The sequence below is a fragment of the Falco biarmicus genome, chromosome 13 (assembly GCF_023638135.1).
Source record: "Falco biarmicus isolate bFalBia1 chromosome 13, bFalBia1.pri, whole genome shotgun sequence".
Taxonomy (NCBI): Eukaryota; Metazoa; Chordata; class Aves; order Falconiformes; family Falconidae; genus Falco; species Falco biarmicus.
Window position 1 is genome coordinate 8857505 of NC_079300.1, and position 576716 is coordinate 9434220.

Here is a 576716-nt window from a genome sequence, read left to right on the forward strand (position 1 = left end):
AAACCTTGGTACAGTCAGCAGGGAGCCAGGTTTGTTCTATGCTTTAACTTCATCAAAGCACATTCCTTCTTTCCTTTTTTTCTTTTTTTCTTTTTTTTTTGACTGAAGTACTGCAAATACTTCTGATCCCAATCTGAATAAATAATCTCACACAGCAAACACAGGCTGCGGTCCCCAGTACCTGCATTGCGCCGCCCCGCATCCCACTTGGTGGGTACTTTGGAGGAGTCACGCTGACACATCAATCATTGCAAACTCCCTTTGTACCTCCTCAACATCGACATCGATTCCTTGATGTACTGCACTCAGAGCAGAGTAAACCTGGCGCTGTTACACGCCGGCTTTCCAGGCTGCAGCATCCGAGCCAGTTATCATCGGCTCCCATGTGCTGTAATTGGCCTTAGAAACCTGCATGTCTTAATTTCTGGGCCCCAGCCCAGCTCTTGGTGAAAGTTCACCGCATGCCAAGGTCACTTACAGCCCTTGGCGATCCAGCACAGAGGGAAAAAGAGGAAAGACTTTTTTTTTTTTTTTTTTGCGGATACAATTAAATTTCTGACACTTTCAAGTCACTCATTTGGTTGGACAGGGCAATTAAACTAGCTGTGCCAGGTCTGTTGTTTCAGGAGAGCCTCCTCCTCCTCCTCCTCCTCCTCCTCCTGCAGCATTTCAGTGAGCCTGTGATCACCAGCGGATGCAACCAAACCCCCCGGCTCTGGCTCCCACTCAGGATCCCACTTGGCTCACCTCGAAGAATCCAGACGCACAATGGAGCCTGGCTGCGCTGCACCTAATTGATAGTAATGTTAAGAGACTGATCGTAATTTGAACACTAATTAAGGAAGATAGTTATTGACTTTAACGGGAGACAGCCCAGGCTCTTGCACATCTACTAAATAATGAGAACGTATCGAGGGTGCTGTCAGTGCTGGGGGAGCAATCACAATAATAATGTGCTGAGAAAAATGCAGCTTCCTCCTTGGTAAACTTTTAACAGCAGCAAGAACCGCACTCCAGGAGAAAGGACCTTCTATTCACAGTCCCGGGAATTTAACTGATTTCTTTCTGTATCATTTACCGTTGTTATTATAGCACTTACAAACCCCAGTAAACAAGTACGGATTTGTTAGGAGGCCACCTACCACTAAGTTATATGGGTAGCTGGCATTTTTAAGACGGTTATGTAAAATGTCATTCTCCCCCCACTCGCAGCACTCAAGATTATTTTTGGTAAAGTATTTAGTAAAACATTCTTTACTTTTAGTAGCTTTAGTGTGAGCTGGGGTCAGTCCTCCTCTGATAGTACTACCTAATGCTTCAACACCCAGCAGGAGGAAAAGACTGAGCTTCCATGAAGTGAAAAAAATGAAGGAAACAGGGTCCCCTTCCCCTCCCATCTCCTGGGGGGGTGGGGACCACCATGGCAGGTGCTTTGCAAATATCATGTAAAAGAAGGTCACAGCCTGGTGAACTTGCACTCAATACAGGACACGAAACTACTGTCAGATGTAGAAAAAAAGAAGAAAAAGGGGAGCAAGCCACAAGAAAAGAGTATGAATATGTAGCTATTCACAGATGCCACGTACATACCTAGAGCCATGACTTTGGAATGGTTGAAGCCAAGCAGCAGCCAGCCCCGCTGGCCTGGCAGAGCTCCTGCCTCCATGAGAGGAGCAGGGTGATGAGCGGTGGAAGAGCCGTGTCTCTCCCTTGGAAACAAGTTTTGTAATTTGGGGCTGGAGGCATGTTGACGAGGACGTACAGTGAAGCTGATGGGTCCTGGCAGGGGCACCTCCACCCCTGTCTGCGCTGGGGAAGCTAGGCACATCAGGGGGCCGCGGCATGTGGCTCCAGCAGCATGGGAAGCTTGTTCTCTTTAAGTGTGGTTGAGAGCGTTCACAGCCAGTATGTGGTCCACAATTTCAGGGAAGTGTAGAAAGAATATGATTTTACACTGATATTTGGAACCAAGTATTGGGTTTACAAATATCCTTCCCTGAAATTTAATGCCATAAGATTTCTCTTCACTCTCATTTTCACTTCCATCAATTAATCTTTCCCACAGCAGGGGGGAAGGGGAGGAGGAAAGGGGTGTTCAAATTCCACACTATCAAGGTCTTCAAAGCTTGATGAGCTCAAAAATCCATAAAATTGGCCATCATCTTTCAGCTGCAAAATCCGTGTCAGTTGCCAAGTATTACCACAATGATAAAAACTTCTCCATCTTTATTGCCACAGAGCACACTGATTCATTGCAGTGTTTCCCAGGAACATTTGTATTTATGCGCGTGATTGTCAGCATTGACCAGATAGGGTGGAAAATCTCTAAGCCGCCTCTTTGGTCAAACAAGATCTTTCAGCCAAATCAGTGAGACTATACTTCGATTTTCAATGTTTGTGCTGGCATTTTTATGATAGTTGCTTTGGCTTATTAACAGAGCGTAGTGAAACCGGCTTGTTTTTCCCCTCCTTTTCTTTGCTCTGTTATACCAAGGGACATTTATTACTTTTTGATAAAAGATGCACACCCCTCCCTTAGGAGAGGGGCACTGAAGCAGGACGAGATGGCTCCTGCTTTTGTGCACCATCTCCAGAGTAACTGTGGAAGGGCAGGAGCCGGCGGGCAATCATTCAATAAAGCGACAAAATGCAGGACTAAAGAAAAAAGCTTAGATTAAATAATTCTTCGATGTCCCTTATGTCTTCATCTATTTCTCAAAAGGCATTATGCACAAAGCAGAAAACGGTATTACTTTTTGTATTAATAGAAGAGATGAATCATCTAAAGCCATTCAACAGTTGGAATTAATATCAAGGTTCAGGTTTCACAGCTGGCTGTAAGGGAGACGGGAAAAAAGTTGCACAGATGAGAAGCTGCTCACTTTTTGGAGAAGATCCATGGAGAAGTCCCTCGGTCTGTGGCTTCCTTCGATGTCTGTCTAGCAGCTGGAAATGGAAGCTCTGCCTTTAAAGCCTTCAAACTCAGCTCTGGTTCTCCCAAGCCAGATGACAGTGCATTTTCAGGATATGCAAGGAGGGCAGTGTGGCCATGTAGCCAGCCTCCAAAAACCCAATCACACCTTTGGAAGCATGATGGCAGGGATCTTCTGGGTGTATAGAGCGTCTCATCAGGACAGCAGCAATCTTACGGCATGGCTACGAAGGCTACAAGGAGCCAGGTTGTGTGTCACAGTGCACACCAGGGGCTGGCCATCTGCTCTGCCATGATGGGGGGGGGGGGGGGGGGGGGGGCACTTCCCACAACCTGCTGGGATCCAGGGACCTAGCAGGGTCCCCATGCACCTCTGTGAGCTTTGGAAGAAGCCCAGGGTGAAAGGCAGATCTGGAGCAAGGCATGAGTAGGTCCACTGATAACGTCAAATCACTTTTCCAAATATCTGTGATTTTGGGGATGCTCACTCAAGAGTACCGGTGGATTAAAGACTGAGGTGGGACTTTCCCATGAGTCGTTCCTTCTCTCACATCTTCTAGAGGCTGCCTGGCCTCCACCTCCAACCCTTGCACCATTGGTACCTGAAGAACCACATGAAGCAGCACTGAATTGTTGGTACCAGTTTCTCCCCATAAGTTAGTCTCTAAAGCACAGCGAAGCAGGACCTGTTTCGCTTGTGGTTCGGCTGATTTTACTGCAGAGGTGGCAACCTAGGTACAAACTGCTATAGCCATCGAGGTTTAATCCACCTGCATAATCAGTCAGCGGTTTTGGAAAAAGCCTGGATGCAAGCCCGCTAGTCCAGGACATTATGACTAATCATGAGAGGGGAAACAGAGGGAACAGCATGCATGAGGGGTATGAGTAGTACAGTCTCCAGAGCAAGAGGAATTAATTGCTTGCATCCTAATTCTTTGCAAGCTGTGGAAGTCAATGTGAAGGAAGGATGCCCACATCTTGCAGAATGAAGGTGTGTAAAGCCAGGGTCACCTTTCAGAGCAAAACTTTGTAGAAATTAGATGACAGCCCATCTGTGCTAAGAGTTTCTTCACATCAGAGGTTTTGAATTGCAGCAGAATAATTCCAGCATCTGTAATTAGCACTTCCATTAAATTCTTGTTGCTCTCATATTAATTTCAGGAGTTTGGAACTGTCAGAAGTGTTATTAAGGGATGCTATCCTTGTCAGGAGCTGCAAATAAAAGTTGAGCTCCTGATTAAAAGTTTAGGGCAGCCCTCATTATTTTCTGCATCAGAAGAGTAGTCTTTTTGGGTTACCCTTTCAGTCAGTACTGTTTCATTATGGAGGGTCTCTAATTGGTTCTGCCTCGGAGCTATTTAAAAAAAGTAAGGACAATTTGCTTTTCACATGCTCCTCACTGAAGCCAAATACAAAAATTCCCATTTGTTTTCAGAGCCAGAAAGGCACAGTGGCACTGGGAAGCTTCTGGAAGGAGTCACTGTGTTCCAAATTACCTATTGACTGGCCCAAGGAAGGCACTGGGAGGTGCAAGCCCCACGCAGGTATTCAGCCTTCCTCGACTTCAGCCGATAACTGCACCACCTCTTGCTTGTCACTTCACTCTGCTAGTAGCGGTGGCACCCCCCAGGGACCCCGCTCCACCCTCCCTCCAGCTGCGGTTTAGTCCCGTGGGGAACAGGGATTTAGCTGCCTCTCTCATTAAGAAGCACAGGTAAGGATCCATGCTTCCACAGGAACCAGCATGATTTTTTTGGCTTTTAAAATATACCCAGGTTCCTGACCCTGGATCTAGCCATGCCCCCGGCACAGCCCCCACCATGGGGACCTGGGGAGGGGGTGTGTGTTTTGGACAGGGAATGGGCATTGTGTGGAAAACCAGATATGGGAAATTTCTTATGCAAAAATTCGCCACCATGTGCTACAAGGCCACACTGCCTACGTGCAGCCTGAATATACTGAAAAAGAGGGATACGGGCTTCGGGAGCATGCTGGTGCTGCTGCCTGAGCGTGGCTGCTCTGTGGCTAAAACACGGGGCTCAGGGCTGCTCACCAGGGCAGCTGCAGGGTTTTCGGCCAAGTATTTGCCAAGGAATAAAGATTCAGATGGACATCATGTCACGGTAAACTCCTGTCAAGCCTATGTCATTGTTTTCATTGGAAACTGAAGCTTGAAAGATTAGGAAGTCACAAAATGCCTTATTTTGGATCATCGAGAAAGATTTTACTCAGAAGGATGTTCTGGTTTGGAATTTATGCGTTTGTTGTTAAATACAAATCGAAAACATCTTTCAATTAAAAAAATATACATTTGGAAGTTTGAATAACACTTAACTAAGTATTTTTCCACACATACAGAGTGACAATTCACAGCAATTGTGGGGTTTTTTTCTGTTTAGGCAGTGAAAAAAGAAACTGGCTATTAATCTAGTGAGCTGCCGAATGCTTTTTATTCTGTCTGATGCTGAACATCTCTGAAGACAGCTCTGTATTCCCTTGGTTACTTTTTAATTACATTGCAATAAAATTGCAAGGAATCTAATTTTGTCAGATGAAGCCCAGGGACTCTGTGAAAGGTGATGGGGGTCCAGCTATTTTATACACTAATTACACTAGCACAGGCCCTGGAATACTGTGCTATTTTTATTCATTCATGGGGAAAAAAAAAAAAAAAAAAAAGCGCCCTTCTGTCTAGATCTGAGTGACTGGTATTTCATTCTCAAAAATAGTCAATGCACTCTTCATTTCTCAAAAAACAGCTGCCCTCTTCTGTTTCCAGGGGATATTACCACCTTTCCAAATCTTAATGGGTGTGCTGTTGATATCAAAATAAAATACCACCACTGCCTCAAAACAACAAACCAATATCGATAAAGCATGGCCGCCTTCCTTAAAACCTCTGAAAATGGGGCAATATTAAATAAGAGCTTGAAATATAGGTCTAAGGAGGGAATCGTTTGAGATTTCTGAACGTATGTCTGCAGTGCCATCAGGAGGTATGATCACAGCATAAGAAAGCTCGCCTGAGCTGAGGCTGAGCCTGCTCAGCTAGGCAGTACCGCCGTCAGGACAGACCGACACTGGCGCACGGATGTGGGGACAGGCATCCCCCCCACATCTGTCAAGGGACAACTGCATCTTGATAGCTCCAGGCACCCCTAAGAGCCACCGCAAGGTACAACCACCCCTCTGGCTGCAGCCAACACTCCAGAGCCTCAGCCCGGCTCAAGACTGATGGGACTTGTGCATCCAGAAGGCATAAACACATGAAAACGCGTAGTCTTCTAAGGGGCTACAGGACTGTTGAAAATTTCACTCTGGATTTTTTTAGTAGCCAGTTAGGAAACCATGGCCTGAATCTGCAAAGGGTGTGAGGCTGGTTGGCGCTTACCAAGCAGCACATCCCAGCCCACAGCAGAGCTGCTGGACCACTGTGTGGGTGGGCAAAAACGGAGCCCTTGAAGGTGGACAATCAACTAATAGGAGTTATTTTGGAATTATGAATTACTGCAACCCATTTCTTCCAAAACTGACCCCACTTCTGTATTGTTCTTGATTTTTCAGTTACTAAAGTCACTCCTCCAGGAAGAATAAACATTAAACACTTGTTAGAGCATTTCAGGAGGGTGACTTATGATCTCACATGATTGCTCGCTTGTCTCCTCTGCCCCATAAAATACAATAGAAGAATGCCTGAGCTGCCCAGTTAAAGCCCTTAGAAGAAGAATCAAGTGTATCGCTGCATTTACATGAACATTCAGCACAGTCAAATTTGCCACTCATGTATTACACCTTGTATATTATTTAGATCCTTATGAAATAGCAGTGAATCCAGTCACCCCACACTTGCTCTTTCCACAGAGGGACAGGCAAGATTCCCCTGAAACAGAGAAACATCACGGCTCCACCGAGGTCTCATGAAAGAAAAAGCGGTGGCTCGAATACATGAAGACAGAGCAAACAGCCACTCCCCATTCTCTGCTCTGAAGGAAGGCTGGGCATGAGGATGCTGATTAAAACTGGCCTCTTGCTGTTCAGGCAGAAATCTTTTCCAAACAATAGAACCTGCCAGGATTCAGGGCACCTGGCTTTGTACATGTGCTGCAAATGAACAAGACTGTCCCCCCAAAAAACCCTACATTTCATCACCAGTTTAACTTCTTAACAGGAACCTCCACTGCAGTTGGTGATTCACGTTTAAAAAAGGTAATAACACAAAGGCAGAAAGCAGTGAAGCTTGGTGGGTGTCCTTGGCGGGTGTCCCCCTCCTCAGCTCAGCTCTGGACCGGTGCAGCCTAGCACCTCACGGCTGCACTTTGGCTTTCCCTTCCATGGGCTTTCCATGGATATCGCTTGACTCTCAACATTTCCCCGCAGTCTCAACAACAGATTTCCATGCTTTGAGGGTGGAAAAGTGAAACTATTTAGAAACAGCCTCAAAGCACGCAAAGCAGAGGAAGAGCTAACACATATTTAGCCCTTCAAAAGCTTAATTTCGGCAAGGGGACAGTTTGCTTCAGTCATACAGCATCTCCACTGAAGCAAAATGCTGCAGCCATGATTTTTCCACAGTGCTGTAGGTGGTACCAGCTGTACTAGGTTAAAGGCAGCACTTCCAACACAGATAAGTCATTTCTAATAAACAGAAATTGGAAAAGCCTCCAGCATCAAAACAATATTAAAGATTGAATCCTTCTGGGAAAGACACGTGGTATTTGTCTGGTAAAATTGCTGCCAGCCATCCGACACTGTAATTGTAGAACATTAAGTTTCATCCCAAATGCCAAACATAAGTGATGCTCCTGTGTGATGTGCCACAGCTTCATTCCCTTCTGGAGGAAATCTAGATCATCTTCAGCAGCACCTGCTGAGCACAGGGTGACCTCAGCCAGCCTCCAGGAGGACATTCAAATATTTGTAATTTGATGTGGCACTGCAGCATTGAGATGACGGGTTTCTATACAGAACATGTAGCTTGAGACTGGTAACCGGTACTGCACCCTTAGCACAGACAGTGGACTGCAGACTTTAATTTTGCTGTAGACAGTTCAGGCCACCCCAGCTCTGTGCAGGGAATTGTCCCGGATAGCTCTAGCTAGGCTCAAAGGCTACAGCTGCACCCGCTGCAGTTGCACAGCCACATGCTAATTACTCTCCTTGTACAGTTAAATTTTCTAAAAGACTAACTCACTTGGGTTTTTAAGCCTTGTTTTCAAAGACGACTTGCAATCAGATTTACAAAAACGCTACAGCAATTTAAAATGTCTGCTGAGATTTATGAAAACACCCAAGCACATTAAGATGCCAAATGTTTTTAAACGTTACCCACGACCCATGCCAGTCTTACGTCCAAGGTCTGGCAGGATCACCCAAGGGAACTCCAGATTTTCTGTCTCTGTTTCTACTCTCGTTTCTTCCACCAATTACTACTTTTCCTTCTGGGACACGTACATTTATTCTCTCTTAAGTAGTACAGCCTATGATCTAGGCCCAAGGTATGTCTTTGGGTCCTGATATTTTAGGGAAGCATGCTCTGATTTGGAAGATCAGTCCTGTATTCACCGTGGGAATATTATGTTGTATGCCAATGACAATAAATGCTGGCTGGCATTTGGCAACCTCAAAGCTCTCATGAACCGTTTCAGAGAGCTTGGCTGCTCATCCATTCACCATGCAGTTGGTTAAGTGGGTGGCCTGACAGTCACAGTAGCGCAGCTTCTCTTTCTGGTGACAGCTTTAGGACACCATTTCTTAAATCAAGACAATGCCTTTGAAGTTACTGAGAGGAGAAGGCAACACTGGCTTTGTTACCGCAATCAGAAATGCAAGTTGAAATTATGCATGCTAATTGTAAAGACCGTTGCCATGTAATTAGCATATATAGTCTGTACCCAAATTAAGAACTCCCTTGGAAGCTTATTATGTCCTAATATATACCCAGCACGTATATCCATATAGCTGCGCTCTGACCCGTCCTTGCATTTCTTAGCAGCTGCGAGAAGCTCTGTGAAGATCAATGCTAATCTAGATGAACAATGTGTCTTCAGAAGTCTGGCCCACATACTGGCCACTAGGCAACATGTGTAAGGACTCCAGGTTGATGTAGCTGTCACTTATCGAGAATCCTGTTAAAAGCAGACACCACTGGCATGCATCCACATCCACCCAGAACTCCTCATGCCGCTCTTCACACCCTGGTCACCTGCAACCTCTGACGCTTCCTTCAAAGCTTCAGGTATGTGCCTACATCTTACATTTTAACAATTGTCACGTCTTCTAGGCTGATATCAGGCTACCACACAGCCCACCTGACGGATCGGGGCTTAACCCGGCTCTGCTGCATCTTGCCTTTGCGGGCAGAGAGCGCAGGGGAAGGCGCAGGCTGTTCGGCCACGTGTAACCATCCCCAGGCCGCCTGCATCCCACCCATTGTCCAGGACTGCAGTAGACCAGCCTCAAGGGAAGGCTAATAGGAACGGTCAGCGGTACGGCTTAGATTTTATCCGACATTATTTCAAGAGTATAATTGCAAACATGGCAGCCGAACATGCAGCACGTGCCTTGGGACCATGGGATCAGCAGAAGACAGATGGGTACTATCCACTGCTGCCTCCCATTTCTATGTTCTCAGTTTTGTGTGCCTGGGGTCACTGCAACCTTGAAACCTCTGTCTTATTTTTCTTTACAGTCTTCTTTGTACTTTTCAATAACATTCATTAGAAACTGCTTCGGCTTTGCGTAACAAAAACCTGTGCTTCGCACAAGTAAACAAAATTAAATCAAAGTTGTTAAACAAACATCATAAAAGCTGTGCTATTAATTACATTTCTGTGACTGTGTGACAAGGTAAGCCAGACTAGTCAAAAACAGGCCCTCAAAGACATAGTCACTGAGACCAGTCATAAGAGGAGGCATGAGAAGTATCCAGCTCTCGTGCCTCGGTATCTTGGTGCCAGCTAATAGACAGACCAGCAGAATGTACAGCAGCCCATAATCCCACCTGGCATAAATAAATGCAAATCCTGGAGATGAACTGCATTGTTCCTCTACCTGAATTGGGACCTGCTAATCCAAATATGCTCTGAGTATCACTGTTACACGAGTAGCAGGTGCTCATCAGCTTTTACAGACAGAAGCTGCTTGTCTAAGACTCCCATGTATTTGGTAGTTTGGCCATTTCCTAATTAAGCCCCACGTGCTGCTGCGGCTCCGATACTGCAGACAGTGCTAGAGGCAGCTGCAGTAAGGAGCTACTGGAAAATGATCTTTTATAAAGAGCAGGTAATACTAAGGAGGAAGAGTCCATAAAGGGACTCCTTCATGTGCATGCACACACACAGATGGCAGGTCCAAGTGGAGAAGGATGAATCCCCACGGCTACCGAGACTACAGCCAGCCCTGCCTCACCCAGGAGCCTCCACTCATTGCTGAAACAATCCTCACCTATGCAAGTTCACGCAGAGCAAAAACAAGCCATCGTCAAAGAACATCTCAGCTCCCAAACTCTCCAGTCAGCTGCAAGCAAAGATTTTTGGCATCATGCTGTTGTTTTTACAAGTCCCTTAAGTCTGAAGAATTCTTTACAGACTCTCCCAAAATATCAGGTGTTAACCTGTACATCATCATCTCTTCCGGTGCACGGGGATTTTGTCATTTGACTTTCACAGGATTTTTTACACCTACATTTCATCTTTTAAAACCCAGGCTAACACACAGGCTCACGCAGTGTTTTTCACACTATCGGTCTCATTGCATTTAGTTAAGTACGTAGTCTGGCTTCTTCAGGTAAATACTGCATTCCTGCATAAAATTCCACAGGCACACTAAATGCAGCACGTCCAATTTATCATGTAACTGTGTTCGTTTCTTCTTATGAGCCTCCACTTTGTTCATTCATTCACAGTACCTCTTTGTACCTTGATATCGAGAAACAAGCCTTAGATTAACACTTTTTTAACATCTTTATATGTACAGCAAACACCTGCCAAAGACACTCTCCAGTCTCAGATAATACACAGTGAATAATCTTCCTATCTCTCTTTACACCTGTGTAATTTCACTGACTTTAAATAGATCTGCTTGTGTTTCATGCAGGTAGAGAGGTGAAGCAAGCCCAGTGGAATAAGGCCAGTTGAAGGAGTGTCGCTCACTGAAGGATGGGGCCAATGAATTCAAGGAATTATCTGTTACAGCAGCTCTTCACTATTCCAAAACAGACAAGGAGCATTCAATCCAAACGCTTTAGGAGAACTAGAAGTAGGAATAAAGAGAATTTAAGTGCAGTAGATGTAAACGAACACACAAGAGCCTCCAGAACCTGCGCTTAGCAAAGATGCTCCTTCTACAATTCTCCTAAAAGCTCCTGGTTTTTCCATCTCTCCACTAAGATTTAATGGAAGAAGCAATATTGAGACGGCTCTGCCAAGTTTAATTATTTTTAAACCATGTGCTAAAGTCCATTTCCTAATGCATTGTAAAGCTGTTATATAAACAAAGAAAATCCAATAATTATTAATCAAATTGTTTTTCAAATCCAGCCATTTTCATCAGCCTGTGAACAGTGGGGGCTGAATGAAGATGCGGCAGGGTCAGCAGCCTGTTATTTAAAGGCTTTGGGTTCAATTTTCCTTTTCAGCCATAGACTTTCTGAGCAAATCACTTATTTTTACCCAAACTTTACTTCCTCAGCTGTAAAATGTTGCAAGACAACTAACTGAGATCCTTAGACACCAGGGTGAGTGGAGTAAAAGAAGGGCTATTTATGTTTTCAAATCAATTAGTATAAAAAAATAGATGAAAATCTAACACTATCTGATTTGCTGCCTAATTTAACAAATGCTTGCGACTGAATTAGATTGCCCAGGTATCTCTGTGTGTCACTACGGTTTGGCTGTAACAAATTGCAACAGAATTAATACAAAATACAATTACCATATGTAAGTGTTAAAAAGGCACTGCTTTATCACCTGATAACGGGGACACACTGCTCTGTAGTTTGCTCCTCTCTGGTTTCTAGGATGACTGAAAGTAACAGTCTGCATGGGCAAAAGACAATGAAGGGGTGGGGTGAGTTTTAACATTAAGCTGCACTTACAATTTTTTATGACTCTGTTTACTATAAATGAGAAGGCATAAAGCCTCCTGCATTCCATTATTAGCATGGAAGGAGTCACCTAAGCACCAAGGCAGCTCTCAGCCCAACAAAATGGTAAATCGGGGTAATTTCACCATGGTGTCACCATTTTCTGTAATGGTCCAGTGCCCTTAAGAATGGAAGACAGGGGAGTGCAGGGACACATCCCTGTTCACAGTTGCTTATACACTCAGAGCTGTGCCTCAGCAGCCACCCCGCACGCAGAATGCCTCAAGTGTGCCACCAGGATCCTGCCCTTGAGGCCAACAGCTCACTGCCCTAACAGTGTGGCTGCAGCACCAAGAAAGGGCAATGTCCTTCTCTTGCTGAGATGAACCCAGCAAACCTCAGATTTTCCCTGTTTCAAGGCTCCAGTTCAGAATGTCCTTTCTGTTTGGAAAGTCATTGATGCTGCATAAGCATATGCTCCTCTGGAGCCCTCAAGTAATGAAAGAAGGAAAGAGCACACTGGCAAAAAATGTGCAAATGTAAGTATCAGGCTCAGCCTGTCCCCACCTTTTTACAGCCAGAGTTGAAAATCAGTTCATGGTTCAGCCTGGGGCTGTTGCAGAGCTTGTGATGTCTACGTAAGGGGAAAGCACAGCCAGAAACAGAGCCCTTCCCGTACCTTCTGATTCCCATCCTGTCAGATGCTGAGCACTCCCAACCCCTCCTGAAGCCAACACAGCTCAGAGGGAGAACTCAGCTGGCTTTCACTAATAGTTGAAAGCACACTGACCTCCCTCCAGAGCAACAAATTCGACACTGAACTATACTCTTTTTATCAGTATTAAAACATACTATTCGTGTAGTTACACTCAATGCTAGGCTAAAATCAATTCAGTCATGCACAGTCCAGCCATATCACAAGCAGTAGCAATACCAAAGACTAAGGCTGTGATAAGAGCAAGATGATTTATTATATACTGAAGAAGAAGAAAAAAAAAAATCATTTTCATCAAGTATTCCCCCATGAGGGTCAGTACAATATAAAGAAAATAAGGATAAATGTACAAAACCAACCTGACAAGAAAGCTCCAGATGAAACACATTCAAAGCACTTGCAAATGATATTGCTGGACAGATGCAGAAGGAAATTAAATCAAATAATTTTTCCCCTGTAAAACACAGACTGAAAAACTGATTTGATTTTTAAAAATCCACAGTCCTGCCTTTACCTGCAGATACTTCAGGAAAAAAAGATACAGTTTTAGTTGTGATACATTCTTTAAAGGAGAGATTCCCAGAACTACTGTTTGACCACATTTATTTCAAAGTGGATTTTATTTTCACTTCCAACTTTATGCAGAGGGCAATGAAACCAGCCCAGCTCAAAACAACAGGAGCTTAGCCGCTAACTTCAAAGAAACTAAACTTCAAATGTCCATACGTCTCCATTTTCTGTTAATCCTTTGGCAACCATGGCATTTGTTTTTCCATAATCAGCAACAGATGTCCATCTCATTCAGAGCATCCTTGTATATAAGGTTGCAAAATTTAAGAAAAAACACAGAACAAAAAACACATACATGAGAAGACATCAGCAGTATGAAATTCCTGAAGGGTTTCAAGGCTTGCTCCTACTCAACGAAAGTCAATGTACTTCAAACTATTCTAGCTCGAACAAGACCAAATCCTTGCAGAACCAGATACACATTCCTCAAAAAGCAAAACCTTAAGAGTGTTGCAACCCAAACATAGGAGTCGGAGACAAATCTCAGCAATGTACCTTGCCTGGCCCTAGCCAACATAATATATTTAGCTAGGGTGTTTCATTTACTCCTGACTTGGGCAAGATTCCCATTAGTTACGGTGAGAGTATTACTTAAGTAAAGTAGCAAAAGGACGTCATGCATTAGTAAGCTAAAATATGAATCCGTGCTTATGGCAATAGCCTTCCCTTCTAATGCCCTATAATGGGCATCTAGAAAAGGAAAAAAGACAAGAAGCTTTACAGAAAAAAAAAAAATCTGCATTTTGTTACACTGATGACCATCCTAAGCAACTCCACAGAAGTTTTCAGGATTCCTTTTGACGTACATGAAGAAAGCAAAAAGTCAAAAATAGACCAATGTTAGGCAAGATTATAACACATTTACTCATTAGTGCAGAATGCAAAATAACAGCTAATGCTTAACACAAACAAAATAGTATCACTTTCATACTCCTCACAAATACACGGATTCCACAGTTTACTTCCTTGTCGTAAAAGAAATGCTTAAATGTAGTATGAACTTTATGTGTGTCTAAAAATATCACCCCAAATTACCAAAGGAACCATTGCAGGGGAAAAAAATAATAATTTAGAAATCAACATTTAAGAGTGAGTTGCAAGGAAATACCTATTTGGTTGGGCATGAAAAAAAAGCAAAGATGATCCATCGGTTGGATTTGGGGATTTCGTTGGTTTTGGGGTGGGTTTTGTTGTTTGGATTTTGGTTTGTTTTTGTTTTTGTTTTTTTTTTTTATCCAGGGAAAGAAAATAATACATATGTGGGAGGGAAAACATTTTCACAAATATAATAAATACCTGTTCTGATCCAAAAGCAAAGTGCGATGTAGAATTTTCCACTTAAACAAAAACAACCTACAGAATAATGCCTTAAATATTAACAAATCAATTAGTGGTCAGCATAGTAAAATAAATATGAACACATTGATTTATGTTTTGTTTCTAGCAGCAAAGGTCATTAACCTACTGGCCAATGAGACAGCTTCACAGAAGTCCTGTTTCTTGGGTTTGGTACTTTGTTTAACATAAGAAAAAGACTTATTGGGCCTGGAAAATGGTACTACAGCTGTACGGTATTCTCTCCAGCCCATCTACATCAAATAGGGTTTGGCCAGGATGCGTTTTCAATACGTGTTTTGAACACTGATTTGGAGAACAGCTTTCACCAAAAAAAATAAAATCAGGATCCACCCAGTTTCTCATGCTGGCAAGTATGAGTTTGGATCCTCCTGAACCCTAATGATATTTGTGTGAGGTGTGGTGTTTTCTCTTTGCAGTCAACCATCTTCTATGCTAGAGGCAGAGCAGGAAGATCACAAACTGTTTAGCAATGCTGAAGAGGGAGAGGAAAGATTTGATCACTTGTAGGGAACGGCCGCAACAGAGCACTGGGACAAAGTGAGTCTCAGCTGCTTCTCCCAGCAAGAAATATCTTCCCTCCCATGTAGGAAACCTGTCCTACTCTTGTTGCTTCAGTTCCACTGTCTGCTTTGTACCTGCTGTATAACCCACCGCTTTGAAATTCTCAGGGTGACAACATTCACTTGTTGTGCTCCCTTGAATGAAACAAAGCAGATACAGGCCTCCCTGTTCAGGGCAGACTCAAGCCATTCCTCAAAACGGAACTCAGCCCCGCGCGGAGAGGAGCCTGCAGGAACAGCTCCCTGCACCTCCCTCTCACACCGCCCCAAACACACCAGCACACTGGTGTGCTGTGGCGCCTTGTACCAGCTGTCACCAGGAGGGAACACCACATGGAGCAAACTGTGTTTTGACACCTTTGGCAGTCACTGGAAATGCCAAATGAGGAGCAGATTGCTGGGCTGGGAGCAGATGCAACAACCAAAGCAAAGTAGCGAACAGTTCATTTTGGGGACACATGAAAGCAAGCAAAAATGCCTTCTTGGGCCTAGCAATAAGCTAGACAACACCAGTACCTACAGCTCCTCCAGCTCATCTGTCACAAAGTGGTGGTTTTCTGCTACTAATTGCAGCCTATGAGAAATGCCATGCTTTCATTTACAGCAAGAGGAATGTCTAACCATAATGTAGGGATCACTCCAGCGAAGCACACTGTGGTAAGGCTCATCCAATCCCCTCTGTCCCTGCACAGTGGCGTCAGGCTAGCAAAACAAAAGACAGAACACAAAGAGAAAACCAGAGCCCTTCTTTGACTGCAAAAGATGAAGGGAAAAGGCTGACAACAGATTTTTGCAAGGGGAATGTTCTTCAAGGCTACACAGAGGGTGAGCCAGGGGCACGAAAGCACAGAAGAAACAGACTTACAGGCCATCAAAACTGCTCAGTTAGTTCTCTGCAACCTGGGCACCTGTCCTCCTACCTTCTAACGTGCGCCAGCGCACAAACCCTATTTAAGTGGACTTTGCACAAAGGAGGGGAGGGAATCCCATTCAAGAGGATGTCCATTGCACTCCTTGTATCTGCAGGGCAAGGATCAGCATGGAATGATGTAGGGGGCTATTTTCGACTACTGTGCAAGAGCTTACCTTGCCCAGATTTAGAAAGGCTGCATTAAGGTTGCATGGCTACCTGATGGTCAGATAGCTAAAGATAACAATACTCTATTTCTGAGGAGCAGCCAAGTGCAACAAACCTTTCTGAGATGGACTAAAGAGATGAATTAAAACTATCTGGATTTTTTGTTAGTTTACTCATTTTTTTTGTTTTTTAAGGCAAGCAGAAAGTCCCTCTGGAATGCAAGAGGCAAGATCAGAATGGCAAAAAAAAGGGGGTGGAGGAGCTACCTTCAACATTATGCACTAGGTAAAATTTATCCCTGGTAAAATGCTACTGAAACCAAAGGAGCTGCACCTCGTTCAACGTACTGCCTAGAGAGGAGTGACAGACAAGCCATGATGCTTCCTTTATCCCCTCTCTGCACCTGCCACTGAAGTCAAAGAAGCTATACCAGCGTACAGCTGCAGCAGCGCCGTGGTGAATCGGGTCCAACAGACTTTACAAACATGCTGCACTTGCCACTGAAGCCAATGTTTTAGAAACACTGTGAACTGGATTCCAATCACAGCTCCTCACATCTACCCAAATGAGTGGAAAAATAAATGTCAGCCCTACTTCTGCTCTTTATCCCCTTTCTACTTTTGCTAAGGAAAATCAAGAGACACACCCCCACTTTGGGTTTGTGTACGCTTACAAAGTTGCTTAACAAATTTCATGAATACTTCGGTCTGGCCAAAAAGCTGTTATTCAAACAACCGTCATCCTTGACATTCACATCCTACCTAACTTTAGACTTCTGATGGTCCCTAAAACAGTGAAGTTCACATCAAGGAATGGAATTAAAACCCATCCTGAGAAGGGAAAAGAAAAAGGGGAAAAAATTCATTCAGTATCGGTAGCTCTAGTCCAAAGGAGCATTTCCGCTCTCCTCTATAACACCCGTCAGGCTTTCTCCAGGGAAAGGCATGGAAGTGGGACATACCGACATCTGCTCCCCAAGGTCCGGGCAGCCCTGCTCTCCCAGAGCAATAAAGCTTCAGGCCAGAGACTCAACACTTGCCCTCTTCTACACCAGTATGCAAAGAAATTACAGCTGACAGCTCCTTCCAACCTATTCTTAACCCTACTCGGTCTAAGGCAGAACACGTCTCATCTGACCAGGTTTGCTTTCCAACTCGCATCATTAAGCCACTGAGATCCCCACAGACTCTCTTCAGGGAGATGAGCTACACCCATGGTGCATTAAGGTGCCCAGCCAACAAACTGAGAATTTTTTTTCATTGTTAACTGGTAGAAGAGAGTATTTCTGAATGGGGCTAATCAGCTGATATCCAATGTCAGATGTTCAGAATGAAATCTGCATTGCAGAGGAAGCGGTAAGAGGCAAGACCCTCCAAGGAGGAGAGGTAGCACAGCCTTTCTACAAAGATTGGAAAGAACCTACTCTGGGCTGTAATGGGGGCCACAGGCAGCAATTTGTGGACAAGTACACCACCTACTTCACACCTTCACAGGCCCCATTCCTGCTCCTCTTTTACAAGCTGCACAGAGATTCAGTCTGCTGTAGGGAGGCATTCTGGAGCACTGCTCTGTGGTGTGCAAAAAGGGGAGTGGGCTTTGCACATGGTCCACCTGTGTGGTAGAACCACAGAAGTTCCCAGCACTTCTTGGGCTTTGCATATTCATGCAGAAGGCTGGGGAGAAGACAAAGTCCTCCCCGGCACTCAATGCAATGAAGAGCCTTAGAAAATTAGCAAACAAACATCAAAAACACTTCATGTCCTGCACAGCGTCATCCTGCCAGCTATGATAGAAAGAAAATCTAACCATACCATTAAGTTTGCAGGTGTTACATGTATAGCTCGAGAGCATACTCCTACCAAATGGAGCACAAAGCAGGGCATGTGGCAAACAGCAGGCGAGAGACAAGCTGCTCTATTTGCAAACTACTGCCACGGGTGGCGCGTCATTGTACGTAGCCTAGGTTCTCCATCTCATTCCTATACCGCTGTTCGGACACCTTGCTTTTATGCTGTTTGCTTTCTAAGTGTTGTCTGAACTCCATCTCCTCGCTGGCCCCGGCGTTGCACATGGAGCAGTAGAACTGGCCGCTGGGGGTGACACACATGGCCAGATCCCGAGGAATCCTCTGGCGTGAGCGGGGATTGAAGTAGGGACCTGAGGAGTCAACAGAAAAGCCTGTTTTATCTATAAGAAAGAAAAGCTTGAGGCAGCTCAGTGACAACTTCCAAGTCCAACTAATGATTAAAAAGCAGCCAAAGATTAGCTTCTTTAACTGGTTAGTCTGAATCTTATTTTCCCACACAACTTCCCTGCTGACATCCAGATTTGCAAGGGTGTAGCACAGAGGGGAGCAAAACTTGCTGGTATTTTCCAGAGCAGTAGAGTGGGCTTAATGCCCCAGTCTTATTAAGAACCAATAGGGCTCTGAAAATTAGGAGTCTAATCATTTAAGTGCTAATTCATTTTTTTTCTTAATCTTCCAATTCCAGAATTAGAACAGTCTTTTGAATACAATAACCTGCCTCCATGTAAAATTATCACAAAACAATATTTAATACAACTTTAAAGGATTTATCTTTTCCACATGGCAGTGGTTAGAATGACACTATTAAACCAAGCTTCACCAGGAACCAGGTTTTCAGCTAACGTGCTCATAACACAACTTAAAATGAAGAAGAGAAACAGATACTGGGCCGGTACATACATATATATATAAACACACTTTAAATCATAGTAGAGGCAAAGCTGGTATCTAACACCTGAGGAAGGACTACACTCTAGGAACAGATGGTCTTAGAGGGAGGCTAACATGCTGTCTCATTCTGGTCATGGAAGTGCAAGTACAGGTTGATGTGCTACAGTAGGAGTCAAAGCACCTGGCCACTTGCCAAGAAAATAAAGCAGGAAAATTGTCACCACTTAGAGCAGCCTTAGAGACAGGCAGATGGTAAATTAAGTTACAAACTGAGAAACCAAACTAACAAGCAGGCTGACAAAACAAAGCAACTTCAGCAGCTGGGAAAAAACATGCAGACTTGAAGAAGCATCAGCAGAGCTAGGACCAGCTCCTTTCACAACCTGTTTCTGCTAAAACAGACCTCAGAAACAAAAGAAAAACAAGACTGTTTATTATTATTATTCCAACTATAGAACAGATGCAAGCTTCCAGTTACCTGTGTTGTTCTGAACTGTATACATATTTCTTCTGCTCTGCATCATCTTATATTCATTCCCTTCTTTCCTTGCCCTTCGTTTGCCTAGTTCTGATGCATCCCTGAAGATTAAACAAATATGAACAGTTGCAATTCAGAGTTTTCTGAGAAAAAGACTGCCAGAGACACTGCCACATGCTTTCAGCCTGAGCGTGAAGTTGAACAATACCTACGAGAATGAGTTATTCTGTGCTTCTGCAAGACGCAGCCGTTTGGCGTGATTTTTCCCTTGGTAGTGAGCCTGTGCCACAGCCGGAGAACTAAATGAGGCATCACAAAGCTTGCAGTAATCATTCTCTGTGGCCAAGATCACTCTGCCACCTGGTTTACTTGATCCCATCTAGCAGCAAAGGGAGAGACAGCATGTGAAACACAAGAAGGTTAAATCATTGAAATATTTGAATCACAGGGAGTGAGACCAGTATCTTCATCAGGCAGCAAGCCAGCCGGAATTAGAACATATGGATTAGGACACTCAAGTTCTTCTCAAAGTATTCTTACCAGAACTTCATTATCCCTGCCTCAGCCTCCAGGAGAACCTGCAAATTCCCTGAGATCTAGGCAAAGCCCTGGCCTCAGATGGAGAAGAAAGCAATTTGAACACACACCTTGTACCTCTGCAATAGCTACAGAGGCTTGTTTGCTTCACAGCTCTAACTCCTCTGCCCCTGACTGCTGGGAACTGATGAGCAATGACTTTCACACTGAGGAAGATCCACCGAAAGGTAAAAGTGCTCCTCTCTCCTATTTACAATGTACCTAACCTCTCCACAGCACCCTGTCTGCACACAGCACCCTGACCACACTAAGAGATAAAAAAAACAATAGCTGAGCTGCCAAACCTCTGACCTGTACCCTTCAGGTAGGAGGACACCTGGATCAAGACTTCAAAGGAAGGACCCAGCCTCACAAGAGCAGCTCCTGCCATATGAAGGATACCTTGACTGTCTAGGCAGACCACAGCCCGATCAGAGCAGCAACCGTGTCTCCTCAGTGTGTATCATCCAGAGAAAAGCGCTCTGTAAACAGTGCGGCAGCAGTGAATCATACAGCCATGTCACTGTGGACTTGCCAACTCGAGTTTCTTTCATGTTTCCTTTGTCACTGTTCAAGCTTATAGACACAGACACACCCACAGTTCTGACTTCTACATTACATGAATCCTCGCACAGCCCCAGAGTGGTCTTTTTATTGCCACGGACCATTTTCTCCATTAAAAACCACATCAGATACCCCAGCAGGTATAGGACTCGCATCCCACTACTTAGGACTGGACCCCACACCATCTCGATTCAGTTCTGTGAGCTGCAAAGGCATTTTACATGGGACTGAGTCTCCCACTGGTGGCTCCGACAGCATGTATAACAATCTGCCACTTATGGCAAACGCTCTTTGCTTTTCTACAGACAACACAGGCTGATGCTTTGGGAAACAACAGGCACAGCTTCAATCCCTGCAGCTCAGCTGTGGTTCCCTGCACAGTCACTTGCAAAAGCCAAGTTAGCTGTTAAGTCCCATGACAATGAGAAGTGATGAATTCTAGAAAAGAAAGCAAAAATCACTTCTTTTGCCTCTAATGTGCCCAAGACAGAGTTAATCTGGATCACTGAGGGAACAATCCCTTCACCCTACACACAGGAAGCAGCACTTCAAAAGGGAAAACAAGAGACAAGAGAGTTAGCTAACAGCCCGGGGCAATGGCCGTAGGAGCACCTAAGCACTTTTCCCAGGTAGGCTTCCTTCACACACTGGAGGGATGACTGTGCAGAGTGAATGCCACACCCTCATGTCCAAATCCAGCTCCAACAATGCTATTTTATACCTGCCCTTAAACAACCACAATCAGCAGCACATCAGACTTACCTAGGAATCAAAGTATTCGCCATGCAGAAATAGAACATTTCAAGTCTAATATTCTGCTGCAAGGGCAGATCAATATCTGCATCTTCAAAGGAAAGCAAACAGCTCACAACAAGCCATTTCCACCATCCTGTGCCACCACAAGGAAAATTCTTTCCCAACACTTGTGGTAATCCTCAAAGCATGAGATCTAGTTATCCTTGTTGGGGGTTAGGTGACAAGCAAGCAGCATGATCTCAGTCACCTTCCCATGCCTTACCTGAGTTGGAAGGGAGACAACCTGAGCTGGGGCAGGCTCAACTGAATTGCTCATCCTGGCAGGTGCTGGACAGCTATTGGCAGCATAGTAATTTCGGAGTTTCTTACTGTGGTTTTTACCCTGGAAAGAGAACAGAGATTAATCACTGCCCTAATAACAGTATCTCACACTGAAAGAAAAAGTAACCAGACACCAAAATGAGAAATGGACATGAAGACAGCACCTCAGGTAAGGAGCTGTCACTCAGAAAATAACAGCTTTGAACTTGAGAGATGCTGGCATCCCCCTCCAAAATGCTCCTCACCTAGCGTGACTGGGCCTCACTTTCAACTGATTTTCTCAAATCAGTAAGATTACAGTTAGTTCCACAATCTATTTCCATTTTGCTTGAAGACAGTATTTTGTATTTTAAACATGAAAGATTAAGTGCTTTCTATATGTTTTTGATAAGCCTGAACACACACACACTTACTTCTTCATGAGATTGCAAGCATGAGCTAAAAACACGAGACTGAAAGTAAAAAACCTTGCTTCATATTTTATTTTCTCTTGGAAAACTTATACTATACATCTTTTTTGTGTATTCTGAAAACCCAACAGAGCTACATGACAATATGTATATGCATTGTGGATACATAGTAAGGCATACATGCAAGTTCTGTACTATAAACTTCTGTCCCCTCATGGCAGAAATACTGCAGTAATCCGACATTAAAGTGTAACACTAATTCAACCTACCCCTTCACTGGCAGGATACCACTTTTTCAGGGCCAACAGCAAATCTGAGATCTGAGTCTTGTGTCCTAAGGATACAGACAACCACTCCTTTGGGTTCACTGGTGGAGAAAGTCACTATCTCCACATTTCACACAAATACAGCACTAGGCAGAGAGGGTGCTAGTAAAATGGGGTAATGCAAGACTGACACATTTGATCTCTCAGCAGAGAAGCATATGGAAATAGTCCCTAACCTATTTCAGACAGGTCAGCCAGATCAACTTGAATAAAATTAATTTGGTCTGAGCTGATGAAAGCATTTGTATAAATGCCCCCACCAGATCAGTGGTGTGCATAACCTCAGAAAAGAGACTGCGATAAGCACATTGCAGCAGTCCCCTTTCCAAATGGCACAGCTGGATCCAGCAGAAAACATCCGTCCAGGCCTTACCAAATCATGTCTATGGAATGAGAAGTTCAATTTTACTGGAAGAGTGTAGAGGTGAAAAACAAATTGCATAAAACAAAGGAAAAAAAATCACAAGTGTTGCTTTTTCACCCAAGCCATCTTGGTACTACTTCTCTGTTCCTGTGAACAATGTTTTTGCAAAACGCTCCAGTGATGACACCTTAAATTTAAGCACTGCAGCATGTCTGGATGGCCAGCAAAATCAGGTAAGGTGAAGATATGTCTACAGAGCAGTTTCAGTCCATTACACGGTGCAGAGGTAGCTCTAGATGAGCTAACTCAAACGCTGTTGCTGGTGCGCAGCCACCTCAACACAGCACTCAAAACCCCCTTGAGAAGCTAAGCTAGTCCTCACGTGTTAGCCTACACTTGGTTCTGTCCCAGCACGGCAACGCTGCTGGCAGTGCAGGTGCTGGCACAGGTGTGTCTATGCAGGCTGCAGATGCAGCAGCCCTGAAAGCTGTGCCTCCTGCTGCTCTTCTTACCTGGTAGTGAGCCTGGGCTTGTTGTGCTGAATTCAGAGTGACATTGCAAAGCTTACAGCACAGAGGCTTACATAGTTCCTCCAGCATAGGGTCCTGCTCCACCACTTTTGCAAGCTCTTCTTCTTGCGTGTGATGAAAGGAGGGCCCCAGTCCAAGAGATTTTGGTGGGGACAGTGGTGAGCTGGCTCTTGGCCTTGTAGCCACTGACATAGGAAGAGATGAAGGCTTCTCAGGATAAGGAAGAAGTCCTGCTTGCTGTAGAAGAATCATTGGCCAGGAAGACTGTGGGCATGCTACTTCTGAAGGATGAGGAATCTTCTTCAGATCTAGACCAGAGAGACACAAGTGCTGAAATAAGCAGTGCTAACAGAAATATCAACAATCCAGAAGACAACTTTTGTAAATTCCTAGGCTCTATGCCTTTTCACAATGCCAAGCAGGATAAAGTCTGTTTATAACACTTTACCCCACAGGAACAGCAGCATCCCAGACAACCAGGGCCAGATTAACAAGACACATGTATAAGAAGTGAATGGAAGTCTGAAATGTAGTTGTTAACACCCCATGGCAGTACCCTGGATGGGTGACGATTCCTAACCACCCACAGTACCTGACTGAAAGCACGCCCGCCCCCCTGCTCCATGACCATGAGAAGACGTGACCTAAAACAGACACAGCACATAAAGCTGTGTTAATGGGAATGGGAAGAATACAACTGTTAGCCACGTCCTCTCTTAGCAGCCTAAGGACAAGCTCACACTTCAAGACCTCACACTCCAAGACCTAAACAAATAGTACAATGTATTACAGCCACTGATGACTTAAAAAGAACCTAAATATTTTGAAGCAGATTTATTTTATATAGGTAGGTATAAAATAGGCCCACACATCCCTCAAAAACTCATGAAGACTTTCCTGAGGAAAGACACTCTACAGTTAACTTTTCCCATGTAAAAATAGAAGAGTGGGAATCAACTTGAGCACACCTTGTTGTACGCAGTCAGCTCCCAAGGGCTCTCTTCCATGGTCTTGTTGAATGACCTTGAGCTATTTCTCATGTTTCCTTCACTAACTACAACCGATGCAACATTTAAAGCTGTAACTTCTCCTGCAAAATGGAGAGCTTATCCCATATTAACCTTTATTCAGTTATTGCTCCGTTAATTCAAGTTCTTAGAACTATCCCTACATTTCCAACAAGGGGTTCTGAGAGGCTTATTTAATTAAAGTTTATAAATCACATCTAAAGCCTGGATGAACATTCCTAGAATAATGCGGAGCAGCGATATTATGAATCAAGGCACAGCTACTTTTGTTAGTGTCTTATTAGCTTCTTATCAAAACAAATCCTGCTCGCTGCTACACTGGGATCAAGAGAAGCATTATCTTGGCCTTTGCAGATCACCTCCAGCTAGGGCTGCATTGGTAGCAACCATGTTTACACTATGGGCTTTGTTCATTTGTTTAAAACAACACTTTGGGAAAATTAGGGAAAGGTAAACAAAATACCACCCAGGAACTTTGCTCTGTAGTTGCTTTTGAAAACAGTTTAACTTCACAGTCATTTAAGAACCTGGAGAAGCAGACAGCATTTACCTGGGAGAACTTCCGGGATTTTCAATCAGCTAAAATTAGCAGGAGATAAATACCTTGCTACATTCAAGCTATGGAAAATCCCAGTTGATGCCTGCATTTTTAGGTACTGCATTACCTCTGAAAGTCTGGCCCCAGAGGTCTACATTCAATTAGGAAAAATAAAAAATAATTTTTAAAAAATGAGGAAAAAGAAAGAAAATCTGTGGGACTAAAGTGCTCAAGTGACAAAAGCATTTCTGAAATGTTTGCCTCTAAAAACAGACTTCCGAATAATACAAGGTTGGAGGTGGCTCAGATATTACTAGTAACTGAGGGTAAGGAAAAAAAGACAAGGAAAAAAAAAAAAAAAAAAAAAAGAGCAGCATACATTGCCTTGGGGACAAGCTTTTAAGGCTATTATAGAGCCACCAGGAGTTTTCATGTTTTTCAATATCCCTTCACCACCAAGGCTCCGTGAAATTCCATGAGAACTATACATAACATGGTATCACCATAAAACCAAAATCAAAACTGGTCTCATGAAAACTAACTGAAACAAGATAAACTGGAATCCACAACGAAGAAGGAAGAGGACACACAGGAATGGCGCGGTGCAAATCACCCATCAGCAGCGTAAATTCTGCAGTGTTACCTAACTTCTCTCCAACTTTCAGCATATGTGTGCCTGGTTAAACAGAACTACCACAGATTTTACTACCTTTAGTTTCTCAACTAGTACGCGGTAGACAGTCTAATTAATTTCTGTGGGGCTACAGATGGAACACGTTCATATTCATGATGGTTAAATACATCATAACACAGGCCTATCAGAGCAGTTTAGAGCAACTATGCATGCAGGTAAGTGTGCCATCCAATTTCCAAGTTTTAATGCACTACCATAATGGGCTTCTTACCTTAACATGGGAGTAAATTATAGCTAAATACTTCACAGAGCAATATAAAGACATCCACAGTAAATGGCAATCAGGATCCATCTGCTTAATTTTTCATGAGCGTTTGTTGCACTGAGTCTTCCATACGCAACTGTCACGAATGGGATTTGTCATGTACAAGACAGGGCACAGTGCTTACAGTACTGCATCCACAGGGGAAAAGGTATAATGTAATATTCTTTGAAAATCTTTAATTGTAAGGTCATCTACTGTTTCTTAAAGTAAGTAGTAGTCTGAAGATAAAATTAAGGCTGCATGGGCAATTTTAAAACTAGAACTTCTTGACTTGGCATATGCAACTATGATTTTCTTTTAACAGTGATCCTTCATCCCTGAAAATTGCTCAAATTCTGTTGATTTCTTTCTTGCAGACATCATTCAAAAGAAAAAAAAAAAAATCACTCAAATTCAGCTCATTTACATGTCCCTTTAACCCTCCACTGCTGGTTGTTAGAGATACCCTGTCCAGAAAAAGGTAACAGGACATCTCCAACGCCTCCTTTCCCTTCACACGAGAAGCTGTAAAATCCTTACTGCACAAAACAGCAACAGAATGAGGAACCTCCACCACTAACGACTCATAACAGTACAGCCCGAGGCAGGGTAAGGGCCCGCAGCTGGCCAGGGTGAGCTGAGGAGACATTCTGCCTCAAGACATCATCTCAGATGTCAGCTGTGCCTCCTCCTACATGCTGCATGGGCTAGGACATACTTTCCTCCGTGCCAGCTGTCTTCAGGTGGATGCACAGTGCCAGGCATGCAGCCCTCCTCACTACTTCCAGGTTGGAGCATCCCAAGAGCAGCACTGAAGGAGAAGACCCAGCCTTCACACCCACAGTACCACAGCCCAGTAGTAGTGAGGCACTGCCGGTGGCACAGATACCAGGGAGCAACCTGCCAGCTGCCAGAAGCACGGTTCTGGGAAAGGAAACTGGCACCGTTTGATGGAGCGGGCACGTACACAATGTGAGCCTCCTGGGCTGTAAGTGAGAAATCTCTGTGCCACGTGCTCCTGCCAGAGGTAGTTTTACATGTGGTTGAGGCAACTAATAACAGTGATAGAAATCTACACAAATGATGAACAAGCTGTGGGTTTTGTGGTTGGGTTTATTTTCAAGACAGGAATAATTTCTTCTCAAATCTACTTGTATCTTGAAACACTGACACCACGTAACCTAACTTTGCAAGAAGGTTTACCTTCAGCCATAGGCTAGGCCTACAGAGCTTCACCCTGAAAAGCAGGGTCGTTTTATAACGCTGCAGGGAGCGAAGCCAGCGGGCCAAAACAAACACACATCGCCTGCAATTCCACCTGAGGGTGCAGGGGCCCCCAACCCTCTGCTGGGGAGGGCACTTATGTAGGGACCCGGACACAGAGAACATTTATCATCCCTTACATCAGCGGGGTATCAGAAACCACGGTGCAAACCCTGGCATCCTAGCAGGCATTCCGGCAAAGTTGCATGCCTTGCAGTCTTGCTGATGGAATCGAAGAGAAAAAAAAAACCACAATACAAACCCAAACCGCAAAAGCCCTGGTATCTACCGCATTGGAATAACTGCAACTGAGCAAGACTTCAAGGCACCAACACACAATTTTGGCAAACGCAGAAACACAACGGGCAGGAAGGCGAGGCAGAGGCAGACGACCGCATCGCCGGAGTAGCTTCAGCGCCCCCGAAAAACGGCAGGAACACGGCGACCCCCCTTCCTCGCCGCAGCCGGCAGAGCCGGCCCCCAGCCCCACTACAGCCCCTGTGGCCCCCGCCCCGCGGCCCGGGCCCCGACCCCCCGCCAGCGCCCCCCGCCGCACCTACCGCGCCGGCGGGGGCTGCGAGCGGCGGCCCCGGCCCCCCGCGGCGCCCGTGGCCACCTTGCCCCCGCAGGGCCGCAGCCGGTGCCCGAGACGGCAGGAGGGCCGGGGCCGGCGACGCGGCCGCCACCGGGACCAGCTGCAGGAAGTGACCGCAGCGCGGCGGGGCGGGGCCGGCGGAGCGCAGGGGCGGGGGGGCGGGGAGCGCGGCGGGTCCTGCCTCCGTGCGCGGCGGGGCCGGGGCGGGGAGCGCTGCCCGCCTGGCGGAGCTGGCCCGGGGGCAGCGCCGGCCCCGCCGCGGGTGACCCTGCCGCGCCGTTGCCCGGCATCATTTCCCCCTCTGGTGCCGGCGAGCTGGCGCTGCCCGTCCGCCCGGCTGCTTCTCAAGCCGTCGCTGGGGCGGCCTGTTCGGCATCGCGGGCTGCAGTGGCGTTGAACGCTCGCTGCACATACCGAACTGCTCGGCTGGTCCCCGAGTTGTACTTTTGTGCAGAGTCATTTATTTATTTTTCTTCTGGTACTACCAGTTTTCGACAGCAGAAACAGCAGTTGACCTGGGTTTGCATATGGAAACTTCTTCATTTTGCTCATGGTGTTTGTAACCGAAGCAAGTTAATTCTCCTTGAGTCACCAAGGACAGCAGCGCGGGCCTCAGCGTTAGGGCAGCACAGGCCTCACTGTTATGGTAGCGCGGGCCTCAGCGTTAGGGCAGTGCGGGCCTCGCCGTGGAGGCAGTGCAGGCCTCGCCATGGCGGCTGGGCCGCCTGGTCCCAAAGCCGCCAAGTGCCTGTTTCTTCCCGTTGTGTTGGAATGGGGAGGTGCTGACGAGTCACTGGAAGCTGACCCCAGCCCCGAGGCTTTACAGTAGCAGTCAGCCAGCCTGCCTAGGAATCCATCAGTTAGCCCCACTCACCGTTACAGGTTTTTGTGAGATCTTATTAAAAAACCCTGACTTTTTCGCAATGGGGTACTGCACCAAGCCCTGGGGCATTCCCAGGGAGAGAACTGACCGCTGCCCTCGCCACGTTCACACCTGGTGCCACCGCTTGTGCCATCTCTCCACTGAGGGGACAAACACCCCCTGAGGAGCCCCTGGCGAGCCCAGGTGTCCTGCTGGTCACTCGCCACCTGCGTTCTGCCAGTTGCCCCTCAGTCCGCTCCTCACCGGCGGTGGCCCATGGGCTCCCCGCAAGCTGGGCCAGCCCAGCGCTCTCCTTCCAGGCCCCGTGGGCCCGGCAGTGCCCGTCTGACACCCGCCCTCGCCCTCCGGCCAGTCCGGGCCTTTGCCGGGGAGGCCGCTCCTGCCGAGCAACGCGCTACAGAGATCGCACAGGAAACCTCCGGTGGTTTCCTCCTCCCCTTCCCGGGGAAGGGGCTGGGAGCGCTCGGCCGGCCCGGCCGCGGGCGCAGGGCGGCGTTAATGGCTTTACAGCAATTAACGGGACGGAGGCGCGCCAGCCCGGGGAAGGACGCGCCCGTTATTCTCCTCCAGAACCCTCGCTTCCGCTCGGGTCACTTCCCGGGCCCCCCTCGCCGCCCTGGGGCACCGGCGGCAGCGGGCAGGGCGGCGCAGGCTCCGCCGCCGCGCTAGGGCGCAGCAGAGCGCCCAGGGGGAGCGGCCCCGCCCGGCCGGAAGACGGCGGCGGGCCGCGCCCCGGAGCGGGGCCGGGCGGGGCGGGGCGGCCGCTTCACCGCGCGGTGACGTCACGCCGCGCCCCTCCGCCGCCGCGTGCCCCCGGCCCCCCCTGGGCGGTGCACGCGCACTGCCCGCCACCGCCTCCGCCGCCTTCCCCCTCACCCTCCCCAGCGCGCGCCGCAGTTCCACTTCCGGCGGGCGGCGCCATCCCCATCCGGGGTCAGGGCCCCGCTCCCTTCCTGTTATTGCCCGTGCGGGAGGCGGCTCTGTGGGAGCGGCGCGGGGGCTGTTGGCGCCGCTTCCGCCAGTGGTGGTGGGGGACGGTGACCGTGACCCGCCGTGGGTTGTGGTGGTGGCGGCGGCTGCCGGGCGGCTCAGGGGGCCGTGAGTGCTGCGGTGCCGGGCCTGGCCCTGCCCTGCCCGTCGGGGCGGCGGCTGCGGGCCGGCTCGGCGGTGGGGAGGCCGCGCCTGTGAGGTGAGTGAGGAGGGGGTCGGGGCCGGGCCTGGGGCTGCCTGGCGTTCCCCACGCGCGGTAGCGCTCTCCGGGGCATCCCGCGGCGGAGCGCCGCGCTTGGTAGGTTGTAGGGCGGCTGGCGTGTCTTCCGCAGCCGCAGGGGGGAGCGGGACCCTCGGGGGGCGGCGGGCTTCCCTCGGCTAGCAATGCTCCGAGCCGTTCCGTTGCCGCATCCCGATTTGTGGGTCTCCCGTCGTAGGGACGAGACTTGGGAGGGGATAAACCGTAATAGCTTGTTGCTGTCGCGTGTGGTTCTCTCCCACCGCCGAAATACAGCTGTTGTTTTTAAATGTGTTTCGGCCGCTCCTGTGGTGGAGTGTGTAGGCTTCACGGTGGGGCCAGCTGGTGACACTGGGAGAGCCTCTTCCGACGGGGGGTGTGTGTGGATCGGTGGCATACGGTGTTCTCTTCCAGCTGCAGTTGATTTACAGTAGCTGTGTCACATTTATGGTACCTGTAAAAGCAGCTTGCTTATTTCATGCTACTAGGAGATTTGGTTTTGTTATTAAATCTGAAACCTGTATTTCTTATGAGTACTTCAGTACTTTTTAAAAGACTGAATGTTAACAAAACTGACCAAACTAATGCAAACTGCACGTTTGCTTTTCTTTGGGGCTTTTGTTGCTGTTTTCAGTGTTCTTGAAGTTATTAAGGTGTCAGACCTAGTACTCCTGCTGCTGTTACTGGTATCTCTCTGTAACAGTCTTCTTTCTCTGTAACTCTTCTTGTCGACTTCAAAAATGTGATTGAACAGAGCTTACTTCATAAACAGTGCGTATACAGAACAAGCACAAAGGAAGTATATGTTTAAAAGCAGACAGGATGGACTGTAAAGCTTTGCTGCAGTTAATTCTGCAGTTTTGAGCATTCTGCAGCAGACCTGTAAAGGAGTAGTCAGCTGGATTCTGAGTCTGGATTTTGTAGTAATTAATAGAAGAAATGTGGACTCTGTTCTGTTAGTTACTCATAAATATCCCCATTTTGAGCTATAGCAGGTTTTCAAATTCACCATACTGGATGAAGTTAGAAACTATCCCATCGTGTTTTGAATAATTTCTCCCACCTAACAACTTATAGAATTGTTCTTATACTTGTTGCTTCCATGCTGCAGTTCTATAATGCAGTGTAATAATCAAAGTCCACCTCTTGTGTGTAAACATTGTTAGTTGCTAGGAATATTCCAATACTCGGAATGGTGGGATTTAATCGTTTGTCTGCTGTGGGGAGCTGACTGGATAAGCTGTTCTGAAATAAAGCCCCATGTGGACTTAAAGTTTCACAGAATATAACTTTATTCTCAAACAATAACGTTGGCAAAGTTCTCCAGAGTGGTTAGTCATTTGGAAGCATATTTTAGCCAATGTCATCACATAGACAAACGATGCATCAACCAGGCTCATAGGGTTTACAGAGAAATTTATGAAACCACACAATTCCTTGTGTGATCTGTGACATATCCTGTTTTTTCGTTAAAACAATAAATATGGCAGTGTTGGAGCTACGGTTGAAACTTGACTGAAGCAGATGTCCTGTGTTAAGTTGATGCCATTCTTAGCAACCTGGAGACAGTGTTTTGTGGTTTGTTTTTGTTTTTTTTTTTCAAAGCATGCTAAGCACAATCATGCCAAGGTGTGCTTGGCTGCTTCAAAGTGTCATTTAGTATTAATGGCAGATTTGTTTTGCTGCTTGTTGCAGTTTACTTGCATGAATAATGACACTGAGTGGTCTGGGTGTTGAGATTTTTTTTCTAGAGTTTTCTTCGGGAAAGGTGGTGTAGCTGAGCTGTTTACAAAGCAGTTGTGCTTTATTGGAAGTCATAAAGTAGTTCAATAGTTAGTTAACTGTTTCGCTGACAATCGGGCTGTTTCTGGAAGGAAGTGGGAGATAGCTCTTCCTGGATAACTTACTCCTGAAGTTGCTGAAATTTTTAGAATAGGATTTTCTAAAACAAGCAAGGGTTTTGTGCTTTACCATCATGCTATCTCACAAGACTAAGTGTATCATAAGAGGTTTTCAGTTATTGGAAGAAAATAACACTTTGAAAAGGTGTTACTGCATAAAGAATGGAGTTGATCATGGATGTTCCTCAGATGAAAATGTATAGCATGCTTTTTAATTACTTGGTCACGTGCAATATAGTTTTGAGTAACCTTGATGATCATCATGGTTTTAACTCAAAAAGAAATTAATCTATGAATGGCTAGACAGCAAGCCTAAGGCTGATACTTTCTCTGCACAAACTGCTTTGTTAAAAACTTTGTATGTAAGTCAATTCGTGATGTAGTCTTCTGGACTTCTGGTGCAGATTCTCTGGGTACCAGGAATACTCAGATATGTGAACAGCCTGCAAATATTTTTCGTTTCAGAATAGAAGACTATTGCAATTACTTTTCTTGCCTGTTTTGGGGGAAAGGAAATTGGGATGATGATACATTGGTTCAAATCCATGTGAGAAATAATCTCATAGGTGTGTATTGTATGTAGGTTTACTTTGCCTAGTTGAGTCCATTAATGAAGGTTAACAAAGATTGTTGTTAATAGGACACTTAATGTTGTACTTGGGTGAGGGGGAGCTAAGATTTTTGTAAAAAACTTTTGATACTGGTGATGAAATATTTTTATGATATATTTGGAATTGGAGCAGGAATATTACTGCAAAATTAGTTCTTCCAGTTTACTCTTAAAATACTACTATAAAAAGTTTTGTCATATTAAATTACTGTTTTGTAATTAACAAAATATGTGTGAGATCTAGTGTATCTCCCAGTTGAGGAAAAATGGGCCATATGAGCTTTTCTTGTATGCGTGATTGAGTTGGAGGAGGAGCATTAGGGAAAGAGTAAGAGTTTGTACTTTGAACTGAAGAAACAGACTTGTGGCTTGTAGTGTAAGCTAAGGTAGGTTTTGCCTTTTTTTTTTTCCAGCTTTTTATGCATTGCATTCCATGCTTGTGGGAGTTTTGTCTCATCCTTTTAAAAAGCCAGACATGCAGCTGCTCCAAGTGATGATGCCTGTCTGAAATTGTAGCTATGGCTAGAAAAGGCCACAAAAATATTTATGCTAAAACTGGGTGGGAATTTTCTTTTGCTCTTTAAGTTCAATGTGTCATGGCAAAGAATTGTTACAGGTTTCTCTTTGTAGTATCCCAATCCAAATGTGAGCAGTGGAGAGAGAAAAGAGATTTGTTTATGTTTATTTGGACACCAAACATGAACTGTTTTGAGTACAGGGTTGATTCATATAATCTCCAGAGGCTCCTTCCACCTGAATTTATTCTATACATCTATTTCTGAATCTTTAGTGGAGTGTTAAATGAACCAGAAATAAAATTCAGAAATATGAACTGTTTTCCTGCAGCACTGCTATTGTATTAACTTGAAAAACCCCAAACTAAACAACAACAACAAAAAACCCCAACACAAACCCAAGCCCAACTGGGGCGTAGAGGGAATTAAACATAAAAAAAGCCTTCCCCCCCCCCTTTTTTTTTTTTTAAAATCCTCTAAGGTAATGTGTGATCAAGTGGAAACGCAGTAGACTGAGTACAGTTTATGTAATTCTGGATCTGTCTTTTCAGCTGAAGCAGTACTTAATGATTTTGCAGCCTGTGTGTGTATATATATATATAAAATTTACATAGCATGCATTTATACTTCAGTTCTGGAAAAGTATTTTCCTAGGTAATTCTGGATGCAGATTTTGTGAAAGAGTGTAAGAAGCCTGTGTATTTCACACAAGAAATGTGTGGGAGAGGGGACATAGTCACTTGTTCTCTATTAAGACAGTTCTTTTTTCTTAAAGCTGGTAAAGTGGGCAATGAAAGCACTTGGTCAATCATGCCTGCAAAGTACACTCACTGGGAATGTTTGTAGTCTGTTTTTGAAGTACAGTGCTCAAATACCTGAACTCCACGAATGTAATAATGAAATTCGAAGAAACCAGCTTACCTGTGTGAAATTGAAGGGGAAAGAAGGATGGAGTGCTGGTGAAGCTGTCTCCCCTCTGGCATGGTGATAGCTTGTGGCAATAGAAGGAAATGGCTATGTCAGTCTAGTTTAAGAACAGTTGGGTTAAACATAGAATGTGAGGTTCATCAATCTCATTTCATGCCCCGCTGATATTTTTTTTTACTAGTAGAAGGTTAGATACACCTCAAAGAGATTGTTTTTGGTTGTCTGTGTTTTTTTGTTTACCCATTAACACATTTACTTAATTAACTTAATGGATTTTTATGTAGAAAAACTTTGGCAGTTTTGCTTGCAGCTTCTGACTTAACAACGTGCTTGTAAAAGTAGCTTTTGAGGATTATGAGCCATAAAGTATATTTGTTGAATACAGGAGACTTACTGAATTGGTGAAGGCTTATTGTAGGGTTCCCTGAAACTTTGAGACAGTTGAGTCACATTACTGGCTGTACGTTATGACCCTCTTCTCAGGCAAAGAAATGTAGAGAATCATCCCTTGGGTGTTTTCTCTCAAAGTCCAGACAGAAAAGAAAGAAAACTGGAAGGTTGCCTCCTAGATTGTACATGTCAAAAAACTTACCTGTCATTGAGGCTTAACTGTATTTGTTATTTCCATACTAATGAGTCAGTCTTGTGGCAGTTAATGGTGATGAATGGTCGTTGCCCAACATGTTTCAAGGCTGTTCTTGCTTTTTTAACTCTCACTGTTAACTTGGATCATGGTCCTTCCAGAAGCATGGATTTTCTGCTGAGATTGCACTTGTCTTGGAAAAGTGTCTTTAACCTATCAGCTGTTTAGCTGTGGATCCTTGCAGAGGACACTAAATCTGTGAGCAAAAAAAAATCACCCTTGTTGCAACCTAATTCCTTCTTTTAGTTGCTGGCAGTCAACAAAGAAACAAGTTCTCTTAAACATTTCTTGCATTTTGAGGATGTTCAATGTTACTGAAAAGAAGTATTCAAGATTCAGCATTTCATCTGAGACTAATCAACCATAAGTAGAAATATCTGCCTGTTCTGTGACCTGAATTTAATAGAACAAAATTTTCTTTACCTTGGGACTTTGGCATCTGCCTTGCTAGAAGAGTGAGGAGACTGATGTCTGCAAAGATGCAGCCAAACTAAGCACCAGACACTTGAGAATACAAGCACAAAAAAAATCAAGAATGAGCAAAGAGTAAACACTGGTTTACCAAGGAAGCAGAGTGGAGATGAATTGTTTCTTTCTCAAACTCAAAAATATACTTTGTGTGACTGAGGTATGTTATGATCCAACTTTGATGCTTGTGCCATTAAGTTTTCATTAAGGCTGAAAAATAACTTGACTCTTGACTGCAGGCATAGTTTAAAAGATCAGAGTTAATGGTGCTAACATACGGAGAAGTTTCTAGATAGAGCTAGCTCCCTCTGGGAAAAGGGAAGTAAAAGCTTCCATTCCAAATACTCTAAAATATGCTTGTTGTGGTCATTAAACTGCTTAGATTATAAAACATACCACTTACTCTTCATTTTTGTATTTATGTTCCCAGCTCTTAACAGAGTAATGAGCAAATGTTGTGCCTGGATTATAGAAGTGGAAGTGATGCTAATAAAACTGAAAATTGCCCTTCTGCCTTCATATGTGGCTTATGTGGATGCTGAACAACCAGTTCAAGTTATCAGTTTATCAGGGCAGTTTCCACTGATGGGAGTAAAGGGATTAATATATTGTATTTTATCTTCTTGCAATTTCATGCTGTCACCTCTGAACTATCCTTCAGTCTTGATGTTCAGTACTGTAGAAAAACATTTGTCCCAAGAAAAAATCTGGTGTCTAAGTGAAAGAGCTAATTTTTAAGCAACATCCAGACATGTTGAATATTCTTGTTTGTGGTGTATAATTGGGGATGTGTCCAAATAGGGTGCCTGTGAGTGCCGCTTTCAGTCTAGCCAGTTTGTTGCCAAGATTGATTTATAACAAGTTGTGTTTGTGTTTTGGTATAAAATAGTAATGTGTGAAATCAAAATGCTGTCACTGTAGATGATAAACCTAACCAATTATGTGAATTTTTTTCATAAGTGGTCACTAGATAAAATGTTTAAAATGTATTGTAACACTTTAATTGAGAAAGTAAAGTTTTTATTTTCTCATGTTAACTACTTACCAAGATTGTGGTCAGTAAAATTCTAATAACCTGCCGCCTTCACTGTGCTCTGAAATGGAGCATAAAGCACTGGTGTCATTATCAATGCTTAGCAGTGCTCTCTTGACCTTAGATACCTCTAGCTTGGAATGTTTTGACATGTAGGGGAAGATGGCATAACTACCACCAAGAGATAAAGGGTGAAAATGGAAGCCAACAAGCAACAAAATGGCACTGTTGGTACATAAACAGAGGGATAGCAAAGCCTATTCCTGACTGGAAAGTCTTCTTAAATGTGTTGTAAAATTAGTTTGCAATCCAGCTCTTTATCTCTTCTTTCGTCACCTCTTTTTCCAAACTTTTCATTCTATATCAGCAGATAGGATAGTATCACAAGCAACTTCAAGGCGATACGTGACATGTACCCATTATTATAGCTTCCAATCTCTTGCTGTCCTGTATGTCAGCAGGTTATTTAAACAGGGAGAAAAAAGATGATTTGCAATATAGTCACCCTTCCCGAATTGGGGTTTTTATGGGTTGAAATTAAATCCAAAACACTTAAGCTTTTGTGGTCTTCTGTTCTATCCCAGGGTTAAACTTCACCAGGCTGAAAACTGCTTTCAGTCTTTTTGAATATACACACAGACAACATTAACAAAGTGTTTCCAAAGAAACATGTATTAAAAATACTTCCATGTTTGTGTGGATGTGTAAAGCTCTCTTAATAGCAGTGACTGACTGCTGCCAGTATCTTCTTGGCTTTTTTTAAATAAAGGTCTTTCCTTCTAACATCCCTCTTACAGAGCTCTGATTGTAGTAGTAGGCATGTGCCTTAGTTTCAGAGTGTTTAATTGGAATATGGAAGTGACTTTCCAAGCTGGGAATTTGAGAAATCTTTAAACTATTGTGGAAATGTTACTGGTATTCACTGTTTAAATGCTTACGAACTTATGTCACTTTATTCTGTGGAAAGTTCATGTTAATTGCAAACGTTATCTATTTAGGCAAATATTAGCCATTTATTTCAGATGTTGTAAAAGCAAATTCCTGGTACACTGACCTTGTTAGAGAAACAATTTGGGTAACAGCTTGAAGTATAGGAGAGAGATGCACTAATAACAAGCTTAATGTCTCAGTAGCCCCACACTTGAAATCATGCTTTCGTGTTTGCACAACATTGAGTTTGCAAAGCAGATGCTTCTAACAGATACGTACAGAAATGATAAACATTTGATTAAACATGCTGAAGAACCATTTATCACAGTTTACCGTAACTGTTTTTATACTTCAGGCTGAAGCATGCAGGACCTAATGACATACATAGTCACAGTGAATCATGTTTGTTTGTACTTCTTGAACAGAAACGTAAATATGTTAGTGTCTTGAGTCATCATTGCTGTTTTGGCATCCAGCCTGTATATGCAGAGAAAAGTCTCATTCAACCAGAGTCAACAGCTAGAACGAGAATCAACCTATGCTCTTGAAGGCTTCAGAGAAATGTTTCTGTTGTAACTTACATAAAGCAGTGAAATATGCTTACCAAATCAGGAATTTGGTCGACAGTATTGCTTCACATAGAAGATCTGGTTTTCTGATGTGCTTAGGTGCAATGCATCTAAGTGATCTGTGACCTTCAAGAGAATGAAGCCTGATGGGAGCATGTAGTAGTGCTAAATGTGTTGTGGCTGAATAGTGTGCCACTCACACAGGTGGTTGTGTGGGGTAGGCAGGACAGTTGGTATGCTGCTGGGGTAAATAAAGGTCTGTTGATAATATTTTATGGAAAACTGTTGACGCTTACCTTTGAGCAGGGTTATCATTTACTGCTAAATAAATATTTAGTTAATTGCCATTGACTCTGTATCACAAACAAGTTTAGTAGGGGTAGTACTTCATTATTTCTGACTGACTCTGGAAAAGCCATGGTATTTTCCTGTTGTGATTATAACTCATGTAGAAGCAGGCAACTTATGCAAGGCAAGATTTGGAAGGAACTGGACTTGTTTGCCTATCTTATTCCACATGTCTTTGTAGAAGACTATTTGTTAAGAACTGTTAATTTCAGCTGTATAAAGGGCAGGAGTATTTAGCTGCAGAATTAAAACTTTTCGTTATGGTGGCTGTGCCTTTGTGTTAACTCTGCCACAAACTTCCTTCTCTCAACAAATGGTTTTTAAAAGGGAGTTAAATACCTCAATGGAGAATGTATTGTTTTGATCTTTTAGTTTGGGAGCTTAAACAAAGAAAAAAAAACCCCAACCTTCCATGGCTTTTGCTGAGGCATGTGGTTCCTTACAAATGCTCTATCAAAAGTAAAGTTGCATCCCATCCTCAATATGCCAGAAAATAAAAGATGATGACTTTTGCTAACGGAATTCAGTAAGGTCGTGCAGACTAAACCCGTACTTCTCTAAATACTGTCTGGGCTACAGAAGTCAGTTAAGATAGAATAAATCGCAAGCTAATTTATGTTTGGATTATAGAACAGAAACATCTGTCTTCCAGTTCACTGTTCCATGCTTAATATTAAAAATCTGCAAAGTTGCAAAAATACTGCTGTTCACTGCCACTCCCAAAATTTTTTTATGCATCAGTTGCTTTCAGGGAACCGGAGTAATTTAGTACAGAGGAAACCCTTTATCTCAATTTGAAAGTTTGTCAGACTCCATCCTAAGAAACGTTACGTAGGAAGTACACAATATGCTGTAAGTCGGTCTGAGTATCATGTCTTTCTCAGCTACTTCTTACTAAAGGAGGGGCGCACAGGGTGGATCTTTTGAGTGAAAGTTGATATAAAAACCAGTAGTGGGTACATGCTCCATGAATTTTTTTCTTACACTTCTCTCTGTGCCTTCCATCCAGAGGAGCTGGTCATGTGAACGTTGTAGACTGAACCCTCTTGATACTTGCTTGTGGTAGAGGCAAGCGTAGCAGCATGAGGACTGCAGTACCTCTGGTGTTCTGTTGCCATTCTGCTGTAGCCTTTCTAGGTATGGACAACGCGAGAGGAAATCTTTCCTCTTTTTCAGTACAACTGGAGGTTCATCTTGCTGCAGCAGAGAGCCAAGGTGACATGCCTGGGGGAGATGGGCACCAGGAAAAGCCCAGTATCTGAGTTAAGGCTCTGCTACACAGCTGCTTAGATTAAGTGAAGATTCAGGCTAGATCAGAGCATAGACCACCTGCATTTACTCTGCTTTGGCTCCTTGTCTGTGCCAGTGCTTCCTGTTTTTAAACATCCTGTTTATGTCTGGGATCCAAATATCCCAGGAAGAAGGGAGGATGGGAAAAAACACGGAAAGAAAACAGCGTTATTAAAGGTGGAGCTTTTATTTTTTCTATATATAGTTAGCATTTGTTACCTATCTAATCAAGTTTCATGAATGACATTCCAGAGTAATCTTTTGTTTACACTGTCATGCAGTAATTTCCAAAAGCAGAATATTTCTGCATACAAAAGCTGTCACTGAACCCCTTACTATTTGTAGCAAGGAGCAGAATATGGTTTGTGGTGTGATTTTACTTCATCCTCTTTCTGCTCTTAACATAAAAAAATGTTTATCACCCATGTAACAGTATTAAAAACATTTAATCAGAGGAAAACCTTATTTCTGTTGGTGCAAAATGGCATGTTCCTCTGACTCATGGCTGAACTTCAAGGCGTTTGATTTAAAGAGCTTGAAAGGGTTTGAGTGCTGCTCACTGAGCTTCAGAGTACGCACCTAGCTGAGGAGGAGCAGCTCCAGCCAGAACAGAGCCAGATGGGAGAGTGATTCTTATCCTGCTACATGGCAAGTCAAGCAAGCTGTTGAAATAATGAGTAAGCAGATGCATGAAGTTTAAAGAGAAAATGCATTGCTTCTCTAATTCTTTGTTGTTTCTTATGACTAGTAGTCTTCTGTAAGTAACAAAATCTTTTCCTTTGAGGTGAAGCTAGAAATGGAATTGCTGAATGATTTCAGACTAAAAAGGAAGATTTAATTCTAGGCTTTCCTTTGTTTAAAAAAGAGAAAAAAAAAATCTGTCTTTGACTAGAATAAAATGTTCTGGGACAGACGTTCTGCTCTCGGTATGTCATGGGATCCCTAGGGAAAAAGCACAATTGTAGTGGGAGTTGTAGAGGTCACCAGCAACTTGCAAATGTCTCTTTCTCGTGATCCTGTTTTCATGGTTCCCAGATAGTGAGTGAAGCTATAAACAATATGCCTGCATGCATGGGGGAGGGCAAGCAAGGAGATTTGAATGTAAGAATTTACAAAGGTCTTCTGATTTTCTTGAAGGAAAAAAAGACTCCAGCAATAGCAAGTCTTTTTAAATTGTTAATCATGTTTTTGTTTCAGCTGTCTGATCTATATTTTTTCCAGTAACAAATAACGTGTGTGTGTATATATATATACACCTCTTAGCCAATACTTTGTAGTGAGTTATTTGGGTTTTTTTCAGGATGACCCCACTATTAATTTGGTTTATGGTATCTGAAAGTCACTACAACTAGAATCCAAGAATATTATGTTCTGAAACAAAAATATATATCTGTGTGTAAGGTAACTTTTAAAGAAAACTTTGTTGAAATATAATCAACACATGTTCTCATATCTAGCTAAACTGGAACTTGGTTTCGCTAATTTTCAGTGAGATTTTACATTCATAGGAAAGAATGATCTTGTATTTCTGCTGTACCGTAATTCTACAGATGCTACCAATGATGTTAATTCTTCTTAGCTCTGTCAAGAAAAAAGGCAAAGCTACTAAGTAGTTTCTTTGCCGGTGGTGGTGGTGTAGGTAACTACAAATAAATTGGTAGTGTTTGAAAATACTTGCCTGTTTCATAAGGAAAATAAATGCTAAGAAGATGTGTTTTCAACAGTGTTAAATTCTTTTTGTATGTTTCCCTGGAGCTGCTGTTTGTGATCAGATAAGCAATTCTGTGTATCTGTCCCTTTTCTGTGAAACGATGATGAAAGTAAGATGTAAGGAATAGGACAACATAACTGCAATACTGCAGTCTCCTGCTTTCTATTCTAAAGAAAGCAATATTTCTACTGTTTAAATCTGTGAGTAATAATGTTTTCATTGAGGACAATTACGGACATCTTTGTACTAGTCTTCCCGGATTTTGGAAAAAAGCCAGCTTGGCAAACAGGAAGAAAAAAAAGGGACAGTACTGAAAATATCTAGTCTGGGACAGTCTTACCATCACTGCGCAGCAGATTTGGACAACAGCAAAGTTACACAGACAACTGTGCCTGGTCGTCTTCATGGTGAGAGATGAGAATAAAACCTGTGATCTTCAGGAAGTTTGAGATGTTTTGCATTCTGAAAAGTGTTACTCTTATCCCAGGAATGTTTTTATCCCTGCCCCTTTTTGTTTTGAGGTTTCCACAGAAATTTAAAACTTATTTGGGGACATACCTGTAGTTGATATTTATGTCAGTTTGCTAGACAATCAAGAAAATAATTTAAATTACACAGGAGTGTGCAGTAAATGAGAATCTATAAACATAGTTGAATTATTTAATGAGTAGAAAACTTCTGTGACAGTGCTAAGAGTCTAGAGGGAGTATCTACCTGGAAAAGAAATCAAATCTAGATACAAATCATAATAAGCAGCTCTTTGATACCAAAGATACTGAAAATTATTGCAAAAGACTGCTGCATCCTGTCTATGAAAGCAAGGTAATGGGATTTGTCTTGTGACTGGAAAAACTAATGGACTTCAATTGAAATGTAGTAGTTAATTGATTGGCTGTTTCAAGTGTGGACTGATGAAATTGTATTGAGTGTTTAGTCTATCCTTTTGAGTTTATTTTGAAACACTAGCTGATGTTTATAGCAATGCAAAATTATTCGGTTCTCTCTGTGTTGCTAGAATGTGTACCTCTTTGCGTAAGATGCCATACTTTATACATGTAATACAGTATTACAGCAGAGTATACTTTTCCTTCGTGCTTCCTCCTGTGCTTGCTAGGTTCCTTGTTAGTTGGTACATCACAGATGGAATTTCCTTCTTGCAGAGCCTGAAGAGTAACTGTAGGTGCTTATGCTGATGACAGACACAATAACAGTAAGTCTCCTTAAGTGAACAAAACCACCTTCCTTTTTTTCCCCTCCTAGACTGGCCCACAGACTTGCACAGTGGGTCTTCACCTGCTTTATAAGACATAAGTGTTAGTGTTAGATGGAGCTTCTCTCCTTGGAGAACATGCCTACATGTAATTTACACAACAGGGGAAAAAAGCCTTATCAGTTAACTGTGTTTTTTAATGTACATATCTTATTGCCAAATCCTGATACATATGTGGAGTTGGTAGAGTGTGTGTGAGTAATCTCCAGACAGTGAAAATCAATTCACTTCATCTAAACTGTAAACAGATAATCTGTAAAAATGAATGTTCCTTTAGCTGGGAAGTGTTCACACCTTCTGATAGAGGAGCTCTTGAAAGGTTGCTTTTTGTTCGTTTGTTTTTTTGAAATGTAGATTCCCTCTGTGCTGGAGGGTAACACTGCTTCCTTTTAGCAACACACCTAAAACTTAGATCAGTGACGCTCCTGTTCCAGTTTCTTCTGGCAAATTGTTAATGTACGAAAAACACAGCAGAAAAAATACTGCCAGTGTGTCCTGCTGAGCTATAGATGCACAGGGCTTTTATGTGTACAAGTGCGGTGAAAACAGCTGCAGTAGCCTGAGATGTCTTTAGGGGAAAAAATATGTGGGTTTCTGACTCAAGTTAATTTGTCCCAAGCTTAGTTTGCTTAAGTTATGAACTCAGAAAGTACTGCTTTGGGTACTAATGTTAGGAACCAATATTAACTCTCCTGCAGTACAATTCTTACTGAATTTCTTCCTCATTGAGCTCCTTTCCTTGAGGGGAAGAAATTCTTTTCAGAAGGAGTAGCAGAAAACTTCATGATGGTCTCATATAAATCTTTACACAATTAACAGTTGTAGGCCATGAAGCAGCCATTAGAAAAATGGCTGTAGGCTGTAACTTGTAATAAAATATTCAATAGAATGAAATTGAGTTAACGATGCTGCTGTAGTTCTGCACAATTCAGTGCTGTGAGATAAAACTGTCATAGTTTACCAAAACCAAATTTTCTAAACTTGCAGTCTCAGTTACTCTAAAGGACTGTCAGCTATATGAGACTGTAGCTGATTGCTGTCCTGTGAGAAAATAGATGATAGTGTGAATATAAGTGTATCTGGAAGCCAGTAGGAATCAGTATTTTCGGAGGTATGTTGTTTAACTTCCTTCTTTCTCTATGTGTATGTCAGGTTTTGAAATTCCCTTCAAAAATAATAGCTTCTAGGTTGGGTGCTTAGCAAAGTTAGTGAAGGAGAATGTGCTGAAAGGATCAGGAAGGCTGTAACGAGTTGAAAAGAATGTGATTTGATCAGTGAGTGTCTTTACGTTTGGCCTTTCTGACCATCTGTGGTGCTGTAGAGTCATAGACTGGTTTGGGTTGGAAGGGACCTGTTTGTGTCTCACCACCCTCACAGTGGTGAATTTCTTCCTTGCATCTAGTCTAAATCTACCCCTTTTTCAGTGTAAAGCCATTGCCCCTTGTCCTATTGCTATGTGCCTGTGTAAAAAGCCCCCCTCCAGCTTTCTTGTAGGCCCCCTTTAGGACTGGAAGGCTGATGCTCTAAGGTGTCCCCGGGGCCTTCCCTTCTCCAGGCTGAACAACCCCAACTCTCAGCCTGTCTTCCCAGGAGAGGTGCTCCAGCCCCCGATCATCTTTGTGGCCTCCTCTGGGCTCGCTCCAACAGGTCCATGTCCTTGTTATGTTGCGGGCCCCAGAGCTGAATGCAGTGCTCCAGGTGGGTCTCACAAGAGCAGAGTGGAGGGGGAGAATCACCTCCCTTGACCTGCTGGCCACGCTTCTTTTGATGCAGCCCAGATTTGGTTGGCTTTCTGGGCTGCAGATGCACATTGCTGGGTCATGTTGAGCTGGGTCATTGGCCAGCACCCCAAAGTCATCGTCAAAGCTGCTCTCAATCCGTTCTCTGTTGAGCCTGGATTTGTACTTGGGATTGCCCCAAGCCAGGTGCAGGACCTTGTCCTTGTTGAACTTCAAGAAGTTTGCGTGGGTGCACCTCTCAATCCTGTTAAGGTCCCTCTGGATGGCATTCCTTCCAGTGTGTTGACCACACCACTCAGCTTGGTGTCATCGGCAAAGTTGCTGAGGGTGTGCTCAATCCCGCTCTGTCACTGACAAAGGTGTTGAACAGCACCAGTCCCAGTACTGACAATGGAGGAACGCCGCTCATCACTGATCTCCATTGGGCACTGTTGACCGCGACTGTTCGAATGCGACCATTCAGCCAATTCGTTACCATAGAGTGGTCCATCCTTTAAATCAATGTCTCCAGTTTCGAGACAGGTATGCTGACAGTGTGGGACAGAGTCAGATGCTTTGCACAAGTTCAGCTATCTGCAACAGGGATAAAACTTCAAGGTGTTCTTGTAAGGTCAGGAATTGCAAGAATGATGTAGTGTTCACTTGAAGTGTTTGTGTGTACCTTTAGTTGGAGTTAAATAACATTTCTCTAGAATTCTCTTAATTATAGTCCTTTCACTGTCGAAGAACATAATTGATTCTATTTATTCCAGGCAGCCTTCCAGATTTGAAAGTGTACACAGAAACACAAGCTGCCAACTATACTTCAAAACTGTTTCTGTTTACATTTTTGCTTTCCAAATCCAAACCCTGGAGGCGTGCTTACATGTGCAAGTAGAATGAACGTGCTCACAAAATGACTATATACACCATTTCAGTATGTCTTTATCCCAGTTTAAAACAAAAGCTGCTGTTTTGGTGCAGTTGCTCTAAAAAGTGTAGATTTTGGGGTGTCTCTTTTGGACTCTTTGAAAATCTTTAAAGAAATGGTACTGAGTTGTCATTTAACACTTGAAGTTTTTAGAAAGCCAAGGTTTATTTTGACAAGATATTATCTAAAAGGATTTAATATGTATGCATGTCCCCCAGCCCTGCCTTTGTTTCTTTGTTAGCCATCCTTGGTAAGGAGGGTGGAAAAACTTACAGTGGAACAAACCACCATTCTTAAAGCTGAGCTAGCCCAGCACTGCTGCAGTCATGCTCACTCCCCTGCGTAGACCCTGGCATTTGTCTGACTCTGTGGTGGTCTCAATAAGGCACCTAAACCAGCAGAAGCTAGCCCAGGAAAGGAAGAGTAGTTCTCTTGCCACCTTAATCCATCTGGCCCTGTCATGAGCTGGCTCAGGGAGAACTATTGCTGGTGTGATGGAGAATGAGATGTGCCTTGGGCAGGGAGGAGAGGAGCTTTTACCACCATCAGTTCAGAGGAACCTCAACAGGGTTGTGGTACTTAAAAGACTACTGGTATAAACTTGGTCTGTGTTGTGAATACTTAATTGTGGTCCGTCTATATTATCATTGATTGTGTGGACAGAAAAGTTCTTATGACTGCATGTTCTCGGGGGTTTTTATGCTGGTGTGTGCCTTAATAGTGATGTGTTTCTGCCTATGCTTATAATTAAAAAATAGGCATGTGATTCAGCAGTATGGAGAAGGGAATCTCTTATTCATGTTTTTGCCTGATCAAAAAGGTGCTATTTAACCTTCTGTATATTTCTCTTTATCTATAAACAGGGGATAGTTTTTGGTAATTCGGAATTCTCCAAGTTACTCTAAATGGTGTTATTTGGGTTCACTTGAAATGTTTTGTAATTGGTAAGCTTTCCAAGTTTGGCTCTTTTAAATACAGTGTGTGTTCAGAACTTTCCATCTCAGCATCCGCTTACTGAGAGTGTTACAACAATGAGAAAAATAAAATAGCTTTTTCAAGCTCTCTTTTAAAAAAAGTCCGTTGCAAAGCCCCTTGTAAATATGCATGAGGTATTAGTGAAAAAGCATTTTTCTAAACCTGCAGTGGCACCTTAGTACTTCTGTTGATATTTTTAAAAGCACAAACTACAACTACAAAGGAGGGATTTAAAAAAGACAACCCTGTTGCTACTCAGAGTTGCTTAGGAAGAGGTGGATTTGGGAAAACAACTTTTTCATTCTAATGCTTTTTAAGAACTGAAGCATGGCAAAAGCAGGTACTGAATGTACTTGGAAGAAAAAGTAAGTTCCAAGGCATAAAAGTGCAGAAACAAGGATAATGATTTTATTTTTAAAAGCTATGCAATTTTTAATATTTATAATTTTGTATGTATTTTTACATATTACTTATATTTTTTTAGATTTGCTGAGCAATGGGCAAGCAGTATTCATTGCTTTTCTACAGTGAAAGCTTTCAGAAAACTGATAAAAACAGGAGAGATGTGAAGCTGTTGGTTCTTTCTGTTACAAAAAGAAACTAATTGGGGCAGTCTTAAGAGGTTCTTGACTTGAAAGGTGACTAAGAATGGCTTTAGAATAGTAGCTTGGTAGTTATCCTAGCCCTGTGCTTTTGGGATACGTAATTGATGGTGGAGGCATGATGGACAATAGACTGCTGTTTAGATGTCTGTTGATACTGCCCTTTCTTATAAGATACATGCTGAAGTTAATGAAATTGAGCTAAGTGTAAGTAATGCACTGTTAGTGATTTGCATGATGTATAATGGCGTTTCTGGTAACTTCCTATTCTGCAATGAGAGCTTAGGTCTGTGCTGTGTAGTTCTGTAAGAATGTCTTGCTGCCCAGTGACAGTCAGAAAAGCAACTTACTAGGAAATAGAAAAGGTTATGTCACTCTGTAGATGTGTGCTCAGTTTGAACTTTCAATGTTGTGTGCAAATACAGTTGTTTCCGCTCTATGTTGAAAAAAAAAAAAAGGTATGGTAAAGGTGGAAGAGATGCGAAGAAGGTGACAAGGATTAAAAAAAAAATAGAATTACTTTGGGCAGAGAAGGACTGAGTCTGAGAAAGTTTTAATAAATACTTAGCTGTTATGTTAGCGAGGTTTGAATACTTCAGAGGTTTGGGATGAGAAAGTTCAAAAACACCTGAAGCAGTGGTTTGAGTGAACTGAGTTGAGTTGATGGTTTATATCTCAGCCAAATAATAATACAAGTTTTGCTTTCCAAATTAAACGTGAAGAACTGGGTTTGAGATTTGCTTAAAAATTGTTGTAGTGATAATTTTATTAGAATTTTTTATCCTCACACTATTTAAGTGTTCTAGTCGTAAACTGTGAACTGAAGTAAAAAATTAATCCTCTATTTTTAAGACCATATGAGTATTCACATTTTTTCCCCCAAACTAGTGTGATTCTGCTATGAACTTTTGAGTAGACATTTATATCACATACTTGATAAAGCTGAAGTCTAAGGAACTTGTAATTTTCTTTGAGTGTAAAATTTATCCATAAATACTCATCTACAGTAAGCGGTGTTTGAACAATTCTATCTGAAGTTTCTTGTGGTGTTCATATTTTAAAGTTTTAATATTTAAATTTGATTTTTACTTAGGTTTACTCAGACGAATTACTGCTTGAAAAACTTCCAGTACAAAGTTATCTAAAGACTTAAAAATGCCTCCACGACCATCATCTGGTGAACTATGGGGCATCCACTTGATGCCACCGAGGATCCTTGTTGAGTGTCTTCTCCCAAATGGAATGATAGTGACTCTAGAATGCCTCCGTGAGGCCACCTTACTAACTATTAAACATGAACTCTTTAAAGAAGCAAGAAAATATCCCCTCTATCAGCTCCTTCAAGATGAATCTTCTTACATTTTTGTAAGTGTTACACAAGAAGCAGAAAGAGAAGAATTTTTTGATGAAACACGGAGACTTTGTGACCTGCGACTATTTCAGCCTTTTCTAAAAGTCATTGAACCAGTAGGTAACAGAGAAGAAAAGATACTTAATAGAGAAATAGGTGAGATTATCTTTATTTAAAATAGCTAAGCCATTTAACGGGCTGTTCTTCAAAATGCAAAACAAAGAATTGAAGTGGGTTGCATTTGTCTCCTGTATCTGTCAAAGTTTGCATTTCTTAACTGTCAGTTGTTGCATGAAATGTCCAAAGGTGCAGGTGCTGCTAGTAGTAAAGCTGATACTCGTGAACTGTGAATTAAACATTTTTTGCTGTTCTGCTTCGTTCGCATGTAAAATTTTTCCTTTGTACATATTTGTAGTTGTATGTGAGTTAGAGGATTTTTTTTTGCTTGTCTTTTATTAGCAGGTTTGCATGTTGTTAAATCAATCTTAATTTGTAAGTTAACTTAAAACTTTTTAAGTTTACGTAATTGTGAATACTGGACTATACTCGGATGACGTTTGCAGTAGCACACATTTTAATACTGCTCTGTCTTGCTTAGAAAGTAAAATTTCAGACATGAAGTGGCACCCCCCTGAACACCTGAGGCCTGGAGAGGCAGAGGGGAGACAAATTGTAATGTTCTGTATCATCTCTGGAGTAGCTAACAGTTTTTCCGTTATCCATTGAGAAAGTACAGGGAGACTAGCATGTGTTTCAGCATCTAGGTTAACTATCTAAATTCGAGTAGTACAAACATAATCTACTCCCATTTTGTTGCTGATAGATGTGTATTGCAGTGGTAGAGACATCTCAACTGGAAATACTTGTTCTGGGGTACTCCTAATTGTTAAATTATTTGTTACAAATGCATAAGTAAACTACTTCTATTTTGTAAAGCTTAACCTGTTCAGGACTTGGGGAGAACAGTAGTTAGCTAAGCATGCAACAGAGGGCAACTGAAAGGTTCCATTTGAACATTCGTGCATAAATAATTATTTATGCAAGTAATCTCATCAAAGTAAGTGGAATTCCAATCTGAGACTGAGGACCTTTGAGAAACTTAATACATGAACGTATGCCAAAGAACTAAAGTTCAGTATCTCTTGGAGTACTGGCTACATTTTTAAATAGTGTAGTTCATATAAAATAAACCTAATAGCTGTCATTCAGTTGTAAGCAAAGTCGGTTATGGTCCTAATAGCTACCAATAATCCTGCTGGGGTTCTAGAAAAAACCTGGGCATCGCAGCTTTTACGGTCCATTTCAGAAACTTTGTGCCGACATGAAAAGAATTTTTACTAGTCCTTTTCCTTGGAGGAGTGCTAGCCGTGAGAATGGTGATATAAGGCTTCTAGGATCTTCAGTGAATGTACATGTTATCTAAATTTTTGTGAGTGCTGAGTGCACTTAACTTTAAACTGTTGTGTTCTTGAATGATACAATACAATTATGTATATAAGTAGAATCCAGTGCTTAAAGCAAATATTTCAGGGTGTGTTTTCCTTAAAGTATGCTTTATCTGTCACTGATAGGAGTCTTCAGCTTTAATTATCAGTTGCGATTATTTCCTCATGCTTCTTCAATACTGTATGTAGGTTTTGCAATTGGCATGCCTGTCTGTGAATTTGACATGGTTAAGGATCCAGAAGTACAAGACTTCAGAAGAAATATTCTCAATGTTTGTAAAGAAGCAGTGGATCTTCGAGATGCTAATGCACCACATAGTAGAGCGTTATATGTCTGTCCTCCAAATGTTGAGTCTTCACCTGAACTACCCAAACACATATACAATAAGCTAGATAAAGGTAAGATAAATATTTACGGTAGAAACATAGTGGGGTTTTAGTGATTGAAATCAGAGTACAGCTGGTGACAGGTAAATCACTGTTTTTAGTACACTCTAGCAGTATCTTACACCTTAAGTTATTCAGAGCAACTTTCTTGATAGAGTGTAGATTCAAAAGGAAGACAATATCCTCTAAAATTACAGGTTTTTGCTAGTCTAAATCTTGAAATACAACTTTAGTAAACATAGGTTGTGTGTTTTAATGGGCTTGTTGGAAACAAGCGTGTTGGTTTTGCATTTTTCTTTTCTATGATATTCAGAAGTCTGGAATTAAATGATGCTGAATAACTGAGTTATCTAGCAGTCCTCAAACATTAAATAGTTACTGCTGTTTTCTTGAAGGCTTAACAGTAGTATTCAGTGAATTAAAAAATATTAACCGCAAGGGGTAAAAGTTTGAATTTACAGTAGAGTCAAAAATAAACTGAGTGCATGTAGTTCCTTGTAGCCCATGCTGACAGAGGGTTCATGAATCTTGTTGACATTTCATACTGCAAGCAATTCTCTGTTTTGGGGAGGGATGAGAGTTGTTTGGTTTGGGTGGCTTTTTTTGTTTTGAACCCTATTGAAAATGATAGGCCTAACATAATTTTACATTTATTCTAGGGCAAATTATAGTGGTGATATGGGTAATAGTCTCACCAAACAATGATAAGCAGAAATACACCTTAAAAATCAATCATGACTATGTGCCTGAGCAAGTTATTGCTGAAGCAATTAGGAAGAAAACACGAAGCATGTTGTTGTCATCTGAACAACTGAAACTTTGCGTCTTGGAGTACCAGGGCAAATACATTTTGAAAGTGTGTGGCTGTGATGAATACTTGCTAGAAAAATACCCACTGAGCCAGTATAAGGTGAGTAACAATGGATTATTAAAATAATCCAGACTTGTGAGGGAGAAAAGTGATCAATTTCATGACTGGCTTGCTGCTTTGTTAATCTAAAACATAGGCAGTAAAAGTGTATGCGTCTTTAAACTAATTGGCTAATGCATGCATGTAGTGTGCATATTTGTTGCTGTGTGTGCTTCAGAAGAGAGGTGGGAAGAAAACGTAATTTAAACTAGAATTTATATCACTAGTGTAGTTTTTATTCTTTGAATGAAGTACTTTACCTCTAATAAGTGGCAGGTACTTCGAGAAATATCCTAGATTTCTGATGGGAAGAAATGAGTTAGGCTTGAATGGGGCTGATGTAATACAAAAGGAAATTGGATCCCATGCTAAACTGAGACAACCATTGCTACTATGAATCTTGTCCCTTCCCCCTTTAGGGCTGGAAAAAAATCTAAATAATTTATTTGTTTTCCTGTTACTTGTCTTTAAATTTTTTTGTTTAAAGGAGAAAAACTTGCAGCACTCCACAAATCATTGTCTTCCTTGTGGCTGGCTGTCCTTCATTGCCTGAGTTTTGTTAGTGCTGTGAGTGTGAGACAGAACTGCTGACAGAAGAGCAGCTGAGCAGCCCTCTCTGGAGCAAACAACAAATGTTACCCTGTAGATTTCCTGACAGGCTGCTGCTGCTTCCTCTTTGAGGAATGTATTGTTGTAATAAACTGCTTCCATTCCTTCATCTAAAATGGTTGACGATCTGCTCTCCAGAGCAATGGGAGAGATAAGGGGGGAGGGGGGGATCCTGAATAATGGGAAAAGCAGCTCTGTTCTATGGGAGCTGGGGAACAAGTGTAGGCATACATGAATAATTTTGCACAGTCATCTTGAGATCAAACGCTAGACCTATTTGATCTAGTGTGGTTTCTTCAGAAAGTATCTGGTATGCCTTTACTGTGCCACAAAAGAGCTTGCTAATTACTCTCAAAGGCTGGACCTGTTTTAACGCATTGTGTTTTGTGGTACTGTTCCCAGCCTAAATGTTCTCGTCATTCATCCTGACTGGACACAGTACAGCCTCACACCTAAGTCTGTCAGGATGGGTGCTGAGTGGAAGGTAGTAGTATAACTGAACCAAAAAATAGTGTCTGCAAAAAATGAGTGTCTGCCATTTGCTTTGTGCTGTCTCTGTGACTAGGAGTATCAGTCAACCTGTGCTAGGTCTGCACAGCAGGCTAGTAAAGCAGCTTGCTACGCAAAAACAGCTCAACTGCTTCCAGGAACAGCTGCAATCAGGAAGCAGTCTCCTTTGTGCTGCACTCAGCCAGAGCTAAGGAGTGCTATGAGAAACCCTGCTTGTCATTTTGTCAGCTCTGTTCTTTATCTTCGGTTCAAGCTTCCATTGCTGTAGATGCTATCCATATCTCAAAATCTGTATGAAGCACTACTGTGCGATCCTACCCCACAACGTATTTAAACTGTTGGGTGTTGTAACTATAAACACTGCAAAGGGTCTATGTACAGGGACAGTGATAAACTCTTTAAATACACTTTTATGTTGTCCTGAGTTTATCTAGATTACCAAGAGTGTAACCTTTGAAAAGATAGTGAATTGTAATTTTGTTTTTTTGCAGTATATAAGAAGCTGTATAATGCTTGGTCGCATGCCCAATCTGATGCTGATGGCTAAGGAAAGCCTGTATACCCAGTTGCCACTGGACACCTTTACAATGCCGTCTTACTCCAGGCGTATCTCTACAGCTACACCCTACATGAATGGAGAAGCTACAGCCAAATCCCTCTGGACTATCAATAGTGCTCTCAGAATAAGAATCCTCTGTGCAACCTATGTAAATGTGAACATTAGAGACATAGACAAGGTAAGCCAAATACTGTGTGGCATCACCTGTGGTTTTCAGCAACTCACGGTTTCCCTCCCAGGTTTTCTGTTCTGTGTTTACGTTGGGGGGGGGGGGGGGGGGGGGAATGTTATTTAACACGTTAGAAAATTAGACCAGTCTGTTACATAAATTTAAGTACTGAATTCTAAAAAATACAGCTGTGTTTTAGCATCTGAAAACTTACGTATACTACTTAAGTGTGACCTGTGGGATATAGCTAAATATTCTGCCTGATACAAGCAGGAGGACTTGGTTTGCATAGTTCACTTCAGCAAAGTTCGTAATGGACAGAAAAACAAAAACCATGGTGTTATCTATATTCTAAGTAATTATAAGAATGTATTACAGTAAATGACAATATTTTTGATGAGAGTATGCAGGATAGTGTGCTCCTGCCTTTCGTTTTTGAAAAGGGAGGCATGGGGAGATCAAGGAGAAAAAGCACGTAGGCTTCAATCCCATTGAAGACCTATGACAAGCCTGGCTCTACCAACTTTCTCAGAATTTGTTCGATCTTTTCTTTCACTATACCTTGGCACAAGAGGAACTGAGAATAAACTCCAGGGTGGTTTTAGTTCATTCCAAGTTTATTACTGTATTTTTTAAGAACTAGTTTCACAATTAATGAGGAAAAAGGTATACACTGTGCTTCACGCCTTACAGACATCAATGAATTTGGGTTTGGGAATGGTGGGGCTGTTTGGTTTTCAGTTTTGTTTTTTACTTGATGAAAATGAAAGGATAATATGTTGTAATCATAATGTATGTTGATAGAAGTGAAAAAAATTGTAGTAACATGTCAAAGACAGTGCTAATATCAACGTTGTGTTCAGATCTATGTTAGAACAGGTATCTACCATGGAGGGGAACCTTTGTGTGACAATGTGAATACTCAAAGGGTACCTTGTTCTAATCCCAGGTAAGCTAAATACTTGAATGACTATAGAGAACCTAACTTCCAGGGCATCATAAATGATAGCGCTGAAGGAGTAAAGGCTCAGCTTAGCTGTTTTTCAGGTAGAGCTCCTTGCTGGGAATTCCTTGCCTTAAGTTTTTAAAACTATTTTTACATATCCGTATATTTATAAATAGAATTAATTTAATTCAAACAGAAGTATTTTCTTATACAATAGTATAGTTCTTTTTACTGAACAGATCTTTGTGTACACGTACAGTTGCTTCTGAAATTCCAAAATAATTACTCATTAATACTCTGAAATCAGCACAGCTCTGGGTGAACTCCGTTTTTGACTGTGGATTAATAGCAGGCGTTCCAGTTCCAGGTTCAGATTTCACTTTCAGCATGAGTCAATGTGATGTCGTGTAGCCTGCAAATTTTTCTGTGAGGCTGCATAGTGTGCTCTAAAGCAGAACCACTGAGTGTGGAGAGATGGGTATCGTTTGCTAACATGGAAGTGACTGCCAGATCTGGGGTGATTATTTTTAGGAGATTTGACCTACCATCAATATTATCTGGAAAAATGCATCACATCAACTTCAAAGTGCAAAAAGGAGTTTTATATGAGCATATATAAACATAATTGGAATAAGCATCTAAAAGAGGTTCCTGTAACTGACTAATGAAGAGGTGTGAAATTTCAGCATCTGCTAGGGTTGGGAGCAAAGCGTGTGTTCAGAAGTAATGCTTAACTTGCATTTTCTGTCTGACCTCATGTCTTTTAAGTACGTTTTGAAACTTCTATTCTTGTCTGTATGTTTTCTATTAATATGATCAGGTTTTATAATTAGAGGGCCTAATAATATACATAGCTGATGAAAACCAGCCTGCCTCTCTGAGTTGCCCCAAATATAGCTGCGCTTGGACTGATAGTTTAACTTGTTCAGAGAGAAAATCTTGGGAAGGTGGTGAAGGGTATGGCTTGAAAACATGGATATAATCACACAGACCTGTATTATGAGAGATGAACACCTAAGGAAAGGGAATTAAAATTTATCTGCCAATTTCCTCATCCTTTGAGGGGGGCTTGGACAGTTACTTCTTCGTAAAACTCTGCTTTTAGTAGCCACAGACAAATTGAAAAAGCTAATGCTGCCCTTAGAAGCTGCTGCCTCTTCCAACTGAGAATGGCATGCCAATCTGCTTGGGAAAAGAAACTATTCAGGAGTTCCTCTTCAGAAGCACAGCTCTACCAGCAGAGAAAGACAAAGTCTACTTCTCTAAGTTCATGAAAACAAAATGTATATTCCTGTAGAACTAATCTATGCTCTTAATACTATGGTAAATAGAATAATTCTAGAGTTGGGAATATTGCTTTGGATTTATGTGTTGTGTTTCTGAGTTATATTCCCATCTTGTAATTATCTTCTTCTATATTCCGGCAGTTAAAATTTAGTTGAGTTGTGAAAACTGTGCCACATTTTTCCCTGCTTGCTTTGTTGCCCTGAAGTGAAAAAATACTTCACAAGCTAAACCTTACATCAGCGTAGCACATAAGCAAATCCGTTATCTTTGGCTTGTACCTATGCTGACAGTTGCAGTCAGTAGGTTTGCAAGAGCGAAAGCAAATGAACTTATTACTTAGTTGGCAGGAATAGAACCTACTGTGACTTGATAAACAGTGTTGGTGCTAGAAGGTTGTTTGGGGAAGTTTCCATTCCCCAAAGGAGCAGATGCGGTGAAATACATGTGGAAGGACCCTTCTTCAGTAGGAAAGTGTATACTTTATGCACATGGTATGGTTTAGGTAGGAATATAGAAAGTGCTTTTGAGTATAACTGTTGATTGAGTGCAGTTGTGTCCATGCTCTCCTTTAACCTGGTTTTATTCTGCTTTTTAAATCTTACAGGTGGAATGAATGGCTGTTGTATGACATGTACATTCCTGATCTTCCACGTGCTGCTCGGCTCTGCCTTTCCATCTGTTCTGTTAAAGGCCGGAAGGGTGCTAAAGAGGTAAAATACTTCATGGCTTTAATACATTGATGAACGTAAGCTACTTAAGTCACGTTTGGGAAGATACTTGGTAGATGTTTTCCTGCCAGTGAGTCTTTGTGCAGTGTTTGATTTGAAATTGATTCAAATTGGACTTCTTTCTTGTGTATTATTCAGACTACTGATTTTTCATGGTCAGAAATTAAACACTGAAAAAGCGTATCCATTCAACACTAAACTATGTCTGTGCTGTCTTGCCAGACAAAGATCAGTGTTAGCATTTTAAGGTGCAAGTGCCTGTAAACTCAAGTGTCTAAACCCATATGTTACTTAATTATTTACTTTAAAAGGGCAATATTTATACTTTTAATTTAGAGCTGGTTTTCAAAGTAAATAAAATTTGAGTTGCTTTAGCATTTGATGCAAGATGGTAATCTTAAAGAATCTGTGCGGAATCTGATTCTAGCTACCAGCATCGTTACATTCTGGGTTTGAGCATGTGTCACAGGTGCTACATAGTTATTTGTCTAACAAATCTTAGAATCATAGAAGGGTTTGGGTTGGCAGGGACCTGAAAGATGATCTAGTCCAGCCCCCCTGCCATTGGAAGGGACACCTTTCCACTAGACCAGGTTGCTCCAAAGCCCCACCCAACCTGACTTTGAACACTTCCAGTGATGGGGCATCCACAGCTTCCCTGGGCAACCTGTTTACTATCTATCTGACCACCCTTACAAAAAAAGAGTTCTTATGTCCAATCTAAACTTAATGTCTTTCAGTTTAAAACTGTTGTCCCTTCTTCTGTTACTACAGGCTTTGGTAAAAAGTCTGTCTCCCAAAAACTCTTTTTGTCATATTGAGTTATTTTAATGTGGGGAAGATGTTAGCATGTGTTTGCAAGTATTTTGATACTATTCTGCAAAATTGCTGCCAGGACAGTCATTCATAGAGAAATGGGGTACAGCTTCCACAGCCTGCTTTGTGCTAATCTGGGAATGTAACAGCTTGCTCTAGGGTGAAAATGTTATTTCTCCTGACTCACTCTGCAGTAATTACTAGATAACACTGAAAAATTCTTTTAATCTCTTTAAGGAGCACTGTCCGTTAGCTTGGGGAAATATAAACATGTTTGATTATACAGACACTCTTGTATCTGGGAAAATGGCTTTGAATCTTTGGGCAGTACCTCATGGGCTGGAGGATTTGTTGAATCCTATTGGTGTTACTGGATCAAATCCGAATAAGGTAAGTATTTGCATGCCACCTTCCTCAAGAATACGTTTTCAAATGATGCTGTATTCTAATTAGATTACTTTTTCAGTTGAATGATACTAAATTCCCTTTACATAGGAAACTCCATGTTTAGAGCTGGAATTTGATTGGTTTAGCAATCCTGTAAAGTTTCCAGATATGACGGTGATTGAAGACCATGCCAATTGGACTATCTCACGTGAACTGGGGTTTAACTACAGCTACGCGGGGCTGGTAAGGCACACTCCCCTTTCAAGAATAGCTATTAAAATATGACAGTATTGTTTACTGATTTAATTATTTATTTTACTCGGTATAAATAACATGAAGTCAACTTTTTCTGTTTAGCAAAGTGAAACAGCATATTCTCCTTCTTTTATATTACCAGTAAACTGTCCTGATATTTCACTGACCAACCAAAACTAGTATGAAGAGTAATTGTCTTACTGTGCAAACTGTTAGGGCATTTCTGATATTTTTATATTGCTAATTCGGATGTCTAAACTACTTAAAACTTTAATTTTTCGTAAGTTGTAATTCTTCTTCAATGATACTGTTTTCCTTAATTGCAATTTCATGTTTATAGGAAGCTTTTCTTGTGTAACCCAAAGGTGCTTATAACTCTTTACTGTCTACTGGGCTAGTTATGGCCGTAAGGGAATTGATTGGCACACACATGAGCGTAGTCCTCTATCTCCCCTCTTCCATGAAGAGAACCTGTGCATTGATGACTGGCTTTTTGGTGAGGTTTGGAGCTTTTCTTAAAAGCACTTGTTCAGTAACTAAAAGGAGGGGAAAAAAAGAAACCAGTAAAGCTAAAAATGCTATTTATTTAAAGACTGTGAAATTAGTTGGTTTGGTTTACATTTTCTTCTGGAGGCCGGCTCAAGGACTTGAGTTTCCCCAAGAGAGCTTTGTGGTCTGCGTGAAGAAGTCTCAGGGTGGAGAGTTTCACTGTGCCAAAAAGCACGTAGGTTTTAGTAAGCTTCCAGTTTGGGAATTCTGGTGGTATTTGTTAACAGTCCCACATCAGTGTATCTTGAGCAAAGGGTTGTAAGCATTTGATTTCTCTTGATAGTCTACAGGAAGTCCATCAGTGTGGCATATCTGCTTATAGTATATGTTGTGATTCAGCACTGCAGGCAGTGTTTAAGGACAGCTGACTACTTGGTAAATAATATTACTTTGCCATAACACAGCCTATAGCTGGGCTCTTATAAATGCTCAGCTCATTGTTTTGATCCATTTGTAGGCACAAGTAGAAAATGGCGAGAAGAATAAGTTCTCACTTCAGTGACAAAGTAATCAACTCGTGTTTCTACTGCAGGTTTTTTAATTGTAAAATCTCAAATTAGTGTCTTGTGGTTTTTTTGTGATAACCCATACAATACCATAGAAGAAGGTCGTAGTAGTTAAATATGGAGAAAGCCTATTTAAATCAATGACTAAGCTGACAGGGAGACAAACTATGTATCACTGCTTTGGTCTCGCTTTCTCATTCATGCTGCTTTTCCTTCAACCCTCCTTGTCTGCCAAAGTCCTCTTATTATTTATCCTTTCTTAAATCATATTTCATTAAATGCTTGGTAAGTTTGAAACATCACTAGTTACCTCTTGGCATTATACTTGTCCCCTTTATCTATTAATATGTGGTGTCTTCAGGTCTGAAGCCAAACTTGGTATATTCAGGTGCTATGCATATATATATAGCTGTCTTTAATACTAACTATATTTAGGGAGATAAAAGGTGAAGTGTTGTTACTCTTTCAAAAATTGGATACTAGATTACTGTGTAGCGTTGGCCATATCTGAAACAGGTAAAAAATGCTTGTCTGAAATGGTCAGTCAGCAAAGCAGTCACTGAGTTATGATTTCTATATAAATGTTTATGCTTTATGATGCAAAGAGCATAAATTCTTTGTTAAACCTTGAAATGCATTATACTGCATTTAAAATCAGTTAATACGTACTTATAAGAGAACATTTATAGGTCCATTAATATCTAGAATATGGAGGAATTTTCAGGTATTAAATCTAATTTACTGTCCCACAATTCATAGAATTTCAAGTTTTTGGTGTTGACCGCAACAGGATAAATGCATTTTCCTTCTGGGCTTGACCTAAACTATGATCTTTCTGACCCACTATGCAGGTACATTTTATACTTTTTTGACTTTCACTTACTATTTAGGATGACTCTTTCAGAATCAAGATGAATATTTACGATTAATCGCTTGTTCAATATGAACTACTTGATCTTATGTCAGGAGCAGGGTGATTGTAAAGTCCGTTTATAATCCATTAACCTCCTTACAAAATTACTCTGGCTTTGCTACTTGCACTGTATCCACTTCCATAATATTTAAGTATGTGTTGTAAAAATTTTCCTGTGCCCCATAGAGTAGTCCTGAATAATTTCCCCCCACTTAAGTCTAGTCCATGTGCTTCAGAATGGTAATAAAAAAACCAACCCACCACACTGGCTCTTAAGATCTCACGCTACCATACTACTAAAAGGGCAAGGTACTAAAAAGCTTGTAAGTTGATTGTTTTGTACCTTAATATTTCTTGTCCCATATGATAATAGTGAACCCTTTGTGAGAACACAACTTAAGTCATTGAAGACAGATGTTTAGTAGAGAACTTCTAGTCTGAAGTAGAGGTGGTATCATGTGGTATAACCTGACAACTGTTCCTATATTTGTGCATATTCTTAGAAATAATACCAGTTCACCTTTTAAGGGGTACCTTGATCTCCTACAGGGAGATTTCAGGTAGTTTTATTTCTTCAGCTTTTTTCCTTAAGCTAGATTGCAAAGCTTTTTTTTTTTTTTTTTGTTTAAAGCTAGTTTTAAAACTCTCTGTAAAAGACATGTAAGTATATCTGTTTTGAAGTACTAGTTCAATCAGTTGAAAATTTCCATCAACAAAACTGACAGACAAGGCTCAGTTCATTCTTGCTTGTTGTTAAATGTGCTCAGTAGAAGTTGCCTAGGGAAGGAGCAGAACAAGAGTTAAAATAATGTGGGTTTACAGTTTGAACATTTTGAACTTGGAAAAGAATTGATCTTATTCTTTTGTAGTAGTAGGTATCACAAAGATGTGAAAATGTGAGTTCACTATAAAAACACTGCTCAACTCCTGTACCGTAGTATTTTTGGGATAGCTTCATCGTAGGTGTCAAACTTGAGTATTACAGTTATGCTTTATACTGAAGGCAATAATACAAGCTGCTTAAGATTTCTTTTCTTGCAGTGCAATTCTGTAGCTGACAGCTCAGAAGTTGTCATTTTGTATATTGCTATGTGAAAAACACTAGGTGAACTAAGAAATGTAAAATAGGGACAAAAATTCAACTTTGCACGTGAGCTGTGAAGAATCAACTAATAGTAGTTTCAATACCTCTGCCGTTGGTCGAGGTTGGTTCAAATAAGTGAAGTATTAGATAAAATTGATGTCAGCGTGTACCTGTTCTGTGCTCTCTGGGGAATATCTTACACTAATTCTGGTTCATGTTTTCCAGCCTTCCTGTTGCTCAGGTGGTCCTGTAGTGTTCTACCTTTTATTTACCTAGCTTCATACCCCATATTATGCTTTTCAGTTCTGATTCTTTTCCACTCCTTTCAGCAGCTCTCAGCAATCTCAGAACTGGAGACAGAAATGACCAGTTTCATTTTGTGCTGCATGATGTTTTTCATCAGATGTCAAATGCTGCTATTTCCACACAACTGATATAGTTGAAATGTACCTCTTACTGTCCCAGTAGTGACTAAAAGCAGTTGTAGAAATCAAAGGCCTAGTCTTTCTCTCTCTTAAATTTGAAGTCCTCGGTTAACAACAAAAGGAAACAAGATAGCTTTGCATGACATAGGTGTTGCTATGCTGTTGAAATACTTCATGTATGTTGTATGACTAGAGAAGGAAATGTGTGGAGGGTTAATGGACCACTTTCTCTCTGCAGAGTAACAGAATAGCTAGAGATAATGAATTAAGAGAAAGTGACAAGGAGCAGCTGCGAGCCATATGCACGCGAGATCCTTTGTCTGAAATCACTGAGCAAGAGAAGGACTTCCTCTGGAGCCACAGGTACTTAAAAACAAAAACCAAACACAACCCCCTGTTGGCACAGTCAAGACTTCACGCCACTCATGGTGATTTTGTTGTGGGTGTCCTGGGTCTTGCTCCCTTGATTTTGTATTGCCTTTTCTAAAACATTAACCCCAGCTTTTAAAGTATTCAGCACTGTATGCCTTGGTTCATAAGCCCATGGTGAAAACTAAGTTGTTGGATTAGCTTACATTTTCCCCATTACTGCAGTCTTGCTTTTATGCATGGATCCTGACACCACCTCATGGTATTGATTGGATTTTCCTGAGAAACGAAGAAAAAGTGCAGGACTGAAGGGACATAGTAGATAGTTATCAAAGCAAAAATGACGTTTTATACATATGAGACTTCTTTTTCTTTTGCAGACACTATTGCGTGAATACTCCGGAAATTCTGCCCAAATTACTTTTGTCTGTTAAATGGAATTCTAGAGATGAAGTGGCCCAGGTAACACATAGCACTGAAGAAGTTTTAAGTTTTGAAGAAGCTTTAAAAGAGGCTATTTAAAGTAAACTTCTGGATGTCAAAAACACGTTATGTGTGCATGATATATCGAATGAAAACTTAGGTGATTCAGGTTGCCATTACAATTGATGGATCAGTTTGGTCCATACTTATTGTTCTTTAGCTTAGTCTGAGTCTTTTCTTCTTGGTGGCATTACTAGAATTCCTTTTATGTTGCTGATTTGTCAATTACATGTGAGGTTTTGTTTTCATTCTCTTTATAATGGGTAAAATAACAATGTCACCTGGTAACTAATACCAGATTGTTTGTTGAGAGAGGACTGGCAAGTGAACAGTTCGTATTTAGATGCAGTTTGTGTCTGACAGTACCTTCTCAGAGCTGTGTATTACCTCTTCTTCCTAATTGATGCAAATGTGTAACATGCTTAGACTTCTTGTCCACAGATGTACTGTTTGGTAAAAGATTGGCCTCCGATCAAGCCAGAGCAAGCGATGGAGCTTTTGGACTGTAATTATCCAGATCCAATGGTGCGAGCTTTTGCAGTTCGGTGTCTAGAGAAGTACTTGACAGATGACAAACTGTCTCAGTACTTAATCCAGCTAGTACAGGTATAAAACATATTTGGTACATTTAATGTCTTGTGTAGATTGGATGATCAGAGGCTTAAAATATAACAAATTGAGATTATATGAAAGAGGTCATCAACAGTTTGCATTGTTTGCATATCTTGTTTGCATTGCAGATTAGTAGGAGGAGACGAAATGTAGTTCACTTTCTGTAGTGCCGTGGTTTTGCTTGTTGATATTAAATGCCAAAATTTTGCAGAGACGCAGAACTGTTCTACCAACTGGGACAGGCAACCATTTCAGCTGTCCTAACATAAGGGAAAGAAAGTATAAGCACAAGCATCTACTCAAAAATTTGAGCAAGTTGAGGCTAAAATGTTTGGTAACAGTAAAGTAAGTATCAGATGCTAAGTTTCCGAAATAGAGGCAGCCAATGCACTGCTAGTAGATGTTGTTCAAATCTGAATACACGCATGTATTAATACTAAGGATCAGTCATTCTACAGAAAACAATTGAAAGCATAGATTGCTTTTTATTTAACTGCCTGTAATCTGTATATTGTTCATAGAAAGAATAACTATAGCCACTTGGTGTTTTTTTTCTTTATCCTTAACTAGGTTCTGAAATATGAACAATATTTAGATAATCAGCTTGTGAGATTTTTACTCAAGAAGGCACTGACCAATCAAAGGATAGGACACTTCTTCTTTTGGCATTTAAAGTAAGCTTTATATCATGTTAATGGGTCGTGGGATTCCTATTACCTGTAAACCATTAGTTGTTTTAAAGGCTTGGCATACTACAAGTCCTTTTTTAGGAAAGTATCACTACTTAAAATGGTTTGGTTTATATTGCTTAAGAGTTTGAATGCATAGTTTGGTAATAAAGTCAATTCTTGCAGTTTCAAAAGCTAAGTAATAATACTTAGTCTTGTACTTATTGCCTAACGGTAACTATTCTAAAAACAGGGTAGCCTGAGATTGCTTGAAGCCTCCCATATTGTTAGCTGTTTACAACTTTGATAGGTTTCTCCTTTGAACTTTATTTTTTTCATGTCAGATCCCCCACCAATCTCCTTCGGAATATTTTACAAATGGTTGAAGCCCAAAGAAAGCCACCCAATTTGACCAGATAAGGCTTTGAAAAGTAACTGTTCATATATGCTTATTAAAGACTTTATAGTACTTGATAGCCCAAATATCTGTGTTCTTCCTTACTAAATAGAACATGGGCTTTTGTAATTCCTGGTGTTGAGGAGGCTAAGCATAGATCAGCCTACAGCATACTGGATTGTAGCTAGGTCTCACCTAAAAATGCTGTTCTGTGATGGTGTGATCAGACACAGCTAGAAGCAAGGAATCTCTGTGCTTTCAGTTTTCTACTTCCATTGGTAATCATCAAGGAAAATGGAATAATTGCCTGATTCACTTGTTTGAGGGGATATATTTTAGGACTGTGTGAAGACTGGGAGTAGGTAGGAACAGGGAGGCTACAGAGGGGCCACAGCCTGAGGTTGGCTGAATGAGACAAGGAGAAAATGAAACGGGTTAGATTTGCTGTCAGCAAGGAAATCTGGAACTTGAACTGAAAGGTTTACTACAGAGTTTCTGGGGAGCATGGGTTTCGAATAAAGACAAGGGATAGGAAAGGACAGGGCTGGAGCAAGGAGGAGTGGGGAAAAATACACTCTGCTGAATTAGCTGTGAAAGGTACTGGTCAATTCAGTCAAACTGAGGTTTGTGGGAAGTCAGTACAAGTTCTTTACCTGAAAAGAAAGATCCATAAGTAGCCCTCAGAAAGACATCACAGGTATAGCTTTGTTTTTAGTGCTTCAAAGTGGTCTTGTCTTTTAAGCTGTAACTGTTCTTCCTCTCTGTGTAGGTCTGAAATGCACAATAAAACTGTAAGTCAGAGGTTTGGTTTACTTCTGGAGTCCTATTGTCGAGCATGTGGAATGTACCTAAAGCATCTGAGCAGGCAGGTGGAGGCTATGGAGAAGTTGATTAACCTCACAGACATTCTCAAGCAGGAAAAAAAAGATGAGACCCAGAAGGTACTATTAAGCTTGTCAACATACCAAAACTATTGCTGTTGAGTTACAGGAATTACTTAGAACTGTGCTTTATTTGATTAACTAGAAAAGTATTAATGCTAACTTGGGTAGATGGTGTGTTATCCTAGAAGCTGTAATATTTTTCTGTGTACGTTGCCATTATCTACCTTTTAAGGCAATGGAACTAAAGTTAAGGGTTTTGATTTCTGTACCATGTGGCTAAGCAGAGTTGCTTATGTTACAACTATGCAAACCCATGCTTTAAAATCAAAGCTAAAAACTGATACTTACCTTTTATTTACATGTAAATGGTGTTATCAAAACCTGAATGTGATTGTTTATCAGGTACAGATGAAGTTTCTTGTTGAACAAATGAGACGGCCAGATTTTATGGATGCTTTACAAGGTTTTATCTCTCCTCTTAATCCTGCGCATCAACTGGGAAATCTTCGGTATTGTCTTTGGTTTTGAAATTTGTCTAGATAATTAAGTAAATGCTTAGTAATGTTAACACTAACAATGTTAATGATAAATGTTTGCATCTTCAAAGTTAACTGAATAAAACTGTAGCAGAATAATTCATGAAGAGTGAAGTAGTTTCAATCTAACGGTTTAGCAAATTAAGAAACAACAGTTAGCTGTTCCTTTAAGGTGACAGGAACTGCAGTCCTCTTTCCATTTGTAGGGAGCACAGACTGCCAAAGGAAAACTTACAATGTAGCCAGCTCTTCTGTTGGGCTTGGCAAATGGTTGACATTGCACTTAGTAATTTAAGCTTGAAGCTGAAAGTAAAAGTGGTGGATTGTCAGTTACCCATGCATCTTTAATTTGTACTAGTTCAAAGAAAACAGGGAGAACTTAATTGTATTATAGAAACGTGGTATGAGAATCAAATTGTGCCTATTTCATAGAAATCTTACCTCTTTTATAGGCTTGAGGAGTGCAGGATAATGTCATCTGCAAAAAGACCGCTGTGGTTGAACTGGGAAAACCCAGATATTATGTCTGAATTGTTATTTCAGAACAATGAGATAATCTTTAAAAATGGAGATGGTAAGGAAATGTAATCCAAAAGCTGCATATCTGTTTGTTTACATAACCTACTGTTTAGTATTTTTTCGAAGCATATAAAATACATATGTTAAAAATTAAAAATTTTCTAGAAAACTGCTTTGCTCAGCAAAAATTAAGCATGCACAAATAAGCATTTGTCTGTCATGTACAAATCTTGAATGTTCAGAGATGATCAGTTTGAGGTGAAATATAATACTATTTAATACTTTGGGGTTTTTTTAATTGAAAATGCCTTCTAGATATTATGGATGTGTAATCTGTAATTCCATTGTCATGGTTTTACTGCACATTTTCAAACAGCTTTGAAACTGCCTACGCTACAGAGCTATATTCTCAACCATTTTAAACCTGCTTTTCTCTATTGAGAGAACAAAACCTACACTAAACTATACAAGCCTCACTTCCTTTAGACATACTTTTTGGGGGAAAAGTAAAATAAGATGTAACAATATTCTGATGTTACGAAATTTGCAATCTTTGTGTATTTGACTATTCCAGACTTGCGTCAGGACATGCTGACACTTCAGATAATTAGAATTATGGAAAACATCTGGCAAAATCAGGGTCTTGATCTAAGGTAAGCATTAGAGGTCATTCTCAAGCAATACTGTTCTTAATGGTTTTAGCGGTGGTTTGCTACAGTTACCAGAGATTGCTTCTGTTTTCCCAAGGGTAACAAATGAAATGCTATAAATAGGCATGTTTGTACATGTTAGAACTTTTTTTTAATGACCTTCAGTTAGCTGAACTACTGTATTCTGTTAAGATCAGATCATATTTGAAAAATACTTAAGACTCATTCAGTGGGTACAAGGGATCTACATACCAGGAACGGATACAAGAGCTAACACACAGCAGCCACACTGAGGTCTGCTGACTGTGTCTAGGATTTGCTTTAACAAGTTGCCAAACCTGCAGCCCTATTGAGTGATGACTCTGTTGTTGGTATCTTCATTTCAATACACAGAGTAGATATTAGCCGGTCTGATACGCATGCAGTTTCGCCACCTCCAAGTAGTCTGTGGGTACAGAAAAAAATCTTTTGAGGATCTAGAAAATTGTAACTCATCCCACTAAGGCCACTAAACTGTGTGTCTCTGTGGTACAGAAAATCCAACAGTCCAAAGTTTATGCCACATCCTTAAGAAAATAGATGAGTCTCACTGCTTTTCTTTGACCTCTAAATCAAGACTTTTATCTAAAAACACAAGTGTAGATAGATATTAAATATATTTCTAGTACCTGCAAATAAAGTGCTGTAATCAAGAGAAGTCCACCTCTGCAGCAACACCAACAGTCAGCTCTGCCACTGGCCTCACATTGCACTGGTGTTCCATAGATTCTCAGGTCTAATACAAAGCCATGATTGTCTTTTCTGGTTGGTGGTTTTTTTTTTTTACCATGCCATTACAAAAAACATTTCTCCGGTGTCCCTAGAAGGCTGGCTTACTCTGTAGGTGTGACTCGAAAAAGGAAACTTCAGGAGAGAAGAGGGCAGCTTTTAAAGGTACATGACCCTCTCTCCTCCATCTTTTAACAGAGGATGTTAAATACGGCAATGTCCTTTCAGTCTTTGAATAAAAGACTGGTTTTGACTTGGGTTTTCTCAGATAAAATGTTTTGAACACAACAGAAGAAATACAGACTGGAGGAGAGCGAGGGAAGAGGCCTTTGAAGGAAAAGGGAGGCAGAGGAATTAATTTCTTCTACTTGTAAAGAGAAAAATAGGCTACTGAGATTATCCTTTGAGTTTCACTTTATTGCAAAGAAAAAATTATTTATGATGATCTTTAAAAAGTCCATGAATAAACATCTGGATAAATTGTACTGTTGCTGAATGTAGATTCCAGTCACAATTCTGTAATATGTTCAGGTACTACTTAGAAACTTGTTTTGACGGTCCCGTGCTGGTATTACATACAATGCGTTACCTGCTGCTTGTTTACATTAACACGTGAGATCCTGACATTTGTTTTTTGAATGCTTGGAATCTCTCTAATACTTCACTCTGAATATAGTTGAATAGATTTTTTTTTTTTAAATCATGCTGAACACCTTTTAAGGATTTTTCCATTGTATTCCCCCAGGCCTCCAAAAATGTGTGAATAAAACTTTGCCTTAACCTTTTGTCCTGATACAAAACTGAAGATTGACATTGGTGGATACAGTGGCTGGCATGTTACTGTACAAATATCTGGTACACTTTTTTTCCACAAGACTAGTGACAGTACACCTATAAAACATTAAAACAGTTTTTCATAAACAGATTAACAGATGACACTTACCTGATAAGGGTTATTAACAACATATCTGTTGCTTGCTGTCCCAAAAGTTAACTCTGTTTAAAACAACCAAAAAAAAAAAAACCCCAAACAAAAACCAACCGTCTTTGTCTTTCAGGATGTTGCCTTATGGTTGTTTGTCTATTGGTGACTGTGTGGGGCTCATTGAGGTAGTGAGGAGCTCTCATACCATCATGCAGATTCAGTGTAAAGGAGGTTTGAAAGGAGCATTGCAGTTCAACAGCCATACATTGCATCAGTGGCTCAAGGACAAGAACAAAGGAGAAATGTGAGATTTCCTGTTGCTTGTTTTTCTTGCTCTTTGTGATGGGAACTTCAAGAGAACTAATGGGAAACTATGTCCATCTGGTGTTTTTTCTACCCTCATTTGCCTAGTACTCCTGCTTGTGGTGCTTTTCATGAGTTTAGGCGGTTGTGTGACTTCTCAGCAGTAGAGCGTAAATTGGGGGTAGAACTGTGACGATACGGCTTAAGTCTGTATTTTAACAGTAGCTCATCAAAATTAAAATGACTGGCCTTCAAAAGAGGGATAGTCACTTCAATAGCTAATTCTGTGATCTAGTTGTAAGTACAACTGGTTTTAAAGTATGCTGAATTTCTTCCTTAATTTGATAAAGTGATAAAGTCCAGGAACTCTGCTTCATTGAGAGAAAATAGAAGTTGGCTCTTCCCTAATGGAGAAAAAAAAAAAAAGAAAGAAAATCAGCACTTCTGTGGTGTTAGAATATCTGTAGGAAAGTGTCTCCTTTCTTTGTTTTCCGTAGGTATGATGCAGCTATTGACTTGTTTACACGTTCTTGTGCCGGCTACTGTGTTGCTACCTTTATTCTGGGCATTGGTGATCGCCACAATAGTAACATCATGGTAAAAGATGATGGACAAGTAAGATGTGGGGTTTTTCCTAAAAGCATAATCTCTCACTTTGATACGAGTGTGGTTTTTGTAAAAAAATAAAATCCCTCTGAACTGTATGATCATTTTACTAAGACATTATTTAAACAAGAAAATAATAACCTTAAAAAACCTTTCTCTCTTTCCAAGCTGTTTCACATTGACTTTGGGCACTTCCTTGATCACAAGAAGAAGAAATTTGGTTATAAGAGAGAGCGTGTGCCATTTGTCTTAACACAGGACTTTTTAATAGTGATTAGTAAAGGAGCCCAAGAATGTACTAAAACAAGGGAGTTTGAAAGGTGAGCCTTTTTGAAGTGTTTTAAGTTCTAGAGTATTTTGTACCTGAAAAGCACTTTGTACCTGAAAAGACCTCTAATAATTAGACCTTTTAACTGAAAAGGAGTATTTTAATTAGCTTGCAGTGGGTATGTTCTAATTCTTAAGTTGAAGATTAGCTATCAACGGGTAAATCAGTAGGTGATCTTAGCGTTTACATGGCTTTTGGTTCATGAAACCTTACTTCAGCTTTGCAGGCTCAGCACACATGTGAACAAAGAAAATCTTCAATACCTGAAACTTCCTTTTTATTTAGCATCCTTAATATTTATTTAAAATCTTCTTAGGATTGCATAACTGAAAAAAAATGAGAACTCTAAGTGTCAGGTGTAAGGCGCATTAGAGCCTTGCTGGTCACTCAGCAATATTCTCTCCTATAGCTGCTGTGATACCAGCTTTTCAGATAGCCTGTGTAATTTGTGACATTCTGCAGAACCTGCTAAGAAAGGAGAACATTAAAATAATAAAACATATATAAATTCTGTTGCTGTAATAATTTTAATATCTGTCTTTTTGTAGATTGAGTCTTTGAGAGGTTTCGGTTTTAATGTTAACTTCATTGGGGATGGGGGAAGAAGACAGGTTATAAATTATGCTATATCTGAATGCTGCAGTGAAGCTCTCCTCATTTTTTTTCTTAGCCTGACTAAAAGTGGTGATTTCAGCATAAACAGGCATTCCTCACCTAATGTTGTGATACAGCAAAATGCCTCAGTCTCTCCAGTACACTCTCCAGAGTATTTAAGGAGCAATAGCTACTGCCCTCATAAAACTACAGAAGAGAAGTGCATCTTCAGGATAACCAGGAAAGCACATCAGGAAACGTGCTTTGAAATCTGAAACGTCAGTAGCAATGACTAAAACGACTCTGTGAACTCCCCTAAACTTGGGTTGAATACTTGCACAAATTGCAAATGAGGTTTAAGGCTAGAAAGCCTGTCTTCATTTTGGTGGTTGTGTTAGTCTGACCACTGCTAATTCTTACAGAAATGAAGATAACCTGGCTAGGAAGATGAGTGTATTTTTTCAGCAATATTACGGTGTTCTTACTACACTAAGACTGTCTACTTTTTTCGTGACCGGTTACCTGAAAACTGTTGTGGAGGTGAAGTAACATGCATCTATTAGAGGAATACGCTGAGCAGTACACTGAGCTTTGTTTTTTTTCCCTCCGTCTCTTCCAGGTTTCAGGAGATGTGTTATAAGGCTTACCTAGCAATTCGGCAGCATGCCAATCTCTTCATAAATCTTTTCTCCATGATGCTTGGCTCAGGAATGCCAGAACTGCAGTCCTTTGATGATATTGCATACATTAGAAAGACCCTTGCATTGGACAAAACGGAGCAGGAAGCTCTTGAGTATTTCATGAAGCAAATGAATGATGCTCACCATGGTGGCTGGACAACAAAAATGGACTGGATCTTCCACACAATAAAGCAACATGCTTTGAACTGAAATGAAAGCAAAGCAAACAAGAACTGATAGCCCGCTTTGTGGGTACTGCACTGTTAATACCCATTAGCAGCAAAGACTGGTTGCATAGGAATTGCACAAACCATGAACAACATTAACATTTATGGCAAGAAGAGAGAAGAACTGTTCAGACAACTGTCAAAATAATGTAAAACAGGGTTTCAGATAGCACTAAAATTGTACACTTAAGGAATTAAGCTTTAGTATGATGTGTGACTTCATGTTATGCCTTAAGCCCAAAAAGGTAAACTTGGAAGAATGTTTCCTTTTTTCATGTGATAGGATAAATTAGAAGGAAGAAGAAAATAACGCTAGCATGAACATAGTCCATCACACATTACCTTAGACGTGGTACAGCAGATAGAGACTATGCTGGATTGAGAAGAGCGGAAAGAGAATTCGAGTGATAGTGAATATTTAAATGCAGCATAGTTTGAAGGGAAGGAGTTCTAGGCTCCAAGATCTAAAAACATTAGTGAGAGGACAGTGCCTTTTAAATGTGCTCAGAGGCATTAACACTGACGGGGTTTAGATGACCCTTTGATTTCTGGGTCCGTCACCTGCACAGTTTCTGAAAGCAGTAGGAAATAGGCCCATTCAGTATGGTGCTTCTTCTGCTCAGTATTTCTAGGGGTGCAATTCACATGTTCACAAAAACTCCCTATCATCCCCAAAAACTGACTAACCTGGAAATTGAATGGTCAGAATTGGGTTTAGTGCAACAGAGTTGTAGTGTTCATCTTAGGTTTGCTTTAATCTAACTTGAACTGAATAGATTTTTTTCATACATGTTTTCCAGAACCTAAAGAAAGGTGAGTTATTAAAATTATTGAAAGATTATTTTTTTATAAAGGCTATTTATATAATAGGAACTATTATTAATATATATTCTTTATTTACATGATTTGTCCAATATTCACTCTTTTAATTTTGCAGCCCAGTTCTATCTGTCCAAGACTCCCGTTTCCATTAACGTCACTGAAGGTGACCAGATATACTCCTAGGACCAAATTCAACCCTGGTGAAAGAGGACACAAGTACCATTGAAGTAGTGGGAGACACCCCCACTAACGCCAGAGGTGAACTTGGCCTGAGTGTCTTCAAAAAATTTTTGGGTATCACTCTTCACATTACTGAAGTGATATGCTGGCTATTCAAGGAACGTACATTTAAACCCTCAGTCTTTGGGTCCACCATTTCTCCTCTTTCTTCCTCCTTTGGAAGTGGTTGTTTAATCCAGTAACAGATACATCAGAAATAGCAATTAAGATTTTCAATATGATAAATAATAAGCAGCTCAACATACAGCAGATACGTTGGCTAGCTCAAAGCATGTGGAGTTACCAAACATTTTGTAGCTTTGTCTGTATTGTGTGTGTGTGTAATATATATATTTGTAAATGTAGTTGTTGTCCTCTAACACAATTACAATGTGTGCAATCCATTAAATTGGCACCACTTTTTGAAACTGCTCAGAGTACCAAGGATTTCAGATTGCCCTTATGCACAATTTCAGGTAGGACTGTTTTTTCTAATAATTAAACAGGATTTTTAATTGGTGAAGCCCATGATTCTGAGGGTGAGGTTAACCCTAACATTCTAAACTTGCTAGGCTGGTAGCACTTGGAGAGAATTCCAAAGGTCTGGAGCTTTCAGGGGTTCAGCTTGTTCAATTGCAAACGCGCACCGAGGTGCCACTCAGAAAGTGCAATACCATGTGTAATATAAAATATGCTGACAGTTGGTGTTAGATTAGAATATAAATATATAAATAAACTGTACTTTGTGCAGGCTGTACTGATGAGGTAAGGAGTGGTTGGCTTCATTTAGCAAATTGTAATATATTAAAAATGTGCAATCAATTACATTATGAAAGACTTTGGGGATTGTAAAGCCAAGACTTTGGTCTTTCAAGACACTTTCATAGTCAAGATCCTGCAGTTGATTACTGCACACACGGATACTTGATGCTGTGGAGGGAAACCTGTTTTTGTGAAAACTACAGAAGTTCCAAGAATAGTATAGGGAATGTGAAGTTTTATTTCCTTGGCTCTATTAAATACTTTTGGAGTACTCCAATAGACTGCCCATTACTCTTTTAGACTGTTACATATTCCTTTGTTCATACAAATATTTTAACTCCTGCTATATAATAATACCCTTGTATGTATTACTTTGCAGTCAACACTAACGATTTAGCTCTTCTAAAATATGGCTTAGTTTCAATTTAAATTTAGTTCACAATCTGAAAGCCTGTTGGCTGTAACTTAATTTAACTGAGTAAAACTGTTGCACAAATGCCACATTGGGTGCTATATTACATTATTTATCTGGTATTGAAACAATGCTTTACCTCGTTTATCTAAGAGACTGTCAGCCTTTTCCAGCCTGGATGAAAAGTTCAACTTGGATTTCTTGGATGTTATGAGCCCAGTGTCCTTTGTACTTTTTGCCCCTTTCTAGCCATTTACTTCTGTAAATACGAGTATAAACGTCTCTCAGTTCAAGCATAGTGTTCTGCACCTTTTTTTGTGCAAATAAAGGTGTGAGGAATCAGGCTATGTTTCCAAAAGTTACTGCAACTAAATGCTGTGCACAAGCTGTACAAAATTTTATAAATGCCAAATAGTAAAAGAAAGGAAACATCATAGCGATACAGACATAATATGGTTTGGGATAATGATAGCCTTTGAATAAAAAGAGAAGTAGGAAGAAGCTCATGAGCTTGAAGTAGTTGTTCTTACTGTAACCAGGATGAGCATTTGCAAAACATTCTGCCAGTGCTTCAGGAAAAAAAAATAGCCTTTTTTCATCTTCAGAGTGTTCAACTCCAGTTACTTCATCCTGTTACACCAGTGTTGCACTGATGTAACTGCACTGTAGACAGTGGCGGTACTATTTACTACATTGGTGTAAATGAGAGGATGTCATCTGTACTCAATATCGGGAAAAAATCTGCTTACAGACACTGAAAGCACCTGTATCTGAGCTCTAGGTTTTTACAGAGTTGCTTTGAATTCGGATTTTTATTTTTTTAACCATTCCCACTTCATGGAGAGTAGAAAATGATCCGTTTATTCTGAGAATCGGCTGCACAAAACACTAAGTAGCTTATTTTGAGCTTGAATTGAATCTGAACGCCTTGTTCCTGCAAAACTTTGTAGCAGGACTACCAAAGCAAGGAGCCCAGGACTGGGCCTTGTGTTTTATTACAGAGCATTAGGACATGGTAGTTTAGTGACACACAAATTTAAAACCAGTAATTTTTTCAACTGTGAAACTGTTTTTGATTTCATGACAGAACAGGCTGCTGCTGATAAGTTTTTTTTCTTAAAAATACATTCTTTGCTTTCCTGAAGATAGCAGAAAAAGCACCTGTACTGACTTCTGTATGCACACATCTCTGTTCTGAAAGGGTGCATTAGTAGTTTTTTCATCACTGAAACAGACTTTCAGTATAATTTTTAAAATAAAAGGCATTTAAATAAAACCAAAATTGTTAGTAGTTTGGTATCTTGTGGAGAAGATATAAGCCTGTATATTAAGGGCGATATAGAAATTGCCAAGCTTGTAGAGAACTTTGTATGTGATGACCCTGCTGTTGGTGGTTTGGAAGGTTGTTTTTGGTGTTGTGGTTTTTTTCCAACTTTCCTTTTAATGTAAAATATTAAATGCCCTTCAGCGGTCAGTAGCCCATGTTTGTTGACAATTTGAAGGTATTTTCTTTGCTTTGTCGTTTTATAACTGGCATGTTCCAATGTCTGTTCTTAATAATTGTGAATTCCTCCTGTTTTGCATGTCTGTACAGGTTGCAGACCCGGGCTGGACCCATTCAAAAACGAATATCAGAAAAGCCACTTGAAATTACTATTTTGATGTCTTTGACATCTTGAAAATGCTTCAAGTTAATGAAAATGGTGTGGTATTACAGAAAGAATTGTAACTTGCTGCTTCTAAGATTATTTTCTTTTAAACTGCTATTATCTTGTTGTAGTTTTACTTGAATGGAACAAGAACCACAGGTTTTTTTAATACTGTATAGCTGTGGATGTTGCAGACTGTTGAATCCCAGTTTAATTTTGCAATACATGTTTCATACAAATAATGATTTTCTTCTTTTTTTTTTTTCTCCATGCTGAAAGTTGTCTCAGTTTAGGTAAGGCTCTATCTGTCCAAAATGATGTGTAGCTCACCACCTCTGCGGTTGGTGTAGGATTTTATTTTTTTGGGGGGTGGGGTTTGTTTGTTTTATGTTTTACATCTGTGTTAGTCAAGGGAAGCCAACTGGAAACTGGATATAGAAGTTTTCTGTCTGCGTATGCTAACCAAATCTATAGGTTCTCTGATCTTGGAGAAATTCTGATTTCACCTTAATGCTGATAGAATGCTGACTTAATCATGATCACGATGGATTCACAACAGCATATGAACTCATAATTACACTACATGCGTATTAAAGTTTACTTGTATTGATTTGGTATGAAAAATGTTCTCTTAATGAGGAACGTTACTAGCAGCCCGTTTAAACACTTGGCAATGTTACTTTGAAATAGTCTTTAACTGGCCTTTTCAGCTCTCCAATTCCTAACTACTGTAATCTTGTCTGTACTTCTGGTCTTGAGACTTACAGGTTTTCTATTGCTTGCTAGTGTAAATGTTCCCTCTTCCTACTCTTTTTCACAGTATAAAGACTTGTTGAACCCATGCTTATGAGAAACAGTTGTTCTTAATTTGCAGTACAGTATTCTTGACTTCTGAGCTTTATGGGATAGACTTTTAAAAGCATGAGGTCTTACTGTGATAGCACTCCTGACACTAAGCCAGAGGTGGATCCCTCTGTCCCTGTCTCTCCCCTTCCCTCTCCAACACCCCTCTCCCCTAAAAAGGGACATGCCCATAGCGTAAGAACATAAAACGCTTGTCAGAGAAGATCAATTGAAGCAGTGCTCTGCCCGTACATTGACGCTCGTGTGCCCACTGGTTTATATAAATGTCTTCAGTTTAAGTGTCCTTGCTGTCACTTATGTACACAATGCAATTTTTCTTTCAGCATAAGGAAAGCCAAAAATACACTGTCTTTACTGTCGCTGAAATTCTGGTGCCAGATCCCCAGTAGCTATTAAACTGGTTCAGGTACTATTTAGTTCAGTGTAATTGCATCAATTTTGTTAGGAACCTGTTCCAGTAATAAAATTAATCACAGTTAAACCTAATGTAATTGTATTGTTGAAGTCATAAAAAGGCCAATTTAAGCAGAAGCTGTTTCTCCTAAGAATCTTATGTTGTAGTTTAGTTAATTCTTAAGAGCCAAAGCACAGGTATTCATAGATGCAATCCTCTTTGCCTTGTTTCTTTGCTTTTTTTAATCTATTTCTAGGCTTCATTAATAGTGTTCTATATCCTGAATTACCAGCTGCCCAAGGCTGTCCAGAGTTGTCTTACTGTTTCATTTGGGAAGGGGAAAGAAAAGGAAAAGATAGCGATGAATTCTCCTCTTCTGCTACAGCTGCTGCACTCCAGATTCTTAATTTCCTCTTGTGAAGATAAATGTGTAATTCATCATCTGGGAATATCATACTTTTCTCTTGCCCCCTCTCACTTCTGAATATCTGCATATGCTATCAAAATCCACTTCCCTGGCAGAGAGGATTTAAAATGTATATAGCTGCAGTCTGATGTTCTGGATTCTCAGGCTTGGATTTTTGAAAGTAGTGTTGTCATTGTAACTAGCACCACAATTGAAAGAATTTTCACAGAATCACTGACGTTGGCAGAGACCTCTGGAGATCATCTAGTCCCGCCACCTTGTTTGAAGCAGGATGAGATAGAGCAGGTCGCCCAGGACATAATCCAGTTGAGGTTCGGGTCTGCCCTAGTAAGAAGAGTCCACAGTTGAATTTTTTTCTTAATGTTTGTATGAAATTTCTTCTATTTGCCTAATGCCCTTTCAGTGGGCAGCTCTGAGAAAAGCCTTGCCTGTTGTCTTCGCTTCTCTCCATCACATATTTATATACATTGATGAGATGCTCCTTGAGCTACCTCTTCATCTAGCTAAACAGTCTCAGCTCTCGGCCGCCTCTCCTGTTCATCATCTTCATGGCCCTTGGCTGGACCCGTTCCAGTACATCCATGTCTGGCTTGTACTAGGGAGCCCAGCACTGGACCCAGCACTCCAGGTGTGGCCTCCCCAGTGCTGAGCAGAAGGGCAGGATGAAGTCTCGCTTTCCTTGACCTGCTGGTGATGCTCTTCATAAATCAGCTCAGGGTCATGTTGGCATTTTGGATAAATAGAGCCCAGGAGGGTGTAATCACTTGATGCTTATGCCTATCTTTGTTGAAGCTGGTAGCAGTTACATATCTGCATCAAAAGGAGAGTGTAAACACCCACTGATGCTTGAAATATCTCTTAATGAGACAATTATCTTTGAAATAACCACTACTGGGGAGGGGGTGGGGGGATGTTGCCATGTGTATGTCATTATGTGATAAAGGTCCTGTGGTAAATAGTTAGAAAGCAAGACATTTGTAGTAATAATGGGCCAAAAAAATATTTTAAGATGCAGCAAGATGCATGTGTTGTCATACTAAGAATAGTCTTGCACTTACTTAAAAAAAAGTACTTAAAAAAAGAAAAAAAAAAACCACAAAAAACCCCACACAACCCTTTTTTTTTTTTTTCCCCTTCTGCTGTGCTACTCTAACAAAAGTTTGGCCTATGATACTTACTGTAGTTCATGTTCATGGGAAACTGTAAAAATCTGCTTTTTATTTATCTTTGCGGTCTGTATCACATGCTGTTTATTAAAAAAAACCCTACTTTTGGTTTTTATCACACTTGAGTGTTAATGTATATATACTAACAACTAAATTAAAATAATATGGTTGGTACACTCGTGAATCCTGAAGTGAGAATTGAAGAAATCTTCAGTCTTGGTGGTGGGATTTGGTGTGGCAGCTCTGCTTTTGAAAAAGGCTGGAAGAATGGAGATAGAAATTTTGTACATATGTTAATTTGGGCAGCAACAGAAATAGAATTTGCATTATTTATGGGTGGGAAGTCCTAGATGCATGTAGCATTTGGTCTTGTACATGTTGATCCTCAAAATAAGTAACTTTTTTAGATGATAGCTGTAAATGTTTTGATGGGAACAGATGTTACTGAAATTTCAACTGGACGGTTTTAAGGCCCCTGCTAAATCAATCCTTTGTGTTTTCATTACCAAAACTATATTTAAAAAAAACAAACAAAAACAAAAACCAAGGAAACTAGGCTGTATTTTTGTATCTAATACTAACTTTGAAAGTGAGAAACTTACTTTAGAAGTCACTCACTGGCAAGTACAAGAGCATGGGGCTGTAATGGAATTGTTTCTGTGGACATGTTGGTCTACTTTGAACTTGAGTAGCTAACAAACCTATTGTGGGAAGGATTTGAGCTCTCTTGCTGAGAATTTCACTTTTTGGGAGGGATGAGGGAAGTGTCAGGGTTTTTAATCGGGTCGCTTCTACACATCTCTGTTCCCAGTTAGCTTCAAACTGTGTATGCTGCTCGGTTCTGTTTCAGATCACCACTGCCTAGCTTTGAAGAGGGCTGTGCTCCAGCAGGTGCTCAGTCTGCACTGGATCAAACTCCATAATTAAAGGTGCACATCATTATCTTGACACTTATCAAGCTGAGCTCTAGCCTGGAGAAAGCAAAGTCACTAGCTATACTTGGATTCAAAGCAGCTTGTTCAGTAACCTGAACTAACAGATTAAACTTGTGTTCGTTACAGTGTAAGGTGAGGTTTACCTTTTTTAGTAACTATGAAATGGGTATGAGTGGTTACTACCTTGTTTTAAATGCACAGGATTGCTCAGGGAAAGGGGAAGGTCAGTTCTTGTTCAAATGCAGATCATTAGACTTTACTGCCATGACCATGGTGTGGTTTGTTTGGGGTTTTTTTGGGGGTAGTTCCAAGTCACTTATCTTGAAAGTATCGAAAAGTTACAGAAAAATTGCAAAATAGCACTGGTTATTTGGAACCAGAAGTGTGATTCGCAGTGTGGGCAGTTCAGTGTGGGAATCTCAGTAAGCCCTCCTGACTTTGCTCAGAACCCAGTCTGGTTTCCAACCTGCCTCGAAAGACTTGATCAAAAATTTGAGCCTATGCAACAAAGGAGCAGGAAAACTGAAGCTGGGCAAGATAAACTCCTGTATGTCCTTTTAAACACTAAGAAATCTACCTTCAGCAAAGGTTATGGTAAGCTACGCTTACTGCTTTCATTGAAGAAGGAGTTGACTCAGTTCTCCTTACTTCAGTAAAGATACCCCCTTGCTCCTTAACACGAACATCATCTGTGTTGCTCGATCTAAATGATAACGTGACTGTCATGCTGGCTTTTCTTCTACTTCCAGTTGGAATGGGTTCTGAGTGATTAAAACCTGACCCAGAGCTGTCTGAGCATCCCAAGCATGTGGTCATTTAGCAAATGAGACTAAATTAGACTTTTCTATCTAAAGCGTTGATGCCATGGTTTGCCTGTGACTGAACTGGATCTACAGCTTCAAATGTGATCCTCCTCACATGTTTTTCTTTCACTCAACGTCTTGTCTTTTCATGTGATGTAGGTGTTGTTCGGCTGCGCTGCTCTGTGTGGAGAAGAAATCAATCACAAGGTACAGAAGACCTATTGTGCTTTGTTAGCCTGAGTTTGTCTGGCCAAGCAGGACTGAATTCAAAGGGTTGGGTGGGGTGTGGGTTTTGTTTTTTTTTTCCTTTCCCTTGTCAAATTAGGGATTTTAAGTTCTCGTTACTGCCCCCCGGTGAGAACTGGGGAAAGTGGGGTTTTTTTGGAGTATTTACATGGAAAAAAAAAATTGGTGAATACAGGGAGAACTGTGTAGGCACCTCCCCATTTGGGTGGTTGTAACCCGTTGGAGAGCTTTACACAAACTGTCCTGGAGTAACCTCATCTGTGGCTGGAATAAATGGCAGAGAACAAACTGAACTGGGATGCCAGGATGTTGTTTGATTAGTAACTTGGCTCGGGAGATAATAGATACACCATGTTTGTTCAATTCCTGAGTGCTCAGCAGTGTGCCTTCAAAAGGGCACCTCTAGTTATATTTATGCTGCTTACTATCCCATCAAAACTTCTGTGTGACCACAGGATGAAGCTCTGCCCAAATTGCATCACCCAAAAGAAATGTTTCCAACTTCCAGGACAAAAGCTAAAGGTAGGATTTTACAAACAGCAAGTCCAGCCTCAACTTCCAGCTAATGAGTAAAACTCAGACCAGAAGCAGGGTATAACTTCTTTTAATAATTCGTGGAGCAACATCATCAGGGATGTTGTAGATTCTCTGCTAATTGAAAGCTTGATCTTAAAATAAGGTAATGTCAGGATAAGCCAGAGTGGAATAGCTCAGTGAGAGAAATGCTTGGTAAAAACCGGTCATCTGTTTTAAGTCATCTAAATGTCTGTAATAGTCTCCCTTCTGTCTCCAAAATAAATTACTGGATATTTTGAAAAATAAGATGCTGTTTGAAATATTCTTCTTTCTGGAGAAATGTAACTTACTAATCTTTCCTGTGATGTTAAAAAAAAATGAAGTGAGCAAACCAGGTGATTCTTTTGTGATTATAAATCTGGAAAGTTCTGAAAAGGGACCAAGTTGCTTATTTTAATTCTCCAACCGTTAATTGACATGGATTCTTCTGTACCGCAGCTTTAAGAGACAGCAGCAGTAACAAAAAGGGTAAGTTTGTGCTTTACGAGGTTCTGGCTTTGGTACCCAGCTCCTCTGCTGGGAGATACGAACCCGGGCAAAGCCCGCAGCTGCGGCTGTGCGGGTGGCGGCGCAGCCGTGAGCTGTCGGGATGCTGGAGCGATCAGATTAATTCAAGGTTTATTTTGCGCCGCCCCCGGTGTCAGGGCGGGGGTCGGGCGGCGCTGGCGCGGCCCCCAGGGGGCGCCATGACGGCGGCCGGCCCGGCCCCGCCCCGCCCCTTCCCCCGCGGGGAGCGCCGCGTCCGGAGGCGCAGCGGCCCGGCGCCGGGCGCGGAGCGGAAGGTGAGTCCCGGCGGGGAGGCAGGAGGGGAGCGGCCGCCGGCGGCGCCCGCAGCCCGGGGCTGTGCCGCGGCTCCGCCGGCGCCCGCCTCCCTCCGCCTCCGTCCTCCGCCGGGCGCGGCTCGCCTGCCCCGGCCCTCGCCCTGCGCCCGCTCCCATTTTACCCGCCCCGGCGCCATTTGAAGCGCGAACCCGCGCCCGCCGCCCCCAGGCGAGGGGCCCGCCCGCCGCCGCCCGGGGCCGGGGAGTGACTCACGCTGCGCGGCGGGGCCGGGCCCGGCCGGCGGCGCTGCCCGGCGGAGGCTGCGGGCTGGGCCCTCTCTCCGCCGCCCAGGCGCGGCCGCGGCTGCGCCCCCGGGCCGGGGGTGCCGAGCGGCGCGGCAGCCCCGCTCCCGCCCGCCTTTCCCCGCTGCGGCCTCCGCGCAGGCCGCGGGGGCTCCGGGCAGGCAGGTGTGGGGCCTCTGCGCCTTCCCCCTGGCCGCGGCGGGGGGGCGCCCCGGGTAGAGCCGCCGGGGAGGAGCAGCCGGCGCTGTGGGCCCGTCCCCGGGAGGCTGAGCCCCGCTAACGGCACAGCCCGCCGCCTCCCTGCGCCGTGGGTGCTGCCCCGCCGCCAGAAAAAGCCGTGAGGGCATTCGATACATCTAGGCCGTGATACAATGTTAAGAAACCCTGCTTTTCCCGTGTTAGTCTCCTCTTAAAATAAAATTTTCATCCAGACAGTTATTGCTTTGATAATTTCGTGAGAACAGCATTTACTTGATGGGGGCCTTTTTTGCCTGCCGTCACCTCTGGCGGGTGGCATTGCCTCCAGAAGATCCTGGCCCCGAAGTGCTCTAGCATCAGCGTAAACCACACGGGATTCCATGCCTCCATCCCTTTCTTCTTCAAAACTGTTTGGGCCAGTGTATAGCTTGAGTATTTTTGGTGTCATCTCCAGATATTTTCCTGTTACCAGGAGCTGCCAAGTGCAGAGAAAGCCAACTAACCTGGTACAAAAAGAAAACAAATGCTACTGCATCGACCTTAATCATTTTGATGCTCTAACCCAAAATTAATTGCTACTTTTTATGTTGTTTCTACCTTCAATTTCCATAGCTTTGATCTTAGTAATACTTGTGTTTTCAATTATTTTTGTTTTGTGCTAGTTTTTAAAATGCTGTTGTTCCGTAGGTGAAAATCTCAAGCTGATCTATTTGCTACATGTGGAAGCTGTACAGCTATCAGCTGCTTAGCTGCTCTGCTTGCTGATACAGAAGTGTCTAGGATTTTTGGTAAGAGAGAATGACTTCAGTTAGTTTTTCAGCATTAAAACTTTACCTGAAGGACTCGGCCTCAGCATGTCTGGTCTCTGACAAAAGGCGACAGGGTGCTGGAGAGCTGCCTTGTACGTAACACTGAGCACTTGAGTGCCTGGAGCCCTGAGCTGTCTGTCTTCATGGTGAACCTTCCTTTGTTCAAGGGCAGAAATAGGAAATTAGACTTCAGGAGCTGTGTGCATTAAATGTGTTCTTAACGGTAACAAAATGGGCTGGGGGACAAGAAAGGAGAGTAGGGAAAACTTGTATTTAATGTGTGGATTTTCAAAACGTTTGTATTGTTTCATGGAGCTGTGAAAGATAAACTAGATACAAACAAGTCTAATTCTTGAATATTTTTACTTTACAATTAATTTAGACTGTTCAAAATGAATGAACACCCTAAAAAGAGGAAAAGGAAGACTCTACATCCTTCTCGATATTCAGGTCAGTCTAAAGTTTTGAGTTATGTACGCTTCAGGAAGTTTATTTTTTCTCAGAATAATTGCTTTATGAGAAGGGACCTCATGTGCTAATTAATGCAAAACAAGTAATGTAAAGGGCATGAGAAGTCTTGGTCTGAATGTATTGAGTATCCTCTCTGTGTGCTTCACTGTTCAGCCACTTCCAGTCAAGCATCTGAACGGTTTTGTTCTGTACTCCCTGCAAATGGGGAAACTTGCTGAAGCTACAGAATGGAAGATGATTCTACTAACACGCAAGGGGAGAAGTTTTGTAAAATTTGGTTTGGAGGGGGGGTGTCCAGAAGTGTTCAGCACTGGACAAACTGTGGTCCTGTCACTGTCTTCAGTGGGAGCAGAGTTTAGTAATGACTGTATCGAATACTCCAAACATCAGGGCAACAGCTGGAAGTTGTAAATTGCAACAGGAACGTTATCAGGCCAGCACACTATTTCTCCCAACACAACAAGCAGAAGTGTGGCCAGTGAAGACAGTTTTGGCGAGCAGATAGGTATGTAGCTACATCAATGTGCTGGCATTAAAACTTCCCTTTGTTTGTTTCAGATTCTTCAGGTGCAAGCAAATACATAGACAACAGTGGGATTTTTTCTGACCACTGCTATAGTGTCTGTTCTATGAAACAGCCAGATACAAAGTTTTCTGAAAACAGAGGTAAGACTACGTTCTGGGGCCTTGTTCTGCAGTTCTTTACTAAGTGTGCCATGCTTCTGTTCATAGAAGTAAACAGAACACAAAATATTTAGCGGGTGATTTCTGAGCATCATTATGATCTGCTATGCCGTAGACTGGTAGAAGGGTGTTTAACTGTCATAACTGAAATACAGTTTTCAAAGTAGAAACTTTGACAACAATGGTGACAAAAAGATCCTTCAATTCTACAACGTTTATAACTATGATTGGACTAATTTATCTAAATATCTGCTAGCTAGGTAATGTAAAGCTGATGTAAATAATCAGAGTTCAGATGAGATTCACCAGCAATTGCATTGGAGAGTCCTTGTTTTATAGAAAATAAAATGCGTGTTTATAAAACGTCCACAAGTAGATGTAACACTTAGCAGAGCAAATGTGAGCATGGATTTTTATTATATTTAGTTTTCTTTTCACTCTAACAAATGAGCCAGCAAGTCTCCAGAAGTCTTAAAAAGTTAAGTATTTTAAAGTGTGATGTCCAGAATACTTAAGAATATTTTTTTTAAATTGTGTCTTTAAAATGTAAGTTTCATTAAGGATTTTAATCCTTAATTATGACTGATCCTTAATCAACTGACTATTTTTTGCTGAAATTTTAAAGACAGAGTTGCCACCTTTTGAATTTTCTTGTGTTGTCTTCTGTAGGTATGGAAGAAATGTCGAAGGCGTTGTTACTTTCTTTAATGTAGGTTATGATGTGATTAGTATATAAAGAATAAGTAAATTATTACTTAGACCATCTTATACCATAAGATCTGTGGTTAAATCAAAGAATCACTGATGTTACGGACAAACGATGACCAGGTGATTGTTGTTGTATCTTTGCAGGTAGATTCCACAGTCCTGCGCAGAGCTTAGACACAGATGATGACGGGAGTCCAGTGCATGCTGGGACTTCTCAGTGGAGTGGGTCACATTCAAACATCGTGGGGTTACACTATACAGACCCTACTAAAAAGAAGGATAAAGGTAAAGGTCAGTGTGTTTTTGCAGCTTAGGCGCTGGGAAGCTGGAAAGCACGGCTGCTGGCTTTTAACCTAACTTTTTTTGCTTTGACAGAAGAGGTGAAGGATTTGTAGCTCATGTTAGTTATTTGTTAGTTAAACATAAAATACAGTCTGGCTGGGTAAAAGTAACTGCTTTTTGAATTTGTAAGCTGCTACAACTAACTGAAAATTTAAATATGGAACTGGGTGTTCTGCAGGGTTTTTTAACTTTTTGGTTTTATTACCCATTTCCTCTTCCAGATAAAGGTACTAATAATGGGACGTGCAGAGACTTATGTGATTCACCTATATTTAGTGACAGCCCTACAGAAGAAGAGAAACCTCTAGATATTCAGACGGTAGAAATTTCTACAACAGAAGTGAATGCTGTGGAAGTTCACGATATTGAAACACAAACTGTGTCGCCTGAGAAGCTAGAAGCTGAGGACCTAGAGGACATCCCTCTGGAAACCTGTAAAATCTTTGAGAAGAACCAGGCTTTGAATATCACAGCTCAACAGAAATGGCCTTTGCTGAGAGCTAACAGCAGTGGCTTGTACAAGTGTGAGCTCTGTGAGTTTAACAGCAAATACTTCTCTGATTTAAAGCAGCACATGATCCTGAAGCATAAGACATGTACAGACACTCACGTCTGTAAAGTTTGTAAAGAAAGCTTTTCCAGCAAAGTGCAACTTATTGAACATGTAAAACTACATGAGGAGGATCCATACATCTGTAAATACTGCGATTACAAAACAGTGATATTTGAGAATCTGAGTCAGCACATAGCAGACACGCACTTCAATGACCACCTTTACTGGTGTGAGCAGTGTGATATGCAGTTCTCCTCGAGCAGCGAGTTGTACCTGCACTTCCAGGAGCACAGCTGTGATGAGCAGTATTTGTGTCAGTTCTGTGAGCATGAAACCAATGATCCAGAAGATCTGCACAGCCATGTGGTGAATGAACATGCATGTCGACTGATAGAGTTAAGCGACAGCTATAACAACAAGGAGCGTGGACAGTTCAGTCTCATAAACAAAATCAGTTTTGACAAGTGCAAAAACTTCTTTGTATGCCAGGTGTGTGGCTTTAGGAGCAGGCTGCATACAAATGTCAACAGGCATGTAGCTATTGAGCACACCAAAATATTCCCTCATGTTTGTGATGACTGTGGGAAGGGCTTTTCAGGTATGTTGGAATATTGCAAGCATTTAAGCTCTCATTTATCTGAAGGGATTTATTTGTGTCAATACTGTGAATATTCAACAGGACAGATTGAAGACCTTAAAACTCATTTGGATTTCAGGCATTCAGCAGATTTGCCTCATAAATGTACTGATTGTTTAATGAGATTTGGAAATGAAAAAGATCTTTTAAGTCATCTTCAGATACATGAGACAGCATGATTACTTTGTTTCCCTGTAATCAATTTGTTAGAATTGGAATTAATTTCCAGTCACGGAAATGTGATATTAAATACAATTTTAACAGCAGTTTTACAATGCGAATGTTTTCATCTTTATATCACCAAAGCATGTATAACAACTTGGTGTTGTGAATTTCCTTACCTAGAGGTTTTGGTAGGAATAATCGCATTTACAGTGCAATTGATCAGATTTGGGGGGTGGGGGAACACATGACAGTGGGAGTAGTTGCATGCTGTGACTGCAGCAGTTCTGGTGGTCATCCCACAGTTTCACATCTGATGTACAAGACCAGCTCTTGAGTTCAAAAAGGGACAAAGAGAAAGCCAACACCAAGTTCCATGCTTAAGTAACACCATCCTGATCTCAATTGCGTATGCAGCTCGTGTTACCCTCTGTGTCAGCAGGTCGTTGTGCTGATGTTTAGCAAATTGCAGCAGCCTGCTAAAGATAAGGGTGTTCCAAAAATTCCCAGGCATGGACATTTCCAAATTCACATACCAGCCTGCGTTCCCCACATCATACTGTTGATAAGGTTTTAAAATTGTCCTGTTTTTCTCTTGGGGTACCTATCCAACCTCATTGTTTACTCTCTTTGTTCAGTGCTTAATTTCAATTCCTGTCTGTGGAACTGTCCAACAACAGTCTCTTCCATACATATACTACAGACCTCCCACATGATTTTTGTCTCCCTTATTTACCTTCAGTTCCTATCTTTGAATGCACCAAGAAGAGTCACCTTGCTTGCCTGTAGACTGGGTCATGTGTTAAGGAGTAATTGTAAGGGAAATTGCAAAGTGATCCAGCTGAGAATGTACAAAGTGTGATTTTCTTATCTAAAATTTTAATGTAGCTCTCACCTGAAATTATATCGCCAACCTCATTTAGAGCAAGCCTCTATTAGTCTATATTTTGTATACTTGTAATTAGCTTTCCACTGCTAGTAATTTGAGTACTGTTCCTTTAATTCTGTTAATTTTAAACTTTCCTATATACTGGCTTGAAACACTGGTACAGTACAAACATTTTATTAACTTTAATCACTTTCAAATGATTTAACACATCTTTTCAGCTCAGATAGTGCTGTTCTGCCGTTATAATCATGAGAAGTGAATTTTTACAATTCATTCTGTAGCTGTGTTTCTAGTGGATACTTGCACAGGTAAAAATAATGGTGAGGTCATTTAGATTGTACTAGTTACCAGAGTGAAATTACCCGTAAATTAGTGGTGGAGTTTACATTTCCTTCTGTATTGATTGTAAATTTGTAATGTAATATTGTCTAAAGTAAGCTTTGTATAGATATAATTAATGTATAAAACATTTCTCGATCAGTGAGATTTGGTGTTATCAGCTTCAAGATGTGCAAAGGTCTTTGCATTTGCTTTTTAAAGCTAAGGATAAAAATTGGCTGAATATAGTCAGTTTATGAGTGTTCCGATTTCTAGAGAAGCATTTCTGGAAGGTCTATGAACTAGTTGGTGTGTATTTTTTTGTAGCAGGCAAGACCATTTTCATCATTTTGAAGTGCTGATTTACTACTGAATCTTCCATGCAGTCACTGAAAAGGGCAACCTGATGGTGTCCTGACTGTAGTTTATTAGTCTGTTGTATAGAGAATGACGGTGTCTGTGGTAGAATTTTGCATTTCTTATTTTGAGCACATTCATCCTGGCTGGCTTGAAACGGTAGCAGTAATATAGTTAACAAAGCACTAATAAGAATTATTTTACATATGGAAAGTTAATTTTGTTCATATGTGTATATCAGGGTGGGGGGAGGAAAGCTGCTTCTCTTAAAACCCTGCTCTTGGTGATGACACACAGGTGGAATGGCAAGACTGAGCTCTCTGGAGAAAGCTGCTCCAGGTGACAGTGACAAGAAGTGGAAAAAAAGGCATTAAAAAAAAAAGAAAACCAAAACCCACAAAATAAGTGGGCTTAAGTGCGTACGTTCCTATAAACCAGCATTGTCCCACACAGGAAAGGTGGTCTTTTGTAAAAGCACAAGCCCTGTGGTACTGAAAACTTGCTTGTTGACTCCTGAGTAACTTCATGTCTATCTTGGAGTTCTGTTATTTATAATCTCTAAACTGGGAATGAAAAAAACACCCCGTAGGAATGCTACGAAGCCAAATCATTCCTAACTAAAAATTCACCCCACAGGGTCCAACTAGGACACCTTTTCAAGTTTTTCTTAGGTTGGATTTTATAAATAAGGAACTAATGTTAATATTTTTCTATTTAATATCTATCAGAAAGTAAATTGAAATGGAGAGGAGTAGCTTGCCTTGTTTTACCTTGGCAGGAATGCAAGTAGGGTATCGGCTTCCCTGTGATCAGCATGGTAAAAGGAGAAAGAGATTAAGTAGCACAAAAAATAGGTAATGAGTGGAGTCTCTCTAGAAGTTGGAAGGCCAAAAGTGATCACTGTGTGCCAAGGACAGGGTGTTGTCCCCATCGAAGGACAAAAGTTTGGTTTGTTTATGCGAAGCACATAAGTGGAAGGTCAGTGCGCTGATTGCTGCACAGAGGTGAACCAAGAGCAGGGGCATGCGGCTGGTCCGGTACTGCCAGAGACTGCTGCCTTAACCCTGTAGCTTCAGCAATTCAGCCAAGTCGTGAATGAGAGAAATTAACTGTACTAATTGAAGTATGTCAGTATTATTTGGTTTTGTTTTTTTTTTCCTCTGAGTCACTTTGTGTGTCACTCGGTTGTTCATTACACTGATACCAGCGAGACTCATAGAATGCTGTTCCTGCAGTAAAACTAGAAGCTATACAAAATCACTACTGGGTTTTGGAGCTGTTTTGTATTTGGAAGTAAATTGTATTGGATTATTTGGTTTTCAGACATTTGAGCCTTCAGGTTGTGTTGTGTATTTCAGCTTCCCCGATCATGTTTGTTACTGAACAAAGGAACTTTTTTTTACAGTAAAGATCATTGACTTCTAAACAAAGTTTAAATCCCCCCAATTACTGCAGGAACTTAAAATACATCTAGTTAGTAATTCTCAACTAACGTGCTCTCTGTGTTTATTAAATGTCATTAATTTTCGTTGCGTGCGGTGGTTCTGATTCTTACGCTCTCATACCCCATGTGTGCATTACCCGTGCTTTTAACTCCCCGGAGTACAGCGCTGGCGCTGGAGCGGACTCGCAGGGCGCCGAGGCGGCCCCCGGCCGCAGCCCTGCCTCCCTGGCTCTGTCCCAGGGCCCCGGGCAGCGCGGCAGCCGCGGTCACCCGGCCAGGCCCGGCGCCCCTCAGCTCGGGCACGTCCGCCGGCCGGGCCCGCGCCGCCGGCCGCGGGGGGCTGAGCCGGCTCTTCCCGCTGCCGGGGGTGCTGCCCATAGCGGCCCGCGCCCGCCTCCATTTCACGAGCGGCCCCCCCGCCTCTGCCCGCTCCTCCTCTGCCCTCGCTGAAGATGGCGGCCGCCCCGCCCCCCTGGGCCCTCACTAAAAATGGCGGCCCCTTCCCGCCCGCCGCGGGCGGATCCGGGGTGAGGAGGGGCGGAAGCGGAAGTGGCGTCCGCCCCCGTCCCGGCGGCGGCGGGCCAGGAGGAGGCGGCGGCGGGGAGGGCCCCGCCGGCGGCGCGGCGGTTGCCGAGTAACGGCGGAGCGAGACGGGGCTCCGTAAGTGACCGGCGGCGGGCAGGGCCGCGGGGGGGCCCCGGGCCTTACCCAGCGGGGCCTCGGGCCCTCGCCGTCCCCTCAGCGGCGGCGGGGGCAGGGCCTGCGGGGCGGCCGAGGGGAGCCGCGGGGCGTCTCTCCAGGCGCCGGGGGGGTGTGAGGGGAAAGTCTCGTGCTCCCGGGACAGGCCGCACGAAACCGCCTTAAACCTGCCCCCGGGCTTCGCGAGTTGCTGTCGGGGCGTGTGGTGAGGGGAGGAGGTGGGTCTGCCAGGGTGGTAAAACCCGCGTGAGCTAGGCCTGCTGCCATTCACGGTGGTTTAGGGGTTGGTTTGCTTGGTTTGGGGTTGTGTTTTTTTTCAAGACAGGGTGAGAAGCGTATGACTTTTCACGTAGATGGGGGTACCGAATGTTTTGCTTACTTTTATGTAACTTTCTAAACAGTTGCATAATGGCAGAAGCTGCCGTCTCTCCGCTGAAGCACTTTGTGCTGGCTAAAAAGACAATCACTGCCATCTTCGACCAGCTGCTAGACTATGTCACGGAGGGAGCAACTTTTGTGGAAGGTTAGCATTCGTTGTAAATGCGAGGGTCTTGTCTGTTGCTTTGAGTATGTTTTACAGCAGCACGGTGTACATTATATATCAATGTGCTGTTTGTGTAAATATAACACCTTCAGAAATAGTCACGTTTTTCATTTGACATTGATTTTTTTCAACTTAGGCTAGGAGGAATGCCTAGGGTGGTTTGTATATGAAAGCTGATTGCGTTGCTTGGGCCAGTAGCCTAGTCTGCTGTCGGTGAGGGTGAAAGCTGAACCACTCCATCATTTATAGCCCTGTTGTGGTTTCTTTTGTATAGAAGAAAGGACAAACAGGTTCTCCCATTATTCAGCAGGAAAGTAGATCGACATGATGTAATGCAAAAAACCACCGGTTACGCTCCCAGAAGTGTTAGCAGCGTGGAGGCACCTGTGTCGCCACACGGAGTTGGTTGCTTATCACCCCAGTGAACTCTGCAGGGAGAAGACAGCCCAGCCTAGCTGGTGTATCCATGAGAGGGTCCTGGTTTTCCTTTCTGAAGGAAGCGGGTGTTGCAGAGGGCAGGACAAATCAGTGCAGTGGGCTGTGTTCACAGGGTTATTGAATCCAGCAGTTAGATTTTTGATTAATCTGAAATACTCTATGTCAGGATGTCACAAGTGCTGTCAAATGACAAGGGCTGATATCAGTGTCTGTAGTGAGGTCTTGTTTGTTTTGTTTTCTTACCGCTGTATAATTAAAATTTACACAGGTCTTTGTTGGCATGTGAAGTACTGATAATCTGTATCTTCTATCCTGGAGCACCTACTCTGTACACAATTGCTTTTATGTTATTCTTTTTCTATGTGTAGCAACATACAGGAACCCAGAGCTTGAACATGTAGCAACAGAAGATGAACTAGCAGAAATACAGGCATATAAAAATAAGTTAGCAGTCATTGGTGAGGTGCTTTCACGGAGACACATGAAAGTGGCGTTTTTTGGCAGGTAATGAACATAATTACCAGACCTTAATTTGATATCTTTTTTTTTTTTTTTTTTTCCTTTTGCAGCTTTTTGTTTGTATTTCTCATTTAAATGCACTGGAATTAGTGCTTCATCATAGAATTATTGTTTGAAATAGAATACATAAAACCATGTTCACTCTTACCTAATTGATGCCGAATATTTCTTTGATGCCATCTTGCTTTGTGACTGTAGATTAAATATGTGTATTTTGTTATATGTGTTTCACTGGCAAACTGTAAAGTAATTATCCTGTATAGATCCGTTATTTGACTTAGGAAGTTCTGAGTTTTTCATCATCTTCTGTAGAATGGCTTTTCTTTTTTTAACGTAGTGGTTTTGTTTGTTTAATATTTGTGTTTTACTGGACTGTTACTGTTGAGAATATTTGTATTTGATCACAGGTATGGAAAACCTAAACTTTGAGCTGTTTATATTTCCATATATAAGCAGCTGAAGAAAAATAGAGAGGGTTGCCCTGTTGGTTGCATAATTAGTCTGATAGATCTGCGTGATGACTGTAAGGGATAAGATTAACAGTGTAGGGTAGGGCTAACAGATCAATCTCAATGAAGGTATGAATTTCTGCTTTCCTGAATCACTACGTGGAAGCAGTTCTAGTTCACTGTCCTTGGTGGTATTATTACAGACCAAGCGTCAAACATTTTGCATATATAAAATTTGGAGGTTGTAGAAAAGACGATGAAAATCCACCTTACCAAATATGAATTCAGATATAAAATAGTGAAGTCCTTCTAAAAGGGTACGGTTGCAGTGCTTTCGCATGTTTTTATGTGCCTGGTTAGTCTGGGGTCTGTTTGTCCACTTTGCTTCAGGAAGGTTGATTTTCTGTGCTTAAATCGAAGCATGTGGTTACCTCATTTTTTTGGAGTATGAGTCTTCACGGTTTAGTTCTAAAAATTCTGTAGTAGTATTGAAAAAAATCTGTACAACGGTGAACTTACCTTCATTTTGCTAAAAATAGTTCAGCTCTTTAGAGAAAAACAATAAAAGGATCTGGGATAAAGAGATTAGTTATGTCTCAGCCTTGATGTTTCACAGAGTTAAAAGTCGAATACATTTACAAGTTGTGTGATAAATGTTGCTTTTGCAAAGGTTAGAAATTCAGAGCAGGAAAAAGAATTTAACTCTGGCATCTTGAATAAATTTGTAAATTGTTGTACAGTGAGTGCTGAACAACTTCTAGAAGTGACAGAAAAATGAGTTCTAGTCTATGCAACTGCATACTGTTGTGTAATAGTTAAATGCCAAATATCTATGGGTGAGAGGTAGAGGGTTAGTGTGAAGTAGGACATCACTGAGAACTTCGAGTCCTTGCAGAGCCTTGAACTGGTGACTGGTTCGTTTTAATCAACAGGGTTTTGGTTAATTTAGCTACCTCTTCCTTCTGAAATAAGGACAAGGCTAAGTTCTGTTATGAAAGACAGCATTTGCATTATAAGAATTACACACAAAAATAAATCTGAGGGGGTTTTGCATGTTGTTTTGCGTCTTACTTTGGGAATATTCATTCAGTGAGATCATCATCCTTTGAATTTTTGATTTTTTCTGTGTTGTCATTGCTGGCTGTGGGGAGAATTCCCAGACAGCTGTGTTGTGAAATGCACCTGAAGGCAGTAGTACAACGATGCCCCTTTTGTACCTCATCTCATGCCTGGAAAATTGAATCAGAAGCAGCATTTCCTTTCTGACTGGTAAAGATGAGATGTTACTCTAAAGACAGGTTAAGTTGCTGAGGTGGTAATTTCGTGAACCTTCTGAGGAGTCACCATAGATTGCCACCATAGAGGGTAGTTCGTCCCTGCCCCTGTCATGCAGGGTTCTCCTCGTGTCCTCCTCAAGCATCGCTGGAATTCTTCTAGCTTTCCTGTGAGTAGGAATGTGGAGTTGTCTGATCAGAACATGATACTGCCCAAAGTGCTACATGTATTTTCAATCTGTTCTGTTCTTCAGGAATGCTAGGGCTGGCACAAAGAAGGGAGCAGGCTGCCCCCTGATGTGGAACAGGGTGCTGTGATTTAGCAATAGTTTTAAGTTGGTCTAAGGCATCTTTTTATGCTAGATGCTCTTGCTGGTGTAGCAAAGTTGAGCCGGTGTCTTTTACAAATTCCTTGCACGGATTCAGATATACCAGGTAAGGCATACTTACCAGTACAGGTTGGGCCTGTTAAGCCAGTATGCGTTACGCAAATGAAAATGGTTTTGTCTTGATTGGGTAAGCAATGTTGATACCAAGAAAGATTTTTGGAATTGCTGTTCAGATGAACTTTTCCTGTATACCCCTCTTCTTTCCTGGCAAGCTGTGCTGTACTGGCTTGAAGCTCTTATCACCCAAAACAGCTTGCAGCGTGTGGGTCTGACGCAGTTAAATGGTGGTGCATTCAGTTCAAGACAAAGGTATGTTTAATGCTGCTGTACTGTCCTCACCATGCTTTTATTTTCTATCCCTCTAGAACGAGCAGTGGGAAGAGTTCAGTCATTAACGCAATGCTGTGGGATAAGGTACTTCCTAGTGGGATTGGCCATACAACTAACTGCTTTCTCAGTGTGGAAGGGACAGATGGAGATAAAGCTTATCTTATGACAGAAGGATCAGATGAAAAGAAGAGTGTCAAGGTACGTTTTTTGAATGATTAACTGTACTTTTCACAGTAACTTTCTCAAAAGACAATGATTTCCAGTCTAACTAAACTGTAAGACTACCTGATTCTGCATTTTTAAGTTCTTATTTAGGAAGGGGGTAACTAACAAACTAACATGGTCTACTTCACAATTGTTCTTGGCTGTTTCAGAGAAACAGCTAACATGTGTCTCGTAGCATAGTGTAAGTTGAGTGATTTTTTTTAAAATTTTTTTTTTATAGGACTAAGAGTAAGTTCTGTTATTTGCTAAGGATTTGGAATGTGACTCTCATTTGGCCTTATGGTGCTTGGCATATTTAACTGCTGATATTGATACGTTAATCAATTTATTGTTTAATAATTTAATAAACTGAGGCAAATTCATTAAAATGCTATCGCACACTCTGGCCCTGTAGTGAATACCACTTTGTGGCTCCAGAGAAACTCCTGTCTGAGTTTTGAGGCACAGCTTGTTCATTAGATGCTGGTGAGTCTTAAGAGCTTAAAAAAACCCCAATAAAACCAAACCCACAGATATGCACCATGAGGCAGTATGAACTCTCTTATCCTGTTCGAGATTAGATTCTGGCCAGGTTTGCTTGAGAACCGAATTAGACTGATTTACAGACTTGTTTGTGGTGCATATTCATGTTGGTTTTCTGTTTATGCTCTTTATAGACAGTCAATCAGCTTGCTCATGCACTTCACATGGATAAAGATCTGAAAGCTGGCTGTCTTGTCCATGTCTTTTGGCCCAAGTCAAAGTGTGCCCTGCTGAGAGACGATTTGGTTTTAGTGGACAGGTATGTTTTCTGTTTTAGTAAATGTTTTCTTAAATAAATTAGCCATTATAATGTTTAGAAAAGAGGCTGGTTTACTGATTAATTGTGTTTTGGTTGTTAGGTTGCCAAATTATTGAAAGGCTCTTTTTTTTTTTTTCTTGAGTACGGAGTTTTTTCCTTTGTATGTACTGGTGCCTGTCATCACCTTACTGATTTTGGCCTTGTAACAGTTGGAACAGACAAGTGTCCTGTGACTGAGCTTAACAAGGGACTAGCTTTGGCTGAGGATGCTTTTACCTTTAAAACAAACAGTATGGAAGTGTGAATAGCTTTGTTGCAGCAGCAACCTGTTGCCCATCTCCTGTCTTTAAACTGATCACGTGAAATGTAAGCAATCTCGACTTCATTTTGAAAAGCTGCTGGTAAGAGTTGCAGCGCCTGCATATCAAAGTAATGAGTGACCTCAAAACGTAACTGTTACTAAAAATGTAATTGTGATTATGTTGGCTGTGTGCACATAGGTGTTGGGCTAGCATTTCCTACAGTTTGTGGGTTTAAAGAATTCTGAAAGCTGTTGCTTTGTCTATGTCAAATGCCTGTATTTCTGGCCACTGAGGTATGACCTGGTAATACTTCTTTCAAACTATTAGGTGATCTATACCTAATATGTGAATCAGTATAAATTGAATTTGAGAGTAATTCCCTTAAGTATGCGTGAATTTGTAAGTATGATTTCTTCATATCCAGAAAAATAACACCCAGAGTGTATTCTGATAAATTGTAGTGCTTGTTGTTGCGTCTCTGATCTTGCACTTTTGAAATCATTGGAAGTTTGTCATTATTTTCTTGGGTGCAGACTCGGGTCCTGTGTTAGCCACAGAGAAAGCCAGCTGGGCTGGCTGGAGAGGTGGTTGGTGTGATACACTGCTGGACTTGTAAGCTTACAGTTACCCTGTCTCCTTGGGGATGCGTGCGTAGTCCAAGAGTGATGGGAGCCCAGGGCTTGCATAGCTGTGATACAGGCTTGATTTGATCTGCACAGTCTTGGTTGCTAAAGGTGAAATGTAAAGGGAAAACAGCCTGGACTCTGAGAGAACAGGTACCTGGAAGGAGAAAATAATCTTCTTCTTTTTTTTTTTTTTTTTTTTTTTTAATGTTAGAGAAAATTTGAACTAGCAATAATTGAGCAGCAAACATGACCTTGTGCTCATATTCCACTTGTTTTTTGAAAACTGACAGCACTTTAGTTTTAACTTCATTTTAGTTTCTTATGAAGTCCATGTGCAGGTTGCATAGCGTATCACTTTAAAGTAGGCTTTTATTAATGGAGAAATATTTTATGAACAGCCGACCTTGATTAAAATCTAAAACTTGGGATACAGGGAGGGGGGGGACCATTCTGTGAGACCGCCTGGATTTCTGACGGACTGCCTGCTGCTTTTCTTGGCAATTATGATTTGCATAGTTATTCATTTGAAATTGCATTTTGGAATATGTAGATGGTCCAATGAGCAGGTGACTGACAAATGCTAAGTGGTAATTGGCTTTTGCTAGTTTTGCCTTAAGCTTGAGGCTGGGATCAGCCTAAAGATATAAAACTTTGTATCGTCTTACAAGGCCCTTAGGGAATCCCATTCTATTTTTATCACTTTATAAAAATTGAATACTCCTTCGCTGTGTATATATGGGGTTGTGTTTTTTATTCTCAACAGCCCTGGCACAGATGTCACTACAGAACTGGACAGCTGGATTGATAAATTCTGCTTAGATGCTGATGTGTTTGTCTTGGTTGCCAATTCTGAATCGACTCTCATGAACACGGTATGATGTGCAATGATTTTATGTCACTCTTTCATTTAAATATTCAGCAGTTCTGTAGCTGAAATGGCTTCTCTTAGACCTTTACTGAAGCTCCCATGAATCACTGCATTTAGATCTTGCGGATAGGATTTGGGGGTGGGAGGTGAGAAACAATGTATATTCCTCACGAGGGAAGGGAGAACCAAGTTTCTTACCAGCTTTGCTTACTCTGATTTGAGCATCATGTTTGTCCTTTCTGTCTCGGTTTCTTTTTTGATAAATGGATGATGTAGTACTTTGTTGATATTTGTCAGCTGAAGACACTTGTATTATTGAAGAAATAAATTATGGATTATTTCATACTCAGAAGTTCCGTAAAATACACAAAGCAGGTGAAGGAAGTTAATTTCTGTCTTGTTCCTCCTGTGTTCATGTCTCAGAAGAGGGTGAACTCCCTTCGTGCACCTTGTGTTGAGGACAAGTGCTACAGGTTCCCCTCATTGGGCTGTTTCTTCTGAAGAAGGCTAGCAATAAGCATTCACACTGCATGGTTTTGTGCAACACGGAGAGCAAAAGAAGTTTTAACATCTTTATTCTATAAGGCCTTGTTTCAAGAGAGAAAAGACTTCTATATACCTTGCAGCCTAAATATTGCATGGCTTGTAGAAGAAGAGCATGCAGGGTGGACAAAGGAGCTGTTACGGTACTCAAAATACAAGACCAGAGATTTGGTTTAATTTTGTAGTAATCTCCAGTTTTGGCTACACCAAGTATTGTGAATGCAGACAGTATCGGTGTAAATTATTGGAAGTGTGACTGCCAGAATGTGGTATAATGCTACTGAGAAATCTCTTGAAGACTCCTATTAAGCCTGCTGTAGACAAATGAAGTGTTCTGATTGTTCTGAGCATAGTTCTGACATGCAGTGTCTGACCTTTCTAATTATTGAGGCAATTTTTAATATGAAAAGAACTGAATGTACAAAGACAGTATTTCCTTGAATTCTAGCAAAGCAGAATAGTTTGGTAGAAATCTGAGAACATAAAATGAGTTTGAAAACGTTACATTCCATCTTCTGAGCCAAATCCACAAAGACTCAAATACGAAAGAGTTGTGATTTAAAAGGGAAAAAAAGAAAACTGACAACATCCAAGGGAAAGAGAGGATTTGGCACAGCTATGGCTTTATCTTCACCATTATCTCATGAGGGACGCTTCTTGGCTTTTAGAATGGAGGGAGCCTAGAAGTCGTTGCGATTATGTGCATACCACAGTAGGTTTAGTTTTTTGGTTTTTTTTTTCAATTAAAAAAAAAAGGAAGAATTAAAAAAGATAAGATTTCAGTGAACATCTCATTACTATATAGGAACATGGAAACAAAAGGGACCTGTGTGCCAGATTTCGGTTTGGTGTAATGAAGTAACGGAGAAAAGGCCAAGTTTGCTCAGGAAAATGAACCGTTAAAACCAATCTGACTGACATAATAAATCTGCAGGAAAGACTAATAGGCTGTATGTCTGCTAGAAGATTCTGTTAATTTTGTATTTGTCTGATCCTAAACACCCAGTCACAGAAGTGCTACTCTGCTTTTGAATGTGATTTTTGGCCAAACTTTCTTCTTGTCAGGCATGGCTAAAACCTGCTAAATGGGATTCGGTTAGTCTTGCAATTTGTTTCAAGCATTAAAGTCTTGCTGAGGTGTTCTGGTTGCCAAGCCTATAAATCCTCACTTAATACTGAGCACCCTGTAATTATTAGAATCTGGAAATTGCCAGTGTCCAGGGTGTGTATTGGAGGGAAAGGAAACAGATCCGAGTTGTGATTTAGGCTTTGGCTCAGTAAACAGCTCTCTTGCTCCTTCTCCTCTTTAATTTTTTCAGCCTGGTAGACAGAAATGAAGTTGCTATTAACAGTTATGTAACTGCTGTAAAGCATTTGCTTACTCTGAAGCATTTGTATTTTGCTTTGCATTGTGGAAAATGGTAGTTTCTTTCTCCATCTACACAAGTTTATCCTTCAGATAAAGTGTATAACAATATTCTCATCCTCCTTGGGCGTTTTTTTTACCTCTTAGCATAACAGATTTGAGAATACTTGGCAGCTGCTACACAGCCACAGATTTTTTGCGTAAATGTGTTTTTCTGCAGCAGTAATCTTGTTTATAATGCTTACTCCCTGGCTGATGGAGACTAACGTATCTCCAGTGTTGTGTCCAGAACACGTGGTGGTGTCCTGCTGCAGATTCAAAAAGCTTATGGCAGCACAGGGGTCTCTTCTGTTTCAGCTGTGCTGAGTGTAGATTCACTCCACAACTTACCTGTGGTGACTATGAAAACAGCAATGATGGGTGGTAGGTACAGGCAAGGGACCTAAATGCATTTTCAGGTGCATGCATGTCTTTTATTTTTAAGATTAAAACATTCAGCAGTGACTTTCCTGTGGCTCAAGCCATACATCCTCATATAGAAAATGTAGCTTGTCTGTAGTTCAAGCTGATATTGCCTGGTTGAAGAATGTAGTTAGAGGCTGGTCTTTTGGATATGGCAGGTGAACAGGAGCATCTTGGTAGTTCACGTAAGGAAGACTTCAAAGTTTTAGCCCAGTTGTCTTTATTTAAAAAACGAAATGAGCAGATACAGTGTATTTTGTGTGTTCTTTTTCCCTCCCTCTCTTCCCCAACAATATTTTGAGCCTTGCACAACTGCGAACAAATGTGATAGAGGGCCAGAACAATCAAAGGACATGAAGCTTTGTGGTAGGTAGAGTGAAAGGAGGAGGGAAAAAAAACAAGACAGTGAATGACATGATAGATTTATAGAAAAATAGACTTTTATTTTCCAGTGTTTTCTAAACCATTTGTTTTGGAAGTTTTCTTAATTTGTATTTGCACCTAATTTTAGAGAAGCTTGCAGTATCTTCTAGCATTGGCATTGGTTTTTTAGACATTTGATGACTTTTGGACTATCATAAGTCCTCTTTTGTGTGGGTTATCTTTGGTTTTTAATGATAATGAATTCTTTTCAGTAAATATTTTAAAAGCTGGATTAACTTCAAAATATGTTACAGAAGAATGTGTGATTCTGGATGTCTGGGGAGTTTTCTGTTTGTGCTTTAATTCTTAGGAAAAACATTTTTTCCATAAAGTGAATGAACGACTTTCCAAGCCAAACATTTTCATCTTGAATAACAGATGGGATGCCTCTGCATCAGAACCAGAATATATGGAAGATGTGAGTGATTTGATGGCTCTTTTTGGGGTTGATTTTTTTAAACATGCAAATAAATAAAGAAAAGGCCTCCACACACATACAAGCATACTAAATTGCCTAGTTGATAGAGTTATGAATATGAAAACACCAGCTTTGCCTTTATTAATAAAAGGATAAGTTATCTGGTCAGAAAATGGAAGTAATGTATTCCTTGCTCACAGCACAAAGCAACCTGCAATATATGCAGGCAGGTAGTGCAATGGGAAGCTTGTTTAGAACCTTTTTCCTCCGCGGTTAAGCTTGTTTCAAATCTTTGTATTACCTTTAGTTTCTGTAATGGTAACGCAGCCTGAGGGTACAGGTTATACATGTATACATGCGTAGATTAGCTGGCAGAGTACAGTGTTAGCAACAGTTCAGTGTGCCCTTCAGGTATTTCCAGCGGCACCTAGCTTGCAGTAATACTTATTCCTCTGTACACGGGGAATGAAGCGGTTACCCCAGTAACTGAATGAGATCTCTCACTTACATAAATACAGATAGTTGTAGAAGAAAGTATTGTTGCTTCCAGGGCTGTTTAAGTGGTTAAAAGCAGCTGGCTGCATCAATAGGATTAGAAGGCGTCTGCTACCTAAGGGGTTGTTCAGCATCTGTTTCTGACTCTTGACATTCAGATTTGATGATGGCTCAATTTTTGCCTTTTTCTCATGAGCTTTTTGCCTTTTCCTTAGGTGCGTAGGCAGCACATGGAGCGTTGCTTGACTTTTCTAGTTGATGAACTCAAAGTTATTGATCCTGTAGAAGCAAGGAATCGCATCTTTTTTGTTTCAGCAAAAGAAGTTCTGAGTGCCAGGAGGCAGAAGGCCCAAGGAATGCCAGAGGGTGGTGTGTAGGAACTCTTGCTTTTCCTTAAATACAGAAATGTGTCATAAAACCTGATAAACAAAAATATTTAAGATAGAGTCACTGCTGTGACGTATTCCTCTCACCCTTACGGTCTGTTATGTTTCACAGGTGGAGCACTTGCTGAAGGATTTCAAACAAGATTCCAGGAATTTCAACATTTTGAGCAGATATTTGAGGTATTTATGATGGGCTTTTTAGGCTGCCTGGTTTTTAATGCTAAGGTAGCTTTTGTTTACGCTTAGCTTAGTTTTTCTGAACATTACCCATGTTAGCAAGTGGAGGAGTGTAAAGTATTAAACTGTCTGACAGCTTTGCCTTATCTGTGGATTCCGTTTATCTCTTCTCACCTTGAGTAAGATGTAGTTGTTGGAAAGAATTGAGGGAAGGGACCAAAACTCTTTGCTCGTGTTTGGAGATCTCAGTAGCAATATAGTCTACATAAAAAGAGATGATGCCCTTAGAGACGTGTGTGTGTCTTACAGCCGTGGGCCGGTGAAATGCTTGGCATATAGTAAGCCTTATTTTGTTCTAGTTACAGCTTTGTAATTAATGTTGTAATTCAGGACACAAATAGTAATAAATCATGTTCCACCGATGTAAACCTAAGTATTTAATTGCATTGTTAAAGCCAGGGTTTTGGAACTATGACCTTTGTTGACTTACCTCTGACACTCTAAATATTAACCCTGGTTTTGCATCCTTGTTGCTGTACAGAATCTGTGCTTCAACTGCAGTTTAGCTATGTTCATAGCTGGAGTTTAAAGTTTCTTGAGAAGTAGGACTAGCTAGTCAGGTGGTTTCTTTGTGATAGGATCCATTTGTCTTGCTGAATTTGATAACTAATTAAAGCCATTCTTGGGTATCTTAAAGAGGCGTCTTGGGTATGCCTCTGTGGGTTTGTGTGGTATGTATCAGCATATCTCATGCAACGTGAGCCTGAACAGTATGACTGTAGTTTGTATACAGCAAATAAATGCTCAGGACTGCTCTTGCATTCCTGGACCATTAATTCCTTGTTTGGTATATTTTAAAAGATTAACTGCATCTGTAAAGTGTTTCTTCTGGCATTAACAACAAACTCATTTGACCTTAGCAAAGCAGAGTTGTATAGTGGTGTGCGTATATCAAAAAGGTGTTAAAATAATAGCTTGATTCGGTCCTGCATAAGCAAGAAAATGTCAGACTAAAGTTTAAATTTAATCATTATCGACACTCTTACGATAGATGACTGAGTTGTTGAAATGAATGGTTTAGAATACCAGCAGGGCCTGAGTCCATGAGGCATGAAATTTCTTGCTTGTGTCACTAGTTGGTAGCCAAACGTGTTTTTGTTTGTGATTTTTGTCCTTAAAATTATAGTAGGAAACTCAACCAGTAGGGAAAAAGTGGAAACAAAGCTTCTGAACCAGTTATTGTTCTTTAACGTATTTTGCCATCTGCTGTACACAGAGCTTTTTTGACAAAATCTCTTACAACTACAGTTAAGCACTCAACACTTAGGATATTTCAAGATTAAGATGAATGTATGGCTTACTGAATTATGTGATGCTATGAGTGCTCAGCACATCTGTAAATTACACATTACAGTCTCAAGTTGGCCACTAAAATGAGAAGCATCCATCACAAGGTCACAACTGTGACAAATTTCTTTGGGAGACTGGGATAAAAACCAATTCTGTGACAGCACTGTATGGCCTTAAAACTTTTTTCTCTTTCACATTATGTTTGGTTTGCTGCACACCTTCCGACTCCCAACAGTGAGAGTGGATTATATAATGTTTTTCCCTGCACAGCCATGTTTCATCCTGAAATCATAATGAATGGCTTTGAATAGGAGTGTGATCACATCACCTTAAGAGCATGCCAACATGTGCTAAATTAAGATTGCCAAAGTGATTTAAATTTTGAGTGTCTGATGTTGCAGCCTCTTTCACATTCAGGTTTTGCGGGCAATTTTCTAATGATACAGCATTTTATATGCTTTTAAATCAAGGCTGGTAAGTTCACCAGGTCTGAAATCTTCAGACCATTATAATACTCGGATTACTGTCTCTTGAGCTGATCAAGTAGCTGACATCAGCATATTATTGTCATCAGTTATGTTTGCCAGCGCTAGGCTATACCAGCTCATACATTAATGAAGAATATCATACATCAGGTAGAATTCTTCTGTATTCAGTCTGGGAATGAAATCCCACTTGATACATCATGCTTTATGCGCTGCTAGACCGAATTCAGATGCTGTGCAGCTGTGAGTACAGCCTAAGCACTGCTGGCTAAAGTGCTTTGCGTTGACTCCAGTTCCTGACAGAGGAGCTGCAAGTCCCCAGACTGTTGGGTTACACTCCAGCCTGTGACAAGGAAGGGCCAAGAGCACAGATGCTTCTGTCTGTCCTCGTCAGACACTGACCCCTTCCGTGCTTCAGTCTGTCTTGCCTTTAGCTCCTTGTCCCTGTTCAGGTGCCCTGCTCAAACTTTCCAAACACCTCTCACACTCTTTCATCCAGTTCCCATCTCTAAGCTACCTCGTCACCTCATTTATAAACCTGTCTGCATGTTCCATGTTCCCGCTGGCTGTATGTGCTGGTTTTGTTCCTCCTGGATTCTCTCACCCTGCTTGTCTCTTCACTAAAATTGGACAGCTGCTTCCTCTTTTCCATGTGGGCTGAAAAGAGGAACTGTTAACTTCACCAGTACTTCCACATTCCCGATCTTAGTATCAGTTCCCTGAGGGGGAAGCCTTTCATCCAAGGACTGATATGAACTCAGTATGGCTAGAATCTCAAAAAACCAAAATCTAGAAACAACCCATTGGTGCTAGTCTGTTGTGATACGGGAAAAATTTGGACCATTTTGGACAGGTTTGTAAACTTCTGTGTGAGGGCAAACGGCATTACAAAAATAGATATAACATGTTTTTATGCAAAGCACAGGGTGGTTCAAGTTGCTAAAAGAAAAACTGGTCCAGGCATTACTAGAAACACTTGTAAGCAGTGGTGAAATTCAGATTTTAGAGATTCACGTAGTAGCTTTAAAAAGTGAATTTACTTTGTATGTCAACTGTATTACAACAAGGGAAAAAAGATAGCAGTCTTGAAGGGTTGAATTAGTGGATCAGTTCTGAATTTTTATATTGTGGAATAACAGAGGGTAGTCCTTGTATCTTTCTTCTGAAATTTTACAGTGAGATACATGGAAACGCTTTATCGAAACAGCAAAGAAGTGCATGCACGGTGCTCGGTGTGCAGCAGTCCTTAGTGGATATTCTACTCAAAACCAAAGTTTCTCCCAAAAACTGGGAACAGAAGCGGTGTGGTGAGAAGTGGAGAAGGGAGGCAGGGCAGGATAGTAGTTCTGGCTGTAGCTTGGAGCGAATAAGGGAGCCTGGATTAGCACGCTACTGCACAGTCCTTCCCTGACACTGCTCGGGAATGTCATAAGCTGTGCTCTTTAAGTCTGTCTTGCTGTACTGAAAGTGGGCTGGAAGGTAATGGTTTTAGTTACGCTGTTGAAACGTACTATTTCTCTTTGTTTTGATAAATACTTATTTACAGACCTAACAGCAAAACTGCTGCTGTCCCCCTCTTACCTCTCCCAGTTGTTTTAACTAACCTTTGTGTTTTTCCTAGTGCTCTAACTTGGATTTTCTGATTGTGTTGTGAGTGACTGTCATCCTTTTACCTACCGCATACTAATGTTGGGAAGACTCTTTCCTCTGTGTCTAGTCTAGCTCTTACAATGTGCTGATACTTATGGAACTCTGGCCTTTCATTGCTGATTTCTAGATCTGCTTCGTCGAGGAACAGGGAATATATTTTACCCATTCTGTTTATTTTGTTTTGATCTATTATTTTTAGATAGCTGAAGTTTGTTATTACAGCCTATGCTGAGGTCATAGGCAAGTCTTTTAGAAGCAGCCTAAACCTGTTTGTGCTACGAAAGGTGCATCCATAGATTGAGAACAATTTTAAAACCCCATAGTTCTGATATAAGGAAACCAGCCGCTTGTTTTCTTCCCCTCAAACATGAAGATACTGCTACTTTGTGGTGACTTAGTGCAGGCTGAATTCTAGCAGCGTTTAATTGGCTACGTAACTCAGGATGCGCAGTTGCTTGGAAAAAGTCACAGTCTTAATTTATGGTTTATCACAGCTGATTTGCTTGTGCCCAAATTGAACATTTGTATATCTCTTCAGTCAGCATCCTGTAGTTTCTGAATCACTGTACAATATTGGAAATCGATTAGAAATCCTATCTTTAGAGCATTCTCTACTTATTCATCTACACTTAATAATCTGCAAATAAGCTAATATTTTAAGGACTGTTTAACAACTCTTTTTAATCCTATAAGAGAATCCTTTTTTCTTATTCCTAATTGTGTATTTTGTTCCTGGATGGTCAGAATTGACATGAGCATGCCAATTGTATTGACCGAACTGCCTCTTGAAACTAAGAAAATCTGTTGCAACAAGGAAAACTCAAGTCAGGCAATATTGCCAGCATTCATGTTGGAGATAGATATAATTCCAAAGAGATAGTTTGGAAAATTTTTTTGCGGAGCTAGATTTATCTTATGTTTCATCCAAGTTTTCTTTTTTTCTTTACACTGTTGATTTATCTTAAAAGAATAAAGACCTAGGCACATTACTGTGAATGAACACGAAGTACAGATTGCTGCTGTAGACTCATTTAAGATTTCAGTTCTGTTGTCGTTTAATTTCTGTATACTTTATCCCTTTTTATTTCCCATTGGTTTAAGTTCATGGTAAAATTAGCAGCATGTGCTTTCTGACAGTGAAATTCCTGAATGTGTTGGCATGGAATTGCAGTAATGTGTTGTGGCTTGGGCCCCTCGCAGGAGTGTATCTCGCAGTCAGCCGTGAAAACCAAGTTTGAACAGCACACTATCAGAGCTAAACAGATAATAGATACTGTGAAAAACATTATGGACGCCATAAACGTAGCGGCAGCAGAGAAAAGGTAGGTTGGTTGGAGGGCTGGTTGGCTTTGGTTTATCCACATCCTCTGAGGAGCCATTTCTATGCTGGTGATTTTCTTGGGCCATTACGGACTTTACAATTCACTTTTCTCGCTTGGTAAGAAAGAAATTCTCTGGCGTGTCAGTCTTACTACTTACTGTTCACTTGCACTGCTCAGTCTTGTCCTTGGTTTGTGACTTCTGTGTAGGGATCTTGGTTTACTTTGTTATTCTTTGTTATTGACTTACAAAGGCAGTCTGGGTTTTCAAAGATATCTGAAATTTTAAGTTTTTCTAGCTGTATCCAGCATTTCAGAGATGATGTCTGGGCCTGCTTTACCTGAGTTTTTTGTTAACAGTAACACTGAGAAAATAAATGGGAGGATGTAGACACTTTAATTTGCAAGCAGTTAGAATACTGTAACGGCCGAGAGGAGCCCAAGCTAACAGAGGCTTGGCCTCTGACCCTTTCCAGATTGTATCCTTAAATATCTTTGTTCTGTCTTTGCTCATGTAATCCTTTTCGTGCTAATGTTAACAGCTCATACACTCTGGTAGTTTCATATATTTTTTGAGGTCTGCATATGGTATTTTTCCTCACTTCTGTTGCTAGCTCTTGTTGCTCTCTTACACAGTGAACTTGCTGTCATGTTTAATCTTTTCTGTGTCTGTTAATAGTGTGTCTTTATGTTTCAGCAGACTCCACTGTGCCTGTCAAACACAATCTTCTGAGTATATCAGCTTTCGCAAACTGCCTGTTTATGTACTAACTTGTCTCATGTTGTCAGATCCTATGAAAACATGCTGTCAAATGTTTGAAAATATTCTGATATTCTACTTCTGTCAATTCACCTGCCAAAACCTGTGTAGTGACCCCTCTTTAATCTGAATTGCAGTTTGATATTTCTGCTGGCCCTTCGAGATATAACTGCTTTAGATTTTAGAGCAATTTTTACTTAAATGATAGGTCGAGGACTTCTGAAAAGAGTTGTCTGTAACAAGGTTGGTTTCTGTTTTGCTTTGCACAGTCATCAGACCCGTGTCACTGTTAAGGAATAATTGAGTGGTGCTGGTGAGCAGCAGTAGGACAGTTTGATCCGACTTACCCTTTTTCTCTTTTTTTTAAACTTTTTTATTTATTTTATTTTTAAATCGGGATAGACTAGGTATTAAAGAAACCCTGATTCCCTGCACCTTTTTCAGTTGTAATTATGTACAGTGGTAACAATTCCAGATTCAAATACTGTTTTTGTAAATATATCAAAACCCAGTAATCTGAGTTATGTTGGATGAGCGCAGCCTTTAAATGCGCCTGTACATTTGATACCTGTATTGCAGTCATTCTGAAGCAGTGCCTCAGCTTTGTTCGGCCAGGGTCTGTTGGAATTCTTTTTGGCAGCTCAGTAAACCTTCAGCTAGGTTGTCCGTGGCTGACTGTGGGGCTTGTTTCGTTACTGGGAGAATACCTGCTGGTGATGGTAATTTCCTTTTCTGCCGGGTTAGAGTCCATTCAATGGAAGAGCGAGAAGATCAGAAGGATAGATTGGACTTTGTTCGAAATCAGATGAACATTTTGACTGAAGATACTAAGGAAAAAATCAAACGTGTTACTGAGGAAGTAGAAAATAAAGTAAGTAATGGCAGTGTGAAAAATCTTCTGGATTCAAGTGTTGTCTCTTCTCTAAGGCAGTTCTTTTAGGTGCCCACCCATCTCATGAAATGTCTAGTATGTTCCTTTCCTAATATAAAAAGGGGGGGAAAAGACCTCGAAGTGGCAATCATTCCTGACTATCAGGTAATTGAATCATTAATTGTAACAGTTAATGCAGTAGTCGGTTTTACTCTGGCTGGAAAAGAAACATTTTATGTATTTACCGCATTCTTCCAGGTTTCCTCTGCAATGACTGATGAGATTTGCCGACTTTCAGTTCTGGTTGATGAATTTTATTCAGATTTTCACCCTTCTCCTCAAGTATTGAAGCTCTATAAGACTGTAAGTTTTCTTGCATGGTTTGAAGCCAGGCTCTTTGTCTTTCCTTTAATTTCTACTTCCGTATTTTTACAACTTGCATAGCGTTTTATGTGACGCTTTGTTTAAGCGTTGCAGGATTTTTACTTTCTGACATGCACATATCTGTCTACCTAAAACTGGAAAAGGTTGCAAGTATTTTCAGCTTTGTTTTTGGAAAGAAATTAATTTTTGGTTTAATCATCTTTTTACTAGAGTGGTTACTGAAACTGACATCCTGATTTGTAGTCTTCTAGTAAATAAAGACCTTACGTAAACAATTTTCACTGCTCCTAAAATGAAAGAGATATAAAAATAAAATGAGCTTGCAAACACTCAATGCTTTATGGGTTTTTTAAATTATTTTTTCTTAAGAAAAAGGCAGTTTTTATTAAGCTTCTGTAAATTCCTGCTCAAACTTAGTGTTTGGAAGGAGTATACGCCTGTAAGCATTTGCCTCTTACGCTCAGACTTTGCTGCTCCTGAATGGCTGCCAAAACTCCTGCCTGTTTCAGCCTTATTGATCAGCCAGCAGTGCTGCATTTTCAGGACGGTCTGTGCTGTCCTAGCTCTGCAAAATTTCCAGAGCAGACCGCCGTGGCCGTTGGTGGGGTCAGTTTATCTTTGTGCAGAGCAGTGAAATTGGCTGCCGTCAGATGCCAACAGTAACGGCTTTGCAGGGCAGTATGGCAGTGGTATGCTTCTCAGTGTCACCGTTTATTGAAAATCAGACTTTTCCGTATGCCTTTTCACGATGACTTTTTCCTAAACAAATCTTCCCTGTGTCACTTCAGGTTTTCGAGTCACAGCGTGCAATTTAAAAGCATGGTATTTCCATGGTAACATGCTTTTCTTGCTACTGTACATAACGATGCTTAGCATTTAACATACCTCTGCTCTGTATAATGTGATTGATTAGCTAAATATAAATTGAAGAGCGTGTATTCTTTATAAAACTTCAGGAACTGAACAAACATATAGAAGATGGTTTGGGAAAGAACCTGGCTGACCGTTGCTCCAGTGAAGTCAATCAGTCAATGCATCAGTCGCAGCAGGAGATGATTGGTAAGAGGAGGGAGGAGGAATGTTAAGACTTCTTGTTTAGAGGAAGACAATTTAAGAAAACCTGCTTTTAAAAGAATTTTCTTTCTGATCTTGATTGAACATTAACACTATAAAATGATAAAGGAAAAGCCATCCTAGATCAAGACTTGAGTGTTCAACTCGGTAGCCTGTCTCTGATGTTAACCAGTAACAGATGCTTGGGGAGAAGAATAATGAACCAGGGTAAATAGAGCGATCCATCCCCAGTGCAGGGACAGTGAGCTGAGATGCTGCACCTGGGTTAATGGCTTCAGCAGGCAGTAACGGACATGCCTTCTGGGAACTTGTCTGATCCTTTTATAAACCCATTTAAACTTTTGGCTTCCACAAGAGATCCATGAAATACACTAGTTGTTAGATAATGTTTCTGCAGTGTAACCCTCTCCCTAGGTCCCTCCAGGTTCTAAGTGCAAAACACAGGATAGTTTCACAAAAGTATATGTGCGGTCTCTTTTTTGTTAAGTAAGTAGTAACTTTACTGCTAATCCATCTTGCTCTTCCCATTTGTTTCTATAGAAGATAATAAATAAATAAATGAAAGAATCAGAGCAAGATCATGAAATAACGTGAAGCCTTCTGTCACCTTATGCAATAATGTTGCCTTTTCTGTATGGCACTACAGAACTACTGGATAAACCTACTTTTTCTTGGTCCATCCTTATCTTTTGACCATTGATAGAGGTCTTTCGGTTAGTTCGACCATTGTTCCCAGCAGTGCTTTCTCAATGAGTTGATTTTGCATGACTGTCTTCTTTTATTAGAGCACTAAATTGCCTGCTCTGTTAGAAATCGGTACTGCTAAAATGCCCACCGATTTTACACATACATAAATAAATCAGTCAGTTTAGATTCTTGTCATTCACAAAGATACTACTACTGAATATGCTGTAAAGCTTTTAAAGTTAACTCATCTTTACCATTCTGTTTTAATTCTAGAAAATCTGAAACCCTTGCTGCCTTCTGGTGCTCAGGATCAGCTCCACTTGCTAATTCCGTGTAGGAGGTTTGACCTTAGCTATGATCTAAACTGTCACAGTCTGTGTGCAGATTTCCAGGAGGATATCATGTTCCACTTTTCTTTGGGATGGACTTCGCTTGTAAACCGTTTCTTGGGTCCTAAACAAGCTCAGAGAGTGCTGTTGGGACTAGCAGATCCAAACGTACAAGTGAGTGTACTTCACTTCAGAGATTAGGCTGACATTAAGTGCCTTGTTTTACCTTGATAGAAATGTATCGATTTTTATTCACATGCTTGCTGCTACTTTACCCTAGTCCTTTTGTGTGAAACATTTTTGGTGCAGATTGTTTTTATTGGATTATATTCAGGGTTAGAATGGAACCAAAAATCTTTCCTAAACTTTCTGCAGCTGTTCCCCGAGTTCTGTTTTCCTTTGGATTGAACCCTTTGGGTAGCCTTTTTGTTTGTAACTTCTGGATCCTTACAGCAGAGCCAGTCTTACATAGAACCCTTATTCTCACCCAGTCCCTGTTGAGCAAGGAACTGTCAAAACCTCCACCGCTTATCAGGAGCACTGTTCAGATTGCTGTGCTGAAGAGTTTTAAGTAAATCAAACCCTGGATATATGAAAAACAGTCTGCTGTGTAGTTCCTTAATGCTTTTTACTCAGGCTGCCATATTCCACTCTTCTAGATCCCTCGTCCTTTAGCTTCCACCCCATCTGCTGCCAGCGTTCCTGCCGTAACTCCAGAGAACGTATCGAATGATGATTTTATGGTTCCTTTGGTAATGAGTTTAGCTTCACTGACATCACGGACCTCTATGAGCATCATCGTTGTTGGCGGAGTGGCAAGTAGTATTAGCAACGTTCACTGTACTAGAAGTGATGGCAAAGATTAAGCTGGTCTTTCCTGTTTGGGGTGCAACGTAGGAAGCGTGTAACAGACTTAACACTGGGCCGGATGAGCATATGTAGTGCACTGGACACCCACAATCAGTTTGTAGTGAGAAAATTAGTCTAATTACTCTGAGGATAGTAGGACGTATTCTCTGTGCCATATGTCTGTGTTCAGTTTCGGAATTATCACATGATTTGACGGTGCCTCATTCAGTTTGGATTTAGTGGGAACTTTGCTTTTTCCTTCTTCCTGAAAAATCAGTGAGGCTTCTGTAACTTGTATGTTCTCCATGCCACCAGGGTACCAGCTCATTCGAATATAGGTATATTGCCCTGCAATAATAATGATAATAATAATGAAATAATATAATTTCTTAAACCAATCTGGTGAAAGGGCCATGGAGGTGATTTTTTAAAAAAGGGTGTGGAATTAGGTTTTATTCTGTGGGGCAGTTTACTGAAGCCAATGAATTCTCTTTTTCAGATTTGGAGAACAGTAGGCTGGAAACTCATCTCTCTCTCCCTAAGTATGTATGGGTTGTTGTATCTTTATGAGAGACTGACTTGGACCACTAAAGCAAAAGAGAGAGCCTTTAAACAGCAGTTTGTGAACTATGCTACTGAAAAGCTGCAGATGATCGTCAGCCTTACCAGCGCTAACTGCAGCCATCAGGTGCAGCAGTAAGTGTCGCACCGCACCGGTGTTTCCCCTCGCCGGGGCAGGAATCCGTGTCAGGGCGGCTCTGTGGTGTCCTGGGTGGGGGTCTGGCTGTGTGCCATGTGGGAAGGCAGCTTCTCTGTCCCTTAGCGTTCGGTACGCGGGAGTTGTAAGGGAGTTTGAAGTGACCGCCTGAGAAGGTCAATGCACCCATCGCTGTGCACGTGTGAGAGTCTTCAGGCGCGGACTGTCTTTGTCCAGCACTGCGCTATGAAGATGCGGCAGCTGGTTCAGTTCTAGTGACGGCTGAACTGGTCTGGCTTTTAGACTGGCATGGAATCGGCCCCGCTTCGGGGGTTGGTGTGGGCAAGCTCTGAGCAGACAGTCCTGGCTCTTCTGCAGCACAGAAGGAGAACTTAAGAGCCTTTCTGAGCTGTTCCATTTTTGTGTGTTTGTCTCTTTCCCGAACACTTTTCTTCCACCTGTCTCTGCAAACTAATGTCTGGGTGATGATTGTCTCCCTCAGCCTCTCCTGTTGAAACTTTTTTGGGGTTTTTTTTGATTTAAAATATTATTTCAAAAAATTAGGCCTACTAAATTGAGACCTCTAATCACCAGGGTGCAGAACACCTCTCCTGTGTAGCCCAGGGAATACTTTACTAACACAAAGTCCAGCTTCAGCAGAGGAAAGAGAATCATCCCCGTGTCCAGCAGCTGTGTGTCTCTGTGAGGACATGGAAGAGCTGGACTCAAACCAGTGCTGCAGTGAGGTGAAGTAGAGAGGAGATGTCTCCTCTCCTGCGGGAGAGCCCGCTTGCTGGCTCGGGGTGGTAAATGGGATCTTTTTTCCCCCTCCGTGTAAAGAGGAGCCTTGGAACTCAGGTTGGGAGCGCGTGGCTGAGGCGGCAACCGGGATTGGATGCCCCAGCAAGCGGGGGGCACTCCTTGCCCTGCAGAGCCCCCACACGCTGCCCGTGAGCAGGGCGCTGCACGGGGGGGCACTTGGCTGCTCCAGCACGTGTCACTGCCCGAGTCCCCATCTCAGATTTGTACCCGTCGATGCTCAGTGACAAACTGCCCGATGCTATGCTGGCATAGACTGAGGTGCATTTTTTCTGTTTAAGGTTTCTTTATTTTAATTCAAGAAATACATAATTCTCCTGCTTTCTGCTCTTCTGTAATCCCTTAACAGCTGGAGACTTTGATTGCTGTGTTCTACTGCACACTGCAATGCCATGTGATTGATTTTATTTACTTACTTATTTATTTATTTATTTGTAGCACAGCCTTCTGTAAATCATGATTACAATTACAAAATTGTTTTTGCTTTAGGGAAATGGCCACTACCTTTGCTCGGCTCTGTCAGCAGGTGGATATTACCCAGAAAAACCTGGAAAAGGAAATTGCTAGGCTTTCCAAAGAAATAGATCAGTTGGAGAACATACAGAGCAACTCCAAGCAGCTCAGGTAAGTGTGGGTGTGACGGGCCAGGAGCACATTCCAAGCCCGGCCGACTGCAGTGAGACTGGTGCTTGCTTTTACCTTCAAGTGGCGATGAGGCAGGCGCAGGCGCAGGGGGGTGTGGCCGTAGCAATCTTCTGGACTTGTAACAGCAGCTCTGGTTAAGTTAAACGTATGTGCCCATCTAGGTGAATGAGCAAAGTTCCAAAATATTTTTTCTTAAACTGTCTTCACCTTTGTCTCTATTGTGCGGGAGAGATGGCTTTCTCGGGAACGTTGATCTTCTGTTGGTAAATTAGGGTGGCCCCTTCCCAGAGAGCCCTCCTGTAGGAGAACACCAGAGCAGCTGTACCCTGTGGAGTCGTTCAGTGCAACAGTGTTTCCTTTAGTCCCAGCAGCAGGTGTTTATGGAAGAGAAACTTCCCGCTGTCGGTGGTTTGGGGAGTTAGAAGCAGCCTCAGCCTTGGCTTCATGTTCTTTTCGCTCTGCTGTGAGGCTGCCCCGGCTGTGGGCGGCCTCGGGCGCAGGAGTGCCGTGTGCGGACCCTGCTGAGCGCCCCCCTCGCAGCTGCAGAGCCGGGGAACCCCTGGGTGGACCTGGCACAGCCTTTGGGGAAACAGACGTGGGGCAGGTGCCTGGCGGCCCTAGTCCCGTCCTGCACTTGCAGAGTCCCAGGCTCTGGCCGCAGCACCTGTGGGTTTCAGGAACAGGGGAACAGAAATCGAACGCTGCTGTTGATTCTGCGTTCTTTGTGACTTTGCTGCATTGAAGTAAATGCATTGCTTTTGTTTGTTTTGCAGAAATAAAGCCATTCACCTTGAGAATGAACTAGATCGCTTTACAAAACATTTTCTTCAAAAGAGTAAATAAAACGTTGTTGCTAACTTCCCCAGTGATCCTTTGTAGGACAAAGTAGAAAATTTACAGATGGCACTTCTCCTCTGTGGAGTCACATGAAATGATTTATATTCTAACACTTGTTAATTGTTGTAAAACTTGGATTCTGATGGTGAACCAAACTGAAGAGCTGTGGTACTGGGTGTTATGTTTGTTCTGCAGATTTTGGGTTAAAAATTACCTTTAAACACTAAATTTCTTTGGGCACTTGACAATAAAATCCCAAATGCTTACTGGTATTCTTTAGTATTTAGCAGTGGCAAGTCTCGCTTCCTGGCATCCAGGAGTTCATGCAGGGAGAGCGAGCTTATCACAGTGATCACGGGCTCGGTTTGGGTCGCTTAGGAAGTAGCCAGGGACGAGGATGCTCCTTTTGCTTACGTGTGTGGTTTTGTGTAATGAAGGGAAGTATGAACTCTAGCGTGGGGAAAGGACGCTGGAGTTGTTTGGAAAGCAAATGAAACTGTGCTGGGCAGCAGTTCCTCAAGTGAAGGGTGACAGTGAACCGCAGAGCGTTCCCCGGTGCAACGCAGTAGGCTGTAGTTTCCCTTCTGGCTGCCACGTTTAACAAGATGGCATTGATTAAGTAACAATAACCCTCCTTCCCCGAGCTTGTCAGCTTTCTTGCAGTTGGTGAAGTAGTGAAACGGTCGTCTGCCCCCGAGAGCAGGGCTGGAAGCCAGGGTCAGGGGAGCTGCAGCGGCGTGTCACTGCCACCACGCTGGCCTCCGGGCACGGGGGTTGCTGAGCGGTGGTCTTGACTCAGTTTCTGCACGTTGTGGGGGGGGAACTCCGTGCCAGGCTTGGCCTCGAGCTCCTGCTGATGGATTCAGAGCAGGGGGAGGCTGTTCGGCAGCTTCTACGTGCGCGGTAGCCTGAGCGGTCCCTCGGTGCTGTAGGCCGGCTCTCAAGGCAAGGCCTAGGGCAGGGGTGCGGGAGCGCTTCACCTTCGCTCGCTTCCAGCAACGCAAAGCCTCTTTTCGAGGAAAAAAAAAAAAAAGTTTTTGCTGTTGCCACCTGCAATCATTTAACATCTACCTTTTTCTAACTAGACTTTTTAAATAACTTATTTTAAAAGAGAAAGCCTTTTCAGAATATTTATATATTTTTATGGAAAGTGTTAACATGACTAAATGAAATACTGAACTTTAGAAGAGGTAGGGATTTGTGATTTTCCAGTAAATAAGGGCTATCTTAAAAGGAAATAGCTGTAAAATGTAACACTGGAGGCAGTTAATTATTGGAAGACCAAGAACGCTGCCTCGCCACAGTGTGTTTTGGAGGCAGTTAATTATTGGAAGACCAAGAACGCTGCCTCGCCACAGTGTGTTTTGGAGGCAGTTAATTATTGGAAGACCAAGAACGCTGCCTCGCCACAGTGTGTTTTGGTGCTTGTTTGTGACTCCCAGCACAGGCGTGGCTCTCCGGGAACGTCCCATCAGCGTGTGCGGAGCCTCGTGGCTTTTGAGGGAAACTGAAATACAAAACTGAGCAACAGCCCAGCCTGCTTGTATATGAGGATATCGATATGTATTAATGCTCTTTCTGGAGCATTTTTTTGGACATTGTATCAAGCTAAAACTTTACATGCATGTCTGCTACAGTTATTTATTAAAAAAAAAAAATACTACCCCTTTGCTCCAGTAAGTTATTTGGTAGCTGTATCAAAGGTGAACCTGCACCATCGCTCTTACGTGTGACGTGTATCCAGTGTAGGACCGAACCACTGAGGCTGAAGTAAAAAACCTGCTGCCTGCAGCAAGCACGGACTAGTTCAATGTTAGGGGTTTGGGGGAAACAATTAATGCTACAGCTCTAAAAAAGGCAGGGTGGGCCGGTGGCACCCTGTAACGGGAATCCTGATACCAAGGATGGAGGAGTGTTCTAGAACCTGGGCGTTTCCCATCTACTTTTGGTGGCTGCTTCGGCTCCCTTGGCTGTCATGTTAACATGCCTCTGTACCACAATACTGCTGCGGGGGGGAAATCACCGTAATTATTTGTTCATAAGGGCAAGTTTACGTGCAGAACGGTTGGCTGTTTAACATGCGCACACAACTTTTGGGCCACCGTGTCCCTGTAACCAGAAGCAAGAACCCAGTGTCGCAGCTGCGGGGGGGCTCCAACACAACAGCCACCAGTGACACAGTCTGGTTAAAAGCACTTGTTTATTGGTTACAATATCAACTCATGGCAACATCTTTCACTGAGCCACTGTACAAATACAAAGAAAAAGATCCATCGTGGAAAAAAAAAAAAAAAGCTATAAACAGAGTTCATAGCAAGTGATTTTTTTTTTCACAGGGAAGTCTTTTTACAACAGCACTGTTAAAGAACAAATGGCACAAGTCCCTGGTTTTTTTAATAGCTTAAATAAAAGCTTTAAGACTGTTTCTGAATACATACACAATCCAAAGGCAGTGCAGAATCACTTCATAATTGGTAACATTACTGAAGTTTTCCAAAGTAGTCAGCAACAAGAAAAAAAAACAACCCCAAAACCAAACCCCCAAAAAACCTAGCTGATGAGAAATGCTGGGAACTCAAGGCAAATGAAAATCAAGCAAGTTTAGAAGCATTTTGTTTTGGACTCCTTTGGATGTAATATGTACTACAAGTGTTCAGATGCTTTTATTTAAAAAAAAAAAAAAAAAAGGAGAAAAACACAAATAGAGCACCATTGTGTAAGTAAAACAAAGGCTTGAAATATCTAAGACTATTCCACCGAAGTCCATATTAGTTAAAACCTAAACATACTGTGTGGTATAAGAATGTCAGGCACATGTAATCTGTTATCAGTTATATCAATTAGTAACACTGTTCACACATTTACCATAACAACACTGCATTAACATTCTGCATGTATTTTACATAACCAGCAATTGGATAAAAAGGCTTGTGGTGCCTCTGAAGTGTAGGAAGTAGTTGTACCAGCATGCATGCCAGGTTACTGTGTACAAAGTGCACCATCAACCCATGCTTAATTACTTTTACAGGAAACGCTATCTCAAAAATCAGTCATTCTGCTACACAACCATTTATACCAACTAGTTGAATTAGCCAATACTCTCACCAACATCTTAAAGCACAGCACTAAACCTAGTGGAGGTGACAGTGTCCTCAAAGAGGAAAGACTAAGCACTCTTGGAATGTTTCACAATGTTTTCATTCCACCTTAAAGTAAATGTGAACTTCATTGTGGGACAAGCGGTTACACTAACTGAGTTAAAGAGTTAACTATTTCCAACCCATGCATTACAGTAAGCACACTGGGACCAGCTGTTACATCAGTTCAGCTTTGCCAAGGCCAGGCCCTCTCCTTAGGCAGGGGGAAAAGCCTATTTGATCCGCGTTCCGTTCCGAGTGATACGTGGTGGTGTCAACGCATTGAACTATCAGTTCTGCCAGATACTGCGACGGGGCTGCAGTTTAGCAAGGCAGAGGATAGCGACGTTTGGAAGAAAAAAGGTCTGGAGACAGATGGAAATAGGCCCACGTTACCGGAGCAAGCGAGTATACGTCAGCGCGATGCCATGTAGAAGCTTTTTGTGGTTTCCAGAATCTCACCCAGCATCTCTACCAATAAACGGATGTCCGAGTCTACAGGGGAACGAGCGAGGGTGGGCACTTGCCTGATTAGAATGTTCCAGTGCAAAGTAAAATCAACATTAGAAAATGCTGACTAAAAACTGTACCTGAATAAAATAAATCTTGTTACCAAAGCACACAGTTCCACTTTCCGAGCCATAACCGATCTTTTTAGAAGAGAGAGGCTGGGAAAGAGTTCCCTTGCCACCGTTCTGGCACGATGGTCTTGGTTACTCCATTTCTGTAATCACACAAGTTACCTGACATTCAGATAATGATGTAGTTTGGCAACAAACTTTTAAAGACGGGTTAAGATGGACCCACGGTGCTGCAAAACCTGTTCAGCGAGCGAGTTTGCTGTCACGGTGCGCGGTTAGAAATCGCACCAGCTGCACGCTTGAGCCTACGTGAAATCATAGGCACGTACCATTTTCTTTGACATTAAAAGCTGGGAATAAAACCTTTTTAAGTAAAAACCTACAAAGGATCATTTTATTACCTTCCTCGTATAAGGAGGAGCTTCAGCTTTTGCCATTAAAACCTCGCCCAGTTTAGTAAGGGCATCAATCTTGAAAGGTCACTGACGGCCCCTTAAAAAAGGAAATACAGCAGCCCCTGCAAGTTCGTTATTCGGCCTCATGTAATCACAACATGTTACATTACAGCTGTAGGCTTCAAAAAAAAAAAAATATAAAAAATTACCTAAACTATCCAGGACAGTAATTAAACAGCAAACGTCACCTTGGCAGGATCTACCACAAGCTCCGCACAAGTTCCAAAGAAGCACCAGACACTGTTCCCCCAGCTGTGCTCGGGCTTCTTCCAGGTTTCCTCGAGCACGGACGCAGAAGGAGCCCGCTTAGGACCTGCAGCACTACGAACACTGGTTAACTGAACACCAAAACCCGCAGGTATTTGTATGATGCTTTTGGAAACCTCGTTAGCAAGTAGTTGGCATTCCTTAATATTTTAAAAGCAGCTGAATCCAACAGACAGTTGCCCATCAGACAATGACAGTGACATTATTTGCAGTAATACCTGCATGAGCGCCATTACCATGATTACAGTCTACCTGAACTTTTAAGAAAAGTTATATACATTTGTAAAATTGTTTTTGGAGTTTCGCAAGTAGAAACTAGTTTTTATACCAGAATGTAAAAATGGCACCTGTCTTCGCAAAGGTGTTGACTAGGAAACTGGTGCAAAAACACACTTCTATGGAAAACAATTTTTTAGAAAAAGAATATTTTCTTAAAATTCCTTAGTAACAAATTTCCAGAATGACTCACTCAAGGCAGCTGTGAGTTAAAAAAAATAATCAAGTGCACCACTAAAAAATAAACCAAGTCTGCAAGATCCCAAAGAGCTGCTCACTTAAAGAGAGTTAACAGGAATTCCGTAATAGTTCTGTTAGTGCAGACAGATCGTAAAGCAAAATGCAGAGGAATTCCTGTGACATACAATACAGGGTGATTTTGGTCCTACACCAGAGTCTGCTGTTAGTAAAAGTATACTTCTCCAGCACAACATGCACCTTTTTCTTTTTTTAAAAGCAAATTTACCGCGATTGACTAGCACATTTATTGGCACCTTCACCATTATAGACATGGCAAGTTTACAGGCACAGTCTGGAAGTACTGAAATTTAGGATTACAAATGTCAGAAACTTGACAAATAGTCACCTCAGCCACCAATCTGTTTTGGTATATTACAAGATACTGGGCACTTTTTATTTACTACCTGACCCAGAGACACCCAGACTCCCCATAACTTCAGATGAGGGCAGAGTAACATTGTCTTCCAACCCGGTGATTTAAAATTCGCGTTATCTTTAAAATAAGTCACTTAAGAGAAGCCAATAGACTTAATTCCCCTTTCCAAGAACGCCACAGACATTCAGATTCCCAAGAGCACATCCATTGCAAGCGCGGGCACGCTGCCAGGCACCAAAAAGTTAAGCCACCTTCCCAGGTGGTTCCAAATTGGCATCAGTCCCTTGATTCTCCTATATCTGCACTCAACTGTACTTGATCAGAACCTATTGTTTATAAGCAACTGACATCAAAATCAGAATAAAATCAGAAACAGGAGAGGAAATGGCTATTTACATTGTCAGAGCTGCAGAACAATTAGCATCTAATAAGCCACCATGGTACAGACCTCTGTGACCACAGGAGAACAAGCAAGTCACTAAGTTTATACTAGAAAGGGTCACACAGGTAAGTTAAGGTTATTTGGTTCATTGTAAGTTACACAATTCCTTTTATAATTCACACTGCACATAACTGACAACAAGCGCTTTTGGTTGTGGTATGCTTTGGCAACCCCCTAATTTGGAGGGGGATTACAGGCGATTAACTGCACACTGAAATCTTCTTGAAGAATTTAAGCAAAGTCCTCCTGAACGTCTCAGTCGACTGTGGTAATTGAGCAAGCTTTGCGACTACACCGCGCCCTGCGCACTGAGCATCAGCCAAATCGTTGTGTTAGTGCAAATCAGCTGGAGTTTGTGACGGGCCAAAACTACCTCACTCAGAGCTGAGCTGACAAAGGAGAAGCACTCGGCCACTTACCGACAGCAACGCAGGTCACTTGGCGGCCGTGGCCAAGGACTGCGCGGAGTGACTGATGCAAAAAGCTGCAGTAAGCAAGCTAATACTTCTGGAACTGGATATGGATTTTATTTCTTTTCTTTCTTTCTTTTTTTTTTTTTTTTTTTTTCATTATTTTTGCTGTTGTTGCAAGTCTGCCTGGCGTTAACTCCTTGATGTTTGGAGGCCATGACTGCCAATGGATGAACCAGGAACCACTGGCTTGAAGGAAGAACCCCCATGATTAAAAATAGGCAAGCAGGTCAAGGAGTGAGTGAATAAGGCGACAGGTATTAACTGGGAGTCTCCAGGGCCTTTAAAAAAAAATTCAAATGCCTTCCATTATAAAAACACATACATACCATTGGCTTCACTTTATCTACAGTAAATTCACAAAGACATTTAAAACGGCAATCTAGTTCATCCACTACAAAACTCAGAAGTGACATCTCAGGTTAAAAGCAAAGCTATAAATGTATTCCTTAAAAAATGCAAACATACTTCTTTACATACAGACAAATGTTACATGATTGGCTGCTATAATGTGTATATTCTGTTATGTACAAAAAAAGAAAAAAAAAAAAGTACAGGATTAGCAGACTGAGCACAAGCAAAAACCCTTCAAGGACAATCTAACCAAACCACCAAAAACAAAAAGACTGGCTCTTAGTTTGTCGGTCACCATGATTATGTGTGCTGGCCCCTTTTAAAAAGTCAGTGATTTCTTCCCCCCTCCCCTATTTCTTCACTTGATTTTTTTTCTAGTTTACAGAAAGCCTTTTTGTGTAATAATCAGTGAATAGAAAAACTTCACCTGCAAATACAAGGTAGAAATGTTATTTCACAGCTATAGGCTGCAGCATTGATCTCTCCAGATCTCAAATGGAGAATGTACATGTTTGGCTCCCAGTTAATTCCAGATTCTGAGAAAACTGTCCCAAGACCCTGTAGCTACAGCCATGCCGTCATCAGTAACACCTAAACAGCTGACACGGTTGTCATGGCCAGCAAGGACACCTGGAAAAGAAGAAGCAATGACAGTGAATATTCAGAGGATGGCAGGGACCTCAGCTGTTACTCTCCTCTCCCAGGTACTTGGTCACATTTGCTAAAAGAGACGTAACGTGAGCTCTAATCACCCTGCTTGTCTTTACCCTCAGGAACTATACACAACACAACGGCCTTACCAAGGAACTCAACCATGAGGTTTTAAAAAATATGTACACGCAATATGGCTTCCAGCTTTCTCTCTGCCCTTACGACTTCTTTCTGTCCCAAAGACCTCCTCAGCCCTAATCAGGCTCCCTACTGGTTTTCCCGTTTTCAGCAATGCTGTGCACAATTTCAGCCATCAAGCACTTCCAAAATCAAACACGATGTCTTCTGACAATGGCCTGGATACAGGACCTACCTCAAGTCTCCCATGTTTCACAAACTGTAAGGATTAGGAATTCCCCATCTATAGTGTCAGACTACTAGAAAAGCAGCACCGTGCCCTGCCTCTTCCTGCTCCATTTTTGCTTTCCTTCTAGCCATCCTTGCACCTGACTGCTCTCCCAAGGCACCACATCCAGGTCTGTTAAACCTCAGCCTGTCCATGTCCCTTAAGGAAAAGGATTATCTTTTCAGTCTGAGCAGCAGAATCAAGGTTCAGAACTGAACCAGGCCCCGTCATTTAAATTACTGTCTGGAGGGAGAAAGATGTAGCCGAGCTATGAACATGCTGTCTGTCCTAGAAGCGACTAACTCCAGGACTGAAAGTGTCCACTTCCCCAGGAAATTATGGCCCCCTAACTTAGTGCTACCCAAATCACTTACTGATGGGTGCAAAAGTCAATGCAAATGTGTAATTTTATATTACTTAATTCCATTCATGTCAGTGAAATAGATTTTCTGTAGACATAACATGATATTGGAGGCCCTTCCTTAGCCTCAAGAGCTGGTGTCTTCCAGCCCACAGATATATCATGGCTGATACCCAAGAGGAGGAGTATTTATTCCACTGACTGGAGCGTTTACTCCACACAACACAACTGGGATGTATAACCAAACGCAATAAAATATAAGGATGCCATTCCAAAAGAAAACTGTTAAAAGGAAGCATGGAGATTCCTTAACATCAGCAACAGCACCGGCAATGAACTGGCCGTGCATTTTCCATAGATTTTGAATATCTACCTGCTGCTAAGGAAATAGAAACGCATACTGACCTGCCCTCTCCCCTTTCAGAGTATCCCACACATTGCAGTTGAAGTCATCGTAACCTGCTAGCAAGAGGCGACCGCTTTTTGAGAAGGCTACAGAAGTGATCCCGCAGATGATATTGTCGTGTGAATACATCATTAATTCCTGATCTGCACGTAGGTCAAAGAGGCGGCAAGTGGCATCATCAGATCCAGTGGCAAATGCATGTCCATTAGGGAAAAACTGAAAGTTTTAATTAAGAGACAGGAGTTTGACACTAGAAAAATATGATGTTCACACAGTATTTCAAAAATCATCACAGGATAATTTTGCCAGGGTGACCAGGTAAAGGCAGAATGATGTATTTAAAAAAAAAAAAAAAATTCTGCATGGTAAAAAAATGCAGATACACAGTTATGCAATGGAACACTTCTAGAGGAGTAATAACACCTGAATGTCTGCAATTTTACCCAGACAGTTCCCTGCATGTGGAGTAACAGGAGTTAAAGAGGATGCAACTAACTCCTACAAATGAAGCAAAATGCAGTACGTGCATCCTGGCTGTGGGCCAGGAAGACCTGGCTGAAGTGGCACACAGTGTTCCATCCCGAGCTGGTCGGTCACATTGGCTCAGTCAAGATAGAAGAAAGCAAGCAATTCAATTTCCAAAAAACCTACTCCAGATCAGTCATTCTTACAACAGCCGTATTGACTGAGATGGGGCTGAAAAGGGCTCAAGACATGTCAGGACTCAGGTCTAAGTATAGGAACCGCATTTTTCTACTGGTCATGCTTTTGGTATTTTCTCAGCCTTAATAATTTTTCATGTTTATCAAAAACAGATGCAGCTTAGACTTAAGATTTCATTCCCTATTTATCAGAACTGGTATCTTGAAGATCAGAACATAGTGTTACTATGACAGAGAGGAAATATAGTCCAGTTTATAAATATTACAAAATTATTCCAGGGATGAATATTCAACATAAGCGCTGATTTTAAAATTGCCTTCCAGAATATTTTGCTCTTTTCGACAAAAAAATATCAAGTACACTTTCATTCAACAAAAAGCTTTAAGATGAAGATGCTTGGCTGTTTTGCTCCCCCTCAGTATCTCTCATTTACCTACAATTTTCAGTTTTTAACTCATTGCCACACTGCAAAACATTTCCCTCCTCCATTCTTTGTTTCCTAAAAAAAGTAGGGTCTGTTATTGAACAAAACCAGCTGAAACTATTCCAAGAACAGTTCAATGCATCACAGATGACAGTAGTAATAACTCAGTTATAAACTAGATCGTAAGTTATTAGACAACCTTCTTCATTACATACAATTTAACGTCTCAACCCTAACAAAGTTAATTGATTTTAAATCAAGGTAAGCCAGCAGACTATAAGCTGAATTCACGCAACTATAGCATTCATCCTCCCCCTTTCTTCCCATGTGGAAATACAAATGATCACTTACACAAACTGCATTAATATCTGACACATGCCCTGTGAACGACTGCCTGCACATTCCATCCCGAATATCCCAAAGCTTCGAGGAGGCATCACAGGCACCCGAAACAAAAGTCCTCATATCTGGACTTAGAGAGAGACTCATCACATCGCCAGTATGCCCAGTGAATGTGGTGGTCTGTTGACCAGTTTCAATATCCCACAGAGCGCTGCAGATAAAGCAACAACGTTAACACCATGTACTGGTCATTCCAAGAGTTTAAGTTTTACATACAAATTAAGGCGGGGGGGGGGAGGGGGAGGGAAGAAGAGTTGGGGGGGAAAAGGCCAACAGAGTTCAAAAACTCACCAGGTGGTGTCTCCTGAGCTAGTGACAATTTGGTTGTCATCTAGAAAGCGACAACAGGACAAGTATCCTAAAAATAAAAGTTATGTTCGTTTCAGACCCTGGAGTAATAACTGAGGTTTAAAATCCAAAAGCAACGATTAAAGCTCCCCCACAGCTAGTCTGTAACCAACAACACTATGTCACAGGTCACAACACACCTCAACGTGACACTGTTTCATTTGATGCGACAGAAAACCAAAGCTGAAGCAAGAATATGGCTGACCTGTGTGCCCTGGCAGCTCCCGGCTCACTCTGACATTGCCCTCTCTGGTTTTTAAGTTGTATATGGAACAGATGTTGTCCAATCCACCACAAGCAACGTAGTTTCCAGACGGTGCGTACGCGCAAGTCATCACCCAGGAGGATCTCAAAGGAATGGCATGCATCTTCAGAAAGACAAAGCTCATGAATGCTATGTCACATGTCAGCTTCCAGTTTTCACTGGGGTCATTCTTACCAGTTAATGAATTAGAGCAGATTGAACACACCAAGCAGACGGTGGTACTGTAATTTTCAGTAGTCTGATTTTATAACATATTACAACTAATTTCATATTTATACATACATACATACCAGGATGAAAAATGCCAGTAGTTTCCAGGATAGATATACGGAACTTCAGTACGTTATCTAACAGCAAAGCTATTCTAAACTTAAAACATTTCCAGCATTTCCTTATTCTGCTTAGATTTCTTTGTCCAATTCTGTATCTCTGAACTACAGGTTATAAAATGGGATGGTTGCACCCACGGAGACTGGACATTTACAGAAACAGATGACCACTCCACGCTTTACCTAAGCTTTTCTCATTTAACAGCTTTTTCTTTTTTTGCCTTTTTTTTTTCCTCCTCCTCCTTCTCTGCCCTCAAAAGCAAAGCACTCTTGTAAATTCTGAGGTTATGTATTTCTACAATACAAAACTCAATTCGTTTTAGAAACACCATCACACAGGCAGAGAGCAACAGCTAAAAGCAACTGCACTAGCAAATTAAGAGTGCAGATGTTACGTATTACCTAGAACTATTGCTTCTGAGACACAGCCTACAACATGCCACTAGTAGTCATCAGCCAGTCGTGAAAGGAAAAATAAAATGACATCTGAATTAGAAAAGACTGCTTCTTTCCATTTTTGCCTTGCAACCATAGGAAAAAAATAGAAGTCCCCTCACACATACAAATTATGCATGAATTATTGATATGGATTATAAATAACTCTACCTTATTTGTTGTATAACTATCCCAAATAATTAATTTTCCATCTTGAGAAGCACTGACTAGTAGCCTAAATAGAAACACAAAATAAAATATATTAACATGTAAAACAAAAACATTATCTCAATATAGACATACATCATACATGGTTACCAAGTGATTCAGAAATTTCTTAATTCCTTTACTACCCTCTGGTTGGGTTTTTCTGGGGGGTAGAAGCATTTATTGGGAAAAATCTGCAAAGATCTACATATTACCTGACTGAAGAATCACGTGTCCACAGGGACTCATTATTAACAATGGACAAAACCTAACAACTTTCCAAAACAATGTTCTATGAACTCTCTCCACAGCTGCTTTTATTTTTCATATACTAATATTTTAACTACATAGCTACATAAAAATAAACAAGAAATTTAGGGGAAAATAAGATTTATTTTGAGAACAGACTTTAGATGTATTTCTTTCTGGACTACATGACAGAGAACAGACCATGAGGCACTGTTAACACCTGACCATCGGTCACTCCAAAGGCAGCATAACAAAACTCCCTCATAGAAGCCAAGTAACTTTTTCCACTATGTACAGAAGGATCTTTCTTCAATAAAACAAAACTTGTCCATAAATTTTTTAAATCTCTTACCACAGAAGTTACATAATTACTCAACATCTTGAAAAATACGTTCTCCAGCATTCCAAAAATACGCCCCACCACATAACCTCCTCTGCTTAAACTGACTCCAAGAATTCAGTCACAACTAAAAGAAGGAAAAGGCAAAATGTCTGTGGCCAGAACAAGCAAAGTCCCTCTCCTGTCTAATCAAGGCTTCTGTAGGACCACTATGCAATCCTCACTGGTTTTAAAAAGGCAAACTGTAACTAAAGACAAAAAAAACCATCAGCTGTGGTCTATGATCTCCTTGCAAGGGCACCAACACCATACCATACGGCTCCCAAAACCTGATACTAATTTGAATTTGACAATCCGATTTCTAACCCTTAAACTGCAGGTTTAAGAGTCACTTGTACAAACCTTGAGTCCGATCCCCAGTGCATAGCGTAGATTTTGGCTAAGTGACCTCTAAGCGTACGCCTTGTTCGCATTTGAATCCGACCCACTGAGTCCAGACTTGTCGTGATCTAAAAATAAATAAAACAAACCCCTGAGATACTGAGAACTATTTTTAATATAAAGATAACAATATATTTGAACTTTGATAGAAAATAATCTATCTTGGCAAGCAACATTTTAAAAAAACAAAAAGGATACTAGCGTACAAACCAGGATTAGGTCCATACAACACTGAGGAAAACAGATTTTACAAAAGACAGATACACTTCACAATGGCTATACCTGAAACTTCAGAAAGCTTTTTTTTAAGTACTACTATGTAATACTGAGGCTATTTCAGATTATCTGTACAGTTATCAATTAAAACCAATTGAAGAAAGTGCTCCAGTATTTACTGCTCCATTACTTTTTAAAGCATGGCAGAACTTTAAATGCAAAATACTTCTGTTTCCAAAATACACCTAAAAGACATTTAAATCTTTCCAAATACACTAAACACACTATTTAAAAGGTAAACTGGAAGCAGGACCCATTAAGATGGTGGGGGCTTTTTTGACTGCTTAGGGTTTTTTGCTGCTTTATTTGTTTTTTTGGTGAGGTGGTTCTGTTTTGTTTTAAATAGCTGCATAAATACACAACACATTTCCAAAGGTTTCTTTCAGTTACTAAATAAACGTGTTACATTCATAAATTGCAGGGAATTTTATTTTTTTTATATAGCAAGTTAACAGTCTGTACACAGAATCAAGAACATACCTGAGCAAGAGTTGTGTCACTACACGCTTTCCTTGCATCCTGAAACAAAAGAACGGAACAATTTAAATCTAAAAGGCAACAACGAGCATCACCTGCGAGAATGTGTCTACAGGGCACACTCAAAAAGCCACAATCCAACAACTTACACGCCAATAGGCCTTCTGCCACCCTAATATGTTTTATTGTCCAAGGAATCTAAAGCACTGGCACACAAGCTAGGGGTAGTGGAAGAAGAGGGACTTAAGAAGGACCGTGCCCCAGCAACCTTTGAGTCTCCCTTTCTACAGAACAGGTGATTCAAAGGCACTTGGAGCCACCCTTAAGTCCCAGCGCCTACCCTCTTCCCTGGTGTGGATGCGCTTGCTCAGGGTGTGCTGAGCACCAAGGGAAGAACTGATCCACCTGAAAAAGCAACCACATGTTATACATGATTAGCAAGCTCTGCGCTACACGAGGCTCCTGCACTACCCCCCTTGCCATCGCAGGCGTGACAATGCTAACGATGAGAGGCAGGCTGAAAATTAACAGGCAGGACCTGGAGAGCAGGACAGACTGCAGGCTTACTGAAACTGCTGATGCACTTCATACAAAATGAAGGGGAAAAAAGCCAGTCAGCTAACACCCTCATTCATTTCATAGAATGGATGGTGCTCAGGTGTCCATACAGACACTCTGTCTTTTTGTCATTGAGACACTACAGACATATGACTTACTTTCTGCACATTATTCAACCCCATCTAGAAGACAGACTTGACTTTTGTTTGTATTATCGGAGTAACAGACTGGACACCTGACACAGGTCACCACCACTGAGCCCACTTTGCAACACTCCAATTTTGCAAAACCTGGTTTTAGTTACAACTGCAACTGCTCTGCACTCCTGCAACTCAGGCTCCCATTTTCAAAACACAAAATCAGGCTCACAGTCAGCAACAACTTCTGAGAAGCACGGTTTAAAATAATTGGCTTAAAATCATACGGGAACTCTATAGCGCAAGTTAGAGATAAAACTATCAATGGCAGTACTGAAGGATCCAGCCACAAGACCCTCTCTAACCCCCTGCAATTTTTCCAAATACCTTCCAACTTCTGTAACCAATGCAGCAGGCATCCCACAAACAACGGGTGGCTGCCTTCACCGCTAATTTGTGTGTGTGTATCCCAAGAAAGCATTCAATCTGTGTACTAATGGCAATGCTTTCTTTGAGGGGAGGAACGGAAACATTTACTCACACGTTTTGGAACTGCATCAACACATTCAGACTAGGATCTTAAAATTTTTCAAGCTCTTGCTTGACAGTTACTTGATTTTGCAACTGTAACCCTTTTCCAGTGTCTGTTTATTTTGACCACCCTTTATAGCTTTCCTCCCAGAAAGCAAGCCTAAGAGTGGATTAAGTCATCACAACTTATTTTTAAAATGTCTGAACTGTAGAAATATTTATAAAATGTTGACGTCTGGAATCAGGAGCGGTTTAAAATACCAGAGCAGCAAATCCCCTAGTACTCAGGACTTCTTTCATCCACAGGAAGAAATACACTGGATTTTAAACAACTTTAGATGTTTAGTTTAGCTGAAATACTTGAAGATGTTAAACATAAAACAAATTCTGAATGCAGTCTAAATGAAACAAAGCAATTTTTCTTAAAGGAAGAGCTATTACCAATGCCTATACTTGAGGCTGTCTAATACTTGCCATACAATTGGCAAAGTTGCAGGAAAAGCAAATTTTCAACAGGCTATTTTATTTCTCACATTTTAACTGTCATTTCTATGTATGCATTATCGTAACAGAATCATTAGTGTCATAACATAAAAAAGCTCCTCTATGCAATTGTAATTTTTTTTCAGTTCATGCAGTAGACAATGCAGAATTTGTGAGAAAAATCTGCTTCATCGATTTGCAGCCCCCACAATTTCCTAGCACGCACACTTAAGATGTAATTTTTTCTCCTCAAAACTGTATATATTTTTTAGAATATAGTCTTTATTTGTTCAAAACATCATTCAATTTCAAGTCACACTGTGCCAAGTATGCAACACTTCCAAAAATCATATCCTGAATTTAAATTCTCAAAGTGTGGACATGCATCACATAGGAGCTTTATTATAGACAGAACTGGGAATCAACTTTAACCATAAAACCATCCTGCGATCAAACAGTTCATTGTTCACTGATGTTTCAAACTTCCTGCATTGAAAATACACGCAGTCTTACTTTATCTCTCCAGCATAGTCTATCTGTGTACAGAATAGAGCTACAGCTGTAGTAACTGCATGGGGAGGCAAAGGTACTCTCACATCACCTGGATATTGAAAAAAAATAAAAATTCATTAAACATTTATAAAATGTTGCAGACTACAAAGTCTATTGGGAAACTGACAGCTGTGCATCACAGTCTACTCTGCTTTAGGAAGCTGCTAAGTACAATCTTATCTGGACCTGGCTTATAACCACACAGCTGATTTTTCATTAATATATTGATAAGAGAAAATATCTGGCAAAATCCAAGAGTTGTTTACAACTAAGACAGCAAAATGCTTGCTATATACATATAACATCAAATGCTGTCTGTTAGTGACCTCACCTCTTTTTAGGACTGCATGAAAAATAATTCCTGGAAATTATCAATCCACTAGATATCCCACACACTTTTTTAAAAATACCCTTTTTTTGGTTTTTTGTTTTAGATTCTGTATCTATCCCTCTTACTATCTCAAACAAAACACCTACTTATTAAATAATTGCATAGTTTCTTTCTAAGAAAAATAAGTAGTCACCTATACAAACATGAAACTGAATTATTTGGTCAGAAAGTGTCTTGAATATTAAGTAATCGGGTATATAAGTGAAAAATACTTAACTTGAATATTAAGTATTTTTAATTACATATTAATCTGAAGTTAAAATTAGGCTTAAGGTATCCAACACTGTACCCGAAAGACTCCAACAGCAATAGCCATGGTTACTCACGGTTACTCAGCTACTTCTGTATAGTTCTACTTAAAATTTTGGGTGGTAAGTGTTACAAGGGAAATGTAAAATTGACCTAAAGACACAAAATGGAGTTCCTCTACAAAGGGCCTTATACAATCAGATTTTTATGCTCCAAAATTAAAAAAGCAAACACTCCTGCAACACAGCCTAGCTCTCTCATTTGCCTAGTATCTCTTTCTTCACACAACACAATTCTGCATAAAACCAGATGGATTCATTACTAAGACTGAATTAAGACTAACTGGCTCACCCCAATGTAATGTAAAGAGGAAGTATTTACACATCAGGCAGAGGAAGAACTGTAAAATGATGTATACCTTTTATTTCTGCAATGCCATAATAAAGCTTAAATGTAAGAAAAAGCATTTTAAACTAAAATTTATTTGCATACCTCTACAGAGCTGCCAGAAGGGATACTCAGTGCCACAACACTGACCGATCCTCCCCTTGCGTTTCATTAGTGTATTAAGTGACAATGACAGGGCAGAGAGCTCTTCTTGGATGACACTGAATGAGCAGCCGTGAAATCAACATTTGCCCCCAACACAATTACTAACACATGAAGTGTGTTTACCACATGGCTGATACTGATCAGCAGCCTAACATCCACTGCACTAAGCAGCAGAACACCACAAAACAACTGCTGCCAGCAGATGCCACACTAAAAAAGTCAGTGTGCATGCAACATATTCTAAAGAAGCCTGTAGTTTTAGCCGATAGGGAAGTTTGCAAATAAGGCTCCCAGATAAATCAGACTTATGAATGCTTCATGTTTAGGAAAAGGAAATTTTGATGAAGAATAAACAAGACTTTGAAGATCATTATTATGCTTTGTACTTTTCTCTCTACTGAAAACTGCATCACTGAAATATACACACATGTTGCAATAGGTTCCTGGAAAACTGGCTTTGGGCATGACAGCTCACACTTGGCTTATCTTGGATGAGTAATTTCAATCAACAAAAAAATCAGCACATATGGGGGATCCCCATTTTTGAAAAAAAAAAAAAAAAAAAAAAAAAAAAAAGAATTCAACAGGAAGCAAAGAAATAGGGCTTGTAGAAATGTCATCCACCCCTGGAAGGTTTTTCTCTCACGCTCCATGCTTTGAGCTGCATGCTTATCAAGAGCAGCAGCACAGAGGTCTCTCTTAGCCCAGAAACAATCTTTTCTAATACCCTTAACCCCAGTTTGTCCTGCCTAGGTTCTAGAAGTTTGCTGCTCCCCCCCTTTTTTTTTTTAATCCAAAATTAAAAAAATGTGCTGACACACATACACTCCTACTAACATCACAGCAAACTTCAATAGGAAATGTTTTGTTCAATAAATGCATTTCATTATACCAATGGCTTGCTTTTCTGATTTTTAAATAAATATTCCTAAAATATTTCAAGCTCTGCACAATTTAAAGTGCAGCAAGTAATAGATGTGATCTCTACGCTTTACTCCTTTAAAGGAGGAACTAAATCATGAAAAATAAGCTATTAGCAATTCTTACTCTGATTTGATTTCGCAGCTGCTCTGCCTCCTGCCGTAACTGTTCCAGCTCACTCATCTTCAGTCTCTATTTCTCACGCTCCACTGGTAAAGAAAACCTGCCAATAAGAGAGAAAAAAAGTAAGTTTCAGTACCACTTTCTCTTTTGTTAAAAAAGAAAACCACCCCCCCTTGAACCTATACATAATTAGTCTGCCTCCAGAAAGGCTTCCAAAGAGATAGTCCTTTTAGTACACTAATAAATTTAGCAAGACCTAAGTTATTCCAGTTCCTGAATTACCATGAAAAGCAGAGTTAGATGAAGCCTGTTTTGAATATAGAAGCAACTGTTAACAGAACCACCCACTGTACTTTAAAAAACTGTTCCTGAATGCATTTGTAGCACCACTCCTCTCACCCAGCCAGAAACCTCGGTCCGTCTTCACCCCCAGGTGGCAACAGAGAGCAAAGACTGCAGCGGCCGCCCGCAGCATTCCCCTTCCGCCGCGGCGGCGCTATGATACAAGCACCTCCGCACATGGCATCCAAGGCAGGTTTTGTTTTAATTAAAGACTGACAATTTTGAATACTAGACTGCAGCTGAAACAGCAGGCCCTCCACATTTTTTTTCCATATTTTCCTTGGGCAAGACAAGACCGTGTTTTCATTTCAAAAGCACCCGCACAGTGAGAAGGGACAGTAAAGACCAAACCATCCCTGCAAATATCCTCACGCTGGTACAGCACACGGCAGCCCAAGGTGGTTCTCATCTGAATGAGGATTCAAGGCAACCTCAATAAAGAGATCAATAAACAGTCAGACCGCATGCAACACCACACTTTCAGGTTAGCATTTTTTTTTCCATTCAGATTTTGCATCTGATTTTTTCAGTGTGTTGAACAGCTTCCTCAGATCAATTTTCCTCTTTAACCTCAGTGCAGCAGTGCAGCCAAACACCCCTACAGAGACCTCTTAAGTCTATTCACATAGACATAAACTTCAATATCCCTGCAGCAAAAGTAAAATAAGCTAGTAGCTTGCTCACAAACAAGCCAGGCACTTGTTTGTATTTTTTTCATGATAGAAAAAGCACACCAGAATGGTGGGTAGTGGTGGTCCCACTACATGATCCAAGAAGCCCAAAACACTTCTAGTTAATAGAAGAAAAAAGTCAGACTACTACTCACAAAATGAAAACTGAGGGAGGAAGACCTAGACCTCCAGGGAAACCCCTTGATTTGGTCTAGCTACTGGTTCTTTGTAGTTCAGTAGTGATGTGTTCTAAAAGACAGACTTTGGAAAGCTTTTTTCCATCTATAAAACACAGTACTTCATAGATGCAGAGCGAAAAAGTTTTGGTTCAAAGTAACTTATTAGTAAGACAACCATCCTTGGACTAACAGCTTACACAAGTGTTTAAGAGCTACGAAACTTCTCACTACTCAATTATCTATTTACTCTTCCTTTCAACCTGAACCTCCATGCTTCCCACAGGTATCACTGCAAAATCTATTTCAGAATGAACTCCAGCACATGCGAACCGGATCATCTCCAAATCCAAACACACCCTAATCAGTAAGAGCACAATGGTGACACAGAAGGCGTAACTATTATTTTCAGTTATACATAAGCAAAGTGTGAAGTTCACACTTTTCCCTTCCTTAAACCTACGCTCTATTCAACTACAAAGACATCATAATATGTGAATACTCTAGGAGACCACTTGATTTACTCTCATCTTCCTATTTCAGAAGCCCAGACCATTGCTTAATGCACAGCAGACATAAAATAGAAGTCATCAACACTAATGCCCGATTTAAAAAAAACCCAAGCATTAAAATTGAGCATTAAAAATATCACTTTAGCATTCACACTAATCACATGCCTTTACAGTCTATCAAGTTTAGTTACAATCTTAATACATTTAATTGGAATACCATACCTCTATGAAATATAGCTCATTTTTGGTTCTAACGTTATCAAATTATCCTTCTCAGCATGTTTTTTCCTTTTTTTGTTCTAGAACCTACACAAAGGTAACACAGCCAAAACAACACACTCAAAGGTCTAAATCAAGCCAGCCGTGATGCCTGCCAATCTGTCAGTAGTCTTGTGTGCTATTTTTAACAGAAGATAAAGATTCCTAACAGAGAAGTTGATGCATCTCTAATTTTCTGAGAAGGGAAGTCAGCTTCTGTCCTGTGATGTGCCACACACTTCACTGCTCTGTAAACACCAACTTCAACACACAAAATAATTGATCATAAAGAATGTGACATTACTATTCAACTGGAAGCACGTACAGCTGGTCACAAGTAGCTGAAGTTAGGGCATTTTTTTATTGATAGGTAAAACTGTGAGCATATTAGAAAATTAGCTGTGGCATTGCACTGGCACTCAAAGACCAGCAATGGCTACCCTGCATCTCAACCATAAAGTCTGTGTTAATGACTTTAATGTCATTCTTATCAGTACTGTTCATCACCAATGCCATTTCTATATCACCCTGTACCAGCAGCTGAACAGCTTTAAATCATGTTACACCTGTGCAAGTTCCTACATGGACAAAATGCAGCTTACGAAGCCTTCTCACCCACCCGCCTGCAGCTTAAAAATCAATTCCTAAATGAATTAAAGGACAATGTTCTTTCATACTTTTTTCAAAGTAGTAATTTACTTTTTTTTGTAGTTGAGAAGTCCTAGCAACATCAGTATGTTCCAAATTTGTGAGGTCGTTAGCATTACTGCTTAACAGAAACGTATCAGTGGTTCAAAGTCAAGCTATACCTCAATGAATATGATGGCCTCCAAGCCAGCACACATTTTCACAAAAACTAGATTCAGTTTAGAACTGCGTTATTCTAGCTTTAAGCATTAAAGTTCTTTTCCAGTACACAGCTGCTGAACAGCAAACTCTGAGAAATTCTTAAGCTACATATAAACGCTGGGATACTACAGTAAACAAACTAAGTGCACACTTTAACTATAAAATTGAAGTGTATCCAACACGCTCTGTTGTACTGGCTGGCTGCAGCTCCCAATACAACTACTCGTGCGTTTGAATGATCATCCACCATAAAGTATTTAGCAGAACTGTGAGCAAAATGCTTCCACTTGAGATGTTCAAAAATTTTTAAGGGCTATTTTGAGGTGCCCACAGGAAATTACAGAAATTGAGTGGGTAAGGAGGAAGCTCTCATGGATGCCTTTCCAGATTCATGCTAACTCTTCACACAGCATCTCTGAACTCCTGTCAAACTACTGTGTGAACACTTTACTGATGACAAACTCATGACAACAATGGAGATAAGCATGTGCTTGGAATTGCACATGCAGATGCACCTCTGTTTTAATGCTTCTCATGCTACACTGACACGGTTAAAGAGAGGAAAACAGAGGAAGCCACAGTAAAGAGGTAGTTACAGGTACAGACCATTATCCAGGCTAGATTCACTTGCTGTGGTGGTGTTTTTAAATTTATCAGTGAGTTGACCAGTGAAGCAAGCAAGAACACAGAACTGAGATGGCTGGCAACAATGCCAAAGCAGAGGCTGCATCCTATAAACCGGTCCCCAGTGTGGAGAAGCAGGTCGTCACTACACCCTCAAAGTGTACTACTTCCCAGTGCTACCAGTCATCAGATAAGAAACTTGGGTTTTATCAGATTAAATGCTGGGACTACTTTTGCAGGGCTGACAGGGATCACAAAGAACAGAGGTGCTCTCTGCATTGCAATTTTCCCCCTCATACAGCAAATTACTGAGAATCTCAGTGGATTCAACTCCAACCTGTACCAGGTTACAACAGACACAGGCCTGCTCATTCTCCCCTCCAGGAAGATCAGAATACTACAGCCAGGAAGGAGCACTGCTCCACAGCCTGGAAAATTCTTTATTCTAAACATGAAGTTCCCCAGGAGTCCAGCTGTATTCTAGTCAGCCATGCACACAGTAAAGCCATCAGCTCTTGCACTTCTATGGGCAGAGTCAGGATTCCTCCTGCCATCTCAGGAGACCGGGGTTAACATAGTGTCTACCTCCCTGCCTTATTAATATTTTTAATAAACATTTAGTCAGAGAATAAATATCCTGAGTTACCTTAGATGCAGAATACCAGTGGTATCTGCTTTTCAGCATTCACAGGTAGAAACCCTGATGAAGATGCCAGATGCATCTTCAAAGGCAATTCATGATGTGCATGATGTACTTAGATGAATATCATCTGCTACAGCAAAGGGGCCTTGAGGGGATGAGCAACAGGAAGGAGAAGAACTTTTTAATACCATTGGTAGCCCGGGGGTGTACCACCACAGGACACCCAAGCAATTAGGAAACAGGGTCAAGGACACGAGATGCTTCCCATCAGAAGCAACAATACAGGCACTCATTGTGAGCAATAACTATTGTGTAGCCAAGTGGTGCATCTTTGCCCTCATAAAAGCGATGTAATTTGCAGGCTGAACTGTACCCTCAGCGCAATTTTTCCTCAGTGGACTTGTACAAGTGAATTTACTGATACCAAAATAAAGTGCCTCCTGAGGCAAAATAATTAACTAAGTCAGATTCCACAGCATATCTAGTGTCAAGAAAGCCACTGGCAGACTTGAGTGCTCCACAGATAAATTACCCCTTACACTAATCCTGATTCAGTAGCAGTATCACTTGCTAAGGGTTTAATTCTTCATTATATGGGCAGGCAGTGACAAATTACCACAGGTTCTTGTCTCCAAAGTACTTTCCCTGCAACCTGTGCACTCAAACATTGTGGCTGAAAAAACACCCTCTTCCCTGCAAAAATTCACTCCAAACACACTCGAGGACACACTGTAAGAAGATTCACCAAGCCCGGGACCTCTGTGACACCCCGGCCAGTGGCAGGGCAGGACACAGCGCCTACACAAGCTGGGACACAGGGAGTTCATCAGGCAGGGACCTGCTGACCCCACGGCACTGAGCAGAAGGCTGCTGCAGGGGCCGAGCGCCGATGCAGCTCTGGAAAGCCAGGAAATAGGCTGATATTTGCAGATTACTCAAAGCAGAATAGTCAGGCATGTAGCGATAGGAACCTTTAGTTCTGGAAAGCAGAGCTATTTCTGTCTCAGAGAAGATTACAGTTTACAAACTTAAGATGCTAAGTAATTTGGTTTCTTTAAACAAAAAAAAAACCAACAAAAAAGGGCACTGGCAAGTTTAGCTTATTCCCATGTAAAATATAGACAGGAAGGGAAAAAAAAAAAAAAAGAAAAAGAAACTAGAGTATTACCCAAATGTAAATATGTCCCTCCCCACAACAAAGCATTGCTATTTTTGTGCCAAATACAAAGATTAAAGGGACTGCAGAAAGAACAGTCTGTCTGACTGGATTCTTAAGATCTACTGAATAAAGAATTATTTAAGCAGGAATTTCACTTTGTATCAAAAAATCAGTTATTCAGAACTGAAATAAGTGTTTACCTATACTTATCAACCCAGTTTTTCAACTAATGCAGTAAGATCTCACAAGTGATCAACACACAGCAGCAGAAAGTGAGAGGAGGTTTCACATAGCTTTTGTGTGATCATCCCTACTAGTGATCACACAGGTGGCTAAACATAAGGAATGCTAAATGCAGTTCTTTACTAATTATAGGAAAAAGACACCAAAATAAACTCCAGACCTGTTTCAAGGGAGCTGTACTGGTAACTCACACACATTCAGGCTTCAGTCCACAAAACCTTTATATGCTAAAGGCACTTGTGCAAAGTCACCCGCAACTGCTGAGAGCATACGCAGGCTCTGCTGCCTCAACAGCACTGGACGATGGGGTTCTGGCCCTGAAGCTGAGCTCCAGCAGCATACACAGACTAACACTTTATATACTGAGGATGTGCCAAAAAAGATTTTGATAAAACGTTTCCTTATTTAGTGACACTAATCAAGACTTCGGCAGCTTTGTCCTCTCATTTATAGCTCCCCAAAGCCATGAATAGGGAAGAAAACCAGAGAGGTTTTGTTTCTAACAGCCTGAAGTGAATGGATTCAACATATTCAAGAACAGTTCAAAAACACTTTGACACAGCGGACGAAGCCTTACATAAAGCAAAATCTCTGCCTGCACAACAGCCATTTAAAACAATTAATGCTATACTGTAGTTACATACCTTCATATACAAAAAGTATTATAGCTGGAATTTTATGTAATGTATTTACTACGGTAGAGCTGTTTGAGGACATCACACACACTCAGCTCTCTGCTGAGGAAAGCTAAAACATTTAATGCCTTTTTTTACTGTACCTTGGCCCTATGTTGTTTCTCCTCTGCTTCTCAAAGAGACCTTACCAGCTAGTCATTCTCCCAAGAATTCTTTGTTCTGATTTGTAGCATCAGTAAACAAAGACAACAAAGCAAGGAGCTTTTATATTGGTCAACTAATACTTAAATCCAAGCAGAGAGAGGCATAAGTTGAAATAACAGCATATAAGGGCTGTAATTGTGCCATTGTGTACCTTGCTCTTTCTCTCTAACCTCTCAAACCTCTTCAGTGCATCTCCTTCCCTTCTGTATCTTTAATGTGTATTTTTGAGGGCGGTGTTAGTTGCAGAACATCTTAAGGCATTACAGTAAAGCAAGAGAGTAACAGTTAATTTTTAAAATCAGAAAACAAGCTCGGTAATCCTAACGGCACCTCTTCCTTAAGATTTTTACATTTTCATTTTCTAAGGCAGAACTGCTCATCGCTGTGATTTGCGACCCCCCGGTGCAGGTACGGAGAGCTCTCCCACATTGGGGCCGGTCTCCCCAAGAAGAAAACAGGAAGCAGCCTGGGTGTGACCTCGCTGGCTGAGGTCAGCGCTATTGTTGCACTTCTGCACATTTTGGAAATGTTTTAAAGTGATATGTCTCCATTATAGCTTTGGTACAAAAACAGGAAATAATCAACCAACGCCTCTCAAGAGGAAGGGCATTAGCAGAACTTACTTGAAACACCCATTTCTATACCAGATGCCATCCCAATTTTAAGGAACCGAAGAATGCATGTGCTCCAAATTGCATGTAGGGCTGGAAAGGAAAGGTCAGAAAAGTGACCCACAAGCAAACAGCAGATCGGTGGGATATGAAAGCAGCCTTGCCTCTTCGTGTGCCAACGTGCCCCATGCAGTTACATCACGATACCACCCCACCCACCCTGTGGCAGAAGCAGTTTCAAGCCAACAATATTGCTCCTTCCTTCCTCTGCCAGAACACCTTGCACCCCTAGACATCATATAGAAATACATGCCATTTTATACACAAACAGCTGCTTAGCTTGTGATGTTAACAGAACTTTGAAATAAGGCCCAACACATAAAAATGTTTGTCTTTACCGCAATAACCACTTGGGAGTTATTAACACAGGTAATTTGAGTCAGACAAATATAAATACATGTTCGCCTTCAGACTTCAGCATCGTATCAACTTTTAGTGTTTTTCACTAACAGAGGAGAGCAGAGGAAGCGGCAGACGGAGCGCGCCTTGCAGCAGCGCTGCTGGGTGAGAAGTCGGTGCCGATCCACCAGTGCTGCCGACACCGCGCATGCACAGCTTGCGGACATGCGAGCACACCCGCCCGGCAATCGCTCTGAACAGATCACAACACGTCTCTGCGTTTGATGACTGCTTCGATTATGATTTCCACGGAAGACAAACAGACCAGCAAATACAGACCTCGTTAACAGCAGTCACAAAATAGACAAGGGAAATCACAGTTTAGATATTAGAATGAAATAATGCTTACCAAGCTTACTAGTAAAAGTATTACTTCAGACTTCACCTCTTCTTTACACTCTAAGTTGACAGTTCACTAGACCAGCATCTTAAGCTCAGAGATACGAGAGTTTATTTCTAAAACCCAACTTAAAGTCTAAGCCAAAGCACCTTCATAAAACACATGCAGAAAGCCCCTACTCTTCTTTGCCCACACACACTCAATTCCAGAAAAAAACCAAGAAATTCAGTGTTAAGCACAAGGCTGAAAAAAGCACAGGAAGGAAGGAATTTTTAAAAGTCATGAATATTTCACAGTCCAAAAGAGTGATTTTCCCCAAAAATAACATTCTGGCATCCTATATTCGTTATGCTCATTTTCAGGTCAAAGTGTTTTGGTACACAAGCACAGATTTATTTTTATCACACTCCCTGAAAACAGAACTTGATGTGAAATTCAAATTATGTTGTCTTTAGTGACTATAATAAGGATTCTCCAGTGAAAACTTGGTTCATTGACCACAGGACACTCCATCACTGAACAAATTATTACTGGTTTTGCAATTCAAAATGTAAAAGAGGCGGCAAGAAAGATCTTCATGAAGCAAAAAGATATAACCCTAAGTAACGAGACAGAGAGAGATGGTTCCAGTTCGATTTCTTCCTTGGGGACAGACAGGTGGACGGACGCACGCACGCACACACTGGGTGAGCTGATGCACTACTTTCTTTGCCCCTTCAAATACCCAGCTACACCCAGAAGCTATTCTAACAAGTTTTGCTATTACGAGCATACTTTAGAGTGACAATTCAAAGTAATCTTGAAAGACCACTTACATTTAAATCCATCTCTTAATAGTTTAATTTTGGATTTTTTCTTTAAGGGGCTAGTACGTTGCTATTTACTGACGTAGCATAGCACCCCCACACCTGGTAGGGTCAAGCAGCGTTATACATATAAAATCTGGTCTGGCACCTACAGGCACAAAAGATTACTTAAGCAGCCTCTTGTTTCTGCAAGCATGCAGACTGCACAGTATTCATAAAAGACACTAAGTATACAGCAAATGTTATGTTTAAAGTCAGCAGAGGAGACAGGCATTAAAAGAAACTAATACTGTCTACAGGAAAAGTGCCTCAGTTCAACTAAGATGACTATTCACTTGGCTGAAATAATTTCTGGCTGACAGTTTTTGAAAGTGGAGCATTCTTACGCACTTCAGGAGCAGAAAGCCCAGCAGTACCAGTTACACATATACATTGCATCTTTTCAAATGTATCACCAGCTTGAGGGGAAAAAAAAATGCTTTTGATCTATACATACTCTTCAGCACCCTTCCCTCCTCCTCACCATTCAGCACCACACACATACTCCCTTGGTACCAAAGTTACAGGGAGGCATTATGCAGTTCACATAATTATGCAGCTGTAACATTTAGCACACAGCTGTACTCTTTCATAAGAAAACAAGGGAATATAAATATTTGCTTTTTTATACTGATGATCCAAAGATCAGATAAAACTATTGCCCTCAGGTCTGATTTTAATTTTGCTTTTGGTTCACAAGATATTTCTGGTCAATTATTTGTCATTCTAAGATACAAAAATTAAGTCCTCTTCCAGACTAGTGTCCATCTAACTTTTTCTAATATTTTTTGAGATGTATATTATCACAGGCTTTTAAAAATAAAAACAAAATATCAAAACCCTCATTTTACAGAGAGCCACTGAATGATTAGAAATTCCATACTGAAAAGCGAAAACTCTTAAGTACTGTTTTTCACCCCTACTAATGCAAGTATGGGATTAAGACTACATAGGCTGTGTAACATCTTCAGGTACCACTTGTGGTAAGATTGATATATCTGATCCATACTCTTTTGAATTGCTTGTGATGTTTCTCCTGCAGCATTGCCTGTTTTCAAGCAGTCATTTGGCAAAAAAGAAACCACACTGAGTATTTAAGGAAGATGTTACGTTAAAGCACTATGTATCACTGTGCTTCTATCTTCACACTCACAGGGTTCTCAACATAAAGACTGTCTTTATAGTAGGAGCATTTTTAACATACTGATTATATCTAGCAAAATACTTTCAGGCAAGATAAAAACATTTCTTATAAAAAACCCTATCTAGATAAAGCTGGCTTTATTTAAAAGGAAGTTGTAAATTAAATTTGTGATTCATTATTTTTCACGCCTTTACAATGCATTAAAAACCAAATATATTTGTAGAGTTCATAGCCTAGCCCCACCCATGCCAAAAAGATATGCAGGTCACATATACAGAGTATAGTGGCCAAAAGTCAGAAATTATAAAAATGACCCTAGATTAAGTTTCCAACAGAAGAGGATGAAAGAGAAACAAAATGCTGAAGGAAAGAAGTACAATATGCCCACTAGCAGCAGACTTCCCTGAAGTGTCTTTTTTTTTTTAATTATTTATTAATAGCAGAATTCCCCTGTGGAGACAAAGCCTAAGGTTATAGGCAAGAATTTATTTGCCAGACACCGTGGCCACAAGAGAGCCCATGGCTCCACAACCAGCTTTGCTGAAGGTTATCTTTCCAATCCACAGAAACTTCAGTTCTTGCAAATACTTCCTACATCTCTCAAAGTAAGCTGGGTCAACAGCAGCCTAGCTAAGTATGTCATTTCTGCTTCTAGCCTTCACCAAAGAGCAGACATTGCTCTCATGAAGAGCAGCCATTGCTCTCACGAGTCTTAGTTTTAACATTTGGGATGTACAAACTACCATTTTGGAGTTCTTCTTAGCAATTGCAACTGAAGGATTAGTAAAAATCGTTAAATATTCTAATAACTCCTGCTTCCAGAAGCTAAGTGCAAAGCAAAACGGTATCTGACTCAATGAAAAGGCAAACATTAGCCATACGAATGAAACTGTCAGGCAATTTAACTGTTTGCTCAGGATGTTGGTCTTTCAGCTGTCATCTTGTCAAAGTTACCAGGAAGGTCTACGATTCAGGGCCAAAAGGTTTCTGTACAGACTGAGAACAGAAAATTGCTCAAGCTTCCGAGGCAACACAAGGAAAAGTTAATTTTCTTCATTTCATCCCTTTCAAAAGTGCATGTTTGGCTTTTGATGCCCACCTATTTGCATTTGTCATAAACTATAACAGGTGAGAGGAAAAAAATAAAACTCCTTAATGATTTACTGTGTCCAGCCACCTGACCTTCCCAAGTAGCTGCTTTTTCCTAAGGGCTGGGGAACAGAAACACTGTGCTAACATTGTTACAAATCACATTTATAGCACTTTTACTTTGGACTTGTACTACACTTTTATCCTGCCATACAAAAAAAATATAAAAATCCAGCTCCCTTGTTTGGGTTGCTTTAAGATAAAAGAGGTGTTTCCCCCTGTCTGTTGTGTATCTTAAAGATTAAGGTTGTGTCTGTAGCCCCCAAAACAGTAGTTTTACTCCTTGGCCACCTCATTCTCCACACACAGGATTTTTTTTTAGATACCTTGTATCCAAACTGCTAGAAAGAGCAACCACAATGGAGAAGTTTCTTGCCCTGCAGGTGTCAGTAAGATTAAAAAGAGGCATTTTAAATCCTATAAAACACTGCAACACCTCCCTGTGGAACACTGCTTTTCTCCCCTAAAAGATTGTCAGGGACACCCAACATCCCTGCTCTGTCCTTCCTACTGATCCACTGGAAAGAAAATGGTACTAACACCATTTTTAGTTTCTTGAATTCCGGGGCATCTGGACTTCATGTCTTCTTGGAAACTTTGCTGTGCCATTTTTTGAACTCTTCCTATTGTACCTATGTTGAAAATGCTACAAAACTTCATCAGTTCTTCTCCTTCCTTTCCTTCCCATCACTAACGTGCACATGTGCAGGAAAGGACTTCAGTTTGCATTCTCACATCTCAACACAAGATAAACACATTTGTTTAAGCCTATTTATAATTTTAGTGGGGGGAAAGGTTTTAAAGAAGAAGTCTACCCAAAACCTAACATACCAGACTGATTAATTTTTCAGTATTACATTGCACTGTCAAAATTAAGTCAAATCACCGAAACTGATCAAAGTCAATAGATACACACTGAGGCTCTAAATTTACAGCATGTTAAATCAGATTTTGACAAGCATAGCATCCATATATGCAATGTGAATATTTATTTCAGCTCAACAACAACTAAGCTCCATTTAAATCAAGAATCTGAAGGAAAGAAAACAACTTCCTTTTCCAAACTAGGGATAAAATTCTTCTACATGAACAAGCTCTTAAAGCAATCAGTCATGACAGAAAGGGTCACCAAAAAAATACTCTGATCAAATATTTCTTTTAATCAGATCAATTTCAAATACCACGTTTAAACAACGGATCGTGAATAAGCATCTTGAATTTTAATGCAAGACTCTAAATGTGTACAAATATTACATAAATTGCATTTTAATATATAGATAGAAAATTACAAGTGCAACTTACATTATAATTACTACAGTAAAATAAATATATATATATATAGGGCAGCAAAAAAAATAATACAAACATTAACCCAACAAGAATCAAATCATCAAGTTATCTTGAAACTGCCTGGGTGCTCTTTGCTAGACTAGATGCTGACCACTTGGAACTAGTAACTGCATTATGAAAACAAACCAAACAGTCCCACAGTTTCCCACCGCCAACTGCAAGTAGGTTATTTGTTCTTGTCGAAGATGCCAAGCCAGTCATCATTGAGAGCAGCTCCAGGATCTTCAATCTCATTTAAGAAACACATTAAATCCTGGGATTGATTTGATCGTTTTATTTTGTACCCCTCCCCCCCATTTGAAAATTAAAATCTTGTAATTTTAATCTTAACATTACTCAGCTCTTTTAATGTTTCAAAACAGTGGGATTCACAATGACTCAACCACTTGGCTTATGCTGAGAATCCATATGATTAATATTTGTCTGTAACATAAGAAGGAGGGGAAAACTACAGCTTCTGCAAATTGGCAAACCTATTTTGCCTCTAAACAGCCAATTTTATGTAATAGGTGGAACTTGAAAATGCCTTTTGCTCTACATTACAGTCAGGCACTTCTACCTCTCCCCTTCTTCCCAGCTTTCAGAAGTCCTTTCAGAAGGGAAGAGACTGCAAGAGTTATAGTAACTGAATCAGAATTTGTTTTACTGTATGTCAGCATTTCACATACTTTTGGAAGCTGAGACATCTTAACGGAAATGAAACTGTCTTCACTGAATAGTGTAACTATTTGCTAGTCAATATCCATCTATATTTGTTTTAATACTGTTTTTTATAAACCTTCAGCTCAGTTCTCATTATGGCATTTCCTCACATGAACTACAGCAATTCATAATAATCAGAACATCAAGCATCACTGACGGCATCCAAGCTGACATCCATTCAAAACATTAAGAAGTTCATCTCTTGCTCTTTTGTTTCAGGCTCTCTGCAAAGATGGACTGTTTCATTGTTCACTCGCTGCTGAATACATTAACACAATCCTAAACAGTACAGATTTTTTTAAATTAAAGCTGTACCTTTATATAGCACTGTCTCATGTCATCTAGAAAGCTTTATGAAGGTCTCTGCCCTAGCATCAGATATCAAACCACAACCTCAAGAGAACAGCACACGTTCATGTTTTTCGTGATCATTCGCTTTAGTCCTGTTTAGCATCTTTCACATAAATTCTATTACAAAACACCAGGTTGCAAAACAGAGAGGTTTCATACAAGAACAAAATAATAAACAACTAAATTTAATTACACACTTCAGAAGATGAAATAAGTGACAGTTCTGCATCCAACCAGAAAAAGAGAAAAATTTTGGTGGAACTTAAAAAATATTTTCTTGATTAGCAATACTATGCATACTTTCTAAACAGCAAGTTCCAGGCACTTGGGAACTGCATTATTCTGAGCACTGATATTCCCAGACAGTGTTAAGCACAAAACACAATCACTGCATTATCACTGTCCCCAAGTATTTACATTCCATGAGCAAGCACTGCACATCAACTCAAGAGATTTTTAATTTCTTACTAGTTCGGTGAGACTTTTTAAAGTGGTTCCTGAGATTAAAAAAAATAGATCATATGACCCTGTCGTCTTCAGTGACACAACAGTCTTTATTTATGACTCTGGCAGAGAAGACAGTAACTGAGGAAGATTTACAATGCACTGCATATTGTGGGTTTTTTTTTATTATTTCTTATTTCACCTTCAAAATCTTACATTCACAAATTTTGTGGCATTTTTAAAAGCTGCATAATGGTCTAGGAGAGAACTGCATTCAAAAATATCTTTGCAAGATTTTCAAGTCCCAGGTTTTTGTTTAGAAACTGTTCGGAAAATTAAAATACTTGGACAAATTAAAGACTAGGTGTATTAGGACTCAACTAAGCAACATGAAGATATAGTTGAAACTTTCATTATTCAACATAAATGTAACAGAACATTGTTGGCTGTGAATATCATCTATTTCAGACTTAAACGAGCTGAGCAGTCTATCAAGACCAACTTTTCAAGCACTCGGGAAAGGGCTAAACAAAAGAGCACCAGCGATTTGCTGTGCCACTTCAACGATACAGAATACAGGAAAAGACACCCCTGTAACCTGAAACTCAAATTTTTCATGATTAACAGATGAAAGATATTATTATTTGTAATTATTATTATAGCCTTGGTTTGCAACATATTAAATCTGTATAACTCACCTACACTACCCACTGTAAAAACTGCTAATTTTAAAGAAATAATACATAATTCAATATTGCCTATATTTTGCCATATTAAACACACAGTGAGACATAGCCATCTATTTATGATCTCCCTCTTTTACCTAGCCCCCTTCCTCCAAGATAAAATCAGTCTGTTCTTTGGAAGCACAATTTAACTTCACCACAGCTATCATGCTTAAGAATCACAAACAAACATTGCAAAAACCCACTGACTATTTTCCACCCCATTAAAAGACTTCAGGATTGACAGGGTTTGTCATGTGGTTTGTTCCATTTTAATTTGTTGATATAGTTATTATTCCTGTCAACAATTACTTCAGACTTTCCCCAACTTCAACCAGTAATTAACCTACTGTATCTGTCACTTAATTATCAGATTAGTGACCATCTTTTACATCACTTCCAGTATTTCTAGTAGAAGTTGGAGAGCAGCTTTCGGTTTTCCGCTGCACACTCAAATGACTTTGCAGGCGCATATCCCCTGGTATTCCCACTACTCTGCACAAGAACGACCAAAAATCTCTGGATCCTCTATTTATACTTAGGGGAGTGTATGACATTCTGGAAAGCACATCAAATGCTCTTGCGGTTAACTCTGCAGGTGAAGCACAGCAACGCCTACAAACCAGAATGAGCCTGTGCTGACAACTGCGAAAGAGGAAAAGCACCCAGCTATCACCAGGGAAGCCCTTCTCACCCAGCAGTTGCTCTGATCTCTCAGTTCCGATTCTCAGTACAGAACAGACAGAACATTTTTCAAAGCAGAAACCAAACTAGAACACAGAACTCCACTGAATACATAAACCCCACCAGACTCAGAAAATTACAGCTTTAATCTCTCCCAGTGCTTTTCTGGTGGGTTTTAGAGGTTGGTTACCTGTATCCTCTCTCCAGACCATTCTGTCATTCTTTTCCCTTCCTTTCCTAATCCTCTCTACCTAGCAGAGAGCAACTACTATTTTGTTGTTTCAGAAACTGATTATATCAAATTAAGCTCTAAGCCATTGTTTTCCTCAACCTTTGAGACTTACCATGCTCCTAGTTCATAACTGAAAAACAGCCTAGAAAATCATGTATTTTCCAAGCTACAATAATCAGTCTACTAAAAGACAACCTGTCTATTCCCAAACAGTACAACTTAACAGGAGGTAACTGATCGGAGGCTTAGTGTGCTTTAGCTCAGATAACCTTACAGCATAAACAGGACTTGTCTGCCAGACATAAGCAATTTAGATGCTTTTCACAATTTCCAACAGAGACTAAACAAAAAATTAAAGCTGATAACCTCAGCAATAAGTGCAAATAAAATAAAACATATTTTGCAGGGGAAAAAAAGATCTGGATGTAAAAACCAGCAATACCTACGAACTACAAAACAAACAGCATCTAATGACTTTGCACTTTTCCTAAAGACGGGAGTACCTTGAGATTCACTCTTGTCACAACAAGCACGCAAGACGCGCCAGCCACAGCCCCTTGCCACCAGACAAATTTATTGGAACCCGAACAAGTTCTAGGCAGGTACAGAAATAAAAGGGAGAAGAGCTTCCCTACAAACTCCAGGAACCTGGAAACTGCCTGTTGCTGCCCGCCGTAGGGCCTCTCCCATGCGAACCACTGGGCTAGCTGCCCGCCGGGGTGGCTCCGCGCCCCCCGCGCTGCCGAGCCCGTTGCTGGCCCCGCCGGCTCCGGCCCCGCCGCCCGCCGCACCGGGGAGGTCCCCGCCGGGGGAGAAGGGCACGGCGGCCCCAGGGCGACCTCGCCGCGACCCGCACCCACAGCCGCTCCCGCAGCAGCGGGGCTGGCGGCACGGCGGGCTCAGCGCCGCCGGCTCCCGCTCCTCGCCCCCCTGCCTGGGGAAGCGCCGGCGGGACGCGCCTCTCCCGCCCTTCCGCTCCCCGGCACCACCTCCGGGGAGCCCTCCCGGGGCCCCGGCGCCGCGGGGGCCTAGCCCTGCCCGGCAACACCCTTCCCCGTGGAGGCCGGGCGCAGCGCGGGACGGGACGGAACGGAGCCGTCCACCTCCACCGGGCCCGGCCGCTCCCGGCGGACTCCGGCGCCCAGCGACCCCAAGCCGGGACCGCGCCCCTCACCCGCCCGCCGCCTCAGGGCGGCATCCCGACGGGCTCCCTCCGCCCGCAGCCGGCGGGAAGCGCAGCCCCGGCGGCGGGGCTTTACCTGCTGGGGGCACCGCAGCGGCGCTACCCGTCGGGCTGGGGCCGCTGCTAGCGGCGACGCCCGCGGCCGCCTCAGCGTTCACCCCCGCTGCGGCTGGGCTCTCCCCGCCGAGCACCGCCCCCTCCCCTCGGCGCTGCGGCGCGGTGGTGCCGCCCACGCTCCCCCCCGGCCGCGGGATGGGGCCGCCCGCGAGGGGCGGGGCGGGGGCCGGCGGGCGCGGCGCTCCCGGGCGGCCCTGCCGGGCTCTGCGGGGGCGCGGCGGCGAGCAGCAGCGGACGCGGGGGGGCGGCGGACGGGACACGCCGGGGCTCCCCGCCGGCACGGGCCCGCCCCCCCCCCCCCCCCCCGTACAAGGGGAGCTCCACGGCCGCCCGGGGCCGGGCCCGCGCCGAGGGGTGGTAGGGCCGAGCCCGCCCCCAGGCTACACGGCCCGAGCAGCGCCGCTCCAAGCGGGAAGCGCGCTAGAATCTTCCGCCTGGCCCCGAGCGGCCGCCGCCCGCCCGTAGCCCCCTCCCCTCCGCCCCGCGTGCGACCGGGCGCGGCGCGGGGGCGGCCGGCGCTGCCGCCGGACCAGGAAGTGAGGCCCGCCGCCCGCCGCAGCCCGGCCGTGCCGCCGCGCCCCGCCCGGCACAGGCTCTCCCATGCCGGGGCAGGGAGGGGGCGCCGCCGGCCGCCCCGCGGGACCGGCCGCCGCCCTCCGGCGGCCCCGCCGAGCCCCGGGGGACGGGCGCTGCCGCCCGTCGGCCAGGCCTCGGCCCCTTCCCCCTCCGCCGGCGGGGGCCCGGCTATGCGCACATCGTCCGCCCCGCCGTGGCCCGGGCGGGAAATACCTGCCGGCTGGCGGCCGCCGGGTAACGGTCTGTGCGGGTGTCACCGAGCCGCCGCCTCCATGGCGCTCGGTCGCGGCGGGAGGAGCTCCTCCCCCTCCCGCATGGACCCAGCCAACGTGACGGGCCGTTGCCATGGCTGCGCAGCGCTGACGTCAGAGCGCTTAAAGAGACAGCGCCCCGGAGGTGCCGGCGCCGAGGCCTGCGCGGAGCGGCGGGGCGAGGCCGGGCTCCCCCGGCCGCGCGCTGGGTGCGGGAGAGCCGCAGCGCCCGCCGAAGCCTCCTGTGAGGGCCCCAGGCGGCAGCGGGCACCGGGGGAAGAAGCCGTCCCCGCCGAGCAGCCGCATCGCCGGGTGCCGCAGGGCCCGGTAGCAGCGGCAGCCCGACCAGTTCCCTGCGGGCCGGCGGTGCCCGCCGTCCCCTGGCAGCGCGCCCGGCGGGACTGCGGGGCGGGGCGGGGCGCAGGGCAGAGGCCGGGCTAGCGGAGCGCAAGGCGCCCGTGGTGAGGCGGGTGGGCGCCCGCTCCCAGGGCGGCTGCCGGCGCTCAGGCGCCCACCGGGGCGGTAGCGCAGCTCCTTCACCTGTAGCTAAGGGGAGCGCACGTTTTCCATGGAGCCTGTAACCCCCGAGCACCGGCCCCCGGGAATCGATGGCCACGACGGCTCTGCTGGGTGGCTGGGGAGGCGCGGGGGGGCCTGGCCTGGCCGGGGCTGCAGGGACCCTGCGGAGCTGGGGAGCTGCCCATGGGTGCTGGGAAAGGGCACCGGGTGAGGCCCCGAACGCCACAGTTTCAGCCACCTCCTCTGTGGACCTGATCAATGAAACCCATATCTGGCCTCAGCACCCAGCGGCCTGCGGCATTGCCCTTTGATGAGTTGCAAGGAGTAACGCTGAGCTCTGCAGAGCAGTAGCAAGGTAGAAGTGAGGCGTTCCTCACAAAGCTGTGATCCTTCATCCCTTAATGGCACACCCATCCTTACACCAGCATATGGAAAGCAGGAAGGCCATCAGCAACTGACTGCCAAGGGTGTGTCGGACGTGGTGCCCATCTGCCTGCCCTTCCATGTCCGATGCTTAAATTACAATCAAAAGCCAAACTACAACCATGGCCAACGTGGGAATACATGGAGTAGGTAATTTGTGGGGTGCTGTAGCCACACCTCTTCTGAGTCTTGCCTGCTCCACTGACCTTGATGCCACAGGGATGTCTCCGTAGTCATCATTGCCTCAGCACGGTCAAAATAAGGCAGCCCTGGTCAGGACTCCAACACTAAAGATGGGACATTTGCATCATCTATCTTCTCAGCATGGATCTGCCACACCATCAGCACCACAAAGTCTCAAAACTTCTGTAAAATGTTTTATATAAGTATCATAACTACTGTGGGTAAAGCAATCTTTGAGCTACTAGGGTATTACTGATAAATGGCTCAGTGTTAATGGTAGTACACACTGGAACATACAGTATGTACTGTAATGAAACAGCTCATTGCTTACTTTAGATCAGTTTTAGAAAACATTTATGCACTTCCCTTAACTGACTCAAACCTATTATTTTAATAGCTTTGTCCTGGTTGCAAAGTCTATGTTGTGCTTCCCTGCACTGCAGTATATCTGTCCTCCATTTATCCAAAGCACAGATGTCATTCAGCGGTATGTTTACTTTGCATTTAACGAGTGATCACATATCAAAAATCAACACAGAATGGATTTGATTTTGTGGTACCATACTTAAAGGGGAAAAAAAAACTTTCTTGGAGTCACTACATCACTGTATAAGTTGCTCAATTTTTTATCAAAGGGAGGAAGTGGCACAATGATAGTTCTCCTTTAAACTACACTTGTTCCCTTACATTTTTCTTAATTCAATCTTCAGAACTCTGAGTAGTGATTACTGACAAGATATGGTCCCAGAATGAGCACATAATTTCTCATATTCTGTTTCAAAACAGCTCTGGAACATAACAGGCAGTAAGTAAAGCCCTGGAAAAGTTCAGATGGTATTTAGGTAGTTACATATTATGAAATTATCAGTCTTTGTCCTTCCAGTGGAGCAAATTAAAACATTTTATAAAAAATTATATAATTTATCCTCATGACTCATTTGGGAGACAGGGAAGTTTCTTCAGTTGCAGACTGGGAAAATGAAGTGCACAGGACACAGTTCTCAGGAGGGGAACTCATCTTGCAGGAGTGGCGTTGCTGCAGCTGTGGTGGTCCAAGGCTAACAGCAAAGCAAAGTTTGCAAGGAGAAGAATCTTTTCTAAGACCAACTGATACAAATAAACTGCCTCTCTTTATAAAACTTCTATCACCCATTGTGTACTCTGTGTTGTTATTTATTATACGAAGAAGTTATGAATTCCTAATGAAACAGAAATCCCCAGTCCTGCTACTGGCAATATTTTACAGCCAGTTTTTAGCCAGTTCTGCTTCTGACCACTGGTTTCATATGCCAAACCCTACTCTGCAAAATCAGAGCTACCCCTGATGGAGCTATTCTTATGCTAGTTCAGCAATATGCTTTAGATTATTTTAGAATTTATATAAGGAATCAATTTGTTCTGCAGCGAAAGAGAAATGTTGAGATACAGTGCCAGATGAGGTTTTAAAATCAATATCTAGATCAGTTTCTCTAACATGTTCTCTTTGAATTATGAGTTACTACAGCCAACACAGCAACTTCAGTTTCTGATAGATTAAATGCTACTGGAGGCCCCCAGTGCTTGGATTCCTGCCCGTTGAGTCTGAAACATCTCCAAAGGGAAGGTAGAGGAAGTGAACCTGTTTGGAAATTATGCTGATTCAGCTGTAACTGAAAACCTCAGCCAAGATAGCTCCAGCAGCACCCTAAACCTCCTTTTGATGGAAATTTTGTGAAACACTGCATGTCAGAACAGTGAATGGCTACTAGGAAGCAATAAGACATTTTCTAAAAAACTCCCCAGTCTTGGCAGGGCCTGAGACCAAAAGGCATAAAGATGGACAGGCACACGTATAATCTAAATGGCTAAAAATACCACTCAAGTCTACATGTGTCTTTTCTTGGTTCCAGAGAAACGCAGAGGTCATTGCCTGCCTGGTACTTTCTGCACCAAAAGCCCCCACATTTCATGAGGCCATTATCTAATTTCTTCCCAAAACACTTCAAGATATACATGAAATAATCATGTTTGTTCAGAAGACAAAGCAAAAAAACCAGAACTCAGACAGCTAAGAGACAAAGATCCAGAGAGAATCCCCTCCGCTGGTGTGACTGAATTACACCACTCCTCTGACTGACTTTTGTTTTCCTAAAGTAAAAATAAGTTGCTCATTCAGACTTCAGAATTAATTTACCGATGTAGCAATCTACTTTCTTGACACCTCTATAATAATAACGCTGGTTTCTTTTCATCATTGGTTTTTTTCATTGGTTAAATCAGACCTCTCCTGCAGTATGTACACTTGCCTTTTGCTTTGTCCTCATTCTTTGTTTATGTCTGACAGCACTTCTGTGGCTGCAATCCAGGCAGCTATTCAGGTGAGATATGCTAATCTATGTCTTTCTACTCTTTCATTTCCATCTTTCTCTTCAGATCTAGGAATTAAAGAGGTGATTAACCCCTTACTAATAACTGAGCAATCTGACATCATTCTTCATTCAAGCCTTACGAAGAGCCAGAGACTTAAAAGTTCACTTAATTTCCTGACATATTTTAATTACTCTGTTAAGCAGGATTACACATACTATCTTTATATTCCATATACATGACAGGAAAACATGTTCACCTTCAGACATCCCTTTCTCAATTCATTCCTAAATATGAAAGCAAATGTTTTACTGCTTTACTTTCAATATCCTGGTTTTATTCCTACTGAAGTCTAACATTAATTCATTTCAAGAACCTTCCACTTGCTCAGCCACTCAACTGAAGCATGACAGATCATCTTTTGTCATTCTGTCAGTGGCTCTGTTTACATATGGGTGACCTTTCACAGCACCAAGGAGCAGTGATGTCTCTGCACACCAGCTGATGCTCTACACAAAATGCATCGAAGGTGGCAGTTTAGTTCACACTGTGTACGTGTCTCTCTAGAAGTCCAAGAAAGAATGCGTATGGCGACAGCACTAGCTGCTCACCACCGCTCTGGTCTTTGGATCACTGTTTAATTGGGCAGGTGGAGGAGAGTATCTTTGTTGTGTTTTACTAGCGTCCTTGTGCTACCAAGAAACTGAACTTCAGTTTCTAGGGCTGCCAGTCTAGTATAATTCAGTTCCTTTTCTATACACGTGCTTATTCTCTAACATTTAATTAAAAAAAAAAAATCAAGGAAAAAGAATATAAGGAGAAATAGTAATATTTTTCTTGTTATTTAGGAGACTAAAGAAACAGTGGATGCCAGAGAGTACATTTACTTTTTGAGGTCCGGTAAAATAACTGACCAAGCTACACAGTTGGATCATTGTGCAGGTACAGAAGTCCAGATTCCTGACTCCAGTGTGCCAGGTGACTCACCCCCTAAAGAGAACTGAACAATCACTGAAAACTATTTAAATAGAAGAAAGGGGAGTGGATATGTATGCATAGATGCTTCACATATGGCCTATATGTATGCACGTATTTAGGAATAATATATATTAATATTTCTTTCAGACAAAATGATGAAGGATACTCACAGAACTGCTGAAAGTGCTCATAAAAGAACAGCAACAAAAATCAAATGGGCTGAAAAAGCCATTTGATCTATACTGCTCCCTTCTAAGACCAATTGCAACACCGAGAGATCAGTAGCGGGTTTCACATGCTTACTGTAATTTGCAAGGTATTTCACCACTGTTTAAGATCACTAAGTGAGGCAAAAAGCAATGCTCATATTAATCACTGTGCTTCTGCACGTTCTTTATGCTGCAGTCCAACCCACTTGTAATAATGGCACGCTAGGGCTGAGAAAGCTCTACAGCATGGAAATTCTTCTGATTTCTTCTGGAGGGGGAGAGGAGTAAGAAACAGAGGAAGGGGAATCTGTATTTTAAACCTACATAGAAAAATTAAAGAGTCTGCCTACAAATCCCAGACTCAGAGGATGAAGCCTCACATCAGCTGTAACTCCCTGGCAGCAATTTTTCTTGAAACGGCCAGGGAGAAGGCTTCTTTCTACTAAGGCTGTGGGTGTGGAATTGTAATAGACACTTCCATAAACTGCTGTCTGCTCAAATGTCATGATGTTGGCTTTCTGCCCCATTTTCAGCTGCAGAGAACAGCAAAAGGGAGGGGCAGAAACAATGAAGATCCCTTTTTAACTTTCAGTTTTAAAAATCTCCCAACTCTTTCCAGCCAAATAGCTCTCCTCCTAAATATGATTGGTATCTCTTAGATCCTGCTTTGGAAATTACAGTTATTTTACTGTATACCTAACCTAATCCTAACCCCCAAGAATTTTACAGTGTGTGCAACAGGGAGCAAACAAGGACCAGTTAGCTGCACATAGAACAGCAAGTGATCACTTTTTTTGTAAGTTTTCAGTTACTTCTTCAACAAATGAAGACTGTAATGTACATTAAAGTTGTGTTTCAGGTATAAAGTGGAATGAGTGGAGACAAAAGAGAAAATGAATGGCCATGAAAGGAGCTTAACAAAGCGTGCAGTAACTGACATGGGTAGTAAAAGAGTGTGGAATTAGGAAGAAAGAAGTATTAAAGAAGTATTATTTTGTTCAGTCTGTTCAGAGATTGTTTGGCCCTTTTATGGAACAAGACAGGAAGCCAACTGAAGAAGCATGATCGGGTCCATTAATTACCTTTAGAAATTCTTAGAAATATAAGCTACTTTCCAGTCACAACAAAATCAAAATACTTCTCACATTTTTAAGGAAAGATTCTTGCATTCCACTGCTACCCAATATCTTAGAAAATAATAGGTGTAAGATTCTTCGGTATATGTATTTGCATAATACCACCAACAAATGAACACATTTACACAGCCAAACCCCACTATAGATAACCACAATACTGTCCCACTGAACACAGTCCAATGTTGCTAACAGCAGACTGCAGAATCCCAAGCTATCAGGTGTCACACTAGCAAAGGCTTTAGCAAAGATCTGTACATGAACTAAGGATTTAACTCTGTGAGATGCAGTTGCATTACAGGAAGGATAGCAAAGGTTATTTATTCTTCAGCTTTTGGAATCTAAGCTAACCTCCAGGTGCAGTGCAGAAAGAAATTTCACTACAGTCAAGTGCTGCATCTTAGACTAATTATAGATATATTTCACCTTCCTCTGAACTTTGAGCCTGAGCTTACACTGAGCTGTCAGGAGTATTACTCAAGCTTGCAATTTTTAAGTTTTGCCATTTAGCTTACAGGTTTGTTGGTACCTGAAGAGTTTTATGGTCATGAATGAGGAAATCTGATACAAGAGGCTAGGTTTCCAGGTCTACAGAGAGACAGAGACCATTTTCAGTAAGCTTTTCAGCACGCTGCTGCTAGCTCTTAACCTGCATCTGCATCAACATTGGCTATGTTGATTGGTTATGAATTAGCTATGACCCCAGCCATTCCTGAGGGAAAAGGGTTTCAGTTATAGCGAATTAACAATACTGGAAATGGCACCGTGGCCTAGCCAGAGAAACAACATAATTTCTATTATCTGAAACAGTTTTATAAGAGTGTAAGAAACATAAAAATATATAGCAACTGTGCCCTTACCAAACTACGGTGCCCTGTTGGTGGACACAATCCAAATTAAATCCAGGGAGGAGGGAATAGAGAGAACACTGAAGTTTAAGGAGAGTGCAATATATACTCTCCGCAGTGCCAGTCCAGATCTGTACTATAACTGTGTTTCACTAGTTACTAGTATGTGCTACTTGCATATCACACCTGTTAAATGGGCTGAAGAATCTAGAACGTTTGGTTTTTTTACAATGTGAAGGCTAACACGTCTATAGTGGTTTGGATGTGTACATCGATGATGACTCAACATTTAGACCTCATTTGGGAGAGGAAAAGGAAGAACAGAGGCTTACTGGGCTTAATCAACTCAAATACACTTGAAGGAGCACATGGAATAAAATACATGGTTTCATCTTTGTTTTCCTTCAGTATATAGCACTAGTAGATGCAGTTCTTTTTTGTCAAAAGATTTTAAACTGCTCTTCAACTATGAGTCTCTTTCTGTGGGGAAGTAAGGCACAGAGTGGTGTAAACAGCTTGCCAAGCAACCAGTGGCAGCGCCAAACTCAGAATTCAGATTGCCTGCCCACCTGCCTTCCTTCTACCCTTGCTGCTGAGGAAGTTACCCAACATGAGAGCCTTTCAGATGGATGAAGAAATGAACAAAGAAAGGAGTGAAATTAAATATAAGCAAAGTGAAAACGACCAGTACAAAAGTCCAAATAAGAAAATGCAAACCCCAGTAAAGACATTATAAAATAAAATTAGAGATTACAATAAAGAAGTAATTTCCATTTTAATGCACGACTGCTAATGGTGTGTTAATGATTTTTCTCATATATACAGGGCTTTGGTCCAAAACTCTGAATGAAACCATTCATGCTCATCCATGTATCTTTTACCAGAAGGTATCAGTGCTCCTTAGCCAAAGCGCTCCTTATTTTTTTTCGTTTTGCTTGCCTGTTTTCATTGCATGTCATTTCAATGCTGGGGAAAGCATCAGCTTGACAGCTTCGCAGGCTAATGTTCTCTCTTTGCAGAGAAGGGAAGGATGTGCAGCAGTGGAGGAAGCTTGCTACAACAGCGCTCAGCTGCATGCCTCAGCTCAGCTCTGCCCCAAATGAACCCGCTGGCACAGCTCCGTCCCCCTTTGCTTGCAAGAGAGTCAGTTAGGGACAACAGCAATACGGGTTTCTGTGATACTTTTTTCTGCTAGAATCTGGACTCAGGCACAGTTCACATCATCCATCAGACTGTGTTAACATGGTAACAGTTTCTAGTCATTAATGACCTGGGCTGGATTTCACTGGGCAACAGGCCATAAACAAGAAAGCCTCCCTAAACCATTACCAGCTCCTCTGAACCATTCAAACCTCTGTAATGCTAGCAAAAAAAAAAAAAAAAAAAAAAAGCAGAGGCACTTTTTAAAATAAAGCTTCTCACAACTGACAGAGAAGCATTCGCCCCCACACACACCTTATTCACTCCCTGTACTGAACTGGCATTCCTTCAAGAGCTGGGAAGGGCCCAGAGCTGCTGATTCAAAGACATTTGGAATAAGAACTCAAAAATTGAAGGTTTTTGTTCCTTTCTGGCTTCTTGCTTCTTTCCTTGGCCTGCTCTGCCTGCCCAAGCTGAATGTCAATCAGCACAACAGAAGCACCTTTGCGAAGAAGTCCCAAGTATCTTGGCAAATACATCCACAGTCATGTGAAAAAACCCCAAGGTTTCCACTACACCAAAAATAACAGGCTGGTTTAGAGTGGTGGAGCTAAGCAACGAGCACAAAGGGTCAGGCATCGATAAACTTAAACAATCTTGTCTAAAATATAGCAGCAACAGGAATCTCTTTCTCAGGGAAGACTTCTAAATGAGCCTCTAGTGCATCCACAGCTTATTTTCAGAGACATTTACTTACATCAAATATCCCTGGAAAAATTCCCATAAGGAAATTGCCAGAATCACTTGCTATTTGCACTTGCAGAGAATTGCGTCTTATGTCAACATGGTTGTGATCAACCCAAAGCATTGCTCAAAAAATGCAGCTGCATTTTTATTCAAGTCTCTCCACCTTATAATTGAGAGCTATTTGATGTTCAGTGCCATCCTGGAATGAGTAACAGCTCAAAAGTTTATTATTAATTTCTTATGAACCTGTGGTTAGGACCAGCCTAAGCAAGTAAACAGAAAAAAAAAAAATATTTGAATTCAACAAATTCAAGTCTCCCTCTTTGATGGTCTGATGAGACTGGATCATCTTGATCTTTTCCAACTACTGAATAGCTGGGAATCTGTTTCTTTTGCAACCTGTCAGTTTGACAGTTACGTTTAAAAAAGGAGCTGTTTTCCTGATGATTAACATATGAAGCTCTAAGTGACTGAGCATTTCATCTTTCCATTTTAGCAAGCAAATGTTGTATTTACTATGTTTAATAATATTTTCAAGGTCAATGTAATGGGATATTCCCTGCAATTGTTTAAATCATTAATATAACATTTTTAATCTTAAAAATACAGCGGTTTTAAGATGCCCAGTCAAATTCTGCAGCTACGCTGATTAAAATCCTAAACAATTCTGTTCACTTCATGAAATGCATTGTAATTTCAAGCAGCTATAATAGAGAACAGAATTTTATTTTTTTCTGCAATGCTAAAACAGAAAGGGAAAACAAGAGCTCTGCAGCACTAATACAAACCCTAACATTGTCTCCATTGGGATGAAGCATACTGTAATAAAAAGAGATTTAATCTTTTAAGGCTAAATCATGTTCCGCTATCCCCACTACACAGGCAGCGTAGGCCTCTCAGAGCAAGTATGAGAAGAGGTTTGGCTGTTCTTTGGATTTCTTAAAGTTTCCTGCTAGATCCTACCACAACAGGAAACTGAGGAGCTGAGCAATAGACCTGGCACAATAACCTCATTGGTCTCTTCAGTATTTCTACTAAAAGAAAGAAAAATAAAGATAGCAAAAGGACTTGGAGAAGTGAGGAAATGCTGTCGTGTGTGTGTGTGCATTGTAGAAAAAATGAGTAGCTAAGGTAGAGGGAAAGAACATCAAATGGGATACTGTCCCTGCATGATTATCATCAGACTACTCTAATTAGTGACAAATAGTAGAGAGCTGGAGATCTATACAGATGTTCTTAGACCAAGGGTTGTAATGTGATTTAGTGATGTGGCTACAGTGATGGCTGGTTCCCTTGACACAGCAAAACATATGGTGTTTTAGCATTGTTCATTCAGTACTGTGCTAAAAAGCAAACATCCAACATAAATGTGTGTCTGTATGAGCAGGCAAGCAACGGGTTGATACTTAATCTGCTTCACTGTGTATTATACTGATGACTTAAACTGGCATAAGGAGAGTCAGGTCCTAAGACAAAACATAATTCAAAACACTGCAACAGCGCAATGCTGTTTGATCTTTCCAGCACACACACAAAAAAAGAATAAATCCTTTTCCCACTGTTCCCCTTCCTGTTTTTCTTTCATCCTCAGTCACCTTGCTTCATCATCGACTCCGACAGGCCAGGCTATCACTGGCTTCTCTAGGTGGCACCTGCTGGGGGATGCTTTCTGCCACGGCAGTGGGCAGCAGCTTCTGCTGCACAGTTTTGTTTCAGGGGATCACCAGTCACAGTCAGGCTGGCTGAGCTCCAGCTGGCTGTGCTAGTTCTCAGATTGCTTTTTCTGGCTATCTATTGGGCAGTCCACATCCCGTAATAGGGCAATTTTTAACGCTTCTCTCAAGGGAAGTAGCAAAAAATAAACTTTCTTTGGGATAATGAGATAACACAGCTCGCAACCCCATAAAACTTTTGGGGGGTTTTGTATTCTTAATTATATCCTGGTTAATTTAACCCAGTGGTCTCTGTGATATAGCAGCATCTCACCTACTTCAGGGTGTCATACCAGAAGAGTCAGAAAAAAAAGTCTGTAGGAATTTGCCCTTGTCCTTTTTTACTCTTCAGCCAATTAAGAATGACAGAGACCCTCTTCAGTGACTGGAGAATTAGGAGCCTGGGTACATTCAGTGCAGCAACCTAAATCCATTTGTAAGGAAATGGATTTTTTTTATTAAATGATACAGTTTTATGAATAACTGAATCAATAGAATTATTTCCAACCAACTTCCATCCACCAACAATATCAACACAAAAAGACATTTTTAGTGAGTATATAGGACAGAACGAGGTTAACTATTTGAAATCTTGGTTGTCAGATTCATATTGGTGATTAGGTTCTTTACAGACTAATTGCAGCTGAACTCCTTTTTAGCATATTACGGTATGTCTGTCATCATCAATCTAAAAGCATTTGAACACTATTTTCTGTTTTATAATCTTGATTCAATTTCATTTGTAAATGCTTAGAAACAGATTCAGCGAGTCATACAATTGATGAGCAAGGCCCTGAAACAGTGCACAAAAACACATTCCCTCAAACTTCTACCCATCTTCTGGAGAACATAATGCAGTTACTGTTCGCCTTCTTTCATGGTCATAATGTTCATACCAGTGGGACAACGCTCCCTCGTGACATATGACTGGCAAAACATCAGTGTGCATTGAAAACAGATACTTTGCAACAGTCTTCAGACATCATCTAAGCAGCGATGAATGGAATGAAAATGTTCTCAGCCTAAGATAGGAAAGGCGGGAGATCGTTCATAGGCTTCAGCACTCCCTTGAAGGCCTTCAGGACATAAATAGTAAATTGTTTAACTGATATGCCTGAACTCATTGACAAAGCAAAGAACCAAGTCCTCAGCACTAGTTTTGAGCGGTCATTTAAGAAAACACTGTTTCTGTGATTATTTTGTTTTTCTATATTTGTAAATTCACAAGGGAAGGAGGGAGCTTCTGCACAGAGAACAGTACTGTGCTTTCTGTTTATTCTGGACACAAAATAGTACCCAGAGCTTCCTCTAAAAGCCTGCTGAGGAAAGAAAGCCTCCAAGAGGAAGTACTGAAAAGTAAATGGGCAACGCAAGCAATGCTGCTGAGGCTCACTACAGAAAGTCAGTGTGTCAGAGTTTTGATTAGTATCCTGAACGTAAGCCTGGAAGACAGAAACTGTCATATAATTCTTTCTGCAACATGTAATTACATTCTTACCCTCTGTGTTGTTTTTGTGTTTTGTTGTTTTTTTTTTTTGATAAAGAGGAAATAATTCATTTCCAGGAATGTAAGTGGCTTTAATTCACTTGGATCAAGCCTCTTCTTTTTCTTTCCCCCCCCTTTCCTCCCTGATTCAGTGCCTGACTCAGAACCATCATTCTTATTGCTTCTGTCAGACTATTCCACATTTCCCAGTGGTTTTCACTACTGTAGTTTGGAAGCACTCTTTGTTATAGTCCCAGTGCCTACTAAGGCTTTTCTTTTCATGTTCTTTGACATTTATTCCCTAGGAGCCGGATCCTTGTGTCCTTACATGTGAGCCAAATCTCCCAATGAATTTGCAAACGTGCAGGATCAGCAACTTAAACAGTTTATTTGTTGTTCATGGCTCTCTATGTTCACAGGAAAAAGGACGCCTATAGGCAAACACTGCATCACTAGGTTTCATCTTCACAAAAAGGAAGCTTAGAGAGGAAGGAAGGCATAGGAGTGCAAAGTTAACGATTAAAAAACAAAAAACAGCCTTCTCAAGTTTTTTCCTGAGAGGCTGGTGGTTACGGATGCAGTTACAGGACACTGAACTTACATGTTTCTTGAAATACATCAAAAGACTCCTTCAGTGGGTTGGCACCGTGTCAGCAGTAATAGCTGATTCCAGCAGCATGTTGTCAGAATAATATATATCTTTGGATACCTTTTTGAGACATCTTTCAACTTGGATATCTATACTACATTCACATTTAGGAACCTGACATTTCTAATGGCCTGACACCTCAGGCTGGAAAACACTGCCTGCTCCCACTGACTTCAGCTTTGGTATCTGCGTCAGAGAATGCTGGCCTGGCGTGTTAGAAGAGGTAATGTATTCAATTTATGTCCTACATAAAAGTTGAGATCAGCATCAATGACTAGATCCAGTCTGCAGCTTTAATTCAAACAAACAGTGTTGCTGACAACATTATTTCTGTGGGCAAGGACTCTGTCTCGCAAACTTACATATCAATCTTCAAATTTCACTTCAATGCAGATGTCCCTCTTCCGATGTCAGAAATTTTATGGCAAGTAGTCTTGGTGACGAGCCAAGATTTGACACGATCTAACTATCTAATAATGGGAAAATTCATGGTGAGACAGTGCCATTAATACCTTCTTATGCAGCAGAATGAAAACCTTTTCTTGTTATCTGTCTGCTGTGCACATATAGGACAGAACTATTGCTATAGACTTATGTATTTTCCAGCCAGAGAGATTATTCTAATCTTTTAGTCTGACATTTTATAGCAAGAGTCAACCATATTCCCTAAGTAGCTCCCACGTCAGATACTTTAACTTGTCAATGTTAATTTGGATTACATATGTGTAGTCTTATGTAGACAAGCCCTCAGTTTACTGTCCCTGTGAAATACATTTCTTGTCTAGATATGCTAATGTTCAATGACCCACACCAACAGACACATATGCCTCATTTCCGTCTGAATCTATCTGGACTCAGCTTCCTGCTATTGCATCTAAATATATTCCAGGCATATGCTTTGAGGACTTGTCCATCGTTTCAGTACGATCTAGCTTGTGATATGTGAAACTGATAAGTATGTACTTCCACAGGTGTTTTACAAAGACTTTTACCCTAATTGTATTTATTATTTAGGTCCACCATCCTTAGATTCCCTACAAAAATCAGGCAGATCCATTCACAGTCAGGTACACAGTTCAGCTTTCTACACTGCCTCTATACAAGCTGAGATAATGTCCATACACAGCAGGTCCATTTGCACACAAAAAGGTTTGCACATTTGCACAAGGGTTTGAATGCTCAGCCAAAGTCAGAAAACCTAAGGCTCAGGTAGTTCTACCTCTCGGTGAAAGTATTTTGTACACTTCTTTAACCTTGAAAACAGAACATGCAAGATAGTGCCATCACCTACAGATGACACAGTAAGTGTATGCCACATTAGCACTACTCTACCAGCATTCCAACAGGAAATTATATTTTGTAGAAGATATTTTACTCTACTGGCATTATAATCAGTGTCAAGGCCATCAGAGAAAGCGTTAAGCACACAATAAAGTCTGCCAGAAGGTCTCAATTGTTTGTGCAACTGCATATGCCTTTACCCCTGATGGTATCCCCCAAACCAAGTGAGAATAATCTTTTTTATGAATAAATCACTTTAAATTCAGATAAATGCATGCTAGAGCAGTGAGATGCTCTGGAATACTGAAAACAGCTTGTGAATGAAAAAATCATTTGCTAGTACAAAATAAGGGCGTTGCTGCATTGTCTGCAGGAGATAGCAATGCTCAGCCTTCTGGGGGATACAGCAAGGAAAATTCAATGCAGCAGGAAATCTTTCTAAACAAGAGGTTGGCCACCTGCTAAAAACAGTATGCATTTTGTGTTGTAAAAACTACGCTACTCCTTCAGGTAGTTTTAAGGAGTCATCTAAAAACAGTCCTCTTCCTAACAAAAAAAAAAAAAAAAAAACCCAAGGAAAAAAAACCCTTACAAACCCATACAAAGTAGAAAAATTCTTCAATAAGGACTTTTTATTATATTATATTATATTTTACTCCTCTGGCCACCACCACTGAATTGAATATGGAATTTCTTCCATCCTTTTTTTTTTTTTTTTTTTTTTTGTGTGTGTGTGTGTGTGTGTGTGCCTGTTTTGCAGACTGAAAAAAAATAACTGTAAGTCAGTTTTCATTCAAGATGCCACACTCGCAACCAAAAGGACAGGTTATTATACCATTAAAAATAAGAAATAGTTTAATGGTTAAAATTTTGCACTGACAGTGGAGCACCTTTTGAATGATAAATTCTCATTTTAAAGGAGAAAAGGGACTATCACAATCACTGTCTGAATTCCTACATAACAGACAATGCAATTTCACACAATAATTCTTACATCAGTCTCCTGCCTTCTGATGTGCAAGAAAAACTACTTTACATGTCACACCCCACAAGCAAAAGACTCAGGGATTCTTCAGCTTTATCAATGACAATTATCAAACAGATTTACCAAAAAAAAAATTACCATCAACAAGGCAGAATCAAATCCTGGCTCTAAACAATCTTGAACATAGATGAATCAGCACAAGGAAATAACGATAGGATGGGAATATCTCTTAGAGACATCATCTTTTACAGAATGAACACAGGGTAAAATCAAACTATTTTATACTTCACAAAGTTCCTGTAATTGGAGCTCGAAAAGTGGATAAATACTGTAATGGATCTGTTGCTTCATTAGCACACACTGATAACCTGCAGCACAACATCCATCAAGCCCTTCATTCCCTCTGGGGAAGGCCGCTGCGAGTGGTTTACAGAGACGTGAGTCAGGCTCTGTAGGATCAGCAGACTTGTGTTTTTAGCTTCTGTACTGGCTGCAAACAGGAGACCAGGCAGTTCAGGGCCAGAGTGCAAAAGTTGCAGGTTGTTCTCCCTGACAGGTTAACACTTAGACTTGATGATCTTAAAGGTCTTTTCCAACCTAAATGATTCTATGATTCTCTAAGGGGACCAGTGCCAGTTACAAGTAATTTCTGACAGTTTTGAATCACCATGAAGCCATTGTAGGTGACTCCAAATGGGTGAGAAAAAGATCATACTTCAGCCAAGGGAGTTTCAGGCCCATGGGTTAGCATTTGTAACTTGGAGTGTGTCTTGTAACACATGTGTAACTTGTGGTGTTTGTCTGGAAGACTCACAGCTTCATATTTCTGTCTCTGCCTGCCCTTAGACAGTAAGTTAAGAAGTGTAGAAAAGACTGTTACAAGTAGCTCAGATTAGAAAAATCTTCCAACAGCACTAATAAGCCTAGTTGAACATTTCTGTCCATGCTTTAATTAGCAAAAAAGACCCAGGATGAGATTTTCAAAGGTTATGAGACACCAGTCCTATGTTAATCTTAACTTTCATGTTCTATTGCTTCTGTACCTATAGTTTTCTTATTACATCAGCTTTAATTTGGAACAGCTTAATATCTGAAGCACCTTGCTAGTACCACAGAAACAGTGAAGAGAAGTCTACGCTATAAAACTGGAATTAAGTTAAAGCCTGAAAATGTGACCTCTGTCTTCAAGCCTGTCTCAGCTTGTAGATCTGTAATCAAGGCCTAAAGGTCGTCAGTGAGGTCACACGAACTTGCACCGAACAGCCCCGAAACACATGCTGAGCAGGACACTCTCCTGAACTCAGAAACTGGAGGCCCCATTTTAGCCTGCATATAGTTTTTACTGTACATGATTTCTTCACCTTTGAACACTTAATTTTAAAATATGAATACTGCTCTGTGTTTTATTTTTTAATAGAACAGTGATTATACGGGCAGTAACACTGACATCATTCTCGTGCTGTGAATCCCATAGTTACATTAAGAACTGCAAAACACAGATTACTCAGATCAGATAACCTAACCAGTGGGAAATAAACACAAAAAACTCACTTACCATGACAGTTTTGGAATTGCACCAGGGATGAACTTGTCTCTGTGGGCCCTCCGAGCTCACGAGTCCTAAAGCATCATCTGCAACATTTGCCAGGATTGCAGTCCAACGTTGTTGCCCTTGCATTTAAATAAAAAGCCCCTCGGCTAAGCTCTCTCTCTACCTTCCCATTCACTACTGGTTTAAACAGACATTTGATTTTTCTATTCTGTGTTTGCCTGTAACTATTTTTAGCAGCTAATAACTGACACCCTAGGGAGCATGATGTCATCACACTTAGCACTTACGGAGCTCTCAAAAGTGAAAACCAGACAGCAGCAGCTGTCATCATGGTGAGCTGGCTCATTAGGCAAGGGTAAGGGAGTGACACCACCAGAGCTGAGATCAAAAGACCAAACAGGAGGAAGTTCAGTAAGATCTCAAATAAAGAATAGTTCTTTCTTTTGTAAGCAATCTGCAGCCAAGATTTAAAAAATGGTATGCATTTTTTAAGGCTGCTGAATACGTTTTACAGTACTAACAAAAATATAGTCTTACTGGCAATCCTCTTGTCAGCGTTACATGCAAAAATTTTGTGGACTTTTGGAATTAACACTGGTCAACTATCCACACCACAAGGAAAACTACTGAAGAGGCAGCGATTGGCAGCTTTGTTAGTGATCTCAGCAGAGAGGATAAAGAATAAGTGATCATGGACGCTGAACCCATCCATTCATCAATATTTGCTCCCAGTATATTTAGTGATTCATCACCCTAGAAACCTGTTTGGTTGGGTGCATGAAGCATTTCCGATTTCCATTCAAAAGATGGAGCTTCATTCCCTTGCTCATCTTCTAGCTCTTCTTTGCACCTCTCACAGTTTAAGTTCATTTGTCTAAAAATAGCTAAACACAACTGCAGAAATACACAAAAAGACTTAACACTCCCTGTAAGATGGTACCAATATTTCCATCTGTTAAGAAACTCTCACCTTCCAGGACTGCATTATCTTTTCTACCATAACTATATTCCATTGTCTAATCATACTCATCCTTCCACTGACAAGTACACTCAGATTTGTTTTCACCTTAGTTACTTCCAGTTCATAAACCCCCAGGTTATAGATGAAGTTACTTTTGAATCCCAAGTGTATAGCTTTGTACAGTATGCTACTTACTTACATGTCATTACCAGCAAGCTAGCAAAAAGTTAGTCTAATTCTTTTTGAACAACAACCCAATCTTCCTCAGTATAAGTAGTACCTCCCAATTTTGTCTTATCTCAGAATTTCATCTCAACACACCAGTAAATATATTAAATACAACAGGTCTCAAGACTAACCCCAGAGAAACAACACTAGCAACGTTTCTCCAGCCTTGTCACTTGTTTTTGAATATAATTTTTAATCAGCACTTCAGCCAACTCACAGTTCTTGCGTTCACCATCGTTTCCAAATTCAAGAACAATTTCCTGTGGGATACCAGCTACTGGGATCTCAGTGGATGAAGCCAACTTTCATTACTCCTAAAAAATCAATTCTCATATTGAAATATATTGAGCATTATGATCTACCTTTGATAAAAAAAATGTTGTCATTTATTCCAAAATGGGTCAGTACTTGCTATTTTCCCATCACTGGGGAAAAAAAACACTCAACCAAAACCAAACAAAAAGCCCTACCCTAACTTCCCAAAGAACCCCAACAAATCAAAGCAAAAAACTAAACTCACTACAAACCCTGCATTACTGCGGTTTCTTCAGCATTCTGGAAATTATCTGCATCACCTAAATCTGTCTTACCAGTAAGCTTTGCTTCCATGCCAGCAGCTGTAATTTCTAGAGCATCATCATAATTCACATGATAGAATTACCACTGCTCTCATCAACTATACTGATAGTTAAGGCTAAACATTCATTTGATATTTGGGTCACAGCTACCAAACCGTTAATCTGTATCCTAGCCTTTGTACAAGGCATCCCACTTCCTTCTTATCTGACACTGAATACAAATTTTATCTGCAGCACAGTACACCTCGTTTTGTATGTACACAGAAATTGTAACAGTTGCTTAGGCAAATGGCAAGTATCAATACAGTGACCTAACCAGCAATACCAATTACTGAAGAAATGGTCTGTGATATTTTCATTCAGGAATACCCCTTTATTAACAGTTTTCCTTTTTCTCCCTAAATGCACTTGACACCTTAGATGCCTGGATTCTCATGCACATAGCTAAAATTCATATGAAAGATCTTTTCCTCCACGAACAATTAAACACTTAGAATTTACCTTGGAATTTGTTCCATTCTTAACTATCAGATAGTAATCTCCTGAGGCAAAAAACCTAAACAAGGATGTCTAAATCTCCTAAGTATGTTGGACACACAGTCCCTCACAGCTCAAAATGAAAAGGTCCCTTTTAAGTGTCAAAGGTTATGTCCCCTAGAGAATCATGCTGTGCTTCTTTTGCCCATCCCTTTGAAAGGCTGTACCGGGAAACCTCCTGTTATCAATCACATGAAAAATACCAACTAGTCCCCAAAGCTGAGCTGACGTCAAAGAGCGACATTTAAAGGGTCTGCCTAAACGCAGCTGAAAAGCTTGTTATAAGCCACAGTGTAGCAGCACCCACATCAGACAAGTACAGAGGAATTGCTGGCACCAGAAATAACAGGATGACACAGTAGTAGGCCTAGGGATGTGGAAGCATGCTGCTCACCGAGAGTTTTGCCTAGAGACCCATGTTTGTAACTGATTACTTATTCTCTCCTCACAGACAAAAAGTACAACCAAAAAAGACTGAATAGTAAAGCTTAACAATGGTGCAATGGGTAGATTTGTATGTGTGTATTTTCTTCGGCATTGGAAGAGTTTAGCACCAACAGAGATACAGGTTGCATGCATTTTAAGGGCTTGGATTAATTCATTGTTTATGAATACGCATCAGGGAAAAAGAAATTTTCTTTCCACAAAACACACATGAACAGTGTTAATGTATTTTTCCATTGAATGCATGACATTTGTCAACCACAAGGGCTAAGGATATTTTATGTGTCTATGTATAACTTTTCAAAGTAATTTATTACAGTAGTTATATTTAGAAGTTAAAGTCTACTTGCTAGAATTTAAAAATGCATTTCCTTTTAGTTGTCTTTGCTACCACTTTGCTCATTTTTTACAAATGTACGAGTGGTTCACTGAATGTCTTGATTTATACATTTAAATCATTTTTTTGTTTGCCCTTGTGCTCCTTCCCTTGAGATTTTCTTTTAGTCCATTTTTATAACACATATTTACCCTTATTTACATATGCAAGAAAATAATACTCAGATTCCTAAATGAAAAATCGGCTTCATCCTTTTGTCATCTCCAAGACTGAATTACCATACTGCATAAACATGTTTCCTTGCTCAGTTCCTAATTTTTCAATTTTGGGAGAATATACTCACCATGCCTTTGCTATTCCATGCTAAGTATGAGGGATTTAATTTTCTAATTTTTTGGCTGGGGGCATCTCTGCTCAGTGTTTCTAGTTTTTATTTTAACTGAAATTACTTCTCTCTCCTCTGTATTACAGAGTACTGTAGCACCACAGATGGTCTGGTTAATCAATTGACATTGCAACCAAAACTGACAATGAAAAAGGACCTGGTCACACAAGAGCTAAACATCAAATCAAACAAATCAGACAAAATTACATAAAATAGTTAAAATACTCCTATTCTATTCTTTGGCTAATGTGAAATTACTCCTTAACATATATTAAGTAATATTTTCTGTCCAGACATATAAGTACAGTAATTGGCCTTTCACGAAGCCATTTTAGAGAGTCAGTCTAGCAACAGGGTTTCAGAATGGTTTTGTGGCATGCAGATCACAAAATTCCTTTTCAGATTCCCTCCCATAACTCCTAAATATAACACTGATCATATAGTGGTAAAACTAACCAATGAGTCTGTCCTTAATTCTGTCATAGGACCAATCTGAAATTCATAGCATCATTTCCAAGGCAAACTGCCATTTTTTTCCTTCTGCAGCAGTATCATAGAATCATAGACTACCAGGTTGGAAAAGACCTCAAGGATCATCTGGTCCCAACCACTCCTCGTAAAAGTATGGTCTAGACAAGATGGCCCAGCACCCTGTCCAGCTGAGTCATAAAAGTGTCCAATGTTGAGGAATCCACCACTTCCCTGAGGAGATTATTCCAAAGGCCGATTGTTATCATTGCAAAAAATTTTCCTTTTGTGTCCAGTCAGAATCTCCCCAGGAGTAACTTGTACCCATTACCTCTCATCTTTTTCCACTTGACTCCCTGTAAAAGGGCAGCCTCCATCTTCTTTGTAGCCACCCATTACATACTGGAACATGGTGATAAATTCTCCCCTAAGCCTTCTTTTCTCAAGGCTAAACAAACCCGGTTCTCTTAGCCTTTCCTCATATTGCAGGCTTCTCCGTTCTTGATCATCTTTGCAGCCTTTCTCTGGACCCTCTCCAGCCTGTCCACACCTTTTTTGCATAGCAGGGACCAAGACTGAACAGGGTATTCCAGGTGTGGCCTGACAGGTGCTGAGAAGAGTAGGATAATGACTTTTTTATCTCTGCTGGTGATGCCCTTGTTGATGCAGCCCAGCATCCTGCTCGCTTCCATTGCTGTAGAAGCACACTGTTCACCCATATTCAGCTTGCTGTCCACCACGACTCCCAGTTCCCTTTCTGTAGAGCTGCGCCCCATCTGGGGAGATCCCAGCCTGTGCTGCACTCGTGGATTATGTTTTCCCAGATGCAAGATCTTACATTTGTCCTTATTGAACTTCATAAGGTTCTTGTTAGCCTACTCTTCCAGCCTATCCAGGTCTTCCTGCAGGGTGGCTCTCCTTCCCAAAGCATCCACTTCCCCACTCAGTTTGGTCTCATAAGCAAACTTTATCAGGGTACACTTGATCCCATCATCCAGATCACTTATGAAGAAATTCAACAGCATTGGGCCCAACAGCGATCCCTGGGGGACCCCACTTGTGACAGGTTGCCAGTTTGAAAAGCAGCTATTTACCACCACCCTCTGGGTACAGCCTGCTAGCCAGTTCCCCCCACCGCACAGACCACTTGTCCAAACTGTAACGCATCAGTTTCTCTAGGAGGAGGCTGTGGGAAACCATACCAAAAGCCTTGGAAAAATCCAGGTAGACAATGTCCACCACTCACCCCGTGTTAACCAAGCAGGTTACTTTGTCATAGGAAGCAATCAGGTTTGTCATGCACAATTTGTCTTTGGTGAACCTGTTCTGGCTTCTCCCAATCACATGCTTCATTTGACTTCTGATAGCCCCCCCCAGGATTCATTCCATAGCTCTCCCAGGGATTGAATTAAGACTGATGGGCCTGTAATTTCCTGGATTGTACTTTAAAGACCTTCTTGTAGATGGGGGTGACGATAGCCTTCCTCCAGCCTTTTGGGATGTCCCCAATCTCCACAACTTCTCAAAGATTATGGAGAGTGGCTCACAACAATGCCAGACAGCACTCTCAACACTCTTGGGTGGATAATGTCAGGGCCCATTGATTTGTAGAGGTCAAGCTCCTACAGCTGTTAAAGCTTCACATCTGGTTTTGGTTGTAATGCTGGAGGGTGGGGACTGAAGCAGAGTCCTGCTTTCATGGGCCACCAGGGTCCAAGGTGCCTCATTCTCTGTGGTGTCTGCCACAGGAACATGGCTGTGAAACCATTTACCTAGCTCTGTCTCAGCCCTCTAACACTGCACAGCCTTTTAACTGTTTCCTGCAACTCAGCCACCCGACCCAACAGATCATCAACCTGTGCACATATTTTGCAGGCACTTACACTTTCTCCAGGAGAAGGGCCTGGGCACTTTTTGCAACTTACCATCTGTACTGAAGTCTCCTTCCTCACTGGTTCTGTCTGGGTGGAAGCATCAGACACCTCGGGCTTTCTCTGTAGAAACACTGGTTTTAACTCTCAGGAGAGCTGCCACCTCCTGGGCTCTCTGCTCATCCTTGGGTCTCCCTGGCACTGGGAGCCCCTCAGTACACCTCGATGGAGCACTCCACCACAGGACTCGCTGCTGCCACCACTGCGTGCCTTGCCACTATTTACACTGTCAACCTCATTTTAAATATTGCACGTATCTCCTGATGACATTATCAGCTGAATTCGATCTCCTCTGTATAAAGGGCCACTTAACAGGAGGAGGAAGTTTCTTCTTACTACTTTATTTAGGTATGGTGACTGCTTATGTAAGAACTGGTGATGAATGTCAGCCAAAAGGAAGACGTCTTTTCTTGCACCATGAAGCATATTACTGTAATTGTGCCCCTGCTTCATTTAGGTTACAAATAGTTTCCTATGAATATTATGTTAAATCAGAACAGACCTTTTTATGGAGACACACACAGGAAAAAAAGCTGGTGCTTATATTTTTAAGTCCCGGTTGCAGCAGTAAGTAAAACACACAGTGACTATCAGGATCAAATCGTAGCATCTGTCTGTAAAGATCTGTTGGTATAGAGCTGTCACCCATATGGCTTCTTGTCTTGTATTAAACAAGACAAGTGCAACAGAGAAACATGAAAAGTGTTAATAGTGCTGCAGGTCAGACACAAAGGGCAGAGAATTCAAGAGATCTTCTGAAGCCAAGCCTTGCATGCAAAATTATCAGTAATGACATTTGAAGAAAAGTATTTTTAACCACGAATAAAAGAATTTAATCCTTTTTGAAATAAAAAAAAATCCATGCATTTTAATGAAAAGCCAGATTTTACATATATTCCTTTTCAAGTAAATACTGCTTCAAGTAAAAACTACTGCTCTTCTTTTGATTACAAATTTCTCTCCTTTTCAGAGATCTAATTGAACTAAACCGCACAATTTATGATTTTGCCAGGGACTTTTACGAAAGCCAATCCTGATTAGAGAAATAACCTCCCATCTCTAGGAAGGAACACAGAGGAGGAGAGTCCTTGAATCTGACTTTAGATTCAGTTACAAATGCAACTCACAGATCTAAGGTACTCTTCCATTGACTGTCTTTCAGACAAACTACTCAGCCTCTGCACATGAAATCTGAATGTCATACAAAGAACAGGGAAGAGGTCTGAAGGGAAGATGTAAGCTTCCCAGGGTGATGGTGTACAAGGAAAGAACATTATCAATATTAGGTTTGCAGTCCTAGGTATGTTACCTTTTGCAGTGACCCTACATGGACTGGGTTTTTACCATTGCTTAAGTTTAATACCTAACTCAGGGGCTTAAGGTAGGCAGTTAGTTTATCTAAGTCTCCTATATAATCAGTGAAGAGTGTCAGGCTCCTCTAGAGCTGCTTCAGAGCACAAGCCATATTTGTGGCTTCTGAATTACTTTCTGAAAGAACATCCTCTGCACTAATGTCTCAACAGCCCAGGAAAATTTGTCTTCCTCATTTAGGCACTTATGTTAGGCATGTAAGGTTAGGCAATAGGAACTGCCTTACACACCTCTTTTCCATGCACCCCACTGCTACTCCTTTCACAAATTTTGCTGAAGCTGAAAGTAGCAGATTTTATCAGTGCACTAACTGGTTCAACCACACTCCTTCCTGCTCCGATACTTCTGGTTGTTTGCATGGCTAAATAGTGTGTCAGTCTTTGATCCCCTCTAGGGAGCATGCGCTCTTTAATTTGACTATTTTTAGTATCTCATCTACGACCATCTTCTCCAAGACGAAAGATGCCCCTCTCTGTATAACATGGGATGATAACGCCTGTGTATGTTTGCGAACTGTTTAAATACTGATAAGTGAAAATCCCTAGAGGCATAGCATATTGTATTTTCATAATTAGATACACAGTATGACTATTACAGTCTCCTGTATTTCACCTGAATATAAATTTATTTACTTCTTGTAATTTGTCACACCTCAATAAAATCAATTCCCCATTTCTGAGAAGACAGCAATACTGATGAATAAAAACTCCAGTCTACTGCATGTCCTCCCTCCTGTGATTTGTGGGCATGGAAGACACTGATAGATTTTCTTTGCCGAGTAAAAAAATTCTGTAACAACAAGTAACATGGAAGAGAAGGCATAAGCTTTTTGAAGCGAAAAATTACAATAAAATTCTTATGGAAGAGACAGTACATTAAGCATGTGATTCCCTGCCAATAGAAACAGTCTACACTGATTATATAGATAGGCAGCAAAGAGTGTAATCACTGTTCTGGGATCAGACAGAGATACAAGCCAGGAGGCTCCAGCAGCTTGGTTCCATCTCTCTCAGAGATGCTGCGGAACACACTGAGTCCAGATCCAGCCTACAGGTGATAGTATGGACCACTACACCATGTCTTTTAAAAGTGACCCAGCCACAATAGCTGTTAGCTACCCAGAGGAGGAAAGACAGAGGGAAGCCAGGCTTGCTTCGTTACTGAGCAGATGTCAGTATCTATCACGGAGGTCACAGAGATGTAAACGGCTGCAGAAAATATACCCAGCTCCACAGCAGTCACTTTACAATGGGAAATACGGAATCTGTCACACTAAGGATTTATAAAAGGGTAAAGACACACAATATATAGCACAGTACCATATTCAGAAATCCATATCTCCATCCCTCTGGAGACAATGTGAAGAATTTGCATGGTATTGAGCAGGTCTTAGGGAGCCGCTTAGGAAATCCTGGGGGTATTCTATCCAGCCATCCTGCTATATAGGAATTTCTGTAATTCTTAGCAGGGTAGTACCTGAATACCTGCTTGGATTACTCATGTTTCTGGGACACAAATCTACCTGGATATTTAGGCAAGAACTTTTTAGGAAACCACAAGGTAGGAAAATCTAAGCCTGTGTATTGTTAGTTTTGATTTTTTGAATTTCCGTTCTGGATTATACATCACCATCCCAAACACAACTAGAAATTCAAGCCCAGGCCACGATGAAGTTGCTTTCAGATGCACAGATGTAAATATAAATACTGCTTTGGTTTGACAGATGAGGAGAACATGAGACCTGGACCTCTTTTACAAGATCTGGGTCTGTTCCTAGGTCTGTTACCAAGCTGCTCATTGATCTTAGGCACTTGCTTCCTTTTTCTGTGCTTCCATTTCTGTAAAATAAGGTCATGATATTGACCTTCAGTATAAAACACTTCACGATCTGTGGATGAAAACTACTAAATAAGAACTAACTATTATCATTAGGTATGAAGCAAAAGTCCAGTTTTCTAGTTCAGACTTACTTGTGACTGTAATGATAATCTCATCAAAAGAGTTTGGCCTAAAATGGCAGAAGTCTCCTAAGGATAATTCAGAGTATTGTAGTGCTGTTCTGTTAGAAATCCTAGCTTTATTGAAACTCAAGTCTCAAAGTCTAGCCTTACCTAAACCTCATCACTGGTGCATCACCGTAATTCATAGCTGCATTTTGCAATTTAAGAGTTAGAATGCCTGAAAACAGAATTACTCTTTGCTCTCAAAACAGTTTTCTGCTTTACTACAAACTGAAAACAAAGCAGGTACAAATGGACAGTTATAATTTCAAGCTTATTAGATTTTAAAAAGCCATCCAGAAAATTACTCAAAGTATATCCTGTGTTTCGGTAAGACCAAAAATATTACCCACAATTTCATAAGATTTCAGCTTTTTCTTGACAACCCCACTGCTCCTTTTGGATGGTTTTTAGTCTTTTTTTTTAAACCTCTTTAATAGGCAAACTGAATCTTGCCTCCTGACAGCATACCAACACACCTAAAACAAGAAAGTATACCTGCTGAATATTTCTTTTGCTACAAGCTTCAGATCAAGCCTTTGATGAGAAAAACACATTCTCTTTCTAAAGCTGAAACACGTCCGCAAATACTGATGCAATGCATCTGCTTTATTATAAAGAATATCCTTTTTAAGAAAAGACTCTGAATTCACATTCCCAACCCAAAAATTTCCTAGTCTGATAGCACTACTAAAATACCTCCCAGAGACTAGATTCAGCCTTAATTCAGGTTCATCTGGCCAGCAGAGAATTAAGGAAATCCAACAGCTGAGCCTAAACACCTCTAACAGCTTCTATGCCAACTCCCATATTCCCTCCACACCAAAAGTAGCCAGGGAGCGTTCCTCAAAACCAAATGTTTAAGAGGAAGATGAAAGAATCCCAATTCAAAGTGGGCAATTCAGGAGTAGTCCAGCTCTAGATGGTATTTCTTTTTAACCTCCACTGAACATTAATGATTATAACTCTAAATTTCTAACTTGTTTTATGATCTTCTTACTACATTACATCATGCTACCCTGTGTATAAAAACAATGGAATGAAAGCCTCTAATTTTAGCTGTCATAAGTTAAAGAATAAATGGCAGCAGAAGCTTTCACTTATAATTGCAGGATTTTAGGTAGCTACAGAAGACATTATCTTTTCTGTATGTGAACAAATGCTCAACCTTTTCAGCAAAATTTCAGAAACCATAAGAAGTTGTGTGTGCTCAAAAGTTAATGGTGAAGGTGTTACTACGCTCAGAAATAGAGCAGACTTTTCCATGTCACATTCAGCTTATCAATAACCAAATTATTTATGTTGTAATAGCAGATGTCTCTCTCAGCTTTTTGTTATTGTTATGCAACTAGAATAGCTTTCAGAATAGCTTTTGGCTGAGCTTGAACAGGTACACAATAAATTCAGCTAGAATCGACTTTTATGCTGAAATGCTATTGCAGTTCCATAGATGAATGTTGAGTGACATAGAGTATGCAATTATGCAAGAAGACTGTTTGCAACAAGCCATCTTGGAAGTACTTCTATTTGTGAGAGGATTTTTTCATATTCTGAATCTGAATACATTAAAAAGCCTGTAATCAGTTAATAGAGTCAAAACTGCAATTCTTAATTCTGAGTATCTTCTGTAACAAAATGAGCTTCTCAGTTTTTGTGATTAACTTACAAACAAAGCCAAAGACAAGAAGCTGGTTTAGAAAAATCAATGCAGGAAATCATTGCAGTTTTCCCATAAATATTTCTCCCTTGGAAACCACTGAAATTTACACTCTTTCTCATGCATTGTATAGGGCTATAGGCAATTACAGCACTTCCCACATATAATAATACAGATCTGAGTAAGATGTTGCATAAATGGATTTAAAAATCATATGCAACCTCCTGGCAAATTGCCAAAGTGGCCCTTACGCTTACAAAATAGTGCATCAATCTAATCTAATCTCTGTTTTTACACATATATGACAATATTGCCACAAAACTGCTTTCTTTAGCTGTTTATTGTCATGACCTTGAAGCTCAGGATAATGTATTTTTTTATTCTATTCAGTATCTTCACACAAGGGTATCTACAATCATTATAAAAAAATCTCCAGTCGGAGGAGTGGGAAAAAAAAAAAAGGGACTTCAAGTGCTCAGTTTCTAAATTAAGCTACATCTGAAGTTAAAAATAGCCCTTCCGCCTGAAGATGCTATGCTGCCTGAATTTAAATAGCCTGTTTCTTTCCCCGACAGATAACATTTATTGTGTGCTCTGCTGCAAAAAAAAACCCACCTCCTATATGGAGGCTACCTTTTTTTCAAATGCAATTTCACTTCACCTAAGATGACAGTATTAAATAAGGAGTCAGTGATCTAGCCAGGATGTGTATCAATTTTCCATAAATACATTTCTGAAATTTTACTAAATTGACCTAAAAATATGCATGTGTATATAGGTGTATATACTAGGTGTATCCTAGCTCTTTCTGCAGATTTTTCTGGGAAGATCTACAGTAAGAATATATTGTCTGAAATGTAATCAGATTCCTATAATACATATCCTAAAAGTGCTTATGCCTATCCCTACCAACCTCTTTTGTTTTCATTTACTTTCATATATCTATATTTTAGACATTTCATTGCCGATTCTAGATAAAAAGAATTACTAAATGCAATTACACACACTATACGTGAAATGGTTTGCTCACTGTTCTTCCCCAAAGCACTGAATGAAAAAGAGTTGAAACTCTATTCCATTCTCTCTGAGCCCAACACAGAGCCAGTATAAGGATAACTATCTATCGATATTCCTACTGTGACCAGAGGCTGAGTGGTCAGAATTAAGTCACGCAAGGCCTGCTTGTGCTACTCAAGTAGAGTAACTCAGGCCCTGGCTTTAATCTGCATGCAGATTAGATACAGTAACAATTCTTCCAAGCCATCCAGCCCCTTCTCACCAAAGCAGGTTAGTTCTTTCAGTTAAAATTTCTAGTGTACCAACCAGCATAGTTTTAAAGTTTCAAGCGCTGTTTTCATGCTCATCCCTGGAAAACTGTTAATTTTCCTCAATATTCATTCTGCATTTACTGTGCCGTAATTTCATAATTTTGTAAGACTTCAAATTAATCAGATTCACTTCTGCATCTGAGGCAATAAAATAAGAAATGCGTACTCCTGATGTGCAAAAATGAAACTTGAATCTTGCTATACCAAGACAACCTTACTTTCCCCCCTCTTTATTAAATTGCATATTTTATATGAGCACTCCCAAAGGAATAGCACAGAAAGACTCAGGAATAAGTAAATGAAAGATGAGATGGATATAAGTACTCCTCTTACCCCCGAGCAAGACTCTCACATTGCAGTCAATTTGCGGACTAAAAGCTTGAAAGATCCCTGAAAGCTTTATAAACATCAATAATATCTGCAATGATGTAAGCCAAAGGCAATGATCTAAATTCTGCAGTCCCTAATTGAATAAAACACCCATTGAGTGCAATAGGAATTGCACTCAATTAAGCTGTACAGTATTTCAGGTCTGTAGCATTTTACATAATGTTACAACATAGTCCCTACAAGTAATTTTATTTGCACAGGGCAATGTTTGCAAGATGCAGGTCTCTGCGAAAGTAGGCAGGACTGGAACACCCATAGGTAGTTCAGTCATGTAGTTTCAGTTGAACCAAACTGCAGTCATCAATCGACACCACATTAAGGCATGATGCCTACTCACTTACCTAGGTGAAACTCTAAGTCTGCTTTCATTTGTAGGCCTGAAACAGCAAGGTCAGTCATGTTACAGGAGGGCTGAATTTGACTCAAATTTTAGATAGAATGGGAAAGAAAATTAAAACCTTGTGAAAGTTGACATGTATGTCCATAGCCCATAATACTCATTGAAGTAATATAATTTCTCTAAACAAGTTACCCAAGGTATAGTATCAGCTGTTAAACACTTACCTATAAACAGGTACGTGTGGCAGAGTGCTATCATGTTACAGAATAGTTTATACAACATAACCTGTGTCAGGACTGACAAGGCTCTGAGACTTCAGCAATCCTCGAGCTGTTAGACCCCTTACTCAGCTTTATTACCAAGCATGTGAAACGAGAGCCACACGTGTTGCTGCTGAGGAATCAAGAGAGGAATCAAGTCAGTCAGCAGCACTGGCACTGCAGATGGTTCGGTATCAGTTCTGTTTCTGGGGAAGGATCATGGCTGCCAGAAGTTATTCGCATTGCACTGTATCAGAGAGCTTCACAAAAGCATGTAATAATGCATGTAATGAGTCTCTAAAATCATGTTTGTGAGGCCTGGAGAATGTTTATTTTTCCAAATATGAACTACTGAGTCATCCTGTTCATTTAAGACAGACTGTATTCTCTTCTCGGAGAGCTTTGAATCACTATTATCACCAGATAACAGATGTTGCTCTCCAGGAAAGTTTTTCATACAAGCTCGTATAATCATACTGATTATTTCAACTTGACCTTGTAACTACAATAGAAAAGCAAGATGAACTGGGGGATCTCAGAGGGCTGTGTGCTGTAGTACTTATCTAAGTAACTAGGCCCTGAATAACATGACTACTCAAGACACTGCACAAAGAATAACAGATAACATCCATAGTCTTATAAGGTAAATACTACTTATTCCCAGCTTACATAGGGGAAGAAGGAAGCCCTAAAGCGTTTAATGGACATGTCCAACATCAAACAGTAAATATGTAACAATTCAGGAATAAGTGATCCAAAGTTCAGAAGAATCTATGTCTCTTTGAAACTTCGAGCCTACAGATGTGCAATGAAACTCAAGTTAAATCACTTGAAAATAGAACTAAAAGTATAAATTGGAAGCTTTTAGTGAAGTGCTTTAAAATGCCCACCTTCTGACAGCCACTTCTGTTTAAAACCACAAGACATTTTCTCTCTAATTACTTGTTCAAAGTGAACCTTAACAATGCACTTTAAAAGAGATGTCGAAAAGTATTGTAATACATACTAAATTTCAATCTTTGCTAACTATGCATATTTCTGGTCAAGTAACAGTGAATGTCCTTCTGCATGGCTTTATTGTGTTCCTGGATAGAAACTGGATGATAAAGCACATTTTCACCACTCTTTTTGAAAAATGCCAGTAACTGGCAATTTAGAATCAGGCATTTACATTGTAACTATTCCTGTGCCTTCCGGTGCCACTTTAACTAAGTTCATGCAATTAAATTATTTCTCTAATGCCCTGAACACATGCATTTCATGATTCTACATCAGAGTTCTAGAGTTAAGTCACCAGGTCCCAGAAGTAATAGAGCTATGCTTATTCATAGCAGTGGACAGTCAGGGCCAGGTAATGCAATAACATCTTGGGCTCCAAACAGCAGCCACAAAATGCAGAACCATAGGGCTCTGGTTACATAAAAATGAATTAGTAATTTTTTCATCAGATGGTCTCATTAGTCACTACAGTCAGGGATTAAAACTCCCAGTATTCCTTTAAGAGATATACTGTTCATTAACAATCAAAACAACAAAAAAACCAACAACCCAACCACAAAAACCTCACCAAGCAACAACAACAACAAAGGTAATGCCAGATCATGGATAGATGATGCCTATCAGACAAAATAATTTATCAGGTCTTGGGACAATGCAACTCTAAGAGCAAAGGCCGCAGTTTATGCCGAGTTGTCCATTGCAGAGGCAGTACTAATACTGTTATCAATAATGATTTGCTCTGTCATACACTAGAAACTACTGTTCACTCAGTGTTATTCACCATTTATTTTTTGCCTTCTGCTTCTTAACGGATGAGGAGTTTGGCCTACTGAATGTTTTTATATATTCTTGCACTTATCCAGCATGTCTCAATCTTTCTAGGATACCCATTGCTTCTCTTTGGTCATCTTAACTTGTCTTCCGATTCATGACTAACTCCTCATTTTCCAACCTGCGCCACACTCTTTCACTCTGGTCTGAAGCCTGACTTTTCATCAGTGGATCAATTTGCATTGTTAATTCTTCCTCTTCTTTTCTATATATTCAAAAGTAGAATATAAAGAACTGGAATTCACCACTCCAGAGGTTCCAGCAATAGACACTTCATTAAAAGGGTCAAATTGCACAACAGCACTTACACTGTGTCATGGGCAAATACTGTATTTCAAACTTGAGTGTCTGTCTCTATCCAGCCTATCCTCCCCAGCTTACCAGCCCAAACCCTGCATTACCAGCTTCATTGAGATGCGGTAGGAACACTGTCTCTTCCGAGCTTGCTCCCTGGAGCTCTCACTTGCTTAGATTACTTCACTCCCAGTACGAGCACCACTAAAACCACTTAGTTCCACCTAACCTTACAGATTTTCTTCATTACTTCCAGGCTGTTTGCCTCCTGATTTTTCAGACTTGTTGCGGCTGAACTGCCTATCTCCTGCCTCACGCCTTGGAGCTACAAATACCTTGCCCTAATTGTTGACAGACGTTATACTGAGAACAACTCACAATGCATTGCCTTCATTTCCTTCTCCTCCTTTCAGCTTCTCTCTCTCTCCGTCCCACTGTCTAAAAGTAAACGCTGTTATCTGCATAATACATTCACAGACCATTTTCAAGTTGGAAAGAGAGATGGAGAAGCGAACAGACAGGAAAAAGGTGAGCAGAAAGATAAATACTGAGGCTTGCTACCCACCATCTTCTCCAGAAAGGTTTACCTCTGGATCTCCCACTTGAAAACCTACTTTACTAATTAACATGCCTTATCTAGTTGTCATCATGTTATTTTTCTGTCAGAAGACACCATGTAGAATAATACAAAAACCAAAATTATCTTCTTGTGGTTTACTTCCAAGATTACTAAAAATGGTGGAATCGTATGGAATACTGATAAACTAGGAACTTTAGATAATGGTAAATTTTCTTTGAGCTGATTTTTTCTTCCAGTGTAAGCATTTAGCTATTATTCATATCTTACACTGCTTGAAAGTAATATCCAGAACAGAGATGTCAAAAAACCCCAGTAACAATTTTTAAAAAGAGGAAACAGGTCTACTTTCTGAACAAACATGTTTTCTCAACAGCCTGATGAAAAGATCGTTTTCACCTCAGACTAAAATTGTCACTCTCAATTCTCTCTCTCACATATACACATCCAGACTCACTGATGTGCTCCAGTTGTTTGGATAATGCAAAGCTATCATAAACACATCTGAATGCATAGTAACATCTAAAATTTAGCAACTGGGATTTACCATGCTAAATGAAATGCCCCAAATGTGTATTTCCACTGGGGAAACATGTGAGTCAAACCCACACTCTCTATGTATTTGCAATAAGAAGGAAATAAGAGTGAAATAAATACATGTGCTTTACTCTCGTTAATACATGTTGTGCCCATCCCAGCATATAAGATTGCCAGGATGTGAAGCGCACGCGTAGGTGCAAATATATTGAGCAGCAAACAGTTATTTTGATGAAACAGTTACTATTATGAACTTTGATACGTTAGAAATTCTACAGCAAAACGATACAACAACCTTGTCAATTGTCCCTTTCTCCCAGGAAGCCAGCACACAAACAGGGAACTGTACCAACAAACATGTTCTTGACTAAAATAATTAAAATGTAGTTCATTTAAAACAGCAACAAAAATAAACAACCCCAAACCAGCCACTTCAGTTATATGTGTCATAGTCCAGACTACATGTAAATACTTCATAGAAGCTTCTGAGGTTACTGGGAGCTTCCAAATGGATGTTATTTGCCTTCTTTCCTATATATTATTTATGTGCCCTCACAGGCAAAAGAACAAGATGTGGGCTCATTCTGCAAGGCACTTATTACCACCAGCTTCCACTGACAGGATCAGTTCCAGAAAAAAGAAAAAGCTGCAATCTGGAGGCTCTATTTTCTTATTGCCCACAGGTAAGCAAAGAGTTAGCCTATGAGCCTGCAAATGTCTATTTAAATAGACAAAATTTAAAAACGATAGTAGTTCATCATGTTCAACATCTTATAGATTAGGGCTCAACTCCAGATTTTCAGTTTCCAGTCGATGTGGCCTATTATATACATACAGTACAATGAAGACTATTCAGAACTTCCCATTTGCCTTAGAGGCAACCACAGTTAATGCTCTGTAATCTGCATTACAACACACTGTGGGCTTTTTTTGTTTTTGATTAATTCTTCTGAAAATATTTTTGGGATGAGTGGATGTGTATGGTGAATGTAGTGGTGAGAAAGGCTGTGGGATTCATAATTATGAAGAGAATAAAATCCTGACCTGCTGTATATGCAGCACTACTAAGATTTCATTGTTCAAATTAGGCAAAACCTCCCTGCTATTACTAATTTCAAGGTCAGCTACACATAAAGCAAAAAAAAAATAATGGTAACGATACTCAGTGTTTTGAATAAATCTAGACAGAGCTGTTAATAAAATAGAAAAGAAGAATCCTCACTTACCTCAATAGTTGTAAGCTGTTATTTCATACTCTGTAAACTTTCACTCCCTACTAACTAAACAAAAGTTCTGCAATCTTGATGCTAGAATAGCTCTCAAATACATACTGCAGAATACCAAAAAAGAGAAAGCCTATGTTGTCCTTACTAGCAGGCATCTCTCCAGGGATGATTGGTCATTACCCTGGCAACCCTCACAAATGGCAAATGACGTAAAGAGAGTGGGAAAAAAGCCACTGAGAGCAGAAAGCACTATATGCATTACAGATAGTTCTGAGAATCCATGCTCATATATGCATTAAATGGCTTCAGAGCAGCACAAGGGACCTTCCATTTTGCAGATATGCCTGCCAAGGTGAATACAAAAGTTTCCAGTTTTTTTCTTAATCAAAGCATTGGGAGCATCTTTAAGTCTTCAATTGAAGCAAATTGGTTTCTGATTATTTTAATAATTCAGACATCAGTTTTATTCTCTTTTCTTCAACCCTGTTAAAATTTCCCATTAAAATAGCTCACAGTGGTATTCAGACAAGAGCAGCTGTATTGTTCATTATTCCTTTCCACTTTATTTATTCTTACATAAAGTTACTTATTAATATATTTACTCACATTAGCTTTCATACCCTCATTTTTCCCAACAATGCATTTGTACAAATTGTACGAGTTCTTGTGTTTACATCATTAGAAATAAACACATTAGCAGCTGTATTTAGTGTTACTGATAACTATACTCTGCCCAAAGATGACACAATTCTAGCCAAATATCAGAGAAAAAATTAAAAAGTGTTTTATTTTTGCACAGCATGATCACAGTGAATTTGACCACACTATGATGTGTGCAACACAAAGTTAGAGAAATGTGGGTGTGGTTAATTCTTCCACAATTAGATGGAAAAAAAATCAAGCAAGATAAAGAGGAAATCTGCTTTGAGATTCTCTAGCGTTTGCACCGCTCTTCTCTACACCACTAAGTAAAACTGAAGGAACTCTGGGTACAAAGCCCAAGAAAAGCAACTTCCACCCCTGCTCACATATGTTACCACTTACAGTTCAGGATCAGGCATCCTTTTACTTGCTTTTCTTCGGACATTAGGATTTCTGGATTCCTAAATGCATATAAGCCAACTTTCAAAAAGCATACTGGAAAGCATTAGCACTCAGAGCATTTTATAACCTAAAGGAAAGGGCACAATTCTCAGAGATGAAATAAGAACAACTGAGGAAGTAAGTGAACTGAGGTAGCTGCTCTAACCACTCAGCTATTATGTAAAAGGTGGATGGGAATGGCTCTACCATGACTACTGAGTTTAGTGCTGAACTCCTGAAGAAAAAACATTAGATGTATTTGAACTCTGCCCCACTTCAAACCTGAAATGAAATAGAAGTAACCAGCAGCTGCACCTAGGATATTTCTGCACCTAGCTGCCTAAATTCAATTAGCTAAAACTTTTTGGAGTAAAATTTAGCATTCATTGAAATTTAGATGCATTCAAACGTAGGTGTCCTTGAAGAAGAGGATAAATGAGCTTTAGAGGCCCAGCTTGTTTATACAAGAATAAAGGCAAGAAGCTTTGCCAATACCTAAGTTAAAAAATTACATCCAGGTCTTTCAAGAGCAAAAAAACTATAACAGTAGGAAGAATCAGCCTGTTAAGTGCAGCATATACATTTCTACCAAAGAAATCCTCTTAAAAACCACGATTTTCTAAGTGTAACAGAAGCCAGACTCTCAACTGATAATTGTACAGAGAAATACACGTACTGCTCCACCAAATAATGGAGTTGATGTAAGGGAAAAATCTTTATCAGAACAGTTGCTCTGGAATAGCGAGATTTCCTTACAGATGCAGCAACATGCAGAGCCCCTCCGTTTCAGGGTGTGGCAAAGGCATGACATTGCTGCACCATTCCTCTGCACCTGGAAACAGTCTAGTGACACTACGCATGAATTAGCCTTACACTGGTTGCTGTTGGCCTGACTGGAGATTTGACTGAATCTTGACCAGCTCCACAATTTGGAAACAGAGTAACAAGAGGGAAGACAAATACCTTTACTCATTCTTTTTCCACTTGTTTCCAGTGTTAGATCTATACAGAATCACCATCTACCTGAGAGAAAATGTAACCACATCAGCAGCAAGGCCTCCTGATTGTCCTCACGACTAGAGCACGGGAGTGAGATTTAAGAAGACCCAAGTTACTTAACTCAGCTATCCTACTAGCTTGCTGGAGAGTTCTCACGTTTCCCCAGCTGTACAACAATGAAGATTCTGCCTCCTTTAAAAAGAGCTTTCAGTGCCATCACTGAGAAGGTTTATATAAGAAAGGGCTTCATGTTTATTATTTTCAAAATCTACTATCCCCCTGCAATCCAGAAGGCAGTACACTTGTATCATGACAATTTTCCAAAAAGGCTGAATGAGCCATTGCAAGCGACTGGATTTTATGACAAAACAAGTAATGAACAGAAAAGATATCCGAAAGATAATGCTTGATTAGGTGTACTTTATTTATTTGCTGAAGACAACTAATTTTTAATATATTTAAACTTTGACATCATACTAGCAAATGTTCTTCTGGGTTATAATTGACAGAGCTATCTTGATCTGAGCAAAGTGAAACCTCAGTGTAACATTACCTCTGATATTACACTTTTCCTGACAGGAGGACAGCAAGCACTGTTTTGTGTTTAGAAACCTCAAAAGGCAAAGTTCAGCGATATGTAGGTGGCCAATGCATACTCTATGCTTTCTGTAAATCTTCTCTTTGATGGTCCAAACCTAAGCGGCTAATTTTTTCACAACTACCCTTTGCAGAAATTAAGATCCAACTACAAACTTTTCACCAACCTTCCTCTCATTACCACAGATGAACAAAAAAATCTTACCATCAGTGTTTCCAAACCTGCTTTTTTAAAAAAAAAAAGTGCAGTCTGTCATGGACATATTTTATATTAAATGTTATTAGAAGTAAGACCAGAAAGTATTTTTGAATATACAAAAACTTTCTGAGTTTCTGCAAATAGGCGGTCTTAACGAAACCTTCATCTGTTTTTATTATATCCAACCGTATCAGCATGTGAGACTGACTCATTTGAATGTTCTGGGCAGCCCAACAGGGACAAATCCAGTCAATGAATAGAGAGAAGGGGAAGACATGGGTGCAGAGCTGCATCAGGAAATAAGGCTTCTAATGGAGTCTTAGGAGAGGCACAATGACAGAATCTTACATCCATTTCATGACACTGTGTCAATTGTGCTGCTGAGTCTAACATATGTAGTGCCCGATGGAAAACTAGGTTGCCAATCCTTAAAGAATCCTTTCTACACATTGATAAAGTTTGCCAATACATTAGAAAACGAAAAATTGGTCAGTATAGTAAAAAAAAAAAAAAAGATTGGAGACATGAATCATCTGATAAGTACGTTATTACTAATTTTATTCTAAATGATTCATCCCAGGAAAGGATCATCTCACTCAAGTCAGTGGGAGTTACAAGTCTTCAGCATTTTTCTGGACCAACCATTTAAATGCTTGTGAAATGCCTCATGTTGAAGAATCCAGCCACTTAAACATGCCTGTAGTCACGCATAAAAGACAATCACAGAGGGCCCTTTCCTTACTTTCCAAGTTCGGTCCTTCCTCTTAGGTATGTCTACCCCAGTCTGCTCTTTAGCTGGAGAAAATGAGCCCAGGTTTTAGCAAAGCAAATGCACTACACGCCAGAGAGTTACAGAAAACAAACAAACAAACAAAAAAACTGTTAAAGGCCCTTACACTGTCATGTCATGTAAACATCAGGAAGGGGTGAAGTTTTGTTTCCTAAGCTATGAATATGATTTTGAACAATACACTGTTGAGTAAGCAAAATAATATTTCTTTCTCTGTCCTTCTAGAAGGACAGACGTGTGCCTTGTCAGATGATGCCAAACCCATTATTAGTGTCCTTGTGCTCCTCCATTAGTGATATTGCAGCTAGACTAGCTGATGTCAAGGATGTCCGTACTGAAAGACAACAACATTCCGTCGTAGCAGAAACTACAGAATGCTACTACAGTGAAATTCAATGAGATAAACTAAGGAACAGAAAGTACTAACATTCAGAAAACACAGACATCTAAATACAAACATACTGCTGTTAGTATCCTTTAGTACTCAATTTTTATCAAATTCATAGACACAGTCTGCTCTTTAACACAGATGCATCCAAAACCAGCAATTCATTACCCTCGCTCCATCTTTTTTTCCAGTTTCAGCATTTGTCATCTAGCACCTTTGCGACTCAGATCAGTCTTTCCTGAACCCATAAACTATGTGTCAAAAATATTCCAAGAGGTGACAACCACCTTGGCTGGGGAACCCTGGGGCAAGAAAACTGGAGGAGTTCTGACAAGAAAGGACAGCGGCAAGTCCAACCACTCCAATACAAGGCAAGGTCCTATGGGCCACCAATGATGGTGATAACTGCAGTCTCAGCTGACTTCTTTCAGAGGTGGTAGTTCAGATTAAACATCAGCTACTAAGTCAATCAAACCATACTTCTGGTAGGTGACACAGCCTGCACTAGAACTTCTAGTAAGCAACACAGATCTTAAGTATCTAGGACTGGCTATCCCTGTGCTAGCAGCAGCGAGCATGAAGGTGCTAGCATACACTCAGAGAAACTGTGTTCACAACTTCGTTGAAGGCAGATCTAAACAAGTCACTGAAAATAAGCAGCTTCTGAGAAATATACTTTAAAAGACTTGGTTTCATGTTTGGATTCTTTTGTGTGTCTCAAAAAGCAGAAGTTTCTGATCAAAGCTCTATCCTATCTTAATAAGGATAAAGATATTCATGCAGCCTGTGTTTTAGATGGATTACCTATTGTCAACTACTATACTACAGCTTATGCTGCAACCTTATAAACCAGGGGAACAATCAAAAAGATAGCATAAACCCAGTTTCCTAAAAGCACAAGTTTAAAAACACCCGAGACTTGCTCACATTAGTTCTTCCGTACCACAAGCATTCCACAGTGATAGTTTTCTATCCCTTTTTCTTGGTTGTTCAAAGAAAACAAGTATCATGACTGATAATAAAACTCTCCCCTTACAAGCCTTCTATAGTTAAAAACTTAATAAATACAAATTACCAGGACTATCATGGAGTGGTGTTCTTATATGCTCTTTGTGTCCTGCAAAAAAGAACATCCCTGACCACCCTTCTAGCCAATATTACCTATGCCATAGCTAATTTTCATATAAAGGAGTAAATAATGAAGGCTACCCACCCACATAACCTGGTATCAGGACTCAAGGAAAGCTCATCATCTGCAGATCTTGTCAAATTCTGCACTGTACCACATCTTTTTCTGACAACACTTGGAAACACTGATTCCTTTCAGTTTCACTTGCAAGGATGATGTCTTGGGCCTGATACACCTCTTGGCTACAATTCTGCTGCACTGAAATAAAAGACACTTTTTATTTCATTATCTCATTGTAAAAGTGGTGAGAGAGAAGAATCTGACTTCAAGATAACCATGTAAGTGGAAGAAAAGGGATTACAAATTTGCATGTGATATAAAAATGAGTTCTTATAATAATTACTAAAAATGTTACAAACTTATCTGTTACAGCAATTTCAACGATCATCAAGTAATGCAAAGATCTTATCTACCACCACAACAATTTTTTAAAATGGAGTGTATTAATACAGATGTGTACTGATGCTGTAATTTAGCAGCTGATACTTTTGAACAGTGGTAGCATGACTGCCCTAGAATACTGATTTTCTGTGAATAAGTATTCAGATAAAGCACCACAATCCTAAGCCTCCCCACATAAATCGACGTCTCCTGAATAAAAGCACACTCTTTTCTGCATCAGACTTCTTGCTGCAGTGCAATTGCACTGCTCTACATACTCATTTTGAATGACAGAGTACATACTTCTCATAGTAATGACCTGAATGAATTTAAGAAAAAAGTGACAATCTCTTTGCAAACACCCATCCAGCAAACACGCTATTATTTTTCCTCACTACCGTTTAATAATTAAGTTTATTACAATCTCTTTTTTTGTGATACAATAATAGACACATCTAGAAAATCAAGCCAATGGCCTGTTTTTTGAAACCCAGTAAAAATAATGCTACTTTAGTTTGTATTCCAAAACCTAGTACAATGATGTTAATTGCCAGTGTCTGCCCCCTGCTTTGCCTATGCCCTCTCCTGGTGGTAGAATAAACACTGTACAGTATAGTTGTATAGTAAAACAAGCCAAGATTTCAAGCCTAACAGGGTTCCAAAAAGGTACCACAAAAAGTATCACAACTCCTGTAAGATCACTGATTACCACACCCCTACATCTCTGCTCCCAAGACTGCTTTATTTCACCCAATACAGAATGCATATGCAGAAACAGGGACTCAGGGCTCTCCTCAGAGGAGCCGGTTAATCAGGAGGCTCTCCTTTTGGATTCCTTACCTCTGGCTGCACAGAGCCATGATTCTTAGCTGCATGGTGTCACAGTTTGAAACTGCTAGTGAGGCAACACAGCACCCTCCTGGAAAGTAGGGAATGGGAATTTGAACCTTGCAAGGCTGAAGACAGAGCATCTGACCAAGAAACAGATCTGTACGCTCCACGCTACCTGCTCAGCGATTATAGCCAAACTTCCATTCTAGCAGTGCGAAGCGCAGGGGATCAGAATGCCTCATATAAGGTAAGGCTCTGCTGACACAAAGATCTGTTTATCAGGCTAAGCTGGCTTCACAACTGTAAGTGGCTTTGTTTCTACAGATGAGAGGTACTGAGCCAGGTCAGGTTTGGCCCAGCTGCCAAGCAAATAAGCCCTGCAAGAATCCAAAACGACGACAGACCAAGCACTAAGCCTCAAACAGTTAGTTCTGCCAGATCTGACCCAAATGAGACAGATGTACACAGGAGACTAATTTGCAAAGGGCGATACAGGCACACTTAAGTTCCAGCAAGGGCTGCCTTTACCCAGCAGACCTACTACCTCAGAACCAGTTCCAGACAAATGCTGCTGTACCACCTGCACACCGAGTCTGGCTCTGTGAATTCATATTATGCCCGAGCTAAACAAGGGAAGTGCTCTATAGTCCTCCAATTTGGTTACACAGAAACTCTTTACAGTTCAGAACAATAAAGCAGCACTAATATTACATGGGGTTTTCCTCCATTCTTCAGTGTATCCTAGCCACTATTATTCTAGCCAGTCAGCTTGAATCTCAGCATGAATTCTCTTTTTTTAACCCCCTCTCCAAAAACTAGTCAGGCCATCTACTGGTGATGGGAAGTTGACTGTACATTAACAGCAAGCACCATTACCTCTTCCTTCAAGCATGTTCTAAAATAAGAGCGAGTCATGAGTCTTTTACAAAAGGACAAGTTAAACACACAAGCTCCAAAGCTGGAACATACATTCCCGTGACTGCCTTGCTGGAGTCACTGAAAGATTTCAGACATATGTCCTCTCCTCAGCATTTTCAACCACTAAGCCCAAACATCCTGTACAGTGGTTATGCTGTTGTAAATCCAGGTTAAGGTGCCTGTCTTTGGTACATTTTATACAAAGCATTAAGTCAGCACCTGGATTCCAGCCTAAGGTAAGGACCAAAAGGTTAGGTGTGGAAATGTTGAGGCCCCTTAGTGAGGTTTTGCATTTAGTTTGGATTCTAACCCTTGCTTTGCAGAGGGACTTTGATAGTACATTTATACTCACGGCATCCCTTTAAGGAAGGGAAGTATTAAAATTGACTAAGTACCCAAGTACTTTAGGAAAGAAAGTGGGAAGATGAGAGGTCATACAAAGCTCTTGAGTGAAGGAGTATTAATGATTATTTTGCTTTTTCATCTACAGATGCTTTTTTAGTTCACATAAACATTCAAGACCTCTTCTGAAAATAAGAAAAACAAAACCTCTGACATGCATTTTGCAATCAAGAAACAAGAAGGAACACAGACGTTACGAATAATCCATTGTCACAGCCCGTCTTCTGCCACATTTAAAGGCTGGCACTGCAGTCTGGGAGATTGACTGGCAGTTGCATGACACTGTTCAAAAGCAAAAGGCCATCAGCCACCCAGTGGGGAAGTGCAGCTTGTTGAGAAACAAAATCACTGTTCAGTTTTGGCTTGACATATCCGTCACTTCCTACTTTGCTTTGTATTACCAAAAAGGTGAATGTGCTTGCTTGAAACAAGTACATCTCAATGAAGTTTAAAAACCTCAAAGCAATAATCAGGAAGCTTCAGATTCTCCAGGCTATCACTGACGAAATTAACTTTTGCTTACTAGTAAACGTCATCATTTCGTGTCTTGATTCATGCCTCACTTAGAAAATTATTCTTTCCTTTATTCCTGTGGACAATTTATGTTCATGTCTGGCTCTTGAGTTATATACCATATCACATACAGTAAATCAGCACGTGAAAGTCCCATGAAAAGCACATTGTTTGCATTATACCTGCACCAACAACTCCTGCCGAGATACTATGTTCATCTATACCAATATGGGAACCTAGATAATATTCACTGTTTCTATCTACTACAGTTTCTATCCTTGCTTCTGAGGTAACTAAGCAAAAATACTTCAAAAACCCCAAAAATTATTTGGGTACATTATGAACAGTTGTGGCAAAATCCTAGACTTCACCTGCTCTTATGCAAACATAGGATGATGTGCAGGAATTCACTGAAATAATCCTAGATTTGCATCTCTTTAAGCAAGGTTGGACTCCGCTGAAAAAAGATGCCTGGAGTCTATTTCTCTTGTGCATTAAACTCTGTACAGTTATCCACAATGCTGTAAAGCAAAGTCACTGTAAAACAACAGCAATTATGTTCTACACACCTTCCACTGGTGCAAATGCCTATAGAAGTGCAAGGCAGAGAAAAGTAAGACCTAGAGAGCTTTAAGTTTAAATTTCCTTCCCCATATCCTCCAGGCTTCTTGAGGATTACACAGATTTCGCTTTATTTTGTTATGCTTAATAAATCCTGAGGCTTCTAGATATCAGCATGATATTCAGTGCACATTACCTTGCAGTTCTTGCAACTGGTCCCGATCAGCCACTGGAGCAGTAAAGATGAGTCAAGTACAGGCATGCCTCACACAGCCGCAAGCCTCTTTATCCTGGCATGCATTTTCTGATGGCATCACTGGGGATTTTTCTGTGTTGAAGAAAAATAAAGCAGCAGAATGCTGTGTTTGTTTCTGGGTTGCAGATCAACCATAAGCAGGTCTTGTGCAGAGAGCAGGATCTGACTTATATCATACAAATACAATGAACCATTACTACAAAATAAAGTATGATCAGGAGCTAAATGAAGACCTGGCATTGTAATTCCAAATTTTCTGAACTGCTTTTCCTAGCCGCAGTTAAATTCCTCCTCCTCAAAGCACTCTACCTTGAGTATTAGTGCCACATACTGGAAATCGTAACACATCAACTTTAAAAGATTTCATAATACAAATTTGAGGTGCACTACCTTTATGAGGTACAGTTAGTGAAACCGCAGTATTTTTTTATCTTCCTAATGCTAGCATCTATATCAGTTATAATGCAATACATCTATAAAATGTAAAACCTTCTGATTTCTTAAGTGAACAATAAAATTATGCAGATTGCTCATTAAAGAAACAGAGAATCAAACTGTGTGTCAAATTAAATTCCTTGCCTTTGAGAGTCAGCAAGTCCAGTCACCTCCTGATATTCTCATAATTGTGCTTCAAAAACCCTACCCAACTGGTTGTCCCTTACTCTTGGATTTTACTGTTTTTCCTGTGTTTTAATTCAGGATGAGGCTTAAAGGGGGACTGCTGGTCACCAGCCTAACATTAACTGCAGCATCTTGGGAACCATAGTCTAAACACAGTCATCTAGGCTGTTTTTCTCCTTCACTAGCATAAGGTTTGCTGAAATTTGTAATAATGTGTTCTATTAGCATCAACTTTAAAAACTTCCTGAATAAAACTACTGGATACACCAAATGTAAATTTTATCTCTCTTTGATTAAATTCAGTGTAAATAAGGTGATATAATTGAAACTTAAGCTACAACTTAAAAAAAAAACCCAAAGCTTTGTACGAAGTTCTGAACTCCCTATCAAATTAAGACAAAGCGAGACTCATAGCAGTAATTTTTGTCTTACAGTGAAAATATAAGAAACACTTTTTTATTATTTAGTCCAATAATTGCTATTAAGTTCACTCCTTATGCTATGTAACACTTTATAGGTAAATGTAAAGCTAATAAATAAAATGTCATTGTATTATGCTTACTAAATCTTGATTAATCACTTGGAGATCCTCACTACGGCATTACAGAAATACGCTATACATCTTATGTGAACTTGAAAAGAACATTCATGATTACAGTATGACAAACACAACTCCCCCCCCCCCCAAACCAGCTTCCCATCCCCTCCAAAACAACTATCATAACAGGAATTCAAAAAGGTGCACACCAGGAATGCTTGCACTTTAAGCCAATTCCCCTGTTCTCCAGTTAGAATTTTAGCCTTCTGTAATGCCAACTGCTGGTTATGCCTGACATCTCTTTTTCTTGTTTCCTTTAATTCCAACTTTATAGTTTCCTCTCTCCAGTTGCTCTGGCTGAACACCAGGTTTGGCTGAGAACTCTGATGACAACAAGGCAATCTCAAATCCTAATTATAAGTTCAACTGCTAAGCTGGCAGCTGACCTGGCAAAATCAGAACTGCCCAGCTATCCAGACAAGGAAGATTCAGGGATCAGGGACCAGGGTCTGAGGAGCAAAGGAGTGCCCCAAGCGAGAAAGGAACAACAAAGGGTTGGGACATCAAGATACACTTTTAAACACTTTTTATTCTCAATGGAAGAGCCCAAAGGAGCAGTGACAGTAGCAGGAGAAGGACTCGGGGACGGCCCAGCTACAGTAACTCCCTTCCACTGCCGGCCTCTCTCCCCCAGAGACTGTCTTCTCACCCCGCTCCTCCAGATCCCCTCTATGCGGCAGCAAGCCCACCCCACAAGCCTTCAGGACTCCGAAGCGATCTTTCCCCAGTCCACCGAAGGCAGCAGCCTTCCCCTCAACCCACCCCCCCCACCCCATCTGCGCTCCCAGGCCTCACCAGCTCGCTCCTCACACCTCCCCACCTCGCCACTCGCCTCACACCGCCGCTCCCGCACGCACCGCACCTACGCCTGCTCGTTCTCTCGCTCGCTTGCCCGCCTTCCGCTTCCTGCCTCATGATTGGCTGTCCGCGGCATGGCCCCGCCTTCCGCCGGCCGCGATTGGCCGCCGTGCCCGAGCGGGCGGTCGACGGGGCGTGCGCGGCGCGACGCGACGCGGTGGGCGGCCACGGTGCTGCTATTGGCGGGAAGGCGGCGGCCTGCGGGGTAGGCCGTGGAGACAGGGGCGAAAGCGCTATTGTTGCCGGATCGCTGAGGACAGGAGCCGGCGGACACCGGGGCTGGGCAGTGCGGCGCGGGCTCAGCGGCAGCCATGAGTGGCGGCGTGTACGGGGGAGGTGAGTGCGGCGCCGCCTCGCTCGCCCGTCCTGTCCTCCCCTCCCCCGCCCTGCGACCGTTGCGCTCGGCGCAGTGCCGTGAGGCGGCGCGTGCAAGCCGCCGCTGGGCGCTTCCCGCCTCCCTCAGGCCCCGGCGCGGGGGGCCGCGGCCCGGCTCTCCCACAGCCCCGCGGCCAGGCCGGGGCCCTCCTGGTGCCCCCGCTTCCTAGAGACGCGGTGGCAGCGTGCGTGAGGGAGAGGACGCAGCGGCAGGCCTTGTTTGTGTCCCTGCCGGCGTCCGCTGCGCGGAGGTGCTTCCCCCGGAGACCGGCCGAGCCGTGACCCGGGGCTGTTAGCGCTGCTCGGGTGCGCGGTGGCCTGAGGGGAGCCCCGCGCCTGGGGAGCTGGGCGGCAGTTTCCTCCCGCTTGTGCGCAGCCTTCCCTGAGAGCTTAAAGCCCGGGTGTTTTGTTTCAGACTTGGGTTTCCTTTAGGACACGCAGAGCACCTCAGCGAGGATCGGGGCCCACGGGGATGAGGGCGCTTCGTGGTGTGGCAGCCTTCACTGACAGAGTCGGTGTTTGCAGGCCCACCATTCTAATTCTGATCACCCCGGGAGGTCTGGGCTCACCCGGCTTCGTGTGACAGTGAAGTTAGTGCTTCTTAAAAGCTTTATCTTGTAATCTACTTGGATGCAACTATGTGCTCCCTCTTCCGTTAAAATTCCCCTTTAGTTATGCCAAAGGAAGGTATCACAATGTTCCAGTTAGCACCTATCTGCAGTCTTCTAATAGCGCTCTGGTGACTGGAGTTCTGGACAAATACTTTTCTCCTTGCCTTGAAAAAGATGCCTGGCTTGCTTTTCTTCTTATGCAAGCAAAACAGACGGTGGGCAGGGGAAGGTCGGGGTTGTAGTATAGTGTAATAACCATTCACTGCCTCTTCATTAACAATCTTTTCAGATGAAGTTGGGGCTCTTGTTTTTGACATTGGCTCGTATACAGTGAGAGCAGGCTATGCGGGCGAGGACTGTCCAAAGGTGAGAATCTGTCAGACTCAATGGAAATGTAACATCAGTTTATGCCTTAGGTCTTGTTTGTTACTTAAAAGTTTACAGAATATGCTGGTTCTTGTTCTGACTGTATTGTGTAAGGAAAGCTCTGAATTTATGAGCAAAAAAACCACCCAAAATGCTAATAATTCTCTACTGCTTACCTTTTGCCTTACAGGTTGATTTTCCAACAGCCATTGGTGTGGTGCTAGAAAGGGACAATGGCAGCACTTTGATGGAGATAGATGGTGACAAAGGCAAACAAGGGGGGCCGACTTACTACATAGACACCAATGCCCTGAGAGTTCCAAGGGAAAATATGGAGGCCATTTCACCTTTAAAAAATGGAATGAGTAGGTGGTCTGCCTTTTTCTACGTGTTTTTAAAATAGCATTGCTAAGCTGTGAAAAGTCATTGATTTCATGTAAACAGATGCTATGTATGGTAACAGAAGCCATAAGAACGGATACCCAGTTTACAAATTGCATGAAGTCTAGTTGGTTTACAGTGCTGGTAGACTTTCAGCATAATACTTGAAGCGTTATAGCCATGATGGTAACAGAGGAGGATAATTCTGCGAAACTGTTACAGGAGTTGTATGTCTGCTGAGAATAGCTTTTGACCCAAGAGCTCTACACAAATAAAAAGCATTGGAAAACCTTTATGTATTTATGAAGTGGAACAAAACTTAGAAGTAACTAATCTTTTTTGCTTCAATGTTGTTACAGTTGAAGACTGGGATAGTTTCCAGGCAATTTTGGATCACACTTACAAGATGCATATTAAATCTGAAGCAAGTTTGCATCCTGTCCTTATGTCCGAAGCACCGGTGAGTAAAAGCAGCTTTGCACTGTGTTAAGTCTTAACGGTATCTTCTTGCTGACTCTGCAGACATTAGCCTTGGACGAGTCTGACAGTGGCTTGTTGGTTACCAATTTAAAACCTAGCTACAGAAATAACAATTTTAAAGTACTTTGCCAGGTTCTGTAAAGTAATCTGTTATTAAGAAAAACTTCCAAAGAAGAGAATGGCTTTTGAAATAGTTTGCATGAGCTGTATCAGAAAGTATTTAGAATGTGTTATTGTTTTTTACTTATTGAAAAGAAGTCAAAAATAAAAAAAATATCTTACTGCCTAGAATAAAAGCAAAAAGATGTTTGGATGTCTTGCATGTATTAAGTTACTCTTAATAAAATGCCATTGAAAATCTGATGCTTCATTCAGCCTTACAACTAATATTATGTGACAGAGAAAAATAATTATTATGGAGAAGTTTTAATTTTTCTGTCTTTGTTTCTGTAAATGGCCCTGTAAGGTGAATGAAGTGGATGAATACAAATTTCTGGGAAAATACGTAGACAGGGTTTCTGTCACTTAATCATGCTCACTGTTTGAAGAACAGATCTTCAAGTCAGAATACAAAAGGTAGACATGCCATACAAAAGTTATGCCTTTTTTTAATTAAATCATAGGAAAAACAATTTTCTTTTTCATTGTTCTCTTGTGTTGAATCGTAGCTTGTGGAGTATGGATGAATTTGCAATGGTTCCTTCATGTTTGATGGCTTAGTGGGTGTGTCAGTAGAGGTTCCCATTAACTTTCTCCTTACAGAATGTGTTGGCTTGGAATATTTGATCTATATATCCTGGATTAAGTGCACATGCAGTAGAACTGTAGGAAGATAGCTTGAAAACAGGAAAATCTAGATTGACTTTTCTTCCAACTGGGCAAGTTACTTCATGTATTTTTCCCCTTGTAACATGTTACTTGTTTCAGAGAGTTCTTTGAGAGACTGATATTGGAAGAGAGGTAAAAATGTAAAGAAACTTTTAGTATAACAGTAAAAATGTATATCACTTTTAATTCTGTATGATAGATAAGCATTAATAGATTGTAGTAGAATTGGAATAAAAAAGGTCCTAAAGAAGTAAGTTACTAGAAATCTGTCCAGAACTTTTGTATCGTTTGAAACCATGGCTATAATAATTCTAATTACTTTTTTATTATGTTACCATCTTTTAGTGTGCTATAGTGATCCTCAAGATAAACACATCTTTTTGGTCACTTATTTGTGGTTTGGTTTATTTTTTTTTTCTAGTGGAATACTAGAGCAAAGCGTGAAAAACTGACTGAATTGATGTTTGAACACTACAACATCCCTGCTTTTTTCTTGTGTAAAACCGCTGTTCTAACAGCGTATCCTTTGGAATGTCTCACCACCTCCCTCCGTACTCCCCAGGAAATTACAGTAAACTTATTCTAGGCAATTCCCAGTATAACAGCATGTCTAACTTTTCTTCTTTCAAATTATTTTTTTCCATAAACATCTAAGGAGGAAGTAAACAAATTCCATTTCTGAACTTTAAAGCTTTAGATCTCAGTTTTGAAGTTCTCCCAATCTGACTGTTTCCCTTGGAGGCGATGTCTATTTTTTTTTCTCTTTGTAATTTTATTCCCATTGTATACCATGGGTGAGAATATTACAGACCTGAAATGGAGGTGTCCAGGCTACTAAATACAGTAGCTGCAGCTTGAAGTTCGTATAGCCTTAAGATGAATATTTGTAATTATTTTAACCTAATGACATGTTTTCAGCTTCAGAGTCTAAATGAACTGGATGTATTAGAGCTTGTTGAATATTACTGACGTGAAGTCTCACCTTTGTACATCCAAAGGTCAAGTGAGTTCACAGATAGAACTTAAATGCTATTCTCTCTGTGAGGTTGTGCACCTCACAGAAAAATGATACACGCTGGAAAACATCAAGTTCTTTGGTAGAGCCAAGGAATAACACATCAGAGTCCTCATTCCTAGTTATGCTCTAATTGTACGGCAGTGTTTTTTTACAAAGTGAAAATTACAATATTTTCCTTAATCATTTTGGCTAGCTTTGCTAATGGGAGATCTACAGGTCTCATTTTGGATAGTGGAGCAACACACACAACTGCTATTCCAGTGCATGATGGATATGTACTTCAGCAAGGTAAAAATTTTCATTGGTAACAGCATTGTAGTATTAAGGTCAAGTTACTCTTTCTTCCACTTTTATCGTTTTGTTACTGTTTTTAAATCTGAGTATCCCCTTAAGTATGGAAAGAAAATGCCTAACAGTGTTCGCTGACAAACAGTTTGTTGAGAGAGTTTATTCATTATTTCAGTGCTTTCCAGCTTGGTGGTTTTTTGTTTGGTTTTTAGTCATCTTTTTGTTTTCTAGGTATTGTAAAATCACCACTTGCAGGAGACTTTATTACTATGCAGTGCCGGGAGTTGTTTCAGGAAATGAACATAGAGATAATTCCTCCATATATGATTGCTTCAAAGGTGGGAAAAAATTTTATTTAGTAAGTGTTTGCTTGGGGAGAGGCTTAAATGGTTCACTGATGATCATGTTTCCTCCTGTCTCAGGAGGCAGTTCGTGAGGGGTCACCAGCAAATTGGAAGAGAAAAGAGAAGTTACCCCAGGTCACTAGGTCTTGGCACAACTACATGTGTAATGTAAGTAGGTCATTTCTCCCACTCTCAAACTTCCCTAGGCATCCCATAAAGAGGTTTTGTTTGCAAGTATATCAGGTTTTCCTCTTGAACTAGAAAAACTTTAAAAAGTCAGTATCAATTCTATAAAATTGAAGATGAAATTCTTATAACCATGTTGTTCTTAATTCCATAGTGTGTCATTCAGGATTTCCAAGCTTCTGTCCTCCAAGTATCAGATTCAACCTATGATGAACAGTATGTTACTGTTTTCCTTCTTGTAAAATTATCAGTTGTGCATGGGGTGCTTAGTCTGTTCATTGCTGATGGCTGGTTTTGCTACAGAAGGAGTTTTTAGATAAAAAACATTAATTTCTGAAAGTAGAAATACAGTGCATATCCAGGTGATAGTTTTTTAGTATTCCCAGATGCATGAGATCATAATAAATATTCTCAAATGAGTAAGTCATATCAATCACAATATTCCCATTGAAACCTTAGTTTATAATGCTACTTAGATAACTTAACATCCTGTTTACACAGCAATTTAATATGTTTCTCTCTGACTGATGCTCCAGGGTAGCAGCACAGATGCCAACGGTTCATTATGAGTTCCCCAACGGCTACAACTGTGACTTTGGTGCTGAGCGTCTAAAAATTCCTGAGGGATTGTTTGACCCTTCAAATGTAAAGGTAAAACAACTATCATCTGTAGCAACTGGAAGGCTTTACATTACTAGATTTTCATATGGCTTCTTTTTGTATGATGTTCTTAATTTCACGATTTGTATGTTTGTATTTACACTGTGTGGTTCTCTTGGGGGTAGTTTGCCTGTGTTCTATTAGGGTTGGGCAAGCAAAGGATGAAATATCGTTCAAAATGGGTGGTGATGAGCTCAATGGAAAAAAAGGAATATTTTTTTTCCCCTTCCCTAAAAATGCTTAGCTCCGTTTATGGTAATACTTTTTAAATTCAGCTAATTCAGGGCTTTTATATGCCTTGCTCCTTTGAAGTGATGATGTGTAGATTACTAATTTTAATTCTAGGGTTTATCTGGTAACACGATGTTGGGTGTGAGCCATGTTGTCACAACAAGCGTTGGAATGTGTGATATAGACATCAGGCCGGTAAGTGTTAGTCAGAAATACTATTTTAAGGCATTAAGGCATAGATATTTTTATGTTGATACAATTTTTTGGGACTAGAATACTGTTAGTGAAGAAGTGTGGATTTCCTAGGATAACAATAAACACATTAGAATAATTCACCAAGTATTACATATTCATATATAGGAATATGTACAATTACTGTTTTGTCTTACAAAATGCTAAATCAGGATTTTTATTTTTTTTTTACTTGTACTCAGTGTTTCTGCCTATATTTAAATAGCTGATGTCCAGATTTTGCGGCTGGCACTGCATAATGTGCATTGGATTGGTTTCAGATGAGCATTTTATGTTCATAACTGTTCGTCTTCAGATTTTTAGGTGTGGCAGATATACTTTCCTAAACATAACCAAACATATGGAACTTATGTAGAGAGTAAAAGGAAGAAAAGAGGTTTTAAAGGAAAACTTTCTTTTTAAAACTATGTTTTAACTTTCTCAGTTTGAAAATATTCACATTTGAGGCAGACTGCATGGGGGTTGCTTCAAAAAATTTTCCTCTTAATTGGCATGTCAGGCAGGCTTAGTAAGCCAGGCCATGGTTTGCGTTCACCTGCTGCAGCATTAGTGAGATCGAAAACTGTTGCAGTGCTGTGGGTTTTCCTTTGTGGTTAGAACATCCAGCTTGAAGAAAACCAACAGTTTGGTTACAGGAGATACCTGTAGGTGTAGGGGTCTCTTTAGTAGAAACTATTCTGCAAAATCATTTAGAATCATTAATCACATGGTTTCTGTCTTCCTTGTATAGCTTAATATTAAGCTGTCTTGAAATATTTTTTCAAGTGATTAAAAAATCAAATATTGTTGGCATCAAGTAATGCATTATTGCTGTTGATTGTATGTACTTGTGTGTCATTCCTCTCTATTCTGTGAAACAGTTGTTTTCAGAATGGTTTCAGAGTTAATATTGTAGGTTGCTTATTCTCTTTTTAGGGCCTCTATGGCAGCGTGATCGTTGCAGGAGGAAACACACTAATACAGAGTTTCACAGACAGATTGAATAGAGAGCTGTCTCAGAAAACTCCACCGGTAAAACAACTCTTTCATAGTTGGCATAGAATTACCGTTTTGTTTTTCTGCCACATAAATACATGAGCACATGTCATAGCTTTAACTTTGTTAGGAACCCAACAGCTGAAGAGATTTCTGTGGGCTAAGAAATCTCCTCTTTCTCTAAAGAAAAGAAAGAAGTCTTGAAAACTTCTTATATGAAATTAATTCCAGCAGGTATTGTAACTGCTTTCTGAATATGTTACTTTTCCATTCCTACTTTCAGATTGTGATTCTAAGTTCTGTAATTGTCCCTAAGCAACAGTCACTGTTTCCCTTGATGGCCTCTCTTCTGAAGTGCTGCTGACTAACTAGAGGCACATTCAGTCATTCTGCCTGAGGTCTTGTCACTTTGTCATGGGAATTGTTCTTCCTGGATTCTACAGACAGCTCAACCTACTCATAGATAAAACCTGGTGATTTAACATACTTGTATTTTTCTAAATCACTTGATATCTAAGGTATTAATACCTTACACCTATGTTCTTGAGAGCACATATAGCTTATTATATTTCTTGAATATTGGTATTTAAGTAAAAATGTTCTACTTGTAGAACTCTGCAATCATTAATGTTATGAGAAACTGAGAAGGGTAGTTATTTGCTGCTTCTTATAATAGCTGGGGACGAACCCATTGAAATGCAAAGATTTTATTGCCAAAGGCATTTTGAAAACAAAATGAATGAAAGGGTCCAAAAAGGACTAGACCAATTAAGTTCAGCAACAGTAAGACACTTTAGTCCCGATGCAGTTAGAAATGATAATGTATACTGTGATTATTGTTGCTTTCTACCTGCCCTATTTCTAGCTTTAAGAATTTGCTGCTGCTCCCTGTTGGGAAACAGGATAAAAGTCACACGTGTTCTTCTACCACTATGGCTATTCTTGAATTCTAAGTACAGGGCAAATGAGCATTATTGCAGGTTTAATAAAACTGACGTTTTTCGCCTGCATGCTGGTATATACACCAAGGTCCTTGTGCTGTCCTCCTCTTGTCTTTCAAGGTCACCAGCCTACAATTTGTCTGGTTGTTCTTTCATGTTTATCTCCTTTTCTATTCAGAGCATGCGCCTGAAGTTGATAGCGAACAACACGACAGTGGAGCGGAGGTTCAGCTCGTGGATAGGGGGTTCCATTTTGGCTTCTTTGGTTAGTAACCCTGTGTTACTATGTTGCTATGCCAAGCAGCACCGTCACCCAAAAATCTAATTCCGCATTAAATATGCATTGCAGAGTTTGTGCTACCATAGCAATCATAATCTTGTCTATCCTTGTGGTAAGGTGAACAGAATCTGTTTAAAAAAGGAAGACAACATGAGCATTTCCAATCAAATAATAACTTGCCACATTCTCCCCGTTTTTAACAGTATGGTGCAGGCTTGAAATACGCTATCTAGAAATGACGTGTATACTGTGAAACTTAATTCTGAAGTTAATTCTACAAGTTACTGCATACTGAAATCATTTGTGGGGATTCATTTAGCAGTATGGGAAAAGGAGACTGAAATCACCTTTCCTTTCTGCAAACGTCCTGTCTTTAGTATAATCATTGGCAGTATAAAACTCAGAGGGAAAGGGAGTTAAGCAGGTCAAGTCCTCTTATCCTGTTTAATGTAAAGACTTGCTTGTTTTTCCTCCTTGGAAAAGCTAATGTTGTTTCACTTAACCTTCACTTGTTTTCTGATTTATTGTTTGTTTGTTTGTAGGGTACTTTTCAACAGATGTGGATTTCTAAACAAGAATATGAAGAAGGAGGGAAACAGTGTGTAGAAAGAAAATGTCCTTAAACCTCTTACTGTGAAAACTGCTGCCTGCTCAGTGCTCCTTCTGTTTTATAGCTTTAGCATACTCAGGAATGGGATGGACTCTTTTTTTTGTAGAAAGTTTATATTGGATTTTTTGCATAATTCAAGTTCCATTTTAACAAAGCTTAGAAATTTTGAGAGATTAATTGGTATAGCACCAATAGAAAAAGGATGTTTACATCCTTTGTAAAGCAATAATTCATGTAACAAGCATTTTATAATTTTGTATAAATGTCTATTTTCTCTAGTATCTTTTCCTGGGAACAGCTTTACACGTTGGCTAATAGAGGCATAACCCTGAAAATGCCTGTGCAAATTTATTAAACAATCTCTTGTCTACTTTCACATACTAGTCTTCCTTGCTGGTACTTTGGCCTTAAACTGCTCTTATTTCTCTCTTTAAAAATAAATGTTGGTCTTTTATATTTGAGCAACTTCGTGAGTACTTGCAGAGAAAGTTACTCGTTTTAAAAATGGAAAGTTTGTATTTAGTAAGCTACTATACGTCACTCAGTTCAGCATGAACTTTCACCGTCTCATGAAAATGTTACATTCCATGTAGCAAATGTTACATTAAGCACTGGCCTGCTGATTTTCCATTATGGAGCAACTTCATTTCAGCAAACAATTAGTGCTTTCCACCTGATTTTAAGAATGTATATAATGCCTGTGTGATGTAGGTGAGAAGCAAAACTTGTTTGAGCCAGGGAAGTTAAGGCAAAGAATTGTCTAAGACTAGAATAGTCATAGAACTGAGGATGTGGCTTGATGTTTCTACAGGCAGCTGTAACTCATGGGGGCAGTCACTACTTCTTATTGCTGGTGTAGCTCCCTCGGCTGACTCGCAGCAGGGTGGGTAAGTGCCTGTTTTGCGTGGGGAGTGCGCTCAGGGTCTGAGGAAGCAGGATGGCTTTTTCTCAACAGGAACTAGTTGTCAAGATGTAGCTCTATGTTGCTGTTAAGCTTACTTTAATTTACAACTGTGTGATGTTCTGTATCGGGACACAGTGAAGTTTTGCTCCTTACCTTAAAAGCTGTGGAAAACCAAATAGCATTTAACTGACTTTAAAAGATATATAAATAAGTAATGTAAACAGTACTACTGCATTTTCCCTAGTCTAAAAGACCTTGTGCAAAAATAATCATGAGGCCTCTAGCTGAAAACAGTTTCACATTACCTCCAGTTAATAAAGTAATTTATCAAAACAGCCTGCTTTTGTCTTATCGTAATAACTGTTAGTTGCTCACCCCAGATTTTGAAAGCTATTGACAAACCGTATTTCTCTCACAAAATGAGGCCAACTTAGTCAGCTTCAATAGGTGATAGAACTCACCAGCTATTGTCACGCTGGAAGAAAAAGACTTCAGTCAGTAAAATGTGGAATGGCAACTGAACTTGTACCTTAGCACGTGGCAATGAGCATTTTTTTCTAAAGGTCCAGTGGCATCAGGGAAGTACTAGGACTGACTGGACAGCTTGTAGCTAGAGGTGAAGATAAAAAGAAGGGGTTTTTGGTTCTCTTTGTGAAATGACTGTGCTTAAGTTTCGTTATGTCTGTTCAACTTTTATCTTGTGTATCATCTTAAAAAAAAAAAAGTTCTATGCAGTATAGTGGTAATACTTGTGAATGTTCCAGCACCATATTGAGAGCAAAACACTTTCTGGGGTTTTCTCACCATTGTCTGTTGATTCTGTCTAAGAAATGGATATTTTATGTGATGCAGAGGAGTAACTGAAGGTTAGGATGATGGAAATAAAAAGATCTGTATCTTCTACAGTTTTGTTAGAACACTGTAAACATCAAGGGAACCAGACAATACGGCATAGCACACTGAGCATTCAGCTGAGGTTGTATAGAAATTTGGAGTAAAGTCACAAATAGTAGTCTTTCAGGAAGCAAAAGTTTTCATGAAGTAGGTGTTTACCATTGAGAGCAGTAGCAGTACCTTTCTACTTCAACTTTACGGAAGACTATTGCCAATCTTCCTTCAAACCCTGTGCACACTGCAAAAAAACATTGCTCAAATGTTTTACTTTGTCATGGGTATCAAGAAATCTAGGTCTCAAAACTGCATTGGTGAAAGTTCACGTTCTAAGTATTTCATACTTTCTAACAAACTGGACTTTAAGCAGGGAAAACCTCCTTGTAGCAGACTGAAAAAGCCTATTTCCCTCTGGTTTTATGCAGAAAGCACGTGTAGCTTAAGTGACAAACCTGTAACTCAGATGACCAGGGAAGAGAGGCTAGTATGTGAGTTTCCGAGGTTCTCATGTTTGTCTGGGTTTAATGTGTATTTTTTAAACTAAACTGGGTAAATATCCTGAGACACTATACTTACATGGGGCAGTCAGTTGCTGCTTTTCACTGCTAATGTGTGTCTCGCTTTTGTAATAGTTGGTTAATCCATCATTTTTCAAACGCTTCTAGAAAACAACTGTTAGGATTAATTTCAGTTACGCACCAAGGCTGCTTTTTCATTCCAGATAAATTTAATTTAAGTCAAATGTGGGATTAAAAAAAACACCAGATGAAGACGACCCTCAGGAACGCTCAGGCTAGTTGTCGACTCGTTTCAGAACTCGTTTCATGTTCCAGTCAGAGGTACTCAGGTACTCAGCCAGTTGCTTGCAGCACTCTTGCAGTATGTTACTGGCCCTGAGATTTCACAGCAAGATGAGGGAACTTAATTTGCAAGAGCTTCTGCCTCTTCCTCTCTAGGTTTTGCCTTCTTGCCCTTATACGTAAAGATTTTTCAAGTCTAAGCCTGAAATAAAGAAGTCAGTGTGGTTAATTTCTAGATAGGTTGTATAACAACCTTAATGAGCTCAACCCCCTAATCAAAGAGAGGCTCCCAGTGATTAACAACTTCAGTATTAATTTGCTTTTGATGAGCAAAAATGCCTGCTAAGCAAATAAATATTGGTTTTCTGCTGCTTTTGAATCCTACAGAAATTCAACCTCTGGGAGGATCTTAGGTAGTCTGCACAAAGTTTTACAGTGCAACTTCACAGATAACCAAGTCTCTTAATAACTAAGATGGAAACAGCAAGAAGAAACAAGAGCAAGCTGTAATTTTAAAAAGCCTTATTTTCAGTGTATTAGCTGTAAAACCAACAAGATAATTACTCCTTTTTTCCTTGTGAAGTGGAACAAGGAAGACTGAGGAACATACCAGAAAATAACTCAATGTCAAAAAAATCTTTTTACCTGATGAAGCGATCCACGTGAGGTAAGTAATAGAATTTCCTCTTTCGGTATTTTTTGTTCAAGTACCATGGTATTGGCCATTCCTTATAAGTGTACCTGTTAAAGACAGATGAAAGTGATTACAGAACATACACTTTTTGCCTTCGTTCTTGAATTCTACCAGTTGCACTTGGTTACAGTACAATGGTAAAGGGGTCTGACCAGTAGATCACAGAATTTCTGTGTGGGTATCTACTTTCAGCTCTATTGCTGGCTTGGTTTGTAAATACATCTCCGATGTAGCTCAGTGTCTTTCTGTCAAAAGCAGTCTTGCTTCAAAAACTATGAAGAGAGGGCCCAGTATAGATAGTGATTCTTTGCACTTGTATTTGAAGTTACTCCATAAGAAAACTTTCAAACGCTAATGTGAACAATTTGTGTGAGTAAAGTTTTGTTTCTACTACAGTATTCTTTCAAATGCCAGTGTTGGGAGTGTCATGTTAAGTACAAATCTGCCTGAACATAAGTCTTTCTCTTCTGCTTGGGGTTTCTCTTGCAGATGGGCTGCACAGATGGCTTATGCAGGCTTACCTACAGACTCCAGTGCATCCAGATTGTGTCAGACCTACTACTATCTGTATTGCAGCTTCTGCATGAGCTTAAAAGACCATTTCATACTGTCTGCCCCTTCCCCCTGCTTCAACTGCGGACTGGGCTTCCAAATACAAGGGCAAACCCTTCCTTGTAGACAGTTTCTCCAAGCAGAAAGAGATACACAGAAGCCTTATCCCTAGAGATGTAAATCTAGCAGTTGGTGCATCTAGTACCACTGCTGATTTATATTTAACGGGTAAACAAATGGATAATGACGGAAAAGTCACCATTATTATAGTGTGTGACCTTCTGTTATCTACACTGTTACTGCAAAGCTGAATACTGTAATTAGTGCTCCTGAAGGCAATATGATGACAGTAAAATACCAGTTAATGAAACAGCAGGTCCTGCCAGAGCCTTCAGCAGCATCACCTGAAATTATAGATTACTGAAACTATCTGGACAATAATAATTCTAAAGGTAGAAGCTTCCAAGTTAATTATCTGCCAAGTAGGGAAATCCAGTGGATGTTTATGTGGTCTCATGCAATAGTCTGTGATTGTCCCCAAATATGCGGATTTTGCGTTTTAACTAGGGACATCCAGATGGCTCAACTTGAACAGTACTCCCTAGTTCATTCATGCATTACAGAACACCTACAGTAACAGACATCCTCTGAGTACAGAAACCACTTAGTTACATGGCACTAGCTCTGTTACGATTGGTAGAGTTTGCCGTAGATTTATTTAGCAACAATTATAACCACACCAATAAAAAAAAACAATACTCAAGGAGAAGTGAATGCTGACCAGAAAACATGTTTCCTTCTATACATAATCAAGAAGGTATGTATATACTGTAAGGATTTTCTGATAGAGACATGCCACAAGAAAAATTCACATGTATGAAAAAAAGTTCTCTTTTCCATACCAGTAGGTGCGTCCCAGGAAGTCATGCCTCCACTCGCCAGGTGCTGGTTTTTCATGGCCAGTTTGTAAAAGCCTCAAAGCAATTTCTCTTTCTCTGACAACCAAGTCTATATTTCTCATAGACTTTTTAACCTGGAAATAGGACACAGTTTTAGGATGGGCCAACAAAACACAATGCTGACAATTAGTAAGATCTCAAGTGAAGATCTAAGACAAAATTTAAAAGGAAAAGCAAAGGCAAAACAGACTAGGAGCTCCATCATGAGTTACCTCACAGTTGTGGACGGAGTGAAATGGCTGAATTGTCCCTGTGTACTAGAACAGTCAAGAATGGGTGCTTTAAAAATCTAACTTACAAGTAGAACAGATATGAAATAACTGATGGTCTGATATTTGATTAAAGGCTAGCTGGCTAATACATAAAGCCAGATCTAATGCTGATGCTAGAAGTATAGAAAGCTCTGAGGCAGGGTGGGAAGGAAGTAGGAGAAGCAAATAGAAGGTAACGCTGTATGTTTTTCTGTCAGATGGTTTCTACTGGTTGGCTGTTGTTCTAGTTCTTCACTCTGGAGTCTGGTCACAGCCTTGGTAATGCCTGCTGGCATTAGAAAGCTGACTTGACCGAGCTGTGACAACTGAGTTGAAAGTTTTTAGTCAGGTCTGTCTCACAAGATTACTGTAACACACTGCGTTACATATGGCAATGTTAAATGTGTTGGGGAGCTGCTAGAGCAAATTTTAATAAGCAGATTGCTGTATTTTGTCTCTGCAATCACAGCATTTAACTGGTGCTTGACTTCTGCTTTTCTTGGGCTTCAGCCAAAACCAAACAGGCAATTAGTAAGATTTGACTTTTGAAGCACTTGGGGCCACTTACTTAAGTTCTCTCCCAAAACAAGTTCTACTGTGATTTGTAATTGCTGAATATGGAATTTGTAGGTGGGGCTAAGCAGAAAATACCATTCAGAATGGGAATCACAAGATAAAGTTGAAATACTGTATTGTCATAAATTAGAACAAGGTACACTAAGAGATCCAGAGAAGAGTTTTATATTGGATCTTGCCTAGTGTATAAGTACAGTGATGAAATGACAACAGACCAAATAAATCCATGTCTGACACAAAAAAATCATAATGCAGTTGCAGGTGCATGTGGTGGCAAGTAACAGTCAAATTATTAACCATATGAAGAAAATCAGATTAACAGTGTAAAGGTCAGTCTTTTCACAAATCAATTTGGATAAATACGGGGGTATCTGGGAGTATCTCTTGTGTCAAACAGCTGTATTATTTAACTGGCCAGTGAAACTGCCAATTTCCATCTGTGAGTCATAAGCATAGAGATGGCAGTTAATTTATAAGTAAATCAAGTTTTCAACAGTAAAGATACTGAGTGAAGAATTTAATAAATCAGTGGCAGAACTGCAATAATGCAGAAGGAGGGAATGACAGAAGTGAAGACAAACATGAACCAAAGGGCCCAAGTTTGGAGATGACAATGTCAGAGGCAAGGAGATGGCAGCAGTTAAGTAGCTAAAAAAAAGTTTGTGGAGGGTAAGGATAGAGATAATCTTGAAGTTTTACTGGAAAGTTTCTAAAAATCCTCTAGTGCGGTTTCAGGGCATGAAGATGGCGAAGTATTTCTTAACACGATACATGATATAGCAGGTGGAAAGGCCTTTTCCACTATGTTGCTTGGGCACAGTGTTTGTGCATATACTAAAATCAGGGGAATAGCTTAAAAAAAAGGTCTGCAACAAGGTTACAAACACTTCATCTTTCATTCAGCAATTTTACTTACAGTTATGTTTTTAGCTAGTATGAAAAAGTTACCTTGTCTAGTCGTTCCGGACTTGGCATAGGCCTGTGTTGTCTTTTTGATTCTTGCTCTAACGTTAAAAGCATGTTTTTTTCCTTCAGTAGGACATACCTAGATCAGAAAGGCACAGTACTTAAAAAATAATTTCTGGATGCATTAGTGATTAATGATTCACTACCCTGCTGGATAGAGCACCGTTATCCAACCTATAATCCCATACCCTATACCTGCTAGCTTCATAGAAGGATGCAAAAAGATACTGACCAACTGGAGAAAGCCCAGTAAAGGTGGCGAGGGGAGGGCTGATGTACAGGACGTACAAGGAGAGGCTGAGGAAGACAGGTTTACTTAACCTGAAATAAAGAAGGCTAAGGAGGGAAGAGGTTAACATCAAGTAGTTTCCCACTACCTGGACAGAGACTCTTCTTACAGGTGCACAGCAAAAGGACAAGACATGGCAAGGTAAAAACTATTCACGGTAATAACCTGGCACAGGTTGCCTGGAGTGGTGATGCAGTCTCCAGCCTCAGAGACTTTCATAATCAGAATGGATGGAGACCTGAGCAACCTGATCTAATTTACTTGTTAGCTTCACCAGAGGTCACTTACAACCAAGCGTGTCTTTCAGTTCAAACAAGTCCCAAAGAGTTTAAACTCAGCCTCGTTGTACCAAACCTGAAGTTTTTGTACTGGATACAACCATCACACAACCACCTGCAGTACGGCTCTTGTATTCTAAGCAGTACCAGAACCTTGGCTGTTCCAAGCCCAAAGTAGGCTTAAGCATGCAGAGCTGTATGGCAGACTAAACTTACTGGCCAGTAAGTTCACTAGCCACATTTTAATACAACGTGCAGAGCTACTTTGAAACAAGAGAAGCTACTCCAGTAAAATTTACTTACCAAAGTTTGTGCAAGTCTTCACTACTCTTGCCCCTTAGTTGCTTTATATTCCATGCATCCCCTGTAAAAAAAAAAAAATAATTAAAAATTAAAAGATCAAGTTAATAGAACAAAGTTCACCAATTCTGAAAAAAAAAACCCACCCATGCTTCTATTAGCAGGCTCAGCTGACGTAACTGAACAAGGACAACTTTTTTAAAAAACTACTGCTTGGGAAGCTGTGCTTGTGGATATTCAGCTCTACTTTCAATATACAAATACATTAAAAAGGCAATTACATGTACTGTTTATTTGTGTTTAGAAAAGGCTGGAAACAGGGATATCTATAAGATAAACCTTTACACTGAAGTATTTTTCTTCCATAGTACCGTATATTTCTTCAAAGAACACCTCTTCTGTGATACGCACACTGAAGAGCAAGGCAGAGGATCTACAACACAATATTTTGCTGCATAGAGCTACTTGCTTTCATAAACACGGAATACACGCAGACAAAATTAATAGGCATAAAGATGCACAAGTATATGTATGTACATACACATATAAATAAAGTTTCATGTAGCTATGAATACTTCCAATAATGCAAAAGAATCGGTCAGATTTCAGCTGAGCAAAAGTGACTCAAAGATTGCCATCAGAAATGCTAAACAAAACTCACCAGACTTTACACTTTTTTCTCCCCAGTTTCCTGGATCATCAAAAAACTCCTCCAGACCTTTCCGAGACAAAGTAGTGTGCAGAAACTTCAGCTGACAGAGGGGCTCAACTTTTGCTAGGCCCTTGTGGAACAGATTCAGCGTCAATCTGCATAAGAATCAGAAGGAAAACTATGTATGGTAAGAAAAATGGTATTCAGCTACATTAGACTGTTTAATTCAAAGGCACAGGTCCTACAGGCAGAGGAATGCCCCAGTCTAGGGGGGGAAAAGGCACGGGTTTAGTTCTTCATAAAAACGTCAGTTTGGTGTTTTCTCCTCCCCCACGTCTCACTTAATACAGATACTCGGGGATAAATAAAAATTTGAAAATTAAAATAGTAAGTTTGAACTACGCGGTACAAGAACACGTTCTCCTACGGTGACCAAACGGCGAAAGCAGCAAGCGCAGGGTGTAAGCACAACCCCGAGCCAGGCCGGAGGCGCTGGCACGCCGGCGGCCCAGCAGCGGGCGGGGGAAGCTCGGCCCAGGCGCCCGCGGGCAGCCCGCCCCGCAGCCCGCCCCAGCCAGCCGGCGGCCGAGCCTCAGCCCCCGCGCCGCGGAGCCTACCCGGGGGGGCCGGCAGCCGCGGGGCCCGGCCACGCTCCTGACAGCCGCAGCGCGCCCGGGAGGCGCCGGCACAGCGCGGCCACCGCCGCGGCCGCCGCCATGACGCGCACCGCCCCTCCCACAATGCCCAGCGCCGCGGACGGCGTCCCGCGAGGGCGCCGGAAGGTGACGGAAGGGTCTGCCCTTTTCCAAGATGGCGGCCGCCTAGCTTCACCTCACCGCGGAAAGCAGCGGCGCCGCCGGCCCCGCCCCCGTGCCAGGTCCAGCTATGGCGGCCATGAGCCTGCTGCTTCGGGCAGCGGCTGCCTGGGGAGCTCGGCGGGTGGCGAGCGGCGCGGCGGGCAGCGCTCGCCTCCCCTGGCTCGTCGGGACCGCCCGCCTCCCCGGCACCGTCGGTAGGGCCTCGGCGGCGGGAACGAGGAGGGCGGGGGTGGCAGGGGCGAGGTGACCTTGGGGAGCGGAGTCCTGCTGAGGAGGGGAGCGGGCTCCTGCTGAGGTGTCCTGCTGAGCAGAGGGGCGCGGAGGCCCCTCAGGGAGGCCCCCCCGGGGCGGCCGGCGCCGGACGGGGGCCGCGTCCCGGCGGAGCCGGGGGGCCGTCCGTCCGGGGCTGAGGGGGCCGGCGGGCCCGGGCCTGGCGCCGGGGCTGGGGCAGGAGCGCGGTGCTGAGCGGCGGTGCTGAGCGGCCCGTTGTGGGCGCGGGGAAGGGCCCCGCGGGGCACTGCGCGTAGCTCCGTTCTGCTGAGAAATCCCGTTTCTTGGGCAAAACAGGGATGGGAATTGGTGGGAGGCCAGACCTGCGAACACGGCTGATATGTGGATTTCCTTGGCCCTGTATGTATTCAGTGATTTATTTGTTGGGACTTACAGGCAGAAACAGCGTCTAAAGTTAAGAAGAAAAACAGGAGGTTTAGCAATACAGGAGATTAGTTCACGCAGGCTCTGAGGAATATTGGCATCCTCCAGAAAAGCAGCGCCTAACTACTCAGCTGGTGCTATATACTCCTTTTTTTTTTTCTTTTACGTGATGTTGACCGTGACCTGGCAAAATCATGAAAGGGAGAAAAAAAAAACCATAATGCTTTGGTTCCGCTTTCAGCACCTGTGCGACATAGCAGTGACCATGGGAAGAGAATGTTTATTATCAAGGCAACAAGTTTCTATGATACTCGATTTCTGAACTTGTTGGTGAGTTAAGAACAAATTTATTACATTCAGTGTGACACGTTGCTCGCAAATGGTGAAAGTGTCTAAAATACAGCTTTCCCTGTTGTTCATGAGGTGGCGTCTAAAATGCGTTTGGTGCTATTCACATAAATAAGAACTTCCAGTCCTCCTCCTAATGAAATTTTTGTCGTCTATTGTAAAATCAGGGCCAGGTAAAGTAAAACGATTGGCTACATGGCAAAGATTGTGATAGGTAGTTAAATTAATGCTGTAGTAGCATTCTTAAATTATGTGTCTGTGTTCAGACATGCATAACCTACAAATGCTTTCCATTCCGTCCTTCTTTTAAAAAGGTATGATGTTACTCTTCTGTAGGGTTTGCCTTCAGTTCCCTAAACCACTAACAGCACAGATGAGACTTAGGAAGCCTGACCTGAGTTTGACCGCTAAAAAGCTTGGTTTCAGATTATTAGGAAAGCTAACAGCCAATTTGATACAACTCCCTTTGTGTGATCAGGCTTCCTGCATCTGTCTTCCACGGTGACCAAAGCCAGCAGCGGTTGTATTTATGTTGGATTATATTGCATTGGTGTTAGCGCCTCATTACAGTGAAACGCTGAAGCCAGTCATCATGTTCGTGGAGAGCGTTACTGTCTGCTTCTGCAGAGACTGACCTCTCCGGGAGATTGAAAGTTGAACTAAATAGGCTCATGGACTGACACAGCATCGCTGTTTCTGTATTATCTTTTTTTAATTAATGCATTTTAAGGAGCAATATGTCTTCATATACAACATCCCTACCTAACCTGTGAATGCAAAGCAGAGAATTATTGGCTGTTCCATCATTACCAGACTAATCTAACTTTTGTCAGGCTTCCGAGTTTCCCATACTGTTTCTTTTTCTTTTTATCACCTATACAGAGATTCTATATATTTCTGACGGGAATACCAGCAGCACTATTCATAACATATGTCAACATATTCATTGGTGAGTGCTCTGTCTTGACAAAGCTAAGTACACAGTCAGAGTTGCTAAATGGAAACTTAAGTATGCTGGATAGAAAGCAGAGATCTTTTAAGGCTTGCTCTTTGGAAGACCGTGAAATAGGCCTAACAGTTACAGTAATATTGTATAAGTACATAGATGTTACCAGCATTTTTATTTTTCTGTAGTTGTTGCTTTTTTAAAAACAGAAAAATTCCATCTTTTGACAGTTTCAAACAGCAGTGAGGTTTCATGAACAGTTCTGTATTCCTATGAGGAACTTGTATTATCTTGTTTTACGTACTTCTTTAAGGCTGCATACGCTGCAACTGTCGTTTTTTATCTAGCAAAAACCCCAAAATTCAGCCTGACAGTAAAAGTTTTAAATCTACTACTGTAATAATATGGAATTAATTTAATAGAGAAATAAGGAAAAATCCATGCTTTCAGCTCATATACTTTAAAGGGCATTTCTGTGGACTTGATCCAAGTTATTTCTTCTGTGCAGCTGCTGATTTCGCCCTTCTGTTGTGTGGCTTAAAGTCTGTGAGCTAGATGTGAATTGCGGTGTGAAGTGTCTGGAAAAATTACAGGTCCAATTTTACTGAATAGAGCTCAGATTGAAGGATTAAGTGCTCTTTATGTGAAATAACAATTTTTCCTTAATGTGAAAGGCAGAACATAAGGTACTTTAAAAAAATAATACTTGAATTAAATGTTCCTCCCCTCCTTTCCTTGTCAGGTGAAGCTGAACTTGCAGAGATTCCTGAAGGGTATGTTCCAGAGTACTGGGAATATTACAAAGTGAGTGTAACATGTAAAAGGGTGGCATGTTATGGACAGCCTTCCTCTTGATCGTACTTTCGGGAGTAAAATGTGTGGAGTATGATAATGAGGATGGCCTTATCCCTGCCTTTGGGTATCGGTGCAGTAGAACTCAAATTGTGCAGTTATGATTTTGGTAAACTTTTTTTCCAGCTTTACAGAACACATGTGTTGCTGTAGGAAATCTGTTTATTGACACAAGTAGATGCAAATTGTCCTTAACTTTATGCAAGTAAACTGCTAAAACTATATGCCAAGAATTCTTCTATCATACTCCTAAATAGTAAGAACAGTCTTCTGTTCTCTTTATTCTTAGCAGGCAGTTTTTGTCTTTCTTGCTCTGGAACTAGACCATGTCAAGATACTGGAGTTTGAAGTGACATCAACATCACACATCTAGTTTATATCTAGAACTAACTGAAGGTTTTTATAGTCAGAAACTAAAAGTTATGCTTCTTTCACATCACTGTATTTTCTTAAAATTAGTCCCTGACTTCTTGCTGCAAGCACTGTTTTGATTTTGAGAAGTAATTGAATTCAGCAATGCTGTTAGGACTGTTTCAACTCATTTAGGCTTTTGTTCCTAGTGAAATGACCTCGATGTGGAAGCAAAACTTTAAAATGTTACTGATTACGGTCAGAGGTTTGGAGTTATTTCTGTGATTACAGTGGCAGTTTAAGGAACTTCATCAGAAAGAAAATAAATTACGTGTCTTCCAGTAACTTAATTTTGCTACAGAATAGTCATCTGCAGGTTACTTTGGCATTAAAAATGGCAAAAGAAATACAGCTTTTTAGGGTTCTGATCTTTCAAGTAGTTGAGCGCATTTTTAACTTAACTGTTATGGTTTGAATGGCAGCACCCATAGTGTTGATGACATGTTTTCAGGACTGGGAACATACAAAATGATTTAATTATGATGACATTTCTACTTGGAAATTGCATAAATAATCTCTGCTTTTATATTTTCCAGCACCCTATAAGTCGCTGGATAGCTCGTTACTTGCTTGATCCCCCTGAAAAGGACTATGAGAAACAGATGGCTTTGCTTGATGTTGAAGCGAAGAAAACTGAACTTAGGTATAGTTGAAGGTTTTCAAATACTGATAACATACTGTATTATACTTTTTTATTTTGCTTAATATACTGAGATAGAGGCTGACATGAAGGGCTTATTTCTGTACCACTTGACCCTGAGTGCTTGCTCCACTGGCTGGTGCTGAAGTGGAGGTTACGGTATCTGTAGTCCCTGCCTCTTCAGTATTAACGTTATCAGAACTGGAACAATCCAAGGGCAGTCTTGTAAAACAACAGGTTCTCTTAAAAGCAGTTTGCATTTATAAAGGCATAGTTTTGTCTTCCCAAGTCAGGAAATAGACAGCTCTTTTTGCCTCTGCTGATGCTCATAGCTTAATTAAGTGGCTAAATTACAGTTTACAGGACTGATCGTGATCCTTGTTGGTGTTGAAAATTTTGTGGGCAGCAACGACATTATTGTACTGAGTTTATACTTACACAGAAGAAACTGTGGTGTTAGAATAAAGTTTGAGTTCCAGGAACTGTTGCTATTGGGACCAAGATAGCATAGCTCCTTCTCCCATCACATTTACTTATGATTTTCTTGCTTCTATTTATTTTTCGTTAAAAGCTGTATCAAAACTGTCTAGTCCCTTACTAGGCAAGAGCCTGTGACAGAACTGATGTATTTGTTACTCTTTTGTGAGATGACTTGCCGAAAAAATTTGGAATGGAAGAATGTAATAGCTCATGTTTTAGCTGAACGCTTCATATTTTGATATTGCCTGTGCTTCAGTAGTATTTATGAACCATAGACGCTAAACTCACCGCTTTTGTCAGTAATGCCCTGATGTTAAACATAGATACATGTATAATTAAACCCAGTAAACTTCATGTTAAGTGTATCTGTTGCTCTTTTTTTTTTTTTAGGCTGATGGAGTTGGAGGCACGTAAACTGATGAGACACAGGGGAGATGGACCTTGGTATCATTATGAAACACCTGATAAAAATCTTGTTGACAATTCTATGAAATCCACACCTGACAATTAAACAATTTTAAGACAATACACATGGTCTTAAATGCATACCGACAAATTGTGACTGAGCTATGTAATATACATCCTGCTGTTTGCTGATGGAAATTAATAAAAATAAACAATGTTTGTGTTGATTCTGATAATTTGAAAGAAACTGTGTGGCAGTTAAGCTATATAGCTGTTAAAGTTGTTAATCAGAAAAAATGCCTTATGTCAGTTGCCAGCAATTACTTTTAATGCCTTGTGTCAGGTAATTTGTGGAAGATGAAGAAAGAAAAATACCTTCAGATCTTTGGAATATGAGGATTATATCTACCACTTCGGACAAATACTTTCTTTCTCATTACTTGTAGTCAGACTAATCTTTCACTATTTTTTCCCCAACTTTTATGTTGTTCAACATGTGCTATCGTTTTCTCTGCGTTGTCTCAAAAGTTTCTCTCTTTAGATAAGTTAATGCCCTTCATCCCTGCTCATGTCAGCCATGTTGCTCTTCCTTTATTAGTTTTGTCACCAGTTTCAAACTTTTTTCCTCTTGTGCATGTGTAATTCATGCTTGTCTGCTCATTCATTTTCTCATCTCACCTCCTGTGGCCCGTCTGTAAAAGACTTCTTATACAGACGGTTAAAAACAAAAACCCCTCAGACTAGCAAAGATGATTGACTTTGTGCATCTTTCTGAACTGGACAATCCTCTGTGTAGATCATCCAAAAAGTGGTCTGTGGAACACCTTTCTACATTGTTCTGGATGTTTTTGTTTGGGTTTTTTTCATGGTTTGTTTTTAAATGAGCTTTAGAAGCATAACAGGTACTTTTGCTATGATGCTTGCTTCCTATTCTAAACAGTAATAGATCTAAAACAGAGGCACATAATCCCTCGTGGCAGAAAGTCTTCATTGATGAAAACAGTCGGTGCTCAGCACTATGTTAGTATTTCAGAAAACTCCTTACTGAGGGGCACCTACCACTGTCACATAACGTTCATGTTTTAAATATGTATCTAGTGACATGGAGAATCATGTGCCAAGTAGTTGTGGGGAGGGTAGTCTTTAAAATTAATTGTAAGGCAGCTTTGGTTTTATTACCTCAGATATCTCCTGTGTTTTCAGAAGGCAGAATTTAGGCAGAAATGTTTGCCTGTGACTATCCACAGTCAGATGAAGGAGCAGAAAACAAAGGAAAAGTTCTTAAAGTGTGTGGTGCGTATAAATTCACTTTTTACTGATTTGTAGTGGATTTTGGAGGCCCAAGTCTTTCATGTAGTCTTGAAAATGCCGCCACAGTTCTGAAGCTGAAGTCTATGCTCTGTCATGTAAAACTTCTCATGAGAAGGAAGAATTTCAGCAGACAAATATTAAACTTAAGTATTTTCCTAGTAATGCTGTACATTTAACATCTTTAGCAATATATTCAAGTTACTGATACTGTTAACTTTCTACTTCTTGTAACAGGCTTGCTTAGTAAGATGAACAAGGGAAAAACAGGAAAATGCTTATTGAAGTTTGTAATGAAAGGATTGCTAGATACCTGAAAAGCAAGGATCAAGCCAGGGAGAAGGTTAATGGGCTTTATGGACCACCTTATCCCTGCTTATGACCTTCCTCAGCTGTGTGATTACACAACTTTTAGTACATAAAAATATGTCTTGTCAGCGAAATCTCAAGATGAAAACTCAAAACTTTATACTCCCAATGCATTTAGTGTAGAGAAGCTGTATAAGCAGTTTTTGGAGATGAAAAGGGTAAACCTTCCTGGTAACATGTAGAATAACTCAAAGGCTGCTTTTCAAGTGTGAATTGGAAGGAAAAAAGCAAACCAAAAGAGTTTATATAAAAACTGAAGTGGATATGTGCCATGCAACCCCTACTAACCAAGAAATGCAGAAACATGTAAAGTGAATAAGGCAAGTTGCCCCCAAGGACATCCACACATGTACCTGCCACGTGCTTTTAGAGCTTTACAGTTATTTTTCTACACTTTGGACAACTAGCAGGGAAGGTGCACTCTTCATCCGGCAGACTTGCCACTACAGGGGACGTGTTTCCTCAGGTTCTACCGGCCAGGTACTCCCCTGGTTTTACATGCCTCAGGGAGAATGATGCAAAGTGCCTCTTAAAGTTTATGACCCTGAACTATTCATCCACAATAAAAATTCTCACCTTTTTTAAGGAAGTAAGCCCAAGTCCTTTAGTAACCTGTGATCATTTTGTGGTTTGAAACTTAAACCACGCTTTTTTTCCTTTACATTAAGCAACATTGCACCGACTATTTGAAGCAAAGACTGTCCGTTTTGCTGTTTCCTAGCAGTGCCAAACTTTAGAAAAGACTGATTTTGTATCAGTGATTTGACTTGTCCTTTTTGTTTGAGTCAATGTTTCAGATCAGGCAGCTCATGTGTCTTCTTATGGCTTTCATTGGTTATAAATGCTGGATTAATCATAACAGAAGCTATTAAAAAAGTACAAAGTTGTCTTGGGTAAAATAAATCTGTCTGGTGACCCTGTATTTGTGTGTGGGGTTTTTTTATCCAGCATCCAACAATGCTCACAAGTCTTCAACATAATGTCTGTTCTGAAGTCTAAGGTCATTCCACTGACATCATGTTCTGCCCTCGGTATTTCACATTGTTCCCAACACTTGATTAAATTGCTGAGAACAGACTGCACCGATCTGCTATCTCTCACAGACTGCTTTTGTAGTTGAATTAAATTGTAGTTGAATAAAACCTTACTTTTCAATTTTGTTGTTGAGATTTTACTAGAACTTCTGATTTTTGAGGTGAAAGGTAGTTCTAGCAAAGGTCACATCACCTGCTTGGAAGTGATTGATGAATCCTTGGATGTGATGTGGACTGCAGGTGGAAGGCTGTTTGTCTACATTATACATCTTAATTTTAAATGGATCAGTCATTTCTTTAATCCTGCTGCTGTCAAGGCTTATGCAATAGTTATTTGATATGGCTTGAAAAACTTAAATTTTGATGTTTTTTGTCCTACAAAGATACTTCACCCTGTTCCTCCTTCCCCTAACAGTATTCTTTAGAAGTGAAAAGCAAAGAGAAACACAGCAAATGCCATAAAAATGTCATTTTGAGCTAAAGGTACCATCCCTCAAGGCATGAAATCTGGGTTTGGCTACCGGCTGGCTACTGGCACTGCCACAGGGTTCCTTAGACATCTCAGGCTGGGCATTCCCGCCCTGTATCCCAACAGCTTGTCCCTCCATACCGCCCTACTCCGCCTGCCCCGGCCGGCTGGGCCCACAGGCACTGCGGCTTGCAGCGGGACGGCATCTCGCCGCTGCCCAGTGTCCGCTGCACCGCTGGGCCTCGCAGCTGAGGGACTTGGCAGGCAAAAGGCTTGTTCTAGGCACGTGTGGCTTCCAAATCCTCGCCACCGGCACCTGAAACACAGGTATTAGTATTGGATTGCCTGAAAAATAAAGGAAAGAGCCTGTAGCAGAGCAGTAGGGGGCAATGGGAGGCGTGCTCCGAGCTGCACTGCGAGACCGGGAGACGAAGTTCTTCGGGAAAGCAAGGTTTTTCTGGCGAAAGGCGTGCGCGCTGCCCGGCGGCCGGGCGCGGCCTGACCCCGGCTGCCGCGGGGCCCGGTCGGGGGAGCGGGGCGGGAGGAGCGGCCCCGGCTGCCGCCTAACGGCCGCCCGCGGCGCGCGCGCGGGGCGGGAATCGCCTCAGGAGAGCGGCCCCGCGACCGCCGGGGGCACCGCACCGCGCCCGCCGCCGAGGGACGGCAGGAGGCCGCGGGGGGCTGCCAGGCGCGGCCCGCCCCCACCGCCCTGCCCCTCCTTCCCTCCCGCCCGCGCTGGGACCCCCAAGTGCCGCCGCAGCTGGTGCCGCTCCCGCTGCCATTGGATTAAAAATAGCATCTTCCCTCCCCCTCCCCTCCCTCAGGCCCGGCTCCCGCCGCCGCCGCCGCGCCCTGCCCCGGGCCCGCCTGTCCTCTGCCTCCATTGCCCTCGCATCGCCCGCTCGCCGTCGGCCGGCCGGCCGCAGGGAGGGAGCATGCAGCGGGCCGCGCTGTTCAGCGGCGGCGATGCGCAGATGGCCGCCGGGGACCTGGGCGAGCTGCTCGTCCCCTACATGCCCACGATCCGGGTGCCCAAGTCAGGGGACCGGGTCTACAAGACGGAATGTGCCTTCTCCTACGACTCGCCTGTGAGTGCAGCGAAGCCGCCCCCGGCTGCCTCCGCTCCCTCTCCCCGCCGCGGGCTACCGACCTGCCCTCCGCCGGCGCCCTGCGGCAAATCCCGCCCCTCCTACGGCCCCTTCCCCGCTCCCCGCTGTACCTCCGGCGCCCACGGCAGCCCCTCGCCCTCCTCCCGAGCCGCCGCCTCCCCCTCAGGCTTCACAACCTTCCCCATCCCTTCCTTCGCCTGCCTCCACCTGCCGTGGCCTCCGCCGCAGCCAGGTCCCCCGCCCGGGCTCGCTGCCGCCCCGCCACGCGTGGGGGTCGCGGCGGGGGGGCCCGGCCTGCCCCGCACCGCGCGGGCTGCGGCTGTCGGGGCGCCTCACGGCGAAGCGATGCCGGCTCGCACGCAGCAGCGGTGTTCCTTCGCTTGTTGATTTATTTTTCTCCTTAAGGCGGTCTGAAGTGGTTGCTTAGACACGGGGATTTTGCGGGTTTGGGGAAAACTTCCCTGCCTGCTGGGAAATGGGCTCCGGCTGGCCGAGCTCTGCCCGCGCCCCCCGCAGCCCTTGTTCTTACTTTCAGGCTGCGGTAGTGAGAAGGGGCAGTAGCTGGTTGCCTCGGTTGCAGGTTTTGGCTAGCAGGTGCCAATCGTTTTGCTTTCCTGCTGCCTTGCTGATCATTTTGCTTTGTAAAATCTTCAGAGAAAACCTTCAAAAACTCAACCTGAGAATTGGTGTGAAACACCTTCCTTCCCACAGTTTAGTTTCACCGCTATACTTTAATGAACCTATAACATTTCCCTGCTAGCTTGTTTAGTTTGCTTTTAAATGAACGTTTCGTGTACAGTAAGCTTTCTACAGTGTTACAGATGTCTTGCAAAACTACCACAAACTCCCCCAGATCACATGTGTTCAGTGGCAGATTTGGGGCCTAATTTTTGACTTTGCTGATAATAGTGGAAGCCTTCATAAAATAGTAATGGTCAATGCTTTAAGAAACAGGTGCTTAAAATTACACTTTTAAAATGGAGCTGAAATTTTATTAAAAGTTACTTCTCCATGTGAAACTGAGGTTTCCTGGAGGCAATTGAGCACTTTATGTTGATGTTAAGGTCCATGGCAGCAATGAAAAGGAACCTCAGGGTTTACATTACAGAATATTCAACGAAAGGTAAGTTTCAGATGGATTTTTGAATCCATTATCCCCCTCTCTTTGATAATTCCTTCTAATACAGAAAATCAAAATTGGTTTTAAAGGTGACTCAGCTGTCTGGTGTTCATCATGTCTTGTTGAACAGAGGTTATTTTTACCCACACTCTTCAGGATCTCAAGTGTCACCCAGCAGCCCTGACTGTACTGGGAGGCGGTCTGATTAAAATTGCTAAATCAGACTCTGGTGCAGAGGTGTTAATTGCATTATATACTTAATAAGTTTTTTTTTTGGGGGGGAAGATCATTGTGCCACAACATTTCCTTCAAATTTATGTTTAGGTGAACACATGGTTTTTAATAACGCTTTTGGGCTTCTTCAACATTATGATTTATAAAAAATATCTATTAACAAGTAGGAAGGGATATTAAATACTGCTATAGATTAAAAATGAACCAATCATCACCTCTTCCTCCCCTGCCCCCCAAACAAGCCTCAAGTAAACATAGTGAAAGCTGTGTTTAGCAAAACAATGTTTGCTCAAAAAATTTGAGCAAAATTTAACAAACTAGGTATAAAAGTAGCAAAAGGAGTTGGAATCACAATGTGTAATTTTTTTAAATTTACTTTTTCCCAAAAAATGTTTAATCCTTTTGACTTTATTGGGAAGATATTTCATATTTTGGAAAATATTCCCCTCTGTTAAAGCTTTTAAAAATTGCATTATAGGTATTCACTGGGCAAAAGCTTTGGCTGAACCTATGCAGTACCAGTAAAAATAAAACTAGTCTCCATTTCTATTGTTTTCTGTGGCTTTTCAGCCCATACCACTCCTTATCTTAGCTGAGCAAAGCACTGGTCTCAGACTTTATTTTTTATTACCATATAACCTAACAGATATTTAGATATTGTTTCTAGGATGATGATTCTAAAGGGCAAACGTGCTTTCTTGGGTAAAACACCATCGTTTACAAATTGAAAAGAGCAGAGCTGTGTTTTTACCATCTTTCATTCAGAAGAAAAGTGAAAGGATACAGGCAGATTGTTGCCTTGGCTAAAGGGAGATGTTTGTCTCTGTATACTTTGTATTAGGTTGGTTTTGTGACTTAGTTTCTTAGGTTAGCTATATATTACCTAAGTGAGCCTTTTCCTGTTGAGGGGTCTGCCTCTTTTTGAAAGAAAATAAACTGTTTTGTTGTAATAGTAAAGCAAATGATCAATGTTAAAAAACACACTCTTGGTTTTATTATCCATGGTAAAATTCCAGATTACGTTTTTGAGAGGGGAGGTGTTTTCTCTTGTAAGCTTATTTCTCAGTATTTCCTCGTGTCTTCTCATTTTGCCATTTTGAATATGGTCCTTGTTACGGTTTAAGTTCAGCAAGTCACCCGAGTCAGTGCAATGCAAGATGTTCTGTTCTGTCACTTTTCTTCAATACCAGATCTTATTTCAGTAGTTTCTTTCATTAACACCGTAAAACCATCTCTCAGGTTTTACCTTTCTTTTTTTTTTTTTTTTTCCTCTCTCTGTCTAAATAAGGGAATTCCCTTATAGAGAAGTAAATTTCCTGAGTGACACACCTGGTCACACGGTGGCTCTATACTCAAGTTTCTTTAGCTAGACTGCTAGTATATTGGTACTTTCCCTGTAAGAAAGTGTTGAGATCTTTCAAATACTCACAGGCTTGATGGTTTTTAGTGTATTAGGATGTAGAGTATTAGTTTTATAGAGGAAGATTCTGTAGTAATTTTGAAAATGACCAGGAAGACAAAGATGGTCAAACGCAGAGCTTTTTGTGTCAGGGGGTGCCAAAGAAAAGGAGGTACTAGGTGTGAGTTGCTCCATCTTTTACTTCCAATTGTGCAAAGCTTAACAAAAAGCAAGACCTGGCTTTTGCAGACCTGTTTGTCACTGTCAGTTGTGTCCTCTTGTCTGGATTTGAGCAGTGTAGTGTCACTGAAGATCTATGTCCCAGTGGATACAGGCAAGTTCACTGATTGTTCTCAAAACTGGTTGATGTTCCCTTTCCAAGAGTTTTAAATCTTATTTCCTTGGGTGAAGATCTGAGAACAATGGCACTTTTGTGCTACAAAGGGGCGTTAGTTCACAGATTTCAGAAGTGTGAGCACAGGAGAGGTACAAGTGGATATTCAGTGTATTTTTTCCACGTGGATTAACTGTAGCACGATGATAGTGTCAGAAAGATGGTATTGTTAGAATGACCACTCAACAGATGAGAAATTCATATCCTTAGATTCGGCCTATTTCCAACAGAATGCACTAGGTTTGGTTTCCAGGAAAGTTGGCAGAAACAGGAGGCAAATTTCTGTGTACTTAAGAGCCCTAACGACACTTTTTAGTTTCATGTCTCATAAGATTAGAAAATACGCTTTTTTATGACTTAATTTTTGATGCCTTTTATGGGCTTTTTTTTTCCTCTTCTTTTTCTTTTCTTTTTTTGGGGGTGGCTTCTAGAAAAAATACGTTTCTCTAATGAGGGCTCCTATTCTAGTTAGCCATTGATTCTTTATACAGAAATTGAGGAGGGAAGCAAGGCTGCCTACAGAACACAAGTGCAGCCCAGTACTGATTATTACTCCCTCTAGTGACTGGCGCAGCAGTTGTAGTAGCCTGCCGCTTCCCTACAATTAGACCGATGAAGTCCTATACCTCTCATCTTTTAGATCTGACACACAGTTGTCCCTCTTGGTGACTGCTTTTCTGTATCTGTGCCACTGTGATGTAGGTTTTTTCTCTCCTATTTTTTCCACTGTGACCTCTCTTCCTCTTTTGGTGGATAAGCCTGACTTTGTGTTCAGTAGAATGCAGGAGGCGAAAAGGTTGCGTTATATAATCTTTTGTCATATTTCTATAGAAGTATAGTACTCAGCTGGAAACTCCACCTTTTAATGGGATCCTTGTCTCAAAGACCTCTGATCATTTTAGACCAGATGTGTCTGAGGGAGAGGCAAAAGGAATAGAAAAGGGGTACGAAATGGAGTATAAGAAAGGCTTGCATGCAGGCTATGCATGTGGTAGATGGATATGCTTTGAAACCTTCCCTAGGAAGGGCATTGGTTACAACCACAGCACAGGTCATGAGTCCGACAAAGTGACGGGACCAAGCAGTCTGGTTCTGTAGATTGCAGGACTCTGAGCAGCTTAAAGCTTGGCTTCACTCTGCTGGAAAGCCTTGCTGCTGACAACAGCTTCCTTTGTGAATCTTGCTGACTTTGTGGCTCAGGGACTCTAATGGTTATGTTAGGACAATTCCCAAAGGCTAAACTGTGCTGATGCTCTGCTCTTTATTAGATGTTACAGTTTCGAATGAAATCCTTGAGAGTCTGGAGTGCATAATGGATAGCAGCAACCATGCTGCATAAAACTTTCTAGAAACAAGCACCTTCTGTCTGGGTGTTCATTTGGTCAATATTCCTTGAAGAAAATTAGAAAGTCACTGGGGCCACTGCCTGGAAGGTGTAGGCTGGTGTCTTATTCCTAATGATGGGATGGGAGCAGCAGTGAGGAAACAAGTAAGAGGACTGAATACAGCAAGACAAAATCTAATACCCCAGACAAAGGATTTTGGCCTAGCTGCAAAACGACCTCTGTGTTACTGAGGCAGTGAATTGCTTGGTAGTGGGTGATCACCTGAAAGATCCGTTGTACCGTTGCATCGCAGGGAGATAGCAAAGCTGTCTGTCCCATGGGCAAGTTTTGCTGGCTGGGAGTGCACTAGGACACTAAAGTTAACTAAATGGTTTTCCAAAGTTGGCGAATGGTAAAATCAGTAAGGGTTGTGCCTGCAGTGGCTTACAAATGAGAAATAACTATGCAGCTTTGGAGAACAACCAGTGTGTACCTGCATTGTGCATTTCTGTGGGTTTGATCTAAATTTGTATCTTTGCCCTTCCCTCTATATATGTGACTGACCAAACTTTAGTTATTCTGTTATCCAGAGTGATGATGGGCTAGAATATTTTGGGTAGCAGAGAGACTTTGATGGTAAGGTATGTGGAGTGCTAGAGGATAAATACACAGGTGCAGATGAATGGAGAACCCTGGAGCTCTGCTGAAGTGCTGTGGAACCATTAGGTTTCATCTGAACCCTTCTCCCAGATTTTCTGTTCTGGAAGCACAGCACTGTCTTTGTGACCGAGGGATTATTGTACAGCTAGGGCTCTGCACAAAGCAAAAATCATCAGCTCCTCTCTAAATCTAAATACTGCTGCCATGGAAGTGGTACAGGTGGCACTGCTTGAGCTGTGGTATTGGGCTTGAGCTAGAAAGTAAATTGTGATGGATCTGAGACATCTCTATCAGTGGCCCACGCGATCAGCACCTGGATAATCTGACCCCAAACAGTGTTGATTGGTGGGTCAACATTCTGTATCCTGGTTGCAGGTTAGAAGTACTCATGATGTAATGTTAGTTTTGCCATTGTATCTGCTCACTTGTCGTAAAGCCTTGATCCTGCCTGTGAATGTGACTTGTACAAGATACTGCTTCAGAATTACATATGCCCTGCTCTGGAGCCTGCCTATGATTTATGCATGGGAGTGAGCAGTCGATCTACCTCTTGGAATGGTCATTTTTTGTAGAGAAATACTCTCACAGAAACCATGGCAGAATGCGCAGAGCAGCCAGTGACTCTCTGTCATAACTGGCACTTTTTGCTTTATATGTGATAGAATGAAAAAACTTTTCATTCTTATCATTTGGGTATAGAGACTTGTGAAGACTTAAGGTGCCATTTTATTGTCTTCTCTGATACCTGTATTAGCAAAATTTACCATTATTCTAGTGGATCTAAAGCATACACCTTTACAGTAAGTGTTACAAGTCTGTAATTGTTTGCCATGTTAGTAGATCACCGCAGCAATTATGTTTTATAAATTCATTGTTGTCTGAGCCATCTCAGGAGTTGAAATTGCTAAACCTTAGATTTTCCAGAGGGATCTAAATGATAATGGAATGCAGGTCATTAGTTCAAATCCTGATCAGGTTAGTAGTGTTTGAAAGCTATTAGTGTCTGGTGCTCCAAGCGTGTGTGGAGTGAGGTGGTGATCTTTCGGTTTCCACATGGACTGGCGTTTGTTTGCCGTGCCGCTCATCCACCAGCTTCCCTGCACTGTTTTTCAGGCCTGAGAGGGAGTAACTTAGTTGTGTTTTAGGTCTCTCTCACTGCAGATTCCCCCGCCCCTTTCTTTCTTCATCTTACCTCTGCAAAACATGAATTATTATCTAAATAAGTAAGAGATTTATTTTTTTTTAAATACTTTCCTTCCTGGTGTGGACTGCATGTCTCCCTCTCTATCAATGAAGTGTCTAGCATACTATGACCATCTTAGCATCAAAGAACAGGAAAAGCATCTCTTTTCCTTCTGCTTAGAGGGTAAGAAGACAGCTACTCTCAAGTGGCCTTCTGGGTAGTGATCAAGGCCTGAGCATGTACAAGTTTCTGCCCCAACAATGCCTTTAGATTGGAGTAATAAGGAAAGCAAAATACATTACTTTATCCTAAACTTCACACTACATGCGCACTACATGCTGAGGCAAGAATTGGGGGAGGGGGGAGAACCCAACTAAAATTCCTGGGTTTACCTCTGAGGACAACCAATATTTTTCTGGTGTAAAATAGGGTCTTCAGTACTTTAGATATGTTGCCTTCCTCCAGCATAAACTTTCACACATCTCTAAAATGACTATTGATTACAAAGATTCACATGCCACTGCCTGTGTAAAATACTGTTCCTTCCAGAACTGGTTGTGTGCTAATTAGGGTTAAATTCATCAGCACAAAGCCTGTCTTAGATCACAGTCAAGTGTTCTTTGAGCACCAAACAGGGACCTAATCCTTTATACAGCCTTCTGCAAAGGTGGCTTTTTCATGTTTGCCCCTGTTTTGCTGTGACCTTTTAGGCTTCTAAACAGTTTGGCCACTTCTTTCCAAGTTGTGTGAGAGAATAGTCTGCTTGTGTTCTCCAGGAGAAATAACTGGTTTTTTAGTAACCACAACCAACTTACTCAGGTTCTACATTTAGCTGGTATACTGAAAGATTGTTCATAGGCTGCTTATCAGAAACGGTTCAGTGGTCTCTTGGATTTCCTCCAGAAAAAGAGAGAACGGTCTCCAAGAAAACAAAATCATCAACAAAGTTCCTAAGACCGTAGAGTGACAACACCATGTATTTTTATTAGGCTGGGTACCTATAGGATTCTCTGGTAGAGAACACATCCGTGACTTTATCACAGGAGATAATGCAAAAGGATTTGGAGTCTGCAAAAGCATAATGGGCCTTAAAGTAGATAAATCTGTGAAAGAGTAGCGAAAATGAAAATAAAGGTAATACATTTTAAATACAATCATATTTTATGAATTATTTGAGTACCAGATTTGGAGTTTTCTTTTAACAACTTCATTACCTTTGAGCACAATTGTAGATACTGGTCCTGTTCTCAAGGCTGTGAATATTTCAAATTTAAGGGAGCTGTGTTTTTTATAAATAGAATCTCAGGTAAGGGTTATGTGGATCAGAAAAGATATGGATAAGTAGTTTACTATATACTTTGCAGAAATAATTGTGATATCTAGATGCTGAAAGAATGACTTCATGGTGTATGTTGTGTGAATGGCAGATTGCTAATTTGAATCCTAGAATGCTCAATGCAATTTTTTGTCCGTTAAAGATAGGTAAAGCAACATATGTATAATTCATTGCGTGTTCATCTTTCAGCTAAATCAAAAGCTGAAACTGGTATGTGTTGGTTTACATTAAGAAAATGGAAGAAACAGGTATTTTCTAAAGTCTTGGGGTAAAATGCCATTCTCTGGTCTCTATTTATGTTTGGCTCTGCTGGCTGCTCTGGAAGTGCTGGTATTTATTGGCCTCTGAGGCTGTTCTTCAGTTCTGGCTTTAGTTGTACTGATACAAATGAATGTGTTGGAAAGCAGCATGCAGGTAGTGCTAAGCTGGAAGCTCAGATTCCTTCCAGTCCTACAGAAATACTCATTGCCAGTCTTTGCAGTAGGCTGGGGGGAATTAACTGGCGTTAGAGTGGGACATTCAAGCCTGGTTTGGGAACAGTGGTGGGAGGGAAGAGACTTGTCAGGCCCTAGCTGATCTGTGCCAGGTATCAAATGAGCAACAACTACTCAATACTATTAGCCCTTCAGCTTTTTTTTTTCTGGAATAGAATAAGGTGTATTAACCTGGTGCTGGTTAAGGAAAGCATTGGAGATCCACTGCGATCTCTGTCAGACTTGCCCTCTGCTACTTGTTCCAGTCCACAGGGCTGGAGAGAACCTAACTCGTGCCACGGCTGGCACGGCACGATGGAGAGCTTTGTGCTCCCTCGTAGAGGGGCCTGGCTGGGCTCCAAGGTAGAGTGGAGGTTCCTGCCTGGTAGAGCCTTGAAGAGAGGTAGGCCAGGCAGGAGAGAACTTCCTGGTTTACTGTACTGAATGTGTTTCAGGTGTGGCACTAGCAGGTGGTGTCCAGTCACAGCAATTGTTGCTGTAACAATTCTCAATATATGATTATGCACATGTATGCACCTACTGTTACTTGTTTCTGGAGATAATGTGTGTGGGTCTTTTGGTTTTTTTAATTTCCTTCTAAGGTGCCTGTGGATGAGTTTAGTTCATGTTGTTCTTTGGGGAATTTAATATGAGATGTTCTGTACTGTCCAATAACACAAACATGTTCACAATAGAAGGCCACATTGCTTCTGAAAGGCTCAATCCTTGTTATGCATCACCTATTCAAAACAATGCGTGCTAGAGGAGGGCTTAAACAGTCCAACACCAATGAACCAGATGGCTGAAAGTCCTCATGCCAGTCTGAATGATGTAGGAGAGATCTGGGAGAGGCCTTAAAATGGAACAAGGTCCTAATAACAGCCAGCATCAACACCCGGCTTTTGGGTCAGCAAAAAGTGATGGGACTCCCACCAGGTTATGTTACTGAAATGTCAGCATCTGTGATCAGTACCAGGAATATGTGCCTTTGTATTTCCTTTGTAGAGCCCTTGTCTCTGAGCTCTCTAATTGCATGAACAGAGAGAATCCCTGATAGATACTGACACTTGCCAGTTTTCTTGTTAGCCAGTTCTAAGAGCTGTAAGATCGCTTGAGATCTGTTTTTCTCGGGCAAGATTGTGATCAATAGTAGAAGTTGTGGCTAAATCCCTGAAGCATGAGTTTTGCCATGCTTTTGATTTGGAATGTTGTTCTTGCAATCAGATTGCCAAAAAAAGTTCTTCTATTTCAAACAAATGTCTGTGCTTCATTATTTTGGTTGCTTTAAGAGTTTCTGTGCCTACAGATCTCTGGATTGGGCACTCAAGCGGAATTTTTCAAGACTAACTCTAGACCTCTGATTTGGACACTGACTAATCTGTAGCTGTAACCTGTTTCAATGTGTTTTTATAGGCTGTGTTACGGTGTGGAAGTTTTAGAGGACTGATGATGTAAACCCCATAATGTGTTATGAAAGCTATGTTTTAAGGGCTTGCCTGGTAACAGAGTCCTTTCTGTCCTGTTCAGTTCCTTCTGTGCTGTAACTATTTGTGTCATTCCTTTTAGGATTCAGAAGGAGGTCTCTATGTGTGCATGAACACGTTTCTGGGATTTGGAAGGGAACACATTGAAAGGCATTACCGGAAAACAGGACAGTGTGTATATTTGCATCTGAAACGACATGTGATAGAGGTGAGACTTGTGGATTCCCAACTAACTACCCCGGCAGTTCTTGGGTCTCTTGCACTTGTTTAGGTAATGCATTTCAGACATAGACCAAATCTTGAATGACAGAAATGAACATTTTCAGATTTGAAGCTGAATATCAAATTCAGGTGCTTGGATCCCAACCTATCCTATAGCTTCAGTTCTGAGATGAATCAAAAGCCCTAAAGAGTCAGATCTTAAATGCAGCTTGTCGCTTGACTTCCACTGATCTGTTTTACTACATGCTTCTGCGTGTCACACAATATTGTCTGCATATTATGTGCATGCTGTAGGTAACTAACTGAAGCCTGCCTTTGAAGTGTAGAATTACTGGTTTTTGGTTCAGATTTGGCTGGAAGGTTCTGAGTTTTAGTTTGTTTTGTGGTTGGTTTTTTTTATATATGAGGTTTAATCTTGAAGTGTCAGGACTTCTTTTCATCCTAAGATTTCTGTACAATTAAATCATGAGCCCTAACTCTGACCTAGCCTGGGATCTAAAGGTTAGCTTTAATGCTGGATTCTAAAGCCACACACTGTCCTCATTTAGTCTTACACCGCAACACTCATGGATGTATATATACAAACTTTGTGTTCACTGTTCTTCCATACCATAATATCACTGCACATCAACAGTAACTTATAACCTGTGCTTCTGTTTGTGTGTGATTTGTCTGGCATTTTTAAAAGGCTGTTAATGACTTCTGACCTGAGCTATCTGGAAGGCACTGGCTTTGCTTATAGCTTGCTCTCCCACAAGCACTGTCTATTTTGGCAAGTTAGAGGGCCTAAAATAGCTGCTTGGAGCAGGGTAGAATACTTCACGTTTCTCATTCTGCAGCAATGTTTCCCCTGGGTGATGAAGGCCTTGAGTTATGTGAAGGCCCTGACCACTTATTTCCAGTAGATGACAATTCATATTTTATCAGAGTTATAGTTGGGTGGATTGCATGTCTCCCAGGTTGAGTTTGTTAGTAATGTTTGTTATGCTATAGAATTGTCTTTCCTTGTAAGTATGATAGTAACATTTTCCTTTATGCTGCTAACTGAGTTTTTGCAGAAACTAGTCCAGTTTTAGCAACCGTTCTTCTGAGTGAATTTAACACTCCTGAAAGATGATATCTAGGACTTGAGACAGGTGGGCAGAAATCCTGTCAGCTTTCCTTGTATATATCTCTATTCAAGCATGTGACCTGGGAATTCTCAATATTAAGGTAAACTGGAGTTAAAATGAGTCCTCAAAAATTCCTTTCCTGGATAAAGATTAGGCTGAAGAACTCCAAAAGGGAGAAACAAATATACCAGATGTTGTTTAGTGTTGTGTACCTCTTCAGTTTAACTACTTCAGTGGTTCCTATATTTCTCCTTGTGAGTCAGGATTGTGGTGGTTTGACCCTGGCTGAATGCCGGGTGCCCACCAAAGCCGCATCATCGCTCCCCTCCTCAACCAGACAGGGGAGAGACAATATGGCTCGTGGGACAAGGTAAGGACAAGGGGGATCACTCCGCAGTTACAGTCACAGGCAAAATTGACTTGACTTGGAGAAAATTAGTTTAATTTATTACCATACAAATCAGAAAAAAAAAACCAACCACCTTCCCTCCTTGCTCCCCCACCTTCTTCCCAGGCTTAACTTAATTTCCGACTTCTCTACTTCCTTCCTCTGAGGAGCGCAGGGGAACAGGGAATGGGAGTTACAGTCAGTTCATCTCATGTTATTTCTGCCACTCCTTCTTCCTCATATTCTTCCCCTGCTCCAGCGTGGGGTCCCTTCCACAGGAGACAGTTCTCCATGAACTTTTCCAGCATGAGTCCTTCCCATGGGCTGCAGTTCTTCACACACTGCTCCCGCACGTGTCCCTTCCATGGGGTGCAGTCTTTCAGGAGCAGACTGTTCCAGTATGGGTCCCCTGCATGGTCACAAGTCCTGCCAGCAAACTTGTTTCAGAGTGGGCTCTTCTCTTCATGCATTGACAAGTCCAGCCAGCAAACCTACTTCAATGCAGGCTTTGCATGGGCCACAGCCTCCTTAGGGCATCCACCTGCTCTACCGTGGGGTCCTCCACAGGCTGAAGGTGGGGGTCTGCTCCACCATGGGCTCCATGGGCTGAGAAGCACAGCCTGCCTCACCATGGGCTTCACCATGAGCTGCTGGGGAATCTCTGCTCTGGTGCCTGGAGCATCTCCTCCCCTCCTCCTTCACTGACCTGGTGTTTGCAGAGCTGTTGCTCTTACATAGTCTCATTCCTCTTTCTTGCTGGCGCAGATTTTTTTTTTTCATCTTTATTTCCCCCTTTTTAATATGCTATCCCAGAGGTGCTACCACTGTCGTTGATGGGCTCAGCCTTGTCCAGCAGTGGGTCAATCTTGGAGCCGGCTGGCGTTGGCTCCATCAGACACAGGGGAAGCTTCTGGCATTTTCTTACAGAAGCCACCCCTGTAGCCCCCCCGCTATTAAAACCTTGCCATGCAAACCCATACAATAACATGGCAGAGGGGCCTGGCATCTATGTTTGAAGGTGGTGACACACTTGTGCACTGAGTCATGTGGTAGGAAACAACGTTTGACTATACAGGTGAAGACTCTGTCATCCAATATGGTTTATAGATGGGATTCCTCGTGTACTAGCTGTGGATTTGTTTGCCATGACTATTTGCTTCTTACGTGTTATCTGTGTTTTCCTCTGAGCAATGTGAAACATCAGGCCTTCATTGGAACCATTTTATGAAGTGTCTGGCACATGCTGCATTGTGGTTTGTTTTTTTTTAAGCCAAGCTTTTGATGGTGTGGATTACACTAAAGCCAAAGGCATTGGATATGCTATCTTAAGATTCTTTTAGTGAGGCTGCTATTCTTGCTTGTGGTTACCTTGGCATCATCTTTGCAGAATGCACTGCATTGCTGCAGAAATCCCTGTTTGCTTCCGAAGGTGTTTGGAATAAGTATCAGTTGTGTATCTTGTCACAAATGAATTAGAAAATAAGGGTCAGATTTCCAGCCTATTTGCTTAAGAGAGTTAGAGTATCTGCCAGTGGCAGATGAGCACCAGAGGCATCTGCTGAATCAGAAATGCGCACTAGTGCAAGTTATGGAGCATCCTCTGATAAAATTCTTAGATAAATCAAGAAAATTGATCTTTTTTTTTTTTTTCCCCCCCAGAATTTCACTCTTCAGAATTTTTTCAATCAACCACATTTCTGTAGTGTATTACTTCTATAAAACTGCCTGGGTAGTGTTAAGCCCTGGGCAGAGCTTTAGCCTGGTGCTATGGTTACACCTCAGCCCTGCTGAAAACTCTGGGTAGAGAAGGATGAAATTTCCTGCAGTGATGGGTTCCTGGATTTTATTCAGTGATGATGCTGTTATAAAAAATGCAGCAATGATGTATTTAAAGAGAATGGAGTATAGGCTACACTGACACCTTGTACAAGAAGCATCACAAACAGAATTTGGTGCCACTCCTTGTGCATTGTGTGGACTCCCATTTGCTGAGTATGTCACATCTGCTGGAAGCCAAGATTGTTTTTTGAATGGGAGATGTTTTCTGTGATTTCTGATAGGTGAAGAAACAAGGTGAAAAATACTGTCATGTTCTGGGTTTTTCAGGATTATTGAGCATCTGCAATTCCAGTTCAGGTGTATTCAGCAGTTAGGAAAATTAAGCTGAAATATTAATGTCAGGCTGACAGTGATAAATACTCCATGTGAATTCTTCCTTGTTGAAATCTCTAGTCCTAATGACTGTCACGGTATCTTACTCAGTGACATCGGCATTCAATTGGAGCTTCCTGGTGATGGAAACAACATTTTTTTTTTTATTATTATTATTTTTTTTTACTTCTGAAGCTATAATCCTTGGAATATGTGTAATTTATTAATGATATATTTGTAATTGCGTTATGTTGTATTTTGCTGCTGCTTTTTTTTTTTAATAGATTTGGGTTCTTCACTACTTCCTTTCCACTTGTTGAAATCTAGTAGTAATAAGGAGAAAAATGTTCTGCTTGTTGTTTTCACTTCACTGAGGACTTTTTTTTTCTTTTAAATGCTGGAGTTGCAGCCCTGACTCCCTTTCCCTAGGGCTTGCATATATGGATAATGGGTTCTGTTCTTAAGTGCAGCCAAGGAGTGCTAGTTGGCATCTGTTCTTTCTAAGAATGGAAAACTTTCCTATGATGTATAAGACCCCACTGATGATTCAAGCAATCTGCTTTGGCCAAAGCTTTATTTACATGGTGAAGGGAACCACCCAAAATATGTGACCCTTTCACCTAACGAGGAGCAGAGGCAAACATGAACTTTTCCTAGGCTGACAGGTTCTTGGCTGGATTTTCTCCACCTGTTGTATCCCAATATTATTATTTAAAAAAAAAAGTTGCCTCACAACATTGCCAGTTACACTAACATTACACACTACATAACGCATCATGTTGGCATTCTAGCCACAGAGGCTTATTTGCGTTAACTTGATTTGTTTTAATGGTGCCTGTTAATAAACAGCTTAAGAAGCTAGTGCACTGACTTTTACATTTTCTCAGCCTCTCAGCATTTCCCCTAGTAGTCTGAGGTATTCTGAAATGGGAAAGTAGTGCTTGAAACTGGGTGTCACTTGGAAGTTACTATTATCTGCTGTGGAGCTTAAATTAAAAAAAAAAATAAAGTCCCCTCCCTAAACAATTGCTTCGGTATTGTCAGGTGTCCTCCATATTTTCCAATACTAAGAAAGCATGGTGGTGACTTGGACTGATCATAATGAAAGCAGACATGGGTCCTGACAGAAAGGGCATTTATTTTCTGGATAGAAGAAAATAAGTTGAACTAATAGATAACAGCAAAGTGGTCATACTGGAATTAGTTATGAAGGAGTGAATCTTTTATGCAGATAATAGCCTTTTCTTCCCCTCTATAACTCAGCTTTAGTCTTTAAGAAATACTGGAGAGGATCTAGTGGTGAGAGGTCTGAGTGATGCTAGATGTCCCTGCCTTGTTGACAGAATGGCAGTCACCCATGCTGACCATGATACATGCTCTGCTTAACTGCTAACGGACCAAAGTCTGAAGGATTCAGATGGTGGTTTTCTCACTCCATGAGGGTAGTAAGCAATGATGAGTTGAGTCCCATTGTCGGGGAGAAAGAAGAGGATTTACGTTCTTGCTTAGCAGGGACTGCAGTTTAATGGAAGGACCATGAACAGACGTGTGTCGGAAATGCTGATGGTATGGGGTTATTGCTGATTTACTATTGTCTCACTTGGTGGATTTTTAATTGTTTCTTTCTCTCTTTCCAGAAAGTACCAGGGGCATCTGGTGGAGCTTTACCAAAAAGGAGGAATGCTAAGCTATTTTTAGGTATTGTGAACAGCTGCTTTCACACAGTCCTTTTCTGGCCTTGTCTTCATGTGTACTTGGGTTCTGTCCACCATTGTGCGTGGCTTTGGGGGCTCCTTGTGGGTTTTATTTTTCTGTTGCATTATTGTTTTTAACTTTTTGTTCTGGTTTTAAATGCTTGTTCAGACAAATAAGTAGTTCTTAGCAATTTTGGTGCATATTGAGAAATGTGTATGTATACATGAAACATTTTAATCTAAAGTAGGCTCTCAACTATTCTTAAACAGCCTAGGATTTGATTGGCATTTTTTGACTAGTTCTGTCCCTTCTCTCTCTTTGTGGTTTCCACAAAGCACCCTTTTATGAAAATGTTTATCTATACTTAATGTGTAGATGTAACAGGGCCTCAATGTGGCACTGTTCTGCTCAGCAGCTGGTAATTGGAAGGGTTGTTACCATTTCAAAGTTGTTGCACAGATAAATGTTCTTAAGTGATGTTGTGGTCTCTCCTGTAATGAGTGAAACAGTACATATATCATGAGCATCTCCTGCCAATTCTTATCCTGTTATGTCAACAGTTATATCCCTTTGTTTCATGGAAAGCAGTTTTCTTACCATGTCCATTTCACCCTATATACATTGATTCAGATTACCTAGAAAACCTGAGGGTCTCATAAATATGGACAATGGGAACGTAATGCAAAGTGTATATTCTCCCTCCTCACATCACTTGTGGTATTTCTCATATTCATCTATTATTTGTTCTTTCTGTATTAATAACAAATAGGGAAATTTTCTTCTGGTAATGAGGGGATTAAATGTTTTCTTTACAATTGCCAGCTCTTATGGCTAAAGGGGAACAATAGTATGGCCTCCCTTTGGAATTGCTTTGATCTCTGGAATGGGTCGTGAAGAGGCCTTTGCAGATTGTAATCTGTTAAATTGTTGTTCATGTCTGGAGCAAGTTTTGCAAGGAGAACTTAGGGACAAAAAAAGTCTTAAGATGAGTCATAAAGGAATGAAACTTCTTTTGTAGGAAAGAGCCTGTTAAGTCACAGATGCTGGTCTAAAAGCTGTTTACTGTCAGTTTACATTGAAACTAATGTTTGTTACTGGATGCTTATGAAATATTGCTTCAAAAACAGATCTGGCTGCAATGCATCGGTGCTTGTACAGTGTTAGCAGTGTGAGTGTAAACAAGAAGTACAAAAGCATGGTCAAATTTGATTCTCACTGATCTACTGCATACATTTTGAGACTTCTGTCATTGTGGTATGCTGGCACACAGTGTGCATGGCATAGTGTCTCTGATGTCCTATACTGGAGTCCTCAAATTCCACCCTTGCACATGAGCATTTTGTTCCCACTGGGTAGATCTGATGCAGTGGTTCCAAGTGTCCTGGTCCAAGGGAACTTCTGAAGGCGGTGCAGTTTCACTGGGGTGTATTTAGCTCATGGAATCATCAGCATTTAATCCAGCACTTCTGGAATCTAATGCAATTTTGAAAATTTATCTTATCTGCTCTGTTGTTCTACTGCAGTCCTCTTTGCAACTCCTGCTGGCTGAGAGTAAAATGGTATCAACTCCCTGCTCAGATTCTGGAGATGGTACTCGCATCCATCCAAATGCTTTGTATCTACTTCCTTGGCTCAGCAGATTTCGTTATTTTTTGGCCGTACTTAAAGTAAAGAACAAAGAATTATTACTGTCCTTGCTCATAGCTGAGGAAACAAAAGCAGATTTGATAGCTGATTTTATAATTTTGCATGTGACAGCAGCAGAGGTGGTTAGTAAAATTTAACATTTTTTCTCTTAAGTTAATTTTAATTAATTTTTAATTGATTTTATCTCTTAATCCAACATCTTCATTGTTGGTTTGGAGCTGCTGGACTTCTCATCTTAACAGGTTGGTTTAGTTTTGTCTTTCTAATTGTGACCATGGGCATCTATGGTAGAGGTTTGCACCAAACTGGCTGTTATCAGCCCATAAATGTAGCCTGCCATTTAGGGCTTACCCTGTCAGACAACAGGAGACAACAATAATGGGTAACTCGTACTATCACTGTGTTTCTAGGTGTCTTTGAATGTTTCCCTGAAGGCCCAGAGATTTAAGCTTTGTGTACAAAGTCAATTCAGTTTGGACATTTGTTACATTGCTTCTTATAATCCTCTTTGATGTAAAGCTATTAAAGATACTAAACCCTTTTCAGTCTCCTTAGTATTAGGAAAACATCTTTTGGATGCTCAGTGATTACTTTCTAGCACTGCTGCTATCCAGCAACTGCAACAGAAACACAGACTGACTCAGTCACCTGGAGGCTTTATCTTTCCCTAAACAATAAAATCCATAGAAAAGTGTGTGTGCATGTGCATGTATACATTTGGTTTGGGACTCCTTTTGTTCTTGTTTTCATTTGGAAAAGGCTGGGGGGTGTTGTCTGTGAGTGTTCTGTGTAATCAGGGAGCATAATAACATTGTGCATTGAAACGTATGAACTGCCTTTAATTTAGCTTGTTCAGGTGTTGCTAGGCAGTGTGGGTATAACCAGCTCAGATTGTGCAAGCTTTCAGGGGATTTGGGATGATCTTCAAAGCAGACTGTCTGCACCACAGTGTATAGAATAATATCCTCACTGCATTGCTGTCTAGGCTAGCAATTTTGAAGATGCTTTGTGCTTCTCAATATGTGTGGCTATTGCATGAAGTTTTAGATTCAGTCTGTAAAATGGAATGAAATTGATAGGACAAGATGGTAGCTTCTCATGACTTCACAAGGTTCTCAGATAAGAAACAGCTGCAGTATTGTCTTTGGTATGCAACCTCTTGTTTCAACCAACCACAGTATGGTAAATGGTTTTGGAAAAAAAGACACATGATAGGGCCAGGAAAGGTATCATCACTAAATTTAATTTTCATATTAGCCCATCAGGAAGAAAAAGAATGGATCGGAACTGATAGAAAGTTGTATAAACATGACAGAACAGAAAAGAACCATTGTGGATTTTCCAAAGTGTGAGTGATGGTTCTGGGTCTATGAGAATACTCTGGGGTTATGTGTAGTAGCCCTCCTATGTATGTATTCAGTGACTGTGTGAGTAAGAACAAATCAGTTAATGGGACATACTATGATCTTCCTTACAAGATCCTGGTCAAAAGGGGTAGTAGAGTAAGAGGGAAGACTGGAGGCTCAGTTCTTGCAGTAGTTACCACCAGTACACCCCAGACCTGTTACTCCCAGGAGTTCTCTGCTGATAACTGTTCTATGATGAAGAATTAATGAGATTGTAAATAGTCTGGAAAGGGTTTGAAAAATGAGTTTGCTGGGTGATTTATCTAAGAGATTAAATCTAGAAGTGATTTTTTATGTGTTACTGAGTAACTAAAAAATAGATGAAGTAAATGTTGAAAAATGCAAGGAAGGCAGGAGAAGTGCTTTAACTGTGCACATAGTGATGTGGTCTAAATTAGCTATTACTGTTCAGAAAGGGAGTTCTGAGAGAGGAATGCTGTGAATGGTTCTCTGAAAATCTCAGCTTGGTTGTCAGCAGCAGTGAAAGAGTCGAGTGGAACATCGGAGTAGAGCAGCATTTTATGTTTTGTTCTCTATTATTTTGCTTGATAAATAAGTCAACCTCTCTCTTGAACAGAGAAACCACAGCTGCATGCTGCTCTCTTGCTGTCTCTCTCCAAAACCAACCAGACAAATGCACACCCACCCCACCACCCTCAGCAAACAGAAAGCCCCTGACAGATACATGGAGGCTGGGAGGTATATGCTGAGGGAGGAATTACCACATTTTTGCCTTGTTCTGGTACCCTCTTCCTGGGCATCTGTTGGTCTCTGCCAGAGCCTGGACTCTAGGCTAAACAAAGCTGGCAGGGTGGCTGTCATAAAACTTGTCTATAGACAGATGGTCTCTTCCAGATCAGTTACCATAGCACTATCTGCCAGTGCAGCAAGTGGTGTGAACTCTGCTTTGACCAAAGTCAGGGCTAACTTAGACCATCAATTAGAAGTGTTCTGAAGTACTCAAATGAACAGCTCTGTCAGCAGAGCTGTGAGGATGGTAGTTGCTGGTGAGGAGCAGTATCCATGACACACAGCTGGTCTCGGAGAAGGCCTTGGAAAGGAAAACTTCCACTTAAAGAGTCTGGGAGAATGCATAAACTTGCTGAGCTTTTCCTGGATGACACCTGCCTGCCTGTGGCAGTGAATGCAGCTACAGCCACCATTTCCAAGTGTGAAGACCATTCATAAGAGTGGCTGTACTGAATCTGACCACAGCTCCACTTAGCTCTCCTAGATCTCCTAGCACGCAGTAGTAGAACCCTGTTTTCAGTAAGGATGTTTTTGCTTGGTAAGCTTCTAAAGAGAACTTTTATCATGAGCGACTGAAGTTTATATTTATGTAAGTAAGCACATATATGGAGTGTATATCTATGAATGGAGAGTTGTGATTTAGGAAGATTTGAGTGTTTCCTGACAATATTTTTAAATTTTAGCCCACTCAAGTTGTGTGTACTCCCCAGCAGTAGCAGTGGAACTGATTAGACCACGAGTGAACCTGTTGGTTCACAGAAGACAGTGCCAGAAATCCAAGGGGTGAGGTCTATATCCTAGCAATAAGAACAGCGTAGTAATGCTTTGGAGATGTAGCAAGCAATTTGGATGTGAATTTACAAGCATTGAATAATCCAAATGAACCTAGTAGAAAGGTTTTTTTTTTCTTTTTGTCACAAAGGAGAATGTTATGACTATAAAGTGAATCTTTTTGGTTTTTAAAATTTCTTCTTTTTTTGTATAGCTCAGCTGATGTCAGTTTCATATGTGCCTGAAGACAAATTAACTGAATAGCTTATATATATATATATTGCTAAGTGCTCCTGCTGACACTTTGTATTATTTAGAAGATTCAGATTTATTTGCTTTAAAGGTTTAGTCCTCCACTTCCAAGTCAACACAAATTTGTCTACTCGTTTCAGTTGAGAGCAGGATCAAGCCCAGATTCCTAAGATGTCTTTCTAGAGTTTCAAAATTAGTTGTAGGCTCACTAGTCAACATCCTCATTCAATTTTCATGTTTGTATTCCCTTTCATACGCACACAGACCCACTCATATGCACAGGAAATCCTGTTAGGGGGTCCTGCCTGGAGAGTGCTTATGCCACTATTATTAGTGCAGTCAGTTGGTAACTTGTCTAAATCTAATCTGGGCATGTCCACTCCTCTTTCTTCCCCTCCAGTGGGCTGGTTTACAGTACACTGTCTTCCACTCCCAGCTGCTGTTTTCCATCAGTTCAGCAGCAATGCATTTCTCCAGTCACTGAAGTGATGCCTGTGAGCTGAAGTAAACTTACGCTACTGACCACTTGCCCAAAATAATGACATCAGCCAAACTTCTGTTTTAACATGTCTCTTACTTTGCTTTGCCTGATGTGCTGGCCTCCTAACACAACACTTATGACCTACAGACAGTTTGTTTTAGTGACCACAGTGTTTAATTGGGGCTATGAGGAGGCACTGTAAAGCTGTTAGTCCACTAGAAGGGGAACAATGTCATGGGAACATTCACCATCAAGGTGTCAGCTCTTTAAAAAAATTACAAACAGGTTGGTTGTGTTGTGGCTGAGTCTTAGAACTGAGTAAAACCTTTTTTGTCCAGAGAATGGTCTACTCACAGTGTGCCTTGGAAGAACATCCTTGTCCAAGAAGCAGCCTTGTATAAAGTACGGTGCTTGAAAGTTCATATTTTTCAGTGCCTTTAGTGTTATGGTAATTTTTAATCAGATATGCTCCATTTGCAAGGTGATTTCCGCCTGCTTCTCTTTCCTGTAGTTACTCTTTCTCTTCTCTCAAATTCTGCACTGGTTTTAAAAACCAAGTTTGAAACTGCCTGCAGACCGCACACGATGCCCAATGGCTACAGGGACAACCTCTGCCCTCATTTAGTGTGGGCTCCATTGCCTTCTAAGGTAGTATTTGTTTTATTATATCTATGCTCATGCTTTCTTAGCCATGTTGGCCCTTGCACAGGCACAGAAAATAGAATGCAGGTAGAACTTCTTACTGGGCAACTTACTTAGCAACTATGGCTTTCGGTGCATACAAGCCAAGATTTAAAAATATGAGTAGTGATTGGGGGTTTTCAACTGGACATTGTTAAGGGGCCTGTCTGACAGTCAACAAAAAGGATTAGTTTATATGGTAATCTGTGTATCAAGGGATTTCAGTTGGTGACCTTAGAAGTCCCTTCCACTCTTATGTACTGGATCTGAACCCTGAGAAACTGTCTTTGGCATGGTAATTGTCAAAAAGCACTGATGCAGGCCTTTTAATTCCTATTCAGAGGGAGTAGGTGTGTGGAGTGGAAGTGTACCAGCTTTACACAGTCACTTTCAAAAGTGAAATTGCCAGTTAAATCCTCATTTTTTTTTTTACCTGGAACTGTTATGAAGTTGTGTGTAGCTTTCTTTAAAATAAGAAGCGTGATGCTGCCATATTGGCATGTCAAACATCCAGAGTGCCATGCTGACAGAACATAATTTTCTGCTTCTCTGGTAATGTGAATGGTATGAAGCCTGAAAAGGTAAAAAGGAACTTTCCCTCCCCACCCATTTGTCATGGGTTAACCCCAGCTGGCAACTAAGCCCCACACAGCCACTCGCTCACTCCCCCCATAATGGGATGGAGGAGAGAGTTGGAAGGGTAAAAGTGAGAAAACTTGTGGGTTGAGATAAAGACAGTTTAAAGGGAAAGCAAAAAAAGAAATGCGTTCACCACTTCCCATCAGCAAGCAGGTGTTCGGCCATATCCAGGAAAGCAGAGCTCCATCACTCATAATGGTTAATTGGGAAGGTAAATACCATAACTCCAAATGTCCCCCCCCCTTCCTTCTTCTTCCCCCAGCTTATATACCCAGCATGCCGTTCCATGGTATGGAATATCGCTTTGGCTAGTTTGGGTCAGCTGTCCTGCCAGTGTCCCCTCCCAGTTTCCTGTGCCCCTCTAGCACTCTTGCCATCAGGGCCCAAGAAACTGAAAAGTCCTTGACTTAGTATAAACGTTACTTTACAAACTGATGTTTTTATTTGTTGCTATCATCATTATCACGTTATCACATTATCACACCAAATCCAAAACTCAGCACTGCACCAGCTGCTAAGAAGAAAATTAACCGTATCTCAGCCAAACCCGGGACATCATTGCACAGAAAAGGCTGATGCTTCTAAGTGTGTGAAGTCCTTAAATGGCAGTGGGTGATTCCTAATAGGATATTCAGTCTTTCATCCCTGGGTCACCAGTTCAAATGCGGGTCAGGTCAGTAGCAGTAAAGTTGCCGCTATCTAGCTGTTGTCTGGCTTGTGAGTTGAGCTGAAGCATATGCCTGAATTTTGAACCCGGGCAACCTTATCATTTCTGTTCCTATACAGCGGATTGTAAATACTATAAACTTAATGTCAGTATCATAAGGAAATTAATTACTAGCAGGTTTTACACGGGTCTACAGCTGGCAGTGGCTGCGGTGAGCTGTCTTCGGGTTCCCTCTGGTGGTGGAGCGAAGTGTGTGGCTGCAGGCCCTGCGGGAAGTGTTTGCTGCCTTTGGAACAGACATTGAGGCTTTTTATCCTCTCTGAGGAAACCTCTGTCATATTTAGGAGATGGTTAGTACTTTTGGTTTTGCTGTGCTGGCCACCATCAAATTTCTGGGCATTACATGAAAATTCTCAGTGATGCATTGTCATATGTATCATCAGCTTGGACAAACTCACTGTCTTTGCTTCATAGAGCAAAAGAGCTTACTGTTACGGACTGCATCTGTTGGGATTCACTTTACGAAGACAGCATTGTAATACAAGCTGTGAAAGAAGCCTGGAGTAAAGCGAGATCACTGGTGACCTCTGTTATGCTGCAGTAAGGGAAGGAATCATTAAAAAAAATGGTCTGATTTGGGGAATTAGTAACAAGTTAATATTTTCTTTATAAATCTCATGCTTTCAGTATAAGAAAAAGTTCATGCTTTTGTGTCTATGGCCAGCTGATGAGAAGGGTCTTTTGTTGGTTTCTGCTGAGAAAGAAGTGCTGCTGGAAGTCACTGACAGTGGGTGTTGTCACCCCTCAGGACTGGCTGGTGCAGCAGGTGAGCCAAGAAAATGGAAAATGGATTGTGTTCCTCTCAAGAGGTGATGTTTCCAGGCCAAGTTAAAATATCTTTTGATACTTGTTTTATCACTTAGGATATTCAGGCTGTTACTGCCCACTGGGTAAATAGAGGGCTTAGTTTTTTGAATCTGGACTCTGTCATCCTCACCTCTCTCCCAAATGTACATTGGAGATTTCAGGCATTCCCAGGGTGCAGTGGTTGCTGCCAATGCTTTTTTAGTATAGAGTGGCTCATTAAGCATACGCATGTACTTGTAGTGAAAATAAGAGCCAGCTTTAGCTACTGCTAATGCATCTTAATTCTTGGTTGAGCCTTATTCTGTCAGTGACTGTCTGGTACATCAGAATACAGTAGATCCAGCATCTCCAGATGGGAGAAGGATCCAGAAGATCCGTTCCTTGCCCAGGCTTTTCTTGCAATTGAATCTTGTCAAATGTCTGACACAACACGCACGTGTTTGGTCTTAACTTTTTCAGTCATCCTGGAAAGAACTGCACAAGATTTTTAACTCTGTCTGGTCCCTGTGGGATAATTCTATTTTTTGATGAAGCTAGAGATAAAAACACTAGCCATTTGGTTACTTATATACCCTCCCGTCTTCTCTCTGAGTTCACTTTTTTCTGGACAAGCATTTTAGCTGGTGTTGCTTGATCGAGGCTCATATTTAAGCAAAAAAAGTCATCTTTACACTGGAATAAGAGTGTACACAAACACTATGGAAGGCTTGATCTTCAAAATCTGGTTACACTGGTTACAGACTGGAGTTAGAAAGAGAGGGATAATGCTGTTATAACTGTTCTGGCTATAGATATTTGAGATTATGGATGAGATGCGGGAATACTTCCAGCTATAGATGTTTTCTTGGGAGGAAAGGCCACAGGTTCAAATGGATGGGAGCCATAGCATGTTTCAGCCAGGTCTGCGATCTGGAAAATATGGAGGGCTGAAACAGAGGTGCATTATTCCAGCTCTGCAATTTGGGCATGGGTTGTGTGAACTGGTCTCCATATTGTATAGCATTTCAGGATCCTGGGTAAAAGGGACAGCAGTATTAGATCATGATTTTTTCCAAAATGAGCAGAATTTTCTTAGGTGCTTCCCAGAATGTGATGTCTGCATCAATGCCCTGCTTGGAGAGGGGCCAAATCAGCTGTGGCTGGGGATAAGATTAAGATGGAAATTTTGGTCTTCAGAACATCCTCTTGCAAGATGATCACATTTGTGTTTAGATCAGGATTTCACAAACATTTCTAGCCAGAACAAACTGCTGCCAGTGTCAACTTGCAGGCTGATGCCAGGCAAGCAATGCTTCATAGTGGTACCCCTGCTACAATATAGGAACCTTGATCTCAGGACAATCTCCTAACATTCCCCATCTTGTTTTTCAGATCTAGAGACAAACAGTGATCTCAACAGTGATGACTTTGAATATGAAGATGAAGCAAAACTCGTTCTATTTCCTGATCACTATGAAATCTCATTACCCAATATAGAGGAGTTACCAGCGCTGGTCAGTGAGTGTGTGCAAGTGGTGATAGGAATTGTCTCCTGCTTCAGTTTGTATCAAGATAGTGCTTTGTTTTCTTACATATGGTGCTTATTTTTACATAAAGATCTTTATTAACCAGCTATAATAGTAATTTTTAAAAGTCTGCTTTTTCTTTGTTTCTTGGATTTCCTTTTACCTCCTGTACTCCTTCTCTTATTATGATGCGAGCTTATCCCAGGGAAGCTCACATAGTACGTGTTGTGCTTACTCTCCTGCTAAAATGATAATAATTGCAATCTAGAAGATTACGTGCATATATAAATAGTCTTACTGATATCTTGTTCTGTATGTGGTTAGCAGTAGGCTGAATGCCAAGTTCTGCCAAGTCACGGAATCATGTTAGGTTTTGATTGACATACATTTGTCTTCCAGGTGACGATAGCTTGTGATGCACTCCTCAGTGCAAAATCACCCTACAGGAAGCAGGACCCTGACTCCTGGGAAGAAGAGCTACAGGCATCTAAACATGCCAAAACACTTGTACAGTTAGACAATGGTGTTAGAATTCCCCCCAGGTGAGGGTAATAAAGTTTGTTCATTGTAGGCTCTCTAATACAGTCCAGAGTAACAGAACTAAAGCCAGCAACTCAGCCAACAATTCTCTTGCATGACCCCGGGTGTGTATGTTTGGTTTGACGTATCAGAAGTGGAAATACAGGACTGGTTCCTACCTTACATATTGCTAATATTTCTTCCTGTTTTCTTTTGTAGCGGTTGGAAATGCTCAAAATGTGACCTGCGGGAGAATTTGTGGCTAAACCTGACAGATGGTTCTGTGCTGTGTGGAAAGTGGTTCTTTGATGGCAGTGGGGGCAATGGGCATGCAACGGAGCACTACAAGGAGACAGGTTATCCCCTGGCAGTGAAGTTGGGAACCATCACTCCTGATGGAGCAGGTCAGCCACCTGGCAAGTTCTGAGATGGGGTATCTTTTGTGCATGAGAGTAACAGTGTATATCTATTACCAAGTGGGTTTGTGCTTCTAGTGCAAATGTTTGAGAGTGTGATATGGAAAGAAAACCCTGTGAATCTTGATCGGAACTGGGGGGAATGGCACACGCTCCATTCATAGAAAGCTCTTATCTTTTTTTATCTGCTCTTCTCCTCCTGTTCTGTATTTGGTGTAAATAATTTTTTGGGGGTTTATGATAGCAGATTTGTAATGGAAGAATGGTACTATTTTGAAACAGCAGAATCTGGAGAAACAGTATTTTTCAGTTCTGCTATGTTTACTAGGGCAAATGGTTCAATCTTACATAACATAGAAACAATAACAGAGTAATGATTTTAAAGTAAGAAAAGTCCATTCCCAACAGTATGTATGTTTTTGGGTTTTTTTGTCATACTGGAAACGGCTGTTTTTCCTTACTATTTCAATAACATTATGTTTAGTCTAATGAACGCTGATCTTCATGGGGCTGTTGTGATGCTCGTTTGTAAAGTGCCTGATGATCTTGAGAGGGTAAAAAGGCTATAGATATATCTTCATCTGTGTGTTCTCAGTGTGGCATTCTGCAGTGTTGCTGTGCAGAGGATTATGGTGTGTGAGGATTAGATGGAGTAAAAACATGAGAAGCTGAAAAAGTCATAACCAAAACCATCCTCTGCTGCAGCTGTACAGAGAAATAAAAACCAGAAGAACACAGCATGATTATATTTTGGTTTTGGTGTTTATGACCATACGGATGAAAAATAGCTGTTTAGAGCAGCCCCTTCTTTGAAACACACATTGGTTGAGAGTTTTTATCTTGTAAGTCCTATTCAGTGACAGGGAAAGGAGGCTGTAGTCATATTCAACCAGCTGTGCCACAGAAACAGTGAGCAAAATTCATTCTTTTCTCTCGCAGATGGAATATTGTCTCCTTGCCTGAGCCTGGTCTTGGATGATTTCTATCAGAATCTTTCAATTATTGAAGATGTTTAGGATTTACCCAGCTGTAGGTTTAATCTACAAAATAAACAGATTATTTTTAGTGGTTTTTCAATTTTATTTTTTTTCTTTCTCATCTTTAACAGCAGTACTTGTTTCCTTATGGCTGCTGTATTTCTGCCTCCCACCGATCAGCTGCTTCCTCTTTTATGTGGCCTTTGGGATAACAAAGGACAGGCTGTCCTGCTTCCCTTTGAATGAGGGGCACCAGCTGTTCTCCACAGACCTTTGTTCTTCTGGATGATGTTTACTTGGTTTCCCAATAGAGAAGACTTCCCTCCCCCAACCCTCCTTGTTTCCTTTTCAGTAATTATTCTGTCTCTGTTCTATACTGCAGTGGTAATCATAACCTCTCGATAGGGCTGGATGACAGATGAGCTTCAGAAAAGAGGGTCCATGGCTGATTGCAACACAAAGTGTGTCTGGTTTTTGCTTGCTAGGGCTGGAGGTGAAGAGGTGATGGTAGAGGATTATAATAAGTATTAATCCCTCTGCTGACATAACTTATTCCTTTTTCACACCAGTAAGAAGAAAGAGGTTGTACCAGTATTCCGCTTACACTTACCCTGTGTGTACACAGAGAGAGCAAAGAAGAGCTCCTTGTCTTTCCTTGAGAATTCTGTGTTGTATACATTATGAAAGATTTCTGGGTCATTAGCCCCACTTTGTAGTGTTCTGTCAAGAAACACATCTAAGATCAGGGAAGAAACTGAACCAAACTTCTGTCTTCTGCTCTTGGGCCTTGGACAGATTGCACAAGAGAGTCAGAAAATTTGCTTGCCTCGATAGGTTGAGTAATACTCAGCAGACTGTGCTACCAGCTGCCTCTCTCGACAATGCCATTGGATTTCATTTCAAGTCATTGTGAGGCTGCGTGTTTGAAGTTGGTTTGAGAATTGGAATGGGGGTTTGGCAGTGGGAAGCCTTACCTGACAGGTACTTGAACGAGTTGCTTTGTAGGTGCCAAACTCTGCAATTGTCAGATACTTCTTTGGGGGATCCTGAGCAGCTTGTTTCTTCAGGGGTCATGTCATCATTGCCTGTTATCCTTCTAGTAGGAAAGAGCGATATCTACACAGCCAGAACAAGTGTAAATCTTGAGCTGTGGAAGAAAAAGTAGTACACTGTCATTTTTCTTTTCTTAACATAATATGAATAATAATAATTATGCTTAGTTTCATAATATTCTATTTTGTCTGTCTCAGATTTTTTTGGATTATTTTGGTATGTCATTGTTGTTCCTCTGCCCCCTTATATTCCTCCCTTTTCCCCCTTTCTCACTGTAATGATACCAGCTTTTCTGTGTCACATTTGCTGACTTGTCTGCATTACTTATCTACCGGAGTCCCTATGACAGCACTATGGGCCTGTGTTTGGGGCCTGTCATCTTCTTTCTTTGGTTTGCTGCTCTTTTATTTTTATATTTGAAGTAAGTGAATTCTGTATCCCACAAATTTAAGTTGGCTACACAGCAGAAAGTACTAAAGTATGACACATACTGGGCTTGAGCAAAAGATTAATGTAATGTGTTCCATTTTTGCTGCTCGGGGTCAGTAGTCCCAGATGGCTGCTCTCTCTTCAGTTGTCAGAGCTGAGGAAAAACAAAATCAAAGCTTCCACATTGAAAGCAGTCACCCAAGATCAGTTGATGTGTAATCTCACTCCAGTAGGTGTTTGAACCTTTTAGGATCTTTTGGCTGTGCTGTGACCTCACCAGATGACTATGGGAATGCTGTGAACTCATGTGTGGATGAACAGTCATGTCTTCTGGGCACGCTTGCTACCACGCAGTGGAATTGCAGCAGATGGACAGCTACAGTCACACACATGCCAGAGAGGTCATGAGGACCAATGAATAGAGTCTGGCTAATCAGCAGCTTGGCAGCACACTCAAAAGCACAATGGCCTGGTTTGGGAGAGTTAATGTTTTTCATAGGGCTGGTAAATTTTAAAATTTTCATTAGGTCTTTGAATTTTTGGCTAACCTTCAGCCTGTCATTTCAGTGTGGCTTTGGTACTAGGAGACTGCCTTTTTGTTAAAGTCTCATGTAGGGTATGGGCTGAGTCAGAGCCAGGGTTTGTAGTTGCCAAGAGAGGGCAGAACCTTTCAGAAGTGATATTTATGCTGTGAACAGCCTTTATCTGAGTTCCTGCTCTCTTCTGAGTTGGTTTCAACTTGCTCCTAGCTAAGTTTTCTCTGTTAGCCTAGATCTGCTCATACAGGGCACGATCACTGTGAGAAACTGCTGGGCATGAAGGAAATGTAGCTGCGAGAAGAGCGGGCAGGCTGGCAGAGGGATTCTGGGCTTTGGTGTGAGTAGAGACCAAGGTAGGGAAACAGTCATTCACTACAGAGGAAGAGGCCAGAGAAGAGAAAAGATGAAAGGCCTGCTCAGGTCTTACTGGTGCTTGTCTTACCACTCATATCCCTTTATGATGCCTGCAGCTTTGTAGTTATTTGCTCAAATGGGTGAAACGAGCTCTGGACTCAGGTTTGGTCTTGCTTGGTAAACACTAAAAATGAGGTTTTTTGTCTCTCAATCATTCTGTCCTTCTGTTGAATTTATTAAACTTGGTTTCATAATGAAAATACCATCACTAGATATATTGCTTCCCTCCACAGTTTGAACTTTGCCTGACCAAAATGTTTATGGGCTTTTACTTAAGGCCGTAAGGCTCTATCATAGAGCTGGGACTGAAATCTAGATTGCTCATACAGTAAAACAGGTCACCTGTTTTTGTGACACCTCAGTCACAAAATCATCCTTTCTCCCTAACCACAAGGTTAATCTTCAAAGTCCAGTCCAATAAACAACTCTTTATTTCCATTAAAGAATTTCTCAGTTCTCCCTGCATCTCCGTAGGAAAAGGGCATAAGTGGGTTCCTTAATCTGTACTAGAAATTAGAAGGCTATTGGCAGTAGTCAGTTGGCCCTGTATACTCACAGTTTGAATGTGTAGTTCCACAAAAAATCAGAATCTCTTGTTGCCATGTTCAAAGTGTGGACTGGCCAAATATCAAAGAATTTTGCATGCCCCATTTCTTGTTTTCCCTACAAATTTTATTTTGAGGGGGAAAATACTGTGATCATTATAAATATTCTTAGGTTTTAATACTGTGAGGGCATGTACTTTCTTTTGAGGAGAGTCTTGAGATGATTGTATTGAGAACTTTTAAGATATTTACTGAGCTCTATTCAGGTCTATGCGTTTTCCTGCTGGTCGTAACCAAAGTTGGAGATTATGAGTCAGGCATCTTGTATAGGCAATCCTGTACTGAGAATGCAGTGTTGGTAAACAAAGAGAAGGGATAACATTTGATACTACAGCTCATTGGTTTCTCTCTGCTTTTGTAGATGTCTATTCCTTTGATGAAGAAGAGCCGGTTTTAGATCCGCATATAGCAAAACATTTGGCACACTTTGGAATTGATATGCTGCAGATGCAAGTGGTAGGAAATCCATCTTTTATTTAGTTTGTTATTTATGTGCTGTTTGTTTAGTTGGGGGTGGGAGAGAAACAAGAGAAGAATAGTAGTTGTAGCTTATATTTGTGTGATTCCTTCAGGCTGTTGTGATAGTATCTAGTTTTGTAAAGTTCAGCCAGCCAGTTTGCATTTTACTTTCTGAGGTCTGAGATAAGTGAATCATTACTCTCAAATCTGAAAGCTGCTTTCCAAAAGAGTTCCTTTGTGGTCTTTAGTTGATGTTTTTCACTTCTTGTGTGTTACATATAGTTTTCCTTCAAGATGAAAAACCTCATTCAATTAAAGAAGAATATCTAAGAATATTCCTTTCAATACTAAAAGGGGACTTAAAAGTCTGTCCCCATCTTTCTTATTAGTAGGGTCTGTAGCAATAGGACAAGAAGTGATGGGTTTAAACTAAAAAAGGACAGATTTAGATTAGGTATTAGGAAGAAATTCTTTGCTGTGAGGGTGGTGAGACACTGGAACAGGCAGCCCAGAGAAGCTGTGGGTGCCCCATCCCTGGCAGCGTTCAAGGCCAGGCTGGAATGGCGCTTTGAGCACCCTGGTCTAGTGGAAGGTGTCCCTGCCCATGGCAGCGGGGGTGGAACTAGATGACTTTTAAGGTCCCTTCCAACCCAAACCATTCCGATTCTGTGATCTGAAATATTTAATTGCAGTGAGTAAAGGAAAGCCTATTGCATGTGTAAAATATACAAGATAATATCTATTAAGATCTTGCTTAAGATACAAATCCTAAGCAAAAATAAGCAAATCAATGGATAAGTGGAAAAAAAAAGTAGTTGAAATGTTCTTTATATAAAGTTATAGATTTCAGTTTAGGTCCTGTTATTAAATACATTATAAAATGAAAAAATATGTTCTTTCAAGTCTAGAAAATAGTGGTCTATGGTATGGTACACTAGAAAGGGGCTGGGGCAAAAAAGGTCCTCTCCCTGAGCATGTTGTCGGTCTGTATTAGTAGAGAAGTTCTTCTAATCATTATATCTTAGTGGATGTTGACTCCAGTTCTGTTTAAATGATCTAAGAAGTCTGAATGGGATATGGTTATAAAGGCAGATGGTTTTTTTGGTTTGGGTGGGTTTTTTTGGTTGGGTGTTTTCTCCACTCAAGTACGTAGCCTAGTATCACTGCTTGCAAACCTGAACTTGAAAACTGTTAAAAAAGAACAAACCAGATACTGGTTTAGTTTATGTCATTGTCCAAGTGGATAGAAAACTAATAATAACGCTAAAATTATAGAGAAGAGTTAAACTGCAGTTTCAAAAGCCTTCATGGTATAGTAATAATATTTTTGGTATACTAATTTCCTTGCCAATGTCATGAATAAAAAGTTTCTTATATCCAGCAGTCTTCCTGGAGAACCAGATTTACTCAGAAACCTTGAAAACTTAGTCTTAGCTGTTGCAAAGGTTTTGCCTCTGGTCTTCAAACCAGTCTGAAAAGTTCTTAGTCAAGTGGTGGAGTAGTGCTAGCAGTAAATGATACTGTAGTGACCTGTATCTATAAGCTGTGAATAATCAATGTACCTACTGAAAGCTGAGCTGAGTAAAGGAGAGAAACATCAGCATTACAAATTTTGGCTTTTCCCACTTGAAAGAACGGAAGAGTTCTTGGATCTGCAGCTTTTCATGTGGTTTGTTTGCTAGTACCAGTTTCTACAGCAGCAGCTACTCCTGGCCATTACAAATGGAATGAAACCTGAAAAAATGCAGTTTTGCTGCTGAGGCTTGAGGTCACAGCCCTGAGAGAAGGGAAGCTCTCAGCTGGGGTTGAGGTCACAACTAGGAATGCTCAAAGAGCCAGTGGTCTGTGGTAGAGAGCTAAGAGATACATTGGAATAACAAGCTGCTTGCCCTCTGACCTTGATCTCCCCCCTTTAAGTGGGATTTTGCCCACAAACCTTCCTTTGCCCATTGGTTTGGCTCTTCTTTTCTAGAGTACAGAACACAGCGTTGATGATGCTGATGCTGGCAGCAGCATAATTGTTGCAGAAGTTAAACAGATTTTAAAAAAACAAACCAATCTTGTTGCTTTCAGACAGAGAATGGGCTAAGAGATAATGATATAAAACCAAGAGTCTCTGAATGGGAAGTGATTCAGGAAGCTGGCGTGAAACTCAAGCCCATGTATGGCCCAGGATACACTGGCATGAAGAACCTGGGAAATAGCTGCTACCTCAACGCTGTCATGCAAGCCATTTTCAGCATCCCAGAGTTCCAGCGAGCGTAAGTAGCTTCAAACTAGTTCTCGTCACTAGCAGCTGGATTCCTCAATCTCTCATTTCTGGAAGAAAAATAATAATTTAATTTTTGCCTCACCTGTGAACGGGTCTCTTTCAGTCAGTTCAGTGGCTGCTAAGAGAATTTAGTGATTGTATTGTTCTGTTCTGGAAAAGGTTGGAATACAAAACCCAAGTGGCATCTGAAATCAGAGCTTACTTAGCTTCAGTGGTGGGAAATCAAATCCCACCTTGTGGACTTGATTGCTCCATCTCTGCTTTTTATGTACATACGTACATATCTCTATTTATCTTGGTATCATCAGTATCACATTATGGGGGTTTTTTGTACTGGTCCATGCCTTCATATAGCTGCAGGAATCTCCCTGTTGCTCCAGTGTCATTTGTGCAAGAAACTGTACTGGCACAAACATGTTAATAATGATCCATGGTAGTGAAAAGCAACACACCTTTTGCATGAAGGTCTGGCTAAGAAAAGTGAAACTTTCAGAGGCATTTTAATTAAAATTCTTCTTAAAAAAATATAATCCCACTTCATGAAAAGGGTAGTGTGAGCATATTCTTCCACTGAATAATGGAGAGTAGAACAAAAGCACGACAGAAGAATATGAAACATTCCTGACTGATCAAAATGGGACACATCACTCCAAGGAGAGAAGCCTTTTTATAAAGGACAGTCTATGGTTTGTAATAAAAATCAGAGGGCTCTTTCATTCCACAACGGTAGTAGCGTGTGTTCTGGAAGCAAGGCTTTTAGATTTTGGAAAACCTCCCAGGTTTTCATGTAGCAATTGCCTTCTGGAAAAGAAGAGGGAGAAATCTTGTGTTTGTTTACTTTGTTAGCTGTATGGAGTACAGTCTGTAGATTCATTAAGTGCCAGCTTTTCTACCTCCATTTTCAAAAAATATCAAAATGGACTTTACTAAGGGAGGTTGTTTCCACAGCATGGTCCTTGGAGTTACCTGGCACACTTAGTATCAGTGCAGTAGTGAAGATCTTTGATGAAAGAGGGACCAGGCAGAATATTTTCTTCCAGCATGGCTATACCTACCTAACCTGTTTTTTCTTGTGCTAAAGAGCAGCAGTGCTCAGACAGTGTGCTGCTGAATGCTCCACTTTCCAACAAACTGGCTAGAACAATGTATACCTCAGTGTTTATTGTCAGGAGTTAGCCTTTGTTTCTCTGAAGAAACTCAATAGAAACATTACTTTTACATGTTTTGGTCCTGATACAAATTTGGAATTTATTTTGTGATGTTGGTTAGGAGTAAAAAGTACATTGGTTCTCAACCCAGCTCTGTTGTTTTGTAAGTAACAATATCCTGCAGCTACTTCAAGATCAAGGAATAGAATTTAAATTCCAGATGAACAACACCGCCATATCCTTTATAGCTAGAAGGTTCTAAGCAAAATTTAAATGTCCATTTCCTAATTTATTTACTATTATTTTTCCAAGATAGAAGCACTCACCAGGGATAGATTGAGTCACTGCTGTGATGCAAAGTTTGACTTGTTAGCACAGAGAAAGCCTGCTGATGTATCACAGCTGAGGATCTGTTAGGATATTCTTGATTAAATCTAGCTGCAATATTTGAATGTTTCTGTTTTGTTTTTGCTGCCCAGGTATGTGGGAAGCCTTCCACGAATATTTGACTACTCTCCTCTTGATCCAACACAAGATTTCAACACTCAGATGTAAGTGACACTTCTCAGTGATTTACTTGGTCGAATTAAATAACATCTAACTAATTGACTGGCAGTGCAAAAAACCACCTCTGCATGGGCTTGAAAGTGAGATATGGCACTCACGGTGTAGAATGGGAAGATTTACCCATTTAGGTGCAGGTAATGATGTTTCATCAGAGGGTCGAACACAGTTTCTTTTTTGCTTGGAATAAAAATGTTCTCTTCTTCTGTGTTTTTCTCACATGTTTGTTTTTCTTCCCTACAGGGCTAAACTGGGACATGGCCTCCTTTCGGGCCAGTACTCTAAGCCACCCATGAAATCTGAGCTTATTGAGCAGGTGATGAAAGAAGAACACAAGGTATTTGACTGAGTCTGTACAGCCTAGTAACTAGGTAAAAGTGATATCCTGAGAAAAGGGAACAGGTGCTGGGCATTGAAGAACACATGTGGATCCAGCATGGGATACTTAGCAAGGTTGAATGTGGAGGATTCTAGTCAGGAATATATTAGTCAGGGGCTATTTGTGCAAAGCATTAAAGCAATCGTTGCTCCTAATAAAGTATTCTACTGCTCCAGTGATGAGTGCAAAAGTTCATAGAATTTGCAACTTAGGTTTGTCTTCTCTGAGGAACAGCAACAAAAAAAGTTATCTAAAGAGTCCTCAGTGTTTGGAAGCAAGCTTCTAAACCCTCTTTAGATTTCAGAAAGAAGTATAAAGAGCTAAAGAGCTGTTTCCAGAAAGTGTCTGACAATATTCCACCTGATTTCAGGAGAAGCTGTCTAAGTAATGCAAGATTAAGTGGTCCTGGAGGCTTTCATGTAGGTAAAGGAGGGACCATGCAGACCCATATCCACTGCTGCTTTATTCAAGTATTTCATGGTACAGAAATCATGTAGAAGCATGTGTATGCCAGTGGGATCTGTCCTGGAAAGACAGCTGTGTATGTGGTTTTGGATATAAATTGAAACTCTTAATTGCTGGCAAACCTGAGAAGAACAATGTATGTATCCTGATTTATAATAGTTCACAATAGAAAAAACCTTGGTATCAGCTTTCTCAGAATATGCAATTTCAGAACAAAGGTATACTGAGAGGCAAGTACTTTACAGCTAACATGCTAGACACTTCTGAGGAAGGCCTGACTGATCTATTTGTATTAACAAGGCTAATGGGCACTGCCCGATTCACTGATTTATCTTTTTACCTGTTTGTGCTTGATTTTGTGAGAAAGAAAAGCTGACAGTAGCTTAGTGGAGAGATGGAAAAGTTCATTCTCTTTTATCTAAGTTGGTTTAAGTTTCTGTCAACTTTTGGAAAATGAGAAGATTCATTCAGATTTTTGCCTTTCTGCTCAAACTCTGCTGCTTTTGGAGTTGCCTTTGTCTTCTGTAGAGTCATCCAATTAACAGTTGTCTTAAGCAAAATGTTAATTATCGGGACTATGTTATCCATCCAAGTGAACCTGTTATTTTAGGTTTGTTTTACTATTCAAGCCAGCTACCTTGAAACATCTTGTTTCAGAGTGATGCTGGTAAAACTGGATCTAGAATATATGTGTTTCCCTGCCATCCTCTGTTGTGACCCCAAGCTTGCTGTGGTCCCACTCATGTGGAGTCCAACCTCAGACTCCATAGGTGGGATATTTAGAAAGGAAAGGTCTAGTAATAACCAGTATTGAAAATACTACCTGTAGGCGAGACCTGTCTTTATGGAGAAAGAGTCTCTGATACCAAGCTGTAGTTTTACATGCAGCAGAAGTCATGCACGCTTCTGTCACAGAAGCATGGTGATAGTTTCCGTGGTAATAGATATTTTACTCTACCTTCATCTATGAGTTATTGATACAGTAATTTCTTCTGAAATCAGAATGGCAAGGAAAATTTGGACAGAGATAGAGTATCTGGTACAGAGTAGTTTGTATGGTCTGAAAGTCCTGCATCTCCTGAGTAATTGGTTTGTACAGTAGCTATTTGTTGTTTTGGAACAACAAATGAATCCTGCTTGTTTCCTTTAAATAAAGTTAAAACTTACCAACTCATCGCTGTGAATAATGAATAGTGGAATAGATTTCAACAGACCTCTCACAGTAAATTATGTATACTCACTGACCCGCGTTCTTAAACAGGTACAGGATGTGAATGAAGAATGATGTGCTGGAAGTTCAGGGACTTGAACCTTTCAAATAAAGCTACACCTCCATGTTTAGCCCAGTACCCACTACTAGCAAAGAGATATTGAGAACTTTTAAATGACAGATGGCTACTACCACCTGACAGTTTTATATCATCTACTGGCATTTAACAATACTTGTGTTTGTGAGTTTGGTTTAATAAAGTTGTAGTTAAATGCGTCAGATGGCTTCCTTATCGGGGAATTCCTAGCAGGTACTAGGATTTGAAACAGCTTTTACTGTTTTTTTTCTTGTATTGTAGTTTTGCTTAGGGAAAACAAAAAATCAGTTATATTTTCTCCATTCCCTCGCTCTGGGCATACAAATCTGTCTTGTCAGTTTGGGGGTGCTTGCTTTTTTTTTTGTACACCCCCCACTAACACTGGTATACATATGCATAGTATGTTTTCATCCAGAGAGTTGTACTGATGTCTAGAATAAGTATAATTGCATAGCATTTTAGGCCTTCAGTGTTTTCAAGTGTTTCTGCTTTATGTCTGTAAAATCAATTCTTCATTTTATTTTTATTCTTTGACTTCCCCCTCCCCCACGCTAAGAAGTTCTCTAGTTTTCTGGGTCTTTGGAATTCATCCAAAGTTTGGGGAGCTGTTGCCTGTAAAAGCATTCATATGAGATCTGCAGTGGTCCACCACAGTCTATATTTAGCTAAACTGTTTTGCAACTGTTGATGGGGAAAGTATGCTAGGTATTCTATACTCAGAGTACCATGGAGCTAAAATTTTTCACCACAGGAGTTTAGTCTGGAAATGGCAGCAGTTTTCTTGAACCCACTACAAACAGGCTGAAAGCCTAAAGGGTCATCAGCTAGGACTTGCTTTTCAGTTTAGTGCTTTGCCATTTCTTCTGTTATTTTTCTTGTCCTTGAGGTGGGAAGGGTTTAGAGGGCAAGATCTTATCCTCTTCTATAGGTTGTGCCAAGGCACATTTTTCCCTGCTCAAATGGCTCAGTAAAAAGTGTATAGGTGGAAACAAGGCTTGATTCCAAACTCATTGCATTATACATTAGGGTAAATGTGCCATCTTGCCATATTCTTGCTTCTGACATATAAAGAAGCCTGGTATATAGTAATTTGAGCTGCTTTATGCATTTCTCTCCCCAGTCCTAGGTTTGATGAAAGGCAGCTGAGGAGGACACTGAAGCAGTATATAAACCAAGATTCAGAAATCCCTAGAACATCTCTTTGTTCAAGCACTACTGATGAGACTCTGTCTCTTTACAGAGCCTTTAAAGAGCATCTTTAGCCTAATGCAGTTGCTGATGTACCGCCAGAAACCGAAAAAGCATTAGAATTGAGAATCTGCTTCTGATTTCAATGGGTCTAGGAATACCTTACCCTGGTGAAACTAAGAGTAATAGTTTGCTCTTTTAGTGTGTGTTTTATGTGCCTTCCATTTTATGCTGCTTTTTCTATTTTTATATTGATATGATAGTGCAACTGTAGTAAAGAATGTGATCGGCCGAGTTTTCAACAGCCTCTGACATATCCTAAAGGCTACACTTTTGCTTGGATTGTCTTGAGAATTATTTGGTCTCATGGAGGATGAGGGGAAATCTGAGTAAAAGATTCTGACCCTTTCAAAAGTGTTATTTAAAAGGCATAATAGCTAGCTAGTGTTGTCTTGGGGATGCAATTTGGGGTGGTTGGGGAGTCTTATTAAAGTGATATAGAGGGTGAGAAAGTCAAAACTAGGACTCTCTTGGAAGCTAGAGATTTTCTAATTTAGGGTACTTTCCTACTGATGTAATTGAGTGGCTAAAGGCAGTATGTTATGATCCTTCAACATGACCAACACCTGCAAATCGCAGATTCATTTCTGTTCTTAACCCATCTGGGAATGCATGCTGCACACATTAGTTGTTTTCTGCTTGATTCTGTAGAGATCTCTGCAAAGACTTTGTCCTGAGTAAAGCTGCTAGCTGATATACCGGAGTGCTTCAATGCCCATGTACTTTTAGGCAGAACAGGAATGTTAAATGTTAGAAAACAGTGTAGGTTTTTAGCCTTTCTGGAAACTGCTAACCTTTAGCAGACCTTCAACAATCTCTTTTAACTTGCAAATGATGTAGAAAAATCAGATTGAGTGAATGCTCTAGGAAATATGTCATAGAACATAGTCTAAAAACCTTAAATCATGTTTCCGGACCTTTCCAGTTTTTATTAAAGTGGAAACCCAGATGAAACTGAAACTATCGTTTCTCCAGTGGCAGAAATGGGCCATAGATAGATCTAGTGGAGTGAATTTGGGATGTTTGGTCCAGGAATGAATAAAAATCCTTCTTTAAAAGGTTTCTCTTTCTTTTATTTAGCTTCAACACAATGGAATATCTCCCCAAATGTTTAAGGCTTTTATAAGTAAAGGCCACCCAGAATTCTCCTCTAATAGACAACAAGACGCACAGGAATTTTTCCTACATCTCATAAATCTAGTAGAGGTGAGAAAATCTGAATTACTGCTTCTTTTCCCTGGTTATATTAGACAATGAGGGCAGAGCTCTTATGAGTGGCTCTTTTATTTTTAATTAAAGTGTATTTTGGTTTAGAAACATTTATTTCTTTAATTCTTCTCTGTACTTCAGACTCTTGCATGACCACACACAGGGCAGATGCCACTGATAGCAACTGCAAGAGATATGAAGAGGTCAAGCATAACTGTACAGGCTATAAGATTGACAAACATATGTGACTGTCTTAAATTGCTGTTTGTTTTATGATTACATGCTATCCATTTGTTTTCATATTGTAATCTGTCTTGGAATATTAATGAATTGGGTATTATGATTATTATTCTTCCCCATTTATGTCATCATTGGGAGCAAACTAATTACCATGTCCAGTTCTTTTACAAATTCCAGGTGTACGTCATTGAATCATTATGGGAGGAAGGTCTCTGCTGCTGAAAGCAAAGTGTGACTATTTGTCAGTTGAATATTGCTGTTTAAAATATTAGTTCCAATCACCACCAGCTCAATGCTGTGTCTAAGAGAATCATAACTGTGAATTTTAATGCTGTCTTTCTGAAAAGGAAATTTACAAATACATGCACATTTGATCTAAAGCATTTCTTTCTTGTCTATCCTTCCTCCGTCTTTTTCCCCATTTTCCCTAAGAATCAAGGGTGTTTATTCATGTGGTACAGTTTAGAGGAAGTTATTCACATTTGCATGCATAATGTACCACATCTCAAAACACGTGTACTGATTATAGGGTGGTTAGAAGACATTTTTCTGGGTTTTGTCTGATAACAGACATTAACGTGAACAATAAAGAGGAGGTATATTATTTGTATGACATCCCCATCTGGATAATGAATTAAAAGTGACTTGTTCTGTTGCAGTGCAGATTCGGAGTGGTAGGAGCAATTCTATGTACTGAAAGGATGCTCCATGTTATTTACCTGAGCTTTCTAGTTTTATTGTTACCTGTCACCTTCCTACCTTCTTCTGTTCACCTTGACTCAGTCAGATTCGTTAGGTATATACTCTGCAAATTACTATGTAGAAAGATACTGCTGTGTATGCAGACATTGTGGATTCCGGTGGGATTCTCTGTGGGTGCAAGAGTTCTGCATGCAATAAGAAGTAAGCTGAGCTGCTAGATCTGGGTGCAAGATTGGTGTCTTTGTGCTTGCCATAAACCAACCAGCATCCTTTGGGTTCTCTGGTCATTTTAATGTTCGTCACTTAAGTCACTGGATCTAACATTCCTTTCAGAGGAACCCTGTAGGTTCAGAAAACCCTAGTGATGTTTTCCGGTTCCTGGTGGAAGAACGCACACAATGCTGCCAGTCCAGAAAGGTCCGCTACACAGAGAGGGTGGACTATATCATGCAGTTACCTGTTGCCATGGAGGCAGCAACAAACAAAGGTAAAGAAAGAAACTGGTCTATTGATGACCTTCTATCGACTCTCTCAATCACGAGGGAATTAAGTTCTCACCCCAATGTGGTCTCTTTATATGGATAGAATGGTTCAAGGCCATATGGCAAATCAAACCAATGAACTGTTCAGGGGAAAGTTACTCTGTTTTGTTTTCTTTGAAGGAGATTTTAAACACAAATCAGTTTGTGGCTCTATCGTCCCTGCTTATTTTTTTAGGGAAGAATTCTACCTGGAATAATGGCGGTTTTTCAGACAGATTTCTTCTCATACTGTGGGACCACCATTAAGTGTTACCACTCCATAATATATCACCAAGAACGGTAGCAGTTTGTATGATAAAGATGTCAGAGATTTGTGATTTAAAACCTTAACCTGGATTTGACCCAGGGATGTGCCATACCTCTTGTAGTACAATTTATTTACCCTTGGTTTTGTGCATGTGTGTGCCCAGAGATCCTCATTAGGATTGGATTTCCTTTGTCCTGGGTGATTAACCAGTATATAAAAATTTCTTAATTCTAAAAAAGGAACTGAACATCCTAACTAATGAATATATTGTAAGAACAAACACACACAAAATAACAAAAAATACCACTCCCAAAACCAACCAAAACCCAAGTCAGCTTTGTGTTCATTAGCAGGAGATTATAAGATCTAATGTGATAGTAGATAATAGGGGTAGAAGATAGTTTGTAATCTTTAAGACCAAAATACAAAATTTGGATATCCTGGGCTTTAGGAGACGAGGGAAGGAGGATGAATTGGTGGACATTGATTTAATATCAGGAGTCGTTTTTTTTATGCCTGTGAGCTGCGTGACAAAGCAAACTTGGTTTTAAAGGAGAAAATGGCTGAGGAAGCTGGAGAGCTTGGAAGCAGGAGGGAGGTACTGACATATCTTGGTTGCCCCTGCAATCAGCGGTGAAAAGTCTTGCAGACTAACAACAGATGTTTGAGGTGGAAGTAAAGGGGACATCACAGGAATACTAGAAGGGGGATGTGCCTTTGGTTTCTACATAATCTCGAAATTTAAAATATTTTAAAGCCAGAAGGAACTATTCCAATTGTTTGATCAGATCCTTTGAAACAGCACAAGACAGAGAATTCCACCTACTGCTTTTCACTTAGCTTGCAACTCTTTGAACTGGACAATACATTTTAAAATGACCTTTTTGACTTGAAAGTTTAAGTTTTGGAGAATTTCATGTTCTTTGTTCATCAGTTTCAGTGATGATTCTGTTGCTTATAACAGAGCATGTTATTTCCAGGTTATGGCTCAGGAGGCATGTTGGTTTATGAATTTACCATATGCTGCTCAACTTGCCAGTGTCAGGACTCTTTCTAGATCATAGATAATCCTGTCCTGTCTAGAAAGTCAGATGACACAGATAGACAGCAATAATTTTCCAGGTCAGATTTACCTGATGAAATGGGTAGTTCGTGTTACTGTTAACACAGGATTCTGGCTGTCATGGCAATGTTTTAATTGCCTGTTGCCCACTATTTGCAGTTCTGTGTTTTTACCACAAGCAGGAACCTTCAAAAAAGAGGTGTGGTTGTTAAGTGTAGTTCCTAACCCCAATACAGACAAAGTTATGATGTCTAGTTAAAGCCATGTAAAAGCAGTATTGTAGGTTTCTGCATTTCTACACTTGCTAAAATAAGACTGGTGAGGGATTTCATAATCATGATATTTATTTAGCTTTAATAGTCGTGTCTATTTCTCAGATGAATTAATTGCCTATGAATTGAAGAGACGAGAAGCAGAAGCTGCAAGGAGACCTCCACCAGAGCTTGTCCGTGCCAAGATCCCATTTAGTGCGTGTCTGCAGGCCTTTTCTGAACCAAACAATGTAGAGGATTTCTGGAGCAGTGCCCTTCAAGCAAAATCTGCAGGAGTTAAGTAAGTGTGTGTCTGGCTGCCTATTAAAAATCTATTGATTTTTAGTAGTAGTGCTTTGTGTTTATCTTGCTACCTGGAGGTGATGCTGAGAGAAACAAAGTCATAGTGGGCTTTGGCATTGTATTAGTGTTGGGGCTCATACATGTAATGTGCGGGTCAAGCCTGTTGAGAGTTGTATTGACCAGTCGAGCAGGAAATAAATTGTTTCTCAACTATCAAATGCCAAGAGGTTATGCGGTCTGGTCTTCATTTGACTAAAAATGCTGAAGGGCACCGTGTGGCAACAAAACAGGGTGAAGCAAATTAAGGTTGTGTTTCTTGTGAGAAAATTCTTTAGGTGAATGGAATTTTTTGTATTTGTGAAATGCTATGCTGAAAACTTTTTTTTTTTATGATGTTATTATGTTTTATGTTCTTTACTGCTTGTGTTTGGATTTCAACCTGTCACCTTTTGTATGCTACAGTGGCTGCATCTGTAAAGTTTGCTGTCACTTACAGGGGGCCATGGTACAAGATGGACATATAAAAGAAGGAATCTGTCTTGTATGTTTATAACCAGATAGATTAAAGAACCAATAACATCTTGGGCTTAAAAAAACATTAAGAAGAAATAGGATGGCAAGCAGAGATCAGTGCAATTTTCAGGGGCAGTATTGCTGAGAACAAGAGTTAGTCTCTAATCTGGTTCAATTTTTATGTTAGCAGCAAGGAGTGGTTGAAAATTGGGCTGTGCAACTGGTTTGCTGTGGCTCAGTACCTTCTATTTTTAGATCACTTGCAGTATCAATGACTCATTGCTTTCTTAGATTAGCATACAGTTTCACTGACATGGTATTGAAAATTGGGAGACAAGTGCACATGATGGAGAAAAATGCAGAAGAAATCTAAAAGTTTTTTTATTAACTGTGAACATGTCGGAAGAACATTTCTAGTCTTCCAACAGATTCAGAGTTAAATTTTAATTTAGCTGTTCTTCATCCTCTAGGTCTTCAATCACATTGAAGATGAAGAATAATTTGCTATTTAAAATTTAAAAGTTTTGTGCTGCAGATGATAAAGTTACTAAAATTGCAAGGTGGTGCTAACAAGAATTTAGAAAGTAGTTATTTAGGGTATGGTAGGAAGATCTTATATTTATGATACATTTGCTGTATTTTAACCAGAGTTAGGTGAATTAGAAGAAGGGGTGGTATGTGGGAATGAAAGTTAAAAGAAAGGATGCAGGAAATGAAATGTGGGAAAAATGGGAGCGTGGAAAGGGAGGATGGTGGTACATAGAACATTACATTGTGTTCAAGATTAAACTTTCTCTTTTCACTAAGTGGGCAAATATCAGGGATCCCCTTAAACTCACGAGTTATCTACTTTGATAAATATTGTAGTAGCTCAGTAAGAATATAATGTAGGGGGGTTTTTTATATAGCACTTGCATGTGGAAAAACTACAAATGACAGTTTTTATTTATCTTTGCTTAATGAAATGCTTTGTAGGTGGACTTATACCTCATGGACAATGATACTGTAACTAGAAAGAGAATGAATAAAATAACAGATGTAACTGTTACTCCATTCTGTCCAAGATGTGTTTTAACTCTATGCTCTGAAATTATATGACATATAGCCAATATGTCATTCAAATACTATTTCCTGACATTCAACTTCAGAACAACTTGAGTAAGCAATTTTAGTATTACTTGTAGTTGTTTTCTATAATCTTCCTACAAACTGAATTGTCTGCAAGGGTTTGGGCTGACATTGAGGATATGAACGTATAGAAAGCTACTACTGTACTTTTCCACTGTGCTTAAAAACTTTTTTGTTAAATTTATCGTTGTAAAATCTATCACTATTGATCTCACTAGAGTCTAGAGTTACTTATCTCAGTGTGCTTGAGGTACTGAAATCTGTGCTTCTTGTGATTTTGTTGCCTTATTTCAATGAACTGTATTTCTTTTGCTTCCCAGAACTTCTCGTTTTGCTTCGTTTCCTGAGTACCTAGTGGTGCAGATAAAGAAATTCACCTTTGGCCTTGATTGGATACCCAAAAAGCTTGGTATGTGCCTGTTATATTTACCTTTTTCTCATTCTATCCAAGATAATCTGTGAGGTGTACACACTTTGGTCTATGAGGACCGGGCTTGAGTCTCAAGTTTACGCTGTGTATATCCCAATTGAATTTTCTTTCCTTTTATGACAAATTGAACCAATCCGTCAGGTCTATGGACTTATAGTAGTTTCAGGTAGTCTGACCTCCTAGTTAAATTCTGCTTTAGTGTTCTAAATTTCTCAAAGAACGGTTTTCAGGAGAATCCTGGTTGTGTTTGGACCTTGAGTACCAGAGTCCCCTCCCTGAAGGTATAGGTTGGACCATGAGGTCATTTTGCTGGATTCATAAGCTTAACCTGTTTCTCTGCTTTTGTAGATGTTTCTATAGACATGCCAGATTTCCTAGATATCAACCACCTTCGGGCCAGGGGTCTCCAGCCAGGAGAAGAGGAACTTCCAGATATTGGTCCTCCAGTTATCATTCCCAATGACCCAAAAGGTATTTACTGACTACATTTCTCTGATTCTCTCCTGTATTCCACTTTCCCTCTAGCACATACTGATTCTCTTCAGTCCTTCACCTTTTGGAGCTATGGAGAAAAAAGCACTTATGTGATTCTATAACTGAAGACTCTTAGAACACCCCACAGACTTTTTTAAATTCCCTACTCGATAATCCTAGTTCTTCCAGCTTTTCTGGTTTGATGTTTTCAGGATTTATGATTGATGCTGTTGCTCTGGACTATCTCCAAATAATTAATATTTTTCTCAAATTGCTGTGCTCAGAGGTAGACATCATGTATTGTGAAACAGATTATTTCACTTGCTTTATTGGCTATAGTCTCGTGCTTACCCTGCTGCATGGTGGTTGCCTCTTTTTCAGTAGTATAGTGCTGCTCGGTGGAGCAGCTTGTGCTGCATTATGATCTCTTCTTCTTTACCAACAGAATTGTTACATGTCTTCTATATGCATGGATGATGATTTTTACTTAAGGATGAAGGCCTTGTGCCCATTTTTACTGAATGTTGATCATCTAGAATAGATGGATAGAGAAGTTTCTGAAGACCTCTACATGTAGGAAAATCAGCTACACACAGAGAGCATCTTCTGTCCATTCGTTGACCCTCAGTGCATGTTCATGACTCCCTTTCAGTAAAGTCATTATGCACTTGCCAGGGCCCAGTGCAAAGGACTTGGTCTCAGATCCCTACATGGAGTCTCATGACAGGTGGCAGAAGTGGAGTGGAGCATTAATCCACTCATTTCTTACCTTTACATAAGAGGTGTTACTAAACTGAGCATTCCTATACTAAATTTTGTCTAAAACCTGGTGATAAAGTAGTCTGGATGGTACTGTGGCTAAATCAACCTCGCTGGTTTTGTGTACTCCCTTGTGTACAGTATATGGTCTGTCCTGGTCAGAAGGAATTTTAAAATCTGCCACTTACTATGATTATTTGCTGTAGGATTTTAGTGTTGCAGTTCTGAGTGGATGGTCATCTGTGTAGTCACAGAGTTTACTTGGATAACTTTAAACACCTTGGTTCAAAGTGGAACAACAAACACACCATGTCTTCAGAGCTGATTCATTCACAGTAAAACGACACATAATATACGATTAGGAACAGAGCTTTCCAGACATAGATTAAGGTTCAAAATCTTATTCATTTCTAAATTACAAGAATTGTGAGGTTGCAGTAGGCCCTAGCAGCTGTGCATGCATGTGTAGTCCTCTGGATGGAAGTGGACTGTGCAGCTTATTAAAAAAGGCTCTGTCTGAAGGAGCTGATGTCAAACTGTGGATTAAAATATTTGTAGAGCAGAAAGAGGAGTGATTAACATGCTTTGCTGCTTTTTTTTAAAAAAATACTGTTTCTTTTATGCTAAAGTTCAGAAACAAGAATATTAGAATATAGAATACACTCCTTCCTCATTTCCTGGGTTTCTCTGGAGAATGAATTGATTTAGAGAAGTAAAATCACATTTTTGTAGTGTGACCTTAGACCCAGCTTGTTAAAATTTCCTCCAGGTGACTTAAGTTTGGGTGCCGCAGTATTTCATAGGAAAACAGTAATGCAGCTCCTCTCATGACATGATTGCCCCATTTGCTTGGATATTTATAATAGTGGTAGTATAATATCAAGCTGTATGTGTGTGAAAGGAAGCTAGTATCTGGAATTGTGTGCCAGAGCAAAATTGGCAAATATGGCAAAATTCAGTTCTCTAAAGGTTTTAATTTTGTCTGTTATCCGTAGGTTCCTTACAAAGGCCTATTCTTTTTTGTCCTCTTGCTCAATGGACTGACCTGGTTTTGTTGTAAATGCATGAATGATGGTACCTTACTTATGACAAAAGAGATTCTTGCTTAAGTTGGTTTAGGTCAGCCTTCATCTATATTTCCTACTGATTTATAGTACCAGTGACTCTGAGTTGTTAGGGAAATTACTGGGCAGAAACATCCCTGGTCTAATTCATGGCAAAAAAATCAGGGATGTCAGGATGAACATGCCCTGCCTGTATGAGGTCAAATGTTTCTATGACTTTAAAAATATGGAATTGTTTTTCCCATATGAATCTTCTTAGCCTTCATGTAAGTCCTTTTCCCTGTTTTTTCCCTTTCTTAATTTTCAGATCATATGACGAACCATTTCATGGAGTGTATGTATCTCATTTTTCTGAGACTGGTATTTCAGCTGCTTAAAAAATTGTCATGCTTTTGCTCAGCTAATAGCTTCCCTGTCCTCATATAGATGCGTGAAGTTTAAATAATTGCATGCTTCTAAATAACAGCTGATTTTTGTACTTGTTCAGCATTTACTTCCATGTGTACAGGACTGTAAAGGAGTCTGCAGTATCATCAGCGTGGCCAGAATATGAGCTGCTGCTCATTGGCAGAGTCTTGCGGTTCTGGGGGTCACAGCTACTTGATCCTGCCTGGCTCCCTCTGGACTCCGATCTCAGTTGAAGCTGTTGGGCCCTGTCATTCAGAAATGAAGTTCAGTTGGAGACTGCTACATCCAGTGGCTGTTTCTCTCACCTGCAAGATCCTGCCTTTACGGGAGGTGATTGCTTTTGGCTGCCATCTCTAGCTAAGCACAGCACCCAATTTCTTCACACCTTGAAATGCAGTGGTGGGGTTTTTGAATAAATAAAGTCCTTAAACCTTGGTGAATTCCTAAAGGATCTATGTAGATTACTGGGGCAGAAGATTACCACTAAGTCCATAAACAAATACTATAATACTTTGTACAAGGGCTGTTTTCTAATGGGTGTGGATTTACTGTGGTACTAACACAAATCCAAGTGATGTGTACTGCAGTATGTGGCACTGTGAATAACAGTAAGAAACACTATACAATGGATGAAATGAGACTTTTATGTTTCAGAAGGTCCTTTCTTGTAGCTCTAGATATTGATGAGTCTTCAGTTATGCAACTGGCAGAGATGGGGTTTCCTTTGGAAGCATGTCGGAAAGCCGTGTACTATACAGGCAACCTCGGTGCTGAAGTCGCTTTCAACTGGATCATTGCACACATGGAAGAACCAGGTCAGTGATTGGAAGGTTTAAGTTAAACTCAACTCCTGGTTGTATATTTTGGCAGTCAGTAGAAATTTTATAAGGTGTGACAGAGAAACAACAGCCCCCTTCCCCACCCCAGGAAACCTGGAGGTGTGAGTGAATTTTCCTAAGCTGCTCCTGGGATATGCAGATCTTGACCATTATGTGGCATCCTCTGCCTAGAGGAGAACAAACCTAAGCTACACCAGAAGTACACTCCTGTCCTCACTGATGGTGTGGACCAGCTCTCTGTTTTCCACCCTTTGGCTAGGTCTGTGCTGCTAAGGGGGGAGCTGACTTGTGATCAAGTGTAAGTACAAAGAATCCTGTGGTCCAAATGCTTTTCTTCCATATCAGCCTTCTCTAGCTCAGGCTAGAGCATTCATGCTGTACTTAGAGCTTGGGCTATCTACTGATGGACAGGGCTGCTAGATGTTCTCCACTTTCTGTGTTTCACCCATGCAAAGTTTGGACTCGTGATTCAGCATTGAAGTATATCTGGGCACTCTCTTGCCAGAAAACTCCAGATTTGATTGAGTTCACACTTCACTCTGGGGTTTTATGTTGCTTGTGTAAATGGGGAACAATTTTCATTTGGGCTTAGCTGACATATTTCAGCTAGGGAATCAGTTCATTTTACATCTATACATGTATCAGCTGGGTTGTCTGCTGTTTGGTGTCATCATTGCTTCCATACCAATCTTTGCTACTCTCCTGCAGTTGTTTCAGATCTGTGATGTGCCAAGTTGTTCCAGCCTGCTCAGTATGAGTTTGTCCACCTGGATATTTTGTAATGTGCATGTTCATTTTGTTGTTTTTAAGGCTTTCCATGCATCTAAGTCCCAAATGAGACAGTGAAATGAACTTATATTGATTTCAGGACGTTTTTGAGGTCCTGTTTGTTTGTGTTTGTTGTTGAATTTCCAGTTCAGTGGGAGAAAAGAATGAACTGATGAATGTTTGTTTATTCCAGACTTTGCTGAGCCATTGGTCATATCTGCATTTGGAGAAGTTGCTTCCAGTGGAGCAGCTGTGTTTGGAGCTGTTGGGCTAGATAACCAACCTCCTGAAGAGATGGTTGCAATTATAATTTCCATGGGCTTCCAAAGGAATCTAGCAATTCGAGCACTGAAGGCAACAGTGAGTTCCATGAATTATTGGTAGCCCCTGAGTTTTGTTTTGTATGTACTTAGTACATGTGCAGACTCGGATACCTTTGAAACATGCATATAAAAATCCACTTAATGGATGATACACATAGAACTATTCTGGCAAAGTGTGGGATGCCTGAGTCGTCTGGGTTAGAGTGGGGAAGGTGGTTTGTCTGTTTCGCATGAAGGTTAAAGTTGGGGGGTGGGGGGGGAGTGAGGAAAACTTAGCTTCTTTTACCATCTGTTGAAGAACAACCTGGATGCCTAAAGACTATGCATCTTCAGATGAGAACTGGGCGGCCGTGGGGATTAGATGTGGGAGGATTTCTTTTCCATATGTCAAGCTTCTGCAGAGTGCTTATTGAATACTATTTTCTATGGAGGTAGAGTATGTATCTTAAAAGTTTTAAGTGCTGTTGAACATAATCCTTACTCTGTTCAAAGACTGAGTGGTAGCATGATGCTAGAGAATGTATTAAAGGCTGTTCCTTTGCTGGTTTGACTCACAGAACAATAATTTGGAGCGTGCACTGGAATGGATCTTCAGCCATCCTGAACTCGAGGAAGAAAGTGAGCCTGCTTTGGACATGATGGATACGGAGAACAATGTTAATGCCAATATCCTTGCAGGGACAGGGTCGGAGGGACCCAGGATCAAAGACGGATCTGGAAGTAAGTTCTCCTTCAGCTTTGAACTGGCTATCATGTTGTTGCGTCACACCTACACCATTCATAGAGCTCCTTTCTGTTTTGCAAGTAGTTATTGTGGATTTTTGGACGTGAGCCGGACAGTTTACTTCCAATCTTGCTTCTGGGGCGGAGTCCAGCTCTGTGGGGCTGCTAAGTTCTGTGTGCTCTGTTTGCTCAGAAAACTCTTTCCCTGGACTTAATGCATAACCTCAGTCCAAATTTCTTGTTGCTACAGCATGTAAGTCTCTCCTGGCCTAGCTTTACTTTTGTTTTCTTGCTATAAGATAAAAAGACAAAGAAAAACTAGACTGTTTAAATCTTCAGAGGCTGAGCATCCTAAAGATAACACCGCTGTTACAGACCACCTGAGTTTCTGCCCTCCTGTGGTCTGATGGGAGATTTGATAAACCCTTCAGCCAAGTTCCTTGTTCTAAATATGGCGGGAATAGTTGGTATCCTGCATGTACTGCTTTGCGATTTTCTTTTTTTTCTTTGAGATCCACGGTCATACTGTTGCCACATAAACCACAAGATGGGGCTAATGTACAGCCGTCAAAGTTGTGAAGTAGGCAAAGAACCTACTCTAAGTGTAAAAGCACTAGAGTACAAAAGCTCAGCGGTGGTTCTAACATAAGGGTATCACATGCTGGTTTTTGAAGGGTCTTTAGTGCCCAGTTGTGATAACTGTAGTATGTTCTAAACTTGTACATCTGATCTTGACTGTAATGGTCTTGTAAAAACAAAAGTATTACCAGCAATTTGATTTTTGTTTCTGTTGTTGCTGTTATTATGTAAGAATTATGTTTCTAACACTATAAAGAACAATCTTAAGTCTCTTGGACATATGGGAAACATTGATTATCATTAGGTTTAAAAAAAAAAAAAAAGATTTGGAATAATTATTTTTTGTGGTACTTAGCCTTTATAGACTGAGACCATTTACTGAGTGCCTGAAATCCTGATAATCAACATGATACTGTAAAATGGCTCCAGAAAGCCTTCTCCACCAAAATCCAGGCCCCTGTCCTTATGCAATATCCTGAAAGAAGGTACCCTTTCACTTTTGGTAGTAATTTGGGTGAATGGCATGAATGGGTGGGGAGCAAGAACCAATGCTGAGGTCTCCAGAGACACTAAGCACAAAAAAATCTCCTCGTATTAAAGGAAGAGGTTTCTTTCCTGTCCTGTCTTTTGCGGGCTGCTGAAATGTAAACTTCTGGGTTTTGTTTGATAGGGATAAGTGATCACACTTATAGACATAGCTAATATGTGTGTAGAATGAACTCCATATCTGGCACTTTCTGTGTTCCTTCCCTGTGAACTGGGAATGAATCTGCTGTTTTCCCTTTCCTAGCAGGGACTGTGACACAGCCCTGCTGTATGCGCACAGGTCTGTGTGGGTTTGAGTTGGATTGTTTTGATGTTTGATGGTGAATCTGACCACTAGTTAAAGCAAGAATATGCTGCAGTTAACAGAAATTGTGTTTGGGAATGCAGTCTGAGTTAGGAGTTAGAAGATTAGCTGCTTCTCCAGTAATAGAAAGTTACCTGTGGAGTCATATTTCAGTGTTAGAAATAAAAGAGTTATGGTCCCGTTTGTATTTCTCAAACAGGATATGAGCTGCTTGGGTTCATCAGCCACATGGGAACATCCACAATGAGTGGCCACTATGTTTGTCATCTCAAAAAAGAAGGAAGGTGAGTGGAACTGGGAGACACACACAAGGACAAGCAAATGCTTTCTTTGAAGTGTACATCTGTCCAGAGCAGGGTGTGTATTCATGGCAGACAAAACACACACATGTTGTTACCAGGTATACCACCAAAGAAATTAGATTGTTACAGACTGTAGATGTGATGAATCAGTTCTGATTCCACTGAGGTCTGTGCTGAAATGTAGCATTGGCTCTCCTGTGCTTGCTGTTCCAAATCTCTGTTCATTTTGGGACATCAGTTCTGTATCTGGCTTTGTTTATCGGAGTTTGCCCCAACTTCCTTTCATTCCCCATCAACAGAAACCCATCAAACTACGAGCTGATACTAGTACTGCTAGTACTGCAGTGCTGATCTCAGCTGTGATTTTGATATGCTGCTATTATTTGGCATTGGGAATCCCTGATTTTCCTTCACTTGAACTGTAACTACACATTCCTCTGCACATCCCTCTTCCTTTTCAGTTTCTGGCTGGCAATAAACCTTCTCTGGCTGTTTTGTTTCATCTTTTGTTCTTGTTGCAATGCCTAATTTTAGATTTTAATGTCTTTGAAATTTGGGTCTGAGAAGTCACTGATAAATTTGTGATTATTTTTATACACATGGAATGTAATCAATCTTATTTTCATTTCAGATGGGTGATCTACAATGACCTTAGAGTCTGTGCCTCAGAACGACCTCCTAAAGACCTGGGCTACATTTATTTTTACCACAGGATACCAAGTTAGGCCTCAAATCTGTTACCTGGCTTTAAGAAGCCATAAGCCTTTTTAACCTGTCCAAAAAAGCTTACAATAAAAAAGAAAATCTAAAACCAACAAAAGACCCCTAGCCCTTGGACTGACAAAAAGCAAAGGAAAACATGGGATATTTATAGTTTATTTAAAAACAGTCATTTGATGTCTCCTTAAGTGTTAGAGGGAAAATTTCTATTAGGTGATGTATAATATGTTGTTTTAAATTATACACCTAAAAAGATACCTTAAGACCATGCAGATTACTGGTGGAGTTTGCAGCTAGTGTATGGAGAAAACAGAAGTTCCGGAGTTGAACAAAAATAGCCCAGTTCAACCCAGCTCCTGCCTCTTCTGTCCATGCATCCACTGAAGGCCACAAAGAAATAGTTGTTTCTTTGGTAACTGGGAGACGGTGTTTTCAACCAGAGTCCAGACCACCTAGAGAAATCATACTGCATATAAAGTGGGAGGGAGGGGGTATGTGGGTGTTCCTTAAAGCAGAATGTCTTATTTGGGGGATCATTTTGGGTAAAGTGAGAAAAGTCAACTAAAGTTATCTCTGTTGGAATTAAATTCTATAGTATTTTTGGTCTGGCTTTTGGATGCATAAACCTAGGCAACTAATGGACATGGAAGCAATCTCCCGTAAGTGCCCTCACATTTTCTGCCAAAGGGAAATAGTAGATTTTATTTTTGCAAACGTAGGTTTCTTCATCTTCTCTTAAATGTTTTGCGTGCTCTTCCAACAGATTCAGGATTACAGATGGCTAAAAGAAGCAGACTTTCTGACTATAAAAGTAAATGCATACTCTCAGGAAAGGCAAGGCTATTTTTTAAATTTCATTTTCTTGTGAAGGAGGTAAAGAAGGGGTTAATGTCCCATTATATTTATTTCAGGGAAATCTGCATATAGACACTCACATTCTCCCTGAAATCAACTCACTGACAAAGTACTCATAGTGCAGTACTGCTTTCTGCCAAAGATTGCTTAAGTAGTTGTTTCATCCGTGAGTGGGGAAAACTGCTTGGTAAAATTGCTGATTTATTGATTTGCCCCTCTCTCCTCCCTCCCTTTAAGAAAAACTGCAAACCCTAACAACCCCAAAACCAACAACAAAACCCAAACAACAAAAATACCCCACCTTGAAATGATGTTTCGGCTTTTGTAAAACTTGCAAACACGCCAATAATGTGATCTCTTCAACAGATACCTTCTAAAACGGGTTTTATATCTCTGGCAGGGATGAAGGGGTGGGTAGGTAGGGGCTGGCCTTTCCAGTCTGTGGTTTCTTGTTTGGTTTGTTGATTTTTTTTGGTGTTATTTCAGTTTGTGTCACAGGCAAGAATATATATGTGGGGTTTAAAATTGTATTTGAAAACACTAATTCTAGAAAAAATAAAATGGTGAGTGCAAAACCTTTCACAATTCGAAAAAGTCCCCAAAGCTTCACAGTGTTGGCCATTGCTTAGAGACTATTGCTGGAGTTGCCTCATATAATCTTACTGAGCCTTCAAAATAAGTTGGAACAGTAAAAAAATAATAATAAAAAAAAAATCCTCCTTACAGAGCACAAGAGAGGCAGGGAGATGTAATTGCATTTTCTGTGCGGTCAGTGCCTGCAAGTTTAATAGCAAAATTCAGGCAGCTACACACCACAGAAAAGAACCCCAATTCAAAATCTGGTTGTGAGTAGGGCATTTTATTTTTACCAGTGTTTGAGGAAAAAATAGTTTTCGCCCTGGTCATATAGCCTCATGCAGAGCCAAAAAACACTGTTGATTTTTTTTTAAAATTGGGTTTTGATCTTAAAAGAGTATGAGAGAAATTCTAGTGCAGTAATTCTGTAGAGTGTAAATGGTGCCTAATTGCTGGGAAAGCTTCCTGTACTTGGTGCTGTTATTGACACAAAAGAACAGCATCCTAGCACATTAGTAAGTGGCTTCTGTGAGATTCAGCTGCCTTGTAATTATTGAGCCACCAGTTCTGGACAAAATAAAAGCTGCCAGTAATTTTTTTCCTTCTTCCAAGATTTGAGTATTTCACCAGAAAATGCCAGATTTGAAAATGGGATCAGCGGAAAAGTGAAAGAACAAAACTTCCATATATCAATGTTTGTTGCTTTTTCATTCTGGCAGCAGAAAAAGCACAAAAGCCTTTTCTTTTTTCTTCTTCTTCTTTTTTCTTTAAATTGTTTTGAATGTCTAGTTATATTCCAAGGAAATTCAATACAATAGCTTCCCTCTTGCCTCATGAACTTAACGGGCTATTTTTAATCTAACAAGATCTGGTGGCCACTACCTTTTTATTTAGAAACCTGGGCTAAATAAAGGCCAACAGTAGTTCCCATGTTCATTTTTAAACTAGAAACATGACTGGTCTCATAGGATTAAGGATGGAGCTTGAACTCTTGCAAAACCATTTGTCTGGTACATCCTGAAACTGGAATGGCTGTGGGACTGATTGATCTCAGTTAATAGGAGGCACACTTAGCAAGCTGGCAGGTGATAAACTGGAAGAGGTAAATGAAAGGGGAGAGAGAGCCTGGCTGTGCCAAGTGAGCTGTAGCAGCTTGGCTTCTGAAATTCTTTTCAGTTCATCACTGTTGTGTACTGCCTGACTAAACTACCAATCAGGTCAGAAGCGCAGGGAGCAGTTAGGGGAAAGGCTTATGGATCTTCTAAAATTTAGCACTTGGAAATATGTTAGAAGTTCTTCCATCTGTTTAAGGAATTATTTTATTGCCTCCCAAAGTAGCAGCTTCCCTCCTTTTTCAAATGGCCAGTTAAGTCATGTCACTTTTGCGATGGGGTATGTGTGAAGAACATTATGAATCTGGAGAAGCAGGATGTAAACTCCTGACTCTTCAGCCTAATGTGGGGGAGTTTGTTTTGTTCTGTTGGTTTTTTTTTAAACCAGCATGCAGAAGCCACACTCAAACAGACTGTGCTGAATAAATGACTAATTTATCAGACTTTGCCTGCTAAAATTTTATGCACTTAATTGTGCTGGGCCAGGGCTCGGTGCACAGCCTAGGCAGTGGCTGATGGGGAAGCTCCATGTGTCTGGGTACTGGAAGAGTTGTTGGAGGGCGAGAGCTGCTTGACAAAAAAGTAGGGGGGGGGGCGGAAATCACTGAAACTGTTTGAAGCAATCTAACCTGAGAATTATGGCAATCCAAGACTTGGGAGTGGATAGTGCTCTTATTTCTCAGACTAATTTTTACTCTTTTACTATGATACATTTAGATTAGGACAGTGGAAGGAAGAAAAACTCAACAACTTGTTTTCCTTTTCTCCTCTCATTCCTAGCAGTGTGCTGTATCCAGTAGACCCCTCATTCTGAGTCACAGTCTCCAGTCTTCAAAACACATTAGATGCAAACTCCTATTTACTCTTCCTAGCTGAAATATAACTAGGATAAAAATTTGATTTATTCAGTGCTGTGGTTTAAAAACAAGGCTAGATGCTTTTGGTCTGGACTACTGTCACTTTTAATTCTGCTGGGTTCAGTGGCATTACTTCTGACTGACTTTGGTGTAACTAAAACCAGCATCAGTCCAGGTTTTTTTTTTTATTCAGGCAGCATCCACTGGGTCATAGTGCACATTCTGAATACACGTGCAACCAGAGCTCGTTAGATTGTTTCAGAAGCATCTCCAATTCATTCCTTTTGTTCTCCGTCCTGGCAGAAGCCATTTTAATCATCTTTGCTGTTTTCAGGCATTGAAAGACTATGCAAAATATGTAACTGGACATAACTTTTCATTCTTTTTCTCATCGCCCGTCCTACCTTAATGGCTGAAATCAGTTTCTGATTTCTATTCACTCTTCAGTGGTTTGACTGTTGTATCCTGGAAGTGTCTGTACTGGTTTGCACCAATCACGGTTGTTTGTGTAAAGCACTGTTAATGTTTTGGAGAGTATTTGTCTGAGGTGAGAAAGGTTGTGAATGCTATCCTTGCAACTGTTTTAAATTAAAAAGAAATATTCTCACATTTTGTGACTGTGTGGATTCTTGCTTCTTTCTTTCCTGTCTGAAGTGAAGAGGAATAGACTGAGTACATTTTGGTGCTGGGTCTTTTCCTACTCTTTTTGGTCATGTTTGGTGTTTTCCTTCAAAAAGCTGCATAGGGAACAAAGAGGTTTATCAGAGTCTTGATTTCTTGTGACACTTCTATGGATTGAAAAATTCCCAAGCCCTGAGTAGATATAAAACATAGAAAAATCAGAAAATTAGGACTTAATTTGAGACTGACTTTTTTTTTTTATTTATTTTAAGCCAGTTGACGTTATTTGAACAAAAGAGTTGGCAACGTTCATGTGGAAGTGTGGTGTCATTTCACCCCCAAATTCCTGTTTTATCTTGCTCTGTAATTGCTCATATTCATTTAGAAATTTCACTTGCTGTTCAAGTCTTTTTTTCTTCATGTCTAAGTGCTTTACATAGCAGTGTGACCATTGGGCCTCTGGTAGATTCAAGAACAGGCTGAAAGAGAGGACTGAGGGATGGCAACCCTGTCATCTTTTTATGGGTATCATGGGACTGGGAACAGGAGAAGTAAGAGGTAAGTAAGCCTCTGGGCTGTAAGTGACATTTCCTGACATGGAAGTAGAGGACATACAAAGTGTTGAATGATCAGAGAGGTAAAGATGGTTCACCTCCTGAAGTCCAAATTTATTGATCTGTTTTGGTTTCTTTTCTATCACAGATGTCCTTTGTGACCATGGCAAGTCACGTTCACACTGTGTTCACGCCACTTGTAGCAACTGGAAGAGGTGGGAGAATGTGGCTCCTTCCGCAAGCTGAAGGGCTGCGTTCAGATTTCATGCAAGAATTTCCTGTATAGGATTTGTAGCAGCTGACTTCTGTGGACTGCTTGTGGAAGGCAGGGTTAGATACCTGAGAAGTTAACACACCCCTGGGCTCTGTTCCCCCTCACTAAAATGGGAAGTAACACTGCTCTGTCCCTCAGGTATGCTACAAGCGTAACACCAAAGAGAGAGGCGCTGTGGTGAAAGACAAATGCCATAAAAATATTGAAGAGAGAGTGCATGGCTGACAGCTGGTGTGGAGTAGGTGGTTATATTTTCAGACTTCTTTACTAGTATCCTTCCCAGTGATTTTTTTGAGCAGGTTTGTACGAAGGATTGGGCACTAATGCTTTTTTCCCAACCACTGTGGCTTCAGGACTGCAGTGCTGTGTTCCTGGTCTTGTTTGCTGCAGAGCACATAACTAATGGGCATTCCTGCTGTTGCTGTGTTGGTACATTTGAGCAGCAAGAACAAAACCAACCTTTACATCTGGCAAAACGCACCGGTGTCAAGAGCACACATTACTTGCATCCTAAGTGTCAGCGTGTTTTTAGTTTCTGTTCCCTTTTCTTTAGTGGGAGGTTCTGGTTAAAGCCATAGGCAGACAGTTGGCTTTTCTGACAGAGCTTTCCTGCTACAGGGCAAACTGTGGCTGTATCTTCAGTTGGTTTTTTTCTGGAGCAACCCACATATCCATTGAGAGTGTCAGCCTTCAGATCCATGCCAGCCTTGTCCTGCTTTGTCAATAGCCCTCTGCTGTAATTGTCACAGCCCTCTTGCTGGTTGTCATCTTTTCTGTCCATGGCAGTGTACAGGAATTTCATGTTCCTCTCATGCCTGTGCTTATGTTAGTGTCCTGTAGCGAAAGCATAACGATGATGTCATTTCTACTCTGCCAGCTCTCTCACCTCATCACATGAAAGCCCAAACTGAAAACACTGATAGCCAGCTCCCGCTATGTTTTATGGGAAGTTGCTTGAGTAAGGATCTCAATCACTGAAAGTTAGCTTTGTTTTTCATAAAGATTGTGTTGTAGTGTTAGTAATTTTGGTTTACTTTTGAGGTATGCAGTTGCATGATCTTCAGGAAAAATTCTGATCTACTTTTTTCCCCTTTTTCTTCATATGCAGTGTATGTGCAAAATCCTTTGGGCCAGACCTCAGCTAGTACAAATTTCAGTTGTAAGTATAATTGATCAACATGTTGAAATAAAAATAAAATATAAAAATATCACTACCTCAGAGTAACGATGAATTTATGAAAAATGGTAATGACAAAATGTCTTCTGGGCTTGATTTTAAGCAGAGAAGCATGTTCACATCATAAACACTAGGATAGAAGACTTCATTAAAAAAAAATCCTTTATTTCAATTGGAGAAGTAGGTCCCTTCTTTCAGTTCAAGTCATTATAGTCAAGACCGTTTTCAGATTGAAAAGAGATTTTAAAATCTTTGAAGCCACAGACAAAGTTTATTTTTAAAACATATTTAAAAATTGCACAGTTATAAATAATAAATACAATTTAATATGTGAAAAGAACCCAAGGAAGGCATGCTTCCATTACAGTACAAAAATACTACATTAAATGTGGTGCTCTGCAAATAGTCATCTATGACCATAATAAATTGAACACATCCAATATGCACATTGTTCATTCTTCAGGAAATAGATTATTTTAAACAGCAGTGCAAGGAAACATCAAATTAAAGCATCAGTAGAGTACAGGTCTGTGTTTAATATTATACACAGCTGATAATGCACTAAATATACAGAGGCAAAGTTACCTGTAGTAAGAAACTAATCTTTTACTCTGTATGTACTTACACTCGGATTCTCAGTCTGGGTCAATATGAACCTTTGTAACGGAATGTAAACATTCAGGTGTAGGGCTGAGCTCCCACCTCCGCATCCGCTGCCCACCTCACTGCTAAGCCTTGCACCTACACTTAACTGTCAAAACAAAAAGTTAAGTGAGCAATGGAAGTCTTTGCAGCAGCAGGGCTCTTCAGATGGCCCAGGCGAAAGTATCTGCCAACCCTATAATTTCTTCTTTCCTGTATGTTGGCTTAAAAATAAAGCCAAAAAACCTGATGCAAAGGTTTTCAGTTTACAGCATATAGAAGAAGCCACACAGAATGCCTCTCAAAACTATATCGTTCTATTTTAGATATGTTATACTCTGATATATAAAATAGATTTATAAATGTTTTGATTTTTCTGAATTTACAATAGATTATTGATACTAAAAAGGCTATTTAAATTAAAGTTCTCACCAATGTCAATGGCATTCTGTAAATGTGGAAGGGGAAAAAAGATCAAAGCACATTAAGTCTTGGCCATGCAAGCTTGCTCAATGGGCTGGCACACGTCCAAGCATTTGTAAGGTTACAGCTTATTTTAGGAAAATTTAGATTCCTTCTTTTTCCCATGCCTAATACCTATTAGTGGGCTGAGGCTCTGAAACTTTCTGTGGATTCTGTGACATGCCTAGGTTTGGTCAAAGTGTCAGTGATATCTTCATGCATGGCACTCCTTTTCTCTGATTTATTTCACCAGTCCAAAACCAGTAGAACTATAATGAAGGAATCTGATTTCTAGCCTAGATGAGGTTTGAATGGTAGATAATAGTCTACTGCATACCCACCATTTTTTTTTTCACAACGTGCAGTGCATTTTGTCTATCACTTTTATCTGTGATTACTTGGTATTTTATAAACATTTATTACATAAACTTACTGTACAGACTGCTAAGCTGACAACGCTGGTGACCAGAAATCACAGGTTTTCAACTGTGCAGGTTGTTCATGCAGTGTAACTGATATGTCTCATTTTGCAGGTGCACATTTGGGCAAAAGTAATCTACAACCACGTTGTGTTTCACTCCAGTTCTCACCAGCTCCACCAGGCTTTACCTCTGTGGCTGCCAGTAATTTTATCAGTGTTATGGAGGCCCGAGGGCAATGGATGTTCCTGGGATCATCTGGCTGATCTGTTACTGTTGTCAGGGTCCTCCTTTTTATCTGACAGACAGGTTTAAGTTTTCTAAATTGGCTCATTAGCTCTTCATACTTAAATAAATTGATGTTCTGAGCTTTCAGCTGAGTTGTCCGCAGCTGAAAACAGTGTCTGCAGCACATACTCAGATCCTAGGAAGTTTTACATCTACATATTTCAAACGGGGCAGTCGGACACTGAGCTGCCTTCAGAGTTAGTGGGTAAGTTTGAAAAGCCTGGCTGTGGTAACTAAGTGTAGACTGTTGTTTCACTGGTTCTGGGAATCTTTGTCTCTGGTTTGGTGCTATTTGGTTTAGCCTAGAGAAGAAAATGTAAAAATCCAAACACCCAGCTTCACTGTGAAAGCTGCACACGTTTAGCTTTGTAATTCTTAAGAGGATACTAAAACGTGTCTGCAAAAGCTGTTACTACAGATGTCTGTCATTAAACACTCGAAGCAAACATGAAGTCCACAACACAAAGTGATTTCTAAGGATGGGATTTAGAAGGGCTCTGTTTGGTCTAACCTGTTCCAAATAACATGAACGACCCAGTTTTGAGTCTGGCAGATGCAAAGTACTTTTAAAATATCCCACAGAAGATACTGATCAGTAGTTTAAAAATACCCTATGTGTGGGCCTTCTGCATGCATTCTGTAAATATATACGCAAGTCGCATTAGTGCATGCTTTGTGTTAATATTTCAGTGTGGTTATTTGTTACTGTAGTTAGTTGCATGCAATAGTATCATATGAGGTTTTGTCATTTGAACCTTCCCCTTGATATTTTTACAAGTGCTGTGATTTACCAGGTCGTAAGAAAATACCATTAGATACAGATATGTATATGAGTTTACCTGAAGATCAAATTGATCCTTCAAACTGTCATAAACCAGTCTATTGCACCAAGGTTTCTAGAGTCATTACAGTTTAAAGAGATCAGCAAGAAATGAGCCTATTGCTTTCATCGCAAGGCCTCACTCCATAAATAACTGCTTTGATTTCGGTGCCGGTTCAGCATGTGCAGTGGTCCTGGAAGCCAGCCCTCAGCCGGTCGCTGAATAACATGCACATGAGCTGATCGTGCAAAGTGCTGAGCACTCCTGTGAAGACTACAGACTTCCAGTGCTCAGCAGCTTGATGGATCAGACTTATAGGTCATAAATATTCATAAAGCTTTGCAGAGGAGACGGACGGTCACAAGCTGGGGTTAGGAAAACATTTTTTAATTGCATGAAATATAAAATAGAAGGAAGAATCAAAAACTTGGAATCAATTACCTGGCAGTGATAAATCACCTCTGGAGAAAGAGGGGAGTTAATGAGAAGAGGAAACGGGGGTGGGAGATGATGATAAACCGCTGCAGCACTCTCATTTGGCATCACCCTATAGATGCTGTACAGGTGTTACCCTGAAATGTCTCCAAGTCTCTTCTCTGCTGAAACTGTTACTCTGCACTTTCTCGCTCAGACCTGCGCAACTCTGTGTGTTGCCTTTCAGTGTATGTGAGCGGTGACCTCACCCACGCAGGCAGTGACACGGCACGCTCCCCTGCGCACAGGCGGTGCCATCGTATGCAATGACTGTTACTTGCCCGTCTTCCTTCCTCGCACCCCTGGGCAAGTCGGGGATGGCAGGAGGTTTTGACTTGGTCAAGCTCACAGGGAGCACTGAGAACAGGACTGAGATTTCATGTCTCACTCTCAGGCTCCATCTGCTACTGTTCAGCCGCTGCCTTATTTATCCCAACTCATGCCTGGTTAGAGGGATGAGTAGTTGAATTTCCTCTTCAGGTTGTTGATACGCTGCAGCCTCCTCACATGCTCTCCTCTTGCTCTTTCAGGCAAATATACATGATTGCGCCTGAATATTTAAAAAAACACCGTAAGGAGGTCAGATCAAAGCTGTCTAATCCTGTCTCCTGTACTGAGTTCTGCAGCGTTGGCAGTGGGGGCTAGAGGAGGATAAGGCCCAGGATATTGAAGAAGTCCCCAGAAACACCAAGAGCTGCTGAGCCTGACCTGTACAAGTGAGGTGAGCTCAGTCACTGGCCGCTCTCCCACGCAGACTAGACCAGAACTGGTGTCTAGCGTGAGATATGCCACTGTCCTTGCAAGTCTGTCTGCTTTAGTCTTTCCCTCACGCAGTGCCTTGGTTGGTGGTACATGAGTAATTGGCTGTCTAAAGCGGGAGAAAACAGTTGGGATAATCTCCAAGACCATGCACGTTTTCTTTGGATAGGCTTTGCAGCCTGCGTCCCGTGCAGCAGAATTGCAGTGCTTGTGATGAACCAAGGGCCTGAGTATCCCCTCAGGAGGCAGAGTTCAGCCCCAGCGATTTGCCTCAGGGTTTACACAGACAACTTTCCTCGTACCAATCGCATGGTGTTGACGTGTATCAGGAGATGAATGCAGTTTTGAGCAGTGCATCCCAGGATAAATCAAAGCCTACCTACTTTGTCTGTTCTTTTCTGGGGAGGCTAGGAGTTGCATTAGGGTTTCCTAACAGAATTGCTGTGTTACTTGTCCACACACTAGAGAAGAGGTTTAGTGAACTGCCATCGGTATCAAACGCCCCTTGTCATTCTGACTCTGAGAAGTCAAGCAATTAAGTTTGTTTATTTGAAAGGTACAAAAGTAAAGCTCCTGAACAGCTAATTCCTCTGGATAAGCACTGATTATCCTACACTACAGCACAGAGGATATTCTAGAACTTGTGTGATGGCAGGGCATCAAGCAAAATCTAAGCACATATGCCTTTGCTTTACAGCCTCTTCTCAAAGCTGCCTCCCTTTTCTCTTATCACTTTCCAGATTCAATTGCACTGCACCTTCTGCTCTGCCTTATCAATAAAGAGCTGTCATCACACATCGCTGTCAAAGCAAAAGAGCAAACTGTTGTCAGCAGATATGCATACAGCAGCCCACTTAGCTAAAATGACATCCCCCGTCAGTCCTTGATAACCAATCCTTAGAGAAAGTTGCAGGAATCAGAAATCATTAAATGCTTGATTAGATAAATAGGAATATATGTAAACAGTGAATTAATGAAGCTCTATTAAAAAAATTCCTGTAGCTGTTTCAGCATCTCTATTCTGTGGGAGAGAGTGAGGGGTAAGCCTTCTATTTTTTTAATGAGAATTGATTATTTTTATTTAAAAACTATAGTCAGTGATTAGATGCAGTGATTACACTGTCTTACATGGAATTTTCCTTTAAGTGGTTACTCAAAATAACAGACAGCTGCAAGAAACTTTAGGTTTGTACTGGTGAAACTGTCCAGTTCCCACAGAGATTCGTTCTCTGTGATCTGTGCAGTTTGATATATTTTTTTTTCCGCCAGCTGGTTGGGCTGGATTTTTCTTTCCATGCTGTTTATAGGAAATGTGCTATTTGTCCCACTTTTAACACATTCCAGTAGCTACCCTGCACATTGAATTCCTGACCACAGATGATACCGTAGCCTTCTAATTACACTTTTTGTCTTTCACTATTTAGGAAAAATTATAAAATATCAGCAACTGAAAATTACCTCCTTAAAAATTTCTGTTCCTGTCTTTGATTGACACGTTCACCTTGAGCTAAATGTGTTTTGATGGTAGCCAAATCAATTCATTCCTCACATGGCAGCGTACTGCCCCCAGTACTGGTCCCCATTCGTCCAATCAGGGAAAATTAAGATGGTGTGTATATATATACACATTTTAAAGCAGCTACAAATACTGATGTTATCTAAGGATTTAGTCTGCTACCATGAAGGTCACTGAGACTTTTGCTACTGCTTGCTGTAACAGGAGGATTAAATCTTATTCTCAATCCTACAAGCATTACATAGACCGATTTTTTTCAGGGAAATTTTTCCCTTGAGCATGGTCTGTAGGCATTAACTCCTATGAAGATTTTTCTGTATTTGCAATAAAGATCTGTAGCTTATTACATTCTGAAATGGCATAATTCACATACAATGTATATGTGCATGCACATGCATGTATGTGTGTAGTGTCTGATGGATGCATAATGGAATAATCTTTCGAAACAGATAATGGAGTTTATACTGTATTTGCATTTTTTAAACTTAAGAATATTGAAAACCCTCGCAGCACACTTAAGGAAATTATATTTGGTCCTCAATGCCAACAAGGCTATCCTGTACATTCTGCTGTTAGTAACCAAAATAAGAGCACAGCACTATTTTACAAAAAGAAAGATTAAAGTGCATAAGTACACAGATAGGTGCAGATCCTGCTGTGAGCTCCTTTGAAGCAGGCATACTCTGTCCAAGGTCAGGTATAGCTGGTTTAAACAGCAACAATCCTAGTGCAAATTACCACTTCTGCTGGCAACGCTTGGCCTTCCTGTACGTACATGGCCTAATCCGATAGACCTCAGTGTACAGTGGTCCTCTTAACATTGCACACAGTTTACAACACTATGAGCCTGCAGAATTGGGCCCAAATTAGTCAGGGTACCTTTGAAAGCAAAAATTGTCTTGACTGCCAACTGAAGTATATTCAAAACAAAATATTTCCGTTTTACATGCCTCTATTTTCAGAGCTATGTTAACAATGGACCTTGAGAAGACTTTGCAATAAAGAAACCCGAGGATAGGGAGCCCACATTGTACGGCAAAGTGATGTCAGCACAGTGCAATGGGCTCCTAAGCAGGTTCCTTGGACGCATTGTTTGCCGTTCTAATGTGCAATAACGATTATCTAGGTTTGTTCTTAATATGTTTTTCTTTGTATAGCTGTGTATAAATAGAGAGATATAGCTTGCATGGAATGAAGATTCTTCAGAAATGGTTGCTTCATCTAGTTCAGGGCTTCGTCAGATTAGCCGCAGCAACTTTCAATTTTTTGAATTTGAATTTACTTAAAATATTTTGTGCTTTTGAACTTTTTCTTTTGGAATAATGTCCGAGAGAATTCCCCTACTGATCTACAGCCGTGATTTTTTGGAAAAATGTGGTAATTTTGAGATGAGTAATAAAAGAGTTCTCGGTTTCCTAATACAATTTAATCAATTTGTGGATACTTTTTATTACGACTCTAGATTAAAAGCTCTTAACAGAATGTCTAGATCACCCACATTGGCAGCTTGAAATAGTTCTGGTTGGTCCATCATAGACAGAGCAATTCGAAGTGCTGCCCAAATATTGCCTGACAGAGCAGGATGGGGAACCTGTTTTTGATTCCTGCTCTTTCTTTGCAAACTGAGAGCGGTGAGAAAATTGCTGACAGCCTCCCTGTAGGGAAGAAGAAAAAAGACAAGCGATATAATTTGCTTAACAGCTAGAGTAAAACTTTCTAGAGTTCTGTGCTAGGCTCAAGTATATAATTTTACAATGTAGTTCATCAGTCTCTTTGTGTTATTCTTGCTTGATTTTCTTTAAACAAGTGGATGTTGCTTGTACTAATGCAAAGCTCAGTCTATTCATACATCAGGGAATATTGTCTTCATTGCTGTATAGCCCCCCTTCATCTTAAATGTCTTAATGATCATTAAGTCCTGATCATTAGGACCCTGGAATACCACTCTTGATTCCTGAAGAATGTACTGAAAGTGGGTTTGATGGCATTAACTACTTGAAGCAGTTTAACTGACGTTTCCCTTCTAAAGACAGGCTCTTACGTTTTCATTTAGAAAAGCTCTTAAGCATAGGACTGAGTTTAAGTGTGAGTACAATTCCACTGATTATAAGAATACTTGCACCTAGACCTAAAAAAATGCTTAAGCAGCTTGCTGAATGAGGGATTTATTTTCTTTTAATAGAAATTCAGTAGTTCTGTTACGTAGAATTGTAGTTATAAGTAAAGTATCATTGCTTTGTTAGTACTTCATGAAAAATAATTACAAAGTTTCACAATAGCTGAAATTATGTAGCTATATTCTGATTTCTTTTTTTCTTGGATAGTGCCAGCTAGAAAATGAATTTTCACTTGGTAGTTATGGTCCCTCAGTTTTTTGTTTACATGTTTTTGTAACTTACCTGTATGCCCCTAGGTTGATGCAGCTTATCCCTAAATTGTATCTGGACCTAATGAAGCCAGGCTGTATTTCTAAAGCACGTGTGTAGGCCTCGACAGCTTCTTCGCTTCGATCTCCGTTTGCCAAGGTTGCTCCAAGACGGTTCCATAATGTATAGTCCTGGTGTGAAAGTGAGTTTTAAAAGGGACATAATAGCTTGGTTTTGCTTGCAAAGCAAGGAGGACTGCAGAAAATAACAGTATCGTATTTTCTCTTAATTGACATGGAACGTGAGGTTCTGAGTCATGATTACAGGCAACTTTATGTAACTAGTACAATTAATCAGCACACAGCTAGAAATTGGACATGTATAAATCTGCTTCTAAATGGGACTGTCTTGTAATTAACATTTCTATTTCAGGTATTAAAATTTTAATGGATAAAGTGACATCTCATTAATATTAGACTGATCAAAAGGGGAGAAAGAAAATGGCTTGTGAAGCTAAATTCTTAAAAATGTGAAAACATAAAATGTACCTCTGGTCGAACAGTTAAAGCAGCACTAAATGCATCTATTGCTCTGTTAAATTCTCCATTCAGGTGGAAAAGAACTCCAAGTCCCGTCTGCAAGTCGGGGTCTATCATATCACCATTCTGGTGAGCAGCCTCCAGGTATAAATCCTTTACTTCTTCAAGTAATGAACTAGACAAGGGTGGAAAATAACTTAAAAGTTCCATCTTACAGTTCTTTACAAATATTGCAATATTGATTGCATAGCCAGAAATGAGAATCCTTGTAATGGATTTGTCAGAAGTGATATACTCCTAAAAGTTGAAAATAAGCTTCTTCAGCTTTATCATGACAAAGATTTACTTCCAGGTGCTGTTTTAAACTCATGTATGGAACAAAAGGGTTCACCTATATAATGAAGTCAAAGTGCAGCTATGACCCCAAGTGAGATTAACTTGAAAGCTTATTAAAACTATTAAAATTAGATGAGTTTCTCAGACGTAAAAGAGTTCTTTACTGGCAAAAATAGTAGTCATTCTTAGGAGGAATAGATCAAGTGACTAGCCAAGACCCCTGAAGAAAGATGTCAAAATTTAAGACTTCTGTACCCATGGTAGGCTTCACAAAACCTGTGCACTGACAAAACCAGATGTCAGTGGGATGAAGCCAAAGTAGAATAACACACTTAGCAATTAAGCAGAACTTGCATATTTTATTTTTGCTTATACTCAATTATCTTGTCAACCCAGGGCTTGTTAGTGATAAGGGTAAAACATCAAGCCTGTCTTCAAAATGACAAACAGTGAGATAGCCCTAGTGTTTTAGCTCTGTAAATGATGTTTATGCTTTTAATGGCTTTATCGTGCATCTCACAATTCAGAGATGCTTATTTATTGACCTTATGGAATCATGAAGAAGGGCTGCCAACTCATGAATTGTATTGTAATTTAAAATGGCTGCCAGCTCCCATTACGGTATGCTAGGCTGAAGTCAAATAAAATGACTACGCTACCTCTGGTTAGAACCAGAATGGCTTTTAAACAAGCAGATGCTACCTCCCAATATTTTCAGTGGAGTGGAGCCATGTCCCATTACAAAATGGCTACAATTCCTGCATTCTAGTGGCTTGGTTGGGATATAGGAAATACGATGAACAGTAGGAAGAACACATGTAGCACAGGATACAGGCCTGGTATGGATTTGGAAGCAGCTGAAGAATACAGATGCGGGATGTGGCAATACAGAGGCAGCAGACAGGGTCAGAAGGAAGTGATGGGAGTTGAGGGGAAGCATGTCTTTTTAGCTGCTTTATTATTTTTTTTTTTTTTTTAACTTCCAGGGGAGGCATAAGATATAGCCTTCTGTCACTAAACCAAATGTCCTGTGTTGGCTTCCCAGCCACTCCTGCCACTAGAGAGACATTGGGCCTTCCATCACAGGGAACGGGCTAGACATCTACAGAGTAAAGGGGCAAAGTATGCACCTTCATTTCTAGTGATGTCATTAAAATTTCCACCATCAGGATTTACACGGCATTTACCTTTCATCTGATGTCTTAGACATTCTTCTGGTGAGTGCTGGGGACCCTTTTTTGCTTTTTGCTATGTACTTGTATTTTGGATTTTGCTTTATCCAGTTTCTTAGAGCTTGATAGGCTTCTTGTTGATGGCCAGTGTTAGTATAACTTACAGCCAGGGCCATTAGAGCTTTTAGGTTGTTTGGCTGTAGTTCCAAGCACCTAGGCAGAAAATAAAAATATACTGAAAAATATTCCAAAATAATCTCGGGAAAAAAACCCACAAATAAAAATCACTCTAACAATTAAGATCTACCCAGTAATGCTTTTAAGGAGGGACTTTGTCTTATTTTTCTGTGATAAATGCATTATGCATATGTTCACACACGCACGCACGCATGTTGCTGTGTATACACACATATGTACATAAACACGTGCATACGAGTTTTGTTTTCATCCTTCTGGTTATGAGTAAATGTAGGTAAATTCATTTTTATAATATCTGTCTGTTGAAGTGAAGTTTCACGTAAATTCAAGCAAATCATTTAATATGCCTTGCAACTATACAAAAAGGTATCTTGAAGACAATTTCTTCCATTCTTATGACTCTTCTCAGTCATCCTGAATTTTCAGTTTTTCTTTAATAAAGCTGGAGCCAATCAACTCAAGCAGTCGTTCTATGGTTATATACCATTAACTGAAAACAGAATCTAGTCTACTTTGTGAACATCACCGTTGCTTGTTTCAAAACTGCGGGGATGAACAAGCCCTAAATCAGGCAGCCCCTTGGATCTCTACCCAGGAAAGCTGGTAAGCTACATATAAATAAGTTAGAGTATCGTTAAGTGAAATGGCTCGATAATTAACATTGCTAGTGCAATTGAATATGGAGAGGGTACATGCTTTAAATGGAAACGGGAAAACCTACTACAGAAAGATAATAATAATGCTGATATTTTGGAACTGACATACTACATACAAGCATACTGTGATCTTCACATCTCTATCAACCTAAAAATGTTGTACATTTACTATTCAGCAGCTGAAGAGAGCTCATGCCAATTAAGGAAACCCCTTCATTAAGGGACAGACTACAGAAAATGTGCCAAGTGGCTAGAATATAAAAAAGGCACTTTATTTGCATTATGCCTCATTAACGTTTATCAGGCCGTGTAACTTTTCTTTTGTGCAACTACCTAAATTGCCAGATTAAATATTGAACTTATTTAATAAAGCAGAAATACTAATCACTAATCATCCCTCTGAAGTACTGGGAAGACTTCTATGTTTATATCAATGCTTTACTTAGTTAAATAAATGCTTCATGTTACAAGATAAGTATGACATTAAATATACCTAGGCCTCCACTACCCAATACTCATCAGACCCCTTATTTAGCAATTACATTCATCTACCTTTGGAGGGCGACAATGGCTGCCTGCTCATTTTCATTCTCTGCCTGTGTTATACCCAGGAACTGCCAGGCCTGCAAAAATTATCATTATTGTATTATTATGTTATATATACCCAACTGCAAGAAAATTTATGACTAATATCACCGTTAAGCAGCAGAGTGAATAAAAATAGCAGATCTTTCCAGCACTAACTACAGGTTTTTCTACAGTGTGCATACCAGCAGTACAAATCAATGCAGTTTTCAGTATCTTTGGGCCTGGTAGTATTTATAATCAGTGAATGCAAAGGTATTTTGCCAGTGTATGATCCCATGATGATTTCTTAGATTTGATTTACTGTACATTTTAAATGTTGGAATTTTATGGAAAACAGTGAAGAACAATTATTAAGTTGTATAGAAGGTTTAAGGGATTCTAGGAGGCCCGGAGATTCTCTCTGCTTTTCAAAGTACTGCTGCTTAGTTTAATGTAGCAATAGATTCAAAGGGACCTAGATATTCACACTGTAGATATTTTTCATGCTTCACAGAAATCAGACTTTAAATACATACTCATTGAAAACATCAATATTGCAGAAATTGATACAACTCTTAAGAAATTGTCAATATTCTTGTTAAATCAAAAATGTTCATCTTTTCAATAGCAGTGTTTAAAAGATAGTTTGAAAACACCAGGAAAAGAAGGAAAGGTTTGAAATATTGTTGCTTTTGAATGCTTTCAGATGATAACTTGGAAATGCTATCATTTCAAAAACAAATTCTCATCTTATGGAAAGCTCACCTTTCTCTAGTTCAAGGCATACACTATTCCAAAACTGCTGTTAGCATTCAGTCTGTTTCAGTCAGTCATGACTAGCAAAGGTTTGGGCCCTGAAATCATTCCATCATTGCATGTTGAAGGGAGTCCCCTTCTCCTTTATCAGTAAAAGGCATGAGTAAATACCTCGGCATCATTGGGTTCTTGTAGAATAGCAGCCTCCAGGTATAAGATTGTAACTGGCAGGTCACCTTCTTTCATTTTTTTCAGTCCTTCCTCAAAAGCACCAGGCCAGTCTTTGAAGGGATTATCAGTATGGAAATAATAACCCTGGAGAAGAGAGATAATGTAGCCACGATGAAGCACTGTAGCAAGGAATGGCAACTTTTTAAAACTGGCTCACTGTTTTCCAACTGGATGTAAACATCCCTTGTTCTGTGAAAATGGTATGAGCTCCCCCATGAAATTTCAGTGACGAAAAGCATAAAAAGTGAGCATCACTGGACATTTATGCTGTCTTTATTTTTACTTTAGCTCTGAAGTTATACATACTGGTACTCACGTGGGGCTCTCCTGCTCGCATCAAAGATAATGGCAAGAACTCGCACTGCCTACAATAACAGCAGAACTGAACCTAGCATGAGCCCCGCACATCCAATTTGGTGGTAAAGAGCACACATCAAGCACTTCACTCCCTGCAGTGCCTGTAACATGTTGTATGTTCAGTTAATACCCTGATATCTTCAATTAAACTTCAAGGTACAGAACAGTGTTGTAAGCACCTGAATTTATTTTAATATTTTTTTAATTTTTGCCTTTTTCTCTTTTTGCCACTGCAGTGTAAAGGGTGTATGCTAATACCAGCTACATAACAGAAATCAAATAAAAACATACAATGGAGGGAATAAAGAAGAGAGACAGAATCTCTATCATTTCTATTCTCAACAGTGTTTGAATGTTCAGATTTTTTTATTTGGTGCTCTTCCTTAAGTGCCCATCTTTAAAGATGCCCATAATCCAGCAGTTTGCTTTTTGATCCTTGTGGCTGAATTCAGGCAGTGTGCAAATCTAAATGTATTCTCACTATGGTAAGGTCTTTTAAGTCTACCTTGCTCACAGACAATTACAGAGGATGAGCTCCTTTGGGTAAAATTAGCTTCCAATGCCCAAAGAGTTTTCTAGGATTCCCTTGAATAGCTGAGGCTCATCTCAAAGTTTCACAGGAAGGATGTACTGTATTAAAAAACTTTGTAGTACCTTCTCAATGGTTGAGATGGTAACTTGTCCTGGTGCTTCCTGGTTCTCTGAAATCCAGTTTCTGCGAGCCATTTCTTCCCATTCTGCTTGCATTTTATCCCAAAACTCTGTGTCTGACTAGAAGAAAAAGAGGAAAAAAGGAAAGAAAATGAACAACAAAACTTTAAAGTGAAATGGTAAGCTTTTAATTTTTTTCTACCAGTGGTCTGAGACTGGCAATTTTGCTTAGCAGTATTAATTCTACAAATAGTCATACTGACTGAAATACTACTGGTTATATTTGGAATTCCTTATAATTAAATTTCATCTCTTATATTGGAATGCATTTGGTCAACAGAAAATTCTTTATCTCAGAGGCAGCGTGTGTCCTACTTGAAAGAGGATTTGCAGCAGCTTACAATGCATGTTATTGATGCTAATAGCAAATTGTTACATAAAATTTGAAGGAAATGAATGCTGCTAGTCCCTGGCCAATAAAAAAAGAAAGAAAAAATCAGCTAAGTGTATATGCTAAATAGCAATAGATATAACAGTTTAAAAGAGAACAAGCATCCCACTATAGGTATATTCAGCATGATTTTCAGCTACCTAAAAGAGTAATGGCAAAGGTGTTTGCACAAAAGAATACAAATGTTTGAGGGTTTTTTGACATAGTGGAGAGATCTTAATATTGCATCGCATATGTGCTGGTGAGAGGAATCTATAATAGATTATAAAATTGTACAGTAAGATTAACATTCATCTCAAAGATAAGAGGGGAAAAATATACAAGAGAAACAGAAATGATGAAAAAAGAATGAGATTTGGACCATTTGGACTGGTGTAATGACCAGAATGAGGCTACTGCGGCTACTAGAAAATGATGCCAAAACCCAGAAATAGGATTAAAAAAAAAAAAAAAAAAAAAAAGATGGGAGAATCCAAGTTAAGGTGCTACTTTTTTTCAGCCTCCACATATTAGTCATAACCCCTGAAAACCAGTTCTATAGCAGAATATATGCTCAGCATTACCAGCACTTGCCAAATTCTCCAGTTCCTACAAGGTCATGGCCAGAACCTCAGTGAACTGACACTACTGAGGACATACTTTCTCACCTTATTTATGTCAAAGACAACAACACAAATAATTCTACTGAGGTTTAGCCAGAACTATTTGAGAGCGAGGTGCTAATCAAAATTAAATAAAATAGTCCAGATAGTTTGTCTGAATCTTCATTACAAGACTGACTGCTTTGCTACTGCTCCACAGCCAGGCATAATTTGCAAAAACAGAATTCAGTCTGTGATAGCATGGCTTGCTCAATCCTCCTTAGGTACTTGGAAAAAAGAAAGCAGGCTTTACTATACCTAGAATGAGTCAGCAATGAGTACATTTGAGACTAGGTGGGAAGGGCTAGGAGGACTTGTGCCGGCTAACATTGGGTCTGGTTGCTTATGATGACAAGGCTCTTTATGAACGGCAAGGTGTATTCCCTCCAGAAACCTAACAGGCATTTCCCTTTGGTTCTTGCTGTAGCATGTGCCTTCTAGTACCCAGCACTTTCTTCCCGGAGACTCAGAATTGTCTGAATTATGCAATTACTGGCTCTGTGAAGGTACTTGCTATGTTCCTCTGTGGACTAGGAAACAAATGTGAATAACTCACTCCTGGAGAGATTTTACTCTTTGTATTAGAAGCAAACAGAACTTGACAACTCTGTTACGCAACAACTTCCAAGGTTTCAAAATTTGCTTTCGTTCCAAATTTGAAGGAAATATGGTCTTATAAATAGCTGTGAGATTGTGCTGAATTGTCCACTTAGGGTTTGAAAAGGCTAGGATAACGAATCAGATGATTCCCTTTTTCACTCTTATCAGCCGTGACCAGAGGCACTTGAATCCCTTAAACTATCCTGCTCAACAGATGTCTCTATCAACTGTTTTGCATTCAGTGCAAATCTGCACTGCACTGAAGAAAAATTACTTGACCATGTTTTTACTAGCAGTAATTTTGAGATTCAGCATGAGGAAAGGAGTGGAAACTTCCCCTTCCTATTAATAAGTAAAACTACTGAAAATTAATTAATAATGCCTTTTAAAACCATTAATGCATAGAACTAATTATATATATATATATGATGTATATATTGGAATTTTTGTTTTGTATTTTTCCCACAAAAATCCCTTATGGTTTGGAAACACATCAAATCACATTTCTGCAGATCATAAGCAAGCATATAAGTCGTTTTAGGTCTTAAGTTCAAATTCTGCTACTTAATTGCATGCATATTTAACATTCACACAGAAGTTCACTGTGTGCCTACTCCACTTAAAAAGCTAATAAATTACCATGCATTCAAGTAGCCACGCTTAACGTCTAGCTGTAGGGACTCAAAGGTGGAGGAAAAAATTTAATGGGGAGATATCTGCTTTGCTATTATGCCTTTCAACTCATCATATGCTATTTGGACACAGGCCAGGACCCAACTGTTATTTTGCAACTATAAGCAAAGATTTTCTTGTTTGGGCCAAATGGGCTCAAGCCCCAGTGACAGCTTTCTAAGTACTCCAGCATGAGGAGTTGCTGAAACTGGTATGGCAAAGCTGCACTGAGCGACTGGATCCGACACAGTCATGGCACCTGGTAAACTGCTGTAATACTGCCCTGACAAATACCGATGTCAACAGCAGAGCAGTTTTAATGTCCTTGAGCAAGAGGACCGTAAATATTACACAGTCTTTCTTAAAGCCCCAAGTCTATTTCAGCTGTCGTTAGTAGCAATCTTTTCATGGTCTTCAGTGGCAGGAGGGTTAAATTAGTATGGAGTGTTTCTGAAAATGTGCTTTTGCATCAAGACTGCTAGATCTAATTTTAACTCTATTTGCTATGTGGCTGGTGCCAATTACCTCATTTCAATGTTTTTGCTACCTTAATGCTGGCAAATTACTTTGGATGTACCAAAAGTCTTCAGACCAGTTGAACACGTTTTACACATTCTCAGATCATCTGCAGCAGTTAAGTGGAACGACGACCAGGAAAAACATTCGTACCATCTGACTACTTCCAAGCAGAAAATTCTGCATTTTGTGAAAGAGGCTATTTTTACTCTTAGTATTTAAAAATATGCTGAAGCAGTTAAACAAATGGGAGCCAAAGTATTTCCAGGCTTTTTACTTCCTATGATACAGTTAGAGGGGGTGGGGGGTGTGCTTTCTGAATACTGCTAGCTGATTTCTAAACTTACCTATTTTCATAACCTTTAGAATAGAATTTTGTTTATCCTGTAATGCCAAAAATTAATTTGCACTGTTCCTTCTTGACCAATGCATAAGGAAGGAAGGTTCTGTGGTTGTTCTTTCTTTGAATTACTGCATCGCTATACTTTTCTATGTGAAAGACACAGTAAGTTAAGTTTATGGGCTAACTACATAAGAATTCCTTAGGTGATAGCTTCTCAAAGCAAAATTTGAAATACGCTTTTTTAATAAAGTTTAGAGATAAAAAATGTATGTCAAGGCAAAGACTCCCGTTGTGACTTGAGAGAGTCCCAAATAAAATGCATCTGAATGACTCAGGTTCCTAGATTCCAGTTTAAAATGTAGTTCAGGCAGTCTTGGGGACATCTGAAAGGGATGTCAAAATAGTGAGATGGGAATACCATGGACAGATACAGAAAGGATTCTAACCGGTGTTCGTGGGAACCACAAAGCTGATGATTCCAGACTATGTTTTCCTAGGCTGAAATAAATTAATCCCATCTTCTTCCTACTATTGTCATATAGTTTAGCTGTAATATGTCCTGATGCTTCATAACAGTATATTATGCAGCAGATGGCTCATGTGACATGGTGTTGTAAATAAAATGATGCTGAGAAGAACAGCTCAGAACTTCTTTTGTGTAAACTCACAAAACTGTTTCATCTGCAGTTTAATCTCTACATCAGGGAAATGTGGAATAAGAAAATCTCAAAATTGTTTATTTCTATCTCTAAGACTTTTCTCAGTTGGAACGTTTTGCACTTCCTCGGTTTCATTTTTATTTATTCTAATTCATTACCAATAGGATGGTAGATAATAAACCAATCTTTTTAACAGAATATAGGTACAGGATGGATCTGAATCCCCATGCAGGCATTTAAAAAAATTCAGAAGTACCTATTTTTGATAAAACACAGCTAATTATTAGAAAGATTACATTAAAACATATTTGGAATGGCACTTGGAAATCATAAAGACTTTAGGCTATTTGTGCTTCCCTCACATGTATAGCAAAGGGATGAAGCAGAAATCAAATCCGATTTCCAGAATGACGGAAAAGGCAGTGAAGTCTGCAAGCAAGCAATCACTGCAAGTGAATCTGGACCCTATCTAATAAGAAAAAAAAGCTAATTTACTTACCTCTTTATTCTTAAAAGATTCCCCAATGACATAAACATCTTTAAACCTTCTTAAGAAAGAATTACCTCACAGATCTTCATTAATCTCGAAGTTTGACATCTTAAAACCATTCCCAAAGCTCTGAAGTGAATAATGGGTGGAGGATAAAGTTTTGTGTCTCCATTTACTGAATTGTTAATTAATTCCTTTCGAACTAGGCCACAAAGAACCTGAGATTTCCTTCCTTTTCTTGATCAGTTTTCTGGCTAATCTTACCACTTGGAGCTTTCCCAGTTGAGGAATATTACAGAAACATTCAAAGCCTAAAAAATGAATTTTTGAACTGTATCTATTCTCCGCTTAAGAAAGTGCTAATCTTTCTGAGATGGGCTGCAATTTATTTCGATCACTCTAGCTTTCTTACCGCTTCATTTTAGCTAGGATGAAAATTCAACTCTTTTCATATGCAAATGGAATAACTGCTCTATAAGGTCTTGAAGAGTCCTTTCCTTTACATTTAACTAGCTGGACCAAGTTTCTATTTTAAGCAGAAAGTATAATTTAAGACTGCCAGATACCCAGTTAGGGAAACATTTAATGAGATTCCTTTTAATAGCTGGTTTTGAGACTACAGTAAAGTATTTTAACAACCTGTCTTTGTTTCCTCAGAATGACCTTTTAACGTGCAGGGCTTTTTTTAACAATACATTCTCCTCCTTACTTTACTCTGTAAAGTAATCCAGTAGTGTCTTGTAATCTGTTGGCCTCAACTCATTCTTCTTCCTGCTGAATGTCTGGGAACTCTCCATCGCACGTGGTGTCTGGCAGTCACAAGAGTACTGACACCATTTGCTTAACCACTAACCATAATGCAGAGATGTTCATCATCAGATTCCCTGTGTCGCAATCACAGATCACAGCACGATGTGACCCACCTTACGGATCAGTCTGCAGTGCAATTAGGAACAACTTGAGCATTTTAAGCAGTGGCAATTGGAAAGCAGGTCTCTCCTTCCCTGCCAGGAGCAAATGTGTACTATGTGCAACATCAAAAAATCTATTGTGTGTCACCAGCAGTTGTTTATAAAGAATCTATTTGATCAAGAAAAGCAATGCACTTAGAAAATACATTAAAAGTGCATTCAGTGTATCCTTTATAAAACAGCTAACTTACTGATTGTGTCCATTTTAGCCTTGTACACTGAGAAGAAATTGTGTGCAGTGAGATCCTAACGAAACCATGGTAGAAACCATGCAGTCTTACCTTAGTGTATCGTGAAAAAAAAAAACCCAAATCACATTAATTTCTTAAATAAGAAATTCTGTTTCTAGATAGAAGCCAGCATATGATTTAGGCCTAGTTTTGTTTGTTATCAATCAAAATTAGTCTAGAACAGGTCAAATGCCAACATTGGAATTACAAGGAGTTCGAGGAGTATTAAAATACAGATGCTAAAATTTAAATCTAAATTCAAATATCCCTAAAGTGTTCTAGATTTCTGGGGCCAAATGAGACTGCAGTTCATTCTAGAAATAATCAGTTTTCAGGAGTCTGTTTCATAGCTTTATCCTTTCCACCCTAAAAACTCATTTCAGTGGCTGTTACATAATTCAGCCTGAATTCTTGCTTTTGGTAGGGTGCAGCTGTCTTGGCTTCTTGTGGCTGGTGATGGGATTTTGAAGGGTTACCAACTGAATCCCTGAGAAGATATGACGTTCAAGTTAGATGCTTAAGCGTAATTTTTTATTGGATTATGGTAAAAAAACTGTATGCCATCTTGTTTCTAGACAGGGTCAGGATTTCAACTGCAACTAGTGTAGGGCTACACTCAAGAGGCATTTTTCATGTTGGAGAAGTAGTAATAAGTGAAAAAACCAGAAATGCAATAGGACAACTACCCAAATGCCTGCATCTTTTCAGACTAAATTGATTTGTCAGGAAATGCATGGTTGCTGCTATATGTGCAGTTATCCATTACAGCAGGCAATCATTCTATTTAACAATGATTCTGAATTCCAGTTTCACTGTGAACTGGTTTGTGTCTGAGCTTAAACAACTGATTGCACACATTCAGTTGCTGGGGAAAAATATCTTTCACTCTCACACTTTAACTTTGGAAGTTCTTACATTTATGGGGATTTTTTCTTGACCCACTTGCTATAGCAATAAAAATCACGCTTGAAAAGTTGGTTCTGTCTAATCTTCATTTATAGCTAAGGTTATTATTTGGGTTTTTTAAGAGAGAAACAACTCTCTTACGTGGGTAACTCCAGGAAACATATCTTTTATCTGCTTTGAATAATTCAGTTTTGACTTTCTCCTATATGTGTGCTGCAAGATGAATAAGAAATCTGTAGAACATGAACTGAAAATGAAAACAGTAAATGAAGCAATACCTCAACAGCTGCCTTTGCTCTTTCAAATTCCTCCTCCAAGGAGTGATTTCTAGAGAGAAGAGGCCCTCCCCAACGCTGCTCCTTAGTTGATCGTGCCTAAAAAATAAAAGAATAAATCAGAAAGGGATGATATACTCTCTTCCACATTTCTGAGTTATTTCCTTAATTGCCTAGAGCCCAAAGTGGCTTTTTTCTTGGGCAAAACTAGTTGTGTTCCAGCATGAATTCCTCATAATTCTCTTACAGTGTAGCAGAGATCATTCCTCATGGGAAACAGAGTAATTTATCTCTTTGAACTTTTCTTTTCACTCAAGATGTGTGAAAGATAAAGAGATATTCTAGGAAAGACAATGCAAGACTTGGTCTACAAAGGGAAGAGCTGACTGTTTTGTATAAGACTTTCACCTTAATTGTTCCTTCTACTGTATTATGACTGTGGCAACATATTCCACTCACTGTGCTCCAGGAAGAAAACTTCTCATTTTCCCTGGACATTTTGTAGTTTTCTTTCAGGTTCTGTTTGGGTTCACATTGAAGAGCCAGGTTTGCTATGGATTTCACTGGAAGGACAAATCCTTTTGACAATCAGCATTTCTCTCTTCTGTATCTTACTATCAGTCAATCCCATTGGAATTACAGAACAAGTTTCTCCCTGTTCTTTTATTATTTTTTTTTTCTTTTCCCACAAAAGGCATGGTACAAAACCAAATAGATTTCAATGATGGCACAGAAAAGCACAAAGTGCCCTAATCTCGCTAAACAGAGCTCTGACTGCTAATCCCTTCCCTCATGTTTGTCAAAGCTTAAACTCATTAGCCACTTGTCTGACCATGGTCCCAACTGCATTAATTTACGTGATTACATTTCTGATGACTGTACTTGTAATATTCAATTTCAACGAGCCACATTGCTAAAAGACTAATTTTGCTCAGACTCATTGGGCTCTATCTGCAAGTGCTGGAATGTGCACCGCTGGGGTGAAACAACCAACACATTCCTGAGTTTTCGTATGGGTAAATGTGCAATGTGTGGTCAAACAGGTATGTCTGTGTGTGTACACATGTGGGTTTTTACCTAAAAAGATGACATTCATTTGTCAATCTAGCCCTAAAGTTTCTGTTTTGTCCCTGAGTTTTTGGTCTTTCTGGTAGAGATTGATGAAAGAAATGTATATTGGGTTGATGATACACTTAGGTTTAGAAAAGAATGATTCAACACGTGGGAGTGGGGGGGGGAGGGCCACTGTGCGTTCTTCTGTGTTGGCTTCTGAACGTTGTTACAAGTGACAGGAAGCACAGAGCATGAGGGAAGGTCTACAATGAGCATCGTTGTTTCTGCTTTCACGTCTTCTACCTCTGGGCCATGTTGTTTGGTAAATATTTTTTTCTTCTGTGAGGCAGGAAGAGATTTCAGGTTGTCATTGAAATCATTCCAAAACCCAGTCCTATACACAAACCAGTTATTTTACTGATTAATAGAATTTAGGGCAGAATAGATAACTGGTTCAAATTGTCTGTCTATACATCACATGATGGTATTTGTCACTCAACCTGCACAGGATGAAACTGACATTCCACAGAGAAGAAATTGATGTTGTCTGGAATACATGTCTTTGAGGAAGGTGCTTGGGTTTAATTTGAAGTTATCAAGAGACCTTAATCTTATCACTTTGTTTGCAGAATTGTTTAATTGTCCTTCTTGTTTCTCTTATTAATTTTCATTTTGGTTTCCAACTATCATTTCTTATTCTCTTTCCAGTAGTTTAAAGCACTTTTTAGTACCCCTTATTTTCTCTGCAGATACTGATGACTTCAATCAGATTTTAATTGTCTTTTAAATGATGTAAAGAGACTGAGATCTTAAATTTTCTCATTATGAGGCATTTTATTCAGATTTCAACCTTTTTTGTGTCTCTCTTTGACTCTCCCTCTTTGCTTTTTTTATAGCTTTATTTTTTCATAACCATACAAACAACAAAAGTGAACTCTATATTCCAGTATCTGTCTTGCCATTTCTCTATACAGCAATCAGGCGATCTCCTATCTCCCACTAATTATGTCTGCTTCTACACGCTCCTCTTGCCACAGTACTGCACAGGGAGCACTCATGTTGATATCCTCGTACACTCTGAGCCATGGATTCTTTTCAAATGGCCTTCCAGCGTAGTGTTGTAATTAGAGCCTGCGGCCTTGTTCTGACCGAAATGTATCATTTTTCTAGTGACTATGTTGGAACATGTATTTATACAGATGTCTTGGTCACTAGCTCACTTTCATGACTGCCTTATTCACATTTTTTTGCATTCCACTGTTGCATCATACACAAATTTTATCAGGAATGCTTGCATATTTTTTTTCAGATCAATAATACTGAAGATCATGGTTTCTCTTCGGAATCAGAGAAGAACTCCTATGTGATTACAATTCCTAGTAAATAATTAACGTTCTTGACATCTTAGGTTAGCCAGTTTTAATCTGTTTTAACAGCTGCTTTATTCATATTGTATGGTGCTAATTTAAAAATCAGAACATGGTATGTTAATTCAAACATCTTGCAGAATATCACACAGCAACATTTATCAACCTGACCTGTAATCTGATCAAAGAATTAAAGCTGGTTTTCTTGACACAAAACTCTGTTGATAGACATTAATTGTGTTCCTAGCCTTTTCATTATTTACGAGTTGGCTCTTGCAAACTCTTTGATTACTTCCACTTTTTAATCTTTTGTTTCCAGTGACTGCAATTTCCTTAGGTCAAGGACAATACTGTAAATAATGATGTTCAGGCTGAGTAGTGCTGCAGAAAGGGAAAGTGAGCTTGCTGGAGCAGTACAGAGGCGAGGAGGAAGAGGACAAGGAGCACAGAAGTCCTCTCCTCTGCCCCATGTCCGAGTATACTCATCGTCCGCGCATAATCCCTGCAGAAATGTACTTTCTCCTCCATTAAATGCACAGCCGGAAGTCAAAAAGTAATTAACAGAACCCACATAAGCTGCATTTGCATATCGACAATGCAGAGTCATGTTCTGAGTTGTGATACCCAGGAATGAAAGACCCCACATGTAACAAACACGCTGCCTTTCACTAGTGCAGGAAGAGAGGGGATGGGCATGGAGTGCCAGCATGGGAGAACTTCACACCTCCAGCTGGTGATGGGGTGTCTCCCATAAGGGGAGCCCAAGGTGGGGTATGGGTCAGGGTGGAATGGGTTCGTCTGAGGCATGGACACTCTGCACACACTGTGGTTTGATATGCTCACCACTCTACAATGGAGGTGCTGTAGCTGATCACTGGCTGCTGTCTTCAGGGACAAAATCTTCCATTCCAATGCATTTGCACACACTTTCCTGTGTTTGTAGTCTGCTTATGTGCTGTTGGACCTTAACTGTTGGTGAAAGGCTTAAATTGTAGTCTTAACTTTTGAGCAGGTCTTCAAGTAATGAGCTAAATCTGTCCCTTGTAACTCTTCATTTCATTAGAGTAACTGGCACATTCAAGGAGAGCTGGGGCCATTAGTCTTACTGTAGGTATTTGGGAGAAGTGAGGAATAGATTTTGCATTCTAAATATTGTTGCTGCAAACTGCAGATTTCTAAGGTTTACAGGCTTTTGTTATGTCTTTGTCTAAGAGTGCTGACATAAAAGAGTTGGATACAGTTGTTTAGCATGTCAGCGGTTTTGTGTATGCATTCTGGGTGGGCAATAAAATATCTAAAATGCCCAGGGAGGTATTTAGAGAGTTAAAACATGAGAACATTTTATGCATACATAACTGAACATATCTCTCTCTGCAGTTTGTAATTATAAGGGAAAAAATAAACCTTCAAAAAACCCCAAACACTGTAGGATATCTCAGTACTAATAAAAGTGTAACAAGGAACTTTCCCAAATGGTAGATAAAAGGAAGAACAAAGATACTTTGGGCCAATGCAGTTTAAGAGTTCATAATAGGTAACGTATGATGTGAGTATAACACTGAGAAGCAAGACAGCCACATTCAGTGGCAGCCACCATGCTATTGCCCGTTCCAGCCTTCAAACACATTTCTTCCTCATTAATTCAAAGCTTGCCTTTGTGCTTTTGTATTGGCATAAGTGCTGGTAAACACAGGATTTTGTTAAGAAGATTGCATAATTTTAATGAAAATATGACCTAGTTCCTTAGCATTTCACTTTGAGGAACTAAATCTAACATGTCAAAGATGAGTGATGAAGGTGATTGTCTGAGAAAGTGCTGATGGAAAACTGCAGTGATTTTGACAGGATTAAATCTGTAGGGTATGGCAGAATCCATTGCATATGCAAAGGTTACCCTTAAATGAGACAGACAAGATCTATAGAGGACAAAGTATGGAAAACATATGGTTTGATAAAAGCTCTAACGTGATTTCTTTTACATGCAGATTAAGAACTCCGTCAAGACAGATGAGCCTGTTTGTTGGGAACTGACAACTTTGACAGTCCATGTATAAGTGGGGTGAAGCAGGCAGTGAATGAAAATACCAAATTTCTAAGTAAACTACAGAGAACAAGAACGCAATCTCACTTCAGGTAATTTCTCTGCACTAATTACTGGTTTAACAGCATTTCATGACTTGAATAGATCACAAGTTTGAAAAAAAAGCAGCTTATGATAAAAGAAAACAAAACAAGATATGAATTATACCAGAGCAACAGATAAGAATTTTATACTCTGCTTCTTTTTCAACTTGTTCAACTTCACACTTCATTTTTATTTTGAAATACTGGTCATTTTACACAATAGTATGGAGCCTCCACTGACTGAGTTTATACTGAATTACAACTGAGGATTTTTGCTTCTGCAGTTATTCTAGTGGAAGATAAACAGGAAATAGACCATATAAAGTAAAGAAGTTATATACTAAATTTGTAACTGCTTTTACAGAAAGCCACAGCACTTACATTCTGTGACAGTCACTTGATTTATGCACATCTTGGTTAAGCACAAACTTGCTGGCATTTAGATCTATTAGGCTGAGGAACAGCCTCCTAAAAAGAGGTTAGGTGTACTTAAAGATAAGATCGATGAAGCATGTGAAAACACACTGCCCATCTCAAGTGGATGATATTATGCAACAGATCTTTTCCATTACTAAGATGTGTAAATATATTGCACAGAAAGAGAAGGTATCATGCATTACAACTAGTATTAGGCTTTCCAAAGTGGAAAAAAATCCTGTTTGTAATGCAGGGAAGTAAAGGAGACTTTTCTCCTAACCAAAGCACAGGAATGGGTCCTGATAACAGTTCTATTTCTGCAAAAACCAGTGCAGAGTCTCAGGAAATACTTTTGGCATTGTAGTATCTCATTTTTCCATTTTCAAATGAGGCTATTTTTTTCTATTAATTTCCAGATTTTCCATCTGACAGAAAGCTTTTGAAGTCCAGGCCTAAAAATAGCTGTGGAAGAGGAGAAAATTATTTTCAACTAAAAGTTAATCCACCAGTCAACTCTCTCTTCCCCCTACCAGTAGCATTGGCTGAACTTGCAATCATTCAGTTAAAAAATAAGAAGCAGGAAAGATGTATAAGCAACCTGATCTACGTGAATGCATATTGAAATGTATGCTTGTACATATATATGCATACGTACATATCTAAAACCATACAACTCAAGTAATAATTTCCACAAGGTCCTGTCCAATATACAATATGACAGTGGAACTGGGCAAATCTACAACCTTCAGCTCAGAGCCCTCCGTATTAGAGTTCCTTTTCCAGCAGAAAAAAGTCCTTTGACCACACTGCTCTCCCACCTGTGGAGATAAACTGCTAATGAACGTTGGTCTAATGATTCCTTCCTGTATTGTCAGCCATTTCCCAATTCCGGGGATTTCTGTTGACCAAGAGACCTTGAGGACAGTTATATTGCAGGCAGAGTGAACCATTAGAAGTTTGAATTTCAGAACTGGAAGAAGGAAAAACCCATGACGCTATAAACTGTAGTTTCAAGTCTTTCTGTACAGGAAGGTGACAGTTCACTGCAGTATTAAACCCATGTTTGAGATGCTGGCATAGTTAAGTGATTTTCGTAACATAATTTGGAAGCTGTGTGAAGATTCATCTGTATGAATCTTTTAACTGATGATCCTGAAAATATCTCTTAAATAGTTCTTCCATTATGTGAACGGTCAGCCAGTGGGATAATTCATACTTGTCTTTTAATTATTAATAAATCTGCCAAGTCCTCTTACCTGTGTTGCAGGTGCAAGTTCTAATTCTGATGTTGAATCAGAGTCCAAGGCACTCTTGACATTAGTCAGCTCAGGCTGTGATCTGTTTTCTGTGGACCTAAAAATAATGCGTTTACATATTCATCACTGCACACTAAGATGTGCTGCCTTGTGTCTTTCAGGTTCAGAAGCACATACTGATTAACTAGGTTATTTCTTTTAACTGAATTGTTTAACTTGCAGTTGTCAAAAGTGCCTGGATCCTTCTCAGTGTTCCCACCCTTAAGCTTTTCAGTCGCATGCAGACAATAGCTAATACAACAGAACAGCATCAGGCCTGACTCACCAGTAGAACCCTGGGTATATACTGGTGTGAAACTAGTATAATGGAATGAAGGCTTTGCCTCTACCACTAGGCTTCTGTTTCATAGCCAGGCAAAATGAGGTTATGCAAGGATATCAGGCTGTACCTGCAGTCAGTGTCTAAGAATCAAGCACCACATTACAGGGGTTCATCATGGCACATGTGCATTTTTGTGCTACAATACCCTAATATTCTTTCTCCCTAGAAAATGAAACCCTGAAGACCAAAATCAAGTTAACCGAGCAAAACTTGTGTAAAGCTCTAAGTTAATGAAACACCCAGATAAAGGGCAGGTTAGGATACAGGATAATATAATTTGGTCAGAAAACTGCTTATAATGTACGAAAATGCTAATTATGGTCATGCATAATGTAGTAAATGAGTGTTGCTTATGTATCAGGAAGGCAGAAGAATTAGTATACATGAACTGTTCCCAAAAGGCAAAGTCCAATTCTTCCCTCATTTACATCCCCTGCAATTTTAGTTGGACTGTGTGAAAGATGTAATACTTGGCTTGGGTGTTTTATCTTGCCTCTTCCAGTTATACACAAAAATTCTGCCCTCTTGGTAGCAAAACCAAGATACACGGGATATCCAGTGACTGTCAGATCACTGCCACGTATCCTTTTTTAGTCATTTATCTCACGTTTGTAGTTGGGTTTGGATCACTGCATGCATCTATAGAATTCTCACCAACTTTTATTTATTAATTGCACCTGCTACTTTTCACAACATTAAAAATTGCTGGCAAAATGTCATTTTGTAGTGCACTTGCTTATGATACATTGTCCAAAAAGTCTGCTTAAACACATTTAATGTAATCATAACAGATTCAATAATACGACTTGTTATGGAGTATTTCTGTGACTTAGGAAAGCTGGACTGGAAATATTTTTGTAAGGAAAGCAAAAAGTTGTACCATAAAAGCTCTTTTGATGGAGCTCTAGATGATGATGTTCGCTCTGCCGAAGGGTGGACCTTGCTACTCCTGTCTCCGTGAAAACTGACATCGTCCCATTTCTCTAGCTGTGTCTGAATATCAACTGAAATATAAGAAAAGAAAATACAAATCTTCTAAAGAAACTACTGCAGAAATTTTTATCTCCTCTATTAAATGTATGTTATAGAGAAAATGGTGCCACTGAAGACTGGTTTAGCTAAGGTCCAATATATAGAAATCTTTCTGGCTGATATTCTGTGAAAATAGTTGGGAATTCACAACACTTTCCTAAATCTATTACCATTCATGGTCAGAATGTTAGTGGAACTCGATTTAAAATCAGTGATTTGTATGTAATTTAGATCTGTTTATGAAATTATGCTAACTACTTGATAGTTTGGGATATTTTTAATTTCCTAATTGTAGTCAAATGGTAAAAATAAAACTTCTTTTAGTGAATATCGTTTAAAAATTACTATGTAGGCAACTGATATTATTCAGTCATATGCTGGACTTGCTTTGCAATACTCAGATGTTCAGCTCCTATTTGAAGATGAAGTTCTCTAAAAGAATTTCTGTACTGATGAATGGAAAATTTGCTACCTTGGTGCAAATTACATTTACCTTGCAAATTTCTCAGTTGCGGTGCAAGTAATTTAGTCTGGATGGAACTAAATTAAATTCACCTTTTCTAAAGCTTATCTATAGATCATGCTTGGCAGGATATTGAGTTGTGTTTGGGATTTTTTTTCAATCTGTATAAATATAGTTCTTTTGTCAAGAATGGATTTTTTTTCTTTGTATGCATAGATACAGCAGTATTTACAAATGCAATGTGTATTTCTGACACCTGCATTCTGAAAAGAACATCCAGTATGGGCTGCCTCTGGTTTCTGTCCTTTACCAATTTCTCATCATACCCCTGTAGATTTTTCTACCACTTTACTCACCCTGCCTAAATTCTTTTTTGAAAGAATCCTTTCAAAACTTTATTTGCACATTTAGTGACAGCTTAATAGGTATAATGGCAAAGGCAAAATGTGTTCACAGTGTTTCAAGTTTAAAGTGCTTCAAGTAGTTTATAATGTGAAACAATGGTTACTCTCTCTGCTAAAATACGATGCAACAAAAATTCTGATGTTGCTTATTATTTTTTGATAGTAGCAAGGAGAAACTTGTGCTAAGAAGGCTATGCAGCACTGAGAAAATAGCTACACTCTTACCTAAATCTAGTGAAGACTTGTCTGCAACTCTGACAGTCTGGACTTTCTGCTCAGTATCCACACTGATAAGGTCAGAATTGTCTGTCTTCTTTCTGTGGGTTGAAGCTTTTAAGCCTTCACTTCTTGATGGATTCTCTGATTTCTTTGCTTTGTTTTGGGTTTGTAAGACAGGTTCACTAAGATCCAAGAGATCCAGACCTGTTGATAATACTTAGAGACAAAATGTTAGAATTCAATGTTATTTTAATTCAAATAGCTCACTTTTAGAAAATTTGGTTTAATTGGACAAAAAAGTTACTATTGTGTTGGCATTTGACTAGAGTAGGTGTATATTTCCTGGCTAAAGATGATAACCAGCATATTGAAGTATGACTAGGGATTTCAGGTGCTAAACTGGATGCAGTTTTAAAAAGCTTGATTTGCATAAAAGGCTTCTCCTCTGAAAATCTTAAAGACATCTTAGGTCTTAAGTTTATGGCCTTACGTAAGATTTTCTTATGTTGAGAGGGTTCCCTGTACAATTAGGCTTTTAGATAAGATTTGGTTTAATCTTACAATTTATCAAGTACTGGTAACAGCTGTTTAGGGCACAACTGTTGTGCCACATGGCATTACGGAGAAAGCTGTAGTAGTGGACTTCTTGGGTTATAAAGGAATAACAGTGTGTTTAGTAATGGTTTCTACCATTGTTGCTCTTTGTCTTTTGGGGTATAAATATTGAATATCATTATAAATTCTGCTGCTATTTTTATTAAGGACTACATCAGTATGAAAGGCATATTCAGTCTCAGCTCTTCATTTAGAAGTTCCTTAAAAAGTAACATTTAAAATTCTTTAGCACATAAAAGACAGAAAAACTTCTTTATCATTGTTTTATAGGGCAGGTGATTTTGACAGATCAGTTTGTATTATCTCTTGCAGTGCTTTACCTGTGTTCTTGGTAAATCACTGCATTTCATCAATCTTCATAGAATAAAAATATTGTATTTTGTTATTACATAAATCTAATTACCCCCCTCCCCCACAATCTGATAGATATTCCAGGCAGATATAGGATCTACAGATACTTACCTTTTTACAACAAACACCACTCTTAAACAACCTGAAATATTTCTATTCATGCCTGTAGTATCTCTGACTATATATATAACAGGAAAAAATATCATTTACAATTGTTATTTAATTCAGTGTTCCAGTTTTTGTTATTAGAACTTGCATTTGCTTTAGACACATTAATTAGATGTGAGGGTAATCACCCAGCTGTCAATTATTCATTTAATAGTTTGCATGTATATAGATTTTAATTAAATAGCTTCTAACAAGCTAAGTCGTTTTAGGAGATAGCAATAGAACATAGTAGTGCTATGCTGATTTTATTTTATTGCAATTGATCTGCTCAACTGCTTTGATTACCTTTGCACAAATACCGAATAGGAGGAGGCCAATTTCTAAAAACACTTCCAAAGGACGGTATACTTCAAATACAATTCAGTATAATTCAAAAGGCTTTCATTCACTCTTACTTTTTATTATCTGCTTTACCATCTCATCACAACACAAAGGAGCTAAAAAATGTGTTAGATCCTTTCACTAATAAAGAATCCAAATTCAGCCTGAATAAACTGTTTTGATCTCTCTTCCCTTTTCTCTGACATCCCACCCAAGGTTTTATTAAAGAAAACCTTTCTACAGTAGGAATGAGTTTGGTAAAACCAGACAAAACTTGGCTTTTCCATAGGTTAAAATTTTGCCAAAACAAAGATTGAGATTGGTCAAACTGATATGTACTTCCTTTTGAGCTTAAACAAGTTCCCTTTAATTCAGCCCCAGAGATCTACTGGAGTACTTGTGATCTGGATCACAGCAGATTTGCCCTCAAACGTAATGAACAAAGGTTCTATAATAGATCAGGCAACTATAATTTAGTATCAGCTCATAATTTTGTGTAAAGAGTAACAAATCAAGAAACAACTTGATAAGAATGTATTGTAATTAAGATAAAACTAAAATTCTCTCTCTCTTTCTCTAGTGAGGGATAGTAAAGAATTGTTTACCTGCAGTATTTGATGTTACAGGCCTTGCAACAGCTTCTGGTTTAGTTTCACAGAGAAAGTCGTCAATGGAAGGGCTCAGAAGGGGTCTGCTTTCTTGCTGCTCATTCACCAGCTAGCAACAAAAAACCCCAGGGTCACAGAGTGTTGTTGGGATGCAGAATTTAAAGAAATAAAACATATTCTCACAATATCATGCACTTTATTTTTGATTGTGAGAGAGTAAGATACCGCAGTTAGAAGAGGTACAAATAACTGGGCTTGAAATAAAAAACTTGAGTCACTCTTTTGTGGCAAAAATTATATTCCTGTTTTACAAACTGCACAAAAATAAAGCAGCAAGATGATTTTTCCATAGCAATTATTGCATACTATTGCTTATAGGGCTAAAGTATACAAGGCCTGGTGTAAATCCTTAAAATCAATGGGTGAAGCTGGCCTTCTCTATCACCAGGAGATTAAGCAGGGCTTTTTTTTTAGTATTTGGAAGTGGTCTTTTTTTCATAAGTAACATGCCTCCCCACAGAACTTCCACAATACCGTTTCATCTAGCGAATATGCATTAGCCCATTAAACAATAACCTGCTGAGACAGAAAACACTTCTCTGCAATACAAAGACATATGAGTGACAGTGGATGGAGCCTGGTGAATGTATGAACTTCCTTCATGAGTTTTGACCGTGAAGATTCATAACACGGTTTTAATTTATGAACAATTTTCCCTTTTAATTGTAATTTTTTCAATGCATTGGTTTTCTGCTACCTAAAAGAAATCTATTTCAGGCTTTTTCATGTATTAGGGATTAAAAAGAGGAAACGTAAAAACAGTCTCAGAAATAAAAGCCTCCTCTCTGCAATCTATCTCTAGACCTAGGCTGAGCTGGATGGATGTCTGATGGTGCGGCCTGCATTCACTTATCTTTAATAATGTGAAAACATGTTTTCCCCCTGACTGTTGCTTTCATCTGGAGCTTTCAGCTTTACTTTTACATTTGCTGCTCTCCTCTCCATTCTGTTCTCACTCTTTCTATCATAGAATTTTCAACATTTTCCCTCAGATATATTTGAATTTTAAAATTTAGGATGCTAATATGGACTAAAACTGGCAAAAAAAGGGTATTTACTCAGGCTCAATTTATATTTGTTAATTACAGGCATTTAGGTACTCCAGTAGCAGGATTGCCTCTAAAGTTATTAAAGCAAAACAGCTTAGATTCACTGTTGTTTAGTACTTGATTTCTGTGTTACAAAGTTGCAAGAAAATACCAAAGCTATTGAAATAAAATAATCTGTTATTTTGATGGATCAAACACTTAAGCTGGCACCTAACACTGACTGCCTGTATAATATGTGCACTTATTCATTTGCACTAAAATACCAATTTACATGAGTAACATGGAGGCCAGATGAGTGATTGCCTGCCCAACTGTGTGTAGCAGAACGTGCAAATGTGGGCACTTAATTTAGAAATCTGGCAATGATACTGTTCCGAACTCTAACTCTGCACATGATAAACCCATACTGCAGATGGAATTTACAGGCGACTTAATCATGTGGGTTTTTAACTCTCCGAATTGATTGTCCAGGTTGCTGTCTCATTCAGTGCACAGAAGTTACTTGGTTAATGTGGCGAATCTTAACACTTGATTGGCTGCATTTATACCAGCTGCACACCTTTGCTTTCCATTAAACGTGGCTTTTCAGTACCCACAGTATCCCTGGGTCTATACTTTTACCTATATAGTGATATTTAAGACTTAAGAGGACCTTATTTTTCTGTTTGTGATTTAGTGACAGTCTTTACTCATTTCTATTGGTGAAAAAATGAAGGTGGATGCCTGGTAAATTCTTGTCCAAGTTATTTTTAATATTTTTAAAGTTTCTTTATGATCAAGTCCAGATATCAGTAAAAATTGCTCAAATATATTTTTCATTTTGCATTTATACATCCTATTCTAGGAACTAGCATTAGTAACAGCCACTGCATTTTTGCAATAAGTGGCATATTTGGGTGAACACAGAGTCCAGCAGAAGGATTGCCAAAGCCTCTGGATCAGCTGGATCTTCAATGATCTATTCTGTGATATACTAACAACATAAAGAAAAGTCCTCCACCATTTGCAGGGGGACAGGAGGGAAGAAAGAAGAGGTTCTATAGGAATCACCGTAAATGTAAAACTTCATGGGAAATAATCTGTTTCTACATGTATGAGAGTGTATCAACAGGGTATGTTGTCACATGAGATTTGGGTGCTTATCAGGTTTCCTATTACACTCTGTGGATATTTTCTTTAATAGGAAATAATGGGGGAAGGAGGGAATGAAGAAGGATTATGAGAACCAAGGCAGCCAAGATCAGTCACTGCAGACAGTGAAGAACAGAAAATCTGAAGGCAGACTGGAAAGGCAATTTATTGCCCAAACCTGTTGTAGGAGTAAGAGGATAAACTCTTGGAAGACCAGCAATAATGCTAAGATTCAGAGTCATGGAGAGGAGGGAGACTAGAATCAGAAAATAACTTAATTTCTCCAAGGTGTAGCTGAAGTATGAAGTAGCAGATGTCTGGCAAATTCAAAGCTGATCATCACATCCCTAGAAATTTCATTGTTATATTGTTTATATAAGATGTGTTCAACGACAGGCCTTCATTGGTTTGATACCTGCAGTGTATCAAAGTCCCTTGATAAAATTCTAACATCAAACTGAAATAATATTGGTGGTAATATCCACTTCATCAATTTTGCCAGCAAACACCAAGATTTAATTTTTTACTAACTTTTGTCTTTCTGCTGCATTTGAAGCATTTTTATTTAATTGGAAAATGAAGTAGGTTCCTCTTCTCTGACTCTCGTTGTGAACACATACGTTAAATTCATCAGAGATGGGCCACTCAAATGATCAGAGGAATAAACCCCACATTTTACAGGGAGTCTAAAAGACTTTGACTTGCTTAGGCTAACAAAATGAAGATTGCGTAAGAATAGAATAATTCTTCATGTATAGATAAAAGGAGAGTAGTTAGATGTCACTGGAGGAGGAAAGTTATTTCAGCTATAGAGATAGGTTGGCACGACAACAAAGAGATCTAAATTGGCCATGAATCGATCTGGTCTGGTAATTAAAAGAATCTTTCTAACTATCACAGCAGTGAAGTGTATGAACAGTGTTCTTTTTAGGGTAGGGGGACAAAAAGCCTACCTACTTAAAATGGCTTTTGACAAGCTTTCTACATGGCTGTTTATAATGTGTTTGCTTTTGAGAAGTGGACTGTGGCCCATAGGGTCCCTCCCAATCCAGTGTCCTGTGTTCCCATGACTAAGGACTGGAAGCTCTAGGAGTGTCTTATTAAAAGGATAGTTCCTGTGAAAAATAATCTGCTTTCAACTGAAATATCTGGGTCAAAACAGGTAGCAAATACATGATCCATTCTACTGATTCTCGATAAATACAAACTACACATGTATAGAAATAGAACATATTAGAAAAATATTATTTTATGTGAAGCAGATATTTAATGATTAGTCAAACCTTATCAGGTTAAAGAGTGCCATGAACTGATATTTTTACTGTAGGCAAGCGTGCAGTGGGTAGGTTTCTGACTCTACCCTGTATGCAATGCCACTTGGTAAGCCCTCGGTCTCACACTTTTGAATTTCATTTTGCTGTCTCTTATATTGTACCAAATTTATCCCTAGTTTAACTCTGCTCAAGTTATTAGAGTTATATCAGGCATGAATTTGGAGTAGTGCTATAAAACATTCATAGGATGAAAACTATTATCTATATTAAAGTAATAATTTATGGTTCTCAAGCACCTTTCAGGGTGAAAATCACAGAACGCTTTAAAACATTCATGAATCAAGCCTGGCACCGCCACAGAGCTGAGAAGTATTATCTCTGTGTTGCAGATGAGAGAGGCAAAGGGAAATTAAGAAAGCCACCCGACGTCACCCAGCACTGGAGGAAGTGGCTGGGGCGCAGGAGCCAGGTGCTGGCAGCACTGCATCGTACTTGGGCATGCAACAGCTGTACATGTGCCAAACAGCATAGTCTCAGCATGTGAAGTTGGTGATTTCTGAGTACTAGTTTAGCTTGCAAATCCCATAAATTTTTGCAATGGTGCTAAGAACTAAGTTTTTCTTTATAAAATTCATTTTAATTAAAGAAAAAGCTCACATGCACTCCTTTCACTGAAGGATATCTAAAATCTGTGGAGGGTGATATTCCCTACTGCTTATACAGCTGAAGACACTCATCCATGGTACAAAATACTCCTAAATTCAAATTAATGTGCTGTAACTGACTTCTGCTGTTGTTTTCTGCTCTGCACAACAGAAAAGGTGCTTTTTCTCACCCCAGCACTGCTACTGGAATGTTTTGTTGCAAAAAGCATATTACGTGGGGGCCTGTTGGTGCTTTGGGTGAGATACTGAAAGAGTTAAAAGTGTCATCCAATGGCTGATATCAGCCCCACTGCTTAAATGTAGTCAAAGGAAAAATTATTTATCAGAGATGTGAGACGAGGCGCAGCGGCTGTGCTGGAGGCCACGGCTGCCATAGTGCCCCTCAGCCCAGGGCACTGAGGGGAATCACCTGGTCCCCATTTCCGTGCCCCGTCACCTGCCTCATCCCCAGCTGTCTGCATTTATTCAGCTGATGTACCTTATTACCTGCAGCTGCCCTTACCGCTGAATTTTGCTTTCCCCAGTTGCAGTTTGGTCAGTGGTCGCTGTGAGGAGGAGGAGGTGGTGGCAGCTCATGGTAGTTCCCTCGCTGGGTGATCCTCAAGCTTGAGAGGGTAGGTGGGAGCCCCGTGAACGGTGCTGGTTTGGGGTCAGAAATGCTCAGGCCTGGGCGTGCTGGGGCAGGAGAGGAGGTGCTGCTGTGGAAGAGGCACGCCGCTGGCCCCCTGAAGGGTGGCGGTGGCTGTGAGGGGATTTTTTGTGCCGATGCCCAGCCTGGCTTTAGCTTCCCTCAGTTGCCCATCTGGCACCTCTTCCTCTGCCCTGAAGTCACCCCTAAATCCTCCTAGGCCTTATTTTTCTCCCCTTGCCCCCGCTGAAGCTCCCTGCTTGGGAAAACAGGCAAAGCAGGGAAGGTAAAACCCTCCCGGAGCCTCAGCCCTGGAGCCTCCCCTCAGGCCTGGCCCTGCCCCAGGGAGCTGGCGCGGGGCGCAGCGTGCCCAGCTGCTGCTGTGGGGGCAGCTCTGTGGCCCTGGAAAACCAGCTTTCTGCTCCTCCTCAGGGCCTAACGCAGGGGCCTCTTGTGGTGCTGGTGGGTGTTTTACTATGCTAGAGACAAATGCGCCATTATGTATGTATGCATGCAGCGGCTGCTATGGCTTTGGTTTTGCTTTGCTCCCAGCCTACATCTTATGTTGCAGTAAGAGAGTTATGAAATTCTTAGCGAGTAGCCTGATTTAAAATCAAAATAAATAAAAAAGCGGGGTGGGCAGTTGACAGGCTCTGTTGTGAAAAGTTTCCATAGAGCAGCTTTGCTTGGCCTTGAGGCAAGGGAGCTGGAGCAGGCCCGGTGCTGAGGGGAAGAGCTGGGAGGCCAGCTTTTTACTCAGTGTCACATTTACAGCTGATAATGTTCACCTGCGTGTCCTATCCTGCTCATGGCTGCAACTGCTTTGTCTGCTTTCCCCTCCTAGAGCTCTGGGCTTTCGCTCTTGGAGTGCTGGAGTGGGCTGAGGCCGTCAGTAAGGTATGGTCCTGCCGTTCCATTTCATACCCTTTGACCGTGCTCCTGATCTTGATCCATTTGCAGTGCACGATGCATGCTGTTTTGATTGTGTTTTTTTCCAAATGTTAGTAGGGCGTAACACAATGCTAGCCTTTAAGATAAATTATTTGTAATCTAAATTGTGGGGTTCCAGTCAGGCATAGGCAGCTAATTAGCACCTATGTTTTGAGCACATAGTGAACTAGTTCTCTTAAATTAAGTGCCTAAACTCCCACCATGTTCAAGAGGGAGAGATAAACGCCTAGAAAAGCAACTCCAGAGGGAGATCCTGGCTACCTAATTTAGGCTGTCCCTCAGGAAACTGTCAAAGGCACCTAGCTTTCCCACTGGCTATATATGGAACGTATTCTAAAGGGCTGGTTCAAGAGGCACCTAAAACGTAGATGTAATTAGCTATCCAAGTTAGTTGGATTGGTTTCTACCCATTTTGTCACCAGAGGCTGACTGAATTACTCAATGCACTAATTTAGGAAGTCCCATACTACTAATGGGTAATCCCCTGTACAAATAATCTCCTGGGCACTTGCACCTTTTGCTGTACTGCCCACTCAGCGTGCTGGTGCGCGTGTGGTTGGGCTGCTGGCTGCATCAGTGAAATGGTCTGACCTAGAAAGCTCAGGGTGTGGTACTGAGCATGGGAGAAAGCAGCAACCTTTTAACTCAGATTTTCTATTGGGGAAATTCTGTTTTTGAACTTTGAGAAACTTAACTGCTGCTTGAGTGAGACTGGACAAATAGATGAAAAAGTTAGATTAATTTAAGTAGTTTGTAAGTTTTACGCTGTTCTTTTAACTTAACCAGACGTATCTACTAAGGCACCAACTAACTTCAATCACTAATTATTTGTATGATACATAGCAATGGCTTCTTGATAATGGGTTCTCTGCACGCAGCTGGCACAACATGATCTTTGATGGCACTCACTAGGATTAGTGGAAACAAGTGAAGTAATTTCCACTAGCTATCTATTTCTAAAAACTGATTAGTGGGAACCACAAGTAGAAATTGAGGTTATTGTTCTCTAGAGCGTAACTGGAAGTACTGACCTGACAGTTGTCTGCAGATCACTATCTTAGCAGGATAAGAACTGGAAGACCTTTTCTGCTTGCTGAGGGAGGTTTGGAGAGGGAACTCCTGACAAAATCACTAGTCTGGGGCTGGTGCTAGAAGTTCAAATTGCATGAGTTATGTTTTTCTTCACCCACTGTTCTAGCATGTTTATAAATATTTCACAACCCAAGTTATCATCTCACACTTTATTTACTATTGCGTAGTGTGATCACTGCTTGACTTTTTGCATCTGCCTTGTACCAGGTGGTACTAATTTTTTTCTCTGTCATTCTGGTGTGAATTCATGTCCCAACAAAACTGACATGCCAGCCAAATATTTGGTTTTCACAAGAACAGAGAATCAATTCACACAGCACACAGTATAACTGACTTTCACCTAATGTGAATTGCAGGAAGCTCTAAAACTGAGACAAACTGATTTCACCCTCCTGTGAGGAGCACTTTGGTGTTGCTGCCTTTCTGAAGACTAGTCTTGCTGAGCAGGTGGTGACTGGTACTCTGTTGCCAAGTAGTAGGAAGTGAGTGGAGTGGCCTGTGGATCAGAGGCACTGTCTTACCTGAAATCTCACAAGCCAAGTCACCCACTGGGGCTTAATGCAAACAACTGTCATAGGGTTTGTGTGAAGTCAGAGGAGCTGTGGGAGGATTACTATAGACACTGTATTGGATATTTAAAATCACAGGCCAGCTGTGTTGTTTAAAACCTATGCTTCATGCCTAAATCAGTAAATGGTAACACGTTTATGTGGCATCTTCATAAGCAGCAGTTGCATTGCTTGATGATAACTTGCTGTGACCGCTGTATCACAGTGGCATCCTACCTGCGTTTGTAAGTGATGACCTACGTGAGTTATGGTGTATTGTTGCAAGGTAAAACTAAATATCTCACAGTTTACCATCTCTGTTCCTCTTGGTCTGGCTAAAGGAAATTAAACATGAGAGTTGTATCTGGTTCTTGTGTTTTGGCCACACTCCAGCAAGGCACTTAAGCGTGTTCTGCAGAACGCAAGGTTAAGCATGCGCTTAACTGTCTTGCTGGATTATGGGGAAAGGGGAGGACGTTTACACTTGTCATATTTTGGCTGTGACTTACAGTTTGGCCTTTGCTACTCATAAAAATGTGATTTACTGTAAATCTGCATGCTTTATGCACTTTTAAAGTAAAAGAAGGTGTTTACTAAAACAAGTGCCTTGCTTTCCTGGGTGTTGGAAGATTTTATTTATTTTCCGTTACTTGGCTGTGTGTTGTCTTTGTGGTGTTGCCCTGCAATTTGAGTTCTAGCCTCTCCTCTTCCCCATACCATTGTCTGAACTGGAGAACTGCAATGGTAATCAAGACAAAATTAACTCATCATAGATGCTTAGAGATCCTTGAAGTAATATGGTCACTAAGTTAAAGAATGTTCCTTTAAAGAAATTATTTCTGTAATGTTAGTTTATGGAAGTACCTAGTCTGTACTCCTAAAATGGTCTGCTGGTTAATTGAGGGATTAACAAATTTAATATGTAAGCTGAGTAAATGCAGGTTGGAGTAGTCTTGTAGAACAGGAAGGCTACAGAATCTTAGTTACCTGTTGAGAAAGCCCTGAAGAAACCTACATTGTAGAAGGAGGCACAAGTGTCGTGATAGTGTCTACAGGGAACAAACAGTAATTTATGATGCCAGATTTTGGTTTCTGTATCATTCATTGAATTTACTTCTTCTGTGGCAACTCCAGCTGAAGAGGAAGTCTGACTTTGAGAGCCACAGTTCTCAAATGCTTTTAAATAAGATGCAGAGGACAGCAACTAGAGGGGTGCTGTTTCACTCACATTGCAGGTATTATATTTGTAGTCTTGCAGCATCTCTGGGCACAACTATGATGATTGCTTACAAAATACTACTATTTCATGTTTTTCATTAGCTGGAAGTAGACTAACAGCATACAGAACTAAATTGCATGTACAAATTCTTTGTGAACCACCAGTGATCCATAGATAAGTTCAAGAGTTTCAGCAGTAGTAGATTGTATATAGCTTCATGCACCATTCTGAGTGTGGTTATAAAATCAGATGTCAGTTTAGGTGGAAGATGTACAACTGCTGCTTTTTTTTTAAAGACCAAATCTTCATGCTTTAGCAGCATAAAGACTATGAAGATGAGAGAATGAACTATATCAAATATATCATGACTTCTCACAGAATTTAGCTTTTGTAAAGCTTATGCCTTTCCTGTTGATCTTCAACTGTGTTGAAAATGCTCTTTGTTCATTTCCCATGCAACAAAATTTATCTTTTACTTATCTTTGTATATTGGTTGTAATTACTTTGAAATCACACAGATCTTTCTTTTCCTTTCTGTGGATTTTTCTTTTAAAACAGAGTTCCTTAGTGTATCTTGAATAAGGTTGTAGTTTTGGATGTATTACTGTGACAGTCATAGGAATCAAGTCACAATTTCTTGTCAAGTTATACAGTCTTTCTCTGTAGGGATCTGTCATGGCATGTGTAGTTGCTTTGAAACATTTCTTGCAGATGGAAGGGCTTGAAACTTGAAGGTTGGTTGTTCTTTGAACTTGGATTTCAGTAGAACAGTTTCACTGTACAGAGAGTTCACTGAATATAGAACTGTAGTACATGGCTTGCAGTCCCTTAACAGGATAGTATATTTTTACTTAAAGTATTCATGAATGAAAACCCAACAAATTTCTGAAAATTAATTCCTATTAATAATTCATATATAACCTCAGGGTTAAACTGGTGTATTATTTAAAAAAAAAAGTTTGCCCAAATCTTTCTGTGCTTTTGGAATAGTAAGGCATTTTAAAATGTATGAAAATGTATAGTTAATTTTTAATTTTATGAAAAAATTACACCATCAATTCCCATGCTAATTTCAAATTAAAACTGTTATTTTTTTTAAGAAAGTATTTAATTTGTGACAGAAATCTGTATAACTTCAGGCAAGCAGCCAATTTATGACTTTTAAGCATATTGTCAAGGCAACTTTATTATACTCATGAGAATATTTCTGCTGAAATAAGGCATACTGCCCTACAGCCAATAATAGTATCGAGCAATATTTAACTTAATGGTAAAGAACCAATTAATATTTGTACTGCTAAGAATACTTTTATACATTTTGTGGTTTCTTTTTATTCTGTTTTAATAAAAGATGAAGAAGAGTTATCAGTAGGACTTAAGAAGTGTCTCCCACTAAACTGCTCAAAACTTTTATAGTCAATAAAAGGAGACAGATTTGATGTGTATGGAAAATATGCTAATGAATTTATCGCAAATGCTTTAAAAATAATATAAAAAATGTGATCTCCGGTCTAGTCTTCCTAACATCAGTGAGGAAACTGCCACTGTTCTCAGAGGACAGATAGGAATGTGCAGTGAATTAGTGTAGCCCAAACTTAACTATTGTCACTATCTACAGTGGGCATGATTTTTGCCTTTTTTTAAGTTAATATACATCAGTTAGTTAAAATTAAGTTAATTTTGATTTAGATTGGTGTAAAAGAGAACAGAAGCTAATTACGCTCTCTTTAACTTTCCACTATTCTGTTATAACGTTATTTAGTAAACATTTGCGGAGTGGGCTGTAAGTCAAGGCAAGTCTAATGCTAAGAAGATTAGAATGAATGTGATTGATTCAAATGGGACTGTTAACTTCTATGTGGAAATGGTGATTATGCAATCAAATTCATGTAGTAAGTCCTTGATACACAACCAGAAAATCTACTAACATTGGGAGCTGAGTATTAGCTATCTTTACTCTGTTTCCTTTAAAAAACTGAAGCAGTTGAAAGATCTGCTATCAAGGTTTAAAAAAGACCAAAACCCCACAAAACCCCGGAACAAAGCAAAAAGCCCAACTGACCAAGGAAAAAACAGAAACAAATGAATAAAACCCAAACACTAAAACAGTGGCATTCAGGCAGTGGAAATGTTTGAGTATTTTACTCATAAGCCCTTGAGTAAATCTAAATGTGCTTGGATCAACTAATAGCATGTAAATGAAGCTCATTAAAAAAAAATTTTTTTTGCTCCTACTCTGAATACTCACTAATACCTCATCATGAGACTATTAAAAAAATCTTAAGCATCTGGTGGAGTTAATTGGGGTGTAGTCATGAAATAGATCTCTTTTTTTTATTATTATGACTTGTGTGTTGTAGCTTGCATTTTTATGGGATAGGATGAATCTCCACGTTTCTTATAATGTAATTTCAACTTGTAAAATTTCCACTTGCTGGTTCAAATTCTAAAACCTAACTGTTCTGTAGGTTAACTTTGTAAATTGTAAGCAGTCAGTATTAAAACTTTACTCCCAGCAATGTCTGTGTAGTTCGTGTAAATTCTAAGTAGGCAGCTCCCATACTTTTCAGTTACAGTCAGAAGTGGGAATAGCTTTCAATATAAGCTTTGCGCTTTTTTCCTAATAGTGAATTTTTCACGGACTCCCATTTCTGTTCTATATAAAAACAAAGTATATTTGCCACAGGATCGTCTTGGATATGAATCATCTCCTGCAGGTGGTCTGTCTTTCTATTATCTTTATAGGGGTGCTACTATCACTAGCTCTCTAATTTATGTACTCTAATGAAGAATCTAAATTAGGTGTGATGAAGCTGGGACAAGTAACTCTTGTGACACTGAGATTTGTTTGTTTAAAATCAGGCTGGCAAGGTGTTCAAGCATGTGCTTTTTACTTCTTGATAAAGCAGTTAATCATATTTTAAAGTATAAGTGTGGATCGAAGAAACTTATTGAATCAGATCCTTTGAAGTTCACTGACCTGCAGCAAATTGAGAATTTCATAGCTGACTGTAGAATTAAGCTATCATTGCAGGGGATATTCAGGTTCAAATTTCTCATTAGAAAATAAGTCTGAAGTGAGCTTTTTTTCTCCTGACAAATGCAGAGAAGCTGTGAAGAGGTTAAACAAAAAAATTGTTTTGGAATTGAATTCAAACTTTTTTGCACAGTTTTTCTCATTTGTTTCTCTGCTTCAGTTAGAAGTACTTTGATTCAGAGCTTAACTTCCAGTTAATCTTTGAATCCTCATCAAATTTTCTTTCTCTTTTTCTAGGTTCTATTCATATTAAAAAATAGCTTTTTCCTTTATTCCAGTCTCCTCTGAATTATTTTTAGAGAGATAAAAGGAGACAACAACATGGCATAGAGTTATGTTCTACAAAATCCCATTAGTACTGAAAGCTTACTCTCTGTTGATACCTGAAGTATTAAATTTGACAGCTGCTGAATGCTTTCTCATACCAATGAAGTGACTTTCATTGAAAGTAATTAAGACAATCACACAAAGTAGATACTGAGAGGCCAATTCAGTTACCTAGAATACACCTCTGCTGATTGTACTATTCTCATTACTGTTGAAATGATGGTCAAGATTCCTAGTTACCATATATTGGCATAGCCCCACTGGAGTCTGCAGTGCTTTTTTTGGTTTGTTAGTTGAAGTTTTGCCTCCAGATCTGATGATATCAAATAAACCCTGATGATACAAAATAATCTGTGAATTGGAAACTTCATTAAAATTTAATTCACAGTAATTATTATGACAAATAAGTATCATATTTTACAAGCAGGTCTGTGCTAGGAGCATAAAATAAAATGTGAATATCTATCCGACTTCTGTGTTGGATGTGTTTTTAACTTTGTCCAGAGGAAAAGAGTGAAGAGACACCTTTTAAAATATTAGTTCAGGGGTCTTCATACACTATCACTATCTATTTATCTTAAAACAAGGATTTGGAGTCTTTTCTTTGTGTATCAGGTTCCACCTATGATTCCTGCTTCTATAGTCAGACATGATTAATCCTCCATTCATCAAGGATTTTGGAAATGTGAGATTTCACTTTTTTTTTTATTATCTTTTTTAAAAAAAAATTTAGAAAAGCCGATACTATACTATTTGGGCTTGATCCTTGTAAGTTACTTGCTGGTTTCTTGCTTAGTTTTAGGGGTGGAGCAACACGGATACCTAAGGTAAACAGCTACTTCCTAAAATACACATGTGCCTGTAGCGGGTCTGGTGGTGGTAAGAACTTTGGAAAGACCAGGCCTTATTCTCTTGACTCAATTTAATCTGGCTTGAGAAATTTGCAGCCAGCTTGGAAGTTATGCGGTTCACCCTGTGAGCAGCAACCACATCCATCTGTTCCATCATGTAAAACAGCAGACACAGCCACTTTGATGGTGATGGTTAAACGTATATAGCAATATAGCAGTGCATTATTCTGAATGAATGGTCTGAACGAGAGGTTTACACAGACACACTAAAGAGACAGCACCTCAAAACAACATCACAGCCAGACAACTAGGATACAAATGATGTATGCAACATGGTCGTATGACTGCACATCACACATACATGATGCAAAGATGGCTATGGAAAATACTCACTTTTTCACTTGAGTCTGCTTCCTTTTGGCTTCTGCACCCCTTTGGTGCATAGCAGGGAAGTAGGTATTTGTTTAGTGGAAGAAATTACACTGACTAACAGAGACAAGCATTTTACTCATAAATTTATCATAGACTATCACTGAGGAGACTGACCGACAACCACTACAAATGGTGCACTAAACATTTAATGAACCCAGGCTCCTGGCCCTGTTGAAACCCATGGAAGTTTTCAAATAGGTTTTTTGGGGGGTGGAGTGGCGGTGGTTGTGGGGGAGGTAGAGGGGACAGCATTTTATGTTGGAGTCTAATTGTTTGTCACTTAGGAATTGGAAATGATGCCTTGAAGGGAGCACCCTTTTCCTTTGTGTGATTGCTTTGTGTTCACCGCAAGCAGAACACAGCGTTCAGCAGGGGCTGGAAGGAGGGTGCCAGCCCTGCTTTCCAGGGTGGCAGATGGTGTTTCTGTAACGTGTGCGCATTAGTGCAGCACATCTGCGATGCTCTGTAAGAGAAGTACGTGCTGGCCTTGCGTGCAACTTAAATACTTCCAGAAAGTACAGTAGCTGTTATCCAAAACCACGGAAGGAATAAAACAGGATTGTGGCTTTTGTTGAATTCTCTCACCTAATCTTACCACATAGTTGTTCTTAATTCCACTGAACCTCCTGAGGAGTAGGAACAACTTACGTGTGCTAAATATTAACAGTAAGCTGAATGCACTTGCTTGGGTAACAAACTCACGTACGTGAGCGACAGGAGGGAATAAAATCCGCTCCTGCAGTGCGATGGAAGGGCTGTGTGTTACAGTAGCATTCAGTCACTATCTTCAAGTAACTAATGAAACCACCCAAGGTTTGTTGGCTACTCCAAGGTGTGAGGTTTCCCGTGATGACATGATATCCTTCCTTGGAATGCAGTTGTAAAACGAAAGCAGTGAGCTGTGCAAAAGAATGCCGGCTGACCTGGGCCAGGAGTGGAATCCCAGTGAGAGCTTAGGGGTGGGATTGGGCGACAGGGAAAGTGGTACCACTGTGAAGTGGTTGTTTATTTCATGTATTCATTGAGCGTGAATATTTTATGTGCGTTGCAAATGAGTGTTTGTAGCGCGAATATTGATGGCATGAATTACAACTGAAATTTTAAATTGCTTTTTAAATACAGTTTCTGGTAACTGATGTGTACCGTACGTTCTACGGATCCCTTCATTTGAGGGGAGAAAGCGCATTTTTGTGTAACTTTTCCCGTCAAACCGATTGCTGCGCCCCCCCGGCCCCTGCGTTCGGCACCCCGCGCGTCAGGGGGCAGCGCCGCCCGGGTGCGGGTCCCTCTGGCCGAGGGGATCCCAGCACCGCGGGGCGGCCGGGGGCGCTGGGCCGCCTCCGCCTGGGGCCGCCGCTTCCCCCGAGCGGCTGCGGCCTCGCCGCCGGCCCCCGCGCTCCGCCGCGGCCTCCGCAGAGCCCCGCGCTCCGCCCACCTGTGATGTCACAGTGAGGAGGGGCTTCTCCTCGGCAGACTCCTCCCTCGGCATCTCCTTCATCACCATGGCAACAGCCTTATCTGCCGCCCTAGAGCCTTTCCCCTACAACAGCGAAATCAACAATGGCGCGAGTCAGCAGCGAGCCTGGCAGCGGCCCCTTCCCCCCCCCAGCACCGGCCGGCCCTCGCGCTGGCGGGCTGGCGGCTGGAAGCACAGCTCGGTGGAAGGCAGCGTAGGCAAACGCTGCCCGGAGTAGCGATGATAGTAACAGGCCGTCTGTGAACCTGGCGGGTAACCACGCGGCCGGTTAGAGTTGCCCCAGTGAAGCCACCGGGAGCGCGGCGCTGCCTTGCCGGGGCAGGGCTGGCTGGGAATACTCCGGTGCCTACGGAAGAGGTTGCACCTTCTGCAGCGTAGCATCTCCGTAGGGGTGGGGTCTGGAGGATCAGCCCCCTTTAATTTTGGGTACCAAAAAGTTTAGATCTGGAATACCTGATTTTTGCAGAAAAATAGCATCGAGCGCATTTTGCAAACAAAGCACAGTTCCTTGTAGTTCACTGAGGCAAACTCTCCCTGGAATTCCAATGTATAACCTGTAGGGCTAGGCCCATGGTGCTTATAGCTCTAGTAACTTTTAAAAATCAATTTATGTCATATAAACAGTCTGTATTTTTGGTAACAGAATATACGGAGCCAAATTCTGCCATCGTAGGCATTGCTACAGTTCTCCCCAAAATGGTCGTTGCTGTTGAAGTTACAGTAGGGATTTTTTTTAACTTTTCTTAAAATTCACTTAATATATTGTAAATATTCAAGACAAGGTTAAAATATTTCAATGATACTTAATATTTTAGCCAATCAAAAAATGCACTAACATTACATGCCATACGCTCTTTGAAGCCATACTCTTTAGTTAAGAAGGGTATTTATCTTCTTGAATTCACATGGGTTTTTATATTTTGATCTCTTACAGTCTTATAAGTGACGGAGAAAGTCTGAGTGGACACATAAAGCATACCAGCAGAACTGTATTATACTAGTGACCCTGGACATGTCCTTACTATTATACTTTAAAAGCTCCCATTGATTTCCATGGAAGTTTTAGCTGTGCAAAGACTGCAGGATCTGGCTCCATAAAAGCATTATTTTACACTAAACTTAAATATATTCAAATACTTTAAAGTCTGCTAACAGAAGGGGTTCTTTACTACCACATCATATACAAGAATTACTTTTGCTATCAATGTATTCTGTGTCCAATAAAAAACCCCCACTATTGTTTATTCTGAACTACAGGTGGTTCCAGAAACATTTCATCCATTGCAGGTAAAAACATTACATACTACTGTGATTTTTGCACAGATTTTATTAATTGTCAGGTCATTCTTAGGTTAGCTTGCTGGTGCGATATGTCACAGTTACCCTACAGAGAGTTCTTTGCATGCTGCAAGAAATTCTCGGAGCAGAAGTGTCATAAATGATAAGCATGCCGGATTTGTGATGCCTTTGATATCCAAAGAACTGCAAAGTCGTTATAAAATTAAATATATTTAATTCAATGAGAATTACTTCTGATCAGTAAGCATATCAAAGGTTCTTGGCCAATTACATATTTACAGTGTTCATGATTTGTATGACATGTTCCAGGTCTATGAAGCTTGTTTCTAGTATGACATATGGAGCCATTGTTAGCTGGCACTAATAACATGCTACTTGATCTTTTAAAAATTTAGTCCTTTTGTGCTGAGTGCTAGAACAAAATAGTTTATCAGCTAGAAAGGATGCATTGGAAAGCATGCAGTGCTTTTTATTTCTTGCAGAGTAAAAACCCACCAAAGCAAAGGTCAGGTCACTTTTTTGAAGACAGAGCCACTTTTTCTTCAAGGTTTCACCTACTGCCTGAAAAGAGTCATGATACTTATATTAGTGCCTGCTGTTAACCTTTCATAAACGTAACTCTGCAAAACCCTGGGAGTGGTTGACACCATATATAAAATCTGTCTCATCAGTTTACAGTGGCTATAGTACAGTGTCAACTAGTAACCTGATGAATACCTCTGTGCTAGTGTTTATATACGAGCAGACCTCGTATATTTGCTAGTCAAAATAAGTAGTTTGGCAATACTTTTTTAAAAAAAGATTAGGTCTTTCTTTTAGCTTTCCGAGAAGACTACATGTAAGTCAGGTTGATTTATTTCTGGCTATTCGGCCTATGGTATGAAAAACATTATTCTGAAACTAGAAGTTAGTAGGCAATTTCCTGGATACCAAAGAGAAAGGCGCTGCAATGAAATAGCTTAAATTCTCATATTATGGTGGAGAGATACACGTGACCAATTCATTGCAAAAGCCAGGTTTTTATTCTGGTGACTAGAAATGGATTTTGTTGTCCGTTACAAAGTACGTAAGCTTGAAAATTTTGGTCTCTATTTGCTGTAGTGAATACTATATATTCAGCCCTTGTCTATGAAGTGGTTAGGCAAAAGCATTGGAGAGGAATAATAAACAGTTTTTCTACGACCAGGACAACCTTGTTACTGTTGTGAACTGCAGCTGAAATTATAATCTCTAGCACATTTATTACAGTATCTATTGAAGGATTTTTTAATTTTTTTTTAAAAAAGGTGCTATTTACCTGTTCTTCAATATTGTGTCATATCTTAGTGTTTTGGCTTGCTGTATGTCTATATGTTACAGTAGCTTATTGCTGAAACCCTGTAATTCTGTAACAGCTAATTTTGCACTTTCCAGATCTTCACAATGAACAGTTTGTTGATAGTGCAGATGTGCAAGGTAAGTTATTTTCTCATTTAAATGCAGTTTAATAATTTAGTAAATTTTCATAATTCCCTATTTGTCTACAGTATGTAGATGGAAACAATTGTGATGCAGAACATGGCAACCTATGTACAAGTCATGACAAATACAAACTGATGAAGGATATATATATTAATTTTTTTTGTGGAACATACTGCTTAAGAAAAACTGAGAAACATGCCACTGTTTCATTATTTGATACACTTAAAATGGAATGCTTCCCTTAGGTGATGTCTCCAGAGCAAAATAAGGAGTAGAGTTCAGAGTGTTCCCATGACACTAAATATTTATAATAGAGTTGGGTTCAAAATTTAATAATGGTTTCTCTAAGTTTATCCTTTGGGATGAGATAATGGATAGTAATAGACATTTCCGAAGGAGTGTGCTGAGTTGGCAGGATTTTTTAAGGAAATATTAATTTATTTTTTTTTTGCAGCTGGTGTTTCTGAATAGTTCCAAATGAAATTTTGTAGAAGTCACACTATTTAGATGTGGTACTTAGTAGTGCGCATTTAATTAAACTACTGTAGGTGCATAGAAATACAGATTTCTAGGACAGCATGCAGTTTGGGGATTTTTTTAAATCACTCATGCGTATGGCTTTGTAACTGTGCTCGTGCATGATAAAGCTTTTCTTTAAATACATAGAACCAATTGTTCATTTTCAAGTCATGATGGGCAAATCGGTTAGAATGAATACATGGTCATACTTGAAACATTACTGTTTGAAGTACTATATATTTCTGTAATTTTTTTCTTCATTACACTTGTTTCCAAGTTTGGATGTGAAAAGCCAGTGGTCAAAGCCTTGTAAATAATTAACATTGACAACGGTATTTAAACTGCAAAGATTAATTACATAAAATCTTTGTCATTTGCTATGCAATGAAAGGATTTTATCTAAATCTGTAACATAAAAGTTTGCTTTTATCAAATATTTAAGGTACTTGATTCACAAATTCACCTTTCAGGAATATTTATACAATTTGTTCTTGTGAGCAAGTGAACAGCAAGAAATTCAGTGATTGGATTCCTTTTAATACGTATACATGGAGAAAGAAATTTTGCCTTTATATAAACTGTGCTGTTCCATTTGCTTTCCAAAGATTCTGCCAAGCTGTTTAAGCTTTACTTGACACACTACAATACGTTGCTGTTCACTGAGCTATTGGAAATCATCTCAACACGGGCATGTTTAAATTTACGCTTTTGTAAAATAGACATTTTAACACAGCTTTCCTCGTAAAGAAATTTGATAGAAAAAATTGATATGCAAACAGTGCTACTACATGTAGGATATGATTACTAATTTCACATGGCATCTCTCCTTCCTAGTTGTGGAGTAACAGAATAACAGCTTGCTGTATTTATGAATATAATGCCAAAAAAGTGACCAGCTATCCTGAAATTTTCACATTGGGCTATTGAGTTGAAGTGCCTTGAAAAAAAAAACAAAAAAAAAAACAAAAAAAAAAAACCACAAAAAACACCAAGTACATTTCAGTCCAGAATATCTTGAAGTACTGATCTGCTCTTTTAATAGGTTTAATAGGGTTTTATAAAGCAAACTTCATGAAAGATGTATTAGTAGTAAATTTACAAGTTATAGTAGCTGTAGTCCTCCTATGTTAGCAGAAAGAACAGATAGAACTGCTGTATGTGTTGAACTTGGGATGCTTGGCTGCTATCCAGATCCCCAGGCAGCTGGTACATTAGACTCAGAGTACTAATTAAGCAGCCTATTCAAAATGGCTTTATGCACCACAAATCTTTGTGGTTTGTGCAATTTAAAAATAAAAATGAAGGAAAAAACTTGGCTTTACTGTTTAAAATTATGCCGTGCTAACATTTTTACCTCAAACTGAGCACACACAGCTATGCAATGGCACCATGAGAGTTCTAGTGTCCACGATATGACTGTGAGCTCTTGATTTCATTGCATCTGTGTTTATTACTTTGTATTTTTCCCTTCTCAGGCTTTTCTGTTTGTGTTTTCTCCGTATGTCTTTCTTTTCATCATCTATCCTTTCCTACTCTTTTCTAGTGGTAAATCTTGCACCTTATGTATCATTAAAAATAATGAGAAACCATATGCTCAAGCGGTTTTATGAACCGATACAAGATGGATATTTAAACAGAAAATTCTGTTTCATCAGAGCTCTTGGTTGTTTTTTATTATGAGCTGAACGAAGTGAGGCATGTATCTAAGGTAAAATGGGGACATAATTCCTTAAGGCAGTGCTCGATTGACTATGGTGTGGAGATGTGAACAAGCTGGATGTGCTGAACCGGGAGCAGTATTGTTAAAGTAGACCAGTTTTCAGGACCTGAGCTAGTATTTCCATATTGTACTTGCATCCTTTGGAACCTCTTGTCAACTTCCTGTTAGTGGTGACCCAACCTCTCTTGCCTCGTGACCTTTAGTAAGTTAATTTTTATGAGATTATGATAAAATACAGATTAGTGCTGGCTACACAGAAGGGATCAGGTATAGGAATGCTTGCCTAAAGAAGTACTTTACAGTAAAGCAGCTAAATGCATGTTGGCTGAGTTCGAAGTGTACTACTCATCTTTCATTCATTTCTTTTTTCATTCTTGATGGAATAATAGATTTTGATATTAATATGGAAAGGCTTTATGGCGTACAAGAAAATTGGCAAAGAAAGAGATAATAGCTGATAAAAGGTAGTCATTACTAATATTCACGTTGACCTTCGTTGGATTGTGTCTTATGTCCATTTAGATGTCAATGTGGTTGAATTGCATTCCAGTTTGAGAAGTGTTCGCACTGAGATGGTGGTTAGGTTTTCTATTGACCGTCACTAGCTGTTGCATTACATGTGCTTCCTTTAGAAGTTGTCTCATTCTGATGCCTGTAGATGCATTCTGAAAGCCAAGTGGGACTGCTTCCAAAGCATCTCTGGTTGAGGGCTCTGCAAGAGCCATTTTGCTTTTAAGAACTTAAGCAAAGTTACTGTACTCAATGCATCTGAACACATATGATGACTGGAAATTAATAAACAATTCTGTCAAATCTAACTCATTCCTTAAAACTCCTATGAGTCCTGCAGGCTAATAGGAGGAAGATCCAGTGAAACTCGGTTGTTTTTTCTTCTCTTGAGTCAAAAAGTTTTATTTAGACTATGCATAAGGAGTGTATCTTCTAAGCAAAGTAACGCTTTTTAATGTTGGAACAATAATGTTGACCTAACTGTAAATAGTAAATCCAGGCTGAAATACAGAGCCAAGCTGGTAAGAAGAGCAAAGTCTGGGACAGAACTAACTATTTAAAAGTTAAGAACTAGAAGGTTCTCCTTTTGTGGTTGAGTTATATAATATAGTTGCTTGCGATAGCAGGCTTAGGTGAGGCGTTTTGCAGTCCTTTCTTTTTATGTAAGTGTAATCTTTTAATAAAGCCATTGTGAATATATAGAAACGATTTTTTTAGTGTTTATTTGATTGACTTTTGATAATTTGGAACTGCATTATCAAAGGGGCGAGTCTTCTGACTGCACAATAGTATTTAACTTCTACAGCTATTCCTTGAAATTTTTGAATTTTTCTGCTCTACTTTGTCTGTGTCAAGGAACATTGTGAAATAATTTGATTTAGTAACTGGCAATTGGTAGCCTTCTGCAGAGAATTAATTTTTTTTTTTCTCTCAAATGGGGTTCATTTTATGTTGACTTCAGTATCATGAGCCCCAATCATAATGTATACATAATAACAACAGAATTAGTTTATTACTGTGATAAAGCATGTACTGAATTAGAATAAGGCATTCCTCTAGTGCTAGTTCAAGTGAAATTCAAGGAGCTTGGATCACTTTCAAAATAAACAGATTGGTGACTGATGTACTGTCCGTTGTTTAAATGTGTGTTTACTGCATACAAGATGCGTAAACTATTTTGCTCACTCGCTTCCTCCCAGCACATAATGTATTGGTCTTTAAAGTGGTAGGGGTTCCTCACCTCTGAAAGCTGCTACACAATTTTTAATGGCTTTGTTTCATGTAATGTTCAGATAACAGATTAGCAGTCTGTGGCAAATGTAGTAAACACAAAAAGGCTATATATGGTAAGTCTGACTTGCTGCTTTGATACACATAATATTACTGATAAAACAACTTCTCCTGATACGACTTGAAATTTTGTGCACTTCTTTGCATGTTATCCCTAACGGAGTTTCCCAGGATGCAGTTCAAGTTGAATGAAGGGCTACAGCAGCAGCAGACATCAATGATAAAGTTAGAAGCACAGGGAGCTCCTGGAACAGATTTCTGGCACTCAGGATCTACTGTGACATGTGCATGTGCAATGTAGAACTTGCTTTTGTGGCACAGGAGTGAATATAATATTATTTAATTTCCATTTGTTCAGATATATGAGCAGTTGGGTGTTACGTTTTGTCTGTTACTTTCAAATGATAATTTAAACTGTACTTTCTTATAAAGAAACAATACCACCTGAATTATGTGTCTGTGCTGGAGCTGTGGTAGTTGTGAAAAAGTCGTGTGAGTGAGAAAACCAGTGAAATCTATGCCTTAAAATGTTTGGTGCACATACATTCTTTTTAATAATTAGCAATGTTTCAGTGTATAAGAACCTGGGCAGGAGATAATTTTGAATAGTCTTCCATGTACTTGTCTTCAGATGCGAGACGGGAACACGCTCTAGTAAATTTTCCTTATATTCCTCTGCTGGTTCACAAAGCTAGAAGTTTCAGCTGACACAGGTTGGTCAGTGGACCATAAAATGGAAGACTTTTTGATAAATCTGTAAGATTTCTTGTCATTGTACAGAAGCATGTCTTCTTCCACATACTTTTCTTAATATGCCTTAAGAATTAAAGATGTATGTAGACGTGAAGTGTTGGCCTGTCATTTGCACACACCACCCCTCCTCCCACCCTTGTAGGTAAGTTTAGTTCATTTTCTGAGTATTGAGGGCTAGAAGTTCGATCATCAGTAAGAATTATTGAGAATTGTGACTTAAAGCAGGCAGTAAAGATATCAGCATTTAATTTTAAAGCCTTATCTATGAATTATTTATTTATTAAAAGTTTTCTCTTTAAAAATCTAGATTTTTTTTATTTCGGGGTGTAGAAATTGAAAATATATTTAAATTATTTTACACTCTCCCCCCGACACAGGTTGTTAATCCAGAATGAGTAAATCATTTAATACAGCTGAAATCAGTTTGGATTATAAGTAATCTGCGGACGTGCAGAACTTTCGCATTAGTACTAATGCTGTTCAAGATGTAATGCCATAGCTAAACTAAACACAGAATTGAAGTTGAATAAATAAGGCAGTTAAAAATATATATATACACATAGCGTGTGCTTTTTTGGAAAAAAAACTGTTTAGGAAAACCAATGAAAATATACTGAGGTGGTATTTTTTTATGTGGAAAAATCAGAGGTTCGTCAAACAGCAGGAATACAGAACAGTCTTTGTAGGCAATTCAGAATGTAGAATGTTGTTCAGAACTAATTTATGATTACAAGACAACTGTTTCTGAGCCTGTCTTATATAAAATGCTTTATAGGTTTAATGATAGGATAGCCCTCAGGGAAGTTAATAGCTGTTCATATTTAGCCTCCAACAACCTGAGCTACAAAGCTCCAGACAAGCATTTAACTTTTTGTGTACTTGTCATAAATGTGGGAATCTTGCTTTTGATAGTTTTTCTTGGGTCTGCTTTTGCATTATCTCTGCCTTTAACTCTGTTGCTGTTAGAGAGAGGTTCCTGTGCTCTCAAGTGTGGTGTCCTGAGAGTCAAAACATTAATTTATCAATATTAATATAGCAAAGGCAGTGCTGACTAGAGAAAAATGTGGAGTCATGGAATAGCTTAGATGTTCCTATTTGTTTATTTTAAAAAAACAGACAGATCCAGCTGTTCCCAGAAACTGTTGTGCCTTGACTGTTTTATCTTGATATTGCTTATTTTTCTCAATAGAAAAATGCATTTAGATGTGGCAACATGGAAGTGTTTTGGCCTCACATAAAAGGTGATCACCTAGTACCTGGTAGCAGTCTGTCTTCAGTCTCAGAATCCAACTTTGGCAGAGAAAAGTGGATGATCCCTGAGGACACATCAGTCTGTGGGTTGGTTCTCTTTTAGTACTTCTTCACTTGGGACCAATGAGACTGAAAAGTGTGTGACAATACTTTTAAGTATGCATAAAAGACAGCTAGAAGTATTATTGTGCCTGGAACATGCTGCAAGTTCTTTTAAAAAAAAAGTGGTGCAGGTTCTGATGTTAAAATGGTATAATCTGTGCTCTCCCTGCCTAGAACATAGAAGTGGTATGTATTTTTTTTCAGTGTTCACAAGCTTAAGTACTTTGTTGTTATTGTTCCAGATATCATTATAAATCCATTCATTTCACAGTTGCACGCCTGCATCGCCAAAAAAGGACTTGGGTCCCATTAGCCCAATATTCTTGTTTGTGGATACTGTCTCTAGATTGGGCAGAGACTCATCAGACATTCAGAATGAGAAAAAAGAGAGGCAAAGAAATAAATACAATTTAAAAGAAATCTTTTATAGAGCTAAGAGTAGGCTCTGCATGTATAGTAATCTTATATCTCATAGTTACAATTCTGTGCAATAATTAAGATCATTTAAGTCCTGAAAGTGGTTTTCTGCACACAGAAGAACTGGCACACCTGTAGAGAATATAACAGAAATTTTTATCAAAGCCGTGGGATGGACGTTGTCTGTTGTTTCCTCTGGCTTTTACATTACCAGATTAAAAGAGTCTATGTTGCTTATTGTTGCTGTAAGGATGGTTTTACTCTTGTTTTGAAAGCCCTTAAGGAAGATGGTATTTAGGAAAGGTGAAATTATGTTGAATAAGGGCAACTGTTCAGATGCCCTGTTACTTCTGAGTCAGATAAAATCTGGCATACTGTTTTGAATAATAAGATATAGCATTTCATTTATTTGAATACATATGTCCCTTGCTAGGTGCCTAACTTCAGAACCATTTTAAACTTGTATTATCTCTATAATGACTGTTACTTTGATTGTTCTGATTTGCTTTACAGAGGAAGACAGCTTGCACACGAAAGGCAGTTTGTAATGTGTTCTCATCAGTATTAACTCTTATTAAAGATTAGGATGAAAATCTCAGGATTTGAGTTCTATAAACCTGGGGTAAACATTGTGATCAAAATCCATGCCTTCAGTTTAATTCTTCCTTGTAGATTCCTTTGTGATTTGTGTATAATAATTACGGGAAAAGGTTTAATTCTGTTTAGGATTTTGGGGTTTGACTCTTTTGCTAAATGCCTTGCTCAAATACTGGGCAAAAAGAATGGAAATTTTTCTTGATGTGAAATGCTAAAATACATTTAATCCTGACATAATAATATATGTGATCCTACTATGTAAAAGGATAGAAATATGCTGAGGAAGAGAACGAATAGAACAAAAAAAAAGTAAAAAAGGGTGGATGGAGAGTTATTATCTGGATATTTTTTTTGAAGCAGATTGTTGTTAGTTTCTCATCAGGCGTGTGATTTGACCTGTACATATTAAATAATGAAAACATACTATACTAGATGGCAGTTTTGAAAACAACAGATAGGGATAGTTTATGACTGAAAAATACTTCTAGAACTTATTTTCTTGACCTATTTGTGTTGTCTCCAGCCATCATTCTGAATGCTGCCAGGATAGATTTAGCACTTTCCGTAATACAAACATCTGATTCCCACCACAACATAAATATTTGATACCCTTGAATTTATTATGTCATTTTTCAGCTACAACTTTAAGATCTGAGCCCTTTTTACAGTGGGGACTAAAGCAGAACTGTTATAGCACTTTGGTAATAAAGGGGCTTTGTGCTGCATCCTTGACCCCAAATTTATTCTGTCTCTTGCACTATGCATTCTTTCTAACAAAGATTTCTGAATCTTAGTGTATGTACTTGCTAGAATAAAACTCTTATTTATAATGCAGTATAGTAGAATGTTTACCCCCTTATTTTCATTCCCTAAAAATAGCAGGTTGCCATTTATGAGACAATAGCAGTAGTAGATAAGGTGGTGAAATAACAGTGTGACTGCAAAATAACTTTATGTCCCTGACCTGGAGATGGCCTCTGCGCACAGTTTCAGCTTTGGAATGATCTCATCTGAAGTACATTAATGCAGCAAAAGCAGCATTAACAGTATCCTACAAACGTGTTTAGAGAGGATTATGCTACTGTCCCTTCATTCAGCCCCTCATACATCACACGTTTTGTAAACTTTCAGAAAGCAAGTTCTTAAAATTGACGTATTATGAGTGTGCTCTTAAAAGACATTCTGAATTCTTTGATGTGTAATATTAGTGTGGAGAATGGACTTTCCTACTTTAATACTGCAAAAATGTTGTAATTATAAAAATGAAAAAAGGTAGGTGCACTAGTAGATAGTTACTTCTATACTTAATCAGAGGTTCAGCTCTCTTGGACAATTAAAAGCTCGTTCTTTAATCATTACTGTTTAAGATAATTTTTTAGCATAGTTGGCCACATCAGTTAAATTTATATGAATCTGGTTTTTGTATATATTTGCAAGTATTCTGTATATTCTGTTTTGCTTCAGTGGATTTAATTTCACCTTACATCAATCACAGTTATTAGCATTTGGCCTATTCTAGAAGGAGCTGAAAGTAATGTCTCTATTTCTAATAGCCAGCACATCACTGATATCAGATATGCTCTATGTTGTTCTGTTTAAACAGGCATTCACCCTCTTCTATATCAAGTTACTATAATGCCATCAAAAGCACTATTTTCATAATTTTTTTACCTCCTTTACATATTTTTGCACACTTGTAACAAACATCTATAGAAAAAAAAGATGTACTTATTCACTCGGTTTATGCATGCTTTTAAAATGTATGTTTTAATATTGTATATATTGTATATGTTTATAAAGTACACTACATTTTGCAGTCCACGTGCTTAGGCTGTCAAGTTTCTCATTAGAGAAGAAAGGTGTCTATTTTTTTCTTTTCCCTGTAATTCAACAGTATTTCAAAATTCAGTCGTCTACTATCAGTTTGGAGATGTCTGCAGTATAATTAAAAAGCTGGTGACTCCACACTTCTTGTAGCAACTATTTAAACCAGCTTAGTTTGGCTGGTGGGGTAGTAATTTTACTTAAGAAAAACTCTGTGAGTACCTTACAGCGTGATGCCTGTGACCAAGTAGTAAAAAGAAGTTGGTAATGATAAATGCCTCTTACAGAGAGGTTCTTGATTCTCAAAATGCCTTAATTAAGATTTGATATGCAAAGAATTGTTAAATTGCCAATTATGCTTGCTGTGAAGCTTCTTTAGTATTTACTTTCTTGGGATGTAAATGATACTGCTTGTATTTCAAAACTAGCTTCTGGTATATAGACAATCCCTTGGATGTACTGTAGCACTAATTAGTGGATTCTGCTTCTTCAGCTGGGATGTCAAACCTAGTGCCAGTCTTGTCCTATGTAGTTAAAGCCAAACTAAATCCTCCCCGTAGTTCAGGGCATATTAAAACTAATGCTGTAGTGGTCAAGTTGCCTGACAATAGCATGACAGCTATTGCCAGAAATGTTTCTCCTCAGAGGTTCTACAGGAAAAAAAATCTGTATTAACCTTGTAGCCCAGTGCTATGTGCTGCTTGTGTCCCCTTCCACAAGAATGCATTCATTTAGCATGGACTGTACTTGAACATCAAAATTAATCTTGATCAAGTGAAAAAGTAGGGATGTGTTAACCACTTCCTGAATTGCTTGCAGCCAGCCTCGATAAGTGTGCTTATTATCAGAGAATTAACAAGCTAGTACCTGAGAGAAAGGGGTGCAGCAACTTGCTCCTGCCTGCTGCTTGTACTGAGCAGTAGACAGGGATGGAGCTGACAAACCTGGGGAGGGGAGCGTGGGTGTTTCTGGCACCCCAGCATGGGTGCAGTGGGTGTTAGGTCTTGGGTGTACAGGATGAGTGGTGAAGTTTCAAATATATGTGTCTTGATTTTGCTTTTAACCTGCTGAGGAGAGCAACAGGGCCAGCACAGGAAAAGAAATATGAGTTTGCTGGTGGTGTCATCCAGCAGGAATTCACTATGTTGTCTCCCAGTGGATTTAGGAAGAGAGTAGAGTGGCCTTTCTAGTGACAATGCTCTGACTATCTGTTACAATGTTACTATAGTTACAATGATAGTCTGTAACTATCGGGCAGCACTCTGAATTTTGTATTCACTGAAACACACTGCTGCACCATTTCACTCTGAAAAACTTGTAAATAAGGAAGTCTTGATCCAATCTTCACTCTTTCCTGTTAAGCTTCAGATAACTCATGTTAACGAAACCCCTGTGAAACGATGTGAAAGATAGCATTGTCAACTCAGATCAATAAAAATTACTTGAATAAATATGTAGGCATATGCTTAGACTGGCAAGGACTGGAAGACTTCTTTTTCAGCCTAGATAGCATGAGCATAATTGAGGAAAAAAGAAGCTGTCGCAGATGGTGATAGCAGTGAGAGGCCAGTGACATGTGCTTTAACTCGGAGTTTGCTACAGAGGAGTTACTGAGGTAGGATAACATACCAGAGCGACTGCCAAAATCTCAGACTCTAAGAAATGTGCTTATTACCTAGTTAAACTTGCATATTTGTAAAGAATTGAATCATTCCTTCCTGTGGAGAGAGGTTCATGAGTTGAAAAATGAACTGAGAAATGTGTGCCTTTGTCTCAAGGGATCAGTGCCAGAGAACACCCGGCAGAGATGAGGGGAGTGAAGATTTCCAGGAGTGAGGCAGCCTGTGGTATTGGCATGGTGTAGCTACTGCGTGGTCAGGGTAAGGAAGAAGTTCCTATAATTATGTAAAATGCCTGGTAGAATCGGAAAGCACCGGTGCTTTGCTGTAGGGGAGGGTGTTACCTGGACTGCATAGGAGCTGCCTTGTTTGAGACCCTGCCAAGCTGTGGCTGATCCTGTAAAGGCTGAGCTAAGAGTATACACAACGCTGCCAGGATTTTCTTCCCACTCTCTCTCCTGTTCACACCTTAATATGAAGTGCCCATGGAGTCATTAGCAGCCAATAAAAAATTCAAGCAGCTGATTCATGGTCAGTGAAGGGGAAAGGATAGCTTGGAGCTGTTTTCACACACTCCTTTCTGAATTGCACTGCCCTCTCATCAGCTACACTTGGGGTTTTTTCACACATTTTTTCTCATTGCATTAATAGAATAGATTTTTTTGGTCAGTAACAGTGCCAATGAGTGAAGACCGTTTGGCTAAGGTAGACCATGAACTTGTTCTTATATCCTAGTACATGAAAGACCATCTCCTTTCAAATGTTTCTGTGTTATCCTGAAAGTGTTGAAAAAAACCCCATTTCTTTCATGCCCCTGTTATCTCAGAAATATGAGGAATAACTTCTTGTATGCCTGCTGAGGCTGTTGCTATTTTCTCCAAAGGATTGGTCTTTTTGTGTTGGCATTTTTGTCAAACACTGACCTTTTATTTCTTTATTGCCTGTGACAATATAGTTTAATTTTTACTTCTCAGTACTGAGAATTCAACAATACTAACTGTGTATTATTTTTGCATACAGGCTTTTTTATTTATCTTTGCCCTCTGTAAACACCCTGGCAATACCAGAGGCTTTTTTTTTGTTTTAGAAACTCTCTTTAATATCTGCTTGCAAATGCAAAAAGTATGCATGTTATTTTTCATACATATAGATAGCTAGAGATCAATTGTTAATAAAAATGAGACAGTCCTCTATGCAAAAGTGAGCTTTTTGAGAATAAATGTAGATCAGAACCACATGCAGTGAATACAAGCAAGCGCTTGTATTTTGTGCTCCATTTAAAAATTTGTCTGAAGTTCCCTTGCCTGTTTGTGAATCAAAGGGTACGTGCACAATTGGTTTCCTGTTGTGGGAAAATTACTTTGGAGTGAATTAGAGAAAACTGGGACCTAACAGAAGCATAGAATTCTAGAAAGGTTTTAAGGGTAAAATAAAGCTATCACTTTTAGGATAGCTGGCGTGCATGGAATCTGCCACAGCCCCCTAAGCAACACACTCTGCCATCCCAGCACCTGCTGATAGGAGTATGGAGTGTGGAGCCGAGTGGGGACCCTGTGGCCAGGCTCTGTTGTACTCCCTGCAGGAACGAGAACTTGATGCTACCACACAGCTGATAAGCTGTATAGCAGTTGTCACATGAAGAATATATGAGATGATGTCTGCTGCTGAGCCAGCCATTGTGGTGAAATTACTTTCATCAGATTAAATGAAGAGGACAAATGAGGGAAGTGGTCAGGGAAGACTCCTTTACCTTCTGGGATCAGCTGACAGGGTGAGCCTGCCTTCTTCCCCTGGGGGTGCCTATTGAGTAAGAACTTTATTTATGACTAACTCATGCTAGCTGTTAAGTGTGTTTAAAGTTTGTTTTGTGCAGGCAGTGTATTATCACTGGCAATCCTCAAACCTTACTTTGTCACAAACTTTGTATTTCATGTAACAAAAATCTTCAGCTGAAGTTCATTTTGTGTAAGTCTCCAGGGATTTCAGTAGTTGTTACAAGGGATGTGACTCAGTGATGCTGTCAGCAGGGGTCCCTGAGCAGGTTAGTCGAATCGTGTCTCATACAGCAGGCTGTCAAAACACGGGTAGCGGGCAGGCTGGGCGGACACAAGGATTTCATCCTTTTGGGGAAGCTGACAGGCTGATCAAATATAAAGGGTTGGAGGAAGCTCCCCTTCTTAATGTGACACCTCTGCACAAGAAAAGGATCGAGTACGAAATACAGGCTTTTGTTTGTCTTGTAGCTGTGTAATTTAGAACTCCTATTACCAAGCATGTTTACGACTATTTCAAGTTAGTTACTTAAGTCTAATGAGAAGTATTACAGGTATCACCAGATCAGCAAATTATAGATGACTTTCAATTGTTACAAATACTGTAGGAGCTAAGGAAAGGAGGACTTCCTTTGCAAGGTTTTGTAGTAAGGGTGTTTTGTTTTTTTACCGTTAAGGAAGTAGCTTTAAATTTCTGGGCAGTGTGATACCATGTGATGTAGGAATTCCTAGCAGTTCACAGCTTTTAAGGTAATACTATTCCATGTGCTCACCTTAGTTGACCTCATCTATAACCAATATAAAAAAAATTCTGTTTTGTACATCACTTGTGTCTCACAGGGAACATGCTCATATATATATATTTATAATGGAAAAAGTCAATTCATGGGATTTATAATCTGCTTGTGAAGCTCTCTCTTTTTAAGCGCTGCTCTTAAGTGAGAGGAGCGTGTTGTTTGACTACCTGACCTCCCAGCTTAGAAAAAAACAAGCTTAGACTGAGAGACTGACTTGTACCCTACACCTGCCTTACGAGATGCATCCACAAAAAACATTCTGCTATTCACTTCATCGTGTCTGTGCCTCACTTCTCCAGCAGGAGTAGATGGTACAGAATACTCCCACAGGCAGGGATTTCAGCAGCCTTTTCAAGTGGCATTACTTTATCTAGATGGGGAATGTTTTATTTTGGAAAGCTGCTACCTTTCTTCTGAGTCCACACTTCAGGTCAGGTGTTATGATGTGCAGAGAGGATTTAATGAATTTTCAGTTTTGTTCTGCACGTCCCCTCAGTGGCCTTAGGATTCTCTGCTGGCCTTCCTCTGCTACTTTCCTGCTCTTTATAATACAGCCCAAAATTTAGCAGAAAACCTTTCTGCTAGGTATATCATGGTACTGTCCTACTGTATGCAGTGGTTGAATTTCAGATAATGGCTTGCTCTTTGTTTCAAGTTATGATTTGTATAAACTTTCCTAGGAAATAATCTATAAAATAGTAACGAAGGCTAGTTCTTGACCCTGAAATTTACTTTACAATAAATATATCAACACTTGGAATCCATCCTCTGAGAATTACATGTTCAGTGAGCCAGAAATGCTGTTACAGAACTAAAATCAGGTATTTATGTTCCATTTTCTGACTAACAGGAGGTTTGTCCTGTTGTATATTGCCCACTATTCTCTTTGTTACACTGAATATTATACCTCGAAACAATAGGTAGTGTTTGTAAAGCAGGATGTGGAATATTCTGTAATGAAATTGTGGAGTGAAATTACACTGTGGACCAATAAAACACAGCTGTGGCTTTTTAGGAACACATATTACGTTGCAGTAGCTATTGTACAATGTTGACATTTCTTTTGACTTGTTTATATATTGATTTAATATCATTATTTAGAAAAAGATATGTGAATGGTCTGGAATCCTGAGCACCTTGGAAGTTGATATGAATAAAGCAATGTCCAAACATAGATTTAGCAGGAGAACTGCTGGGACCTCTGCACAGTTAGCACCAGCTGCAGTGTACATGCTATGGAAATGCGCTTGTAAATGTTCTGTTTGTAACCAGGTTGTGTCTGCCTCTTCTGGTGAGTGAGTAGTTGTCTTTGGTTCATTGGCTGACTGGAAAAACCACAATTAAAATATTCTTGTTACTTGACCCACAACTAAAGGATTATCAATCAGTGTAAAATTACTAAAATATTTAGCTTTGAATCAATTGGGATGTTCTATTAAGTCAGAATCTTCTAGTTACTGAGGTGACGGAAAAAATACAAGGTCAGAAGGAAATCAGTAGCTAAACATCTGGGACTGATATCTCCAAATATTTTTCATGGAAGACTAGCACTAAAAGCTGGGGTTGCTAATAAACCTATGGATGATACAAGGTCTGAAGGCATCATTAATACAGAGGCTTATGAGAATAATAAAATACGGATGAAAGGTCCTTATAATAAGGAACTTCTGCTGTCAGCTGGGAGTCTATCATTGGAAATAACCAGTAAGAAAAAACAATAGTCAGTCACAGGACTACTGCAAGCTAGTAATATAATGCAGCCGTGAATTAAGCATATGTATTTTGGTTCAAGACAGGAAATGTTTCTATTGTACAAACACTTCTGTGTCCTCATCTAAATACCATAGTAGTTTACATTTGAGAAGGGCCGATTGGTGAAAAGATGCACAAAAGGACCAATCTGGTTCTTTTTTAAGATATTTTTAAGATGAATCCGCATACAGAAAGGACAGTGACCTATTATTGGTCTCTATATTAAGGGACTGGACATTCCTCTGAATTCATGTTCTTAGGTTTCTAGCTTTATTTTTAACAGAACTGCATGTCATTTTTGAACAGGATGCTATTTCAAAGCAGGGATCGAAAGTCCTCAACAAACTTTCAAACTAAGAAGCTTATTTCTTACTTGTTGGGTAAATATACCACGCTGACTCTTCTTTTTTCAGTGAACGGTGTATTGACTCAGAAATTCTGTCCCAACTGTAGTTCAGCATTTTTGTTCCCTCTCAGCAGGATACTTGTGTGTTGGAAAACCAGCAGGCTTCCTACATTTAGGAATCTCTTAAAAAATCCTCTTACTGATTAATCTTCTAAATGTTTCCATGACACAATTTTGTTGTTGAAACAAATACAGAAATGTGCTCTATGGCACACTTGAATCATGTGATGAAACATTTTTGAGAAACTAATACCTTAGCTGTCATGGAGTGTTTGTGTCTCAGTGAGGCTCACCACAGCACGTAAATGCACCCTGAGAGGTTGCCTGTTCCTCAAATGCAGTGCTGGTGTTTCAGTGCTATCTCTCCTTTTATAAAACCTGAACACAGGAATAATCAAAGCTATATTTGTTTCTATTAGAGAGAAGATCCTTTAATTCAGAAAGTGAATGTTGTATTATTCCTCAGACTCCAGCCTGTGATCAGTTATGCAAGTTATGAAACTCAGGTATACCTCAGCACAAAAGACTGAATTCATAGTATTAGCGAATAGGGGTCTCTGAAAACGAGATGTGTAGATGGGCTTTGACACTAGCCAAACTTTTACCTTTATTGCACATGTATTTGATGCGTACTGCAGACATCACCAGCCAACCCGTCCGTATGTGCTATATTTCTCCTGAGAAATGTGTTCATTAACTGTTTGCAAAAATTGCATGCAACTCTCAGTCACGTTGGTCAATCCCTGTCAGTGAAAAGAGATGTGGACATTTAAAACCAACTTATATATGTTCAATCAACAGGATTTTTTCGGGTTTTTTTACAATGCTACTTCAGAGTTTTCTGCATTAGACATATCTTGTTTTCTTTGTTGGTCTTGCTATTTCCATGGATGAGTTCCAAAAGGAAAAAAAAAATAATAATCATATCTCCTAATGTTAGCAGTAAGTGGAATAAAAACAGTAGGACTAGAGGGATGTAAAGGAATTTCTGTTTTTTATGGCAAGGCTCAGTGCTCGACAGGAAATCTTTGCCATGTGGTTGTCATCTCTCTAGTAGAGCAAAACAACTTGTGAGAGTTTGATGTTTTTCTCCCTGGGGCCCTGGTGAGTGGGTGAATGTGAGGAAACACTTCTATAAAGGAGTATTAAATTCTTAGAAGTTGCTCAGAGTTGTGAACTAAGGCTAGAGGCCATATAGCAGTATACTGGCTAAGAGGATACCGGTGTGGAAGACAAGTTGGAGGAAATAAGGCACTGGAAGAGGTTGCGCAGAGCAGCTGTGGGTGCTCCATCCCTGACCATGTTCAAGGCCAGGCTGGACGGGGCTTTGAGCAACCTGGACTAGTGGAAGGTGTCCCTGCCTGTGGCGGGGGGGTTGGAATTAGGTGATCTTTAAGGTCCCTGCCAACCCAAACCAGTCTGTGATTCTGTGATTCCATTAACGTGAAATAAAAGATGAGACTGTACTTAAACTTCTTGCGGTAATAATGCCGGTAGTCTTTTCTTCTTTCATACAGGAAACTATTGAAATAATAGTGAAGAGCAACAAAAATCATGTAGGGGCTTTGTCCCACCTAGGTTGCTGGGAAATTATGCTGTGAAATAAGCTATTGAAAAATAATACTGTTTTCGCTCCAGGAAATCCAGAACAGTTATTAGTTTTTGTGGTGTAAAAATAGCAGTTTTCAAAATGGCTGGAAGCTGGTTCAAAACATTACAAATACTCCTGTTGTAAGGTTTTATATTGCTGCCCAACCATGTTGCTATTGCTAGATTATGAGCTCACGAGAACATGTATACAGCGTGCTCTTCTCCAAGGATTTCCTAAAGCCAAACTGTTGGCAGCTCACGGCAGGAATAGGTAGTTTTGCATATGCTCTCCACTTTTATTAAGATCTGAGTAATGCAATTATAAACGCAGCAACTACATCCTGCTTTCTAGTCGTAGCTACACGTGACACGAGTATCAAGAGAAAAGCTTGTTTAAGATCTAATGTAACAATCTATTTTAACATGTAAAAAGACCCTATCTGTCGTTCAGGATGTGACACAGGCTAGCATTTGTGATCAGCCCTTAGAGCTTTAACCTGGGGAATTTGGCAGTGGTTATGGCCTCACCCTGTAAGGATGGTAAATGCTCACAATCCTATTGCCTTCCCCAGCTATAAGGGGTACTCTGTAAATCCCATAAGCAGGAATTATATTTAGCAAAATAAGTCCTTCTTCTCTTGGTGTAATCAGTTGAGTTCCTGAATTAATGAAAGCATTCAGAATCCATTAAAAATAAACACTGAAAATCAGCCTAAAGTTTGTATTCAGTCAGGAAAAAAACACATCTGATTTGAAATGTCTGTCTTTAGTCTAAACTTAGTTCCAAGCGGCAAATGAAGCTCATGATTGTAGTTTATGAATGATAGGGAAATATGATCATGAAGCATCTTGAATATTTAGAAATGTGAGAGCCCAGAGGTAGCCCCGGTCAGTGTGCACAGCTACAGAACCTCTGGATGGTAAATACTCCTTATCAGTTGTTTTTTGCACAGATTTAAAAAAAAAAAAAAAAGAAAAAGAAAAAAGGTTGTTGACAAAATTCACAATCCTATTATCAGTTCCACCACATCTCCCTGTTCCAAATAGCATTAGGGATGAAGGCTACTTATAGAGAAATACTGGTTTGGGGAGAATAGGCACAGCTGTTGAGGTGATAAGTGCTGAGGTCAGACAGACAAGAGAGAGCACAGATCATGGTAAGTGTCAGAAGAGAAGGAATAGACATGAGATCATCAGCCCTCATGAAGTATGCATTGTGGTGAACTGAGCCAAGGGTTTGTGAGGCAAAGGTGTTTGCTGTCTTGTGTCTGGGCTACAAATGAACCTGGACTTACTGTTAAGTTATAAAGTGCCAATTGTTAGTAAGCAGCAAAAATTGATTATCTTAAACTATATTGCACAAATATGACCTGCAGTAATCCTATAGCCCTGCATCTCCATGCACTGCACGTTAGAAAATATGGTCTCCAGCTGCTGCCTGCAAAAGGCATTTTATTCAGAGCCATAACACTTTTCTGCAGGGATACATTAGCTGAACTTATGTATATATCCTGTTAAAAGTCATATCTAGAGAATTAAGCTTTCAAACATGTGTGATCTACCTTGCATAATGAACTTCTTTTATTGCTTACATTACTGAAAAGACTCAGCAAAGTGAGACATTTAATTTTTCTAGAGTGAAATCTTCTTAAAAGACCAGTTAGGAAGAAGATTCAGCAGCTGCAGAAACAATTTGGGAGTTTTAAAGCTTCTAACTATTGGACGGTCATATTCCAACAACTTGTACTCATTTGCAATTAATCATGTTATCCATCATGCTTTCCTAAATGTATACAAGGATATAAATTGGTATGAAGATTTCAACTGAGAAGTCACATTATTTGCAAAATTTTGCAGGATTTGTGCTGCCATGTTATTTTACCCATTGCATATGTAAAATACCAGATAGCAGCAAGCTGCACAGAGCATGCAGCCTTTCTTTTGGAGACAAAGGTCTATCACATAATCAAACATAAAAGTAAAACTTCTAGTAAAATTGCAAAATTCCAGTAAAAACTGTAATTAAATTGTTCACCTCTAGAGTAATAGATCAGCCTTAAAAGTAGCCTGTGGAGTTTTTCTCTGTACAATCCTCTTACATTAGATTTCCAGGTCTGTGTGCAGCCTGGCAGGGGTAAGTGTGCTATGACTGGGAGCAGCTGTTCAGGATGCTATCTAGCAGCTGAAAAAAACCTGAAGTTTTAAAATCTGCTTTGGGAACTCTCCCCCCACCCCCTTCCCCTAGAGGACAATTTATTGACAATGATTAAAGTTAATTTTGGAGGAAAAAACCCCTAATAAACTAAAACATAGAGTTTATCTCCCCCGCTTCCCTCTGCCTCCAACCTGTGTCCTATGCACCTTCTGAAACTAACAGGGTACCCTAGCACATCATGTTGTGTGGCTCTTCAGCCTTAAATATGTTATAAATTCAGCATGCTCTTTCGAAAAGACTCTGGTGTGAAGGGATGTCTCCTGGGAATCTGCTAAACCTGGAGGCCAGGTGCCTTGTTACTCCCAATTCTGTTTTAGTAATTTTTAATATGCATCTTTGAGCTAGTAGCTCCCATGCGTCTGATATTATCTTTGCCAGGAAAATGTACTTGTATTTTTGTTGCAGTATCTTTTAAACCAGTTTAAAGTACATAAAATCCTGTATCTTCCTTTTGGCAAATGGATTGGTTTAGATTGGGTATTAGGAAAAATTTCTTCACCGAAAGGGTTGTCAAGCATTGGAACAGGCTGCCCAGGGAATTAGTTGAGTCGCCACCCCCAGGGGTATTTAAAAGACCTGTAGATGTGGCGCTGAGGGACATGGTTTAGTGGTGGACTGGGCAGTACTGGGTTAATGGTTAAACAACGGTTAAAGATAATGGTTGTCTCATTCTGCGATTCATATAGAAGCAGGACTGGGGTCTCATTGTTGATAGGAAGGCTGAAGTCAGAATTGCTTGTAGCTGGTGCAGCCCCTGTGTTCGTGAGTTATGCTGAAAGATAATTCTGTACGGTCACCAGGCAATCTCATCACTCTGTTACCAACCGCCCAGTCTCGATTTTGGGTACAGCTGTAGCCTTGTCTTCTGTATGCCCTTCCCGGAGGAGCTGAGTTAGGAACGCTCCAGGTACTGATGCAAGCAAGAGGAGCACAAATAATCTGTTTCTTTTTACTGTCCTTCTGTCTAAGCCCACTTTATGTAACTTTTATCTGCCTGATAATACTGTGATTGAGGCTTTGTGTGAAATGGAACAAGTAAAGGGCACCACAGCATGGTGCTGGAATTGAGTCATTGGAAGTGCTACTCATAAGACACTAGTGGCTTCTCTAACTTCCTCAAGATCTTTCTTCAGAGGAGTTACTAAATCTGCTTTGCCATAGAGAGAGCTTTGATCCCTGGATAAATCTGAAGTTGTCATCTTTTTCAAAATGTACTTGGTATGTATCTGCAGAAAATGCAGCTGAAGAGGTGGCCCAGGGAGCTCTATCAGGGTGAAGCTTTCCACAGGGTTCCCTCCAAAATTTTTTATAACCAATTTTTTGAATATTGCTCTTGGTGTAATAGCTGTGGTTTGTAGGCACAAACGGCAAAAGCTATTTGCAGTTAACTCGAGTGCTGTAATCTGATCCTGATCTCTGTTTAGAATCTGGTTTAATTTATTTGCGCTAGAACAAATGGATAATCTGGACTGTACCTGGCATTTGATCTTGATATCATGCTTATTGGGTTCATGGCATTTAATTAAAAATGTGGCAGGGTATATTCTTAGCTATAGTAAAATTCTCTCAGTAAATGGAGTTATGCATTTTTCAAATCCAGCTTGTACATCACTTTGTATTTTGACTTTACTGTATTTCTGTCATTAAAAGAATTTTAAAATAGTATTTTTTAATAGAGTACTAATAAAATCTGCAGGCAGCATCAGAAAGTCCATTGATCCTCTTGTCAGTGGGTCCCACGATACTGGATGATTATAATTTTCTTTTTATATGAGAGAATGTATTTCAGTGGAAGCACTCCAAAATTAAAGAACTGACTTGAGAGTTTTAATTAAATGTCTTTTTCATTTGGCTGCTGACTGTATGTGGAAGAGTGGGATGACACAACTTCTTAGCTACTTTAGCTGTGCTATGGTATCACTGAATGAAGCTTCCTCTTTGCCTTTTGCAAGAAGGAACACAAAGTAAAACACTTGTTGTTGTAACTGTTCATTTCTTCTGTCTCTGGGATACTGGTACTTAGACCATGTGTGACGCAGGAAATAATTCTTACTTGGGGCAACTGTTGTTAATGCTTATCAAGGGAGACTGAATGCATTTTCACTTAAAGCCTATGGTTAGGTCAGCCACTGGGACTGTCAATTCTGTTTGCACTTGTTAGAAGTTCAATTAATTTCTATGTCCTATGAAGGATATTATAGTATGGGACTTTGTGTAAGTTTATCTTCTGTAGATGTAGATTCTTCCTGTATTATATAAATAGCCCTATTTTGGTAGGGCAAAGGGATTTCTACCAGATGACCTCCAGATGCCTACAGCAAACTAAATTGTTATATGATTCTATTCTCTTATTCTACTTCCTTATCTTTACTACTTTTTTAGAAAAAATTTGGAATTGTTAATAGCAGGCTCGAGGTGAGGGAGCACAGAGCCACCCGTGGTGCGTTTCTGCCTGTGAATCATTCAGTACCTCGGTAAGAACAGAGGGACAGTGTTTATGAAGCTGTCTGAGGTTCCTGAGCTGCTTGTTCTGCAGATGCCATCTGGCAAATGATGGGAGTATTGACTCTCCAGCATGTCATATAAAGCATGCACGGTGATAACCCTGACAATGTGAACTGCAGCAAACTGGGTCCTGACTCGGGGCAAAGCAGCTCCAAAGGAATGTGAGCGAGCTGGGAATATGAAAACACTCAAGCTGATAATAAACTATCTGAAAGGGAAGAGTATGAAAACCCATGCCTCTTAGTGAACTCAAATGCAAAACCTGAGTCTGTTCAGCCCAGGCAGGTGCAAGCCCCGGCAGGCTGTCATGCTTGCCCCTTGGCTTGCTCACCCTGCTGCTCTGGTCAGGGGCGTTTTGGTCTGGAGCGGGAAGAGGGCTGCCAAGTAACAGGCAGCAGCCTCCAAGAATGCTCTGTCTAATCGCTGATGGTAACTGCTGTTTGATCTGGTCCTCTTTCCGTGTCTGTCACTTTGATTGATTTTTCGTAAGGATGTTCTCCAGAGTCAAGGCTGATGATCTAAGATTAGCCTGGGTCAAAGAAACAAAAGTGTCTGACACATTTCAAGATTGATACATAAGAGCAATCCTTTCTTGCAGAGAAAAGAGCGGCTCTTTAGGTCATTTCCAGCGGAAGGAAATGTTACAACCTGTGTTTATTAGATGAGCCAACAATTCTTAAAATGATAAACTATTTGTTTCAGTATTAGGAGAAAACTACTCTGTTTAATACTGGTTTCCACCAATGTTCCCATTAAAAGAGGCTAGATGTATCATGCTCTGTTCTCTAAAGGGTAAAAAAAATGTTAGAATAATGAGGAATGTGCTGAATAGACACATGGGATTTTTTTTTTTTTTTTTGCTGGAAAGATACTAATTACTGAAAATGTAAATGCCTGACCTTTAGATTTCTGTTGGGAGTTTTGAATGTGTACCTTTGTTTTGAAAAGAGAAATTCTTATATGATTTGTGGTGGAGTTGATGGACAGTATGGCTCTAAAGACTAAAGCGTGAAATCTGGTTGTGGAAATAAGAAGGTTTCTGAAGAAATTTGTATTGCTACTACGTTATGTCAGGAGTCTTTAAAGAAGAAATAATTGTAAATTGTATTGGTGCCTCTCCAGTAATTTCATTTCACTGATCTTTCAAAAGCTGTATAAAAGCTTCAGTTGTTATCCACCCTTCAGAAACATTTAAAAGGGCAGGTAAACTCTGAATTCTTCCTGTAAAACAACTGAACCCTACAGAGCTGCTAAATATGTTCAGAAGGATGATCCTACTGAAGATTATTGTCTCCTAGGAGATAACGATCATCTTCATTTTCACACTTCTAGAAAATTCTTGGTAGCTTACAGAACCATTGAACTAAGAAATTAATTTCTATTACTTGTATGAGAACAAAAATGTCTCCAGACTGACTGTTTTCAAGTAGCCCTTTTGAATACTGATGTCTACATCAACTTGATTTTTCATGTGTAAAATTCTAACAAGAAAAACGGCCCCATGCTTCCACTTTATTTTCAACTTTTCCTGTGTTGTAGTGGATTTAAACTGTAAATTCTTTGTGTTGGTGCACATCATTGGGTGTGAGCATACGAGTAATCTGACTGATCCACACTTGCTGAATATTCTTGGTGTTATATGAAACTAATCAGTTCCTGTGTACCTGAAGCAGCCAGGCTTTGTCTCTTCTCCTGAACGTTGTGTTCTTTCCAATCATAGTAACTGTGATATAGGCACCGGCCCCTATTTGGATCCTTGCTTGAAATCCATGATCAAGTATAATCTAAAGCTAACCAGTCTGCAGTGTTAGGCTGCAAATTTGTGATAATCTTTTTTTCTTAGTAGTATGTCACCCACATAACCATTGAGCTAAAATAAATCTTCAAGAAGGAAAGCATGTCTAAAAGGTTAACCACTTGGAGTGTAAAACTTTTTTTTCCAGTGAGTATTTGACGTAAAATAATGAATCATATACTACTTTATAAATGGCACTAAAGATGGGTTGAGTATTTAGTCCTTTCTTCTTGTTGAGAAATCACATGTGAACAGTCCTTCGTTTTCAGTTGCAGGCTTTTTTTATTCAGAATTATTGAATGGATTCTCATGTAAATAAATTTCAGTCTAACAAAGGATTACAGATGTATTTTCAATACTCAGCTTCTGTGTGATTTGTTACTTTCAGGATGAGGTGTTGGCTCTCTGTTTCTTGGTTGGATGAATGTAGCTCTGGTAAAGGCTGGAGAAATATAATCAGAGCTGAAACCATTTTTTACAAGCTGATAGAGGAAGACTGACTTGAGTAAGGGATCTTAACATATTCTATTCTGGGTTTCTTGAGCTGAATTTTCCTAGAGGCATTGTTACAAGGAGAAAATATCCTGTATAATATTTGATGTGGTGAAACGTAAAGCATATGTATGTGTATGTATTTCTGTGTCAGGACTTAAGCCTCAGGCATTGTGGACATTTCTTCAAGCCCTTCTGTTAAATCTATTAGACATTAGCCTCTGCAGTGTTCTGTTAATCATCACCAAATTTTGTAAGACAAAGGTGATAATACATGAAGGAAGGAAGGGTTTGCCAGGCAAATAAATTTAACTTCATGGATATAACTTGCATGTTGTGTTGGAGATATTGAGATTGTTCTGGTCCTATCTATGCCCAGACATTTTGGGTATAGATGTTACCTTGTTTTGTCTTGGGACAAAATACAGGGAATAGGGAAAAGATAGTTAATGAGATAAGATATGGTTGTTGATCTTGCCAAAGGCTGAGAGAAAGAGATGTGCTAGCATGTACTTGATGAAATCTATAATTTGCTGGTAGAAATTAATTCTCCTTGGGTTTGTATACTATCAATCTCTCCTTCAATTTATCTACTTAGTAACTTTTTGAAACAATTTGCTTCCTAATTGGCTTAATGACAGTTTCTGAGTTTTCAAGTTTTTCTTTCCAAAATTGGTGTTGAAGATAGCTAGGTCCAAGAAAAGGTAAGTAAGTAGGTCCCAGACTAGGTACAACTATTCGCACATGAGCACATGGACTGTTAATTAAAAAAAGACCATGCCATTTTCCATTTCTAAAGGTCTTTTTTTTTTACCTGTTTGTAATGTTCTTGAGTATTTGTTGTTGTACAAGCTGTAGTAGACTGGAATTTTGGCAGAGTTGTATATTTTGGGCGTATGATCAGCTATTTCCTTAAAGATTTTCAGGATTATTATTGTGCACATAGCCATTGTGCAGAATTCTTCTGAAAACACTTGTGTTGGAAATCAGATAGACACACCTTTTCAAGAAGCTTACAAGCCACTAATTAATGTTTAAATTGAATTCTTTATACATTTTTTTCCTAGCTAAGTTGCTGAACTTTACTGTTATAAACCTACTGTGAAGGAATAGCTATATTCATTATGGAAATGTAGCAGACTCTGAAATGCAGTTTGGGTTATGAATTGTATTACGATAGAAGTGTTGCTAAGTGGATCAGCAACTTGTAGCAATTTATTAGCAAACTTTTCAACCTTATTCCTTTGAAATCTTTTGGTTAGAGAAGTTTTTGAGTTCCAGAAGCATTAACATTTTCAGAATTTCAAGAAAATGTATGGGTAAATGTTTCTGGTTTGAATATGAGCGTTGATTGACCATGTATGTAGCTTTTAGGTGTGTGTTTTCATTTGCATATATGGTATTAAAAGCAGTCATGCTTTGGCGGGCAAAATGAGAGCTATCTAACCTGAGTGATAAAATGTTGCACCATCCCCTTCAAAATGACAAAATTATCTATAATAGCCTTGGGAGTTTGCAGATGCTTCATTTGAAGTTCTTCATTACCTTCTGCTTTTATAGACTTTTTATATTCTTCCTGTTTTTCTACTGAGAAAATCGTGTTATTCCAAGACTTGTCATCTTACTGAAGACAGCATATATTACGTGGTTTGAAATAGAACTGGAAACTAATAGTGTTGCCCAAGATGCAGAGACCGTTTTCTGAGAAATTTATCAGTGATAGGGCATACTGTTTTCAAAGATAAACCTCAGGAAACCTTCACTACAGAAGACCCATATGATTCCACTGCAGTAATGTAGCCACCAGGGAAATGAGCAATAAGATTGCTACAGAAAACTTTAGATAAAAGGTGCTGACTAAATATGATGTATTGCAGTACTTTATTTTACAGATTTGAATGATTACTTTTGTTTGTGTGTTTTATGGAATATCACTCACCTATTTTGAGTGAATCAAAATAATCCCTTGTGAGACTTTTATTGCTTCTGAAAATGTTTTAGGAGTGAGATTATTTTTGTCATCACTTTTCTGTTATTTGTGGTTATCATTGCAGTATCTGAATGCTTCACAAACACTTATCTTTGCACACCCTTACCAGATCAGTCTTGACCCTGGCAAAAACATGCCTGTTTCAGCATATGGGTGCTGGTGTTGGAAGCCATCCTACCTGTCCACTGTGAATCGTGCAATTTGCATTTTTTGAATGGTCTAGGCTACACTATGTAACACCTGCTCTGGCATTCGGAGTGGCCTGTTCAGACATGAATTTCTGACTTTGCAGTACAGCCATGAGGCAAGGAGAACTTGCACAGGGATTAAGGCAAATGTTTAAGTCTTTAGCAGCCTGGAATGATTCAATGACTGGTTGCATTTTTGAAGCATCTGTATTGACCAAAGCCCTCAGAATACTCAGCGTTATTTATAGTGCATTGCAAAAAATTTGTACCTTACGTTACTACTTTGATTTATTTTTTTAAATGTTATTTTATTTTTTATCATTGTGCACTTGGTAGATGTATGTTTCATCTTGGACATCAGGGACAAAATCCTTGGTTGTTACTAGCTGTAATAATCCCACTGGCAACATCTTGCAGTGTATACCGCTTTTGAGGTGGTTTTTCCATACAGACAGGGAAATTCACAGAGTAGGATAGGTCTTTTGATAGTTTTTTTTTTGCATTGGCATTTCTGCTGGAGGAGGAGATATATAGTATCCCAGAAAAGGCTGTGGAGTACTGTTTAAAATACTGGAAGCTTTGACTGTCTTTGAACTTGTAAATGGTTATGGGAGGCATTTTAATGTCATTCATTAGTATCTAGAAACAACAAATTCCTGTATAACTACTTTCTTCCTTGCAAATGCAAATTGAAATCTCTTTTACGCCGTGACTGAGCATATCCAAAATCATTTTAAGGTGCTGATTGATTTTTCTCTTGCTTCCTCTAGGCTCTTTGGTTTGATAGAATAGCTTGAGCAGTAGAATACAGAGTAACTGATTTTATCCTGTGATTAATCTCATGTATAACAGTTGATGGATACTTTTGGATTTTTTTGTATTTTTTTACAAAAATCTTTCATTTTTTCATAGCTGTCTCATAAATGACTACACAGTTGACTAGATGCTGTTTCTTTATATTACTTCTTCCACATGTGGTAAATCCAGTTGATCCACTGATAATCACAGGTAGCTTCTTTTATGAATATTTCTGAAAAAATTCCATTGGCAGCTGTTCCTCCATCTAGTGACACCTATTGACAGTATTCCATTTGAAGTGCACATCTTTAAGGCTGTTCTCATAAGCATCTGAAGAGATAAGGATGTGCATGCCTTGTTCTGCAGGTAAAGACTTGAGAACAGTGTGACTGGTTTGCTAAGGATCACATAAGTGCATAGCAGAGCAGGGGTTTGAATGTTTTTCTCCAGTTCGTAAGCTTTCTAATCTTATTTATATTAATTATAAATTATATATTTTTAAACATATATATTCATAAAAATATAAATTATATAAAAAGAATAAAAGCATTCTAATCAATGAAAATTTTTTTCTCTCCTGAGTGGGAAGTGTGGGTGCTATTTTTGAACCTTTTTCACGTGTACACCCTTGTGTGTTTCCAGTGGAAACCTCTGCAGAGGGAGTTTAGACCTAGCAATTGTGACATTGCTTTTGTTAATTGCATTTATCAGTCTCCCTGGGTACTATTGATGAGTTTTCCTTAGTTGTGAATTTTTCCTATCTGTGGGCCACAGGTGAAAAACCACTGGTGTGGGCTAATGTTTACTGGGCAAAGCAACAATGTGCAGCAGACCAAAAGAAATGAAGTAATGATGGTTTTTTTATCTGTTTTGTATTTTAACTACAGCCATCTGGATGGCTCTGTAGTCACTTGGACATTCTGGATCAGATTTTGGCCCTGACTCATTTGTTCCTTTGCAATAAAAATGGTTACTTAAGCCCTAGCCTTTGCTACAGTAAAATTTAATCACTTTCTACAGTTTGTTATCTAAATCTGACCACTACTTTGTGGCAAGACATAAGAAGAGGTCTTCTCAAGTAAATTGTCTTATCTTTGAGAGTAACTAACTGCAAGCTGATCAGAAACCACACTGCTTCCTGTAACTTCACACTTATTCATCTTTACAGAAGCATCCCACTGAAAACTGGCAGTAGAATTTTTGGTAGTTTTAATTAGTGATGGAAAAACTATCTTAGGATCTACTAAGATTGCATAAGCTGGAGGTGTGCAACAGTTCCCTGTCTTACAAGAATTTCCACCAGTTTGCTGCTTTGAAGCCTGTCCTTCAGTTACTTGCCCTCTGTACTGTCTCAGAGGTCTTGTTTGGTCTGGACTTCCTAGCTGGAACCATTTCAGCTCAGCATCAAGCAAGTGAAAAACAAAACAAATGTCTCCTGCTTTGCTGCCCACCAGCCTCCAGCTCCAGCTTGTAGTAGACTTGTGAACCAGACATAAGTATTGGTATGAGAATCAGGAGGCAGAATGGCAGAGCTGGAGAAACTCGGGAGCAAGGAGGAGTCCTAAGATAAAGTAAAACTATTTCAATCAAAACCAACTTCTCCTTTATTTGTAATGAGAATGGATATATATGCTCCGTCTGCATAACTTTTATGTATGTTCAGAGGTCCTACCAGAACTTAATTCTGAAGGGAATGACGCTTAAATCAACGTGATTAGGTTCAGCTCCTGGCTCAGCTACAATTTTTTTGTGAAACTTTGCCCAGATTCTTATTGTTTCAATTTGTCACCTCTAAGAGGACAGTGATGACTAACCGCCCATTGTCAAAGTACGAATGAAAATTTCAAATGTGAGAAAAATTTTAGGAGCTGGAGTTTCATTTAAAACATGATTCCTGCTAGATTTTTGCTAAGCTTTTGGTTACCAAAATATGCAGGTAGGGGGCCAGTGGTATTTTCAAAGTATCTCCAAAGATTAGGTTGCTGAACCTAAAGGAAGCTGGGGACCTAGTCTCTTTGGTGATTCTGTAAATCCTGCAGTGTGTCATCTTTAGGCATTTAATGAGGTGAAACTAAGGCTCAGACAGAAAAAAATTACTTCAGCAGTAGGAAAATACTAGGTGGCTGCTTCTCTCTCCCGGGGTCGTTATTGGACCAATACTGTTAAACACCTTCATTAATGACCTGGTTGATGGCCCACAGTGCACACAGAAAGATTGCAGACACAACACTGGAAGGAGTACCTGGTTCACCAAATGGTTGTGCTGCCATTTGGAGGGACCTCAAGAGGCTGGAAAAATGAGCTGACATGAATCTCATGAGTTCAACAAAGGGAGCTGCAAAGTCCTGCACCTGAAGAGAAATAACCCCCTGCACCGGTACAGCCTAGGGGCAGACAGGCCAGAAAGCACCTAAGCAGGAAGGGGCCTGGAGGTTCCTGGTGGACACCAAGTTGAACACGAGCCAGCAATACACCCTTGTGGCAAAGAAGTCTTTGGGTGTGGGTCTGCTTGTGGGTTTTTTCTTTCCTTTATCTGTGGTGAATATGGCTCTGAACCCTTCCTGAACTGTGCGTTGAAACTTCCCCTCAAACTCTCAGATCTTACTGTGATTAGCAGGTCGAAATCTTAATACTTTCTCTTGTTTATTTTGACAATGTGCGTGTTGCCATTCAAAACTTCAAATTTCTGTTTTGCGCGTACAGTGCTAGCATATTTGTGTGTGAACAGTGGTAGACATACAGAGCTTAGTGTGCAAGTGTGGCCTCTGGGGTCTTCTGCTTTTGCATTTTGCATAGTGCTTCCCTCTTGGAATAATTAATCCAGTTATGTTTGCAGAGTGAACGGAGAGGCTCAGATGGATGGTGAGACAAAGGCACAAAGTATTATAGTTGCATGACATGCTCAGGCTAAAAGGTTCTGAACAGAAGAACCCAAGGGATCTTTTTAATGACAAAAGTAACATTTCATTCTAGATTTTTTTGCTAGTCTTAAACCTCTCCAATCTGAACATTTTGCAGGCTTTGCTGTTATAATTGCATCTGTAGTTGATGAAATGGAACAACTTTTCCTGTTGAGAATATCATAAGCAGATGCTGAACTCATAGTAGATAACAATACACTGAGTCTTTGCAGTTTTCCCAAAGAGGACAAGAAATTGCTGAGACTACACATTATTATGTTGGAGAAAGCATAGCAGGAATACATGTTTTCCATAGTTGTGGAGTTTATTTTCCTAAGCCAGCTGAAGTCTACATACTGAAATATATCCATTTTGCTAAAATAAAAAAAAAAAAAATAATATAAATAATAGACCAATCTTTCTAACTTACATTAATTTTCAGCTAAATGGTTGTTACATGAATTCTCTTAATGCATATAGTGCAAATTTTGGTCATACAGGATTGCCAATGAGGACTTAGGTTGGTGGAGTTACTCCCCTGAAACCGAGAGAATAGTTTGGCCACAAGAGAAAATGTACGTATTTCCAATCCTAATTGAAGCTGTCTATTGACCTCAAATTGGTGTAGAAGAGCTTGTCTCAGATGTCTTTTCCATTCACATTAAGACTATTGATTTCAGCAAAATACTAGAGAAGAACAAAAGAAAACCAGTCCTAAAGATGATGTCTGCTGTACGCTTGCATATGTTTGCAGCTGGTTATGATTTGAAGCAGGGTAGAAGCTGGAAGCTTTGGAACTTGGTTCCAGGAACAGGGTCAGGAAAGTATAGGTTGAAGCTGAAAGTCAGTAGATGATTGTGAGAAGACACTTAAAAGGCTGAAAAATGTTGTAAAAGAAATATCCAAAAGCCTTACCAACTTATCTGGGCTCAGCCTTACTAATAGAAACTCTTTGTGTGAAGTTATGGAGACAAAGTTTGCGTATTAAATACAAACCTGAACATTCATGCTTCCTATATTACAATAAATCAAATACAACTTTCCACAGCATGGTGATATGTGTTTATTGGCACTCCTGTACCCTTCAATAAGGGATGCCTCACTTTAACACAGGAAAGAGATGAGAACTTAAAAGAATTTTCTTAATTAAAGCCCAGTGTAAGTTAGCATGCTCAAAGAAACTGGAAGTCACCTCCTTGCAGCTTTCAATAAGAAGCAGATCCCTCTTCAGAATGCAGATTTGATAACAGTTAATTAGCTTACGTAGCTAACCTTTTACACAGTCTTCCAGGTTATGAAGAGAAACTAAACAGGATGAATAGGAAAAAATATCTACAGCACACTAATAATAATCAATCCCTAGACACTTCCCTAACTTAATGTATAGAGAGACATCTTTTGAAGCCAAATACTGTTGGAACAGCTGAGAGAAGCTGCAGAAAAGGCTAGAATAGTGATTCACATCTGACTACTTAAGTCCAGAAGGGCTGCTTACTGTAAGATGCTTGTCAGTGTTGGCACTGGGGGTTAGGAGAGATCAGAGGAAAAAAATGAAATCAGGCAGTTCTGGGGAGGGAAGAAATAACCTGGTTCATCTTTCCTGTGGTGTCATGGCAAGAATGAAACAGGGTGCTGTAGCTGTGTTCACCTAGATGGAGGCAATTTTCAAATGCAGGAGATGTGTGTGTGGAAAAGCCTATCTTAGAGAGAAAAAGATCAGAAGATATTTTTGTCAGCTTGCTGTTACTTAGATTTATGTGGTACCAGTCAGGTTTTAATGAATATTCTTGTCATCATCAAAATATTTTCTTGCTTTAGCAACTCTCTCTTCAGTCACTAAGATATTGGTACCTTTGTTTTTTAAAGAAAACAAGTTCTATTTTTCCAGTTTTATCCATAGTTCTAAATGCAGTCAAATAAAATCTGCTTAAACGTAATTTCTTTCTTTCCCTAAAAAATGTTTTTCATATATAGTTTAGCATTATAAGAGTATGTGTATGGTTCACTTTGCATATATCAGTATTTTCAACCTGAGGAGTTTTATACTCTCAAATTCTTGAACTCCTACTTTGCAGGTCTATGCCTTTTGAAAATTTGCTCTCTGAAGAGAGAATTTCATGTTTAGATTCAGTGTTGTCCTAATGTGGCACTGAAAGTCAAGAATTTCTGAATCCTTTAGGAAATACAAACCAATCCGTTCAAAATGATGAGATAGTAAAGATAAAAAAGGCAATTATTTCATTTGCTTTCTGGCTTGTTAAGTCTTTACATTTTCAAGTTTCTTTCAAAAACCATAAAACCTAGAAGCATTTTTCCAAAATAAAAAGAGAGCTTTAGATATAATCGTGTGACCCTAGGGGCTAGTTGTATAAAAAAAGAACGGAATGAAGCCCAAAAGCAAATTGCTGAGCGTGGAAAATGGCACAATAACAATAAAAAAGAAATATATGGGAGAAAGCTCCTTTTGTGGTACACTGTTGCTTGGATTGAAGTCAACTGGAATTCATTGTATGCCCTTATTTTGTTTATGAAGCCAGGAGCATGTGTAGAGGAAAGGGGTAACTTAGGCAGATTATAAGACTGAGGTTGTGTGTAACAACTTGCAATCAATTTATGTTTTATTGAATGTCGTTAATAGACAGCTCAGTGAATGGCAGAGCATCTGTCTATTTTAACATAATTAAATTCGCACTGATTTGCATCTCGGATCTGCTCTCTTGATAATAAGCTGTTTTGCGGGCATGACATCATCTATTGAAACTGTTTGGAACATTGCACAATTATTAATATATTATCACTAAATTGGTAGTGAATGGTATTCCAAGTCATAAAATGAAAGACCAGATTATTTTACAATAGAAATGATGTAGAATAGCTAATTACTTGGACTGAATTGCTTAAGTGATTTTATTCTGTACTCTGTATGTTACAACACTGACAAATGAGGGCAATTAATACTGTAGTAAAGTTCAGCGTGTGTAGCGCGCAGTGCTGAGGGAGGTTATTTCCTTCTCTCTGGTACAGCTGTATTTGACAGTCTCAGGTATTAGCACCCACCTCTTACCATTTCAGCCTAGACTTCAAGAATTACCATGTTTTTTATTGTTTCTGTACTTGCCCATATGTATTGTGTGTGTTATGTCATGTGACACATGCTGTTTATGCTAGAAAGCTCCAGAATTCTCTTGTTAATTGAAGGTAAAAATACACCCACCCTTGGGCAGAAGTGAGGAATAGGCCCAGGAGGAGTCTGAGTGTTTGTGGGCTCTTCTCTCCGGTTACATGGCTTTTACAACAAGATGGTCCGTATCCCTTACCACTTTACATAGTCTCCAAAACTGAGTCAATGGACCTGTTATTTTTCAATTTTGATTAAATATTAATTATATATTGTACACATGTCTCTTTCTCTGCATTGCTTTTCTCTTGTTGTAATGGTTTCCTTTAGGTAGGCAGGCAGATTTTAGATACAAAATTTCTACCCTAGACACATAAGTTCTAAATTTAATTTGCCTAATCAAATGCTTTTGCCCAAAGAGCTTCCAAATGAGGTAAAAGCTCTTTGTGTGTTTTGGAGAGGGTTTTTTGGTGGGGGAAGGTGGTTCTTACATGAAAATTAATTATCTTGCAGTTTCCCAACTACCTACAATTTTTCTTCTGGACATCTCCACCTTGATAGTACTGAACTATCTCATACTGCATCTATGAGATTCGTGAAATAAGTGTTCTCATGTCTGTTTTGCCTGCTTGGTCTAAGCTGGCAGGCCTTCTCCGAGCATGTCAAGTCCACACAACTATAGCATCCTTCTCTTTCACCCAATAATGCCATGGTTAGAATAATCATCCTGTGTCCCATTCTTTCTGTTTCCCGAAATTATTTAAGCTACCTCACCCCACCCGAGTACTCGCATGCCAAAGTGTGGGATACCCTGGGATAGCTGAAAGCCATTCTTGCTGTTTTTTTAGCAAAGCAACTCTGATTTTTGTGGAATAAATCTTTTTCAGTGGGCTACAGAAAGTCTGTGTTTGTCAATACGGAGAAAGCCTAGTGGTGGGGAAAACTAAGGGGGTAATATGCTGAGTTTCAGACCCTTGCTCTACTGAACATTTGATTATTTATTTTCAAATGATCAGCAAAAGAAAGCCCAAAACACAGGTGTTTTTCCTTTTAAGCACGACTACTTTGGCTGCTGGGCTATATCCAAGTTTGCTTTTATCCCTTTTTGACTGTTGCTATGAATATTTAATCAATTCCATGCACAGTGGAGCAAATTCAGCAGGAAGGAATGAAAATGCCATTAATATAATAGTGGATTGTCCTACATCTGTTGGTTTGGGGACACCTTGAAGATGGCAGATGTTTTGATGCTGCAGACATATTCTAAAGTAGGATACCTCTCTTCTGGAGCTGCAGAGGGCACCGGTGCTCCTCCATTTTCTGCATTTTGGGAAGCTGGGGACTTAGGCCATCCCAGTTTCTTAACAGCAAAGTGCTGGGTATCAGATTCCTGGTAAGCAAGGGGTCTAATGAAGTGGTTTCTATAGCCCGGAAAGAGAGCAGCTCCTGCTCCAGGTGTTCATGACTGTGAATGCCATTTCAGGCACAGATTCATCCCAGGTGCCTGGGGCCCTGCTTGAGCTACAGATTTCAGAAGACAGGGCAATACTCCTGAGTTAGATGATGCCCTGCTCAGCACTGTGGTGCCTCTGTGCTTCTGCTGCCCTAACCAGGTGCTTGATAGAAAGATCAGAATACTAATGAGCAGTGTTTTGCAAAGATTTCATCTCTTCCCTCTCTATTTCAGCTTAAAGCATTTTTTTATCTGCACCAATTTTCAGAACTTTCACAATAATAAAATAAAGTCGTTGCTCAAATGGTAAAAATGACTGCCAATAGTACATGGAAAAGACAAGCTGTGTTTTTAATGATGCAACTTGAAAAGCATATGTCAAAACACAAATGAAACATCTCGCTAAAGAAGATCATACCAGCTAGGTTAGCGAAGCCACAGTACTGTAGGATGAAAGGCAGTGAATAAAAAGCTATGGCTTCTGTCTTCCTTGTTAAGCAGCACTTTACATGACCTTCTCCAGTACTTGAGCTGCAAAGCCACAGTAACACATGTAGGTACAGTAAAGAACTATTTTGGTCCTGTTTTACAGATGGGAAATTCAAAGCTAAGAGAAGTAAAAGTACAAAAGCAGAGGAGATATAGAGATACCCTTTGTTTCTTTTAGCTCACAGGTAAACTTTAATCCCCATACCATTAATCCCAGTACGTGTATGACAATGAGGGCAGAGAAGAGCTGGGAAGTGTGGCCATATCCATTTCCAATACTGTTTTATAGTAATCCCAGATAGGACCAGACCTATCTCAGCTGAGCAAACCTCTCTCTCTATTCCAGTCTAGAGGCAATATTGGGTCTTTTTTTTCCTTAGCAGCCTCTGGAGGCACTTGAAATACACTCCCTTCTCCCCCTCAGTGTTTTAGGCAGTGTCTTTACTACAAGGTGGTAAGTAACTTGCCTGCAGTTTCTGTAGCTCACTAATACCAGAGATAGGAATAAAACCAGCCAGAACTTTTCTCTGTTAATTTTCTGTTTAATGAATACTGAAGGGAAATATTTTCTGTTAGTGAACGTTGGTGGAAGCTGAAGCCTGGACAGAATGGAAAGGAAAATACAGAATTGTGTCATTCTCTGTACAAAGTGACACTGTCCACGTTCCTCCCATGCAGTCCTACAGGCATCAGCTTTGATGCCTCCTTGGACCATTTCTTCTTCCAACAGCATCGCTTTCTTTTCTGCAGCTTTGTGTGCTTATCATGGTCTTTCTGAGACAGGTTGCAGAACCTCTAACCTTTCTTTATCCAAATGCTGCTTTCATGGTCCTGCTATCAGGAAGTTTTTTAGCAGCAGACTCAGAAAGAATTAGAAGAAAGCTAAGTCTTGTATTTGGTGCAGGTGAGTAAAAACATTGTGCTGGCACAACAATCAGTGCTTGTGCTTGACTTGTTTGTTGTGGTTGATCTAATAAATGCCTTGTTTTTCAGGACTTGCACATTTAATTAGCTGTAAATTAATTAGGATAATTTTGACTGATACTGCTGACTTAGGCTTCTGCTGCTTATAAAAAAAATCATGTATTTTTGCTTAGTTGTGCAGTTATGTTTTGCTGTGGAAAAATCTACTTGTAAGCTACCAGTGGCATTGCCAGGAATCACCACAGAGGCTGATCTCCACATATTAATGGGATTGCTGTCTGGTGTTTTCTCTACTGTCATCAATTTATAAGCCTTACACATCTTAGCATTCAGGCAGCCTGCCTTTATTTCTCTCCTGACCATTTCCCTACTGAGCTCAGCAGTTTCTCTCTAGTCTTCTTTGGGTCTCTCTCCTCCTCTTCGTTTTTAGTTGCTCGTTCTCTTATTATTAGATCTTTAAATAGTGAAGCTACGTGGCGGTCTTTGGTTCACTGCACTTTGTTTCTCAGTCACAGTAGCACTAGCAATCCATATTTGGGTATCTCCCACATTCTGTTTTCATAGTCGTTTTCTAACAGAAACTGGGAGAGGAACACAACTGTGTAAAAACGATATTTCACCATTTCTTTTATGTGTCTAGTAAATGTAGAATGTTACTTATGGTAGTGTCTTTACAGTTGTACAGTGATTTTAGAATAACTTGTTTTTGTAGGAGTTAAGATTAGCAGCAACAGTGAGAGTCAGGTTTCAAGGAGTAATGAGCATGGGAGGGGAAGGAAGAGGGGGTTAGAAGAAATACTGTGCTTTTCCCCCCAAAATCTTAACCAAGGCTTTTTATTTGGCTTCATGTGGAAGCTTGAAATTTCAAAATAAAGGAAACTTCAACATACTTCTCTTCTTACTCAGCTCCACAGTTATTTCATAATAGCGTTGTCATCAATATAATAAGGTTAAACTGAAATGACCTATATTGAGTTAGATTTTGCTGAAGAAGGCACCCTGTGCCCAAAAGCATGCTTGCTTTTTCAAGCTGTATCAGCTAATCTAATAAAAGATACCATTTTTATAAAACTCTCTTCACTTATTTCCATTCCTCATATCCTCCTAAATCAATAAATAAAGTTAAGGGAATCTAAAAATAAACTGGGCTGGTTTTGTAGAAGGTTCCCAAGCATACCATACAAACCACTCTAAGAATCTGGCTATGTATCTGCTCAGCTCTATTCTTCCTGGGAGACAATTGCTAGGAAGAAAATAGAGAGATGAGGACCTAAAACTTTTTTTAGAATGTAACTTCTCTTATTTCGCATAAAAGAGTTATGTACAGACATTGAATCCTAGAGCCATACAAACTGGCATGGTAAATTGTTTACTTCTCAGTAGTTCCTTTTCTAAGAGCATAACTGTTTAGAACAGCACAATTCTATATACCACCTGATAGCACAGATGTATTTCCTTTTAATGGGCTTGATTTGAACTGGACACTTTGGTACTGCTGCAAATAAATGAAATATGTGGCAGGTAAAGAGATTAGAAATACATTTCTTTAGCTTATGCTAAATATCAAGCAAATATCTGTTAATGATGCATTGACAAAACCATATTCCTGCAGTTAGTAAGGCACCATACCTTTTAATTTTTTAATACAATGTAATGAAAACATTAATATTTATCTAAGATTTAGGATTCTGGAATGTGGTTATTATCTTACAAATGCAAGACTCCCTTGCAACAAAGTAACCTTTTACTGCTGATTCTAATTGTTCATGTGGAAAAGAAACCATGAGTTCACACTTTTTCTCCTCTTCACCTAATCGGCTTCTTAAGTGAAACCTTCTAAGAGAATGCCAGAAGGGATATCAGTCATTGAAATGGTTTGTCTCCTAGTGCTGATTTAGTTTCCATTATTTGAAATCAAAGTAATTCTATGGTACCATAGTAAACATGAGACCAGTATGGTACTGGGGATGCTTTTAATTGCCAGGAACTGTGAAGTACTTCATAGAACTAAGACCTGAAATTTCTTTGGGGTCATACCTTGCCTTGTGAAGGGAGAGAGCTGCCCATCTAGTGACATTGTCAGGTATTTGGCAAAATATCTGTTGGAAGATTGTTTTTTTTTTTTTTAAACCACTCTAGTATATTATTATTATTGTTATTGCTATTATCTGTCCTATTATCCAGAGATTTTGTGTTGATTGTGAGATACAGATGGAGTATTCTCCTTATGTGTTTTGCTCCAGATTCTGGAATTCTTACTTTTTTTTCACTAGTTGGTACTTGCATTTATAGCAGTTACAACTTGACTGTAGGTGGTCAGGGTTTAGATCAACAAATGAGGACATTTTCTGATTTTCATTTTGCACTGACCAGTGAAGTTACTTGGTTACCATGAATTTAAGGATACACCTTCTTTTATTCTTAAAGAAGATACTGAAACTGTTTCCCTGAACAACATTCTAACTTCAAAGACAGAAGCCTCTTACAAAACAACGCACTTCAGCAAGTTTTTTGTGTGTTTTTTCTACGCCCATGTTCTGAGATAAACCACTCTGAGAAGGCAGGTTATTGCTTCTCCACAATAAGGAGTAGTCTTATGTCTTTAATCTTCCTTGCCTATGTGAAAAGCAGGTAACCTGGAGGGAAAAACATAACTTTACTAGTGTCAGAACCAATCATTTACATTAGTGCTTGAAGACTGATCGTCTGCATTTCAGTTTTCTCTGGCAGGGTTCAGACTTCTGTGAAGTAGAATGAGCTCACTGGGGCAAAACATAAGTTGAGATGGTGTCAACATTTTCTTCTTTTAAATCTGCCTGGGTATACAGTAGGAGAAACTTTTTCCTTATATATATATATATATATATATGGAAAAGAGCATTTATATGGATATTGTCATTAAAATTTTAACACTCTCCCATTTCTTTGGGAGAGACAATTTGGAACTCTCTGGAAAGGCTTCTTCTACATATCAGGTATTAAACTGATGAAAATCAAGCTTATACTGAGTGATATGACATGAGCATCTGATAATTCCTCTGCGAGAGCTTTCAGTAATACTTCTCTCAGATTGTGCTTGACTTCATTATAAATGATGGTAAATAAAGTACTCTCCTAGGTTGCACCCAGTGCCTCCAGAGTCTAGGACATGACGATAAAAGAAATGTTTATAATCTATTCTTGATGTTAATGATAAGCTACATAAATCAATGGAGTTGTAGGGAATTTTGACAGAATTCAGATTTAAATCTGACCTATAAGAAGCATCTGGATGGAAGTCTGAGGTCACTAGTTTACCTCTCTGTTTTGTGTGAATTATGACAGATTAGGAAGCAAAAAGCTGTGCTTGCCTTTTCTTCCCTGGCATGTGACCTGGAAACCTGTTGTGTTCTGAAATAAATGTAGGCACAGTGTGTTGAGGGGAAAGCTCAAACTATTGATGCCTATACTCCAAAAACTCATTCCTCTCTGCTCCCTATTATTTTAACCCAACAAGCACAAGGAAAGAAAGAAAAAGATGATGCATGGGTAGCAATGGTAGGGCAAGTGTGGAGGAGACCTTGTGCTACTAAAGCATTAATCCTCACTTGTGCTATTAGCAGCAAAGATTTCAGTGGTCAGAGATTAGAGTGCTCATTAATTCACCTTGTTTTCTGCTCATTCCTCTGTGATTAGCTCTTGTGAAGCAACTCACCACCCTTTGCTGCGCATTCAAAATATAATGTTCCCATTTAACCAGCAAGGCATATGGAGTTCTTTGCATAAACATTGTTAGTGCTTGTACGTACTTACAAGGCAATAATATGACTGCAGTTATTATCCAATTAAACAGACAAAACATGACAGGAATAATAAAATCAACGTAATAACTCCAAGGGAGAAAATGTTAGTTAAACATTATCTGTATCCCAAATACTTCTAAAATTCCAAGAGTTAAGGGGCTTTTAATTTTACGGTTATTTTATGAATTACTTAGGATGGCAAGGTGTAAGTCAGATACCACTGCTACAGTTTGCAAATACTGATGAAGTCCTGTAATCAAGATTATGCAAAATAAGTTCTGATCAAAGTAAATTTTCTTTCTTTTATCTTTCTTTTTGGCTTTCCTGAAAGTGACTTCTGATCAAAAGAAAATGATCAAATAACACAGATTTTGAACCACTCCTATGGCATGAGCTGATACTAATTATGGCATTTGTGATGTTTATGTAAGAGTGGAGCTCACGGTGGAAATAGTTGTGTCAGGGCTAGGTTGATTAACAATGTGGCATCTGAGATTTTTTTTTTCCCCTTGCTGTGCCAAGCAGACCAATTTGGAAGGCAATTGAGTTTGTACTAGGCTTCCAATTTAGAAATCTGCCAGTGAATTGTACTGGAGAGGAAACTGTAATTGAGAAACCACAGTTAGGTGACAGTGTTTAGATCTAGCTCGACAACCTTCCTTAAGGGGACTGGGGAGATCACAAAGGGAGAGGACTTCCCTTTGTTTCTTCTTCTCCTCTGTTAAACAGTACACCTGAACTACATGCTTTTGAATAATGGAAAAATCCTGGGCTTAGCTTGTAGCACCCACTGGTTTCAAACACTCTGTATGTGCCCCTGCTACTTGTGCGCATACTTGTGGCTGCATAGCAGTGCTCTCTGTAATGAACCATCCAAAATCCTTTTTGGTCTGCAAAGATTGCTCTAGTTTTAGAGGTATACAATTCCTTGTATCCTAGTATTGGACTGTCACTCCTTCAGACCTCCAGGACCTCAAAAATCAGATCACTGATTCTGAATCCTAAGATCTGGAGCACTGTATGCTAGTCTAGACAGTAATAAGAGTGGCAGCCCCTTGGGTTCATGCAGGCTTTCAAAAGTATCACTCCTGGGGCTCCCAAAAGCAGCTGTATACTGAAGTTGGTCTTATGACCAGAGTAGTTACAAGTGTTCCTTTATGTATTTAGGACCTCTTTTAGCCTTGTAGGAGATAAGTTGTCTTGGCACAGATTCTCTCTTACTCACGGTCCAGTACAATGTCACAAACAGTTTGCATAAATTTTAAATACACAGCTTAATGATCTGTAGTACATGACTGTTTGAGGGAACAGTCTTGATTTGACAGATTTTTCTGGCTTGCAAAGACAGATCTGATGTCATGCTCCATGCTAGAGTATCATAGAATCACAGAATGGTTTCAATTGGAAAGGACCTTAAAGTTCCACCCCCACTGCCATGGGCAGGGACACCTTCCACTAGACCAGGTTGCTCAAAGCGCCGTCCAGCCTGGCCCTGAACACAGCCAGGGATGGGGCAGCCACAGCTGCTCTGGGCAGCCTGTTCCAATGCCTCATCACACTCATAATGAAGAATTTCTTCCTTATATATAATCCAATCTCTTTCAGTTTAAAGCCATAACCCCTTGTCCTATCTCTACACGCCCTTGTAAAAAGTCTGTCTGCATATATCATAATATAATAAAGTAGTTATATTATTTCATGCTGCTGGCACTGAAAGAAGCCAAGCGCTTCCGCCAGTATGGAAGCTATTGGTAAAAATAGCTTCAAGGGTAGTGATGTTCCCTACAATGTTAAATTAGATTGAACCCCTTGGACAGCCATTTGTTTTGCTGGTTGTCTGTTTGTTTTCAGAAGACTGGGTTGATGTTAGGATTATCTATTCATTGAGAGTAAGATTTAGTCTTGCAAGGAAATAATTTCAAAGTATTTGTCCGTAACAGGACTTGGGCATGGAAAGGGTAAGTTGATGCTGACTAGTGAGAATAAGTGTCTTTAGTTAACTGGTACAATTTATGCAGATATTTAGAGACATACAATCACTTTTAATAGTCTATAACAGATAATTTTTTTATAAATTATTAATTGTCTTAAATCTCTAGTGTTCACATGACATCAGTGCTTTCCAGAAGAGAATTATATAGGCAACAAACACTCACTGTATGCTGGTCTGAAGAAAAGGTATGTCAAACAGATTCTTAGTTGCAAATCTGCAACAACCGTTAGATTGCCTATTATTTTTTTTTAGAAAACATCATTTATTTTTTTGACAAAAGAAACTGCCAATAATGGCTAAGACAGCAAAATGTACATATCACCCAGAGACATCAGCACAGTCTACCTTCCCTTTGCTGACTGCTCATTTTTAGATTATTCTGCATATTTTTGCATAATGGACATGCTAAAATTTCTATTAATGCATTTTCAACTTGGAGGTTTTAAAGCAAAATACATTCTCTCTCTTGGCTATGATAAGCTCCTTGCTAAGTCATTATCACCATGCAGTTAGTGTTGGGCTATAAAGTCATTAGGAAAAACTAATTAGACAAAGCAGGTAACAGTGCTGAAAAGTGTGCATTTGAAGTAAATTGTTCCATATGGTTTAACTGTGAATGCACTGAGAAATGCAGCAGCTTGTCTGTCTCTTTTCTCTCTCTCAAGATATCTTGACTTCCGAGAAGATGTATCCTGAACAGTCTAATGGACTTGACTGAGGAATTAGTGTCATATTCTTTGGTCTGCATTACTGGAGATCAGATTAATGATCATAGTGGTCTCTTTCACAGCTGAAAGCTGTATGTGCCATATTGCTGGGACCAGTCTGTACAAAACCAACGTGTGAAGTCTGCATTTCTGCTGAAAGCAGAACAGTTGGATGTAGGACAGAGGTGTGAGTATTTGGAGCCAAAAGCAGTTCCTTTCATGGAGTATGTGCTGTTTGGACTTACTCTGCAGTGGAAGAAATCGAGGGTTCCTTAGTTCCTCTGGTTACATCTATACTAAGAAGTTAAACGTACCTAGGTCCATTTCTCCTTGTTGAACCTAACTGGCATAGAACAAGTGACGTCCATACCACCAAGACTCTTACCCTCCCGTGAAGGTACTGTGCAACCAGACTGCCACTGGAAATGTCACTGTCCCCTGTCACTTCCTGAATCACACCTGGGAATTGTTTGGAAGATTGCAAGTTAACATAGGCAAAAAGCATATCAGGGACCGTTATGAAAGTCTAACAGTAAAGTTGATCACAGTTCAGTGCCCAGGAACTTTCCCTGACCTTTTACTAGGATAAACGTAACCTGTAGGGTAACAGCATTTAGCTTAATTTCTCAGACTTTGTGCTCAGGATAGCTGCCTGTAGGTTGATAGCAATGTATGAGGAGTTATTCTAAAAAGAAGCTATATTTTGGAAAAGGAAACTTGAAAGCTCTTTGAGGCTACTGTAACATAACTGCTTCCTAGATGTGAGGTGTGAAAAAAGCTGCATGTTATGATAATTCCTCTGCTAGCAGCTCAGGATTACTCTCCATGGCTTTTGCTTTTTGTGTATGAACTAATTTTAAAGCAGACAGACAGCGTGTTTCATAATGATTTCTGGTACAATTGCATTATACTGGAGCTTCAGAATGAAGAGGCGTCAATGTTAAGATTTGCAATAGAAAATGTAACTTGTTCATTTGATTAAAATTGCTGACTGCAAATTGGTTTGTGTTCTAGTTGTGCTCTAAAAGCATGAATTTGTGTCAGACAAATTGTTGTTGCTTCGTGGGGGACTTCAGAAGGACAGTTTTCAGTATATCAGCCTCATACGCATATGGCACGGGCTTGCAGGAATTTCAAATAATGTGTTTCCTTCAGGCACTGAGTCTTGGAATAGGGAAAGAACTGAATGAAGAAAAAAGGTGGCACTACTGAGTGGGATTCTGGAGTCTGTGGGTGGCTTTTCAGGTAACCCACCATGAAGCACTTGTCTTAACTGATTCAGTAAGGGGGACAGCCTGCGTTTGCTCTCACAGGGAGCCTGCTGATTTCAGAGACACCTAGGAAGCTAATTTAGATACTGAAATCTAGGTATACAAATTCTGCTTCACTTTAACTTCCAGTCTGCCATGGACAATTGAAAAGTGACTTCATTCTTTACCATTTACAAGATGGAGATAAAATTAACTGCCCCAACTTCCAGTTACATTCTGGAAATGTTAGAATTGCTTTAAAATATTATACTGATAAAGCCACTGTGTATGTAAGGAAGGCAGTAGGTACAACACTTGTTTCTGCTGCAACCTCAGTGTGGCTGGGTGATTGCATACCAGCCCCTAACAAGAGCTGGGATCCCACTTCTGCCATTCACCCCTTATTCCAACGAGTATTTTAAGGCAGAGCTCTTTGACCACCGTGACACTTGCACCTCCCTGCCTGCATATGACTGAGATGGTATATGTATTTGGTGCATATTTGTCATTCTTTTCTAAGTCACTATGGGGAAACTGGTAAAAATGGAAGAATTAAAGGCACTGAAAACTCGTATTTATAGCATACCTACAGAAAAACAGAACCAGTGAGGACTTTCTTCTCATTATCCAAGGGCCTGAGTCCCCCAAAAAATGTGGAGAGACCACGCGTTAGTGTATCCAGGTCAACTTGTATAAATCTATCAGCTATGGTGAAGTTTTGCAGTAATTTCCTTACAATTTAAATTCTAGATTGAGACTCCCCATTTGTTTTTTAAAAGACACTAAATCTTACGCAACTTAATTTTTCTTGCAAGTATGTGTGGAAAATGTGCAAGCTTTTGCAGTTAACTGGTGGGTTCCTGCAAGTTTGGGAGAAATAGTTAGATTAAGAGATTCTCATTGTTGCTTTTTCCAGCTAATGTATTACCCAAACTTTCATTTTGTCTCTCTCTCTCAGTATCTCTTTGCTCACTACTGCCAGCCAACAAAACACACTGAAGCTCAATAAGATGGAGTAGCTAGGTCATACTGCAGAAAGTGCTGATGTGAGCTGGTTTTGAACAGGTTATGCTGTTTTCCCACACAACTCTGTGGATGTGCTGAAACAATAGATTTTTCTTAGTGTATGTATATGTTCTGCTTGGACTTAGGCTATGGATGTACAGAATAATTTTTAATGATGCAGAGTTAATATTTCCTGTCCTATGCCTCAAAAAAACAGCACAAACTTGCTGTGTTACAGTAGTTAACAATTCCCAGTATTTCAAGATCCAGATTATATCAAACAAAGGCCTGGTATGAAGGAGTCTGAAAGTTCTCTGTACATTAAAATGCCATGGCATTTAAATGCAACGCTAAAAGAATTATATATTTACAATGGGACAGTGATGGACAAAATGTGTGATGGCAGGTCTGAATTGTTTTCTGAGCATGATTCCACACTGACCGGACAATTTAGAACTTTGTCTTGATCTCATTTGCATACATATGCATTAAGCGGAGTGGTTAAACTTGTCATGATGGAAAGACTTCCAAGAAGAAAAAAATAATGTGGTTAGAACAATCAGGCAGGCAGGTAATTTCAGCATTTTTGTGTAGGTTTGGAAGGCAGGGAATGGAGTTAAGAAAGTTAATTCTCAGATGAAAGGCTTCATGATAGGTCAGAAAAGCATTGTAAATGATAACATAAAAGCGAGGAAAATGGGAAAAGGTGATAGAAATTTCATTTAAAGCTATGTAGAGTCTCATTTTAACTTTAATTAAAATCATATTAAAGAATATAAGTGCATTTTGCATATAAGAAGAGGATAGCCTCCTTTTCCCCTGCCTGCTTTTTGGGAAGCTACTATGTTTTCTGCCTTAGTTTAGAACACCTTATTTGCCAATACTTATTCCAGTACCATTTCCCTGTTTCACTTGGATTTTTTATCCAAGGATCTAGAAGAACTTGACAGGGATCCGTGAATTTAACCACATGGTAGATCCCTGTAAGGTAGGTTGGTACTGTCCCTAAGTATTTTTATAAAGAGAGAAACTGAGGCATGGAAAACCTCAGAAAACAGAGGACTGTATAGGCACAGTGAACCATGTGTCCAGTAACATCCTCCAGAGTGCTGGTACTTTCCAAATACCTTGTAATCCTAATAAAAGATCTTTGGTATGTGCAGGGCTGACAACATACCAATAAATATTGGTGTGAAATGTTTATTGTTGATTTGCTAACTCTGTGGTCTGTATGGGAAGGTTTCCAGCATGGCACTAAGCTTCATATTAAAGACAGAGGGGTTATTAAGAAAATATTGAAGTCCAAACACATAGAGCAAGAATTTTTAGAATTTCTTTAAAAATTATATTCTAGTGTTTACTGGCAACTTTGCATTAATGTCATGTATCTCCTTTAATTTATATAAAAATATGTATATAAATAAAATCTTGTTTTGCCAAAATGCATTTAGTTTTTTAGCCTTAGTGATTAGATGTAGTGAAGACACAGCTATTGATTTTCTGAGGACAAGAGTGTTGTTATTATGTAAAGGTTACGGTTCTACCAGTTTTCACAATATCACAAAATATTTTTTTTCGTTATAAGTCTGGTAGGAAGTCAGAATGGAAATTTTTTTACAGTCTCTTTCTATGACCCTCCAAATGATTCAGCCTAATCCTTCATGTCTCTGCCTGAAGTGCTAATTATACAAGTTGCCTATTTAGAAGAGTTAAATTCTTTATTTCTTGTATATACTAAAGATCTAAAACTCTTGTGGAATCAGGTGTTGATTGATTTTGTAATATTCTTAAATCTACCATCTGAGAGTAGTAGTCACATAGTTAAAACCAGCTTTTCCAAGTAAATATGGCTATAGAACTGGGTATGTTCAAAAGTAAATTGTTTGGAAAAGGTCCCTCATCTTACACAAATAGCTTTATTTCCCACAAGGCTCCCATTATCTTGTGCAGTAATTAGGCCATAAATGCCAGTTTTACAGGAAAACTTTATTTTCAAATACGTTTTGTAATTTAGATGAAGTGAGAAATCGTTCAGTATGGCAATCTGAAGTTCAGGTGCCTTGATAAAATATATACAGCTTTATTTTAAGAAGTTACAGAATGGTACAGCCTCTGTAGTGTGAACCACAGCAGTTGTGGCATTGCCCGCTCATTGTCACAGGCTCGGATGTGCAGATAGACGCTGACTACCTGAAAATTCCTACAATATATTGGCAAGAGTTTACTGTTAAGTGTTTACATGTTTTTAAAAATGGCTGTCTTTTGGCATCTGACCATTGTATGGTTGTGGGGGTTTTTCGTGCTTGCAGCACAACATATATAGAATCTGCAATATCAAGTCAGAAGCTAAAAGAGTCTGTCTCATGGTAGGATGTTCAAGCTATATTCTTGGAGCTTTTGGAAGTTTGTTTTTTTGTACTCGATTGTCACTGTTTGAGGTATTGGTAAGTCTCAGGCTCTGAATTAACTTCAGCTCATAGCCACTCTTCATGCAGAAAGCACTTTAAGCATTGCTTTTTGTGGGAGGTGATGGAGTGAAAGGGGAGTAAAAGTAATTAAAAGAATGTGTACCATGACTCAGTAAAGTGATGTCTTCCTTTTTCAAAAGTGCGACTGCAGCTTGTTAACTTGTATGCACCCGTATGAAGTTAGCTTTAATTGAGTTACATGGGGTAGGGTGGCAGAATCCCACGAGTCTGACGTGGGGGAATCACAAGTACCTCAGATGCTGTCAGTGTTATTCATGTATCACATTCAGCTTCTGTGAAAACTTTTCAGTATAACTTGGTATGTTGGATTGTCAAAATGTTATTTAAATAATACATATGGATGGTATTCTGGAGATAGGCTTCAGTTAAGGAAGATTCTTAGCACTGTGTAGTTATTGATAATTTCTTTTGATTGATTGATTCCAGTAGTTTTAACTGTAATTTAATGCCTAATTGCAATCAAGTAAGCTTTAAAAAAGAAAGAGGTGTCTTTTCCTGGGAATTCCCAGCTAAGAGCTGACGGTGCTCTCCCCATGGAGAAGCGCCCCCGTGGCCTGCAGCTGCGGTCCCAGCGGGGAGCAGTTACAGCGCAGGACAAAGCCTTACCCCCGACCCTGCCTGTGCAGCGTCAGGTTAGGAAGAGCTGTACCCTGAAAAAAATGGTAAGCCTCTGTCTCCACGGGTTGGCTATAAGGGCCAGGCTCTGGTAGCGCAGGGCTGGCTGCCGCGGGAGGAGGCTGGGGGCTGCCCTGGGCCAGTCACAGCTGGTTTCAGCTGGTTTTAGCTGGCTCCTCAATGGCCCTGGCAACAGCAGAACCAATCAGGGGAGCCTCTGGTCCCTCAGAGCCAATCAGAGGTGCCTGTGGTGCCTCTGTGGCCCCACCTTTCAGAACGGGCGGCAAACGCTGTGAGGAGAAACGTGGAGGCCAGGCTCCTCGGGCGTTCGCCCTTCCCTTCCAGTGACTCCCCAGGCACAGAAGAAACAACACGGCTTTTGCCGAGTGCTTAGGGACTCCAGGTGACTTTTAAATCAGCTAAACGTGACACTGATGCCCCATTGCAACGAGAGTGGTTTGCCCTGCCACTTAACGTGCCCTGCTAGTTTGGGGCTTCACTGCTGGTGTTCCCAGCTGAAGGGATCCAAGTAGATTTGTGCACACACTGTGTGGTAGAATGATGTGTCTTGATTAAGGCTTACATGAATAGCTTTGTTTTGAGTAAATGCAGCTGCAAGGGAAAGGTACAGGCACATAATCTTGCCAGTGAATTATTAAATATCAACTTTTGCTGCTGGATAAACACAATTAAAGTGGGAGAGAAAAAAATATTGGTCAAAAATTTATAAATTCCAGGTGAGGAGCTGCTTTAGCTAAGTAAGGCTGACAGCATCCAGGTAGAGATTTGCTGCACTACCTGAGGTCTGCTGGGGCTGTTCTAAATGAAACAAACTTCCTTCATAAACAAGTTGATTCAACTACCAAGTCCCTATGGAGGGATTTTTATTTTTTTTTTGCCTGTGTATTGTCATGAGGGAATAGTGAAAACATCCTTTCAATCCTAATCCAGCATTAAAAAATAGATGGTAGATGTATTTTGGTTTTAATTAATGATACTGAATAATTTATGTGAAAGAAACTAAATATCATACTGTCCAAAATATATATGCTTCTGTAATTTAATATTTCCTGACTGACTAGTTCAGGTAAATGTTTCACTCCATTTCTGTTTTACTTGTACACAGTACATTTCCAAATCAGTGCACTTCATTTTGGTATTACTTGCACAGAAATGATTACTATTTACGTTAATAGATGGGGAGAAGGGAATTAATGCAAGAAATTAATGTTGTCATGGAGGTAACAGGACAGAAATTAATCCAGTGAGTGTAATTAGAAAGCATGGAATAGTGTTGGTGGTATTGTCTTGGTTAGCATAAATGATAAGCAGTGGGGGTGGGTGGTACTGCCTGTAGTATTTTTCCTTTCCACTGAATAGGGAAGTAAGAAGTTAGTAGTAGAGTCAATGCATTTGTGTTCTGACCTGTGTTTATTGTTACTTTGATTTACTAGCACAATGCAGTTTGCCCTTTCAGCTTTCCTCTGGTCTTTTCTTGGCTTCTAGCATTCTGTTTGTGAGAGGGTTGTCTCCAGCTATGGTTTATTATCTTTAAATATTAATTATTATTCTTGACAAATTAGGATTTACACTAATCTATTTTCCTGACAAGTTCAAACTCCTTTGTCTTTTGCTTCCATTTTGAGTGTGAATAAAAATGGTTCTTCCAGGTTTTTTTGCAACTGGTTGAATAACTGTGTTTCCTTTCCATGTATATGGAAGAGAGGAGTTCCTTGTCCAGATTATTGTTAGTGAGAATTGGTTTCAGACTTGGAGACTGTCACTCCCTATTCTGTTAATTGGACTGTAAAAACTCTTGTTGCCAGGAACTTTCTGAGAAAATTCTAAAATAGAAGTATGATTAAATTACATCAGAGTAGGTAGACTACATTTTGCGTACTATAATATACAGGAATACATACTCCTGACATATACATGTGAATGGATTTTAAGTTCACTCTACAAAGCAGCTTTCCTGTTTCTTGACCCAGGCATTTTTGAGAAGTTGATCACAGTGCCCTCCTACAAGACTAGAGGTGAAATCCTGGTTGGTGCAAAGGCAATGGAAACTTTGGCACTGTAAGATCATTTTGTGCCATATATAGCAAAAGGTGGCTGCTGCCTTGAGGGTTATTCCTCTTACTCCTCCAACTGCCACTTTTGTCCACTGTAAGTGAATTGAAATTCTCTCTTAGGAGCAAGAAGATAGAAACTCTTAACTGAGGCTTTCATGTCCTTATTTACGCAGGTCCTGAGTTAGATGCGCTGTCCATGCCTATAAATATAATTTCAAACTTTCTTATTATAATTCATTTTATGGGTTAATTCTAAAAATATTATCTGCTTTATTATGTTTTTTTAAGATGGTTTCTAATATATTCTCTGGGTGTATGAAAGAAATGTTATAATACGTTGCTAGTATTTCTGAGAATACTTGAAGCAATCTGGAGAATGACTACTGGAACATTTTGAGCAAATGATAGTAGACTTCCCATCGCTTCAAGTTTTTAAACTTAAACTAGATGCTTGTCCAGAGTATATGCTGTTCTCATTCAAACTATAATCTTGAAGATCAAATAGGTGTGCGAAACTCATCAGCCTGTATTATGTTACAGTCCGTATGAGATAACAATAAATGGATCCTTCTAGCCTCTGTATTAGAACACTTGTTTGTAACTGCAAGTGTGGTCTGAATGTCAAAAACATTTGCGAATTCTACTATTAGTTGTGCATCTCTGTGGATGTTTCTAACATGTATCTCAACCCTAGCTCATTAATCTTGTCACTGGTATAATGTTGTCATTCAGTGGGAGCTTCTGCCTGTTTTTTTCTGTAGTTGCTCACAGAACAGTTATTTATCTGTGAAAACTTAAAGTAGTTAAAATTTCTGGATGGTCAGCTTCATTTGTTATGTTACCATGAGATGGGGGTTCTAGAGTAACTAATATTTCCTCATTTTCCTTACAGCTGTTGTTAAATTGGATTAGAATTTAATCTGGGCCTTTTTTGTGTTTTGTCTTCTCTCCTTTGGGATCAGCCATGCAGAAATTTATCAAATAAAATACCTTGCTTGCAGCATTGCAGTAACTTTCAATAAAAAGGGAAATACTGAAGTAACTTTACTAAGTGACTAAAATTATTCAAATTAATTACAAATTATATCTAAATGAAATTTTAGAAGAGACAGTCTGGACCTACAGAAAAAAAAACACATTAGCAGAGTGGTAGAGCTTCACTTATAATCAGAGAACAATAATTCTTTCACTCTTCTACACGTAAAATGATTCACTTAAAAAGAAATGCCTTCCATGCAGATGAATGGTGTGAAAAGGAGAACATTAAGCAATGATTTTTTTGGTGAGAAGCAGAAGTTTCAAGCGAGAGGAATACATGTTCGCTTTAGAGAATAAACCACAAGAAATAAACAGGAAGTGGTGACTGAGGGCTGGTTTATGGCACCCTTAGTCCAAGAAAAAAATCTTACTCCATTAGCAGCACCATTAAATCCAGCAGTGTTACTCTTAGAAAAAGCTCATATTATGTTCTTATAAATTGTCACAATCTGACACTACAGGAATACAGTTTATAAGACAGCAATGAAATGTTTCCCTGTGGCTGCTCATCTCATTTATAATGCATCTGAAATACTTTTTTCTTTTTTTTTTTTTTAGATTTGTATCTATTCTTGGATATGAGGTTTTCATACAGAATTCACAAAACATCCTGCATCCCTGATGTTTTGCACAGTTTTGTTTCTACTGTTCCCCAACTATTACTGTCTGTGTGTACGATTTCTTTACGTAGATCCAAGCACCAACATGGTCAAAAGGTTAATATGTTGTAAGGAAGGAGGAAAGTGTTCCCAAAAGGTTATGAGCCTCCCTAAGGACTTCATAACAGCCATGATATCTATATGCCTTTTAGCTGGTAATACTTGGCAATAGACTTGCATGCTTAAATTATTAGATATGCAGTTTACATTCCCCTAGTTTCCTCTCAAAGCCTCACTGTTCTGAAACGATCTATTGCTCTGTGGTTGATAGAAGATCCAGATTTCACTGCTCAGCCTCTGAGTGTCTGGAAATGACCCTCTTTTCTTAAAGGTGAGAAATCATTCTGATTTCTGTACCTTAGAGCCTCTTCTGCAAGCTGGTGTTTCTGACTCCCTTTTGCATTTTTTGCCTCTTTACCACAAAATACAAAAACCTCTAAACATTTTTTCCCCCAAACTTACCTTGCAGTATTTTGGTAGCATGATATTAGCTTGCACTGGACTTTCTTCCCTGGAGCCTGGCATCAGAGTCCAAATGAGGTCATTAATCTAAAAAAGTGTAGTGGTCTCATCCTAGTCTTTGTTATGAAAGTCTGCGAATTCACATCGCAGAAACAACACCTTGCTCAGTCCAGTTCCAGTGTGCTCTGCAGACTGTTTGAGAGAAAGGCTGAGGGCTTCAATAGCGGCATTGCTAATGGTCAGGACTGTACAGCTTGAGCAGTGCTGTGTCAGTATCAGGAAGCTTTTACTGTGCCTGGGTTCCTGTCAATGCTACTAATTCAATCACTTACATATGCAATAAATTCGCATTAAAAATTAACAAATACCTAGCCAGCAGCAGTGTCCTCTGTTATTTTGTTTGGGGTTTTTGTTTTTTTTCTTTCTTTCTTTTTTTTCTAAAATGATTTGGTTTAATGGTTTCTGTATGTTTTCAGCATGTTCTGTACTTCAGCATTTGGTGAAATTTATCTTTAATTGCTAAATAGTTTCTCAATATTAATGAATCACATTATGTTATTTAGCTGTTGTTTCTAGTATCAGGTTCTCTTCTAATTGCGCCTGCGTCATCCTTTGAACCTAAGGGGTCTCTGCAGATGTCAGAGGGGTGTATAGCTCAGCAACTTGCAGGGATCTGTTCCATTCAACTCAAAATCTACCTGATTTTATTCTATTTTCCATCTCTTAAGATTGACTACGTATAATTTTTAGTATGATCATTAGTAGTAATTGCTCTAAAGGCAGTGCAGTGTAAGAGAGAATAGGAGTCAGGACTCCTTCCTCTTCCTAAACAGGAATCCCTAGGTATCTTTCCTTATTAACTTTTTCAAGAGGTTGGTGATCTTCCCTGGAGAGCTGGTCTGTGATTCTACAAGCAGTAGCCTACAGCTCATGTAGTCTAATGACAAAGAACTGCATTCAAAACTGAGAACTACTGAAAGCAAAAGCTATGGCCCTTAACAGCAGGTTTTGTTGAAACTGTCTTTCCTAGCATAGCTTAAGGAACGAGGGTGGAAGGGAATGTACATACCCTCCTCTACGCATGGGGCAGATATCAGTTATGAAGTTGCAGTCTCTTTCTGTAGAGATAGAATGTTAAAGCAACTGGTGACCACAGTGGTATTTAGGACACCTTTGGCATATTCCTTCTCCTGTAGAAGTGCTCTAACAGCTGGGGCTGTGTGTCTCATAGGCATCTTAACTGGATGGCCCACTCTCATGGCTGTACTTAACACTAACAGACTAAGAACCACATGGCCAAGGGTGTGCTGCAGGTGATATAAGGTGTTAATCTTAAATTCCAGTGTTCACTACAGTGTTTCACCTGGGTTTAGATAGGAAGACCAAAGGATCTTAACTTTGGTTAAATATCTTAACTGTCTAGAAAAGGCCTCTTTCTGAGGCCTTTAACTCTTTCATCGGGTATCAGTCTGAGATGTTATCTTATGATATTATTCAAAATTTCAGATTGATATGTGTGCTAATTACTGTGTTAGGAGACCCTTCACGCTTCCAAGTGGTGTGGTCCATTTTTTCTAACAGTGCACCCACCTTATGGCCCTTTACTCAGAACTACTTAAACTGGTTCTGCTGCTTTGAATAAACTCTTCTGCTTCATACCTTTTCACAACTCTGCATCTTGAAAAGTCACTTTGAAAATACGTCTGCACAGTAGCTGGTTTTTTTGCATCCCATTGCTCAACACCAGTCTGTTCCTTGTCCTCTTGTATCATATTATGTGTTATTAGACTTAGAAAGCCACCCTGAAACCAAATCATCTTGTTTAGAAAAACTAGGTGCACTGCATTGTTATTTTTCTGTATTATATGTGAAAAAAGAAGAAACCAGAATAATCTTTTACTGTAAGCAACAGAGAAACAAGACTTTTTCTGACAAAAGTAAGCAATGTTGGCTTGTTCCTGAAGACCATATAATTTGTTAGTGTGCTCCAGTTCAGCAAACTGGTTTGTGGAAATCAAGATTGGGCTCACAGTGTTGTTCCATTTATCATATTTCTTGTATTACAGATTTCAAGTATACAACAGTTATGAAGTAATGTATTGAATTAATTGCATTACAAGTAATTAGCCAGACATAGCTGGGATTAGATTTGGATACTGTGGTATGAAAAATTTGTTCCAGTTTCATAGAACCAATGGATAAAATCACAGGGGGGTCCAGCGCTACCTGCTAAAAAACATGTTCAACCACCTCCACTCACAGCTCTGACCCCCTGCTCAGGTACCGAACCTCACTGAGATTGAGATTCCTCTCCTCCTCACTCCCTGTGGCTGGGGGTTCGACCACACCATCCTGCCCCCACTCCCATGGTGTGACTTTCATGCCCAGTGCTGTGTGCTGATGCTGGACAGGGCGCTCCTGACTGGCTTTTGCTTCAGAGATCCTTTGTTATTTTTAGTTTTTCTTATCCAGTTATGGTTCCTTTTTTATTGCAGTACTCATCTGCCTCTGTTCCTACATGAATCATTGTTCTACCCATGTCTTATCACCCATATCCCAGAAGGAAGAGTTCAATTTACTTGGTCAGGTTTCCATGTTTTGAAGAGAAACCTCTCATATTTGGGATTCCCTTATCTGTATACATCTTCCAGCTCTTACTAGTTCAGTTATGTGAAGGGCACTGAATCCTGTAGCATGCTGTTACACTGTAATTTCCTGTGTGAAATCTGGCAAAAAAAACCTGGATTCAAATCTAAAGGTTATTTTTAAGATTACTTTTTTAATCAGGATAAAAAGTCAGCTTAGCAATTAGAGAGAAAAGTGGTCTCCATAACTGCATGAACATGTCCTTCTGTATGTTTTAATACATCTGGATAACACTCTGTGAGGATGGAAGTGCTTTTATTACTTTCTCACTGACGGAGAACAGAGGCACATAGACAATAAATGCCTTGTCCAAGTTCATATAGAAAATCTGTGGCAATGGCAAAGCAGGTACTTAACCAACCCCAGATCCTTCTGTAGTACTGCCATAACCATCGGAGGCTACTTTATTGCGGATGTGGATCCGGAAAGTTATTGGACAGAACTTGCATTTATATAAAAAAATACAATCAGGTGGAGGCTGGTCTAGTGTAAATGGCTTGTAAACAGCAGGTAGGATCTTGCGCTGTTCCAGTGAAGGATTTAAGACCTTGCACATGCACACCTGGGAGAATTTCATCTTTGCTGGGGAAATGAGCATCACTTGCTGTAACTGTCCTACCAGTACTTTTCCCGCATACTGAACTTCAGGTAAGGAAGGCTCTTTGATCTCACACAGGGCTGATTATGCCAGGTCTCTGAACTTCTTTCTCCTCACATCTGAGCCAAGTGTTGCCTTTTTCAAACCTAGTCAGTAAACAGTTGCAAAAAAATTGCGTAGTAGATTGCTTTTCTCATCTAACCTATTGGAAGAAATGATCTAATATTAATGGAGCCTGCCTTTTGTATAGACAGAGTAGATCATATTTAAAACCCTTCAAATTGTACAATAGGTATTTTAATCCTTCAACTATTTCTGCAGAAAGTATATAATACATACAAATTGAGTGTAAATGGGTACAAATCCCTAAAGTAGAATTTCACTTACTTCTATACTAGTTATTTCTCCGTGTTCACAGAATGAAGATATCCCTCTTAAGACTACTTTGAGACAGGGAGCAATGCCTTCCTACTGTGTAAGATTCTAAACAAAATCCTGATTGTGCTGAACTTAATGGTATCTTTGCTATTGCTTTTACTGCAACCAGGATTTCACTGGATGGAGAGTAGATGAAAATAGAGTAGCATCTTTTTAAATGAATCTTGCAGTACATGAGTACATGGTGCCATGATCCTCTGCCAATACTGTAATAAGTATTCACAAGAAGGTGACATAAGACAGAAGTCTGTAATGAATTTTCTGGTTTTAAATTATGCTTCTCATATTTCAGGAATTTCAGAAATTATTTTACTACCCATAAACACAAATTCTGATGTACTGCTCAAAACGAAAACTGGAGGGAAATAAATGCTAACCAGATACAGTAAATAACTCTTTCTTCTGGAATTTAGTGAGAACTTGTAAATATAAGTCAGAGAAGAGTTTAATTAATGTCTGTAATATATTTCTGTCCTTTATGAAAATGTTTTAATTAGTTGAGGAGAAACAAATGACAAGTGTAGATAAACTGTGAAGCAGTGATTCTATTGCATTTCAAGATATGTCAGTTCTAAAGGATAAAAAAAATGAAAAAAGGATAGCCACATAATTATCTCAGACTAGTAAACTAGTATTCTGTAAAATATTAGCAGGTCTTTGATAGGTATGTATTTAATTGTCAGTTCATAGTCCAGCCATCATCTCAGTGGTTTCAAAATAAAACATAAACCAGAATGTGTTACAGAAGTGTCCTAGTGAAAAAACTAACAGTGCTAAGTTTCCACTTGTAGAGGAGTGTAAATGTGTCTCTTTTGCACTCCTTTCCAACCCACTGTCCAGAAGATTATGCAGTGAAATGCTAGGTAGGATTTTAATTTTTAGAACTGATGATTTAGCAAGAAAGACTAGAAATCAAAGAATGCCTGTCAGCAGTGATATATCAAAAGCACCATGCAGGCACTGAACTTGTCATACTTGAAAATAAATGTTGATTGTTTATTGTGTATTAGTGTAAGCCAAGCGTTCTATTTCCTTATGAACAGAGCTGTACCAAAATCAGTAAAAATCTTACTATTCCTGTGTTTTCTGTTTGCAGTTCTTCAGCCAGTTGCATTTGTCCAGTGGGCACATGCTGTACATAGGTACATTTTAGCCATTTGACAAACTTTGTCTTGATATAGGTAGTCTTTCTAGTCTGTTATCATATCTGGTTAGCCATTTCAGTAACGTGATCCTTCTGCTCCCTAATTCTGCAAATTACACTTGTACAGGATGGAACTTGAGCAAGTTTGCGTGCAAGGAGGAATAATAAATACTCTTCTTTGTAAATTCACATAAATTTACTTTGCTTGGTGCTTAGCAAATACACAAAATACATATGCAACAACCTGAATGTAGTTTTTTTCTGTGATGCTTGAGTCCGAGTTAATTACTTGGAATTTTATTTGAAATTTTATTTCTGATAATTCCCAGTGACTACATGAGAAAAAGGCAGTGACATTTTGTTACTCTTTGACACCTATCAAACACTATGGAAATAAGAGTTCATTTGTTAGGTACTGGCAGGAAAAAGTACTTAACTCATCAAATGACCATCCTACTTCCTTGCTCAGTACATTTAGCAATACGTTTTTGCATATATTTGAGTAGCTATTATCCAGTGATCTCACCTATTTGGAATCCCTTTGCTGGCATGACTCCTGAAATTCTGAAATTTCAATGATCAGAACAATGCTCAGTAAACTGCAGCACAACAATTGCTAGCGACCAAGGGCTGCAAGGCAGTAATGATATTATTAAGTTGTGATGGAGTGTTCTTGGACATCTGTCTGCCTGATACATTAAGGGATGCAAATCATAGACATTGTGATCTGAGATGGGACAGGAACCCCAGCAATCAGATCGTGAAGTAGTTTTATGAGCCTGAATTAAACTAGAAATAATTTTCTGATTCAGCCTACTAGCAGGGACATAGGATTGACTATAAAATGTGGGTTTATGGTCCCTTCAAAGAGAACGGTCCAAAGTGAGTTCAGTAGTTTTTCCTAATTAGGACTACAAACAGAGCACTGAGTTCTCCTATTTAAGAGCATATGCTCTAAATAATGACCATTGCATTTATTTTTGAAGCTCAGGAGAGGAAAGCGAGCTGGTGGTACTGTGGAGAAAGAGCTATACCCTGGCTTCGCTGAGGTCAAGGAAAAAATATCCTTAGTGGTTCTGATCAGTTCTGCTTTAGAACCTCATGCACATACACTTTGTCCGTTAAAATAAACGTAAGCTTACTGTTACACAGTGTCAACATAGCTGGTGATTTCAAAAACTCTGTGGCTGCTTGCAGGAATATGAATACAAAATGGAGAAAAGCTTCAACATTTCTAGTGTGAACTGTTGAGTTTAGCTGTATGTGGGAAATAAATTTCCTCTGATTATTAAGGTTTTATATGCAGCAAAACTATCAGTTCAGCTGAGTGGGAGACTCGATAAGGAAGCTGGCAGAGAGTATTCAAACTGTAAAGCTCAGCTTTAAGAGTAGTCAAAATTACATTTTGGACTAGGCAATGGGAGGAGAAGTAGGACTAATTTGTCATTCCTTGTACGGCATCTTAGTGGGAGGGAACTGAAGCTGCGAAGACAATCAACCCCCCCCCCAGCCATAATAGGAAGGCTTTTGACTTCTTTAAGTTGAGGATTTTGATCTTACTAAACAAGAGTCAGGGTTTGTTTCTGCTGGAGTCAGAGAAATTTCAGAAGACGATGAAGGTGGTGTTCCTAAGTTATCGAGGTTCAGTCTTCTGCTGTCGCAGTCAGCATGTCATACAAAGTCTTTCATAAATTGATTGTGTTTCATCTTTAAAGTAATTGGGTTTTTTGCCTCCATTGTTCCAGTTGGAAGGCTACTGGAAGTTTTGATTGCTTCTAATGATCAGAAACCTTCTTCTGATTTCCAACCTAAATTTATTCACAGCCGATTAATATCCATTTGTTCCTGTGCCAGTTTTGTCCTTAGCTAATTTAGGTTTTTCCATATCTGCTGTTTATCTCCCTGATGCATTTACATGTTTTGATTATGTCCCTGCTGAGCCGTCATTTTGCTCAACGAATGAAGCCAAAATCTTTTGGTGTCTTCTTGTAAGATAGACTTTCCCTTCCTTCTCCGGACCTGTTTCCATGCCTCCTCTTCACCAGATCTGTACAAGATTCTCAACTGAAAATCTGCCAGTGGCATTGTAAACTGGCGTTGATATTTTCCTGACTATTCTGGAAAAAAACTCTTCTAAAACTAGTACTGCATCATATTGATAGTCATCTTGTCATCCTAGGGCAAGGATTTCTTAGTAATTTCTAAGTTATAGTTTACAGCTTAGGGTGGGCATTTTTTGTTATTGATGTTCAACGTCATATTGTACTGTTACATTTAATTGTATTTGTATTGTTGAAGTTCACACAGTTCCTTCTGTATAGTGACATGAAACTCATCAGTACTGATGGTGTTTCCCAGCATTGAGTAATCAACAAATGTGGTCAGCATCTTCCTGTTTCTAGTACATTTCTGAATGAGACATCAGACATCAGTTCCAACAGTCACCCACAAAGACCCTCCCTACTAAACTTTCCTCAGTCTGACAGTCCTTCCTTTAATGATCTATTTTTCCTTTCCCTGTGAATTACTTTCCTGTCCTCTTTACAGATTCTCTACTATTCCTTACTTGCTCCAGTTTCACTAGTAATTTCTTTTTTCTTTTGTGGTGCTGTAACAAATGCTTACCAAAGATGATATAGATCAAGTCAGTTACATCTCTCTTGCCTAAAAACCCAGTTATGATAACAGAAATTGCTATGAAGTTAGCCTGACAGTATCTTCTCGTGATAAATTAAAATAGCATTTTTTCCATTTTTCTGTCTATGTTTGTTTAATTTTCCGTAAAGTCTGTCCCCTAAAACCTTTCAGATTATGGATAGCTGTGTGGGTATCCGAGCTGTTAGTTGTCCTACCATTTTTCTCATCTTATCTTAAGTTTTGACATATTTTCTGTTGTCCTTTCTGGATTCATAACTAGACTGCTTAAATATTTGCTACCAAGTCTTCACCATCATATACTAGTTCCATCATCAGTTTGGGGAAGAGATTAAATAGCGTACCTCTGCATGAGCTTTGTTTCACCCTTTTGTAGCAATTGCAGGATTCATACTCTCCTAACCATTTTGGGTTTACACCATAAATTAGGTTCCCTGTCCTTCTTAATCATGTAACTGAAAAACTTTCAACAGTTGTTTTAATATGCTTTCAAGATCTAAATAAGCTTTACTTAAGGCATTTTGCAGTTTTTCTTTCTGCCTTTGAGGAGTATATTTTCCCATTTCTTGTGTGCTCTTGGCTTTGTCTTAACATTTAAACAATTTAAAATGTTAGTTCTGAAGCTTTTCACAATTTTCCCCCACTTTCTTGGGATCAAGGTTCCTAATGTGACCAACATCTTTGGTTTTCTGTCTTTCCTGAAAAGTGCATAATCTTTTATTGTGAGTGCTCCAGGGATAAGTGTTCTTTCATGGTTTCTGTCTATTATCCAGCTGTTTTCTAATAATTCAGATTCTTTTGTTCTGTTCTTCAGGCAAGCCTGTGCATCCCTTACGGTTTTATATACCTTGCCATATTGTGTACATTACTCAGATTAAGTACAGTGGTAATACTAACAATGTTTTCTACTGTTCAGAACAATAAGAGCACTTCCTTCCTTCCTAGTTTCTGGCTTTTTGCCTTATTTCTCTCTGTTATGGATCATTATGTGTCCATCTCTGTATGTATCGTTATTTTCCTCCTTTCTTTTATCTAACATTCTTCCTTGTATTTCTTTTTCAAAACCTTCTTAAAATTGTCCTGGTTCTTAGAAGGAGTGTTAGATGATGAATAGCAAAAGATGAAAGACCTTGTCTGCATCTGAAGTCTGTAACTGGAAAATTATCTTCCTTGCAAAACTTCAGTGAATGACAGCAGAAATAACTTGTCACTTTGAGACACATGTCAAGCTACACTTGTTATTCTTTCACTAATCACTTCTATGACATTTCTGTCATAACTTCTATGACAGCAGTGTCCAAGGCCTTAGTGAAGACTAAGACCATCCTTCTATTTTATTGAACAAATATTAATTTGTTCTTCTGTGTAAAATGCATTGACTGCAATACTGTGTAAAATATACAGATACTGACTTGTTTTCAGATCTTCCTGTTAGGGGATACTCCTTTGGATTTTAAAAAGCTCTGACACATTACTATTGCATAAAAGTGTGATGTTTTCTCCCAGTTTTACATAACACTCAAAATACTCAAAAGAGCTTCTATTTATTATAGTCTTTGCTTATTCCTACATTAGGAAAACAGGTATTAACGTGAAAAAGGCTTGGAAGACAATTATTCTCTCCTTTCCATTGATAAAATTTCCACTTATATTTATTCATGTAAAGATAGATACCACTGGCTCCAATGTTGGCAAGGCAAATTTTAAAGTTTGTTTCTTCAGCTTTTTAAAATTAGTCTGTAAATCCAAATGATTGGTCTAAGGTGGGGGGTGGGGTGGGGAAAGAACAAATAAAAAGAAAAATTTGACTGGTCCTAAAATAAATGCATGTGAAAATCATTCTGAAGTTGTCATTCCTAAATGTCAGCAGATAAGAGTGTTTTAATTTATTTTATGTATCTCATTAAGACTGTTTTCTGTCATGTAATCAAGAAAGATTGTCTGAATTCATTGCACAGTACATTCCTTATCACATATGCTTTTGTTATTATACTGACAGATTCTAAATGCATAGCTGTTATTTTGTATGTTAATTGAAAAATGCTGTCTAAAGATGTTTGTATTCATCTAACTTGTATTACATACAACATCTGTGTTAGGACAAGAGGTGTTTTAAGGAATCTATGTGAAATTAACAGTGGCAAGTTACCAGAAGATAGCAGACTGCTCTAAGACAAGTGAACATGAGGCAGCAGAGTGTTCCTGTATTTTACAGAGAAAGTCACAAAGACTGTAGTGTGGTCATTTTTCTCTAGAGATTGCCAAAATAGATAATCATGTGAGGAAAAAAGAGTTCATGAACAGTAATCTGCCCTATAAACATGTTGTAGCGGCTGCAGGCAAAAAGTCAGGTTGCTCTTTTAAAGCCAGCTACTTTCCTTTCTTAGTGGTCCCCTACTGTCTCCTAATTTAGAGTTAGTTTGTGAGTAGTAAGCTCTGCTGGTAGTGAAGTCCTCAGCCATCAGTTTGCTGCTTTCTACTTGTGGGAGTGAACTTCACTGTGGAACATTTCTGTCTTGTGACCAAGCATTGCTGAGAGGCGACTCAGACCTCATTGCACACAATGTGCGATCATGACATGGGTAAGCTTGGCTGCCCTAGTGTGGGCAGCATAAATGAAACTGCAGTGCAAATGTGGTAGGAGGCAAAACATTTTCAAGAAAACCTTTGAACCCAGATGAAGAGAAAATGAACAAACGGGACAGAGTGAGAGAAGAAACCCTGGCAAATCTTTCTGAGTGTCTTGGTAGGCCATGGAGAAGTGGAGGAAGGAAACTTGGGGCTTACACCTATTATTTCAGCCTGACAGAAGTTTAATCAAAAATGTTTGGGAGGAACTGCAGTAATGCTGAGACTTCTGACTAATAGTGCAAACTTTGGAAAAATCACATTCAGGGGCTAATTGAAACTTTGGGTTGTGTTTTCTATTCATGGGGATAGATAACCTGATGAGACGTGGGGTTTTTTTTCCATTCAGTATAATAAGATTCAATTACTTTATATTTTAGAATTTACTTTATTTATATGCAAATAAACCATTGGAAGTGAAACTCATGTACCAGTGACTCAGAATTTCAAAAGCCTGAAAAGAAAGCAATGAAATATCATACTTTTCAGAATAATTGTAACTGGGTACAAGAATTTGCTGAATATGGTCTTTATGATCCTTAGGCATTTTGTTAGTAATGTTACTGGGCAATGATGAAAATGCATTACTACAGAAAGTCACCTCCTAGTTTACATGTCATGATTTCGAAGACAACTACTTCTCTCAGTTTTGCAGTATCAGCTATTTCTGAAATAGACTCTGCAAACTTACATTCTGTGTTACAAACAAGTAGTAGATACTTCTTGTGCTGGGTATGTAAGAAGAAAAAGCTAGTCAGAATTATTCTAAGCACTATGCCAATGTTTTTACCATTTTAATTTCTAACTATTGAAAATAGAGTAGCAAATTAAACTTGATAGGTGGTTTTAAACAGACCTGGTTTAGACATTAACACACACTTTTTATTTTTAAGTTTCTGGAGAATCAGCTTGCTTAGAAAAAATATTATTATAAATTAGGAGTTATGTTCTACAGATTAATGTTTATGACACTGCATTTCCTAAAGGAAACTCTAAATTTCTGTATGTGGTTACTTTCTTTCCCATCCTTTCATGCACCTTGTCCTACTTGGAAATTTCATCCTGATCTAGCTTGTGGCCTCCTCCTTTGCATAGAGTTTCACCTACATTCTTCCGTTCTGAGACTGCCAGCCTGCATTTTTCTCTCTCTGATATGTTAACAGTGTATCTCGTGAAACAAATTAGTTTTCAAACATCTGTGAGCCTAAACTTTTAGACAAGTAAAAGCTAAATAATCAAAATAGATTCTCTCTGTAGGTTTTAATGCAGCTGAGTATTTTGCTATTGATCACCAATCCTTGGTTTTAGTAGTTGTGCAGGTACATTTTAAGATATTTGAAAACACGATTTAAAAAAAATAAAGTAACTGCTACTTAAGTTTAGCATACATGCTAGGTAATCAAAGTAGACAACGTAGGTGAGGCAAAATGGATGTGTGGAAAGGTGACTGGGCTTGTTGAAACTATATGATGAATATAGAGGTAGAATCCAAGTTTCTGGATGTGCGTTTAAAGAACTAGCAACTGCATCATGCCATCATAAATTGTGACAATGGTTGTAGATTTTTTTAAAAAATACAGCATGATTTCTTGAGTAAACAGTGCCTCTTTTATGAAAGCTGTATACTGGGTTTAGACCAACATATTTATATAAATAAGTGACAGTGCTAGGGACTGTTGTTTTTCTATGTTTTGAATGAATTTAATTCCAGAATAGAGGGATGGATCCTTATTTAGTTAGTAAGAGTTCCTCTTAATTTGCATCCAGGAAAAAATACACGGTGTGCCAAGAGTTTATAAGCCTTTGCAAGATTTTCTGCTATGTTCTTGTTAAACTGCCTAACAGCTTCAAGGAATGCTTCCCTATACCAGCATTACACATACTTAGAATTTGTAGTTTCAGTATGCATCTTAGCCAAAAGCAGTATATCACCTACTTTCTTTGAATGAACTTCTTTCAATGAAAGTGAGCTCATTATTTTTAGCTTGTTTCATTTATAAGCCTGTTCATAATCTGCTGTTCAAAACTTGAAAAGCTGCTAGTGAATAACTGGAAAATATCAAGACAAAATGGAAAACATACCATCATAAACACTGCCCTTGCATTGTGAGTACTTCTAGAAAATGCTAGTAATAATGAAAAATTACCAGTTTATCATAATAGAATTTCAGCTAGGCTAGGAGACATCACTAGGGGTCAGTTAGCATTCCAGCTATGTGCTCAGATTTTTAGAATTTTGTAGCATTATTATGTTGATCTTAAAAGCTGAGCAAAGATTCAATTTAGCAGTGAATCCAGTTCTATGTTGTGTGTATTCTTTGTGGGCCGTTTTATTCAGGTACAAAATGCACGGCAGAGATTACTTTTTTTTGTTACCAATTGATCAATAGCTTGGGTTTTATGTATTTTAGGTGGCAGTGTAACCAACACTATTACAATGTTTTTAATAGGTTACCAAAGAAGCAAAGAAGCTGCATCTGGAGCTAATCTCGAGGCAGTTCTGCTTCACTTCTCCCAGTAAGTTAGCTTTGTCTTAAGTGTTGGGAAATCAGTTCAAAAATGTTTTTTATAACTTCTAAAATATTTAGCAACTCTTCTCAGGCCCAGTAAAACATGTGAAGCCCTTGAGGTTTCATCTTGCAAGAATTTTCATGTGTACATAGTTATTTTTCTGTAGACCCACTACAATCATATAGGTATGTGTTTGATGACTGAAATCTTAGTGAAATGTGAATAATTAATATGAATCCTTTCATGTAAATATGAAATGCCAATGGTAGAATGTTAAATATCTTTAATAGTACAGAAGACAACACAACAATTAAGGGCATGAAGCTGATTGCCTATGCAATTAAAAGTTTAAGAGACTATCTATCTGATCTGGAACTTGGCCAAGGCATCGTGACTAATAAGCCTGTTCTTGCGAGAAAGTGCCAGAGGAACTCTGATAGCCATGTGCGGTCAAGATTTGTGCTTTGTCTAAATTAAGCCATCCTGAAACATAATACTGCCATACATAAAATCCCATGCCAACATTTGGCAAAGCACTTCTTATGTTCAAGCGTTTGTGCTGGAGAAAGCTGACTCTATACAGCATCAAGGCAAACAGTTTTGAAAGTATTTATTTTGAATTTCCTAGGAAGCCAAATGCTGCTGAAAAGCCCACCCTATGATTGTAATTTACCCTCCAGCCATTTATAGAACTCTCATAAAAGTCAGTGGGAGGGACTGGTACCAGGTGGATATACTGTAAAAACTTTGAAGTATCTTATTGTTGGTTGTTAAAATTATAGACATCTTAGAACAGTGACTGTGGGATGAACTCAGCTTGTGTTCTGCTTCCATCTGGTCTGCTACTGTTTCCTTGAAGATGGAAAACAGCTCACATTGGATTGCACGCATTGTCCTAGGAGAGAAATACTGTACGGTTTTAGCATTTAGACTCAGTTCTTTTGCCATATCTGTGTAATCCCGCTCTTGTATACATCGGTTATTATCCTGTCGGAGCCTAAGTTTACTGAATTAAACAGGACTTCTTACATAACTAAAGCTGTGTGTTGGCAAATAGGCTGTGCATCTCATGTGAAGTTCTTTCTCATGCAAAAAGCTCACCTTAAAGGCTCAGGCTTCAGGAGGTAGCTGCATGCCTTAGAACCTGTGTCAGTCCCTGTTATGTTTTAGACAGTTACTGAGTAAACCAGCTTGGTAAGTAGGGCTATGAAATGCTTATGCTTATTATGATAGTGAAATAGCTTTGAAAGAGCTCCTGTAGCACTGCACTTTGCTGCATCCTATTTCTCTGTGTGTTGCTCGCTCTGTGGAAGGCCACTTCACCTTTCTCCTAGTAATTTATGTGAAAGCATGCAATGCAGAAGTAACATCTAGCCCTGTAGAGTGTATCTGGAAATATAAGGATGGTGGTTTCAGCCAGTAGCACACATCCTTTTTAGAGATATATATATATATATATTTTAACTGTCTTTGGAATTTTAACTTAGGACCTTTCTAGTATTTCTGTGTTGTGAGGATGCATTTATAAAATAGTAAGAGGAAAATCTAAACCTAGGTCTTTGGAATAAACTGGTTTTCTGGGATTCAGAAAAAAAAAAAATCCCATCTGTACTATAACCTAAAAATTAAGAAGAGACACACATATTACGGACTGATGTAAAGTACTTCAGGCTCCGGACTTCAGCGGTGCTTAAATGCAAAGTGTATTTCATCTACACTTGCAGAATTTATTTAGCTTAGTCAGAAATTCTCCACTGAAGCTGATAATGCTTGATGCCTATTCAAGATAGGTAAATTTCCAATCTCTGTAATTATGCTTATTACTTTGTTACAGTTGTTAATGTTCTCACCTTTCAGAAGTCTTCCAAGAATTAGCTGAGTTACAGCAGGTTATTAGTAAAACATTGGCTCTGTAAACATCTTTTAAATTGGACTAAGCAATTATTTCTGCAGTTTACTTTTACATCTGAGAACAAAACACTAGGAAAAAGAAAAATGATGACTGGCATTCTAAATCAGATCCTGCGTTTGACTGCTGTAGCTTCAGAAGAGCTTTTGCTTTAAGAAGTGTAGGATCAGGCATTATATATTGGCACATCATTTTGCATTTGGAATCTGTAAAGTTAGATGCTGAAGTACCCAGGTAGGGTCTAGCTAAACACTCCAGTTTCACTTGACATTTTGCATTTGGAATCTGTAAAGTTAGATGCTGAAGTACCCAGGTAGGGTCTAGCTAAACACTCCAGTTTCACTTGAAGTGGAAGCACTCTGTGAGTGCTCAGTGTCTTTTAAAAGATGATTGGTTTTGTTTAGGGGTCCAGGTACTGACTTAGGTGCCTGACTTAATGCACCCAAGTTTGGATGGTTTTGTGTTCACCTTATTTTATATTGGCAGGTAATTGCCAATAGTTTTCCCTAAGTTCATAGGAATCTTATCAGAAGTCTTGGAGATAGTAAGAAAGGACCTGTAATGCTTAGATATGCCTACCTTTTTTTTTTTTTTTTTTTTTTTTTTTTTTTTAGCATGTTGGTCTTTATGGTACTTGTAGGGTAACTTTGATTGTTTCTGTTCTGACATAGTTTAATAACCATTACAGTAGACCATTTCATTGCAAAGAAATTAGCTCTTTATTGTCTTTGTCTGACTCATATAAAGGCTTTAATTAAGGGTATAGTAAACATGAAAATCTCTCCTAATGCTTTAGGCTTTTTTAGGCATTATCTGAAGAACATTAATGCTTCCTGTTAGGACAGAAATATATAAAAAAGTTTGGCTGATGCACTCAGGTGGGTTTTTATTTTTAGCAATGACAAGCATACTCAATATCAGCAAACTTTTAAAGATAACTTGGTTAAAATTGGGCTAGAAAAATAAAAATAATTTGAAAGAAAAATCAGATTACATCAGTCACAACATATTTATGTTTTGACCTGTTTTTCCTATTGCAATTTTGATTTCAACTTTTTAATGATTCAGAAAATTTATAGAGCTGCCAGACACCTCAATATTCCATTACATTTCCTTTTAAAAAGTGCTGTATGTTTGTTGAAACCTTGCAATATATACCTCATAGCAAAGAACTTCTGCTATCATAAGGGTATAAATACCTGTTTGACAATGTCCAATTGAGTATCATTAGTTACAGGATTGTTTTCGTGTCACCACAAAACAATGCATACTTTACACTTATTATCAAAAATAGTAATACGTATACTTCTACATTTCTTGCTAAAACCTGTTTGCTCTCCTATCACAAGCAATATTATGACACATTATTTATCACTGTTGAGATCAGATAACAAAAACATAAAAGAGTAACTGGTACCGTTCAGTTCTGGAAAGCGGAGTGCTGAATCAGAATCCTCACTTAACTCACAGATCCTGTACATAACCCTGTGTTTGACATTGACTGAAGTTTAACATCCCCAACGACCATTCAGCAGATTTTTAAGTGCTGTGCAGAATCACACCAAACAAATGTGGTCAGCTTACACTTAGTAAAACTGTACTTTCTCTGTAAACAGACTTAGTACTAACAACACTACGTGCCAGGCTGGTGCCGCTGTACGTGATAAAAGCATTTGATCATTCCTGGCAATGAACAAAAAGCCTAATTGGGTCCAAAAACAAAGAAATGAATTTGGGAGATCAGTGTAAAGCTTTACTCCACTTTGGCATTTCCCCCTCCTTCAAAACAGATTTGGCTTTCCAAGGAAGAGCCATGTGAAGGAGAGCGGGAGTCAAGGTTAAAGTCATCACGTCCAAGGCACTAGTATGTTTTTATCAGGGAGAGGCATTTTCTACTACGGCGATGTGGATCAATAGGATCATGAAACAAGATTGCTGCCTAAAATGTTGAAGTCACTTAGGCATGTGTTTGAATTCATTCTACAAAGTCATTCTGGGGCTTAGCAAAATCAATCCTTATCCCATGTTGGGAGGGAAGAATAGAAATCCGTCACCTTTAAACAGAACACACTATGCAAATCGACAGCTTTAGTGTGGCATGAAATCTTTGCAGATTTTGCAAAGCAAGGGCTCTGTTTTTCCCCTTATTGTTTGCCCTTCACTTGACATACAGGAAGAGATGCATCAAGAGGGTGGCAGGAGACATGTGTCACTTAAAGCATGCCATAACAATGTTTGCCCTGGAATGCTCCCTTGAATCTGTTTGAGTGAGCAGGCATAACAAATGAATAAATACACACAAAACTTCACCTAGTTACAAAGTTGATAGAAGCCCTTTTCCATTCTCCCCCCGCAAGCATAGGTAGCCCCAGGCATGCTGTTCCCTCCAGCCCCGAGCTGGAGTGCCACTATCCTATTGCACCAGTTCACTTGTTGCACGGTGCCAAGGTGGCATCTCCCCTCCGCTCAACCCACAGAAACTTCACAGAATCACGTTTTGGCGGAGCCGCTCGGAGGGCTTTGCCTCTCCAGCCTGCTTGCAGCGTCTTACCTGCATGTGTCCCTGGTACATTCTGCTTTGTCTGGTTGAGGTGCCCCTCAGGCCGACAGATTGGGTGGACGCTGGGGTGGGGGCACTTCTCCTCTGCACTTGACTAAAAGAAAGAGGAGGGGGGGGGAAAAAAAAAAAAAAAAAAAAAAAAAAGCCTAACCCTGAAAGAGCTATTTTTTGCAAAAGCTTCAGTTTGTCCTGGGAGCTCCTTTACTGCTTCCAGCAACCCAGTGATCTGGGTTGCTTCCTTCCCTCCCTCTCTTTCCCGTTCTGCCTCTCTCTGCCTCTCTCCCCGTGTTAATGCGGTGCTGCCAACTGCAAAGGAGCTGTTCCTCGCGGGGTGCTGGGGGGAGGCGGGCCGGGCCCGGGCGGCGGCGGCTGCGGGGCCGCCGGGCGGGGAGCGCGGCGGGGCGGAGCGGGGCCGCCCGCTGCCGGGCCTCGCTGCACCTCGCCTCGTCCCGCTGCCAGCCGCCCCGGCCTGCCCGCCTGGCGGCCCTGGCCCCGGCGGCCCTCCCCCGCCTCCCGGAGGCAGCCCCAGCCTCCCTCCCCCCTTCCCTCCTCCCTCTTTCCTTCTCTCCTCCCTCCCTCTTTCGCTTCCTCCCTCCCTCCATCCGCAGAGGGAACGCGCAACATCCAGGGAACGCGCGGAGCCCCGCGGAGCGCCGCGGCCAGCGGGCGGAGCCCTGCCGGGGTCCCGGGGGAACTGCGCTCCCTCGGCCCCACCGCCCCGGCGGGCGCTGGCGGTTTCCACTGCAGCGATTAAAAATAAAAAATAAATTAAAAAATTAGTAAGCATAAAAAAACAAAAAAAAATTGGAGCGTCCCGGAGCCAGAACACGGCAAAACCTGGATCTGGCACACGGAGCTTCCCGGATGGCCGCGAGTTTTGCTTCTTGGCGGGGAAGGAGGGGGGCGCGCAGGGAACGGGCGGGAGCAGCCGGGGGGCCGTTACCCCGTTATCTCCAACCCCGCGGCCGGCTGCGCCCCGCTCGCAGCCCTTCCCCACCCTGCTGCAGCTGGAAGCGCGCTGCCGCCTGCGGCACAGAAAAAGTTTGGCACTGCAGAACGAGAGGGATGTAGGCTGCAGTCGTAATTAAACTGCATTTTAGTAGCGTGCTCAGGCCAGGCCCTACCTTGCGCTCTGCCGATGAAGAGCAAACGTGATCTGTTGTCCACAGAAAATACCAGGAGACTTGCTATGGCTTGGTAGCACTGCTTGGTAATGTTTTTCAGCACTTATCAAAGATATCATCTTATAGGAAAAAATCTGGCAATAGCCTGTACATGCAAAATTCTGACCTCATAAACTGGCACAACAGGCCTGACTAAAATCTGCAAGCAACACCTGCATCATCTTGGATCCAGCTTTTTTCTCCTCTCCCCCACCTCAAACCTTAAACTTTTAATTTGCTAAAAAGAGCAGCTGTTTCAATTTAATTGCAAATTTTTGTCCCACCCAGTGTATCTATATTCAGTAGCACAGAAAACGTCCAGTGCCTGGAGTTTGCTAGATTGTATAATTTCTTGGCTCTGAGCTCCAAAGTCTTACTGTTAAACTACACAAAACTTTATGATGCTTTTGATTTACCAGAGCAATCCAACCTTAAGCGTGTTCCAGTACTAGAGCAATGCAAAACAGATTTCTTATTCCTGAAACCAGCACATTTGTATCATCACAGCTCTTGTTTCAGTTGACTAAAGATGCCTTTTTGAAGTGTTCCTATTCAGCTAAAACTATGGGGGTTTGCAGAACATGAGTTCATAAAGTCATCAATGATAGCAAAAGCAAAATCTAGCCTATTATTTTCTTCACTTAAGCTTGAGAGTTTTATCTTTTAGATAGATAGCAAAAGTGTGACAGTTCTCTTACATGCAATGAATATGTATCCAGAGCACTGAGATTTTCAGAACAGCCTAGGAGTTTAGCCATGTATTGGTGATAAAAGGAAATAAGAAATGAGTAATTTTTGTCTAAATCCCTTAAGCCACTTTGAAAACCTCAATTAAGAGCTGATGAGCTTAAAATACTTCTTTAGGATTGTCCATACGTGTCAGACATGCCTTACTGTAAAATTTCACTATGTAACATAAAAGGTGACTGTACTCTACATAGATGAAAATACAAGATTTGAATTATTGTGGTTTCATTTAAACCACAAAATACCGAGTACGGATTTTTCAGATATAAATATCTGGGTGCCTTTGTGTTCGATTTAGAAGAAAGTTTAGGGTCTAGGTGACAAAAAGCAAGTCCTATTTAAATTTGGAGCCTTGCTGTCTTTGCTGTTTGTTGAACAGAGATATATTAGACTTTTAAGTTTTTAGTAATCTTGAAGGTGTACTTTTTCACTCTGGCTGCAGTAGATCCAGATTATCCTTTTCTGGGTTAGTTTACAAGTTTTCTATAGCAGCTGAACGTTTTTAAGGCATGTGAAAAATTCTTTTTTGTTGTTGTTAAGTACGAGGCTCTTGTTTTTCTCAAGGGGGAAGCTGAGGTAAATACATTAACACCAGTATCTAGCAATATCTGTTTTTTCTAAATCTAAATATATGCATTGTGATTTAAGTTTCTTCTACAGGGAAGGAAAAAGTACACGTATAGTAGAAGAATTGTTAAATCAGGAATGATTATTTATGCTATGTTATTTATAGGTGAGGGACAAACACTGGTAGAATTTGGCAAGATCTAAATGCTAGACACAAGATTTTATGATATGGTGGGTGTTGGAATAGGAATTTTTCTTAATGCATCTTAAGCAAGTGCATTCGTTTTGCAATTTGTTGATGCAGTGGCATACTGATGCCACATTTTGGCAGGATCTGGCAGATCCAGTAAAATCAGGGAGATCCGGCTTTTACCTTTTTCCTTAGCAGGGGGCTAAACCACTTGGCACAGGTCAGTAAGAAGGCTGGCAAAGCAGCATTTGATGCAGTGGAGAGGCAGGGAGATGTATGCATAGATAGATGGATGGCAGTAGTTTCTTCTTGAGGAGCTGCTCTTTAAATATCTTTCAGTGCAAGCCACACTCACACATACACGCAGCCTTGTATTTCCACAAGTGTAATCTCTGCTTTTGCTCTAGCTCTTCACTAGAAGAAGCTTCAGCAAAACTGTTTCTCTCTCCATCTAGTTCTAATCCAGAAACAATGCATGATATTCATTGCTCAGTTACGGCACAATTTCAAAAATGTGATGGTGGGTGAGACAGAAAGCATTAATGTGCAATTCTGTAATGTAAATATAAATACAAAGGCAAGTTTTTTACAGCTTAGAAAAAGGTGAGTGCCAGCACCCATGCAGTTTGTGATTGTGCTCTATTTCTGAATATGGTGATCTGTTTTCTTACAAGGGTGTGTTTAGTTGCAGGAGGTTCACTTGCCTAAAATGCATTAAAAACATTTTTCTGTTGCGGTCCCTTTTGGTCTGCCTGTGTGGCTGTATTAGTATTTGAACCAATGGTGTCTGTGTGCTATGAGCTCTCTAAGCTTTGTTGTTTGTTATGGCAAAAATATGAAAAAATACGAAAGTCATAATGTTTGTTAAGAAAAAGAAGTCACCATATGGCTCAACAGATTTTAATTAATATTAAATTGCCAGGGGAAATTTTGAAAAAAGTCAAATAAGAATCATTTATTTTACAAATAAATGCTCAGAATTTGTTTTCAAATACATTTCTGGGGCAATTAGGGCTATTGGGAAGCCCAGAGCTAGTAATGGGAGCATGGGGGCGTTTTCAGAAATACAAAGAGTGCAGGGTGGTTTTGGAGAATCTGGCAGCTACCTAGTTACTATTGAACCCCTGACATTTAACTCCAAGTGGGAGGCGGTAGATATATTTCATTCCTTCAGGCCTTACTGATATTTATGTCATCCTGCAAATTTAATAGATAGTTTTAGATCAGTGACTCTGAAACTGCACAAGACAACACATGGAATAGGCTCCAAGTTAACAACAGTTATCTCAGTATTCTTCATTAACAAAGTGATTGGAATGGCAGAGTCTGTGGTTTCTGTGCCAGGAAACCACATGACAAGGGCAAGTCATAATTTTTATTAGGGAAATCATGCAATGATAAACAGACCTGTACATTACAAGTCAGAAAAGTGAATATACACTCAATGTGAAACATGTAGTTAAGTGCTCTTTATTAATAAGAACACTTTTCTGAAGGTGGGCAATAGATAACTTGAAGGAAAAGGAGTTTTCATAGCTGGAAGCTGTGCACAACAAAGTGTTGTGTGGAAGAGTTTGAAATGCAAATTGAGGGTGATGATTAGTGTTATCAGAGGCAGCCGTTGCCTGTGATGTGCTGTATTCCTGCTGCTTCAGAAGCAAGACTTGGAGAGAGCACTTTGGGGAACTCGGACCTCTGCATGCATGGCAGGTTGTTGCATCCATCGCTCTACTGTGCTTCTCAGATCTCTCTGAATCTCTCAGTGTTTCTCATGTGTGACAACAGATTGTGTTGCTAGCATCCAACGATAGCATATGCTTGGTCATAAAGGTACAGATTTGCTGCTTTGTTCAATAGTAGATTAATGTTCTGGTGCATATACCTTATATAAAACATCAGTCTATTAGCTCATGTAACCATGGCGATCAGAAGTAATTTACATACATGGAAACTCTTTGGGTTCACTTAGGCCTAATGCCTGCATTGTATTAAGAAATAGATCTTTACAAACATTAATACTAATAAATATTTTAATGAATAATATTTTCTGCTGAATGAAAATAATTGGCCTAATTTGTGAAAACATGGAGCTGATTAAAAATTAACTACCAAAAATAACCTAGCTTAATCGTAGACTCAAGTGAGGTGCAAAAACTGTTAAAATTAAATTAGTCATTAATTTATTACTAATCTGAAATCTTATTAGTAACATGGAATTAAAGGTTTATAATATTGTTAGTTCTGTCAGATTCTAGTTACACTTTATACTTTGTTTTCTAATTGCAGTTGTAAGGTATGAATGGTACAACCACACATCAATGAAAGTGCTAATTATATTATATATATTTACACATTGCTTTTATATGCCAACATGATTTATATGTGTTTAGGGAATGCATGTAAAGGATGTGTTTGAGGTGCTTTAGATACTTTAATGAATAATAAATCTGAGCAACATACAATCCTAAATTAATTTGAAAAAGCTAAAATTGTCTTAATGATGCATATAAAACATTTAATTAACAAGACTTAATGTAGAAACTACCATTCACAGTAACAAATAGCAGTTAAGTTGTAAATAGCCTGAGTAGAATACTAAAAGGGTAATTCTTTGTTATGCTGGAGTTGTACTAGTTTTGTTCACCTGTAACTCTGTCAGTAAATACCAGCCCAGAGTCACAGAATGGTCAGGGTTGGAAGGGACCTCTGGAGATCATCTAGTTCAACCCCTGCTAAAGCAGGTTCACTTAGAGCAGGTTGCACAGAGTTGCATCCAGGCAGGTTTTGAATGTCTCCAGAGAAGGAGACTTCACAACGTCTCTGGGCAGCCTGTTCCAGCATTCTGACACCTTCAAAGCAAAGAAGTTTTTCTTCATATTCAGGTGGAACTTCCTGTGTTAGAGTTTGTGCCTGTTGCCCCTTGTCCTGTCATCTGGCACTACCGAAAAAAGCCTGGAACTTGTCAACAGGACAAAGATTATACCCATCATAATTACAAACTCCAGCAGTCCTTGAAGCTTCTGTTGTTTTTACCCCAGTTTTGTGTATGGGGTAAGTGCTGTGAGTGGGCAGAGAGGGGAGCAGTCCAGCTGCGTCCCTGTTAGCACTGTCTTGCATGTTGTGCAGGTGGTGGTATGTGATGAAGCAAGGTTGCTGCTACTACATAGTCTGTGCCACTAATGCCTGTATCTGAAACAAGCGCTGGGGAGAAATCGTAACTTCCTTGGGAAGGGTGAGCTCCGAGTGGGCTTTTCACATATGCTTTTATAGAGTTCAGCAGCAGCTAGTGCTGAAGAACTTGGCTGATTTAAGGGAGGATACCAGTCGTGGTTATCCATTAACATATCATCCAGGTAAAATCATAAGACCAGGAAATGGCCTTCCAGTAGATCTGTCTTGCCTTTATTCTGTGTGGTTGTATTTGTTAGCACCATAGCTACTGTCTGCTGAGCCATATATTCAGTTTCCTAGCAGAGGAGATTCTCTTTGCAGACAGGCTGTTTTTGATGTGTAGTAATGCTGTTCTCCACACAGACATGCCTTATACAAAAAGGATCTTCTGCCGATTTAGACAAAGAAAGGAGGAGAAAGCACGTCTCTCCACTTTCCCCATGCATGTGATTGCAGATTCTAAGACAACGACATTTCAGTGGCCAAATGGCCAACGCTCCTGTTTTCCTCAATTTGGAACCTGGTATGCTGCTGCTGAAGTAAACAAACTTTTCACTGACTCCACTGAAACAGAATGCATGGATAAAGGCCTCATTTATGTAAGCCCTGCAGACTTGTAAAGCAACCATTCCTCATTTATCAAGTAGAAAAAAAGTTTTATGGAAGATTTAGAATCTGCAAGTGTACACCTGTACTGCAGTTACTATGATTGCAGTGTAGCGTAAATGCATTAGGGTTGATTCTGCAACCTCTTTTTGAAAGTCTCAAAATGTGGAAAGTCCACAACCCCCAGGATAATCATCTCCAGTTCTTAACTATGCCACTATTTGAAAGCTTTTACTATTGACCTTACGTAAATATGCATTGCTGAAGTGTATGCCATTTTTGTTTTAGCCAAAATTGATGTGAAGGATGTATTCGCTTTCCCTTTGTAGCTGCTTTGTACATATTTAAAGAAAACTATTTCATCACCTTCAGTTTTTCTTAGAGTAAGCAATCCCAGTTCTTTAAACCTTGTCACATAGGTTGAGTTTTCTTGATCTTGATAATCTTTCTTACTTTCCTTAGGCTGGCTTACTTCAGTAATGTCCAAAACTGGACAAATGCTCTAGTCGTCTTGTTGAGTAGACCAGAAAAATTTCTTAGTGTGTATTACACGCAGTATTTCTGTTTAAATGTCCCCCCATATGGTGTTGCAACACCATGATGCTCTTGAGTCATGTTCAGCTTGTGATCTACTGTTACCTTTGGTGATATTCCTGAATCATGTACTTACCCACTGTGGTTTTTTGTGGTTGATTAGTCCTACCTAACTGTAGCATTTTGCCACTGTGCTTTTTGACTTGTATCCTACTTAGTCAAAACCGTTTCTCTACTTTATCTCGAAGTTTATTAAATTCTGATCACATCCTTCTCTTGTTTTCACAAGCTTTTTCAACTTCATGTCACCTGCAGATTTAAAACCTGTACTTTCTATTCCTTTAACCAAATCATTAATCAAAATACCGGCTTATATGCTGTTCTATGGAACACCACTTGGGAAACCCCTCTAGTTTGACAGTCAATCATCAATATTCAGTAACGGTTTTCTGAGTAAAGTAGCCATCTAACAGTGATTTTTCTAGACCATATTTTCCCCAGCTGTTTATGGCATTTTCATAAAGTTTCTTATTAAAAATATCTAATCTTTTTTGCCTGTTACCCTATTGTACAGAGAAAACCATCTGCATTGCTGGTTACTCATCCCTTTACCATTTTCTACATACTTAAATTGTTTGAGTAATTGCTTTAGTACTTCTGCTGTAATTAGAAGTAAGCTCTCTGGCTTACTTCTCTCTCCCCTATTTTAAATGCTAAGCACTATGTTTGTGGCTGTTTAGAGTTCTGTTTAATGCTTCTGAGATTGCTTCAAACTATGTTCAGAGTATCTGAGGGTGAGTTTGATTAGGTATAGTTATTCTGAAAACAACTAACTTGCCTAAATACTGCCAAGCCTGTGTTTTCCCATCACTGGTGTCAGGTCTGTTAGACTTCTGATTCACAGCTGACTATCTTAGGTTATTTAAATCTAGGTTTGTTTGGGGTTTTTTTTTCAGTTCTCAGTAATATTTGAACAGTATGTAGCTCACTGGGGGTTCCAAAACATGTTTTAGAGGTTGCATAAATATGCAGGCATTTACCTACTCCTAGCTCCTGGTGTCTGTGGCCAGATAGGTGCCAGTTTCCAAGCAGGCTTTGGTATGTCTGCACTGCATTGCCATTACATCAGTGAGGGCAATGTTAACACATCAGTTTACCTTGAAGTTAGTAAAAGTTACTTATACAGAATACTTGCTTATAGATTTAATGAAAATCTGGGTTAATATTGCTAAAAATGTTTACATAGTACTGGTACCTAAAATATACTACTAGACCTCAAATGAAAAGATTTGCAAGGATTTTTTTCTGATCATTTTTTCTTGAGTACAAAAATGATTTACAGATCTCAAAAGTTTTGCTCTTTAATTAGATTTTATCTACTTGTGATTACTGATAATATAGATGACACATATTCTACCATATTAACTGCTTCACTATTTGCTGTACTTGACAAATCTTGAGAAATTACTGGATTCAATGAAGCATCCGTCTAGAGTGACTCCACGCAGTTACATAAGGGATTTCCTGGCAGCAAAAGATTTACCATTGCTGTATAAATTCTGGGTAGCCAGCACGAAAAAGATACAAGAATACTTTGTACCTCAGATCATATTCAATTAAAAAAAAGAAGGATTTTTGTTAATGTATGAATATTCTTGATCACTGGAGAGGTACTGCAACACAGAGGAGTTAAAAAACTCACGATACCTAGCTCTTATGAACTGTTTTTAAACTACTGATCTCAAAGCATTTTGGAAGTGCTGTTATCTGTATTATGTATAGGTAGATATAGGGATGGGGAAATTTCATTTCATCACTAAATGTGGAGGTTGTTAAACAGCTACAGTTCAAGTTAAGACATTTTATGATCAGCAGTTCCAATAACGTTCATCGGGGAGTATTCAAGGAACCGCTTAAGAGTGTCTCTGGACTGTTCATGTTGTTTTTTATTAATTGATACAGCACTGGGAAGGCAAATACTGTGCCAGAATTTTAAATGGGATGGCTTAGTAATTACAGGCCTTTCAGCCTGGTGCCAATCCCTGACAAAAATAATGGAAGACTGATATGGGACATTATTAGTAGAGTAATAATCAGAAATAATGTAATTTATGGCAGTTCCCATTGGTTTATGGAAAAATATATCTTGTCAGACTAACTCAATAGCTTTCTTATGATATATGAGGTTTGGTCGATGAATGTTGTAGTGCTGATGTAATGGACTTTCTTAGGGCATTTGTCATGGTACCACACAAACTTTGATTAAGAAATAAGAATAATGCATATTCAAGTGGGCAACACATTAACAGGACCTAAAACTGCTTCTCTGGTAGCCTTAATATGCAAAGTGGTAATCATTATCTAATAAGATCCCTTGGGAATTGTTGGGCCATGCTCTGTTTTCCATTTCTTTTAATGATTGGAAAAAATATTAAAAACTAATTAGTGGTAAATTTATGTAGATGGATTAAAGTTTGAGACTTTGGAAATGAAAGTCGGCTAATGAAGTGGTTCATAATTATATATGCTTCAGTAAAACTGAAGGTAAACCCATATGCACACATATATATATTTGTTGGGGTTTATTTTTCCATATATATGAACAAATAATTTAGCTTACAGTTGCAGAATGAATGACTCTATCCTGAGAAGTAATGACTGAAAAGTCTTTGGGAGATCATGATAGATCATTGGTTGAATGTAGGATTTCACTGTCACACAATTGCCAAAGGCCTAAAGATGAACTTCAAACAGGGATCATGAAGTTATGCTACTTCTGTGTCAGTAGTGATGTGATAACTTCCTAACTATCTGAGTATGTGTGAAGATTCAGATTCATGTTTCAAAAAAGAATAAAGATTTTGGTGAAGGTTTTGAGAATGACTAATAGATTGGACACTCTGTGCAGCAAGATACTCAAGGGCTTGAACCTATTTAGTTTAAGCAAAGGTAATTTATCCCAGCCTGTACCTATATAAAGCACAGAATATGATACTCAAAAACTTTTCAACTTAAGTTATAAAAAACTAAAATAGTGGAATGTTGGAAGTTAGGCAATGGTAGACTCCAGGTGCACATTTTTATAATAAAGTTAATAAATGATTGGAATTGTTTTTGAAAGATCATTGAGGACTCTCTGTCTGAAGTTTTTAAAATCAAGATTCCTTTGTCTTTTTCTGGAAAACATATTCTGCTTCAAGTAGGAATTGCTTTAGATTGGATCTATAGTTGTGTTATAGGAACAATTAATCGTAATTACTGGTTTTGTAATCTCTGAACTGATTTACTCAAAACTACCTAGCAGGACACTGAAAAAAGTTAGAATAGTACCTGCTCTTACTGATTGCTAAGCTACAGTGTTATCCTTTATACCATCCAACTTACTACTAAGTAAGAGAAAGGCTGGTATTTCTTAAATTTATGCTGCTTTACACACGCATGTGTTTGTGAATCTTGCTTTCATGCTCAGTGTGGGAGATTAGAGGAAGCTTTTTCTCCCATCTGTGCATCTTGCCTGGAAAGAGTTATAAAGCTATGCTTTTGGTTGTGTGAGTGCAGCAGCACTGAAACCCCACATGTGGCCAAACTGAACCTCAGTTCCTTTCCTCCAGATAGTTGTCGCTCTGGGAGAGCTCTTCTAGAAGCCAGGGCTAATCCTCCACACACACCCCATATCAGATGGAGAATGTGCTTTCCTCAGCTCCCTAGGAGCCATCAAACCTTTTTTCATTACAGCTTTTGGCCTTCGTATGCTGCACTGGCTCCCAAAGTATTACTTTTTTCTGCTGAGCCGGAAGTTCATGTTTCAGATGTTGATTTTTCATAATGTATGCTCAGTTTCAACCTGCAAGAATATTCTTTTGTTCATGATTATTTTTTTTTTTTTGACCTGAACATATGTGTTGGTTAAAAAGTTCCTGTCACACAGATCAGGAATTGGTTGACTGATACACAGAAAATGTGTACCACTGAAAAAGGAGCACGTAAGGAAAGACTGTTCTGAGATCTGACTTTGTAGGATCTCAAACATGTGTCTGTCCCACCATCTCAGTAGGCCAAATCCTTATGTCCTTGCTCAGATGATTGAATATAAGAGGTGCTCTTCAATTTTTCAGTCCAACTGGGCCAATCCATGAGTGATTCAATGTCACTGCTTAAGTCATTTGGTATTCTTTATGCTTGATGTAGTGTCATGTGGAGAGCCAGCACAATGTTCTGTGTATTTTACAACATTTCACAGCAAGAAAGGCAACCCTGCGGAGAAATATGTACATAACCTAGTTGATAAGGGAATGGATCCCCATTTGATTACAGGACAGGCTGGTGGAGGGAGCTGGGATGGACAGCTGCCATGGAAAAAGCTGCAGGGTCACAAGTTACATCAATATACCCATTTCAGTTCATCTTTTATTCTGCTCTCGTAGAAATGGATAGACATGATTAATAGCAAGAAAGTAACTTTTAAAGAGTGAGACTTCTAAAATGTGAGACTTGGTGTGTAAGACTGCTCTGCCACAAAAAAAATCTTCTGAATCTTTCCTTTTGGCTTTTCTATCATTCACAAATAACCTGTGTTTCAGGCTTGTTATTTAATGGTTCCAGTCATATTCATAACAGGGGTATTCATTTTGACTGCACAGAGGGGAAAAATGTATTTTATCTTTTGTTCAGTAACAAAATATCTATCTTAAAATTTTGGGATGTGTTGATGGTAACAGATACAAAAATGACTGTGGTCCTTTAACATAGAATGAAAAGTTCACTGTAGGTTTTACAGTTCTTTAAAGAATGCACATCCTGTGATCTAGAATATCAGCAGCAATCATCAATTTAACAGGCTGAGATAGGACAAGAATAATCAATTATGTCTTCTGCCTATGCGAGAATTGTCTCTGTTTTCACACTTCTGCCACAAGTGATTAAAGTGCACGGCTGGGCTGTGAAGTCTGTCTTTTGATAAACTGATTCTTTGAAAGCTGGCTTCTAGTTTGTCAGTGTCAGGTAAGCCAGTTTTGTTTTGGGGTTTCTTTCATCTCCATACGATAATATGACTCTATTGCCAGGGGCAGGGGGAGGAAAAATATTTTTACTTTGGCTTTGGGCCAGTTTGACTAACTCGGTCCCTGTTGTCAAAAACAGAATAAAAAACCCACTGGATTCAGAAGAGATAATTTGCAAAGCAAACATGATTGGTACAATAACACAAGTCTCACAAAGTCATGGGTTTTTACACTCAGAGATGTCTTGGTGCTTTTGCAAATCTCATCCTAGAAAATGAGCCTGCTTGTTATGAACAACTATATAAAATTAATTCTGTGGAGTTGTGCAGCTGAATAAAGCACAAAAGTAAAGCTTTAAAGGAGAACACTTCCAAAAAGCCTTCTCCCTAACTGTTGTTACAACATTATTTTGTACAATACATTATAAACATACATTACAAGTTTTCATTATTCACTTTTTGATCACTTTTAGGGTGAATTCTTGATTCTTGCTAATGATGTCTTTGCATCATTTTCAAAAAGAAACACTTCCTCACTTTGTCAGGGAATGCTATCTGGTCATGTAGCACAGGATTTAGACCAGGAATTTATATCATCTAGTCTTGTCCTAGCACAGTTTATCTTTAAAATTGTCACTAACACAGTCTCCCTGCTTCTCCTTTCTCAGTTGTAAACTGGGGCAAAGGTGTGTGCATGTAATTAGCTGCACATGTCCCAGGGCCAGCAGAGAGTGATAAAGGCTGTTACTGACAATTCATCTCAATGGGGGATTTCGGATTCAGAAAGTGGCAAGAGCAGGTGTGATTAGAAAAAAAAAACAAAACAAAAAGCAATGAGTAGCAGTCAGATATAAAAACCACAGAGTTATAAATACAAACAAGTCATTGTGTATGCTTATTTTCATCATGATAGACAACCTTTCACCAGTACGATACATACACAGCAATAAAAGCTGCAAAATCCTGGAGCAGATCCTCAGCAGGGTTAAATATCTTATAGCTCCATGACAACAGAGTTGTGATAGTTTATACATGACAAAGGCCTGTTCTTTACTGAACAGCTCCACCACTTCTGAGGTGGAATTCATCTTTTTGCAGAGATGTATTCACCTCCTCTGTTGTAGGCTTAGTAAGTAAATTCTATGTGAAGGGCTTGGAAGGCAAATAGGCCATGTGCTGCTTTGCTGCATTGGAGTATTTCACCTGCTGTATTGTGGCAATGTTAAGATAAATGATTTGGCCTCCAAAGAATTCCTAACACGAAAAGCTTTGCTAGCTAATGTGAATGTCAGCTGGTGTCCCTTGAGATGCTATAATTAAGATACAGCAGATGTTGAAACGTTTCTCCAGAAAGTACCAGTGATTAAGATATCATGTGTAGCAGACATATGCATTTGCTTAAATATGAGGAAGAATATAGGTAGTATGTGAGGTCTCTGTTTCATGAGACAAGGAGGAAGATGCAGTGCATGCTGGGAGATTTGGTTAGAGAAGTTCATGGCAAAAGAATTAACTTGGGAAGTGTCTGGCTGATGAAAAGCAAAAATGTTGCTGACATTTGGAAGCTGGAGGGCATGTAGAGAACTTGTACTTTGGCAAAAAAAAATACTTGATAGGTCCAAGGAGGAGGCAACACTTAATTTTTTAGTGCATTCTGCTTTACTCACTTTATTTGGATTACTACATATCATCCTGCTTTGCTTTGTAACTGAATGCATAGATGGAGGCACTCTGGAGAAAATATTGGGTCCTGTCTTTCTCTCTCTACCCTGGAAGCTCTTAAAACTCCTGTCCTCTGAAGTACGGAGTGATTACCAACTGAATCTGTATTATTGCTCATCTGCTGTTTCCATTTGCTAGAGAAACCTTGTTTAGTGTGTGCCTGCTCCTTGTGACACGCAGGGTGTCTCTTTCTGATGTGCTGTAAATCCTTCCAGCAGCTGATTCTGGGATGCTGGTGTTCCAGTCTGGGTGCCTCTTCATAAATCAAAGCAAGCAAATTGCTGTTTAAGCACTGTTTATGCCAACTTTGGTTCAACAATTGAGTGGTGTTTCTGTTAAGGACTCAGAAAATACACTTAGACTGTATAATATTGAAGCCTCTGCTCCAGTGATGGATAAGGAGACTTCAATATGTAAAATGAAAACTTCATAATTATTTTCATGGCAACAGATTGTGTTATCACCCTACAAGAACTGTGAAGTGAGTTAATAGTGATCAAAATACCTACTGTACCTGCATGTCAGTTTTCTTACATTACTGGCAAGTTAGCTCTGCTGTCTTGTCTAAATTCCAATTTAAACAATTACATTCTGCCCACCTTAATTCTAGCTCCTTCCTATGTACTCAGCACTCCTGTTGGCTCCCCTACTTATCCTTTATTTCTGCTCTAATCTGTTGAGCAGTTATTGTGAGTTGTCAAGCTATCAAGCTTTAGTCATGATTCCTATGTATAATCTACACGTTAATTTTCACAGCACTTTCTTAGGACAAAAGGCAACATATGAGTTACTCCTTCCCAGTATGGCCATATAATTTCAGATTTAAGTGTGAAGAACTAAGGCCAGCTAAGCCAATGTTTTTGGAAACTGTATTGACACTGTGCATCCTGTATGCTTTTATATGTGTTTCAGTTGCAGTAAATAAAAGAAAATATGTTCAGACTTAAAAAAAAATATATATACAGTTTTAAACTACCTGTAGTCCTTCCAAAGCATTAACTACAGGTCTGTGAAGGTCTCTCTTCTGCTAATTAGTACAGCAAAAATGCTTTCAAATTCTCCTTCAAATACTTCAATTTTTCTCCTAAGCACTGCAAAAGATTTTATAAGTTTTAATGAATTTAGACTTGAAATATCATGATGATATGGGTTATCATCATCCTCTTCATTTGACAGAGGGATGTACTGAATCTCAGAGGAAAGTTAAATGGCTTGGAGAGGTAACTCTGCAACTCTGAAGTCTTCTTTCTGGAATGTAAGATCTATTGTCATTCAAGTAAAACTGTTCTCAAAATATGATTTGCAATTTTCCAAGGGAGTCGGAAGAGTGTTTATATTAGCTCAGAAATACCTGAACATCTTAGGTATGGCTGAAGCCCATTTTCTTTAGGCCAGGGAAGTGAGTAATCGCTTACTTCAATCAGTAATTACAACCAATTCTCATTTGGTCAACCTGTAGGAACTGAGCTGTTATTAGAAATAAAAGATGATTAGCAGTTTCCTGGTTACTGTAAACACATCAGCAGAGATAGGTTGAATCTAGATTGTTACCTCCTAAGGCCTTTTTTTTCCTTTGTTTTTGGTGTGGGTTTTTTTTGTTTGGTTTTTTTTTTTTTTTTTTTTACTTAGATTAGCATCATGTGTTTCTGATCTATAACTAAGTCTCCTAAGCTAGAGGGAAATGTTTCTGGTTTTGTCATCTCCACAAATACAATTCCTGAGGACTAGCAGACCAAATACACTTTACCTCAAACCAAAGTTACTTTTCTTGGTTCTGTTAGGAACCTAACATAGGATTAACAGAGCTGAATCTAGCTTCAAGTTCAAATTAATTGCATTTATTCCTCTACCAGCTTGTATTTCCCTCACCATTTTAAATCTTATCTGCCAAGGGAAGAATAGAATTGAGAGGAAGACACTATATCCTTGTACTATTTGTATTTCCAGAACAGGACTTTTCCTCCAACCTTGCTGTGTGGCCTTGCCTTCCTCTGTGGCAAAAACACTTTCATGAAGTTAATTTCTTCTCATAGCTGAACTCTTCTTTCTTCCTTTTGTTCGTACTTCGGCTTTATTAGTTGTAGTAGCATAGTGCAAAAAATTCACATCTTCAAGTGATTCTGCTACAGGGTGCCACAATGTACTGCTGCAACCACAAAGCAAAGCTGACATACATATGGTCTTTGCTGGAGAATAATAAGAAAAATACAATAATGTGGTTATGTGAGTCAGTGAGGGGGCCCTCATGTAGTACTGTGCAATTTAACAACTGATATGAAGAGATCATGAGGATCACGACCGGTTGTTGTAGAAAGAAGATTAATTCTTTCTTTAGAAAGAAAGAAGGGCACAATTGCACAATATCTTGAAATAAATGGTTTATAGAAGGAGATTGGGAACTTTCCTTTCCCTCATGCTAGTAACACTTGCATGTTTTATAAACCAGGAACTCCCACTCTCAGAAGGCCTTGTAGCCTTGTATATGTCAAAGTAACTTGTTCATAACTTGTATTTAGCTTTAAAGTTAACTGCTATTTCAGACCTGAATAAAGGTTCGCATACCTGAAAGCCCCTCTAGGTTTTATAGCTATTCTAGTTGGTTTGATAAAAAAGCTAGCTCTGCTTCTCATCCTCAATGATCATGGCTGTAACAGTATTTAACAAGAATCACTTGGTTTTCTACTTTAATGTTGAGAACTTCAAGCACATTGTGTTTTCTCAGCCATGTGATATCTCTGAGAATTTACACAATTCAAGCTTATTGAAAACCTGGAATGTTACACAAAGGACAAGATAGTCTAGAAACCCGGTAATGGTTTTAAGTTCTGTTGTCACAGGATGAACTGTTCATCAACTGATTTAAAAAGAATGATGAAAAAGCAAAGTTCAATTCTGCATCTTAGTGACTTTCTCAGGCATTTCATTGGCATATCAGAGAATAGCAAAAAAAGGCTGTTGACTGGAATTTAATGAGATGTCTGTGGCACTCAGACATGGATCAAATGAACAAGTTGCATTTATAGCTCTATTAGTTATATTTATAGACCTATAGTTCCTTTAAACCGGATATCAGTGTACGCTGGTGAATTTCACTTTAAAAGAGCAAAAGAAATTAGACATCATGCTTTGCAATACAGCTTTTGTGTTGTAGTCACTTTTCAAGTTCTTTATCTATTCAGATTTCACTGAATAGCTATAAGGACAGATCAGCATCTAGACACATTATAGTTGTGTACCAAACTGTGATGTAAACATCAGATCAGCTGTGCTGAAATAATGGAATGGAAATCATGGAAAAGGAAGTGGATTAGGGCTTTACAGTAATAAATGAGGCCTCAGTGTTGTCTTGGGCTTATTTGGGCTTATTTGGGATGGTCTATTAATATTCCTACTCATTACAGAACATTACTTTGTTCTGTAATGCAGCATTCAAGAAGGTTTCAAAGCAGAAAAGTCCATATCCACATGATCATAAATCATAAGCTTTTCTGGGCAGAGACCTGGAGCATTTTCTGTTTTGTGAAGAATGAGGAACACATGGTGCTTTGTAAATAATAAATGGTGACAATAAGGCATGAGTAACTGTGCTGTAAAAAGAAAGGAGGAAATGCATTGAGAAATATAAACTGTAGGACTAGGATTACTTAATGAGCTCCCATTCAGCTTTAGAGTTTTAAGTCCTAAAGGAAGAGCTGCTACAAAATTAGTTTCAGAAATAAGTAAAAATATGGTACAAACACTTAAGTAGGTTTTATCAAAAACTAGACAAAACCGGAAAGAAAGGTGTGAGAAAAATATAAAAACTGACAAGGTACAATTTGAAGAAAAGAACAAAGTTTGAGTTCTGTCAACTTACAGTGTATCAGTAAAATTAATTAATTTTTGTGGGAAAGTACATATGCTCTGGGATGATCTTCCACATAGTAGGCTGTCACTATCATAAACGTTTTTTCTTTTTACTGTTGCTGTGATGAAATGCATTTCACTGATTCAATGCATTTAGTAAACATTTTTCCACAGAGTAAAATGTTGATTTGAGCTCTCACTAATGAAAATTCCCAACAGGATTTTAAAGTTTAGTAATCCAAAATGGGAAGAGAAGTAGTCTGTTTAGTTAAAATGTTTTATATAAATCTTATTTGTAATTTTGTTTTCTATTATTTTACAAACTAAAAAATTAACTTTATAAAATATTCTGTAACAGGTCAGTCTTATATGAAAGCAGAATCATAAGAAATTTGTAGCTGTTAAAGTTGTATTAAAAATTATGCCATACAATTCAGGAATTTTAATTTAAAAAAATTTATCTCAAAGCAGTTCTTGTGTTCTGAGGATTTTGTCTTTTTATTTCACAAAGACCAAAGCTCCCTGTGGGACTGGCATCTTTTATTGCTACTTCAAAATGCAATTCAGTGACTCCTTTCCTGTAAATGTTTCATACAACATAAGGACGGACCTGATCCTGCCCATAATACCAAATACACTACTTAATGAGTAGTCACATTAACCATTTTATTCTTACCATGTTACTGTATAACACTGCAGGTAATAAATATTTTCAGGATCATATTATAACAATGTCATAACAAAAATATTATTGATTGCTTAGATAATCTCTTCACTATAGTAAATCTAGCTTGTTCTCCCAAGCGCAGCTCTGAGTTCCAGCCTATAAGTGGTCCCAGGAGGCAGAGCACTACAGACACACCACTGTGATAGGGTTTCATGTATCACTCCTGTGTCTCCACTGTTTATTTCTCAGTATTTTAGAAAAATAACCCACCAGCTCTTAACAGTATGAATTTTGCTGCCTACTCTGTCAGTAACATCTACTCTGTCTTAGTTCTCTGAAGTGATTTCCACGTGCATCCTTTTATTTATCATTTTCTGAACAAGAAAGAAACTTTTAGCAGTGCACGTTTTATTATTCTGCTACATCCAGCTGGCACTTCATATATTAATCTTCAAAGGCTGGTGACACGTGTATTCCATGTATAGCAGGATGTCACCTCTGAGTGTGTATCTGTACATAAGTACATAAAAATTGAAGAGAAAGAGAAAAGGAAAGAAGAGAGAGTGATTGGCACTGGAAAAAATTGTAACTTTCGTGACAAACTTTAGCACATGATTTATAGGCAAATCTGCCCTTTTAAATCTTAACAGGGAGATATGTCAAGCAGCAGTTCCCATAATAGTTTGGTACTGACAAAGCGATCCATACTGCAGATACCACATAACATATGCTGATTTTGAAGGCGTGTAACAATGGAGTGATGCCCTTTTTCCTGTAGAAGTTCCCAATGCAAGTTTTAGAACAATAGCTTTTAAGAATATTGCCACCAAATTCACTATATTTCTTTCCTCATACAAGACCATACTAATGATAGAGAACCGCTTTGTTCTGTGAAAAGTACTTCCAGGTAATGGCTTTACTCATAGTGACAGGCAATTGCAGTAATCCAGAAATAATTCTCAGTGCTGTAAAATTTTTTGCAACAATTAGCAGGAGTCTGCAGAACTGTTCACTGAAGGTTAGAATCAGAAAAAGCAGAGCTGACTAATGGAGCACTGTGTAAGAAGTAATAAAGAGGTCATCTACCTATAGAGAACTGGAAAATGGTGTTCCACATTCTTTTAGCAGAGCAGCATTTTAGAGAGGAGTCAGGTATTTTTTCCATCAGATTGTCTTTAATATACTAGATCAAAATTTTTTCTTCTGTTATTATTGCCTTTGAAATATTTAATTATGGGAGGCATTTAGAGACATTACTGTCTCCCACCTGAAGCTGGGAACATTCAGCTCCTTGAATGTGCAAGACCCTTGGCAGCTGCTACCATCTGACAGGAGGGTGCTTGAGCACAGTTTTCTTGAGTATATGAAGGCTACTGTTAGAAGTGAGCAGTGTCACAGAGTGAAATGGGCCTGTAAAGTGATGGAATTGATTTGCAGACCAGTCTTCACCTGCAACTGTTTTTCCTCTTTTATCTTAACCATATAACACAGAACCAGGGTACTACTCTTCTCACTACTGGGAAAGCTGGTAGGAGAAACCCTAAAAGCTTAAATAGAAGGTCACCTTGGATGGTAGGAAAGTAGCAGTGAGCTGTCTGGATGTGCTGGTGAATTGTAGAAGGCTTAATTAGCAAGAAGCACTATGACAGCCATTTCAGTTATAGACAAGATTGCTCTTTATACCTTACAGCCCCAGAGCTGATACCTAAAATAGCTATTTGTGTGTTCCAGGCAGAAAGTACATTTGAGTTTGGTGATGAGGTGAGGGGCTGTCTTGTTTGTCTGTCTCTGATTTTGTGGTGGAAAGGGGTGAGTCCTGGTAGGCACATGACGGTGGCTCAGTGGCCCACTCCTCAGCTTGCCATGGTAGGGTAATAACTGGCCTGCTAAGTAAATGAATAATAAAAAAAAAGGGGCAAGGCAGAGCAGATTAAATCAAAATTGTAAGTGACTTTGGTACAGTTCTAGCCAAAAGATCAAAAATTAATTATGTGGGGCTTTACTAGAGTTCTTATATTACTCTCTTTCTTACAGTGCAGGGGCACAGAAATCAGATATGAAGTAGATGTTAAATTACTGAAGATAAAAGCCAATAGTTTTAGTTGATCTAATTTTCCATTGCATAGTACAGTAAATCATTCTTTTGGGGGTTTCTTTTGAAGGCGAGTAGGGAAGTCCCCAAGGTTTCTGAAATGTCAAACCTTGAAGGCTTCGTATACATTCCTCTAAGATCTACAAAGGTATAGAGATGTTTTCTAAAAGCAAATACCAGAAGATGTTTGTAAATGTAAAGTAAAAAGGGTTTTGTTAAGTAACTAAAAGTTAGAATTTTTTTTTAAATAGAGAAAAAAGACTAAAATTGTAGAAGAGTGAATGCAGTTAGTGGGAAGATCCTGCTCTGTGATACGATAAGTACAAAACCAAATCTAAATGCTAGACTTGTTATTCCAAGCAAATGGAGCAATGAGAGATAAGAGTTCAAACCATGAAAGCCAAGAAAAAGGATTCAAGATGAACCAGAGTGAAAACCAGGATAAAATAAACAAACACAAGAGAGCACAGCTCAAAAGTGATCATAAGTAAATATAGTTAATGGTATAATGGCTCTGAACTAAACAAAATCTTGAAAGAGACTAAAACTGGATCCCATTAGTATGAAAATTCCAGTAGGTTTCATAGTCCCTTGCTCTGTGAAGGATGTGACTAACACAATGACAAAGATGTTACTTAAAATTATTAAGTTCCTAAGTGCAAGTCTATTTTCTAATCTGCCTCAGTGGTTACTTTGTTTCTGCAGAAGCATAGAAATTCAAGCCATGCTGTGTCATGAGCAAGACACTCAAGCAAGTGCAAATGTTATTGTTATCAACATTAATACAGTATTGTCACTCTGAAAATGCTATGCTAGATGCTTTAGCAAAGGGTCCAAGGAATATTACAGGGGCTAATTATGAAACCAATTGATCACAGGAAGATCCTAATCAACTCTGTTAGAGGTTGACTAAGGCCCTGAGTTACACGGGTTTATAGAATTAGCTTTTCAAACCTGGAGGCATGAGAAATCCAGCATCCTGTTTAACACAAACTAGAGAACCTCACTTAATTCCTGCATGAAACCTACAACTATTTAAATACAAATGTATATGATTAAAGCCAGACAGATCCTTGAAAATGACAGGAGGAAGAGGAAACCAACTGCAGTTTTTGACTTGCAGGATAACTGTGAGCCATCAGGCTCATGCAGACATGAAACAAAGTAAATAACAACCTGAGATGTGTGTCAGGCAAGAAATTTCCAGTGGAACTGTGAAAGAAATTTTCAATATCATTTTATGAGGCATTAGAGAGATTTAATTTGGAAAATTGTGACTAATTCTCATTACTCAGGTAAAGAAAGATGACTTCAAGGCAATAGAAGTCTGTTTTTAAGAGGAAGCCAAAATAATAGAGCAAAATGAAGATAAAATTAACTATTGCCATGGTTATAACTGAAGCTGCTTTGGACTGCTGTTTGTCTTGGTGTTGCAGTATTAAAGCACTGTGAAAGAACTGCCCTTTGCTAAACTCAGTGGCATTGCCAGCCAAGCCGCAAAACAGTATATACAGAGATGTGAGCTACATACAAATACATTTTGCCAGTATTTTTTCAGGTTTATAATGGATATGTACATCACTGATTATATTACTGTCCCCTTCTAAATTTCTGATTTACCTTCAACCATTTCCTTGAAGTAATCAGTCCTTAAATAAATGCAATATACTTCATTATTTTTCACACAAATGAATATGCACAGAACAGGTTCACACACTGTCCAAATCATGCAATACCTCTGCAGCAGGAGACTCAGCATTGGCAGGATGTTAAAACTGCTCACTACTCAGTAGCTCCTTTTTTTGACAAAAAGAATTGGGTTTGAGGACTTCTAAACAGCCTAAATTTTTCTGAATGCAGACTAAGTTTGAAAATCTATAGTCTCTTAAACTTTCCAGTTCTTGGTTTCCTTGTCAGTTAAATGGAGTTAAAATTTATGACATATTTTCTGGCTCCAGTGGGTCTTCACTTTTACTCAGAATTAGACAGGTTCTGGACAAGGCCAAATTATTAATTTTTCAAAAGAAGAAGTAACTGCCAAGTACTATTAATTTTATTTCTCTGCAGTATTTGTAGATGTTATTTTTCATAATTTTGAATCAGAATCTCTTTTCATATAGAAAAGCTATGCAGGAGACAGAAGTAATGACATATTGCACACACATACCTTCTTAATGTATGCAAATTATTGTGTTTTTAGAAATTACACACAGAAACTGCAATCCTACAAAAACCTGTAAATTAAAATGAAAGAAAATTACTTTAAAACTGCCTTGTTCGTTCAGCATTTATCTTTCTACCAGACAAGAAAGTAAAAGAAATTGAGAAAAGCCTGAAGCATCAGCAGAACTTCTTATCATAAGAAATGATCCAACTGCTTGTGAGATGCTAGTTCTGAAAATCAATGAATAGTGACAATATCTTTTAAGAAGATTGCACTTAATATTAAATTTTCTTATCTTCCTAAGGACCAAATCCTGGCTCTTGGTAAAATCACTGGGAGTTGCGTTAATGCCTCTAATGAGAGCATGATCAAACCTCAAGAGCCTAATTTGAAAACGTATTAGCTTTTGAGCATTACCAAGAACAAGTTCAAATTAGCTGCATCACACTGTGGAATAAAAATCTGTACTTGTGTTTATCTCTTTGTGCCTGTGCATGCTATATCTGTAAAGGAATATTAAATGTTATAAAAAAAAATTACGATGTTTTGAATGAGTAGTAGTGCAAAAAGGTAACAGATCTTGAAACCAAAGGGAACTGGTTAGGCAATCAGTTAAACTCTCTGTTTGCATCCCATAGCTTTTTGTCATTTTTAACAGGCAAATGTGCCACAGCACAGTTTATTGTTGCTTTTACACAAAATTACCGTTTTTAGAAGCCATGCTTTTGATGTGATACACCTTGAGTTTATGGGAGGAAGATGTGTGTCTGGATTCTGTTCTTATGGCTTCTCTATGCATGGCTAAAATAATCTGGGTTCACTTTCAGATTCTACTAAATTCAAAGAACTATCTTCATATAGTTGTGTATATATATATATATATATGACAATAAATTAATTGCTGTGTATTCAGGGGGCTCTTTTAATTCTTTGATGGGAAACCTCACCTGGCTTGGACACAGACAGGCTTGACAGACTGAGAACTACTTGATTGCATGGGCATTGGTGCATGGCCGTTCTTGGTGGAGTAGTTTGCCTGTTTAATTCCTGTGTTCCTACAAGGACATTACAAACCAGTGCTATATGGTGCTTAGAATCCAGCCAAGAATTGCTTTTCTTCCAGCAAATCATGAGGAGCGAATCAAAGAAACAATTGTCAGTCATGTCTAGATATTTAGTCTTGACATCATATCTATCATCATGTTCTACTTTTAGCTAGTGTTTCCTGCTCTTATAGCCTTTCAGCATGTTGCAGTCTATCACTGCTGTGGTCAGCTGAATAGTAATACAGTCTTAGTGCTGTACTTTTCCCCTTTGACCTTGGAATTTCAATCCACCAGGGATTCTGTTTTACTTTTTGACATGGTTAACTTTTCACTCTCATCTGAAGCTGAGTTTTCTTTAATGTACAGTAATTTTTTTTCTTCTGCTTAATTTTCCTTTGTAGTTAAGATACTGAGTTTACAGTATCCCAATAATTCTCTTCTACAAGTTTCTCCTGTGCCTTTTATATCAATATTTTCATTTAAAGCTAGGCATTCTCATCTTCATAACTTTCTGTTAAACTTTTTTCTGTTAAACATTTTTAAATGTTTTCTATGCCATGTTTGAAAGATGCAGTGTTCCCATGACTTCATCCCAGAAGACAGAGCAACCCAAACCATATGTTCTTTTGCTCCAGCTTTCTATAATACCCTAGTTTGAAAAGATTTCTGTCACCGGTAGGCTGATTCCTGTCTTGTTTGGGTGATGCCAAATTCATCCTGTGCAAACTCCCTCACTGAATCTGAAATGCCCTCCCTCACACCATTTTCTCATTTCTACATAGAGATTTTTCTTCCATGTTTGTCCCCATATGAGGTACTGGGAGCATTTCAGGAACTCCTACGATAGAAATTCCTTATCTTTACTTTCCTGCCTAACACCCTAAATTTAGCCACTGGAGCCTGTCTTTTAGTCTTCCTTATAAAATTGACATCCACAGGGCCTGTGACCCTTCTAGCCTCTCCAGCATTTCCTAGGATCCAGTCCTGATGCCTGCTGAGGTATCACACCCCAGCTCAGGCCCCCACCTTGCGTGGGTTTTTGCTGAGCACTCACTGTGCCTAGTCCAGTCACAGTTCATTAAAATAAGCCTAATGAAAGTGTGCAATTGTTTCAATAAAGTAATCACTTTTTAGATCTTGGAAACCAGCTCAAGTGAGCTGTGTAGTTCCAGCCTGCTTAAGAAATGAGCTGTTTGCTGACAGTTTTCTAGGCTAAGGTATGTGATGACTCCTTTGGAGTAGTGCATTATGCACTTTTGTTAAGATTAAATATACTGAACCGGAAAAAAACTTTTCCATGAAGACAGTGTTCCTTGCAGCCATGGAGGAATCATACAGATATTTCTTTGTGTGAACTGCTGTAGAGTGAAGGTTTCTATTTTGTCTTCGTTTCACATGTGCCTGGTGTTATATAAGCAAGATCTATTTTAAAAAGCCTACAACGTTTTAATATGCAGTACGACATAGAAGAAATACAGAATGATTAAAGAGGGATCACTGTTTTGTAAACAAGTTGTGAGTATCATTACAGCCTTTGCAGTAATTAAAAGGTTATATTGCTATACAGACTTGTAGGATGGATACTGTTACATAAGGAGGAACTGCTTCATGCTTTCGCTCTGTTTGTCAGTCTGTGTATTTCCTCTGTTACTGGATCTGTACAGAACTGATAAGAATATGAACTGATTTTTCATGCTTTCGCTCTGTTTAATAGCTATTACAGGATCTCTGTGGATGAGTGCATGCCACCGTTCGGGGGTCTAGGCAAAAAGATTGCTCCTGCTGTCTTGGCTTAAGGACCATGAAATAGGCATGGATGTATGTAGTTGGTTAGTTTGCAAGCATGAAAATGCAAGTCAAAAACTGCTCTGTATTATGCATCTTCTTTTGTACTCAGAGGCTTTTTGTCATTTATAACTTCCTCCTGAGGAATGTCCCACCTGCATTTCCTTATACCTAACCATGTACCCTGAAACAAAGAAAGATGTCCAAGAAACGATGGGAATTTTAAGAGATGTTGAATAGCTTTCCAAGAACTTCTCTATATGGAGAAATCCTGCAGATGTTTAGGACTGATTTTTTTCATCAGAGCAACGTTCACATCCTATTGTGCATTTCTGAAGCTGAATATCAGAATATCTAAATCGGGCTGAACTGCTGCAGCCAGTAGATATGTAATTAGAGAAACAGTGCATGTTATCACTAACAGCAGGTTGCATTACAATCTGGCTAGTGACCCAGATGTATACAATAACTGTTTACCCGCGTACAATATGCTTGTTTCTAGTAGCTTAGTAACCAATGGAAATCAGAGATCGGAAACTGTCACTTTGAAAGAGCAGAGAGTAATTTAAATCCACCTGAGGGCTGTTTCACAGGGACTATGTGCTTCCACTCCTTTAGCAACATAATACCCAGTACACTAGACTGAAATGCCACATTACTGTCCATGTCAGTAGGAATTATGTATGCAGTAATGAGAAGTCATTGTTAAAAATCTGATTTTTAGTGTGGGCTTTTCCTTTTTTACTTCATTTTATACCCATGGACAAAGTTAAAACCTGTTCTGCATGAGTTTCAAAAGCAAGGAAGTAATATCCAGCACCAAAAGCATCATTCCAGGAGTCAGGATATTGAAGTTCCATTCCCAGCTCTGCCACCGATTTGCCGCTGTGTGATCTTGGAGAAGACATTCAGCATGATTCCAGTGAGTTCGTTCACCTGAAACAGTGGCTCTAACTCCCAGTAAAGACTGAACTAGTACTGGCATTGGAATTTAAGGCATAATTCATTTAATCCTGAAGTAGATACCTGAATCCTACTTATTTCTCACGGTGATAAAAGGGTAGTTTGGCATTAGTCTAAAGCTGTTTAAAGCTATGTGAGAGTCATATCTATCAGCTTACATAAAGTATATGACATTCACACAACAATGTATGACGAGTGTCAGACACATGTGACGATCTGCTGAGTTCACAATTTTGAATCTGATGTATTTGTAGCTCTGGCTGTCTGCATTCAAAAACATCAATATATGTGGCAAAATTGCTGCAGATTAGTAACAATAGTCATGAATATCTGATAAACGTTGTTAGGAAACATCTAGCTCTGATCTCAGCACTTCAGTTAATGGTAAGTGGCTCAAACAAGGAGATGGGCAGGCTGCAATGGGGAGGAAAAGCAGCATTGACTGGCTCAGGGCAGGAACACTTTGTGCTGCTGTTGCTGCCCAGACTCTTAGACTCAGACTGGCCTTAGATTTCTGTGCCTCAGTTTGTCATGTTTAAATGGAGGTGATTTTACTTTTCTGTATCAGTGAGTGGCTGGAATGGTGAATAAAGACTGTAAGGTGTTGTCTGAAGGCAAATGATTACCATACATAACAGATATACTGCTATTTATGGCTGCAGTTCAGTTCAACAGCTGAGTGTGTGTGTGTGAGAGCTGTTACACTTCATAGACTCATGGAACCGCTTAGGTTGGGAAAAGAGACTTTTAAGATTATTGAGTCCAACTGCTAACTTAGCACTGCCAAGGCCACCACTAAACCCTGTCACTAAGTCCCACATCTGCAGGTCTTTTAAATACCTCCAGGGGCGGTGACTCAACACTTCCCTAGGCAGCCTGCTCCAATGCTACCCAGGGAAGTGGTTGAGTCACCACAGAGCTCCTTTTACCCCGACAGAATCGGTATGGCCTTAGAGTTGAACAGTATTTACCTCATGATACAATTAAAAATAATGGGGTTTTTCTCTGTGAATACTGAACAGCAACTTCTAAAGCAAATTAGCAGCTAGATGAGTAAGATTCTGATGTTCTGCAATTACTGGCAAATTACAGAGACAACATGGATAGGAAGACACATGGAAGCATGGCAGGAGTTGTTTCAACTTGCTGAGGTTGTACTACTGGCCAAAGCATAGTCATGGCCCCACAGCCAGTTCTGAACAAACAACAACTTCATTCAGCAGTTAAAGTCAAAAAAGGAGTTCTGAAAAGTCTTTTCATTAGAAGAAAACACCTTTTATGGGCTTGAGCTCTTTTAAAGGCAGTTTAGAAACTCTAAACACATTAACATTCACAGAAACGGAGTGCCTCCACTTTTAGGGCAGCTTTGGTTGTCTCAGCTATAAACCTCATCTGTACACTTAGTCACTTGAACTTGTTCTCCTGCTGCTTTGCGTTAGTGAAACCCGTTGTGAGGAACAGTCTCCTGAAAATAGCTCTTTGCAACAACCATCAGTTAGCATCAGTTTTATTCTTCACATCATTTAATCTTATCAAAATCATATATAAAGGGGTGCCCGCTATCAGTTTAGCTCAATAGTCCCTAGTACTGTATGCCAAGAGGCACTGGGCTGTCAAAGCTAATAGATGCTTCATGAGAAATAAAAAATAATATTGCAGTGGGGAAATTGAAGTACAGAGATTAAGTGGAGGTAGAGTCTGGGCGTTCTTCACACTATTAATTACTATTTAAGTATTAATAGCATAGTTTTTGTCATTCCTAGATACCTCAGACAAGAACAGGGCATATTTTGATGAGGTGTTGTAAATCAATGTCTTCAACTGTTTAACGTTCAAGATAGCTGGACAGAAGATGGGAAAAGGAAGTATTGACTCCATTCTAGAGGGGAACTGAGGCACAAAATTTAAAGTAGATGCCCAAGATCACTCAGGAACTTTGTGGGAGAGTCAGAAGTAGAGTTCACACATGCTTAGGCTCCAAGCTAACAAGACCACTATTCTTTTTCTATGTGGCATGCGTAGAGCCTTATCATTGTACCCTGTGGACGTCGCATCCTCACTCAGGTATTTTATTCCCTGAGGCTTTTCTGCACCTCCTGTCCACTGACACTTGGGAGAACAGGGTTTCTAAAGAAGCCACAGAGCAAAGTGGGCTCTCTAAACACTGCATCCATTTTGATTTTCATTCTTCTAGCTGTGTCAAAAGTGTTTTGGGATCAACTTGTCTCCTGAAAAAGAGCACAAAAGCACAATGTGTCTGTATTTTGGATGCATACTGAATACTTATGTCCAGATTACAGTGGTATGTATCAGGGGGATTAAAAGCTGCCAATCAGCTTTTGCTGATTCTATACAAAGGGTATGGAAAAGACAAGGAAAGCAGCAGGAAAGTCCTGGACATCAAACTTGAGTGCGTAAGTGTATATATGGAATCTGTCCAGAACATGTTTGTGACAAGAACACTAACTGGTTAAACTTCTCAAAGGGAAAAAGAACACTACAGTCTTAATTTCCCAGTGCCTGGTCAGTGCTGTAACATACTTCATCTCTAAAAAAATTTACTGATGTTACAGAAACAGTTATTTTGTTTTACTGAGATGTAATAATTGTTGGACACTTACATCCTTTATCATAAAGGGCAATAAGCAGTCAATTTTATTAACGCACAATAGATGGAATCTGCCATGAAATCTGAATAGTTGTTCTCTGCACTCATTTTGTCCAATTTTAAATGGGTACAGAAGATCTATGGCAACAGAGAATCTCAGATCGGATGTTTACATTATTGAATATGGATGTATTGTGAAAACGACTTCCAAACTGATTATCAAATGAGTGCAGTATGATTGGTAATCTTTTATGAGCATCTGTGATTTCAGAATACAGTTCTCAAATAGCCGTCATCCCCCAGTTGTTCTGGGGAAAACTGCTTCAAAAAATAGGAACTCCGATTCAAGGCTTGTCTTCCCCAGATTCATCTGTTCTGATTTTATGTCTTGTATCACTGAAATCCACTGTGGCACAGCTTGTCCCATAAGGCCTGTATAATGAAAATAAGGAAAGTTTCCACAATCTCATAATTTCCCAAATTTATAGGGACTTTGCCACTTGTGTGGCATATGAATATTCAGGTCTCTTCCCCAATGTGTCAGAATATGCTATGAATAATTTATAGCTTTAGACTAAAGACTTGTCCTTTCAGCTTTGGAAACATATGCATCAAGCACCGAGTACTCTGTTTCCTGCTATTGAAACTGTACCCCAAATATTATTTATTCTGAATTGCTATCTTAACCAAGGAGGCCCAGGACACCAACATATACATGTACTTGGTGGTGAAATACAGTGGGTGTTAAAAGGGAATTTAATACTATGTGTAAATTGTTATCTGCAAAACCAGTATCCTTCCTATGCTTAGTCTCTGCAGCAAAAAATTTGCAAAGCTGTAATTTATCCAACATGCTGAAACTTGGCTCTAAAGCACATTAAGCTACATGTGAAATATTGTTGCTTTCTGTATGAAGTTCCAGCATTTGATTCTCTCCTATCAGAGATGAGATGGACTGTTTTATCACACCCTTTTTTATTTCTAGAAATGTGTTTCTGTTCATACACAGAAATGCCTTCTCAAGCCATCACTGATATTTTGAGAAGGCTATTAAAGTGTGAGGTATTTGTATGCTTGTATGTATGGAAACGGCTTGGTTTTACAATTGGGCTTTAATTATAATAGGCAACTAGAAGACCAATATTCTAGTAAGGTACTGCTCAGATTAGTCTTCGCCTTTCTTGTTGCTCCTAGAGAATGTATGGGTTGTATCATATTTTAGTCTTCATTTCATTTTTAAGTTAATGAAGTTTCATTTCAAAAGAATTTGTGATAGACTTGTTTACAAGGAAAAAAAAATATCTTTAGGAGAGAACTAGAACAGCCAAGGAGTTTTCTTCCTTTAATAATTGTAAAATAAGCATTGTTATAATAATTTCTGGTGTACATAAATTAACTGAGGATCTTTAGGCCTCTTTTTGTATGTGGTTAGCTCACCTGGACTTTCAGTTGCAATATTGTATTCAACAGCACAGTGCTTGATTTTCTATTCATAGAGAAACCTGCCAGGCATTGCTGGGAACACAGTGTCTCGACATCCTAGTGAACGTTTGTTTAGTTGAAGCCCCAAACACTGATGTCAGGTGACTCAAAGACAGTCTGTTTTCATTTAAAAAAGAAGTAAGTTGAATAAGGATCAAGCCTTCATGGTATCATTCAAAACATTCAGAGTGTGAACAGAGCCTAACCTGAAGGCTCAGAACCCACAAGTTAATAGATAAAAATTATAACCATAATCTTTTTATCTTGACATTCTTGGGCTGTGGCTCAGTTCACATGGCTAAGGGTTCTGAACTGTTGCAGCAGTAAGTGGCTCTGCAGTGTACATAGACGCTGCGCAGGGACTGACTCCACGTGGGGTCTGTACATGGACAGAGGAGGCAGGGTAGCGATGGCCAAGCCAACCCATCTGGATATCACATGCAGAAATCAAGCTTAATGGCGCTTCATGCAGGGAGTGCATTTAATCCCAGATCAGAGTACATGAAGAAAAAAGCTGGACACAGTGATAACATGCCAGGCTTTTAACAGAAAAGTTGTTCCCCTGGGCATGTTACTGAAACTGGGAGAGACCATGATGCAGCTGGAGCCTTCAAGAAGGATTTCAGTTGACGTTGCTGGACTTTATCCCTTTGAGCATGTGGTAGCAGCGGGAAGTAGCCCCTAAGCAACTGGCTGTGGTTCTTGCAGGAGGTGCAGCTCTAGCTGCCAGATGCTGCTGTGGAAACCAAGGGTTGAACCTGGTAAGTCCTCTGGCTTCACTGTCCTCTTCTATCCCACTGAGCATCTAATTCAGATGGAGAAGCCAGGAAGGGCAGGGTAGACATGCCCCAGCCACGCATCTTGGCTTGAGCAAAAGAACAGGGGAAGTTGCAAGAAGAGAGAGATACATAATCTTAGAGGTTTTGGAACAATTTTACCAGAACTGAGAAAGGAGCACAAGGCTTGTGTGGGAAACCTCTGACACATATCCAAATGGAGATGTTTGGAGGATCACAGCAGTTTCCTTTGGAGTTACCCACAGAATCTGAAGATTGGCTGTTTTCTGCTATGTTCATGTTCTTTTTTTATCTTTCTGCTCTCTGCTTAGGAACTATTTTTTTACTATATACTTCCCCCTTCTCCCTGATTCTCCTCAGGTTTGCGGTTTATCTGTTTTAAAGTGCTAAATTAGGATGAAAATGCTGCAGGATAATGTAGATTAATGAAACTGATGCAGGTATGAGAGGCTCCGTGGTCTGCACCAAGGATAAGGAACAGTTTGGTGAAGAGGAGGAAACCAGTGTTTAATCTGACATAAGGAAATTTCAGTTTGATTTGTATATTATCCAATCTGAAGCCCTACAAAAATATAAAGGAAACATAAATTATATATATTTTTATATATAATTAATGGATTTGTTCGTTATTGTTTCCAAATTGATTATTGGCTCTCCAGTTGAGATCAACTGTATTTCATTTACTGGAATAACATATCTGACAAAGAAAGAAAACAGAACAATGACTTTGAGACTTGAAAACACCTGCACAGGTAACTTTTCTCTATATTATTATACAGAAATATCTTGCTTTCTTACCTATAAGATTGATCTGAGGCAGGTGTTACCTACCTACCAGAGTAAGGAGTGGAAAATGAGACACTCATTGCATGCCTAAATGTTCATTTTCTTTCCATTTTATGCATTGAATGAGGTAATTTAGGTTAAAAACTCTGTAAACGATAGGTCGCAGCCAATGAGGAAAGGTTTCCCTGTGTGAGATTTTCTGTAGGCTGAAGATCAGTTTGCCTGTTCTCAGCTGCGTGTTTTTGAGACGGATCAGAACTGCCATCTTTTGCAACCCATAACATTTACAGTGACTGCGCTTGTCTGCTTCGTGGCCGTGGGAGGTACCACCGTTGGCAGTGGTAACTGACAGCAGGGCCTGAGAGCATCTGCAGGAGGGTAGGCAAAGCTGGCAAGCAACAGCCTGCTTCAAGCCAACTCGTACCAACAGGGAAAGACTGTTCTGTGTCAGATTCAAACCGCAGGAGGCAGTGCCTTCCCTTAGGACCTTTCCTTACTAACCGACTTAGATGGTGCTCAAATACAGAACTTCTACCCTCAGACTACTACTTCTCTTTCCAGAAGTGTATGTGCTTCATAGATACTTTATTAACTAATAACTAGTCTCATATTACAGCCTCTCAAATTATCAAATAATGCACATTTTGAGACAAAGTTGTTTACTTAAATTTTTATAATATTGACTGGTTATGAATAAAACTGACAAAATTTCTAAATAAGTTATTTATCTGTAGAATTCTAGTTTCAAACTCCAATATTGTAGAGCTGTTGGTGTTTTCTGAAACAATTATATTTATGCTTTTAACAGAGAATAAGTAATCTGTGTAATCTGAACCTCAGCCAGGACTCATTAGATTCTGTTACGAAGAAGAATCTTTTTTGCTTCCCTTGAGGCAAGAGATCCAATATTTTCTGATGTGGTGGATCACAATAACAAACCAGCTTCTTTATCTTTTTGCTTCACATACTACAAGGCACTTGTAAGAGAGGGAAGGCAGGGCAAGGAGGGAACATATAAAGTGAATGAACACAATTATTTCAGAAAGTAGATTTGAAACTTCAACAAAAGCCTGACCAGGCCAAAAGCTGTTGAATGAAATGTATGAGTGGCTAGATCTGCAACTGGAGCAAGTTGTCATAGGTCAATTTTCATTTCAGTAGGCCTATGGCAAATTATCCCAATTGGGGTGGTAGCCCTAGAAACTTCACTTCCCTTAAGTTTCTATACTAGCAGGTTTCTCTGCATTGGTCCACCATAATCTGAAACTGGACAGAACTAATTTAAACTATTATGTCACATAAAAAGAATGTTTATTTTCCTTATGTCTCCCACAGGCACATCTCACTAAAAACCTCTAGATTTGTCTGTATCCAATGAGTAAAATTTTACTTTTTCTTCAACGTTGGTGCAACTGAATGGAGTCATTCAAAGTTCTGCTGGTGTAGCTGAAAGCAGAATGCATCCGTCAGACTTGTTGGTCCCCTACGGGTCTCCTTGTACTAGCAGGAAATAAGATCAAAACGGTGAAATGAAGGCAAATAAGCCTGTCTGTCAACTTAATGATAGATGTCATGCATACTTGAGAACCAGACCTCAAGCTCTCATTCTTTTTACTGCTGCTGTCTTTAATTATGGTTGTAAGACAGATGGAAAGATCATTGTGCAGGTTTTATTTCAGAGGTTCATGCCATGGTAGCTTTTCTGCCAAGGGTAATCAATTGCATTAAGGAATTTGCCAGAAAGAACAAATCTGTCTTATTTATAGTTAGCTAAGTTCTAATTATTTCTCCTAAATGGGCAGTCAGATAATAATGTGTAAACATAAAGCAAGCATAGAACGGCAATTACTACACAGTGGATAGCTTCTCCCAAGCTGTATAATATTTTCAAGCTTTAGCATGTCACAATACAAAACCACTCGAACTGGTCAGACCACAAACCTGTCTAAAGTTTTAATCATCCATTTTCCCTATCACGCAAAGAAATGGTGGGTTCCTTTTCTGCACAGTTAACTCAGGCACCTTCTGACATGGGAAATGGATCCCCAGTGCACAGATCTGGTAATAATAAATGTGAAAACAAACCCTAAATTGTGTCTTCAACTCTTGATGGGATTAATACACCAAAGCACAAGCAAAACATAATTAATACGGGAAAAGATATTTCTGGTTAAAGAAAGCTGGCTGAAACACCTCATGTACCTTGCGTGCCAAGCTCTTAGCGTGGTTTTGTAAAACATGTTGCATTGGAAAATTGATGAACACTTGAAAAACTCATCTCAGTTTCAGCTGATTTCTCCTAAAACTTGGTCTCACTGATCACAATTGTGATGGTCCATGCTGCCATCAGCTAGATGACTCTGTGTGTTGCCTATGCAGTCTCTCCCTGTTGCTAGAAATGGGCAAAGCTGTCTGTCTTTCTGGATTTCACATGAATGGAATGAGAAGTACGTCACTAAACTTTTGCAGTAGATTTTAGTGGTAGAAGATTAAATTAAAAGAGTTAAAAACATGGTTATTGGGGCTGCTCAATAAAAATGTGCACAAATACAGCAGAGGTACCTTTACATGGTCCTCCTGCCACAGCAACTCTTTCTCTTCCAGTGTGCAAAGGCACAAGGAGGGTAGCAGCAACTGGAGTAGATCCAAGGTTGCATAGTTAGTGGTCAAGACAAATGGAGGAAGAGATCTCAGGTTGCTCATTGTGGGAGTTGTGTGAGAGCCACCATCTGTGTTCCTTCAGCTGTTGCTTACAGCCTGCTCCTTCCAGAGCCTTAGGTATAAGTATGCCTACAGGTGCAGCTGAGAAGCCCTTTTTATTGTTCACCAGCTTTCAGGTCCTTCAATGCCATCCTCACCAAATGTAGACTCACAAAACAGACTTCTAAATGCCTTTCCAGTGCAGTGAAATGTCCATCATGAAGATTCTTGAAAGTAACCTCCCGATAGTTCTTGAAACTGAGAAAAAGTGACAGCTGCATGCATTTAAATTCCTGTCATAAGAGGTGGAAAGGAAGTAAATGGTAAAACCTTAGTAATATCAATACAATCATTTATACTGTAATAATGACATAAATAAGCCTCCTCAAAGGATTTAGGGCAGGTAGCTGGAAAAACATTCTGTCATCTACCTTTGATGAGAGCTTCAAGGCAAATAATAAATGAGCAGATGAAACTTTCTTTAGAAAGTCGTGTTTGCAAACACGTCCAAATAACTTCTTCAGTTCCTGATAGCAGTGTGCTAAAAGCAAAAGCAGATCATTAAAAATAGAGACGGTACTTCCAGATGAATAGGTCTGGCTACAAAAATCCTAAAGTTTCTTTTGAGAATTACCAATGAATAAATTAAAGTAGCTTCATTTCCAGTGAATTAAGATCATACTAATTTCCCAAACAGTGAAAACTAAAAATAAAAACCAGAAGAACATAACTCCTTGTACTCAGTTTCCTGCAAATTCTGTCCCCAAGTGCTTTTGCAAGTTAAAATAAATGATTGACTAGTTAAAGGCACAAAGAAAGAGATCTAGAATATATAAGTGGAGAAAAATAAATATATTAGATTTGAGGAAACCATGACTACGCAAAATATTTAAGTATGATTTGAAAGAAATCCTGAGTTAGGTATAAAGGAAAGATGTCTTACATGTCTTGAGTTACAGAAAGGAGAAACAAATCTCTTGTCCGTGATAGCCAGATTCTTCAGTGATTTAAGACAAGATATCCCTACTAGGTGATGCAGTGTACAGTGTTGCAGTGATTCAAGCTGTGCTATACAATGATTTTACTGTAGCTTTAGGCAGACTCTCAGACACATCCAAATAATAATAGCCAGAGGACAGCCCAGGAATAGCCTTGAAACTGCTCTCATTTCCTCCTGGTTGAGCTCTGAGAGACTGCACAGTTTCAATTTCTGAAACCTGAGAAAGAATTCAGGAAGGACCAGGCTAGGGGATTTTTTACAGTAGAGGATAATTTAATCACCAGCTGGAGGGCTCTAACATACTACTTGCCAGAGGCATTTATTAAAAAACTAGTTATGAATGTAGAAGATGGTATTTACAAAAAAATGAAGCGATGTCATGGTTTGAGCTATTGCTGCTTTAAAAATATATCAGATTCAGAGCGAAGCAGCCTGTGAACTAATTACTTTGATAATGATGTTGTAAAAATGAACAGGAAGTTAATTATGGAGACAGTCAAATTCAAAAGGGTCAGCATAGGAAAAGGACTACATGAAAATACAAATCCATTTAGGCTGAAAAATCAACGAAGAAAATCAAATTATTCTTAGGCCAGCACCATATTTTAAGTACATGAGGAATTTGATCGCAAGGGAATAACCCCAGCATGTAAAATCAGGTATGCAGCTAAGCATCTTCCTGGCTTGGGTCTTGCAGAAATACAGTGCAATAAGATAAGCTTCAAAATATTTAGACTTTAGCTGGTAGATCAAAAGCTGTTTACTGAGTTAACTATGCTAACAGAAGGTGGAAGGTTTTCAGAAAAGAAGTATTCCAAAGGTCAATATTGTTGAGTTGTCATTACAAAATTTAATCCTGAGCCTTTTATTTGTATTCCAGAAATCTTTCATTGGAAGTAAGGGACATGGCTGCTCTACAAGAACAGTGGAATCAAGCTTCTGGTTTGAGCTGATCATGAGAGAGACTGTGAGAGAAAATTTCCTGTATGAGTTCTTAGCTCTGTCTTCAGTCAACAGGTATTATTCTCCTGCTTTGGAAATTGCTATTATTATATCTTATATATTATTACGTATAATAGAACATGTTCTTAGTTCTGCTTCTGTGGTTTCAGACTCATCCTGCTGGAATCACAGCAGTATATTAGACCTGTATTTGCAACAGAATATTTTTAATTTATATAGACACATATTTACAAAAAAAAAAAATAAAGTTGATATGCTGAGTAAAATCCTTGTTCCATTAAAATTACAGAGAATTTTGTAAGCACTTTTAATTGGATCAGGATCCTTTCCCATGTTACTTCTGTAGAAATTTATGGAATACCCAGATGATCCAAGTTTCTTTACAGTGTGGAACTGAAAGCCAAACACTTCATCCATTTCAGGACTAAGGAAATGTGTTCTCCTTACTAAAAAAATATTTCCCATTCTATTGATGATTCTATTTTAGTACAAAAAGCTTGTTTTTATTTCATATATAAAATGGGTTTATTTGCAATTTGAGTTCACATAGGGTTGCTGTAAGCCCCTGAGCATCTCTGGTGAATGATTGCATTCATCAGTACAGGAGCTATATATTTCCTGGAAGCAACTTTTGCAAGAAATATTAACCAGTAAGGAAGAGTTTTGTTATTTTCACCCTTTTTATGAACTTTCATTTTATGAACAAGGCATTTGGATTAAGATATTCCTGAAAAATTACAGTCTTCCCCTTAAGATACCATATGTCAATTAATTCAATTCAGTTAAAATGCTGATTTATGTTCTGAGAGTCATTCCTCATTTAGCTAGAAAATATTTTACTTTCTACTTTAAAGGAGAAGAAATGATTCTCAGTAAATGTTATCTCCTCTTTAAACTTTTTTAGTGATAGTATGCATTGAATGCAAGGACTGTGCAGTTATTTAATCCATTCTTTAAATGAGGTCTATCTTGTACACATATCTGTACGATGTACACAATATATTGTGAAATCATACAGTGAAAGATAAAATACATATGCATTTAAAATACAGTAACTTTTTTATGATTGACTTCAAATTTGCAATCAGCCAAAAGTCTTGGACACATTGCTGATGAAAACCTAATGAAAGGAGTGAAATCTGAAGAACTATTTTATTATTGTGTATCAGTTTTGATATTTTCCTGTAGAGTTTAGAATGTAGGAAAAAAGTCCTAAATCTGAGCTGTGAAATAGTCCTTTCCTTCATCCTCTAACATTTTTTTCTTACAGTTAGTAAGAAAACAAGCAACCAAACTCCAAAATGTTTAATGTGTAATCCAGTCATACTTTCCTCTTCTTCTATCTGTAACCATTTTCTCCCTCTCTGTTATGCTGGTTTTGGAGGGTGCCTTTTTTTGTCTCCGGGATGTTCACATCCTGATTTTGTTTGTTTATTAAAATCTCTGCTTAAAGCAGGGAATACTGTTTAGCATCACTGTGTACTAACCCAACCTCCTCAAATACTGTCTGCTGCAACCTGAGACATTATGCAGGAGGGACTGAAATCACTACATTACAAAGGAGTGGATCATTCTTAGTGCCTGCTTATCCCTTTTCAGAAGTTCCTCTGATCTTTTTTCTTTGGGACATGAGAATGTCCAATTCTGTCTTATATCTTTCCCCACCCCTGCTGACATAGGGGATGCTGTCCTTGGTTTACAGAGGACTGAATGCAAAGCCATCTGTTTAGTTTGGGGACACAACGCTTACCATGTACCCACTTGTTTCTATTCATTTTGGTTTCTCTGTGCTGTCATTTTCTGGTATGTGTGAGAAAGCTGTGATTACTGGATTTATTCATCAAGAAATATGCAGAGAGCTTGTTTTTCTCATGTGCTCTGGTATTTACAAGTACCACTTATATATGTCATAGCATCATGGAATATCTGGAGTTGGATGGGACCTGTAAGGATCAATACATCATAAGGATATATTGTCGTTCCTTTATTTCCCGTGTATGCTTTCTTGAACAACACACTTAAATGTATGACTTCAAAATGTATTGTAGGTTCTTGATGGGAAATTGAAGACTGTGAATATAAATTTCTAATTGGATTTAAAAACATAGACATATTTCATCACTCATTTGAATTCTACCCAGGCAATTAGTGGATGGAAACTGTTTAGAGTCCCTTGCACCATGAGCTTTGGCAGTTTGGCCCAGGTCTCACAAATACCTTGTTCAGAGAGCATCGCTGATCTGAGATCCTCCTGCTTATTGACTCAGCAGGGAGGTCAGGTGGGCACTCAGCATCTCTCACACGCACCGTGTATCCAGACACACACTTGGCAAAGACAGGACACAAAGACAGCAACTGACTGAGCTTGAAAATGCTGTAGGTAGGGAGTTCAGCACCCTCTTTACTGTCTGTTTTTCTTTTCTAAATCATGTTGGAGTTAGACTTGCATGCTGATGAGTAAGATAACTGAAAACTTCATTAACTTATAGGGACAGAAAATCACACCAGATTGTTTAACTCAATTAATCAGAAGTAATTCTTACAACAGATTGAATAGTATTAGAACAAAAAAGTGTGTCCTCCCCACATGTATCTTCCTGCAGTGCAGCATGCAGATGATCATCTCTAAATCTCAAATCTTGAACTGTCAGAGAACCCAGAATGACTTAGGAAGACCCACGTCTTCCAGTCACTGTAGTCATTGCACGGCAGCTGCCAAGGCTGAGCCCATCAGTGCAGCAGCTGTTCCCAAGCCCTCAAAGAGGGAGCTAAAAACTGAGTGATAGCCTTCCTCAGTGCTGTGCTCTGGACTTTACAGCATTTGCAAGAAGTTCCTTCCTTCCTCCTCCCACAGCTCTCAGAATGCAAAATCATCTCCAAAGAGGGAAAGCACACCTCTGCATGACATAGCTTAGTATTTTCCCTTTCTTTCAGGCTGTCACTAAAAGCCCATCAGCAATTACAAAATTGTATCTTTCTTTGGTTATGGGTATATATCAAAGATTTCACCGGTAACTGCACAGTCTGTGCACATTGGTGGATTTTGTTTCCAGCATATAAGGAAGTCAAGTGTTAAATACTTTTACCAAAGAGATGAAGGCATTCTGTGGACTGAGAGCACCTAGATCAGGTGCTATGAGGATACCTTACAAAAGAAAGAGATACATAGCAGGGAAAGACCTTGTGCTGTTTAGATATGACAATTTGCACACACCAAGTGAGATCTCATTCTCCTTTTCCCTGGCGTTTGTGGCAGCAGCTCTGAATGGAACTTCCTACAATCTGATGCAGAAACACTTTGCTGGGGAAATAGGTGTTCTAATCTCTGTTTAAAATTAGTATTAGGGCTGCATGCCCTTGGTTGCTCCTCTGGCAGTTGTTGAGGCTTAGGGGATTGATTTCTCAGCTGGTGAGCAGGCAGCTGTAGAGAAGACATTGATCTCTGTAAAGCTGGTCACATTATGTCCTAGGACAATAAGCAGCTTAATTCAGGTTTTCAGAGGTATCTATGAATGAAGCTGTGGTCTGTGTCGCTACTGCCCCTGCTATCAGTTATGCTGTACAGAGGGTGAATTTCTGACCTCTCTTTTTATCTCCAAGATTTTGATATATCTTGGAAAAACAGGCCTTGTAATCTGTATTTGTAGAGAATTTTTATTTTTAGCTTAGCTTTCTATGCAGCCCCTCCTTTTTTCCTTCTCCTCCCCCCCCCCGCACTTCTTGCCTAAGTGCTATTAGTGTGTATGAATGTGGATGTGAGTGAATAAGAGGGCATGACATAGATGACAGATAATTAAATAACTGCTGTCTCTTCCCTTCCCTCTCTCCTCTCTTCTCACAACGTTTTCTAAAACAGCATTAACATGATAATGTACATTTATTCTCTCATCCTGCCTGTTCAGTGGAGCCTTTGGGGTGTGGGGGGTGGATTTTCTTGTTTTGGTGTATAGACTTTCTTGTATTCTGTATATTAATGCTACAGAAGGCAACCTAGACCAAGTACATCATTCCTATGAGCAGAGAGGACTAGGGTTGATCAGTGTCCTGGCTCTGGTATACTTTTTATATGTGCTTTTAAGGGCAAACCTATGAGTCCTCGTGTACATTAAACTACTTCACCTTTAGTATAACTTCAGTCTCAGTTTCTCTTTTATAATATTTGTCTGTGATCAGTGATCAGAGTGCAGAAGAAATAAAAAACCCTTGGAATGAAGCTGCATTTTCTTTGGATTTATCACAGTGAACTGCTTTCAAAAGAAAGCGAAAGAGAAAGGAAATACAGCTGCAGATGATAAAGGAAATCAGACTTGTTTAAACACAGCTGGAAACAATGCTGGAGATGAAGGCAGTGCTTTGAAATAATTTTTATGGACAAAGTCAGTAGCTTCAGTAGCTACATATGAACTTCCCAAACCACTTCTATTTTCTCTCAGGCTGACATGGTTTGTGCACTAACTTTCAGGAACATTTGCAATGTGTCTCGATACTGATGCAATTCTCAGTAGTTTTTTCGCCTTCTGCTTCTTATGTTGTCCAAAAAAAGTGTGGTGTTCTCATAGCAGTCCAATAAAGAGTCTCCACTTGCCCTTAAAGTTCCTTTTCTAACCAGTTATATCAAATTTCTCTTTGGCATGATATTGCTTTTTTTTTTTTTTTTTCTGCATGGATCTTCATAGTCCTGATCTTATGATGACTATAAACAAGTAATCCATGGCTACTCCCTTTGCAAGTGGAAGGGAAAGAGACCCATGTTTTTAATGGGCTGAAATTTTCTTTTTGTCAGCCAAAGTATATTTTTTCTTTATCCACCATGGTAGTGTTTTGTCTTGGTGAAAAATTGCTTTTTATTTAAATTGCAAATACTGACTGTCAAAAATTTCAGCAAACTCTGTAGCTGACTGGGAAATACGGAAAAAGAAAAGCTAGAGCTGTATATTTTAAATCTCAAAATGTTGTAATTCGAAACAAATTTATATGCTAGTAACATAACAAGTCCTCAGTACAAACCTGGCTCAGGAGGGTGTGGAAGTATCCCATACCCCACAGCACTAAGCTGTGCTTGCAAAAGCACTCCCAGGACTCAGTTACTGATTTTGTAGAACTTCTCCATTTCTTGTTAGGGAATGGACTGGAAGTGGATGCTGCCCAAATAAATGGAAGAGGATCTGTGTGACTGTGGTCATTTCTGTACCACACACTAAGGAGCTTATTCTGCACTGGGTAATCCTAATGAGGAAGAGTAAAACACCATTAAGTCTTCCAGTAAATCTTTTTGTAGAATAAACCATTGACATACTGTTTGGATGACAGCAGAAGGGATATAGCTTGATGAGCTAGTAATGGGTTGGAACCTGTAAATTCCTGATTTCTAGTGCCACCTCTGACACTAAGAGAAAGTATAATACTGGTCAGATACCTTGGTTTCCTTTGTCTCAGTCTAGCAGTTTGTGAGTGATAAAGTTTTCGCATTTGCCTTAATGGAGTCTTTATGCAAAGGGAAGTAGAGTGAAGAGGGGGGAAGAAGCCCTGTTGCTTATATTGAAATGTATTACAGATGAGGCTGGACAGCAATGTGTTATCTGAAAGGCTTTTTATTACTTGGTGCCTTAGAGACAATTGAGCTTTAACACATGCATAGCTGATCTGACAGCATGTCTCTTTATCTATTAAGTATCATTTACACTGCAGGCTGGCTGAGAAGAATTGTATTCAGGGCAGTGCAATTTTGTTGCCAGAGCATTGATCAAAAGGATTTTCTTTTAATGCAAACAGACAAGATACAGAGTATATATGAATGTAAAATGTAGATCTAGAACACTGAAGGACTTCTATTAGAAGATAAATTTATTTCATTAAGAAAGTGGTGAAGGATGTTTGAATTCTACTTTGTACAGCTTCCAATGAGACAAATCAGTTACCAAGTGCCTCTAATGTGTATGGGGTCTGGGTATGTCAATGAATCATTAAAACAATCATAGTCATTTGGCACTGAATTATTTGACTACAGTTACAAGCCGTTAAGCTCCAGTTCTGCAAAGAATCAATTATATTTTTTTCCTCCCAAAGATAGTGTGTGATGAGCCTCTTAGAGGGAAAAGGTGCTTTTTCTCGTCCTGCTACTAGAGTTGGTTCTAGGGAGAGCTGGGCTTGGCTCCTTTCTCTGCCATAAACTCTGTATGGTTTAAACAAATCACTTATATCCCCTGTACTTCAGCTTACTATTAAATGAGAAGAATAGTGTGACCTCCTCACACTTTTCTGCATTTGGGCAAAGTAGCTGTCTTCATGTGTTTACACAATGTTTAGCACAATAGGCTCCCCTGTTTGGGTGGTGCCTACGGGCACTACAACAACAACAAAGTAGTAATAGCAATAAAATGCAAATTTTCATAATTTGCACCATGAAGTTTCCTGAAATAAGAAAAAGTTATTTTGTCTGAGAAAGTTCTTTGTAATTGGATGTAATTGCCTGCAAAGACTATTAGCTCTCATGCTTTCTAGAACATTGAAATCTGAGATGCTTTTTCAGGGTGAGAGCATTTTAGTGCTTTATTAGTCATTATAAAGGAGAATATACTTTATCCTACATTAGAGTCACAGTCTGTATTGCTCTTGTAGTCATGAGATTTTTAATCACAGTCTAATTTGTTTTTGTGAAAATATTAGTTTACATTACTGTTAAACTTCCTTAATTACTTACTATAATCATTATAGGAAATATTGCCAGCTTGTGCTACTCATTAGGAAAAATAGCTCCTATTCAATGTAATCCAGAGTAATGCTTTCACCAGACCCTAGTTTCCATGTTAAAATTATGAGATGTAGGGGCCTTAAATGCTCAGCTATAGAAGACTCCACAGCAAGGGTACTGCAAAGGTAGCAGGGAGGATACGGCAAAGATGCTTTGGGGTGTTTGAGGTGTACAAGGATGAAGCTTATGTCAATAGTGACTTGTAATGGCACAGCCAAAGTGCTGTGGCAGTCTGAGAAATACTGTGGTCCTTCAAGAAGCAAGGTAAGACTGACGTTACGTGACTTAGATCTATCATAATTGCTCTCCACCCTCATTTATTTGGCTTGTGAGACTGGTTGCTTCTATGTTTCAGCAACAAGTGCTTACAGGGATAATCTTGACAGTGGTAGACACATGGGAGCAGCACACCATTTGAACTTACCTAATTTCCTCCTGAGTAGGGATAAACTAGCCAAGGGATCATTCTGCAAACAGAGCTGTCTGCTTCCAATGCTACAACAAATTTGTTCAGAGTTGTTTTGCATCACAGAGTGTGGGGACATCTTTGGAAAACCAGCACAGAATCTTTCCATGTCATTTAATAAAATAATGTTCTTGCTATTTAAAGGTGCCAGATATGGTCTCCAAAAATGTCAAACTACTTTTTTCAACAGCAGAAATTTTTTCTGCCACTTCTATATGTGGACAGGATGTTGTAGTTCCCTGTGATATTAATTCCTCAGCTGAGGCTGCTGGATAGTGTCAGTGGGTAAGATGATGACATCAGTTGACTGAGAACTGGATGGAGGCCAGCAGCTCACATCGAATACACCATCAGATGGCTTTGTAAATTGGCACCTTGTCAAGTCAGGACATAGGTGATCTTGCACTCTATGCCATACCACAGTACCAAGTCCCTGAGCCACTTAGACTCAGTTTTAAAAATTATATAGGTATGTTTTTGTTCATTCTTTGATGTTGATCCTCTGTCTAATATCTTGTCACTGATACTAAAGCAGTGTTCTGCATACTTAATTAATATTCAAATTAATGTAGCTTATAAATCTGTTTCATCTTTTTCTGTTTTCCAGACATCTCCCAGATAGCTGAGGGATGTTGCCTTCACATATAACTTTCTGAAATTCAGGTTTAAAAGGAAGAAGCCATGACAGAAATTATCTTATCTATCTGAACTCTGAGTAGCAGAAGGCTTCACTTCTTTTGATGTTTTTGTTACACTGGGAAAACAAGTCCTTAAATCAGAACACCTCATTTATCTCACAAAATTAGATCGGTTTCATCACAACCCAGTAAAGAACATCTGTGGCTACACACAATATGCCATTGGTGTATCAGCCAAATGAAGGGACTGTACATGGTATTTAATTTAAGAGGTCCCTGTGGTGCAGTTATATTTTTTCTAGTGCTAAACACAATAAAGAAAAAATATGTGATTGTTTCAAGTACATGATGTAGTTAACCCTTCTTCTTTTTGCTGTAGCTTATATAAAGCCCAAACAAGAGAAATTATTCTATGAAGGTCAGAGAGCTGCTTGTATTTGTGTTACTTGTGTTCCTTGCGAATATTTGAATCTGTTTTAAAAACAAAATTATTTGAATTTGAGCTGGTTCAAGTCTTCCACAAAGCCCCACTAGTGAATCTATTTTAGATCTCTTCTTTCTGAAATACAGATGATTTTACTTGAGATACTGAGGTAGTGCCAGGAATTTAATCTCTTTCTCTTTTGCCTGGTAAGAAATACAACAGGGGAGAGCATCATAGGTTGATTGTGATTATTTCATCCTTTACACCAGTTAAAAGGGGCATTGTTAGGATTCATATCTAGTAATTTCTGAAGAGTATGATCAGAGAATGCTCTTCAAGATTTCATGGCTGGGAAAGTGATCTGAAACCCAAGGGACTCAAGCACTTGCATTGACTAAGGTCCTTGGACTTCTGTGACTGTTTTCAGAGGCAACACAGGAGAAGCAGACAGATAATTTAGAGACATCTTATTACAGTATTAAAGGACAAACAAGATTTCAAGTTTTATGGGATGCAATAAGCAGTTAAAAGAAACATAGAAGAAAAGAAGAAAATATGAAAAATCCTTTATTCATTATATAGTGGGTGAGTGGCTGTCTCATGTATTTTATGGAATGACCAGAAATACTTAAGCAAATATGAAAAAAAAATGTTGTGGTGTCATTAAAAATTACTGGAAGTGGTTCTCCCATGATCCAGTTTGGAATGTTTGGAATGTAGGGAGAAATGCATTTAACTATACTCACTTGAAAGTGATAGTGGACATAAATGGACTGGGTTGAATTTTGGTGATGGTTTCTGGCAAGAATACTGGAGCCAATATATAAAAACTGAGGTCAAGGAGTGAATAGAAAATATGATACTGTAACCTGCTAAACCAAGTGGATTAGGTAATATATATCTATGAACTGATAGCTCAATTGGTGGCTTGGAAAAGATAGATGGCATTTTAGGAAATTCGTTTTAAATTGCACCTACAATTGAAACTAAGCAGTAAAGTACAGAACAAGAGGGCATAATAATGTTGTAAACTATGCCACTGAAAGTTCAATGTGATTGTTGGGAACTGGACCATAAAATGACTGAAAATAGGCACTGCGTTCTTTCAGCTTCAGACATCAGTAGCTACTGAGCCCTTCCTAGGCAAAGAATTTTGTCAGGAATCTGTGATTAAAATCAATTACTGCCTAGGCAGCTTACCATCTAGGGGAGGGAAAATCTTTCATTCTCTCAACTTGTGCATCTCATTTTGGAACTGTGAAAACATCAGCCAATCCACAGTGTTCAGTAATTCAGCTGCTTCCATATGGTTCTGTTTTCAAAGGTAATTATCCTATTTATCATTAATATAGTTATCTAAATTGTAAACCAATTCTTTTAAGGGTCCATAGAGTATTTGGGAGGGGGCAAATGTATGTTATCTTTCTTTTTTAATCTAAAGATGCAATAATTTTTTCAAGATTCTAATAGGTTGGTCCTGAAAACATAGAAAGTGCCACTCTTCTGGCAACATGTATTGTTTCAGTCATTCTGGTGGTGACAATATGCAGAGCCAAATCCAGCGCTATCATCCTTACGCTGATACTGGTGGAGTGACAATGTGGGGGATTCTAAACAAGGCTCTTGCTCTTGTGATGTAGAAACTCATGACCTTTTTTAAGCTAAAATTTGAAATCAGCCTTTTGGGATAATGAATTTTAGGCAAGAATATCACTTGTCCTTATTTCCTAAAAGGGCTGTGTGAAATCCATATGAGCAGTCTGACTGTGTACTCTCTGGTTTAGTTTATGCTTGTAAGATTCCACATAGTACTGCAGCAGAAAGTAGTAGCTATTCAGAACCTGCAGAGAGAAAATACCGGGATGAACAGTTTAAGACAGATGGATCTAATAGGAAGGATGGGTTTGACAGGTATTTATATATAAATTTTCATGAGTTGCCACAAAACCTAGTTCTGCTTTTGAAATGCAACAAACTGAACATATAAAATACCTGCTTTGTGATGACCATCATACGTTTACATGAACTTACTAAGTCTGTTTCTGATAGCTGTTTCACTTAGTTTATGTACACCTTTGGCTACATGTGACTCCTTTGCTTTATTGCATTTGTATTATTTTTATCAAATATATTTACTATAATAAATATAAAAGCTACAGCTGAGACTGGAACCTCTGTTTGAAAAAGTAAAGATGGGAGTGGACAAATAACTGATTATGGTCTGGTGTTGAGTGGGACAGCTGAATCTGGAGGCCTTCTCTGTCCCAGTCCTGTGAGGGCTTCCAAATCCTCAGTGTTCCTTTAAGATCCCTGTTGTCAGAAGTAGAAATTGTTACAGTACTAAGACAGAATAGTGTTCAGTCAAATACCCGCTCTATATTTCAAATATATTCTGATATGTTGTCAAAGCCTTTTTTTATTTACATTCTTCTGAAGTATCATTAAATTGTCTTAACTTTGGTAGCATGTTTTTTCTGTACCTTTTTAAAAGGCTTTGGATGAAGAATAAACAAGTTTTCATTGGTAATTTTGCAAAATCTGTGACTTAAAATACTTAGATATTTTATTTTCTATAGATCAGTCAGTCAAGCATTCCATGTTGAGAAGGTTCAATCCACATGAAAGTGGAGACGACATCCAGAACATGCAAAATAAAATTGTATCACACATTTTTCACCCTGATTAATTGCTTTAAAATAGTCCCCAGTATGGTTTCCACAAAATGTATTTTCCAGAATTTTGTTTTTAATGTAACTATATTCTCAAGTCTGGGGAGATAAACTAATATCATATCTGTTATTTATGGTCAATTTTCTCTTCCTTGACTTCTTTCTGAATTGAATTCAGACCAACTAAACTAGCTTTTTGGATTTCTGGTGTTCATAAGTACTGGTGACCAAATACTTGTTAATTGGATAAGCTGTTATTTACATTTTCTGAAACTGGAGAGTACCACTTCCTGACGTTTGAATAGTTAGGTTGGTATGTGTCTGTTCATAGAAATGTTGCATATAAGTTAAAATCCTAAATCCAGTTCTTTAACTGGTTTTTTGTATTAGACTGTCCTTGTGAATGATTTGAAACAGATAGTTGGTCTTCTCAGGTATTGTATCTGCTAGTGATGCTTAAGTCATACTACATGGTGTAGGTTGATTTTAGTTAACACGAAACGGTAGAAATATGAGTGGAACATTCACATCTTTGTTTTCATCATTTAAAGTTGAAACTCACTATGTACTTTCTAGCTCCTACCACCTTCAGGTCTATCAGGGCTGAAACTGTGACATCACTGCTAGTGAGCCTTTTTTCCAGAATGCTGAGAGTGAAATAGTTTACTTCTTTTCTCATGGCTTTGTAAAGACAGTATCTTAACTGTCTGTGGGATAAAATCCTCCCGGCCTTTTTTTTTTCTCCTTTCTTAAAAGTACCTGGGCACTTGGGACCACATTCCCAAATAGAAAACTATAAGGCTTCTGCCTGAAGATAGGCTTCAAGTCCATCTTTGTTTATCTTTGAAGCTCTGAACTAGTGAAGCTGAAGGCAGATTGTCACCAGCAAAGGTACTCTCTGGGTAGTATTTTGGAGCTTGGTGCACACTGTCATGGATTTTATTCATTGAGGTAACTGAGAAACAAGCAGGGTTATAAACAGAGTAGAAAGGAATGGCACAAATGAACAGAGAAAGTGCTTTGTCATGTAAAAGATGTACTCAGCCATGAGCCTTTACACTTCTTTTCCATGTAAGTGACTAAGGAACTGTAGGGAGCCCCATTACTTCCCTGTATGTGGGCTACTTTACCTTCAAAAATGGGAAAGGGGCCAATACCAGATTGTTGTTCTCCTGCTATGCAGGAGGGCAAGAGGTGGGCAAGAGAGCATGTGAAAAATACTGAGTCTTGATGGTTTTTTTTTATCCTTCTTGTAGATTTATTTGGCGATGTTTCTGTGTTTGTTCAACTGAGCCACAGCAAAAAAAAGCAAGCAAGCTGCTAGGGAAAGAGCCAAAACTTCTCCACTAAAAGTAGGGAATAATTGAGAGAGAGAATGAGATCATACTTTGATTCTTTATTTACTCAAGCTGTATTGCACAAACCTGTTAATATTTATTAATAATATTTACCTGTTAGTAAAACAGTTGATGTGCTAATCAGAGACATTTTATGGACAGTAGTTTCAGTTTAGAGTCTGCACAGCCAGCTGTGTTGAAAGTGCAGAGATTGCCTTGCAGCAGTTGCTCTTGAAAAATATTTCCAATTTTGTTACCAAGAGTAAACAAGCTTTTATACATTAATGGTGTAATACGAAGTAGTCTGATTTATGAGTACCTCTCAAGAAAAAAGCAGATCCTGATAGCACTATGTTTTAATGAAGATACTTTATTTCCACTGTCAAAATGAATTCCCCCTAGTTTTATATTTTTATTGCACATCCTCTACCAGTTGAGAGAATATCAGTGTTCTGCCCGATTCAGTTTTAGCTAGGCCATCACTTCCAAATTTGTTATATACAATATTAATAAATGCTGGTAATAAGAGATATGTGGATTGAATGAACAAGCTGTTTATAAACCTCAGGAAATTTTCAATTAAAACTTTAATCTTCAGGATGCACAACCAGCTATCTTTCAAAAGATACAGACGTGAGAAATACAGATTTAATATTTCAAAATTCTCATATCTTTTCTTGTTCTTTGTGGTTGCAAAGGCTCTGTATGAAAAAAAATGAAGCTTTCAGTCAGCAAAAGACATTTTTAATGTAGAAGGCAGTAGTGGAATAGGAGGAAAGAAAGAGAAATCAAGTTGCCTGTAGGGAGAAAATGGCACTCTTTTAGTCAGTAGGTCAGCTATCTGTGACTGTTAATCAGGTGGATTTACATTATTGGCCAAATGACACATTCCTGGGGGGGATTGTGTGCATAGTGCAATGGTAATGATAATGCAGCTGCAGGTGAATGAGTTGGACTCTATTCTAAATCACTAGCATCGAGCATGAAATAATCTACCTGGATTACTAACACATCATTTGAGTTTACAATGTAGGGGGTTAGATTGTAGTTTGCATGTTAATAGTAAATTCATTTAGCCTCTGAGATACCATAAATATGCTACACGTTAAGGATGACAGTGGTCTATTGTATAACAAAGATCTTAGTGTGAATTTAGTGTGAATTTCAGGTAATAAAACTGAACACTGCAGTTCAGTGTGACACATTTCAGACTTGTAGCACTTCCACATAAAGGTATCCAAGTTATTAAGACCAAGTTTGTCTCCTAAAGCAGCTGTATTGCCATCTGGCTTGCACCATCCTAGCACAAGAGTTCCTGTCACAGACTTCCCATTTGGGGGTTGCCTTTGTGCACCTTTCAGTGCACAACCTTTCACAAATGAGCAGGATTCTTGTATATTTTCATTTTGTTGTTTGCATTCATCAGAGTAACAAGCAGTACAAGCCCGTGTTAGATTTATGAAACCTTAAATCCTTCAGTGTGCCTAAGTTTCCCAGAGAAGTTGTGGATGCCCCGTACATTTCTATAGTTTCTCAAATGGCTGGTTCTGACATTTTGTGTGGCCTTTTAGCTGCATCAGCTCCAGCTATTGCAATTCACAGGACACCCAAGCAAGGTGAAATGTCAATTTAGAGACGGAGTGTTGGCTTAGTAACTTAATTTTAAAATATAGAGATCTTTTACGCTTTCCTTACAAAAGCAAATGGGGGTCTAAATGAATTTCTCTACTGTTCTAGGAGCTTGAGGCTACTGTGGGTTACTTCTATGTTTAAACTGCCCTAGTCAGCACAGTAGCGGGTTACTGTGATTGAAAACTGGGCAATTATCAGTTTTGCCAAGCAAGAAATACTATATACCCAGCAAACCTGTCTAACTTGATTAGGAAAGCTGGAGTGAAGGCATTTTGCCTTTCTATATGTGGGGCTAGGTGGTTCTAAATGTCCTTTCTAAACTCGGCTGAAAACAACTTTTACTTCAGCCTGCCTATTTCTCCCTGTCCTAGTCAAGCATTGCTACCCTCCCTCTTCTGCCCTCTCATGCTAGGTACACATGAAGTGTGCTGAGTATGCCAAAATATTTTCAGAAATTCTCTCATGAAGGCTTTTCTTGCTTCCCTGTTCATTGGGTCGTTTGGAATTTTTCTTTGGTGTGATGTATAGAATTTAAGGCCCTAATACTGCAGCTGATTCTGTTAAACTTGTGTTCATTTACAGCCCAAGTGTCTCCAAGGAACAGGGATGGGGTGCCAGGGGAAGGGTGGATGGCAGGGTCTGGAGTTAGTCACAGCCTTAAGATCATATAAAAAATATACAGATTACCAATTACCTCAATATTACATTAGGTGATAATAAACCAGATATTAAGTCTGTAAACAGAGGATTAGATATCCTGGGTGAGGCAGATTTAATATAGAGCTTGAAAATGAATCAGATTCTCTGACCCCTATCCTTGCAGTCTTTCTCTGAAGGTCGAAACCCGTCAACAGCAGAAGTTAAAAAATCCTGTGTTGGACAGTCTTTGAGCATCTTGGAGTGCATCATGCCTTCTGCCCACCACTTTGGGGTTACATTCTGGACAGACCTTTCTCAGCTGGTTCCAGGGGTGTGGGACTACTGTAATCAGGGGAATGGATGACTTCCTCTGTCACCAGCACGTTCAGCCTAGCCCAGGGCATGACAGCATAGACAAGGTACAGGTCTCTCTGCTCAGCACCACCTTCTTGATGGTGTCATGCTGTGCATTTTTGGTTAAACTTTGGAAAAACAGATTATGCAATTATACCTTTTGTCAAAAGGGTTCCCTGGAGCCAGTGAGGGGAAAAGATGTAATACTCAAGTGCTAATCTTACCATGCTACTAAAAAGGAGAGGTCCTTGGTTAGGTGTGGGATCTCATAGCCTGCTTGGATCCAGCAGTACATTGCTCCACCAGGACAATGATTCCAGCCTTTCAAGGTCTGGTTATTACTTCCATTATGTGTTTTGTGTATTGTAAACTCTTCTGGCTCAACCCAGTTTTAGCTTACTTCAAAAAAATGGTAAGGGATCAAATGTTCATATCTGGATGCTGATTCTGGAGATTTTCCTGGGCGCATTAACTTACCTTTTGCTCACGGAGGATGCTGAAAAACATTAAGAGTCATGAAGATACTGTCAACAGGCATCAGTTATTTGCAATTAATTGTAACTGTTGAGAATTTATCAATTTTAGTTTGGAAGTTTGTTCTACTGTGTACCCTTACATAGTATTGGGCACCTCTTCCTTGAACTAGTTAGTCTTTAGTGACAGCAGGAAGGTACTTTGTGGTTGTGTTTAAGCAGATGCCATTTGGGTAGTATTTTTTTCTCATGTTTAGCTTCAATTTATTGGGTGAATACGTACCTTACAATGTCAAAACCCTTGGACAGTTAAAGCACTTTTGCACTACCTTAAAGAATAATTGACAATACTTTAGTCATAAGACAACTTCAAGAAATCTGATGCTAAATTTTCCACATGTACAAAGGACATAAATTGACTCTTGGCTTTTTGAAGACAAATGAAAAGCAAACACTTGAAATAAAATTAAATTGCTCTTCAGCCTGCAAGCTCACAGTAACTTTTAGTAGTGACAGTTAATGTGAATGTACATTTTTTTTGGTTTAGTCATTATTTTTAACAGTTGTGCCTATCTAATCATTAGCTGCATCATGAAGTCAATTCCTTTCATGTATTCAGTAACTCATCTTGTCTAAATTGTTTCAGTTCCTCAGAGATAGTTTTTGAATATGCATGACATATTTCAGCATAATAACTAGGAAGTCATTTTATGTTGCATCTCATTAGCAAAATAAAGTATCAAAACAGGTTTCCTTTCCCTTAGAGGAAGCTCTTCAATTAGCTCTGGAGAATAATTCACCTTCAGTTCCCTCACATGTTAATACCTGTTCCTGAATATTTGATCTTAAATGCTAGGCTAGATTAACTTTAATTGCATTGCATATAATTTACTTTTCCCCTTCAAGGATCAGAAAAGACTAGACCAATTTGGGGCTGAGTTCCAAGTAAAGTATAAACCAAAGCTTGAATCAAATAATTTGTTCTGTGCTTTGGCACAATGTTTATGAAATGGACTTCTCAGCTCTCGCTTTTGGTAAGTAGTGTGCAGTGAGGCTACAGAGAGCACCTGGCTGCTCAGGTTTCTCCTTCCCATGGAGCAGGATTGAGAGGTACGATATGTGTCAGTGGCAGAGCACTCAAGCTGGTCCTACTTCTACAACCCATGTAAGAGAGAGTGCAGAACATGCTCCACAGTTGTTTAATGTACCACATCAATATATGGCCTCTAAAATAATCATAATTACGTGGTTCCAAAGTATGAGTCATGTTATAAACAAGTATATCCTTGCATACCATCTGGGATGACTTCATGCCCTGATGCAGCAGGACACAGTAATTGCTGAAGTGTGCTATGTGATACCACACAACAGCTTAGGACAGGAAACAACTCAACTGTACATTCAAAAGTAGAGGGGAAAAAGATATGTGGTGCTTTGCTCAGGACAGTTGCTTTGTTTTTTGAAATCTTAAGGGTATACAGTCCTATGTACAAATGGCCGTTACAACTGCTGGCATTTTCGTTTGATTCAGTTTTCTTAATGCTTTCCCAGATGGCTATATTTTCATATGGATAGACATTCTCAGTAGAATCCCTGGGCTTGGGGGATGTCTCCCAGAAAAAAAAGAAAGAGAAGCATGAATAGCTGTCTGCTAGAGTCCAGCACTTGTGCTTACAATGCCTAGTATGTCTTGGAAATGCCCTGAGTAAATACTGATTTAGCATGAGGTTTACACTGCATTTTTCTCATGAAGGTCATGGGAACCATGAATTTGAAGAAACCTGAGGATTTTTGTAATAGACCCCACTGCATACCTAAAGGCAGGCCATTTTGGATTATAGAAATAAAGTGCATGTAGGATTGCTGGTCTGGAGGACGAATGGCTGCCCTATCACTGCAACCTGTAACAGCCATGAAGCAATCTTGTGGGTAGAGGAATCTGCTCAGTAAAGCTGCTGTTTAGTAGTCATAATCATATTTGACACGCTTTCCCTTCATTTGCCCTCACGTAATTTATTAGAAAAGTTCATATTGAAATCAAAGCCTTCCTGAAAAAAGAATCTGATGGAAACAAAAGAGATGCTACTGTGTCTACAGTATACTCAATCATTCAGGGGAAAAGAAGGATTATGTCTGGCTTAAGACTCTGACCTGACTTATAGTAAAAAATGCATGTTTATAACCCTCAGGTGTGATAGTATCTTTAAATACCCCACACAAACATTTTTACTGCGCTTTGTACACATCTTGTAAAGAACGGAGTTTACTGAGCCTTATGTACTGAGGGTTATTATGATAACTTAGTGAAATACAGGAGCGATGGTGTAGGAAAAAAGATGTGAGTGATGTAGATGGAAACAAATTGCATCTCTGTGGGATGTGGCCTGGACAGAGCAATCATTCTTACTCCTCAAGTAATTTCCATTTCTCCAGGGAGCTGCTTTATAATTAATGCTCTTTGTTTATAGTGTATTTATGCTGGGGGGGGGGGGGGGGGGGGGGGGGGCGGGGAACATGTCCTTCATCAAGTATCCCAGCATGCAGGCCAGTAATTATCTTATATAACTGGTATTGTATGTAGTATAAAGCTCCCATGCAGTGTCAAACTGAAGGGCTGCTAATACATTCCGCAAGCACAAGTTAGGAAAAAAATAATTTTTTTGAGTGGGGCTAGAGAAAAAAAATCCCTTTGACTCTCCAACCCATCTGTACTGATGAGTGGGTTTGAGGTTTGATGCTGTCATACTTGCAGAAAGCGTAGACGTAGCAGAAAGGAGCTCTTCTCTCCATCTTTCCGCCTCTGCATTTCCTGAGGAAAAACTCAGGTCCTGTGGTGGAGGGCTGGGAGAGATCCCTGTGGGAAGGTTCCTCTGAAGGGTTTTATCAGTCCTTATAATTTCTATGAGTAAACCTGTAGGAGTTGTTTCGCTTTCAGGTACTTTGGACCAAGTGTCACAGCCTCTGATCCCTAGAATTCCTTCTTTATCCAAACTCTACAAATGTTGTGTAGCTGTAGCTCTGAGCTTAGCTCCTGTGAATAGGTGTTTCTGCTGTGCTGCTCAGGGTTTAACTACGTAATCTGTGAAATGCACAAGAGTGAACTAACGTCTATTGAATGAAGCAGATTACAAATTAGAAATATTTCCTTTTTGCATTTACTTGTTTTGAAGTTTTGTTTTGATTACAATCCCACAACTTTAAGTAGCAGTTGTTCCTTTTTTCACAAGTCCCTTTAAGGAATCTCTGGCCTGGCTGACCCAGCTGTAGAACTCTTGATACCGTGAAGTTTCTGTTACTTAAGGAAGATAAGCTCACCACCACTAATATTGCCTAACTTAAAAGAAGAACATGTATTTTTGAACTGGTTTTAAAAAACAAAAGCTGCTAAGTCAAAACTTGATCAAAAAGGTATTTTGGGGAAAAACTGGATACCTGACAGACAGACAAGTTTGATATATGCAAGTAGTAAGTAGGTCAAGGTTACTTGATCAGAATTCAGTAAAAACCCTAAACATTACATTTCATTTACATCCTCTTCTAGCAAGCAGGATTTCAGCTTTATGCAAGCAGTAAGGAAAAAATGGGCCATTTCTGTCCTGGGATCTGAACTAAGCAAGTGCCAGGTTCAAACTCAGAAGTCTCTATCTTGTCTGTCTCTCACTGAACAGGTTAATTTTAATCAATCCCTCACATAAACGGTCACAGTACTGTCCTGGCTCCTGCCTTTTAGAATTTAAATTCTTAGAACTCTATCTCTCCTGATATTTGGTAGCTTTATTAAAACTGTGGCTTTTGCAGTCCAGTGGTTATGTAGGCAAGCCAGTTTTTCCTGTATTGCAGTTTGAAAATGTGGCTGGTGCACGCCTGAAATATCAGAGATACACTAAAAAATGTAAATACATTATTTGTGGGGGAGACATTCACACTGTTAAATAAATCTTATAATTTTTTAAGGCCTGACTCACAATTTTAATGCTAGTGTTGACAATAATACTGGTTTTCTCCAGATGGTTCTTTTTGAAAGGAAAAAAACTCACAGTACCCTGTGGGACACTTGTCTTGAAATTCAAGTAGCGTTGGTAGATATGTAAAAGAAAGAAGATGAAGAAGAAGAGAATGCACAAATCCAACAATCCCATGACAGATGTTTAAAGCTGGATTATATCTTGTTTTGTCTACTCAGGGATGTTCAATAAAATTAACCCAAATGAATTTGGATTTGAAATGTATTAGTGAAACCATATTAAATCATTTTATGTACACGCAGCCAGAATTTAAATGGCCTCAATTTGCTTTAGTTTAATTCACTTTGAAATGAATTAATGCAAACCAAGTTATGCCACCTTTATTTCTGAGTGAAAGTCCATCCATTTAGTAGAGCTGGTCTACATAATTTGCCTTAAATTGACACCTTTTTGTTAATTCAGCTTCTTTTCCTGAGTGCCCTTGATGTATCTGGGAGTAGCAAAGGGCCAGCAAGGGGATGAATGACTGTCAGATTCAGTGAGATTCTTTCTTCGTCATGCTTACCTCTAGATTTTTCAGACTTCTAATATATGCTGTGGAACATGCTGTCTTCCTCCCCTGATGAAGTCAGTGAAAACTCAGCTGCAAATGGCCTGAATTATATATATTGCAGATGATGTATTTGTGCTTCTTTAAGCAGATGTGCATAAAGATCCAGCTGAGGTTGTTGTGTTGTTCCACCTTGTAAGTGTGGAGCTGCCAGCAAAGGGCACCTTCCATTAAGTTCCCTGCATTGCATAAACATGGGAAAAGAAGATGGACAGAAAGTATATTAGCCAGTGCCTGTGCCCATTTTCTGCATCTGGAATCAAGGTGGCAGTTATTAATACAAGCAACGGGGCAAACTGGATAGAAATCTTATATAAGCATTTCTCTACCGAATTAGTACTAGCACACAGCATTGAGCTAACACGGGCTTTGTGCTTTCATGCTCAATGCTGAAAGACTGGTGGTACCTGACCCACATGAAGCTGGAGTACCACACCAATGTGACAGTAGCTGCACACATTTTTTTCAACTGATTTTAAAGGGCAATAAGAGGTTATACCGTACCCGCTGGTTCTCATGTGCTGACAGTGTTTCTGATTTAGTGCTAGGGGTTCTAAACGTAGATTTATGTATTGTCAAATCTGAAAAGGTCTGAATGAGACATCACAATGATCTTTGCTTGGTGTTGTCAAAATGGAAAGCCTGGAAAATTAGTCTCTGTCATTACAATAGCATGTGGTTATGCGAAATTTGGATTTAATGATCCAGGATATCCTTTTCAGTCTTGCTACACATTTTAGGTTTCAGGTTTTTTCCATTCTCTATGCTGCATTCTTTCACTTTACGCAATCAGTTGAAGTCTTGTTGAGTTATGGAATAGAAGATGTTGGCTATTATTTTAAATATTTAAACTAACTACTGTGCTCTCTTTCAGTTTTAAGAAGCACACTTTTCATATCACAAGTATCATTTTCTATATCAGTATTTCAGTGATAGAGATCTTTAAAACAACTTTGATTTTAATAAAAGTGTTGTTAAAAGGGAGCAGGTTTTGAAAGGTGTGGTGGCTTTGAACTGAACAACACTGTCAAAAATCAGGAGAATCACACAGATCTCACTAGCATCTAGATCCACCTTTAAATTGCACTGTAAAGAGAAAGTAAACTCTTGGAAATATTTTAGGAATCTAAACTGTTTTAAAACAAAAGTAGATCCCTATATGTATGTATTGAGGCAAAAGGGTAGATTAATTATGCTCCTTCTGGTAACATATGGAACATTTTCAATCAGACACTTTTCAGGCAAAACCTCTTCTGTCTTCCTCAGCATGTAACTGCAAAGCAGAAAACTACATAGAACCTTCAAATGTGGTTGTGGAAGGGTCTGAAGTTTAATACAGATTAGTCTTTGGGACACAGGCCTTCCTGTCTTTAACACCAAGATAGATTTTCTTATGGCTGCTTTCCCATTTGCCACGTATCATGCCAAGAAGTGTGACAGAGATCAGAAGTGTGATTCGGTCCTCACTGGAAAGTACTTAGGCAAAACATATTGTATTTAGAAAGCAACCAATGTCATTTACCTACCCTTTGAAATGATTATTTACGTATTTTCAGTGTAAGTTGTATTTTGGACTAGGAGTTATCACTACATGTTCCTTTGCTCTCATTCGCTATGGAGAATATATGGCACACTCAAGCGGTTCCCAACAAGGCCAGATGAATAGCTGTGAGCTATATATACTTCTGCAGGAGTGGGGTTGGGGTTGTGGCATTTTCACTAGTGATTAAATGTCTTCCAAACCTATTCATACTGCAGAGCTATAAATGATGGATTTTTCACATTAATGAAAGGAGCCCTTGGAGCCCTCTGGAGTGCATAGTTCTATTTTTATATTTCACTATCGGAGAATGAGGAAAGATAGGCCAATGTGTTTCTTTTTTTAAAATGGCAGGAACAGAAATTCAGCCTGTTCTGGCCATCATTCAAGTGCCAACATTGTTAACCATTGTTGGGCACAAATTCAGAGCTCATACTTGTTACATCATTTCATCAGGGGAATTTTTTTCACTTACTTTGAGATCATTAGCAGACCTGATCTAAAAATAAACATACAAAGGAAATCTGAAACTGCTCCACTATGAAAGCAATATGGTATATGATATTAGAATGGGGTTATTATTTGGAAATCAAGCTTTAAAGTCCCCAAGAAATGGTTCTGTGGCTTATTCCATTGCTGTTTGTTCTGTATTGTTAACCTATATCCTGGTGTTTGTGAGTACAGAAAGGGGAGAAGGTTTAGTCCCTTGTGTTTGCTTTCCAGGGAGGGTTCTGTCATCCTCTGGATGTCCTGGGAAAAAAAAAGGTTTTTGATTAAAGCAGAATAGGGAAAAAAAAATCTGCCATTATTGAAGTGACTATGATAAAAAAATAAATTAAGAGCAAAAGCCTCAGTTCACAGGTCATTTTACTGACCACCCTGAAATAAAAAGGAAACATAGAATTTTGCCTTCACCCGATCTGTCTGTAAAAGGATGTGTAGTTGTATTTCCATAAATAGTACTCTCTCATCCAGAACTGATAAGGCAGTGGAAATAATGGATCCTAGAAAACAAAACTGAAGAAATTTATTCTTTTAGCTAGTATTGCAACAAGTTTATTCATATTCTGTTTTTGTGAATGACAAAGCTAGAACTGCATAAGAGTAAAAGCCAGATTCATGTGACTGAGATAGCTTTGACTTCCAGCAACGGGCATTTAGGATAAACAGTGTAAGAGGTCATCAAGTTCCAGCTCTCTGTAAGCAGGAAGAAACTATATTGAAATTGGAATCCTAAAAGGGTTTGCTAATTTGCAGCTTCCTTGAGAAAAGAGAATGGCATCTGAGTGAAGCTGCCTATGTGTTCCTGTAAACTCAGACATATAATCTTCCAGGCACCTCAGCATTAGTTGGCTTCTCAGAACATGATATTCAGTTTCAATTGGACTTGTTCTCCTGAAATGGTTTCATGCATGGGTAAATGAATCAGAAGAGAACAACAGTAATAAGTAACTGTAAGTAAACAGTAACAAAATAACAGGAAAGCGGCTGCATCCTTGAAGCCTTTGGGAATCATTTAAAATGTGTTGGTTTCTTTTCCTTGATGTCTGGCTTTGGTGAAAATATTTTAAAATGTGAGAGGAAAGAAAAAAAAAACAACAAGGTAACATGCAATAAATAATAACCCAAGGAAAGAAATCAAGACATTAAAGTTGCAAAAAGCATGTGGTCCAGTGCTGTCAGAGATTTTGCATCGCCCTCAGCAAGTGGCTAAGTCACATCCCTTGGAAGGAACAGAGGTCAGGCTCTCTGGAGAAATCATTATGTTAATCATCAATACAAGGCAGTTTAAGAAATTGAAGAGATTTATATCTGAAGCCTATTTAAACATTTAATACATTGTCTATAGTACCTTAAATCAGCACCAGGGAAGAACAGAAAGAATGGGGGACCGTAGCTGTTCCAAAGCAGTTTTCATCTTGATAGAGCTCATTACAGTTGCTTAAAAAATTACTCATCTTTGATGTTCTACAATGCCATAACTTGGGTAGGTGATAGACTGAACTGCAAACAGTGTTTTTGATAACTGTGCTAAATCTAAATTGCTATTTTAATCAACTGTAACACTTAGATTTTCAGCTGATGAAAATATGTGCAGAAGACACATTGCTGGTGAAGTGCAGTGGTATTTGAAATCAATATAAGCTGAGCAAAATTATGTTCCTCTTTGCTTTTCTTCTTAGGTTTCTATGGAAACCTTCTTGGAGGTGGTCTGAGGAAAAGAAATGCTAAAATAGAACAATAAAATGTGTTTATACGTGCAAAGTAAATATCTTTCCTACATTTTTTTATGGAGGTGAAAATGTGATTTCATCATTTAATATTCTCCCTTGACAGACAAATTAACTATGACCCAGTCTCCTTAGGGTTCTTTTCTGCATTTGGCCAACATGTTTGAGAGAGGAAAATCAGTCATCTGTGCTGAGCATCTATTATTTATTTGCTGTATCTTACTAAACTGTCTTTATTTTTTTAACCAGCAGCCTTTACATCTTGTACCATGAAAAAAATGTCTAAAAAGTTATTTTGAAATTACAACTCTGTTAAGCTCTTCATAAAAATAACATTCCTCCAGAGTTTTAGCCAGAAGAATACCAAATTAAAACCTATATTGATACATCTCTATAAATAAATTTTAATTAAGTGGTTAGGGGATATTGTGTACATGAATTATTTTAATGAAACATTGCTGCATACAATTAATTTTTACTTACCCTGAAACAAGTACATACACCAAGTGTGACTACTTTGATGTCCAGCACTGTTGTGCTACAGGTATCAGTTTTGGGGTTTTGTATTTTGCCATACAGCTTAGTTGGTTGTGTTCTCATCAGTCTGGTTACCTGCCTTTGAAGGCTGACTCTTATATCTGAACACACACTAGTCTGTTCTGCAGATATTGCAGTGACTGTCATGAACAGTACTAGTACTACATTTGGCGGGCTACTGAACCCTGTACTGGGTTTAATCCTATGGTGGAAATTAGCTTTCCAAGAAAGGTGTCCAGACATGCCATAGCCACCGCACACTTACTGTGTACACAGCTCCTTCTTTGTTTCTCCTCCTTCCAGCTTTGGAAAATCTCTCTGCTAATAAGGCTTTCCATTCACTACTAGGTCATCTTCCTTTTCTGTGTTCTTCTCTTGTCTGGGCCCATTAATAAACCTCTGTAATGAGTGAGAGTTTTAACCCTCACTTCAGTGGAGGGGTGAGTATTTTCTCACGCTCTTCTCAGAAGTCCAGTGCAGAAAGTAATAGTTGCTTCTAGCTTTCCCTTCTATGCATGATAAAAATTTACGTTTGTAAGTTTTTTTATTCCTACAAGCCTGAGGAACTGTGTTACAAACCTTTGAGCCCCATCTAATGCATCTTCTCTGTTCAGTATTTGCTGGTATATACTGACATTTCATTTCTTGAGCACTGCAGTAACAGGTACCAGATGAAGCTGGATGACATTAAGCAAATAATTTGCTCACCAAAAGATGTATTTTTAATATAATTAATGTTATGATTTAATATAATTCCTGATAACAGAAGGGGATTATTTTCTGGAGAATAATTGAAATGTTTTGTCTGTTATTTTCAAAATATAAGATTTCAGATTCTTTCAGGTCTTTTGATTTGAAGCTTAGCTTGCTTTTTCAGGAAAAACTGCTTACAGAGCACAAAAGCCCTTTAATGTGCAGGGGTTCTAAAACGATGCAGCCCCTGTCTTAACCCTTTATACACTCAACCTTGCCACAGTATAAAAACATGCAAGAGAGAGCAGAGACCAATGACTCGGAGCCCAGAGGAGTCCAGGCTCAGCTTTTCTCAGCCAGTTCCATAGCTCCATGTATATAGACATCTTCCTGCCAAGTCTGCTTCTTTCATCTCCCTGCTCCCTACCGTCTCTATTGCCTTCATCTATTCTGTAAGATCGATGAAACACTTGTTCTGTGCTGGCTAGCATAGCAGTAGCTGCATTCCCCAAACTTTTCTGTCTTTTTTCCATTTCCCTTCTCTCTGTTACCATTTCCTCATCTTCTCTAGTTTAAGCCAAGCCCTCTGGCCTCATTATTATGTGCCCATTTAAAAAAAAACAAACAAACTTGTCAGTGCTCTCTACTCTTTACATAATATTCTTCAAGAAAGGTGGGGTTAGTTTTTTCTTGTGGAAAAACTGTAAAACTGAGGTGTCCAGTGTACTGCCTGTACTGCCTGTGGCCATGCTCAAGGCTGAAGCCATTTTGAATTTGCGGCATTATAGCACTGGACAGATGAACAGAATCCAGCCCCTTACTTTCCATTTGCAAAAAAGTAATCCACATAGCTCAGATAACTAGTGACAGGAGGTATAAAAGCTTTAATGCTGCATTTGCAAAACTGTGAGAGTGCCAGAGGCCTTTGCCAATGAATGTCAGAGGGGCTGAAGCAAAAACTGGTCTCAAAACCATTGCTAATAATTTCCATAAAACAATAAAACATTTCTAAATTAAAATGGTGTTACTGTACCATAGACCAGCCCTACAATAGCATGGTGTTATGATTTGGTATTTGCATAAGGAAGAGATCAGACTTCTTGGGTCACACACACACACACACACAGAGCAGAGGAGCTGTCCCTGGTCCCACTGCTGCCCACTTTGTGGTCACCATCTCCTGTAGCTCCCTCATTGACTGACCAGGGCTTCAGTCTCCATGCTCCTCCCTCACCCCCTAGCCGGTCATCTGGTTGACAGATATTGGCACCAGAAAGTTTGTGGCCTGCTACAGCCTATGCCAACACGTCCTTCGCCGTCTGTGACAGTCCCATGGTTTTGCAGTTAAATGGCTTCAGTGATCAAAATGCCAAATCACACTCACACAGTGACGTTCTGCCCACAGGTGTATGTGCTTGGTGAATAGACAGGGCATTCCTGCATGTATTTTTACAGACCTTAGGACATATCTATTCAGGAACCGGAAATTCTGTGACTAATAGGTTTTAATGATCAAAAATGTAGTCTAAAATAACTGAAGCACAAGCATGCACTGTAAAAACATTTTGAAGAACCTGGATGAAGCAGAGATCCTATCTAGACACAGAAAAGGGAGAAGAAGGAAGGAAAAAGACAAGGGCCCATGTGCTGAAAATGGAAAGGAAAAGGAATTAGTGGCTCTGAAGGAGCAAGGCAAGGGATGAAAGGACATGCTACTGGTACAGAGGGTGAGTCAGAGGTGGTATCGGTCAGTCGCTTTGGAAAAATGACCCATCAGAGAGGCACGGTATAGCTATGCCTCCTTCAGTGCTGCATTTCTTGCTACTCAACCCAAGTTACAGAAAACCTAAAAGGCTAAGAGTGCTGTAGCCATCTTATTCAACCACTCAGTGAAGTCTGCTTTGAGTTGTGATGGGGACCAGGTGTGCACAATCCCTCCATCATCCCTACCTCTCTGATGTTTCCTCAGAATGACTTACCCCACCTCCACCCTGTGATCTCATTTTCTGTCTCCCAAGTGTCTCTGCTGAGATGCTTAGGTTGAAATTGTTCAGAACTGGTTTTGAACTACATCTGGACTTCATCTTCACTGTTACCATAACTCCTCCATTTATACTTCCAGCAGAGATTATTCCTCTATCTCGAAGATTGTCCTTTTCAGTTATCCTGTAAAAAATATCATCATATAAACTCGTTCTGAGATTGCCTAAGGAATTTGTTCAGATACCAGCTAATCATATCGCAACTCAAAATCACTGATAAATGCACTAAATGCAAAAAAGCTACCAAATACACAAAGCTTTGCCAACTTCGGATGCATTGACATGAAAAATGGAAGCTATATGGAAATCCAGCAAGTGCATCTATTAGTCATTTCAAAATGCTTGAAAACATTTTCACGATGATTGAAAATCCCCACCGTACAGCTTATTCAGTTGATACTTGAAAACTCATGACTAAAATCCTTAGACAAGGCACTTTTTTTTTTTTTTTGTTAGTTTGTTAGATGCCTTTCTGTATCCAGGTCTCCAGGTGCAGAGATGATCTGCCACAGAAGGCCTCTCTTACACTGTAGAGAATATGGAAAAGCTCCCTGCAATCAAAATTCTTGAAACTGTGTAAGCCTTTCCTGGGATCCACATCCAGAGCCTGTGTGCCTACAGGGCTGTGAGGAGCAAGAACACCTAGTCAGTGTAAAAGAGCATAGGGTTTTAATTTGGTTTGAATATTTATGATTGGACAGAAGTCAAATGAAGAACTTTGGGAGCAGAAGCACGTAAAGGAGGCACTGTTTTAATAATGTCAGGGGTACCCTGGAAAGACAATGTACTTCCAGGTTGTGTCGTCTTTCCTGGCACTGTGGGTAGCATGTCCCCAAGGCTGACATACTCCTGGGATACTAATCAGAGCCATGGCAGATCTCAGTGGCAGGATGGCAGGCATAGCCTTGCCTTTGATTAGATAAAACTTTTTTATGTGGATGGAAGACATAGCAGTGCTCTCAGAGTGTGTGTTGGATTAAGAAGATGAATCCAGGAGGAGGACAAGCTTTTATTATGGGACTTGATTTGTACACATCCTACTGCCTTGGATCATCGCGGCAGACAGGCTCATTTACTGAGCCTTATGCTTCAAGACACATCCACTAGGGGCTTGTCAGGACTTTTCTGAAAATTAGCGTAGCTCATTGACTTCAGAAAGGGGATTCCTGTGAAAGGACTTCACAGAAAAGATGGCTTCTCTCTATGGCTATTGTGTTTGGTTTATATAAGCACAAATAAACTATAGGGTTTTTTTGAAAATCGGGAAGCCTACACACTGATATGGTACAAGTTGCAGCAAGAATAAATAAATAATGAGAGAGGCAAATTGTTCAAATGTAGCCACAAACAGCAGTTGCATCACATGCCCTGAAAGCTGTATCCAGTGTTTAGCTCTTAATAAATCTGTGCCCTGCAGCAGCTCCAAAAGGTGCATTCCTCTGCTAGACCTGAGGTGCTGCAGATGTGGAGGTGGCACAAACAACCATTAAAAAAAATTCTAAGAAACATTAAGCACTGTCACAACATTCTGTCTTCACAGCACTGAGCAATCAATGAATTGTTGGCTATTCAAATACTCCTGTGAGGTAGAGCCCTTGCTGTGCTCTGCCCTAGGGCAATACTGCAAATGCCATGTGATGCCCTTTCAGGCAAACCAGATTCGTGCTTTAGAATGATTTCTGAGGCATGATAAAAGTCAAGTCTGGAAGTGTCTATACAAAAAAGATTACTTCCTCCAAGGGCAGGGCAATCTGTCTATGCCTCCCAGCATTGCAAACACAGATTTTAACTGTTTGATATTATGTGTATGTCCTCTTGTATCTTCTCAAAGTCTATGCTTTCTGAGAACCTTTGAACATTGTTGTACAACCAATAACTACACTAATAATATTCTAGGTTCTGCATAAAGAAATAACTTAGGTCAACTCTTATATTTGTACCCTATCAGTAAAATTTATCCTAAATTAAATGAACATTGTGAAACTGCAATGCTTATATTTCTTATGCTCCATTTTCATAGATACTGTAAGAAATTATTTCCCTGACACAAGCAGCAATTTTAAAACAAATATTGGAAGGGACTCTGCAGAATGTGAGTTTTAAATTGATAAAATATGGCACCAAAACCCTAGTTTAGAATTTTATTAAATAGAATACAGAGATCTATTTTGTATGATTGGAATTTCCAATTGATTCAAATCAGACTTTGAATATTAAACACCTCCTAATAAATTGCAGTTGCAAGTGAAGAATTATTTGTAAAAGTTGTCTGGAAATGCTGAAGAAACTAACAATCTCTTTTAAAATTGGCAGTTATGAAGAAGCATAATATGTCATTTAAAACACCACAGTAAATAATTTGTACAGTTCTGTTTTAGTTGTAGACTCTATCCATGAATCCATTTCTGGACAGTTTGTTAAAATTTGTGGAAAATGTGTATGCACATTTGCAAAAGTTATTTGAAAATAGTCACTGGTATGCTTACCTACAAGGGTCTGAGCTTGTAGACAAATTTTAGTAGTACAATGGCTGCAGTCATTTTTGAAAGTGTAAGGGACCATAAGACGCTGGTATAGCAACTAGAGAGTCATGAAACACAGAGACATGAAAGCAATGGTAATTTCCCCCCTGCCCATTTTTTTTTTTTTTTTTGGCTAGATCCTTTAACTAGCTGCAAAAAAAAATTGTTGGCTATTGAGTCGCTATGGTTTCACTCCACCTGTCAAATTACTCTGCTGCAGGTGGCTAACCTGACTACAGGGCACCTTTACATGCCCAGAGCAGTGCAAGAAACCCAAAACTAGGGAGATGTGCAGTTTGCATTGTATGTTTGATCTGCAAATATCTTCTGTGTGCAGGAGTTGTGAAGCCTTATAAAAGGATGCCTAGTTTCATTCTTTTTCTGTTAGTTTCAGCTCTACAGCTCTTTCACACTGACTAAACAATATTTGATGGCATGGCGTTAAGACATTAGAATATGTCTAAAACTTGCATTTTGCCCCATGCATCAAGCAAACCAAGCAGTAGTATAGACAAAGAAAGAAGACCTTTGGTGTGATTTATCTGTTGTTTCCTCATAAAAGCTTCTGTTCAGAGCCAGAGGAACTATCCAAAATCAAATTGAGCAGAGCTGGAAAGAATCTTTCAGTCTGTTATAAAAACTGCAGAAATATATTTTTGCTCATTTTAAAAATAGTGGGAATGTTGTAGAATGACATGACCGACTCCTCTTTTAGCACAAAAAGGCAGTAATGGAACATTGCAGTGTTATTCTAACGTGCCAGCTATCTCATTTGATGCACAGTCAAAAGCTGATTTTGAAAGTAATTAGAATGAATATACAGCCAAGATTTTAAGTGCTAAGTAATACACCATTTTAAATTCAAATATCTTGATATCTTGCTGTAGAGAGAAAGACATCAGTTTATAAGGGTTGGACAAATTTCTGGTCTTGGGAGCTCATAAAGGTTTTTCCTGTTTAGACAGAGACGTTTAGAATCGATGATAGTATGTATTGAAGAGACTATTAATTTTTAACTGTCCATTTTTTGTATTTTGTAGTGCGTCTAAATGATCCATTCTCCTGCTTAATATTCCTTTGCCACAAGAAGAAACAGACAAACTAAACTAGTCATTCATCCATTGGCACACTTTACCCGAGCTGTTCTCCCATTGAATTCCCTTTCTTTCTGAATATTAAGTCTTGGTAAGTTGCTCTCACTTTCAAGACCCATTAAAATAAAGTGTTTAGCTTTGGCATGATTGCGAACACTGGTTTTTATCAGGGATGTCATGAAAGACAGTCTCTAGATGAACGCTTTACTGGATATGCTTTGAAATCAGCTTCCTTTAAATTGAGAAGGAACCAGCTCATGTGAGCTCAACTACAGCCATATGCAGTGTTGCCAGCATCAGATGTTGAAAATGTCTGCCAGGCATTCGGGAACCCCGAAAATGACAGAAGAATTATGAAATGTTAAAAATAAAAGCTTTGAGGGTTAGGTCTGGTCTTTTTTGAGATTTGGGTGGTAGTTCAGTCAAATCATAAAAACTGGCAGCAGTGGGCATGGTGCTGGAAGAGGAGAGAGGTATTTTTCCAAGTACATTTTCAAACTTTCTTTGTGGATGGAGGTTCAGTCAAATTTGAACAAAAGAAGAAGCTCGGAAGTACCTGATGTGTGATAAATGACACAGCAAGTAATCTGTCACTCAGCAAGATTTTACCTTTGAATATATCTGCTTTGAACAAGTAGGACAGATTGGCTTGTACTCTGCTTGCCCCTTGAGGCAGTGTGGGCATAGCCTTTGAACTGAAGTGGATGGTAAAATTCCCAGTTTCAACAGATTAATTCAGCTGCTGAAGTATGTGGTGAGGTAGATCCTGGCCAGCTTAATTTTGACACATACACTTGAGATTCAAATAGGCCACAGTACTTCGGCCAAGGCTGGCCCAGGCCAAATTTTTCTCTCAATGTAAACGTGGAGATTGCTCCCGTTCCTATAAGGCAGGTTTCTTTCCTCTCTAGCCAGGCAGCTGTCTGAGCAGTTTTATGGAAGAGAAGGCATTTCTGTGCTCATGCAAACTGACGGATAGAAAGAGAGAAAATAAACGCTGAGTGAGAAGGAAAAAGCCCAAAGGACTGAGACAGATGTGGCTGTTCAGAGCTCAGAAGGGAGTCTCTGCTTCTTGAATTATCTTTAGTATGAGGTGCTTTAGTACGGAATCCTTTAAACTCAGGATGCTGTGTGTGGGTGCCATCCAGTCTTTAGCATTATTATCCACAGAGACACAGACTATGCCTAAAAGCAAAAATCAAAAAAGTGGTGGAAAAAATGATCTCTAAAAACCACCTCATTCACCGTTGCTTTTTTTCCCCAGACTTGCTTTACAGGCTTTTCAGAAAAAAGCATAATGTTTTCTGTGCTCTAACAGAAAAAGGAACACTAGATCCAGTGAACTGAGAATAGAACAGGATGGGTTTCACATTTTGCATAGAAAACCCACCATGTGTTGTTTGGTGAGCGTCATTGGGTTGAATTATTTGTTGTTCTTTCATACTTGGCCAACCAAGGAACATTCACTGAACCTGTCTTCAGATACTGTATGTTTTGCATATTTTTTATCTAGGTGTCTGTTTATCTTCCCTGCCATGTCAGACTGCCTCCTATGCAAGCCACAGGTTGTTTTGTCTACGAATAGTTAGCTAAAAGTGAGTCAGTAAACTAATTAAGTTATCAGTTTGCGCGTATAGATGGTAGTTCCTGAATTGTATTTAACTTGTTCTGCACTGCAGATTTCCTTTCTGTGGCCACTTGTGTGTATTCTTAGAAGCTGATTCAGAGTCTCCTTCCAGGACCACATAATGCTAGAGGCTTGATGGTTTTGGCTAGGGTCTGCCAATGATGCTGGGAAGGGCAGGACTCCTGTTCTTGACATACCTGCTGCAGTCTTGAATGGGAGGTATGAAAGTCACCTTCCCCTCAAACACTACATGAGTCCGGTTCAGTTTAGTGATGGGATTGCTGTTCAGTGACTTGCTTCCTTTCTGTGCATTTTTGCTACCTTTCCTGGCCCGCCACCCTTTCTTCTCTCCCATTCACTCCCCTGAATTCACAGACAATGGGTTTTTTAGAGTCAGGGGACCATCAATTCAAGCTTCCAGATTAAAGGACAAACTTTAATAAAGGCCTGGAGACATTAATAAGCACTAATTCATCAAATGCTGGAAGACAGCAGGAGCAGAAAAATGCTTGATTCAGAGATAAAGTGACCTAAAGCTAATTAGATCTGTTGAGCAATCCAAAAACATGTCACAAATTGGGAAGAACTTTTCCCAATTAGTGAAGAGTTCATTAAAAAAAAAAAAAGAGTAAAAGCTAGCAAGAGATAGGAAAGAGCTTGAAGTACACGTATATTTTAACTAGAATGGAAAAGAGAACTGTCCTTGTATCTTAAGGAGTTTGCTGATTCTAAAATCTTCTGTATCTAATTCTGAACAACTGAGACAAGTTCTAAGGGGTTTCATTTAGTATCCAGTAAGTTATGAAACTAGTAACATGCTTTTCCAGGTTCTTAGTTCGCCCCATCAGTAAAGTATTCAAAATGTGTGCTTAGGTTCCATTGATTTAAGTAATTATTTATTGCCAGTTCTATTAACAGTTGCAACCTTTAATTGTGTCTGATCATTTCAGTAAGAGTTATGAACCTGTCTGTCAATCTTTATGCATTTTTATTCCTACTTAGGGATACATTTCTTTCTTGAACAAGGCCTACTTCCTTTGCATGGTAATGAAGAATACCTAAAAAAGTTGTTTAAGGCTTTCAGGCATACAATGACTTAAGAAAAAGTGAATGGACTTGTCATAATGGGACACAATAGAACAACCCTCTTTTGCGAAATGCTGTCCAAACCATGAATAAAAAGACGGAATGGGCCCAGGGAGTTTGAATGTTTATTACAGAGTAAAGATTTTTCAATATGAGGTGTATACAAGTATTTTGCTAACCCCTTTGGGAGAAGCTCTCCCTTTGCAAAGTTCATTCTGTCTAGCTGCTGAGAGAGCTTGCACAAGGATGGCTCAAAGATTTGCAAGAAGAATACTTAGGTCATGAATCTTTATGTAGCTCTCCCCTTCCGTGTCTCTGGCAAGCGTCTTTTTTGCACTATCCACTGACTAGCTTTAATTGCCTTTACCATGGAGTAACTGTACCAACAGTGAGCTAGACCATGCTGCCAGCAATTAAAGGGCATTAGTTGTTTTTTATTGGATAGTGTCAATACCCTGATGTTTTTCTGGACAAAGATTTTGATGTACAGTGAGAGAAATGCTTTTCTGTGCTCTATTTTCACATGAAAGGTAGGTTCACAATGCTAACAAGTAAGAAAGAAATTTGCATGCACTTACTGTGCATGTGAACAACCACAGAACACGCAGGCATGACATAAATCAGTGTGTGTGTACAAACCATGAGGCAGCAGGGCTTCAATATTGTGATCCTGTAATGCAAATCAGTGAAAATTATCACAGTTGACTAACAGGTGAAAAGATAGAAGAAATCCAGTTCCATGCATACTACTGTTTGCCTATGATTAAGCAAGAAATTTCATGCTACAGCTACGTGTTAATATATGGCACAATTCTGCATTCCTTCTCTGGCCAGATCCAGATATGAATTGCAAGTTGCTAAGCATCCTTGGTTTTCTAGGGTAAGTGGTGGAAACAGCAATTTCTTAGCTCTTCTATGAACTGGGGTCTATTAGCTAAACTATAAAAGTTGCCTTAATGGTGGCTTTAGAATCACACCATTTCACTGTTACCTTGCAGAGTTTAGCAATCTTACCTAATACAAAAACATTAACTGGCACGTCTGTGCTCTTGTAGATAATAAATTCATGTCAACTTCTGAAATACACTTTCTGCTTTTAACTCTTGTACTGCTGTTTTCTATAATGGGACACCTTAAAAAAGACCTGGACAATCTTGTGACATTTTCTGATGTGTAGGGTCAGCTTACAGGTATGTCTCTATACTGTAATGTATCTGTATGTGTTTTATATTTTTGAGCCTTTCAAAGTACAGCTTTTGGTCTTAGTAAAATTCTTTTTTACAAGCTTCTAAACTAATACTGTATGTGAAAGTATGGCTGTCAGCTGGGCTTGTAAGTATATTTCTTCCTATTATGTCAAATTCAGATATAGAAAGGTTATGCATCTTACCCAGTATCTAAGGAGAAAACACAGCTCTGGGACTTCTGCGTCTTGCTTTCATATTGAAGCTGCTAGTCTAAAGGTCTTTGTAGCATTCTGCTCCTGCTTCTGGTGTTATAAAAAAGTAGCAGTCTCATGTGTAGACATAATCATCCTCAAAAGACAGGTATTTCATTTTTTGATTGCACTTACACAGAAATCAGAGATCAAAATAATAAATTTCATTCAAGCAACATTTGCCTTCAAACATGACTGTTCCCAAATTAAATTAATTCCATTTTAGACAAATCAATTCATGCTTAGCATAAGGAGGGCTCGAGTTCAATTCTCAAAAATCAGCTGGAAAGGATAAAGGTTGAGCAATTATTTTTACGATTGGCTGCCCATTCAATTTCTGTTTCTCTAATGGGGTTGTTCAGCAAGTATTCTACCAAAAGCGCAGAAATTGGTTAAACTAATTCCATTCTGCAAAAAAGATGAAAACCCATAACATGGTATTTAGCTGCTTGCTTTTTTTTACGAGTTCTGCCTAAGCTCTTGTACTGCACTTTAATCTGTATAACTTCAGATAGTTTTGACAGAAGAAGCTCAGCTCTGACTTTCCATTCAGCCTTGCTTCAGTCCAAAACACCTACACATGTTCTTCAGTCCTATTGCCTTTTGTGAATAAGCATGCAGCTAAAGATAAGCTGTTACTTAAATCTCTCCTTGCCTTTGACATTAAGGGGGACATTTATTAACTTGTTGCATATTGTTATTGCTTCATTGATATGCAGTGAGTGACAAGGGCTTATAACAAATAGAGATCTGGGTAAATATAATCCATAGGGAAAAGCATAATGTTTTTAGCTGGAATAAAAAACTTGCCACAGATCTCTGGCAATCTATAAAATCACGTTTAGCTATAACAACCAGGTTTAAAAAAAAAAAAAAAAGAAAAAGAAACTTCAGAATATCAGAGACTGTTTTCCCACTTGCACCTCTTCAGGGGATGTGATTTGCTCTTGGCAATTTGTACCTGCACCAGCATCAGTCTCTCTATGTGTTTGGCTACATGGTGAAACACAGCAGGGAAATGAAAAACCACCTTCCCACACACACATTCCCTATGGATTATTGTACAACTGCAAAAATACCTGTGCTGGTACTAGCAGCTGCAGAGAGGGGCTGAAGATGGGATAAATCCTTTAGAAGTACTACAGTCATATCAGTAAAGCTCTCAGCCAATACACCCTTCTAGCCTGGGCATATAGATTAAAATCACAGTCCAGGGACAGGAGGACTCATAGTCGGAGAGAACACAGAAAACATAAAGATCTGTTGATTTTAAATGTATTCAAGTTTATCTACTCTACAATGTCAGTGTACAAGAACTCGATGTGATGTAAAATTTTAGTGGAGTTTGAGTTACAAAATTGCCTTGGATATTTATGGCTTTTTAATGACATTCTGCAGGGCTGAATATTAGCTACATAATGTCTGATCCTCTAACAGTGCCTCTGCTCCCGTGAAGCTGCTTTGGGAATGAACTTCATCATGCTGGGGAATTTCTTTGACTGGGTATTTTTAAGTCAATTAAAAAAACAGAGTTAATGACCTGGAAGAATCTGAAATATTAAATGAGTTATTAGGCATACAAAGCTCTGCCACTCTTCAGGAGCGCTTCATCTTTGAAAAGATCAGGAAAGATGGAAACTACTGGGCCATATGTCAGGGGTACAAGAGAAGGGTGCACTATGGCAGACTCACTATAGGACATGTAGGGCAATAAACAAAGGATGTCTGAATAAAAACCTTCTCTCAAACATTAGCCTCAGAGGGAAAAATAGTGGAAATTAATGAGTGCTTGAAGTATGGGGGGAAAACTGACAGAGCTCTGAGATGAGGATGGGCCTACAGAACAGAGGCTGGAAGCAGGAGCAGCTCTCCTCTGTAGAAACAAGTTGCCTCAATGCAGCCTGACTCCCCACCTGGGACTTGCTGATTGTGGAAACAGTACCAGTCCCTGTTTCCAACTCAGATTAATATTATTTTAGTTCATTGATTAGTAGGAAGTATGCTATGGGGCAGATTTATAAAGATACAGAAGTGCTTAACCCCTGTTGTTAACAAAATGCCTTTGAAATTTGGCCATTGTATTCTAACCATTCAATGTCTCTTGATTATTAAAGTAAGTTACTCCCTACTTAAAATATCTAGTCAAGTCATGAAAAGAAAAATTACTTCCTTACTGAATTTTAATTCCTACTTAATAATAAGCTCTCTCTGGCTTTTGAATGTAGGATCAGTGGAGGTTTCAGTGCTTTTTAAGATGTGTCTCCCTAACAAAAAGAGGAACAAAGCATGTCCTATCAGAATGATAACAAGACTTAATCTTGAAATCTGAGTCCTGGCTCGGTCTTTACCACCTCACACCTGCTTTGCAGACCTGAATTCTGCTGTGACAGGAGTAGATAGATCTCTTGTCCATCAGGAAAGAGGTGAATTAGAAAATGCTCTTAATCCATGAAAAAGGGCGGAACACAACCTACAAACTCCAGAGAGTGTCACATTCTACAAAAAATATGAGACTCCTTAGGAAATCCAGAGTTATCTCCATGAAAAGTTGAAGCCTGTGTGGACTCTGACATCCCCTGTGGTTCAGCCTGCCAGCATGTTCCTTTGTAGTGCAGTGACAGAGTTTTGCAAGCCACAGATACTTTTTTCCTACCAGGAGGTCTGCAGGGCCTGGGCTGTAAGAAATTGTGTATTCTTTGCCTGCAAGAAAATAAAAAAGCAAGCAAGTGCTAGAATTCCTATTTCTTTAATTACCAGCTACATTCATTTGGACTAAATCCTCTAAAAATAGAATTAATTTTATTTAAATTATCACAATAGCTTTATTTAATCTAGAGCAAGTATGAGCAAAGCTTATTTAAAAGCCGACCAATTTTTTAATTATTCATTGTTCTTCAGTTACTTTGTAATGTGGGAGGAAGAACACTTAAAGTTTTTTTTCTTAAAGTGGCTAAATCCATATTCATCTTTAGCTTGGTTTTCCCATTGCTTTTGAGGGACGTAGCAAGCCAGTTTAAAATGTGTCAGCATTTGGCTATGAGTGAATTGTAGAAAATTATTTTAATTGATTTTTATGTTTTGAATAATATGTTAACAGGCAATCATTGAATTTTGCTTATGCATATAAATAAACAAAACTCATGGGAATGTGTAATGTTAAATCAGATGTTTTACATTTAGGCTCAAATCTAATAACTTATACATCTGCTTTTGTATGCACACGCAAATTTCCATCAAAAGCAGTGCCAGGGACTGCAGGGTTGGCCTACTAGAATATTTTAGGACACTTTTCTGTCAAATCTAAGTTCTTAGACCCAATTTTCATTTGAAAACAGAAATGATTCCATAGAAGTCAGTGGACTTAGTTACAAAATTGATCTCACCCCTGAGATCTTACACAAGCAAAGGGCAGAAGGAAAGCCTGGACTCCAGGCATCCTTTTACATGCCCTTGCTCTGAAAAGAATGGGGAATCTGCTTGGTCTCTGGCATCTATTAACCTGACTTGGAGGTGCAGCACTTTAGTTCTTTACCCCAGGATCCTATGGGTCTCAGGAGATGCAGGAAACATGCAGCACAGTGGAATTTGGCCATAGCCTGTGTCACTGCGAACAATATGTTCCAGTTCTCTGCATGCAAAAGTGGAGTTCCTGTGATGACACTTCAGGAAATTAATGTCCCCTTCTCTATGGCCCTTTTGTTGCCTGAGTACTATTAAGAGACATTAGTGTAAGGAGAGTTCAGTACTTTGAATTGCAGGCTTCACTTGTAATCTTTACTAGTATCACATATGCAAATACTACAGGAAAATTCATGGAAAGATGAAGTCTCTGCAGGAAAGGAACATTTAAAAGCTATTAATTGAAAGAATCACCAAGGAAGAAAGGATATCAGCATCACTGGAAATGAAAGATATAAAAGACAAACCCTTTCTATCACTGCAGCTCAGCAGCATGCAGGAGTTGAAGGCAGATGCTGTAATGATTTATTATTTTTCTGTCTGGGTAGTTCATATATGGTCTTTGTAATATACTGTAACTGCAAAACAGATTTGTACCTTCCCTTCTATTTCTGTTTTACTTCATATATATATATATATATATATATATATATATAAACTCCTCTGTGCATGTAATGATTAGGATATTAAAAAACATTTTGCCAGCTAGAGACAGGTATTATGAAATACTCCTTGACTATATTGGAAGTCTCTATTAAACAGAGTCTGTTCGGTGTCAGTTAAACAGGGAATATCAGTCATTTCATAAGAAGGAAATGATAGATTTATTATTAAAGCACAGTGTAACTGCTCAGAAGCACTGGCTCTATTTCCTGCTTTGCCAGTCTTGTGTTAAAATCCTGGGCAAGGTGCTCCAAATTTCTGGGTATCTATATTTGATTTTTATCCCATTTTGGTCTACTTAAACTATTTGTTAGGGTAAAAAAATTTTTGCTGACTTTCTGTGTATTTTGCTTTGTGCTGTAAACCCCAGCTCTAAAGTTGGAATATAGTCACTGCTGTATTCAGTAATAGTGATAAGTAACAGCAGCAATAAGTCAGGATTGAAAAAGGCAGTTCCTCTGACACTTCACATTTACTTTAATGTCAACACGCAGAAAGGTTTGCAGAAAGTAGTCTGAACCATGCTGCTGTAGTTCATGAAATCTCTGAGCCTTCCCAAATTGAGGGTGGCATGCATGGCTAGTATTTGGATTGAAAACTCCAAGTAAACTTGAATAAGTTTTACAAGAGCCTACACTAAGACTTACGAACTTCATACCCATAATATTCAGCTCTTGGTAGCAATTGTGTAATCAATGGTAAGGACAGAGTTGGAGTGTTTTACAAGCATGACGTTTGACAGGACTAAAATACTTAATCAGTTGCCTCTGCAAGGATTTTTTTAAGCACCGCTGTCATACGGTTGACCATGATGTGGAAAAGGCAAGACAGCAGGAGGCAAAAATGCTCAATTCCTAACTACATTACAGCTTTTACAGACCATAACCCTAGGGCCACAGTGAATTGCAGCTTTGGAGTTAACTAACAAAAGATACATTCTGAGTCAGTGCAGGAAGAAATTTTCTCCAACTAGGTCTGGACAGTTTACCATCAGCAAAGTCACCAAGAAACTTTCTGTAAGGATACAGGGATAGGATTCTGAAGTTAGTATGCCTAGTATACACCAAAGCACAGTTTAATTTAAAGTTAATAAGGCTTCCATAAAATTTGTTGCAGGGATAGACAAAGCTGATCCCTTGTGCAATAGGATTGTTTCATAAATTCTCTTGGCAGTTTCTCTTGGATCAACCATTCCTTTACATGCTATGCGGTGTTGTGTGCTGCTAGATCTCACCCACGGCTGTATGTATTTCACTGATAAGTGAAGTAACTGCAGTCAGTTATTTTGGTAGTGTCTGTGGATCCTGCTTGAGTGCCAGGTCCTGTACCGCTGCATTCTATAGAAATCTGTAACAAGTAGTTGTCATCCTAGCAATGGACAGATACTGATGGGAGCCGGGAATCTCACAACAGCAGCAGCACCAAGCTGACCTTTTGAATTAGGACTCCAGAACCAAGGCACTCCAGAGAAATGCTGGAGTCACAGCCTTCAAACCAGTGCCATCTGGGAAGCTGGGGCTTTTGCAAGAAATAATCCAGAGACATTTTGGGGAGCCCAGCATGTCTCCATTGATATAATACCCGTTCTGATATAAAAACAAAAATAATCAAACCATTTTTTTATCATCTCTACCTCCAATGCTGATCTGGTCCTGATTTTTCAGTGCAGAATACAGATGTCAGTTAGGGCTATTCATGTGTTTTCCATAGAAAGCGCAAAAACTGAAATCCATTCTTTACATGCTGTGTTATTCAGTCATTTGTTCTTGAAAAAATCTGGTAAAACCAAACCAATAAATTTTAATTTTCAAATTTTAAAAATCATGGGTTTACTCCCTTTTCCACTGCAAGTCTGAAATCTTTCTACAGGCTGCATTTATACTGCTGTTGTAGGGCTGTTGGTAAATAGAATCACAGCAGTTAGAGATGGTGAGAACTTACTGAGTCATCCAGTTCAAGCCCTCTGCTAGGTTCTAATTGGAAAGTAAAAAAAACAGGCCTTTTACTTAAGGATTCTTCTGGTTCAAATGATAAAAAATTTGCAGGATTGGTGGCACAGGATTTTTAATTTTGTTAAATATTTTCATCATATAGGAAGCAATATCAATTCTGCTAGCACTATCACTTTTGCTAATGATGGGAAATGAGGTTGGCCATGTAGCCTGGCATGATTTATGACAGAGTGCAGCATGCTATGAAGTTCTTTATACTTTAATTCCACCGTGACTTATGATCTTTACCACCAGAAATTTCAAAAATTAATGAATGTAGCAGTTGAATAAGTGTGAAAAGGAAGCAGAAATTATTTCCTAATGACTTAGTTAAAATGTTTATTTTAATCTTCACAAGGGACCTTGCTTTTCAAAATTAAGACTCCTTATGGAGAAACTGGCTCAGAAATGGAATTGGTTAAAAGATAAGAAATTATCTATTACATTCCTAACAGAGTGATGAAGCTTTTTAATCTTCTGCAGAAGGAATACAATTTGAACTTCATCTAAATGTGTTTTTTCTTCCCTTCACCCCAGCCAAATGTAGCTACACTGCAGTGTTTAGGTGTTGCCAGTGAACCTGACTCAGATTTCTTCATCATTATTGTAGGTAATAGCAATGCTACAGGCCAGACAGTGCCACTTCTGATACCTTTGGGACTTCTTTATTGCCAATGCAAAACAAATGGCTTACATCTGGGAAGAAAATCTGATGGAAAAGCAAAAATTGGAACATCAGTCAGGTCCCTGTCCTTCAGCTGCAACTATTCCGTAAAACTTTGGGGTTGTGTGACTAGCAGAAACAAGCTGTAATCTGGAAAATCAGCAGTAACAAATCTTTGGTGTGCAAAGTTAATATTCTTAAGTATCTAATTGTAGAGTAGAATGGCATTAATTTATTTTGGTCGCCTTTGAATACAAGGCTACTTAGTGATCTATCAAGCAAGCAAGATGCCTTGTGAAAAGGCTAGGGGGGCTGTATATTGTTGTGTCTTTGGAAATATGCATAAGGAAGGATAAAGTGGAGTTACGCAGAGTCATGCTCTTCTGAAAATGTTGCCAAATGCATAGCTTTCAGAGGAGTTTCTCCCAAAACTACTGTCTCCTAACACCCTTATTATCCTTATCCTCCATATAAAGGAAGTACAGAAACTAGGATATGTGTAGCCCTCTCAGCTGGGCAGCGTAGTATGCTTTCATAAGAAGCCAAGACTGAGAGAGACAGTTTTCAAATGGTCAGGAAATATGGATCACGTTTGCTTTCTCTGTCGGGGATTTAAAGAGGCAGAGCAGAGAGGAGTGTGGTCCATTTTTATGGCCTGGATATTCCTCATTATGAGAGAGTACTACTTCTTTCACTAAAATGGTGCTGAATCAGGCAAGCGTATATGTTGTGAAGCAAAAAATAGATTAATGTTGTTTCGGGATGGAAAGGTAAACATCCCATTTCCAGTCAAACTCATGTTTCAGCACAGAAGGATTCCAAATGTGCCAGTCACTACAGGAGTGAACAGTAGGCTACCACATTTTTGCTGCTGCAGAATTTCACCTTTAAGGAAGGGCAAAGTAAGCTTCATAATTTCATTTTGGATGTACCTTCTCCAGCTCTGGTATACTGTCCTGGATGCCTTTCCTCTTCTTAAGAGAGGAATAAACCATGGCTCTGAACTGTATCAGTGAGGTGGTGAGTTTTGGTGCTGCTCCTGTCCATTATTCACTGCAGGTTTCTATGCTCAAAGCAAGCTGTATTTTTCCTACATCACTGCACAGCTTCGTGCCAGTTTTCTCAGTCTTGCTTTCAAGTGTTGTGGAAATTCTAATGGAAGCACTAAATCATTTTACTGTGGAAAGTGAGCCTGCTTTGGCTATTAGCTGCAATTAGCGTTCCACCTTCCTGTTTTAAATGAGCATGCTGCTCTGCGCTCCACCTCTGAAAACAACATTTTGCTCGTTTTAGGTCTTGCGTGTCTTTCTAATAAATAGGTACCTTGAGAATTGCTCAACAATAATCGCTATCATAGTTCATCATTCCTCAAGACTGGGAGTTAATGATAAATATGCATGATACTTATACAAACAATGGCCAACAGTTATGCAAATTATTTCCTTTTGCACTGAAGAATACATTATTTGCATGAGTTTAAAATCTGTTTGTTTATCTTTTACACATTGTTTTATCATTTATATTGATGAAATATGACTAAAAGGCTTATTAAAAGGTATTGTTATACCTTTGCCTTGTGCAGCTCTAGGGAGCAGCTTGTGAAACGCTGGAAAATAAAGCCCACTGAGATGGATAACAACCCTTTCTAGCTCCATTCTGCCATTCTAGGGACTAAACTTACCAAAATACTGGTGTGTCTTGGAGTTTTTTCTTAGTAAGTGGGCCTTTGAGGTTGGAGAGTTACAAGGTGGCAGCGCATTATTGGCTGCCTTATAGCTCCTGTACTTGAAACATGGTCAGGGAAATGCCTGTCAGCCACAGCATATCCTTTTCTGCAAGAATATCCCTTTGGGGCTGTGCCAGCCCATGATGCACCTGAGCATCCTCTATTAGATGGCTTTGTGCCATGAAACCAGGCCAATCTCTAGCCAGACGAAAGTCTAAAGACTGCAAAAGATTTATGGCCACTTTACCTTAAGCTGTACCTGCTGGAGTGCAGTTTGGAGTACAGAGTTGCTATAGGAACCTGGTGAAAGCACCCAAGGTTCCGTTTTGTGCAACTGTCATTTTCGGTCCCATAACAAATACAGTAATTTACATGGGAAAATGGTAACTGGGCTAATAGGCTGTGGCAGTTAATCCCTGTTAGGAGAACCCACTGAAATGGTTTCAGAAAAGGAAGGATTTAAAGGAAGAGTAAGAGTCTGATGGGGAAGGGGAAAGGGGACATTTGTGTATTTGGAGGGGGGCAGTATGCATGTTTTCTTCAGTGTTTGAAGACAAGATAAGTTTAGCTAAAATAAATGGAAAAATTGTAAAGTGAAGAAAACATGATTTGAACAGGAAAAGAAAGGCTGTATTGAAGGTCCTAACCGTGAGCAGCAGGAAGCCATTTTCCTGTGCCTAGGTGCCCCGGATCTTTAACTGATTCTTTAACTGACCTGCTTGGCATTGGAGCAAATAAGCAATGCTTATTTGATACATTTTGGTACTTTGCTGTAGTAAATTCCAGCAGAAGGTGAAGCCCAGAGCTAGGAGTAGTAACTGCTTCAGAGATGCTAACCAAACCACATCTCTCTGCCACCATAGTCACCTGCCCTTTATAATGCCTATCCCCATCTCTACTAAAGTAACATCTCCATCTGGGAACTAGGGAATGCAGCTATGTGGTCAGCATCAAACAGGCCTGCTCTGGATTAAATGTTTACCTGGAATTACAGACAAAATCACTGGAATAGCTCTCTGCTTCATCTTCTGCTGTTTACACAGTAAATAATACAGGCGTACAGCTATCCCCTATATACGCAGGTGTTCTCAATGCATGAAAGTATAAAGCCTGGTTTTCTGCCTGCCTGAACAGGCTTCTAAGACACAGACAAGAGCTAACTGATGAATATTTAATTGTCAAAGGAAACTTCTACCCTTCTGTGCCCACATCACATTCAGAGAGACAGTTCTTCCACAGAAAGCCTGTTTTAGGAGAAGAGCAGGAAAGTACTTTCCTTCTGAGTGTCCAGATACTTTGGTAGGCTAAATGTTTAAATTAGGCTTAGATTAAAATAGTTATTATGTAGCAAAATATTATGTAGTGGCCAGGTTATATGGAAAAAAATACATGATTTGCAAATCTCCGTTCTTCTCCTTCTTAAACTGAAAGTGCACCTGGATCAACAGGCAAAACTCACCATTTTTGCAAATGGCCAAAATCCTGCAGGCTCAGACAATACAGTCTCTTCACATAATGGCTCTCTGCTGAGGTTATGGCCTACGCATCCCATGGCAAGCACTGAAGCAGAAATAGCAGAAGCCCTCAGATCAACTCACTAGCACTGGAAGCACTGATCAAAAACCCATCCTCAGTCCTCAAGGTTACAACCAGCTAAGTCAAACCTGTGTCCTGAGCCAAAACTGTCCTGATACCAGTATTATGACTAAGATGAAGGTGGTATTAGAAGGTGTTAAATATTTATTTTTTCCTGTGCAAGCTCCTATCCCAGTGACCATAAATGAAGTACAGGAGTTGGATGAAGCAGATGGTTCAGCAGATGGTGACTTGCTCCTTTTTTAACGAGGCTTTTGTGTAAATGGAGTGTGGCATGGATCTCTGTATGCTTTTTGACTTTGAGAGTGTGTGCGTGTACTTTTAGGTTTTAGTAAGTATTTAATTATGAAACCATGTGTCATGACAATATGGATTTTACTGTCTTTTTGAAGATTTCAGAAGTTCTTAAAAATTTAGTTTGTTCACTGATTTCTGAAACTTACACTATCTTTGTAAAAGGAGTATTTTGGCATTGATTTTTAATTAAATGGGAGCAGCCATAATCCTTGAGTGTGGGACTGGACAAAGCAAGATTTTATCACAGTCTTTAATTTTTTTGCTCTTTTCTGGTTTTGTTTCTCCAGCAGTAGACTTAACTTTCCTGATTGCTTAGAGCATCAGTGAAAGACAAAAGAGGCAAGAGGTAACTGAAGAAGACTGAGACATGCAGTTCACTTTGCAAACAGTTCTGTCAAGTTGTTGAAAGTTCAACAGTCCCCAGCACCTACTTACCATTCCTGTGCTGAAGGTAACAGCCCCCTCAAACCTGCCAGCAGGACTGCTTATGCATGTGCTCTCTAACCCATTTTATTCAAAATGAGATGGATTAGTGAAAAAAAGTACTGCTGAATCATTTCAACTAATGTGCCTCATTTAGACTGATAAAGGTTAAGGAAAAGTCACATGAGCAGCCTGAGCATCAGCAAATCTGAGGCAGCATAATTTCTACCACAGGAAATGTGATGATTTGCAGTGAGGATTAGATTGAGAGTGGCAGCATATTGCACTGGCACAGGTGGAAGAGAATGTCCTTTTACTGTCTGAGTGGTTAAACGAATAATGTCTTCTGTCTCCTTAAAGTTCATATTGCTGTAACTCACCTGTAAATTTTCTTCTAATTTCACATTATTCCATAAGGCCACAGAGTGCTCTTCTAGGATCCAACTTTGTAAGTTGGAACGTAATTGAAGATGGTCTTCTTGTATTTCATTTTATGTAAATTCTCCTATCACCTAGTATCTAAGTCCCTTGTAACCTTTCACTGGGAAAGAGAATTTTTTAACCTTTGAGGTTGGTTCTTTTGCTCATTATTTTCCCAGGTAGGAGATCGTGTAGGCAGAGTGCTGTTTTTGCTGGCAGAGTTCACAGGTTTAGCAGACTGTTTTAAATTGCACTAAAACGTATTTTGGTTTCTAAGCCAAAAGACAAGCTACTTACACAATTGTCCAGCTTAAGTTTGTCTCCTGCTTGAAGTGTTTCTAAGCTGAATATAATGAAGATCTATTCTAAGAATTCCTAAGGGATTTCTTCACACAGAATCTGGAACTGATCCATGGGTTTCCACACTTGAACCAATGCACCATCTAATATTGATTTCCTTCAGAAGTCAAAGCAATTTGTTTCCCTTCCCTGGAGACTTTGGGTTTTTACCTTTGGCTGCAGTTCTTGAATTAATATGGAAATTGAGAACATCACTTAGGGCTAGTTTCACGTGAAAGCAAAATGTGCAGTCGCATGGAGCCAGGTATCCTATGCATGCTCAGACACTCAGATGATTGCTCTGTCTCCTCCTTTGGCAGCTGGAGGACTCACAAAACTCTGCTCATCTTTCTCTAAGCTTCTTTGTCTGAGGAGCAGAATAATAAGTAAGTTATTACTGATCTCTTTCCCCTCTTTTTTTTTTTTTTTTTTTGATAGCTCTCCCTTGTGTCACTCTGGAGTAAAGGTCAGCACAATTTTCTCTGGAAATTTGCTTAGGCTGGTAAGGTAATGAGGAGCTGATTACAAGCCAGAGAGCAGCTATGTGAAAGCAGCCATCTCTCCTATCATTAATCCATAGTCACCTGTAGGTGACTGTCTATCAAGCAAGAAGTTTCAGATTTACAGCTAAAGCCTAATACCTTTCTTCTAATCAGCGTTTCTAAGCTGCCGATAAGTAAGATCATAACATTGCCTGTATGAGGTTTCCTTTCATCATTTGGCAGTGTCAAGGCAGAGTGGCTCTCACTTGCTTTATACCACATAAAACTGGAAATGAAATACTGGAGAATCAGATGTCAGCATCACGTTAGAATTACTCATGTAAGCTTCAGTATCAGAGAGAGCTGAGGATCTTGTGCTCTTCTGTTTCTCGTCAGTGTCTCTGTGCGTGCTGTGTGCTGTACACATGTAGATACAACTGAGCATAAAGAAATACATAGCACCACAAAAGCAAGGGCACTCGTAGCAGAACAGAGGTCATCAAAGTAATTCTTCTAAATGACATATGTGATCTTGTGAATTTCTCACAGTGCCATGGGAGTCGAAGCAATTCCTCCTGGACACAAAAGCATGAGTGCAGGCAGTGATGTAATCAGTTAGGGCCATATCCAGCCTTATTTGAAGGATAAGGTTCTTGGTGGTGTTAAATGACAATCTGTCCTAAATTTGTCATGCCCATATGTCATCAGTAACAACTTACAAAATACACCTCTCATTTTAGATCCAAGTTTGCATCTGTTCCAAGCAAAATATGTGCCATCTCCTTGTATATTCCTAGCAAGTCTATATTAGACAACACATGAGTAAGCTGAAAGTGAAACAGGAAAAAGTCCTCTCTATATTATGGGGAAATTAATCGCAAATCACTGACATTTTTACCTGTTTTTACATGAATATAAAATCTCAGTGAAGAAAACATCTCAAAATAATTCACCGTATTTCCATGACATATGAAAGGTTATTGTAGCTAAGGTACTATGCCCTAGAAGAAACATATTTTCCTATGTTTTCCAGAATGTGATGGTAAAAACCATATAATTTGTCCTTGGGGAGGGAATCAATCAAAAAGATATAGAAATTTAGTAACCAGTGACATCACAACTGATGCTTCAGTTGTGATTTGTCCATCTGTGTTTCATTAGTCCATGGTATATGTAAAGGACATCTTTAAAATAAGGATCCAGACTGACAGCAATCCATCCCTGGATACTGAGATGCCATATAGCTGATATGGTTTATGAGAGGTTGTAGCTTCAAAAGAATTGATTTATAAATGTTTTCTATTTTTAAATATGCAGCTGGATGTCTACTAAGATTTACAGAAGTATCTGACTGGTTTATATGCTTAATTTTCACTAACAACCAATGTTTAGGTGTTTCCATAAATCTTCCTAGCTGTTTCTCTTCATCTTTAGGCACATAAATGCTTTGTAAAGCTGAAAAAAAATAATCAGGGCCTAATTTTCAAATCATAGAATCACTGAATTAGTTAATGGTGAGGGTTGGAAGGGACCTCTAGAGATCAACTAGTCCAACCTCCTGCTAAAGCTGGTTCACCTAGAGCAGGTTGCACAGAGTCACATCCAGGTGGGTTTTGAATGTCTCTAGAGGAGACTCAGATCTCATGCGACATCAATGGCCAGATTTCAAAAATGGTCTTTTCTCAGCATCCTGAATGCTTGCAGATTCTGCAAGTTCACTATCGTTGTTTGATATGTATATACTTTTTCAGGAATAGAAATTTTGAACTTCTAATCTGAAAAAAAGTAAGCCATATTGCAGAGAAATCTGCAATCCCAGAACATAAACCATTAATCACTAATATTTACAGCTATTTTTTTTTACAGTTACAGTGATGTAGAACAAAAAACCTTTGAAGTGTAATTCTGCTCTAAATAAATGTTGTTGGTGCTTTGTTTGCTTAGCCTATTGATTTTCTATATCAAATACACTCATTTTACATTTTAAAATATCTTTTATGAAGTGTCAGGTCAGGAAAAAAAGTCAAGTACATTTTCACGTGTTATTGCCAAGAACAAAATTTCTGAAGGTTAGACTCCTTAGACGTCTAGACCTGCGCAACCCCAGTGCCTTCAGGGAGACCCTACAAAGGCAGGTAATGAAAACATAGTAATTCTGCTGTTCTACAAAGTAGTAATAGAAACAAATTCTTGTCCTCTTAGATGCATCAATTCCAGGAGGTATGAAAGAGCAAAAGTTTACTTTTAGCATTTAAGTGAGCAGCCATATCAGAGAGGAGCCTTGTTGAACAAGAAGGTGCCATGATTGCTTATCAGAACAAGACTGCTTTAAAGGGTTTAAATAACTGTGCTTTATTCAATATTCAGAACAGATTTGACTTTCCAGATATTTTTCTAAGGGAAGTTTCTGCTGAGCTGGCACTGAAATTCCAAGTTGCAGAACTGAGGCAATATTTAAAATCCAACTGTAATGAAAAAAAGAAAGCAAATTATGTCCTACAAAAATGCTGACACTATTATAAACATAGTGATATTCCCAAGTTCTGCCTTTGTTATTAATGTTCTTGGTTTTCCTTATATTTACACTTCGGTGGTACAAGGTCACACCATATACCAGCATGACTTTTGGAACTGTTTGCTGATATGAATATTAATATCTTGTAGAATTCCTTCTCTTTCCCCATCATCCCTGCTTCCTGTTAGCATGTCAATATGAATCACAATTAGGCCAAAAAGATCTGAAGTGATAAAACCTGAGATGAGTTATAATTAAAGTGATAGAACTGTATTGCTGAGCTCCGCTGTGCTTTGAAATACTCTGCCAACTTAGTGAAAGTGGATGAAATGCGCTGTGCCAAATTATCTTTTTTCTAAACTGCAAGTCTTTCTATTAGGAGAGATGTTATAAGTTTCTAGTTGTTTTACAAGGGAACAGTTAGGACTGCAAGTTCCTATTTTTGGATACTTCAGTGACTACTGTGAGAGTTTGTGTGATAAGACTGGGAAGGCAAATTCACATCTTCCCAAATTAGCACCCTCTATGCACCCATTTTTCTGCTTTTTGTCCCATTTTGTGCAAGACCAGCTGCCCTTGCGAGGGTACAAAAGAAGGTGTTATCCATATGTATACAATGTTCTGTGTTGTAGAATCTCTAAGCATCAAAATGGATTTCCTCAGCAAATGCTTCAAGGTATGTAATAGTTTTAGGGTTACAGTTAGGCCTGGAATGTATTTTGTTTGTTTTACTAGTTTACTGGTTTTCTGATGTTTCTTCAAATCTAGCATAAATACTTTATAAACCAGGCAATATAATCAAAAAGATTTTTGGGAGAACTTCATAGTTCCAAGAGAAGGTAAGAAAATACTCAGAAAGTAAAAAAAATCCCTATCTTCATATATTAAAACCCCAAATTCATATTTTAAAATCATAAAAATTCAATTTCATTTTGATAAGATTCAAGGATATTTTGAAAATTATGAAGTACCTAGAACTGGCTTCTTATTGAGATGTGAAGCATATATAAGTCGGATCTGGTCTAGTACAAGATTTCCTAATTCAGAATAAGTCAAATGCAAGTTAAGCTCAATTATACATGAAAATTACTCAAGGAATGTACAGTTTAAAAAAATTCAATAAATTATGTATGAAATTGAGTCATTCCCCCACATTGTTGTCACAAATGCGATGTGTCAAAGACACCACATTAAAAAAATTTTCTGGGTGAATATAGAAAACACAAAATATAATTAACTCTGACGGCTGTTAGGCTCCAATTTTTCTGCCAGATGAAAAATTTAACCCAAATAAATTAAAAATAATTGAAAAAATCTCCCAGCAACCTGAAACCATCTTCCTAAGCTTTGTACACTTGCTGAAGCTTTCTTCCCGTAGTTGTGTTGACTCCAAACAGGTAATAGCTGTGAATGTTCCAGCAGGTATATATGGCATTTTCATAAAGGTCCCAGTAGGGAAATGTGTAAGAATATCATCTCATCGTGGTGCAGCGGAAAACACTCTGGGAGATCCCCAGGCAGAAATAATGATCAGCTGAAAGAAGTCATCGCAATCCTAGCTCTTCTCACACTGCCAGAGCTAGTTAAGGCGGACAAAGTGTTGTTTGTCAGACCAGCTCACAAGTACAAGTACCTCCTCCCGCCCAACCCTGCCTCTTGAAGCGAGGTTTAGCTCTAGTCAATTCAAAAGCGACAAGGGTGATTCCACTCACACCTCTGTCGCAGAAAGGCCCAGTCACCTCTCCTTTCCCTCATTATCAACCAGGAGCAATGTCAGTGGTTTATCAGCAGTACTCACTGGTAAACGTGAGAGGAGAGGAAAAGAGGTTCGTGGCAGAAAGAAAACCACCCACAGCTAGGACGAGCTGTAGCCTAATTAAACTTAACTGCCCCCAAGTGCTTTCTTCAGAGTAGTTGCTCAAAATTACCCAAACTAATCCACTTTCTTAAACCCCCTGAGGTTTTGTTTTCCTCTCGTTCATTAGGATTTTACCTTTCTAACACCCATGATTGTGATAGTGTTGCTTTTGATTTATGCTGAGGAATCTGCAAGCAGAATTTGGCCGCTAGGCATTAAGACAGACATATTTTCATCCCTTGCCCACTAATGTTTATCACAGACATCTGCGTCAAAGTAAGTTGCAAGCTAAACTGTTTATTAGAAGTTTTTGAGAAAAACCGGTTAGGCACTGAAAACCAAAGTTCATGCTGACTTGAACAGCAGATTCAAGGCCACAGAAAGAAAAAGAAAAACTTTCTTGTTAATGAGAAAATACAATCTTCTATTTATATAACTCCTTTTTATTCTAGAGAACCTCATCAGTTTGGGCTTGACCTTATCTTTCTCCCAATTTGTTCACCACGTACGTATTTTCCTTGCAGTGTCTCACAATGAAGGAGACTGCAAAAGCAGAATTAGGCCCTTTCTAAGTGAGTAGCTATCTAACTATAAATAAGTAATAATCTACCACTTAGCAAAAGCCTTTAAGAGGGCAAAAGAGCACTGCAGTGTTGTATAATGACTGTCACAGCCGAGTTCAGGACAGGAAGAGGAAGAGATCCCAAATGGAAAAGGGAAAATTTAGATGCATAGATAAAAAATGAAATTAGAAAAGTGCAGTTTGGCTGTGCTGGCATTTCACTGTGGACACATAATAAAAGCTTATTGGAAATTTTCTGGAGGAATGTGTTTCCTTTGGAGAATGCTGATAAATGTCAAAATGTAAATGTTTGGCTGGACTGTGTACTATGGCAGCATGCTCCTCCGAAATCAGGCACGGTGGGGAAGTCTGCCTGGTCTTGGGCACCCTGCCGAAGTGCAGCTGTTGGACCCCATGTCCTACACTCCCCAGGCCAGAGCTCACCCTTTGCCCAGCTGGTTTTTTCCCCTGAACCATAGGCACAGAACAAATATCTGGTCTGCATGCCTGCACACAGAATAACCCATGCCTCCCTTTTTCAAGCCACTGCTAAAAAAACAATTTAGCTATTTGCAGTACTGTGGCAGGACTCCAGCCCGCATCTCCACATCATCACCGCATCCCAATGCATTGAGCGTGCCTCGGCTGTGTAGCTCTGAGGAGGTGGGACTTACCGTGTGCCACATGCTGTGATGCGGAGCACATCCTGCATGAGTCTTCACCTCGTCCCACCTGCTCAAAGGACTTCTGTGTTCTTGGCAACAAACTGAATTGGCCTGACACTGAAGAACTACTGGCCTGGAGAGTCTTGTAGAGATGGGCCAGAGAGTGCTTGCCAGTTAATAAAAAGTTGAAGGGATTTTCCCCCAGTTTTTCTAAAATAATAATAAAAAGTCAATTAGTCTTCAAATGATATATTGACATTTCTACTTTCATTATGAAACTGAATATTTTAAGTATTTTTTTCAAAAGAAACAAAATATTTTATGCAAGAATTATTGCTTTCGTCTAATACCACAAAACTGAGCTTCTCTCTGTTTATCTAACAATGAAGTCTTCAGACTTTTAGTCTTTACAAAAATGTCTGGGACCTTGACCATATGTGTGTTTTATTTAACTTTAGGAATAGTTTATGGGTTTTATGAAGCCTGATGGATGCATATACTTTGCCCTTGATCGCATGTTTCATTTCCCTGGTATTTAATTTATTTTTCCATGGTTTTAATGAACATGCTTATTTACGGTCTTATTTTTACCACAGAATTGCACTGGTATAATTTAAAATATGAATTTAATCTAATATGGTTAAACCAGTGCAGAAGAACTTGGGTTTCTTTTAGTTCAGTTTGAGTGGTTTATTTTTTTTGTTTGTTTGTTTATGTGAAATTGTTAATAACATTTTAATTGAGTTGGCAACAAGCTAAATTTAGCTTCTCACTAAAATAATAGGATATGCAAAACCTTTTGTGTTGATGTAATTACTCTGGTATGGAATCTGGTTTATCTTATATGAAAACTACTTTCTCACATAATCATCCTACGTGCACCAAAAAATTAAAGATACCTACGGATTTCCTTGCTTCTGTTGAAGGGTCAATTTATGAACATTTGGCACTGGAAAATAATACAACCTTAAAAAGGCTATTGTATCTGTTTGGCAGTCAGTTTTCTGTTTAGGTGGATCTGAGTAGTCATATAAAGGTAGTTTTTTTCCATTTCAAACATATATGACAATGGCCTTCTGGACCCCTTTCCTAAGCAATACAAGACACATCTAAGCAGTGTATTCTGCCCTGAAAGTTTGGATTTATGCATAGTGGTAATTACTCTGTTCACAAAAGCAAAGCCTGGGGCCATCTACATTAACAATTACTCTTTAATGTTTTCTACACACCTTTACTGCAACTCCTCATTGTGCTGTTACAGCTGTGCTTTGATGGTTACAGAGTTTGCCAATTGAGAACATAATGGAGAAGGCAAAGTGAAAGCAGTTGTGACCCTAATCGGTTTATGGGATAGATTCTACTCTTGAACACCCCTGAACCCATTCAAGTTTGCACATATATAATGAACACTTTGTAGGAAAAAAAGGAGATGAGAGACAAAAAGAGGATAAACATAGATTTATGTATTCAATAAACTAGAGGAGATTATTTTTCTATTTGTCAGCTGAATATGGCTGCTTCCCACTAAATTCAGTCTCTGCATAATGTGATTCTCTGTATACTTTGATCAAAACCACAGGAATGTACTAAAAAGAATACAACTCCTTCCCAGCACCCCTGTTACTTTGATCGGCTTTGATCTCTGAGGCAGCTGTTACTTGAAAACTTTAAGAAACAGATATGTAATTAATAGCAAGGGAGACAAAATTGTGAAACTCTTTTAAGATGTAAGAAAGAATTTTTGATAACAAAAAGGACTATAATTTTACCTTTCCAAGAAAAACACTAATATTTACTAATTTTATACGACATACCTAGTATATTATGTTCCCCTACCTAGTTAGGGAGGTTAACTTTCGTGGCAATACCAGATGCTCATTATGAGTATTCAGGTAATTCAAGAACCTGAATTTTCATTTTCAGGTTATGAATGGACCTGAATGTCAGTAATGCCTTTTTGGAATACTTCAGCACATCAAGTTGTTGCAAAGGCTTTGAAATCTGGTCTTTTCACTGAGATTTTTGACCCGCTGGAGGATTTTAGGCAAGTGATTTCACCTCTGTGTACCTCAGTTTCCCCGTCTAGATACTGAGGATAACAGTACTGCTGTATATTACTTTGGGACCTACTGATTGCAAGTGCTGTATGAGGACAGTATTATTTTTATGAGTTTGTTTTGTACAATGCCTCCATCTTGGTAATCAGCACAGTTTGGTTTATCATTCAAAGCGATAAGAAAAGACTTAAATGAAACAAGGCAGTTTGTGGAAATATGAGATTCATTTTTTTCATATATAATTCTTTTTCCATATGAATGAATTTATTTCTTTTGGGATTTATTGTATACAAGGTCTTCCTGAAAAGTTCAGAGCTCTCACCTCCCTTGACTGTAAATCATTGCTGTGTGACAGGTCAGACCATCCTGAGATGATATGCTGCCCTGAGAAGCATATAATGATATACTTGATGCCTGATTTTAATCATTTCAGAGCATTGATAATATTTCTAATATTTTTTAAATGTTTTAAAGAAAAATATATTATATGTCTCCAGCAAAAAATAATCTCAGTCAAATTTTAGCTTTGAATCAGGTAAGATTTACTCCACGCCTCTTCGCAGTCAGCGGAGAGGGAATTTTTGACTATAATTAGATCTGAGGAGCTGTGCTCCTGTTAAGAGTTTGCTCACGAGCAAGGCAGAGGTGAGCTCTTGTTGTTCGCATCTTTGCCTGCTTTTCACAGCTGGGGAGCCAGCATTAACAAGACTGTTCTGGAGATAAATAGTGCCCTGGTGACACTAGATGGAACAAGAATAGCAGTGGTAGCATTGCAGGTAACCCTTCTCAGCCTTAGGCTTTGCTGATCAAACAACAGAGCCTTGGAGAGCTGGTGGCCAGGAGAGTGTATGGCTCTTCATCCCTGTAGGATGATTTCCCCTCATCATCATCTTTGGCACATTTTATTTTGGACCTTGTTAGATATGTGATTCAAAGCATTTTGCATTAGAGCCTAGGCATACAAGCATGTGCAATTAATAATAGATTTATAAATGCCACTGGCTGGTATCTTCACTGTTGCGGCACACAAAAGGATGTTCTGAACTCTGGACTCCTTAAGGCATAAAATCAATGAGTAAAATTGTTTTAAAAATACATGCCTGTAGAGCTTTATGTCCTTGTGCTTCTCTCTGGAGTAAAATGCATTAGTTCCCTGGGGAACTGTGGGGAAATTACACTAATTTTCTCAATAAAAGAAAACTTAAAAGCCCTCAGCAAGCACTCATGAAATGGCACTTTGCATTTGATGCTTGATCGTGATAAAAATATTTATTCAGTGGAAGAATAACAGTAAAAGAACATTTTAAGGGCTTTTATGTAGATTTTTTCCACCTAAACTTATGTCAGGCGTAGGACTGTCAATCATCCGAAATGCACATTCCAAAAATCTTTCCAAAAAGTACAATGAAACTATTCTTTGAGAAACAAGAAACTTCTGAGTTGGATTTTTTTTTTTTAATGGTAGCTGTTTCTATTGTGATATTTGAAAGTTCAGATGTGACATTAATGGTTTGTGTAGATGAACTGGCCAGTGACTCACAAATGGCTGCTGAATTCACTGCTCCAGGAAACAGCAGGCAAAGGAAAGCTGCAGTTTGTCAAGAGTTCAGCTGTTTGATCTGCTGCCTGGTAAAATCGCCAGGCGCCATGCCCTGCTCTAACCTGTTTCTTATTGTTTGTAGTTGAAGCTGGTTTTGAGTCACTCAGCGATTATATATTGTGCTTTCTCTTTGCTACAAATTTAATTAAAATAATACTGGTACAAGATAATAGTTACATATTTGTTTCTCTTGGGAAAATGTTTGCCTTAGCTGAAATAGGGGTAATGTGGAGGCCACAGTGTGATAAGTTTCAGCACTGCTTTGCCACCTAATACCACACTTCTGAGCTTATCTTTTCTCAAATATTTCTTTTTCTTTAAGCCACAGGCCTCAAATTCAGAGATGAGCTGAAATAACTGCTGGCTGAAAAAAGTTAAGATCATACAGATATCCTCTAGAACTGGATTTTAGAGAGAACGTTCAGAAAGACAGACCAGGTTCTATGGCATTGGGCATGGATACGGTTTCCTGTAAATGTTTTGAAAAATAAGCATTGTAGACTGATGCATTTGGGCTAAATTCATTGCTACCCTAAATGTTGTGAATTAAGTAATGTTTGCTATCATGAAATTCTGACCTTCCTATATCAATATTATCAGAAAGCTTGTGGAGAGCGACATAGCCTTCAGAATTCATAGAGATTTCAGCAAGTTTTGAGGAGGTCCCAAGACACTACAAAATACATTCAGGGGATTATCACAAGAGAATGCAGAGGCCATTCCTTAACAGTATATCCCTGTTCAACGTATCACTTGAAGGTATGCTTGGTCCAGAGGTGTACAGATTACATTGTCATACATCCTGATCTCTCCCGATTTCTTTTGTCTTGTGTGTGATGAAATTGGTAGGTTCTGTTGTTACATCTGACTGAAAGAAGTACAATAGCAGAAGAGGGTGCAAGCCAGGAGAGAACTTCCTATGCTCAGGCATCGTGAAGGGCACACCTGCACCACAATGAAATTGAGAGCAGTGTAACTTCTCTAGTGCAATCTTCCTGAACTAATGAGTCTGCTGGTGAAGCTGGTGTTATTACCTCAGGTTTGGCGCCATAGCAAAGCAGCTATGTTGCTGTCAAGACCTTGATGCTGTGCATACTATCTGAACGTCCTAGTGCTGGCCAGCAGTAGTTATGGGTTCTCCTAACGATGCACCTATTGCCACAGAGAGATGCCTGTAGGATTTTTGTGGATATCATAGATCAGACTGTATATTGATGTGTAGATCCTGATTTACGTCACAGCCCAGAGAGTTCATCAAACTTAAGTTGAATCCTCTATCAAGCCACAGGGCAGGTATTCCCAAGGGGCTGAGGTGACATGAACCAACCACAGTTATCACCCAGTGTGGCTGCGTATTGGGAGCAGATGCACAGTCCACCAGTTTCATTTCAGTTGTCTCTAGCCCTGTGCAAGCCATCAGGGCTTGCCATGCTGTGGGCTGGGATTTCAGTGCTGCATCGCTTAGAGGCACAGCACAGGAGATCACCATTCATTTTACTCCCCAGTGGTTTGGCACAAACAAATAATAGCTGGAACTAAAACGGTTAGCATAGGTTTATTAACTTTGAGGGAAACAAATCATAAAAGGGTAAATTGAAATTAACTGGGTTGAACACAGCGTAAATCAATAGGATTACCCAAGGGTCACATAAAGGGAGTGCTTTCTTCTATTCTGTGACCTTCTGTGAGGACAAGCTTGAGGAAACACACAAGATGAAAAGATTCTGAGCTTTAGCTAAATAGCAATAACCAGATGTTTTTAGCAGGTGCTGTAAGCCCTGAACAGTGGGATTTTGCTACATGATGTCTTACTTGTCTAAATCCAAAGGACTCAGACTAAGGCCAGAAAGAGGCAGGTGGCTATGGGCTGTGCTTCCAAAAGCCCAGTGGCATCTCATTTGCTCTGGCTGGAATGCAGAAGGAAAATTTCTTCTGAACAGACAACTGATCTAAGAATAACTCCCTCAAACAGACTTTCAGGCTTCTTTTGTACATAGATATTAACTAGAAGTAATTCTATGACTACTGAGACAAGTTTTGTTACTAGGAATATGCAGAAAGTTCTTGACAATTTCAGTTCACCATCCAGGGCAGCTTATACTATGGTTGCATAGTATGTTATAACAACGTCTATGGCTGCAAGCTTGCATGAGCTATTGCTGCAGTATCTACTACATTACTAGAAACTGATTGAAGTAATTTTGAGTATGAAATGTAAAATTATAATGTGCAGTGAATCATACTCATTTTCATAAATATATCTGGTACTTATATATATGTATACCAAAATTGTAGTTGTCTCCATTGCTGGAATATGATTCAATTGATATGATACATTTTAATGTCAGCCAAACAGCTGTTTGTTTCCTAAAGCTAATGATGAGTCAAGATCAACACCAAGATCCAGTTTGATAAGTGGGCAAATGCTGGGTTAGAATAAGGTGACTAATTGTACAGCAGAGATCACTGGTAGCTTCTGGGAAAATAGAGTCACTAATAACCTAGACAAAGAAGTAAGTCACACGTTAGTGAAACCTCCCGACTGTGCTTTGGACGTACTCTGGATGAGTTATGAAAAAAAGGATAGAAAGCAACTGGGAAACAAATCGTCTGTTTCTTGGAGATCTTAAAAGCTTGATGAAATGCAAGAAAAATTTGATTCAACATGGAAAAATGCCAGCTAATCTATTTCAAGAAAAATAATTCAAGTTGTACGTACTTACTGTGATGGACAAATCTGGAAAGCAGTAATGTGAAGGACTGAGAAATTATTGGAGTGCTTGTGCTGATGCAACGTGAATAAAGAGGTAATTGTTCTTCTCCATACAAGTCTGACAGAAGAATACATGCATTTCTAGGTAGCTCATTACAATAAACAAATTGAAGGTCATTCAGGACAGAAGAGAGAAGATTGATCAATATTTATAGGCTGGTGAAAGGAAGGTTAAGTGGCTGAGAATCAAACTTGCCAACAATTTACAAATGGGATAAGCAGCAAGAAGAAAGAGGAATTATTTAGGATGTTCTGAGGCAGAAGGAAGGGAGAAATTAAAATTTAGGCTGAATACTAAGATAAAAACTCTGCTACCAAGATGAACTATACAGTGTAAAATTCTCCCAGGGAGCTATTTAAACCTCATTGCTTGAAGATTTGGACAAAGTCTTGACTAAACATATTTCAGCAAATAATTTATTTCCATTAGCATCAGGCCGTGACCTTCTCACAAACTCCCATTAACTTGGGTGCATTTTGTATGTGCCTTACAAAGTGGCAGCAAGGACCGACCGGGCTGGCTGCTAACACTTGGCTGGGGTACAGCAAACTCCAAACAAATGCAGTTCAGACCCATGACAAGACCTGGGACCAGTCCAACCTCTGTGTAGTTCTACATTGAGTGAGTACTTCCAAAAGACTTTCAAACTTGTAAGTCAGGTTATATTAGAATATAAACTACAGTAATTAACTTCTTTATCTATAACCAACTCTGAAGTGAACACAAATCTAAAAAAAAGTCTGTCTTCACTGTTTGTGAGTTTGCAGGTTGTGTCTTTCCTTCCAGATTTACGTTTTGACAGCTCAATGACTTTCAGTTCTGGTCCTTAGGAATTTTTTTCATTGGAGCACTAAGTGTCTCTGCCTTTGCAGGCAAAGCTCCTTACTGCAATTTTCTCATTCTTCTTTTTCCCGATTGCGCCAGTGAGACATCTTCACCAAGCAGGCTCTGTTGCTTCATGGGAAGGAGCAGTCTTACCATGGGCTAGATGGATCCATAGAACTCGACACACTTTTAAGGAATATTTGCAGACAGAGAATGCCCAAATCAAACTCTTACTGTCCATTGCAACCTCTCACAGTACTCATATCCCACCTGTAATTCTGACAGGTTCAGACAAAATTAAAAGCCTCTTGACTGTTTGGTAGCATACCTGAAAGTAATGTGACCTCAAATCACAGATGATCCAGATAATGCCAAAAGCTACTGCTGCACCTGGCAATGACAACTCTGTTGGAAGTCACAGGTATGTTACACAAAAATGAACCAAAGACAGATTCCCTACAGAAGGTTTTCCAACCCAGTAAGATACTGGTGTTGGGGAAGTTTTTGCTGATGCTACCACAGTGTGCTCATATGATGCCAAGACTAAGTTATACCCTTACATTCACATTATTATTAAATTCAGTAAATAAAAGTCTATGGAACTATATCCCAAAAGATTTGGGGTGACCAGTATGAAGTAGCACAAAATTACACTACCTTTCTAGCACAAAATTACACTGCCTTTCTGCTGGTTTTGTGTTCTAGGACAGATGAAGAGACCGTTTTCAAATGTGTTTTGCCCTGTAGAAATGTCCTCTGGTGTAGTTTGTTGCTGGGGTTTTTTAATGCCAATATGGGAATACAGTCTGTCTGGGAGCGAATAATGACTCTAAGATGATTAACATATTATTAAACTACATGATAATTGCTATCCTGTCAAGTCTTAGTGCATGCATTTCATCAGCCCCCACATGATGTGGCTTCTGCTCTGAACTCCCAGTAGCTTTCCTTGATCCAAGGAGAATATTTTTCATGGTCAGCTGCTGAATGTGACCACTTTGGAACTGAAAACAGCATAAAGAAAACAAAGGTGGATAAACACTACTAACATACCCAAAAAACCAATACTTTTTTGTACCATTTGAAGTGAGCCAAAGCTGACTTTTCAGACGGTAACATACTGCTGGGACCAGTAACAGTGTCAAGAAATATAAATAATTCTGCTTTTCAGACTGGCAGATGAGTCACGTACAAGGAGGCCACCTGCATGATGAAATGGACCTGTACCATATGCTACAGCTGCTTTTGCAGTGGTCAAAACGCAAAGCCTGAGTTTGTGCCAGTGCCTTGAGAGCATGCCCCTCTGGAGTTTAGTTGGCTGAACTAAGGAGTTTAGGGGGCTAAGATCAGCTCCTTCGCTGACAAGAACTACTGTGAAGAAAAGGAGAAGTGAGGGCCTGCCCTTCATTTCCCTCAGAAGCTGCTTTTAAACTGAGGGTTTACTATTGCTTTCCCTGTGTTACTTCACAGCCGTGTTGCAGCTGTCTGCACCAAGCTCTGACCTCCAAACTTGGACCTAGACCCAAAGCCACTGGCTGGTCTTCCCAGCTTGGAGCTGCCTCGTCACCGGGAACTCACTGGGCAATCACTGGGCTGTGTCTGACCCTGATCACTGTCCCCAGCCCTGATGCCGACACTGACTTGCTGATCTACATCCTGGCTCCTTGGTGGGGTCACTGCTCCCACTGGCCTCCTTGTGCTCACCACCCAGCTCACCTTCCCTTCCATGTGCTGGTGGCCCTTGCTGCTCTCTGATAGTTTTGTCACTTTACTGATTTCATGTACCTGAGTAACTGAGTTAACTCTCTTCAGTTTGGGGGTTCAAAATAAAGTATGTGGACTGCCATAGTAATTGCTTTCTAAGGTCCAGCACGTTGCATAGTCAACAACTGAAGTACAATTTTTAAGTACTTCTGTATTTTACCCAAACAGATGAATGAGACTGAAGGCAGCTAGAGATACCCTGTTCAGTGGTATGTTCAAACGACACTTCACCTGCTGAGAGACTTTAATGTCTACCATCCTGCAGCTGTGTCTTTTCAGCTGTGAGCCACCATACAAGATAAGAGAACAGTGGCTTTCTCCACTGAAAAAAACTCATTTATTTTGTTTTTTGGGTTTTGCAAGGGAGCCAGCATTTAATCACTAAGATGTGTCATGCTGCTAAGCTGCATGACAGCTTGATGCACCAAAGGATGCTCCCCACTGAAAATGTAAACTATTTATGCTGTATATTTTCCTACCTAAGTAATCTACAGATTTTTGCTACTAATGGCTTTCCTTCTTTCCAGTTAAACTACAAAAAAGCGTCTGCACTTCCATTCTGGTATCAGTGAAGCTAAACAGCTCTTGTACTCTTATCTTACTTAACAATATATTTTTCTTCTCTATGATTGTTATTTTAAAGCATGAAGGCAATAATATATTTTCCCTGTGAAAAAAAGATTTGAGTATCACACTAGCCAAGCTGCCGCTTTCTCCTGCTCTTTCTGGCTTCCAACATAGCTCTTAAAGAGACCAAATGATTGTTTCATCTCCCAGCTGTGCAAGACGCAATTTCTGAAGTAGAATACAGAGGATTATGGCCCATTTTTGGTACCAACAGAAACCTACTACTGCTCAGAGTCTGCAATTACATCCTAGACTTCTCATTATAGCCCTAGTTACATTTTGATACCTCTGTTTGGCCCTATGGCAGATACTATGTATATTAATCTACTTTTCCCCTATAATTTCCCTGTCCTACATCCTCCCTTGTTGTTGGATTTGGGGGGGGGTTGACAGCACTTTGCAACAAATGACTTGTCAAAGACTCTAGATGGTTTCTATTGTTTCTCTGCTGCCCACGCCTTACAAGATAACACTGCTAGCTCTGGTTGTATCTTGGCACTCAGTGCCAAATAACCCTTGCACTCTGAGGAAAAACCCCTTCTGACATTTTAGATTTTCCAAAATTTGTCTGGATTGCAGGACCCACAATGCTTTTGGATGCTGTACGTTATTTGAATTCACTGATTTTGAAGAAAAACTGTTCCTTGTATTTTTCAGATATACTTTGTGATCAATCTTAAAACAAGGCAGTCTTTTCCAGTTTTAGAGAAGCAAAGCGCTAAATTTGCATTATAAGATTAAAAACCAAGTTAGAGAAGTGAAAGATAAAAAATGATGGAACACTGCATTTAAGGACCTGACAATAATCTATTTCCCTAGCTGTCACTTAAATTTCTCAGAGGCACATTCTGGCAGTGGGAGCCGACAAGACAGTTCAGCCACATCTGCTTGAAGTGTTCCTTTTCAGGACCAATCTTCTCCTGGACTATTAACCTTCTGTTTAAACTTTTGATTGTACATATGCTATCTAGCATTAACCAAGCCTTATAGAATTTTTGAAAGTGCTACATCATTTCCTTCCAACTTCTGAAGGAAACATTGTATTGGAGCTTTCATTAACCTCTCACTGTCAGTGAAGCTGCAGGTGAGGACAGACTAGAACTTGACCAAACTGAATTGTGTTTATAAGGATTTTGTTGACCATTTTTAACCGGCAGTATGTTGACATTTTGTACAGATGGAAAAATCTGGATTTCTTTCTCCCACTTGCTGTTCTCCTACACATGTACACACAGTCCCTCATGTATATATTTGCCAGTTTTAGAAGGATCAGATCATCTCAATTACAAGAGGGGAGTTTTAAACACCAGTGTTTTAAATTTGTGTGTTTATTCCTCTCTCACAATCAACTCAGCACAGAGCTACCTCTCTAATTAGTTGTGACAGCAAACAATTTCATTTGCATATGTAAGAACTTCATTTGTGGTACTAATTATCATCCTTTCTTAGGGCAGAATTTGCAAAGGTATTTACATGCCTAACCTATGCCTTTTTTTTTGAAACCTTCTTATGCACTCATCCTGTGACTTTAGCTGCCAATACCTTTAAAAACAGAATTTGCTATCATTGTCATAGAATATGCTACAAAAGAGCGTGAATGAAATGCATACTTTTCATTTCAGTTTGTTTCTGTATTTGGTTTGGGACACAATATTAGAGGCTGTACTATTTTTTTTAAAGATAATTTAATTTTTAAGAGAATTTTTAAAGAGCTACTGGCTCTTGACGTACTTTTGACATGGGTCCCTTCTACTCTATGTCCATGATTGTTACCTGCTCACATACACATCTTTCTTTCCACAGAAGTACTGGTTTTTTCACATTTCAAGCTACCTCCTCTTTTCTCATTTCTGCTTTAGATTTTCATTTGTTTCAGAGCTTCTGTTCCCTGTGATTATGTATTTGAGTTCAACTGCCTCAGTAAGACAAGAACCTAGAGAAAATCAACAGATGTGTATTACTTACATTTCAACAGCCCCAGCCAAACAGTGTCTGGACTCTGACACTTGGTTGCACTGATGTGTTGTGATTAATGCTTTCCTAATTGTAGACAGCAGTGCAAGCACAGAAAGTTTAATGACTGATTTCTGACTTTCACGCTTGACCCGAAATCTGCTGAAGTCAATAGAAGCCCTCAAAAGCCTCCATCCAAAATCCATCAGAGGCACCACATTTCTCACTGAAAACAGTGGCATTTGTTTCTGGCTCAGCCTTTGTAACTTGTTCACTGAGCCAAAAGGCAGACTGGAACACTAGGCAACAGATTTTACTTACAGATTTTATAAGTTTTATGATACAAATTAGAAACTTCCAATAATACATTATAAACCTCTAAGGATATCATAACATGCAGAGCAGATTTTTTTTCCCTTTTTTTTTTTGCCTTTTTTTTTTTTTATGGCTTGTTAATTTACTTGCAAATCAGTCCAGCTTTCTGGATTTAACTCTGTCAGGAATTCACCAAATGTTTAAACAAACAAATACCAGATACATACATCAGTTTGGCATTTCACTATTCCATTTGGCCTCTTCTTTTGGTTGCTGATTATGTAATGAAAACAAACCTGATCTGTCAGGAGAGTAATGAATGTCTACACATGAGGGTCCCTACTTATAGTTATTAGTTATTGGAATTATACCATCCAGATAATACTGGAATTAACTTCTCTATTTGCAAAAGTTTTTGTTAATCAGTGTATTTCCAGGCAATTCTTATTGAGATAAAAATTAATTGGAAATCATATCACACCAACTCAGCTTGTCAACTTTAATGGGAGTTGCACCTGCTTAGGACAAAACTAATTTTTTTATATGTTTTATTTGGTTTAAATAAAGGTATGTTCATGCATTAAATGGGAACAAACATGAGACAATTAATCTTTATTGTGAAGTTGCCAACTATTTTAACTTCTGTGAGTTAATTAAAAGAGTTTCAACTTTTTAATTTTAGTCTAGTTTAAACAGTGACAAATTTTAGAGAAATTAAGAGGATGCTAATTAGTTTGTGACAATGGTTACATGCCTGGTTCATTGCAAGCAATTAAAAAAACAACTTCTGATATTTTTAAGCGCTCTTTAGCCAGTATTTATTACATATGCTGCACAATGGAATGTTAGAGCAACCACCCATGAGATACAAAAATAATTAGCTTGTTTTACCAGGAATAGAAGAACTCCAACCAGTCTATAGATATTCAAAACACTTTAGAGATTTCTTTGAACATGTTTGGAAAGTTCACATATGTGACATGAAAATTTAGAAAGATGACAATTGCTGGAAAAAGAATTTTACAATGAAAACATGAATACTGCTCTGCTATGGATAAGAGACAATAATTGAGAGGAGTTGGATGCTTAAAGTTAAACATCATCTGGTAGTGCTTGCAGACTTGAGATCAAATATTCTTACTGTATTTTGCTATACACTGGAAGTAGAATTTTAGGTTGTAAGCAGTGATCTGCTCTGCTGACTGGGAAGTTGTGGTGCTGACTCTAAGTTGGCATGACTTACTCTAAAACTCAGAAACCAGGATGACCGTCCCTTGCTATAAAGCAGTAGATACTTTCAGTCTGTGGAGTGTTAGAAACTGGAATATTCATAAAAAAACTACAAAACCCTGCCTTGCCAGCATGCCTTCTGCTGGGTCCCTCATGTATCTCAGGAATTTGTTCTGTACGCAGGATTTCTAGATCTGTTGCAAGCTGTACAGGTGGGTGTACACATATTGTCTGTGTCATGTTTACCACTAAGTTGCCTGACTGGTGTTCCTGTTAAATAAGCAAACTTTCATTCACAACAGCCTGTTTTTTTCACATTTAGGAAAGAAAAAGTCAATGCCAGTGTTTCCTCCAGTAACGTTTTTGGTCTCACCTGAAGCCTTCACACATTTGTCACTAATCTGCAAGCAAAAAATGCTGCACTAAGAGCACAAGCAGTAATCCTTATAGCCATACAAAGGCTCAGCAGTGCCACTGCCTGCAGTTTGACAGAAATCACCAGAAGTCAGAGGGGGTTCTCAGCTGACATTTCTTAACCATTATTGCTGTTGTATTCCAACAGGGTCTAATTGCTGATTCAGAGCCTGGGCAGTTTCCACAGTTTGTCTTTGCGTATTTATTACATGCAACCGACTGTTCTTTGTCTACACATTTCCAGAAATCTGAGAAGTACAAAGGTCCATAACACCAGAAGCAGGTGCTCAGCGTATCTCCAGGTGAGTCTACATGTCACTGAAACCGTAACTCTCTCACAGTTTCTTAGTTGGACTTAATGATGAACTTGTTAAAAAGGGAACTGCTTGAACGGACACAGCCTGCGTTGTTCCATCACTCAAGAGCTTGTTGTTTCCATACCTCCTTCATCATATTTGCTGATTATGCCTGCAGACATGTTTTCCTCAAAGTAAAGCTACTAACTGGCTAGCAATTATTTTGTGCTGAACTTCCCTCTCATTACTCTTGAGCTAAAATAATATCTTGAATATCATGTCATCTTTGAACAATCCCTTTGCTGCTTAGTAAATTAACAGGAAGCTTGGGCAGCAGGGCTGCTTTTGACAGAATTTGTCAAAAATCTGACAACACAGCTAGAAGTACAGCTCCTCATATTAATTCTCATTAGTACTATTAGTTTTATCTTTCTTTGCCCAAAGAATGCATTTAGTTGAACATTTCACTCCTGTCTGCAATAGGCTAAAATTTATCTCAAATCTGCCCAAACTTTGCAGAAAACAGTGATTTGACAGACATGATCTTGGAGGATCTAATCTTTTTGTCAGCGAAAAAATGTGGGTTTTGTGACAAAATCCTTTCCTCCATAGGATTTTCTTGTAAGCTTTATCACTGATACTGGATACTTGGGAACATTTGAAAAGCAGCTTGACCTTGTTGCATTCAAACTGTGCTTACTGGAGTTTGATGAAAATCTGCTTAGTATTTCACATATCCGCTTTGAAATTCCATCATGCCTATCAGTTTTTTGGGTTGTTCAGCGGCCCTATCACTGTGAGTTTGACCCTGGGTTCAAAGCCAGCTTGGTGTAAATTCATAAGCTTTGAATTGTGGGAGTTACAGCTGCATGATGGATTTGGGGAGCTGCCTTTTACCATGTATTGACCTAAACTGTCGGAAAACTTACATCAAACTCATTCAGACGTGTCTGGTTTCAGAGTATCTGCAATGCTCCTCTTGGAGTAGTGCGATGTGTTGACATGTATCACTTTCTCCTGCAGAACCAGGACAATTCCTGCCCACCCTCTTTGTTTATTTAGCATATGGGATGAAGCACTATTCATCCAGGAAGTTCCTAATTCAATGGATCAGAGGATTAATGACATCGTAGCATGCGGAGCATGCCCTCTCCTCAGGCCTGGGGTCTCTTAAGCTGTATATATACCTCAGGGTTTATTCTATACTGTTGTATTTAGCACTATCCCTGCCTGAACTGTGGTGGCTGCTATATCCTTTTATCAAAAATATTTCCTATTCGGTAACTGAAGGAAAAGCAAGCAAAAATTGAAAAGAAAGAAAAAAAATCTGCCACTGAAAACACGCAGAGTCATTTTTAAAAGCACAGTGGCTATCCAGGCAGTATCCCATGAAAGAAAAGGATGGGAAAGGCTTTTGTGTGCCCTGAGTGACGTGGAACAATGCCCAGTATGCCATAGTCTTGCTTTGCTTCTGAGTTCATCACTACATCCTAAAAAATAGGACAGAAAACTACAAGTTCATGCTCACATACCCTGCTCTGGCAAAGTTTTTTCTGAAGGTGGAATTATTTGGAGTACTTTGTTTGACTAAGATAACTTCAGAATCTGTTGGGCCCAATTAAAGAAAGGATCACTTTAAATAGGAAGTTAACCCTCACATTCAGGGGCAACTGATCTACATTCTGTGTGTTGATGTGATATGAACCACTGAATTTCCTAAAATGCAATTCATTTCCACTCATAGAAGAAAATGTGTGTAAGAAGTGTTCATAATTATAGGTGGTTCAGCTTTTGCCATGATTCTTTGCTGGTATATTAAGTCCAGAAGCTACAGCACATTTAAAGTATTTATTCATAATGTCTTACTTCTTGTACATTGTGTGTGTGTGTATCTGCATATTAGACTGGAGAAATGCTTACACAAGCAGAGATTGTGCTTCAAACAATTTTTTTATTGCTAGCTCCTTCTACTTGCTAAGCAACACAAATTAACTCTTCCCCAAAATACCATTTCCTCAAATAAAACTGTCGTTATTTACAATTGTGCAACACAGTTCAGGACAGGGCACTTGCAGTGTGATTCATCCAGGAAAGGCCCCCTTTCTGCACTGGGGCTTTGCGGGTGCATTAACCTTTCCATGGCAATCTGTCTCTGATCAGTCCTAATGTTCAGAAATTTTTGTCTTGCATTCTTTTTTTTTTTTTTTTTTCCACCATGGTAACCAGAAATCTAAGCACATACCTGATCTTATACAGATCAGGGAGACTTTAAATCAAAATCCTGACAGCTGTTTGGTGCATCGCAAGTGTTATGCCTCCTTTATCTTCTGTTATATTAAAACAGGGGAACATGAAATGAAAATAAAAGATAAATTTGCCCTTCTAGTGTCTTCCCCAAGTCTGCTAGACTAGCGATATCCCTGCCGGCTTTGAAGTGAGCTTCTGAGACCTGTGTCTTTGATACGATCCGTGCCCTCTCAGTCATGCTGCTTCCTAGAGGAGTTGTGTCACTGCTCTGCTGACAGCAGATTGCTATTTTTTCTTCAACGTTGTACTGAGGGTGGATGTGACATTATGCCGTTTGCAGTGGGGCTGTGGGCTGTTTTTTTCCTTCCCTCTCCCTTTCAAAATGAATTATTAAATGTGATGCCAGGGACAAATTATTCTTAGGGACTGAAGAACTGTGATCTTTCTAATCGACTTGGATTAACTCCAGCTGGGTTGAAGCACCTTTCTCCATTAGCTAGAAGAGGTGATTATCGTGAAGAGCCTCCCGAGTTAAGCGTCTTTTTAGCATTTGAAGTTAGCGCTGGCAAACCGAGCTGCTGAACCCTGCACGAGGGCCGTGGTCACCGTGTGGCCTGTGCCCGAGGTCACCGCCTGTTTGCCCCCTCCCAGCACAGCTCTTCTGGCAAAGCCGCTGCATCTCTTGCCCCCACGCTTATTTCTTTCCCGTGTATGAGCGAGTTCCTGAGGGGCAGCCCGCCCGGGGGCAGTTCAAGGGGCAGCGCCATGGACGTGGTGGCTGTTGGCGGGTGCCTGTGTCCCCTGCGGGGCGAGCTCCGGCCCTGCACGGCCCCGGGCGCTGGCGCTCCGCCGTTCTGAGTGCGGCACCCGAGCACCGGCCGAGCACTCCCTGAGCGCCGGGTCCCCTCAGGCCGGAGGAGCCTCTTCCCTCGGGACCGGCCAGGCCTCGGCCAGCGCTCGGGGAAGCGCCCAGGCTGCGCACCCTCGGGCCGCGGCGAGGCGCAGCCCCGTCCCTTCGAGCGGCGGCCCCAGCAGGGCGCGGCGCGGCACCGCGGGGGCGCAGCGCCCCCTGCCGGCACAGCCCTGGCGCCGCCGCCGCTCCCTGCCGCTGCCGAGAATTCCAGTCTCCGTATCCGTCACCTTCCAGGGTTTTACCGTTTCTTGTTCTCGCCGCGCTTTGTAAACGCGGGCAGCGGCCACCCTGGCCCGGGCCCCGCAAGCTGAGCGCGGGCCCGGCCGGCAGCCGCTGCTGCCGCTCCCACCCCCGCCGTCCCGGCGCTACCCGCCCCCCCCGCCCCTGCGGTCCCCCCGCTACCCCCCTCCGCGGTCCTCCCGCTGCCCAGGGGGCGCTGCGGCCGCCCGCGCGCACCCCGCGCTTGGTCCCGCCCCTCGGCCTGGCGCGTGCGCGTTGCCGGGGCGCCGACGCGGGGTGTCGGGTCGCGGGTTCCTGTTCCGGGCCCGGCGGCGGGATGGACCGGGAGTTGCTGCGGCAGGCGCTGAGCTACCACGGCCCCGCGCTGCTCTCCCTGCTCCGCGCCGAGCAGCACGACAACCCCGACTTCCGCGGGCTGCTGCCGCCGCCGGGGACTGCCCTGGAGCCGCCCCGCGGGGCCCCGCCGGGCGCCTGGTGAGGGGCGGCGGGTGGGGGCCGCGGGCGGGGCCGCCGGGGCTCTCACCGGATCTCACCGGCTCCTTCTTCTTCCAGGAAAGAGGATGCGAGCCTGGACCTCGAGATAAAGCGCTTCATCGCCAAAAAAGCCGACCTGCTGTTCGCCCACTCGTGGAAGCCCAACGGGCCGCTGGCCGACGTGATTGAGGAGAATGAAGGTCAGGCCGGGGGCTGGCGCTTGGCATTAGCCCCCCGTAAAACCAGGGTGGGGATGTCGCCTGCTGCTTTTTATAGGCTGTGCACAAATCGCCTGTTAGTCCGGTTACACCAGGTTTTCAATGTTTCGCTATCGCCGGGTGTTTTGCGGTGTGCCTTGGCTGCTGTGTGACTGTGCGTGCCTTGCATTGCAGAGTGTTACGCTGTCATGCCTCCCCTGGAGCGATTCATGGAGGTGCCCAGGGAAGAACGAAGAGAATTATTTTTTCAAGACATCGAACGTGGCGATATCGTGATCGGGAGGATTACATCTATTCGTGAATTTGGCTTCTTCATGGTGTTGATTTGTCTGGGCAGTGGTCTCATACGGGAAATTTCAGATTTAGAAATCACTGTAAGATACGGCTTTGATCATTATTTTGTTCTTGTTAAGTAGAAGCTTTTTAATGTATTAGCTATTTCTTGTATCTCTTAATGGAGTGGTATATATAAAGGTGAAACTGAACCGTGGGATGGTGGGTGGCATCTGAACCTGTGGACAGCTCCTGATGCTCTGCTGAGACAGCACGTGCTTCCTTTTATGACCCATACTCAATAGTTATTGCTTTGGAGTTGAAAAGTTTATCATTTATGGGTGCATAAATTTTTATTTGAACCAAACCATGCTTTTAACTATCACGGTTCTGCTGTGCATGGAGGCTAATCTTCTGGTTTAATCTTGGGGAGAAAAAAACAAACAACTTCTGGCTTTGGTCACAGTATTCCTGCTTTTTTCTGTTGCAGGCTCTTTGTCCTTTGAGAGATGTGCCTTCTCAAAGCAACCATGGAGATCCTTTATCTTACTATCAAACTGGAGACCTTATTCGAGGTAAGTAACTGCAATAGCTGTCAAAAATCTGTTTGGGGTTTGAGACACTTCTGTAATTTTATCTTAACTTTGTTTTTGTAGCTGCAGTCAAGGATGTTGATCGTTACCACGAGAAGCTCACAGTGTCACTTTACAGCTCAGCCCTTCCACCCAATCTTTCCAGTACAAAACTAGGTGTAATTACTTCAGATGACTTCCCATTACATTATAGGTAATACTGTGCTGTTCAGCCGTACTTGCTAGGTGTATTCAGTGTGTCTGAAGAGCGGCTTTGACAAAATTTGACATTTTTTTCTTCAAATTTGTTGACGGTGTTTCTGATTTAATTGGATGATTACATACATCTTGTTCATCTCTGTAACATGCTTGTTTGTGGATATGTAATGTGTGGTTGGTCTTTTAGCCTCTTTCCTTAAATGTAAGAAAAGCAAAAATCAGTGTGAGGTGTCTGTCACTGTGGGACCTTGTTAATGAAAATAAAAAAATTAAACAACAAAAAAAGCCCTGCTCCCCCCCCCCCCAAAAAAAAAAACCAACCCAAAAAACACACAACCAAGAAACAAAAACCTTGGGAGACTGGAATACGAAATTCTTACATTTTTAAAATTGTTCTTAGAAGACAGAAGGACACAGCTATCTGTAATTTTTATAATGTTTTTGTATGTCCTGGAGATAAATAGATGGGTGTCAAAATATATTTCAGAAGCTCACTTAAGTTAAAGGATATAAGGGTTGCTAACTAGTGGGAAAATATATGTCTGTAAAAGAGAACAGCTTCTGAGCAGTGATAAATATTGGTATAGGCATTTTTATTTTAAACATAAGCATCATAAAATAGAGTATAGCATCTGCGAGGTTGTGTTTATGTACACTGGCACTTTTATTTTTTGTAAGGCGAAGCATGGAAGTTGCTAATACAGCAGAGACATTTGAAGAGGTTTTGCATCGTTCCCCAGGATTTGCTAATCCATCATTAGTTGAATATTTAGCAGAAAAGCTAGGACTAAGTGAAACAAATCCACCGTCGTTGATGAGAAGTCTTCAAATGTAAGTGATTTTTACATTATTCCTATCCTATAGCTTTGTGGAGATTACTCTAATCCTTTGAAATAGACTTGTGAGCGGAAGTCCTAGACCACTTCAACCTTTTTCGTTTTGATTCGCTTGACTGCAGCTTACATGTCCTTAAATATTTAAAAGCAAACTCCTCTAGAGTAAGAAATCTACATGTGAAATTCTGTAGCTCTGAATAAGAAAGGCATCTTATCACACAAAATGTTTGATACCAAATAGTTCAGGAATTTATTGCTTAGATCTTGTTGACAGCTTTGGATTGAAACGCAGGATGATTAAGTTTTAGTGGTTTTTGTCAGGTGTTTATTTTAGTAATAGATCTGACCACTTTAGTAAAATAGGCTCAAACATACACACCAGTTGATGTTGTGAGCCCCCTATGTATTAGGCCCCAAAGCAGGTGTGAATGTGGCGTATTCCTGTTAAATGGACTGCAGCTGTACTGGGTCAGTTCAGCACTTCTAGAATGGGTTGGGAAAAACTGGTTTCAGAAATAGGAAAGAATATTTCTGACTGAGTGAGGGAGAGCAGTAAGGCATTGTATAAATAATATTTCAGCTTGTTTCAGCTGCATTATGTATTCTGAGTTTAGTTGTAGTCTCAGAAGACCAACTTGATGTTTCTATTTGTTTTTTCCTTAAAGGAAAAATTTCAGTGAAGAAGATTTTGCCCCTGCATTGAGGAAAAAGCAGTCTGAATCCTGGGCCTTGAAATGGTATGGCAGTACTTGCGTCTTGTCAGAGGTCTTTGTCTGGTCAGGTTAGGTTACAGTTTTTATTTCTTAAACAAAAATAAATGTTGAATCAGTTTTTCCACAGCATGCGTAGTGGTATAACAAGGAAGATCTTCCTGGAAGTAACCCTAACTGCCAAGTGGGTGTGTGATAGTCTCAAGATTCAGTTCCAAAATATGTGTTAAGTTTGAGGGAGAACTTCTCAGAGTATTTATAACTAGCTGGTCCATTGAGATGAGAGTAAGATTTGTTACAATACCAAGTACCCAATTTTCCATGTTATAATTGGGTGTTGAATGACATACTACTACTTGTCCTGCCACTTAAGCTTCAAACTGTAGATTTAACAAGTGCGCTTGCTGTCTTTGAAAAGGTAAATGTGTTTCCCTGCCTGCGTTTGGAACAGCAGCTCTGGATAGGTGCTATTGCTTTTACACTCTGCACTGTCCTTGGGCGTGCTACAGGGTGGGGCAGGCAGAAGTAAGAGACACTTTTTCTCCTAAAAGGGTACATTTTTTGTGGAAAAACTTCTCTTGAATATACTAGTTCAAAAACCAAAATCTGTGTGAAGCATCAGAATTTCTGATTTCTGTATTGACAAAGAAGTGTTTTTCTTAAAACAATAGTGTTTTGCAACTTTGATTAATTGCAGAAAATGTTGCTTGTAAGTTAAATCAAATACAATTTTTAAATATATTAAATATAAAATATGTTTTATGTTTTTTAAAAAGTCTATAAATAAAACTTCTGAAATTCAACTTATCAGTTCTCTTCCAATAAGTTAACCTCCTGGTAAATGCGGATGAAAAGTTTGGGTAATAGGAGATATAAAACTAAAAATATTTGAGTTTGAACTGATTTCAATTTGAACCATCTACCCGTCTCACCTCATGCCATTGGTCTAATGGTGATTATGGATGGATGTAATTAAGCCTTTTCCAGTTTAACGGTGGTAGGTCGCACACACAGGCTTTTGTGCAGAAAAGCATGCATTTCTAAATGTTCATTCCATAAAAGAAAACCTGTGTAATGTAGTAGTACCATCTGCAGAAACGCTCTGTGGTGCCTTAAGATTTTGGATTAAAGACAATTATGTCAATACCACATTCATCTGATATGCTAGTGTTAAGTACGTGATAACAAAGTCAAGTTTTATTACCTGTCACTCATTTGGAACCATAATTTGTGAGTATTTAACAGTATAAAACCAATATAGGCTAACTGTAAGATTTTCTAAATATTTTTCTCTAGTGTGAAGGCTGGGGTTGAGTATTTTAAGGTTGGGCGTCACGTGGAAGCTATGAATGAGTACAACAAGGCTTTGGAAATCGATCCACAAAATGTTGAAGCTTTGGTAGCACGTGGAGCTCTGTAAGTCTGCTGGTTTCTGTGGGTTTTTCTACTTTGTGAAAGAGAAACATCACTAAAGTCCGTGCAACTTTTCTGTTGTTCTAGCTATGCAACAAAAGGAAGTCTGAACAAAGCCATAAGTGATTTTGAAATCGCTTTAGAAAACTGTCCTACCCATAGAAATGCAAGAAAATACCTCTGTCAGACACTTGTGGAAAGAGGCGGGCAGTAAGTGTTAGGGTTGGGGTTTTGTTTGGTTGTTAACAATTTTTCTCATAGTATGTTTTTTTTATTACCATACTAGTTAGGATACAGAATAGCCTTTTTGCTTCCTTGCTTTGTGTTTTAAAAAAATGTCTCTGGAAATGTACCTGCTTGTGCAGTTGATTTATGCTTTCTCCTCTGTCGGAGTTAAAATCCTGGCAAGATATTTGAGGTTTCATCATGGGTACCCTACCAGTGAAAGGGTATCAGGCTTGCATAATGTCTTGTGAAATGTTTGAATATATTCCAATAGGTTGTGTTTGGGTTTTTTTTAAAGGAGGGGCTTGTACCAAAATTACGTTCTGTTACTCTACTGAAATACTGATTAACTACTGTAACGCAGAATTTTGCTTTTGAATATTCAGGCAATAATTCTAACTGTGTTAAGAGGAGAGAGACACTGATTTTGAAACTGGAATTGAAATTTTAAAGAACAGTATTACTGATGGTGATTAGGAGTTAATAATGCATCAGAAATACCGTTTTACTACTTCTCTGAGGTGGGCTAGTATGATAGAGAGGGTCTTGGAGGGATTCCTCAGTGCTGTGATAAGAGTGGTAGTGTCATAGTGGGAATAAGAAAGGTGGTCCTAAAAATATCAAAAACCTGTCACAAATGTGCAACTGAACTGTACATGAACTATCACTTGAATTTTAGGTTGGAAGAGGAAGACAAGCTACTAAATGCTGAGAGTTACTATAAAAAAGCCTTAAGTTTGGATGAGACTTTTCAGGAGGCAGAAGAGGCCTTAACGAAACTCCGTAAGCATATGCAGGTGATTCTTTACTTTCTCTTCAGATAGTGTTCTCAATGGCAATAAATGAACATCAAAAATCGTGTTAAAGATTTTGAACAGGGAGAATTTAAGCTGATGGTTTGTCTTATTCTCTGCTTCCCTTCTCTACAGTAGATATTTTATAGTGAGCATTATGGCTGTACCTACCAGAAGAAAGGTACCTCTTGATGACTCCACTGTTTTGAACAGCATAGTAAAGAAATGCCAAATAGTGGAGACAGGGAAAGAGCGAAGCCTCTCAGCTAAAACAAGGATAAGAATATTGCATCGCACAAACATGACTGATAATGTTAAATTAAAACATTCTGTGAATGCAAACATGTGAAGTGTGAAACACTTGTGCGGTATTTATTTTCCTTCCTTACCATCTTGCTGGTCAGATCCTTGTCGTTTGGAGTAATGATGAAAAGATAGAGCAAGACCAGCCAAAGCTAACTCACAGAAAGATCACATGAGAGGGGTAATTAAGAGGTAATTTAAAGGAAAACAGCAGGAGGTGGAGGGTGGGTGGGCAGGCAATTTGAATACCTTGGCTTTCTCTGCTGTTTTTTTTCCTCTCTTCTCTTGCATGCAGCTTGTTTCCCAGGTGAGCCCTGGTGGGTCTCTGCGCTGATCTGAGTTGTCTTTTTTTCTTTTATTTACCTCCTCTACTTGTACTGTCTTCCAGAGAGGATCAAAGAGTAAAATAGAGCACTGAGGAACAGGCTTGTTTTGTTCTATGCTTCTGCATGTAAGGAAGTAATGTAGACTCGTGTAGATGGCCTTAATCAACACTTCTTCAGTTGGTGGAGCCATAATGCTGACAGGTTGTGTTGAAAGAAGGGGAAGAGGAGATATGACAATCTCCTTAATAAACTGAACTACATCGTAGGCAAACTGTTGCATGGTATTTGAGCACTACTCATATTTGGCTGCTTTAGAAAGATGTGTTGGCTTGTTAACATGATAAAGAATGTTCTCAGCAAGTAGCAGATAAATTTTTCTCTTCTTTAGCATTTTCATAGCATAATGGGTCATTGATAGAGCAGATAAAAACCCACAGTGTTAGCTATGGTTTGGTTTGCATAGCCTTAACTGCAATGAAGGGTTTCTTTTATTGTAACTGTTAAGACAATTCCTAATTTTTGAAAACGATAATCAGACTTTCTGCGTGCTCTTAGTATCAGCAGAGCTGTTGTTCAGGGCTGTAGATGGCAGAAGTCTGTTCTCTTAAGTAGTTTCAAGATTAATCATCTGATGAGATGCTTTTCTGCATTTACCTATATTTTAATCCATATGCCTCATACTATCACTGTTGTGCTAGAATGGCTGAAAAAGCACTGAAGGATGTTTTCCTGTAATACTGATTATGTGTTTTTCTCCAATGCATTTTCTTCTGAATTGGACCGTTGTTGCTGTATCTGACATCTGGTGCTGCTCATCACCCACAAACCCTTGGAACATGATTTCTTACGTAAACTATGCATCAAACTGGTCTGTGAAATTGTTACAAAACGGTTTGTATTCAAACATGGCCAACTTGAATACATTTCAAAATGGGTTCTGCCATGTTTTACTTGTAAACTCCAATAATGATACTTTCTTTCAAACCTATTGGGTTTTTTTTTCCCTCTCCTCTTCATATTGGTAATTCTGCGGTTTTTCTTGAATATTCTATCTATGCCTTCTGGCCTTCATGCTTCACGGCGTGCTGGATCACGGGTTCCACTGCAATGGCTGGTCAAATGTATTTTTTTTAATGAAACAAAAACTGCAATATGGTCCTTAATGTAAACCTGATTATAACAATGGCCAATACCAAACTCCTGAACAATATTAATTCTTGATCTGGGAATCCTGGTAAAACATCCCTGGTGTAATTATATATTTGAATGGGGTTGGGGGACATGGGGGAAAAATACCCATGTTAACACTTTTAATGTAATTTTTTTTATGATGCTTGGGTTCAAAAAAGAAATCTTTGGAAATGAGGGAGAAACAAGCTGCCAAAGAAGAGAGACAGAAAGAAAAGAAAGTAGAAACAAGTGCAGAAAAATTGCGTAAGCTCTTAAAAGAAGAAAAAAGGTAACTTGTTATATTCAGTATCCTGATTATGTGGCAATAAGTGCAGATAAGGCTGTGAGCAATCCATTCGCAGACAGTGTGTCCAACAGCAAGCCAGGTAGAACATCTACCTAGGTAAGCTGCTTTTCCTCTGGAATTTTTTTGTGGGTTGTGTCCTTTAATGGAGATAGATGTGGAACAGAAGTCATTTAAAAAATACTTTGCAATGTGAAGTATTTGTGAAGTGTAATGCCATACTAAAGTGGGAAAGATGCCTTTTACAATGAACAATTTGGTGGATTTAATCTTATTTTTTTTAATAAAGAAATGACATTTGAAATTGTCTGGCCAGCTCAAGCTCAGTTTCCATTCATGCCTTACAGTCAAATCTCAGCTAAATCTGGGGAGTGCAGTTTTGCTTGCTATGTATAATTTTTGCCTGATACTGAAGATTATCTCACATTTTCTAGGTTGAAGAAGAAAAGGAAAGTATCAACTTCCTCCTCCTCCTCCTCCTCCTCCTCCTCCTCCTCTTCCTCCTCAAGTGATTCTTCATCAGATGTATCAGTTTCTTCCTCCTCCTCTTCCTCTGATCACAAGAAACATAGGAAAAAGCGTCGGAATAGATCAGAGTCTGCCCGCAGCTCCAAAAAAAGCTCATCTAGAGCTTCTTCCCATTATAAAGATCAGATTAGGAAAGAGGAGTGGTATTCGCCTCCGGCTGATACCTCTGCTTCTTTTCTTAACCAAAGTTTTGAAGTGGAAAAACTGCTGGAAAGGCAGGACAGCTTAGTGTGTCCAAAAACAGAGGTAAAAGAGAAAGACAGACACTGTTCTTTTTCAAGGACTTCAGGTGATGATGAAGACACTTTTGGAGGTAGGTCTGAAGATTCAAGAGATTCTTACAGTAGTAGCTCCAGAACTCTGCCAGGTAGTAGCAAAACTGAAACATATGGTAAAACGGATAGATTGTTCTCAAGTCGGAGGGGTCCTTCAGGTTCATATCATAAGTCAGATGACAAACCCAGGATGCATTATTTTAGGAAATTCGAAAGGGATGTAGAGGGGAGAAAAGAGCAGTTTAAAAAACACGGCTCAGGTCAAGACAGGTATTACATGTCTCCATCAGGGTCTGACTATTCTGGCAAGTCAGTGGGAAAGCACAGATCATATTCTGGCACCTCCTTACGTGAGGGTGACAAAAGTTACCGTAGTGATAGGCATGCGTTAAGTCAGCATAAAAATGAAAGTGAGTCTAAGAGTAGGAAAAGAAGGTATGAGGAGACTGATACAACAAAGGAACCAGATGAGGAAATGGCTTTAAATGTTTCAAACCCAGGGCAAAATGATACAGAACAAACAGAAAGCGGTGTTAAAAGAAACCTGCCCCAGAACTTAGTTAACATATTCAATCAGATAGCTGAGTTTGAGAGGGAAAAAGGAAATAAGCAGAAGAAACAATGAAGTACCTGGGAAAACACTGTTCTGATGAGTGTAGTTAAATGAACTTTGATCTGAGTATCTCTTGAGGAAATACATATGAAGAGTGATAGAAATGCAGAATTTGTTCTGTCTTGCAGAATGTCAGAGAACTCTAAAAGACTGTATGGTGGAAAGAGATGAAAGGGTATCTTACATAAAATATCAGTTATTATTTAAAATCTTAAGTTTCCTGTGCTTTTAATTTGGGGTGTTCCGGTACAATATTCTGTTTGATGGTTTGAAATCCTTTGATACCCTGGACTTGTAGTTAGCTGTAACTCGCATCAAATCTGCACTTTAACAACAGATAGGTTTTGTTTGGTTTTTCTTGTCCCCTGGAGTACTATTTTGTATCAAACTTAACTTCCAGCTATAGCAAGGGGATAACTGAATTAGTCATGTGCCATCAATGTGTATAGTTCATTTGATCATTAAATTTTCTTAATTTTTCTTAATTTTCTGTCTTGATTTTTGTTAATGCTGCTGTTTTGTACTGGTGCACTTGTTATATATGCTGCTTAAGTGAATGGAACCCTCCGGTATCTGTGAAGGCAAGTATATTACATACTTGAAATGCGTCAAATATCTTCTCTAATGTAAGGAAAAACAAAACAAAACAAAACCCACACAAAACAAACCAACTGAAGTAGAAGAAGAGTTTTAAAAGTGTTTATTGTCTAGGTAGGTTCAAGTGTGGGCCTTTTTGGAGGCCTGTTTTCCTGCTGTTTTCTGTTTGCTTTACAAGTAGCTTTAAGGCAGTGGTTGTGTTGCTGTGGAAAAAGTTACGCACTTCTTACAATGCGATTGCCAAAGATGTTGGCAGAACATGTGAAGGAGCTAATAGCCGGCAGACTACACAATACCAGTTGTACTTCAGCTGCAAGATTTCCAAGTAATTCAGTAGGTACAGGTCAGGTACAAAAAAAGGTGCTCTGTAATTTTGAATAGAAAAAGCACTGTTTTACTGACTTAAATCATATGCTCTTATATGACCTGAGATGACTATTTGATTAATAGTCGAGGTTGATCTTGAAATCAAGTATGCGTTTTTGTTTCCTGGGCTGCTGCAATGTAATCTAAAACTTATTTTGACAGTGAAGATACCAATTTATGAAAACTAATGGCTCTAACAACTCTTGTTTTCATTATAAGAAAAGCGAATTAATGGCTTCTGAAGCGTTTTGCAGATCTTTAGTTCTCCAACAGCAAAATGAGAAAATAAGTTAAAGGTTAATTTATTTTATCTAGAACTTAAACCAGATGTTTTATGTAATAATGTATTGCGTACTGTAGAAGAAAGATAAAACCTACATAAAGTTCTGATAGAAATTAATGCTAAGATTGCCAGTATACCTTGATAAAGAAGTTAAGGCTTCTTAATTGATTCATCTGTAACTTAACTAGTGTGAAGCCTTTACTATGGCCTTCAAAAAAATTACTTAAGTCTTTTTTTTGTGTTTACAATGCTGGAGGTGCTAGCTCTGCTGGGTGGCTCTGAACCGCCAGCAGCCGCTTCTGCAGCGGTGTTGATGGGCAAGCTCAGATCTATGACTGTCAGCGACGGCCTGTGACCGGACCCTGAATTTGTGCTTCTGGAGGATCTGAAAGACAAAACATTGACCCATGAGTATACAGGGAACTCTGTACCTAAAATACAAGTTGCTAACGGTGGCATACAGTATAAACACTAGTGCTCAGTAGCTCTCTAGGTAAGATTCCCTGCAAAGATTGTTGTAGACATTGCCATTAATTGCTTAAGTAACCTGTGGGAATGTTAATCACAACTGACTCGGCATGTCATATGCACTATTAGTTGAACAGGGGAAGAAAGTATCAGTAAAAGCATACATGTCCGTCTTCCCTTTTTAATTAGGAAAGGGAGCTCACACTACAAAATACAAAATGTGGCTGGAGCTCAAACTTGTGCTTCTATATAATGTGAAACCACCTCTTAATTAGAGCATGGTTAGCAAAAATCCATGTAATTATTCTGTAATTACTGTTTTATAACTGATGGACGCTGAAGTAAACTTTGTGCTAGAAAAATTAGTAAACTTAAAGTGGGGCAGTATAAGGAGAAAGTTTTATAGAGTGTTCAGGAAGTAGAGACAAGATTGAGAAGGCCTTTAGGAGTCAGGAATTCTGTCATTTAGGGACTAATTTTACTGGTTTAAACTTTAACTGTAAAAAGCAAAAAAAGCCCCCCAAAACCCCATTGCTTGCACATACCTCGTAGAAGCTAGTGAGCTTTGTGTGGATGGTGATCGAGATCTTTGACTACCACCAGCAGAAGTAATTGTAGGAAGCTCTAAACTAGACTAGAAAATTTAGGAAAAAAAAAAAAAAGTTGACCTAACGGTTGTATAATAGGACTGGGTATATCAGGAGGGTTTATAATCCTTTGTATTAGAAGACATGTTGAAAGCAGATGAATGCTTTTTTCTGTCTTACAGTAGATAGAATTTATGGTTGAATTTAGGAGTTGCCCTTGAAAGATGCTCATCAGTAGACTAGAGCTACTGATCAAGATTTTGGTGGCAGTTAACTGGAAAGCTCACCTGGTGAAAGTACATTTGAAAGGGTGTAGTTAAATCAGGATTTGCTTCTAGAACATCAGCTAACAATTTGTCGATGGTTCTATTGAAGCTTTTCAATTCACGAAGATCAATGTCTCCTTCCTGTGTTTCTGTGTTAGTTTTCTTCAGAGATTGAATTTCTCTGGATAGTCTGGAACACTTTTAACACAAATATTTTTAAAGCATTGCTATTATGAAAATGCAACATACTTTCAGAAAGCTGCTAAGCTTTAAATTCTGTGGGTTTTAATTGTGCTATTGTTTATAAACATACTACTGTCTATGAAGTTATTAAGTTGTCATTAATTAACATACAAACCTGTTTTATTACCCTTTCTAGTTTTGGCTTTTGTTCTTCTGTGTCTTTGTTCAGCTGCAAAATAAGAGCTGCTTTTTCCTTCTTTTGCTCTTGGAAGAGGGCCCCCTTCTTCAGTAATACATCAAAATCTTTTTCCATGCTCTGCAAATTCATTTGAACAGTAGTTTTAGTTTATAAAGCAGTTCTGTTATCCTATCTTGTATTATTTGGTGGAAGGGCCTGTTATTGCTACTACTTGTTTCTAAGTGTAGCTCAAGCAATTAGTACTAATTACAACTCAAAACTTTCTGCCTGTTTAGTGTATGAATACCTGGATAAAGAGACCACCAGGTAGTTTAGATATCCTTAAAAAAACTACTTTAAAGGTACTGTGAATTAAGTTCTAAGTAGGTATTTTCAGATGTGCCTACAAAGGATTGACTTGGCACAGTACCAACTTCCCAGTGCAAGCTATCCTAAGAAAAACAACATTGTTTCCTGTGGTAAGAGATGGAAATCTTTAAGTGGAATTCATAAAATCAGCTCTGTAAGAGTGGCTTTTCTTAAAAAATAAATGAAAGGGTATGCATTAACACCTCATTATAGCCTAGGACTTATTCCCTGATGAAGATGTGTGTCTCGTTTCAGAGATGCTATTTCTTAAGGTATATGTCTGTGGTGGCAGAATAAGCAATAGGAATGTTTGTTGACCTGTAGCCAGTCACTTGGGGCTTAAGAGTCATCATGTGGGATATAACAGGGTGCCTTTGATTTCTTCTGCCTAAAATGTCACACATCAGCTGTTATTCCTAAGGGCCAGGTGGGCCCTTTGATAACAAGGGGAACCAAGAGTAAGTCCTTGAGGAGGAGCCTGAACCCAAGCTATCCTTTACGTGCATTTAGTGCTCAGCCTGCTAAGTTGGGTCAGCTGGCTCTCTTGAGCTAAATTAATACTGTTTAAACCGAAGTATCCTGAATGCTAATAAAACAGAATATGTTGCCCTAGAAAAATCCTGGGACATGGATGCCAGAGGACACAAGGAGTGTGAATTTTAATCTCTGTGGTACGAGGCAGGATGATACAATAGTGGTGTATGTGCACAGAAATACAACTGCTTTCTTGGCTGCCAAAATAGAGCATCTCTCAGCATGCGTCTGGGATTTTGAAACTTCTAGCTGTATGTGTCTAAAAAGCCAGAAGCCTCATTGTGATTTAGAGGAAATGCAAATAAGCACTCAATTTCTGAAAAGAGAGGTACAGCATTCTAAAAAATTGTGTCTGTTCACACAAAGCATTAGATACAAAAAACAGGCAAAAATTTGTCCGAGAATTTCCTATTCTTTCAATAGGATGGCTTGGATGGATTAAGCTATGTGCTGCAGCCTTGTCTGTCTGGTCAAACTTTTGCTTGTATTTTACCTCAAGATTTTCCTGAAGTTCCTTGATCTGTCTTCGTTTGTATCTGTATTTTTCATCAGCAGCCTTTTTCTCCTCCTCTAGTTTCAACTTTTCCTCATATTCCTCATCTGTGATCCCAAACAATGAGGCAGCATTATTGCTGGACAAGCAGTGTATACAGCTCAATTTTTCACTTCAAAGTAAGTTACTTTAAAGTGCATTACTATGTTAGTGTTGGCAGTATTACAGAGACCTCGAGGTTTAAGGTTTTTTTGAATACTGTACTACTCTTTCCAAATCACTGTGGAAAACTGGCTTCATGAGAATGATTTAAGAGCTATTGTTTCCAGAGCCAGCAGAGGGCACAAAAGTTTAATAATCAAATATTTTCTAGACGTTTATGTCATTTCTTATGGTGATACTTTTTATACACTCAGCAAAGTTCCCCTGATGGCAAGCAAGCTAATGAGGTCTAAGTGGCAACAGAAACAACAGATGAAGATACTTTCCAGAAATCTGAGGAATTTCCAATATACAAAAACTTGCAGTTACATAGTGTGTATTCTAAAATCTGCTGACACTACGCTACAGTAGTGCAGTTTGTTGTACTCTTACTCATCGTTTTCCCAGGTGACAGGTTACTACTTTTTTTTTCCCCCCACTTCCATGTGAAAATTCGAGATAATGATGGCGTAGCTAAGGGATCCACCTTCAGCGCTACAGTACACGTACCCAGGCTGCTGGTATCATTGCTCTGGGTATAGTTTTGTGCCCCAGCTGGCTCAGTCTACTGCAAGAAGGTCAGCAGTGGCATGGCTTGTCCTTCTGAAATCTGAATTAATAACTGTGATGCATCGCTCCAGAGAAGGTAGTGCTTTTTGTGCTGTGCAGTTCTATCCCAGTAATGGCTTTTCTCCCCCCAGTAATAATCTATTATGCTTTGCCTCTTCTGAGTGTTCCTACTTAGGACTGTTCACAAAATTTATATAATATACTCTTAGAGACTGTCACATAAGTTGTATATACACCCTACTGCATTTTCTTCTGTGCTTATTCTGATGGACTAATCACAGCAGCATGTGAATCACCTATGCTTTTTGCTGCTATTGGTTTAGTCTCTGTACGATTCATTCTTTTGTGCCAGGTATATAGTTGGGAAATTCCATGAGTTACACAGCAAATAGCAATTTCTATTTTACATACTTGTCTCAGTGACTTCCCTGAAGGAGTTCCGGTAATTGCTGTTGCAGTTATTGAGTACACACAAAGTGTTTTCCAGAGCTACAATTTCTTTTTCAGCTTTGCAGATCTTTGCATTTAAATCATCGCCTTCACGCTGTAGTGCTTCCTTTTCCTGTGCAGCCTGAAAATAAAACTGATATTTTAGGTGACTGCACGCATACTGAAAATACTAGGACAATTGTACAGGGAAAAAAATACCTGCAATATATAAGGGTTAAAATCCTAGGCAGAATATGGGGCTTATCTGTGTTGTCAGGCCTGAACTGAGATCTGAGTTACAAGGTAGCTGGAAGGAGTAATTTGCAGTAGTGGAAGTTCTTTGAGGTATTTCATCCATGTGCATTTTGTTGTAGGTGTCTGCCTGTCCATCTAAGCTCACAAAGCCCTGATTAGCAGTATCCACACTGTGTACAAAGCAGCCTCCATGCTTTGCACTGCTGATGGGAACTGTAGCACACGCTTCACATCAGTTTCCTTTACCCACAGAATCCAGCTAAGAGTTGAGATTGTATGTTGTATAAAAACCACTGAAAAAGCGTCAAGTCATCCAGTTTGTCTGGGAATTACTCACTTGAAAGTCTTCATTTATCTGATCAGTGAGATTTAATAAACACAGCCAGCTGGTGAAGGGAAGCAGTTTCTATGGCCCTTCAGAACATCTGATACAGTGAAAAATCTGTGTAGTTGTAGAGGGTACACACCCCCAGTGACCACTGGGGTTTCACCCAGGGTCACTGCTGTGCTTGATCTCACAGTAGCACAAATACCATCATTAAGAAATTTAACACTTAAGAATCAGAAAAAGGTGGACTTCACAGCCAAGATCACAGCTAGAAGCATTTTGCTTTAAGAGGAACTCTGAGAATTTGAGGAGATCAAAAATAATAGATTGTTGTTCCAGAATCAGGGTATTGCATTATGAATAAAGACTGATTTCATTTTTTTTCCAGTGAAAAGCTGAAGTATGCATAGGTGATAAACCTGACATTCTTCAAGGTATAAACACTATATGGTAAAATAAATACTTAAAAATAACTCTGAAATCTGTAGAAGAATTTAAGATCATGTGAGACTGTGATAAACTACTTTTCAGTTTTTAGTGGATTACCACATACGTGACCAGTACTACTTATGCCTTTATAAAAATTAACAAGCACTGAAGTGAAAATTTTCAAACTGCTCAAGATCAAGGCTCCACTGACAGTAGGAGTGACCATGGAGATTCATGTGAAATTGCTGTATCGTTTTAATAACCAACAGCGTCAGATAGGTAAAACAACCAGACTGAAAGTGAGCAGTAGGCAAGGAGGTTGTCTTATTTACTTGAATAGAGCCCAGGGAAATCTGTATCTTAAATGCTTGAATTATAATGAATTATGTTAATAAAATACCTTAATTGCATAGTAGGTATGAGTTTTCTCCTCTTCTCCTTCAGGTGGCATCATGACAACAGTAAGAATTTCATACCTGCATCTCAGTTTATCAATTTTATTTAGGCGATCTTGAAATTCAGCACTGATTGATTTTGGGAAAAAATAAGTGGGGTGAGAGAGTGTTTCTGTGGGCAATTCTTGCTATAGCAACTTTACTGGTGTTATTCCAGCAGCCTGCCCGTGTACCAGGAGGCAGGCAGGGCAGCAGTTGTGCAGCTGCTGGTTTTTTGTTGCTTTCTACGTTCTCCCAGCCACAGTCATTTGTTTCTCTGGTTACCTACGCTTCTCTTGTAGTTCTGAACTGAGTCAAATTTATTTTCATATTCCAGATCTCTGCATCCTGGGAGGCTGTGCCACAGTCCTTCCCAAAAATGTTTAAAGGTTTGGCATTTAAATCCTACAGCTGCACAAGCTGCCCCCTGCTGCTATTATCTGAATATTGCCACTATAAATGAGCATAAGCAACAGTAGGCAACAACCCCAAATCAAATTACATGGAAGTATCAATTAGCTGTGTAATTATCAAAGGAAAAAAGCCACACAGTCTGTACTCTGGGTGTGCAGTTAAGCTTGAGTCACACTAAATCACTCTAATTTCCTATTGTGTGGGGTGTGGTTAGCAGAGTGGTGAATAAAAAGCCTGCCAGATTTCAGCAGTTCAGCTGCTGAAGGGTTGACTTTTGGCTGGATACAGATACGGGGATTTCAAAGCTCAAACTGTCCCAGATAACTTTTCCCTTCTGTCATCAGTGCAAAGTATGTCATAATGCGGTTGCTTTAGAAGACAATACGTATATAACTCAGAAGATTTAATTTTTTTTTATACGACACATAAGGGAGAGCTCATTTTTTAAAGGCAAAGAAAACCCTAAACAGACAGACTTACTGTACCAGTCAAAGAAATTACAGTTTTATCAAGCAGCTGGGAATAAACTCTCTTTAAAAGCATCTTCTGTTTCACGTACTTTCTTATACCTCCAGACATATGATTGCACATTTCACGATTATTTTTTAAAAAGGCAGGGTCACACACGTGTCATTTACTTTAAGAAAATGTCTGCAGCTGAGTTTTCCTCTCAGTACTGCAGAGGATCCTCCCTAATGGAATAAAGTGTAATCTCATGTTCACCAAGTACTTAAAGCTGTGGGCTGGACTTCAGAGAAGGGATCTCTTGCTAGCCTCAACTGTCCCAGTACGTAACTTTGAGCAAGATTTTTTTCATCTTCAATTTCTCCAATTGGTGAAATGAGGTTAAATGCTTCAGTTTTTCAGTCCCCATATAAAATGTACTCAATAAAAGTTACAAGTTTAATTTATATAATAGTTACCGTATACGTTGCCGTTCCTGATCCACGAGTCTTATCTGGGAATCCAGCATTGCCTTATGAATCTTAATTTCCTCAGTTCTTTCTGCTATGGCTTTCTTTAACTCCAGTTTTTGTTTTTCCAGTGTTAAAACTTTCTCTGTTTTATTACACAGAGCATCTTGAAGACGGTTCAGTTCTAGTTTTAAGAGATTATCTTCAACCATCATCTCCTAAAAAATGCCAAAAAGGTCTCAAAATAAGAAAGCATCGGGTTTTGTTAAGACTATTTGTAACAGTTAATTTTTTATAAAGCATCTGTTATTTTATCTCTCATATATGTACAACTGTAAGACTCATTTTGCTCTGCATTTAGAAGCGTTCTCACTTTCTCATTTGCTAAACAGTTTACATGGCGAGTGCAATAGAGGTAGACTCTGTCCTACATAGTTTTATACAAATTCATCAGACTTTCTAATTCAGACCAAGTTATGGGTGGGTAAGACTTCCATCTACAACTTCCTTTCAGTTTAGGTGGCTTCAAAGAAATTAAGCAGACCTTAGAAGGAAATTTCTGAAGCTGTTAATATCTCACTTGAACATTAGGACAGTCTCGGAATTTGTTTGATTCGGTAGGTCTACAAGTAGTGGTGTTAGATAAGCAAATTTTTATCTACCAAAGCTTATGAAAAGCAGCAAGAACTTCATTAGCATGCAAACACTTTGAATCATTTTTTGAAAAATCTCTTACGGATCCCAAACTCTGTATCATTTTTTCTCTGAGTTCTTTTATGCCATCAGCTTCTTTCTTTCGTCTCTTTAAATTTCATCCCCAAAGAAAAATTCCAGTTTAGAGAAAGAGAGAGTTTTCACTGAGGAGCGAGTGCACCAGTTAAGTCAATAGCAAAATTCTTTCCCCTGCTGCTTAGCCCCTGTATTGTTCTGCTACCTTAGTGCCTCCTTTAGGGAGGCTAAAACTTACTGCAGGAAAAAATATTCAGCAATTAGAGCATAGGGACCAGGGAGGGGATGGGTGGGTCTGTTTATCAAAACATGAGGAAAGGACTTCTATTTTATTTCAAATTTCTTAAATTGGAATATCAATAGATCCAAACCATCTGCTGGGGGAAAAAAATTCACAATTTAATAACAAAACTGTGCCAAACTTATTAGCTGGCATCACACATCAAGAAAAAAAATACAGTGTTAATTAAAGATGTCCTTGAACAGTAAACACATTTCCTATTTTAAAGGCAGGGAAAATATCCACCTGACCAGGTGGATATTGTGGTATAAGTAATGTGTGATTAAACTGATAACCCAAACAAACTTCATGCTTTATACCGGGGAGAAAAAACACTGTGCCTAGTAAGGTAACAGTGATGAAAATAATTGCAAAGTTTGGAAAGCAAGGTGTAGTCAAGAAACTACAGAGAGGGTTCTTATGGATATAGTGATATATAGCACTGTGGGAGGCAGACAGCAGCCTTCAGATTAAGTCATGAGTTCATGTTTTAGAAAAAACAAACGTGTCCTGTGTTACTAATGTTATGAAATAATACTGTACCTGCTTAATGGCTTTAGCTTTTTTTAGTTCCTGATCTGATCTCTCATTAAAAAGATTTAGTTCATTTATCTTGATCATCACATCACTTGTTTCTTCTCCTGTCTTATCCATTGCTCTCTTGATGAAATGGACATCACTCTGTTTTCAAATAAGTTAATTTATTTCAGTGAATGTAAGTTGCAAGAAAAGCTACCAGTTCATTTTAAATGAGATATTTTTAAGTCCTGGATCACAGGAACCACCATCATCTTCTGTCCATATACTGCTCTGCAAACAGTGCCTAGAGTGCTGTTGCAATATTAAAGTCATTGCTTGTTTTATTTGGAGCGTAGAAACTGTTACTTATACAGTATAGATCTTGCAGCCATTAAGGCAATTCTGATACAATCATGTATTTTGGTCTAGATGAAAAAAAAAAAAAATCCTGGCATGTCTGACCATGACTTTTATGTCTAGAATTCATCTTCATAAACCCACCTGTCTTTGATAACACTCCAGAGTATGAATAAATTCCTGGAGGTGTGTTTCAATGTTTGTCAATTATATTTGCTGCTCAAATTGTCTATCTCCTCAAAACTGAAGTGTGGGCACCGGTTGCCCGACCTTAAATCTTGTTATTGCATGGAACTGCAGTTAAATGGCTCTTCTATGTGCATTTTCCCCTCACTAAATAGGTCAATTTTTTTCTTAACTATCACTTTGAGAAACCACTTGGGTATGTTTCATTAAAAACCTGACTTTTGTCTCTGTACGGTTTCTCTTTGAAAAGAGGTTTATAAATGTGCTAAAATGTAGCTGATCAAGAAACATACATTTTTTATGAAAAGAAATTATAAATTGGCTACAGAGTAACTGACTGGTTCATAGCTACAAAAAAGGTAAGGGTATTTTTTGAGAATTAATGAGGGTCACTGGATAGTGGAAAACCAGAGAACAAGCATGCATATGCAAAATTTGCACACATGAATAAAGACCAAAAAAATAGTATTTCTGAACCACGTATCAGGATTGGGGTCAACTAACTCAAATGCTGTTACTTTGTACAATTTTAAATGCAACTGTACTTTTTTTATGAAAAATAAAAAGTAAGTAGTAGCATCACAGAATAATATTCTCCTATATCTACATGGTCCTAACAATAAACTCAGATGTTTCCAAGCAGTCAGTCACATCTTGACATGAAAGCTAAGCTTGCCTTTCCAATGTTTCAGTGCTTGTCTTCATGCTAAGGTGTCTCAGTTGTGCAGTAATGACCTATTTTTCTGGAAGGTAGAGGGAGCATACAAAGTTTTCCACACAGTTTACACAAAATTCATTTATCTGTTAATCTAAAACCAAGGTATTAATTTATAAGACCCAATCTACTTAATTCACGGAAGTTTCCAGATGTTACACGGTCAACCTGATGTTCTAAGGAAGCTACCTGAAGTTTCTTGTGCTGTGCATTTAAAACATTGTACATGTTTTTCTTTTCTTCTAAGGTTTTCTTAAGTTCAGCAACTTTGGCTTCCAAAACTTGTTTTTCATCTTCATTAACCTCCCCTTCTAACCGTGACAGCCGTCTCTGAACTTGCTGAATATGAAAATCCTGTTAAAATAATTTTTGAGAGAATTCATAGTCTGAGATAAGCAATTACAGCCTTCCTATAAAGCTAAAACACTGGATATAAACTTGGATCTAAATGTTGGCTTTAGGACAGTCACCCAATTAAGCTATTGTTTTTATAATAATTTATGGCTTATAGACCTCATTAGGAGAATATTCTTAGTTGACTGATGCACAGTGATGGTTCAGGAGTAATCTTCCAGAACAGTAACAAAGCATACTCGGCACAGTCTGCTGTAGGGAGGCTTACAGTGGAGTTGCCATCTTGCTGTTACCAGAAAATGCTTATATAAAAGCAAATTTTCAAAGTGGTGCATAGGAAATAGACACAAAATCCAATTAGTAAATAACAGGATTTTGGCATGTACCTCTTGTATTGCTTTAAAAATTTACCCTGAGGTGTCTGTGGTTCAGAGGGATCAAAGTAAAGAACTGATTGGAGATTAGTGGGAAAAGCAGCAGATCCAAAAAATAATGAAATACACAAGCGCATGATGTAGGTGATACTACAGAAAGTCTCCATTTTATCCATACATGTAGAGACAGGAATAAATGCAGACTTCAAATCATACTGCACAGCACTTCCAAAATGGTAAGATGTAGACAAACATTACAGAACTCAAGCTATTTATTCTTGTTAGACCCAAGAAACAATGATGGTATGAATGTTAACATTTTACCTGATTATATATCAATTCTTGTTGTTTTAATCCATCTGCATCAAGTCTGTGCAGCCGACTTTTAAGATTTTTAAGTGATGTTCGACTTCCCTCAATTTCTGCTAGAACACACTTCTCCTTATCTTTCTGCACCTTTAACTCTTGAGTCTTCTTGAAAAGTAGTTCTTTTAACTGGTTCATTTCTGTTTCTTTTTCCTGGTGACAATAATTAGAAGTAAGTAAGTAATCACATCAGAAGTAATTTCTGAGGAATTACTTGCCTTTATTAAGCATATATAGGAAGATTAAAAAATTTCAATATTATATCCATTAATATGAACATGGAATTTCTTAAGTCTTCAGAATGGTTGGCAGGAAAAGTCTTTGATTTAAAATTATTTATTTAAAAAAAAAAAAATTGGATCCTACCCCACTATTACATGACCTTTTTTCCCCATTATAGGAATACTACTGATTTTAGCCTTTCAGAAAACTAAAATCCTGCCACTTTTTCCAAAAGACCCCTCCTTATTGCTTCCAGTATATGTGAATATTTGGAGAAATACGTGCCATTTACACCTACGTCAGTGCAGGAAATTAGGTTTTAGTAGGGTTTGCTACAGTAAGACAATGCTGAACATTTCAGGTAACCTGAAATGTACTGAAAACAAACAAAATTGAAATTATTTTCTTTCTATAACCCTAACAAGGAAGACAATGTCAGTCTTTCCCTCCTTCCACCACCACACCCCCCCCCCCCAAATATCAAAGACCTTCTAAAGCTCAGGCTGTGCAGCATACTAGCTTCCTGTAAGGTACATCTCTAAAACCAGTGACGTGACATCACAGTGCTGTTCCAAAAGACTCATTTATGTTTAGCTCAAGCCTGGTACAGAGTTTGAAGATGCACGTTTAAATTAATATAGCAAAACACCTTAGAATTCACATTTCTGCACTGATTAAAAATGTGCTTATTCTTGATTTTATAGGTATACATGGTGAACTTCGCTTGCGAACCATCTTGCTGGTTTTAACAATGGTGAAAGGTAAGTCAGCTCCCTCTCTAAGAGTTTGTAATCACATTCTACCAAACAGATTTTTTTTCTTGTATTTGAACTTGCTGTAGGTCAAATTCCAAATCCAAAACTCAGGAAGTAAAAAAGCAGGTGTAAGTTTAATATTAAATTGTTTATAGCCTGTAGCATTTCACACTGATGTCAGTGGGCTTTAGATCATGCCTGAACACAGGAATTTAATTTCAGAAGTAAACTGTTCTTATGCATGTGCCCAATTCTGAGCTCTTTCTGAAGCTAATGACAATGATGAATTTGTCTACTAAAACTGGATCACAATTTGACCTTCATTTCATAGTCTTTCTTGCGTATCTAAATTCATTTATTTAATAGAAATTGTTTCTCTCCCTTTAAGTGAGGTCGTTAATAGAGATAAGATATTCAGTAAGCTTCACTGTGCTGCACTGCTTTGCCACAGATTGGAGAGAGAGAAGTATCTCAGAACTAAAGCGCAAAATGGTGACATTTCATCCACATTGTTCCTTAAATATCCTTTCACAGTAAATTAATAGATGCAGCAAATAGCCATGTGTGTCTAATGGTGATGGAAAGCATGTTTCTGACTAATACATCACAGACATTGTTCAAGAACAGTTCATTCTAGTTAAAATATTACCCTGAAGCTGTGGAGCTGCCAGGCTCAATGTCATCTTAGGTTATCCGCCACAGACGCAAGTAAAGAAACTCTGCTAATGGTTTGGCCACCCTGGTAACAGTCTTAAGGGGAAGCAAATAAGGCTTTTACTTCCATAAATCGTTATATGATTACAATTTGTTTTCAGATTATCTGAAAAACCAAAACAGTGAGTAAGGCCTGTAATTCAAGAAACTCTCTGTAAAGAAAGACATCCCCTCTCTAGTTTCTCTAAGTATATTTAAGATGTACAGCTAATGCCTGTGGGGTTACTAAGTTTGAAAAATAACAGTCTGCTGCAAGGGATTATTTCACATACATGCCACAGGAAACAAAATAGGGGGAAAAAAAAGGTATACAGTGCTATGCACAGACACAGCTTTATTGTCATGTGTCAGAACACCTGCTGACATGTTAATTTAACGTGGTCATTTTACTGTGAAGAAGGCTTCAGCATATCCAATAGTTGAATTGTCCAGCAAAATGTAAAAATAAAAAAATTGTATCAAGTTCAGTCAGAAGTTAAGCAGTAGAATATTTTTAAGAGAATTAGTAGCAAAATAACAAAACAGTAGAAACATTTTCTGAGATGTGGGAAAGTTCAGATCATTGCATTACAACATTGCATTTATTCAAAAGCCCTTTGCAGTTAGTCACGTGATAATTAATTAGGATATATTTATTCCTATACTTAATTTGCAATGTAAGAAAGAAGTGGGTTTTTAATTTTTTTTAATAAAAAGTATTATTAGACATGTTAAAAAGCAGACACCATATTACAGCTTATGCTTGTCAATTTCCGTATCAAAAATTTTTACTCATCGTGAAAATGAAATCTGAAGTGAGCCAGTAATTCTTTAAATGTCCACAAGTTAGATGTATCAGAGTATCACGTAGTAGAATTAAAATAATGAAGAGGAGACTAGGCCAGCCAAATTGGATTAAAAGATTTCAAAATCTTTTTAAACGTCAGTTTGCCAAAATTATAGTTCTTCACACGTTTCTAACTTTCAGTGGTGTTTTACTAAAGCCAAGAATTGTCAGTGGTAATGCTACTGAAAAGTCATTCTGACAAGATGAAAAGGAAGTTCAAGGACCCTTGTTCCTCAGTAGTCCATAAAATAGAATGTTTAGAGGCAAATTCCCCAAAGGGCTAAGCAAAAATACAAGATTTTGAAATTTTTCAGTATTGTTACAAAGCAGAAGCAAAACATTAATGTGTCTTTATAACAAAATTTGCCCAAATTTTATTTCAGTCAAGCCGAGAAGTTGTAAGTAGCTTTTAGGTGATGTTAGAGATAAATGCCTGTTCAGTACACTGGCAGAGTCAGAATTCTGGTTTTATATCTGATCTGTGCAATGCCAGTGCCAGTATCATATATTAATATATGGGGACATCATCTTCTGAATTACTAGGACCACTTATTTTCCTCCAGTTTCCCCAGCACAGATACCAGCTTATCTATATGCACATTACTTCATCATTTGATGAAATAGCTACATACCATATTAATACTTAAACATTTATGGATTAAAATGAGTGTCCTAGATAGATGTTGCAAATTCAAATGAAACCTCATTTGCAGAAACCATGAAAAACATCTCACCTTGACAATTTTTTCTTCTTCCTTGAGTATTTCTTCCATCTTCAAAGCTTTGTCTTCTGAACTGAGTGTCTCCTCAGTCACAAGCTTCAGCTTATTGGAAAGACTTGCATTTTTTCCATTAAGAAAGCTTAACCTAAACAAAATTACACAATTTAACAAGTTACATGTACATTGCATATACAACACTGCCAAAAATAAGCAGCATACCTTACTAAGCAGTTGCCTAATAAAGCAAGCTAAACTTGAACCTATGATAACCAAGGCCCTAACTGATCTTTTCATGCCCTTCAAAAACAAGGATTACCAGGAGTATTTCCTAAATTCCCTGGTGCCAGAAACTGTGCAGAGCATAAAGTAACCAGAAAGTTGGAGGCTTTAATCATGAACATTATTTAAGGTTCTTTGCTACCTCAAGGATTTGATTATACTATTAACCCTTACAAATGGTACTTTTGAAGGTCTGTTTCTTACCTGGCTTGTTTTTTCTGTATTTCTTTCTTCAGATTGGTTACTTGTGTTCTCAAAGACTCTAGATCAGAAGCAGTTCTGTCCACAGTGGATTTCAAAGCATCCAGCTAACAAATTACAAAATGGAGCAATTGGGTTCTTTATTTACTTTGGTACATGTCAGGATATTTTACATTGTAAGGGAGCTATTTATTGGAAAGTATTCTGTTTCTTTTTAACAGTGTTTTCCAAATAGGAAGTGCTGCAAATTCTGAGGTGCTGTAAATCAGCACAGCTAGTAAACTCAATAGATTAATTTACTTAATCTGAATACTAGGACAAAATACTTAAGAATACAGAATGAATTACAAAGGTGCTGTGGGCTGCAATTCTTGTCCAGCAGCAGCTGCATAAGTGGAACCATGGTTTTATAGAGCACAGCTGACTGATGAGGGTCTTTGTAAACATGGGATACCCTTATATAGCTAATAAATATTTCCAATTCAAACTTTGTTGGGTACATAAAATTATTTTGATTAAGATAAGGGTACACTGTGACAAAAATAGACAATTAATTTGGTAAAAAAATACATGACAGCATACACTTATTAAACAGGATAGGGATACTTTGCAATCGGTAGGTAGCTCATTAGTCTTCACAGTATCACTTAACAATGGATGTGTAATTGTCTTCACTTTCACAGATGAAGAAACCTGATCAAGGGTGTATGTAGCTGGTTTCTCTCTGTACCAGAATGAGGAACCAGGAGGTCAGGCATCTGTTGAACTGTAAGTCTGTTTCTTTCCCTGTTTCTCACTTGCATGCCACAGATGTTCTAACACCTAATAATTGGAGACTGTTCTCATTATCACATTATGTAGTTTTAATTGTAAAAAACTTCAAGCAAGAATCTCACAGCTTAGAGATGAAAACCTACCAATCCTGTGAACCCTCAAGTTTGTGTGAATTATAGGGTAATCTAATAGCCTACACCTTGTTTGAGCTACCTACAGTTTAATTAGGGTATCAGTTTGAAGCACCTGCTACAGAAAAGGTATCCAAAGTTAACGCAACAGCAGGTGCATTGTGTTTTTTTTTAAATCACAAAGCTTGCTAAGTAGCCCAGTGTTACCATTTTCTTGTTAACAGAAAAATGTACTAGATGATACGAGTGTATCCCTTCTCAACAGAGCCATGAGATTTGAATACCTCTTAGAAATACTTACACAGACATTTTAGTAATTAAGCAGTGCAGCTCATTCCTAGCTTTAAGTGCAGATTAACTACAAGTAACAGAGTAAGTACAAACAGCAGCAAGCATGGCTTGTTCACAGGGCAGCCCTATCCTGCTGCCTCTTGATTAGAAAGCCATATGAAAGTAAGTTGGGTTTTTTTTATTTTCAAGAATTTTAACCTGACTACAAGGGCCATCAACACTCACTTCTGAGAGCACAGGACAGAAAATGTTTGGAATCCCGAAGAGCTTTCTCTCATCTTTATACGATACTGCAGTCCATGTATGCTGAAGGCAAGACATGCCTCCTTCTGAAGCATCTAACAGTGTTACACCATTTAAAAGAAAATTCATCCATTTTATACCAACACAACAGAGAATACAAGCTAATCTCTTCACCAGTATCAATGACAGAATTAAGCTGAGGGTTCAGATCCAAATTATCATGAGTACACTGGGAAAAGCAGACATTTTGTTGAATTAAAGCCAAAGAAAAGCAAATGCTATTCCTGTATTTCCTCCATCTATTCAAAAGTTATACTTTCAGAACGGTTTGGTCATCCTTACCTGATCCTGCAGCTGAACCCTGTAAGTATCCTGAGTTTGAGACTCATTTTGGAGGCTGGTAGCTTCCCGTTCGGCAGAAGAAATTTTCTTCTCGTATTCCACATTGTTAAGAGTTTCATTTACCAAAAAGGAATTCTTCTCTTTCAGCACAATTTCTTTCTTTCTGATCTCCTGTTTTATCTCTGTTATTAGCTATCACGATAAAAACATTTCAGATGGCTTGCACTAGTTAAGATGTGTTAAATTAATAGAGTACAACCAGAAGACAAATTGCTATTAAGACTACTGCTTGCATTAGACAGCCCATATATCACATCATCCTTACATCCTTAAATTACTTCATTCTGGTCATATATCACAAAAACAAATACTACAATTGTTTGGATTGGCAACTTCCAAAATATTCCAGTAACTTCTAAAAAAGATAACACTATGAACTTAGGTGAAATAAAAATAGTTTTTGATTGACTGAATAAAGAAGAAAAACAAGCTATGTGAACAAAACTTCAGATAGACTTGACACAGAGGAAATGTAAGAGGAAAATTACCAATAGTAGTGATGCTTACTCTAGCTGACAGATTTACAGCTATTCGATGAAAATTGTTTATTTTGAAGGGTTAAGTAAAAGATAGCTACTGGGAAAATTAGAGTGTAGTTCTAGTGTAAAAGAACAAAACAAAACTGTTTACAAAAGCACCAGTGGGACTATTCTATGGACTACTGTATATGGGAGATTGGCCACTGCTGGGGTATTTTTGTTATTGCTTTTTTATATCTGTTTGTTGTTTGTGCTTTGCAGGAACCTTCTGACCTGAAATACTATGAAATCCAAAATACTTCAGCTAAATTAGACCCTTATATTTTGTGTTTGGTAGTATTTCTTCTGGCTTGTCATTCTTCTATTGTTACTTTATTTTTTTAGTGTTATATCTTAAGCCTGTTTAAACCATGTTTCTGCTCAGGGTATATGTAATACCCGTATGGGCAACTTAAAGCTGATATTCTTTCAGCAGGAAAATATCATACCAGCAGAGCTAAGGATTTAGGTAGAGCCTTCTTGTACATGCAGTTATGCTTTCCCCCACCTTCAAAAAAGCCATTGTTACTTTGGAATCCACATTTATAAAATTTTTCTTTACACTGATCCTTCAAGCTTTTTCTGGTGCATCTGTTCTATTGCCCTGCAGCACTTTCAGTAATACCTGAACTTGGAAACACCTTAATAAAACAGAGGTAAATACAAAGAGAACACTGAACATTAAAAGACCCAATCATTCTACATGTGAATGGCAAAATCCTTATGAATATCATAGACACAAAAGTAGGCTGATATACTGATATGGATCAGTTAACAGCAGTGTTACCAAAGCACAATGATCAATCTGTTGATCCCTTTTTTGCATCTGTTGTACTGCATTCTCCCACTGCCTTATGACTTCTTGCCTTTCTTGATGTACTCTGCGAAAATCTTCAACTGTCTTGTCAAGCTCTATCTGTTCAAAAGAAAGCACCCTCATGATTTCTGATATTAAAAATTCCACATGTAACAGGGTATCTTCAAGAACCTTAAGCACAAACCTGTGCTGTCATGGTTTCTGTAAGCTCATTATCAAGAGCTCTGCGCTTGTGATTTGCTTGCACGGTCAACTTTTCTACTTGAAGGGTTAATGCCTAAAATGAAAGGATACGAATATAAAATCTATTTGAAAACAAATCTATAATGTCTTATAAATTCTTAAAGCTCTGCTACATTTAGGGGTGGAATTATTGAGCCATCAATTTTATTGTGTTTTAGAGAACAAAAAACTGAGAATCTTAGCTTCCCAAATATTTGGTCATACAAGAAGCCAACCTCTTGTCAGCCCTTGGGACTGGATTGCAGCAAGGCCAAAGTAACCCTCCACTGTGTATAAATGTGGATGTGGTTTCCTCAGCATCAGATATTTCACTTTACTCTTCCCACTATGCTGTGTGACTTGCTAATGTAACTGATATCAGTGAGACTGTGCAAGCTAAAGTTTTTGAGTTAAGTATTCAATGAGTAAAAATCAAATTTCTCCTCCTTGTATTTAAAGGCTCAAAAGAATATTAACCAGGGTTACTTATCTCTAAATTAACAATATACTTGAGAACTAACCCTTACAAAGTCTGAACTTGTGACTGGAGTCTCTATTTATACCATCTTCCATTATTCCAGACAGCTTTACTGCAGTAACTGTACTTTTTTCTCAGTAATATTAACAAATTCAGTTCTAATGGGAAAGTCCACACTATTTGTCCATATTTGGCATGCATTTTTGAACAAAGTCCTCTCAATTCAGTAGCAGTTTTCTAGACTTGATTATCTATTTGTGCACTTTCTCAGAAAAATTAAAACTTCAGTTTTACCCAGATGACCAAATTAATGTCTTCCACTTATGCCTTTCACCTTTTGTAAAACCTGTTGTCTCTGATATATATCTGATCTCTCTCTCTTTATAAAGAACCTCATATGGAATAGCACTGTTGTGCTAAGCAGAAACCAGCGTAAAAGCACTGTTGTACAACATCTTGTCTCAGTCTTAACCTGATTTGACAACATAACAGGTCTTCAAATGCTAAAATGGTTTTCTGTTTTGTCTCGGAAAATTGCTGTCATTTCTACTTACTCCTAGTTTCCCTTCATCTTGTTGTGCATACTTCTGGATTGTGATAACATCATTATCTTTACGATTTGATTCCTTTATCCAACTGTCCAGAACATCCTCATGACAGTTCATCTGTTGTTTTAAATTTTCCAACTTCTTAGTGGTTTTATTTATAGTATTCTAATAAAATTAGATATAAAGAGTTAATATTAAAGTGTCCAATATTTTTGAATAGCAATCAAAACAACCAGTTCAAGCTATTTTCACACATACTGTTGTCAACAGAATTGCTAGTTTCCTTTTTTATTAATTGTGTGTTACACTTGAGGAACACCAATAGATGTCCTGTTCTTAAAGAAGACAGTTATCACAAACTTAAAAAGCAAATAATACTAAACAGAAAAGTCAACCTCTGGTTATTCCACATAATAAACTGATCTGAAACATCATAGGTTAAAATCTGTCTCTCTTACATTGAGGCTCAGTTCTTAGATCCTTATCCTGCATATCAATTTACAGATGGCCCTACATGACAAGGGACTTCCTGACACAAACATGAGAGAATCCAGACCCAGCTGAATAGCAAGGATATCTTCATCCTGCTACCCATTCTGAGAAACTGGAGTTTACAGACCTAACAAGAAGAAAAAGAGCAAATAAATTAAAAAGTAAACATAATTTAAATTCTTCATAGAAAGAAAAAGAGATAGTTCCATTAATCAGGAAAAAAACTGTAATTAGATAGCATTAGATTATTATTTTTTTTTAACGTAAAGCAAATTTTTGATCTTGAACTCATGCCCCAAGTATATTTTATGTGGAGAAGAAGATTTGCTACCAACAATTTAATTTTTAAACCATAAAGAAAATACCTGCAAGAATTAACAAAATGGTGATATGGATGTATCTGGCATTAAGAACAGAAGTCTTTCAATATCTACTTAATATTTGCTAAGTCTTGTCCAATCTATGCAAGGAGATCCTCAGTGTCATACTACTTGCCTACACATGGAAAAGCACATCCAGATCATCTATTATAGTTTAGAAGTCTTAATTATAATCAGTTATTCTGGACTTGTATTTCTGTAAGCACAAGCGAGCACAAGTCATAAAATCTAATTGCAATATGGGTGTTGTCTTACAAAAATTGTAAACCTTACTTCTTGACTGTTTTTCTTCTCTCTTAAGGAAACTATCTCATCTTCCAGTTGTTTAATCTCACTTTTGAGGCGTTCGCATTGTCTCTCGGCAAGGACTTTAAAGTGCTGTTCAGTTTCACTTTCATTCTCTCGAGCTTTGTAAAGAGACTAGAGAATAATACATACAGTTCAGCATTTTACAATAAACAATAGGCATACATCATAAAAAAATCCCTCTTCTTACATACAACCAAATCCCAAGAGAATGGTATGATATCATCATGTAAATATGGGAATTTTCAGAGCAAATTTATCATTTGGATTTTAGTATCTCAAACATATGTATTCTAGTATTTGTATAGGCACACACATTGCATTGTATCAGATATCCATAGATCAACCGTTCGTAGTCCTAAAAACTGAATTGAAGGATTTTTCACCCAAAATTCAGAATCTTAATCTTTCAACATCAAAACCTTAGTCTCTTGATAAACAGCAAATTTACAGCAGGTTCAGGAGGCACAGCAAAAGAAATAATTTTATTGTTTTGTGCTGAGACAGACCACCACCAGGCTGCCCTATAGCAATATCTCTGTACTGTCTAATTGTTCTGACAAAAGTGATTTAAAAGTGGGGGTTTCCCCTTGTATAATAAGAAATCTATTACTAGAAGCTTCGCTTAAATCATAAAATCATAGAATATTTTGGGTTGGAAGGGACGTTTAATGGTCATCTAGTCCAGCCACGCTGCAAACAAGCAGGGACAACTTCCACTAGACCAGGCTGCTCAGAGCCCCCCCATCCAGCCTGACCTTGAGTTTCCAGGGATGGGGCATCTACCACCTCTCTGGGCAACCTGTTCCAGTGTTCCACCAGCCTCATAGTAAAAAATGTCTTTCTTATATCTAGTCCAAATCTACCCTCTTTCAGTTTAAAACCATCACCCCTTGTCCTATCACTACATGTCCTACTAAAAAGTTTGTCCGCATCTTTCCTATAAACCCCTTTAGGACTGGAAGGCTGATGCTCTAAGGTGTCCCCGGAGCCTTCCCTTCTCCAGGCTGAACAACCCAACTCTCAGCCTGTCTTCCCAGGAGAGGTGCTCCAGCCCCCGATCATCTTTGTGGCCGCCCCTGGGCTCGCTCCAACAGGTCCATGTCCTTGTTATGTTGCGGGCCCCAGAGCTGAATGCAGTGCTCCAGGTGGGTCTCACAAGAGCAGAGCAGAGGGGGAGAGTCACCTCCCTTGGCCTGCTCGACATGCTTCTTTTGATGCAGCCCAGGAAAAGGTTGGCTTTCTGGGCTGCAAGTGCACATTGCCAGGTCACGTCCAGTTTTTCATCTGCCAGTATCCCCATGTCCTCTTCTGCAGGGCTGCTCTGAATCCCTTCATCCCCCAGCCTGTACTGATACCGGGGGTTGCCCTGATCCAGGTGCAGGACCTTATACATGGCCTCATGAGGTTCACATGGGCTCCCGTCTCAAGCTTGTCCAGGTCCCTCTGGATGGCATCCCATCCTGCAGGCATGTCAGCTGTGCCACTCAGTGTGGTGTCATCGGGGCACACTCAAACCTACGGCATTGATGAAGCTATTACTGGTGCCAGTACAGACCCCTGAGAGACACCACTTGTAACAGATTAAAAGTTTAACACTTGAATCTAGCACCAAAAATATTTAAAGTTGTTCTGCTGCAGGGAAGTTTCTTCAGACTTTTTCACCTAGGATATTTTACATGAAACGTATGCAGCTTTGACTCAGGACTCTTCAGAAATCTAAAGGACCCAGTATGGCCAACTAGAGTGTAAGCACAGACTTACAGCCTTAACCATTTCACTTCATTTTGCATGTCCATGAATTAACTCTTCACTCACATTTCACAACTAACTCTTGACCATTAAAAAGGCTATACATCTGGTTTTCTCTTTACACTGGTTAATGTTCCCTGACCAATTTTTTTCTTATCATCTACAGAAGTCCCCATTCGTAAGGGATTCAAAAATGCATCCTTCTTGGCCTTCTTCTAGGTACAGTCATTGGATCTCGGAAGGTCTTTTTAATAATATCGCCGGTACACAGTGTAACTTGGGTTTCCTGTGAAAATCCTAGAATAAAGGCCTGACAAATCTCTAACACAGCTGGCGAAATGTATAGCGATACCAACCACAGAAAGACGCTCAGGTGACAAGTCTGTCCGGTCAAACGGATCTGCTAGAGGCAGCAATTTACCTGGGTGAAGCTTAACTCTTGTCTTAGGTTTTTGGAATGAGACGCCATCGCTTTTGTGCGCTCTTCAAAGTCAGCCAACTCATTTTGCAGGTCTGCCTTTTCCTTTTGCACCTTCTGCAGCTATTTAAAAGTTAAAACGGCCAAGAGACTAGTTTTAGTCGAGTGCTATCACCTGCAACTCCTTAAAAACAGAGCCATTGCAATTACTGGTCGCAAAATACAAGAAGCGTGCGCCACGTTCCGTGACAGACTGAGACGCGGGCGGGAGGACGGCGCGCTGCTGAGGGAGCCCTGCCCGCCCGCTGAGGGGCGAGGGCTGCCCGCGCCCCCCGCCCCCGCCCGGCTGCCAGGCCAGGGCCTCGCTGCCTCCTTCCCCCCGCGGAACCCGGGCGGCCCTCCCCGCTCCCCCCCGGCGGAGGAAGCTGCGGCCGCCCCGCGCCCTGAGGCGGGCGGGGAGGGGAAGGGCAGCGCGCCGGGGCCCCCTCAGAGCCGGGGGCACGGCCCGCGGGGTCCGGGTCCTCGTCCTCCCCGGCCGCAGCTCACTTCGTCCTCCAGCGCCTTGTTCTCCGCGTTGGCCACGGGGACGGCGTAGCCATCGTCCCAGCGGAGCTCGGCCAGCACTGAGGCGGCGGGGCGGCGGCCGGCGCTGCCCATGGCTGCTGGCGGCGGCAGGCAAAGGGCAACCGCGGCCGGCGTCGCCGGGCGCTTGGCAACGGCCACCGGCCAAACGGGAAGTGGCGGGGGCGGGAGGCGGCTGCTGCTCCGCCCCGGGACCGGCCCTTCCCGCCCGGCGGCGGCTCTGCCGTGCGGCCCGGGGCGCTGCCCTGGGGAGCGGCCGGTCTGTGCCAGCAGCAGCTCCTCAGCAGCGGCTGGCGGGGTTACCGAGCCGCCTGTAGCCGTCAGGCCCGGTGCCCGCGGCTGGCGTGCGGCCGGGCAGCTCCTTAGGGGCCCGCGCCAGAGCACCGGGCAGTCACAGCACCGGGCTGGTCACAGCTGCCGCAGCTCGGGGATCAGGGCCGCTCACCTGTTGCTGGTAACACCCAGCAGCAGGTTTCTCGGAGGGTACGTGGTACGTGCCCTGCTTCTGAACGGGCCTCTGGCCTTTTCTTCCCAGTGACCAACAGGTGGGTTTCTTGAGCCAGACTGCATTTGGGTGGCCGTAAATACTAATGGTATATCGTTCATGAGTTTTACTGTTACCTTTTTGAAATCTTCTGTACTTCTGGGTTACAAATTCTCCTGTACCACTGAGTTCTATCATTCATAGATGGAGAAAGGCATGCCAGGTTGGGCAAGAAGTATAGCCTTGCTGCAGAAACCCTCTGCTGGTGACTGTCTGGCTGAAACATCTGAAAAGGCATTAAAGGAGTTATCAAAACATAATTTAAAAGTGTCTGTTGCTTAACAGAGCAATGAAACAGCAATAAGCACTGAGGAATGGTTGGGGTATGGTTTGGAGAAGCAAGGAGTTTGCTGTGAGGTTTGTTATAAAATGTGGGCCTGTGGCATGGTAGCAATGCTGACCATAGCAGGAGATGTTGATCTTACTAGATACCTGCATATTTTCAGAGAATTAAAAATAGCTGAAGAACAGTGAAATTCAGACCTGATGAGGATGCACCAAAATGGCATCTTGCAGTGTTGTGCAGATTATTGCTGGTCTGTCATTGTTAGTCGCTTCTGTGAAAAGTCTTATTCTTAAAAAACTATTCTTTAAAAAGTTAAAAGTATTGAAAGAAAAAAAATGTGAGGAGGCAACCTTGTTTCTTGAAAATAGAGGGATGGTATAAGGTTCAGTGCCTCAAGCTACTTGTGAAACAAACACAGAGGTCATGAGGAAGATCTTTTTTGCCTCTGTTGTCTTACACTGTGTGGTAGATAATGGATGGTTCTAAGATGTGCTGAATAATATTTTTGAAGAAGCGAGCTTAGCAGGAAAATGTAGTGGCTTAAGATGGTAATTGCCAGCCTCCTGTCACCTTCTGTTTGTCTGCTGGGATGTATGAAGTTGTGATGGCCAAAGTCCTCTCTTGATCACCTTGCTGTATGCTTTTACAGTCTGTAGCTCAGGGGTGATGTCCATCTGATTGTGAGAATAGTGTGCAGAGTATAGTTAGTGTCTTCCAGAGGAATGTGGAATGATTGTGGAGTGTGGACAAGACAAAGATAGTCATCTGCAGGAGGAGAAAAGCTGAAATATATGGCAATTAAGAAAAAGGGAAATTTCTATAGGCAGAAAATCGGGCTTCTTAAGATCTGTGTATTCTTGATTCTAGCATATGTGGAGGAGACTTCTAGAAGATTGATGTGTGAAGACAGCTAGCTTTTCAAAATGAATTCTGAGGACCAGCAGCGCTCAGCACTGCATCAGAAATGTGGGTAAGCACAAAAGGCATCGGTGCAGAGGTGATGCATTGGTGTGATAACAAGGCGGAAGCTTCAGCTGTTTGGAAGGTGTCAGGTGAAAGGGCTGCCTGCTAAGTACTGTGCTTTTTGACCCACTGGAGGGTAGCGTGCCAAGAGCAAGGTATTGCAGAGTGCAGTTAGGTGACCTGACTGAATGAAAAGGTTGAATTCCAAAGACACTACAAGCTACTAGAAAGACAGCAGAGATTACAATGGCGCATCACTGTGTACATATTAGGGGCCCCTTCCTTTCCTACCCAAAATGAGAACCTTCTTTTACTCACTGTATGTGAAAAATAAATGCAACTCACCTTGGAGGGATTTTAAATTAAAATCTGTAATGCCATGTAGTGTTGTGGTGATGAGCACTTGATAATCTTACGTTATCCAAGCAAAGCTTGTGTGTTAAGTAACACATGAGCCTGAGAAGAAAGGCAAATTATCGGATAGCTTTTTATTATTAGGTGAACAGTCAGTCCTATTCACTAATTAAGATGGGCATCCAGTGAAAAAAATGATAATTTATAATCATGTACCATAATGATACATGCAAGAAACCAAATTAAATCAATCTTGATGTAGTTATTTAGAACACATACTGAACTTTTGAAATTTTGTAATTGTGTTCTGTTCGTGTTTTTATGAGTACAGTATGTACACTTTATGCCTGAAAAATGTAAAGTGTTATATGAGTAAAGAGTATTATTTCACAATTATTATGGAAATGCTATACTCTGTGATTTCTCTTGCCTGATCCTGACTAAACAAATTTCCATGATATGCTTTTGTTTGTATGGCTTTTCCCTTCTGCCTGTGGCAATATATTCTGTAAATGCGTAAGTGCCTGGCAGGCGTGCTGATCCAGCAGGTGGTGCTGCGTGCCTGTGTATTTCAGGGTGGTTTTTTGGTTGTTGTGGGGTTTTTTGTTTGTTTTTAACAACAGTAGTTATGGACTCCTCAGTTAAAAGGGAATATGTAATTCATATTCTTAAATATATATACACATACAGAGAAGGTTTTTCTCTAAATTATGTGTGTTATTTTTAAAGCTGTTAGAGAAACAAAAGTAATTGTAACATGAGAAACTATTTTTCTCTGTTAACATTCCTTTTGGATTGACTTTTCAATTATGTAGACCACTGTGCCCTTTTGTTCAAATTATATAAATGTAATCCTACCGTTTCTGGCCTTTAAAAGACTTACAGCTCCTCTTGTGCCTGGTAAAAAAAAATAAAATAAAAAATCATTTCTTGTTTGTTTATGCCCCAACACCTTAAATGGTTATCTGTGTGAAAACAAAGATTTCAATATGATTTGCTTTCTAAGAAGTGATACTTTTGTTACCTAAATACAGGGAAATGTTTTTTTCCTGGCTATACATCTAAGCCACCTACTGAAATAGGACTCATTTGAAAGGTTATTTGATTATTTATGACTAACCCAGTGTAGCCAGTTAGTGTCATTTAACCATTGTTTATAATAAATTTCTCACGTGAACCTTTTCCTCTGAGTCGCAGGGTGTTCGATAATGGGGGGTAATGGGCCACATTGTATCTTTTCTTTCAGATGGGTGCACTAAGACTGATAACACAAAAGAAGAAGCAAAATGGGAAGAGAGATTGAGGGGACCAAACAAGTATGAGATCAGAACATGCAGGAAGTCTGATGGATGGAGAATCTGGCATGATAATGACTTATGTATTGACTACAATCTGATGTCTTGAAACCTGGATCTCCTGACATAGGAAAAACTTGGTTGCATAAAAAGGAAAATTGCTCATAATCCAGGTCTGATCTGTTAGCAGTTACATGTAGTTTACTGCTAACCAGTGAATGATATAAATTGACGCCAAGTTTAATACATTGCTCTTAGGAAAAAAAAGACAAATATAAGCCGAAATCAAGTACCTCTGAAGTCTAAGGAAATTTAAATTTGTCACCAGTAGGTTCTCTTTGGCCCATTCTATACTTTTTGCATAGTTGTGCTGGTAAAAGCTATGATTTATGCTGGTACAGTGCTGCGGGCATGGGCTTTTGTGTGGTGGATATGGGTGCAGAGGAGAAAAACCCATCCTTTTGTGGCAATATTAATTTGAAAAATTACTATAAGCCATACCAACATAGGGTAATATACTTGTCCAACCTGAGTTTCACTAAGAGGCTGGTAGGGTAGCTGTTAACAACAAATCCCTTTACGTATAGACAAAAGCTTATTTTATGTCGGTGGCGAAGGGTCGGTACTTGTACACCCCCTTTGAGCGTCAGACAACAGAGGGCGCTGCAGCCAGCAATCTGAGCGGTACCCAGTGGGCTAGGATGTGCGTTTTCAAAACACTGCAGAAAATGTTCATGTAAAACCATTACTAGGTTTTATTTAATAACCTCATAACCCCCCCCCCCCCCTCTCTCTCTCCTCCTCCTCCCCTGTGTTCCTCTAATGCCTTTTACAGCTCGTGCTGCACAGCATGAAGCCTTAGAGCTGTATTCATCAATGACTCACACCCTTGCTTAGGGGCCAATTTTCATGGAAGCTATACAGGAAAATTTTGAAATGCACCTATCTCATGCAGGGCACAAGATGATTTCTCTATTCATTACTATTCCAAAAGGACTTGTTGTCCTTTGGAAACGTTCAGATATTACTTACATTTGTGTGTGCGTGCATACATGTGCAAAGCTAACTGGCCTTTAGATTTGAGTATTCTAAAAATAAAAAATTATTGTTATTATCATTGACACTAGTCAGCTGAAAGGTAACTAAGGACCTGCTTACACTGGGTGGAAGCAGGAAAATGCAAAAGAAAAGCAGCACTGTGCTTTAGATGAGCAAATCCTACAGACTCGAGCACAAAACTTGTTAAAAATCACCCTTTTGTTTGATGCTATGATTAGCAGCCTTCTGAGGAATCTGGGAGTAAAGCCAAGGACTTACTCTGAGAAACTGAACTGCACTTTTGCTTCCAGAAGTTATTAGTGTAGGTCAAGGTTATACTACATCTCTAAAAGACCAGAAGAAAACATGTTCCTTTCCCCTAAGATACCATGTGTTAACTCAAGCTTTTAACTTTGTGGGGGTGAGGGAGATAAAATCGTAGAAATTATTAGCCAAAATGACCTTTCTGTTTAAAACCCATCTGATGGGAAGGGAGTCTTTACTGCAAAGTTGCCAGTCATAGAATAATTATGTTCTGAGGCGTTGCTAATTATAACAAAAATTATTTTAAACATTTTTGGGGAAGAGACTGAGACTTAACTGTGTAGCATAACACAGTTTTATTTACACAGTACAAAGTAGCTTATACCCCTACAGGATTAAACTAATTGTGATATTTACTGTAAGTTGTAAAACTTGTGTGAGGCATTGATGAACCAGAACTGGTAGGAAAAAAAGAGGATAAAATATACTTTTGCATTTCATAAGTTTTCTAACTTGGGTATTTCAAATTGTAATCCTAAAACCAGCATCCTCCGTCTTTTTTTTCCTTAAACAGGATGGAAAAAATTTCTGCAGATCAGGCCTATTCAATGACATTAATTTCTACCTTCAGTCTGCTAAGGTGAGTTCCTCAAGGATGTGTTAAAGATCAGATTTGGGTTTTCCCTATTTGTGGATATTGTTTTGCCGAAGTGAGTTTTGCTAAAGTAACTTTTCACTTGTCAGATAAGTTTTTTCCATGTTAAGATGATCTAATGAGAGAGCATTGTCTTACAAGAGTGCACAGAATTACAAGGCTCACGTGTATGTAAATGTAACGGGAAAATTCATGACCCTATCACATCCAAAAAATCGGCACTGAGTCCAATAAAGGCAGGAGCATGTTCCTTATTTTAAAGATGATGAAACAGAGGCACAAAGAAGTTAAGCGGCTTGTCTCACATTGCTCAGAATACAAAGTAGGAGATGAGGGGTTTTTATTTGCATTTTATTTTCAGGCACAACTTTAACACCTATATGAAATAATTGCTATTTTGCTTACATAGGGTAGCCTGTATCCAGTTCTTTCTAAAGTCCGTTTGTGCTGTAGAGAGTATGTAGGGATTGTGAATGTACTCCTAAGTAGCATTCCACAGTTGAACTAATTGCCAGGCCAAGCGAGGGACCACAGTAAATGGGTGAATAATTTGATCCAAGATGGATTTGTACTCTACCAACACAGCCTGAAATCTTCTAATGCTTTTGGATTTGACTGTGAGCTGTTCATTGTTGTTTGAGCCTGTTCTTTTCTATTACCGTATTTTCTCTGGATATCGTTTCTGTGTACCTTATCTTTGCATAAAAGGCCACATCTTTACCATATTTCCAGGGACTAGTCAGTAGAAGCGTACAAAATTTACTGCTGCAGACCAAAGTATGACAGATAAAGGTAGTGCATTACAAAGTTCTTGCCCTCAATCTTGCAGAAGGCTCTCTGTGCCTCTGAGAGCAGTGGTACATATGTGGCTACGCTGTAATGGGAGAAGGGTTAACGGCAAACCAAGGTGTTTTCTGCAGCAAAAGGAGATGGAATCTTCTCTAAGCAATTACCTTTTATGTAATAAACAATGTCAGTGGTCAATAGAGGGAGTTTTCTTACCCTAATCCCCTTCCATTTAACTTAAAATAGAAATGCTATTAGTTTGACTAGTAGGTTGGTGTATCGTGAAGCCTGGCCATACATGGTTTGCATGTTAAATTTAACTGCCAGTGGAAGGGTTACTACAGTAGCCTTTGTCTATCCTTTCCTTGAATAAAATACAATAAACAAATAAAATGCATGCTAGAGCTTCAGTGGTCTTAGGTGCTTTTGGCAGACTTGCCTATAGATATACTGCAGTCTTTTTGGAATACAGAGTGCATTGCTGCTTTTTTTTACAGATTTGATTGGCGTCATGAAATTGTTCATAGTTCTCCTGTACTTTTCACTTCTTTTGACTCTGAAAATCCAGATTTAATTACTAATAGCTACTTGCCAAAATAATTTCATTTTACTGAAGGACACACATAACGGGTTATCATTAGGTATCTAGTGGCAGTACAGATAGCTTGTGCTTTGACTGACCCCTAAAGGAGGGGAAGGTTTAATAAGAGAGAAATGCCAAAAGCCATGATACATGCTTAAGGTAATGAAGAATTTAAAGATTACAACAGCATATCTGTCTTTCTACACACAAGCTTGGACTTCCAGTGAATGTGATTTTCCTCATGGTTGTGGTGAGATTTTGGGTACAAAGTGACCACACAGCTGAATATTCCATAGCTGAATGGCCCCTGGCTCAGTTACAGGATACACCAGAGCTTCGAGGCAACATGTTTATAGTTTTCTCTGTTACATAGAAGCAGCATCTGTGTCCACTGTTCTTTCTAGTAGAGTGCAGCTACTGTGATCTCTTTCCTGACCATCAGTTTTCTGATGTCTTCTTTTTTCTTCAGAAATACACTTGAAGAAGAGTTGCCTTCAAAAAAGAAAAATGGAGCACAAAATTAGAGGTAAAGAAAGTTAGTGCCACTTAATATTATGAAAGGTTATATGCAAAAGTAGTGGAAATTGCAAATGGGTCCTTTTAATTTTTTTAGTATTGTTTTTATATTGTGGGTTTTAAATCGCTTTCTTTATAAAAGGTGTAATGGTAAAGCAAGGGCAATGCCATGGAAGGCCAGTGGCCTTACAGTTATAGGAAGCGGATCGAAGAAGAGCCTTAGCTTGACCTTAGCCATAGCCATTCCCAGTGTTCTGCTGGTCTCAAGTAACTGCGATTTTCTTCTGTTCCCCATTTGTGTCTGTGAATCCTCAGCACTTGAATCCTTCCGCTTCTGGCTTATAAAATTCTGGTCTGTAATAAGATTCTTCATTTTCTTCCTCATTTTGGCAGTACTGAGGGAATCAGAACAGTAGTTAATTGTTTATTTCTTAGCAGTTCTGGTTTTTGTGGAAGGAAATTGGGCTTCCTCCTACTGGCATATGTGGAGCCAGAGAATGCCCCAGAGTTGTCAAGGCAACAGCTTTTGCTTGGGGAGCCTTAGAAGAGAAAGTGACAGGAATGTCCTCCAGAGAACCAAGGTCTTTTGTTGTATGTCATACAAATGTGCGTGGTCTCTTTACTGCAAACAGTATCTGTTTGTGGCTTATTGAAAGTAGAAGTTAACACACGGTGCAACATAATGAGATGGACCTTATGCTTCTGACAAAAACATTCTAATGTATATGCAGGAACGCCAGCCCAAACTGGGGTTCTCTTCTATGTGTTTGTTCTGTTGTGCAAGGTCATTATGTGGCCATGTTAAACTACTGGCATAAATCAAGTATTTTTTACAGTTTTGGAAGGGAAGGGATGCTTGGTTTTCTTTACTACCTAGAACTTCTAGCAAGCAATGCATTCTGCCTAGTGTTTTTACCACTATTCAGTGCTCCAGAAGAAGGGTGTCTATTGGTCTGAACTACTAACTGGATTCTTATGGTGATACTGCTTGCCTTCACCCGGACATTTGTTTTGCATGCTGGACAAACTTTAAAAACAGTGAACCAGATCCTTAACTAGTATAAAGCACATAGCTCACCTGAAACAACAGAGCTATGCTAAGTGCATCCGGTGCAGACTGTGGTCTGCCTGAATTCAACATGAAAAATGCAATTGCAAGAGTGCTAGAAATGCCTGTAACCTAGCATTCTGTCACAAGGGCAGGATCCAAGGATTCTTTCTGCACTGTAGTATTTCTGGAATTTCTACTGCCTCAGCAGCCAACAGTTAGAAAACTTTACATCTCTATGTTATAGTTGGAATAGTGAATGCATATTTCTATGGAGACATGAAAAATGATACATTTGCCATTAGACATACAATGAGGCTGTCAAGAGTTTAACAACATATTTTGTATAGGGAGATCAGATGATACTAAAACTTGTTGCTGTGCTCAGTATTGGCACGCAGTGTTACCATCTTCATGCAGTGGTTACTTGATGTCTCTAAAGTGCCTATTTGCTGTCATGTTACTGCTATATGTATAGTAAAATAGTATATAGGACATAGCATAATCTTATTTGATATTATTATCCTGTAATTTTCTTTAAAAAGATTAATCCTGTAAATACTGTACAGTTGTATTAGGAGCTGCAGTAAGCTGTTTAAGATTTATGTGCAGCAGCGTTATTTATATTTATAGTCGATGACCTTGATACCTTGCACCTACAGTTAAGTTGAGATATTTTTCTGTTACTTTGTTTCTTTATTTTTCTTGGCCTTGGTTAAAAAGAAGCCCCAAAATACTGTTTGATTTTTGATTTACAAAAGAACTTCTGAACTTACTTTCACAAACTGTGATACACATAGATTTTGGCGCTATTTTAACACTTATTCCCATTTCATGTAGTCATTTATGTCACTGGGGAGTGAGTAGGGTAGACCTACAGATACAGAATATTACCTATGAATTAGGCTCTTTGAAATGCATTTCATTGCAGTATCAGTCATTGCAGAATAAGGTTCTAAGCCTGGGAGTACAAATGAAAATACACGCAATCTCTTTAGAAGGCAGAATATTTGAATTTTGGTTGCAACATAGGCAGTTGCATGAAATGATCTCTCCTGACATGTCAGCTGAAATATCAGAAATCCTATTTCTAATCCCTTCCATGTAATATGGCATGGGGACACAGATACATATCAGCCATAAAGAGAAACAGCACAGCCTTTCAGACACACTCTGCAGGCTGCCTATAATTCAGTCCCCCTTCTCCAGCCTCTCTACCCACTGGTTGAGTCTCTTGTTGCCCTTCCAACACCTAATGCACTCCTGACACAATGGAGGGAGGGCAGGAGCAGTGTGGTGAAAAATTAGACGCTGCAGACAAAAACTTGACAGACTGTCTTTCTCCTAGTGTCACAATATGAACTGGCCAAGTGAAAAATAATGGCCATTATCCCGTCTCACTGAGTGACTTAAATGACTCACAGCTACATGCAGAGAAAGTTCTCTGGACTATTTTCATGGGGTTTTTTTAATTTAATTTGCACGGTAAGATGTACAAGGTAGGTTTTTACAGTTTAAGCACCTTCACTTTTCTCTGACCCCTGTGTAAAGTAAGGATAATTTCACTGAACTCATTGGAGTAATTTTATTATCAAATGGATGTTGCAACAGCACTTTCACAGTCCTTAGGCAACTTTCCAGTTGTCACTTCTCTATGCTGATGATAAGCTCCTATTTACATCTTCCCTAAGACTGAGGTTTCTAGGCATGCTGGGCATTCAACCAGCACCGTACTTCTGACTTTCTTGGGAAAGATGGTTCTTTATGAACGGTGTTAGTGTTGTAAAGGCCATAACTTGAGTCAACACCCAGGAGTCTCGTGCCCCCAAGCACCTTCTGGTAACAATCTGGAAAATTTAGATATTTTGATAAGTGCAATATTGTATTTAGAAATTTACAAACACTGCCTCAGGTTCACTTGAATGTTTGTCTTCGACATTCCAGGCTGGTACCTATATCCTGGGATGCTGGCCAGGTCTCTCTTTCTTACCTTTGTCAGAAATCCTGTCTTTGACTTGAGATACTTTTCTCTCTGGAAGTTTCACTAAAACTGCTAAACTCCTGTGAAAAGTTTCAATTCTGAGAACAGTTTTCTTGAAGAATTCCCAGCAAATTCTTTACAAGACCTGTGGTAAAAGCAACTGTTCTCTGCCTCCATGTCCAGTTACTTCTGCTAATTCAAAAGCATAGCCGCAGGCTTGAGAAGAGCAGCTGTATGAGCAGAAGCAGCCAGAGTCTACACGTAAGGGGAAAGGAGAGGGACCAAGCATTGTGTAATACTGTAACTATTCTATCCCATGGGAATCTGAGCCACAAACCTGACTATCCCCTATTGTGTGCTACAGCTTCTGTAACCTGACCTGACCAATAAATCCTTTCATTACTTACAATTGGGTCCATACTTGTACAAAAGCTAGGAGAAGACTGCTTGTACCTACTCAACCAGTTGCTGTTAGCGTGCACAGCTTTTAAAAAGCACACTCAGAGAAGTCAGGAGCTTCATGTGCTTTCTGAGCTTTTCTTCTTCCATCCACGCCAACTGCTGTCAGGAGTGCCTACAGAAAATGTGTGCATGTTGTGTTTGGAAGGCCTTCCAACACACCAAGGCACTGCATGTACTTGATCATAAGGCTTTCTCTGGGTGTGCCTGAAGCCATGCTTATATGATTAGTATGTCTGGTCTTGAGAGCACGTTGGAAGTGTGGCTTGAGAGGCAACAGAAGGTGATGTTTGTCTTATTTATTACTAATGTAGATAAGATACTGTAAATAACGGCAAGCCAAAAAAAAAAATCAGATTGTTCCAAGTGCAACATGCCAGAAATTGCTTTCTTCCCTTTGCAGCGGAAATGTGTTTAGCAATCTCTTCTCATTTATTGTTTTTGATGGAAGAAAAATCTTACCACAGAATTAGAATTTCATATGCCTAAATAAATGTTCATTCTTCCAGCAGCACTCTCCATCTTTTCTCACTTCTTTCACTTTTTGGGAATTTGTGGTTAGACAGAGCAAGGTGTTTTCTCAAACTTTATTTTGAAAAATCTTACAAAAAAGTCTCATCTCTTCCTGGATTTTATTCTCTCTCAAAAAAATGCATACTGTATTTTGTCTGCAGGTACGGAAGTGGAATAAAACCAAAAACCTGCTGAAATGAATATAAAACTATGAAAGTTAAGAACATGAAATCCAGTGAAGGAGTTCTGCTTCCATATTTAATATGCATAAGAAATGTGAATTTAGTTTATAGTAAAATAATATTTTTATGAATTATTACTTGCAGAAAATCAAATAATGATGTGTACTCTTTTTCCTTTTTTACCTTTGTTCCAGTGTGCTAAAATCATATTTTTTTGCAGTGTAGCACTCTGTTGATAAAGCCTGAAGTACATGACAATATGACTGAAATTCATTATCAAGCAAATAGTGTAGTGAACTTTGCAGCAAATCAATGCAAAGTAATCTTCCTTTTCTCTCTGGCCTTACTCTGAATGTGATTTGCACTGTTACAGAAGGAGGACCTTGTGCTGGTTTTGGTGTTACGTACAGATGGGTTTGCTTTCTAAAATTTCCATTATGCCTGTTTAGTAGCAGTGTTACTGATTCAGGCTGTACTGATTTGAAAGTAGAAGTCTTTAACACTAAGCCCCTTCCAAGTTTCTCATAAATTTGTGGCACTTTGCCAGCATTGGTCACAAAACAGCATAGAGCTGATGGAAGGAAGTGCTCCAGCTGCAGCAATAAGTGGAGCCAAAAAATAACATCCAAATAGGAATTATCCAGTTCATGATTTTGCTTTGATCACCAGATGTTTGTCATGTGACTTCAGCATTAGAGAATACAAGAGGGGAGAAAGTGGATGGTGCGATGCTTTGCTTAAATCTAACACAAGAGCTCATAGCTCAGTAATAGGTATACACAGTTACTGGTTTCATTCATTTTGGTTGAGACGTTCCTAGTTTTATCATGACACGGGTTACAGCAAACTGTGTCCCCATGTGAAGTTTTGGGTTGGTTCCTGAACTGTTTAAACTCTGAAAGACTATGGAAGCAGAGCAAGATGCACTCCAGATTAATAGTATAGATTACTCTGCTTTGGTTGGTAATTTGTCTTTATCAAGAGCGTAACTCTTCTTTGTTTCCTGGTTTATAGTGATGTTAGTAAATCTTAACAAGTACTATTCTGGGATCCTGAAGGCTGCAGAATTAGATTCTTATCTTTTTCCTGGTTTTAGCATTGGCATTCATTTGATTTAACTTCCTCCAACACAGTGTACTTGAAAGAGCTTTTTCCAGCTTCTCTTAGTTATGAATTAGTTGAGCCATTTCAAATGCATAGAATTGAAAGGACACTTTAGAGTTTTCAAGTCGTAACCCTTTATCATCTCTGTCAACCATCTCGTATAATGCAAAGTACCATCTAAAATCTCCTTATGATTTTTTCTCTTATTAACCTCACAGGATGGCTGACGCAAACTTTTGGTACTCTAGGGATTAAAATGTTTCTTGAAGTGTCCATCCTAAACCTATTCAGGATCTGTTTATAGCTACTTACTCTCATATTGGAAAAATTATACAATGCATGCCATAGAATTTCTAAGTGAATTTGGATAAATGACTTGATCTCTACGTTTGACTTATCCCAAAGCAGGAGTCCTTCCCCGCCATCCTCTCCCATCTGGCCACACGTTTGTCCCTTGCTGCCTCAGGTATTCGTCAATTCCTTTACTGATCTATGTCTCTACCTTAGTCTGGCAAAAGCATGTCAGTTTTGAAGGGCTGGTTTTATGCTGGAACAGTGAACCAGAGCAGCTCTGCAAGTGGCCTAGGAGGCGCATAGAGAGGGGAGGACAGAGGCATGGGCTGGAGGTTACATTTCAGGTTTGGGTTGCTTTGGAACTATAGTCTCAATTGATAAAGCTTCTAGATTGATAAAGCTATGATAATTCTTTCTTTTCCAACATTTTGTCCATATTATATGTTTAGTTTTTAAACTGTCCAGATCAAAGACTGTATCTTTTAGTGAATTGCACAGTGACAGTTGCAGTGCATCCCTGCATTTAGATATCAAGGCAGTACTGATACAAGATCACAATAGAAGCAGTATGCTTTTTTTGATTGCCTGCCTTCTGTCACACTTTCCATGTTGTACTGCAAGTGTATTCAGCTTTACTGAAAACAGATTACTTTTTCTGCCGTTTACTTTCAGCGTATTATTTATGATTATATACGATATAATGTGAATTTTTAATTAGGTGGACTTTGTTTTTCAGTAGTGAGACAGCGTAGATTTCATTAACCATATAAAACCCCACTTTTCTTTAACATGAATTTTTTTTTACTTGTGAACTTCCTTGACCTACTTAGCAGTCCCAACAGCAAATAGTATTGAGCCCTGTTTCTCTGTTAACCTCTGGAGTGTGTGACATAGGTTTACAACATAGGTTTTTAAAGTAAGAGAAAATAATGCCACCTATTAGTTTGGCATCTGGACTAAAAAATTGATATTTTATAATAGGTGCTTTTATGTGAAACAAAATATTCTTAACATTTTTGAACAATTTCTGAACATACTGTCTCTACCCTTCACTGTAGTATTTTGCATACGTCTGGTATTTCTGGGTCTGTTTCTCACAGCAGTGTTGAGAAAATTTCATGCTTTCACATTTTTCAGCTGTAATACTATTTACTTCGAAGAGAACTGAATATCCTCTAGTATTCTGCAAGGTCCCTCACTAGACTTCCACACTGAGGTAGTTTTATTTGATCCTTTTATGCGAAAGATTAAATTTCCTTGTGTTGTATGGTGAGATACCACTGCTTATTTTCAGGGAATAATCTCATGGAACGTTCTGAGTTCCAAATTATTTGCACTCAAATCCAAAATGCCAGTAGCTTTTGTTTTAGTGACAGAACATCTGATTTGCTCTCATGCTGCCAGGGAAAGCCCATTTCCCAATACTTATGTATGTCCTCCATCTTTCATTATGGGGCCAACCTCTTAGTTCTTACTTCGAAAAAAATAGAAGTAATTAAGAATACTAATATTTCAAAGATAAATGGATAAACTTACATCGAGTCAAATGATGGGAAGGAATTTACCGAGGAGTTGACAGTTTTAAGTTTCAGGGTATATGAGTTTGAACCGTGCTTAACACGTTTCTTCCTAAACTTTATGCAATTCAGTCATTCTGGAATTTCTGAAAAGTTCATTTAACTTGCCATACAAATGCTAGAGGAGTTTCAGAGCCTGATTGCACTTTCTGTGTTCAGACAAATATCCGCTCTCTCCAACGAGGAATTTTACATTGAAAGAGGTTTCCCCTGTGATAGGAGTTTTGCCTGAAGAGAGGAAGCTGGATCAGTTCCACATGTTGTAGAGACTTAAAATCAGGAATTAATATGCAGTAGAGCTATGACAGTGGCTTTAATTCTACTCACATTAATTTTCACTGTTATTATTAATTAAACCCTGAAAATCAGGGATTTAATGGAAACTCTGACAGACCTTTAATTATAGCATTTCAACAGCCTTATAGTATAGGATGTCCTCTACTAGTGCACAGGACATTCTGTACTTGAGAGGGTATGGAAAGAAGTCATAGTTTTTGGTGTCCTTTTTGTTTAGAATGTTTTTAATTCATGACAGGCTTTTACTCAGTGTTGTCTGCTGCATCCGGGTAAGTTATATAAAGTGAATACTCTAATTGCTGTGTTCAAGAACAATTTGGAAACAGAGGGGTTTAATTTTTTTAAATGCAATTGCTCATTATTGTTCAAAATTATCTGTCATTGTTATAGGACAATGTGTTGCAGTCTATGGATTCCTCACAAGCTATTTATGTAGCTTATTGTGTTATGCTCACAGATTTGTCTACAACTTATATTATTTAGGTTGCAAACTTTTGGCAGGAAGAATGACCGTTTTTCTCTCTGTTTGTCTAACATCTATCATAGTGGGGTCCAGACCCACTGTGTACACCCATAACATAAGACATAAATTACAGAAATTCATCACAGGTGGTTTGTATCGCTGTGCCTAAAACCTTTGCATTATGTGTGTTCCATTAAGGCGTCAGGATGAACTGCCTAGGCCTTGACTACGTAGGGTCAAAATGTATGGTGTGATTTACAGATACTGAGTTGTCAGGAGGGATAGGAAACTGCAGGGGATAATCAGATATTGTGGACAGCAGTGTTGTGTAATGTTTAGTGCATTGCATTTCAATTTATTCAAGCATACAACCATATAATATACCTTTTCTGTGTGTGTGTGAAACTCAGTATTACAACCCTACCTGAAAATTTTTACAATTTTGTCATAAATTTTGCAACATGTACTTTCCATTAAAGAACATTCCTCTATTCACAAGAATCTATGATAATTGAAATTGTCATTGAAGGTGGAGGGAGATGCATGCAAAGTTTTAAATCTGGAGACTATGAAGTACAGTCTAAAATTCTCAAAATCAGAGACAAATTTAGTAGTATTTGTAGCTATTAACAGTATTTATAGCTGAAACATTGAATTATTTTTAAGGAGCTGAGTAATGAGTTTTTAAATGTTTTTGATATTGGTAAAAACTGGTGGTTTAGCCACTTGTCCTCTTGATTAGATAACGGAACTTTAAGAAATGAAAGCAAATGTGTATGTTTGAAAATTAATAGGGAAAGGAATTTGAGGTTGTTCTGTATTAGAAAAGATTTCAACTTTTATGTGACTTATTCTGAGATTTCCAGAGTTGTATAGTATACAGTAATGTTTGGGTCTGTACATATGAACCAATTCTAGAAACATTTTAGGCAGTTAAAAAAATACTTTTTGCTAGGAATATGAGAAATACAATATGCAATGGTTTGCATTTGCATTGCACATTCCAAGCAGAAACTCTTAAAGATTCGTAATGTACCTTGCACAACGTGTTTGACTTATCCTGTTTTTATAGAGCTACATATGTAGGAATATGGATTACTGAATAGAACCAGCCTCCGCATTAGCAACCACCACTGAGCATCAGGAAGCACTCTTAAGAATGAAAAACTTCTGGGTTACTTCAGGGATGATAAACACATGAATTCCTGTGATCAGAACTTGTTCTCTGAGATCCCAGTCCCAAGCACTCTGCTTGGCTTTTCTCACATGATTACCCTGAGTAAGGCAAAAGTTACTGACGAGTAAAGCTTAAATGGTCGTATTTCTTTATCTGCCCACAAAGGAAGACCCACTTTCATTCTCCACAGACAGTACTTCTGGTGGCCATGCATAAAAGTGGCTTAAACCTGAATTTAAAATCTTGAATGCTGGCCCAGGGGATTACATCACCAGAGGGCAAGCTTGCCAAGTCCAAAAAACCACCAAAGCCATGCCACTACATTCTGTGCCAACTGCCATAGAGAGAACCCAATGCTCAGCACCTCCTACTCACTCTGTGTTCACATGAAATTAAGACCCGGAAACCAAATTTACGTAAACTGTTCAGCTGATTCTCTTTTTCGTTACTCAACTTTATAAAGAACAAAGTCTTTGAGTTTTGGTTCCAGCAGATTTTCAGAGCTCTGCAGTTTCTTTGCAATCTGTGTCTAGTTTTACACCTACTGATAATTTTTCATTCTCCCATCTATCCAGAGCCTTTTTTTCATAGATGGACATTTGAAATACCTCATTGAGAAACCATTTGTTCTTCACCAGAATTCAAATTTGCTAAGGACATCCAGGGAAATTGTTTTCACACATCATACCTAAGTTAGTCTAATAGCTACCTGCTGCCTAACAGGGTCTGCTCCCCCTGCCCTTTGCCAGCCGTATGCTCTCTCCGCTTCTGTTACCCCACTCTGGCATTTATTCAGACCCCTGCTAAACCAGTTAAGGAACCTCAACTATCAGAAAACTAACCTTACCAAAACCAGGGAGGCGGTTTTCTCCTAGTTTACTTCTGTGAACTGCCTTGCTGGTGTGTTCCCCTTCTGTGAACTGGGAGCTGGTGCAGTGGAAGTAGAGGAACAACAGGACGGCCCTCCGCAGTGGCAGGTAGCTGTTAAGATTTGCAGGGTTTTAATGTGAAACAGCAGCCTGGGAGCTGGCCAGCATTGTATGTCTCTAGTTCCCTATGAGAATGCAATGTGAAATGAAATAATACCTGTGGCAGATAACAAACAAATATGCATTTTATGTAAATTTAGTGAAAAACTCCTCTGAAATAATTGCTTGAAGTCATTAGGAAAGCTGCTTTAGTATAAGAACTGCAGAGACTATTTCTTAGCGGTGCCAGCATTGATTGGCTGGGTTTAGCAAAGCGCTGTGGATGTCAGCTATGGACAAAATTGTTGTTAGCATTAGAAAATTGCCTGCTGTGTGGACGGGCTTAATGCACTATTATATGGTATGGATGCAAATTTAATGGGCTTGAAAATAGAGGGATTGAGCCTGAAACCTTTAGGGCATGTCCTTGGCCCAAACTAACCCACACCACTTCTAATCAGGAGTCAGTCTACCGAAGTGGAAGGCATTAAACCAGTACCTGATTAGAATCGGCAACCAGTTACTTCAAAGGGAGCTTTGACTGGCCAGGTGACCACAATGGCTTTCTGATTTTTTTGTGTATTTGTATTTTTTTCAAGGAGCAGAGTAGCTATCAGTTTAAATGCACATGAAATACAAACTCAAAGTGTTAAAATGACATTAGAAATAGCATAATACAGACAATATTAAAAGAATGCAATTTGAGGTGTCCTTCCTCACACAGTAATGGGATTGCCACTGTTGCTCAGCACATCACAAGAAAGTTTTATCTTAAAAGAGCAAAATAATATCATTAACAGAAAATTAAACTTAAAGTCACCATGAACTATGGACTTAAAAGACCCTCAAGAAATGAAAACCAATTGTCTGTTGGAAAACCAGGAGGTCAAGTAGTCATTGACCAACCAAAAGCTGCACCGATTGCTGAAATGTACAGTACTTTCAAATCCAATTAACTGTTTCAAGCAGACAGTCCTCATTTTCTCTTTCATCAGAAAGGGAAATTTGCAATCATATATTCCAATGAAAGTTAAGTTGTTTTGATCTGATAATTGTCAGATGTATTTATCTTAATTTGTAAGTTTCTAATGCTAAAGCTCCAAGCTGTTCAGATATAACAGAAGTACTGGGAAATGAGGTACAAAATACTGGAATTCAAATTAACCAATAAATATATTTTAATATATATCAGCAGGACTCTAGAGGATTCCATTAATGTTGAAAAATAGAAAGGATTTAGGTTAATTTGGTAAGAAGGCAGGTCAGAACGTTTACAACAGTGGCATAGAATTGTATAGAGATGCAAAATTTTTCAAGAGAGCAGAATTTTTTCAAAAACGCTGACTCTAGCTGTCACAGCCCTGCCTTGGTTAAATCCAGTGGAGAGATATGAGGACTTTCTAATTTGCTTTCCCTCTATTTTAATAATAGCTGTGCATAAGTAATTTATGAAAGGCCAACCAGGCAGTGGGCAACAGAAAATTAAACTCATTTTATCTGAAAGCAGGTGGATTTCTATATATCATTAGCATGCATAGAATTCTCACAATGTTATTTCTCATACTGATGGAATGTAACCAAATAATATATGAGTTTTTTGCTTATGCACGAGTGAAATTTTTAGATAAAAGTGCCAGCCCCAATGGCAATTTTCTGCAAAACGAAAACTAATTCTGCGAAGCTTCTTATTACTGGGAAGGCTCATTTGGCTTGCATTAGAGACTGACATAAGTGACTTTAGGATTTTACTAACAGATTAGATGAGATGTGCTATATGCAGTAATATCATTAGAGAATGTAGGAGCAGGAGCAGAAGAGTTTGAGGCACTTAAGGACACTGGCACAAGTAAATTGTTTTCATTTATGACAAGCTTTTAAATGATTTAATTTTTTTTCTCCTGATGAGAATGTTTTAGTTTTCAGTTCCCTCACCCTTCCCCAAGATCGAGAGAGAAAAAAAAAAAAAAAAAAAAAAAAAAAGCTTCTGCCTGAATTATTCCTCATGTTATTTCACCCACTGATACTAAATCTATTGTATATGGCTGCCTTATCACCTGTATCACCTTGAGAGAGGCTAGATCTTTATGAAGAAAACAACACTAAAACTAAATAAATGTATTGTCAGTGTTATTCTAATCTAAATGAGGAGAGAGAAGCAAACCACCTATTTCTCTGCTTGCTGTATTTTCACTATTGATTAGCAGAAGCATGCCTGGAATCTTTGCACACATTGTTCAAAGTATTTTAAAACAGCAACAAATGTGCTACAAGCATTTCAATTAACCAAGTGGACCTTTCCTTTTCTTACCTCTGTTAAGAGTTTTTTCTTTTAATTCTGATGCCCAAAGGTACATCATGCATAAGGCCTTTTTCCACTCTTACATCTTGTTTAACAATAAATGGCATTTGCTACACAGTCTTCTCTGAGGCAAGGAGAAAGAATACTGTGCTAAATCCATATCTCATAAAATATTATATCATGTTTTACAAAGAGGATAAGGGAAGAGCCAGGTAGTTTGTCTCAAAGTGAAACTTTCCATTTTATTTCCTTTTTTGGTTCAAAAAGCAATAGTAACAGCTACTGGGAGTTAGCAGCAGCTACTCCTTTAATGGGTTGTATTAGTTCGTACTGCCAACTTTTTAGCTGGCAATATATTTTCTTCACATTTGAATTTCAAAAAAGACAGAAAATATGACTGTGTTGTTGGAACCAATAACACTGACTGAAGTCATATGACAGAGATAGTAGTCCTTTGTAACCCTGACCCATGTGAGGTGATTCTGTCCAGCTGTTCTTCAGCTGCTTTTTCAGTTTCTTGTATCAGCACTCATGTATTTCACACTTACATGACTTTTTTATATTACATGATATTTTCCTTGGTTTACTCTGATAGCAAAGTTTATATTGTCCTCCATATTCAGTACTTGTACAGCGCTATTGTAACTACTAAAGGCCCTAAGAAATAGGAAAATAAAATCCTCAGGTAAACTGCATAGGTATAAATGTAGGATGACTATGTTGACTTCAGCGAAGCTAATCTGAGTATATAGTGCTCTACTTAAAAAGCAGAGTTTGGCCCAATGTAGCCAATATTGAAAACAGACTTGATATTAAAGAGAACCGTAAATTCTCTTCTTGGGTGATGCTGGTCTCGACCGTACAGAGGCAAATGCAAAATAGTTCTGCTGAAGTCAATAGATTTCCTTCAGACTTTACTTAGCACGAAGAGGGACAAAGTTTGGCTGTGTTGTGACAGGGACTTAGCTAGTGTGTTATATAATGATTAGAATTCAAATGGTAACATTCAATCAGATAGGTTGCAAGGCTCTTCACACACTGGTTCATAAAGTCCCTCCCTGTTGCACTCACTTGCCACTGTTAGCAAATGTGTAAAAGAGAGAGAAGAGAGAACTGAAGAAATATAAAAACCTGAAATTTCTGTACCAAGGTGCACAGACATTTTGCCACCATCTCTTGAGATCTGGCTCCTGCTAGCATGGGAGAGCTAAAATATAAGGACAATATATATATTGTCCTTATATATATTTTATATATATATATATATAAAAAAAAGAAAATATAGGTTGTCGTTCCAGATCAACCCTTCTCTATTCTGTGTCATCTTGTACTCTATCAAATGATCTGACCAGTGCTGATTTTTATATGATGCCAACACCTAGCATAGAAACTTAGGTCAAGACTATCTGAAGCATCTTAGACAACTAAATCTGTTTCTTGCAGTGACAGATGTGTCACATAATTCTGATCATAAATATCTCAAATTCCATCTTAAAGCAAGTTAGGTTCTCTGCCCCCACATTCTCTATTGGAAAGCTGGTCTAAGACCTCCATCCATGAAAAATTTTCATGACAAACTAAATATAACAGCAAGTTTGTTCCTGTGCTGTCTTCTGTAGCTTAATTAGCTGATGTCCTTTTGTTATCTTACTTTTAAATCCAATAGTAGTTATGGAAGACCTCCACAGTAGACCTGGAGCTCTGCCCTGCTATCCCATTGTCTGCCCAGATACTTCCTGAGTCTTCTGGCATTATCCAATTGTACATTCAAAAAGGTAACTCTTAGAAAAAACAGTTCAGCTCCTTCAGTGCTAGGAAATACTTTTTCCTATACAATATTCCCATTTCATAGCAGCCTTCCAGTATCTAAAGGGGGCCTACAAGAAAGCTGGAGAGGGACTTTTTACAAGGGCATGTAGCGATAGGACAAGGGGTGATGGCTTTAAACTGCAAGAGGGTAGACCTGGATTAGATATAAGGAACAAATTCTTCACTGTGAGGGTGGTGAGGCACTAGAACAGGTTGCCCAGAGCAGCTGTGGCTGCCCCATCCCTGGCAGCGTTCAAGGCCAGGCTGGACGGCGCTTTGAGCAACCTGGTCTAGTGGAAGGTGTCCCTGCCCATGGCAGCGGGGGTGGAACTAGATGACCTTTAAGGTCCCTTCCAACCCAAACCAGTCCATGATTCTATGATTTACCTCTGATGCTTAACAGATATGTATGCCAAGTGCTCTAGGACTTCTGGCCTTAACCGTAAGACTTCTGTAGGGTAGTACAAAGTATTTAGGTTGATTATAACAGCGATTAGAGCATAAACAAAAGACAGAAGTGAGAGCAGAGAAAGTAGATGATATGGTGAAGAACATTAGAATAATTTTTCATTGCAAATGGACTAAAAGAAGGTGTACTTTTTTCTCAGTTTGCGTCTTATTTTTTGGTCGTATTTTATTTCCTACTTAGAACATTAAAGTCAAAACAGACACATGGATATATCTTTATTTTCCCCCATTTTCATTTAAATATACAACATTTGAGGGCATTCAACCATCTGCTTTTTATTTGCAGCCAGCAATCAAAAAGTATTTTCACTGTATTATTAAAAACTGAAAAATAAATACTATATTTTTAATCTTAAGCGTTTTAAAAATGGAAGGAGATACTTTTCCAGTAAGTGTCAGTAAGTCTAGCTCTAAGTTGCTTGTGTTGACATACTGCTGAAGGCTAAAAACAGCTTATACAGATTTTATTTGTTTATAGGGCAAATTATAAAATGTTCCACCAAAATAAGTAATGACAATTTTTGTCTACATAAATGTGCATGTAAGTGTAATGATGTTTGTTGTCATTTCAACATGACTACCATTATTGAAATAGAAGAGCCAGTACTAATTCTTGCTGTCATATTCCTTAAAAAATGAAAATAAGGCATTTAAAGAAGCGTCAGGGTTTTCAGTGTTGATCATTCATCTCCTGCATGCTCTTAGAATAACACCCTCAGCAAAACAGACAGACAAAAGCTAACTAGAGTTCTGCTTTCTAATCTCTTTAAGAAACATACATTTGAAGATATTTACCAACTTCTGAGTGCTCTGAAACTCAGTGAGACCCTAATGAATAAGATGTGAAGTTTTGTCATCGTCTTAAAGGTTGTATAACCTGAGCACAGGCTAAAAACCTGCAAAAGTGCCTTTGTTCTCATCAGCCAAAGGAAACCCTTATCTTTTTTAACTGAATACTTAGAGGTTACAAACTGTGCCGAGGTGCGCTCTCACGGTGAGACTGGCCACAGGATAATAAATGGTCACAAGATTCAGGCCCAAACCCCCTCACCATTGAGATTATTTATGATATGAATGTAGCATTGTGTTTTCAAGCTCCTTGGAAGTTCCTCTCCTCCCCGTCTCTCATCGGTATCTGCATGCCGTCCCCTGTCAGCAGTGGTTCAGCACACGCGGGGGAGGGGAGCGATGCTCTGTCCCTGCAATTACATATGTTTCCTTTCGGGCTTTAGAGAAATTCAGTGCTGCTCGCTTAAGAAAAACCGAGCATGCGGCAACTGATACTGTTTAAAACTTTTCAGAAGTTTAATTTCTGAGTTTTGTCATGATTCCTACAGCTGTCATCCACCACTCAACTCGGGCTGGTAATATTTCGCACTGGTTGCTATATAGAGATGCCCTGCTCTTTGTGGGAATGTCTTACTGCGGTCTCTTCTGATTTGGCAGAAGGCTACAGCATGATCAGGAATGGAACTGAAAAGTATAATTTTATATTATATCATGTCGTATTATATTATATTCATATAATATTATATTCATATAATATTCTATAATTATAGTATATAAATTATATAATATAATCATATATAAAATAGGTTTTATGGCTGAATAGATTTAAGAGTTGAAAAGTCCTGAATTCCAACCTTGCCTCTTCCACCAAAGTGGCACGTCACCCCAGGCAGGGGGGGCAGGGAGAGTGGTGTCACCTGTTTTTTAAAGGAATGGGTAATTTTTTGTGCCTAACTAACCATGCCTTTAAAGGCCATGAATATTCACATGCCTTGAAAATAACTACAGCTTAAAACTGTAGACATGCAAAGTCTTTGAAAGCAGATGCCTCACATGTTCTAGAAAGTAAAAGCTAGTTTTGAAACATCTTCATTTCTTCATGCCTCAGTTTCCCCCAGGTACTAGCAGGATGAGATAGAAACTATGATGTGAGGGTAAGAAGGATACTAATTTATCAGTATCTGTGAGGTGCTTTGAATATGTGAATGATACTAATTATTACCATGTGCTTTTCCATCCTGAGGGCTCACAAAGCATTGGGCAATGGGATAGGCAGGAGTCCCTTGTACCACACTATGACACAATTGCAATGACTGTATTCTGCAAGGTAGGGGCTGCCTCCTTCCAGTGACTTTCTGCAGCAGCAAAGCAAGATCAGGGAGACAAGGATGTATCACTCACAGGGCAGAAAGGTGGAAAATGACAGGCTGAAATTGTAGGTTCACATGAATCCAGGAGCACTGTGCAGGATTCTGTCTACGTTAATTCAACAGATCTTCTGCAAACTATAAAACACATCTCTAAGAGAGAGGCAAACACAAAACCAGCAAGCTACACAGCATTATGAGACTATTTTGGGGTCCTACTATAGGTCCTAGACATAGCTGTGATCGTAAAACTCTGGAAAATATTGGAAAACTTTTCTTCTTCCTTTTTTATTGATTGAATCCCCGGACACGGCTTTCATGGCTCATGCTCATGATGTGGTATTTTGTTCAGCAATTTCTGAGAAGCCAGCACCATGGTATGCTCACCAATTGTTACTGTCGTCATAAACTTTCCCACCATCTTTCTTCTTATGTAAATTTAATTCCAAACACACCACTTCATGCTTTATTATCTCACAACAGCAATTGCATTTGGCCCTTTGATTCATCTGTGGAGAATGCATTATGAATCAAAGCATAAATATCATAAAATGGTTAGTTCATGGGGCTTCTAATTTCAGGAACATCACAAAATGCTAATTCATAGTCTTCATACTAGCACAAAAATATATTTCAGTGGATGTCGTGAGGGTAAATCCCTGCTCTTGTACTTCGTAAACGCTGCAGCTTAAAGAAACTTAAAAGCTCTAATAAAACTTAGAGCAAGCCAACTTTCTGGAGTGTTCGTCTACACTTCAGTGTATTCTGAGTAAAAAAACCAACTAAACTGTAAAGAACCTTCAAAATAGTGTAAATGCAAACTAAAGTAATGAAAGAAGAGGTTGCATTTTCTTCTCTTTTACCTGCTGTATATCATGGGGTGCAGTTGCTTTCCTGTTGGTGGACTTCATCTTAAACAGTGGTGAAGTTGCACCTTCAAGGTCATTTGTTAATTGTAGTGGCACTAAACCACAGCAAAATCAACGTGATTTTACTGTCTATGGCTCTAGAAAGAGAAAAGCCAGCCCATTTGGGCAGAAGCCATAGGCATCTGTGTGCATTTTCAAGCGGGGAGTGTATGGCAGAGGTGGAAAATCTGGGCTGCAAGAGAGGAGAGTATATTGAGTAGACAAAACATGAAACACACTGCTTACAAACCCCGCTTTTGGTAAGGATGGAGGAGGCACGCAGTGCTTTTTCACTTTATGATATGCATGTGTGAAAACTTCATCCACAGATGTTATATTGCTTTGTCCCTATTCTCAAGTATAATTCATCTTGAAGATTCATGGACTAGGTGGATACATAGATTTATTTTGGCTTATATTTAACACCACAAGTAGCACAAAAAGTTTAGACATTTCACAACTGTTAGAGCCAAGTGTGGGGTGTGCCTGTGTGAAAGAACAAGAGGGCTGAGAGAGACTGAAAAGCTGGCTAGGCTGTCTCTAGGCAGCTCTAGCGTGCACGACCACCACTTATACAGCAGATCAATGGGTCTTAGTGCCTTGTGAGAATTTATGAAGTGATTGTTTCCTCTTCAGCAGTTATCAACCCAAGACACTGAACACTGCTTTTCAATTTTCTGACATATTTGCCTTTTAAGTCCTTTTTTTCCATATTTTAACAAAAATGTTGTGTTGTTTGGTGTTCTTTGCAACTTTCCAGCAGCTATGTAAGGTCATTTCCAAGATCAGAAAAAGCCCTCTGCATATGGAACAGCTCAGTGCAGGCTAAGGGAATGTGCTTTCTTACAGGAAGGCTGAGTTGCTGAGACTCCTGGCTGCTGCCCTACGGTGCTCTAACAGAGCAACCTTTCAGAGCAGCTCCAAACATGACACACTCCTTATGTCTCATTTGGTCTAGTCACCTGTGTTGTGAGCTCTATGCAAGAGCGTGCGGGCAGAGTGCTAATAATCTGGGCGTACACAAGAACATAGGACTCATACGCTGTGGAGGTTGCATTTTGGTTGTTTGCCATTTGTCTCTGTAACTGGTAGGCAATTTGGGGCCTAAGGATGGTGCAGAAACAGCGAAGGGCTCATTACCTTCTGCTTTTTTTGTTCATTAATTATAAAACTTTTCTAACATCAGAATTAAATTTTGTCGCACAACAAAATTTGTCAGGTATTCTTGTCTCACCCTCCACGTCGGGTAACTAGCACAGCAAGTTCAGCCTGCTGATGTTTGTATGGATGTGGTCCTTTCAGGAAAAAAAAATAAAATATGGAGGTTCACCTACTTAGTTCGTATTTCTGGTAGTCTAAATCTGAAGTAAGCTGCTCTTAACTGTAATTTTCAACAATGAAAAGAGCATTGTTTTCTAGCCTGTGCTCAGAATTACTTGAAAAGTCATGAAGTTAGATTATCAGCTGGTGCAGCAAATTCAACCTACTTTTGCTAGGCTGCACAGAGACATATTGATGTATGTCAGTGAGGATGTAGTTCGTTGTCTCTCAAGGCTGTTTATGCAGCAGGACTATTGTATTCATAGTAGGCATTTTGATAAAAGCACATCTACTCCTGCTATCCTGCAGCCAGTTGGAATTATATATGTATGCAGGAAAATACTAGCTACTCCAAATCTTTTTTCTTTTTTTTAAGTTGGGAGGATAGCAATTGGAATAGGGAAGAAATGGGATCCCCCACCTAGTACAGGCAGTGCTATTTTTTCAAATTTTGGATTGCGCTTGCTTAAGATCAGAACATTTCTTTGTATAATGTGGCAACTTTGATTTTTGTACTGGCTATCAAAACTGTTCAGTTTATGAATTTATTCTCTGCAAATCATCATCATTATTTACTCTTAGATTAATAATTTAGATATGTTACTTTTACGAAGACTGGCAGGAAAATTGAGTCTGTATCTCCAACACCAGCAGAGAGTTTGTAAATTGTATTAGGATGGAGTTTCTGAAATCCGGTCAGTGCTGTAGATTATTTTATATATGAATGCAAAGGAGTAAAGTATATTTATTGCAAGGTGCATTTAAATTTTCAAACCTGTAGGTAAACTTTAACTTCTTAATATTAATAACATTGCACTGGTAGGAAAACAAACTTGCTCACCTTATGTTTTTATATTTTCTTTAATTTTGGATATAACAAACAACATAGGCATGGAAAGCCATAATAGCCCATGATTTCTAATATTGGGTAAAGCACAAATATAAAATATACTTGAAGCTCAGCTCTAAGTAGATTATAAACATTTAATATAGAATGTTATCATAATATTCAGAGCACCAAATTGCAGACTTCTGTCACCCACTTTCAGGCATGCTTCTGAAGATCATAGTTAATTCTGCTGATTTATGGTAATGCTGTAGCACTATCATATGCAGCATCAGAAACCACTAACAAGCTTAGTATAAGCTTGGACTGAAATGGTTTGAGGTTTAAATTTCTGTAACGATTATAAACTAGAGGGAGTGAAATCCCACTTCAGCAAAAAAATAAAAGTGTCTTGTTACAATTCAATATTGCATCCTCTCTCTCTCCCCCTCTCATTCCATCCCCCCCCCCTTACTTTCTCTTCTCTCTTTAGCTTCTATGAGAAGCCATATTTGAGAAAAGTAATTTTAAATTGTGACTGGCATTTTTAAATTTAAAAATAATCCTTTTTGTATGGTAATGTGCTTTATAATTAGGAGACACAATGTTAGCATTTATTGGAAGTAGAAAAAAAGCTAGGCTGAAAAGTATTAAAATCAACTAGATTTTTTTTGCCCATTTCATTTGAAATGATAGCTATTTATAAAACAAATCTGATGACTTTGCTAACCCTTTCCATAAACATTTTAATAACTTGTGTCATATTTGACTGTCTCAGGGATACTATGGACTGCAATTACCATAAAGTCTGTTTCAAAACTCACTCTGAACTTAGGGTTAGTATGAAGCTAATGAAGATGTGCAAAGAGAAAACGTTATGAACCAGAACGTTTAAAGATGTAAATCATCATGCTGTTGCTTCATAATGAAATCAAAGGAACTACAGTAACTTACGGTTGTTGAGAATCCTTTGCACGGTTCCCTTTACACACTGGGTTCCTCTCTCTCCTGTGCCTTTGTGAGAGCTGTGCTCAGTAGCCATTTTTAGCAAATGGCCGACACTATACTACAAATAAAGAACTTCAGGAACCTTGTTTAGGTTTAGGCAACATACTGCCATTTTCAAATTATAGATTCCCTACTCCCATGAGCAAAAATTGCTTTTCCTCTCTCTAGCCTTATGAAAATGTAAAACTTGCCCAAGATTTTGAAAGGAATTGAAATGTTTACTTTCTGGACATCAAATCTGATAGCAACAATCAAATCATATCTGAGTATCAAATTTTAAAGAAAGCTGGTTTTAAAACTCATCTCAGTTTGGGCAGATAAAAGAAGTTATAAACCACCACTGCCTCCCCTCCCAACCCCCAGTGCTGTCATTCATCAAAATTAAGGTCAAGCAAAGCAATGCAAGGAAAAACTGCTACATTTTTCCTTTTTTTTTGTGGAAGTTGTACTGAACTGATGGCTCTACCTCAGTGCAAGCTGTTTGATTTTGTGCAGTTCTGTTACTGCAGAAACAGTAGAAAACAAATAATGATGAAGCATCATTGAAAACTATTATATTAGGCCAGACTCAGGTATACCTGTTGACTTCAATGGGGCTATGAAGTTTTTTAAGGCAAGAAAAAAATTGCTATCAATTCTTTGTAATTTATTGAAGCTGAACCATGACTTGTTTACAGTAATCCTAAATGTACCTCCACATTGCCTTTTTAATCCCAAATGCTTAAAAATAGGAATTGTGTCTTAAACAAAACTCCTAATCATTTTCATTAGCACCTTTTCCCAAGTAAGTTCTGTTGAATTTGTCATCTGAATCCAACAGCATCAGGACATGGTACAGTAGTTGATTGTATGGCCATAAGTTTTACCTTCATCACGGGGAAACTGGTGCTGCCACTGAACACACCATACAATCAGTGTCCACAAAGAATCATGCATTCACATACGTCAGCACCTCTCCCATTTAAAGAAGCACATGGAATCCACTGCCTTTCTGTTGAAAGGCTGAGAAAGGGAATCAGCTCTTCTGGGGGATCTGAACCTGTGTCTCCCAGTTGTTCAGCTGTTTTGCATCTGCTGCCAAGGCTACTGATGTGGCCAGTGGTCAAACCTTTTTACTCTAAAAATGGATCTCGCGTTCTGTTTCTTTTTCGCCATCAGCCTAGCAGATATGTGAAAAGGAAGCCACCAGGTTCTGTAAGATTTGGGAGGGCTCATCATCTGGTGTTGGAATACCAACTCCACATGCTACAGCTTTCTTTTCAGGATGTCACTCTCCCGCCTCCACACTCACTACCAAACAAACATAGAAATCTACTACTGTTCTCCCCATGCACTCCATTTTCTTCCAATCTGAGAGCCATTTGTGTGTATAATTGAAAATTAGCAGTGCAGCTGTTTGAAGAGAGTAATTTATCACAGCACATTGTTCGCTCCTGACACTTTAGACCTGGCTCTAACAAGGCAGTGGTTGCTGGGGGTTGAGCTGCAGAAAGTGATTCGGCTGTAATGCCGCGTTTCCCCTGCTTTGTTGCTAATTGTAGCCTCTTTTTCTCCATTGAATTGGGAGTTGAGTAAAAGAGCTTGTTTGCTCTGTGCGAGGAGGCTGCCAGGGCCGCTTGGGCTATTATCACAAGATACTCTTGATCTTTTGAAAAGCAGGAAATAGAATTTTTCTCCAACAGGGAAAGTAATTTGCGATGCGTCCATTAGTTCTTCATTAAAGCAAGATTAAATTGCACAGCAAATCACATCTGTGTTTGGATGATTAAAGGGTGGCATTTTAGAGGCCAAAACTAATTACTAGCCAAAATGAATGGGAGTGAAAAAACAGTCATGTTTTTACATTAGATAGTGTGGCTTGTAATTAGATTCAAGCTAATTCCACTATTTCCTCTCATTTAATGAGATGAGCCTGTCCTCATCTTTTTCTAGGCCATGCTAACAGCCCCAAATGTATAATTTTGATAATACTGAGAGTTTACTTTATTGAAATTTCTTAGCTACCTGCCACAAGTGACTGTTCTGTCTAGTGGTGCTTCATTATACATCAACACAAGCTACTGTGTATGGCCCAAGCAAGCATCTCAAGCAATCTCTGTACATTTATATGTATGTTTACATAACTATGAATTTGTGTGTATATACACACACATATAAATATAATGCCTGTGATATGTGTATATATTTTTATTAAATGAATACAGAAATGTTTGAAAGAATATTGAAGGAAAGGAAGATAGGTCTTTGCGTACCTGGAAAGTACAAATCTCCATGGAAAATTCCTTTAATTATGGAGATTTGTGGAGGTGGTTGTTCTTCAGGCTTGAGAAGAAGGAGGCAAATAGGTGCATCAACTGGTGAATGATTGATATAACACAGTTATTTCCTAGGTTTAAAAAAATGAGGTTCTGCTAGTTGTTATTAAAGCAGTAACTCTCATTAGATGCTTGAAACTGATTGCCGATTCCAAATGAACTAGTAATTCATTAACATTAGGATATATTATATTCCTAAGATCAAAAATTCTTGCTTCTCATAAAGAGACGCTGCCGATGAAATGTGCTATTTCTCCTCTTCTTGGGTTCCTGTACCGAGAAGGAAAGAGCTGTAAAGGGCCACAAACTGAATGAATATGAGGCCCAGAGAACAGGTGTTGTCCCTTGCTTCTATCCCATGGGGATCCTCTGGAAAACAATAGTTTGGAGGTGAGTTACCTGTTCCATGAGATTTCATTGCAGTTACTGAGACAGACATAGGCATGGCCAAGTGTCTGTTGACAGACCTGCAGTGAAACATGCCACTGGGTAGTGTAGAGTGGTGGCTGGAGTGGGGCAGAGGGGAAGGAGCAGTGTAGTGACTATTCTATAGCAATGCCTCTGATCTTCTAATTTGCAGAGAGGTTACTGGAATTTGGGAGTAAAGTCAGTAGCTAATTCTTGAAGATTGGAATACTTCCCACTTCTGTGCTCCCAGCTCTATACTCAGTAGAGCACTGAGGAAAAAGCTTTGAGGAGATCAGGCCCTCAAAGCTATCTATAGAACAAGCAAAACAAAAGAGCATGACAGAAATGTTGCAGTCAGGAAGACAGACACCTTGAAGAATTTATAATTTAAAGGCCTGTTCTGCAAAAGCTTACCATTACTGGCTGTTGATTTATTTTCAAGAGTTTACTATTGGCATTTTAATACCTTTAATGTAAGTGTATCATCAGCCAATTGCATGGACTTTAGTACCTTCTTTTGAGCATACATTTAATGGATAAGTGGAGAGAGTATTTCCTTTCACTTCCAATTCCCCAGATGTTTTTTTAGAGATCACCAATGCCATTCTAAGGGGAATTTGCCTTTGTATTTGTCCTATTCTTACTATTCCCTAAACATTTGCTGTTGGCCACTGTCAGGAGACAGAACACAGAAGAGACCTTCGATTCAGTTCAGGATGGCAATTCTTACGTTCTCAGCAATTTCTGCTGAAATAGTCATTGCAGGTTACTCTGAATATACTATCATGGAAGACTTGTGAAAATGCTATAAACTAATTTATAATGCACATGTGTATGTAGAGCTGTACTTTCATTTAAAAAAATCCCATTTGAACAAAGAGTTCCTACTACCTGAAAAACTCTCTTCATCCTCATTAATTTATTAGGGCATTTTCCACTAACTTTTCTTTTGATACCATACTGTCTTCTGTGAAACAGGAGAGTAAACATTGTGGTCCATTTGTTTGCTGCATTCTTTTTACTAGATCATTGGTTTCTATTCACTACAGCATATTTCCATTGAAGATGATATTTGTAAATAAGAGCAATGAAGCGCCTCCTGGCAGAATAACATGGGGCAAATAAGGTCTCCTTTTAGAGATGGGTCAGTTTTTAGAGATTCGCGGTTTCTTCTGGAGAAGCAACTATGTATTCCATGATTTCCAGTTTCATCTAAATATACTTTTGACATGCAAACCAAAGTATGGAAATAATGTAGAAGTTCTAGCAAAGGAAAAGGTAAGCTTCTTGCCTGCAAAAATGAAAATAAAAAGAAGAGAAATCCCGCTTGATCATGGAGTCCTTTCCTACTTCTCAATTAGGAACTTTCAGACAGCTTAGCCACAGGACCTGACTTCATCATGTTTTGCCCCATGAAAGTACTTCCAGTTGCTTCTCTGAACTGCTAGTTGTTGCTTCTGCCTCGTGAAACTTCCAACATGAATTCTGGGGTTTTTTTTTCATTTTTCTTCTTTTTTTTAATCTGATAAGAATATGATTTTAGTGACTCCAGTCTCTACTATGTATTATTTGCGTTATCGCTGAAGATCGGTTCCTGGCTAATGGACATGAAACTTGCAGCTTGGTTTTAAGGATTATTTAATGTCAATGTAATAATCAGGAGTTGCACACGGGACAATTTTAAGCAATATTTCAAAGTTATAGTACTATTATATTACATGTGTAATATAATTAGTGCTCACTCTACATTACATCTTCTCAAACTCATAGTCATCTTTCTGCTGTGATCCACATACTATATTAACAAAAGAGTTAAAAACTTGATATTTTGAGTGTTTTGCCTAAACTATTCTCTGCATTTTAGGGACTTATGCCATTGCACCTGCATTTGAATTCTCTTAATTATAGGGAACTTGCTTGCTGAAACAGTAAGAGATATGCATCCATTTATCATTGCTTGTAGCTAGAAGAACTATGACTGACGTTCCTGCAGATATTCTGGCAAGCTAAAAGGCTTCTTACAGCTAATAGGAGTGGCTAAGAATTCATTTGAAGACAGAAGGGTCCTATTTTGTTCCAAAGACAGTTTATATTTTCTAAACTGGGGATTTCTGATTTCAAAACTTTTTTGAGCCCTCTGCTGACCTTGAAAGCTTCCTGCAATAATGGAACCAAAGTCTGCAGTAACAAGCCTTCAATTCTGCTTCAAAACCACTCATATATTCTGTATTTTGGCTTTCTAACATACTTCTTTAAAACAGTATATGCAACTTTCATGGTTTAACCCCAGCTGGCAACTAAGCTAACAACCCCACACAGCCACTCACTCACTCCCCACAGTGGGATGGGCGAGAGAATCGGAAAAGTAAAAGTGAGAAAACTCATGGGTTGAGATAAAGACAGTTTAATAGGTAAAGCAAAAGCTGTGCACGCAAGCAAAGCGAAATAAGGAATTCATTCACTGCTTCCCATCGGCAGGCAGGTGTTCAGCCATCCTCAGGAAATCAGGGCTCCATCACGTGCACTTGGGAAGACAAACGCCATCGCTGCAATCATCCCCCTCTTCCTCCTTCCTTCCCAGCTATATATGCTGAGCAGGCCATCATATGGTGTGGAATATCCCTTTGGTCAGTTGGGGTCAGCTGTCCCAGCTGTGTCCCCTCCCAACTTGTTGTGCACCCCCAGCTGCTCGCTTGTGGGGTGGGGTAAGAAGCAGAAAAGGCCTTGGCTCTGTGTAAGCGCTGCTCAGCAGTAAATATAAAACATCCCTGGATTATCAACACTGTTTCCAGCACAAATCCAAAACATAGCCCCATACTAGCTACTATGAAGAAAATTAACTCATTCCCAGCCAAAACCAGCCCAGCAACCGTGGGTCATGTAATTTGCTAAACAATATACTTGAAAATGAAAGATTTGTAGATTCTGGATAAGTTAATTTTGGCTGTGGAAGTGGTTTCCAAACTGTTTTCTACCAAATATTATCCTCAATAGGAACTGGTGTACATTTTGTTTGTTATTTCCAGACTCCCTGTGACTGGTCTATCAAAATGGTAAACTTCCAGATGAGTAACAAGCAGTCCCACGTGATTTTTTAAAAATCTTTCTGGATGAGTAATAAGCAGTAACTTTTGGACTCAATCATCCAACTCCATGCATGCAAATGAGTTGTCCAAATAACTTCACTACAGTGAGCTTGAAAGCCCAGGATAGGATAAAATACAGGTCATAATTTTTTAATGCATAAACAGAGGACCTATCAGAAGTTACAATTAGTTCTGAGACCTAAAGAAATAGTAAAAGACCAGATTGTTCCTTTTCCATATACACAAAGGTCAATCATTCAAATTAGAGAATTGTTTTTGATTGTTTTCCAAAGAATGAAGCATAACTGTTGGTAACACCACTAAATATCACTGTATGTTTACACATTTTAAAATTTGTCCTTTAATATAATTAAATAAGTTGTTGTATTTGAGGACCTAGTCTAAGAGAGATACAACAGGACTTGACAAAGAAAGACGACATTTAGCAAAGAATGGGGAGATAAATATATGCAAGACTACTCTATTACTAGATTTTTTCAAAGCATTATCAATTCACACAAACATGTACCACGCTTCTGATGGGGGTAGACAACCAGCAGATGAATTGATAACAGTGATTTAATCTTCTTGATTATCAGAAGTATTTGTATGATTGTGTCTTTAGAATGGCTAGAAAGTTTGGTCATAGCTCAAGAAATACTGGGGGGGAAAGTGAGTTGAGAAGATGAATTTGTAAGAAAGAGGACAGTTTTATGGCTTGCAGCAGAAGGAGAGGCTTTCTGGGCAAGGATATCGTGAGAGGTAGGAAGGAGGTAGAATATATTTTGAGGACAGCAACTCTACCAAGATAGAGACAAGATTTAGCTGCAAGCAAGGAGGGGGAGCCATCACCATACGACAATCCAGCTAGTGCATGCTTTCACTGGTACTGTAAGTGAAATCTCAGGAATAAAATTTTATTTGAGACAGAATGATTTATCTAAGTCATGATCTTGGCATTTGGTGGAGATACTATAATTAAAAAAGTTGATAAGATCTTCCAGTACCAAATCCTGTACTATGACAAGTAATATTCAGGTCATACTTCTGCTTTGAAGTTTTAATGGCCACTACAATTTTATGTTAGTCACTCACTTATGTTTGAAGTAAGCGTGCAAAGCCTTAGCTGTCTCCATTTGTCTATAACTACTTTAGAAGCTTCTGAAGGCACTGAGCTCATAAAACTGCAGGCTTCAAAGAGCTTATTCAAAGATTCCATTCTACTGCTGGCATTTATCAAAGGGGCACTTTTAAAATATATATCTCTTTATAATAAAATGTTTTTTAAAATATAAACCTGACAGTGGGGAAGACTGAAACAAAATCTCCAATTGGCCTCAATGGCAGCAAAACAGAGTTCCATAGTTTTAAAGATAATTATATTTCTACAAATAATGTTACAGTGAAGTAAGTTGCTAATATAAGAAGCAGAATTCATTTTCCCCCTTTTTTTGCTTTTTCTTTATCCTAATTTTTTGGAACTTCACTGTGAGTTTAACCTTGGACTTTAAATGAAATTTTAAATTTAACCCCGTAATACTGAAAAGGATTGCCTCTCCTAAAGAAAATAAAAACTCACTTTTCCAATTCATCCTATTGGGCAGATGCAAACCTGAAGAGTCAGTATAACATTGATGTTATTATAATTTACTAAAAAATAGAACAAGAATTCTGTCATTTATCAGTGATAGATCTTTTGGAGATGTAGTACATGATGCTAGATAAATCACGTGGCATCAAGTAATTTTACATTGCCTTTAAGCAAGAAAAATACTTACCTAAATCACGTTTCTAGAGGCATGCTCTCTCCTCCAGTCCAGTTCCAGCGGCAGACTTTCTGTTGACTTTGCTGGTTGTTAGTTCAGCCCTTTACCTCATCATCTTAACTTCTGTAAAGAATCATGGCCTGGGCAGGGGCGGGGAAGTGGTAGTGGAGGTCTATGAAATGGATATTGTATCAACCAGCAATGATTTTAGAAACACATTGTTAAATGGTTAAGGTGCTGCTACTCCTTCCTTATCCCAGCAGCTTGGGCGCCTGTTTTGTTTGCTCCAACAGTGGACATCATAACATCACAATCTGTTGCCATGGAAATGGCTGTGATTTTGCAAATTCAGCTTTGTGTCTTCACAATGAAATCTGACAGAAAACAGGAATGAGCAATAAGGAAAAAGCTCTTTTTTAGGGACAAAAGCAACTTGACTCTAAATTCAGGCCTTTGCCTTCAGTGGGCTAACTCCCCATACAAGCACCTTTTGAAGTTACTAGTTTTCTGTTTTTACCTGGTTTCCCTGGTTGCTTTGGGAAGGGAATGCCACATCAAGTCTGCTTGAACACTGCCTAGCAGGGTGGCCTGATTCGAGTCTCTGGACTTATTATAGTACAACTATATAATGACAAAATTATGATAATGATACTGTAAACATAGCTAATAGCATGGGAAATAGCCATCCAAACACAGGACTTCAATGAATTTTCTGCATTTTCACTGCTGTAATTTATCTACCACCTCAAACACGTAAGAACCTGCATTTGGGGCATATTCTGTTGGTTCACAGATTGGCTACATTTTGAAACCGGCTTGCATAACCATCCCAGAATAATTACTTCACTTTTGCTGTTCTGGAGTAATTCCCCCATTTTAGTAGTTTCTTTCCAATTAGAAGTGAATTTTATTCTGAAATAATTTCTCTGGCTTGGACAACAGTAAGTTTTCTGAAAGAAAATTATTATTATTTTAGAATGAAATTCCCTACCACAGATACTACACTGGAATACTTAAATGATAGGTATCTCGCACATCCCCTGTTTACACAAAACTTCAGAATCTGGACATTTAAACAAGTGTGACAAACATTTTTTTTCTTCTGCAGTAGCACTGTCTCTTTATTTAATTTAATAGAGGAAGAAATTTAAGGAATGCACTACATCTACTAGTCATTGTATTTTAGATGGTAGTTGTTTTTCCAGACTGCTATTTTGAATTCCTGCCTGTTCCTGGAATACATAGGCACTGCTTGGAAAAGCATGGCACTGTTAGCGGCCTGCTTTGGAAGTAATGAAGTTAACCAATGAGTAAAAATTAGCATTAATGCTATTTGATAAATATATATGTTCCATGGTCTCCACAGTTCAGTTCTGAAGTACGAGGGTAGGTTATGGGCTTGCTGGGAGTGTTGTACAAAATTCTGTTTTCATCTTGGCAGAACCATTTAGAGAGACCAACGTAATGATACAGTCCTACACCTAATGTTTTAGACTGGACTTGTGTTTAAATTAAGTTTACCTCTAACTGAAGACAGAGTTGATTATTTTTTGCTGGATAGACAAAACTAAATTCTGTAAACCTTGCCTTTGAAGTAATTTTGGTAAACTACTGGAACTCTAGACCTTTCAGACCCTAGATTTTTATTTTACTTCTTTTTTAAACCTCAAGGTAGCTGGACCATAGAATTGGAAGGTGTCCCCTAACTTACTGAGTCCAGTTCCCACAACTGTAGGTAACCACAGATAGGTGAGTCCACAGAATACCCACTGATTAAGTGGGCAAACCTAGACACACACTAAAACCCTGCACAGTAAAACTGAGGTATTTAGTTCAAAATCCAAAGTTTTGAATACTGCAATAACCCAGGGAAGGCCTTCTTTTGGAGACTGGCAGTTTATATGAAACTAATGTGGATACTGCCTGCCCACCCTCACCCCCCCACCGCCCATACCACCCACTGTTAAACTTTGCTCTTCTTGGCGAGATCCCAACGGTAATAACCAGAGTATGTGCAGTTCTGATAAGCTCTGGGGTACAAGCTGTGACCAGTTAGTTTGGTGAAAGATCTTAGGTGGAGTTTATAGTCCATTGTAGAATTAGATCTACAGAGGGGTTTGGTTTTAAAGTAGGACTTACTAACCAAAATTTCCTCAGATCTCCTTAGATGCTCCTGGTAGCTGCTAACATTGGAGATGCGTGCATCCCATAGCTGTATAAGCTTTAGAGTTCTCCAAATGCCTACACTTCTGCCTAAAGTTCAGCCTGTGCTGAAATTATGCTGCCTCACAGGTGAGACAAGTGGAGCACGTGGGCTGGTTCCTTCTCTGGAGGCTATTGGCAATTTAGACATTTATGGAGCCAGAGAATGGGTGGATGATTATGATTCAGTGGTTACATTGCAACCCTTTGCAGCCAACAATGTCTTTTTCAGCAATCAGTCACGGGATAAAGTACTGAAATAATCCCAGGAGCAGGAGTTGGAATTTTTTTTATTTATTTTTTTTTGCTGTATGGTGGTTTGTGGAGGGAATGTATTTCAAGACTCCTTTGATCAACAATATTACTTCAGCAAAAATAGTTTTTCTTTATAATAAACTGTTGGATAAGATCATTGATCATTACAGTTCAGACGCAGCTAATGAATTTATATAACGTGAGGTTGATCAGACCAGATGTTCGTGGCAGAAAGAATAAAGAGGCCAAAGCAATTATTACAGTACATTGACTGAATATTCTGAGAGCTACTGAAAGAGTCTTCTTTCCAAATGAGTGTTAGCAAACAGTTACAGACTTGAACTGCATTCATTAGCAATATATACCTTGGCACTACTACAGAAAACAGAGTTAGTAAAAGGTTAAAAAGAATGACACATTGGTTTTCATAAATGTAGGATAACTGTAAAATATTTCAAAATTGCTCCATGAAACGAGATGCAATAGTGTGTCTAGCTAAGCTGGCATAATTGTATTAAACTTCAGCTTAAATTTTGCTGTGTCTATTTCAAACCCAAAGATAGGGATATGCACTGAAAAGCTTGTCTTTTTCCAATTTATAGTATTTGGTCTAATAAATTGTACTACCTTTCTCCACTTCGTGTGACTTGCTTATATAATGCAAACATGAACCACTCAGGAAAAATTGTTAAGGTATAAGAGCAAACACACATATATGAACAAACAGCTTGAGGACAAAGCTGTGATCACATGGGAGCAGTTCTCTCTGAGGCTCTAAACACATTTTTCAAAGCAGGATTTCATACCTGATTAGTTCCTGGATGTAAATTTCAAAATAAATATTGGTATTCAGTGAAAGATAATTACTGGAGGCATTATGAGCCTGACCACTTACTGTCAGAAGAAAAAGCTATGCTTGTTTAATAGTGTAAACAGAATGGGAACTCTTATGTCTGAACCATTTTGAATTAAAATTACAAGAAGATGAAAATAGCACTTGAAACAATGCAGCAGGGATCCCATGTGAATTTGGATTGAAGACTAGGCTGCAGAATCGAACTATCAACTACGTGTGTTGGGCAGACATTGTCTACCGATCAGGATTCAAATGCTTTTCTTAAATCTTTTAAGCACTTTGTTAAGTTCTTTGTGTGCTTTTAGCAAAAGGTAACATGTTGCTATAAATTCAACTGTGCTGAACCGTTAACACCAAAAGAAAGCTAAGTGGTTAAAATAATAGTTACTGAATAAATTCAGACATCTACTAAGGTAATAATAAGCTCACTGATGAAAAAATAAGATGAGGATCCAAAGGTAGGAGAAGATACCATAAGTGCATCTTGAAATGCAAAGTGTTGTTATTTTACTGAAAACAAAAGCCATTAGTTTGAGCAGAACCAATTTAGTGAAGGAGGTTCAGAAGCATTGCATCCTTCCAAATTTTCTCTTTAGCCTTAACCCAGCCCAGCAAGTAAAAGCCATCAAAATACCATAATCTTTAGGTTTCTAGAAGAAGAATAAGTAGTTATCTCTGGACTGCTTATCTGAAGTAAAACTATTTAGTCCCGTATTTTGACAAACCGACTATGCTACACATAACAGGAACCACATGTTAGAAAAGGATTAACAATACTAACTACATAGAAGTTGTGTTTGCTAACAAATTCACCAGAGCACAAAAAGGAAGGGACAGTTGCGCACAAGGTGAGCCTTAAAAAAGAACCATTGCATATGGAGGTACCTGGGCAACGGCCAGTTGCACATTCCACTCAGGCTGAAACTTGAGGACAGTATGACTGATACGCTACAAGGAGGACTGACACAGGAAAAAAACTTAGGGAAGTTACAGAAGCAAATTATTATTTTTGACGTCTAACAAAGCCCAAAAACCCCTCAAGAAGCCTATATAGGATGCATCTTCCTACTAGATGATCACACAGTGGTACAATGTTCTGATCAATCCTCATTTTAAAATATTGAGTAGAATAGAATACGCTGAATAAAAAAAGGCTTGTCATAATTTGGCCAAGATGGGATTCCATGCAAGTTCATAGATATGGCTTACAAGTTACAACTGCCTCATTTTTTTAATTCTTTGTTATATCAGTGGAAGTATAATACACCCTGGCTTTTATAGTCACAGCTACTAGAAGAAAAATCAGTATAAATACCAGAGATTTTTTTTTAAAAAAAAAAAACAAAGTATCAACAACATAATACTTTTTTCTTAAGCTGAGCTTATCGCTTACTAGAATTACCAGATCTGCGACTCAGAGGCCAAAGGAAAAGAAAAATGTAGCCAATACCTAACAAAAGCAGGTCCCAAAATTATCACCACAGACCAAACAAAACATGATAATAAATGACTCCTGTTTCAACCTGATAAAAAAGATAAATTTTAGACAGTGGTTGCTAACCCAGGAAGATAACAGATAGTCCATTCTCACAAAAGTCATGTATTATCATTCACCCCTGGGTCAATTTTACAGGAAGAATCAAAGCTCCTTAGACAAAACTTATGATAGTCTACAACAATATAGGCAGTGTGAGCAAGAGGTTATAATAGCTACTGGTAGTGATTATATATTTTACACACCTGTGGGTTTTTTAGTTATTCAGATATAGCTGAAGTTAGGAGATAACAACAGCCTATTGCCAATGCTTTTGTTATACCTCTAACACAAAAGCTATTTCTAAACTTGCATTGGATTATTTTTGTTGTATAATCTCATACAAGTAGTCACTATTCAGGATGAAGTCACACTTCAGGAGACTGCTTTTTAGGTCATTTCTTACACTAAACAATTTTGATATTTGTCTATCTGGCTTGCATAAGTCCTATCCACCGCTTTCCCATTCTGTTAAATCTTCAGGAGCGCCCTGAAGCACCCTCTCCTTAATTGTGTCAGCCGATGTGTGTGCCCTCCCAGGGGCCAAACATCAGCTGTGAGTCCTTCCTTCCAGCCTCACAGGGGCTCTCTCCATCCCCATACCATTCGCTTTTCATCCTTTATATGTACTGGACTCTTGTGGCTCTTTCCTCCAGACCTATCTTTCATGCAGTTATTAATTCTCTTATTTCTACAATGAGAAGACAAGCAGAGATGAGGTATTTTGTTGTTATACTGCATGCTGTTCATACCTTCGATCTGTAGACAATTACAGATCATGTAGCTTCTGGTTCTGCCAGCTCTGTATCTGAGCTTTATATATTCCCTGTTTAGCTTTCTCATTTGATTCTGCTTAAATCTGTAAATACCTATGCATTTATGCCTAGGATGTTCTTTGAGAAAGTGTTTAACTGATTGGATGTAATATTCAAAAGTTTCCATGTTACAACCAAAAAGACAAATGACACCAACCCGAGAATAAAACCTTGCCTCATTTGGCTACCTGTGTTATCTGCAGCAGTTTTCCTGGGGTGAGCTATTTGGAGGATATACAGAAGCATGTGTGACTTTCATGTTGCTATTAAGGTGAAGCCATTGTGACAAGAGCTGTGACTAGTTTTCATAAAGATAGTTTGAAAAGACAAAACCAGGACGTTGGCTTTACTTTATAGGTAGGTGAAAGAAGGCAAGGGGCACAGCTAGAGGAACTAGGAACCAAGAACAGCCAGCTAGAGAAAGTTCTGTGATCAAAGTTCAAGAAAAGGGTTTTTTTCATGAAATTCACCATTAGAGATATTGAGGAGGCCTATGTATTAAATTCCTGAGTATTGAGGCACTGTAATAGAGCTGTCAAACAAAGATATAGAAAGTGCTACTGTTTCCACTAGACATGACAAGCTAAGGATTCCCAACAAAGTAAGGCCACCTGAAGGGGGATAATGAAAGTGATTACATCAGCAAAGAGGAAGGAACAATCCAGGTAAAGAGTTGGTGGATGTTTGATCTTGGAGGGTTGCTGTTACCTCCAGTGCAGTCATCCAAAGCTGTCTAAAAATTAAATAGGCTAAAAGAACAAGAATGCCTAGGATTTCTTCCAGGAATTTCTGTAGTTACCTACTAGGCATCAAAGGAGACTTCTTTTGAACCTTCAAATATACAAGGAGGTCACATGCACTAGTGACTGCAGATTTGGTAACCTATTATTCATTATTTTCTTTTATTGATTGTTTTACAGTCCCCGAGGCATGTGTGTTGCTTTCTGTTACACAATAATAAAAAAAAAGGTTCTGTAAAATCTTGGGGTTTTTTACAAGAGTAGCAGCAGCTGTCTGTCATTGTTAATGTCCATGGCAGCCTATTTTTTCCCCTATTAATTCTGATTAGGGGTCTCATATGAATATTAAGTCCGATTTTTTATGATGAATGATGTCCTGAAACCAGAAGAAAAAATGTAGGTTGACCTATGATATTTTCTTATTTAAAGAT

At 39.6% G+C, this 576716-nt stretch overlaps 12 protein-coding genes and 1 long non-coding RNA gene across 31 annotated transcripts; 8 read left to right on the forward strand and 5 right to left on the reverse strand.

Annotated features, from left to right (window-relative positions):
- Window positions 1-12966: 12966 nt before the first annotated feature.
- On the reverse strand, window positions 12967-27799 carry ZMAT3 (zinc finger matrin-type 3). 5 transcript variants are annotated; one of them, XM_056358500.1, is made up of 7 exons: window positions 27647-27796; window positions 24288-24373; window positions 23302-23627; window positions 21631-21750; window positions 19685-19851; window positions 19473-19573; window positions 12967-18453 (listed from the first exon to the last, which is right to left on the reverse strand). In XM_056358500.1, the coding sequence occupies exons 3-7, from the start codon at window positions 23569-23571 to the stop codon at window positions 18242-18244; spliced, it is 870 nt and encodes a 289-aa protein (XP_056214475.1). In that variant the 5' UTR covers window positions 23572-23627; window positions 24288-24373; window positions 27647-27796; the 3' UTR covers window positions 12967-18241. The 5 variants fall into 5 exon arrangements, with proteins under 5 accessions (XP_056214475.1, XP_056214474.1, XP_056214472.1 ...); XM_056358499.1 differs by having other exon boundaries at window positions 24288-24409; XM_056358497.1 differs by lacking the exon at window positions 24288-24373 and having other exon boundaries at window positions 27647-27799.
- A 1794-nt stretch (window positions 27800-29593) lies between these two features.
- On the forward strand, window positions 29594-79139 carry PIK3CA (phosphatidylinositol-4,5-bisphosphate 3-kinase catalytic subunit alpha). The gene is made up of 22 exons (XM_056358490.1): window positions 29594-29753; window positions 47327-47740; window positions 49219-49428; window positions 50076-50326; window positions 51937-52182; window positions 53037-53122; window positions 55011-55116; window positions 56188-56340; window positions 56446-56580; window positions 60308-60432; window positions 60819-60900; window positions 61363-61527; window positions 62104-62207; window positions 63368-63539; window positions 63885-63991; window positions 64471-64592; window positions 65112-65190; window positions 67014-67184; window positions 67681-67798; window positions 67958-68109; window positions 69331-78278; window positions 78773-79139. Exons 2-21 carry the CDS (start codon window positions 47389-47391, stop codon window positions 69599-69601), a joined length of 3207 nt encoding a protein of 1068 aa, XP_056214465.1. The 5' UTR covers window positions 29594-29753; window positions 47327-47388; the 3' UTR covers window positions 69602-78278; window positions 78773-79139.
- ZNF639 (zinc finger protein 639) lies at window positions 78231-85894 on the forward strand. Of its 5 annotated transcripts, none has more exons than XM_056358491.1 (7): window positions 78231-78278; window positions 78773-78839; window positions 80843-80943; window positions 81347-81414; window positions 81994-82101; window positions 82972-83118; window positions 83391-85894. In XM_056358491.1, the coding sequence occupies exons 4-7, from the start codon at window positions 81357-81359 to the stop codon at window positions 84536-84538; spliced, it is 1461 nt and encodes a 486-aa protein (XP_056214466.1). In that variant the 5' UTR covers window positions 78231-78278; window positions 78773-78839; window positions 80843-80943; window positions 81347-81356; the 3' UTR covers window positions 84539-85894. The 5 variants fall into 5 exon arrangements, with proteins under 5 accessions (XP_056214466.1, XP_056214470.1, XP_056214467.1 ...); XM_056358495.1 differs by having other exon boundaries at window positions 82972-83112; XM_056358492.1 differs by lacking the exons at window positions 78231-78278; window positions 78773-78839 and adding an exon at window positions 79579-79675.
- Window positions 85895-88056: 2162 nt separating this feature from the next.
- Window positions 88057-112265, forward strand: MFN1 (mitofusin 1). 2 transcript variants are annotated; one of them, XM_056358952.1, is made up of 18 exons: window positions 88057-88189; window positions 88630-88751; window positions 89579-89714; window positions 92207-92369; window positions 93053-93177; window positions 94869-94977; window positions 98078-98185; window positions 98896-99049; window positions 99179-99246; window positions 103929-104050; window positions 105552-105678; window positions 105937-106041; window positions 107019-107121; window positions 108097-108326; window positions 108812-108967; window positions 109501-109697; window positions 111007-111141; window positions 111936-112265. In XM_056358952.1, the coding sequence occupies exons 2-18, from the start codon at window positions 88637-88639 to the stop codon at window positions 112003-112005; spliced, it is 2223 nt and encodes a 740-aa protein (XP_056214927.1). In that variant the 5' UTR covers window positions 88057-88189; window positions 88630-88636; the 3' UTR covers window positions 112006-112265. The 2 variants fall into 2 exon arrangements, with proteins under 2 accessions (XP_056214927.1, XP_056214928.1); XM_056358953.1 differs by lacking the exon at window positions 108812-108967.
- A 1917-nt stretch (window positions 112266-114182) lies between these two features.
- GNB4 (G protein subunit beta 4) lies at window positions 114183-192329 on the reverse strand. Of its 5 annotated transcripts, XM_056358956.1 has the most exons (11): window positions 192245-192329; window positions 190171-190302; window positions 129778-129874; window positions 125281-125319; window positions 124486-124592; window positions 123459-123522; window positions 122464-122626; window positions 122202-122268; window positions 121860-122061; window positions 120421-120637; window positions 114183-119227 (listed from the first exon to the last, which is right to left on the reverse strand). In XM_056358956.1, exons 3-11 carry the CDS (start codon window positions 129832-129834, stop codon window positions 119121-119123), a joined length of 1023 nt encoding a protein of 340 aa, XP_056214931.1. In that variant the 5' UTR covers window positions 129835-129874; window positions 190171-190302; window positions 192245-192329; the 3' UTR covers window positions 114183-119120. The 5 variants fall into 5 exon arrangements, with proteins under 5 accessions (XP_056214931.1, XP_056214934.1, XP_056214929.1 ...); XM_056358959.1 differs by lacking the exons at window positions 190171-190302; window positions 192245-192329 and adding an exon at window positions 163448-163571; XM_056358954.1 differs by lacking the exons at window positions 190171-190302; window positions 192245-192329 and adding an exon at window positions 147216-147360.
- Window positions 192330-192459: 130 nt separating this feature from the next.
- On the forward strand, window positions 192460-202372 carry ACTL6A (actin like 6A). 2 transcript variants are annotated; one of them, XM_056358830.1, is made up of 14 exons: window positions 192460-192643; window positions 193583-193659; window positions 193850-194024; window positions 194400-194500; window positions 195770-195867; window positions 196560-196654; window positions 196886-196992; window positions 197077-197166; window positions 197339-197400; window positions 197721-197835; window positions 198190-198270; window positions 199243-199338; window positions 200422-200508; window positions 201066-202372. In XM_056358830.1, exons 1-14 carry the CDS (start codon window positions 192619-192621, stop codon window positions 201144-201146), a joined length of 1290 nt encoding a protein of 429 aa, XP_056214805.1. In that variant the 5' UTR covers window positions 192460-192618; the 3' UTR covers window positions 201147-202372. The 2 variants fall into 2 exon arrangements, with proteins under 2 accessions (XP_056214805.1, XP_056214806.1); XM_056358831.1 differs by lacking the exon at window positions 192460-192643 and adding an exon at window positions 192746-193272.
- A 1264-nt stretch (window positions 202373-203636) lies between these two features.
- MRPL47 (mitochondrial ribosomal protein L47) lies at window positions 203637-210016 on the reverse strand. Its single transcript, XM_056358675.1, has 7 exons — window positions 209863-210016; window positions 209255-209400; window positions 208597-208657; window positions 207709-207805; window positions 205877-206007; window positions 204374-204469; window positions 203637-203930 (listed from the first exon to the last, which is right to left on the reverse strand). The coding sequence occupies exons 1-7, from the start codon at window positions 209961-209963 to the stop codon at window positions 203813-203815; spliced, it is 750 nt and encodes a 249-aa protein (XP_056214650.1). The 5' UTR covers window positions 209964-210016; the 3' UTR covers window positions 203637-203812.
- A 78-nt stretch (window positions 210017-210094) lies between these two features.
- Window positions 210095-215035, forward strand: NDUFB5 (NADH:ubiquinone oxidoreductase subunit B5). The gene is made up of 6 exons (XM_056358676.1): window positions 210095-210257; window positions 210959-211047; window positions 211948-212014; window positions 212754-212815; window positions 213811-213917; window positions 214785-215035. Exons 1-6 carry the CDS (start codon window positions 210131-210133, stop codon window positions 214903-214905), a joined length of 573 nt encoding a protein of 190 aa, XP_056214651.1. The 5' UTR covers window positions 210095-210130; the 3' UTR covers window positions 214906-215035.
- A 3489-nt stretch (window positions 215036-218524) lies between these two features.
- USP13 (ubiquitin specific peptidase 13) lies at window positions 218525-275173 on the forward strand. 2 transcript variants are annotated; one of them, XM_056359078.1, is made up of 21 exons: window positions 218525-219067; window positions 228779-228904; window positions 234207-234267; window positions 243797-243918; window positions 244330-244472; window positions 244669-244853; window positions 249244-249338; window positions 251415-251602; window positions 253241-253312; window positions 253569-253662; window positions 257805-257930; window positions 259209-259362; window positions 261105-261279; window positions 263243-263331; window positions 263701-263823; window positions 265957-265983; window positions 266729-266872; window positions 267858-268024; window positions 268545-268707; window positions 270339-270423; window positions 271073-275173. In XM_056359078.1, exons 1-21 carry the CDS (start codon window positions 218915-218917, stop codon window positions 271164-271166), a joined length of 2586 nt encoding a protein of 861 aa, XP_056215053.1. In that variant the 5' UTR covers window positions 218525-218914; the 3' UTR covers window positions 271167-275173. The 2 variants fall into 2 exon arrangements, with proteins under 2 accessions (XP_056215053.1, XP_056215054.1); XM_056359079.1 differs by lacking the exon at window positions 265957-265983.
- Window positions 275174-277438: 2265 nt separating this feature from the next.
- On the reverse strand, window positions 277439-394476 carry PEX5L (peroxisomal biogenesis factor 5 like). Of its 3 annotated transcripts, none has more exons than XM_056359129.1 (13): window positions 394374-394476; window positions 307929-308040; window positions 305875-306084; window positions 304631-304754; window positions 303369-303465; window positions 297155-297250; window positions 290401-290517; window positions 289330-289473; window positions 288388-288458; window positions 286997-287194; window positions 285483-285648; window positions 284968-285125; window positions 277439-284223 (listed from the first exon to the last, which is right to left on the reverse strand). In XM_056359129.1, exons 1-13 carry the CDS (start codon window positions 394392-394394, stop codon window positions 284019-284021), a joined length of 1719 nt encoding a protein of 572 aa, XP_056215104.1. In that variant the 5' UTR covers window positions 394395-394476; the 3' UTR covers window positions 277439-284018. The 3 variants fall into 3 exon arrangements, with proteins under 3 accessions (XP_056215104.1, XP_056215103.1, XP_056215105.1); XM_056359128.1 differs by lacking the exon at window positions 394374-394476 and adding an exon at window positions 322631-322730; XM_056359130.1 differs by lacking the exons at window positions 305875-306084; window positions 394374-394476 and adding an exon at window positions 322631-322730.
- A 106448-nt stretch (window positions 394477-500924) lies between these two features.
- TTC14 (tetratricopeptide repeat domain 14) lies at window positions 500925-510401 on the forward strand. The gene is made up of 12 exons (XM_056358619.1): window positions 500925-501137; window positions 501216-501337; window positions 501530-501729; window positions 502119-502203; window positions 502285-502414; window positions 503098-503250; window positions 503921-503992; window positions 505262-505381; window positions 505466-505588; window positions 506283-506400; window positions 508376-508485; window positions 508935-510401. Exons 1-12 carry the CDS (start codon window positions 500980-500982, stop codon window positions 509926-509928), a joined length of 2385 nt encoding a protein of 794 aa, XP_056214594.1. The 5' UTR covers window positions 500925-500979; the 3' UTR covers window positions 509929-510401.
- A 187-nt stretch (window positions 510402-510588) lies between these two features.
- Window positions 510589-534252, reverse strand: CCDC39 (coiled-coil domain containing 39). The gene is made up of 20 exons (XM_056358618.1): window positions 534132-534252; window positions 533589-533708; window positions 531383-531529; window positions 530244-530402; window positions 529174-529266; window positions 528960-529088; window positions 527595-527786; window positions 525817-525920; window positions 525346-525478; window positions 522053-522247; window positions 521190-521354; window positions 519767-519904; window positions 518224-518432; window positions 516853-516976; window positions 515423-515582; window positions 514241-514347; window positions 512842-512982; window positions 512505-512681; window positions 512176-512264; window positions 510589-511547 (listed from the first exon to the last, which is right to left on the reverse strand). The coding sequence occupies exons 1-20, from the start codon at window positions 534240-534242 to the stop codon at window positions 511382-511384; spliced, it is 2859 nt and encodes a 952-aa protein (XP_056214593.1). The 5' UTR covers window positions 534243-534252; the 3' UTR covers window positions 510589-511381.
- Window positions 511519-528884, forward strand: LOC130158145 (uncharacterized). 2 transcript variants are annotated; one of them, XR_008825184.1, is made up of 4 exons: window positions 511519-511655; window positions 523021-523077; window positions 526497-526581; window positions 528395-528884. It is a non-coding gene; the product is annotated as an uncharacterized LOC130158145 (long non-coding RNA). The 2 variants fall into 2 exon arrangements; XR_008825185.1 differs by lacking the exon at window positions 528395-528884 and adding an exon at window positions 527199-527562.
- Window positions 534253-576716: the final 42464 nt, after the last annotated feature.

Coding starts and splice junctions, on each gene's coding strand:
- ZMAT3 (XM_056358497.1), bottom strand. CDS start 23,571: ATGATTCTTCTACAGCAAGCAGGACTTCTTCCTTATCCTGAGAAGCCT. Junction 21,751..23,301: donor AAGCCCAGGCTCACTACCAG/GTAAGAAGAGCA, acceptor TTCTCTTTCCAG/GGTAAAAACCACAGTAAGAA. Junction 18,454..19,472: donor TACAGTTCAGAACAACACAG/GTAACTGGAAGC, acceptor TTGACTCCTCAG/GTCCCTACTTCAATCCCCGC.
- PIK3CA (XM_056358490.1), top strand. CDS start 47,389: ATGCCTCCACGACCATCATCTGGTGAACTATGGGGCATCCACTTGATG. Junction 60,901..61,362: donor CTAGAGATGAAGTGGCCCAG/GTAACACATAGC, acceptor TCTTGTCCACAG/ATGTACTGTTTGGTAAAAGA. Junction 64,593..65,111: donor AATCTTTAAAAATGGAGATG/GTAAGGAAATGT, acceptor TGACTATTCCAG/ACTTGCGTCAGGACATGCTG.
- ZNF639 (XM_056358491.1), top strand. CDS start 81,357: ATGAATGAACACCCTAAAAAGAGGAAAAGGAAGACTCTACATCCTTCT. Junction 82,102..82,971: donor AAAGTTTTCTGAAAACAGAG/GTAAGACTACGT, acceptor GTATCTTTGCAG/GTAGATTCCACAGTCCTGCG. Junction 83,119..83,390: donor AAAGAAGGATAAAGGTAAAG/GTCAGTGTGTTT, acceptor TTCCTCTTCCAG/ATAAAGGTACTAATAATGGG.
- MFN1 (XM_056358952.1), top strand. CDS start 88,637: ATGGCAGAAGCTGCCGTCTCTCCGCTGAAGCACTTTGTGCTGGCTAAA. Junction 99,050..99,178: donor CCAAGGAATGCCAGAGGGTG/GTGTGTAGGAAC, acceptor TATGTTTCACAG/GTGGAGCACTTGCTGAAGGA. Junction 106,042..107,018: donor TATTGAAGCTCTATAAGACT/GTAAGTTTTCTT, acceptor ATAAAACTTCAG/GAACTGAACAAACATATAGA.
- GNB4 (XM_056358956.1), bottom strand. CDS start 129,834: ATGAGTGAGCTGGAACAGTTACGGCAGGAGGCAGAGCAGCTGCGAAAT. Junction 125,320..129,777: donor AGCTGCGAAATCAAATCAGA/GTAAGAATTGCT, acceptor CTTTTGTTTCAG/GATGCAAGGAAAGCGTGTAG. Junction 122,269..122,463: donor GGAGCTGCCAGGGCACACAG/GTCAGCCATATT, acceptor TTTTATTTTTAG/GATACTTGTCCTGTTGTCGC.
- ACTL6A (XM_056358830.1), top strand. CDS start 192,619: ATGAGTGGCGGCGTGTACGGGGGAG. Junction 192,644..193,582: donor TGGCGGCGTGTACGGGGGAG/GTGAGTGCGGCG, acceptor CAATCTTTTCAG/ATGAAGTTGGGGCTCTTGTT. Junction 196,655..196,885: donor TGGATATGTACTTCAGCAAG/GTAAAAATTTTC, acceptor TTTGTTTTCTAG/GTATTGTAAAATCACCACTT.
- MRPL47 (XM_056358675.1), bottom strand. CDS start 209,963: ATGGCGGCGGCCGCGGCGGTGGCCGCGCTGTGCCGGCGCCTCCCGGGC. Junction 207,806..208,596: donor GAAGACTTGCACAAACTTTG/GTAAGTAAATTT, acceptor TTTCTGATCTAG/GTATGTCCTACTGAAGGAAA. Junction 203,931..204,373: donor CACGTGGATCGCTTCATCAG/GTAAAAAGATTT, acceptor TCTTTATTTCAG/GCTTAGACTTGAAAAATCTT.
- NDUFB5 (XM_056358676.1), top strand. CDS start 210,131: ATGGCGGCCATGAGCCTGCTGCTTCGGGCAGCGGCTGCCTGGGGAGCT. Junction 210,258..210,958: donor CCGCCTCCCCGGCACCGTCG/GTAGGGCCTCGG, acceptor TTCCGCTTTCAG/CACCTGTGCGACATAGCAGT. Junction 212,015..212,753: donor ATATGTCAACATATTCATTG/GTGAGTGCTCTG, acceptor TTTCCTTGTCAG/GTGAAGCTGAACTTGCAGAG.
- USP13 (XM_056359078.1), top strand. CDS start 218,915: ATGCAGCGGGCCGCGCTGTTCAGCGGCGGCGATGCGCAGATGGCCGCC. Junction 234,268..243,796: donor GAATGCTAAGCTATTTTTAG/GTATTGTGAACA, acceptor CTTGTTTTTCAG/ATCTAGAGACAAACAGTGAT. Junction 259,363..261,104: donor GGAGGCAGCAACAAACAAAG/GTAAAGAAAGAA, acceptor TCTATTTCTCAG/ATGAATTAATTGCCTATGAA.
- PEX5L (XM_056359128.1), bottom strand. CDS start 322,699: ATGGTGATGAAGGAGATGCCGAGGGAGGAGTCTGCCGAGGAGAAGCCC. Junction 306,085..307,928: donor TGTAACATCAAATACTGCAG/GTAAACAATTCT, acceptor TTTGTCTCTAAG/TATTATCAACAGGTCTGGAT. Junction 289,474..290,400: donor CCATCTCAACCATTGAGAAG/GTACTACAAAGT, acceptor TCTCTTCTCCAG/GGTTATTATTTCCATACTGA.
- TTC14 (XM_056358619.1), top strand. CDS start 500,980: ATGGACCGGGAGTTGCTGCGGCAGGCGCTGAGCTACCACGGCCCCGCG. Junction 502,204..502,284: donor AACTGGAGACCTTATTCGAG/GTAAGTAACTGC, acceptor TTGTTTTTGTAG/CTGCAGTCAAGGATGTTGAT. Junction 508,486..508,934: donor CTCTTAAAAGAAGAAAAAAG/GTAACTTGTTAT, acceptor CACATTTTCTAG/GTTGAAGAAGAAAAGGAAAG.
- CCDC39 (XM_056358618.1), bottom strand. CDS start 534,242: ATGGGCAGCGCCGGCCGCCGCCCCGCCGCCTCAGTGCTGGCCGAGCTC. Junction 531,530..533,588: donor AAGAGTTAAGCTTCACCCAG/GTAAATTGCTGC, acceptor ATTATTCTCTAG/TCTCTTTACAAAGCTCGAGA. Junction 511,548..512,175: donor AGCTCACTAGCTTCTACGAG/GTATGTGCAAGC, acceptor TTTGTCTTTCAG/ATCCTCCAGAAGCACAAATT.